Below are 576,716 nucleotides of genomic sequence, written 5' to 3'. Positions count from 1 at the left end.
GATGAAACATCTGTCGCCCTGGAAAGAAAAACAACTTATAACAACGACCCACCAATGGGTCTAAATGCTAAGCTAAAACGGTTAGCTGAACATGGACAAAGCGGAGATGGACTCCCCTCCGTAGAGTTGGATAGATAATCGTCATCAGCTGCAAATATCATAAGAACACTCCAGCAAACGGGAACCACCAATAGGACCCAGAAAGCAGAGCATACGCCACCCGGGCCAACCAACATGAAGCAGAACCTCCTCACTACAAAGGTGCCGAGACCAGTGTCCCTGTAGAAGCTGTCAGGAGGCGAGAACAAAGTTCCTCATGTGTGGTCCCCTCAATCGTTTTCGTCAGTACCAGATCTGCGGATCTCGGGGCTCCGGGACAGGTCAGAGTTCGACACAGTGTGCTGCATTGCATCCGAGGGCCCAGGGAGACTGCTCAGGTCGATCGGAGGATCAGCCGGGCCAGGGGAGGCAGACCCCCAACGCGTAACTTGGGATAAGGTGTGCAGCGAGGCCGCGCCCGGCGATCGAAATGATGCCCCCCGACTATCATTTTTCTTACGGGACCTGGTCCGGCGTCTCCGGGGCCCAGGCAGGGCCGTGCAGGGCCTATCCCTTAATTTACAGATTGTATGCCAACACCAAGCAAAAGGGAGTTGCTCTCCTCTTTCGCAGTTCGGCAAAGTTCCAACCCAAAGCCATAAAGGCTGACCGGGACAGGAGAGTAATTATGGTAAAGGGGAAACTGAGGGGCAGACTTCTGGGAGATTTTAACCTAACCTGGCACACCAAGCTAGACAGTTCCCATTCTCATAGGGCAGCTATTAACAATTTCACTAAAGGGATTAAACAGAAAATACAGACTCTGGACCTACGTGATGCATGGCGCTAGCTACATCCTACCACCAAAGATTACACCTTCTTTTCACATGTACATCAGTCCGATTCCAGGATAGATTATATTTTTATATGTCAAGCGCTGCTGGGGCCCTTACGGGTGGCTCGAATACTCCCAATTTCAATTTCAGATCATAGCCGAGTGACCATTAACCTAGCATGGGGTAGCACAAAGCCTGGTACGCCCAGATGGTACTTTGTGATCTCGATCACCCGGGACAAAACCCTTCGAGATGAGCTAATGGCCTCCATCTCTGAATACTTTGAACTAAATCACCCACAGGCCACTTCCCCCCAGAATGACTGGGACTCATTTAAAGTATTCCTATGCAATAAAAGCATTCAACTTAATGCTGCTCTGAACAAACAGAGGACTAAGGAAAGGGCAGCTCTTGAGGGGAAACTAGAGAAAGTGGAAAAGCCCACAAGGCAGAGCCACCCCGAGTACTGCAGTGACAGCTTAGCACACTGAAGGGTAAACTTAAATCTATTTACATTAATAGAGTCGAATATAACTAGGGCTCCCGGTTTTATGGTATTTAGTTTTTTTACCATTTCTGTCTGTATTTATCCAGATTTATTTTTTGCGCATCTTATTGGTATTTATCCATATTTATTTTGTGTTTTGAGAATATATGGAGTCACAAAATGGTATATTTCCGTATTTATTTAACTGATAAACATGCACTCATGCTTTGCTACCTGTCGCCTTTTAGCAAATGAAGCAGCCAAATATAGCAAAACGCTACATCTACAGGTAAATATGAGCAATAAAATACAAATATATGTTACCATAACCTTCATTTAGGGAAATCTCCACCGATTTTTAACTCCCCATGCTGCCTATCTGCTCAGCTGTTGTCCTAGAAATCACGAAAAACAGCATAAAGAGTCATCCACAAGCACGATTAGGGATTACTGCATTTTTCCTGTTACCCACCACACATGCTATATGTTCCTGACTAGGCGCAATCGGGAGGGCACAAGGGAGGGAGGGTGGAGGGGGAGTTCCCAAGTTTAAGGGTTTTTTGAAAGTAGATTGTACGTTCTGTAGGTATTTAGGGGAGCAGAGGGACAGCGATCAAAAGCGGGCAGCGGGGTTCTTCACCGGAAGTATGCTCCTGACAGTTTCGTATTAATGTGCCATGTGTCTATATGACGCCACCCGGCCTCTGGGATGTGGGCAGTACGGCTGTGTATACTACCCGGATTAATGATTATGGGGAGGATGGGAACCCTGCATTATTGACATGTATCCTGGTTGCTGTACGTTGTACTTGGTCCTGCAATAAAAATGGTTTGACAAAAAAAAATAAAGAGTCATCCACAAGAAGCACACTTTTCTGTTTTATTTCTGCTTTTAAAAATAAATACAAACAGGAAACACTTTGTTTTCTGTCTGTAATTATCTGTAAAAATCAGTAAAAACGGAAAACCGGGAGCCTTAAATATAACCTATTGAAACTTCGGCAGATATCATATGCCCAAGGAGACAAAGTGGTGTCCCATCTAGCAAGGCAGCTGCGGGAAAAAAGAGAGCATGAATACATAGGGGATATCCAGGATGGGTATGCTCGTATCACCCACTCAGATGAAACGAATGCCAGTATCTTTGGTAGGTTTTATGGGGAACTCTACTCAGGCACACCTCCAGATACAGCCCTGCAACAACACAATTTAGATTCATTAGATCTTCCCTGCATCCCATCAGCGGAAAATGACCAATTAAACGGGCCAATCACTGCCGCAGAAGTCGGGCTTTAGTATCGAACCCGTGGCTGTTCAATTTAGAGCCAACGCTGAGATTAAGGGAATTTGGGGGTACAGAGTATACGGCATAATTCTTTGCCGATGATATTTTGCTAACATTCACGGATTCAGGCGCCTTGCTACAGGCAGTACAGGTAGAACTAGCGAAATTTGACACAGTGGCGTGTTATAAAGTTAACTTCTCAAAATCCTCCACACTAAATCTCACTTTACCTAAGGGCGAAGCAACAAGACTGCGAGGCCAGACCTCTCTACAAGGGGCTAAATATTCCCTGTTATGCTTAGGCATCCAACTCACCCCAAAAATCGAAAAACCTGTACAAGGCCAATTACCCCTCATTGGTGTCGCAACTCCAACAAGACTTTAAGCGGTGGAGGCCCTTGTACATCTCCTGGCTGGGACGGATAAATGCTGTCAAAATGACAGTATTACCAAAATTCCTCTACCTATTTCAGGCACTACCAGTTGATCTAGACCGTGATCTATTGCCTAGATTACGCTCTCTCATTACAAAATTTATCTGGCAGGGTGAAAGAGCTAACTTCCCTTTCACCTGCTACGGTGCTCCAAAAAAGATGGGGGGTGGCTTTACCGCACTTCGCACTCTATTACCCAGGCAGCACAGTTAAGGGTGGTTGTGAAATGGTCCATGAGGGAGTCCGATAAACATTGGCTTCACATGGACAGGACGATAGTAGGCAGAATGATCTGGGATGTCCTTTGGGGACAGAAAAAAGATAGGCCAGCAAATGCATATCTCAGCACCCGCCACGAACCACACTTAATGTTTGGGACGAGATCACGAAAAAAGAGAGAAGGACTTCCTTCCCTTCCCCTTATACTCCTATCAATTTCAACCCTGATTTCCCTCCAGCACTACATGAAGGGCCTTTTGACCAATGGCGAGAAGGGGGATGCCTGATGGTGTCAGACATGTTCCACAATTTTGATGTGCTCACGTTTGAGAGCTGTCAAAGGGAGTTCCAGGTCCCGAAAAGCGAGCACTACCATTACCTCCAAATCAAACACTGGGTATCCCTGCCGCAGGTGAGAGACGCTGCCACTAGAGAACGTACACTGATAGAGCAGCTTGTACGGAGGGCGGGTACTATGAAAGGGGCAATCTCCTCACTATACGCCATGTTATTATCAACACAACACGCCCTACGGGCATGATACATGCCATTCTGGGTACAAGTGATCGGAAGAGATATTACTGAGGAAGAGTGGAAACACATATGGAGGGATCTAGCCCAGCACAACCACTCCGTGGCCTTGAAGGAGGCCCACTACAAGACACTTTTTGACTGGTATCTATATCCCACTAAACTCAAAAAGATCCTTACAGACACTTCCAACCTATGTTGGCGAGGCTGCAGCCTGCAAGAGGACTTTCGCCACTTATGGTGAGATTGCCCCGGTATCCACGCTTTTTGGGAGGAAATCCTTTCACATATCAAAGACATACTGGGTTACCCCATTCCGACAACTATAGAGGGGGCTCTTCTGGGCTTCAAGGATCCTGATCTTGAACATCAGACAAAAGCAGATAAGGCTATAATGTGGGCATGCTTAGGGGTGGCCAAACTAACAATAGCAGCAGCCTGGAAGAAGAAGGATGCGCCGGCTGCATCGCCGTGGCTATGGAGGATTCTCACCATGGAAAGGTTGGTCGATATTTTTAGAAACAAATACACGAATTTCGAGTATAAATGGGAACCACTGGTAACCTTTGTGTCCCATGGCCTGCCATCGGCGGTCTGGCCACCTTCACTACGAGCCATGGACTTATTTCAGTTCTGAAAAGGTCTGGAGGGCGACCCCATATAGCTCTACAGAAAACAGTAGTATCCCATTGGGGAACAGTTGATAAGCTAGCACTGCCTTTCCTCTAGGACACATCTGAGGGCCTGCCAGTTGATTTCAGAAATACCACCACCACCACCACAGGGGAAGGGGAGGAGGAAGGGCTAGGGGGCGTTTGTTCACTGTTATAGTCTGGGGTGTTGCCATTAGTGTTTGATTTAATAAAACAGGCATGCTTTGTACATGGGGGAGGGCGACGGGACTTCTCAACATGAGAAACTGGACTCATACTAGCGGCATGTATATATACGAGGTCCTGCGCACTCTCCTGTGTAATCTGTGTTATTTGATTGACATGCTGAATAAAAAGACCCTTGACAAAAAAATAATTAAAGAGTTTACCAATACCAGGACATGTAAAACTTAAAAATACGCGCCCAACCTCGTAATTACATTGCACCCTGTCATATGCCCTTCCTAGGGCCTAGAGATGACGTACATGCCATAAAAGGTGGGTTTAAGGCTTGGCAAGGAGCAATATTGGCAAGTCGAATTGGCAGTTTATCACTGCATTCAAGCTACAAGAGCAGGCCTGGGACATGTTTTAAGGAGCTATTTAAGAGGGTGGCACCAGAGGTGATGCAGGCCCACTTGTAGCATTTACATGCCCTGGGTATATGGTGTGCCACTCTACAAGGGACTTAAAAGGGACTTCAAAGTCCCTAGTAGAGTGGCATGCCAAATACCTATATATATATATATATATATATATATATATATATATATATGAACGCTCCCAGACTTGCACCAGCAAACCAGGTCACTCACAGGCGGGTGCTGTAGCGTGGCGGTGCCCCACGTAAATATTCGGCTCCCAAACTCCCTTACTTTTCAGATAGAGTCAAGCACTCACTGGAGGGGTTAAGTATCAGTTTTTTCTTTATTCAGCAGAAAAGACGGACAGCAAGACTGTCCGTCTTTTCTGCTGAATAAAGAAAAAACCGATACTTAACCCCTCCAGTGAGTGCTTGACTCTATCTAAAAAGTAAGGGAGTTTGGGAGCCGAATATATATATATATATATATATATATATATATATATATATATATATATATATATATATATATTCACTGAAAAAAACATAGGTTTCACACATGTTATAGTTAGCGGAAATTTTACTGATAAAAAACCAATGAAATTGCCCCGTTATAGTTAGTGCTGGCAACTATAACTCACGCGACCGCAATCCTCTGCTGATGCTAATACTGTATTTAGACACTTATTTGCCCATGTCTTCTTCCATACATTTTTAGCTATACATATATTACAAATATTTTTTTTTATAAAGACACATATGTCATCAGCAGAAGATTGCGGTCGCGTGAGTTATAGTTGCCAGCACTAACTATAACGGGGCAATTTCATTGGTTTTTTATCAGTAAAATTTCCGCTAACTATAACATGTGTGAAACCTATGGTTTTTTCAGTGAATTTGCAAGGTTTTTTAAATGCTAATTCCTAACTATAACGTGTGTGAAACCTATGGTTTTTTCAGTGAATTTGTACGGTTTTTTAAATGCTAAGTTACTTTACGCCATTCGAGGCGTGCGCGCCCACTTAACGCAGTTCGTTCCGTGCACGGTTTTTAGCAACTTTAATAAGCCCTGTACATTTGGTGGCCTTCGGCCACCAAAAGCACAGGGGGTGGGGTCAATGTGGATAGTGTTTTTTTATTTCGATTTTATAATTTCATGTTGCCAAAATTTAGTTTTTTTTCACAGGTCTAGTAAGCCCTGTACATTTGGTGGCCTGCGGCCACCAAAAGCACAGGGGGTGGGGTAAGTGTGGATAGTGTTTTTTTTTTTTTTTTTTTTAACCGTACGCGTACGGTAAGCGTACGGTAAGCGTACTCGCCGAAATTGCCGAAAAAAAACAAAACGTTTTTGCTCTTGGGGGATGTTTGGGGACTCCCTCAACATGACTGTGTGGGAGGGAGTTGTCAAAACAGCCCCGTAACATGTTTTTGGGCATCATGTTTGATAAATAACACTCAGTGCGAGAGACAAAATGGCGGACGCCGCTTCCTGGTTTCGGCCGATTCGAATGTTTACTAAGATCTAAGAGCCAATCAGAATCGCGCTCGCGCACGCCACCGTACGCGTACGGTAAGCGTACGGTAAGCGTACCGTAAGCGGGCTCAGATATATATATTGATTTAAAGGCTATTTTCTCAGAATCTACTGAACAGATTTACACCAAACCTACAAAAGGCACTTCCTTGACCTAGGGACTACCTCTCTGCCAAATTTCTAGTAATTCTGTTCAGCCGTTCGGGCTGTAGCTCTGTCTAAAGGTCCTATGGAAAAATGCATGGGAAAAACGCGTTTTGGGACCCCCCTTTTATCTCAGCCCCCGCTTGACGAATCCCCCCGAGACTTTCAGGGTAGGAGCGGAGCGTAGCGCCCCACCTATTTTGAGAAATTCGCGAGGATTCATCGACCGGCGCCAAAGTTATTCAAAATAGAATGTTGCGGATTTCCTATGGAAAAGGGGTCCTAACTATAACTACCTACTGGCGACCGCCAGTAGGTAATATATATATATGTATATATATCTATATATACTCCACCAATCCCGCTTCTATGAAAAAACGGGCTGACACATGCTCAGGTACGATTCTGGAAAGCTTTATTTTTACCATCAGGTCACATCTTGCTTGGTTAAAAGTTCGCCATTGCTGTAACACCTGGCAGACGCGTTTCGGCTTGGTTGCCTTCCTCAATGCCAGCTTTGTGTGACAGAGAAGCGCGCACAGGGATTTAAAAGCTCAAAAGTTCGCACATCAACTTCCATTGGAGGATAATCGTGGTTATAGAAAGAGGACTGCGGGTTTAAGATAGTACTCACTCCGCCTGTTGTGCTTTGTCCCCTTTACAACACGATAGATTAAAATCCCTGTATGCAGCAGGATGTTGGCCAAATCTTGCTGCTGGTGAAGAAAATATAGTCCAAATCCGGGGACACACTTCAGTGACCGCGTACCCTGCATATGATAATGCTCTGACTCCGTCAGCTGTCAGGCTACATTCTCCCACTGCAGCATGAAGACGGTAATTTGGCTTTCTTCCAATCGTCCTTTCAGCAGACCATCTGCTGCTCTTTCCCCAGTGTACCAACACTAGTGCCGCTGCTGGGGGGGCGCCGCGATGCGTACCTCATACGCTCACACCAAAGATTTGTCGGCAGTTGCGGAGCACCAGACCAAGAGGCGTGCCAGTTTCAAGCGCCGACCGCTTGACAACATACTCCACCAATCCCGCTTCTATGAAAAAACGGGCTGACACATGCTCAGGTACGATTCTGGAAAGCTTTATTTTTACCATCAGGTCACATCTTGCTTGGTTAAAAGTTCGCCATTGCTGTAACACCTGGCAGAGGCGTTTCGTCTTGGTGTCCTTCCTCAATGCCAGCTTTGTGTGACAGAGAAGCGCGCACAGGGATTTAAAAGCTCAAAAGTTCGCACATCAACTTCCATTGGAGGATAATCGTGGTTATAGAAAGAGGACTGCGGGTTTAAGATAGTACTCACTCCGCCTGTTGTGCTTTGTCCCCTTTACAACACGATAGATTAAAATCCCTGTATGCAGCAGGATGTTGGCCAAATCTTGCTGCTGGTGAAGAAAATATAGTCCAAATCCGGGGACACACTTCAGTGACCGCGTACCCTGCATATGATAATGCTCTGACTCCGTCAGCTGTCAGGCTACATTCTCCCACTGCAGCATGAAGACGGTAATTTGGCTTTCTTCCAATCGTCCTTTCAGCAGACCATCTGCTGCTCTTTCCCCAGTGTACCAACACTAGTGCCGCTGCTGGGGGGGCGCCGCGATGCGTACCTCATACGCTCACACCAAAGATTTGTCGGCAGTCGCGGAGCACCAGACCAAGAGGCGTGCCAGTTTCAAGCGCCGACCGCTTGACAACATACTCCACCAATCCCGCTTCTATGAAAAAACGGGCTGACACATGCTCAGGTACGATTCTGGAAAGCTTTATTTTTACCATCAGGTCACATCTTGCTTGGTTAAAAGTTCGCCATTGCTGTAACACCTGGCAGAGGCGTTTCGGCTTGGTGTCCTTCCTCAATGCCAGCTTTGTGTGACAGAGAAGCGCGCACAGGGATTTAAAAGCTCAAAAGTTCGCACATCAACTCCCATTGGAGGATAATCGTATATCACACCGTTTTTACAACCAACAGCATGCTGGTATTTGCAGTCCTTGAGAGGTGGGTAAGTAAAACCTTGAGTAGGCTCAATCTCCCTGTAGGTATGCCTTCTTATATTCCTTAAGTAGGTAGAGTGGCAGGTTAACGAGTATGATCACCCTCGGGATTGCGTGCTTGTCAGATAGCTCGAGGGCTTTTGTTTGACTCATTAAATTGCACGGCTACCCTTGGCCGTGGAGAAGAGCACCATTCTTGACTCGGACTGAAAGCGTTATGCATGTCTGAGAGCAAGAAGGCTTTTGGAAGGGAACTTTCCTATCTGACAAGCACGCAATCCCGAGGGTGATCATACTCGTTAACCTGCCACTCTACCTACTTAAGGAATATAAGAAGGCATACCTACAGGGAGATTGAGCCTACTCAAGGTTTTACTTACCCACCTCTCAAGGACTGCAAATACCAGCATGCTGTTGGTTGTAAAAACTGTGCCACGCCCACTGAGGGGCGTTTTTCCATTAATAAATTGTCTAATGAAGCGAGAGGTGAGTCGTCATTTCCCCCTGTGCCTGTCCATGAAGAAGGGGCGTACCAGCCTTGAAACGCGTCGGACTTTGGTGTTTATGTTGTGAGTGCCAGGAAATCGAGTGACAGCAGGGCTTGTACATCGGAGATGGGGAGAGCGTCGTGTGCCTTCTCGAAGCTCGAGGGCTTTTGTTTGACTCATATATATTTATATATATATATATATATATACATATATATATGTGTATATGTGTATATGTGTATATATATATATATATGTTTAACGCAAGTACCCCTAAGTGGTCGGCACACGCAGGACTGCTCCCATTTCGTGAAGCCCAAACAATCCAAGGCACAGGGACCTCTGCAGCTCGAATGGTGGTGCCTCACCGTGACCAAGGGCTGGTCACTAATTTGTTTAACGCAAGTACCCCTAAGTGGTCGGCACACTCAGGACTGCTCTTCTCCACGGGTGGGTATAGTGGGAAATTCCCCGCTCTCAGCCAACATGTTTCGGGTATTATGACCCTTCTTCACAGGCACATTCAGGAAAATGACGGCAAACAAGGCACTCACAGGTAATCCTTCTTTTATTTCAATATTCCCCAAAGCATTCTGGGACCGGTAGTGCCCGAATATTAACCCAAATGGGCGCCGTCATCTTTCATTATTAAACAATCACCAGGGGATAAGTCCAATCCTCCAAGCATCTCCGTGTCATTAAAACATGGCAAGTCCCATCACGGAATGGGATTTCCGAGCGGCGGTTGTTGCGGGAAGTCTCATCTCTGCAGCCTTATGGGTCCGCTCGCTGTGAGGATAGCACAGTTTAGTGGGACAGGACTTGCCATCTTTTAATGACACGGAGGGGCTTGGAGGATTGTACTTATCCCCTGGTGATTGTTTAATAATGAAAGATGACGGCGCCCATGTGGGTTAATATTCGGGCACTACCGGTCCCAGAATGCTTTGGGGAATATTGAAATAAAAGAAGGATTACCTGTGAGTGCCTTGTTTGCCGTCATTTTCCTGAATTTGCCTGTGAATAAGGGTTATAATACCCGAAACACGTTGGCTGAGGGTGGGGAATTTTCCACTATACCCACCCGTGTAGAAGAGCAGTCCTGAGTGTGCCGACCACTTAGGGGTACTTGCGTTAAACAAATTAGTGACCAGCCCTTGGTCACGGTGAGGCACCACCATTCGAGCTGCAGAGGTCCGTGTGCCTTGGATTGTTTGGGCTTCACGGAATCGGATTTCCGAGCGGCGGTTGTTGAGGGACGTCTCACCCCTGCAGCCTTATGGGTCCGCTCTCTGTGAGGATAGCACAGCTTGAGTGGGACAGGACTTGCCATCTTTTAATGACACGGAGAGGCTTGGAGGATTGGACTTATCCCCTGGTGATTGTTTAATAATGAAAGATGACGGCGCCCATTTGGGTTAATATTCGGGCACTACCGGTCCCAGAATGCTTTGGGGAATATTGAAATAAAAGAAGGATTACCTGTGAGTGCCTTGTTTGCCGTCATTTTCCTGAATTTGCCTGTGAAGAAGGGTTATAATACCCGAAACATGTTGGCTGAGAGCGGGGAATTTTCCACTATACCCACCCGTGGAGAAGAGCAGTCCTGAGTGTGCCGACCACTTAGGGGTACTTGCGTTAAACAAATTAGTGACCAGCCCTTGGTCACGGTGAGGCACCACCATTCGAGCTGCAGAGGTCCGTGTGCCTTGGATTGTTTGGGCTTCACGGAATGGGATTTCCGAGCGGCGGTTGTTGTGGGAAGTCTCACCCCTGCAGCCTTATGGGTCCGCTCGCTGTGAGGATAGTACAGCTTGAGTGGGACAGGACTTGCCATCTTTTAATGACACGGAGAGGCTTGGAGGATTGGACTTATCCCCTGGTGATTGTTTAATAATGAAAGATGACGGCGCCCATTTGGGTTAATATTCGGGCACTACCGGTCCCAGAATGCTTTGGGGAATATTGAAATAAAAGAAGGATTACCTGTGAGTGCCTTGTTTGCCGTCATTTTCCTGAATTTGCCTGTGAAGAAGGGTTATAATACCCGAAACATGTTCGCTGAGAGCGGGAATTTTCCACTATACCCACCCGTGGAGAAGAGCAGTCCTGAGTGTGCCGACCACTTAGGGGTACTTGTGTTAAACAAATTAGTGACCAGCCCTTGGTCACGGTGAGGCACCACCATTCGAGCTGCAGAGGTCCGTGTGCCTTGGATTGTTTGGGCTTCACGGAATGGGATTTCCGAGCGGCGGTTGTTGCGGGAAGTCTCACCCCTGCAGCCTTATGGGTCCGCTCGCTGTGAGGATAGCACAGCTTGAGTGGGACAGGACTTGCCATCTTTTAATGACACAGAGAGGCTTGGAGGATTGGACTTATCCCCTGGTGATTGTTTAATAATGAAAGATGACGGCGCCCATTTGGGTTAATATTCGGGCACTACCGGTCCCAGAATGCTTTGGGGAATATTGAAATAAAAGAAGGATTACCTGTGAGTGCCTTGTTTGTCGTCATTTTCCTGAATTTGCCTGTGAAGAAGGGTTATAATACCCGAAACATGTTGGCTGAGAGCGGGGAATTTTCCACTATACCCACCCATGGAGAAGAGCAGTCCTGAGTGTGCCGACCACTTAGGGGTACTTGCGTTAAACAAATTAGTGACCCGCCCTTGGTCACGGTGAGGCACCACCATTCGAGCTGCAGAGGTCCGTGTGCCTTGGATTGTTTGGGCTTCACGGAATGGGATTTCCGAGCGGCGGTTGTTGCGGGAAGTCTCACCCCTGCAGCCTTATGGGTCCGCTCGCTGTGAGGATAGCACAGCTTGAGTGGGACAGGAATTGCCATCTTTTAATGACACGGAGAGGCTTGGAGGATTGGACTTATCCCCTGGTGATTGTTTAATAATGAAAGATGACGGCGCACATTTGGGTTAATATTCGGGCACTACCGGTCCCAGAATGCTTTGGGGAATATTGAAATAAAAGAAGGATTACCTGTGAGTGCCTTGTTTGCCGTCATTTTCCTGAATTTGCCTGTGAAGAAGGGTTATAATACCCGAAACATGTTGGCTGATGGCGGGGAATTTTCCACTATACCCACCCGTGGAGAAGGGCAGTCCTGAGTGTGCCGACCACTTAGGGGTACTTGCGTTAAACAAATTAGTGACCAGCCCTTGGTCACGGTGAGGCACCACCATTCGAGCTGCAGAGGTCCGTGTGCCTTGGATTGTTTGGGCTTCACGGAATGGGATTTCCGAGCGGCGGTTGTTGCGGGAAGTCTCACCCCTGCAGCCTTATGGGTCCGCTCGCTGTGAGGATAGCACAGCTTGAGTGGGACAGGACTTGCCATCTTTTAATGACACGGAGAGGCTTGGAGGATTGGACTTATCCCCTGGTGATTGTTTAATAATGAAACATGACGACGCCCATTTGGGTTAATATTCGGGCACTACCGGTCCCAGAATGCTTTGGGGAATATTGAAATAAAAGAAGGATTACCTGTGAGTGCCTTGTTTGCCGTCACTTTCCTGAATTTGCCTGTGAAGAAGGGTTATAATACACGAAACATGTTGGCTGAGAGCGGGGAATTTTCCACTATACCCACCCGTGGAGAAGAGCAGTCCTGAGTGTGCCGACCACTTAGGGGTACTTGCGTTAATCAAATTAGTGACCAGCCCTTGGTCACGGTGAGGCACCACCATTCGAGCTGCAGAGGTCCGTGTGCCTTGGATTGTTTGGGCTTCACGGAATGAGATTTCCGAGCGGCGGTTGTTGCAGGAAGTCTCACCCCTGCAGCCTTATGGGTCCGCTCGCTGTGAGGATAGCACAGCTTGAGTGGGACAGGACTTGCCATCTTTTAATGACACGGAGAGGCTTGGAGGATTGGACTTATCCCCTGGTGATTGTTTAATAATGAAAGATGACGGCGCCCATTTGGGTTAATATCCGGGCACTACCGGTCCCAGAATGCTTTGGGGAATATTGAAATAAAAGAAGGATTACCTGTGAGTGCCTTGTTTGTCGTCATTTTCCTGAATTTGCCTGTGAAGAAGGGTTATAATACCCGAAACATGTTGGCTGAGGGCGGGGAATTTTCCACTATACCCACCCGTGGAGAAGAGCAGTCCTGAGTGTGCCGACCACTTAGGGGTACTTGCGTTAAACAAATTAGTGACCAGCCCTTGGTCACGGTGAGGCACCACCATTCGAGCTGCAGAGGTCCGTGTGCCTTGGATTGTTTGGGCTTCACGTAATGGGATTTCCGAGCGGCGGTTGTTGCGGGAAGTCTCACCCCTGCAGCCTTATGGGTCCGCTCGCTGAGAGGATAGCACAGCTTGAGTGGGACAGGACTTGCCATCTTTTAATGACACAGAGAGGCTTGGAGGATTGGACTTATCCCCTGGTGATTGTTTAATAATGAAAGATGACGGCGCCCATTTGGGTTAATATTCGGGCACTATCGGTCCCAGAATGCTTTGGGGAATATTGAAATAAAAGAAGGATTACCTGTGAGTGCCTTGTTTGCCGTCATTTTCCTGAATTTGCCTGTGAAGAAGGGTTATAATACCCAAAACATGTTGGCTGAGAGCGGGGAATTTTCCACTATACCCACCCGTGGAGAAGAGCAGTCCTGAGTGTGCCGACCACTTAGGGGTACTTCCGTTAAACAAATTAGTGACCAGCCCTTGGTCACGGTGAGGCACCACCATTCGAGCTGCAGAGGTCCGTGTGCCTTGGACTGTTTGGGCTTCACGGAATGGGATTTCCGAGCGGCGGCTGTTGCGGGAAGTCTCACCCCTGCAGCCTTATGGGTCCGCTCGCTGTGAGGATAGCACAGCTTGAGTGGGACAGGACTTGCCATCTTTTAATGACACGGAGAGGCTTGGAGGATTGGACTTATCCCCTGGTGATTGTTTAATAATGAAAGATGACGGCGCCCATTTGGGTTAATATTCGGGCACTACCGGTCCCAGAATGCTTTGGGGAATATTGAAATAAAAGAAGGATTACCTGTGAGTGCCTTGTTTGCCGTCATTTTCCTGAATTTGCCTGTGAAGAAGGGTTATAATACCCGAAACATGTTGGCTGAGAGCGGGGAATTTTCCACTATACCCACCCGTGGAGAAGAGCAGTCTTGAGTCTGCCGACCACTTAGGGGTACTTGCGTTAAACAAATTAGTGACCAGCCCTTGGTCACGGTGAGGCACCACCATTCGAGCTGCAGAGGTCCGTGTGCCTTGGATTGTTTGGGCTTCACGGAATGGGATTTCCGAGCGGCGGTTGTTGCGGGAAGTCTCACCCCTGCAGCCTTATGGGTCCGCTCGCTGTGAGGATAGCACAGCTTGAGTGGGACAGGACTTGCATTCTTTTAATGACACGGAGAGGCTTGGAGGATTGGACTTATCCCCTGGTGATTGTTTAATAATGAAAGATGACGGCGCCCATTTGGCTTAATATTCGGGCACTACCGGTCCCAGAATGCTTTGGGGAATATTGAAATAAAAGAAGGATTACCTGTGAGTGCCTTGTTTGCCGTCATTTTCCTGAATTTGCCTGTGAAGAAGGGTTATAATACCCGAAACATGTTTGCTGAGGGCGGGGAATTTTCCACTATACCCACCCATGGAGAAGAGCAGTCCTGAGTGTGCCGACCACTTAGGGGTACTTGCGTTAAACAAATTAGTGACCCGCCCTTGGTCACGGTGAGGCACCACCATTCGAGCTGCAGAGGTCCGTGTGCCTTGGATTGTTTGGGCTTCACGGAATGGGATTTCCGAGCGGCGGTTGTTGCGGGAAGTCTCACCCCTGCAGCCTTATGGGTCCGCTCGCTGTGAGGATAGCACAGCTTCAGTGGGACAGGAATTGCCATCTTTTAATGACACGGAGAGGCTTGGAGGATTGGACTTATCCCCTGGTGATTGTGTAATAATGAAAGATGACGGCGCACATTTGGGTTAATATTCGGGCACTACCGGTCCCAGAATGCTTTGGGGAATATTGAAATAAAAGAAGGATTACCTGTGAGTGCCTTGTTTGCCGTCATTTTCCTGAATTTGCCTGTGAAGAAGGGTTATAATACCCGAAACATGTTGGCTGATGGCGGGGAATTTTCCACTATACCCACCCGTGGCGAAGAGCAGTCCTGAGTGTGCCGACCACTTAGGGGTACTTGCGTTAAACAAATTAGTGACCAGCCCTTGGTCACGGTGAGGCACCACCATTCGAGCTGCAGAGGTCCGTGTGCCTTGGATTGTTTGGGCTTCACGGAATGGGATTTCCGAGCGGCGGTTGTTGCGGGAAGTCTCACCCCTGCAGCCTTATGGGTCCGCTCGCTGTGAGGATAGCACAGCTTGAGTGGGACAGGACTTGCCATCTTTTAATGACACGGAGAGGCTTGGAGGATTGGACTTATCCCCTGGTGATTGTTTAATAATGAAACATGACGACGCCCATTTGGGTTAATATTCGGGCACTACCGGTCCCAGAATGCTTTGGGGAATATTGAAATAAAAGAAGGATTACCTGTGAGTGCCTTGTTTGCCGTCACTTTCCTGAATTTGCCTGTGAAGAAGGGTTATAATACACGAAACATGTTGGCTGAGAGCGGGGAATTTTCCACTATACCCACCCGTGGAGAAGAGCAGTCCTGAGTGTGCCGACCACTTAGGGGTACTTGCGTTAATCAAATTAGTGACCAGCCCTTGGTCACGGTGAGGCACCACCATTCGAGCTGCAGAGGTCCGTGTGCCTTGGATTGTTTGGGCTTCACGGAATGGGATTTCCGAGCGGCGGTTGTTGCAGGAAGTCTCACCCCTGCAGCCTTATGGGTCCGCTCGCTGTGAGGATAGCACAGCTTGAGTGGGACAGGACTTGCCATCTTTTAATGACACGGAGAGGCTTGGAGGATTGGACTTATCCCCTGGTGATTGTTTAATAATGAAAGATGACGGCGCCCATTTGGGTTAATATCCGGGCACTACCGGTCCCAGAATGCTTTGGGGAATATTGAAATAAAAGAAGGATTACCTGTGAGTGCCTTGTTTGTCGTCATTTTCCTGAATTTGCCTGTGAAGAAGGGTTATAATACCCGAAACATGTTGGCTGAGGGCGGGGAATTTTCCACTATACCCACCCGTGGAGAAGAGCAGTCCTGAGTGTGCCGACCACTTAGGGGTACTTGCGTTAAACAAATTAGTGACCAGCCCCTGGTCACGGTGAGGCACCACCATTCGAGCTGCAGAGGTCCGTGTGCCTTGGATTGTTTGGGCTTCACGTAATGGGATTTCCGAGCGGCGGTTGTTGCGGGAAGTCTCACCCCTGCAGCCTTATGGGTCCGCTCGCTGAGAGGATAGCACAGCTTGAGTGGGACAGGACTTGCCATCTTTTAATGACACAGAGAGGCTTGGAGGATTGGACTTATCCCCTGGTGATTGTTTAATAATGAAAGATGACGGCGCCCATTTGGGTTAATATTCGGGCACTATCGGTCCCAGAATGCTTTGGGGAATATTGAAATAAAAGAAGGATTACCTGTGAGTGCCTTGTTTGCCGTCATTTTCCTGAATTTGCCTGTGAAGAAGGGTTATAATACCCAAAACATGTTGGCTGAGAGCGGGGAATTTTCCACTATACCCACCCGTGGAGAAGAGCAGTCCTGAGTGTGCCGACCACTTAGGGGTACTTCCGTTAAACAAATTAGTGACCAGCCTTTGGTCACGGTGAGGCACCACCATTCGAGCATCAGAGGTCCGTCTGCCTTGGATTGTTTGGGCTTCACGGAATGGGATTTCCGAGCGGCGGCTGTTGCGGGAAGTCTCACCCCTGCAGCCTTATGGGTCCGCTCGCTGTGAGGATAGCACAGCTTGAGTGGGACAGGACTTGCCATCTTTTAATGACACGGAGAGGCTTGGAGGATTGGACTTATCCCCTGGTGATTGTTTAATAATGAAAGATGACGGCGCCCATTTGGGTTAATATTCGGGCACTACCGGACCCAGAATGCTTTGGGGAATATTGAAATAAAAGAAGGATTACCTGTGAGTGCCTTGTTTGCCGTCATTTTCCTGAATTTGCCTGTGAAGAAGGGTTATAATACCCGAAACATGTTGGCTGAGAGCGGGGAATTTTCCACTATACCCACCCGTGGAGAAGAGCAGTCTTGAGTCTGCCGACCACTTAGGGGTACTTGCGTTAAACAAATTAGTGACCAGCCCTTGGTCACGGTGAGGCACCACCATTCGAGCTGCAGAGGTCCGTGTGCCTTGGATTGTTTGGGCTTCACGGAATGGGATTTCCGAGCGGCGGTTGTTACGGGAAGTCTCACCCCTGCAGCCTTATGGGTCCGCTCGCTGTGAGGATAGCACAGCTTGAGTGGGACAGGACTTGCATTCTTTTAATGACACGGAGAGGCTTGGAGGATTGGACTTATCCCCTGGTGATTGTTTAATAATGAAAGATGACGGCGCCCATTTGGCTTAATATTCGGGCACTACCGGTCCCAGAATGCTTTGGGGAATATTGAAATAAAAGAAGGATTACCTGTGAGTGCCTTGTTTGCCGTCATTTTCCTGAATTTGCCTGTGAAGAAGGGTTATAATACCCGAAACATGTTTGCTGAGGGCGGGGAATTTTCCACTATACCCACCCGTGGAGAAGAGCAGTCCTGAGTGTGCCGACCACTTAGGGGTACTTGCGTTAAACAAATTAGTGACCAGCCCTTGGTCACGGTGAGGCACCACCATTCGAGCTGCAGAGGTCGATGTGCCTTGGATTGTTTGGGCTTCACGGAATGGGATTTCCGAGCGGCGGTTGTTGCGGGAAGTCTCACCCCTGCAGCCTTATGGGTCCGCTCGCTGTGAGGATAGCACAGCTTGAGTGGGACAGGACTTGCCATCTTTTAATGACACGGAGAGGCTTGGAGGATTGGACGTATCCCCTGGTGATTGTTTAATAATGAAACATGACAGCGCCCATTTGGGTTAATATTCGGGCACTACCGGTCCCAGAATGCTTTGGGGAATATTGAAATAAAAGAAGGATTACCTGTGAGTGCCTTGTTTGCCGTCATTTTCCTGAATTTGCCTGTGAAGAAGGGTTATAATACCCGAAACATGTTGGCTGAGAGCGGGGAATTTTCCACTATACCCACCCGTGGAGAAGAGCAGTCCTGAGTGTGCCGACCACTTAGGGGTACTTGCGTTAATCAAATTAGTGACCAGCCCTTGGTCACGGTGAGGCACCACCATTCGAGCTGCAGAGGTCCGTGTGCCTTGGATTGTTTGGGCTTCACGGAATGGGATTTCCGAGCGGCGGTTGTTGCGGGAAGTCTCACCCCTGCAGCCTTATGGGTCCGCTCGCTGTGAGGATAGCACAGCTTGAGTGGGACAGGACTTGTCATCTTTTAATGACACGGAGAGGCTTGGAGGATTGGACTTATCCCCTGGTGATTGTTTAATAATGAAAGATGACGGCGCCCATTTGGGTTATTATTCGGGCACTACCGGTCCCAGAATGTTTTGGGGAATATTGAAATAAAAGAAGGATTACCTGTGAGTGCCTTGTTTGCCGTCATTTACCTGAATTTGCCTGTGAAGAAGGGTTATAATACCCGAAACATGTTGGCTGAGAGCGGGGAATTTTCCACTATACCCACCCATGGAGAAGAGCAGTCCTGAGTGTGCCGACCACTTAGGGGTACTTGCGTTAAACAAATTAGTGACCCGCCCTTGGTCACGGTGAGGCACCATCATTCGAGCTGCAGAGGTCCGTGTGCCTTGGATTGTTTGGGCTTCACGGAATGGGATTTCCGAGCGGCGGTTGTTGTGGGAAGTCTCACCCCTGCAGCCTTATGGGTCCGCTCGCTGTGAGGATAGCACAGCTTGAGTGGGACAGGAATTGCCATCTTTTAATGACACGGAGAGGCTTGGAGGATTGGACTTATCCCCTGGTGATTGTTTAATAATGAAAGATGACGGCGCCCATTTGGGTTAATATTCGGGCACTACCGGTCCCAGAATGCTTTGGGGAATATTGAAATAAAAGAAGGATTACCTGTGAGTGCCTTGTTTGCCGTCATTTTCCTGAATTTGCCTGTGAAGAAGGGTTATAATACCCGAAACATGTTGGCTGAGAGCGGGGAATTTTAGACTATACCCACCCGTGGAGAAGAGCAGTCCTGAGTGTGCCGACCACTTAGGGGTACTTGCGTTAAACAAATTAGTGACCAGCCCTTGGTCACGGTGAGGCACCACCATTCGAGCTGCAGAGGTCCGTGTGCCTTGGATTGTTTGGGCTTCACGGAATGGGATTTCCGAGCGGCGGTTGTTGCGGGAAGTCTCACACCTGCAGCCTTACGGGTCCGCTCGCTGTGAGGATAGCACAGCTTGAGTGGGACAGGACTTGCCATCTTTTAATGACACGGAGAGGCTTGGAGGATTGGACTTATCCCCTGGTGATTGTTTAATAATGAAAGATGACGGCGCCCATTTGGGTTAATATTCGGGCACTACCGGTCCCAGAATGCTTTGGGGAATATTGAAATAAAAGAAGGATTACCTGTGAGTGCCTTGTTTGCCGTCATTTACCTGAATTTGCCTGTGAAGAAGGGTTATAATACCCGAAACATGTTGGCTGAGAGCGGGGAATTTTCCACTATACCCACCCATGGAGAAGAGCAGTCCTGAGTGTGCCGACCACTTAGGGGTACTTGCGTTAAACAAATTAGTGACCCGCCCTTGGTCACGGTGAGGCACCACCATTCGAGCTGCAGAGGTCCGTGTGCCTTGGATTGTTTGGGCTTCACGGAATGGGATTTCCGAGCGGCGGTTGTTGCGGGAAGTCTCACCCCTGCAGCCTTATGGGTCCGCTCGCTGTGAGGATAGCACAGCTTGAGTGGGACAGGAATTGCCATCTTTTAATGACACGGAGAGGCTTGGAGGATTGGACTTATCCCCTGGTGATTGTTTAATAATGAAAGATGACGGCGCCCATTTGGGTTAATATTCGGGCACTACCGGTCCCAGAATGCTTTGGGGAATATTGAAATAAAAGAAGGATTACCTGTGAGTGCCTTGTTTGCCGTCATTTTCCTGAATTTGCCTGTGAAGAAGGGTTATAATACCCGAGACATGTTGGCTGAGAGCGGGGAATTTTAGACTATACCCACCCGTGGAGAAGAGCAGTCCTGAGTCTGCCGACCACTTAGGGGTACTTGCGTTAAACAAATTAGTGACCAGCCCTTGGTCACGGTGAGGCACCACCATTCGAGCTGCTGAGGTCCGTGTGCCTTGGATTGTTTGGGCTTCACGGAATGGGATTTCCGAGCGGCGGTTGTTGCGGGAAGTCTCACCCCTGCAGCCTTATGGGTCCGCTCGCTGAGAGGATAGCACAGCTTGAGTGGGACAGGACTTGCCATCTTTTAATGACACGGAGAGGCTTGGAGGATTGGACTTATCTTCTGGTGATTGTTTAATAATGAAAGATGACGGCGCCCATTTGGGTTAATATTCGGGCACTATCGGTCCCAGAATGCTTTGGGGAATATTGAAATAAAAGAAGGATTACCTGTGAGTGCCTTGTTTGCCGTCATTTTCCTGAATTTGCCTGTGAAGAAGGGTTATAATACCCAAAACATGTTGGCTGAGAGCGGGGAATTTTCCACTATACCCACCCGTGGAGAAGAGCAGTCCTGAGTGTGCCGACCACTTAGGGGTACTTCCGTTAAACAAATTAGTGACCAGCCTTTGGTCACGGTGAGGCACCACCATTCGAGCATCAGAGGTCCGTCTGCCTTGGATTGTTTGGGCTTCACGGAATGGGATTTCCGAGCGGCGGCTGTTGCGGGAAGTCTCACCCCTGCAGCCTTATGGGTCCGCTCGCTGTGAGGATAGCACAGCTTGAGTGGGACAGGACTTGCCATCTTTTAATGACACGGAGAGGCTTGGAGGATTGGACTTATCCCCTGGTGATTGTTTAATAATGAAAGATGACGGCGCCCATTTGGGTTAATATTCGGGCACTACCGGACCCAGAATGCTTTGGGGAATATTGAAATAAAAGAAGGATTACCTGTGAGTGCCTTGTTTGCCGTCATTTTCCTGAATTTGCCTGTGAAGAAGGGTTATAATACCCGAAACATGTTGGCTGAGAGCGGGGAATTTTCCACTATACCCACCCGTGGAGAAGAGCAGTCTTGAGTCTGCCGACCACTTAGGGGTACTTGCGTTAAACAAATTAGTGACCAGCCCTTGGTCACGGTGAGGCACCACCATTCGAGCTGCAGAGGTCCGTGTGCCTTGGATTGTTTGGGCTTCACGGAATGGGATTTCCGAGCGGCGGTTGTTACGGGAAGTCTCACCCCTGCAGCCTTATGGGTCCGCTCGCTGTGAGGATAGCACAGCTTGAGTGGGACAGGACTTGCATTCTTTTAATGACACGGAGAGGCTTGGAGGATTGGACTTATCCCCTGGTGATTGTTTAATAATGAAAGATGACGGCGCCCATTTGGCTTAATATTCGGGCACTACCGGTCCCAGAATGCTTTGGGGAATATTGAAATAAAAGAAGGATTACCTGTGAGTGCCTTGTTTGCCGTCATTTTCCTGAATTTGCCTGTGAAGAAGGGTTATAATACCCGAAACATGTTTGCTGAGGGCGGGGAATTTTCCACTATACCCACCCGTGGAGAAGAGCAGTCCTGAGTGTGCCGACCACTTAGGGGTACTTGCGTTAAACAAATTAGTGACCAGCCCTTGGTCACGGTGAGGCACCACCATTCGAGCTGCAGAGGTCGATGTGCCTTGGATTGTTTGGGCTTCACGGAATGGGATTTCCGAGCGGCGGTTGTTGCGGGAAGTCTCACCCCTGCAGCCTTATGGGTCCGCTCGCTGTGAGGATAGCACAGCTTGAGTGGGACAGGACTTGCCATCTTTTAATGACACGGAGAGGCTTGGAGGATTGGACGTATCCCCTGGTGATTGTTTAATAATGAAACATGACAGCGCCCATTTGGGTTAATATTCGGGCACTACCGGTCCCAGAATGCTTTGGGGAATATTGAAATAAAAGAAGGATTACCTGTGAGTGCCTTGTTTGCCGTCATTTTCCTGAATTTGCCTGTGAAGAAGGGTTATAATACCCGAAACATGTTGGCTGAGAGCGGGGAATTTTCCACTATACCCACCCGTGGAGAAGAGCAGTCCTGAGTGTGCCGACCACTTAGGGGTACTTGCGTTAATCAAATTAGTGACCAGCCCTTGGTCACGGTGAGGCACCACCATTCGAGCTGCAGAGGTCCGTGTGCCTTGGATTGTTTGGGCTTCACGGAATGGGATTTCCGAGCGGCGGTTGTTGCGGGAAGTCTCACCCCTGCAGCCTTATGGGTCCGCTCGCTGTGAGGATAGCACAGCTTGAGTGGGACAGGACTTGTCATCTTTTAATGACACGGAGAGGCTTGGAGGATTGGACTTATCCCCTGGTGATTGTTTAATAATGAAAGATGACGGCGCCCATTTGGGTTATTATTCGGGCACTACCGGTCCCAGAATGTTTTGGGGAATATTGAAATAAAAGAAGGATTACCTGTGAGTGCCTTGTTTGCCGTCATTTACCTGAATTTGCCTGTGAAGAAGGGTTATAATACCCGAAACATGTTGGCTGAGAGCGGGGAATTTTCCACTATACCCACCCATGGAGAAGAGCAGTCCTGAGTGTGCCGACCACTTAGGGGTACTTGCGTTAAACAAATTAGTGACCCGCCCTTGGTCACGGTGAGGCACCATCATTCGAGCTGCAGAGGTCCGTGTGCCTTGGATTGTTTGGGCTTCACGGAATGGGATTTCCGAGCGGCGGTTGTTGTGGGAAGTCTCACCCCTGCAGCCTTATGGGTCCGCTCGCTGTGAGGATAGCACAGCTTGAGTGGGACAGGAATTGCCATCTTTTAATGACACGGAGAGGCTTGGAGGATTGGACTTATCCCCTGGTGATTGTTTAATAATGAAAGATGACGGCGCCCATTTGGGTTAATATTCGGGCACTACCGGTCCCAGAATGCTTTGGGGAATATTGAAATAAAAGAAGGATTACCTGTGAGTGCCTTGTTTGCCGTCATTTTCCTGAATTTGCCTGTGAAGAAGGGTTATAATACCCGAAACATGTTGGCTGAGAGCGGGGAATTTTAGACTATACCCACCCGTGGAGAAGAGCAGTCCTGAGTGTGCCGACCACTTAGGGGTACTTGCGTTAAACAAATTAGTGACCAGCCCTTGGTCACGGTGAGGCACCACCATTCGAGCTGCAGAGGTCCGTGTGCCTTGGATTGTTTGGGCTTCACGGAATGGGATTTCCGAGCGGCGGTTGTTGCGGGAAGTCTCACACCTGCAGCCTTACGGGTCCGCTCGCTGTGAGGATAGCACAGCTTGAGTGGGACAGGACTTGCCATCTTTTAATGACACGGAGAGGCTTGGAGGATTGGACTTATCCCCTGGTGATTGTTTAATAATGAAAGATGACGGCGCCCATTTGGGTTAATATTCGGGCACTACCGGTCCCAGAATGCTTTGGGGAATATTGAAATAAAAGAAGGATTACCTGTGAGTGCCTTGTTTGCCGTCATTTACCTGAATTTGCCTGTGAAGAAGGGTTATAATACCCGAAACATGTTGGCTGAGAGCGGGGAATTTTCCACTATACCCACCCATGGAGAAGAGCAGTCCTGAGTGTGCCGACCACTTAGGGGTACTTGCGTTAAACAAATTAGTGACCCGCCCTTGGTCACGGTGAGGCACCACCATTCGAGCTGCAGAGGTCCGTGTGCCTTGGATTGTTTGGGCTTCACGGAATGGGATTTCCGAGCGGCGGTTGTTGCGGGAAGTCTCACCCCTGCAGCCTTATGGGTCCGCTCGCTGTGAGGATAGCACAGCTTGAGTGGGACAGGAATTGCCATCTTTTAATGACACGGAGAGGCTTGGAGGATTGGACTTATCCCCTGGTGATTGTTTAATAATGAAAGATGACGGCGCCCATTTGGGTTAATATTCGGGCACTACCGGTCCCAGAATGCTTTGGGGAATATTGAAATAAAAGAAGGATTACCTGTGAGTGCCTTGTTTGCCGTCATTTTCCTGAATTTGCCTGTGAAGAAGGGTTATAATACCCGAGACATGTTGGCTGAGAGCGGGGAATTTTAGACTATACCCACCCGTGGAGAAGAGCAGTCCTGAGTCTGCCGACCACTTAGGGGTACTTGCGTTAAACAAATTAGTGACCAGCCCTTGGTCACGGTGAGGCACCACCATTCGAGCTGCTGAGGTCCGTGTGCCTTGGATTGTTTGGGCTTCACGGAATGGGATTTCCGAGCGGCGGTTGTTGCGGGAAGTCTCACCCCTGCAGCCTTATGGGTCCGCTCGCTGAGAGGATAGCACAGCTTGAGTGGGACAGGACTTGCCATCTTTTAATGACACGGAGAGGCTTGGAGGATTGGACTTATCTTCTGGTGATTGTTTAATAATGAAAGATGGGGGGCGCTAGCGAGCCCGGAGCAAGATGGCCGCACTTTAGTGCAGCTCTGCTGGTCGGGGCGACAATCCGTTATTAATCCTGCATACCTCCTTCACATCTTTACACGAGGGACGGCGCATCGATATCTGCTGTGCATGCTGCCCGGATTGCGGTGTTTCTTTGCCGTGCAGACTTGCAGTTTCGGCTGTAGACGTGGAGCCCGGCTGGATAAAATGGCGGGCGCCTCGGTGTGATCCGTGAAAGCGGGCTGTGGTACTGTGCCTACCTGGAGGCTGAGGCTGCTGTGCGGCGTTGACTGGACCGCCGCTCTGATCCGGGACTGGCCTGTGAGCTTGGAGGTCCTGCCTGCTGGGAACCACGGTGGAAGCGGAGGCGGAGAACCCCGGCGGAGATCGCTGCTGTATGCTGGTGGGCGGGCCGGCGGCTGCTGCGGAGCCGGGCGAGGCTCCCGGTGTGTGCTGAGGCGTTAATGCGCTGCTGCCTGGCGGACTTCACGTGGACGACTGCGGCGGAGCCTTGCTGTCCCTGACTGCTGGCTGGCTTCGGCTCTGAGGTGGGGACGCGGCTGGCGACATCTGCCGGTGGAAGACGTAGCCCGGGCGGCGGCGGGTGAGTGATACGGGCCGCTCCGGCTCCTACGATCGCGGCGCGGCCTCACCGCTGGTGCGTGTGGCGCACATTGCGGACTCCTGCTGAGCGGATAACTCGGTAAAGCGGGCAGCCGCGGGAAGAAGCGCTGTGGGTCTGCCTCTGGCATCTCAGACCCTCTGGCTCTCGTCTGCAGCTGGGGTGGGGGGCAGCGCCGACTGCCTCGCTGGCTGCCTTCTTACCTAGTGCACTCGTGTGCTATACTGTGGATCCCTGGCTGTGTACTGGAGCTCTGCCTGCCGTGTGTTCCTCTTGCTCTGTGGAAGCAGTAGCGCGCGGGCCGGCAGCGGTGGAGACAGGGGCTGGTGCATCTTATCGCTTGGGACCTCAGCTGGAACGCTCTCTGGAGTGAGGAGATAGATCTCACCATAGCTGTGCTGCTATATGGTGCCTGGCTTCTGAACCTCGTGGCGTCCTGTGGACAGTTGGACTGCGAAGGTGCCCTGCTGATCTTTTAGTTGGGTGTACTTCTGTCCTGGGACTGCTGGTCTCCGTTCCCCTAAATCTCCATTGGCGTCTAAACTGGGCCCGAACGGTTGCGGCGCGATCGTGTGCCCGGCGCCCGGTGGAGCGATGGGCAAGCATGATAAACAGTTGCAGCCTAAACTTTCGTTTGACTCTAAGCGCCAAAAAAAAACGCAAATGCAGGTGGCCTCGGACACTGAGATGGAGCTAGAGGCGGGCAGCAGTGGCAAGTTGGAGAAAATGATGCTGGCCATGCAGCAAAGTCTACATACAATTGATAGTAAAATAGACAATTTGAATCTTCGCATGGATACCATGACGGCGAAGCTAGATAAACATGGCATCCGCATAACCGAAGCAGAGCAACGCATTTCTCACGCGGAAGACAAGGTGGAGAATATTACAGAGTCATGCACCCAGATGGAAAAGCTCTTGGAGGTAATAAGGGCAAAGAGCGAGGATTTAGAAGCGAGATCTCGTCGCAATAATCTACGCATCACAGGGGTGACCGAGTCCACCAACACAGGCAAACTGGAACTATATGTAGAGGAAATGCTCAAGGGTATGCTGGGTGCTGAACACTTCTCAAGCATGCTGGTGGTGGAAAGAGCTCATCGCTCCCTGGCGCCGCGGCCTGTCCCAGGGGCGCCTCCGCGCCCGATTATCGCAAGGCTCCTGAACTATCGAGACAGGGATGTGGCTCTGCGGCTGGCTAGGGAGATGGGCACCACTAGATACCAGGGAATGGAGGTGGCGTTGTCCCCTGACTTCACGGCGGCGGTGCAGCAGGCTCGACGGGAGTTTCAGCAGGTTAAGAAGAAGTTACAAACCATGAAAATTCCATATGCCATGCTCTACCCGGCGCGTCTTAAAATTCTCCATGGTAGCAAACATCGCATTTTCATGGCTCCTAAAGACGCGATGCAGTACATCAAGCAGCTTGAACGGCGCGGAGCTTCAGGCGCGGACGGAGATGCCGCGGATGATGAGGACTAGGGGACTGCACCTTGTCGGCTGAGTGCTGTTGGTGAATATGCTTCCATTTTCTTCGTGTTTGGGCCTTTACCCGCAGCCCGGGTACACCGGCTGGTGCGCTCAGGTTTCGTGGTGTGCTGCTGGCCCGAGACTGTGCTGTGCAACTACTACTGTTATTAAGGGCCGCCCTGGGAGTGCCATGTTGTTGGGAGCACCTCTGGCTGGGCCTTTTCTGGATGCGTGGGGCTCAAATGGTAAATTATGTGTAGGTGTGCCTGGCGTTACGCCTGCGGCTGAGCTGGGAGGTTGGTGGGACGTGGTGCTGCGGGGTCGCCCTGCCGGTGTGCGGGCTTGGTGTGGCACTGTGGCATTTCTTCTGCGCTTCGGTGTGGATGAACTGTCTCCTGTCTATGCCCGGCAGGCTGCTGGTGACCGGCTTGCTGGCAACACTTACTGGATGATGACTCTTGGCACTGAGTCCCTCACTGTTTATTTGCGTAACTGTTATGTATGGATATACCGTGCGGCGCTGTGACAGACCTGGGAGCTGTGCCGGTTAGATGTCGCATAGCTGGGACGGGGGCCCTCTTTACGTTGATGCATCGCAGTTCTGGTTGGATGTGTTGGAATAAGATGTGTTAAGGAGCAAATAGGTCCGGCCCTGACCACCCCTCCTACCAACGAGGGGGTATTTGGGCGGCTGGTGTCCTCCACTAAGGGTGCACCCCACGAAGTTATGGTACTGAGAGTTGGGTGTGGGCAGCTTACCTGCTCACGGTGGGTGGGGGGGGTCGGTTTGTTTACTGGGTTTGTTGCAATGGGGATTCTTAGCATAATTGGGATGCTACAGTGGGTGGGGGGGCTGGTTGGGGGAGTGTTCGCATGTGGTATTGTGTATAGCAGAATACGTGATAGCAAACAGAATGAAACGTACAGTATGCCTAAGGCAGACACGGTTATTACCCTGCTAGAGAGAGGAACGGATGGCGGCTGAGGGTGGCAACGTCACATGGATAACCTGGAATGTCAGAGGCCTGAACAATCCAAAAAAAACTAGGGAGGTACTGGCCTATTTGGATAGGCATAAGGTGCAAGTGGCGTTCCTACAGGAGACGCACCTGACCAAGCAGGCAGCGGCTAAAGTGGCCACTAGATGGGCCGAGGTGACATGGTCGTCGTCATACTCCTCCTATGCGAGGGGTGTCATGATTTTGATAAAAAAGGGTCTACCCTTTGCGCTGGTGCACGTGGATATTGACGATAATGGCAGATATATTATTGTGCAAGGGAAGTTATGTGGTATGATGATGACTCTCATTAACATCTACGGTCCCAATATCGACGATCCTAATTTTTATGACGAAGTGTGGAACAAGGTCTATCGGCTGCAGCCGGCTCCAATAATATGTGGGGGGGATTTGAATGTGGTTCTAGACCTGTCCATGGATCGTCAGTCCAGTGTGGATCCCACGATCAAAAAGGCAGCGCAAGCTGTAAAGGATGGTATGCAAGAATTGGCTCTTATAGATATCTGGAGATTGAGACACCTGGGGGTGCGGGAGGGCACGTGTCACTCTTATGCGCATCACTCTTGGTCTCGGCTAGACTATTGGCTGACTACCGCTGAGGTAAACTCGCTCATCACTAAGGTGTGTCATCTGCCGGGTACGCTGTCTGACCACTCCCCTTCGCTGTTCCAGATGATCATACCCACGTACACGCCACCGCAGTTTCAATGGCGACTGCAGGCTTCTGCCTTGCAGGACCTGGTGTTCCGAGAGGGGGTACGGGATGCCATTGCTAATTACTTTGACGAGAACGACGGTTCAGTGGACAGTGTGGGCACTTTGTGGGAAGCATTTAAAGTGACGATACGGGGTGTATGCATAGGGTTGCAAGCAGGGGTGCTGAAGACACTTAGGAGGTCTATGAAACGATTGGAGCATGAACTTATAGATCTTGAACGTCAATATGAAAGCACGGCGGATGTAACTACCCTGGCGTCAATTAGAACCAAGGTAACTGAGTATAATGATCTGGCGAGTTCGGAGGTTAAGCATATGTCCCGGCGCTGGACAGCCAGGTATTATGGGGAGGGTGGGAGACCAGGTAAGGCCCTAGCAGATAAACTGAAAGTGCCTGGGGCGAAAGCTACTGTTGTGCAATCTGTAGTGGAGGGGGCTAATAGACATTGCGATGGCGCGGGTGTCCTTGCCACCTTCGTCCGCTACTATACAGCTATGTATGAGCATAGACAAACAGCGGATGAGGATGACATAGCGCAGTATCTGGAGGACATTGCGCTGGTCTGGCTTTCCAAAAGACAGCAGAATTTCTTAATGCACCCGCTCACGCCGGGCGAAATACGAGATGCGATTAAGGCATTGCCCAATGGTAGGGCTACGGGCACCGATGGGCTCCCAGCGGAGTTCTATAAGGAATATATTGATTTGCTGGTGCCACGGCTTCATACGATGTTCGAAGATGCGTATGAACAGCAAAAACTGCCGGCTACGCTCCGAGAGGCTCTGATTGTAACGTTATTGAAGCCAGGAAAGGAGTCCGATCAATGTGAATCATACCGACCGTTATCCCTCATGAATACGGATGTGAAAATATTAGCGAAAATCCTGGCGAACAGGTTGCAATTACTATTACCTGTTATGGTGCTCCCAGACCAATCCGGTTTCGTCCCTGCCCGCTCCACAGCTCACAACTTGCGGACCCTGTTTGCGGTCCTACATCTCCTGGAGCCTACTCTACCTGCGGTGGCGGTCCTGCTGGACGCTGCGAAGGCGTTCGATTCTATATCTTGGCGCTACATGCTGGCAGTATTACATCGTATGGGGGTGCCTTTTATTTTTACCAACTGGGTCAAGCTGTTGTACACAGAACCGGTGGCGCGAGTGCGGGTGAATGGCAGGACCTCTGATACGTTCCCGATTCAGCGTGGGACGCGGCAGGGTTGCCCCCTATCGCCACTGCTTTTTGCGGTGGTGTTGGAGCCGCTGGCCTGCATACTGCGGCAACGCCATGCGAGGGCGGCGCTACGCTTTCAACAGAGGCCATTGGCTGTATCCCTGTATGCAGACGATATGGTTTTGTATGTGCGTGAGCCAGTGCTGTATTTGGAACAACTCATTAGGGAATATGTACGATTTGAATGGTACTCTGGTTTGGGGATAAACTGGAATAAATCGGTGGTGGTCTCTCTGACAGAGTGCACGACTCAATTCGAACTGGGGTTCCCATTGGAATGGAGGGAGGAACCAGTTAAATATTTAGGGGTGTGGATACACAGGGATCCGCAGAAGATTATTAGTGCAAACTATGGCACCGCGGTCGTCCGACTTGAGGAACAGGTCACCAGATGGATACGCCTACCGTTGTCATTTGCTGACAGGGTGGCTCTCCTTAAGATGGTGGTTCTCCCCAGATTCTTATACCTGTTTGGCACCGTTCCCATCATATTAAGATCGCATTTCTTCCAGACGCTCCGTGGCTTATTGATTACGCTAGTTTGGGGGGGAAAAAAGCCGCGCGTTAAATGGGACGTTCTGACACTGCCCTATGAGTCGGGAGGATTTAAGGTGCCGGATATGCACCTATATTACCTATGCGCCCAAGCGCAGTATGCCTTTTATTGGCTAAATGCACCACCGTACACCCCCCATGTCGCTGTTGAGGCGGGGGCGGTGAACCCGTTACCACTGCAAGCAATGATTGTCAACGACACCACGGTATTTGAAAACGATGAAGTTGACACAGTGCAATGTACAGCGCATGCTTGGAGAGAACTCGGGAAACGTGCCCGGAGGCTGCCGCTATATGCTCCGGCGATGCCCCTTCTGCATCACGGGAAAATCTCGGTGACAAGTTCCGAAGCGGGCTCCTTGAAAGTTTTGCAGAAGGTGGGAGCGCGCACCATGGGGGATATATATCCTAATGGCCAGTTTATTGATCTTAATGCATTTGTGGGGGGTGAGGACAGGCCCGCTATGGCAACGTTTGTATACTGCAGACTAAGAGCCGTGCTTGTGGCCCTGCACACGTGCTTCCCTGAGGAGCCTCCAGCTCTGACGGCTTTGCAATTGCTGTATACCTCGCAACTTCGAACTAAACTGGTCACTCGACTGTACAACGCCTCGCAAACAGATGAGGCTGCTGTTACTCTGGGCCCCATGAATAGGTGGAATGAAATCCTGCCACAGAAGCTCACTGAAGATGAATGGGTAGATTGTTGTAGGCTTACAGGACAACTTACAGCCAATGGTAACCTACGGCTGATCCACTATAAATACATTCATCAGATGTATTATACACCAGTGCAACTTCATAAATATGGACTCCGGGATTCGCCTTGTTGTAGACGCTGTGGTGCGGACACGGCTGACTTTTGCCACTTGTCCTGGACCTGTCCAAAGGTATCTGATTTCTGGGGTAAAGTTACGGGGGCGGTGGCGGAAATGGTGGGTGAGCCTCTTGTATGTACTATGACCCTCTGTCTTCTGGGGAATGTGTTAAAGCTCAAAGCTAGCAATCGTAAGCTAGCAGCCTTGGCGCTACTCTTGGCTAAACGTAGGGTCTCGATTCATTGGGATGGTAGGCCGGCGCCGCAGGTAGCACAGTGGCTCAAAGATATAGCATATTGTCGGGACCAACTTCTATGCTATTGGGAGGAGCTGCCGCAAGCTTCGAGGCCGCGAGACATTTGGGGACCTTTCACTGCTTATCTATTGGCTCATTCCACTGCTGAATAGTGCTTCCTGGGTGACTGCTGGATGTGATATGTGCTTTCTTCCTCTGCCGTCTATTGCTATGCTGTACTTGACATTGTTGATACTGTACCAACTTCATGCTATGTGTTCTGCACTATGATACCCAGAGCCATTAGGCGCTGTTTGTGTGTTTTTTCTGTTACTGTGAAAACTTTATAAATAAAAAAAAAAAAAAAAATGACAATAATGAAAGATGACGGCTCCCATTTGGCTTAATATTCGGGCACTACCGGTCCCAGAATGCTTTGGGGAATATTGAAATAAAAGAAGGATTACCTGTGAGTGCCTTGTTTGCCGTCATTTTCCTGAATTTGCCTGTGAAGAAGGGTTATAATACCCGAAACATGTTGGCTGAGGGCGGGGAATTTTCCACTATACCCACCCGTGGAGAAGAGCAGTCCTGAGTGTGCCGACCACTTAGGGGTACTTGCGTTAAACAAATTAGTGACCAGCCCTTGGTCACGGTGAGGCACCACCATTCGAGCTGCAGAGGTCCGTGTGCCTTGGATTGTTTGGGCTTCACGGAATGGGATTTCCGAGCGGCGGTTGTTGCGGGAAGTCTCACCCCTGCAGCCTTATGGGTCCGCTCGCTGTGAGGATAGCACAGCTTGAGTGGGACAGGACTTGCCATCTTTTAATGACACGGAGAGGCTTGGAGGATTGGACTTATCCCCTGGTGATTGTTTAATAATGAAAGATGACGGCGCCCATTTGGGTTAATATCCGGGCACTACCGGTCCCAGAATGCTTTGGGGAATATTGAAATAAAAGAAGGATTACCTGTGAGTGCCTTGTTTGTCGTCATTTTCCTGAATTTGCCTGTGAAGAAGGGTTATAATACCCGAAACATGTTGGCTGAGGGCGGGAAATTTTCCACTATACCCACCCGTGGAGAAGAGCAGTCCTGAGTGTGCCGACCACTTAGGGGTACTTGCGTTAAACAAATTAGTAACCAGCCCTTGGTCACGGTGAGGCACCACCATTCGAGCTGCAGAGGTCCGTGTGCCTTGGATTGTTTGGGCTTCACGGAATGGGATTTCCGAGCGGCGGTTGTTGCGGGAAGCCTCACCCCTGCAGCCTTATGGGTCCGCTCGCTGAGAGGATAGCACAGCTTGAGTGGGACAGGACTTGCCATCTTTTAATGACACGGAGAGGCTTGGAGGATTGGACTTATCCCCTGGTGATTGTTTAATAATGAAAGATGACGGCGCCCATTTGGGTTAATATTCGGGCACTACCGGTCCCAGAATGCTTTGGGGAATATTGAAATAAAAGAAGGATTACCTGTGAGTGCCTTGTTTGCCGTCATTTTCCTGAATTTGCCTGTGAAGAAGGGTTATAATACCCGAAACATGTTGGCTGAGAGCGGGGAATTTTCCACTATACCCACCCGTGGAGAAGAGCAGTCTTGAGTCTGCCGACCACTTAGGGGTACTTGCGTTAAACAAATTAGTGACCAGCCCTTGGTCACGGTGAGGCACCACCATTCGAGCTGCAGAGGTCCGTGTGCCTTGGATTGTTTGGGCTTCACGGAATGGGATTTCCGAGCGGCGGTTGTTGCGGGAAGTCTCACCCCTGCAGCCTTATGGGTCCGCTCGCTGTGAGGATAGCACAGCTTGAGTGGGACAGGACTTGCATTCTTTTAATGACACGGAGAGGCTTGGAGGATTGGACTTATCCCCTGGTGATTGTTTAATAATGAAAGATGACGGCGCCCATTTGGCTTAATATTCGGGCACTACCGGTCCCAGAATGCTTTGGGGAATATTGAAATAAAAGGATTACCTGTGAGTGCCTTGTTTGCCGTCATTTTCTTGAATTTGCCTGTGAAGAAGGGTTATAATACCCGAAACATGTTTGCTGAGGGCGGGGAATTTTCCACTATACCCACCCGTGGAGAAGAGCAGTCCTGAGTGTGCCGACCACTTAGGGGTACTTGCGTTAATCAAATTAGTGACCAGCCCTTGGTCACGGTGAGGCACCACCATTCGAGCTGCAGAGGTCCGTGTGCCTTGGATTGTTTGGGCTTCACGGAATGGGATTTCCGAGCGGCGGTTGTTGCGGGAAGTCTCACCCCTGCAGCCTTATGGGTCCGCTCGCTGTGAGGATAGCACAGCTTGAGTGGGACAGGACTTGTCATCTTTTAATGACACGGAGAGGCTTGGAGGATTGGACTTATCCCCTGGTGATTGTTTAATAATGAAAGATGACGGCGCCCATTTGGGTTATTATTCGGGCACTACCGGTCCCAGAATGTTTTGGGGAATATTGAAATAAAAGAAGGATTACCTGTGAGTGCCTTGTTTGCCGTCATTTTCCTGAATTTGCCTGTGAAGAAGGGTTATAATACCCGAAACATGTTGGCTGAGAGCAGGGAATTTTCCACTATACCCACCCGTGGAGAAGAGCAGTCCTGAGTGTGCCGACCACTTAGGGGTACTTGCGTTAAACAAATTAGTGACCAGCCCTTGGTCACGGTGAGGCACCACCATTCGAGCTGCAGAGGTCCGTGTGCCTTGGATTGTTTGGGCTTCACGGAATGGGATTTCCGAGCGGCGGTTGTTGCGGGAAGTCTCACACCTGCAGCCTTATGGGTCCGCTCGCTGTGAGGATAGCACAGCTTGAGTGGGACAGGACTTGCCATCTTTTAATGACACGGAGAGGCTTGGAGGATTGGACTTATCCCCTGGTGATTGTTTAATAATGAAAGATGACGGCGCCCATTTGGGTTAATATTCGGGCACTACCGGTCCCAGAATGCTTTGGGGAATATTGAAATAAAAGAAGGATTACCTGTGAGTGCCTTGTTTGCCGTCATTTTCCTGAATTTGCCTGTGAAGAAGGGTTATAATACCCGAAACATGTTGGCTGAGAGCGGGGAATTTTCCACTATACCCACCCGTGGAGAAGAGCAGTCCTGAGCGTGCTGACCACTTAGGGGTACTTGCGTTAAACAAATTAGTGACCAGCCCTTGGTCACGGTGAGGCACCACTATTCGAGCTGCAGAGGTCCGTGTGCCTTGGATTGTTTGGGCTTCACGGAATGGGATTTCCGAGCGGCGGTTGTTGCGGGAAGTCTCACCCCTGCAGCCTTATGGGTCCGCTCGCTGAGAGGATAGCACAGCTTGAGTGGGACAGGACTTGCCGTCTTTTAATGACACGGAGAGGCTTGGAGGATTGGACTTATCCCCTGGTGATTGTTTAATAATGAAAGATGACGGCGCCCATTTGGGTTAATATTCGGGCACTACCGGTCCCAGAATGCTTTGGGGAATATTGAAATAAAAGAAGGATTACCTGTGAGTGCCTTGTTTGCCGTCATTTTCTGAAATTGCCTGTAAAGAAGGGTTATAATACCCGAAACATGTTGGCTGAGAGCGGGGAATTTTCCACCATACCCACCCGTGGAGAAGAGCAGTCCTGAGTGTGCCGACCACTTAAGGGTACTTGCGTTAAACAAATTAGTGACCAGCCCTTGGTCACGTTGAGGCACCACCATTCGAGCTGCAGAGGTCCGTGTGCCTTGGATTGTTTGGGCTTCACGGAATGGGATTTCCGAGCGGCGGTTGTTGCGGGAAGTCTCACCCCTGCAGCCTTATGGGTCCGCTCACTGTTAGGATAGCACAGCTTGAGTGGGACAGGACTTGCCATCTTTTAATGACACGGAGAGGCTTGGAGGATTGGACTTATCCCCTGGTGATTGTTTAATAATGAAAGATGACGGCGCCCATTTGGGTTAATATTCGGGCACTACCGGTCCCAGAATGCTTTGGGGAATATTGAAATAAAAGAAGGATTACCTGTGAGTGCCTTGTTTGCCGTCATTTTCCTGAATTTGCCTGTGAAGAAGGTTTATAATACCCGAAACATGTTGGCTGAGAGCGGGGAATTTTCCACTATACCCACCCGTGGAGAAGAGCAGTCCTGAGTGTGCCGACCACTTAGGGGTACTTGCGTTAAACAAATTAGTGACCAGCCCTTGGTCACGGTGAGGCACCACCATTCGAGCTGCAGAGGTCCGTGTGCCTTGGATTGTTTGGGCTTCACGGAATGGGATTTCCGAGCGGCGGTTGTTGCGGGAAGTCTCACCCCTGCAGCCTTATGGGTCCGCTCGCTGTGAGGATAGCACAGCTTGAGTGGGACAGGACTTGCCATCTTTCAATGACACGGAGAGGCTTGGAGGATTGGACTTATCCCCTGGTGATTGTTTAATAATGAAAGATGACGGCGCCCATTTGGGTTAATATTCGGGCACTACCGGTCCCAGAATGCTCTGGGGAATATTGAAATAAAAGAAGGATTATCTGTGAGTGCCTTGTTTGCCGTCATTTTCCTGAATTTGCCTGTGAAGAAGGGTTATAATACCCGAAACATGTTGGCTGAGAGCGGGGAGTTTTCCACTATACCCACCCATGGAGAAGAACAGTCCTGAGTGTGCCGACCACTTAGGGGTACTTGCGTTAAACAAATTAGTGACCAGCCCTTGGTCACGGTGAGGCACCACTATTCGAGCTGCAGAGGTCCGTGTGCCTTGGATTGTTTGGGCTTCACGGAATGGGATTTCCGAGCGGCGGTTGTTGCGGGAAGTCTCACCCCTGCAGCCTTATGGGTCCGCTCGCTGAGAGGATAGCACAGCTTGAGTGGGACAGGACTTGCCGTCTTTTAATGACACGGAGAGGCTTGGAGGATTGGACTTATCCCCTGGTGATTGTTTAATAATGAAAGATGACGGCGCCCATTTGGGTTAATATTCGGGCACTACCGGTCCCAGAATGCTTTGGGGAATATTGAAATAAAAGAAGGATTACCTGTGAGTGCCTTGTTTGCCGTCATTTTCTGAAATTGCCTGTAAAGAAGGGTTATAATACCCGAAACATGTTGGCTGAGAGCGGGGAATTTTCCACCATACCCACCCGTGGAGAAGAGCAGTCCTGAGTGTGCCGACCACTTAAGGGTACTTGCGTTAAACAAATTAGTGACCAGCCCTTGGTCACGTTGAGGCACCACCATTCGAGCTGCAGAGGTCCGTGTGCCTTGGATTGTTTGGGCTTCACGGAATGGGATTTCCGAGCGGCGGTTGTTGCGGGAAGTCTCACCCCTGCAGCCTTATGGGTCCGCTCACTGTTAGGATAGCACAGCTTGAGTGGGACAGGACTTGCCATCTTTTAATGACACGGAGAGGCTTGGAGGATTGGACTTATCCCCTGGTGATTGTTTAATAATGAAACATGACGACGCCCATTTGGGTTAATATTCGGGCACTACCGGTCCCAGAATGCTTTGGGGAATATTGAAATAAAAGAAGGATTACCTGTGAGTGCCTTGTTTGCCGTCATTTTCCTGAATTTGCCTGTGAAGAAGGTTTATAATACCCGAAACATGTTGGCTGAGAGCGGGGAATTTTCCACTATACCCACCCGTGGAGAAGAGCAGTCCTGAGTGTGCCGACCACTTAGGGGTACTTGCGTTAAACAAATTAGTGACCAGCCCTTGGTCACGGTGAGGCACCACCATTCGAGCTGCAGAGGTCCGTGTGCCTTGGATTGTTTGGGCTTCACGGAATGGGATTTCCGAGCGGCGGTTGTTGCGGGAAGTCTCACCCCTGCAGCCTTATGGGTCCGCTCGCTGTGAGGATAGCACAGCTTGAGTGGGACAGGACTTGCCATCTTTCAATGACACGGAGAGGCTTGGAGGATTGGACTTATCCCCTGGTGATTGTTTAATAATGAAAGATGACGGCGCCCATTTGGGTTAATATTCGGGCACTACCGGTCCCAGAATGCTCTGGGGAATATTGAAATAAAAGAAGGATTATCTGTGAGTGCCTTGTTTGCCGTCATTTTCCTGAATTTGCCTGTGAAGAAGGGTTATAATACCCGAAACATGTTGGCTGAGAGCGGGGAGTTTTCCACTATACCCACCCATGGAGAAGAGCAGTCCTGAGTGTGCCGACCACTTAGGGGTACTTGCGTTAAACAAATTAGTGACCAGCCCTTGGTCACGGTGAGGCACCACCATTCGAGCTGCAGATGTCCGTGTGCCTTGGATTGTTTGGGCTTCACGGAATGGGATTTCGGAGCGGCGGTTGTTGCGGGAAGTCTCACCACTGCAGCCTTATGGGTCCGCTGGCTGTGAGGATAGCACAGCTTGAGTGGGACACGACTTGTCATCTTTTAATGACACAGAGAGGCTTGGAGGATTGGACTTATCCCCTGGTGATTGTTTAATAATGAAAGATGACGGCGCCCATTTGGGTTAATATTCGGGCACTACCGGTCCCAGAATGCTTTGGGGAATATTGAAATAAAAGAAGGATTACCTGTGAGTGCCTTGTTTGCCGTCATTTTCCTGAATTTGCCTGTGAAGAAGGGTTATAATACCCGAAACATGTTGGCTAAGAGTGGGGAATTTTCCACTATACCCACCCGTGGAGAAGAGCAGTCCTGAGTGTGCCGACCACTTAGGGGTACTTGCGTTAAACAAATTAGTGACCAGCCCTTGGTCACGGTGAGGCACCACCATTCGAGCTGCAGAGGTCCGTGTGCCTTGGATTGTTTGGGCTTCACGGAATGGGATTTCCGAGCGGCGGTTGTTGTGGGAAGTCTCACCCCTGCAGCCTTATGGGTCCGCTCGCTGTGAGGATAGCACAGCTTGAGTGGGACAGGACTTGCCATCTTTTAATGACACGGAGAGGCTTGGAGGATTGGACTTATCCCCTGGTGATTGTTTAATAATGAAAGATGACGGCGCCCATTTGGGTTAATATTCGGGCACTACCGGTCCCAGAATGCTTTGGGGAATATTGAAATAAGAGAAGGATTACCTGTGAGTGCCTTGTTTGCCGTCATTTTCCTGAATTTGCCTGTGAAGAAGGGTTATAATACCCGAAACATGTTGGCTGAGAGCGGGGAATTTTCCACTATACCCACCCGTGGAGAAGAGCAGTCCTGAGTGTGCCGACCACTTAGGGGTACTTGCGTTAAACATATATATATATATATTCACTAAAAAAAACATAGGTTTCAGGGCTGTTATAGTTAGCTGGACATTTCACTCGTACAAAACCATTAAAATTCCTCCGTTATAGTTAGTTCTGCTAACTATAACTCGCGCACCCACAATCCACTGCTGATGATGTCACATATTACATCATTCATGACATGGTCAGTGACATCACTGATGACATCTCTGATGACATCTCAAGTGACATCACTGATGACATCACTGATGACATCATCCAGTGAATGTGGTTTGGTTCATTATTTAAATATGTATTATATATATAGCAATCTGCATTGAAGAATGAGTGGATATATAAATATCTGGATGGAGGATTTAGTAGCAGTGTGATTGACTGTTTACTTCACTAATTTATAGTGTCTCACTAAATATATTGGATAGTGATTAAACTGTGTGAATATCTGTATCACTTTGTCAGTTGTTGTGTAAACTGCTGCACCAGTTGGTTACTAACTACGTGAAGGTCTATATTATTTATTGATTAGTTAACTGAGTATTTGTATGGGAGAGTGAATATGTGTGTGGTTCGGTGGGGTGTGTGTGACTGCCCAAAGATGTGTGAATAGTTGATTCAGTAGGTATATGAGGCTAAGACTACATGTTATTACAGTTGTTTGGGTGAGTGGATATATGGGTGTGGTGATGAGCGAATATATCTCTCAATGGCTCAATGGTACATGTCCAACAAACTAGAAAAATAAAAGGCAGTGTAAGTGAAAGTTGTTGTATATAAATAAGTATATATAAGACTCAGTGATTGTATGAGTGACTGTATGGATAACTGTATACTTGTAATAGTGATTTTATAACACACTAAGTATGAGTTACTATCTATATGAATAAATGAAGTGGTGTTTGTATAAGTGTGTAGCTGAGTAAATGTAAGTATGATCCATTGTTTGCATAAGTGAGTAGGATGACTGCATAAGTGAATAGGATGTGTGCTGGTGTGTAATGTCGATATGGGTGTATAAGTATATTTGATAGTATTCTATTGATCATTGACAGCATGTATGAGTGAATCTATAGGTAAGTAATTAGATGTGTGTATATATATATATATATATATATATATATATATATATATATATATATATATATACACACATATATATATATTCACTTAAAAAACCATAGGTTTCACACATGTTATAGTTAGCTGGACATTTCACTCGTGAAAAACCATTGAAATTCCCCCGTTATAGTTAGTGCAGGCAACTATAACTCATGCGACCGCAATCCTCTGCTGATGACGTCAGATATTACATCACTGTATTTAGACACTTATTTACCCATGTCTTCTTCCATTAATTTTTAGCTATACATATATTACAAATATTTTTTTTTCAGAAAGACACATATGTCATCAGTGATGTAATATCTGACGTCATCAGCAGAGGATTGCGGTCGCGTGAGTTATAGTTGCCTGCACTAACTGTAACGGGGGAACTTCAATGGTTTTTCACGAGTGAAATGTCCAGCTAACTATAACATGTGTGAAACCTATGGCTTTTTAAGTGAATTTGCAAGGTTTTTTAAATGCTAATTCCTAACTATAACGTGTGTGAAACCTATGGTTTTTTCAGTGAATTTTGTACGTTTTTTTAAATGCTAAGTTATGTAGTTTTTTTTTTTTTTAAGGTTTTTCACCGTGCGCGTACCGTACGCGCACGGTGCACTTCTCGCACGGTGCGCGCGCTGTGGGCGCTCGGTGCGCTTCGCGCACCGCGCGCTCACGTTACGCAGTTCGCGAAATTTTTCAGTTTCTACCGTACGCGCACGCTACGCGTACTCCGCAATTTTCCACAAAAAAATTAAAGGAAATTTTGGCCCTTGGGGGTCCTTCTGGGACCCCTTGACAAAGGCTAGGGGGTCAGGAACTGTCCACCCTGCCCCCTTTTCACGTTCTCCACCTTTGTTTTTCACCCCCTCAGACTGCGAGAGACAAAATGGCGGCCGACACTTCCTGATTTCGACCGATTCGAATGTTTACAGTCATGTAACCACCAATCAGAATTAAGCTCGCGCGTACGGTAAGCTTACCGTACGCGCTCGGAGCGCGCTTATAGATATATATATTGATTTAAATGCTATTTTCTCAGGTAATACTGAACAGATTTACACCAGACCTGCAAAAGGCACATCCCTGACCTGAGGACTACCTCTCTGCCAAATTTCAAGTAATTCTGTTCAGCCGTTCGGGCTGTAGCTTGGACTAAAGGTCCTATGGAAAAATGCATGGGGAAAATGCGTTTTGGGACCCCCCCTTTTTCTCAGCCCCCGCTTGACGAATCCCCCCGAGACTTTCAGGGAAGGTGCGGAGCGGAGCGCCCCACCTATTTTGAAAATTTTGCGAGGATTCATCAATCGGCGCAAAAGTTATTCAAAATAGAATGTTGCGGATTTCCTATGGAAACACGTCCTAACTATAACTATCTACTGGCGACCGCCAGTAGATAATATATATATATATATATATATATATGTGTATATGTGTATATATATATATTCACAAAAAAAACCATAGGTTTCAGGGCTCTTATAGTTAGCTGGACATTTCACTCGTACAAAACCATTAAAATTCCTCCGTTATAGTTAGTTCTGCTAACAATAACTCGCGCACCCGCAATCCACTGCTGATGATGTCACATATTACATCATTCATGACATGGTCAGTGACATCACTGATGACATCATCCAGTGAATGTGGTTTGGTTCGTTATTTAAATATGTATTATATAAATAGCAATCTGCATTGAAGAATGAGTGGATATATAAATATCTGGATGGAGGATTTAGTAGCAGTGTGATTGACTGTTTACTTCACTAATTTATAGTGTCTCACTAAATATATTGGATAGTGATTAAACTGTGTGAATATCTGTATCACTTTGTTAGTTGTTGTGTAAACTGCTGCACCAGTTGGTTACTAACTACGTGAAGGTCTATATTATTTATTGATTAGTTAACTGAGTATTTGTATGGGAGAGTGAATATGTGTGTGGTTCGGTGGGGTGTGTGTGACTGCTCAAAGATGTGTGAATAGTTGATTCAGTAGGTATATGAGGCTAAGACTACATGTTATTACAGTTGTTTGGGTGAGTGGATATCTTTATGGGTGTGGTGATGAGCAAATATATCTCTCAATGGTACATGTCCAACAAACTAGAAAAATAAAAGGCAGTGTAAGTGAAAGTTGTTGTATGTAAATAAGTATACATAAGACTCAGTGATTGTATGAGTGACTGTATGGATAACTGTATACTTGTAATAGTGATTTTATAACACACTAAGTATGAGTTACTATCTATATGAATAAATGAAGTGGTGTTTGTATAAGTGTGTAGCTGAGTAAATGTAAGTATGATCCTTTGTTTGCATAAGTGAGTAGGATGACTGCATAAGGGAATAGGATGTGTGCTGGTGTGTAATGTCGATATAGATGTATAAGTATATTTGATAGTATTCTATTGATCATTGACAGCATGTATGAGTGAATCTATAGGTAAGTAATTAGATGTGTGTGTAGATCTACGATTCACTGAGTGGGTTTTTAGAAACTTGTATTGGTGTCTCAATGGATTCAAATATGGTACTCTGTATTTTACAGTGAGTGATGAAAGGTTATACTAGTGTATGATGAGGTGTATCTGATTGTCACGTGGATGATGTCATCAGTGATGTCATCAGTGATCTCATTTGAGATGTAATCAGTGATGTCACTTACCATGTCATGAATGATGTAATATGTGACATCATCAGCTGTAGATTGCGGGCATGCGAGTTATAGTTAGCAGAACTAACTATAACGGAGGAATTTCAATGGTTTTGTACGAGTGAAATGTCCAGCTAACTATAACACCCCTGAAATCTATGTTTTTTTCAGTGAATTTCTAAGGTTTTTTAAATGCTAATTCCTAACTATAACGTGCCTGAAACCTGTGGTTTTTTCAATTAATTTCAATGTTTTTTTAAATGCTAATTTGTAACTATAACGTGCCTGAAACCTATGTTTTTTCAGTTAATTTCTAAGGTGTTTTAAATGCTAGTTTCTAACTACGCCTACAGAGGTAGGACATGTGAAGAAAGAAGAAAAAACACACAGAAAGAAGAAAAAGAAATGCAGAAAGAAGCAACAGAAGTCCGCAAAGACGGAGAAAAGTGCAGGAAGAAGGAAGACATGCAGAAAGAACAAACAGAGGAGCAGAAAGAGGCCTTGTTGCAAAATCATCCAGTACCCTCAACTTTTTCAGATGGGTACTGGTGGTAACTGACTCTGACTAACCAGTCCTAGTGCCAATGCTATGCTAAAAGACACTTAGAATACAGATAAAACACCTACATACACTAGGGAACACTTTGCGTTGGGGTACCCCTGTGATTAGAATGACCTCCTCTGTAAGCCCCTAGTACATAATAGGGCAGGGGGATTAAAACTACCTCTTAAAACGTGCCACAGGGCGTGTTTGCACACTGGTGAAGGGAGGGGGGGACTGAGCTGACGCGTGCAAACACACCCTGTGGCCATTTTAATTTGGGGGATAAAGTCCCCTTGAATCCTGAGTGTCCCTTGGGTCCAACTAGCTCACCAGGTATCTCCAGTTAGCGCCACAGAGCTGCGTTGCAGAGAAGTGTAAAAAGTGGCACGCCTGGACCACCTCTCTGCAACGCAGCGCAGTGGCGCTTACTGGAAGCACCTGGTGGGCTAGTTGGCCCCCAGGGGCCCTCAGGATTGAAGGAGAATTAATTCCCCAACTTAAAACACGCCACAGGGTGTGTTTGCACACGTCACCTCAGGCCCCGTCCCCTCCCTTCACCACTGACGTCACATATTACATCACTCATGACATGGTCAGTGACATCAGTCATGACATCACTGATGACATCTCAAATGACATCACTGATGACATCACTGATGACATCATCCTTGTGATAGAGTGGCAGACCTCCTCTCACCCTAATATATCCTTTGATACACACATACAAAAATAGAAACTAAAATGTTCAAAACAATGGACATACCAAAACCAGTTACAACAACAAATTCAGTAATTCTTAGATCTACATACACATCCACTCATACACCAACAGTCCTATATAGTCCCTCATATATGTACTCACTTATCATATGTACTCATACTCCTATACATCCTGTTACACACCACCACTCATCCATAGAGTTACTCACACACATAGTCACTCATGCTAATAAAGAATCAAACATCCATTTACTTGCATATAGTTATACACACACTGCCACACTTACTTCTACAGAAACTTACACATACTTACTCTTTTAAACAATCACTTATAGAAACACATACTTATTCATACAGGAGCTCTTCCAATCTCTCACTCTCACATATACTCACTTATACACACCAATACTCACATATACTAGTTTAAAATATATGTAGTTACTAATAAAGACTGAGACAGTCATTCACTCACTAACACACCCATACACACACTCATCCACCCATACAGTCCTGCACACATACTGTCTTCAACACATACAAATAGTGACTCACTCATTCATGCATGTATGCACTAAGTAATACCCCCCACTGAACCATACAGACACTCATACTGATACTCGAAAAACCAAGTAATAACCCATATAGACACTCATGTAGCTACTCACCAACCCATGCAGCCACTTATACACAAAGTGAGAGACTGATACAGATATTAATATATATAAACATTACTCACTAACCCGTGTATTCACTAAGATACACTTAATCAGTCAGTTATACAATCAATTTTTCATTAAAAAAATCATCCATTTACACACTTATATACCCATTTATTCTTCCATCGACCTTGAGATATACATATATAAAACTTATTTAATTTTCAGAAAAACACACATTCACTGGATTATGTTATCAGTGATGTCATTTGAGATGTCATCAGTGATGTCATGAGTGATGTCACTGACCATGTCATGAGTGATGTAATATGTGACGTCATCAGCAGTGCATTGCGGGCACGCGAGTTATAGTTAGCTGAACTAACTATAACGGTCGAAATCAGGGAGTGTCGGCCGCCATTTCGTTTGTTTTCAGTACGAGAGTGAAAAAGGAAGGTGGCGAACGTGAAAAGGGGGCACGGTAGAGAGTTCCTGACTCCCTAGCCTTTGTCAGGGGGTCCCTGAAGGACCCCGAAGGCAGAAAAATTTTGTTTTAAATTTTTTTTTTAATCGCTGGGGTGCACGCACCATGCGCGCACGGTGAAAACCCCCTCCAAAAAAAACAAACATTTTTAATACGTAGTTTATTGTAAAATAGATATATAAAAAAAAATAAGAATACATAAATAAATTAGCATTTTAAAAAACGTACAAATTCACTGAAAAAAACATAGGTTTCACACACGTTATAGTTAGGAATTAGCATTTAAAAAACCTTGCAAATTCACTTAAAAAACCATAGGTTTCACACGTTATAGTTAGGTGGATATTTCACTCGTAAAAAAACAATGAAATTCCCCCGTTATTGTTAGTTCAGATAACTATAACTCGCGCGACCGCCACTCTATCACAAGGATGATGTCATCAGTGATGTCATGAGTGATGCCACTGACCATGTCATGAGTGATGTAATATGTGACGTCATGAGCAGTGGATTGCGGGCGCGCGAGTTATAGTTATCTGAACTAACTATAACGGGGGAATTTCATTGGTTTTTTACGAGTGAAATATCCACCTAACTATAACATGTGTGAAACCTATGGTTATTTAAGTGAATATATATATACAATATACCCAATATACCCAAAGCACAGTCTCCAAGCTAAGGAGCCCAAAGCACAGTCTCCAAGCTAAGGAGCCCCCGACCCTGCAGGGTGGCCTCTGACAACAGGCATGGAGCAGCCTGTCAATTCATCATCCGATAAGCACCACAAAGAGGCCCAATGCTGGAGTTAAAAGCATTTATTCACCGGCACAGCAGCGCAAGGGATTCCCCATGTCCTTACGCTTTTCGGCGTCATTTTGCCTTGATCACAGGTGGGGATCATTAGTTGCAAAGTGCATATATGCGCGCTTTAATAACTCTAGGGTCACATGTCTGTTGTTAAAAAATACATATATAGCACATTAAGCCCAGTGCAGTAACTATATGTTTTATGCAGATTTTATAAGTGAGGCTAAAGTTAAATGGATGGCAGGTGTCAAAAATCAATTATTTGACAAAAACCCTGGCAGGGAGATCTTTACAGAAAACTTGGCAGACACTTAACATGTTTAGCTAACTTTTGAAATATTGAGTTTCATGCAAACTCATCAACCAATATTAGACCTGTTGAGGAGCATTGTGTGGTACTGTATAAGGCTGGGTGGCAAACGCCCCTTTGCCGGCGGAGTTTATGGAGTGTTGGGAACCCCGCACTCCACTTGGGGTGCGGAGTTCTGCAAAAACTCCCAAGCCACAGCATAGTGGAGTTTAACGGTGCACCACCCCAGACCCTGAGCCCACCAACCAGACAAGCAACGTTCAAGCTATCAAAAAAGCAGCTTGAGAAGCGGGATTTAAATAATAAACGTGTAAGCATTCAGAACGAGGCTTGAAACGCAGCCTCGTTCTGAATCCCTACACGCTTATTATTAAATCCTGCTTCTCACGCCTCTTTTTAGATATGCATGGTATCGAGGCTTGAAAGGAACTCAACTGATTATGGAGCCAGCCCAGGACTTGGAGACGCTAGTCTCAAAAAAAGGAATCACGATCTGTACTCTGGCGACTTTGTGCCCGGGAGTTTATTTTACCTCTACAAGGCCCAGGTCTGCAGAGCCACCAGAGAGCCGGCTGCCTCCAGGCGCAGTGCACTGTGTGCGGGAGTGGCATCCACATTCCAGCAGCTCACCCCCAACAAACAACAAGGCGTCGGCAATGGTCCCAGACAGCAGGAACTGGGGTACACCGGCACTGAACAGCAAAAAGAGCAGCAAGGAGGTGCTCCTCAATCATCTGCCTGGACATCTTCTGCCTGCCTCATGCTTTGCTTTGCTGCTTCGCAGTTGTCGCTGTTGCGTGCGCCCTCTGTTGTTGATGGGTGTTAGCGGGGGAGTGAACTGGTGTTAAGGAAGTGGAGTTCTGAGGGTTGACAAAAGTCTGTGGGTTAGGGGATCTTGGAAGGAGTAGCAGGATTTTTTATGTCATTATGTACTGGAAAAGGGATGCTATCGCTAATGAGTATTTTTATGTTGTTGCTGCTAGTGATATTACTTGATTGTTGTGGTCGAGCAATACTCCGCCTGCTCGCGGAACGCCACAGAATTTTGCGGAGTTTTTTTGTAGCTCCGTGAAATTCCACTGAGTGAAACTCCGCCAACCCCTATAATAAGTGTGACCAGAGTAGATTTGCTAAACCTTCAGCATGGCAGTCTCATTATACCTCATTTCTCAATCCAAGAGTTAGCAATTGCCAACGATTTGCCATTTCCATGTCACAAGCCTTCACAGTGGCGTAGCTAGGGTGGGGCTGGTCCGCCCCAGGCGGCACTATTTTGGGGGCGGACATAGGCATTCAGATAAGGCTTGGCTTGCTTTCGTGGACGTTCGGGGATGGGCAGAAGGAATAGGACTCGGGCAATGTCCTCTTCTTTTTTGTGCTGGCAGCTGTCCCCCCCCCCCCTCTCTTCCTATTTTTCCCTCTCTTCCTGTCTTGCTCCTCACTTACTGAAAACCGTAACTTGAAGAAACGGTTCACAACCTCTTTCCTTCTTTCATTTAGTTGCTTCCCTGTGAAATGGATCCAAAAAAGAAAAACACTCTTTCGGGAAATGCCCTTTTTCTGACATTTTTCTATTCCAAAGTGCAGCGGGATGGAGAGAAATAGAAGGTTTTAAATATGAAAAATAAATACATAACTAAATAAAAGCAAGACAGAGTGATTGCAAAGTGGCCAGATTGGTTTTATTCACATCCAAACACATCAGCCTCACTTTACAGACTTTGCAGTGAAGCGCTACTTTTGTTTTCTCGTCTTTCTTTGAACAGCATTGTTGTCCCCAGGTGGGGAAGTGCACCATTCCTGGAGGTACTGCAATACCTGGTTGATGGGTGGATTGGAAAACAAAATGCTTACCATGGCTCTGTTTATGGATGTGGTCTTTTTAAACCATACTGCTTACGTTTATTAAGGATATAAGCAATGGACATTGAAACGGTTCCCTTCAGGGCCTGTAGTCATGTCTTTAACTTTTCAGGTAAAACGACTCGCTGATTTCTGAATAGTGAGTGAGAGATCGTTAAGGTAACCATGTTGTTTCTGCTTAAATTTCACATGCTTTACTTAATCTTGCATTCCCTATGAGTGTTTGCTTTTACTTTTTGTTTTAGGCAGCATATTACTCTTGTCAAGTGCATAATTTGAATTGAGCCACATCCAAGTGTTTATAGCGGGCACAATTAGGTTGTAGCTGAAGGCAGTGAGAGTTTCTCTCAGTGGGGCAGTATGGTGTTCAGTGGGGAGAGGATGTGGCACTATGGCCAGAGCTGTCGAATTTGGAACTGGGGAACTGGGTTCAGCCTTCATGACCAGTCCACCAGACCACTCTACTGAGGGAGCATATTCCCATGCTAGACCTTACAAGGCCCCACTAAACCTTAGAAGGCTTGATGTCTTAGCACAAGCAGGTGTACCCTAGTGGTGTCAATTCTGAGTTAACCTTGAAGGCCTGTCCACCACAATCCATACTGAAGTTCATCTCCAGTCTTGCGGGCAGGCCTACGAAGCAGCACACCCTAGAGCAACAGTGATCCAGTCACTGTGACTCTGTCACTGAGGTCACATGAACCTTGAGCAGGTTAGGGCGGTGCGAACTGTGTGACCGCACTGGGTACCTATTTTGGGTGGGTGCGTAGTGTTTGCTAGTATATCATGGTTTAAAAAAAACTTGCTGCCTCCTTCCTGGCCTCCAGCAATTTTCTGAAACAATAAAAATGTCATGATAACTTCGGTGATTAATGTTCTTCCTAGAGAGAGATCCGAGTTTTGTCTAGTGGAAGGGTTGACTCCTGGAAAGGTAGCACAGTGGGTTAATGGGCCTGCTGCAAAGAACATGTACCATGCAGATCACAAAGTGCACTGCTTTAATGGGGGGACCATGATGAATGGTCATTTAATGTCAGCTGTAGATGATGGATCCCTGAACAGTGTCATGTATGTGCATGTTTGCATTGTGCTGAGGGGCTTACCAGGTAATTGTTCACGCAGCTCTCTGATGGATGTCACATGCGGTTTTTCTGAGTCCCCAGATAGATCATGCAGTCTGTGTGTTTTCTTTTGTGCTGCCAGTCACCGGTGTATTCAACTGTGTAGCCTTGGACCGTGTCATGTATGTGCATGTAACTTGCATGATCAAGGTAACTATTAGCGGCAATACTACGTGTCTCTCGGTCCTCTTTCAAGTGCTTGCCGTCCTGTTTCCCCAGCAACCCCCCAAATAGAAAGAACAAACAAAGAAAGATGCTGCTCTATTTAACTATACATATATTTTTCACTGACAAGGAAGGGATTTTGTTTTTTGAAGGTAAAATATAGAGCACTGCGAGTACATTGCCCAGAGCACAATGCTAGGTTATTAACACCTCCAATGGCTGTAATAGAGAGATGTCTACAGTAAAGTCTTTGAAACTAAGCCTATCATTATGTTATACTACATGTTCCTCATTATGATGTGTAATATGCCTCATGCTATGTACAGAGTTTTCACTTTTTGTCATACCATACTCCAAAAATCCTTATGACCTGAGTAAAGGCAACTCCAGTCCGGCAGGCTACACAGGTTCCTGTGCGGCAGATGTGACCTCAAAAGAGCAATCATAACCTGGACTATTTGAATCAAGCTTGGACAGATGACAGTTGTGCAACAGCTTGTGTTTATATATACGTGGATGGGGTCCCCGGGGCCCAAAGAGGCTTGGGGGTGCACGCCTCCTCCCATTTTTGGTTATATACACAGCTCTGGGGGATGGGGTCATTTGAGATGGTACCACTGATGTAATAAATGATGTCATAGAGCATGTAATTAGTGCCCGGCTTTGGGACGACCTCCTCACAGCCTTCCAGGTGGCCTGCCGGGACCAAGGGATAACCTGAGTCTTTGGAGGACGTCGCTGCCTTGCTAGCTGGGTGGCGACGTCCCTGAGATCAAGACAGAGTTGGCTCCCGGCCCCCTCTGCTTGCCCCCTAGCGCCTCTCATTTTTGCCCTACAGGAGACTGCTGCCGGGCATCACTTGCGGTGCGACCATGGCGCGCGCGCGGGGATTGCTGCTGCCGCAGCCTGAGCAGCACGCACAGTACCCGGATACGGGCTCAAACGGAAAGATATGATATGATCACTCCACCCTACTCAGAAGCTCCCTCCTAGACACAGAGGAACGCCTTATCCATACGGGAAAAAGACCGCGGACGCAAGCGCTGCGGGCTCTCGGCCTTTCCCCCTCCCCCCCCCTCCGACCTGCTGCTTAATGCGCCTCTCATGTGGCCCAGCTGTGCCCCACTTGGCAGCTGCTGTCCTCTCCTACTCTAACGCAGAATGATCTCCTCCCCCCCTCCCCCCCTTACCCTGGACCCCACCCGAGTTTATGACCCTAAACCTGATCCCTCCCATCGCACCACACACACAGGGAGCAGTTTGGTTGTTGGTTATGCTCCCTGACCGCATCCCTATCCAACCACAGAAAACAATTGCTGGAAGTGTTATCCGGCGCCCCCGAGGACTGCCCTACCTAGCGTGCCCTGAATAATACTGATGAGGCAGCAATGGCGCGCACTACGCGCAGGAGGCGGTCACGCCCGGAAAACGCGGAACGATCCCACTCGAAGCGCACAGCGTTGCATACCAGACATACTCAGGCACTCGGCGGCTTGGGGAGCACGCCGCTAGGGGGACGATAGCGCGCCACGCACCGCGCATATAGAGCTGAACTGCGAAGCTGCACACTGGGCTCGTCGGATATCAACGCTGACATATATGTCTTTGTGAGCTATACTGTAACCTCCTTGTCGCGCTCCAGCCTACACCATGAACAGGACACCAGTGCTCCGCTGCCTGCAGACCTTGGCATTTGGGGGTAAACTCGGTGCCTTATGCGACTCCCTCTGCGGGCCTGGGTGACAACCGAAGGCGCCGCAATGTGGGCTGGAACACAGCGCCATCTTCTATTGCAGGTAATGCGCTTTAGATGCACCACGACAAAACACAGAAAAGCACCATAGACCCACTTTTACCCAATTTACGCACCTGATTCCTATACAAATGTTCACCTGTATATCGCCGTCGGACCTCCGGGTTGCCGGCTGAATGGCTGTGTCTCACCATCTGGACATGTGTGTTTTGTTTCGCTGATCCGACACTTTGGTTAGTGAACGTACATTGTAAAATGACGCAACTGCGGTTAATAAAGGTTTTCAAAAAAAAAAAAAATAGAGCATGTAATTAGTGATGTCATATTAGAGATCATCAGCAGTGCACGGCGGGGTGCAAGTTATAGTTGAATTTAGTTCAAAACATTAATATCTTGTCACTGACAAATTCACTTAACTATAACGTTGCTTTAAATTTTGGTTTTGTCAGTGAATATATATATACATACATTCAGATAGATGATGGATGGAGATAGATAGATAGATAGATAGATAGATAGATAGATAGATAGATAGATAGATAGATAGATAGATAGATAGATAGATAGATAGATAGATAGATAGATAGATAGATAGATAGATAGATAGATAGATAGATAGATAGATAGATAGATAGATAGATAGATAGATAGATAGATAGATAGATAGATAGATAGATAGATAGATAGATAGATAGATAGATATGTATGTATATGTAAACCTATATATTTATTTATTTGTTTATTTATTTATTTATTTATGTCACTGAAAAAAGACAAAGGTTACAAGGACCTTATAGTTAGGTTTACATTTCACTCATATAAAACCATAGAAATTCCGCTGCTATAGATATCTGAGCTTACTATAATTTTTGCCCCTGCAATGCACTGCTTATTACAGCACATATTATATCACTCATGACATGGTTAGTGACTAAGGGTCCGCCCACGGAATGTGCAGAGATTTGCCCTTCCGCCTTCTGCGATAATTGGCGGAGAAACAGGGCAAATCTCCGCACACTCAGGGCATAACGTAAGTTGTCCGCCCGCCCTATTAAATACATAAAAAAATACATGTTTAAATAACCTTACCTGATCGACGGCGTCCCCGGGCTTCAAACCTCTTCCAGCGCGTCTTCTTCTGAGAACTGCACATGCGCGGAAGCCCACGCATGCGCATTCCTGCCAAGGAATGCGCATGCGCGGGCTCCCCCGCATGCGCAGTTCTCAGAAGAAGACGCGCTGGAAGAGGTTTGAATCCCGGGGACGCCGCCGATCAGGTAAGGTTATTTACACATGTATTTTTTTATGTATTTAATGGGGCGGGTGGGAGGCGGGCGGGAGGCGGGATATGCGTAAGGGAACTATGTGGAGAGTGCGGAGATTGGTTCCATCTCCGTGCCTCTCCGCGTAGGTCCCTTACGCATATTACGCCCACCCTTATTAGTAACATCACTGATGACATCATCCAGTGATTGTTAGTGTTTCATAAGCATTGGTTAGACTAGATATAAAGCTACTGCATAAGTTAAATTACTATTCTTTTTGTACTGCTTATGAGTGACAGTATTTCTAACATATGTCACCTAAGTGTCTGTGTCTGTCTCAGTATCTGTATCAATTTGTGAGAAATTGTCTGACTGGCTGTAAGGGTGTGTGAGTGGGTGTGTGAGTGGTTATATGCATGTGTGAATGGGTATATAAGTGGTTCTGTGGGTGTCTGTTAGTGTGTGAGTGTCTGTATCAGTGTGTGAGTAGGTGTCAGAGAGCCTGTATGAGTCTGTGAGTGGCTGTGTTAGTGGTGTATGGATGTGTTAGTAGATGTGTGAGTAGCTGAGTAGGTGTGTGAGTGGCTCTATGGGTAGGTTACTGGCTGTGTGAAGTGCTGTATGGGTGAGGGAGTGAGTGTGAAAGTGGATGTATGGGTGAATAAGTAGTTGTTTGAGTGTGTAAGTAAGTGAGTGGGTCTTCAGTGGCTGTATTGGAGAGTGAGAGTATGTGTGTGAGCGGCTGTAAAGGTGAGTGAGTGGTTATGTGAGTGGTTGTATGCATGTGTGAATGGATATGTACATGGTTCAGTGGGTGTGTGCATGGTTGTATAGATGAGTGAGTGGCTGTGTTAGTGGCTGTATGGGTAAATAAGTGGGCATGTGAGTAGCTATATCGGGGAGTGAATAGTAGTGTGAGTGGCTGTATGGGTGAGTGTGTGGGTGTGCAAGTACCTATATGTGTGAGTGAGTGGCTGTCTGAATGACTGTATGAGTGAGTGGGTGAGTGAGTGGTTCTATGGATGAGTGACTGGGTGTGTAAGTAGTTGTATGAATCTGTGAATGGGTATATGAGTGGTTGTGTGGGTGTTTGAGTTTGTATATGAGAGGCTGTATAGTGGTGTGCATAGGTGTGTGAGTGATTCTGTAGACAATGTCATCAGTGATATCATTTGAGATGTCATCAGTGATGTCATCAGTGATGTCACTGACCATGTCATCAATGATGTAATAATTGTGGTCATAAGCGGTGCATTGTGTGGGCCTAAGTTACAGTTAGCTCAGTTAACTATAAGTGCTGAATTTCTATGGTTTGGTATGAGTAAAATGTGTGCCTAACTATAACTTCCCTGTAACCTTCGCTATTTCCAGTGAATTTCTAAGGTTTAGTTTAACTCTTTCCTAACTATAATGTCCCTTTGGGTTTTTATGGTGAATTTCTAAGGTTTTTTTAATTCTATTTCCTAACTATAATGTCCCTTAACCTTTGGGTTTTTTTTCAGTGAATTTCTGAGGTTTTAAAAATATATATATTTCCCAACTGTAAGCTGTATCTTTTGACAGTGTGTTTGTGAGTGGCTGTATAAATCTGAGAGTGGGTGTGTGAGTGGCTGTGTGGATCTGTGAGTGGGTATGTGAGTGGCTTTGTGGGTATGAATGGCTGTATGGGTCTGTGAGTAGGTCTGTGAGTGGCTGTATGCATCTGTTAGTGATTGAGTGGCTTTATAGGCTGGTGACTGGGTGTGTAAGTGCTATATGGCTGTGTGAAGTTTTGTGGGTATGAGTGGTTGTATGGGTATGTGAGTGACTGTATGCATCTGTGAGTGATTGAGTGGCTTTACAGCCTGGTGACTGGGTGTGTAAGTACTGTATGGCTGTGTTAGTGGGTGTATGAGTTGTTTTGTGTGTGTGAGTTGATGTGTCAGTGGGAGCATATTTGTAGTCATTGAAAAAGAGAAAAATAGACTCTGCTCTCACCAGAAGAGGTCAAGAAAGAACCAATTCGCCACAGTCACTAAAGATTGAGCTCTGATAGATGAATAATACTTTTGTCTTAACCAAGGATATCATATTGTTTTTCAATGTGGAATTGCTGAGAAAACACATTTTATTTGCCTTTGCGAAGCCCAGGAAGTTAGGATCATTTGTCCTTTACAGAAGTGGAGCTTCGACTGGGGTCCCTGCTCTGTTTATATTTGTAAGTGCCTTCCATTGTGGTTTAATTTTTGTGAAATGAGCAGCAAGACCAGAAAGGAATCTCACCTGCTCGTTTATTCAACAAAAGTCCATAGTTTTGCAATAAATGCCTACCCAGTTGGAGTAGTTTATACTGGTTAATCAGTAAGTGCTGCCTCGTTTAGTAAATGCCAGGTGCGTATTCTACAGTATAGCTGCATAATGGTTCATGAGGAAATGTCTTCAACGACCTTCTCTGCATTTTTTGCAGTGCTCCTCGTGTGACTTTATCCAGAAATTTGTGGTAACATTAATCTTGCTATACAGATATCATGACGACAAAGAAGTGAATTCTCACCAAACAAGGGCACTTTTTCCTAAATATATGAAGAAAGTGCTTCTTTGTTTGGTGGAGAGTCCCTCATTTGGTTGGGCCTTCAAGAACACAGCATCGAGAGGAGGAGCCTAGCGCGCAACCAAGATGGCCGCGTAGGCTTGTGGCTCCCGAGGGCCTCCGCAACCTCCCACGTCTATCCTGTCATAATCCTGATTTTTTCGATGGGCTTTTGTTTATGATCTTGCGCTAAGGTGCCACTCGTTTTCCAAATCGAAATTGGACTCCGGGAACGTGTTTTTTGGCGATCTGAAGTTTGCGGCCTTCTCCGGCCTTGGTGCCGAACTCGGGTTGGTGAGGTGTCCGGCTGCGAATTGAACAACAGCGGCATGCCAGGCTGGGCCTGCCCCGGACCCCGTGCTTTCACTTTCGGTTTCGAGTTGAGCTACCGAGACTGATGCGTGGGACATTGGGAGAGCTGCGCGGAGTACGGAGTGCAAGGCCTAGTCTTGAACTGTAAACGGGCCTCTTTCAGTTAGCGGCCCGGATCTCCTGGCCTTCCTCCGGGTGCTGGAGTGTCCTGATCTTGCTGATCGCTGACGATGACGACGAGAGTGGACGGCGACAAACTGAAACCCAAATCTACCCGGAGGGGAGCCTATTCCCAGGCCAACAATATGGACCGCTATGCACAGCCAAAGGGATCCCCTAGTGGATCGTGTAAATCGCCTGAGCCGCCCAGGGAGGCCTCGGGCGCCTCATCCGAATTGACCCTGTTGGATGTCATGGGGGCCATTGAGGAGATGAAGGTGACTGTGAACCAGCAATTGGATACTCTGGCTAACAAATTGGACTCGGTGCTGATTGATGTCACCTTGGTCAGAGCGGACCTGTCGAAAACCAACGACCGGGTCGACTCATTGACCCAAGCAGCGTCGAGCCTAACGGTAGATGTGGCCGCCTTGCAGACGACGGTGCGGAGGTTGCAGCTCGCCAGTGACCTGACCGAGCGTCGCCTTGAGGACTCTGAAGGCAGGGCCAGATGGAACAACGTCCGCATTATCGGCGTGCCCGAACGGTCGGAGGAGTCTGCTGTGGATCTTTTTGTGGAGGATCTAGTGGTGACTCATCTAGCACCCAAAGGGCTGAGCAAATTCTTCGCTGTGGAACGGGCCCACAGGATTCCGGGGGGTGCGCCCAAGGTGGGTGCCCCCCCGCGGCCTATCATTGCCCGACTTTTTAATTTTCGGGACAGGGACGCTATCCTGCAGGCATCGAGGGTGGCTGGGCCATTACGATTTGAGAACTCTAATGTTAGCTTTTACCCAGACTTTACACAAGCGGTTCAAAAGCAACGGATGGGATTCTCGGCCATCAAACGGCGCTTGAGAGACATGGAATTCAAGTATGCAATGCTGTTCCCGGCTAGGCTGAGGGTCGAGTTGGATGGTCGCTCCCACTTCTTCGACCGGCCGGAGGCGGTGGGAGAGTGGCTGGATGCCCTGCCCAGGAGTCGGGATCGGGAGGATGGCGGAAAGCGGAGAAGGTTTGCCGGAGTAGGAATGGAACTGTGATCCTGGTGATGGACTGTATTGGTAACGTTTGGCGCATGTGGCTGCACTGGACTCCAGTTTGTGACGCTTTGCCCCGTGGTATTTGGAGGTTGCGGGGGGCTTGCTGGGGCCCTTTCCTCCTTCTGGGGTTTTTTCTTGTCCTTTCTTCATATTGGGGCGACAGGCACACTGCATGTTGGGGGGGCTGTTTGGGCTCACGCAGGGGTGCAGGGATGGGGGAGTTTTGTTGGGGTCGACGGGGGGGGGTTGGGGTTTGTTTGTTTGTTTCACAAGGCAGGGTGCTATTTTTTGCTGTGCTATTATGATTGTGCTCCCCGGGAGGGGGATATTTTGTGCTGGGAGGGATGGGGGGTAGGGGACTGAGACTTCTTTCCTGGAATGTGAATGGACTGGGGGACAGGATAAAGCGGGGGGTAGTCCTGCAGTTCTTGAAACGTATTTCGCCTGACATTGTGTTCTTGCAGGAAACTCACCTCATAGGGATCTCTTTTCATGCCATGAACAGACGAGGATATCGCCTCCTGGCCCATTCTGGTTTCACCTCTGGCTCCAGGGGAGTGGGCATTTTGGTCAGGACCTCTCTCCCGCTGGTGGTGGATGAGGTGCTCCACGACGACAGAGGGCGCTACACTGCGCTGGTGGGGAGGTGGGAGGGTAGATTGATTTCGCTGGTCGCGGTCTACGTGCCGCCGGGCCTGCAGACGGCCACCTACGCTGATTTGGGGAGCCTGCTGCTTAGGCTCCCGGGGAGGGGGTTGGTACTGGGGGGGGACTTTAATGCGGTGGTTTCCGGCGTTGAGGATCGATACCCCCCTAGGGACCTCCCTCGGGCCCAGAACTGGCTGGGGGGCTTTCTGGATACCCTAGGACTGATAGATTGCTGGCGGTTGAAACACCCTGGACAAGCGCAATACACCTTCCACTCCGGGGCCCACGGTAGTCTTTCGAGGCTTGACTATATGCTAGTGCCTGCGGCTCAGGCGGGGATGATCGGAGAGGTGCGACACTTGGCGCGCGGTATATCTGATCACTCCCCCCTTTTGCTGCACCTAGATATCGCCCTGGGGGCTGAGGGGAGGGTGGCTCCGATCAACCCCTGGTACCTCCGTAACCCCACGATTCGTGCAGACCTGGTCAAGTCTTTGGAACATTATTTTAATGATAACGTGGGGTCGGTGTCGTCCACCGTCTCCCTTTGGGAGGCCTTTAAGACGGTGCTCCGGGGCCAGGCTCTATCTCTCATTTCCCACACCAAAAAATGTGAGGCGCAGGAGGTTGTTCGGCTAGAAAATGAGATCACCGAGTTGGAGAGTGATTTGGAGCAAGGCGTTACGGATGACAGATTGCATGTGCTGGAGCTTAAGCAGGCCGACTATAAGGCGCTGGTTACTGAATCTGCTAGGAGTATGAGCAGGGAGCAACAGGGGCGATTGTACGATATGGGTGATAAGGCAGGGAAGTTGATTGCCTGGTTGGATAAGAAGGAGAGAGCGAGTCGAGTGGTGCCGGAGATTGAGAGGGTGGATGGTGTGCGTGTGACGGACCCCGGTGACATTGTTGATTGCTTTGCGGATTATTTTCACGGGGTCTACTCTCCGGTCTCAGAGCGATCGGAGGAAGACTCTCGACTGCTGCTTCGAGACATTACTCTGCCTTCCCTATCTGATGAGGATAAAGTATTGATGGATGCGGCCCTATCGCCTGATGAAGATTGCTTTGGCCATTCGCTCCATTGCCTCGGGTAAAGCCATGGGTCCTAATGGACTTCCCATCGAATTGTATAAGCTGCGCCCAGATGCGATTGCCCCGTATCTCCTGGACATGTTCCTTGAGGCTCAGGCGGCGGGCTCCCTCACTTCTGACCAACGTCTTGCTACTATTGTTGTTATCCATAAGGAAGGGAAGCCGCGGGATCGGTGTACTTCTTACAGGCCTATCTCTTTGTTAAACGCGGAGCCCAAAATTCTCGCCAAGGTACTGGCCAATCGTCTGCTCCGGGTTGTGGGCGACCTGATTCATCAGGATCAATCCGGTTTTATACCCCATCGCAATACCGCTTTGAACCTGCGGCGACTGCATGGCGTCCTTGCTCACGCCCCGTTCATTCGAGAGCCGGCCATCTTGGCGTCCTTGGACGCTACCATGGCGTTCGACACCTTGGAATGGCCATACATCTGGGCGGCGTTGGCGAAGTTTGGGTTTGGCCCGGGGTTTATCGGTTGGGTGAAATTGCTTTATGACAACCCACTGGCACAGGTAGTGGTGAACGGACGGGTGTCGGCTCCCTTTGTTTTGGGTAGGGGCACCCGACAGGGATGTCCACTGTCGCCTCTTCTCTTTGCGCTTTGCTTGGAGCCCCTTGCGGAATGGTTGCGGTGGCACCCCTCGATACGTGGCCTTAGATGGACGCCGGAATACGAGGATCGTGTTTCGCTATATGCGGACGATATCCTTTTGTATCTTGCTTCTCCGCGTAAATCGCTCATTGTATTGGTGGACGTGTTGAGCTCCTTTGGTCGCAACTCTGGATTGGTAATTAACTGGGCTAAGTCTTGTGTATACGTTCTCTCCGGGGAGGCCCCCCCCCCTTCCGCGGGGGTGCCCTATCCAGATTGCGGAGTCGGGATTCACGTATTTGGGTATCTTTATAACCCTGGATCCGGTGGCCCGGTATGAGCGGAATCTTCTCCCCCCCCTTCAGCGCCTCAGGGCGGATGTGGCGGGTTGGCGGCGGCTGCCGCTCTCGCCGCTCGGCCGGGCAGCATTGTTCAAAATGATGTCGCTACCACGCTTTTTGTACGCCCTGCAGAACACTATGGACGTAGTGCCGGCCCGTTATTTTCGGGAGATGGAGTGTCTCCAGCGTCGATTGTTTTGGGATGGGCGGCCGCGGATTGCTCTTGCCAAACTGACCCTGCCGTGGTATGACGGGGGGTTCGCCCTCCCTGACATTAAGCGATATTACTGGGCTTCCCAATTGGCTGCCGTCAATCACGGGATGTATGGCCCTGCTTTGAACCCGGCTTTTGAGATGGACAAATTGCTACTGCCAGGCGGGGACTATAATCGAGCACTATACTCGGGGTCCCTTGATGCGCGGTTGACGGGCCCGACGCGGGTCGCGGTGCAGGTGTGGCATGCAGCAAATGCGGCGATGGGGTGGAGGGATCGCTTGACTCGGGCTACGCCATTGTACGCGTCCCAGCGTTTGGGTTGTCTGTATACTACGAAAGGCTTCGAGAAGTGGGATACGATTGGTATCAGCACGGTAGGGGATCTTTGGACGAAAGGGAAATTTAAGACGTTCGACATGCTGAAAGCGGAATACCAGTTGAATGATAGTGAATACTATCGGTATGTTCAAGTTCATCATGCCTTGTGTTCCGTGTTTTCAGACGTGGCGGCTATTCCGGAGCATTCCCCGTTGGAAGACAGAGTATTGGACGGCTATGTGCCGGATAGCACCATTTCATTGATTTATAAAAAGCTTATCAATGATCGAATGGGTTTGCTGGCCTCATTGCGGGAGACATGGATTGCAGACGGTATAGAACTGGACGACGAGGATTGGGTGTCAGCGGTGGCCTCCCCGAAAGAGGTGGCTATCCCGGCCCGATTGCGGTTCGTCCAGCTTAAGATACTGCATAGAGTGTACGTCACGGGGCCAGGCCTGATGCGTATGGGGTATTCGGTGGATGGTTTGTGTAAGCGAGGCTGTGGGCTACTGGGGACTTTTCTCCATATCTTGTGGGAGTGTCCGGAGGTGACTCGGTTTTGGTGCAGAGTGCATGCGGTGTTAGAAGAAGTCACGCATGTTGCCTTGTTGCCGGAGGCACGTAGATGCTTGCTGAATGTCTGGGAGCCGACTGATTACAATGTGACGCAGACGCAATGGGTGACTCTAGGCTATATGATAGCGAAGCGTGACATCGCACAATTGTGGGGCTCCCAGAGGCCGCCAACGGTCTCCGAGTGGAAGGAACACATGGACTGGTGTATGTTTAGAGAGAAAACGGTGTATGTGGCGAGAGGCAAGCCTGGGAAGTGGATTAAGGTGTGGGGTCCCTGGAACTCCTATCGTGGAGGTATTTGCGCCCCGCCCCAGACGCGTGAGATGGATGCCGCTCTGTCTCCCTAGCCCCCGCATTCCTCTATGCTCCTGCGACATGCGACTTTGTCGCTTCTGCCTTGCCCCCCTCCCCCCCCCCCTCTGTCTACCCGGGTTGGTTTACTCCCTCGATACGAGGAGCACATGTTTCTGCCATTGACCTCCTCTGCCTTGTGAGTTTGATGTCTTTTGTTTTTCAAAAATACGAAACCTTTCCTGCTTGTTTTGGGACTGCGGCTATGGCTGACTGCTATGATTAGCACTTTAGTAACTTCTTTGCTGCTTCATTGCTGTGCATGTTAAGTCGTGCCTAAGTTTACACTGCGTTTAGCGGCCGGCCTGTTGGTTGTAGGCCCATACTTGTATCTTTTCGAAATTGTAATAAAGGTTTTTTTTAAAAAAAAAAAAAAAGAACACAGCATCATTTTTTTGAGCATCAAGAAACAGATGTCTCCAGAAGGCTTTTCTTTTTTATATTTGCGAATTCACAGTGAACAGTCGTGATAGGTATATTTCACGACCACGGTTATTCACGAAATCCGCTTGATTTTTAGAAAGTGTAAAACACATATATTCACATATTGTAATTAATCATTGTGATGAGTAGTTTACTAATATAACATATAAAGTGAGATTTTCCCAAATAATTTTATGGTTGAACACAGTTTTCTTCTATGTCTCGTAATCGCAAATACGTTGGCGATCGCGAGGACATTGTGAATATCACATGACTATGGAAGAAAGGGATTCTATTGGACAAGACACTTTTGATTATACTAGAAACTACCCAGGTTTCTTTTTTTCAGCCTTCCCGTTTGGAGGTTCACATTTCAGCACCTGCTCTTTTCATTTTGAATATTGATTTGGTTTATTTTTGGGAAATTATTTCTAAATAAAGTGGCATCTGGTGGCAGTGAACAGGAGCCACACCTTGATGAGGAGGAGGAGGAACCCCCGGCAAAGTGACAATCATTTTCTTGGTAGTTTTTTGCTATCCCACTGAGGAGAAGAAAGTAGTTACTAAGCATGTAAAGGGCTCGATATGCGAGAAGGCCCTCTCCAGGGGTACGTCCAAGAAGTATTTGTTTTGCACAACAAGAATATTGTATCATCTGAACATGTACCACTCCAAGGAGTTGACCAGAGCACAGAGGCAGTAAAGTGTATGGGTTCAGTCTACCTTAACTGCAACACCAATTGCTCTTGGAGACCCTCTGCCATCTGAGGTCCAGCAACAGTTCCCAAAGAACTCACCAGAACTCTAAAGAAGGGCCACTTTTTGTTTGGACTGCAAACAGGTTCTAACTGTAGGGTAACAATCTGTTGCTGCACTCTTGAAAGCTGCAAAAGTGCATAAGTGTTCTTTTTTTTGTTTTTTGTTTTTGAATGACACTTGCTTCCTCAATTTTCAGTTTTTTCCTTTGAAAACATTTTCCAGTTGCCATTTTATTTGTAAAACAAAAAACACAAAATATTTTTTAAAAACTCTAAAACAAACTCCTGAAAAATCACAAAAATGATTGTCATTAGAACCACCATTCTTGATTTAAAAAAAGATAAACTGGAGATGTTTGTATGTATATGAAAGAGTATGAGTGAGCGGGTTTCTGTGTTAGTGAGTGAGTGGGTGCATGAGTAAGTAAGTGGATGGGTTAGTGTTTGATTGAGTGGGTGAGTGAGTGAATGTGATAGTGGCTGTATGAGTTCTGAATTACTGTCTAAGTGTTCGTATGGGCATGTGAGTGGGTGCATCAGTGGCTGTATTGGTGAGTGAGTGGCTGTGTGAGTGGGTATACAGATGCATGAATAGGTGCATGAGATCGGCAGTTTGCACCGCCGATCCCTGAAGCTATCACCATGTAGCGATGTTTTGTGAATATGTTGCTAATAAGGCGATAGTTCTCAGCAGTACATGATGGTAAGAAAACTGCCACTAACTAGCGTTAGCTATAGTTATTTCCAGTCCTTGTACATATGCCCCACAGGCTCTGCAGTAGCAGGCCCAAAACATTTTTTTAGAGCTACATGTCTGCATGGGTGATTAGGAGTATCAGTACTTCAGTGCATATTGAAATAAGTATATCAGTGGAGTCCCTCTCTAGGTGTGAAACTGGATGTGTAAGTGACTATGTCGCTGTGTGACTAGCTGTCTTAGTATCTCTATGGGTCTCTATATGTGTATGGAACTGGCTGTATGGATTGCTTACTAGCTGTATTTGTGAGTATTTGGGTATATAACTGTGTGTGCTACTGGCTCTGTTACTGATGCATGCATAAGAGTTGTATGGGCACGTGACGGAATGTGTAAGTGCCTCTGTCTGACTCGGTGGGTGAGTGCCTGTATGCTTTTGTAAATAAATTTGTGAGTTGCAGTATGGGTGGAACACTGGATATTTAGCTGTGCATATGGATCTGGAAATGTGCATGCGACTAACTAAAACTTCAAAGTACATGTCTTACCTCTTAAGCACATAGCACCCTGCTGTATGACCTATGTACAGCCTACCTTAGGGGTGACATATGTATTAGAAGGGAAATTTAAAGTTTGCTAAAGAGTTTTAACCCCTTCCATGCTGCGCAAATTCCGCCGCTGTGCTGACGGAATCTTGCGCGGGCGTGGTCATGACGGAACGGTTCCGTCATGAGCACAGCTCAACCGTGGCTCATGACGGAACCGTTCCGTCATGAGCACCGAAGGGGTTAAATACCGACTCGGCCGAGCATTAAAACTGCACACACAGGCTCTGCAGTAGCAGGCCCAAAACATATTTTTAGGGCTACTTCTCTGCATGGGTGATTTGGAGTATCACTACTTCAGTACATATCTAACTACGTTTATCAGTCCCTCTCTGGTTGTGTCACTGGATGCGAAAGTAACTAAGTCACAATCTCTTTATGTCTAAGTAAGTTGCTGTATATATTACTTACTGCCTCTATTACTGAGTGTTGACCTTTATAAATGTGTATGGAAGAGCCTCTGTTACTGAAAAATACATAATTGCTGTATGAGCATGTCACTGGATATCTACATGCCTCTGTCTCTCTCTCATGGAATAGGTGAGTAACTCTGCTTTTCTAAATATGCTGTATGGGTGAAAGACTTCATATTTAACTATGCCTAGGGCTCTCAAAGTACATGTGACTCACTAAGACTTTAAAGTGCTTGTATTTCCCTGTAAGCACAAAGCACCCTTCCCTATGACTTACCAACACTCTACCTAAGGGTTAACCAGTACATAATAAAACATACATTTAAAGGTCAGCAAGGACTTTTTAATACCAACTTGACCATGCAGTAAAATAACACATGCACACTCTACCGTTACCGGACAGCACATGATGAAAGGACTACTCACACACCTGCCCTCAGTCCCAGAGACTCACACACCCACAGAGACAAACACATACCCATTCATAAACCCACAAAAACATTCAAACACCCACTCACAGATCCCCTCATACACTCTTTAAACGAGATTGCAGTTCACATACATGTAAATTGAGTTGGTTGATCAGGTATTTTTTTTCGATGTTGTCAGTTAGACTGAAGTCTCAGAGAAAATGTAAAAACTAAGCATAAGAATGGTATACCACTCTCATACAAAGCAATCCTTGACGGCAACCATTTTGATTTTGCACTCAGAGATACTGTTGAAGGTAGCAAATCAAAACATCCCTTTCATATTTTACTTTTGTTATCAACTTTCTTAATGGTCACTATTTCTTAACCCTTTCTTGCACTTCAGTAAAGAAGCCCAATCTGATAGTGGTTTTGGGTGTATTAGTAAATTTGTCGCAAAAATCATCTCCTGACCCCTGTGTAACTTCGTGACAAATTCATGAATATGTGTGGGCATTCAAAAACATATTTAGCTTTCTACTTTTCATACTTTGCAATTCCTCTAATGTTTTTTTACATAGATGTGACAAAGAAATTATGGGCATACTATCAAGGACGGCGTTAAAAATTATCGCCGGTTTAGCGGCAGAAAACTGCCGCTAAAGTGGCGATAATGGGCTTGATAATATGCCCTTGAGAATTCCAATAGAAGTCCATGTTCTGGTGTGAACATGGGCTTCTATTGGAATTCTCCAGGGCATATTATCAAGCCCATTATCGCCGCTTTAGCGGCAGTTGTCTGCCGCTAAACCGGCGATAATTTTTAACGCCGTCCTTGATAATATGCCCCATAGAGCCTTCATAATAAATAATAAGTGTAAACCACTGTCATTTTAACAGACTACAGTCTGTTTAATGCCTTCCCCACCACACTCTCTTAGCAGAGTTTCTATAGCAACCCCCTTTAGAACACCCTCATGAACCAGTAGGTCAAACGTTCCCAATACATTCTAGAAGCAGCACATTACTGTCCAACTCAACTACATCAGGTGTGGTTGACTGTTTGCAATTAAAAGAATATCCAAGATCACATTATATTGTTTTATGTTTACCAGAGCCCAGCCGCAACCCATGCAAGTAAGAGCAGTGGGGCGGTGGGGCCGGGTTGGAGGGGATTCATCAAATGACCATAAGGGAAACTTAAATAAACAATTAGTTTTCCCTCGTGGTCATATGTCAAAATCCCCCCCACGCGGCCCCACCAACCCACCGCTCTTAACCGGAACGGGTCACGGCTGCCAGTGCCAATCACAAACATACTTACTTTTCTTTAAAACTCACTACCTAATTGTAGCTACCTGCATATTTGCACCATCCAATATGTCCTTTTTTAAAACCAGGACCTGATCTCCATTTTAATTGCCTTTTATTCTGAAAACTGTCTCATTCTGTTCCAACCTTCGCCTGTGTACTACTCCTCCTTGCCTTTAAAACAGTTAGCATGTGGATTGTGGGTCGCAGCTTTGTGTTTTGAGCTAGAGAGTGTGCTAGAAAGAGTGGCATTGACAGGGACTTGGGTTTGCCTAATGTGAACATTACTTGGATTGGCCACAGAGGTTTAACGTGGCATGAATTGCTGCCTTTGGTTACAAGCATTGCGGATTGCACACACCCTGACCTTATGATTTTGCACTGTAGTTCAAAGACCTGAGTACACTTACTGGGGTATGACTAGAAATCCTAATGAACGATGCCTTTGCTCAATTAATGGTACTTTTCCCTCAGACTGCCTTGGTATTCCCAAACATACAACAAAAGCAGAAATGGAAGTGGTCAAACAAGTTCTGTCCACGGATAGACAACGCCAGGAAACATGTCAATAAAACTGGTTCTGCATTCCTCAGAGACCATAACATGGTCTCTATCTACAACAACAACTTGCACATTGACATGGAGGGTATATATAGAAGTGATGGAGTTCACTTCTCAGAGAAAGGCAAAAGGGTGTTCCTCAACAACTTGAAATGCTGAATCCTGTTTTATGTGCAGTTATCATCTACACATATTAAACACAAAGGATCGTCACAACCTATTTCCCAAACACTGGTTCATTTTCCTTTTAAATACCTTTTTTGTTCCAATTTGCGAATACGTCAGGAATATGCGAAACAAAAGCAGACATTCAATAAATACCAGCACTGCTGCAAAACCGGCCCCTAGTAAAAAAAATGGCCCCCACCGGTCAAAAAACAGCCCCCACCCTTCTGGCCCACTGGGGAAACACCCGGTGCCCGCTACGGCCAGTCTGGCCCTTCATATAAGCACATTTAAAATCCACAACTATATAAGTGTCTGTGTTCATCTGAGGGGTGTGTTAGTGTCTGAATGAGGTCTGTGAGTGGGTGCATGAGTATATGAGTGGATCTGTTAGTGGGTACCTGAGTGTCTTAATAGGTCTGTGAGTGGGTCCATGAGTATCTTAGTGGGTCTGGGATTGGGTGCATGAGCCTGTGAGTGGGTGTATGAGTCTCTGCGTGGGTCTGTGAGTGGCTGCATGAGTCTCTGAGTTGATCTCTGAGTGGGTGTGCAAATGTTTGACTGTATCTCTGAGTGGGAGCATGGATGTCTGAGTGGGTCTATGAGCTATTGCTTGAGTGTCTGAGTGGGTCTGTGAGTAGGTGTATTTGTCTCTGTGGGTTTATGAGTGGGTGCATGAGTCTGAGTGGGTCTGAAAGTGGGTGCACATGTCTGTGAGTGGGTGCATGAGTCTCTAAATGGGTCTCTGAGTGGGTGTGTGAATGTCTGACAGGAACTCAGAGTGGGTGCATGAATGTCTGAGTGGGTCTGTGAGTGGGTATGTAAGTGTATGAGTGGGTTTGTGAGTAGGTGCATGTGTCTTTGTGGGTTTGTCACTGGGTGTATGAGTCTCTGAGTAGGTCTGTGAGTGGGTCCACAAGTCTCTGAGTAGGTCTGTGAGTAAGTGCATGAGTGTATGAACAGATCTGTGAGTTGGGGCAGGCAGCCACAGTCGTTGCAAGTGACAGCGGTGGGCCGTGTAAGGGGGGATTTCGAGGGACGATGCAGAGGGAAAATAAAATAAATAATTAATTATCACTCTGCATTGTCCTTTGAAATCCCCCCTTACACGGCCCCACCGCTGTTACCTGCACCGACCGCAGCTGGGTGCAGGAGTCTCTGAGTGAGTCTGTGAGTTGATGCATGAGTCTCTGAGTGGGCCTGCCAGCCAGTGGGTGCATGAGTCTCTGAGTTGGTCTCTGAGTGGGTGCATCAGTCTCTCAGTGTGTCTGTGAGTGGTTGTGGGAATGTCTGAGTGGGTCTGTGAGTGGTTCCCTGAGTGTATCTGTGAGTGTGTGCTAGAGTCTCTGAGTGGGTCTGTGAGTAGGTGCATGAGTCTCTGAGTGGGTCTGTAAGTGGGTGCATGACTGCCTAAGTGGGTCTCTAAGTGGGTACATGCATTTCTGAATAGGTATGCAAAGGGGTGCATGAATGTCTGAATGCATCTGTGAGTGGATGCATGAGTGTCTGAGTGGGTGCATGAGTGTCTGAGTGGGTCTGTGAGTGGCTATGTGAGTCTCTGAGTGGGTATGTGAGTGTCTTACTGGGTCTGTAAGTAGCAATGTGAATATCTGAGTGGGTCTTTGACTGGGACCATGGGTCTATGAGTGGGTGCATGAGTTTCTGAGTGTGGTTGTGAGTGAGTGTCTAAGTAGGTCTGTGAGTGGGTGTCTGAGTCTCTGAGTGGATCTATGAGTGGGTGCATAAGTATCTCAGTGGGTCTGTGAGTGAGTACGTGATTCTTTGAGTGGGTCTGTGAGTGGGTACATGAGTGTCTGAGTGGGTGTTTAAATGTCTGAGTGGTCTTTGAGTGGGTGCATTTGTCTCTGAATAGATTATGAGTTGGTGTGTGAGTGTCCAAGTGGGTCCGTGAGTCGGTGTGATATATTTTTGTTTTAAATGTTTACGGTAATATGCACAAATTTGTTGCGAGGTTACAATGGGGGGTCAAATTATTTGTTGCCATAGATATACAAATTTGGATTTTCTTTAATATCTCCAAAACACTTTTTCTATGGAAACTAGGTCCTAACTATAACTACCTACTAGCAGTAAGTAATACATCTATATCTATATCCAGCGGCAATGAAAATATCACACAATGAGTATTATAAAAAATTAAGCAAATGGAAGAGTAAACAACTCACAACAGACGCTGAATACAAGTTTTTAAGAAATGAACATCCGATCACCCCCTCAATATATTTTATTCCCAAAATTCACAAGAACACCAGCAAGCCCCCTGGCAGACCAATAATCTCGGCTACATATACATTGACTTCTTTTTACAGGAATATGTAAGATCGCTACAGTCATATGTTCAGGACACAGGAGATTTCCTCCAAAAAATCAAGGATGTGGCATGGAAAGAGGGATATTGGATGCCGGCCTTGGACGTGACATCTCTCTATACCAGCATCAAGCATGAAGATAGTATACAAGCAGTCCAATACTATTTATCCCAAAGAGCACCGCAATTCAAGGATCATAATGATATGCTCTTGGAGATGTTGGAAAATTGCCTCAGAAACAATAACTTTATATTTAACAATCTCCTGTACCAGCAACTAAGGGGCGTAGCTATGGGGGCCAGTTTTTCCCCTAGCTACGCCTGTTTGCACATGGGTAGCTGGGAGGAACTGGTCCTCAGAAACCAGCACAGCGAGATCTTCGATGATAAGGTGATTGTATGGTTGCGTTATATCGACGACCTGTTTGTGTTATGGAATAGTACCAAAGAACAGGCGGAGACATTCATAACAGGGATTAATAACAATGATCTGAATCTCCACTTCACTGTTACTATGAGCCAAACGTCCATCACATTTCTTGACACTGAGGTATACATATACAATAACAAAATCGAGACCAGATTATTTAGGAAGATAACTTCAGGTAATTCAACATTACATGCAAGCAGTGCTCACCCTCCACTTCTCATCAGTAGCATCTCCTACGGCGAAATGCTACGCCTAAGAAGAATATGTAGTAATGATGTTGATCTAAGACAAGCACAACAAATGAGCAAGTGTAGATTTCGTGAGAGAGGTTACCCTGAGCATGCCATAGACAGTGCTATTATGAAGTCTATGAGACACAGGAGAAGGGATCTCCTCTTTACCAGAACGGTGTCAGAAGACAATGATCTCCAAGACAACACTACTGGGATGGTGAGGAATGATAATATACCCAACCCTTTCAGGATCATTATGGGCTTCAATAGGCAACATTCTAGCCTTCACTAAGTCATTAACAAAAACTGTCCCATTGTATTAAGTGACCCTGTCATTGGACCGACTTTACCAAACAGAGTGTCCATCACACACAGCAGGGCCCCCTCGATGAGGGACTCACTGGTCAATACAAGCCCGGAATTAATTGACAAAGCCACTTGGTTACATACCAACAGTGGATTTTACAAGGGTAAAACTTGTAAGGCTTGTATCCATGGGATCAATAAGAAAACATATACAGATCCCTTTAGTAACAAGGAACGAAAGATTAACAAACTCTTAACCTGTAAGACCGAATATGCTGTGTACGTGCTTATATGTCCTTGCAGACTTAAGTACGTTGGTAGCACCAAATTGGCCGCAGACAAACGCATCTTACAACACCTTCGAGCCATATCTAATCAGGACAACACCTATCCAGTGGCGAGGCATCCCAGTAGAAGGGGAGGGGACAGAGAATCAAAGTTACGGAGACTTGGGGGCGCTAGAGGGCGCCAAGCAAAATGGCCGCACCTCTGTGGGGCTCCTGCCGCTCGGGATGATATCGAAAATATATCCTCCCTTTGCCCAACTCTCCTCGCCTGCCACTGGCCTATAGCGGAAGAACTACTCCTGGGCCACCCTCTGCTGGTCACATTTTGATGGGAGACCGCTGCAGACTCCAGAAACGGCCACTGTCCACATCGCGCCAGACAGCTGCAAAATGGCGGATGAGACAGCTGTGGCCAGACCGATGTTATCCGTGCTGAATATCTATGACCATTGATTCTACCGGATTGCGGTGCAGATTCCTCTGGTTTGCCTGTACCGAGGCCCTGCGCCGTTGCTGGAGGAGAGCGTGTGGCTCCGACGCAGACTTTGGACCTAGGAGCTGCTGCTGGCCGCGATTGCTGATGGAGCCCACATGCACGGGAGGCTGCCGCCACTGCCCCCTGTTCCGGCGTGCCTGAGCCCTGGCGCCGCGGGAGATACTGTGTGGAGGAGGCGGAGCTGCTGATCCCTGCCCCGGAGGAGTGCTCTCCCTGCTGCGATCGTGTGACTGCTGGAGTGCACGGGGCCTTCCGAACTGTTTGGCGGCCTGCGGGGAATGCAGCACGGGTGAGTCTGTGATTGCCGCCTGATGTTCCCGCTTGCTGCCCTACGCCCTCGCGTCTGCCCCGTAGCTGCTCTGCGCCCGTATTGTCCTCCTGCCCGCGGCGCTGGGACTGGGAGCGGACACGTGTCCCTGAAACTGACACAGGCATTGGGAAGGGCGAGGAGCGACTTTGGGGCCCGCTGGGAGCTCCTCCCGCCCGGGAGGTGGTGACTCTGCTGATAACTGCTGCTACTGGCTGCCCCCACCATACCACTTACGAAGCCAGATTGCGCTGGAGCCCTTTTGAGGCGCAAGGTCCCCTGCAGCCTCTTGCTGTTTTCCTGTGAGGTGGGGGGTGGGCTGCCTGTATCATTCCATCTTTCTCGTTGCGACGTAGCTGAGCCAGGTTTTCCAAATCCGGTGGTTCAGCAGGGTGCTGGACATCGGTAGTCATCACCACGTTCATACACAGCAGGGAGCATCCAGGATAAACTATCGCTCATCGTTGGCTTGTTAGTACGCCAGAAATATTGAATATATCCTCTCCAAAGCGCCTACAGGCAGCGATTATATAAGTGTGAGACGTGCTGCCCCCATCTGGGTTGAAGACTGCGCCGCTTTAGACCCTTTCATGCACAGTCGCACTTGGACCCCGAAAGCACATAGGAAAGTACCTGACAGACCTACCAACGTGCTCCCACCTTTGTGCTACTGTGCGCAATAATTGTTTTGCCATGGGTCGCACGGATGCCAAGCAGCCTAAGCTGAATTTTGAGGCTCGAAAATCCTCAAGATCCCAGACGGAAATGGAGGATGAGCGCTCCACGAGCTCTGATCAGCCCACCTCCACAGATGATTTGAAAAACCTCCTTCTGGCTATACAGTCAAGCCTGACCTCCATAGAAGCCAAAATGGACTCTATGAATGTGCGCATCGACCACTTTGCGCACAAAAGTGATCAGCACGACGAGAGAATAAAAGATACAGAACAACGTATTTCCACCCTTGATGATACCACCGCTACCACCGTTAACAAAACTCTGGAAATGGAAAAGGTCCTGAAGCTGATTGCCACAAAAAACGAGGAGTTAGAATCACGCTCTGGGTGCAACAATGTGCGAATCCTAGGGGTACCAGTGTCCACTTCTACTGGAAAAATGGAGGACTATATCGAACGCATGCTTGTGGCAGCTTTTGGAAGAGAGGCATTCTCCCCGATGTTTATTGTTGAAAGGGCACATCGTTCGTTGGCCCTCCGGCCGGCGCCCGGAATGCCACCCCGCCCCATCATAGCAAGGATTCTCAACTACCGAGACCGCGATGCAATCCTTCGACTCACTAGGGAGCGCAAGAAGGTACTATTTGATGGTATCGAAGTCTCAATATTTCCAGACTTCACCCAAGCTGTCCAGGAAGGGCGCAGGAAATTTCTTCCAGTGAAGAAAAAACTCCAACAACTTAATATCGAGTACGCTATGCTCTTTCCAGCACGCCTTCACTAATCCCCAGCATGTCTACGATTTCTTAAAAACTCTCCTGAAACAACGGCGAATCGAGCCTCCCCCTCCAGACATTCCCAAGATGAAGGCGACATGTCAGGCATAGAATGACAACTACCTCCTGCAGTGCTGAGGCCCTCTAGGTGGTCACAAGGCGTACACCGAGCTGAGGAACCCACTCCGTGACTTCCCTTCGCACTGCATTATGGCATTTGCATCTGATGATGCACTCAGCTACATCCCAAGAGGCCACAAAGATTCACCAAACACAGACTGGAAAAAGGACGCTATTTCAACCTCCCGAGCACCCTTGTTGGAACAAGGGGTGTATGGTTGCCCTCTATCAGCCACCCACTCAGGTGATCCCTAAACTGACTGGTTTGGCAATGGTTAGAATGTTGGCTTCACCATCCCCTGTTGGGACGGTGACACTGGGTTTTTACGGGGAGGGGGGTGGGAAACGGCACTGCGGGTTTGGGCTGCTGATGTGGGAGGGGGGAGGACATTGGAAAAGTTCAATACTAGTTTTTACCACACCACCTTGCAGAAACATGCCTAAACTGAGAGTCCTGAATGCACTATACGCCTGCCTCATGACGATCACCTGGAATAAATATAATGGAGTCTCGACCTAGCCCTCCCAAATACAACTTTCTTACATGAAACGTGCGCGGGTTGGGAGGCCCCCGCAAACGCCACCATATTCTATCCTACTTAGATCGTCGTGGGGTCCACTGCGCTATGCTTCAGGAAACACACCTCGCCCCTACTGCGCCCAGTACTTTTGCAACACGTTGGGCAGCCAGCAGATGTTTTTCGTCCTACTCCTCGTATGCTCGTGGTACACTCATCCTAGTGAAACGAACACTCCCCTACACCTCTATTGGGTCCTGTGTAGATCCCCAAGGCCGATAAAGTATCCTGTGGGGACGTCTCTCTGGCCAATCCATCACCCTCGTCTCATGCTATGGCCCTAATACGGATAATCCAGAATTCTTTCAGGTTTTATGGGGAAAAATACTGGATATTGGGTCCATGCATCTAATATGGGGGGAGACTTTAATGTCACATTGAACCAAACAATGGACAGATCACACCCGCAACCCTATCACTATTCACAAGCGCATCATACGCTCAATAGTATCGTGGCGGAGTATGACCTTGTGGATGCTTGGCGTACCCTACACCCGCTAGTGCGAGAGGGATCCTGCTACTCCACTGCCCACGCCTCTTGGTCGAGGCAACCTGGATGACATATTCAATTCATCTCGTACGCACATATTCGGATCATGCGCCTGTCCTCCTTACCCTTGCACCACCCCATGAACCATCACCCTACATCTCCTGGCGGCTCGCCCCACAGACATTACACGACCCGGTGTTCAAAGAGGAAGTAGAGCAGGAAATTGCAGACTTCTTCCCGCGCAACGACAATTCTGTGGCACGTTACGCCTCGATATGGGAGGTCTTCAAGGTCACCATATGGGGTATCTGCATCGCTAAGAACGGAGGGATCTTACGAGATATTCAGTCCACTCTTCGAAAATTGGAATTAGAAATCAAAAACACAGAACTGTTGATACAAAATAATCCCACTCCTGACCTTAAGACACGTTTACGGCACCTCCTGACAGATTATCAGGAAACTGCAGACAGGGAATGTAAATTCAGAGGGAAATATCACCAAGCACGCCGCTATGGCGAGGGAGAGAGACCGGGCCGAGCGTTAGCTTCCGTGATTCGCCCCCCACGTTTTTCCAACACAGTGTTAGAAATTGAGGATTGTGATGGGCAGATCGATAGGCACACCCCAGATATAGTGGACGTATTTCAACATTTTTACAAAAACCTATACAAAACACACAGAACGCACCCTGTAGATTTCGCCCCTTCTTCGAGGACACGGCCATTGCCTGGCTGGGAGATGGTCAGAGGGACTTCCTCCTCGCACACCACGAAGATGAAGAAATCATATCCGCCATAATGCAACTACAGTCGGGCAAAGCTGCGGGGCCAGATGGCCTCCCGGCAAAATTTTATAAAACATTCCATCACCTACTCATCCCCGTACTTCGCCATGTCTTTGAGGAAGCCCGCAAATCGGGTATTCTGCCCAGTACTGTGCATGGGGCACTAATCATCTCCTTACCAAAACCAGGGAAACCAGCTACACAACCTCTGTCCCTTATTAATGTTGATGCCAAGATCCTAGCCAAACTAATTGCGTATCGCATCAACCCCCTTATGCCTGTATTGGTCCTTCCTGACCAATCGGGGTTTGTGCCGAGCAGAAGTACATTCCACAATTTACGCACATTGTTTGCGATCCTCCAAGATATCGACCCTGACATGAATGCCGCTGCCATTTTCCTAGACACCACCAAGGCGTTCGACTCCCTGGAATGGGATTACCTAGCCTTTGTATTACAACGTATGGGCTTCCCTTTCCCATTCTTGGCCTGGATATCCCTGTTATACACTGACCTACGGGTCACAGTGATGGTTAATGGTGCACGGTCATCCCCCTTCACGATAGGGAGAGGCAAGAGACAGGGATGCCCCCTCTCCCCCCTTTTATTTGCTCTGGCTATTGAGCCCCTTGCTGCTAAAATCCGCCAGCATTTTCAAGACCATACCCTCATCTACCCCGAACGACAAATAATAATCTCACTGTATGCGGATGACATCACCCTTTATCTGCGAAATCCAGAGGACAGTCTGTACCCCATTCTCAGATTATTAATACTCTTCGGTCGTCTATCGGAGGTCAACATTAATTGGGGCAAGTCTCAGATATATCCCCTAACCAATTCTACACTACGCTTCGCACCCGATTATCCCTAGACATGGTGCGATGATACACTCACCTACCTTGGTATAGTTCTTTCCCGCAGTCGAGAGGAGCTGATGAGGGCAAATTACGGCTGTACACAAGACATACTAACAGATAAAATTGCAAAATGGATTGCGTTGCCTCTCTCCATGGCGGGCATGGCTGCTCTTATAAAAATGGTAGTGTTGCCCAAGCTGCTCTACCTGTTTACTAATATCCCTTATGCCCCCAGTCGACATTTTTGTTCAACAGTCAAAACTCAGCTCATACGGCTTGTATGGGGAGGGAAACAAGCTAGGTTAAAATGGGACATTCTCACACGACACTTTGGCGAGGGTGGGTTCGAAATTCCAGACCTAGAACTATACTTTATCTGTGCCCAAGCCCACTTTGCATCATATTGGATGCACCCCCCCCCCCTTATATGCCTCACCTTGCAATAGAGGCTCCCTCACATGTGGTCTCGCTACTATACCGTACAGTACAAGAGAAAAAAACATATGATCCCCCCCGCCAGGGAGAGGTGGGAGGCAGACCTGGGATGCTCGCTCACTGATGAACAATGGGCCTTCTGCTGCAGACAAACAGGAACTATTTCCGCTAGTAGCAAATATTGTATCATTCATTACAAATACATCCACCGCCTCTACTATACACCTGCGCGACTCCACCGTCTACATCTTCGGGATAATGACCGATGCGATCGCTGTGGGAGTGTGGGCGCAGATTTTAAACACTTAGCCTGGGACTGCCCACCCATCTCTAATTTCTGGACGGAGGTATTAGAGGGCTGAATCAAATGACCGGATCGCACATCCCCACTGATCCCATAATAACACTCCTGGGATATACAGAACCCTTGAATGTCAAAATACGGAAGTACACCTCCCTAGCACTTCTCCTCGCTAAAAGGAGAATTAATTGCATGTAGGTGGGGAAGAGGAAGGGCTCCCAAATTTAAAGACTGGTTACAAGACCTCATATACTGTCAAGAGCAATTATACATCTACGCGGAACTCCTACCCCCCTCCTCCCGCCCCCGGGATATATGGGCCCCCCTCCGAACATACCTACTGGAACACACTGCTACCATAGATGACGCTGTCACCCCTCCGACTCCATGAGGAGGTACCCCAACTTCGAGGCGAAAGCTGAAAAGTGAAACACCCATACCTGGCTGCACTACACAAAGTAGGAAAGCAAGCTAATCATCACATATTTATACTCCACACTTCGAGGGGCACATTGTATTAAAACACTTTGGCATGCAATACCTCCGGAAGGTAAAAAAAGCGGTACTGTTTTATTTTACTGTTTGTTACTGTTGTCTAGAAGCTCAATGAGTCAAGATTACTTATCGATGCTTATGATCCTCATCCCTATTGGCGCCGCCGGCCAACTGTGGTTGTAGGCGGCTTGCTGTGTATTCCCTTCCCATACTATTTGATGATTAACGTGCTATATTGCTTTGCCGGCCCACTCAGGGATGTAGGCATTATGCTGTGTTTAATGCTTCATACCTCTAATAAAGGTTTTTTTGGGAGAAAAAACAAAGTTACGGAGACTTGAAACACGCTACATCCTTCAACTTGATTCCAAGACCCCATGAGGCCGAAACATCGCCGAAGATTTACACACCTGTTTAGGATAATCTGCCTCAGGACATATTTCCAGCACTTTATTATTAATCTGACTGAACATGAAATACACTGATTGTTCTCCTTTTTCAAATCTTCATATGGAGTGATATTTACATTTCTCAAGACCTGATACTTTGAGTTACGGCAAGCTATGGCTTTGCGATCTTGAGACATTAATTGGTTTTGATTTTAACAAATAACTTGGGGTTCAGTACGTTTTATTTTTATATTTTATGTGATAATATACAGAAGGTTTTTATTATCTATTAATATATTTATTTATTGGATATTGTGACCAATGGGCCTATATGTGAGGATTACAGTCACTACGAACCATGGCCATTCACACCTTTTAGTCTGTCCAATTTTTGTTCTCTGCTTTTTACCTGCCGATGCTCAAGAGATATTGTATTTTTATTCTTTGCTTTGCATTCATCTTCATATATGGATAACAAGTGAGAATCTGCTGTAACTTGACTTAGTCACAACAGCCAGGATCTAGTCTAGTTAGGTGGATTCCCTGTCCATACATTGTACCTACGGTTCACGTAAGCTTCTTTTTCACTGCGCTGTCATTTGATATTAAATCTAGACCAATAAGTAATAAGTTTTATATAACCTTACGGAACTGTCCACAAATAAGTCAAAATAGTTTTTAACAGTCACTATGGGTTTTACTTCATCACGTAACAGTATTTTTATACACGCACAGGATGTTGTCATATAGACATTTCAGCTAGGCATTTACAGATATGGTTATACTACACTATGGGATTTAACCTAGGATGTTATGATGATGAATCACTGTCTAAACACAGCAATACCAGACATCTGATATTTAAGACACAACATATTTCCACAGAACGTGGAACAGATATTGGGATCATGCATTGGAGGACCTTCTACATTTCGTTTGCATATCATGCGTCCCCTTTTTTACAGAGGCATTACACTTACTTGTTTACGGGTACTCATTTTAGCAGCCAGACAAGTGTTAGTCCGCAATGGTTTCCTTTGAAAAGTTAATTGTTATTTGGAATCCGCTTGCAGTAAAAGGCCAGATCTTCGATCAGTAAAGTTGACATTTTAATTTTTGGGATTTATCCACAGTATCTACGGGCAACAAGCCCCTGCTATATATAAAATCGCCACGCTACATCCAGGTAGATACATACACTTGCAGATTCTTTGGAAACATGAGAGGCAGCATTCGAGTTACCAAGCATTTATGCTTTAACTGTTGGCATTTGACCATGTGTTGCACAGGTCGAGTCCTCCTATACATCAACATATTAGTTGTTTGCCAATTTGCACATGTCTATATTCAATTACTGCTGGATATAACAATGATTACGATCTACAGTGTATATACGAAATTCAAAAATGATTTCTATTATTTTATATAGATTACTATGTCGTATTTTAGACCTATGAATTTCTGCATTGGTTTAATTAATTCTGACAAGTGCCAGTAACTTGTTTATGTTTATTTTAATGCCTGTCATGTGATTGTTTTTTGAAATAGCACTATCACTTTAAATTGGGAGCTCACAAGTATTGCATTGTCATGTGATCAAGGCTCGGACGAGCCGAAACGTGATGATGGCGGCATACGAGGAATAAATTAAATTTGCACTACCTTTTGGTCCGTGTCCGTTGTTCGAGTGGCATAAGGGGATACCTGGTGTCCTGGCGCAGAAGTGATGATATAGATATATATATACTCACTGAAAAAAACAAAGGTAATTATTATGTTATATTTAGGTGAAATGTTCAGCAACAATGTACCATTTTAAACTCTAAAAACCATAGAAAATCACCAATCATAGCTATCTCAAGTAACTATAATTTGCGCCCAAAGGTAAACTTGCACCCCGACATGAACAGTTTCCTCATTAATAATTACATTACATATGTTGCAATGATATTATCAATTATGTCATAGAAGATGTCATGAGTGATTTAATATGTGGGTTAATTTGCAGTGCACTGCAAGGGCACGAGTAATAGCTACTTTAAGAAATGTTGTTTTGGAACATTTCACCTAACTATAACATAACTTTAACCTTTGGATTTTTTCAGTGAATTGCTAGTTTTTTTTAACCTAAAGTAATATTTTATTACCAAATGGAAAGCCAACCCCCAGCTGTGTAAGGTCTTTGGCCGTGTGCGTTGGGGGGTTGGCTGCAGATCGAGGCTATAGGCCAGGTCTTGCGGCATTTCTCCCCACAGGCAGCCAACCCCACACTGCACACTGCCTTTGGCTGTGCGTGGCAGGGGAGATGGCCACAGGGCCTTGCAGGTGACCAGACCCTGCAGCTAACCCCCTGCTCCCTCCGCACCCAACACGCTATATATAAAGCAGATCTATCATATTTCTCCAATAATAAAATATCAAATGGATATTTCAATAATACACACAATCTAATGTTTATTATTATTGATTACTTGAAAGATATTTCATAAAGTTTGATTAAATTACATGTCTACGACTCTTTTTTATTATTACATTTTGGTGGTGAAAAATGTGAAAATAAGGAATCAGAGATATATTTTTCTTGGAGAAAAAAACAACATGTCTGTGAGTCTCCCTTATAACATTTTGAAACCCCAAAAATGCCATCATAAAATAATCACACAAAGGCCTTCTATTTTATGTGATACATCTCCAGGCCACATGAAATGCAACCATACAATCAGCTCCTAGGTAGCACTGCAGTACCAGCTGTAGGGCAAACTGCATTTTCCCTATTTGTTTTTCTATAGGAACTTTAGACACAGCTATAGCCCAAACCACTGAACAGATTTACATCAAATTTGGCAGAAAGCTAGATCTTGGTCCTGAAAGCATGCTTTTTGTGTTCTGATGTAAATCTGTTCAGTAGTTTTGGAGAAATTAAGATTAAGAAAATATTTATATATCACATCACGGTAGATCCGCAGAGCCGGCAGATCTCAAAGTGAAATCTGATTGGCTGCCACCACCTCTACCAGGAAGTGGTGGCAGCCATCTTAAGACTTGGGACTCAGCCCTTAACAAAAGTTAGAAAAGACATAAAAGGGCAGGGTAGGGATACCCTTGTGCCGTAGGCCTGGTGGTGGGGTTCCAGAGGGACCCAGCCTGTGGCCCAAAACATTCTTTGGAAAACTGTTGCCACAAATTCGTGGTGGGGCCGTAAATCTTTGGCAATTTTTTTTTCTAAAAAAGAAGCATGGGCTCCTGTGTTTTTATAAACCTCTGGGGTGGGCCAGGGCCAAGGAGAATGACACATTTTATTGGGGGGACAAAGGTGCGGGGCTTCCCTCACTATGCTGTTTTTGACCCCGATTTCTGCCCATAAATAGCTGCTCCCTTTTGGTGGGAACAATGCTGGCGGCCCCCTCTTCTTCAAATTAGATCCAGCCCTGCCAGGTGGGGCCCCCACGTAGCCCCCCTTTTTAAAAATGATATGAGCCTAGGGGTGGGGTCCCCGGGGCCCAAAGGCCAATTCCCAGGTCATGCATGGTGTGGGGTTGGCTACCTGCAGGGGGGGTTTCCTGGGAGTTGGCACGTATATATTGCCCACTGGTCGTCACCTCTAGGTAGTTATAGTTAGGACCTAGTTTCCATAGGAAAAGTGTTTTGTTATGCTAACAACTTTGGCGCCATTTGATGAATTTTCACTAGGCCTAGGATTCTGCTCCATTCACGGAGTTTGCGGAATTTGGCAACTCCGCGTTCCGAAGAGAACACAGAATCACCAATAAACTCTGCACTCCACAACAGAGCGGATTTTTGTTTTACTTTGACGCGCTTACCACATCATTTAGTGCACACAAGGAGCACGATGAGACTTGCCGAGCACTCGCAAACACTCAGAAGATTTGCTAGCCGCTTGTGAGATTTTGCACCCATTATCGTGGCTTAAGGCCACGCCGGGGACTTCCGGCACTTTTTTTGTGACGTAGGCGAGAGCAAGTGACTGCGGCTGCAACCTGGAGAAGAGTCTCTCCTGGGGAAGCAGCTACATTTCCCCAAAAAACAATTTGGAGTTAATAAACTTTTCAAATGGACCATTGCATTGGTTTTTTGTACTTTTTTTTCAACAAGGAGGAGGTGCCCCAGAGACGCGTTTCGATGGGCTAAATTTATGCCGCTATCTTTATCAAGACCAGTAATCGATGTTTACCGCATTAAGGAACTATCCCCGCATGGACGACATAGCCTGTATCTTGAAGAACAGGGCAACTAACAAACAGTGAGGACGCTCCATTCATTGCCGGTCCTCGAACAGGTCTCATTTGTACCTGCTTTAAATTGAAAGAAAAGGAACTACATGCGGGCCACAGTATAAATGCCAATAAAAGATCACGACAAACGGAGAACAGTAGCTGGGCCAATTGAACCGATAAAGAATAGTGTACTATTTCCTTGACAAGCCGTAGAAGAATTTTATGAGCCAAAACGATTAAATTACAGCGAAGAGTGAAGGTGGAACATTAATTCCCAATACACAAGAAGTATCGCCCAGTCATCCATAGTGGGTTGCATTAATAAGGATCAAAGAGAAAAATATACTCAGCTGGAAGTTAAAATCCAACATTGAATGAGAGAAAAACATCGATTACTGGTCTTGATAAAGATAGCGGCATAAATTTAGCCCATCGAAACGAGTTGACACATAGGACAAACACAATCCAAAGAAACGGATATCCACTTGTAGGGATAAATGGGTTCAGATCTCACAAGTGTTTAATCCCCAGAGCTGTCTAAAATTGGATGTGTAACATATGACAAATTGTAGTGTCTTTTTATGTTGTATTCTCTCTGTTATGCGGGTTCATAATAGGGTTGTGTATTTTATTAGATCACTCGACTTGTTTAAGATAATGCTAGAATTGTAATTTCGTCTCATGCTCTTTTACATGTATAAGCGTGTCATTATATGTTTCATGATATTAGACTCAGGGTTCAGATCAGAGTGAAAATAGGGACCAATACAAATTGTTGTTTTTAAATGTGATGAAACACATGTTTTTTACAAAATAAATGTAAATGGTTTTTTTAATTTGATTGTGTGCAATGTGATTATCTTTGGACATCTAGATTGCATTAATATATTTGTGTTCAAGGGACTGCTAGTTGTTACTTGGAAGAGTACCCTATTCCCTTGAATCTTGCAAGGGGTCTCTCTCTATTTTCAAACAGTTAATAATCTCCCCAGAAAGATTTTGACAGGCAAAGGCAAACGCAATAATATTGAACTTTTCTAAATCAGATGTCCGATAGTGCTTGTGTAGTGGACCTAGTCTTAATTTCTTGACATTAACCCTATTCCAAATTTCCTAAACTACAATTTGGAATTACTAATTAATTGCAAGAAATGATCTTTGCTTCTCATCTTATTCTCAATCTCTGAACCCCCTTTGAATGGGCAACTCAGTCTGCATTTATTTCAATGCATAGATGTATGAACACTACACATCACTGGGAGATTGCTTGGGACTATACTTGCTACAAAAAGAAAGGCACAGAGAAGTGAGAGAACACTATCTCACTAATACTATTAACTACAATTATCTTAGTGACAGGACAGAGGAGCCTCTGCATGACTTTTAAATAATCAGCCCAAGCGAGCGTCAATAAGTAGGATTAGGTAGCCCCGAGGACCTGGCTAGATGATGATCACATAATATTTGTAATGTAAACTTAACTTCTCTCCGAGTGTCAGCAGCAGGCTTGATATTTGGAAAAAAATATTAGCACAGAACCCAACAAATAAATAATTATTACTCACCGAGTCCCGCAACTCAATACCCAGCAGGTCGAGCGGGTCCTGTTCTCTGTCAAGTAATTGACCCACTTGTGCATCAGCTGTTGTTGGGTGCGCCGGACCCCAGAGCTACGGAGCACACACCGGTGCACCCTCTACCACTGCTGCCGACGCTTCCGGAGGATAACCCACTGCCAGGCCTGCTGCCAGGGTGGAAAGGAGGTGGCGCTGTTCATAAAAACTCTCTCAGCCACCTCAATCTCAGAAAAGAAAGAAAGGTAGGTAGGCAGCCGGTGCTGGGGGTGATTCGGTGGGGCCTGGCACTGCAGCTCCCTTGCTCTGCCATGGCGCTGGGAGGAGGGGGGATAAGAAACAGGAAAAGGAAGGAAGGAAGGAAGGAAAAAATGAGGCAGTAAAGCGAAAAATGATAAAAGTAAAAAAGTCACGAACAAACTCAAATAAACTTACAAAATAGGTAAAATACACAAAGACGCACACTAACATAATAAATAAAAAAGAGATGGAGATAAGTTTGATAGGGGAGGAATAAAGAGATTTAGGAAGGATCGAAATAAGCCCAGCACCATGAACAGAGCAAAACACAAGATGGCCGCACCTGCGTGGTGCAGTTCTCACGTGATTACTGGTGCGGAAATGCACTTCAAGCTACATAAAGCATAATACATCATTCAAATGGAACTCAGGTAGTGAGGTGAAATTTCTGGACCACTTCGCGGAGTTCTGCATAGCGCAACTCCGCCAAAATTTTCAAAAATAGTTTGCCACTCATTTCGACTGCTGTTTGGAAAGTTTAGAGCTAATTCATCAAGTGGGGTCTGAGAAAAATGAGGGTCCTAAACCACTTTTTCCCATGCAATTTCCCATAGGGGTTTTGAACACGACAACAGCCTGAACCACGGAACTGAATTACACCACATTTGGTAGAAAGCTAGATCTTGGTCCAGAAAGAGTGTTTTTTCTAATTTGGTGTAAATCCATTGAGTAGTTTTGGAGTTATTAAAAAAAAAGATTTATGTATATCTAGGGACGAAGAGGGTCCACAGATCCAACAAATCTCATGGTGAGATCTAATTGGCTGCCACCACTTCAGCCAAAAGTGGTGTCAACCATCTGATGACTCTGGACTCAGCCCGAGTCCAAAGAACAACAAAAAAAACAGGGTATACCCTGACACCCCTAAGCCTGTGGTGCCAAATCCGTGGCGAAAAAAAACAAACACAGTCTCCTTTTATCGCCCTGGGTGGTCCAGGTCCTGGGGAGAAGGGATTGGATTTATTATGGGGGAGGGGAGCCTACCAGCTCTCCCTTTCCGGTCCAATGTTGGCCCCCCCGGAACCCCAAGGCCTGATAGATATTGAGTAGGACAGGGAGGCCACACGGCCACTATTCCTAGGCCGATTTCAACCCTGCGGGCCAAATCCACCGGGTCCTGGACCCATTAAAAGTGGGAGAGGGACACAGCCCCCTTCCTGGGGCGATTTTGGTCCCAGAGACCCCATTCCTTGGCCAAAGTTAAAACAGGGGAGGGAGGCACACAGTCCCCCTTCTCAGGTCGATTTCAGCCCTGTGGACCCCATCCCCCTGGGCCCAGCCATACTAGTAATCGGGAGGGGGGCAGTGTGGCACCCCTCTCCAGGTCGATTTTGGCCACAGAGATCTCATTTCCTGGGTCGTGGCTGCCATAAAAAAGCGGAGGGGGGCTACGCCGCTCCACTCTTGTAACCATTAAAGGCCCTGGGGACCCCATCCCCCAGGGCTGGTTCCTGCTATGCCCTGGTGTGCCCATCCCCAGGATATAGAGGTTTCCGCAGGCAGGAAAACCTGTGTTTGCTCTCGCTTGGCTGGAGCAATTTAAAAGCTCCTGTCAAGTGAGAGCAAACACAAAGTCTGCTCCCAGCTGGCTGGAGCTTTAAAAATGCTCCTGCCAGCTGGGAGCATACTTCAGACCTGTTTCCCTTCCTGCAGTAATGCGAGCAAAGAAACATATCTGAATATTTCTCCTGTTCGCAGGAAGCAGCATTTTTAGCTGCTCCCTGCAGGCAGACGCAATGCTGGCTCCTGTTGGATGTGGGGAGCCGCTTGGGTGGCGTGGGTGGTCACCAGGGTATGCACCCTGCTTTAGCCGTGCCCTGGAAGATAGGGTTCCCGTGACCAAAATCAGCCTGGCGAGGGTGGCTGCACGGCCTCACTTCCCCTTTAGACATTGGCCGGGCAATGGAGTATGGGGCCCCATGGTCCAATATTAGCCCTTGCAGTGGGGCTGCATGCCGCCCTCCCCATGTAAAAAGGTACCGGGCCCTGGGAGTTGGTGTCGGACCAAGGAAGGGGGCTGCATGCCCTCCATCCACATAAATTTAATGGTGAGTCCCAGAGGACAGCGAGCCCGGGGTCAAAAATGGCCCGAGAAGTGGAACCACGTACAACCCTTCCCTAAAATAATTTGCTGGGTCCCAGGGGATGTGATCCCCAGGGCCAAAATATGCTTAGGGAGGGGGACACGTGCCCCCCACTCCCACAGAACATGTTTAATTCTAACTTTTTTCACCCATACGGATCCCATCGGTAATTTTCCTCGAGAGGAGCAGGAACTCACCTAGGGAAGCGAGTACCTAGGTGTGAAATTCAGTGATGATGCAAACCCAACCCTACACAATAGTGGTGATCACATAACACCACCAGTGGCCAATATTGATTGAGGGTTTCAGGTTGACAGCTGGTACATGGAGACCAGCAAATGATCATGTTCACTCCCTTTTGATGTGGATAAAATGTACTCCAGCCGGGCTGATGACGGGTGCAATTACATACATGAGACCAGCATGTGGTTGCTTTTCATTGAGTGGCTGGAATTGTCTGGTCTTTTATTAGGCAGAACTAAAGTGGTTCAAGGACAGACGGATCTAAAGAAATCCGGGGTCAAATGGACGACTGTTGAGGGTTTCAGGTTGACAGCCTCTACATGAAGAGACCAGCAACTGATTAAGTGCACTCCATTTTGATTAGGATATGTTACTTTTGTGGAAACTGAGGGTGATATGTACTAGGAAGTGGCGGAGCGTGCCGTTAGCCTCCTTGGCTTAACGTCACACTCTGCCACTTCTAAAACGCAAGGCTGCACCATATTTACAAGAATGTGGTGCAGCCTTGCGTTTCCCCCTGCGATGGTGCCAAGTTTAACAACTTAGCGCCAATGCAGGCACCCTTAAACCAGACTGCAAGGGTGTCTGTGTGCAGGGGAGGATTGGTTATGTGTAGGAAGTTGTCCCTTCCTTCATATAAACAATCCTAAAATGCCATTTTGTAACTTTCATGTGTGCTGCTTCATGCAGCACACATGAAAGTTACAAAATGGCATTTTTCTAAAACACATTGTTTATGTACAGGAAGGGACACCTTCCTGTACATAAAAAACCATGGCATTTTGCTTTTTCCATGTGTGCTGCACAAGGCAGCACACATGTAAAAAGCGAAAACGAGGAGAAATAATGCATTTCTCCTCGTTTCGCCAACTTAAGTCCAGGATTTTCCTGGTCTTAATTTTGGTGCTGCCTCCTATATACACCACCCTTGAACATAGGGGGCGGCGTCAAATACAATGGGTGTTGCGGTGGAACACCCACCACAACACCCACTGCACGTCCCTTTCACGCTAACCATAGCGTGAAAGGGGGCCTTATGTTAAGTGGCTTAACACTGCCATGTACAGAGGCGAAGCCCCTATAGCCACCACAACGTCCGTAAAAGTGATGTTGTGGTGGCTATAGGGGCTTGTACATATGCTGCTGAGTGACCTTAACATACGTTTCTACACCCCCACCCCCATTTTGATTTTTTGGTAGTACATTTTATCCTGTTTTGTCACTCTTAGGGTTGTGGTGGAATTAAAAGCATACTTTGTGAAGAGCAACTCTTATGCATTCGTGGGTTTTGTATTAGCATGCCCCTCCCTACAGCCCACTTTAAATTTCCCATAACCCCTTACACTGTATAGTAATTATTCTCCATTCTCCCACCACTCATTCCTATTCCCTTCACATTTGCTACTCAATCCCATAGGTATATATGTTGAGATCTCCTGCCACCAGGGAGGAGATTTCTGTATGGAAGGGAGGAGGTAGAGATCTCTGGCTGTTAGTTTAGGAACTGACAGGATGCTTTGCGGATGTGTGCATTGTGTACAGGACACACAAATTGAAAAACAATGCTTGGTTTAATGCCCCAATAAAGGCTTAGTTCTTGGTAACGCCTATACATCGAGCCTGCCTTTACCAATGTACTGAGGTTGGATTTTTATATGTCCTACAGATGTGCTGTTGTGTTTTTTATCTTTCTGGTAGAATTCGGGTTTAGATTTAGAACAGAGCACTGATACCATTGCAAATCTCCGTGGGCAGTGACATTGTTATCCCACAGACTTCTGGGTAGATTCTGGTTTTGAATAGTCCTTTAAATTGAGACATGACTTGCAGCCTTCTGGGTTGTAGTGTTGTAGTGTTAAAACACTCCTCAGCGAAGACGTAGTTTCTTTTGAACGGGTGTCATCTGTGGTGTTTCTGTTCACTGCCCGCATTGCTGAGTCAGCATCTCTTGCTCACAAGGGACGGGGCTCAGGTCATTGCCTGGTGTTGACCATTTCATTGTAACCCCAGTTCCTGTGATTTTCCTTTCATCATAGTGACGTTACAGTGATGGCATGCCAGTTTGTATTTACTCCAGCACTTAAAGTATAGGTTCAGCAGCACACCTGTTGCTTGGGTCTGCACGCCCCCCTCAGATATCTATGGGGCATATCAGCAAGGGCCGGCGATAATTATCGCTCAGTGCTCTTAGCGTGAGGATAATTATCGCCGGCCAACTCTGAATTTTATCGCGGCGATAGCGTGCTATTAGCAACACTTATCTCCAAAGCGATAAGATTCAGAGCTCAAGCTGCCAATTGTGAGATTATCGCTGGAAATACAGCGATAATCCCACAAGGTTTGGCGATAGCTTGCTGATAGGGATACACATACTTAGCCATGATATCCACCTTACATAGGATATCATGTCTAAGTCAGAAAAATACCAGACGTAAAAAAGCAGCGTTAACCGCTAACAGTGTTAACGATATCCTTGATAATAGGAGAAATGTCGCTTAGTGACATTTCTCCTATTATTTTACTCTGGAACGCCCCCTTTGCATCTCATTAGAGATGCAAGGGGAAGCGTAGAGTAAAAGGGTGCTAACATGCAAATTTGCGTGTTAGCACCTTGTTGCTGATAGGGCGCTAGTTTTATCTCTGCTTTTTTGGCTTTTAAAGCCAAAAAAGCAGTGATAAAGCCCTTGTTGATATGCCCCTATATTTTTAGGTCTCACCTGAGACACTGTCGTTTGCCAGTCTATTGATAACTAAAACATGCATTGGCAATGTCAGTAGCTTTATGAGATCTATTGGCCTTGTTAATGTTTTTTAACCATATTGCACAGCAGCGCTGCAGCTGTGCAAAGTGGCTTAAAGTAGTAAGTGCTATGATGTGCTCAGCACTGAATGCATCATAGCACTTTTATTTTCTTTACTTTCAGCCATGTTGCACAGCAGCTATTGAAAGTAAAGAAAATAAAAGTGCTATGACGCGGTCAGCACGGGCCACATCACAGCATTTTCTTTCCTTTACTTTCAGCGATATTGCACAGTGGCCGTACTGCTGTGCAACATGGCTAAAACAATATTGACAAGGTCACTAGATCTCATATAGCAAGACCTATTGGTTTTGCCAATCCAGAGGCATATTAACAAGGGCTTTATCTCCGCTTTTTTGGCTTTAAAAGCCAAAGAAGCAGAGATAAAAATATCGCCCTATCAACAACAGGGTGCTAACATGCAAAATTGCATGTTAGCACCCTTTTTCACTACGCTTCCCTTTGCATCTCTAATGAGATGCAAAGTGGGCGTTCCAGAGCAAAATAATAGGAGAAATGTTGCTAAGCGACATTTCTCCTATTATCAAGCTTCACGCTAACCCTGTTAGAGACAAAAAAAAGCAGTGCTAACCACGGTTAACGCTGCTTTTTTACGTCTGCTAATTTTCAGACTTGGCCATGTAATCCAATGGGAGGTGGATTACATGGCTAAATCCACCATGGGCTATCAACAAGGACATCCCTATCCTTGTAGTTTTATCGCTGCATTACCAGCGATAACCTCCCAAAATGCCGCTATCGCTGGATTTTTTATCGCCTAGGCGGTTAGCGTTGTTAATAACGCAATAAGCAGGCGATATTATCCAGCGATAGCGGGCGTTAAAATAATTAACGCTAAGTGCCCTTAGCGTTAATTTTCCCCGTTCCTTGTTAATTTGCCCCTCTTTTCTTATACAGATTCGCCCACAAAGGTACTAGGGAGAACTACTTCCTCACACTCTGCAAGGAGAAAAGGTCTATGTTTGTGAAACTTCACACAAAACTGTGAAATCAGTGGTGGGACAGTAGCCCCCGTGAGTTTCATTTCGCCACTGTGTGAAATTATCCTATTAGATCTGCCAGAAACAGCCGGGATGGCATCAACATATGTCTATGCACATCACAAAAACAAATCACAGTGCATAAAACATGAACTTCGAAATAGGCTGGGAACTGAAACGACCACTACTGGACAAACTGTAGTACTTAATTGGCAACCCTTGATTGTCTTGTTATGCCAATAAAGTGCATTGTGCTGTACAACAAGGACACAAACCAAGTGCCAGTGATATCAATCTGCCCCCATTATCAATCTACACCTCATTGCCCACCATTACTAGTTTCCCATTTAAGTGGGCTTTGTGCGGAAGCTCCTGTTACCACACATATTTCAACGCCTCATCAGGGGTAGTAAGCGCTAAATAAAATACATATCGCGAATAGGAGATTGATGACTAAGAACGCACTCCTGCAGTCTTCCCTCGATAACTTTTGACAGGCCAAACCTCCTGAAATACATTGGAAAAAAGATTAAATACCTGACAACTAATGGGACATGTGGATTTTTGTGCCTTAGGGAATCAATATTTGCATGTTAGTCGCCATTATCCGGAATAGACTCGGAATTGAGAGTTATTTATTGGACCAGCAGAGGTGCATCTCATCAGGTCAGATAAATGTAATCTCAAACTGCGGCCTCTCATCATGAGGGTCCTTGTCTTCCATCCTAACTGGTGCTTACTTATAAAGTAAATTTTCTTATTGGTGACTCTACGCATATGTTCATTAGGATCATGCAATTGATTCTTAAACACAGCACTCCCTTCCTTCCTCATTTTCTCTATTGACTACACATGATCCATCTTTAATGTTATCTGAACTCGTTTTCACATTCATCATCTACAATAATTCTTTTATACAAGGCTACCATGTCAGTATTTCATTTCCTTCCATCCTCATTTGTATCAGTTGTGTCTGTACAATGTTTTGCTATTGCCTTTACAAAGTGCCCCGTGCAATTCTGCTTTTACCAGTGCATCCTCCGTAATTTTTATAATAACTTCTTCTGAAGTGCCTTAAGTTCATCAAAGTGGACTTGATTACCCTCATCCATGTTGCTAATTGTATTCCATTTATGCAACCAATCAGGAACCATAACGTAGAATGCTTCCTGTCTTTTAAGCGATCAAAATGTCAGTTTCCTGCATTAATATTTTGGGTTGTCGTGTCTGAGCAAAACAAGCCTTGTCTTGCATTTGCAAAGTTCTCTCCACTTCTTCAAGCGTCAAGCCTCTGTGAGCCATTTTACTCATGCGGCTCACTGCCCTGTTGCTTTTGGTATGGCACCAGGAAACGTGTATGATCCCGTTGCACTTTATGTAATGTTATATTTGTTTATTTAAATTGGTGGACACAGTTCAAGTAATATTACAAAATATGCAGGCTGAACTTTTTATCTGGTTGTGTAATTTATACTATAGTTGTATACATTAAAACTTTTAGGGGAATATTTACAATAAAATGTCGGAGCGCAGTGTTACGCCAAAATTAGTAAAGCCATGCTCTGACATTTTTAAAATGCGGGGATGTGCCGTGTTTACAAAGATGCGGCGCACCCCCGTGTTTCTTCTGGCGCTGCCATTAATAAAGCTGCCTAGCGCAGGCTTCCTTGCACCATGTTGCAAGGGTGTCTGCGCTGCAGGGGTGATTGTTTATGTACAGGAAAGGACACCTTCAGGGACATAAACACTCTTGAAAGGCGATTTTGCTCTTACTATGGGTACTGCGTAATGCAGCACACATGGAAAGAGCAAAAAACTAGAAGAAATTAAGAATTCCTCCTCTTATCGCCAGTCTAGGACCAGGTATTCCCAGGTCTTCGTTTTGTTGCGCTGCCCCAGCCTTGTAAATACTGTGCAGCATTAAAAAGCAATGTGCATTGCGGCGGACACCCATTGCACACCCCTTTCAGGCTAAGTGAAGTGTGGAAAAGGGCCTTATTTATAAGGCGGCGTTAAGCCACGTTAAGTGGCTTAACACCGCTTTGTAAATAAGGAGTAGAGGGTATTGTCACCAGATGGCACATCTTAGATTTGTGAGATAACTAATAACACTCAGTGAAAATAAAGAAACATAAACAAGAAATATTACAATAAGAAATCCAAAAAAATAGGAACTACAAAAATCAATAATGTTTCCTTTTGGGTAATAATAAAGAAAAAGAACATTGAAGAAATGTAAAATGTTGATTTTTTTGTTTTTAAAGTAGGGTTAATATGATGAGGTGGAAATAAAGTTACAGGTTGATGTAGCTGTGCAGGTAGCTGGAGCTACAGGGTTTGGGGAAGAGTGTAGGGTCAATGGTAGAGTATAGGTAGGTGTAAAGGTAGATTTAGAAGTACAGGTAGGTGTAGCATGGAGAGGTTTTGCTAGAGTGATAGTTGTGTTTCGAAAAATCACATAAATAAAGTACAGAAGCAGAGGTGGCTGAAAATTGTTTAGGGGTAGGGATGTGTAGCCGTAGCAATTCTCTCTATGACCACCCCTATTTCCCCACTGTTGGAAGGCGTTCACCCGGGGGGGCTCCAGAATGCGTTCCTGACCACCCGGGGACCCACCTCTCCCAGAGTTAGGCCAAGCAAGGGCGGGGAGGCCCTTCCTGGAAGGGTCTCGTACCTAGGATCGCACACGCGGCGCTTGCACTCTCTGACAGAGGGACACCACACAGTAGTTCTTCGTAAGACAGTATACTTTATCGTTAGTTGTAAGGGATCTTTATGATCCGAAATGCAGGTATGGAATTAGTGCCACAAGCGGCGGCGATCTCGTGATGGGGGTATGGGGGTAGCGGGACAGTCTTTGAGTCAGTGTCTCTGCGGAGTATCCTGCGCACAGCTCTCAATCCTCGAGCTGGGGGATGTTGCTTCTGCTGGAGCAGAGTTTTCAGTTTGAAAATTCTGGGGCTTTTGAAGCTCTGGCATGTCTATTCGTTGTACTAAAGTATTAATAATTAATAATTAATTATTTGTCTTGTGCAAGTGTGTTTATATTAATCAATCCGTTTGTTTTAACAAGAAAGAGTTACACGTGAATGTGCTTAAATGTGCTGACTGATAATAACGCGTGTGTTAAATGCGTTTTCATGTTTAAACGTTGCTATGTGCTGTTTATTTTTGAGCACAAAACGCTTTTGAATTAATGCTTTTCCATGTTGCAAGTGCTAGATAAATGCATACACATAAGGGTATTAGTGGGGTTAACACTGTTTAATCACTATGCTGTAGTAATGTTGTTTTTGTCTCTTTTAATTAAGATGGTCTATTAAGGCCTATGTTGGCCTGAGAGAGAAGGCTGAATAAGTGAGCCTGACTGTGATTACAATTTGAAAGCTGAGGCGAGGGAGACCCCTGCTGGAAATGGTCCTGAAGCTAACTGACCATGGTCCTTGTCGAAAAACTTTCCATGAGGAGAGCAGCAGTTTTTGGGAGTTCTCCAAGAAAAGTGAAAGTGTCCTTGGCAGCCTTGGGAAACAAAGGAGCCTTAGAGAGAAGCTCTGAACTGTGGCTCGATGGCCGAGGAGAAGCAGGATAACTGTGTTACATGTTTTATTTTCTTGGTTCCTGTTCCGTAGTTTTCGCTATGTGTATTTTTCCTGAGCGGAGGTTCACAAATGTTGCAATGTTACATCCTTTCCTTCTCGCTCTGCTCAGCAAGTCCGGCGGACATTATGTTTTTTCTATGTTCCCAATGTATCTTTCTATTGTTCAGAATGTTATAAGATGTTAGCCTAGAGAGGGTCTTTTTGCCACTTGCCATTTTGCCTTTGCCGCGTATTGAACCTGCGTTGCTGAGGATTGATGCTGACGGGACTTCGTCTTGAGAGACATTTACCAAGAGACTTGTCCTGACCCGTTCTGACATTTAGCTAGAATAGGTAACTATGAGAAATGATTTACTCTGATTGATTTTCTTTGACTAATTTTAGATAAAGCAATATAATTTTAAACATGGTGTTGGATATTCTTTATTGTCAATTATTGGGTTTGCATTATTGATTATTGTTGTATATATTGTATAGGTTATGCTTAGGGACAGTCACAAAAACCAGGTCTTATCGACCTCGATATAGATGCAGGGTGTTCAGGAGTGTTTTCCTTCCACAGGTTTATTGCTGGTAGAGTATTTGAGCGTATGTTAGTGAAATGGGCCCTAGCGTATGATGTATGCATGTGCGTGTAACTGTGAGATTACTTTATCCATGGTAGTGGGAATATTATACACACCCTGATCTCTATCACTTCTCTCGGCAATCTCTGCAGATTCCCTCGGAGGGGAGTGCCGCGAGTCACTCAGCAGGCACAGGTGGTTCGGAGTTCGGGGAGCCGCGACAGCGTCAGCAGGGCTCAGATGGTTCAGAGTTCGGGGAGCCGCGACAGCGTCAGCAGGGCTCAGATGGTTCAGAGTTCGGGGAGCCGCGACAGCGTCAGCAGGGCTCAGATGGTTCAGAGTTCGGGGAGCAGCGACAGTGTCAGCAGGGCTCAGATGGTTCAGAGTTCGGGGAGCCGCGACAGCGTCAGCAGGGCTCAGATGGTTCAGAGTTCGGGTAGCGTTCTTCGGTTCGGGGAGCGATCGAGCCGCGACCAGGTCAGCAGGCTCTCGTCAGTCCAGGTCTTCTCTGCCTCCTGTCCCTTCCGGACCCCTTGTTATACTTCCCCTCCTCTTTGAAGTCCAGAGTCCTCGCCGAGAGGGGTCTTGGTGCCTGGGGGCGGTGTGTCGGGGCTTCCTGTCGCTCGGCCCTTTGATCTGTTCAGGTGGGTCCGGGAGGGACTCCAGACACCCAGCAGGCGAGGCGGCCGCTCACCAGGGGCCTGGTGGCCGATCGAAACCTTCCTTGGGGAAGAGACCAGAGGTGTGACAGGGTCGGCGCCTCTCGGTCTGGCTTGGGGGGTTTCTCTCTCCCTCGGCCGGGCATGCGTGTTCGGGTCTGGCCGGCCATCGGGATGTTGGGCCATGGTGGCCGGAAGTCTGTGACATCGAGGATCGGTGCGGTTGCAGGGTGGCTTGCTGGTCGGGAGGGCCCACGCCACGAGGCCGGTCTCACACGTGCCCCCCCTAGCTGAAAGGCGGGGAGAACTACCCATCTACTTGGGGGTTCTCCTCGCTGAAGCGGAAGAATCGGGACAGGCCGTCCGCGTTGGCGTGGTCCGTCCCGGGGCGATGCTCCACAGTGAAATCCATCCCCTGGAGGGAGATTGACCAGCGTAGCAGCATGGGGTTTTCTCCTCGCATCTGCATCAACCACCGCAAGGGTCGGTGATCTGTTTGAACTCGGAAGTGTGTTCCGAACAGGTAGGGCCGTAGCTTTTTGAGGGCCCAGACTACTGCGAAGGTCTCTCTTTCAATGGTGCTCCACCGCTGTTCTCGAGGCAGCAACCTTCGGCTGATGAAGGCTATGGGCTGATCTACGCCTTTGTCGTTGAACTGTGAGAGGACTGCCCCGATGCCGTGTTCCGAGGCGTCCGTCTGGATCACAAACTCCTGAGAGTAGTCGGGGGCTTTAAGTACCGGAGCAGTACATATAGCGGCTTTCAAGGCGTCGAACGCTTCCTGGCATGGGGGAGTCCATTGTATTTTCTTGGGGTGTTTCTTGGAGGTTAGCTCTGTGAGGGGGCCTGCGATACTGCCATAGTTCTTAATAAACCTCCGGTAGTAACCGGTGAGGCCCAGGAAGGCCCGGACTTCCGTTTGGGTCGTTGGGGGTTCCCAGGACAAGATGGCGTCGATCTTCGGCTGGAGGGGGGTGACCTGCCCGCTTCCCACCTGGTGCCCCAGATAGATTATGGTGCCTTGTCCAATTTGACATTTGCTGGCTTTGATGGTGAGGCCGGCCTGGCGCAGAGCCAGCAGGACATGTCGGAGGTGCTGGTGGTGCTCGGTCCATTGGGAGCTGAATACCGCTATATCGTCGAGGTACGCTGCGCTGAACCCCTCTAGTCTGGACAGGACCCTGTTCACCAGTCGCTGGAAGGTGGCCGGGGCATTCTTCATTCCAAACGGCATCACCCTAAAGCGGTAGTGCCCATCCGGGGTGGAGAAGGCGGAGCGCTCCTTGGCTCCCTCAGTGAGGGCAATCTGCCAGTATCCGCAGGTTAGGTCAAAGGTGCTGAGGTAGCGAGCGGCCCCGAGGCGGTCGATGAGCTCGTTGGCGCGGGGGATAGGGTGAGCGTCCGCTCGGGTGACCGCATTGAGTCCTCGGTAGTCCACACAAAACCTCAGCTCAGGGGTGACACCAGGGGCAGTCGCTTTCGGGACCAGGACTACCGGGCTGGCCCAGGGGCTGTCAGAGGGTTCAATCACCCCGAGGGCCAACATCTTAGCTACCTCGGTCTGGATGCAGGTTTGGACCCGATCAGGGACCCGGTAGGCTCGGTGTCTCACTGGCGGGCTGTCGCCGGTGTTTACGTCGTGGACACACCAGTCGGTGACCCCAGGGGTTAGGGAGAAGAGGTCTGTGAACTGCCTTAGTAGCTGGCGGCAGTCGTCGGAATGTTGGGATGTGAGGGCGGTTGACAGTCTCACCCCCTCCACGGAACCATCGGTCTCTTTAGCACCCAGGGGGTCTGGAAGGGGCTCGGTGTCTTCTTCAGTCCCATCGTCGGTGGCCAGGAGTAAACTCAACTCCGTCCTCACAAAGTGGGGTTTGAGGCGGTTCACGTGGAGGACCCGGAGGGGGTTCTGCCGGGACTGCACATCGACGAGATAGGTGACTTAGCTCTTCCGCTCGACCACCTTGAAGGGACCAGTCCATTTGTCTTGGAGGGCGCAGGGTTTCACCGGGTCCATGACCCAGACTTGTTGGCCCGGCTGAAACTCGACCAGCGTGGCATTCTGGTCATACCAGCGCTTCATCTCTTCCTGGCTAGCCCGAGGTTCGCCTCTGCGAGTTCTCGGAATTTCTGGGTCTGGTTGCGGAGCGCCAAGATGTATCGGAACACATCCGGAGGGGTCCCCCGGAGAGTCGTTTCCCAACCCTCCTTGACCAGGCTCAGGGGTCCCCGGACGGGGTGCCCGTATAGTAGTTCGAACGGGCTGAACCCCAGAGATTTTTGTGGAACCTCTCGGTAGGCGAACAGGAGGCAAGGGAGGAGGACGTCCCATCTCCGGCGTAGGGGTTCTTCGAGGCCCATGATCATTCCTTTCAGGGTCCTGTTAAATCGCTCGACTAGGCCATTCCCTTGGGGGTTGTATGGGGTGGTGAACTTGTACGATACTCCGCACTGCTGCCATAGGGACCTCATGTATTTGGAGATAAAGTTCGTGCCACGATCACTCACGACTTCGCGAGGGAACCCCACACGGGAGAAGATCCCCATCAAGGCCCGGCCTACCACGGGGGCCGTCACGGTGCGGAGGGGAATGGCTTCGGGGTAGCGGGTGGCATGGTCCACCAGGACGAGGATGAACTGGTGGCCCTGGGCGGTCTTGGGGTCCAGGGGTCCCACGATGTCGTTTCCCACCCGCTCAAAAGGGGTACTGACGACGGGGAAGGGTTGTAGCGGAGCCTTGCGCTTCCCCCCCACTCTTTCCGCTGGCCTGGCACGTGAGGCAGGACTTGCAGTGGGCCTCCACATTTGCTCGCATCTTGGGCCAATAGAAGTGGGTAACGAGTCGCTGGTAGGTCTTATCTTGGCCTAAGTGTCCGGCCAGGGGTACATCATGGGCCAGGCCCAGGAGGAGTTTTCGGAAGCGCAGGGGTACCACCAGTGCTCGGGCCGATCCCAACTCGGCCGACTTCTGTTCGCTGTACAGGAGACCGTTTTCCCAGTATACCCAGTGGGTTCCGGACTGGTCGCCTGCTGCTTGGGCCTCGACCTGCTGTCGGGGTCCAATGAGAGAAGGGCAGGTGGATTGTTCCTGGCAGAATTCTTCTCGGGAGGGACCTCCCTCGCAGTGCCACTGGGCCATCTCTGGCAGGTCCCCGAGCTCGGTCAGTGGTTCGGGATCTGGAGGCACCGACCCATCATCGGGAATGGTCGCTTCTTCCGGAAGAGGGTCGTCGGGCTCGGGTAGTGCGTCCCGGACCTCGGGGACGGTGACTGTGTTCAGCGGAATGGCCTCACCTCCCTCGGAGGAAGGCAATCTGAGAGTCATAGAGCGCGTGGTGGCGCATACCCATTCGGGTAGGCCCATCATTTCTAGATGGGCTCTTCGTTCCACTTGTCCCCACGGGGAATTCTCAAGGTCGTTGCCCAGGAGGCAGTCTACGGGCTGGGAGGTTCGAACTGCCACCCTCAACTTGCCGGTGACTACCCCCATTCGAAGGGGACCAGGGCCATCCGGCATAGGCTCTCGGAATTGTCCAACGATATGACTGGACAAAAGGCGTCGGGCAGGATCTGGTCTTTGGAGACCAGGTGACAGTGGACCGCTGTGACATTCACCCCCGTGTCCCAGAGGCCCTCGACGCGGTGACCGTTGACCGTTACCTGCTGTCGGTACTTCTTCGTGTTGGCGGGCAGGGACGTTCCGGGGACCATCTCTCGGTCCCCTAGGGAGACCAAGGCCATGGCGGCTGGCTCCCATTCTTCGGAGTCTTCCATCTCTTCCCCCAGGGCCAAGGAGGCCATTTGTCGAGCCGGCGGGGTTGTCGTGGCGGGTCGTTGGTACATGGGACATTGAGGGTCACTGGCATAGTGTCCGGTCTGTTGGCAGCGGAAACAGGTGATCCTCACTCGGGGCCCCGACCTCCCCGGTGGCCCGGTGCTGGCCGGAGGTGGGGCTGGAAAGTGCGGAGGTTGTCCTCTGGGGGGACTGTGCTGGGATCCCCCCGGGAATTCTCTTGGTCGGCCTTGATTCCCTCCGCCCCTCTGGCGGGGGGGTCCCTGACTGTGGCGACCATAGTCTCCCACGGGACCCCGTGAGGCCCGGGTGTTCACCCATCGGTCAGCCTCGACGGCCAGTTTTCGAGGGTCCGTGAGCTTGCTGTCCAGGAGGTGCTGGCGTAACTCCACAAAGCAATTGGCGGACAAGTGTTCCCACACGATTAGGTCGAACAGCTCCTCAAAGGTGGAGACCTTGCTGCCCTTGATCCACCCGTCCAAGGCCCGGCTGTAAAAGTTCACGTACTCCACCCATGTGGTACCGGGTATCTTCTTGCAGTCTCTAAATCGTTGCCGGTACATTTCGGGGGTGAGCCCATATCTGGCTACTAGGGCCTCCTTCATGTGACTGTAGGAGTTCAGCACCGTGGAGGGTAGATCTAGCAGGGTATCTCTCCCCTCGCTCAGGAACCAGCCCCACAAACCAGCCCCCCAGTCTTTCTGCGGGACTCGTTGGGAGGTCATGGCGACTTCGTAGGCCTTGAACCATTGCTGGATGTCGTCGTTCTTATAGTATTCCTTCACCACATCCTTGGGGATGTGGACCTTTGGTTCCACGACGGAGGAGAGGGGTTGAGTTCCCGAGGGTCTGGCCTCCTCACTTTTAGCCTTGAGCTCGATCTCTTTCAGGCTGCGTTCGTGTTCTAGTTGGAGTTTTCTTTCTTCGTGCTCTCTCTGTCGCTTCTTTTCCTCGAGTTCTCCTTGTAGGCGTAATTGTTCTACCGCCAGTTTCTTCTCGGCCAGTTTTAGCTCTCCCTCGATTTTTAGTTTTGCTAGCTCTAGTTCGTGGTTGCGGCCCCTTTCTCGGTCCGCTAGCTCCTCTGGGGATAGGCCCCCCTCTGAGGCGCTGTTCCTCCCCGGGGTGCTTCGTGGTTCGTTTGGCGGCTCTCCTTCTGTTTGTGCCCGGGAAGCTCCTGCCTCGACCCAGGTCTTCAATGCTCCCTGGAAATCCTCTTTCGTGCTTAATCCGGTGGTAGCGATTCCAAGGTCTTTGCAGAATTGTTTCAGTTCTCGGTGCGTATAAAATTCCAACTGGTCCTCTTGGAATGTCGTGCTCGTGTTGGTACCTGCGGCACCTAGGGAGGTTTCTCCTTCCATTTCTTTCCGGGAGTGCCGCGAGTCACTCAGCAGGCACAGGTGGTTCGGAGTTCGGGGAGCCGCGACAGCGTCAGCAGGGCTCAGATGGTTCAGAGTTCGGGGAGCCGCGACAGCGTCAGCAGGGCTCAGATGGTTCAGAGTTCGGGGAGCCGCGACAGCGTCAGCAGGGCTCAGATGGTTCAGAGTTCGGGTAGCGTTCTTCGGTTTGGGGAGCGATCGAGCCGCGACCAGGTCAGCAGGCTCTCGTCAGTCCAGGTCTTCTCTGCCTCCCGTCCCTTCCGCACCCCTTGTTATACTTCCCCTCCTCTTTGAAGTCCGGAGTCCTCGCCGAGAGGGGTCTTGGTGCCTGGGGGCGGTGTGTCGGGGCTTCCTGTCGCTCGGCCTTTGATCTGTTCAGGTGGGTCCGGGAGGGACTCCAGACACCCAGCAGGCGAGGCGGCTGCTCACCGGGGGCCTGGTGGCCGATCGAAACCTTCCTTGGGGAAGAGACCAGAGGTGTGACAGGGTCGGCGCCTCTCAGTCTGGCTTGGGGGGTTTCTCTCTCCCTCGGCCGGGCATGCGTGTTGGGGTCTGGCCGGCCATCGGGATGTTGGGCCATGGTGGCCGGAAGTCTGTGACATCGAGGATCGGTGCGGTTGCAGGGTGGCTTGCTGGTCGGGAGGGCCCACGCCACGAGGCCGGTCTCACACCCACTTACAATCCCCCATTAAAATTCTATCCACACGCTCGCTCACATATTCCAACTGAGGCCCACAGGAACAATCTAAGTCAAGTCCAAATTTATACACATTTAGAAAGATAAAGAACAGGGGAAAAGCGTTTAGAACGTTGTCATTACATCGCGCTACTATTACAACGCGGTCGTTACAATGACCGCGTTGTTAGTGCGCGATGCATTTACATAGCAAGTCATTACAGCAACTTGCACTAGGGGGCGCTGAGGTATTGGAAATTAATTCCAACACCTTACCTACTGTTGCGCAAACTGGAGTATGAACACTAATTAATACTATTCCTAAGTCCAGCGCGCCCCCTAGTGCAAGTCGTTGTAATGACTTTCGATGTAAATGCATCGCACACAACGACGGCTTTGTAAAAGCACGCGATGTAATGAGCCATATTCAAAGAACACCACGCTCTTACACCACTCCCACCTTTAAGGAGACTAAGCACCACAGAGGCTCAAAGAAATATTCTCATTACAAGTCGACCGACAATTTGGGCAGGTGGTAATTATTTACATAGATCTGTGAAGCCAGACCAGAGCCATGCCCAGCACACTTCATGGGCCACAGGAGGTCTCCTCCATTTTAAGGATGCGCTGTGCTAGTGAAATCAAGTGCATTTAATATAACCTAAAAGGGGCTTTTATCAGTTCCCGTAGCTGAAGTACTGTTACTGTGTTCATCCACTTTTGTGTTTAACTTTTTTTGGTTTACTTTCCCTGGCTGTACGCATTGAAACCGTGTCACAGCCATCGTTGCTTTTCCGATGACTATTGCACGCATTTAAAGAGTGATTACACTAATGACAATTGCACACATTTAAAGATTTTGTTGCTTGCTTTTGTTTCAGCTTACAATTTTTAAAAAGGCGCACTGACTTGTTTAATTTTCCAAATGTATTTTCCGACTTCCTGTTATCCTATTCACTTGAAACCTTGCTGTTTTGTCAAATGCACCAACTTCATTCACAATGAGGTGTTTTTGTGGTGACTCAGATTACCTTTAGGCTATCTTTTATGTTAAATACACATGCCAACTATTTCCAAGCATAGGCAGTCCAACTCTCCAGTTCACCAGACCAATGACACGCTTTTGCAGCCGAATGCTTTTTTTTCTCACATGCTGTCTTTGTGGCTAGCGAATTACTAACAGAGGTTTAAAGGTCTCCTGCAGTCTGTCATTGTGTGGCTTTGTTCATTCTCTTGTATACAATGGCTGGCTGTAGCATCATCTTTGTATATTGCTGATAAACATTTTATTTTAACATGCTTGTTGTTTGCAACGTCCTCATTTGGAGCCAAAGAAGAAGTTTATCTGAATATGTTGATTCTTTTGGATGCAGTGGCTGTTTTGTTGCTAAAATCCAGCATTTACATGTGCTCCAGCACTTAATTAAGTCCATTAATATTAATGCAGGTTTTGATGTGTGTTTTTATTGTATTATCAAATGTATTAATTTACACAGCGGGATTTATCGGGCCAGGCTGTCAAAGAAGAAGGATACACGGAGAAAGTTAGCCTCGAACCAGATGGGATGCTATTGATATAAAACCACAGACTTTGAAAAGAGATGGTATGTTTTGGGATGATAGCGCGACAAGATTGAATTCATGGAGGTGATGAGGAAGTAATAATAAGATTTATGAAGACTGAATTTCAATTGATGAGACTCACGAAGGATACTTGACCGGTAATATGAGATAGATGCTCTTTTCCTTGTGGGTTTTTCTTATAAAGAACTCTATGATCACTTATGACGGCACATCAGAATTAGTCAGATTTTAGGCACCAGTGATATACTAAACAGATGGGGTAAAAAAAGAAGAAAGAAGTGATACAGTTCCTAATATTAAAATCGTCAGATTAAGGATTAAAGCCCCGATGATGTCCCATAAGGGACGAAACACGTAGGCTGTGGAGTGTACATTTAATACTTTTTGTGAATATCTTCCTGAAGAATTTATTTTGAATGATATTTAGGTTTGTACTCAGTGTGGCTTTGATGAAATATTGTTGTAATAATGAAATTACACATCCCGACTACCCTGGGTTTGCATAATTTAGTGAACTCTGTCCCTGTCCTCTCTCCTGTCTCTCTCTCTCTGTCTCTCCACCTGGTGCAGATTACCACATCTCCCTCCTGGAGCAGGCTAACCTGCTCAGTCACCTGGAGCCCCCTGTGGACAGCTGTCTTGCTGAGCTGATAGGAAGCTGCAATCCTGCACTGGATGGATGGGGAGAGGAGCCATTGACATACCTTTAACCCAGCACTCACATTCCTCTCACCCTCCACCCACACCTCTCACCCTCAACTAAAACCACTCATCCTGCACTTACACTATCTATATACCACTCACCCTATACTTGCACACCTCTTACCTTGTACAGGGTAACATCTCTCACCCTGTACACTCATACAAGTCTCATTTTTGACTGAACACACATCAATCACCATGCATTCGGGCACATTCACTCTGCACTCAGACACTTATCAACCTTCATTCATGAACCACTGACCCTACATGTAGAGCACTCACACCATTCTCCCTGCACTCATACATTACTCCCACACCTCTTATTATTAATCCCATAGGCGAAACCTAATGCATTTACCATTGCTTGGTTATATAAAGAGGTCTAGGCACTAGCATCTCTGGCCCTGATTGGTGAAACATTCACTTTGAACAGTTGTGACTTACTCCTTTCTTAGGAGTGCATTATTCATGAATTTCCAGGTGTGATTAATGAAGCACTTTCTGTGAGTAGTTGTGCCTTATTTCAGAGTTAGGTTTGACTTACTCATGAATTTACAGGAGTTTTATTCTATGAGCAAGAATATTTTACTCTTGGAACTTCATAAGTATATCACATCTATACTTGGTTTAAGACACAGCTACTCAGAGAATATACGCTGTGAAAATACTTTGTGAATTATGCACCAATTTTTTTTTTAAAGAGAGGGTTGGGACAGTCAACAATTCTGACAGGGGCATAGCTATCAACAGTGCAGCATATTCAATGGTACCGCGCTCCTGGGACATGAGGGGCCACCTGCACCCCAGTTAGGACTGTATTTAGTGCCATTTTTCTTGCTTACATTAGGACCTTTAACACCCTTGCTACTTCTATCATATTTAATAAGTATATAGATCCATTTTCCAATCATTCTTCCTAGTGGTTATTTTTAACAGAGAATTGATTAACTAGCATTGATTTTAAACAGTGAAGTTGAACTTGAAATTAAGAAGAAGAAGAACGTATGACCAGCTCTTTATTATGGGCTTTGTCTCAGACCAGCATGCACACATGTAAGGATGCATGCACGCTTAAACACACACAATACAAACACAACACACACACACAAAAACAAAAAGGTGCCGATTCCGATTCCGATCCGGGTCGGAAAGCACTCCGACCGAGCCAGATCCGGAGTGTTTTCCGACTGAGCCGGAGTCCTGCAGAGTACGATGTGGCCGTATGCTGCCGGACTCGGTACGGTCAGACTCCCATAGAAGTCAATGGGAGCCGGTCGTACGACGCATACATGGGCTCCCATTGACTGAATGGGTACGTCTCGCGCAAGGGCGCCCCCTACAGTGGGTATGCGTCGGTGCCAGCCGCATCATACATGCCTGTGTTGGGGGGACCCTTGGGTCTCCCCCTGTGTCCAAGTCATAGGGCTGCAGATGTCAGGGGGTCCGACGTGGACCCCCAAAGGCAACCATCCGGACGTTTTGCTAACCGGACACTCCGGCTCGCACAGGCTGTCCGACGCGTGCATCGTACTGGCTCGGTCCTAAATCGCATCCATTGCACACCACGGTTAGCTTACGACCGAGATGTACGGAGCATTTCGGACCCGGAAACCACTCGGTCAGTGAATTTCACGTAGCTCGCATCGTACTTGCTCGCTCGTACATCTGTACGAGTCGGGCGGAAAACATGCAGACGGCTCGTAGTTTTTCCGGGCGGATCGCGTTCGGTGCCCTTCCGACCCGGATCGGAATCGACCCCATAGTGTACAGCAGTTCCTAAACATCTGCCTTCCAACAAAATTCTCAATGTAGGTTCACTGAGGCAGTTGCAGGGCATCAAGAAGTCATATATACTGTCAGACAAGGTTTTCAATGCCTGTTAGATTGAAGCGCAGCTAGGCACTGCTTGTAACGAGGATTGCTGCTGCCCTTGGAATCACAGGAACCAGATGCTACTGCAAGATCACTGAAGTGCCAAGTACCTCCATTTTAGACATTGAGATTAAGGTGGTATATCCTTTTTATTATTATTCTTATGAAGCACTTATAGAGCACATAGCTGCCGTAGGCATCCCAGCGCTAAGGGATTAGACATTGACGTTCAGGTGGTAGTGAAGGCGAACGTCAAGGATCACTCATAAAGTGTGATGTGGAGTAGAAAACATCTTGTTCAGTCTACCCATGTATCATTCATAATAAATGTAATCTCCTAGCAGTGTTATTTTTTTTTTTTTTTAATTAAGTCGTATGGCCTTTATTACTATCAAGTGCAGGAAGTAGGATTAATGGTTTGAGGACGGTGAAGCACTACTAAAGTTGCAACCACAATTCTAGTCAGGGTGAAACACTTACAAACTCTAAATTAACCAGTGCTCAACCCTCTGGTAGCTTGGCAAAAAAGCAGTCACGCTTAACTTAGAGGCATTCAAACAAGTAATAAAGTGAAAACAGAAGACAAGATAAATCCCCCACCAATTTAGAAAAATAGAGAAATGTAATAATTTATTTGAGACCTAAATTATAAAAATGCAATTAGTAGAATAGGAGGCATGCAATTTTAAAGATTTAAGTGTAAATAATGCCTAGAAGCACAAAGCGTCAACTGTGGTTATCTGGTTGCGCTGGACCGGGACAAAGTCACAAGTTCAGGCTCACCACTATGGAGCATGGGCCAGATACAGAGACCAAGTTAACCCCACTGAAAAAAGTAGCTTACATTCAGGTTGCGGAGCATTGCGAGGTCCCATGTCGTAGATACCTTGCACAGCGGCAGTTCCAAGGAGCTGTGGGTTGCAATGCAGGATACTGCGTCACGCAGCGGCTGTTCCAAGGAGTTGCAGACTGCCATGTGAGGTCCTGCATCGAGGATACGTCTCGCAGCAGTGGTTTGGATGTGTAGATGCTAGGAGATGCTCGTGCTGCGTTGGTTTTTCACAAATGAACACTGCTGGGCTGATGGAGCACCTTCAGGTCCTCTTCTGAGGACTGTGTTGGCACTACTTGGGGGCCAAGACCCACAGCAGACAGAGTTCAGGTGCTGGGTTCAAGGTGGTTGGAGCCTTTCCTGTCCCTGAGGCTCTCACCAGGAGGCCGGCCAACTAGCCCTTGGAGTCACTCTGGTGGTCCTGAGTTCAAGATGCAGGTCCAGTCCTTCTAACTCAGGCAGCAGGCCAGCAGAGTGGCAGGGATGTAGAAAGGCACAACCCTGAAGAGAAAAGCTTGGCAAAAATCCAAGGAAATGTCAGGAGACGTAGCAGTTGATATTGCAGTGAATTCCTTTATTAGTAAAGGACCCACTCCTGCATCAACAACCAGACAAGTCCTGAGATGACCAGGCAACTGACACCAGCCTGTGCGTTCCAGAACCAGCCCAGGGCTCGATGTGTTCATGGTTCCTACAGCATTCCAATCACAGGACAAGCAACACAATGGATAGAAACATGAGAGAAACCCATTACATAAATCTACCTATGCGGGTGAATACTACATCACCCCCTTTCCTTAAACAAATAAAACAAATTTAATAAAAAAGATAGTCATGTAGCTTGGCAGGTAATTTAACCATGCACAGACTGTATGAACTTCTGCAGTATAATCTTTTCCTGACCCAAATCAGAAGAACCAGTTTCAGGACCACTTCCATCACTGGAACACTCATTTAGCATAGAGGATGACTCCTGAGCACTATTGCCAGCGACATTGGAAGCAAAATTCATGTCACTATCAGTAATACTATCATCCCCTTGAGCATTTCGTGGAGAAACATTCCTGCTAGTCACATTAGTGGACAACATAGAATTTTGAGCATTTCATGAAAGAACATTGGGGCATATTATCAAGGAACGGCGATAATTATCGCTAAGCGCACTTAGCGCTAGGATAATTATCGCCGGCTAATGTGGATTTTTATCGCTGAGATAGCGTGCTATTAGCAACGCTTATCTCAAAAGCGATAAAAATCCTAGCGCTAACTGCCAAACGTGAGATTATCGCTGGAAATCCAGCGATAATCTCACAAAGTTTGGCGTTAGCTTGATGATAGGACAAGGCAAACTTAGCCATGATATCCACCTTCCATAGGATATCATGGCTAAGTCATGGAAAGGTGTTATCGCTACTTTTCCTGCCGCTATGCTTCATAGCGTGGTGCTTGATGATAGGAGAAATGTCGCTTAGCGACATTTCTCCAGTCATGTCAGGGCAGGAACGCCCACTTTGCATCTCATTAGAGATGCAAAGCTGGCCGTTCAGATTTCAGGCGCTAATGCAAGGTTTCACGCGATAGCGTGACATTGCTGATTAGGCGATGAAAACGGACCCAAAAGCGGCGATAATTTTTTATCGCCTCGTTGATGATATGGCACATTTTTACTAACATTATCAGTAGCTAACATAGATTCTTCTGTCTCTCTGTTAGACACGTGCACAGATAAATATTTGCTTGCAAATCAGCCAGCGAAACCACACTGTCTCTGTTCCATAATCCCTTCCCATCCAACAGAACAGAAGCTCTGCTGGTTCTAATGACTATTACCCTTTACTGATCTTAAATGATTTTTTAATCCAAACCCAATCCGTCACAGTGACTTGGACATCCTGGACACATTTTCTGCAATCATGATTGCTCTTCTGTACCCCCTGTCTAGCCAACACTCTTTCCCTCATAAGTTTCATAGAATTCACATTTTTACTACAGCATGCTTACCCGTAGAAATATTTGTCAACCAATCTGGTACTCACTTAGGGACTCATTACGATGGCGTAGCGATCGCCACCGCTGGCCCGGCGTTGGCGATCGTTACGCCATCGTAACGAGAAATACACCCCGCCATATTATGATGGCAGTGGGTATCGGGGCGGACGCAAAGTCCGTCTGCCGCTTTTCCGTCGGTCCGCAATCGGTCCGATTTCCGGCCGGGCAGAGCTGGGCCACTAATATGGTGGCGGTGCCTAGCAGGCACCGCCCGCCATATTAGGATGTGGGTGATTGATGGGCCTTTCCATGGCGGCGATGCTGCCATGGAAAGGCTGGCAGGGTTTGGCTTTGGGGGCCCGCTGCGGGCCCCCTGGGGGGGGTGCACTGTGGGGGTACCCATGGTAGCCTCCTGCAGTTCCCTGCACCAAGTGGCAGGCACTGCGTGGTGCCTGCCACATGATGCAGTGAAATGCTGTTCATGCCCTTTTACCATTGCGGACGGTGCTGCAGCCAGATTACACAAGACACGGGGGACCGAAAACACCGCGTGCATCCCCTCGTGGCAGGACGCGGTGGAACAAGGCGAGTGGACATGTGCCACGAGATCCCTACACCCACGAGCATTCTTGTATGGAGTTGGCTGGGGGGAGAGGGGTGGTTGCCAAATAAACACGCTTTCACCATAACGTGATGGCCGTCCTCTGAGTCCAGATCAGAGCTTCACTGCACAAACGTCCTTCCACACCGAGCCGGAATACAGACCTTCTCAGTGACCAAGCGCAACCAACCCAACAACATGGGTAAACAGCGCACCAACGCGAGCTCGATGAAACCAGCGGCAACACGAGACTGTCCCACAGGCACTAAAATGCCGCCGAAGGATGCCCCTCCAGAGCTGACCCTCTCCGAAAAAGATGGATATGGTACTGGACGCTATCGAGCACACAATGGAGGAATGATTTGGCATGGTGACAATGTCAGTCCGTCATAATACTTTATTTCGATAAATCAATATCATAAAAAGACAGAGGAACAATATATATGCACTCGAAAAGAATGTGATTAATACAGAATAAATTCATAATATATATACATACATTTACTACTTACATGTGAATAATACAAAAATATATACTTTCTATAAAATCCAATCCTAGAAAAACATTAAGAAGAGGTCAGTTAAGATAAAACATACTATACACATCACTTACATAAAATCATTGAATTAAAAAATATTCATGGAGTAACCATTATCAAAGGGCAATATACGATTCATCTTGTTTAAGGACCCAAATACACAGGATTATCAGACAACAGCCATTTCTTAACCCTAATAGCCCCCACTAAAAAATTAGCAACATGGGATATTATCCTTGGGGTCTGTAATAGCTGGAGAAACAAAAGTGCTGGCTTGACCTGTATGAACCCAGCCTCCTTGAGGATCGGAATTAAATATTTCCTTCTTAAGGCCGTGAAGTGATCACAGAACATCAAAAAATGCAGTGTGTTCTGGATCGAGAAGTTGTCACACTTACACGGCAAAGCGTTTTCGGGAGAACACCAAGTCGGAAAGTGACCCAAAGATAAATGGATCAAGTTCAACCGAAAACGAGTTAAGAGGAAGCGATGGTAAGGCAAATTAACAATAGTTAAGTATGGTTCCGGCCCAAGATGAGTACACAGGATAATACCCGACCTTACCGTTGGTTTCTCAAGTTCTAATTGTTCCCTTTCTAATCGTAACATATCTCCCATCAAGCCTTTAATCAGGACTATGTCTTTTGCAGTTATTGTGGACGGGGATAAAAAGAGATCTGGTCTCCCTAGCTTAAAAAGACTGTTTTTAATATAGGCCAGCCACAGTATTTTACTTGTCCTGTCTAGCTTCAAACAGTCTTTTAAGATGGTATGATTAAGGGGAATTTCTTGATTCAGCCAGATCCTAAGCCAGGCCAGGACAGGGGCCACTTTAATCAAGTCTGTAATGTATCCCATGCCAAGTTCAGAATGAACAATATATGTGGAAGTTGACTGGGGAACGGAAAGGACTGATCTTAAAAAAATTTTTCGGTAATCTGCATACTTTCCGTAGGACAGTAGCCCCAAATAGCACTGCCATATGTGGCAATGGCCAGGCTTTTGGCTTTGTAAATTTTTAACAAAGTAACTATTGGTCTTGCTCCCAATTTTTTAATAAAGCTCTGAAGGGCAGAAGAAGATCTGGCGAGAGCGATATTTCTGTTTTTTATCTGGGGACCCCAGGTACTTCTCTCATCAAAAGTTATCCCTAAATAGGGGAGAGTTGCTACTCTACAGAGCTCTTGTTTCCCACATGTAAATGTTTTTATTAACTTATTATTCTTTCCCTTGCCCATTATCATGATTTGGGACTTTTTAACATTAATCTTTAGGTCCAGAGTACCCATGAAGTCTTCAAAAGCATCCAATAGCCGTTGAAGACCCACACCAGTTCGGGAAAGCAAAACGGCATCGTCCGCGTATAGGAGAACTGGAATCCCAAGTTCACCTATACGCGGAACATCAAGAGTTGCCTTTTTTAGGGAAGGTTCCAGGGCATTTATATAAACAGTAAAGAGGAGGGGAGCCAAAATGCACCCCTGCCTCACCCCTCTTTCTGACTTAAAGTTACTTGTACAACGCCCTTCCGAGGTAACTCTAACCACAGCTGTTAGATCAGAATGAAGGTCAGCCAAAAGACAAACAAGCGCCCTGTCCAAGCCCATGTTAAGCAGGATATTCCATAGCTTAGAACGGTTTACAAGGTCGAAGGCGGACGAGAGGTTCATGAACCCCAGGTACATGGACCCCTCCCTTGCCCTCGTGTATTTTTCAACCAATAAGTGCAGATTGAGACCTTGGTCAATTGTGCTCCTTTTAGGTCTAAAGCCGTACTGAACATTAGACAGGACCCCTTTCTCACTTAACCAATCATTCAGTCTTGATAAAATGACCCTACCCAGTATTTTCACCGATGAGTCTATCAAAGAAATCGGTCTATAACAGGATGGGTCTTGCCTGTTTCCCTTTTTAAAGACCAGTATAATAATGGATTTTTTCCATGAATCCGGGATTTTGTCAGTTGTAAGGACGTTAAAAACATTACATAAAATTTTAGACCAAAACTTGGGTGCATGTTTAAAAACGTCCCCTGGAACCCCATCAGGGCCTGGAGCTTTGTTTTTCGGGGTCAAATCTATTGCCCGTTCCACTTCTGCTGGGACAAAGGTAACAGTGACCTTAGCGGTACTCGGTTCCCCATCCTCCGCTTCTGTGGGGGCAACGATAATAACAGTGCTGTTAGATTCTGTGTATATCTCACTAAAATGTTTGATCCAGCCCTCATCAGGAATATTTGCCTCTAGAGGAGTATTTGAGTCTTCTGAAAAAAGTGGCTGGTTTATTGTTTTCCAGAATAGGCCACTATTTTTTAGAGTTTCTGGTTCTAGAAGTTGCGCTAAAGCATTGTCTTTCAAGACCCTCTTTCTTTCTAGGATTGTTTTTTTATAAATAGTCCTTGCACTCACTATCTCCGCGCGGATTTTGGGAGTGGCTTTCAGGGCTTTAAGTAGATCGTCATGAGCCTTTGAGCATTTCTTGTCGAACCATCTTTTACCCACTAACAGCTTTGAGCTGGATTTATTCTGGAGGCTACGGTCAATTTCAATGCAAATGTAATCAAAGGCCGCTATGACCTTGTTGCACTCGGATCTATTTGCTAAACATATTGCAACTACGTCCTCGGTCCTAGACAAAACCTCCTGTAAAAAAGTTTCAGGGACTATTTTTGTCCATTTTAACCTACGATTTTGGTCTTTAACCATAAGATTTACTCCCCCTCTATCTGGGACTGATTTTAGGGAGATTGCATCTGCAAGCATCAGTTCTAAAAGAACAGGATTATGGTCACTAAAAACTGATACCTCTGTATAATATTTGATCACATTATTTAACAAAAAAGAAGTCAAAAAGATATAGTCTATAATGGTGCCCCTGTCTTTTCCTTTGAAAGTAGGGGATCTATTGTTCCCGTCCCCACAGCCTGATTCATATAAATTCCATCTTGCTAAGAAGATTTCAAGAAGTTCACCTCGCCTGGTATGTTCTAAGTGCGTTAAGGAGGAGAGGGGGGGAGCATCAACATCCTGACTAATGCATGGTAGGGAGCATGGGTGTATATTAAAATCCCCTAATAATATTAATTCAAAGGTATGTACATTGGTACTATAGGCTGACAGGAATTTGTCCAGTACTTCTAAGTTTTGACTGGTACAATCGTTAGCGTGAGAATTATAAAAATTAATATAAAGGATCTTGGCCTTATCTTGCGAGACAAGTTCAACAATCAGACAGTTATCCGAGCCAGATGAACATTGAGAAAGTTTACCTTTTATGTCCAATTTAAATAAGCTCAAGAGGCCCCCCTTGGGTCGTCCTGCCATACTGCTGATAGCTGGGATACAAAAGTGGCTATAGCCATCCATGAAAAAACTATTCATCAAATCCCAGGTCTCTTGTGAAGCAATGATATCAAAGGCCTTAAGTGACAATAGCCAATCCGGGTTCCCAATTTTGTTCTTTATACCAGCAATGTTCCAGGTGGCTATTTTAAGAAATGGGGCTGGTAACTGGGTAGTCTTTCTCGTGACGTCGAAAAGTCAATCATTTTCCTCCAATGTGGACAAAGCCGTGTAGCGATTGTGGAGGGGAAGAATATTGTCCATCCGCCTGTTCACTGATTGATGACCATAAGAATCCCCACCATTATGGTGCCCAGATACAGTCACTGGCAGATTAGAAAGACGACTAGCCATTCCCCTTGTCGGACCATAGCCACGATGTTCTGGCTGTTGGGGTGATCGTAGTTGGGTGCTGGTCAAATGACTATAAAAATATCCAAGAGGTCTAGCACAAACTAGGTTATCCTGGATGGGAAGAGAGGCAGCTCTTAGAAGGACAGTAGCAACATGTTGTGGATATTTGAAGTTAACAATGATGCAATCCCCTCTTATGTTTTTCCTACCATTACCGATCCAGCCTACTCTACGAGTGGATATTAAGTCATTTGAAAAAGCCAGCGGATAACCACAATTCTTGCTCAGCCAAGCAAGTGTTTTGTTTTTCAGAGTGTCATGGGTTTCCAGCCTAGGGTTAGACATGCAGGAGTCAACCTCAGGAACATTAGTTAATACCACTGTGTATGGGACACACTGTGGTGGGAGGTTGACAACATTATTGACTACATTATTCCTCCTGGGTTTATTGGTCCCAGTAACTTCCCCCTCTAATCGGTTCTTCTGGTGGCTTTTTTGTGCTAAGTAGGATTGTCGTGAGGCTGGTGCTAATGCAGGTAGGGTACCCACTGATAGTTGTGTAGGTGGGTTGGTAATCAAGGCATTTGCAGCCCGAGGTGCCTGAGTACTACCCCCAGGACCGCCCTCCCTGGTATTAACAGTGGTGTGAAATACGGGTTCCAATAAACTATGGCCCGTGGAGCCCGATAGGCCTGGTTGAGGGGTCGACAGGGAGGAAGGCCGAGTCAAATGAGAATCTAGAAGACCTTTCAATCTGGTAACCTCTAGTGAAACTAAATCTAGCTTCTCCAACAGAGGGCTAATCAAAGCCTCTAGTTTGGGCTGTAGGATAGAAGCCAAGTATTCTATGTGTGCTGAGTGAAGAGTGCTTCCCTCCGCATTATTAATGGGTTCTGACTCTGGAGTATCCCCCCTACTTAGCGAGGCTGGACCTTGTTTTTTAGGCTTACGGGTCACCACCCTCTTGACCGGAACCTTCCTGCATGCACGCACCGTTCTACGCACAGGAGATGGGGTAGAAATATCCTTTAGACAGGTGGCCGGACTCTGGCTGGAACCAGGATCATTTGGGGTTACACGCTCTTCAGAGCTTACTAGAATAGCCAAGTCATTATTTGCATCTACATTGTTAGTGTTAAAACAGCCACTATCTAGGGCGAGCATTGGAGTAGTGGACAAGGTTAACCTTATTGGTGACATTTCTGGACTCGATCTGCCAAGTGAGTGTCTCCTGTCTTTATTGATCTTATTTACCACTTTGACAAGATAGTTATCCATTGTCCTAGTGTTGTTTGTGGTGGCTAGTTTTACAGACCTAGGCATAGACATGAAGTGGACTGCTGGAACTAGCTATAGTTAAAATAAGCAACAAAGTCTTTACCGGGCAGTATACACTGTCAAGCAAACAATACACCCAGCTGAGGCTACAAACATTCACCGCAGGTCTATATGAAGTCTTACTTGCTAGTCCAGAGCCTTAAAGGTTATGGGCCAAAGTCCGTGGCCCAGCCCAGCCTCGTCCAGCCCCGGACGGCCACAGACGGCCCGCCCTCTGCCCGGGCTCAGCCCGGCGACGCCCGCGCGCGTCCCGCGACGCGGGGGGAGCCTCGGGTGAAGTAGCGCCTCCGGGCGCGGTTTCCGCCGGAAGTGGGCGGGTCACAAGTTGACTGCTGGGGGCTGTAGTCCCCCCCTACAGCGGCCTCAATAGAGCAAGAGGCGGCGAGGGAGACTGGCAACGAGGGAGCAAAGAGGTCAAGGGACTCTGCCCTAAAAGCCCAGGAGCCAGGTAAGTGCTGCTGCTTGGCGCTGCGTGGCGATTATGGCAGTGATGCAAGGCTCGGTCCCCCCGCTCCACCGGGGGAGCCTCGGGTGAAGTAGCGCCTCCGGGCGCGGTTTCCGCCGGAAGTGGGCGGGTCACAAGTTGACTGCTGGGGGCTGTAGTCCCCCCCCTACAGCGGCCTCGATAGAGCAAGAGGCGGTGAGGGAGACTGGCAACGAGGGAGCAAAGAGGTCAAGGGACTCTGTCCTAAAAGCCCAGGAGCCAGGTAAGTGCTGCTGCTTGGCGCTGCGTGGCGATTATGGCAGTGATGCAAGGCTCGGTCCCCCCCGCTCCACCGGGGGAGCCTCGGGTGAAGTAGCGCCTCCGGGCGCGGTTTCCGCCGGAAGTGGGCGGGTCACAAGTTGACTGCTGGGGGCTGTAGTCCCCCCCTACAGCGGCCTCGATAGAGCAAGAGGCGGCGAGGGAGACTGGCAACGAGGGAGCAAAGAGGTCAAGGGACTCTGCCCTAAAAGCCCAGGAGCCAGGTAAGTGCTGCTGCTTGGCGCTGCGTGGCGATTATGGCAGTGATGCAAGGCTCGGTGACAATGGATCTCAGCTTGCTTAGGGATGATCATCACAAGCAATCCGGCTTCGCAGGGAGAGTGAGCAGTGGCAAATCCCAATAGCAGACACTACACATGCCGTATCGCTATACGCGGACGACCTGCTCATTAACATCCAAGATATCACGTCGGACCTCACTCCGATCCTCACCACCCTCGTGGACTTTGAGATCGTAGCGGGCCTAAAGGTCAATTGGACTAAGTTCACAATATACCTGTTGTCAGACAACCTCCCCCCCCAACAAGTGCAAGTGGGAGGAATAGACATAACATGGAGTGCCCAGGCGACATGATACTTGGGAGTGAGCTCGTACCAGACATCACAGGACGTGTACCAGGGAAACCATCACGGGGCACTGGCAGGAATCCGATCCTCTGTTAATTTTTGGACAACTCTCCCCGCTGGCCCGTATCGGGAGGAAAATTGCGGTGGCAAAAGTGATTTTGGTCCCGCGATTGCTATGCTACTTCGCTAACCTCCCAGTAGTCCCCCGTTTTTTTCCCCAGGAATTAGGCACTCTCCTTGGGACTCTGATCTGGGGGACGGGTCGTAGACCAATAGCCCTGGCCAAGCTACAGCTGCCACTGGATCATGGGGGCTGGGAGCCCCCTCCTTCGAGGCATATTGGATGGCGAGATGGACAGCAGGCCATGCTCTAGGAGAGACCCACACAAACAAGGACCAATATCTAACCCCAGTAATACACTGCATGCTACCACCAGGAGCTAAATCCATACCAAACTGCCCGCTCCAACTAATAGTAGCGCACTTCTGTATGAAACGCGTGCATAGAATGGGACACGCAGCCTCTATGTACTCCCCCCCTACAGCCCCTAGTGTGTCTTCCCAGAGGTCGCACACACTATACAGCATGCGCCCTGCATATATGGACCAAACACTCAGAGGTGGGCTCCCTGTTTGCAAACGGCCAACTGCAGTCATTTGCAGAGCTTGCAACAGATGCGAACCTCCCATTGGGTCAGTTTCTCACACATAGACAGCTACTGGCAGACTGTCTCTGCATCTGGCACACAATAGACACTGAGCCACCAACGCACCCCGTCCTGCACTCCCCTTCGTGACAAATGGGAGACCGAGTTCCAAAGGCCCCTCCATGACAAAGAATGGGAACAGGAATTAGAATTTCCTAAAAAAGTGTTGCGCAGCTACTGCTTCAAAAATATACAATACTTCATATTGCACCTTGCAAACCCGACACCCGAAACCCTCCAACACTACTACCCAGACATGCAATTCACTTGCCCTAGGTGCTCGGAACCCAGTGCATCCTTTCTTCATATGTTCTGGAGTTGCCCTACACTCTAGACCTATTGGACCACGATACATGCCACACTACTAGAGGTAACTGAGCTTACAGGTATCAACACATGGGAAACCTGCACGCTGGGCATAATCAAACGGCAAACACACCACAAAGTAGAGATGCGATTTGCGTCCCTGGCCATCTTTTGGCCAAGAGAAGTATAGCAGTGCACTGGATGACACCAGCGGGACCCCCTCTGGCGGCTTGGAGGGGAGCAGTTAGTAAATGGGGAGCATCAGAAGAGGAAGCACTGAGGCTAGAAGAAATCTGAGGCACTCGCAAACACCACATATCTATGCAATGGGCGACAACACCCTCAAGCAAGCAAGAAGCAACAAACACAACACTGTCCACTCCGCCCTTCTCTCAAACCACACATGAGGAAGCGGGTCTGAATGATGCTCAGCACATCCCCTTTGAAGACGACTAACCCGTAGAGCGTAGACACCGGCCTATTACAAGTATCAACCCTCGGGCCCATCCCAGCCACTCCACCCCCTGAGCCCAGGCCCATAATACCTCGATACTGAAACCTGTAAAGTAGCCCACCTGCCTCCAATACAAAGCAGATCCTCCTATATAGTGTATTCCAGTTGTTGTTACCCCTGTTGAAGCGTTATGTCCCCCATTGAGATACACTGAGTCGTGCCTTCCAACATCATTATCACTGATAAGTACCGTAACTGTAGAACACTATACAGACAAAAGCCCCGACTATCCTACCACACCTTTCCCACACTTTCTCTTGAACATCAGATGTACCAGTACTTCAACAATGGATGATTGTGCTTGATGTTGACACGACGACACACTGCGTTGCATGCAGAAACTCTACTATGTACTTTCAATGATCATTTACAGTGTTTGTAATCTGCATACAACAAAATGCTAATTAAAAAGAATTTACAAAAACATAGGGAGCTAAGATAATAGGCACATTGGCCATATTTTTTTCTGACATTTTCTAGTCTTAACAGATATCAATATCATTTTTTTCTCGCCCCTGTGCTTCTTCTTCCTCTGTGCTCCCTCCGCCACCCCGGTATCGCTCTTTCCTCCGTGTCCCTGCCAAACACCGGCTCAATTGCTTTCATGTTTTCTCCGATTCCCATGTTTTGTGTTTTTTGCAGTGCTATGTAGCGCAAACCCAAAGGTATTGGAGCCCTTTTACACGAGCACCAGTTACATTCATGTTTTTTAGGCAAGGGAGATTCATTCATTTGCCAAGAATCACTAGGTGTTGGGTAGACGCTGAGACTCCAACATGGTTCCCCAGTCAGCAGCTCTGAAGGGCCATATCCTCTCTCCTGTTGTGTACACATGCTCTCAGCCCCCACCGCAGGGTGTGTAATTAGATTCAAGGCATCAGAAATAAAAACAAAGCACTCGGGTAGCAAGCAATGACAAAGTGTGGTGAACGGTTTCATGGACATCTTGTAATGTAAATGGAGAACTATTAAAGAATGACCGACGTCCATAAATAAAAACTCAAGAGTACACAGCATCTTCACGTTGGCAATAAACAGAAGTACTGCAGATCTGCTCCTAGTACATGCGCAGCTCCTCACAACACGTGTGGTGGAGATTTTTGCTCCAATTAAAATATCCCTCTTTAACAGGGACATTTTAAGGATTTTAGGGGCCCTGGGCCAAACGTATTTTGTGGGGCCCTGTTCGGAACAGCTTTGAATTCATGATCCAATTTCAGCTCTTTCATTCCATTTTGTATTTTATTTGCAGTATTTGTGTAACTAAGATCTAGCCATTTAAGACAGTGGAGTGTATTACATAGCACAGTGAATGTGCAATATCATGGTGTGTGCGTTCAAAATTAATGATAAAAAGGTTTTATTTGAACACTTTAATTTTAGCATTTTGATTTGCCACCATCCTGTTTAAAAGCGTTTTTCAGCCCGCCGCCTACTAGCAGCGCCAGAGCAGAGTGTGTTTAAGAGGTTGCCTTAATTGCAAGCCCACGTCACACACGTGGTCACATGAACGATGCGGATGGACTTCTTTATATTCTTCAGCTTTCCCAATCTTTCTCCATTTCTCTTTGTACCGGTCTGTAAATGTCTCTCAATATCTCTGCCCTTGTCTCTCCTTTCACTTCTTTGTATTCTATGTGAATCTTAGTCTGTGCTTCCATCTCGGCATTAATCTCTGTGCCAGCCTCTCTTTCTCTCCCTCGCTTCCATTATTTTTCATCTCTGTTTACCTTTATTTCTCCTGTCTCTTATTTTCTGTGCAGTTGTCCTTTCCTTTCTTTGCCAGTCTTTTTGCTGTGTCGCTCCTACTTTTTCTGTATGTTTCAGTCTTGCTGCACCTCTCTGTCTACCTGTCTCTCACTCTCACTTTCTCTGCCCGTTCCTACTCTCCTTCTCTCACTCTGTCCTCTGCCCACCCAAGCTACTGAGCTAGCATAATAAGGGAAAGGCCCCCTAGTGCCTAACAATCCCAGCAGTTTTATCAATGCTTTAGTGTTAAACGGGTTCCAGAGAAACGCTGCCAAATCGTGATTTTTACGACTCTGAAATGCATCGTCCAAGACATGACTTACCCACCTACATGGCTTAATGTGCAGGATGGAACTCAATAGATGGAATCTCGGTCGATTTGCAGTTTGTGGTTTTGTGTTAGCAGCTGGTAGCTCCACACCTGACTGAGTTATTAAAGTGAATAACCAAAGGGAGGGGAACTGGATACATTGTAAGTCTTTAAGTTTCAAATTATTTTCTATTATGCTGATTTTATGCATTGGCTGCTTTCCCAACAGCATGCACAATCTTATGAAATGAAAAGTTTTCTTGATCTGTGAGGAGGGATTTCATGGAAATTAGAAACATAGATTGGAAATCCATGTCTTTCTGCTCCATTTCCATTTTACCTCATTAATCTTTGGACATTTTTGCTTTTTTTCCTTCTCTTTTTGATCATTCTATCTCTATCTTTATTGTGCTGTTTCCATTTCCCCCTCTATTTTGTTTTCACCCCAGTTGTCCTGTTTCCTCAGATTCATTCAATCACCATTTTATTCTCCTCCTTTCTCTAGCATCCTTTCCATTTCCTCTTTCTTTCCTCTTTCACTCCTTTGGTGGGTAAAATAAATTGTCATTTACAACGCCAATACCTCTAACTCTCACAAATGCAAGACCAAATTGCATTGCAAATGCTTGTTTGAAAAGTGACCTCAAAGGTTGTACAAACCAATCATAGCCAGGCACAAATCGGGCGTAGTACTCACAGAGCCCAAGAAAAGAATGCAGGGCATCCTTGTCAGCAGGCAGAGGGCAAGAAAACATGTGACCCAAGTACTCCACCTCTTGCACTAATAGTTTACATTTATTAGGTTTCATTGTCATACTCCTGGTTTGTAACACCAGCAACACTTTTTCTAACACTTGTATATGTTCCTCTTTGATTTTGGTAAAATCCAAGCAATCATCCTGGAAAGCCTGGACATGGGGCATATCTCTAAACAGTAGTACAAAAGGGGGTGGTGATGGACGGAGCATCAGAACCAATCAAACACTCACACCCAGTCAACAGATCTGGGTTTGATCCATCACCGTTCTTTAGCCCACTCTGCCACCCCAGTTCAGACATGGCCATATGCAAATCAGTCTGACCCTGTGCATCATGGGAACAGTCCAGCCCGAACTGCCAAGCCATGCCTTCCCTGGACCGGAAACAAGCTTCCAAGGACCGGTTTCTGGCATTTCAGCCGTCTTCTGCCAGGCTTGCTTGAATCCAGTGGCAAAGTGAGCAAGGGACTCACGTCTGAGCATACCCTGAGTGGTACAAAAGGGGGTGGTGATGGACGGAGCATCAGAACCAATCAAACACTCACACCCAGTCAACAGATCTGGGTTTGATCCATCACCGTTCTTTAGCCCACTCTGCCACCCCAGTTCAGACATGGCCATATGCAAATCAGTCTGACCCTGTGCATCATGGGAACAGTCCAGCCCGAACTGCCAAGCCATGCCTTCCCTGGACCGGAAACAAGCTTCCGAGGACCGGTTTCTGGCATTTCAGCCGTCTTCAGCCAGGCTTGCTTGAATCCAGTGGCAAAGTGAGCAAGGGACTCACGTCTGAGCATACCCTGAGTGGTACAAAAGGGGGTGGTGATGGACGGAGCATCAGAACCAATCAAACACTCACACCCAGTCAACAGATCTGGGTTTGATCCATCACCGTTCTTTAGCCCACTCTGCCACCCCAGTTCAGACATGGCCATATGCAAATCAGTCTGACCCTGTGCATCATGGGAACAGTCCAGCCCGAACTGCCAAGCCATGCCTTCCCTGGACAGGAAACAAGCTTCCGAGGACCGGTTTCTGGCATTTCAGCCGTCTTCAGCCAGGCTTGCTTGAATCCAGTGGCAAAGTGAGCAAGGGACTCACGTCTGAGCATACCCTGCATACTCACTTTGCCACTGGATTCAAGCAAGCCTGGCTGAAGACGGCTGAAATGCCAGAAACCGGTCCTAGGAAGCTTGTCTGAACTGGGGTGGCAGAGTGGGCTAAAGAACGGTGATGGATCAAACCCAGATCTGTTGACTGGGTGTGAGTGTTTGATTGGTTCTGATGCTCCGTCCGTCACCACCCCCTTTTGTACCGCTTTATCTCTAAACAGGGCATCTATTATCTTCTGGAAAACACTCGCTGCGGATGCAGATCAATCCTGGAGAAATATTTTTATCTCCCAATATTGGCAATCATCTCATGTATGTGAGGTAGGGGATGACAATACACCAAAATGTTTTGATTTGCAGACCTTAAGTCAACACATAATCTCATGTCTCCAGACATTATTTTAGTAAGAACGACCAGAGAGACCCACTCAGAAGAATTAGTTGGAGCAATAATCCCATCAGATTTCAATTTGTTCAGTAAATTCTTTAAATCCTGTCCAACGCTCAGTGGTACGGGCCTAACCTTGTGCACGACTTATAAAGCATTTTTCTTAAGTTTGATGCAATACTCAAACCCTTGAACAGTGCCCACAATATCTTTGAAAACATTAGGAAATGTTGTGATCATATGATCCATAACTTCACTTTTCATATTCACTGACAACACAGGTGCATCCTCTAACAACTCATGCAAATCCCCCAAGACAATTGGTATATCAGGCGATGGGGGCAGGATTATTCCCAATTTGACCAAATCCTTTCAGTCCCAATGTCCCTTCCATTAATTGCCATATAAACGTTGGTGACAGTAGATCTCCCTAAACAGTCCAAGGGTGACCAGAAAAGAACAAGGAGATCAATATCCTTCAACCAAAGGCTTTAGGGTTAACATCTGGATGAACCAATATGAAAGAGTTTGACCTTAGCTTGTAGAAGGTGTGATCAGCTAAAATGGTGATAGGGTGCCCCCGAATCATCCATGACTGTCAGTTGTTTACTATAAATGATTGCCAATACCAAGAGCAATAGGCATATTGGCTGTCAACAACACATTTGAAAACCTGTTCACACATTCCTGTGTCTCATCAGGTGAGTCACAAGTATATCAATTGCTGATCCTAACTTTGTTTAAACTATTACTCAAACTGGAAGCACTCTTACACACCCCCTAGAAGTGTAACATTTTGTGAGGCAGATTATACCTTTTCCCAATTGCAGGACACAAAGGATTGTTTCCCATGTGGTTTTTAGAACCACAATGATTGTACACTTGCTGCCCTTGCCCTTGCTGCCTCCTCCTGCCCTTAAAGGTTTTATTGTTGACAACACAAACTATATTATCTTCTATGAGACAATTAACAGGTTATTGCCCCCCTGGCTGGACAATACCTTTTAGGTAATGATTGACCTCTCTATGTGTTAAGTAACATCAAAGGTCTCAGCCAGTGCTGGGTTACAAGTTAACAAACGTTCCTGAACTTTCTTAGAAAAACAATGAAATACAATCTGATCTCGTATGTAAATATCCACATTATTTGCAAAATCACACTTGGATGGTAACACTAGTAAAGTACATTAAAAAAGAGGAGGATTGGCTCTCCGGAATTATTCTGGGAAGTTCTCTTACTGACCCTCAGCTGCTTATCCTCAATGTTTATATTGCTCCCTGCACAACCAAGTAAAAAACCAAAATGGATTGCTTGATCAACACCATCTGTGACTTAATAGCTTAGGATTCACCTTACTGAATGGGCGCTTCTCCACCGACATCCTGCCTGCATGGACCTGGTCAGATGGCAGATCCTTTTCGTTTTTGGACTTCTCTCTAGGGAGTAGAGAAATACTGCCCTTGATCAAGAGTTATCAAATTGCACCGCAAGGAGAGAGTGACCACCAGGCACAAATTATAACACTATCCACCAGTACTTCACACCATCAAGAACTTGCCCATACCCACTCAGGCAGTTATACAGAAGACCTAAAGCGGATAATGTGGTCGAATTCCGCGGCCCCTTCCTTGAGGGAAAAATGCAGAGTCGTATTACATCAATCCCTAGACTCAAACACTCACGTTGTTAGTGGCTGGTTTTCCCTTATAAACCACCTCCTCAATGAACTGCCAATCAGGAGGGGCCCGAGAAACCAAATTCCTCAATTTTGCATTCCAAAAACCACAAGGAAATTAAGATCTGAGAGGAACCGAGCACTCCGATTATCAAGAAAGAACCACAGCAATAAAACCCTGTTCAATAACTACAAGCAAGCCCAAGTAGCTTTTAGGATCTCGACACAAAAGGAAAAACTGGCGGCCTCGGATCAATTCTGGCTGAAACTCATCTACGAAATTAAAAACCCTAATCCAAAGCAATTCTGGTCCCTTGTAATTAGGAGCACACAAAGCACCAGTGGGTACGTCAGTGCAAATATTAGCGAAGCCGTTTGGAGCGAGTTTTTATAACTTCACTTTGGGGATATTAATGTAAATGATGCTCAAACCATTTCCTCCAGCCCAGCCCATAATAGGTTTTCCCCCCTGGGAATGGAGAGCCCGAGACGAGAAAAATTCTATCTGAAGATCCGCTATATAAAGATCCAGCGGAAATTAACGATATACCGCTAGAGCCCATGGTGCCTCCGGATGTTTTAAAAAACAAGATCTCACGCCTCATAACGAAAGCCAGAGCTAATGGAGCCCCAGGCCATGTTCAAATCCAACATCACCCTATGGACTGAATACCTGACTCCTTTATTTCTTTACTGCCGACTACACAGCATGGTACCAGAGTCTTGGCGAGGAGCAATCATTCAGCCAATTTATAAAAGTGGGAAAAGAAAAGAGCCAAAAAACTATAGAATGGTTGCACTTCTCGACGTGGAATCTAAGTACTACGCAAACATCCTATTGGAGGAGCTACAGGTCTGGGCTGAAACAACCGATCGCCTCCCTTTTAATCAGACGGGTTTCGTGGCTAACACCAGTACTACAACTTATTTGCTAACGCTAACACTCCTGCTGGAGAAAGCAACAGCCCAACAGATCCAGCTGCACTGCTGCTTTGTAGACTTCAAAGCGGCCTTCGACCGTGTGCCTAGGGACCTGCTATGGCAGAAACTAAAATCATGGGGCATATCCCCGCCGCTTCTTCAAGCAATAATCCAACTCCATACAAAAACATGGATAAGAATTAAGCTGGGTGATGGCTCTCATGTCTCTAGGAAGATCCGTACTGAAACTGGCGTCAAACAAGGTTGTGTATTGGCCCCACTTCTTTTTAATTTGTTTATATCTGAGCTTTCCCCAGTAATCGACAACGTAAACTGCCGTACCCCTCAATTAGATGGGACCCGTATCACCAACCTGCTGTATGCCGATGACTTGGTGCTGTTAAGCCACACAAAAGTGGGTCTCCAGAGGCTATTGAATGAACTGCTACCTTACACAACAAGAAATTGCCTTGAACTGAACCTTACAAAAACCAAAACAATATATTTTGGGAAGCAAAAAAAGTCAACAGAAAGGTGGCACTTCAACGACACAAAGCTTGAATCAACCCCCAGTTATAAATACTTGGGCATCTTTTTCGAACCAAGAGGTACTTTTACCAAGCATAAAGAAACACTGAAAACTAAAGCCTTGTCATTAGAAGTTGAAGCAGCAAAATTGGCAAAGCAGTTATTAGGCTCCATCCTAACTCCCTTGCTGCAAGTGATGAAGGCTATGGTAATCAACTCCTTGACGTACGGTCACGAGATCACTAAGGGCACAACCAACGTTCTAATTAATAAACTAACAACCAACATTTTTAAAAGAGCTTTTCGGTCACCAAAATCTGCCTCAACAGCCCAAGTGAGACTCGAACTGGGACTACAAGACCACCATGGAGTGGAGGCAGGCGCATTTATCAAACTAAGCCATAGACTGCGCCGCGCCCGGGAGGGTTCCTTGGAGGCCCGAAAATGGCAGGAAATACAGAAAAAACAGACCAGCCATAAGCATCGGCAATGCCTAGGCCGCAGTTTACAGTTAGTAGGAGTAAAAGACCTCTGGGAATTAAACCCCTCCTTCCCAGTGCTGAAGAGTGCAATTAAAAAAAAGTCATACTGGGGTCCTTTCACTCGGATAGGGCTACACTGTCAATGAGGAAACACGCTTGGGAAGTAATCTCTAATTTCAAAGTGGGTGCTCAGCCACTCTATCTTTCAAGTACATACGCACTTTATTGGAAAAATAAGTTTTTTGAGCTGAGGATGGGCGACTGGCCTTTTCTGAAGAACCTCCCTGAATGGCGCCGTCAAGGTTGCAGTATTGAATGCAGGTTGTGTGGTTACCATTCTGAAACAATGTAACATATCGTCTGTGCTTGCCCCGCATTGCTCTTGGCCAGACGGTCATTGCTGCGAAGGCAATTTATCATGTTGGGAGTTCGATCTTGCCGCCAAACAATAATGGCCGCTCGTAACCCTGACAACACCAAGCTAAACATTGGGCTGACGAAATTCATCCACAAAGCTTCAAAACAACTGGAAGCCATATCCACAGTGAAACCCTCCTCATCTTAGTATGGCGGATGAGTGAACAGACTCAATAATCAAATCCAGAACTTCAGAAAGCCAGAGCGATGTCTTCCAGCAGAACATTACTAGCCTATAATGCTCAACCGAATTTTTAAAAATTTTAAATCCACCGTTTTTTACATTTATTACTGTTATTTTATTGTTCGATTTAGCTATGTTTTAAATTGTAAATGGTTTGCTAAACCAATCAATAAAGAGTTAACTAACCATACATTAAAAAAGAGTTATCCTGTCTGCAAGATACTTTGAATAACGGAAAACAACTTGTCTCTCTGGAGTGCTCAGATGAGTCACAAACATACGTCTAGTAACAATTCCGCTCACAAAAATTACTATAGGTAGAAATAAAAAAAATTGGGTCCAATCATATACATTTGCATTGAATCAAAAAACATAAACAGAAATTACATTTCTTATTTATTGCTTTTGGTCATATAAAAAAATAATCAAACTGAGCATATTAAGATAAACTCAGGGTGCTGGAGGAGCCATACAGTGAATAGACTATTCAAGACTAAAATATCAAAAACACCAAGATAATCTCACATCTGATCTATCAAGCATACCACATTCATACCACAAACAATCAACACATCTTAAAAGCAACACAGAGAAATAAACTCCTTTGGAGAGACCTTATTCAATCTAACATAACAAATCTTCTTATCTACTGTTATAAATCAAGATGGAATAGTCTTACTTTCTAACATTAGTATCAAACCCTAGAGAACAATTACTAACAGTGAAGTTGTTAAATCACAGTAAAAATTAAAAGAGAAATGAGGTTCTATCTAACAGTATAAATCCTAGCTACATAGGGCCGCTTGTACAAAAATCAAATTCAAATTCAGGTGGTCTCCTCCAAGTGCGCTGACACGCGTTTCGGTATTTGACCTTACTAATAGGTCACACCATCTTCAGGTAAAAATGTGAGAGATCAGAAGGTCTTGGTGTAAACAAGGATCAAAATCTAAAAAAGAACATAATTTCAAAAATAGGCAGAATAGAAAGGCTCATGTATTGATAGGCACACTGCAGGGTACACAGGGAATAGGGGAGTAGAAAGTCGCTCTTGGTTGGACAACTCAGGTGATATGTGCAACAAATGAAAAGGATGTACAAAACAAAAGATAAGACGAAAGAAAACAAAACAAAAGATGTACAATTGCAGGACACAAAGGATTGTTTCCCATGTGGTTTTTAGAAGACTTTATGCTCTTGCCTTGCTGCCCCCTCTTGCCCTTAAAAAGTTTTATTGTTCACAACACAAGCTATATCATCCTCTATGAGACGAATAACAGTTGGTTGCCCCCCATGGGAGGACAATACCTTTGAGGTAAGGATTGACCTCTCTATGTGTTTATTAACATCAAAGGTCTCAGCCAGTGTTGGGTTATGACAAGTTAACAAACGTTCCTGAACTTTCTTGGAAAAACAATGAAATACAATCTGATCTCGTATGTAAATATCCACATTATTTCCAAAATCAAACTTGGATGGTAATACTAGTAAAATAGCAATATATTCCTCCACCATTTCATCACTTGTTTGTTTACACATGGCAAAATTAAATCTTTCCAAAAGGACACTTGACTCATCAGGATGGGGGCTTGGGGGTGGCATTCAAAGAATGTCCACCCCCGGTCAGCTTCGGGCGCATGGTATCGCCCCGGGCAGAGCGCGTGCAGGCAGGGCGCCTGCTTTAGAACGTGGCGTTTTCAAACGCCGCGTTCTAATTGATGTCAGTTGGGGGTCCAGGAGGCAGGTAGGCAGGAGGCGCGCTCGCTTTTGTGCCGCTCCTTTTGATTTATAGAGCTCTGGGAGGCTTTTTATCAGCCTTTAACGATGGCTGAAGCAGCTTAGAAAGTCAGGGAGGCGCTTAGACTATTGTGCCAAGCAGGGAGGGATGATTTATTGGCCCCTGGTGTTTTGATTCAGGCTTGGACTGGGTTAACCCTTAAGAAGAGGGCTTCCTCTCAGGGTGTGTCTGCTGCAGTTATTGCCTGCACATTATCAGACAGCTCCCCTGAAGTGGTTCCTGAGGAAAATATAAAATCTTTGAATAAATTATCTAGGGAGGCTCCCCTGCTTACCTCTTTTCAGCATTCAGCTCCTCCTGTTGTGGTGAAAGGCGGGGGGGGGGGCTCGCACACGCTCAGTTAGGGGTGGAGGGGCTAGGAAACCTGTTTTTCTTAAAGGGATATCCAAGGTGTCTGATGTTGTTGAAACTGTTAATAATGAGGTGTTGGAGCCATCTAGTGCAGTTTTGCGATTCTGTCAATGTGGTGAAGACATTTTCTGTAAAACGTGATATTCCTATTTTTAATACGAAAATGTTATTATCAACAGTTGAGAATTCTGTTTCTTGTGACCGGTCTTTTTCTCCTGTTATGTCTTCTGATACCAGTAATTTGTCTGCGAATTGTCCAAGTTTGCCAAATGTTCCCATTGCAAGGGTTGATGAGAATATTGCTCCTGTTGTGTCTTCTGGTTTGACTTCTTTGGCTTTTCCGGTCAGGGAATTAAATAAGGATGCTTTGTCTACTTCTGATGTTGGCGGAGCAGACGTTAGCCGCTTTAGGTCAGCGAGTGAGCCTCCTGGTGCAGGTGGGTGAGTTTGGGTGGGGGGGAATAAAGATAGTCTTGCGGTGCCTGAACCTCACTTGTCTGCAAGTAGTAGCGGCTTGCAGGCCAACCCTGCGTACAGATTGCAGAAGGGCATCAGGTGCAGTGAGTTCCCAGCGTCTTGCTCACCTTTTCACGCGGTGCCTGGGAATTTTTGAGGACCCCATCTGTCTGCAAGTAGTAGCGGCTTGCAGGCTGACACTTCTACAATGCTGCAAAAGGGCAGCAGGTGCAGCGGACAGCCATTGAGCAAGTTTCAAGCGTCTTGCTCGCCTTTTCCCACGCAAGAAAAAGATGTTGAAGAGATTGTTCCAAATTCCTTACCTGATTATAGGCTTTCACAGTTTAAAAAAGCAGTGAACTGGAGGGTTTTTGATGGTGGTGTTGGGGATGGGGCTAGGCCTTCAGGTAGTGGTGTCGTGCAGAGCTCTCATGACAATGATGATGACGACTTATCAGAACTGGAGGAGGGTGATATCCCTAATCAAGAGAGCCTTTCTTATGACTGTTTTCCTTCCAAACAGGGGGGCTTGTTAATCAGATTTCTCGAGCTGATCTTTTACAGACTCAAGAATCCGAAAGGAGTTGGAAGCGACTAGAGCGTTTTTCCAAGGCCTCGGAAGGAATACAGACAAGGAAGCGCGCAGCTTTGGACAAGCCCCATCAAACAGGTGGGCAAATTGGTGATGGTTGTTCTTTATTTAATGTTAAAAAACGTAAAGAAGTAGCAGTTCCTGAGTCAATCACAGGTGATAAGGTCTGTTGTCATTGTAAATTTGCAAGTTTACAGGAACAGGTATCCCCTAAAACAGATATGGTAACAGCTAAGGTGCCTGGCTCAATTTCTCAAGAAGAAAAGGATACCAAAGGAAAAACTGCAGGTTTAAAGAGGTTGCCTTATATGGGGTTGTCCATGCCCTTGGGTTCACATTTAAGTAAGCATACTAAGGATAAGATTTGGAGCGGGGAATTTGTAGATGTTTTTAAACTACTACATAGAGAGCTTCAATCTAAAGAAGGTTCAAAGGAGGAGGCATGGGAGCTAACGAGGAGACCCAGGGTTCCCACTAACATTGATTCCTGGACCTCAGCCTTTCTGATTTTTGCAAGCGTTTACTGTGAAAAGTTTCCGGACCGTTCGGTCTCACTTTTAAAATATTTGGATACTATTTTTAAAAAATATATATTTTTATTAAATTTGTCCGTCAGCACATCAAAACCAACAACATATAAAAGACTCATCCCTCGATGTACATGCCAGAAGAAATCCGTACTACCCACGTTTCCTCCCTAAGGCCCCAACCCTCCACCCTCTCTACCCCCACCCCCCCCTGCCAGTGTGCCTGTGTCAACCCCTCCTTCACTTCTGCTGGGAGGGACCAGGGGTCCGAGAAATCCAAGCCCAAGGCAATCAAAAGAGCACGTCCACTGTTCTCAAGAGACCGGAGACCCCCCCTGCCACCCATCCAGACCCCAGCCGCCAACCACGACTATTCGGCAGTTTCCAATACATTGTGCAAACGCTGAGTCCTCCACAGGTGTACGTAAGTGGCCCTATTCAGTGCGGTCTCCCCAGGCATCTCAGAGGGCCCCACCCCGGGTTCCACACTCCTATCCCTGTCCACAGGATCCCTATCCTCCTCATTCAACTCCTCCAAGGATCTAAGCCCTTCCACCAGAGCTCCCCACACCCGTGCCGCCTCCAGCGCTTTATCATTAGACGCGCGTCTGGCCAACTGCAGGCGCAGCGTCCCTTCGCTTCCCGCCCAGGACAAGAAGCTCGCCTTCCATCTCCGAAAGCTCGGCCCAGATCTGGCCTTCCAATGCATAGTGAGCTCCCTCTTTGCCATTATCAATCCTAGATCATAAAACTTGCTTGTAATTTTGGTATTGGGGGTGTGCGGAAACCACAACAACAGGCAAGTCCCCATCTCTGCCTCCAGCTCTCGCTCCGTCACTTGATTCAGACACGCCACCACATCTGCCCAATAAGAGCCCAGTCCCACACAAGACCAAAACATATGACCAAAATCAGCGCCTTCCACTCTGCACCGAGGACACGGCGATTGGGAGCCTCCGAAGTACTGCAGGATTTTGACCGGAGTTAAGTAAGCCCTGTGTAGGATATAAAATTGGACCAGTTGGAATCTGGCATTGCGCGTGCCCTTCCAGGCCCGCCGCACTAGCTGTGCCCACGTCGTCTCAGGAATGGGCTTACCCAGATCCCCTTCCCATTTACCCCTCAGGGCATCCATAGGCAACAACTTCTCCGTAGACAGCCGCCCGTATAGACAAGTGATAGCCTTGAACGTACCCGCCGCCATAGTGACATACTGACACCCCAAAGAAACCGGGGGCTCCGAAAGCCCCATCTTCCACTGTTTCTGGATCGCCGTCACCAAGGCGGTGTGCAGAAGATAATCCCCCCTCGGTAAATCATACGCCCCTTGCAATTCCTGGAATGACAACAATACGCCATCCCTGTATAAATCCCCAAGCATGTGGACCCCCCGTTCTTCCCAACCAGCCAACGCCGACCAATCCCCGCCATGAGGGAGGGCCGTACACATGCCCAGTGGAATCTCCGGGGCATACGGGGTACGAAGCCTACTCGCTTCTGACTCCGTATCCAGCACAAGCGGAGTGTACGCTCCTCGAGGGTAAGCTGATCCAGCCGGAGGCTCTGCCGAAGCACAATAAATGACAGCACATGCCGCGGAATGACCCTACCCCGCGGGCCCTCTGGGCCCCGAAATTCACGCGCCACGGCCTGCGTCAGCCACTGCAGCTGTGCCGCCAGATAGTACCATTCAAAGTCCGGGACCGCCAGTCCCCCCTCCTCCCTCTGCCTCATCAAAGTGGACAGGGCCACCTGCCGCCTCCCAGTTCCCATATAAATCCTGTCAGCAAAGTCCAAAGCGTCTTAAAAAAGGTGATCGGGATCCAAACCGGTAGAGTACGGAAAAGTATAATAATCTCGTCAGCGCTATCATCTTCAGCAGCGCGACCCGCCCAGCCACCGAAAGCGGAAGAGTGCGCCAGAACGCCATGCTACCCTTGAGCCCCCTCAGCGCAGCACCCACATTCCCCTCGAAAAGGTCAGCTGGGGTGTGGAATATATGGACGCCCAGGTACGGCAAGCAGGTAGGCTCCCACCTCAAGTCTGTGAGTTCCAAAGGCAGCCGAGCTCCAGGAGACAGAGGGAACAGGCAAGTCTTAGCCCAATTCACCTGCAACCCCGACAATCGACCAAACTCCCTAAGTAGGGTTCTGGCACCCCGCAGAGAGCCCCCCGCATCGGCCAGGTACAGCAAGAGGTCATCCGCATATAGCGATATGTGATGTAGCTCGTCTCGCAGCCGGACGCCCCCGTAACACTGCCCCTGTCGGGCATGAGCCGCTAGGGGTTCAATTGCCAGCGCGAACAGCAGCGGGGACAATGACCAGCCCTGACGAGTGCCCCTCGTCACCTGGCAGGCCGCCGAAATAGTGCGCCCCGTACGAACCCTAGCTGTGGCGGAGCTATATAACAGTCTGGTCCACCGCACGAAGTTATCGCCCAGTCCGAACTCCTTCAGCACCCGGAACAGATATGGCCACTCCACACTATCGAATGCTTTTTCAATGTCCACTGATAGCACCACTGCCTCCGGCATATCCTCCCTGTCTTCCCCCATTATCCGCACCAACCGCCGGATGCACGTTGCAGTATTCCTAGTGGGGACGAACCCCGACTGGTCCGGATGCACCAGGAAGCACATGTGACCCAGGAGTCGCGTGGCCAGGATTTTGCTAAGGATCTTATAGTCGACCGAGAGCATGGAAAGCGGCCGGTACGCCGTCCTAGAGGTGGGGTCCCCGCCCTTCTTTAGCAATGGCACTATGATTGCCTCCCTCATGGAGGCCGGCAACCTGCCCAGCACCCACGCCTCTCTATAAACTGCCTGTAACTGCGGCGCCAGTACATCCAAATAAGCGGCATAGAACTCCACCGGGAGTCCATCAGCCCCCGGAGTCTTTCCCCTGGCCATGCATTTAACCGCCGCCCTGATTTCCCCCAGAGATTTATCTGCTCACAACACAGAACCCTGTTCCGGGTCCAGGTGGGGCAACCCCGCAGCGTCTAAATAGGCGTCTAGACCGTCGGGGAGGCCCCTCATTCTGCTCCGATACAGCGACGAATAATAACCCAGAAACTGGTCATTAATCTCCTTTTGTGAGTAAACCAGGCTCCCCGTCGTCGCAGCCAATGACACCACCTGGACTCCCCGCGCAGCTGGGTTAGCCAGCCAGGCCAAAAGTGTCCCCACTTTGTCCCGTTCAGCATGGGCCCTCACCATGTATTCTTTATAGTCGTAGCAACGAAGCCGCTCCACCTGAGAAGCCACCTCCTCGCGCGCCGCCAACAACTCCTCCCGCGCGCCCCCAACCACATGACCCTCTAACTCTGCTTGGCGCAACCGTGCCTCAGCCCGGTCCACATCCCGTAGCAGCACCCTACGCGTCCCAGCGACGGACGAAATGCAAATCCCTCTCACCACCGCCTTAAGCGCATCCCACTCCTGAGCTCTGCTCGTCGCCGTCCCCGAGTTGCCTAGGAAGTAGCGCTCCACACCCTCCCCCAACTCCGCATTAAGCACGGGGTCCTCCAGCATCACCGGATTCAAACGCCACGTCGGGATCGCTTGCCGTTGCTGCGACCATAGTATCGTTATCAAGCAGGGGTTGTGGTCCGAGATCGTCCTCGCCAGGTAGTCACTATGGCGCGTAAGCTCCAGGGCACCCGGAGTACACAGAAAGCCGTCAAGTCGGACATGCAAATCATGCGGCTCCGAATAAAAGGAGTAATCCTTGTCTAACGGATGTTGCACCCGCCAGGCATCCAGAAGGCCCCAAGCTTCCTGCCAGTCCCGTCTCACCTTGGCTACCCTGCGCACCACCGATTGGGCCAGCGGTGGATGCGAGCGATCCAGCTCCACATCAGTAACCGAATTAAAGTCCCCTCCGAGGAACACCATGCCAGCCAAGTACGACGCCAACTTCCCAGAAAGCCGCGCAAAAAATGCGGAGTGCTCAGAGTTCGGGGCATACACACTGCAGAAGGTCACATCTCTGCCATCCAAATGGCCAAACACCAACACATACCCCCCCTCTGGGTCTATGAGTGTGGTCAAGGGTTGGAAAGGGATCCCGGCTCTAACCCAAATTAAGGTCCCTCTAGCAAAAGCTGAATAGGTAGTGTAAAACAGCTGTCCCCTCCATCGCCTCTGTAACGCCTGCCCCTCCGCCCGGTCAACGTGCGTCTCCTGCAAGAAGGCCACCTGAATCCCCCTACGGACCAAATAGGCATGCACTTTATAAATATTTGGATACTATTAGAAAGGCTCAAGCAGAATTTGGAGGCTTTGCATGGTTACACTATGACGAGGAGTTCCGAGCTTGTTTAGTCTTAATTCCCGAAAAACCCTGGGGTGAAGTAGATAACGAGTTGTGGGTCCAGTGGATGTATCCCCAAAGGCCTCCTCCTGCATTACATACAGCCAGCGGTTTGGCTGTTACCCCACGGACCTTTCTTAATAGGCCTACTCCGGGAGGGGTTAGGGTCATGGGCTTAGAACACAGCTTTCACCACGGGTGCATGCTGGAATTTCAACAGGGGTTTCTGTCAGAAGTATCCATGCAAATATAGGCACGAATGTTCAAAATGCGGCAGTAAGCATGCCGTGTTGCAATGTTTTAGCGAACAAACCTCCAGCTTTTATACAGGTCAGGGCAGAGAAAGAGGCGCCCCTGTCCAGCCTCCTTTCAAAGCCGGTTACACCAATTGATGTTGCCAACTTATGTAAGTGGCTAAAATTTTACCCTCTCAGGGAGAAAGCTTTAAAATTGGAGTGGGGGTTTAAAGAAGGTTTCAAACTCGGCTATCAGGGTCCTAGGCAACGTAGGTTTGCGCAAAATTTAAAATCTGCAAAGCAGTTTCCACAAGTTATTGCTAACAAATTATACTCTGAAATTGCTGAAGGTAGGATAGCCGGCCCCATCTTTTCTTGGTCCCTTCCCAATCTTATTGTTTCTCCTTTAGGAGTGGTTCCCAAGAAGACGCAGGGAGAATTCCGTATGATTCAACATTTGTCTTGGCCTCAAGGACTATCGGTAAACGATTTCATAGCTAAAGGGGATACTGTAGTGCAGTTTGCCTCAGTGGATGTAGCTCTAGAATTAGTTCAAAATGCCGGCTCAGGAGCAGAGTTGGCAAAGTGTGATATAAAATCAGCTTTTAAGTTGCTTCCAGTGCATCATCAAGACTTTGAGTTACTAGGCATTCATTTTCAAGGTCATTTCTTTGTTGACAAAGTGTTACCTATGGGATGTGCAGTCTCCTGTCAACTTTTTAAAGATTTCAGTTCTTTTTTACAATGGCTTTTTTAATTCAGGTCTGGCTACATGCAAGTGTTGCATTATTTGGATGATTTTCTTTTTGTTGGTAAAAAGGGCTCACGTTCATGTGGTAAGGCCCTTCAATTTTTCCAAACTGCGATGCAGGAATTAGGTGTTCCTTTGGCGGCAGAGAAGACAGAGGGACCAGAGACTTGTCTAATATTTCTAGGCATAGAAATTGATACTGAAACAATGGAAGCTAGGTTACCAAAGGCCAAGGTCCAAGAAGTTGTGCAGTTGCTAAATTATGCTAAGGCGGCACTAAAACTGACTCTATTTGAGATGCAACGGTTGTTGGGTCATTTGAACTTTGCCTGCAGAGTAGTAAAAGCTGGGAGGTCATTCTGCAGGAGATTGGGTTTTGCCATGGCTGGAGTGTCATTAACACATCACAGGGTCAGAGTATATTTTCACATGAGAGCAGATTTTGAGGTCTGGTTGATTTTCCTGGACAGTTTTAATGGTGTTCCTATTAGGTCCATGGACGAGCAATTTTTGTGGTCTATACAGATATTTTCTGATGCTTCAGGATCTAATGGTTTTGGACTTTTCTGGGATGGGAAATGGTGTGCTGAACCTTGGCCTCAGCACTGGGTCATGGAAAAGCGCAGTATCGCGTTTTTTGAATTTTTTCCCTTAAAAGTAGCTTTGTCAGTCTGGGGTAAGTTCCTAGCTAACAAATCTGTGCTTTTTCATGTTGATAACAGGACCGTGGTCAATCTGGTCAGTGGTCAGAAAGCAAGGGATAAACGCCTGCCTCAGTTATTGCAGAAGTTCATGCTGAGTTGCTTGTTGCTGAATATAACTTTTAGAGTGAAGCATATTTCTGGTATGGACAATAATATAACAGATGCGTTATCTCGTTCCCAGTGGCAGAGATTCCGTGGTTTGGCACCCACAGCAGATGCAGAAAAGACTCCAATTTCTCAGGCGCTATGGCTGCTAGCGGACTGACGATTAGGATGTTGGTGGAGCACTCTCTGGCTATCAGCACACGCTTAGCTTACAGGAGGGCATGGGTGGAATTTCTACAGCCAGGTGCGGCTTGTCGTAACAATGATCATACAGGCTCTTTACTAAGTAAAGATGACATTCTACATTTTGTGCTGAGCAACATTGACAAGGGCATAGCAGCTGCCACCATTGCAGGAAAGCTATCAGGAATATCCTTTTACGGAAAATGTTTTTGGGGTTATGACCCGTCTTTGGGAGAGTTGGGTAGAAGAATTTTGTTAGGTTGGTCCAAGGTAAAGAAACGTGGGACAATACTGTGCAAGCCTATATCTCTTAACCTAATGGAAGGGATTATAACAACGTTGCCCACACTTTGCTATTCCAAGTTTGAAGTTGCGCTCCTTACACTTTGCATGTTATGGTTATTTTTTGGTGCCTTAAAGTATCTGAACTTTTAGGAAAGCCATTTATTCAGGGTCTCAGATATTCAAATGTATCTACGTCATCAGTTTCACTGAAAATGTATTTAGAGTCATCCAAAACAGATCAAAGAGGTAAGGGGGCCTGGTTAAAATTTCAAGAATTTCCTCATTATCTTAACAGCAACTACATTTTTCAACACCAGGATGGCTCTGAGCTGACTGCTTCTCAGCTTTTGGCAGTCGGGCTAAATCTGTTAGATTTTGGAACACATTCGTTTCGCATAGGAGCTGCTTCGGGGGCCGCCAGGAGGAGTTTCTCTTTACAACAGCTGCGCAGGCTCGGCCGTTGGTCATCAAATTTTTGTTTGAAATATGTTATACATTTTAATGATTGTTAAACATCCATTTCGCTGTTGCTAATATGTATCTCTTTCTAGGTCTCCACTTATCTTCATCAACATCCATGGCGAATGTATGGATTGTAGGACACTCTTTCGTCAGATGGGCAGCCAAACAAGCCGACAGCAGCCACTATGGTGTAAATTTAGGTTTTAGTTTTGAAGACACGGACATTTTATGGTTTGGTAAGAGGGGAATGAAGTGGGGTCAACTGTTACCCAGTTTAAAAGAGTTGGCTTCTTCAAAGCCGTTACCCAAGGTGTTATTAATTCATTTGGGCGAAAATGATTTAGTACAGTTGTCTGGCCTGGGACTCCTTCTGGAGGTTAAAGCTGACTTAGCCAAAATAGTGATTTCCTGGCCCAAAACGAAAATTGTTTTTACTGCACTTGTGCCAAGGTGGGTTTGGAGGAGCGCCGAGAAGTTTTCTGCCATCGACAGAGCCCGGCGTAAATTTAACAGAGAACTACGCCAGTTATGCCTCATCAATGACATTTCATGGTTGGCACATGAGGACATCAGTAAAGATGACTTTCAATTTTTCAGATCGGATGGGGTACATTTAACTTTCATTGCAAACAAATTGTACATTGTAAATATCAAAGATAAGTTATCTTATATTTTGGGATTGCATCCGTGGGGTTGAAGGTTTGCATCAGTGGCTTTCCACTTGTTTGGGGAACATATATGATATTAAAGAAATTCTGGTTCTTCTTGCAATGATGATTCTATCATTTTTGGGGGAAGTGCTGTAACACGATATCTGATTATCATTCAAAAAAAAAAAAAAAAAGGGGGGAGCGGAGGGGTGTGGGGGGGGGGGCAGGAAAAACACCTTTACAGGGTTTTTTCCTGGTGGCAGATTGGGATGGGATTGAGGCAGGTAGGAAGGGTTGGGTCAGGCAGAATAGCTTAGGACAGAAGGGAAACAGAGATAAGGGGCTGGGGTAGAGGTTCCAGGTGGCGGAGAATTGGGGATCTATGTGGGGGAAAAATTCATGGGGAAAATCTCTTGGGGGATCGATATGGGGGAAATTTTATTGGGGGATCGATATTGGGGAAATTTCATTGGGGGATTGGTTTGGGGATTTTTCTTGGGGGATCATTGAGGGGTGGCGGGGGCGGGGGCGGGGTATTTTTCATTGATTGCATTATGATTATGTTTGGTTTGTTGCTAAATAAAAGCGACCTTTTAACTCCCATCGGCCTGTGATGTGATTCATTGCCCGATATTACTTTTCAATCCTCTCTTTTCCTACCAAGTACACATTCCATGGACCGTCATCACCCAAAGGCGCAGGAATAGGAGGCAAATTGTCAAAGACTCTTTGACTGGCTACCCCCAAATTATTCGACAAAATCTCCAACTCCCTGAGAGATTTGTAGCCATTAGCATCAATAGCCATCAGATAGTTCTCAAATATGCGCAGCCGCTCACCCATTTAATTTCCGGCTTGACAGCTTTTGGCAAAAAAGGTGGTGGTTGGACAACTCCCTGACTAGTTGCCGTTGTAAAGGATTAACTCATAGATGCAAAAATGAAATTGGACTAAGGCAGGTAAACAAGTGATGCACCTGAGGCAAGTAAGCAAGAAATGTTTAAAATTGACAGGTATTACTTAGAGGTAAATTGGAAACCTTACCACCGGAACACTCCAAAAAGGAGACAAGACACAGCAAAGCATCCGATATGGTCGTAATGTCACATGGCAGTCAGTAATTCAAGCCGAGGTACGCTTGAAAACACTGCGTGGCAGTGGTTACCTGAGAACATCACATGCGGGTGTAGCACAGAAGCAGAAGTCCCAGATTAACCTTGCGCTAAATTGCAATCGTAATAATTTCGCCACAGCGCAATTTGCCTGAGGAAATCACCCGAACTGAATCCAAAATGGCCCTTCGTTACATGTGTGGTGTCATGATGTCACACACCGGGGCGTGCCAGTGCATAGGGTTAATCCCACAATGGACTCTCATGTCAGCCTTCGTGACGTCAGCTACTCCTGCGCGGCTGTGAACTGCTTGTCACATTAGTACATCACTCAAGGGAGTCTCATTGTCAGACCGGCACACTCTGATCATCAAGACTCCTTGGTGTGCGCCAGTTCGGAAAATGCTGATCTGCTGCTGTTGCCCAGGTAGCCTGAACAATAACCGTTGGTATCTCTGTCTTACCCTGATGCAGGAGAACTGTAGATTTCCTCAGAATTTCCAAAATTCCTCCAATTTTCAGTCACAAATCGGAATTTCCAGAATGCAATGGAAATGATGAGTAAAATGCAACTAAGACACTGTACAACAATGCCAGTGGATCCTGATGGTGAAATGGGGAAACATTGAACCACTCCTGGTACCAAAATGTAGAAAGGCACAATCCTGAAGAGAAAAACTTGGCAACAATCCAGGGAAAGGTCAAGGGACATAGCAGTTGATATTGAAGGGAGTTCCTTTATTAGTAAAGGACCCAAGACTGCACCAACCACCAACTGGTCTTGAGATGACCAGGCCACTGACACCAGCTTGTCCATTTCAGAACCAGCCCAGTGCTCGATGTCTTCATGGTCCCAACAGCATTCCAATCACATAAAAACAAGCAACATAATGAATAGAAACAAGAAAGATACCCATGACAAAAATCTACCTATACAGATGAGTACTACACAGGGCAGCAGAGTAGCAGTCGTTCTTGCAGCAGAGCAGCACAGCAGTTCTTCCAATATTTAAACCTAGTGGCAGGTTTGAAGTAGGAGAAGGGTCTGGTGGTTTCCACATCAGGGTTGTTTGGAATTTTTGTCTCTCTGCCCTGGTCCCAGCTTGTCTGGGGGCACCAAAGACTACTGTCAAACTCTTTGTGAGTGTGCTGAGGCAGGGGCTTGGGGATGTGCAAGTGTGGTAGGTGACAGCTACGGCCATGCCTATCAATTCAGTGATGGCCTATCCTGCCAAACCCAATTCCCCCTTTGTCTCACTGTCTGGGAGCAATAGACACAAACTAACTGCCATTTACACCTAGTTATGTGACCCAGGATACAGGCTGTAGTCACCAAATGGTGGGACAACAAAATGTCAACTTTATAAAAGTTAGAAGGTAAGTATGCCTACAAGGGATTTTCTGACTTGTACACAATTTGGCATTCAATATGCAGATAATGATGGCAAGCTCTATCTAGTAGCTTACATAGAGGGGCAGATTTACAAGCCCCTTGCGAGACATTTACGCCGCCGTTGCGTCACTTCGAAAACCATGCGCCATGTTGCGCCTTATTTACAATGTGACGCATATAGGGAGATGCGTCATGTTGTAAAGCCCTGCGCTACATTAAACCTGCGTCAGGTTTAATGTATGCAGGGCGGGTGTTCCGTCGGAAAAAGCCTCGGAAAAGTGACGCAGTGAAATCTACAAGATTTCACTGAGTCACTTTTCCGACGCAGCTGCGTCTAAACCCTGCGCCTGCTTGAAGCAGGCGTAAGGCATGACGTAGCATGTTCGGTATGGGCAGCCCCTGAGCATTGCTGGAGTTGCGTCGTGCTTGCGACACAACTCCAGCAATGCGCCGCCCTTATGCCATCAGATGCGTCACGCATCTGTTTATCCTTGCCCCATGATGCGCTGCATTGTAAATGCGGCGCATCTGTGGTGGCGCAAGGGTAAACTTCCGTGACGCATCTTTCCTGGCGCATCCCTGCTGATTTGCAGGGATGCGCCAGGAAACATAAATCTGCCCCTTAGTTATTTAGAAATGTAATTAACTCATTTCAATTAGAGTAAATCTGCTGCAAATAGTCTTATACGGGTGTAAATATTTTAGAAAAGTGAATTTATAATGAAAACGATTTTTCAAAGGGTACATAAAACTAGTACAAAATTCTGTATAAAACAACACATCGCAACTGAGGATTCCAGATGATTTGATGTTACAAACACCTCATTGTCACTACTGTGAACACCTCTTTCTAACAATATATATAACAGAAAGATCGATTGGTCGAACAGTAAATAGGGATTTAAGGGTAGAATATTAAAAAAATCCACCCAGCACAGGATCCTTAAAAGGAGATATCTTTAATTTCTGAAAGGAATGCATGATTAGAATAGAACAAGAGTGCGCCACACATATCACAGGAATGTGTTCCAGAAGCATCAGGCATGCAGCACTGAAGATTTGCATGCCGAAAAAATATATGAGTAAAGAAATAATTATAAAGCATGTCTCACTGTGACTCCGCATGCCATTACAGTGTATCGTAACCTAGTGTGGTGTAACGCATGCTGCAGAGATCAGTTAAAGATATGGCGGAGTCGCTGTAGAGTGTAAACGTAGTGTGCGACTCACCTGATCGCTGCAGTGAGCGCTTAGCCGCCTTGGTTTTTCATGAACTAGAAAGTGTTGGGACTGAAGTTCTCTGGCCAGGCTGGGTTTAAGGGGGGGGGGGCACGAACGGCAGCACCAAACGGAAGTTCAAGGGTGACCTGAGTTTCTGAATTGAATTTGACCAGAGACGAGTCACAGGCCACTCTACCCCCTAGGGCAGCTCTGGCTGGCAGTGAAACTAAATATTTGAATAAATGCTATTGTCACTAACCGTGGGTGGAGAACTCCACTCCACCCGCGGAGTATGTGGAGATTTGCCTACTTCGCGTTCCGCAGAGAACGCAGAGTAGGCAAATCTCCGCACACTCCGCTGCGGAGCGGAGTTGACCAGCCTCTGCCTCCACCCCCCCTAGTAAGAATTACATAAATATACATTAAAGGTAAAATAATAAACACATACCTTGACTGCGGCATCCCCGGGCTGCCGTCCTCCTCTTCCTCGGCGTTTCACAGTGATCTGCGCATGCGCGTGCGCCCTGTCATGCGCATTCCTTGCGAGAAATGCGCAACTTTCTGCTGGTGGTGTGAGTTTGTTATTTCATTGCTAAAAAAACCACAAAACAATAAAGTAGTGTCATGTCAGCTTCTTTCTGAGCCCCAGTCTCTTTCTGTGTCCGCTCATGTTGGTGGTGGGCGCCGGAAACCCGGGAACCCAGGAAGCAGCTTTGGGTTGAGTCCGATATGCCGCTCCCTCCACTGGAGACTGCCACACATTAGCGTCCTCCACTGCTGCCCTGCACAGCTGAGCTCCCATGAAGTGTTGTGGGCTGATGCTTTCGGCTGCTTTCGCCAGTCTCTGTGATGAGGAAAAGAAAATGGCGGTGGGAAAAGCCAGCAAGCAGGAGGAGGAGGACTGTAGCGAGGCCTTGGCCGGCATCAACAGGTGGGTCTAGGATTACCTTAGCTGGCAAGTAGTGCTCTGGAAGATGTCTCTGGCACTGCACAACCATTCTTCGCGCCTTCCTCCGGAAGCTGTGCCCAGGGCACCCTGCGCGACACTGCAGCCTGAGGTGCCTCTAACGGTGTCTCTCTTCTTCTTGCAGCCACCTGTACAGGCTCCTGAGGCTTCATGAAGATGGTGCCAGATCCAAGGCTCTATTAGTGAAGGTGAGCTTGGTAGCAGAGGGGCACGGAGATCTCCAGGCATGTGAGGACACTGTCAGAGCAGGTAAAGTCTTCATAGTTGGGTACGCATGTGTACCGTATACGCGACTCGGAGAGAATGGTTCAGACCTTTCATGACAGCTTGTGAGGGTTTGCTATCTTTGCTCCCCTGTAGTTCCTTTTGTCTTGTAATGCTCTCTGTGTATTTGTCTTTGGTTCTCATGCACACGCTCCATTAGGGCGCAACCTCTCTTCTCTTGCAGTTTGGCTCACTCTCCATCTCTTCCATGCGCATATGTGAGTGAGTGCAGTATAATGAATTTGGCACTTGCATTTCTTTCCCATTCAGTGAGTTTCACACTTATGCCTCTTCCCTTGCAGTAAGCTGCACTCACCATCCCTGCCCTCAGTCACTTGTACACCCATCTATCCACTGTAGAGAGTAGCGCTCACCCTCTACAGTTGAGGGCGTTTGCTATTGCATGTGTAGCGCACTCTCTGCCTGTCCCTGTTGTGTGTTTGGGGGGAGGTATGCACTCTCTGATGTATGTGGTGTGTGTTAATCTTTGCAGTAGCATGTATGCTCCCCATTGCATGGATGCGCACCTGCATTCTACCTCTCTTGTTTGCTCACTCTTCCTCTTGCATATGTGGGTCTTTCCGGTGCACTGGGTTCTGCCTGTTTGTGTTGCATGCATGTTTTGTTTCCATTGGTTGTCTGTCCATCCTTGGCTGTTTTTCGCCGCATGTCAGGTGCAGTTATGTCAGTTGTGCATCTGTGTGTGCTTGTGGACAGCAGTTTGAAAACTTTTTTTAGCCCACCCATGGGGAGGGTGGTTGGGCTTGTGGTGGTTTCACTGCGGTGGTTCTTTTCCCACCGCCCTTCTCCCCATGGCTCCCTTCTCCCTCCCATGGGGGTTTTATTCCTGCTTCTTCTTGTTTATGTATCAAATGATAAACATTTTGAAGGTTCCATGTCTAATAGCGGTCCCAAGTTAAAAATAAAACAGCACTCATCCGTTACGGCATGCAAAGTTATTTTAACTATTGTAACATATTTGCTAACATTTGTCTGCAGCTTGCATGCTAATTGGTTGATTCCCTGCCGCAACGCCCCTTTCGCTGTCCCTGTAATTAGGCACTCCCCTTGCAGAGACTATTTGGCTATGCGAATGCTTGTCTCCCTTTCCATTTTTCCTTCTATTACTCTGGCCACAGCTGGACCTCGGCTGTCTCCCGAGCACTGAGCCCAGTGAACCTGTACCCCTCAGCAGTGTATCCTACAGCACCAGCAGCAAGAGCGGGAGCAGGCACTGGGTAAAGGAAACAGGGAGGACATTTGTTACAGCAGCGTGGCAATAACTGCAATAGGCTGCAGGCCTGTCGCGCTGCATGGATGTGAGCGGTGTTAGGCCAATGCGGCTTGTGCTTGCTTGAGGAGTCCCCACGTCTGCTGCCTAAATGCAAGCTTTGGACTCAGTACTTGCGGCGCCGGACTATGGGCCCTTCCTGTCTCCCCGACACAATCCTCCCCTTGCCGCTCTCTGGTAGCCCTGGCACCCCCAGTTCTGCTAAGTACCACACATAAGGAGTTAGACTAACGCATTTTAATGCAGGAGTCCGCGTCACTGCATTAAAATCCATTCGTTATGTACAGAGAGCACCCTGACATGCTTTGGGGATTAAGTGGCGCTGAGAAAAACAAAACTGGCTCACAGCGCTTCATCTAGGCTTCTCCAATGAGTAGTTCATGAGCTACTGGACGCTCTCCAGCTCCCTGTAAGTCGCTCACCTGTGTGCAGCCTAAATTAGAAGTTTGTGCTTGGTTGAATTAATACATGTATACCAACATTGAAAAGCATGGATTTTAAATGAAAATGTGTGTATTTTCAAAACTCATTAGCTGATATGTGGAGAAAAATGGTTGCATTTACATAATCTATTTAAAGCTGATATCTAAGTGAAAAAATCAAACCATGTCGTGGAGATTTGTTACTTATATTATGACCTTGATGCCAGGAGCATTGGTCCAATGGCTCTTGTGTATTCCCTATGCAGAGGCATTCCACCTTGACAGAGCAGTTTTACAACACTGCTAGCAGCCGAACCTGATGCACTGTAGTGATCGCTGCTGGTAATCTATGCCTACGACTGACACTACTGTAACTTTTTCTAATGAGTGTTGCATCTCTAATACTATTAGTAGCTCAGGTGGATTTTCAATGGACATAAGTAGCTCTTATTGCAGAAAAGGTTGGAGACCCCTGACTTAATCTATGCATTGCTGCTCTGTCTGCGAAGCAATATACTGTGCAGGGTACTCCGACTTGTTATGGTGATGTGAGCCGGCACAGTAGAATACATTGGGGCATATCAGCAAGGGCCGGCGATAATTATCGCTCAGCGCTCTTAGCGTGAGGATAATTATCGCCGGCCAACTCTGAATTTTATCGCGGAGATAGTGTGCTATTAGCAACGCTTATCTCGAAAGCGATAAAATTCAGAGCGCAAGCTGCCAATTGTGATATTATCGCTCGAAATACAGCGATAATCCCACAAGGTTTGGCGATAGCTTGCTGATAGGGATAGACATACTTAGCCATGATATCCACCCTACACAGGATATCATGGCTAAGTCAGAAAAATACCAGACGTAAAAAAGCAGCGTTAACCGCGGTTAGCGCTGATTATTTTTATCTCTAACAGGGTTAGCGTGAAGCTTGATAATAGGAGAAATGTCACTTAGCGACATTTCTCCTATTATTTTACTCTGGAACGCCCCCTTTGCATCTCATTAGAGACGCAAGGGGAAGCGTAGAGTAAAAGGGTGCTAACATGTGAATTTGCATGTTAGCACCCTTTTGTTGATAGGGTGCTAGTTTTATCTCTGCTTTTTTGGCTTGTAAAGCCAAAAAAGCAGAGATAAAGCCCTTGTTGATATGCCCCATGGTTTTACATTTGCTACAAAATCAAACTGTGCTCCCTCTGTGCCCCTGCCCGCGCCCTCTCTAGTACACATGTGTAGCTGCTGCCTCATCCGGCTCGGCAGGGTGGCTAACTTGGTACTCATGGAAGTGGGGGTCTTTGGTCTCAGTGAAGGGACCACAGGGGCAGATTTCCACCCCTACTATCCTCTGACATGCAGGGTGTCCTGTACGCACTAGAAAGGAGGCTGGCCGGCAGCAGTGACGCTAAAATATTTTGAGAATTTCACCATGAACAAGTTACAATTGCGATGTTGTGACTCGTCTCTGTCCAAATTGAATTCAATTCAGAAACTCAGGTCCCCCTTGAACTGCCGTTTGGTGCTGCCGTGCACCAAAGTCGGCAGTCTAGCCGACGGACCACATCCCCTCCGCAGCCCCTACTCGCGTCCCAACACTTCCCAGTTCATGAAAAAGCAAGGCGGCTAAGCGCGCGCGGCAGCGATCAGGTGAGTCGCACTCTGCAGCGACCCTGCCACCTCTTTAACTGCTCTCTGCAGCATGCGTGACGACACACTGTAATGGCATGCGGAGTCACAGGGAGACATGCTTTATCATGATTTCTTCACTTGTATATTTTGTCGGCATGCAAACCTCCAGTGCTGCACGCCTGATGCTTCTGGAACACATTCCTGTGGCATGCGCGGCCACTCTTGTTCTGTTTGAATCGTGCATTCCTTTAGAAGTTAAAGATATCTCCATTGTTGGAACCTGTGCTGGATGGATTTCAATAATAATCTATCCTTAAATCCCTGTTTACTTTAACATTAAATGTTACCCGTTTAGCATCTGGTGAAACATGAAACTGCAGTGGTGATATGGAATCTAAGGGCTTTAACAGCCGAGGTCTCACAAACAAACAGAAACGAGGAACAAGGAATCTGTGACCATTTCGTCTTGGAGCACCCTCATACAAAATAACCCCGCACCTAAAGAAAGATGATGACTCATACAAATGAAGGAAATTAAGCGTAAACACATTATTTACACTGACGTTATGAAACCTCTTTCGTGTATTCTCTGCAGAAGTTTTGTGCATAATCAGAAACAGAATTGAGACTTGATTGTTGCAGTGGGGGGTGGTCTATGATTTAAAGCACTGTGAATATGCACTTTAAAAAAAAAATGATATTACACACAGTATCAAATATGCTGACACAAAATGTACAAGCATTTAGTGTTCATTATAAACCAAGTGTTAACCTTCAGAGGGTGTAATTTCTGGTATTTTACTGCTTGGCTTTACATACAAGAAAGTGTCCCTCTAAGTGGCACACCTTTGGCATTTGAATGTCCCTCATAAGTGCACTTAAACCATGAAAACGTCACACATATGCAATCTGAAAACTTGTCACCTATGTCTGGTGCTTTGCTGCAGTTTTGAGGTCTTCTTAGAGTTTCTCTTTGCTCAAATGGGTGTAATTTCTGATATTTATATGTTTCCCTCGTCTTCAATGTTTGATGTTTCTCGCGAGAAAAGTGTCACTCATAGTTGTTGAATGTCACTCATACTTACACTGAAACTATGAAAATGTCACACAAGGAATCTGAAAGCTTGGCAACTATGCACCGCCTGGCCTCCACCTTCCCCTTCACCTTGCGCTGCTCTGCCTGTCGCACCCGAAGGGTCTGAGAGTCCACGCTGCATGTAGGGCTCACATAGCATTACCCCAAGGCAGGCTGGGCAAGCGTTGCTCCTCAAGCAGTTTGTGAAGATGAGAGAGGAGTTCAAGCTGAGTGCGCTCATCTACACGGGACTCCTCGCATGAGGCTCCGGTACTTATAACGCAAGAGCTCAAGGGAAGAAAATCTAGGACAGAAATGTAAGGTGAAACTCAGAACAAGAATATATTAATAATCGCCCTTGCGCTCACGGGACATCATCCGCTATTATGCATCACTCTCTGTCACTCCCTATTCGTCCAGAGTGTAGAACCAAACCCCCTCCCAGCAGCCCCAGGGCATCACCAAGGGTTGTGCGATGCCGCTGGAAATAAGACACAAAATAGTTCTAAATTCAACGAAGGTGCCACGTCCCAAGATCTGTCAGCACATTGTCCCCCTTAGGACAACGCTTGTAAAAATGGCGCTTTTTTATGCCTCAGAACCATATACTACTCACGCTTTAGAACCTCCCAATGTTATCATCGCTCTAAAGCAATGGCGTCCATTAGGAGGAACCATGTGGCATTGAAGAGCATGCACTGGAGAAGGAATTAGAAGCACGATACGCATGCAAGGGAGGCGCACTCTCTACACAGGAACTCTCCCTCTGGTCGAAGGACCAAGGCAACCATAGCTCTTCGGTTCCCAGGACAGCAACATTCTTCTGATTGTAATCCGGCCTCCACTATGATGTCTTTGCATACATCCACAACTCTACTACAATCTGCACCCCTGCCATCTAACAATCACGCAGACCCGAGACCAGGCTAGTGACACATGCTGTCTTTAGTGTACCCGTCCAGCAAGATCTTCATAGCTCCGGCCTTTGAGCCCATTCGGAGCTCTCATGATCTCACTGATGAGGAGATCATAGATTTCAGCACCAATGATTCATGGAATGATCTCTCTCAGCCCACGGCTGACATTAATAGGTCACAGGATGCAAATTATGATTACTCCAAAAAGGTGCGCTTCAAAGGTAGGCAATAGAACCTACGTACCACGAACCAGAGAAATACCCAACTATTTTTAAACCATCCATGAATTCCCTCCAATAGCATCCTGCAACCGTGGCTCATGACACTCCGGGAGAAGGCACAGATTTAATTAGCACCATTCTGTTAATGGTCGCTCAAAATCCGGTTACCAACACAAGTGGCCACTCTTCTCTGAGGTGCATCCGTCCAACAATATCTAGCATGGTAAAATGTGAGGAGATCACTGTAACTGGAGGCAACCCTGGCAGCCACTCTTGTACACTGAGAAACGCATCCTTCAGAGCACGCTGACTGGTCTTGGCTTCACGGAACCGCGGGGCAATCCAAACCAGGGTCCAGAGGATGCCCATGTGCGACAACGCATCATTTCTGAACAAATGCAACTGCCCAGCCAGGCTCCCCAGTCGTTCATCGAGATAAATGAAATAAAACTTTGCTCCTGGAACATCACTGTCTGGGATCCAATTAAAGCGCAGAAAGACACAATACCATACCTAAGGCAATTTGATCTCATCAGTCTACAAGAAATCTGGTCTGGTGATCAATCATATTGGCAGGCTATGAAGGCTATGAACTGTCTGTCTCCCCAGTGCAAAATAAACCTTCAAAAGGCCCAGCAAGAAGGGGGCTTAACACTAATGTGGCGTACAACGCTGAACTGTAAAGTGGTACAAATTAACAGAAATGAACCATGGATTATAGAGATTTCAATAAATCTGCCAAACAACCACCACAGGAACTTGCTGTTGTTTGGAGTATACCTAAATACAGAAACGAAAACTCTTCAAGCCAAGGTCACCTGTCTCAGCAAGTATCTGCACGACATTACTATCGCTAACCCAAGAGCAGGAATAATCAATACAGGGGCTTCAACCTGAACCTTTTCAATTACCTAGAATCCGCAAGGCAAATGGATTTCATTTGGCTCATCACACCACCTGTGTTCCGCCCACAATGATGAGAAGCGATAGGCGGCATCTTAGTTGAAGCTCTTCATTCACTTGGGCTACATGCTTTGAATGGGCAACAGAGACTCGATTGACCGGCAGCCCCCAAACACTCGGCCCCTAAACATGGGCTCTCTTGGACTACACCTTTGTATCCCTATCTCTTTTTAACCAACTGACTGCTTTTAAGATATGAAAACACCAGGAGGGTAAGTGTTCCTAAGAAAGATGTGGTTGGAAAACAGCAGGAGTGAAGGAGCAGTGGCGACCACTCCCCCTGCTTTTCCCTGTGCCCTTCGCAGGGTAGGGCAAAAGGTGTACCTACGCCCCTGTGAAGGAGTCTTCCTTATTGGTAGGTAGTGCTCTTGTGGGTGTCATGCTCCATCATCGGGCTTAGCTCCTTGTGGGGCCGGCGCTGCAATGCAATGTCACAGATTCAAAGTTATAAGATGAACTGGGATGCGCAGGTAGGAGAAGGTGCTCCCTCTCTAAGATTAAACCGCATCAATCAGTTCTTCAACTCCAAAAAACACCTGGTGGTTTGGATGGACAGCTGCAGTGACAAAACCTCAGATTATTTCAACTCCATCGCAATTGATAAGCAACTCTTCAGCTCTTCAACCTGGGATTGTGCTGTGTTCGAACTGCACTCTGAGCCAAGCCAAACAAATGGCAAACAAGGTAGCAATCCAGGGGCTCCTGCAACTGGGGGAACATCAGGGTACACAGCTACTCTGCATATTGAAAAACAAAAGATGGCAAAAGCAGCCAGATCAATGAGCAATGGATCCCAAGGTGCTGAACAACATAAGGCCAAACTCTTTCAACTACAAATTTAATACAAGAAGCTTATCTGGGAAGTCAAGCAAGCATCACAGGAACAAACCTGGTGTTACTTATATAAAGCTGTAGCATCTGCTAATAGTCATCTTTGCTGGGAGTGGGTAAATCATATTACGCCATCAAACCCACAGAGACTTAATCAATTAAATAACACGACATGGGAATCTTATATTGCAGGCTTGTACATCACTAACACTGATGCTTCAATGGGGCCACCAATATATCCTAAGCAAGTAACACCATTCTCACACCCAATAAACCCAATTGAGCCATCGTTATGCCACATTCCCGTCAGGATTAAGGACATGGTTATAGAAACAATCATTATTAGAGGAAGAAGCAATGGTGCCCTGGGGCTGAACCGCTTGCTTCCAGCAATCTTCAAAGCAAACTCTCAATTCTGGATCAAAGGAATGAGCAGTGTTTTGACAATGTTCTGCTAATTAGTTTGGTCCCCGTGTCCGGGCAGGGCTTATATATCATCTCAATTCATAACAAGCATTGGTATAGCCAATGGGTCTCGCCTTTGGGACCTTATAAGTGTTTAGTTAGTGGGGCATCGAGAGCTTATATACCTGGAGCTTATATACCTAGAAGCGCCCCCCCCACCCACAACACTCTCACCGGGCACACAAGAGGGGGAGACCCCCGACATGGGACCCCGCTCTGCCCAGCACTGCTGCTCTGCTTCTGGGCCCTACGGGCGGAGCTACGGCCACCCCCGGGAGCGGCCCCTCTGACTTCACTCTCAGCCGGGCACCCAAGGAGGGAGACCCCCACAGGCCCCCGACATGGGTCTGCACACTGCCCGCCGCTGCCTGCCGCCGCTGCTCTACATTAGCATAATGCAACAGAAGCCCCGCCATTTTTATTTTTCATGAAAGAAAATGCTCCTGTTTTCAGTGGAGGGTTTCTTAAAATGAAACGCTCGAAATGTTCCTTAATTAGCAATCTGTGAAGCTTTGATTGAATTTATGATATGCAAGAGGTGGAGGTGATTACTCACGTAAATCAGCACATGCCTAGAGCTGTGCCTTTGCGTTAGCGCACTCTGGCTGCTGGTTAAGAGTAGAATCAGCTTTTGTTACAGTAATCAGAACATCCGCTCTTGATGATCAAATTGAAGAGATGCATGAGAAGATGGACTGCTTTCTAACAGGCTGACCGAAATAATTTATTGAAATTCAAAGACAAAAATCTTCAGTTTTCATATGCATACAGGAATTTTATCACAGCACCTTTCCACTCGTGACTCTCACCGTCACAAAACACTCGTGACCTTGAAGGCGTATATGGAGGTTGTGACCAGCTTGGCCCTGCAGCCCCAACCCTGTCTTCACAGGAAGTCATGACGGTGTTTCCTTGCTGGGCATGTTGGGTTGGGGCAGTGCAAGGCATCTATCTGTACAACCTAGCTTGTTCATTTCACTCTCCGGCGCACCTGAACCTGTGTGTCAATCATGATTGAAGCCCCTGCCCCTGCCACCCACGTTCCCAATGCTCTCCCTCACTCTCATGCAAAACAAACAAAGGGGCAACGTCTGAATGCCTGAAATAAAGACGCCGCCTCTGTTTTAACGACTTTTATTTAAATTCTATGTAAAATGTTTTTAAATGCATCAATTTGCACTCTATATTTGTGTGAGTCTAGGGGAGGGGTGCCCGTAGATCCGGAAGTTGCTGCTTTATAGAAACCCACCCTAGAGGAGCCCGCCCGGCGCCCCGTCCGTTGTCATAAGAAACAAGAGAAGGCTCTTTCACCATGTGGCAGTCACAAAGCAGGGCGCTGTGCTTGGTGCGCACTGTTAGAGAACACGTCTCGATCTCTCGATCTAACAGTGAGAAGTGATGACTGTGTGGGCAATATTGAGGCACTGACCTGGCAGCTCTTATTGGTACCGAACCCGGGTCAGAGCCAATGGCGGCTGCCGGACAATATAGCAGAGGGCCAGGAAACAATTTTTTAAAAAGGCCACGCGCGCTTAGGAGAGCGAGCAGCCCATCTGTTTTCAATTATCGCGCCCGTGACTGGGCACGGTAATTCAAAACAGATGGCGCCAGTGCGGGTAACCGCAAGCATTAGGCCATGGGCGGAGCAAAGGTAGGACATGCACCCGCCTTTGCCCAATTGCGTGCTGTCTTTGTTAGAAAGACGCACGCAAAGGCCAATAGCCTGTGACAAAAACAAAAGCACACGCACGAGCGTGTGATCAGATTTTCGAAGCCCTTACATAAAGTCTCGCAGGTCAGCGCATGCGCACTGCGCTAGGCTCGACCTAAAAAGGGGAGTAGGGATGATCCAGCAAATGACCAATTAATAGCCCTGATAGATGTGGATGCCAAAGTCTTTGCTTCGTTAGTCCTTCAAGACCTGCAAGACTGGGCCTCGGAAGCAAATATATTCCCATGGTTCCAGACTGGGTTTGGCAAAAACACCGGAACCACCAACAATATCATAACTCTGGCTCACTTAGTTTATTCAGCTCTGGCTAACAAACGAGCCTTGCACGCATGCTTTCTAGACTACAAAAATGCTTTTGACAGCATCAATAGTTCAAGGCTGTGGCAGAAAATGAGGGCCATATTATCAAGGACGGCGTTAAAATTATCGCCACTTTAGCGGCAGGAAACTGCCGCTAAAAGCATCGATAATGGGCTTGATAATATGCCCTTACCCTCTGCGGCATATTATCAAGCCCATTATTGCCGTTTAGCGGCAGTTTCCATAATCGCCCTTTATTCAAACAAGTGGGTGCAAGTTAAACTCATTGAGGATGGTACCCTGTCGAACAGAGTATCCATGAACAAAGAGCTAAAGCAGGGCTGTGTTCTAGCCCCTATCCTTTTTAACATATTCACCGCAGACATAGAACCCAAAAACTTGCTCCCCGAGACTTAACAATCAGTTGCTATCCATTATGCAATACGCTGAATACACAGTACGGTTAGATTTTTCAGCCATTGGGCTGCAGTCCTCACTGGAAAACCTGGCTATTTACTGTAACACCAACGGGCTAGAAATTAATCCAGAAAAAAACAAAACTGTCACTTTTATCAGGTCATGTAAGCCGCACTCCTGGTCGTGGAAATTAGGAGATCATAAGATAGAAAAGACAAATCCCTATAAATATATAGAGCTTCAGGCCTGAGGTGCTCCAAGTAGCCACAGGGGAGCCCTGCAAAAAAAGGACCGCAGAGATAGCTGCAGGTTTAAGTAAAGTTGCATCTACCTTCACAGGCCCCTCATTATTGCCATTATTGCAAGTCATAAAAGCTAAGCTTCTGCCCTCGCTGGTATGTGGATTGGAAGCTTTTCCTGATAAATTTGGGCTGTGGTTAAATTAGCTGTAATTAACGCTATTCCTGCAAATTTTTCAGCTCCCCACTTCCTCCAGGGAATCTCAGATCCAATTAGAATTCGGCCTCATAGTCCAATCTCTGGCACAGAGGGCCAAATTATTGAAACTGTGGTCAAGAAAGCAGGTGCTGGCATCTTGTTATATTATGTAATATTTATTTCTAAAGTGCATGTTTACCAGGAGGTGTCATGGCGCTAGTTCGACTGAAGCCTGAAATGAGTGCTCACTGTGACCTAAAAAGCCATGTTTTGAGAGCTTTCCTAAACGAGAGCAAGGAATTCATCAATTTTATATGAGTGGGAAATGAATTCAAGGTTTAGGATGCACATAGCACAAAACGTCTTCCTCCCCAGGAGGAGAGTCTAATTGTTGAGACCACGCAATTGTTTGCTGAGGAGGAGCGTAAAGCCCTGGGTGGTGCATACCATTCTAATCTTCTTTTCAAGTAGTCTGAACCGATTCCATGAAGAGCCTTAAAGGTGATGCATAGTGCCTTAAAAGTGACTCTTTGCCTAACTGGCAACCGATGCAATGTCTTTCGTGCCATGGAGGCCAATTTGAACTTTGGACTTCCCTCCAGTAGACGTGCCGCTGCAATCTGCAGGATTTGCAAATTATCTACGTGTTGTTGCATGTTTGTATATAAACCATTACAGTAGTCAATTCTGGACATAACCATAGAGGTGACTACTGTCTTTTGTAGATCTGCTGGGATATAAGGAAGAATTTTCTTTAAGGTTTTCAGGGTGTAGAAAGAAGCGGAAGAAAATGCATTTACCTGGGACCCAAAGGTAAGTTTGTAATCAACTAGTACTCCCAAGTTGCAAACTTTTTTGACCGTGTTAGGGAGTAAACCCAGTTTCACGGCCAGCCTGAGGGGGACCAGAAGGAAGTTTGGGAACCAAATAGGATGACTTCTGTTTTCCCTGAATTAAGCTACAAGCAGTTCCTTGTCATCCAGACGCTAACTGCCCGCATACAGTGATCAAATCGGAGACGCTAGCTTTGCTTCAGATTTAACATTGGCCAAGAGATGTATAATTTGTCCTCATCACTCTGGCAAGTGGTCATTACGAAGACTCTGATCGATCTACAAAAAACCCTCCCTTGGGCTCTGAACATTTCATACAACTCATTCAAAGGTCTCTTATGGAGACTATCCAAAAGCCAGTAAGTGTAGGAAGGTGGAATCTGACTACATGGTTACCCCCTCTTTTCTCCTGGTGTTTTGCTGGTTTGCGACTTAGTCTGACTGGGATTCTGCTAATCAGGACCCCTGTCTATCTGCTTTCTTCTCTAAATTGATTGCATGTACTTTAGGTACACTCCAGATTGGATTCTAGGGTACCCTTATAAGACCTCAGTATATGGTATACTATATACCTAAGACATAGGTACCCCAGAGGCCTCTCAGGGGCTGCAGCATGTATTATGCCACCCCTGGGAGACCATTCAAAATGACACAACAGGTCTGCTACAGAAGCCTGTGTAAGGTGGTGCATGCACCCCTTACTTAGATATAGGTTCACCATATCTATCCTATATCTCTACACATATAAACCTATCAGTCACCCCTATGGCAGGCCTTCTCAATCCTGAAGGCAGGGTGCTGGGTTTTATGTGAGAGGGTGCACCTGCATGAGCAGAGCACCTCTGCAGCCTTCGGAACCTATATTCCAGGCTTGTTTGTGATGCAGCCAACCATATACTCTTAAGTGCATTATAACCTTGCAGTAAATGCTAACTTTAAAACGGCTGCATGGAAACATGTTGTGTTTAGTGTCAAACACCTTGGAATCATACCTCCCCGCCAGTAACTGGCGGGGGAGGTATGATTCCACCCTCCTAGAGGGAGAAATATGACAACACTGGTACACCCAGTACCAGCTTTCTCGACCCTGACATCACAATATGGATGCTGCCAGCCACAGACACGAGTCTGCCCTCCTGCTTCTGGACGAAACTCCGGCAGGGGAAGGCTTGACAATAGGTTTCCTGTCACAGGGAGGTGTGACCACCTCCCAGACAGGCTTTAGTGTATTGGGGATGGGTGGGTGCACTCCAAGAGTGCTTTGATGTCTGCACTGGGGGCACATTTGGTGTCCCTGTGTATAGTCCAGCTCAAACCGGTTGCAGGAGCCATTTGCTCCTACTCTGGCGTGAAACTCGGCAAAGGACATGGGTGTGGCCACCCCTCTGTCCTGACCCTCCCATACGTGGGTCCCCAGAGCTTGTCCCACCCCTTCCTTGGGTATAAAGTAGGAACCCCTGACTACAGGACTTCAGATATTACTTGGACTAAACTCTGCTACAGAAACCAAGTACTTCGACGAGCTGCACGACGCTGGACGACTGAAGAATCTCCCTTGGAGTAAAGGAGTTACTCCCCTGCTAAGCAGGCACCTAAACGCATCCGACCGATTTGTATCTACGAAGCTCCTGAAGGACTCTAAAGATTTCTGCAACACAGGAGGTGGGTTCGCTTGGTCTCTGAAGGTTGAGCTGCGCTCTCAGCTATTCTGAGGTCTGTATCCCTCGTGGGGACCATGCAACCCGAACCCCTGGGCACCGTGTACGTTTGCAGCAGCATATGCTTTCCGGCAACCCCTGAGGCGGTGCTTTGGGCTACTTGTAGTCCACTGAAGATTTCCGGCCTACACACCACGAGTGTTCTGTGGGCTGGTATTTTGTGATTCCTCTCGAGGTCCCTTCGTGATCCCTGGTCCGTTGACCTGTGGGTCCCTGTGAAGGTATCCTTAACTTTCCATGGAATTCCCTGATTGCTCCAGACATGCCCTGACTCCCCATAGCTTGGAGAGTCCCCAGGACCTTGCTGGTCCCCACCAAAGCATCTTTCCTCTGACCGCGTGGTTTGCAGTTGCCAAGGCTTGTTGGTGTTCAATCCGGACACTGACCTCCCAGCACTCGACATCCTTTGTGGGACAGCTCACCTCCAGACTTCGGTTGTCGTCGACGTCTACTGGTCCCCGTGGCTGCAGAGTCAATCTTCACCCGTTCTCACCTGAAACACCCGACATCGGTGGGCATTCATCTATCAAGCCCCTGGTCACTGCGAAGTGACCCAGACTCTGTCCCCTCTGCTTTCAGGTTCTTCTCAGCTCCGATCCAGGCTTGGATCACACCGGACACTTTTCATCTTCCCGGCAGCAGCACTTCTTCGAATCACGCCATTAAAATCAACAAGTGTTTCTGATACCACTTGACTCCTATGCACTCGGCCTCCTTGGGATAGGTAAAATGGGTACCTCGCTACTCTCAAGGGTGCTGGCCTTAGAACCTTCTATGTTCCAAAGGGTTTGCTTGAATTCCTCTCCTAAGTGTCCTTAATCTTTAAAATTCCAACCGTGACTTTCCCATAGAGTTGTACCGAACTCGTGTCTGTGTTCTCACACTGCACCCGTCCTCCGTGGGTCCCCTGTGTCACTACCTTGGGTGGTTCCTTGGGGTCCCAGCAATTCTACGTGGTCTAGTAAAGTCGTGGTTGTTATACTGCTTTCTTAGTATATGGTTCGGTCTCCCCCTGGAGCCTGCTGTGTATTGTGCTATTTACTGTTGTTCTAAGTGATTTAATATTGTGTGCTTTGTTCTCTAATCTCATAGAGGTTAGTAGAGAGTGTTTAGTAATAAATACATATATTTTATATATATCTTGTGTGGTTCTCCTTTCATTTGGCCATTCAGGAGGTTATAATCTGGTAAACCAAGCTGCTTTACATTCCTTCGAGACTTAGCCTGAAGGCTGCTCTCCATAGCTACCACTAGGATAGCTTTCAATAAAGGTTGTCTTTAACCTAATCATCAATAAGGGTCATTTGGACTGGTGCAAGGTGCCCACTTTAATTAGTGGTCAGCATATACCAGGCCAACTTCTCACATTGGTGTGCAGCGATTGGAATTCAAGCTTGTTATGGTTTTACCAGATAATCTCATTGGGTGACTAACTGAAAACCACTAAAGGTACTAGGTACATATAAATCAAGACTAGAATAAAGTAATTTGTACTGAACTTAGAGTTGGGTAAGTCAAGGGTCCAGCACACCCTTTCTCCAACTCAAGAGAGTTTAGTAGCTCCTACTAGGTTAGGTAGGTGCCTACACTACATAACACTAGTATGTCTTCTAGGCCAGAAGCCAGTGGCTCCTTGCAGGGCCGGCTTTAGGGTGGTGCGACTGGTGCCACCGCACCGGGTGCTGGTTTCCTGGGGGCGCCGTGTTTGAAAGTTTATTATGCTTTTGAAGCACCTGCTGCAGCGTGTCTTTCCCCCGGCAATTACCAGGCCTCACATAAATGTCAAGATAACTCGTGTGATTAATTATCTTCCTGGAGAGATATCAGCATTTTGTATAGTTGAGGTGTTGACTTAGGTGAAGTTAGTGCAGAGGGTTAATATGCCTGCTGCAAAGAACATGTACCAAGTAGATTACAGAGTGTGTATGATGTAAACAGATCAGCAGGTTACTGCTTTCAAAAGAGACAGCCTTTTGTTACTTGCAATTTAGAACTTAAAGTCCTAATATAGAATAGTGAGCTATTAACTTTCATCCCAGAACTGCATACATACTGCAAAGTATACATTATTAGAACATTGATTAATGTTGCAAAAAGGGTTAATTTGGCTAGAAATCGATTCTTATTATTAAAGAAAACTCCCAACTATGCTGTTTCTTTTTCGACTCTGAGTTTGTGCTTCTCCACACCAAGCACTCTTAAACTATACTGCCTACCAGTATGGATGACATGTGACTCCTACACTTTTAGTCCTTTGGCTTATGTAACATTTCCTACACACTGATTTACACACTATGATTGATTGTCTCTGTGTAATGTGCGTGTGATGCAAAGTGCTCGGACACCTGACACTGGTATGAGTGGCACTATATAACTAATTCAATGCATCTGAGAGAGTGTGGTTATGGAGACTTGGTCACTGTTAAAGGGTGCAAGTGAGAGAATCCGTGGTGGAGGTGGTCATTGGGGGGAGCGCCAACAAACATTGTCGCACAGGGCGCCACCAGCACTAAAGCCGGCCCTGGCTCCTTGTTAACTAACTATGACCATCTCTCATTCCAAGAATTGAGAATCATGTGTACATCTAGGAAACTAAAGACAGGGAGAAACCCAGTCACTCAACGCCTCATAGAGGCTTTGCTTGTAGATGACCTCAGAAAAACCCCAGGGTCTGATGAGGCAGGCAAGTTGGGTGGGACAGCAGAAGAGGAAAGGTCAGGAAGTGAAAACTTCTATGACCTGGATTCTGATGCTGGCCAGGAGGATCAAAATTATTCTAACCTGGACAATCCAATTCTTCCTGAAGGTGAGGGAGAAGGTCTAAGTGGCCCTCTCTTTACCTCACCTGGAAGGGTTAACAGTTTACCAAGAAGATCAAGATCTCCTTCTCAGAAATCTAATCATTCTGGTGCTTCTGTAGGGACCTCTGTTTCTAATAGGACCTCTTCTTCTCATAAAATGGAGTCCTCTTATGAGAAGAAGTGCCAACTGCTTGAGTTTGAGAGAGCTAAGCTCAAAATCAAGAGAGAGAAATTGGCCTTAGATAGGGAATCCCTGGAGCTTCAGAGAGCTTCCAAAAAGTTGGGGCTGGAGCCCCATGGTGGCAGCAACAGTGTCCCTAGAGGTAGAGAACATACTCATGACCATAGGAACCTGAACAATATTGTCCCTCCCTACCAGAGTGGGGATTACATCCACAAATGGATAACTGCACTGGAGAGGGCCTGTAAAGAACAGAGGGTCCCTCAGGAGCAGTGGGCAGCAATCTTGTGGCTCTCCTTTGCAGACAAAGGTAGAGACAAGCTCCTTACTGTTAGAGAAGAGGATGCTGATAATTACAAAGACGTGAAGAGTGCTCTAATTGATGGGTTTGGCTTAACCACTGAACAATACAGGATTAAGTTCAGAGATACCCAAAAGGCACAGACTCAAGACTGGGTTGACTTTGTAAATTGTGCTTCTAAGGCTCTGGAAGGTTGGATACATGGCAGCAAGGTGCATTACTTTTTAGGATTGTACAATTTGACTATGAGGGAGCAGATCCTTAATAATTGTCAAAACCAACTTTTACATCAGTACCTGGTGGACTCTGATCTGACCTCTCCCCAAGAATTGGGAAAGAAGGAAGACAAATGGGTCAGAACCAGGGTAAAGTCAAAGAATCAGGGCGGTGACCAGAAGAAAGATTCTTCCAAGAACCAAGAGAAAGGTGGGGACAAATCAAAAGATAAATCCACTACAGGGCCCCAAAAGTCCTCTTCTGGGGGTGTTTCCTAAACTCCTTCCTCCCCTGAAAAGAAACTTTATTGCCATGTCTGTAAGAAGCCTGGCCACTGGAAAAATGACCTCATTTGCCCTAAGGTCAGCAATAAGGAAAATGTTCCTCCCAGCAATACTAGCACTCCTCCTGGTACTACAAGTAGTAATCCCCCCGTTGGTAGTAGTACACCCAAAAAGTTTGGTGGGTCATGGGGAACTGAGGTGGACCTTAACTTAGAAAGGTCTCCCTCACAGGCCTCCTCAGTCTGTTGTGGTGGCATAGGATTTGCAACTTTTACTGTCAGTCCTAATTCTTTGGGCAAGTACAGACAGGAGCCACTAATAAATGGTCAGAAAGCTGTGGCATTCGGGGACACAGGGGCTAGTGTCACCATGGTGACAGGGAACCTAGTCCCCCCCAACAGCTTTTTTTATGTCTTGTAGTGTGCTTCCCTTAGGGTCATAGATTTGTTGTGATGGGCAATGTCTCTCCATATGTGCTTCCATTCTACTTCCGACAGGTCCCTTCCCAATACTCGCCCCCAGAATGTCATGAATCGTGCTGGTGGAGAACGTAGAGTGTTCAAGAGCATGTTATAGAGTGCGGAAATAGTGCCTTTCATGGTACCTGCCTTAGAGATCACCAACTGCTCCATAGGTATGAGGGCCCTAATCGCCGCCTCCCTAACGCGTGGGGACATAGCCCAGTGTTTAAGTTGGAGATAATGATAATGTTCATCTGAGGGGAGGGCAAATTCCCTCTGACAGCTTGCGAACGATAAAACCTCATCATTATGGAACAAGTCAGACAATTTAAGACAACCTCCCTCTTTCCAACTATCGAAAGGCCCCTCGTGAAGCGCCGGCGGAAATGCCGGATTAAAAGTAATAGGAGTATAAGGGGATAGAAATGAAGTCCAGCCCTCCCTCCGTGTGAGTCGCTCCCAGACGGTCAGGGTTGTGCGAGTGGGGGTGCTAAGATACGCATTGGAGAGACGGTCGCCCCTAGGCTTCCAGAGGAGATCCCAAAGAGATCGTCCCACCACAGAGCGATCCATATGGAGCCAGTGTTTCTCGGACTCCCTCACCGACCATTCCATTACAACCCTCAGCTGAGCAGCTTGATAGTATAACTGAAAATCAGGTAAAGCCAGTCTACCTCTATCCCTCGGGCGTCGAAGCACGTGGTGAGGCAAGCGCGCCCGACCCCCTTGCCAGATAAAGTTAGTGATCAGCGAGCGGAGACGGGGCAGGAGAGAACGATCAAGATCAATGGGGAGAGCTTGAAACAAATATAAAAATTTAGGCAGTACTGACATTTTAACTGCATTGATCCTCCCGAGCCATGAAATATACAGGGGAAACCACCGTTTAATGTCTTGTTGAAGCTGCATCACCAAAGGTGGGTAATTCGCTCTATATAGGTCACCGAGCTTGGCCGTAAGGTGGACTCCCAGATAGAGTAAAGAGCGTTTGGCCCATTGAAAGGGCGTTTGGAGTCGCAGTCTGTTCGCGTCCGCAGAAGGGAGGGTGAGATTAAGTATGTATGATTTAGACAGGTTTACCTTAAACCCCGCCACCCGCTTGAATCAACGTAATTCCCCTTCCACCGCCTGTAGTGAGGAGACAGGCTCCGTCAGGGTAAGTAGTATATCATCGGCAAATAGAGATGCCTTATGCTCGTACCCGCTAAAAGGAATGCCCCGGACATCATCATTGGAACGAAGCCTGACTGCCAGGGGTTCAATACTGAGGGCGAATAAGAGGGGGGATAAAGGGCACCCCTGTTGGGTGCCTCTGCTTAGGGCAAAGGGGACGGAGGGACAACCATTGACCAGGACGCGGGAGGTTGGGAGGTGGTAATTGGCTCGAACCATTCGGAGGAAGGGAGCTCCAAACCCAAACTTCTGCATAGTTAAAAAGAGGAAAGCCCAATCCACCCTATCAAAGGCCTTCTCCGCATCCAAACCCACCAGAATCGCAGGAATGTTAAACTTGGAGGCCTTCTCGATCAAGTGAATGGTGCGTCTGATGTTGTCGTGCATTTGCCTGCCCTTTATAAACCCGGATTGGTCCGGATGTATTAATTCTGGCATCAAGTGTTCAAGCCTTGCTGCTAGAATTGCGGAATATCATTTGGCGTCAAGGTTTAGGAGCGCAATGGGCCTATAAGAGCCGCAGAGCTGTGGGTCCTTTCCGGATTTAGGGATCACCGTGATCACAGCCTCAGCCATAGAATCCGAAACACGGGCATCGGATGCTATGGCCTGGAATAGAGTTGTGAGGTGAGGGACTAGCTCGGAGGCAAAACATTTAAAAAATTGAGCCGTGAGGCCGTCGGGCCCGGGGGCTTTATGTAATTTGAGTCTGGAGGCACCAGGAGCAACATGGGCGGCCGAGGACAACGCGTGCCGCCCAGTAATAAACTGGAAAAATACGCATATCAAAAGGATCAAACAGAAGCCCAACATCTGGCCGCCCAAAGCGACCAAACGTGTCCCACTGACCAGCCCAAGGAGGTCACTCTTCAGGACGTAATGGCGACCTTGCTCCAAATGCAAACGTCGATAGGGATGATATCCACTGATATCACGCTGCTAAGAGCAGACGTCTCCAAAATAAGCACGCAACTCACCGAAGTTAAAACTACAACGAAGGCGCTCTCCACAGATACGGCGGTGATGCAGAAACAAATCCAGAAGCTGGAACTGGCGCAGAAACAGATGGCAGAGAAGCTAGATGATCAGGAAGGACGCTCACGAAGGAATAACATACGCCTGGTCGGAGTTCCGGAAAGCATCAGAGGACCGGCCCTGGACCTCTTTGTGGAAGAACTTGTTAAGACTCAACTCCAGCCACGTGGCCTCTCCAGCTTCTTCTCCGTGGAGCGAGCTCACCGAGTGCTGGGAGGTAAACCCCGGCCGCCCCCCCCCCCCCCACCCCCCCAGACCGATCTTGGCCCGCATGTTTAATTTACGAGACCGGGACACTATTTTACAAGCAGCACGCATAGCACCCCCTCTGCAGGTGAACAATAGAACGGTGTCCATATTTCCAGATTACACAGCAACAGTGACCAAACATCGCTGCAGTTTCCTGGACATCAAAAAAGAACTAAGAAATAGAGAACTTAAATATGCAATGCTATACCCGGCAAAATTGCGAGTGGAAGCGAAGGGTAAGACTTGGTTTTTTGCAACGCCAACAGAAGCGGCTGACTGGCTGGAGGGCTGGCGACCCGCCGGAGGCCCAAAGAGACAGGGATCTACGCAACAACAACAGCGGCCAGTTACAGAGTGCCAGGACAGCTCGGATTGAAGTGAGAAGCCATGATGTATGAGACTTGTAGCAATCCACGCGGAGGCGCCTGCCAGGCGCTGATGCAGATTTTGACTATACTCTACCGGACACTGAGTGAGGCAATAAGATCGCAGTGGACTATGCCTAGTGGGGGTCCCTTTGAAGGACGCTGAGCAACTCCCCCTCTTACGCAAGTACAAGTTAATGGGGAAAAAGCACTCTGCTAAGTTGGGGTGGCGGGTAGTGTTAAATCCGCAGTGCAGGGAGGCAGGGAGGGGGGTGGGGGGATGGGAACTGTTTTACGGGTTGTTTTTCAGTTTGGTATTGATCTATTATACACTGTCTCAGTACAAACGCGACACTGATTTCCTGGGTGCACTACAGACAATTTTTCCACCCTAATGTAGATGGCGACCACACCGTTTAGCATTGACTTGCCACCTGACGTATTAGAGACACAGACGGTGACGGCCCTCTCGTCCAATCTTACCTTTGGGATGTTGTCCTGGAACGTGACTGGTCTTGGTGACAAAATAAAGCGAGGTTTGGTTCTACAATACCTTAAGAGAAAGGGTCCCGCCGTAGTATTGTTGCAGGAAACACACCTGATGGGCTCGGCATGTAAGGCCCTAGATAGATGGGGCTTCAAAATGATTACGCACTCTGCCTATATATCTGGGTCCCGTGGGGTGGGGATTTTAGTCAATAAACGATTCCCACTGATAATAACCGGATCCTGGACAGATGACCTTGGACGATTTGCTGCTGTGGCGTGTGAGTGGAAAGGGCGACCTTACATTCTAGTGACAGTCTACATCCCTCCAGGACAACATCAAGCGACCCTCCCAGCTCTGGAAAAGTTCCTTTTCAAACTTCTGCAAGGTAACCTAATCATAGGGGGAGACTTCAACGCCACAATGGACCCATCCATAGATAGAAATCCACCCAGAGACGCCAATAATGCACATCTTAGATTAGTGGAATTCACCGAAGCCCTGGGCCTCGTGGACATATGGTAGACTAGGAACCCAACGGACCGACAATTCACTTTTCACTCAGGTGTCCACAATAGTCTCTCGAGATTGGACTACATATTCACACTGACCGACGGTTTGACACGCATCTCAGAAATTTCACATCTGCCCAGGGGCATCTCAGATCACTCCTCGGTGCTCCTTACATATACGTCCACCCTCCCGACTAGACGCCGTCTCTTCCCGATTTATCCCGGCTATTTTAAGCATCAAAAGGTCGGAGGAGGGCTCCTGCGGGAGACAGAGCACTATTTTGCTGACAATCACCACTCAGTTTCGTCTCCCTCGACGCTATGGGAAGCGTATATAACTGTGTGGGAGCCGGCCTCGTGGCGTGGTCCTGTTTCCCCGCGCTAAGCCACACGAGGTACCATGCACATCGGGGCTCCTCCATCTTGGATTGCACGTCACTCCACGTGACCACCTGTATGACCCTGCTCTACCCGGCCTCGGTCCCAGCGAGGCCCGACATCGAGACGCCAACCCCTGGCTCGGGGGATACCACGTGAGCCCTTCCCACTCTCGGCGGAGGGCAGTATCGATGGGACCCCCTACCGTCTCTCCACACCTGGGTGTGATCACCCCACAGCTCTCTGGGGCCTGGCGCCTCTCCTGCTGGGCGTCTGGCCGCCCCCTACCCGTCCTCTCCACCCCCTCCGGGCGCACGGGTCCGGACATCAAAGGGCTCTCGTCCTATATCTGGGGCGACCCGACAACAGGGCAGTAGTTGTATCCTGGAGTCGAGAGCCCTGCTGATCGGATCGCGGCTGACCCTACGAAGAAGACTCACCCTGAACCACCCCTTGAGCCCTGCTGACGACGTCGCGGCTCCACCGTGCTTAAAGACCTTCACGAACCTTTGGGGCCCTGCTGACGCTGTCGCGGCCCGACCTTGTTGAACCCTACCACCGGAGCCCAGCTGACCTCGTCGCGGCTCGACCTAAGCGGAACTACCATCCGAGCCCTGCAGACGACGTCGCGGCTCTCCACGTCCGAGCCGCTCTGAGACCAGCATCCAAGGTCTGGCGCAGAGCCCTCCCGTGCCTGGCTGGCACTAAGACTGTCCCGCTACCCTATCCTCTTGAACGAACACTGAGACTCTGACAGGATCCCTCGATCCCTCTGTAAATATTGCCCGTATTACTGCCGATAAAGAATCTAATCTCGCAACTACTATTGAGTCCTGTGTGGTGGTGTTACTGGGCCTAGTACGATCATAGGAGAAAGACCTCCCCGAGGAGGCTTCTCAGCGGCGCTCGGCTATAACTTTGCGGTAGGAAGGTGCCAGAATAGTCTCCCCGACTACCCGGCGGGCCTCCCTCCAACATTTGGTGGCCAGCGGCGGGATCCGAGCAAACGCAATCGTACAAGCAAGTAACGCAACCACTACCTGACCAGACGAGAAGAGAAAAAAGGAACCATGGATGGCCAAGAAGCAACCATGACCGCAACCTTCCAGTTGGAGAAACTGGAGGAATACACCCACAAGGAACTCAAACAATTCTGCAAAGACAAAGGGATCCCAACCACAGGATTGGGCACCAAGGAGGAAATGCAGAAAGCCCTGAAAGCCTGGGCAGAACCCGAGACCCCTCCACCCCGAGCCGAAGGGACCTCGGCCCGGGACGGAAACCTGCCGACCACGGCCCCGACAAACGGGGAGCGAACCATCCCAGACACCAGCCTTTCCCCCGAAGAGATACGAGAACGGGAAAGGGCCCGGACACACGAAATGGATCTTGCCCGACTCCGGCTGGACGGTGAGCTCCTACTGGCGGAGAAAAAGATAGCCCTGGAGCAACTACGACTACAAGAAGAAATCGAGGAGAAGAAAAGGCATCGGGAGCTAGAGGAGAGACGGCTAACCCTCGAGCACGAGAGGAGCCTTAAAGAACTTGAACTAAAAGCTAAAGCTGGGGAGACCAGCAACCCCGGAGCCCGGGACGCTCTGCCCCCGACCGAGCCAAAGGTTCACATCCCCAAGGATGTCGTCAAGGAGTACTATAAAAATGACGACATCCAGCAATGGTTCCGAGTGTACGAAGTCGCCATGACCTCCCATCGGGTGCCCCGGAAGGATTGGGGCGCCGGCCTATGGGGGAGGTTCCTCAGCGAGGGACGGGATACCCTGCTGCAACTCCCCGACGCAGTGATGACCTCGTACGACCACATGAAGGAAGCCCTTCTCACACGCTACGGACTGTCGGCCGAGATGTACCGGCAACGCTTCCTGGACTGCAAGAAGATCCCCGGTACCACATGGGTCGAATACGTGGACTTCTTCAGCCGAGCGTTGGAGGGATGGATCAAAGAGAGCAAGGTCACCTCATATAACGAACTATTCGACCTCATTGTCTGGGAGCACCTCGCCAACAACTGCTTTGTGGAACTAAGGCAACACCTCCTGGACAGTAAACTGACCGAGCCCCGGAAGCTCGCCGCCGAAGCGGACCGATGGGTCAACACCCGGGTCCCCCGGAACCCCGTGGGGGACTACCAACGGAGCACCACGGGACCTCCCCGCCAGCGCGGCGGAGGAGGGGGGTCCCACCGCAGTCGAGAATTCCCAGCTGGACCGCCCAGAAGTCCGCCACGAGGGCAAACAACCAACCCCGCTTCCCCGACCCAGGGCCGAAGAGGGACCGCTATCGCCCGGTCTGGACCACGACCGACAGTAACCTGCTTCGGATGCCAACAGACCGGCCATTATGCAAGTGACCCGGCTTGCCCCGTGAACCGACGGAACGGGACCACGGGGCCACCTCCCCGACAAATTGCCGCCGCAGCCCTGGGGGAGGGAGAGGACGAGGAGGAGAACCACGACGACGGGTCCCCCGAGTGGGAACCAGCCGCCATGTCGCTTGTATGCCTAGGCTCCAGAGAAATGGTGCCCCGCGCCACCATCCCAAGCAACACCCAGAAGTACCAACAGTGGGTCACCATCAATGGGCGACGGGCCGAGGCCCTCCGGGACACTGGGGCCAGTGTGACCGCTGTCCGCTGCCATCTGGTGACCCCCGAACAGATCCTACCACATGTCCTCTGCCCTGTCCGGACCGCCGACAACACCGAGAGCATGTGCCGGATGGCCCGAATCCCCTTCGAGTGGGGAGGAGTGTCCGGCACCCTAAAAGTGACTGTCCGCGACGACGCCCCGGTGGACTGCCTCCTGGGGAATGACCTAGAGAGCTCCCCCTGGGCCCAGGTGGAGCGCAGAGAGCATCTGGGGATGCTAGGACTACCCGAGTGGGCCTGCGCCACCACTCGGTCCATGACCGTCCAGCCAGCTGCAGCCCCAGCCCCCGACAAACCGGCGGGCCCCGAACCACCCACCTCCTCCAGCCCGGAGGAACCTGACGAGGAGGCCGGGCCCTCCGAACTTTCTTCCAACGAGGCCGCTCCCCTCAGCGAGATCCCCGAGCTGGCCCGGTGGCGCCACGACGGGGGCCCCACCCCTGAACAATTCCAGCAAGAACAGAAGGGCTGCCCGTCCCTCGAGGGGGCCCGACAGCAGGCGGCCGCCCAGGCTGCGGGGGACCCCTCGGGAACCCACTGGGTCTATTGGGACAATGACTTATTGTATAGCGAGCAGAAAGTCGCCGAACTAGGGGCCAGCCGGGTGCTGGTGGTCCCCCTCCGATTTCGAGAATTCCTCTTGAACCTGGCACATGACGTGCCCCTCGCCGGACATCTCGGGCGGGACAAGACGTAGAGCCGCCTCGTGACCCATTTCTATTGGCCCCGAATGAGACGAGACGTGGACCAGCACTGCCGGTCCTGCCCGACCTGCCAAGCTAGCGGGAAGACTGGGGGACGCGTGAAAGCCCCCCTGCAACCATTTCCAGCCGTCCATACCCCGTTCGAACGAGTGGGGATAGACATCATGGGGCCCCTCGACCCCCGGACCGCCCTGGGCCACCGCTTCATCCTGGTACTGGTCGACCACGCCACCCGGTACCCAGAAGCTGTTCCCCTCCGAACTGTGACCGCTCCAGTGGTGGGCCGGGCCCTGATGGGCATCTTCTCCAGGGTGGGGTTCCCCTGAGAAGTGGTGAGCGACAGGGGGACGAACTTTATCTCGAAGTACATGAGATCCCTCTGGCAACAATGTGGGGTCACCTATAAATTCACCACCCCTTACCACCCCCAGGGGAACGGACTGGTCGAGCGGTTCAACCGAACCCTGAAGGGGATGATCAAGGGCCTGGAAGAGCCCCTCAGGAGGAGATGGGATGTCCTGTTGCCCTGCCTCCTGTTCGCCTACCGGGAGGTACCCCAGAAGTCCCTGGGCTTCAGCCCCTTCGAACTGTTGTATGGGCACCCCGTCCGAGGGCCCCTCAGCCTGGTCAAGGAGGGTTGGGAGGCGAACGTCCAGAGTGCCCCGCCCGACGTCTACCGGTACCTCCTGACCTTGCGGAACCAGACTCGAAAGTTCCGTGCCCTGGCAGAAGCCAACCTTGAAGCCAGCCAAGAAGATATGAAACGCTGGTATGACGAGAATGCCTCAGCCGTCGAGTTTGAGCCGGGCCAGCAAGTCTGGGTCATGTCACCCGTGGACCCCTGCGCCCTGCAGGACAAGTGGACCGGGCCCTTCAAGATAGTTGAAAGGAAGAGCCCCGTCACGTACCTGGTCGATATGGAGTCTCCGAGGAACCCCCTCAGGGTCCTGCACGCCAACCGGCTCAAGCCCCATTTTGCCCGAACTGAACTAAGCTTACTACTGGCTACCGACGATGGGGGTGAAAGTGACTCCGAGCCCCTACCAGACCTCCTGGGGTCCTCGAGCCAAGACGGCTCCTTGGAGGGCGTCCACCTCTCCGCCACCCTGACACCAGAACAGCACCATGATTGCCAGAAGCTACTGCAACCCTTCGCTGCCCTCTTTTCTCTCACGCCCGGGGTAACCCCCTGGTGCGTCCACGACGTGGACACGGGGGATAGCCCCCCTGTACGACACCGCGCTTATAGAGTGCCTGACCGAGTCCGGGCCTGCATAAAGACCGAGGTCGCCAAGATGCTCGCCCTCGGAGTCATCGAGCCTTCCGACAGCCCGTGGGCCAGCCCGGTAGTCTTGGTGCCGAAGGCCGCCGCCCCCGGCACGGCCCCCGAACTCAGATTCTGTGTCGACTACCGGGGCCTGAACGCAGTTACCAAGACCGATGCCCACCCTTTACCACGAGCCGATGAGCTGATTGATCGCTTAGGGGCCGCCCGCTACCTAAGCACCTTTGATCTCACTGCCGGGTACTGGCAGATCAAGCTCACTCCCGGCGCACAAGAACGATCAGCTTTCTCTACCCCCGACGGCCACTACCACTTCCGGGTGATGCCCTTCGGCATGAAGAACGCCCCAGCGACCTTTCAGAGGCTGGTAAATAAGGTCCTGGCCGGTCTCGAAACCTTCAGCGCGGCCTACCTCGATGACATTGCTGTCTTCAGCGACCACTGGGCCGCGCACCTAGGACACCTTGGGGAAGTCCTGGCCGCTCTCCAAAGAGCCGGCCTCACAATTAAGGCCAGCAAGTGCCAGATCGGTCAAGGATCTGTGACCTATCTGGGCCATCAGGTGGGGAGTGGCCAGGTGGCCCCCCTCCGGTTAAAAGTGGACGCCATCCAGGCGTGGGAGCCCCCCGCCACCCAAACCGCTGTCCGGGCATTCCTGGGCCTCACAGGCTACTACCAACGCTTCATAAAGGATTACGGCAGCATTGTGGGCCCCCTTACGGAACTCACTTCAAAGAAACAACCCAAGGCGGTGCACTGGACGCCCCGCTGCCAGACCGCGTTTGATACTCTCAAAGCAGCCATGTGCGCTGCCCCTGTGCTACAGGCCCCCGACTACAGCAAGGAATTTGTAGTCCAGACCGATGCCTCGGAGTACGGGGTCGGGGCAGTCCTCTCCCAGCTGGACGCCAAGGGCCTCGACCGACCGGTGGCCTTTATCAGCCGCCGACTGCTGCCGCGAGAACAGAGGTGGAGCACCATCGAGCGGGAGGCCTTCGCTGTGGTATGGGCTCTCAAGAAGCTCCGGCCCTACCTTTTCGGTACCCACTTCAGGGTCCAGACTGACCACCGGCCCTTGCGGTGGCTCATGCAAATGCGGGGCGAGAACCCCAAGCTGTTACGCTGGTCCATCTCGCTACAAGGGATGGACTTCACTGTTGAACACCGGCCCGGCAACGACCACGCCAATGCTGACGGCCTGTCACGATTCTTCCGCCTCGGCGAGGAGAACCCCCAAGAAGATGGGTGACTCTCCCTGCCTTCAGCTGGGGGGGACGCGTGTGGGAGCCGGCCTCGTGGCGTGGTCCTGTTTTCCCGCGCTAAGCCGCATGAGGTCCCATGCACATCGGGGCTCCTCCATCTTGGATTGCACGTCACTCCACGTGACCACCTGTATGACCCTGCTCTACCCGGCCTCAGTCCCAGCGAGGCCCGACATCGAGACGCCAACCCCTGGCTCGGGGGATACCACGTGAGCCCTTCCCACTCTCGGCGGAGGGCAGTATCGATGGGACCCCCTACCGTCTCTCCACACCTGGGTGTGATCACCCCACAGCTCTCTGGGGCCTGGCGCCTCTCCTGCTGGGCGTCTGGCCGCCCCCTACCCGTCCTCTCCGCCCCCTCCGGGCGCACGGGTCCGGACATCAAATGGCTCTCGTCCTATATCTGGGGCGACCCGACAACAGGGCAGTAGTTGTATCCTGGAGTCGAGAGCCCTGCTGATCGGATCGCGGCTGACCCTACGAAGAAGACTCACCCTGAACCACCCCTTGAGCCCTGCTGACGACGTCGCGGCTCCACCGTGCTTAAAGACCTTCACGAACCTTTGGGGCCCTGCTGACGCTATCGCGGCCCGACCTTGTTGAACCCTACCACCGGAGCCCAGCTGACCTCGTCGCGGCTCGACCTAAGCGGAACTACCATCCGAGCCCTGCAGACGACGTCGCGGCTCTCCACATCCGAGCCGCTCTGAGACCAGCATCCAAGGTCTGGCGCAGAGCCCTCCCGTGCCTGGCTGGCACTAAGACTGTCCCGCTACCCTATCCTCTTGAACGAACACTGAGACTCTGACAGGATCCCTCGATCCCTCTGTAAATATTGCCCGTATTACTGTCGATAAAGAATCTAATCTCGCAACTACTATTGAGTCCTGTGTGGTGGTGTTACTGGGCCTAGTACGATCATAGGAGAAAGACCTCCCCGAGGAGGCTTCTCAGCGGCGCTCGGCTATAACTTTGCGGTAGGAAGGTGCCGGAATAGTCTCCCCGACTACCCGGCGGGCCTCCCTCCAACAAACTGTGATACGTGGACAGGCAATTTCCTTGATTACGGGACATAAGCGTACTCAGCGACAAGAGATTGACAGCTTAGAACAGGGAGTGGCCTCGGCAGAGGCTGCTCACGTAGCAGACGCACATGAAGAATCACAACACAAAGCATACTTAGCACACCAAGAATACAAGTCTTACGCACGGCAGGAGACTAAAACTAGACTGACCAAAACACAACATATGGTTTATGAGCTAGGTGACAAGGCGGGCAAGCTTCTAGCATGGCTCGATAAACGGGAGCGGGCTAGTAAATGAGTGGCACAGATCCAATTTGAAGATGGTACCACTATGGTAGAGTCCCATCAAATAGCAGAGGCATTTTCAGCCCACTATAAAAGAGTGTACACGCCTATGGCCACCAACACTGTACTAGAGAACCTTGACTTCCTTAGAGATATAAAGATGCCTGTATTGACCCCGGATCAAGCTGAAACTCTTGACAGCGACCTGTATCCTGACGAGATAGTTCTAGCGATCGGTGCACTTCACACAGGCCGGTGGAATTGTTTAAGAAGGCCTCGCCTCTGTTGGTGCCCCATTTGCTAAACATGTACACTAATAGCCTGGAGAAAGGGATCCTACCGAGGGACCAACGCCTAGCGACAATAGTGACGATTCACAAGGCAGGTAAACCACGGCAGGACTGTATGTCTTATAGGCCAATCTCTTTCATAAATGCGGAACCTAAAATACTTGCGAAGCTACTGGCCATGAGACTGCAACCTTATCTCACTACACTGATTCATCCAGACCAGTCTGGATTTATGCCTAACCGTAACACTGCACTTAATTTAAGGAGACAGCATAGTATAATCGCACGCAAGCCCATTATTGAGGAAGATGCAGTTATTCTGTCACTAGATGCACGCATGGCATTTGACCTTGTCAAATGGCCATTCCCATTTGCAGTCCTCCAACGCATGGGTTTTAGTCCCAAGTTTTGTGCTTAGGTACAGCTATTATACACACAGCCCTTGGCACATGTTGCTGTCAACGGCCATATCTCAACTGATTTTCCGCTGGGCAGAGGAACGAGACAGGGCTGTCCCTTGTCCCTGCTCCTTTTTGCGTTAGTGCTGGAGCCATTAGCGGCGTGGGTACGCCAAGATCTAGTTATTCGTGGCATGAAATGGACGCATGGATGGGAGGACCGCATTTCCCTCTATGCAGATGATATATTGTTATATCTCACATCCCCAGCGTGCTCCATTAATTGCATACTAGATATTTTTACCTCGTATGGGCGAGTGTCTGGGTACACTATAAATTGGGGGAAGTCAATCCTCTACATCCTACACGGACCCCCACCACGGCTCCCACGGGGCTGTGACATTCCAATTACAAGCACAGGTTTTAAATACTTGGGAATTTACGTAACACATGACACTACACAATTCACAGTAGAGAATCTCACACAGCCACTATTGCGATTTAAAAATGACGTCAAATACTGGCGCTCCCTCCCACTTTTATTGCTGGGAAGGGCGGCCCTCTTCAAAATGATGGCGCTCCCCAGATTCCTTTACGCTCTCCAGAATACACCATTCCCGGTCCCCTTGTCCTACTTTACGGCAATAAACGGGGAAGTAACAGCACTACTGTGGGACGGAAAGGCGACCCGGATTGCGATGCACAAACTAGTGCAGAGTTGGTATGATGGAGGTATCGCCCTCCCCAATATAAAAATTTACTATTGGGCCTCCCAACTGACAGTCATTAATCAATGGCTTCTTGTACCTCACAACGATCCCGCCTACCGCATGGATAGACATATGTTGGAGTCTGCTGGGATCATGGGAACACTCTTTAATAAGACCAAGCGATCCACTCTCATGAGCCCAACGGCGCACACGGTACAAGTGTGGTTTGAGGCGCAGAAAGCACTGGGATGGGAGGGGGTCATCACACAAGCCACACCACTATGGGATGTACAGAAGCTAGGCAGGCTGCAAAACACTAAAGGTTTTACACAGTGGGACCTGATAGGCATCTCTAAAGTGGGAGACATATGGAAAAAGGGCGCAGTGATTCCATTTGACCAACTGCAGCGCACTAACAATCTAGTGCACACGGAAATGTTTCGTTATATGCAGATAAGACATGCACTCACTGAGAAGGTCCCACTAGGTACACAGCTAGCAGAGGCATCACCGTTGGAGGATAGACTCCTAACGGACAATCTGGCAAAGAAGGCCATCCCCCTCACCTATCGTAAAATAATTAATAATCTACCAGGCACCGTCGCAGCCCTACGGACGAAGTGGGAATTGGAGCCAGGCGACTTAGATGATTCGGACTGTCAGGAGGCACTTGCATCCCCCAAAGAGGTGGCGGTATCCTCCAAATTCAAATTAATACAATTTAAAATTTTACATCGCACATATTATACGCGCACGCTCTTACATAAAATTGGTAGTTGCGATACGCCACTCTGCCTCTGTCAGTGTGGCGAGAAAAGCACATTTTTACACACAAACTGGCACTGCCTGAGGATAGTAAGGTATTGGGAGGCGGTTATGCGTACAATCTCACAAGTAACAGACTCTTCCGGAACCAAAGAGATGCATTCTCAATATTTGGGAAGCCACAGACCTCAACCATGCGACTCAGGAATGGTGATGCTCGGGATTATGGTGGCGAAGCGAAACATAGCACAACACTGGGGATCCCGACAGACCCCTACCCTTTCACAGTGGTGTTGTGACATGGACGGTATAATGGTTGTTGAAAATTCTGTATATATACACAGAGGGTGCCCCAAAAAATGGACTTGAATATGGGGCAAGTGGAATGCTTACCTTGGGTATATCTGTGAACACTGTATTTATTGTGTTGACTGTACTGGGCTGAAACGTACTGTGCGGAAACAGGAAACATGTACACATGTCAACCAGATCTACAATACCATGTTTTGTTACATACAAAATGCGAATAAAAATATTTATTTTTTTAAAAGAGTGCTTTGATGTCTGCACTGAGGGCACATTTGGTGTCCCTGTGCATAGTCCAGCTCAAACCGGTTGCAGTAGCCATTTGCTCCTGCTCTGGTGCGAAACTGGACAAAGGACACGGGTGTAGCCACCCCTCTGTCCTGACCCTCCCATAGGTGGGTCCCCAGAGTTTGTCCCACCCCTTCCTTGGGTATAAAGTAGGAACCCCTGACTACAGGACTTCATATATTACCTGGACTAAACTCTGCTACAGAAACCAAGTACTTTGACGATCTGCACTACGCTGGATGACTGAAGAATCTCCCTTGGAGTAAAGGAATTATTCCCCTGCTAAGCAGGCACCTAACTGCATCTGACAGGTTTGTATCTACAAAGCTCCTGAAGGACTCTGAAGATTTCTGCAACACAGGAGGTGGGTTCCCGTGGTCTCTGAGGTTGATCTACTGTTGCAGGGATTCTGCTTATGCACAGAACTATGCGCAGGAAACCAGGACATCAGAGAATTGTGGTGTACCAGAAACTCCCCTCAGAACTAAGAACCCCTATCCGACTAGCTTAGTGTCACATTCATTATCCGAGATTTAGCTCGGCGGTCCCAATGTATAGACAACCCAGAACAAGCGACTTAGATACTCTCAGGAGTGGTGGGAATCCGAAGTACCCGTTGGTAGCTATATATCAGTCCACAACAGAATAACAAAGACACAGTAAAAGTTTAAAGAGTTTATTTTATAAACCTTGCGTCCTAAGATGCAGTACTTTGGCTAACACAAGCAGACAAATGGTTAGGATCAGCACCATCAGCATTGTTACAATACCATAGAAAATAAAAGGAGCAATCATAATAAAATGACAGTGGCAATCAGCCACCCTCCTTTCTCTAGCAACTAATAAGGTATTATTAGACTAATAGAAGGTCTCTTAGGCTTGCATGGGGGACTCCATACCTTATAGATCAGCTTAGTGGAATCACATCACAGAATCAGCTAGGCTCTTCCTGCTTCAGCTTTTCGTTTCGAATGTAACAGAAAACATGCTGCTCTATAATATTAAAGGGCTCGTCTTTCAGGTATTGGCAGCTGTATGTATGTTATGTCTAAGAAGTAGTACGATCAACCTGAACACAACAACCTGCCCCATCTAGTGACCCAGACTCGTTCCTTACACGGTGTACAGACCAAGGTCACTGCTCACTGTTAAGGATGTTAAACAACAGACGGTTCTCATGTGAAGCAAAGTCGCGTCAGCAGTTCTCGAATGAATAACATGTAACAACAGTGTCGCGTGCAAAAGCAGCAGAAGCAGCAAGCTGGCTTTCTAACAGCCATCGTGGTTATGCTAACTTAGAGTTGTACATAGGGCGTGGTTAACCCACACTACACTACGCTCTCAGCTATTCTGAGGCCCATATCCCTCGTGGGGACCGTGGAACCCGAACCCCTGTGCACCGTGTACTTTTGCAGCAGCATATGCTTTCTGGCAACCCCTGAGGCTGTGCTTTGGGCTACTTGTAGTACTGACCCGAGCAGTGTTTCCACTGAAGATTTCCGGCCTACACTCCATGAGTGTTCCGTGGGCTGGTATTTTGTGATTCCTCTCGAGGTCCCTTTGCGATCCCTGGTCCGTTTACCTGTGGGTCCCTGTGAAGGTATCCTTAAATTTCCATGGACTTCCCTGATTGCTCCAGACATGCCCGGACTCTCCATAGCTTAGAGAGTCTTCAGGACCTTGCTGGTCCCCACCAAAGCATCTTTCTTCTGACCGCGTGGGTTGCAGTTGCCAAGGCTTGTTGGTGTTCAACCCAGACACTAACCCCCAGCACTCGACATCCTTCATGGGGCAGCTCACATCCAGACTTTGGTCATCATTGACATCTCCTGGTCCCCGTGGCTGCAGAGTCAAGCTTCACCCCTTCTCACCTGAAACACTCGACATCAATAGGCATTCGTCTATTGTGCCCCTGGTCACTGTGAAGTGACCCAGACTCTGTCCCCTCTGCTTTCAAGTTCTTCTCAGCTCCAATCCAGGCTTGGATCACACCGGACACTTTTTCATCTACCCGGCAGCAGCAGTTCTTCGCATCACGCCATTGAAATTGTGCGTTTCCAACACCTCTTGACCCCTATGCACCCGGCTTCCCTGGGATAGGTAACACGGGTACTTCAGTACTCTCAAGGGTGCTGGCCTTAGAACCTTCTATGTTCCAAAGGGTTTGCTTGAAGTCCTCTCCTAAGTGTCCTTAATCTTTAATATTTCAACCGCGACTTTCCCATAGAGTTGTACGGAACTTGCGTCTGTGTTCTCACACTGCACCTGTCCTCTGTGGGTCCCCTGTGTCACTACCTTGGGTGGTTCCTTGGGGTCCCAGCGATTCTACGTGCTCTAGGCACTGTGTCTAGTCAAGTCGTGGTTGTTATAGCACTTTCTTAGTATATTGTTCGGTCTCCCCCTGGAGCCCTCTGTGTATTGTGCTATTTACTGTCGTTCTAGTGATTTAATATTGTGTGCTTTGTTCCCATAAAGAGGTTAGTAGAGAGTGTTTAGTAATAAATACATATATGTTATATATACCTTGTGTGGTTCTCCTTTCATTTGGCCATTCAGGAGGTTGTAATCTGGTAAACCAAGCTGCTTTACATTCCTTCGAGACTTAGCCTGAAGGCTGCTCTCCACAGATACCACTAGGATAGCTTTCAATAAAGGTTGTCTTTAACCTAATCATCAACAAGGGTCGTTTGGACTGGTGCAAGGTGCCCACTTTAATTAGTGGACAGCATATACCAGGCCAACTTCTCCCAGTAAGCTTAAATAGAAATGTTCATACTACAAGCGAGGTCTCATAACTGGTTTGTAGTAGCAACATATGGTGAGTTAAACCCTCAAACCTACCTGATTCTCCCTTTGTCAAAACCTTAGAAACTAAAGTTGGTAAGATTACAGATGGGCCTATTTGACGTAGAGGAAATAGCCCAAAATGGAAATTTACACAGGCATGAGTTGCCCGCCACTCTACCCCCACGGGAAGGAATCATTGACCTGCATACTATGCGTCTTTCCTGGTTTTGAGTGGGAAAGGCGATTCTGGCTTACGCCATTAGAACTGAACATTCACCTATGTCAGGAGGCGATTTCCATGGTAGGGACTGCAGGCTCTCTGCATGCTTTGTCAAGTTCATGGACAGAGTGGCTGCAAGATCTGTTTGAACTCTGGGATTTCCCCAAGCACAGCACATCTGTGACTTTTTTTAATACACATCTGGCATTCGCACTTTTGACTAACTTTTAGAGTTTGTCATCTAAGTTTCAAAGATCTCATATATGCTTTGGTTTTATATGGGTATTCTTCTGCAATATATGGAATACACTGGTTTTATAAAGATTTGAATGGTTTTAATGAACTATCAAATAAAGATACTTATATACTGGAGCAGAAGGTTCACGAAATCACGGTGGACAGTTCACCTTCAGGGGCTTCCTGGGGCTCCAGCAGTAGCATCAGTTCCTTCTTCATTCTTACTCCTACACAGAAGAGAAGCAAGTTTCTTGTGTCTGATAACCAGTTTCAAGTGAAACTGCCCGCCTATGCTTGTGCATTGCAGTTCAGACAGCTCTGTCCAGCTGCATAGACCACTTGATACATGGGTGGGGTAGGCTGGGTCTCATCACTGTAAGAGGTGCGCTTCTTGGCCTCTGTTCGGTCTGAAGTCATTGCTCATGCATGGCTCTGGACCAGCTCACACTCTGACCTACTCGAACTATTTGGACTAGGGCCAGTGAACAACAAAAGGTCTTCCTTTATATTCCTCCAGGAGTGTGTATTACAGCCAGCCAGACAGTTCCTATTTACATCACAACCCACCTGAGAGACCTACACTGGCTCCCTGTCAACAAGAGGATAACCTTCAAACTCCTCACCCACGCACACAAGTCACTCCACAACACCGGACTAACGAACCTCAACAGCCGACTCAGCCTCTACACCCCCACCCGCCAGCTCCGCTCCGCAGACCGCGCCCTCGCCACCGTCCCCCGCATCCGAAGAGTGACCGCCGGCGGCAGATCATTCTCCCACCTCGCCGCCAAGACATGGAACACCCTCCCCATCCGCCTGCGGCAGACCTTCTGACCTTCAGAAGACTTCTCAAGACATGGCTCTTTGAACAGTAGCAGCTTCCGCCCCCCCCTCCCCAGCGCCTTGAGACCTTCGCGGGTATGTAGTGCGCTTTACAAATGCCATGATTGATTGATTGGCTATAGCAAGAGAGTTAGGAATAAGTAAAGAAGAGCAGACGCACATGAAGAGCGAGAGGTAGAAATCAGACTCTGACTAGCATGAAAAGTATGGGCACCCTAATACTCCAGGGCCTCCATATGTTGGGGGTAACCCGGCTTGGAAACTTGGATATCACATGTAGCCGAGAACTCTAATGCATACTTACCTACAAACAGAGGGAATGATGATGTCTGTTGATTGCCTACTATACCATGGAGATCCAATAATGCGGTCAGGTGAAATGGCCTGTAATCCACAACTACAATCAGCTGCCCCCAACTGTGAGTAGCACCATGGCCTGCTCATGGGAATGCTAGCCACCCAAGTCAGTTGCAGACATTTCATTGAGGGACAAACACCGACTCACTTTCTAAGCCAGCGTTTGCCCCTTGGTCATTCCCAATTTATTTTTTTGCTCTCCTTCCCACTTTGCCAACAGCAATTTTTCCACCTACAACTGCAGTACTTTTTCATTGGGACGTGCAGGAAGCTAAGTGCCCGGCGACCCAAATGGCGCTCGACAAAGTTAGCACACTGTCGGGGATAAATGAACCAAAATCATGTAAAGCACGGGTCAGGAGACTGATGGGACCTGCCTCCTGCACAAAAATCATGTGGACTCTGCTAGAGACTTTCGACTCTACAAAAAGAGAAGTATTTTCTCTGGATAGTCACAGAGCTGTAAAGGCATGCATGTATCCTGGACCAGTTCCTTCCATTGCTTCGAAATCAGCCTTTCTAAACCGATGGCTTTTATGAGGCAGAAAAAATTAGCACAATGTGTTTGCTTATTCTTTTTGGCTTCTCCGCTGGCTCTGTAATTCTGTGAGGTTTACTCACTGCGGAGTAAGAGCTCGGTCATCATTTGCACAGCAGATCCCATGTTTCCTCTCCGCCCACCCCTTTGTAATGGATTGTAGTTTACTGCTGGTGGAGCGCTTCCTGTTTCTTTAGCGGTAAATAGAACATATACCTCCTGTTATTTCCTATGAATTATTTAGAGAAGCAAAGAAAGTGCTTCTTCAGTCCAGACTTGTATTGTATGGCAGAGTCATCAATCCTCATGCTCTTGCGGGGGAGGGTTTACTATGGCCGGGGCTCTTGGTCGCTCAGCCCTCCTCATGCAGGCACTGGCTCCATTAGGGTCGCGTCCTCTGATAGGATTCACTGACTTCACACCTCCTTCTGATCTCAAGATTTTAGCAGGGATGACTGCAGTGACAGCCACAGCTGGAGTGCATCATGCATGACTGTGCACACGTCACTTATTCTGAGAGTGGATCAGACTGAAATCACATGTCCCAGGCGCCTCCCACCTCAGACGGATGTATTAGCCACACCATACCCACAAGACCCCCTGCTAAGTATAGACTTCCTATCCTTAAGTCTTTTAAGTTATCTATCTATCTATCTATCTATCTATCTATCTATCTATCTATCTATCTATCTATCTATCTATTGATCTATCTATCTATCTATCTATCTATCTATCTATCTATCGATCTATCGATCTATCGATCTATCTATGTAATATGTTTAGCTAAAGTGGAGTTAAGCATACAAATCCCATACTTACTTACCTATACTTGCAATGATGATATTTTGGTAGTCAGTACTTTTGCTGCTATATTTTCTGCAGGCCGCTATGAAATCCACAAATGAGATGAAAGACCTCTGTGTACTCCATTGCGGAATCAAGGCACAGCATGTATAGCTAGGTGCGGAATCAAGGCACAGCATGTATAGCTAGGTGCGGAATCAAGGCACAGCATGTATAGTTAGGTGCGGAATCAAGGCACAGCATGTATAGCTAGGTGCGGAATCAAGGCACAGCATGTATAGCTAGGTGCGGAATCAAGGCACAGCATGTATAGCTAGGTGCAGAATCAAGGCACAGCATGCATAGCTAAGGTGCCCCAGCCAATCAGCCTCCGCGGTAGTCCATGCTAAACCTGGTGGTAATGCTGCAGCGAGGTATTGAATCATAGTTTTATTTGTAAAGCGCTTTCTGTCCATGTAAAGCTTGAAAGCGCTTTAGCAGATGGACAGCTTGGTTGGAGGGGTGTTGAGTTGCAGTGTGGTGCATGTGGGAAGCGGTTTGGTGTCGTGCTGGAGAGCCCACGGTGCTCCTATCCTGAATAGGGGTGCTGTGCTGAACAATAATATGTGTGTGTGTTAATGCCGATGCCGTGCATTTTGCCACTACCAAGGACCAAATGAGGTCAAATGTCTGTCTTTAAAAATGTCTTTGCAATCTGCTCTATCCACTCCCTATTTACTTATTACGGGGCATATTAACAAGGGCCACATCTCCGCTTTTTTGGCTTTAAAAGCCAAAAAAAGCGGAGATATTTATATCGTTCTATTACCAATGCAGCGCTAACATGCATTAGCGCATGTTAGCAGCCGTATTCCACACGCCTCGCATTGCATCTCTAATGAGATGCAAAGTAGGCATTCCTTGGGCATTCCTTGCCAAAACTAACAGGAAAATATCACTAGCTGTTCTTCGCCGACGGCCCAGGACACACATAGCATTACAAAAAGCCGTGCTAACCGCGGTTATCGCCGGGAATTAACGTCTAAGAAAATCCTATATGTTACAAGGGAGGTGGATTGTACAGCTCAATCCACATCTCCCTATTAACAAGGATTCCCCTTACGCTGCCGGTGTATCGCTGGCTTCCCAGTGATAAACCCGTATTTCGCCACTATCGCCGAATTTTTGATCGCCGTGGAGATATGCATTGATAATAACGCGATATCTCAGCGATTGAATCCGGCGACAGCTGGCATTGTGCAAAGTCGCACTAAGCAGGAAATGCGATGATTATCGCATTTCCTTGATAATATGCCCCCAAGTTTCTTTCTGTGCATGTTTTTTACTTTTTTTACTCCTTTTTTTCGGCCCTTCAGGCCGTCATTGTTTTTTGTCGTGAATACGTTTCTATAAAATCACCCGATACCCATGTGTTCAAATGTGTTCTTTGTGCTGTGATTAATTACATTTATCATTTGCTATTTAAAAACATTGCTTGGTTAATGACGCCTTCCACATCATTTCGTTTACTCGGAAGCCCGCCACAAGTGCAGCCATTTACAAGTAAAAGCCTAACTCAACCTTTGAGGCGCTTTATTCCAGCTTGGGCAGTAAAACAAGTGGTGGTAATTGCATATCCGTGTGGTGTAGTAATTAGCAAATGTGCAATTACCGCACCAGTCCTATTTTATTTTTCGGCCCTTGGAAAAGGCACCTTGCGCCCTATTCCAATGTGAGCAAATTGGAAATCTGTCCCTTTTGCCCTTAAAATTCATTCGGAAAAGATCTTTTTTTTTTTTTTTTTTTTAGTTTAAAGAAAGTTTATTGGATATAAGTGTAAGATACAACAGTAATACAATACAGTATATAGTAATAATAAAAAATGGAATATATGTTGTATACAATAAAGAAAGAAGAAATAGGAAGGAGAGAAGGAAAAAGGGGGGGGGAGGGAAAGTAAAAAGATATATATATCCTATAGTAATACAACTGAAAATATTGTTAAAAAATATAACATGTATATCATATTGATCTCACTACTACAAACTTAATTATATATTGAGAATAAGCACAGAATATAATAATATTTAATTAACCTTAATTTAAGGAGGTTTGGAAACTTCTTCTATGGCTGGAATATGTGATGGCAGTGATTGAGCAGACATATCTAGAAAATTGGTAACGGGTAGCCATAATAAGTCACGTTTAATGGCCAGTGTAATCGGGTGAACATAAGCTCTATCTAATCGGTGGTTATAACAAACACCATACCACCAGGCCTGAAAAGAAACATTTGAAGCATTTTTCCACGATTTAGTGATTTGCTGAAAAGCAACAGCTATAAGTAAATTCGGAAAAGATCTTGCTGGAAAATATCGTGGGGTGCACATTGTGCACGAGAATTTGAATCCTGAATCGGGCACAAACAGGAACTAGCTCTTGATTTGAGATTTGTGCAAAATTCACGATTTCTTGACACAAATGCGAGCTTCTGTGGTTTATGGCGGATTGAATTTAAGCAAATGAGATGCCAGACAGGCCACAACGAGGGACAGGAAATCCCCCAACCAGTGACTGCCCTCCAATGACCAGCCATTCAGATAGACTGGTGTGCCTGGGTGGAAATGCCACTGCAATCTACAGGATCTAGTAGTAACTGCTTGATGTAAAATGAATATCTTGTGTGATTGGGGGGTCCCCATGGCGCCCAGCATGAAACAGGCAGGGAGAGGATGCTGAATCTCCAGTCTTAATAAATTGAGATCTGCCTCTCAAAAAAGAGACCGTAAATGTAGGACCAGCCACTTTGAACACCATGCAAGCAGAGAAGAGGTACAGCAGCGCCTCGTGGTCCGCCATGTCACGTCTCCCAGAGATCCACAGCATCTAAGAAGACATCCCCACCACCAGAGCAACATTAAATTTAGGGAGTTGTCCGTCCACTGGGGGGTGGCCAGCGCTTACTTAATCCAATAGATAATGGTTGCCAATAAGCACTTGCTGCTGACATGCTGCAACTTTTTTGAGCACTTTATCCAAAATTGATCCATGTGTTATTGAGCGGTGGGTAATTCCTAAGGTCAAATCACCTGCTTCCAAGTTGGAGTTTTAGGCAATGGCAGAAACAAACGACTCCTATTCTCCAGGCCCTGCAGTCACTTCCTGCCTCCTTCTCCCGCACATCTTCTTCAGAATGGCAGCCATGAGCATGGCGCCTTCCACCCAACAGTAGGGGTGGGCAGAATTTGCGAAATCCACTTTCGCAAATTATCGCGAAAATGTTAAAAATTATCGCAAACACGCGGAAATATCGCGAAGATGCGGAAGTTTTTTTCCCGCATGTTCACGAGATTTTCTGCATGGTTGCGGCTCGCCAACTTACCCATGTGGTTGCTCGCGGGCGCGGCCATCTTGTTTTCAGTTGTCTCGCGGTGCATGATCGCAAGAAGAAAGACGTGATCGCGCGATGCATGACGTCACTGCGGGCGCGAACTGTCGCGAGACAGCGCAAATGGCTAAAAACAATACAACATCTCATGGAGAACGCGACCGGATCAAGAAACTTGTCGGCGAACGCAGGGATTCAGGTAAGGCGATCGCGCGCGCGAGAATGTATTATTTTACATCGCAAGCAAGAAACAAATTATCGCCAAGCTGCGGTATGCGGAAATTTTGACATTTTCGCGCTTTCCGAGGAATGCAAAAATGTCAAATTATCGCAATTTCCGCGAACGGAACAAAATTTTAGCCCAGGCCTACCCAACAGTTCCCAACTACTTGAGGGACAAATTCTATGGTTATTTGTCCACTATTAGCCTAGGCTCCACCTCAGCCCTTCACTCCCACAACCTGCATTTCTATTGGGTGCTGAAGGGCAGCACGCCCTTTCAGTGACCAATGGCACATCTGGAATACTCTTCCTGGCTCACTATGATGCCACCAGAATCATGGGCACTGCGGAAAATCCCCACGACAGAACTGTTTTGGGCAGGGCTTTAATTGAGGCCATGAGGCGTCACAGGGAACATGGCCGACTGAGCCCTCCAATCCCAGGTTGCATGGAGTACCACCGCTAAAGTGTCTCAGCTCTGAGGTCTTCTCAATTCCAAGCGTCTTGAAGCCATGTAGGCACCCACACCGCTCTTCAATCGCCCTCCTCCTCTCTTTCTCAGGCTTCCTGGTGTGTGGCACCAGCCCTGCAGCAAGTGACACCGACAGAAGCAAGTTCCCTGCAGGCCACTGCCTATGGAAGTCACTCAGGGCTCGCCATTAGTCACTGGAGCTGTGTTTTGCATGCCCTTTGGTACAGCTGGCACTGCCCTTGCTACCCCTGCCTTGGGCTCGCATCCACAAATATGAGTCTGTTGAAACCATGCGGGCGAGACAAGGCTGCCATATGGGGAGACACTGTGCTATCACCAGGGGTCAAAGGGCGTGTGATGCCACTTCCACTATGCCTGGCATTTGTGTGATTTGACGGATTTGCCACTTCCTTTGGAAGTCTGGTAGGATGGGGCAGTGGGCTATGTCCACTGTAGTCTGCTTCTGCCCCAGTCCCGCCAGACTTTCATAGGTCACCTGGGTATTTCCTGAACTCCCGGTGGAGCAATCCTCTGCCACAGCGCTCCATCCTGGCCGTCGAGCCCACAGCGCCCACCTGGCCCCTCTCCACGCTCACTTGGCGCCCAATTCTGCTCGTCTTCCTGCTGCTCTGACTGGCAAGGAGGAGGAGAGATGAGGTAATGTCTCCCCTGAGCCACCGACTTGGATTTCAGAGAAGCTCGCGGAGCCCCAGCCAAGCAGCGCGCGGACTCAGTGACTGCACCCTCTGGACCTCACTCACCCTGCCCTCCAGGCCTTTCTATGTCTCAACCCACCTCCAACTCGGACCTCAAGCGGACCCTCGAGACCAGCCGGGACACCAACGTCGACGATGAAATCCCGCAGCCCCCGCAGCCCAACAACTACCTTTTCCTCACCATTTTCAGCTGCTTTTGCCCAGCCTACCCCATCAATATCGTGGCCTTCGTCTTCTCGATCATGGTGAGTGTGTGAGTGGCGCTCTTTGTAATGACCGCCCGTCGTGAAGTTTATTGTGAATGGCACGTCCGATTTTTATTTCCTTTTACCGTTACACAAACACAGGAACTAAAGTGAGAATGAACAGGTGTATTTTTGTGGCAAAGTTGAGACTTCCGCGTTTAGCCTCAAGGAGCGACGCAGAACTTTTTGTAGCATCTTTTGCCCATGTGGACACATTAATGGGCGGGAAAGGACTCTAGCTAGATATATTCGGCGTAAAAATGTTGCTAAAAGTGATCTCCGGGCTAAAAGGGGAGCCGTTCGTCTGGTGCTCCGAGCTCGTGACTGGCAGAACTCCTAATGGGAATGTCAGATGGTCACTGGGGCAGCTCGAGTTGCTTCAATCCTCGACTCCCCAGCTCAGTGCCAGCCACGCCTGCCCAACCCACGAGAAAGCAGAGTGCTACAGTCAGACATCTGAAGTGTGCGCGGCGAGGCTGACAGAGGCGCGTGCGTGCCAGGATGGACATGGGGCGTGCGTGTGCGGAGCGGCAGAGCGCACGTGCCCTGGGTGGGCGACTGAGGGGCGCGTGGCTCCGGGGCGAGGAGTAAATGCTTGTGCTCCAGGCATGTGCCTGAGCGCATGCCAAGGGCCAAGAGTTCTACTTGTGACAGGGAGGCACATGATGTGATAAGTGGATTGAGTGTCGATACGAAGGAGGGTGGCTGGATTCGCCATTCGGAAAGACCGCGCTGCGCCAGGGAGAGTGTATGTACCAGGGAGAATTGTAATGTGTGTACTCAGCGGGCAGGGCTAGGGGTCCGCGTACCCAGGGAGGACACTGGATGCGCGTCAGCGGAGAAAAAGACCAAAGGCGATGAGTGTGTATTTCTGAGTTTAGAAGGCTTGCGCGTGTCACCTGCAAGAACGCACATCATTAGCGATAGATGACTGTTCGTACAAGTGAGGGTGTGTCTGGGTGCCAGTGGAGTAACATAAAGTGGTAGGTCCCTGTAGAATGGGTCTCCGAAGGGTTCCCGAGGCTCCCAAATGTCACAGAAATTCATACGCCTCTGGCTGAAAAGGGCTCAAAGGTGTGGTCCTCTGCACCGCGCGCTGCAGCGGCGTGCGTGCCCGTGTCTAAAGCATTAGCAGGACCGCATGAGCCAGTGGGGTGTGACGGGGTGGGAAAGAGCTCTCTGCTTGTCCTGCTGTAAAGAACTGTAAAACAGATGGTGAAAAATACCGCGCCACGGACGATATAAAAGCACTGTGTGCGCGAACGGTAAGAGCGTCTCCCGGGAGGGGAAGGGGCTGTGCGTCCCAGCCTGCCAAGAAGCAGAGAACTGATGATCCCCTAGCGGCATCTGATAATGACTGTGTATGCCGGTGTATCAGGGTGTGCGCGCCAGGGTGAGAAGTGCTGCGCGCCACGCCACGGGGTATTGTGTATGTGGAAGGGGTATAAGAGAGTGCGCGCCAGGGTGAGAAGTGCTGCGCGCCACGCCTAGGAGTTTGTGAATGTGCTACGGAACTGCGTACAGTCAGGGCGAGAAGTGATGCCGCGGTACCTACGCTTGGGAGTTTGTGTATGTGCTAGGGGTAGAAGAGAGTGCGCGCCAGGGTGGGAAGTGCTGCGCGCCACGCCACGGGGGTTTGCGTATGTGCTAGGGTTTTAAGAGAGTCAGTGCGCACCAAGGGGACAAGTGCAGTGCCCCCACGCCACGGGTGTTAGTGTATGTGGTAGGGGTATAAGGGAGTGCGCGTCAGGGTGAAAAGTTGAGCCCGCACTGCGCCAGGGAGCTAGTGTAAGCCATAGGAGTAAGGGCGTGTGCGCCGTAGGCAGATCTGCGTGGCTTGGAGTAAAAAGTGTGTCTCAGACCTGAGAAGGATTGTGTGCTGTGGGGTTTAGAGGGCACTGCCCGCGCCAAGGGGGTGAGATGAATGTGTGTGTCCGGACCTGTGACGGATTGTGTATGCCAGCGGTGAAAGGGGGTTTGCACCAGGGTCCAGAAGGACACGACACGTGCCAAGTGTGAGAGATGGACTTGTTCCAGTGCTCAGTGGTTGCAAGGGCTCCGGGTGCCGCGGGTGGAAGGTTTCAGTGGGCTGATATCAAGAAAGGCTTCAGGTGGCACGTGCCAGTTGGGGAAGAGGGTCGTGTGTGCCAAGGTAGAGGATGACTGCGGTGAGAAAGAGGACGCCTCGACCTGTGCCGCGAGGAGGCACTTGTGCCAAGTCCCCGGGCGGGGTGGCAGGGGCCGTTGGCCCATCAATTCAGGGAGCACCATCCGTGCCCTGAAAAGCGCTCAGGTTTTCCGGTACGCGCGTTCTCAATAAATGCAGACTCGGAATAGGTTGACTGCGCAAGGCAAATTGCTTCTTGGAAACATGCCACGCGCGCTTTTTAATAACTTGTGTTCCATTTGAACTAGAAACCATTTTACATTGGCATCACCCTCTTCTGCAGCATATGGTGTCGTCAGTGCAGAGGTGGGAACTACTTCGTCAGATGGCGGCAGCAGACGCGCATTGCACTGGCCCTGGTTATGCTGTATCGCGATATTTGCATTCCTTTGCGCTTGCTTGCAAAAACACGTTGTGGCATCGCCTTGGAAACACACCAAGCAGAATACATCAAAATAAATAAATAAGAAAAAACCCTCATCATAGAGTAAAACACCCAATGCCCCAAAACATGTTGGGCGAACAGGTGTATTACTCACCCAAATATCCAATTTCAAATATTGTGATATTAAAATATTGTGGCCAGAATCTCGACGACCTACAAAATAGCATGACGGGGAGTACATGGCGCTAAGTATCGGTTTATTATTAACTACACATCCGTGGACCTCCCTTGTGCCCGGGTGTGGAGTTTCGAACAGTGCATTTACCCACCGCAGCGCGTACTCGCCTTCGGGATATTTTGTCAGGCTAGGATACTTTGGTGGCACAATATTTTTGTCCTCAGTATTGTGATACACAACCGCTAAAACAACCTAGGGGCATATTTACAAAGAATTGGCATAAGGCATCGCTGCACGTTATTTTGCGGCACTGCCCTACGCCAGTTTGAAAGGGCTCAAATGCACCATAGTTACAAGATACAGTGAATTCCTGTACTTTCAGGCAGCGCCGGTGCACAATTAGCAGCCGTGCATTAACGCAGGCACGCTTGCACCATGGTGCAAGGGCGTCTGTGTTGTTGGCATGATTGTTTTTGCGCAGGAAGGGACGCCTTCCTGCACAAAAACAATGATTGAAGGTGTTTTCCTCATTCTATGTGTGCTGCTGAATGCCGCACACATAGAATGAGGAAAAAACGAGGAGAAATAATGTTATTTTTCCTCATTATGCCTCCCCTGCACCTCCCCTGGGGAGACGCCGCCTACCCATCTTAGCATGAGGCAACTCCGCGACTTGTGCTGCATTGCCTCACTCCATATCTACAAGGCCTGAAATGCTACGCAGGGTGGCTAAACGTGGCCTTGTAGTATGGCTAAGCTCTGTGTGCCACCGGAATGTCACAGAAAGTGACGCTCCAGCAGCACACAAGCCTTGTAAATAAGCCCCCTATTTTTGTGACTTTCCCGTATTCTCAAATAAGAAATGTCAGTGCGAAGGAAGGGAGGGAGTGGCAGCATACGGCAGCGTGCATAGGGAAAGCTGTGTTAAGCTTCAACATGTAAGCATATTAAGGGTGTGGAGGGGGGAGGGGTGCAGGTGAGTTGACCCTTGACCCTGGAGCTCTTTCTGGGGTGTTCCATCAGCAGACAGCAAACCAGGAACATTCAAGTGTGCCTGCATTGGCGCTAGGCTGACAAAACGGTTCCAGCGCAAGGGAAAAGGACAAGAATGTGTCATATTGGATAAATACAGCGCATTCCTGCCCTTTACCTGTGACATAGGGCAGCGCAGCAAGTTGATTTTAGTGGATAAGTGCATCCATTGCACGGGGAAAACTGTGCAACGCTGTGGTGACAGGTCCCTATCACAAAGGGTACACACAGCCTGTCATTGTTCTAAGGACGATAACAATTTCAACATCATCTTGATTGACAATAAATATCTGTTATCAGTGTCAGTTCAGCAACTGGCATGTTGTGGGATGTTAGATATGTTTTGGGGTCTATTTATGAAAAAGTCACGCAGCACAGCAAGTCACCTTGTTGCGCTGCACTGCGTGAAAGGGCAGGAATGCACCGTATTTAAGTCAGTATGGCGCATTCCTGCCTTTTCCCCAGCGCTGGCGCCCTTTCGGCTGCCAAGCACCAACGCAGGCACCTTTGCAACATGTTGCAAGGGTGCCTGCATTGTAAGGAGGACTGTTTTTGTGCAGGAAGGGGCACCTTCCTGCACAAAAACAATCCCTAGAGGACTTTCCCTCTTTCTATGTGTGCTGTAGAATACAGCACACACAGAAAGAGGAAAAAAAGAGGAGAAATAAACATATTTCCCCGTGTTACGCCTCACCTGGGGAGGCGTAGGTCTTTTTCGCATTCCCAGGTCTATCACTTCTTGTAAATCTGGGATTGCTTTAAAATCCATGGATGTTGCATGGTAACACTCACGCAGGGCCCATGGAAATGCCCAGGGCTGGCTCTAGGGCGGTATGACTGGTGCGACCACACCAAGCACTGACTGCGGGCAGGGCATCGTGTTTGCAAGTATTTTTTGGTGTTTAAACACCTGCTGCCGTGTTCCTGGCCTGCAGAAATTTTCAGGCAACAATATAAATGCTCAGATAACTCCAGTGATTAATGTTCTTCCTAGAGAGAGATCAGAGGTTTGTCTAGAGGAAGTTTTGTCTCATCATAAAGTAGTGCAGAGGGTTAATGTGCCTGCTGCAAAGAACGTGTACCATGCAGATCACAAAGTGCATATAATGTAAATAGGTCAGTGGGCTACTGCTTTTGTCTGAGATCCTTTTGTTACTTGCAGTTTATACATTATAATCCCAACATAGAACAGTGAGGTATTAACTGTCATCAAAGAGCTGCATGCAAACTGCAAGGTAAAGATAAGAGCGTTATGATTCTTTCCCCAGTCTTTCAGCCTCCTAATGTTGAAAAAGGGTGCATTTGGATAAAAATCAATACAGATCATTAAAGATGACCCCCCAACTGCGGTGTAACGTTTTAAATTCTGAGTTTGTGCTTCTCCAGACCAAGCACTAATAAACTATACTGCATACCAGTATGGATGACGTGACTCCTACACCTTGTAGTCCTCTGTCTTATGTAACGTTTCCTGTACACTAATTTACACAAATATGATTGAGTGTCTCTGTGTAGTGTGTGTGATGTAAAGTGCTCTGACGCCCTACACTGGTATGAGTGGCGACAGCGCTATAAAAAGAAAAAATAAATGCGTCTGAGAGAGAGTTGTTATGGAGACTTGAGATGCTTTGTTAAAGGGTGGTAGTGAGGGAATCTGTGGCAGAGGTGGTGATTGGTGGCGCAAACAAACTTTGTTGCACTGGGCGGCACCAGCGCTAAAGCTAGTCCTGAAATTTCTCTCTGGCGCAGAGTAATGCAACAAATCAATGGGGGCGCTAGAGGGCGCCGGACTGCAATGGCCGCACATCCGTGAGGCTCCCGCCCGCCGGGCGAGATTCGTAATTCATCAGCCCATCCTGCACATTGGAAACCAGAATTTGAGCAGCGCCGAGTGTTGGGCTGGGGCTGCGACGCACCTGTGGCCATTCTGCCGGGTGTACCCGGAGCAACAGCCGCCGCAACTTTCAGCGGGAGCGACTGCGGAACCAGTGACGCGAGGCGGCCGGCGGAGGTGTGTACGCGAGGCCGCGGCTCACACGTGGGCGGAAGGCCGCGGGACGCTGCAACTACGGGAAAGGACGAAAAGTGACCGCGGTGCGAGTCGGCTGCCCTCCTGAGGTGCCGGTAAGGTGAAGGGGTGCTGGGGAGTCGCTGGGGTGGAGCCATCTGTGACCCCGGCATACCAGAACTGGTCGCATTGGAGCGGGGGGAGTGCTGCATCTCCGGCCCGCTTATTGCCCTGAAACTTCGCGGAGGCTGGGATCCCAACTGCCGGGGGCCCCCCCCCTCCTACTCTCCCCCCTCCGTCCCCGATCCCCAGCAGTGAGCCGCTTGCTGCCTGGGCGGAACCGCGCCGGACCCGGAGTAAACCCAACTGAGGGTGTGGTGCTTTCTACACTGGCTGGACCCCCCTAGGACTCGGTGGGACCCACGGAGACTGGCGCTGCTGGCCCGCTTCCTTGCCGCACCAAGAGGCTGATATGCTCGGCGGACTGTAACCCTGACCCAGGCTGCTCCCATCTGCTGCACCAGATTGTGCTGTCTCCCTTAAATCTTTGGGGCCTCTGCGGAGTGGGACTAGTGGACCTACGGCGGGACACAGGGCCCCCGCCTCGAGACGGAGCTCCACAGTTGTTGCCGTGGACAGGGTGACCCCTACCCCTCTTGCCAATCCATAACACATACATCCGCCGTCACCGAGCGGCACCAGGTGTGACCGTTGCGGCCTATCGATCTCCACGGCGTGGTCGTAGCGACTCCGGAGGGGGTCTCCCATACCGGCGCACCTACAGGGCACGTCAGACTTGCTAGCCTCTCACAATGGGGAAGTCAGATACCAAGCAGTCCCGGCTCCCCTTTGACACCCCAAAAAAAAAATCCCGTGCCCCGCCGCCGGGAGACGGCGACCCTGATGGTAGGGATACTGACGAAGTGGACTGGAAGGCGCTTCTCCTTAACATGCAAACAAGCCTGACCTCCATAGTCTCCAAGATTGACGGCATGTCACGCCGCCTCGACTCAGTGGTGCATAGACTTGATCAACAAGAGGAGCGGGTCAAGGAGTCTGAACAGCGGATCTCAGGCCTGGAGGATGGGGCAACGGCCACTGAAGCCAAAGTATCGCAGATGGAGAGACTGCTTAAGGTGATCGCTGATAAGAATGAGGACTTAGAAGCGAGATCACGCCGCAATAATGTACGCCTTCTTGGGTTGGCGGAGTCCACCGCGGTGGGCAAAATGGAGCTCTTCATTGAAAAATTACTTGCTGACTTGTTTGGCACCGCTGCCTTCTCGACACAACTGGTGGTGGAGCAGGCGCATCGCACCTTGGGCCCTCGCCCGGTGCCGGGAGCCCCTCCATGGCCTGTACTTATCAGATTCCTGAACTATAGAGACCGTGATACCCTGCTCCGCCTCGCCCGGGAGAAGCAACCTGTCCGGTTCGAGAATACCACCCTCTCCTTCTTTCCAGATTTCACGCAATCGGTGCAGGAGGCTCGCCGTAAATTTGGCCCGGTTAAAAAACGACTTATGCAAAGCGAAATCCAATACTCCATGTTGTACCCGGCCCGGCTCAGGGTCTTTCATCAAGGCAAGCCCCACATTTTTCAGGACCCTTCTCAGGTGGAACTCTTCCTGAAGGACTGCAGGCGGGCCCGCGGTGCTGCTGAGTCCCAGTCGGGGGAGGCAGGCTCCCGCTCGCCCACTTCTGCTCTTGACTGATCGCATCTTCACAGCTCCTGCAATGGATCCTCGCAATGCTGACATTATGCTCTGCTCTCGCCTGGGGTTTAGGCCCGGGCGCTCGCTATGTCGGTTGCTTTTGGCTCTAGCCTGGACTTGGTAGGCTACAACCAGTTGAGCCTTAATTATCCCCTGGATTCCTGGATGTGCACTACATCTGTATCTTGCCTTGGCACCTACCTCCCCCTCCCGTGTTTTCCGCAGGCTATTGTCGCTAGCGGACAGCGGGTGCAATATCGGGGGAGTTGGAGGCAGGTCCGGAGCCCTCGTGTCCCCCAATTGGGTATTCCCCAGAAGGATATGATTCGAAGTTGTGGGATTAAGTGGGGTGGGGGCGATGCCCGACGGGTTGGGGTTGTCGGAGTGGGAGGGCAGGGAGGATTTCAAGGGGTTGTTCTTGTTAAGTTTACAGTACATACTGATATGGTTACTTGGCATAGCGTTGATGCAACATCTGACATTTCAACGGCACAGTGGCACCAAAGAGGGAACGGCACAGTGAGTCTCATGACTTGTTCTTCACCCATCGGCAGATATGAGTCACGTGGTGAACCTTGACATCACTGGGGAGGGACTACTCTCCGTTATCACCTGGAATGTAAGAGGGTTGGGTGACCCTAGAAAGAGGAGACAAATTTTGGGAGCTCTTGACAGGGTGGGGGCCCAGGTCGCATTCTTGCAGGAGACACATATGGATCCCCGACGTGGGAGTTCCTTTGCCTCCCGTTGGGCGGCGCACTCTGCCTTCGCTTCCTATTCGTCCTATGCAAGGGGCACTGCAATCCTGATAAAAAGAAATGTCCCGTTTGTTCCCGTGGGTGACGCTGTAGACCGGGAGGGAAGGTATTGCATGGCTTGGGGCAGGATGGGAGTGGAAACTGTCACATTTGCCTGCTCATATGGTCCTAACTGTGACGACCCGAGCAGCTTCATTGCTCTCTGGAACAAGATCAGGGAAGTGGGCTCAACACATCTTATCTGGGGGGGAGATTTTAATGCTGTGCTTAATCCTGCTTTAGATAGATCCAACCCCTCTGCCCAACACTACACCACCACACACAAGTACCTACGAGACATTTGCGATGCTCAGGACATCGTAGATACCTGGCGCCACTTACACCCGACTCAGACGGAGGGCACACACTGGAATACCGCCCATGCCACATGGGCCAGACTGGATTACGTTTTAGTTTCCAGAGGATTGGCACCCTCACTGGTCACAGTCCAACACGTAGCACGCACTTTTTCGGACCACTCCCCGGTATTGGTTAAGCTCCGCTTACCGGACATAATGGGTAGGCCACCCGCCTGGAGACTCCAACCCAACATTTTACTAGATGAACTGTTCCGCTCTGAACTAGGTCAGGAGCTTGCCGACTTTCTTACTCACAACAAGGGTTCAGTGGAGCGAGTTGCTACTCTCTGGGAAGCGCTGAAGGTCACAGTGCGAGGCATCTGCATCTCAAAGAGCTCGGGAATACTGAGGACTTTGCGTGCCGCATTGCGCACATTGGAAACTACACTACACACGCTCGAAACCCGACCGGACTTTGCCACCGACTCGGATACACAGGCACAATACAGAAAGGCCCTTTCGGACTACACCTCCACCGCCGAGAGGGAGGTCAAATTCCGGGGTAAATATTTTAGGGCGAGGGCTTACGGTGAGGGCGAGCGGCCCGGGAAATTTCTAGCGGGAATGGTTAGGCCCCCAAGAGGCTCAAATTTCGTTTTGGAACTGGAGGGAGGTGACGGGATGCCCCTGCAAGACTCGGACTCGCTTCTAGCTGCCTTCACTGCCCATTATTCTGCCCTTTACTCAACTACCAGGGTGGGTGCACTAGATATGGACGACTACTTGAGGGAGCTGACGCTGGGCTGGCTCTCAGATCGTCACCGGGAGTTCTTAGCTGAACCCATTGGTCTGGACGAAATCAGGGACGCTATCAGGCAGATGACACCCGGGAAAGCCCCCGGCCTGGACGGCCTGCCTATGGACTTCTACAAGGCATACGAGGATTTACTTGCGCCGGTGCTTCGGGAGGTTTATATGGAAGCTCATGAATCCGGAACACTTCCCCCCTCCATGCAGGAAGCCCTGATCACCTCGCTTCTAAAACCCGGGAAACCGCCTCAATACTGTGACTCCTACAGGCCACTCTCACTAATCAATTGTGATGCAAAAATCTTGGCCAAAGTACTGGCCAATCGCTTGCAGCTAATATTGGGGGGCCTGGTACTGGCAGACCAAGCGGGATTTGTCCCCGGCAGAGCCACCTCCCACAACCTCCGGACCCTCTTCTCTATAGTGGACAATGTGGACCCTAACTTGCCTATGGCGGCTGTCCTACTGGACGCCACCAAGGCATTCGACTCCCTAGAGTGGGACTATCTCCAATGTATCCTGCGGAACATGGGGATGCCGATAGGATTTACGCAATGGATCGGTATCCTTTACCGCAGACCAGTGGCTCGGGTGGGGGTGAATGGTCGGATTTCTGAGGCCTTTGCTGTATCCAGGGGAACTCGTCAGGGGTGCCCCCTTTCCCCATTATTGTTCGCCATAGCGATGGAACCGCTAGCTGCTCGTCTTCGACAACATCACCGGGAAAGGGCTCTGCGATGTCTTCAGAGGGAAGTGCTCATATCATTGTATGCGGACGACATCACGCTATACATCCGCGACCCTGCTGCTAATCTTAACCCTATCTTGAGGGAATTCATTCGATTTGCTGGCCTGTCAGGTATACACATTAATTGGGGAAAATCCACTATCTTCCCGCTCACCGCGGCCGCCCAGCCTTTTCAACTAGATTACCCTCTGAGATGGTGTGAGGACGAAGTCTGCTACCTGGGCATTCTACTCTCCCGTGATAGGACGGAACTGATGCGGATGAATTATGGTCGTACGTTTGACCATATCCAAACTTGCGTGACCAGATGGATCACGCTGCCCCTTTCTTTTGCAGGGCGGGCTTCTCTCATAAAAATGGTGATCCTTCCCAAGCTACTTTACCTCTTCTTAAATATCCCATATTACCCGGGCAGGTCCTTCTTCCGCCTACTGCGCTCCGAGCTCATCCGATTGGTGTGGGGGGGGAAGAGGCCGCGCCTGAGCTGGGACGTCTTGACTCGCCCATTCGCCCAGGGGGGCTTCGATTTACCGGAGCTCGAACTTTATTACTACAGCGCTCAGGCCCATTATGTTCACCATTGGATTCGCCCCACTCCCTTTATGCCACACATAGCGGTGGAACACTGGCTAGTGGATCCTATCCCACTGGAGGGTGCCATCTTTAGTGCGCCGGAGACTAGGGCTGCACACCACACCACAGTCTCCAGCTCGGCTCTAGCGTGGCGTAAGATAGCAAAAGAAGCCAGAATGACACTTCTGTATTCTCCTCTGCTGCCTCTGGCATATCATCCCCGGCTCCCCATTCTGCAGGAGCAAATATTTAAGAAATGTATGGCCAAACTCAACATCAAGACGTGGGGAGACCTGTACCATAACGGGTTATTTCGGTCTCAATCGCACATGCTGGCGGACCTCACACCCACTCCCATGGATACATTTCTTTACACCCGTCTGCGGGGAGGGGTGCGATCGCTGACCGAGGGATTCCCGGAAGAACCACCCACTCTAGACCCTCTACATCAGCTGCTTAAAGCTTCCACTCCGGCACACGCGGTCTCCAATCTATATCACTCTATACGTGCGGTGTCCGACCCGGGAACCTGCAGGGCCCGCACCAGGTGGGAGGCTGACTTAGGGATACCCATAGAGGACGAACTCTGGAGTTATTGTTGTCTCCAGACCGCACAGATCTCCTCCAGTAGTCGATTCAGAGTTATCCACTACAAGTTCCTGCATCGTCTTTATTGTACTCCAGTTCACATGTGTAGGGTGGGCCTCCGAGGGGATGATCTCTGTTGGCGATGCCGCGCACCAGAGGCAGATTTTTTGCACATGGCTTGGGGCTGCCGGGAAATAGCCGACTACTGGCAACAAATATATTCCGGGATTTCGGAAATGATAGGAGTCTCACTTACACCATCTCCGATGCAGGCACTCCTGGGGTACACGAAAACCATTAAGAAACCAGTTCGCCGGTTTGCCACCGTTGCTTTCCTCCTTGCGAAGAGGCTAATCGCCTGTAGATGGGGTAGGGGCAGGGCTCCTAAATACAAAGACTGGATCGACAACATGGTGCATTGCCAAGATACACTGCTCTGCTATGCTGAGCTGATACCCACAGCGTCCAGACCAGTGGATATTTGGAGTCCCCTTACGACATATTTATTATCACACCCGCTGACATAGCACACCCTCACTTACCCGATTGCCCGAATTCTATGCCACTGATTCCACTGGATCATTCCATTTGGGAGGGGGGGGGTGGGAACTCTGTTAGATGAGGGAGGTCCTGGATCTCACTCTTGATCGGCGGGTCGGAGCACCCGCTACTGACTGTTGGTCCCTCCGAGAACTGGCATGCCCTCTTTGGGAGTACAGGAAGGCGATGAGGGTATAGTCATCCCAAATGTCACCACAGACCACGAATCAGGTGCCACTGTGACCATGAGTTACTGTATTCCTCGGGGGTGGCTTGAGAGGTCACTACCCTCTACAGAGTCAACCTATGCACATATTGTAATGGTTTCTCAGGTTTAATAACACATACAAATCACATGACGTAAAGTATGTTGCAGCCCCACTGAGCATCGTACTGTGGCACTACTGTTTACTGTAACGCTGCCGGCCCCTGAAGGGGTTGTAGGCGGACAGCTGTGTACTAAACCATCATTCAGTTTATATATTACGCTGCCGGCCAGTTGCTGGTTGTAGGCACAGGGGCTGTGTACTGCTTATGTCCAACTTAATAAAGGTTTTTGAAAATTTAAAAAAAAAAATCAATTTGCGTTGCATTGCATTAATCGAGATATATGAAGCCACTCAGGGGCATGCAAGGTGGTTGCATGGCTTCATACATTTTATTTTTAATTTGCATCGCCCTTGCACCACATTGAGGGGTGCACGTGTGACGCAAAGGGGCTCGTAAATGTGCCCCTTCGTGTTTCGTCACGTTTGCATATGTATCATCATCACAAACGTATGCTGACGTTTGCCATGTAAGGCGCATGCGCAGTTTCCATTACAAGAAGCAGCAGTGCCATCCAGAAGCCACGTGCAGTAGAATGCACATCCGCGGCCTCTCATCTAGGAGGTCCAAGGTGACCATGGCACTAAAGGAAGTTTGGTAAAGAAAATATTGATGTTACCACCTGAGCAGCAAATATGACACAAAGAGCAACTTTACACCACAATGTATGGTGCTCAGAGCACCTTGTACTCAAAACCTCAATTAACTACTAACATTCCAAAAGGCAACTAGTGATAATGTAACGCTTCTGTTCAAATCAACAACTCTGTTTACAATTGTTAAGAGGGTAAAACAAATTAAAACTTTGCACCAATCAATCGATCCATGGAATTTGCAGATTAAGGCCCGGTGACCATGGAAGCAGATCATCCTGGAGCCTTATCAATGGCCCATGGGGTGATGATGACAAATGAAGGCCCAGATTCCCGAGACCTCCAGTCCCTTCTATAAGACAGGACAAGATGTGTCTTGGTTCCTACAGCCCACAAACCTAGATTTAGAAAAAACCTTTTGTTGTTCCTGAGGGAACTTCTGTTGGTGAACCTGCGAAAATGAGGGGAAATATAAAATATTAAAAATGTTTCAAAACAACATCTTGTCAAGCTTCGTTTTCGCTTCGTTTGTCTGTTATGTTGTATTAGCTACGAGAGAAGCCCTGACCCCATAAGGTGGTACATAAGCCAAAATTGGCGCGGTTGGCCGCCCACCGAAGACACTCTGTAGAGGCTGCCAAAATAGGGGCTCAGCTGGTCTCGACCACAGTGGTGTTTTTAGTGAAGGGGACACGAGCCAACCAAAAGACCTGCCCTGAAATCTGCACCTGAACTGGGGGGTAGGGGGTTCAGTTAATTCTGCTCTGCCCAAACTCTGAATTTCACACTAAAACCTCGACATTGAGCTTAATGGAAAATATAATTTCTGTTTTTTTATGTGAAAATCATAAATATACAATTTTTGCCTACAGACTGCATTATGTTATGTTATGGTTCTTGGAGTACAGTGCAAGGTTCACTAATCACTTGGCCTCTTGGCAGAGAGGAGAAGAACCTGGAATGCTCTGTTCTATTGTTGCTTCGGTAACATGACTCATCACACGCACAACACATGGCGTGTAGGCAACAAAAAACCTACAACTAACGCTTGGGTTTTAAAGAGTCAAAACTAAGCGTACTTTTTAAGTGAGAGAGGAACACATAGGTTGCAAAAAGCCAGTGTTGGAGTTAATCTTTAAGGTTTGTCCAAGAGTTGATGACCCTGGCTAGTGGCTGGGCTTTACCCACAATTTCACGTTTTTTCACCACCTTTTTAGGTCGAACCTAGGCAGCGTGCATGCGCTGTCTGCAAGACCTGGTGAATTCAGTAAAGGACTTAGATCCCGCCTGCTGCTTACAATTGGTTCAGTGCAGTGTCGCTCTGCTTTGCTGCCTCGTAACTGGTTTAGGCAGGGATACATCACTTCCATTTTTTTTGCAGAGGAGCACCGGCCAAGTACAGTTTCATTACGATTTCAATGCTTATCTGTTGTTTGGGAAACTGTTTTTTAATTGCTCTGCTACATGTTTGTATCAGTGTGTGTTCAGCTTCGGGTGCCCGTCAGTGCCCCCCTCCGTCACTGCTTCTTTGTTCTTTCATTTTTTCTATTGCACTGTTCTGTCTACTTAGCATGAGGATTCTCGTTTTAGTTGTTTTTAACGTCGTACATGTGCTTGCAACTTTTATAAACATCATCTGCGGACTAGTTTAAGTTAACACAGGGCCATTTGCTTACGTCCTGTCTCTGTACCTTAGCAGTCTCTGGTTTCTTTTGTTCTCCATTTATGGCTCACTCTTGCCCACCAGTCCCTTTTCCTCTTCTACTTCTCTCCTTTACCCTGTTCTGACTTGTCTCTCTCATTCTATCTCCCTTCAGAATTTTCTTTTCTTTGTTCTGCTCTTCGTCTCTTCACATCCACTTTTCCGCCATAATATTTTGTTTGACTCCACAGTCTTACTTCTGCACACTGACTCCAGTCTTAAATCTCTCTCACACATCTTATTTCCTACTCCAGGACATCTTGCTTCGGGCTCTCACAGTCTTCAGACTGCCATACTCCGCTCCCAAACTCTGGTCCTCCTCTTTACCCACAGTGCCCTCACTTCAAACCCCTCTTCCTCTGCTCACTCCAGTTTCCCACATTCCATCCTTCTCAAGCTTGGAGTGTCTGAAAGGAGGGTGGGATCAAGGGGTGCTGGAGGGCAGGCCCATGATAGACGATAGGGATGAAGAACTCTTTGGAGGGTGAAGTTGAGTGTAAGGAGAGTGAGACCCTCCACAAGAAGGTAAATTTAGAGGAGCGAACTTCGCCCTCCTTTCATCTTCCCACCTCTCTCTCTGACCAGTTGTCCCTCCTTTTCATTCCATCCATTACCCTCACATCTCTCACCTCAGATCAATCCCCCCTTTTCACTCTCACTTCACCCAGCCTCTCACACCTGTCACCCCATAATCTGAATCCTTCTCTTCATATCGCCTGCCCCTCACATCTCCCCTCGGTGCAGTCTCTCATGTCCTCTTGAATCTCTCGCCCACCTTTGTGCAGTCCTTCCTGTTATTTGTCTTACCCCTCTCTCTCCCCACTGCGCTAGTCTCTCAGCCTCTTATCTCCCTCCCCAATGCAGTTTTTCATCACTCTTCAGTCTCTAGCATTTAACTCTAGTTTCTGCCATGTTTAATTACTCACTTCTCCCTTACTTCGTCTCGACACTCTCATTTGCTCACTCTTCCATGCATTTCTTATCTCATCCCTATGCCACCCACCGTTTCTTAGTAACTCATCCGTCGTCTGCTATCTCACCAGTCTCTCTCCTGTCTCCCCACCCTCAGTTCCCGCACTCTTTTCTTTCTAGTGACTTAAATGTCTTCAGCCTCTCACTGCTCCCTCTCTCTCTCTCCTCTCTCTCTCTGTAGTCTCTTGTCGGTCTCTCTCTCTTCTCATCTCTGTGATCTCTCGCTGCTTCTCTTCTCTGCCTCAACTCTCCCCCAGTGCAGCTGGTCACCTCTTCACCCTTCCACTTCAGTCTCTTTCTAGTCTTAGAGTCAGTTTTTGTAAACTCTCCCATCCCTCTGATGCCGCCTCACACTCTATTCTGCCTCTCTTGTGTCTCACTCACTCTCTCTGTAGTCTGAAAGTGTTTAGTCCCTGCCTCTGTCTCTAACTCCTTACCTGGCTTCTCTCGTCTCAAACCTAGTGACCCCCACCCTCTCTTCCACCTCTCACCTCTTCTCCAATGCTTGGTGTCTCATTTGAAGGATCTGCTTCTGTGTGTCTCTTTCTTTCTTTCTCCCACCCACCGACCTCCCCATCAACTTTCCCTCCATCTTGCTGCCTACTCTCCTCCTCATGGCCTCTTGCTGTCCTCTCCAAGTCCCCCTGTCTCTGGGGCCACAGCCTCTCTTCCCCAGGCTGTTACATCTCTCCCTCTCATGTCCCCTCTCTTTTTTTTTGGGCAGTGTTTTATATAGCGGGAACTTACATAGCACCAGTTACGTTACATGAGGACACACATTCATTTTTTGCTAGGCACAGTGAGATTAAGTGATTTTCCCAGAATCACAGGATGTTCAGCGTCATTGCCGAGACTCGAACCCAGTTCCCAAGGTCCAAGGTCGAGTGCCCTAGCCATTAGGCCAACGCCTCTCCTTCTCTCTCCTTCCCTCCGTTACAGCCCCATGTTTCCTGCAGCCTCGCTCCCTCTGCTGTTACATCTCTCCCATAGAGAAACTTATACCTCCTGCCAGTGAACTCAGCACACCTGCCTCTTATCTCCCTGCCCCCTCTTCTTGCTCCTGCCTGTTGCCCCCCTACCCTTTCAGTCTGCTCTCTTCTTCTCTCCCTCCCCAGTCTCAGCATCCCAGTTCTCTCTCCTCCAGCTGTAGGGAATGAGGACCCAGCCTGGCCCAGCTGCATGTAAACAGAGGGTGTTTGCTCTAAGGTAAGACAGGTTTCCAAATCTCGGCACAGATAACAGATGGCTGCTCAGTAAAAATTGAAATATAATCACCTGGCCTGCTTCTCTGTGCTTCTGATAGTTTGTTTCAGTGCTTTTCCACTACCTGCCAGTGGTCTAGGTCTTGGCAGCTGGATTTCTGGTCTCAGGGTGAATTTTTCTGTTATTCAATAGGTCTAGCTGCTTCTCTGGGCCCATCGGTGATGCCTCATTCTAAGTCCTCCAAACAGCGCTGCTAGCTGTGTCTCTGTTCCCAGTGGTAGTAACCCATTCTTAGACCTTTAGGTAGTGCTTCAGCTGTGTCTCTGGTCACAGTTGTAATTCCTCATTCTTAGTCCTCTAGACAGTGCTGCTAGCTGCTTCTCCTGTCACAGTGGTAATTCCTGATTCTTAGTCGTCTGTGCAGTGCTTCTAGTTGCTACTCTGGTCCTGTCAGTAATTCCTTATTCAAAGTCCTCGAGACAGTGCTGCTAGCTGCTTCTCCTGTCACAGTGGTAATTCCTGATTCTTAGTCGTCTGTGCAGTGCTTCTAGTTGCTACTCTGGTCCTGTCAGTAATTCCTTATTCAAAGTCCTCGAGACAGTGCTGCTAGCTGCTTCTCTGGTCCCAGTGGTAATTCCCCATTCTAAGTCCTCTAGACGGTGCTGCTACTTGCCACTCTGGTCCTGTCAGCAATTCCTCATTCTAAGTCCTCTAGACGGTACTGCTAGCTTCTTCTCTGTAACCAGTGTTGATTCCTCATTCTAAGTCCTCTAGGTAGTGCTGCGGCTGTGTCTCTGTTCATACATCCACTACACTCCAAATTAAAACACATAGATAAAAGACAGTCATTTACAACACTAATAGCTCTAACTCTGATAAATGTGAGACCTGTTGCATTGCAAATGCTTGTTATGTCATGTTATGTCAGACATTTATATTGCGTGCATCCTGCCGTTAGCATAGCCCCATGGAACCATTGGGCTCCTGGTTCAATCTTACGCTAGTTTCGAGGGTCCTGGCATGGTGAATAGTCTGGTTTGGTCTGGCATGGTGAATAGTCTGGTTTGGTCTACATGTTATGACAGTAGTGTGTTCATGGTTCTGCTGTTTACAATGCCTAGATTAATGAGTCATTGAGATTCATCGGTGTGGCCAGGGATGTTGTCAAAAGCATTTGGTTGCGGTCTCGTTTAATTGGCTCGCCCATGCTTGGCATCTTATTATGTGAATGTGTTGATTGTAGTTGCTGCTGGTGTTGGCGAGCCATGATGTACCGGTCTATACGGGCTATGTGGGTGGATGGAAAGTGTTTGTTTTAACATATTCTAGCTGTGAGTTTGTGAGACGGGCTTGTATTTTGTGACACAGTGGTACTAGAACTTTGGCCAACAAGTTTGTTGGACTTTGGCATGGCGATACGAGGGGGTTGGAATTAAAATTACTGGCTGGTGTCTAGGCACCAAATTCCGGCCATTACACTTTTATTCCTGAAATAATTGTAGCTATGGCGCTGTCCTGCTTTCTCCCTGTCACACAAAGCAACGCAGCAACTCTGGTGACTGTGATGCGCTGCATGAAAAAACAGTACATTTGTCCCCCAGTGCTGACCCGATGACTCTTACATCTCCAACATCCTGTGCAAACCATTAAACTTTTCATCGTACACAGCTTGTACCAGACTATCATCAAGCTGTCTCCATTCCACGACCTGTGGTAAACCTTCAAGCTGCTCAGCAGAAACGTTTAGGGCATGAGGAAAGTGGGCAATTGTCACGGTCCCCACCTTTCAAGGGTACCCTAATAAAGTGGTCATTATCTCACCCAGTCTCACATTTGTTGATTTTTCTCTCACAACTTCTCTCTGCCTGTCTCTACCTCTGACTGAGTCTCTCTGTGCACAGTTCCTGCTTAAGGATTTTTGGACATCTGGACAAGACATATTTCAGATTTTCTGTGCAAGTTTTAAGTATAATTCTGTATTGTTTGGCCTAATGCAGACTTGATCTAGCAGAAAATATGTGATAAAATTCTAAGTCACTCCGGACAGGAACCCCAAGATATATCTTGCTCAGAGGCCAAAAATCATTACCATGACATTGTTATTAAACTCTTACAGCCTCTGAGGGATCTCACTCCCAAACCTATTCTCAAGTAACTGGACTGTTCACTTCCCACATTTTCAAACCACTGAGCCGAACCAGTCCTACTCGATTACTTAAACTTATCAGTTTTGGATTATTGCGAAACAGAAAATTGATAAAACTATGCTCATAATTAAAATCAAATGAACATACGAAGCAAAACAATACAAAAATATTAAAAATACACATGGTCAATTAAAAAAAAATATTAATAGCATACAGGAATTAGGGTAACCAATAATAAAATAGCATCATTTCATTTGTCCCATTCATTTACTTATATTTTAAGAATTTAAGCCAAACGTTGCTCCTTTACAGGAGCCCCGGGTCAGTGTGCGTGCATCGACAACTCACACACAGTAGAAACAAAGATGTCGCCTGTTCATTCCACTTCAGAGAAAGACTTGATAAAACTACTGCTAATACAGTCATTCAGAAAATGCAGTAGGCCATTTTCAATTTACTGTAAAAGAAACCCGCATTTGGCTGAAGGCCGCTGAGTGTGCCTCGGGGCAGTGGAGCATAAGTGCTGTGTGCCAGAGGGATCTCAGTTTAACTTCTAATGGCCCTCACTCAAAGACAATCAGGGATGCAAGCAGACACACAGCGCCGGCATCCTTAAGTGGATGCTGCTGCAGAAGCAACAGTCATTTATACACGTAATAGCTCAAAGCTCTGATTTTCGGGATATTGCAGGTGCACTTCGCCATATATTGATCTGTTCGTGATCTCGTTATGGACTGTATTGAATTTGTGGGACATCATCACTGAAAAGGTTACCAATTGTTGACCGTGCATTAAGAGATGCTGTGCTTATGTCAAAGATAAATTCCCCCAGACATCTTCCGATGCACAAAGAGGGTTGGACAATTATTGGCAGAGATGCCCGCTTCCACCTGGATGTAATTTTCAGACTATGTGGAATTCACAAATGTTCACAGATGCGTGCCTGGAAAGCCGCACTAGGCGCAGATTTCCATGCAGAATCTTGGGAAGGTCATGAGACATTCTTTTCAGGATCCTATTTCTGTTGTGTGGAGTTACCTACATTACAGAACTCCCCACACTGGGAGTCGGATCCCCTACGCAAACGCAGGTTTTTTTTCTCAACGTTGACATTATTTTTCCCTGTGGAGAAACCTCTTACCCACGCCTGACCAAATCTGAATGTGATTCATCCCTCTTCCCACCCTGAAAATTGACTTACTCCATTCCTTGGCTGGAGTAAACATCCTAAAGATTCTGGGGTGGAAAAGAGAATACAAAGAGTTTGTAAAAACACATGTTTGTGTAAGATCAGTCTTTGAAAGCTAACCATGCCATAGAACCCCAATTTTCCCAACCTTTGTCTGGGATTTACAGGTGCTGAGAACGCAGCACTCTTGAGGGGGAGCTTTGCACACGTAGATGGGTTTACGCCTGCTGGAAATCTCTTCATGAATTCCTCGCAGGTGTAACACAGTTAAGTTTGGTTGTAAACTTACATTCATGACCAATCGGGCCCCTCATTCTTGTCTTGATAATTTTAATAATTTTATTGTGAATTCATAATGTTTGTGAGAAGCACTAGCTCTATATTTTCACCGCCTAAGTATATATACTTGTAAAGTTGCAATTCTTGCATGCTTTTACAGCTTAAAAGGCATTCTAGTGGCTTTGTAAAGTATATGAATATTTTGCCAAAAACTGTGGACAATCTACATAGATTTAGTAAAGTTTGAATAGTTTAGCCTATTAAAAGAAAACAGAAGTTTTATAAGCTCTGAATACAGGTTTAATCAGTTTAAGCTATGCTATAATATTTTATTATAAGTATAATGATTTGCGTATATTGAATGTTTTTACTGACTATCAATAAGTTTATATTGTTCTCACAGTTCTTTCAGTGTGTAGTAATTGCATATGAATACTTTCCAAACAGTACCATTTTATTCCAATGTTAGATGTTGTAGGGTCAATCACAAAGGTATGTAGGAGTACGTAAAAGCGATCTCCAGGAGTATGTACACTTACTTGACTTTGTGAACCAGCCGTCTAGAACTGGAAAACAATGGGAATAGTCAGGCAATAGTCATATACAATCAGTAGAATAGAAAGAACTATGCTCTCTCTGCTCTTTTACCAATAGGGAGTAGAACCTTCTGGCCCGATTTGCATGCCGTGTAAAAGTAAGGTCGATTCACAAAGCCAAGATAGAATATGTACAAGTGTACTCCTGTAGTCCTGCTTCACTTGCTCAAAATTTTATCTGTGAATAGACCCCATGTTTCGATGTTCAGGCACCCCTGGAGCACTGCGGGACTCCCATGGGCCTCCCACTACAAAGACCTTTCCTCCCCTAGCACTGTAATGCACTTGCAAAGCACAGGAGACATTGTTGAATTGTCCACCAAAACTCCAGTTGGACTTAACAATGAAGAAGAGTTGTGGGTCCACATAGGATAGCAGAGTGGTCAGAATGAGAGAGGAACACACTGTGCCCCCCTGCCTCAACCACCCCCCTTTTTTTGCACTTTTGTCACTTTGCCCATTCAGGGCTAAATTACTTGAGAATGAGATCTCACTCAGGCCTTGTCCTTGTCTTTCGATATGGACAGTGTCATACCAAGCTATTTAGCATGGTTGCCATTTGGCTTTTCGATTGAATTGAAATTTATCCTTGTTGATGGCATTAGGACACTTTCATATTGTCTGTTTGATTACACTCATTTGCATAGTATATTTGCCTAATGAGATCTCTGCATCCCTCCCCCCGTTTATCATGACCTAATGAACTAACACATTTGGCTTGTAAATTGTAGTAAATTGCATATATTATTTTTGAGGATGTTTCCTATACCATTATTTCTTAACATTTATTGACGTACATCTGCGTTGAATGCTGTGATTTCACCATACATTATAAGATGGCTGCCCAAAAACAGATAGAAATGTATAACCTGTCAAACATCTTCGGTTTACATGAATTTGAATGTGTGACGCACTTCCTACATTTTTAAATATTGTTTGTTTTGAAGACACAACTGACGTTGAAAAAGGCGTTGTTGCCGAAACACGCCTGTCAGTACTCCGTGATTTAGCCCATTAAATCAACTTATTTACTTTCCTTTGGAGCACCTCCGTCTTTATCTGCACGATTGCGGTTGTTGGAGTGAGGTTTTGATGCGGCCCACCACTGCGTTGGAGTGCACCCGGGACGAGAGGTGCGGCGTATGGTGAACTTCTTTTGTAACACACATATATATATATATATGTGCATTTCAAACTTGTTTGCAGCCTTTGAATAAATAATGCGAATATCACCTACCTGTTGGGCTCTTCCATTGTGGCAAAACTTTGTGGATAATATAATTTTCTTTGGATGTATGAGCGGCGGGCCCCCGGCCGCTGGAGAGCCCCTCCGCATAGCAGCGGTCCCTGAGAGACAGAACTGGAAGTCTCCGCCAATTTGGGAGGTAGTGCCCGTACTTGGAACACGAAATGGCAGCCTTTGGGAGTGGGACTGTACAGCCAACCCACTGTGGTGTTTTAAGAACAGAAAAACGGATTTGACGAGACACGCTCATTGTAGTGACAATATGAACTCAAAGAACCAGAATTCCTTGTGAGTTACGCCCACTGGGCGGGATTACAATGTTATAACCAGGTGAAGAAACAGTCTTGCTTTGGAAAGTATCGCCATGATTAAGGGAATCATCCTGAAACGCGTCGGCGAAATGATACTATTGGCTGTTTGGTTCTTGCTTCGGAGGCTGCAGTTTCAAGCACAATAAAAGGGAGGAAAAAAAAAACCTACCTGTGTGGATCTCCGCTTGTGGGAGCAATTTCGTTTGGATGTATGAGCGGCGGGCCCCCGGCCGCTGGAGAGCCCCTCCGTATAGCAGCGGTCCCTGAGAGACAGAACTGGAAGTCTCCGCCAATTTGGGAGGTAGTGCCCGTACTTGGAACACGAAATGGCAGCCTTTGGGAGCGGGACTGTACAGCCAACCCACTGTGGTGTTTTAAGAACAGAAAAACAGATTTGACGAGACACGCTCATTGTAGTGACAATATGAACTCAAAGAACCAGAATTCCTTGTGAGTTACGCCCACTGGGCGGGATTACAATGTTATAACCAGGTGAAGAAACAGTCTTGCTTTGGAAAGTATCGCCATGATTAAGGGAATCATCCTGAAACGCATCGGCGAAATGATACTATTGGCTGTTTGGTTCTTGCTTCGGAGGCTGCAGTTTCAAGCACAATAAAAGGGAGGAGAAAAAAAACCTACCTGTGTGGATCTCCGCTTGTGGGAGCAATTTCGTTTGGATGTATGAGCGGCGGGCCCCCAGCCGCTGGAGAGCCCCTCCGCATAGCAGCGGTCCCTGAGAGACAGAACTGGAAGTCTCCGCCAATTTGGGAGGTAGTGCCCGTACTTGGAACACGAAATGGCAGCCTTTGGGAGCGGGACTGTACAGCCAACCCACTGTGGTGTTTTAAGAACAGAAAAACAGATTTGACGAGACACACTCATTGTAGTGACAATATGAACTCAAAGAACCAGAATTCCTTGTGAGTTACGCCCACTGGGCAGGATTACAATGTTATAACCAGGTGAAGATACAGTCTTGCTTTGGAAAGTATCGCCATGATTAAGGGAATCATCCTGAAACGCGTCGGCGAAATGATACTGTGGCTGTTTGGTTCTTGCTTCGGAGGCTGCAGTTTCAAGCACAATAAAAGGGAGGAAAAAAAAAACCTAGCTGTGTGGATCTCCGCTTGTGGGAGAAATTTCGTTTGGATGTATGAGCCGCGGGCCCCCGGCCGCTGGAGAGCCCCTCCGCAGAGCAGCGGTCCCTGAGAGACAGAACTGGAAGTCTCCGCCAATTTGGGAGGTAGTGCCCGTACTTGGAACACGAAATGGCAGCCTTTGGGAGCGGGACTGTACAGCCAACCCACTGTGGTGTTTTAAGAACAGAAAAACAGATTTGACGAGACACGCTCATTGTAGTGACAATATGAACTCAAAGAACCAGAATTCCTTGTGAGTTACGCCCACTGGGCGGGATTACAATGTTATAACCAGGTGAAGAAACAGTATTGCTTTGGAAAGTATCGCCATGATTAAGGGAATCATCCTGAAACGCGTCGGCGAAATGATACTATTGGCTGTTTGGTTCTTGCTCCTGAGGCTGCAGTTTCAAGCACAATTAAAGGGAGGGAAAAAAAAACCTACCTGTGTGGATCTCCGCTTGTGGGAGCAATTTCGTTTGGATATATATATATATATATATATATATATTCACTGAAAAAAACATAGGTTTCACACACGTTATAGTTAGGAATTAGCATTTAAAAAACCTTGCAAATTCACTAAAAAACCATAGGTTTCACACATGTTATAGTTAGCTGGACATTTCACTCGTGAAAAACCATTGAAATTCCCCCGTTATAGTTAGTGCAGGCAACTATAACTCACGCGACCGCAATCCTCTGCTGATGACGTCAGATATGACATCACTGTATTTAGACACTTATTTACCCATGTCTTCTTCCATTAATTTTTAGCTATACATATATTACAAATATTTTTTTTTCAGAAAGACACATATGTCATCAGTGATGTAATATCTGACGTCATCAGCAGAGGATTGCGGTCGCGTGAGTTATAGTTGCCTGCACTAACTGTAACGGGGGAATTTCAATGGTTTTTCATGAGTGAAATGTCCAGCTAACTATAACATGTGTGAAACCTATGGTTTTTTAAGTGAATTTGCAAGGTTTTTTAAATGCTAATTCCTAACTATAACGTGTGTGAAACCTATGGTTTTTTCATTGAATTTGTACGGTTTTTTTAAATGCTAAGTTATGTATTTATTTATTTATTTATTTTAAGGTTTTTCACCGTGCGCGTACCGTACGCGCACGGTGCGCTTCGCGCGCCAACGTTACGCAGTTCGCGGAATTTCTCCTTTTCTACCGTACGCGCACGCTACGCGTACTCCGCGATTTTTAACAAAAAAATTAAAGGAAATTTTGGCCCTTGGGGGTCCTTCTGGGACCCCCTGACTACGGCTAGGGGGTCAGGAACTGTTCACCCTGCCCCCTTTTCACGTTCTCCACCTTTGTTTTTCACCCCCTCAGACTGCGAGAGACAAAATGGCGGCCGACACTTCCTGGTTTCGACCGATTTGAATGTTTACTAAGATCTAACAACCAATCAGAATCGCGCTCGCGCACGGCAGCGTGCGCGTACGGTAAGTTTTACCGTACGCGCACGGTGCGCGCTTATAGATATATATATGCTTTTAAATGCTATTTTCTCAGGAAATAATGAACAGATTTACACCAGACCTGCAAAAGGCACATCCCTGACCTGAGGACTACCTCTCTGCCAAATTTCAAGTAATTCTGTTCAGCCGTTCGGGCTGTAGGTTGGACTAAAGGTCCTATGGAAAAATGCATAGGGAAAACGCGTTTTGGGACCCCCCCTTTTTCTCAGCCCCGCTCGACGAATCCCCCCGAGACTTTTAGGGAAGGAGCGGAGCGGAGCGCCCCACCTATTTTGAAAATTTCGCGAGGATTCGTCAATCGGCGCCAAAGTTATTACAAATAGAATGTTGCGGATTTCCTATGGAAACACGATCCTAACTATAACTATCTACTTGCGACCGCCAGTAGATAATAATAATATATATATATATTCACTGAAAAAACCATAGGTTTCACACACGTTATAGTTACGAATTAGCATTTAAAAAACCTTGCAAATTCACTTAAAAAACCATAGGTTTCACACATGTTATAGTTAGCTGGACATTTCACTCGTAAAAAACCAATGAAATTCCCCCGTTATAGTTACTGCAGGCAACTATAACTCACGCGACCGCAATCCTCTGCTGATGACGTCAGATATTACATCACTGTATTTAGACACTTATTTACCCATGTCTTCTTCCATTAATCTTCAGCTATACATATATTACAAATATTTATTTTTCATAAGGACACATATGTCATCAGTGATGTAATATCTGACGTCATCAGCAGAGGATTGCGGTCGCGTGAGTTATAGTTGCCTGCAGTAACTATAACGGGGGAATTTCATTGGTTTTTTACGATTGAAATGTCCAGCTAACTATAACATGTGAGAAACCTATGGTTTTTTAAGTGAATTTGCAAGGTTTTTTAAATGCTAATTCGTAACTATAACGTGTGTGAAACCTATGGTTTTTTCAGTGAATTTGTACGTTTTTTTAAATGCTAAGTTATGTATTTATAAATTTTTTTTTTTCAGGTTTTTCACCGTGCGCGCACCGTGAAATTTGTATTTTTTTTAAAAATCGCGAGGTGCGCGCACCGTGCGCACGCTGTGGGAGCTCGGTGCACTTCGCGCACCGAGCACCCACGGTTCGCAGTGCGTGCCGTGCGCGCATGGTGCGCGCACCGAGCGATTTAAAAAAAAAGAAAAATTGTGTTTTTCTCCCTTGGGGGTCCTTCTGTGACCCCCTGACCAAGGCTAGGGGGTCAGGAACTGTCCACTCTGCCCCCTTTTCACGTTCTCCACCTTTTTTTTTCACCCCCTCAGACTGCGAGAGACAAAATGGCGGCCGACACTTCCTGGTTTCGACCGATTCGAATGTTTACCGACATCTAACAACCAATCAGAATTGCGCTCGCGCACGGCAGGGTGCGCGCACAGTGCGCGCACGGTGCGCGCGTATAGATATTGATATGCTTTTAAATGCTATTTACTCAGGAAATACTGAACAGATTTACACCAGACCTGCAAAAGGCACTTCCTTGACCTTATGGCTACATCTCTGCCAAATTTCACGTAATTCTGTTCAGCCGTTCGGGCTGTAGCTGTGTCTAAAGGTCCTATGGAAAATAACATGGGGAAAACGCATTTTGGGACCCCCCTTTTTTCTCAGCCCCCGCTTGACGAATCCCCCCGAGACTTTCAGGGAAGGAGCGGAGCGGAGCGCCCCACCTATTTTGAAAATTTCGCGAGGATTTGTCAATCGGCGCCAAAGTTATTCCAAATATAATGTTGCGGATTTCCTATGGAAACACGATCCTAACTATAACTATCTACTTGCGACCGCCAGTAGATAATAATAATATATATATATATTCACTGAAAAAACCATAGGTTTCACACACGTTATAGTTACGAATTAGCATTTAAAAAACCTTGCAAATTCACTTAAAAAACCATAGGTTTCACACATGTTATAGTTAGCTGGACATTTCACTCGTAAAAAACCAATGAAATTCCCCCGTTATAGTTACTGCAGGCAACTATAACTCACGCGACCGCAATCCTCTGCTGATGACGTCAGATATTACATCACTGTATTTAGACACTTATTTACCCATGTCTTCTGCCATTAATCTTCAGCTATACATATATTACAAATATTTATTTTTCATAAAGACACATATGTCATCAGTGATGTAATATCTGACGTCATCAGCAGAGGATTGCGGTCGCGTGAGTTATAGTTGCCTGCAGTAACTATAACGGGGGAATTTCATTGGTTTTTTACGAGTGAAATGTCCAGCTAACTATAACATGTGTGAAACCTATGGTTTTTTAAGTGAATTTGCAAGGTTTTTTAAATGCTAATTCGTAACTATAACGTGTGTGAAACCTATGGTTTTTTCAGTGAATTTGTACGTTTTTTTAAATGCTAAGTTATGTATTTATTAAATTTTTTTTTTCAGGTTTTTCACCGTGCGCGCACCGTGAAATTTGTATTTTTTTAAAAAATCGCGAGGTGCGGGCACCGTGCGCACGCTGTGGGCGCTCGGTGCACTTCGCGCACCGAGCACCCACGGTTCGCAGTGCGTGCCGTGCGCGCAGGGTGTGCGTTAGGGGTGGGCGGAATTTGCGGAATTAACCTTCGCAAATTATCGCGAGAATGTTTAAAATTATCGCAAACAAGCAGAAATATCGCGAAGATGCGGAAGTTTTTTTCCGGCATGTTCGCGCGATTTTCTGCATGGTTGCGGGTCGCCAACTTACCCATGTGGCTGCTTGCGGGCGCGGCCATCTTGTTTTGAGTTGTTCTCGCGGTGCATGATCGCGAGAAGAAAGACGTGATCGCGCGACGCATGACGTCACTGCGGGCGCGAACTGTCGCGAGACAGCGCAAATGGCTAAAAACAATACAACATCTCATGGAGAACGCGACCGGATCAAGAAAACTTGTCGGCGAACGCAGGGATTCAGGTAAGGCGATCGCGCGCGCGCGAGAATGTACCATTTTACAGCGCGAGCAAGAAACAAATTATCGCCAAGCTGCGGAAACCGGAATTTTTGACATTTTCGCGCTCTCCGCGGAACGCAAAAATGTCAAATTATCGCAATTTCCGCGAACGGAACGAAATTTTTGCCCAGGCCTAGTGTGCGTGCCGTGCGCGCAGGGTGCGCGCACCGAGCGATTTAAAAAAAAAGAAAAATTGTGTTTTTCTCCCTTGGGGGTCCTTCTGTGACCCCCTGACCAAGGCTAGGGGGTCAGGAACTGTCCACTCTGCCCCCTTTTCACGTTCTCCACCTTTTTTTTTCACCCCCTCAGACTGCGAGAGACAAAATGGCGGCCGACACTTCCTGGTTTCGACCGATTCGAATGTTTACCGACATCTAACAACCAATCAGAATTGCGCTCGCGCACGGCAGGGTGCGCGCACAGTGCGCGCACGGTGCGCGCGTATAGATATTGATATGCTTTTAAATGCTATTTACTCAGGAAATACTGAACAGATTTACACCAGACCTGCAAAAGGCACTTTCTTGACCTTATGGCTACCTCTCTGCCAAATTTCACGTAATTCTGTTCAGCCGTTCGGGCTGGAGCTGTGTCTAAAGGTCCTATGGAAAATAACATGGGGAAAACGCATTTTGGGACCCCCCTTTTTTCTCGGCCCCCGCTTGACGAATCACCCCGAGACTTTCAGGGTAGGAGCTGAGTGGAGCGCCCCATTAGTTTTGAAAATTTCGCGAGGATTCGTCAACCGGCGCCAAAGTTATTCAAAATAGAATTTTGAGATTTCCCATGGAAACTAGGTTGTAACTATAACTATCTACTGGCGACCGCCAGTAGATAATATATATATATTATCTACTGGTGGTCGCCAGTAGATAGTTATAGTCAGGACCGTGTTTCCATAGGAAATCCGCAACATTCTATTTGGAATAACTTTGGCGCCGGTTGACGAATCCTCGCGAAATTTTCAAAATAGGTGGGGCGCTCCGCTCCGCTCCTACCCTGAAAGTCTCGGGGGGATTCGTCAAGCGGGGGCTGAGAAAAAAGGGGGGTCCCAAAAAGCGTTTTCCCCATGCAATTTTCCATAGGGACCTTTAGTCCAAGGTACAGCCCGAACGGCTGAACAGAATTACTTGAAATTTGGCAGAGAGGTAGTCCTCAGGTCAGGGAAGTGCCTTTTGCAGGTCTGGTGTCAATCTGTTCAGTAGTTCCTGAGAAAATCAAAAATAAAATCATATATATATGTGGGCGGAGCCTAACCACACATCTCATCCTGAGATCTGATTGGCTGTCAGCACTTCATCCAAGAAGTGTTGGCAGCCATCTTGGGACCAATATACATGATAGCACCTCATTAAAAAGCATTGCAGTTAATAGAAGGTTTTAAGACTTTAGTTACATTATAAATCATTTGTTGATGGTACCATACTCATTTTAGGAATTGTGGTATGTTCTAAGGTGATTTCACCATGTGAAAAAGCCTTCTGCTGGGATATCATGATTGAGAGAAAAATATTTTCTCATGCTTTTCCCACAGAGTTTTGGAAGGGGATCTTTAAGCTAAACTGAGAGCTTATTTTCTGTAAATTTACATTATCTTTCTCAGTCATGTGAGAATGAAGTCTGACATTCTCAGTAAAACATGTACATCCAACAAGGGCAGAGACTGTCAGTTGATTCCTTTGTGTTCTACTGCAGCTTCCCAGAGTGTTCCAAAGAACAACTAGAGCGCTAACAGTCCTACTTATGATAAACATATGGCACACCTGAAGCCATCTTGCTTGCATTAAAGTGGTAACTCTTAAAACATTTAATTTAAAAAGGAACAAAATGAGGGAGTTCATTTTTCCATAAAAAGTATGATTAGTGCTGCAGAAAGAAAAATTAGGGCACATTTTGAGTGACTTCTCAAATCCTCTTCTATTTCATTAAAAAATTCTGACATGCAGACTGAAACATGCACTTTCAATACCAGCAGCAGTTTTCCCTGGTGAGCAGTAGCTTTACTACAGTGATCTAATGAGCAAAAAGAGTGCTAACATTCTGAATTTATGGCAAATGTGTGACACATCTGAATGCCTTCTTGATGGAATCAAAGTAAAAAACTGAAAGTATTTCCTACTGAGGAGACTGCAGTAAATGAGGAAATTAGGAAACTTCATAACAAATAAGTCTCCCAAGATGGCCACCAGAGACAAAAGAGCCCAAATGTAGCCCAAATATCACCCAGATGTAGCCCAATGACAGAATGTCCCAGGGTGTTCTTAAAAACAACTAGAGCGCTGACATGTCATGAGTGATGTAATATGTGACGTCATCAGCAGTGCATTGCGGGCGCGCGAGTTATAGTTAGCTGAACTAACTATAACGGGGGAATTTCAATGGTTTTGTACAAGTGAAAAGTCCAGCTAACCATAACACCCCTGAAACCTATGGTTTTTTCATTCAATTTCTGAGGTTTTTTAAATGCTAATTCCTAACTATAACGTGCCTGAAACCTATGGTTTTTTCTGTGAATATATATATATACACACACACATACCAGGTGAGGCCAGCATTTTGTTGAGGTGGCATCTGACGAAGGCCGTAATGGCCGAAATGCATTATGCCTTGAGACTCTAGTAAAAAGCTTCCAATAGAATTCCCCTGTGTGGCCTCTGCTTCTTCAGTCTGGAGGAGTCTTTTTGGATATTAGCACTTATAAGATAAAGCAGCAAGGTTATACATGAATGCACAGCCTGGACCTGTCACTTAGTAGTAGTGAGAGTATTGCCCACCTCAAATGGCCAGCTGCTTAAACGACGATAAATAAAGCAAATATACACAAATATGAGAGGCAACACAAAGACAAATACACTGTATTAGTACAGTATGAACAGTGAGTGCTGAGTCCACACAAGGATTTGAGAAATTCAGATGTTCTTTATTCCAGGATGTGGTACAACCATATTCGCAGCCAACGCGTTTCGCCCAAACATGGGTTTTTTCAAGGCAAAGTTTATAAAAAGTAGATGCACATCAAGAAATTCTCAAGCGTAACGGAGGTAACTAGACCCAGTATTAAGTCTTGCTAACAAAGTAGCCAGTGAGCGATGGATGTACGTCTGGTGTAGTCTATCAAAGAAAATTCTCAGGAAGCTATGGCTACTCAAACTTCGATTATCCCATAGCGATGTTTCCAATGAAGGTCCGTAGTACCATAAGAATTTTCTTTGATAGACTACACCAGACGTACATCCATCGCTCACTGGCTACTTTGTTAGCAAGACTTATTACTGGGTCTAGTTACCTCCGTTACGCTTGAGAATTTCTTGATGTGCATCTACTTTTTATAAACTTTGCCTTGAAAAAGCCCATGTTTGGGCGAAACGCGTTGGCTGCGAATATGGTTGTACCACATCCTGGAATAAAGAACATCTGAATTTCTCAAATCCTTGTGTGGACTCAGCACTCACTGTTCATACTGTACTAATACAGTGTATTTGTCTTTGTGTTGCCTCTCATATTTGTGTCTTTTTGGATATTGCACGCGTCAACCAGAGACGCGCTAACAGAGGTCCCGCTCAACAAGTTGGCCTGAGCATCACTCTTCCTGCATCTGCCAAGGTGTTTCTTGTTGTCCAAGGTATCAGAATGGCCCAGGCCCGCTCCACAGGACAAGCAAAGCAAGGGCGGCTGCAGTGCAGTTTATGACTTCACTTAGGGTGGGGTACATTGTTTTCCCTGCCCCTGCCCGGTGGACACTTGGAATGGGGGTTGGAGCATCCAAGGGGACTCGAGGAAGCCCTGGGACCGCACAGCAATCAAATATTGCACCATCTGCCTTCAACTCGTTATGTCCTGCACTACGCTAAAACCCACACGAGTATAACAATCAAAAATCCCCACGCAGCACTCACCAGAAGCAATGATTTCTGGGACTTGCAGTTCTGAGGAGCAGCGACGGAGTGCACGATCACATGACCTGGGGTGGAGCATGTTTCTACCAAAGGGAAAGCTGCTGGACAGTTTAAAAACGAGGTGGGGCCAGCATTTTGTTTAGGTGGCATCTGAAAAAGGCCGTAATGGCCGAAATGCATTATGCCTTGTGACTCCAGTAAAAAGCTTCCAATAGAATTCCCCTGTGTGGCCTCTGCTTCTTCAGTCTGGAGGAGTCTTTTTGGATATTGCACGCGTCAACCAGAGACGCGCTAACAGAGGTCCCGCTCTACAAGTTGGCCTGAGCATCACTGGTTCTGCATCTGCCAAGGTGTTTCTTGTTGTCCGAGGTATATATATATATATATAAAAAAAATACTTTATTTCGGTTCTTTTACAAACCATAAAAGTGCATATACAATTTAAAATACATGTCACAAGAAAAAAGTAAACACATTTCAGGTAAAGTGCCAAAAGTGAATAACTATACTTTCTTCCACAAAATAGAGTCATTACTAAAGATGAGGACATAGATAGTGCAAAATACACAGTGAATCATTACTGGTCCAGACAGTTTCTCAATTTAACAGTTAATTTTAAAAATTCCTTCATTTGTAGGATACTGTCACTATGCAGTAGTTGTAAGTACATTAGTGCCGGTCTGATTTGTGTAAAATCAAGTTTTTTTAAAAGAGTTACCAAATAGCGCTTGCGTGGGAATTCATAAAACTTACATAAAAATATAAAATGCAGCATATCCTGCGGAGACTTTCCGTCGCAGCCGCAGGGTGCTGCCGCTTTATTAAAAATGTCTGTTTTTGGCCTGATCAACAGATGATGGAAGAGATTTAACCTGAACCTCGTCAGCAGGAATTTTTCATGGGAGGTCAGTGAGCCGGTCAGGTACGGTTCTATAGTTTCACAGGTTTTCAGCATGGCAAATTTCCTCACACTTTGTTTCTGGAGCTCCACACCTTCCCTCCGGGTCCTCTTATCCAAAAGGAAGGCCCGTTTAATGAGCTCCAGATCCCCTTTTACAATTTTACTCGGGTATTCAAACAGTTCTGGACGGCCAAGCCTAGCAAAGTTGGATTTCATATATTTTATCCAAGGGGTACGCGTTGCCTTATCCTGACCCAGAAAATCCCTCACAATCAAATGCGTTAGTGGTATATCCTGATTCAACCATAATTTAAGCCAACAGGTCAAGGGACGTAAAGAGAACATGTCACTTAAATACTGCGTCCCTAGCTCTTCATGTACGACAAGGTTAGACGTGCCTGCAGGGACACATAGAAGACGCTTCAAAAATGAGTTATCAGCAATCTGCAGTTGCTCACCACCAACATACCCCCAAATTTCACTGCCATAGATTGCAGTTGCCACTGACTTTGCATTATACAGTTTTAACATGGCACAAATGGGTTTTTTCCCCAATTTGGCAGCAAAATTAAAAATAGAAGCATTAACCCTCATGAATTCTCCTTTCTTTTTTGCAAGGTGAGGGGCCCAATTAAGTTTGGTATCAAAGAGGACCCCAAGGTAAGAGAACGTTTTTGTTAAGAGGATTATAGCTTCATCGATTTTAAATGTGAAAGTCCTCCTTGGTTGCTGACCTACTTGCATGACAAATGATTTGGAATTGTTAACCAAAAGATCTCTATCTGTCATGAACAATTTAAAAGCATCTAGGAGAGATTGAAGTCCCTTCTCAGTTCTCGAAATTAAAACCGCATCATCTGCGTACAGAAGTATAGGAATTCCCCGCCTACCGACTCTAGGACAGTCAGCCGGGACATTCTGTAGCCTGCTATCTACCTCATTAATATAAAAATTAAAAAGGAAGGGGGCCAAGACACATCCCTGACGAACGCCCTTTCTAATACTTAAGTTATTCGTTACACTCAGATCTTGGGAGTATCTCACGTTAGCTCTGGTGTTGTTATGTAGATCAGCTAGAAAATCAACCACACCACTGTCTACCCCCTTCTCCCTCTTGGACTGCCACAGCCTTCCCCTGTTTACACAGTCGAAAGCTGAGGACAACTCCATGAAGGCGAGATGGATGGTGCCCCTTTGAACTACAGTGTACTTACTTAATATTAAAAAGAGGTTAAGGCATTGAGTTATTGTAGAGCGACCTCTACAAAATCCATACTGAGAAATGGACATGATGTTTTTTTCCTCTGCCCAGTCAGAGAGTCGCTGCAATAGAATTCTTCCTGCAATTTTAACCATAGAGTCTATTAGTGAAATGGGTCTATAGCAATGTGGACTACCTTTGTCCCCCTTCTTAAAAACCGGGACAATTGTAGAAACACCCCATGATTGCGGGCACCCATTTTTCACAGCAGCATTAAAAACAGACTCTAGTATGGGTGCCCAAAAGTTAGGCTCGGACTTGTACAAGTCCGGAGGGATCCCATCAGGCCCTGGTGCTTTACCAGCTGTTAGACCCACAATGCCCTCAATAACTTCACCTCTATTAAAGCTAATTGTTTCACCACTGACAGAGAAGGCAGAGCTAAGGGACTCATCCATCAAGCAACAGTTCAATTTCTTATAGTGTGCTTCCCAGTCCTCCTTAGGAATATGGCATTCTAAGACGTCACCCGGCTCCTGGACCAAAAAACGTTTCCTCATCACTGCCCAGAATCTAGTGCTACACTGCAGAGTAGAGGGATCAAGAATCTCACTCCATGCCTCTTCCCTAAGGAATTCCTTGTTTCGGGCGATAGAAGTTTTATATATCTTGCGACATAGCTGAACTTCTGCCTTTATCCTTGGTATGGCTGCCAGTACTATTCTTAAATTTCTAGCAGCTTTTGAGCATTCATGATTAAACCATTTAGATCCCTTGATCTCCAACTTCTTTGCTGGAGTTGACAGCAGCTTTGAAACCTTATCCGCTAAACTTTGGAAAGCATTAAGGACATTGTGTGGCTGTGCACCTTCTTGCGTACAAACCGTAATCTCATCTGCACAGGCGACTTTAATCTCGTTGTTCAGCAAATCTGGGGTGATCTTGGACCATCTTAAACGACGTCTCCCATCTGTCGTACTCCCCCTACCTGAAGAGAGATTCATTCCTTCTTTGACTAACCACGGGCCCCTCATGTATACAGTGAGTGGGTTGTGATCACTGAACTCACTGACTTCAATAGTAAAGGAACCCACAAAGGACTGCATTGATGATGTTAATAATACATAATCAATGAAGGTTCCCCTCCCGTGACCCTTAAAGGTCGGTATCTCAAAACGCATAGTAGGGTCAGTCAATGCCTTTGTCGCCGTTAAGTCCAGATCATTAAGCATATCATTTAAGTGTTCCCCCTCAGTTATATGTTCAAAATGAAAATCCGCGGATCGTGGACAGTTCAGATCTGTGATACTTTTAAAGAGAGGGTCCCCGCAAGGATGAACATTAAAATCCCCCATAATTAGAAGATTATGGGCACAGTCCTTCATAGAACTACTGATGAAAAAATTCAATGCTTCTATCTGGCTAGGAGCTGAGCAAAAATTAATAGCATTATAAAAATTAACCACACCGGCCATACAGTTTTCCCCCGTTAAAATTAGACCAATAATTCCAGTACTGCTTGTTGAGACTCTACGTACTTTACAGGATAATGCAAACGAGATGAATGTAACCAATCCCCCTTTGGGCCTGCCCCTAATAGTTGCTATTGCAGGGACATAATAAGCCTTATACCCTTCGAGAAAATGGTTACAGTCAGTAGACCAAGTCTCCTGCAAGCAGATGATTTGGTACTGCTTAATGTACCTAATCCAATTGCAATCCTCCATCTTAGTGCCCAGACCCACAATATTCCATGAGATTACATTATTCTGACTCATTTTTGCCCGGATTGTCTCTGCGCATCCCACTTCCTCCAATCTCCCGTTTTCCTGACCCACAAATTCCTCACGTCAATCGCATGACTCTAGACCTGAGAGAGTATCAAATCTATTCTGCGTTACAATATTGAGCCCTTTCCCACACTGATTACCAACATTGTACAAATATACTCCGTTAGGGGTCGGTGGCTGAATAGGAGTGAGTGGTCGAAATGACCCAGAATTCGGTGGGTCTTTCATCAGATGGGTATAGAAGTAACCAAGTGGGCGTACACATATACTATTCACATTATAGACCATGATACTGTTCTATTTTTTAATGAATCATGGGATTCCTCATAGGCCTGATGAGGATGACACTCAATGGGGGGGACATTTGTAAGAACAACCACATAAGGTGCGCAATATGGAGGGAGGTTAGCATAGCGGTTTTTCTTTGCATACCTGGGAGCTGGCGTTCCCTCAAGATCTACTGTGGCCTTTTTATTCTTAGTGGTTGGAGGGATAGACTCAAGTGGGGCTGGCTCAATTACAGATATGGTTGGATGGTTTGCTGTAAGTTTGCTCTACCAGCTCCCTGCCCCTCAGCAACTGATCTCTTGTCCACCACCTTAGATCTTCCTGCCGCTGCTGAGGCCAGGTGTGTTGCTAGCAGCCCACCCAATCTCTCGACTTCTAGTGCCACTGTATCTATTTTAGATATCAGGGGTTTCATCAGCTCTATGATTGTTGCCTCTATCTTTGCTTCTATGGAATAAGTTAAAAGGGCAAGTTGCTCCGTATTTATATTTAGATTTGTGCCAACCACACTTATACCTTCCTGTCGATCAGTTATAGCCACAGCGCTATTCGGGACAGGATGGCCTTTTTCAACTCTTTTTTTGCTATTCTTTCCCCCACGTTTAGTTTGTGTCTTTCTGCATAGTCTCACTGGCCTAGGGGAGGGTGGTAGCTCTTCTTCTGCTGATTCGTTAATTATTTCAGGTAGGACATCATTTAAATCAGCATGGACCTGTGCTTCAGCCGTAATGGTGCCCCTATTGCCCCCCTCCAGGATATCAATTACAGCCTGGTACATCGGTGGGAAAGGCACCTCTTCGTGTGGAACAGGGTGATCTCCTCGACCTAGTGAGGCCCTACGCTCATTATTAATTTGGTTCACCTTTTTAACCAGGTAGTTGTCCATGGTTCCTAGTCCAAATACAGTTTTGTCGGTCTTAGACTTAGACATGGTCCAACTTGCCTATATGCCACAATGCAACGCGAATAACCAAGGTAGGTAAACACAGGCACTTTACTCTAGTGACAAAATATGTGAGACTCACTTAGTTTATGAATTCTTTGAGACGGAGCCAAGGTCCATGGCCCAGCCCAGCCTCCTCTGGCCTCTGAGGGCCACAGAGGGCCCGCCCTTTGCCCGGGCTTCGCCCGGCATCCCGCTCGCGTCCCGCAACGCGGGGGCCGCGCTGTTTAAATGCGCCTTCTGGCGCTCTTCTGGTGTCACAGGGGCACGCCGCCGCTTAGCCTACCGGTAAGTGTAGTCCCGGGGCGGCGGCGCGAGTAGTTCGGGCACTGGTGACTCTTGGCGATGTCGGCCTTCACTTGTGCTGCCCCCGAGATACTGCCGCTGACCCGGACTCTCCCGCGTCCTGCAATGTCCAGGTAAAAGGCCCCCCGCTCCTGCCGGGGGCCATGCTGTTTAAATGTGCCTCCTGGCGCTCTTCTGGTGTCACAGGGGCGCGCCGCCGCTTAGCCTGCCGGTAAGTGTAGTCCCGGGGTGGCGGCGCGAGTAGTTCGGGCACTGGTGACTCTTGGCGATGTCGGCCTTCACTTGTGCTGCCCCCGAGATACTGCCGCTGACCCGGACTCTCCCGCGTCCTGCAATGTCCAGGTAAAAGGCCCCCCGCTCCTGCCGGGGGCCGCGCTGTTTAAATGCACCTCCTGGCGCTCTTCTGGTGTCACAGGGGCGCACCGCGCTTAGCCTACCGGTAAGTGTAGTCCCGGGGCAGCGGCGCGAGTAGTTCGGGCACTGGTGACTCTTGGCGATGTCGGCCTTCACTTGTGCTACCCCCGAGATACTGCCGCTGACCCGGACTCTCCCGCGTCCTGCAATGTCCAGGTAAAAGGCCCCCCACTCCTGCCGGGGGCCGCGCTGTTTAAATGCGCCTCCTGGCGCTCTTCTGGTGTCACAGGGGCGCGCCGCCGCTTAGCCTACCGGTAAGTGTAGTCCCGGGGCAGCGGCGCGAGTAGTTCGGGCACTGGTGACTCTTGGCGATGTCGGCCTTCACTTGTGCTGCCCCCGAGATACTGCCGCTGACCCGGACTCTCCCGCGTCCTGCAATGTCCAGGCAAAAGGCCCCCCGCTCCTGCCGGGGGCCGCGCTGTTTAAATGCGCCTCCTGGCGCTCTTCTGGTGTCACAGGGGCGCGCCGCCGCTTAGCCTACCGGTAAGTGTAGTCCCGGGGCGGCGGCGCGAGTAGTTCGGGCACTGGTGACTCTTGGCGATGTCGGCCTTCACTTGTGCTGCCCCCGAGATACTGCCGCTGACCCGGACTCTCCCGCGTCCTGCAATGTCCAGGTAAAAGGCCCCCCGCTCCTGCCGGGGGGCCGCGCTGTTTAAATGCGCCTCCTGGCGCTCTTCTGGTGTCACAGGGGCACGCCGCCGCTTAGCCTACCGGTAAGTGTAGTCCCGGGGCGGCGGCGCGAGTAGTTCGGGCACTGGTGACTCTTGGCGATGTCGGCCTTCACTTGTGCTGCCCCCGAGATACTGCCGCTGACCCGGACTCTCCCGCGTCCTGCAATGTCCAGGTAAAAGGCCCCCCGCTCCTGCCGGGGGCCGCGCTGTTTAAATGCGCCTCCTGGCGCTCTTCTGGTGTCACAGGGGCGCGCCGCCGCTTAGCCTACCGGTAAGTGTAGTCCCGGGGCAGCGGCGCGAGTAGTTCGGGCACTGGTGACTCTTGGCGATGTCGGCCTTCACTTGTGCTGCCCCCGAGATACTGCCGCTGACCCGGACTCTTCCGCGTCCTGCAATGTCCAGGTAAAAGGCCCCCGAGGTATCGGAATGGCCCAGGCCCGCCCCACAGGACAAGCAAAGCAAGGGCGGCTGCAGTGCAGGTTATGACTTCACTTAGGGTGGGGTACATTGTTTTCCCTGCCCCTGCCCGGTGGACACTTGGAATGGGGGTTGGAGCATCCAAGGGGACTCGAGGAAGCCCTGGGACCGCACACCAATCAAATATTGCACCATCTGCCTTCACCTCGTTATGTCCTGCACTACGCTAAAACCCACACGAGTATAATAATCAAAAATCCCCACGTAGCACTCACCAGAAGCAATGATCTCTGGGACTTGCAGTTCTGAGGAGCAGCGACGGAGTGCACGATCACATGACCTGGGGCGGGCGGAGCATGTTTCCACCAAAGGGAAAGCTGCTGGACAGTTTAAAAACGAGGTGGCGCCAGCATTTTGTTTAGGTGGCATCAGACGAAGGCCGTAATGGCCGAAACGCATTATGCCTTGCGACTCCAGTAAAAAGCTATATATAGATATGTATATGTATATGTATATATATGCGAATTCTTTGGTTTAAGGGCAGCACTTGCAATGAAAGCAGGGGCAACCTCACCCTGAGTGCTAATGTGATGACTAGATCCTAAGAGTAGCTTCTCAAATAATCTTAGAAAAATGTATATAAAGTAAGAGGTGTCTTATTTGAGGTAAAGAGGGATCTCCCATCAATCCTTGAAATGGACTCCAATTGACATCCAAGGTATGCATTTTGCGCACCATCATCTTTGTGTGTTCACCAGACTATGGTTTGATCATTAGGGTCCCTCTAATGATTTTTGACTTACCTCTTGTGTCTCTCTTCCACCCTCTCTTTTTCTTTTTTATTGGTTATTATATCATTTTCATGAATCATTTCACAGAATAGCATTGAAATATTGTGATATTGTTTGGGTACACTGCACCTGGCATTGATATAAAGAACTGAGGTATAACATTCAGTCAGTTATTTGTCCGAAAAAAGTGGCTCAGACTACTATGGTTTTGGCAGGTCAATGAGGCGGGCGCTGCCATAGCCATACCTGGGCACTTGTACTACTGCAAAGAACACCATGAGACTTATTAATGTATTGATTTTTAAAGCAACATTGCTTGGAAAATAGTTCTCCTAGTCTGCTTTGGTTGGTCTTCATGGTCAAGAGGTAACCTTTTGGTTAATTAAATATACCACACTGTAAGGAAGCAAGGTCCTGATGAGGGTAAGCCATAAGGGCTCATTGTGCTGAAGCAATCTTTCATTTGACCTTGGTCTGAGAATCAGCGTGGATAACTGGGGGCTTTGATGATATGTCAAGTGTGGTATGGGCAAGAGGAGCAGGTGGTATTGTCTTTAGCAGGAACATAGCAATCATTAGCCCCGCAGGTGTAATGTACTGGTACCCCAGGGGTGTGAGGGGCACACTGCATCCTCTGTATGGAAGGTACATACCATCCATTTGGGTCGTCCATTTACCTTATTTGCATTAGGGGTCCACAGGGCACTTGCCATGCCACTGGAGTGGCGAGGGACAAGGATGCATTGCCAAAGTTTCATCACTTACTCGAATGTATTGAAGTTTTATTTGGAGACGCAGGTGTTATCAGGGTTCGTTGTGTATAGATTGAATGCTGTGCGATTATGAACAGTTTCTCCCAAATGTTACAGACTTTTAGGAGCTTTACTTATATTTTTCTGCATAGCACATTGCACATTAAGGTATGCTGCAAAGTATAAAAAGTTATTTGCTCAAAATGAGTTAACTATGGCACATTTCTGATGTATTAGATACCAATCCTTAAAAAAACAGCTACAATGTTGCACAGGGTAATGCATAATTCATTTATTGATAATCACCATAACACGTTTCGGCTGTCAGCCTTGGTCACATGCCAGAGCGCCATCCTAGTAGTAGTTTTTATACAACTCTTCTTCCTATATAGAAGTAGACACAATACTATATAAAAATGCTCATCCGTATCATCAATGTTGTGGAGTGTTACATGCACTTAAAAGCCCTCTAACCAAAAATGAAATCCTAAATAATATAATTCAATAATCCAGGGCCCTTGAAAAATTCACTGCATTTTTCCGAACACAAATACAATAACCTAGTTCCTTCAACCCTGAAGTATAAATGGCACATTCAGTACATCGAATGTGCGAATGTGTGAATTGATTATGTAGCAACTGAGAGCAATGATAGTAAACGCCACAAAATATGAAATAACAATCAATTTCATTCATATTTCAGTACTTTTGTCGCATACATTATAGCGTGCCACAATCAATTATATGTATTAAATATTTAAATTTTATAAATTCATTTGGTATTATAATTTTGTGTGTACTCCTGTAAATCTAAATCACTTATGTTGAAAGGTACTGCAGGGAAATAAGAGAATCATGCAAATAAGGAAGTTAAAAATATAATTTGATATACAAAAATTGCTTAATTAATAATTGAAGGTTAGGTCGGAGCCTATAAATAGGAATATAGTTCCTCTTGTATGTTCAATCCCCCCATGGAGCTTGGTGTTAAACTCTTATAAGTACCGGGACTCTAATTTCCGCAATCATTTTTCTCTGTTGACCCCTTTATATTCTTTGGCACTTGAGTTCCTTGTCACTGCTGTTATACACTTCCTCATAATGTCGAGCAACCGAGTAGCTATGATCTTTGTGTTTGATTGCTAGCATAGGCTGTAAGACTCTCTTAGCAAAAACCAAAGGAAATGATGGACGGAGTGTTGAACATTGCAAGCACTCACCCCCAGTCAAGCAAGCCTGGCTGAACTGGGGTGGCAGAGTGGGCTAAAGAACGGTGACGTCCATCACCACCCCCTTTTGTACTGCTTTGTTCGCTATAAGTTGGCAGGGTATGCTCAGACGTGAGTCCCTTGCTCACTTTGCCACTGGATTCAAGCAAGCCTGGCTGAAGACGGCTGAAATGCCAGAAACCGGTCCTAGGAAGCTTGTCTCCGGTCCAGGGAAGGCATGGCTTGGCAGTTCGGGCTGGACTGTTCCCATGAGGCACAAGGTCAGACTGATTTGCATATGGCCATGTCTGAACTGGGGTGGCAGAGTGGGCTAAAGAACGGTGATGGATCAAACCCAGATCTGTTCACTGGGTGTGAGTGTTTGATTGGTTCTGATGCTCCGTCCATCACCACCCCCTTTTGTACTGCTTTGTTCGCCATAAGTTAGCAGGGTATGCTCAGACGTGAGTCCCTTGCTCACTTTGCCACTGGATTCAAGCAAGCCTGGCTGAAGACGGCTGAAATGCCAGAAACCGGTCCTAGGAAGCTTGTCTCCGGTCCAGGGAAGGCATGGCTTGGCAGTTCGGGCTGGACTGTTCCCATGAGGCACAAGGTCAGACTGATTTGCATATGGCCATGTCTGAACTGGGGTGGCAGAGTGGGCTAAAGAACGGTGATGGATCAAACCCAGATCTGTTCACTGGGTGTGAGTGTTTGATTGGTTCTGATGCTCCGTCCATCACCACCCCCTTTTGTACTGCTTTGTTCGCCATAAGTTAGCAGGGTATGCTCAGACGTGAGTCCCTTGCTCACTTTGCCACTGGATTCAAGCAAGCCTTGCTGAAGACGGCTGAAATGCCAGAAACCGGTCTTAGGAAGCTTGTTTCCGGTCCAGGGAAGGCATGGCTTGGCAGTTCGGGCTGGACTATTCCCATGAGGCACAGGGTCAGACTGATTTGCATATGGCCATTTCTGAACTGGGGTGGCAGAGTGGGCTAAAGAGCGGTGACGTCCATCATCACCCCCTTTTGTACTGCTTTGTTCGCCATAAGTTGGCAGGGCATGCTCAGACGTGAGTCCCTTGCTCACTTTGCCACTGGATTCAAGCAAGCCTGGCTGAAGATGGCTGAAATGCCAGAAACCGGTCCTAGGAAGCTTGTCTCCGGTCCAGGGAAGGCATGGCTTGGCAGTTCGGGCTGGACTGTTCCCATGAGGCACAGGGTCAGACTGATTTGCATATGGCCATGTCTGAACTGGGGTGGCAGAGTGGGCTAAAGAACGGTGATGGATCAAACCCAGATCTGTTGACGGGGTGTGAGTGTTTGATTGGTTCTGATGCTCCGTCCATCACCACCCCCTTTTGTACTGCTTTGTTCGCCATAAGTTGGCAGGGTATGCTCAGACGTGAGTCCCTTGCTCACTTTGCCACTGGATTCAAGCAAGCCTGGCTGAAGACGGCTGAAATGCCAGAAACCGGTCCTAGGAAGCTTGTTTCCGGTCCAGGGAAGGCATGGCTTGGCAGTTCGGGCTGGACTGTTCCCATGAGGCACAGGGTCAGACTGATTTGCATATGGCCATGTCTGAACTGGGGTGGCAGAGTGGGCTAAAGAACGGTGATGGATCAAACCCAGATCTGTTGACTGGGTGTGAGTGTTTGATTGGTTCTGATGCTCCGTCCATCACCACCCCCTTTTGTACTGCTTTCTTCGCCATAAGTTGGCAGGGTATGCTCAGACGTGAGTCCCTTGCTCACTTTGCCACTGGATTCAAGCAAGCCTGGCTGAAGACGGCTGAAATGCCAAAAACCGGTCTTAGGAAGCTTGTTTCCGGTCCAGGGAAGGCATGGCTTGGCAGTTCGGGCTGGACTGTTCCCATGAGGCACAGGGTCAGACTGATTTGCATATGGCCATGTCTGAACTGGGGTGGCAGAGTGGGCTAAAGAACGGTGATGGATCAAACCCAGATCTGTTGACTGGGTGTGAGTGTTTGATTGGTTCTGATGCTCCGTCCATCACCACCCCCTTTTGAACTGCTTTGTTCGCCATAAGTTGGCAGGGTATGCTCAGACGTGAGTCCCTTGCTCACTTTGCCACTGGATTCAAGCAAGCCTGGCTGAAGACGGCTGAAATGCCAGAAACCGGTCCTAGGAAGCTTGTTTCCGGTCCAGGGAAGGCATGGCTTGGCAGATCGGGCTGGACTGTTCCCATGAGGCACAGGGTCAGACTGATTTGCATATGGCCATGTCTGAACTGGGGTGGCAGAGTGGGCTAAAGAATGGTGATGGATCAAACCCAGATCTGTTGACTGGGTGTGAGTGTTTGATTGGTTCTGATGCTCCGTCCATCACCACCCCCTTTTGTGCTGCTTTGTTCGCTGTAAGTTGGCAGGGTATGCTCAGACGTGAGTCCCTTGCTCACTTTGCCACTGGATTCAAGCAAGCCTGGCTGAAGACGGCTGAAATGCCAGAAACCGGTCCTAGGAAGCTTGTTTCCGGTCCAGGGAAGGCATGGCTTGGCAGTTCGGGCTGGACTGTTCCCATGAGGCACAGGGTCAGACTGATTTGCATATGGCCATGTCTGAACTGGGGTGGCAGAGTGGGCTAAAGAACGGTGATGGATCAAACCCAGATCTGTTGACTGGGTGTGAGTGTTTGATTGGTTCTGATGCTCCGTCCATCACCACCCCCTTTTGTACTGCTTTGTTCGCCATAAGTTGGCAGGGTATGCTCAGACGTGAGTCCCTTGCTCACTTTGCCACTGGATTCAAGCAAGCCTGGCTGAAGACGGCTGAAATGCCAGAAACCGGTCCTAGGAAGCTTGTTTCCGGTCCAGGGAAGGCATGGCTTGGCAGTTCGGGCTGGACTGTTCCCATGAGGCACAGGGTCAGACTGATTTGCATATGGCCATGTCTGAACTGGGGTGGCAGAGTGGGCTAAAGAACGGTGATGGATCAAACCCAGATCTGTTGACTGGGTGTGAGTGTTTGATAGGTTCTGATTCTCCGTCCATCACCACCTCCTTTTGTACTGCTTTGTTCACCATAAGTTGGCAGGGTATGCTCAGACGTGAGTCCCTTGCTCACTTTGCCACTGGATTCAAGCAAGCCTGGCTGAAGACGGCTGAAATGCCAAAAACCGGTCTTAGGAAGCTTGTTTCCGGTCCAGGGAAGGCATGGCTTGGCAGTTCGGGCTGGACTGTTCCCATGAGGCACAGGGTCAGACTGATTTGCATATGGCCATGTCTGAACTGGGGTGGCAGAGTGGGCTAAAGAACGGTGATGGATCAAACCCAGATCTGTTGACTGGGTGTGAGTGTTTGATTGGTTCTGATGCTCCGTCCATCACCACCCCCTTTTGAACTGCTTTGTTCGCCATAAGTTGGCAGGGTATGCTCAGACGTGAGTCCCTTGCTCACTTTGCCACTGGATTCAAGCAAGCCTGGCTGAAGACGGCTGAAATGCCAGAAACCGGTCCTAGGAAGCTTGTTTCCGGTCCAGGGAAGGCATGGCTTGGCAGATCGGGCTGGACTGTTCCCATGAGGCACAGGGTCAGACTGATTTGCATATGGCCATGTCTGAACTGGGGTGGCAGAGTGGGCTAAAGAACGGTGATGGATCAAACCCAGATCTGTTGACTGGGTGTGAGTGTTTGATTGGTTCTGATGCTCCGTCCATCACCACCCCCTTTTGTACTGCTTTGTTCGCTATAAGTTGGCAGGGTATGCTTAGACGTGAGTCCCTTGCTCACGTTGCCACTGGATTCAAGCAAGCCTGGCTGAAGACAGCTGAAATGCCAGAAACCGGTCCTAGGAAGCTTGTTTCCGGTCCAGGGAAGGCATGGCTTGGCAGTTCGGGCTGGACTGTTCCCATGAGGAACAGGGTCAGACTGATTTGCATATGGCCATGTCTGAACTGGGGTGGCAGAGTGGGCTAAAGAACGGTGATTGATTAAACCCAGATCAGTTGACTGGGGGTGAGTGCTTGCAATGTTCAACACTCCGTCCATCATTCCCTTTGGTTTTGCTGTAAGACTCTCTTATGCACCTGCAGAATTTTACTTTCCACATAGAGCTTGGGACAGAGGCATGACAAAATATACACAATATATTCACTTTTACAGTGATATGCCCCACATATCTTGAGAGGGGTCTTGGTTAAGGGTGACATAACCTAAATCTTAATCATACCAACATTTACATGCCTGCATTTATGGAATTTTCTGAAACCACAGCAGCCTGATAACCAGGCGCTCTGCAATGTAGTTTCAGGGCTGCTCATGGCCAATTCTTGCCTCATGGATTTAGCTAGTTTTAACGTCATTAGCGGCCTGTTGTGTATCTTGCTTCCAATTACTGGGTCACTTTTAATAAGATGCCAGTACTTAGTAACTATATTTCTAATCGCCTGTGTTCTTGGTGAATGCTGTAATCTTCCTAAACTCCTGGTCGGAAGTTTGGGGTTTACACTTCCTAGACAATAACATACCTTCTTTATTTTTAGTGTTGGTCTTATGTCTAGCAATCTGAATTTCTTTTTGACAATAGCCTCTTTGTAAGAACCTGTGTCCTAATTCTTCCTGCACTGTCTGCATTTCCTTAAAGTCACTGCAATTGCATCTAAGATGCAAATTATCTGTGTAGGTATATTGTACTTAAAGTTATTAGGATGCAAACTGGTAGCATGCAAAATAGTGTTACCTGCTGTGGGTTTCCTGTATAATTTGGTTTGCAATCTCCAATAGTTCAAATATACAGTTAAGTTTAAAAACTGCACTTCCTCAACACTTACAGAGCTAGTGAAATGGAGATTGAGACAGTTGCTATTTTGCTTACAAACTCCATGATGATACTTATAGACCCTCACCAAATGATAAAAAGATAATCAATGAAAAGGGTCCACAACATCACATTTTCAACTCATTTTACTGCAAATTGGTCTGGAGCACCGGCTCCTCCACCAGCCTATAGAAAGAATTAGCATAGCTGGGGTTGAAGCAGGTTCCCATAGCTGTACCCCTGAATTGGCTTTAGCTCTGTATGTCAAACATAAATAAATTATTCTGCAAGCACCATGGTATCATGTTCGGTAACATCTGTGTGTGTTTCCAAAGTGTTAATGGTCTTGCACTAAAAAAGTGTTCTACAGCCCTTAAGCCACCATGGTGTAAAGTGTTGGTATATAGTGATATAAGTTCCACAGTCATCAACACATAATCCACCTCTCAATGCACATCACAAACTCTTTTAATAAAATCACCAGTATCCTCAGTATCCTGTATATAGAAGGGTAAGCTTTGGAGGTAGTACCACAAAAATGAGTCCACCTTATTAGAAGTGTTCAGAAATAGGCTCCCAGTAGCCAATAATAGAGGTCTCCCAGTAGACATGTTGATATTTTTATGTAGCTTGGGAATGAGTTATTTATCTTTTAGTACCCATACACATTCCCGCTTCCTTCTGACGAGGTTTCGTCTCAGCACATTGCACTTTCTAGCGGCTTTTCCTATCCCGGCGAGTTGGTGTGAGAAACGTACTCCTTGTCCATGCAATAATTCAGCCGATCAACGCACAATGCACTTTATGCTGTTTTGCACTTTATATAAAGATGTAAGGGCACGTTTTAGTAGGCCCATTCTGAGGGAAATTGCCCCTTGTTCATACATGGACGGTTTTAATCATTTACGATCTCTGTCCAATGCCGTCATTTGTTGCGCTGTGTTAAATTTTATTAGAACTGCTTTGTGAATCAGGAAAATATATGAATTGTGATAGGGAAATTAGGGAATAGGGCTTTAAAGTCATTTTAAGTTATTTATTTATTCTGACACCCTTGGACTGATATAAAGAAATTGGAAGCCTACAGAAAACCTTGTTTTGAAACTATATATGCTGTTTGGTTACACTTAGTTTTTGCAAAATGTAATATGGAATAATTTTTTATGCATAATCACTGTAATCATGTACTTTTATGATTCGTAAGAATCGAATAAAGTTTTTCGAATGAATGAATGAATGAGTTATAAAATCGATTTTACTGGATGATCATTTCTCAGGAATAAATATTCAACTTGCGTTAATAATAATCCCTTCAATGCAACTTTCAAGTAAATCTGAATGGTATGAAATTATGGTGTTATTCATGTCTTGACTAGAGGCCATGATCTAACAGGCTCTATCATTTAGTTGTCTGTATGCCTCCTCTTAGTAAATTTTCATTGGCCACAAGGCTATATTGCCGCTTTTGTCAGATTCAGATATGAACACCTTAGACCTCTTCTTCAATTTGTTCATGAGAGCATAATAGTTCCTTTGCTGGATGGAGGGTTTGCCCTTTTTGCGAGCCTTGTTTACATACAAGACTTTTAAGTTTTGCGGCACCACATTGAAAAAGTTGTCAATGGAGTCACGCGTAGCTGGCTTAAATGTAGAAGTTGGTTTAAGCCTTGTGAATATCCCTCCAAAGACATCTAATCCTAAAACGTGAATTAAATCTTCTTCAGGCATTGTATCTTGAATTCCCAATATTTCCTTTCCTACCTTCTCCAGATTCGTCACAAGCTTAATATCTGGTACCTGTAAGTTACCTGTAATATTCCAGGTATATTGAACCTTATGTGTGACCTTATTCTGTTGGTTTGCACAATATTTGTAAAATTTACAGGATTCGCAAGTCCAGAGGTGATGGGGGTACTTTTATCAATATCTATCTCCACCTCTGAGCTCAGTTGAGAGCCCAGCTCCGTTTGCTGTTGCTCTTGAAGCTGAATATTACTGTCAGTCAGCTTTTGTCTTCGTAAATTGTCAAACCTTTTAGAGAATGTAAAGATTTGGCCTCTCTCATAGTTCAACTTGTCACGTCTGAATTTAAAAGTTTTTCTGTCCTTTATCATTTGCTCATATTTTTGCAGTATCTCGTTCATATCATTGATGTATTTATTTACTGTATCCTGATCAGAGCCACTTTTAAGATCACTTGTGAGCTTTTTGTATTTCTTCCAGCAAATCTTTACAATCTAGGTCTGCATACTAGGTCACTATTTCCATCATTCAAGTGGAGGCACTTATGTTGTTGGCCGCCCACTCCTTCAACATCTCGGGGTTGGAATTTTTATAGTTAAGAGCAATTAAAATTTGTAAGCCTTGTGGTATTTGACCAACCTCCAGATACCTTTGGAGTGACCTGCTTTCCCACCATTTTGAAATTTTATTTCTAGGGAGTTTTTTAAGCCTTTTTAGTTTGGTACGTAGATCTTCACTATTAGTTGGCCCAGCAACTGCTGTTCCATGTGTATTTGTGTCTGAAGGTATTTCATAGTCTTTTAAGACAGATATTTCTTCCACCCCTTTCCTTCAACCAATTAATGGTCATCTAGTGTGTTTGAAAATTATAATCAAGCTCCTTTTACATCATGCCACACTAGGCAGAAGTGCTTCTCCTGCCTCCATTAAGTACATGTGGTAAACAAACCGGTGTATCAGACACCCTTTGACTCCCAGTTAATGCCATCCTTATCCTTGCTTGTGCAGCGGGTGGTGGGTGGGCTCCGCGGCATCTGTAAACTCCTTCTCATATACACACTGGCTGCTGCAGTGCTGCTTGAACAAGGGATTCACATTGCCATCAATCTCCGTAATACTAGATTCCAATGCCAAATCCAGGAGAAACGATTCCGACGATGTACTGGATAATGCGTAATTCATTTATCAATAATCACCATAACGTGTTTCAGCTTACACAACGGCCTTGGTCGCACGGTAGAGCGCCATCTTAGCACTAGTATTTATACAACTCTTCTTCCTGTATAGACATAGACGAAACACTATGTAAAACATGCTCATTCATATCATCAATGTTGTGGGGTGTTACATAAACATAAAAACCCTTAAACCAAAAATGAAATCCCTAATAATATAATTCAATACACGAGTGACCTTGAAAAATTAATTGCATTTTTCCGAAAGCAAATAAGATAATGGAGTCAACCCTGAATTATAAATGGCCCATTCAGTACATCAAATGCGTGATTGATTATGTAGCAACTAAGAGCAATTATAATAAACACCACTAAATATGATACAGTAATCAATTTCTATTGTATGGTAGCAACATTATAACAATACAAGCTACGCTTCAATGTGTACAATAATAATGTTTATATAGATACCAGTTCCATTTAAGGGTCTAATTTAGTCGGGTGGCAATAGAACATTGTTAGATTTGTAGAGGGAGTGCTAAATGAAGGTTTCAGCGATCACCAAACTCTAAAGAGGGAGAGGTGTGGCGCAGCGACCAGAGTGGCTGACTCTGGAGCACAGGTTTCACGGTTCGATCACCGGCGGCAGCTCAGCTCAGCATCATGTGACTCTGGGCAATAGCTCACTTAATCTCCCTGACGGCCCCCAGCGCCTTGAAATTCTTAATGGGGTGATATGTTCACGCTTTACAAATAGGAATTATTATTATCTTCTTAACAAGGCCCTATATCTCATCATAAATAAGCACTAGGAGAACATGTATTTCTTGTACGTGGGTGAAATTGTGCTGGACTGGAGCAGATTAGTTTTCATCGTCTGTTCAGGTCAAAGGGAGTATCTGCGTCATCAAATCTCTTTCACACTTAGTTATGGCACACATATTGCCTAGGTGAGAGAGGGAAATTTCACTGTTTTGGTTGTGCCTGAAATAAGAATAGCACCCCATCCCCAGCCTTTGACTGTCCTGCAACCAAAGTGATAAACCACAAAGGTATCTTCAAACCTATAATCTACTACTGAATGAAGTATTAATAACCTAACAAATATATATAGATATACATATATATATATATATTTTTAAGTCCCTCACCCACTCAAGTAGGGGCATGGTTCCCCACCGGGCCTCATTCTGGTACTCTAGAAACCAGGATGGGCTCAACCTCAGTAGAGGGAGCACTTTGGTGTTTCTTTTTGGGGTGATTGAGAAGATAACAATACCTAGGGGCTACCCTGCTGTCCCCTTTTTTCGGTGCCCCTCGCAAGGTTAAAGGAAGACATTTTTGGATGCTCACGGATATAATTCACCTGAAATCTTTTTTGACAACATATTTCAGTAACTTTTGGAGGCCACTGTAGGCCCACAAATATTGTGATAACCCCTATTGTTGTGTTATTGTTGTCGTATTTTAGGCCACATGGATATGGAATCATGTAAACCACATTGGTGGAGTTGCATTTTGTATAATTCCTTATTTTCCATGTGGTACTGAGGCGTTAGTCAAGCATCTTTGTGATGATTGATTGAATATCTTTATTCGATTTGCAAAAGCAATCATAAAAGTACAATAAAAGCTTCATAAAGACATCAGTAAATTCATTAACATGGCATAATGTCCAATATCAAATATACACCATAAAATACAGTATCAGAGATGAGCATAATACACCCCTACTAAAACCCTGGATAAATAACAACATACATTAATATTATCTGAAATTTGCAAATATAATAAGGCTGGCCTTGCTTGCTAAAAATTCAAAGGCAAGAGTAGTGGACAAATATACTTACGTCGCAGATCGGCCCATTTAGGTCAAATGATAACAATTTAGTAAAGTGTCTCGTGCAGAGGTCATGTGACATGTACAACTAGGGGGTCTGTTGGCATATGCCATCTCACTAATAACTGAGGGAACATATTCAGACAAAAATATGTTAAAAACCTTCTATGCAAAAGCAGCATATCCAATGTTAAGTACGGTTCTATTTTACTCACGGTTTTCACCATTGCATAATGTGTATAGCAGTGTTTATGCTGGGAGCCTAAAGTTCTTACCTCTTGGGTATATGCCTTAAATGCTCCCTTAACCCATGTGATATCTAATTTGGAGATGCTTTGTAGAGATGGGGTTTACCCAAATCTGTCAGAGTAGTTTTATATAACTCAACCAAGATATGTTCAGACTATATTCCATATTCAAACAATCTCTCAGAAACATCCTATTAAATTATAACTTGCTTTTAACCCTTATCTAGAACCATAAGCGTATGGGGGCACAGATGCATATGATCTGCTATATTGCTTGCTCCCAACTCATAATGCACTATTTCTGTTGGTACACTCTGAGGAATCCATAACAATCTTCTAAAAAATTTGTTTTCAGCCACTTGATTGGAAAGGCAAGATTTATATCCCCAGAGCTTCGCTACCAAAGGATACAGTTGGGACACCCTTCACAGTATAACGGAGGAATAGTAACTTTATATGGCTATGGCCTAATTGCCTAGAGAAGGCATCAATACTGTGGGTGACCCTATTAAAAGATTGAATATGTGATTTCAGTAAGGGATTCCAGGTCAGTTTGTCATCCAGCAAGATGCCTAAGTAGCAGCACCTGTCCAACTGTCCCATATAGCGTTATTTTGTTATCTGTGTTTTAGTTTTGGTATTTTTGGGTCCCATTATCATAGTGTATGATTTAGTATGATTTAGTATAATTAATTTTTAATCCAAATTTTCCATAAAATAGACATAATAATAATTATAAAACATTGGCTGTACGCGCGATAAGAACAGTATCGCCTACGTATAGCAGAGCAAGGACCATTCTATTTCCTACCTTTGGTTTTTCTTTGCAATATTCCCTTAAAAACTGATCTAATTGATTGACATATAAAATAAAAAGCATAGGGACTTCCCTAACTGAAAGTGCACAGTGCATTTCCCTGATGGGCCGTATCTTACGGAGGCTTCAAGCCCCGTCTGCAAGTCATGCAAAAAGGCCACTAGGGCTTCATCCACCCCACAGTCCACAGTTTAGATCTCACCACCGTGTCAAAATCTGTGCTGAGGTCCATGAAGGTTAGAAGTATGCTTCCTCCTTTGGCCACTGTATATCTATTAACTAAAAGATATGAATTAAAATCTTGATCTATAGTACCTTGTCCATGTCTAAAGCCATATTGAATTTCTGACGATTTTCTTGTTATTTGCCCAATCCACTAATCGCTTCAGCGAGATCCTACCCAGCACTTTTACCTCTGCATCTACCAGGGAGATTAGACGGTAGCACGTGGGTCGGCTCGGTTCCCTTTTTAAAATAGGAGATATAACTCATTTCTTCCATGAAGAAGGAATATGGCCTTGTGCTGCTGCTTTCAGGTGTTGACTTATTAGTGGGGCCCAAAGGTCTACACATGATTTGAAAAGGTCTCAAGGTGTAAGTTCCATTATACTTTCCCTCACCTATTCCAGCACAAAATAAACATTTGATTCTCTGGCCGGAGGTGCAATATGATTAGAGTCACTGTTGCCCGCATATATATTGAGCAACCCACGTTTGAGCAGGAATAACAGACTCATATCCGGTGCTGTTTCCTCAGTGAATAATGGCTGGTTTCCAGAAGTCTGCAATGTCTCTAGAGCTACAAGCCCCCATAAGCTTATCCCAGGCTTCTCTCTTCAAGAAGCTTATTCGATATCTGCGAGCCATCGCATACGCCCTCCTAGCCACTTCTACTGCTCCTGTCGAACTTGGCTTTTGTTTGAGGGGTGCCTTTAATTCTTTGTAAGCCCTTGTACAGCTCTTATCGAACCATTTAGATCCAGAACTTAATGTCCTGGTATTCTATCTAGTCAAGGCTAACTGAACCTCTGTGCTAGAGAAGTAAACCACAATGGCTTGATCAAGGGAGTTAGTATTCAAATACCCAGCTTCACACCTGTACCAGACTCCTCAAAAAATCCTCTGGAATGACATTACCCCATCTAATCCTTCTACCTTGCGCTTTAAGTATCTTTGTGGATTTTGCACCCATACATTTAGGACACCATGCACGGGGTAAGTGACCTTGCACTGTGAGTAAACCCCACATGATATTCTCTCATTCAGATTTAGTGTTCGCCAGTGTTTATTGATTGCTTTTTTTACCTCGGTTGATACACTGCAGTATGTGGTGACGCAAACCAATGAGGTAGATTCTTCCCTGACCGAGTCCTCAGGGAGTGTATTATTACTAGGGGTGGGCGGAATTTGCGAAATCCACTTTTGCAAATTATCGCGAAAATATTGAAAATTATCGCAAACACGCGGAAATATCGCGAAGATGATGGAAGTTTTTTTCACGCATGTTCGCGAGATTTTCTGCATGGTTGCGGCTCGCCAACTTACCCATGTGGTTGCTCGCGGGCGCGGCCATCTTGTTTTCAGTTGTCTCGCGGTGCATGATCGCGAGAAGAAAGAAGTGATCGCGCGACGCATGACGTCACTGCGGGCGCGAACTGTCGCGAGACAGCGCAAATGGCTAAAAACAATACAACATCTCATGGAGAATGCGACCGGATCAAGAAAACTTGTCGGCGAAAGCAGGGATTCAGGTAAGGCGATCGCGCGCGCGCAAGAATGTATTATTTTACAGCGCGAACAAGAACCAAATTATCGCTAAGCTGCGGAATGCGGAAATTTTGACATTTTCGCACTTTCCGCGGAGCGCGAAAATGTCAAATTATCGCAATTTCCGCGAACGGAACGAAATTTTAGCCCAGGCCTAATTATTACAAAGTCAAGCACACCAGAACAGTGCTGCCTTATTTTTAAAAACTGCCCAAAAGGTAAGTTATCCCTCAATAATAGCAGATGTGTACTCCCAAAACGTAATAGGATGTTTTTGTCAGTGTGTTTATTAAAACCTTGATGTGTAAACTATCCTTGTTTGCCTGGATAGTAAGGCCACGAAAGCAAATGTTCCTTTTGTTCATGGTGTAAGTAAATTTAAGAAAGGGATTAGAGAGTTGAGCCAATTTACAAACTCCATTGCCAGTTTTTTTCGGCCATGCCAAATTACATAGATATCAGACTCTCATATGTACAAGAAATGGTTTTTTGGCACAGATAGATCACATTTCGAATTAGTGTACATAAAGACATTCTAGACTGTAAACAAATGTCTAGGGGTGGGTGTTACTCTCGTAATTCCATGTAGCGTAATCACACGGAATTACCTGAGAATTACCACGAGATTGCGCAGTTACACAAGAAGAAAAAGTCTGCCTTTAGCGCTATTTCTTAGCGGGAAAATGCGCCCTTGCATCCAAAGTGGCCACAAGGGGGCTTTTTTGCACTAAGAGAGAGCACTAAGGGGCATATTATTAAGAACGCGTTAAAATTATCGCCGGTTTAGCGGCAGAAAACTGCCGCTAAAGCGGCGATAATGGGCTTGATAATATGCCGCAGAGAATTCCAATAGAAGCCCAGGTTCACACCAGAACATGGGCTTCTAAGGAATTCTCAAGGGCATATTATCAAGCCCATTATCACTGCTTTAGCGGCAGTTTTATGCCCCTAAAGCGGCGATAATTTTAACACCGTCCTTGATAATATGCCCCTTAGTGCCACAGATCACAGATAGTGAACGCAAGCAGCCGATTGCGCTTGATAAATATGCTCTTAGGGTAGGATTGTTGCCCAACATACTCCCAGCATTCTGCTCTATTTTCTGATGGACACTCATTGAATACTTGAGTACCCTAATAATGTGTGCACCGCCAGGTGAACCTCATCTTGACAGGGGTGCTTGATCTGGCTGAGAACTCATACCTTTCCAGTCTGCTTGGCAGGTACAACCTGCTTCTAGCTGCTTTGGAAGTGCCCTGGGAGGTCTGCCAGCTGGTGGGCTTGTGCACAGGCTGTCACTGATCCTCTTTAGCACAATGCCTTTTCTTTTCAAGAATTGCCAGATGCTCTGCTTGCTATGATTCACCCTTTAAGAATTCACTGTCCAACATGACAGCTCTGAGAGACTAACCATGGTCTCCCACCTGCATCTCTTCTCACCACCCATGACAGGGGAAAGTCTCAAAAGGTAACCAGAAACCCAGGCCTCAGCTGTCGCGATAGCGGTGCAACACAAGAGTAAGGCATTGCATTCGTTTTGCTTGCAAACCTTTTTTGCTGTGAGTGCTAACCCAAATCAAAGTAGCATTTGAGCCAGTATTTCGCACCCTCTGTTTGCCTACACCTACTATAGCAACAATGGTGTAGGCAAACGTTGGATGCATCAACAGATTTATGCAATCACTGCCTCATATAGGTGCTGAAATGAGACTAGGCACTGGCAAACGTAGGCAAGTGAAAGTATGCAGCCGTCAATGGTCCTGTATCTTTTCTTTACATTGCAACATTGAGGCAACAACCACTTATCTAGAGATGTGTGCCTTAAAATATAGGGGCATATTATCAAGACAGGCGATACAATTATCGCCGCTTTAGCGGCAGAAAACTGCCGCTAAAACGACGATAATGGGCTTGATGCTCTATGGAATTCCAATTGAAGCCCATGTTAGATGTGAAGGACATCTAACCTGAGCTTCAATTGGAATTCCATAGAGCATATTATCAAGCCCATTACTGCCACTTTAGCGGCAGTTTTCTGCCGCTAAAGCGGCGATAATTTTATCGCCTGTCTTGATAATATGCCCCTAAGTTTGTGCATTCAAGAGCAAATGGGCAGAGACCGTCTGCACACACACGTATGGAAAGCTTCATAAGTGCGACTCCACATTGCTAAGTGGGTTAACACTTGACATACATTATGAACACATATTAGCAGCACATTGCTGTGAGCAGGGCACAGGGCCAGCTGTCCTGGCCCTTCTTCAATGTGATTTTTTTGAGAGTGAGGGTATACTGGTACAGCTGACTGCTGCCCTTGTTTCCTGCTTGTGCTTGTGAACTGGACAGTGGGACAGCTGTCAGATGTCATTGTTTTCATGGTGGGGGAGGACAGCAGACCAGGCACCCTGTTTGCTTTTGCAAACAAGACAGAAGAGCAGCTGTAAGCTACCCAGCAGGAAGAATGAATTCAGGTTTAAAAAAATCTAATTTCATTGCTCCCATGGGATCTTGTCAGCTGCCCTTGTCCTCCCTTTTCTCTCATCTCTTGTAGATTGTTGTCCATAAAATAAGCATCTTCACTGTAATACACAATCTAATGGCTATATTGCAGATGTTCAATGATTCTGACTGAAGGCAGCACAGAGCTAATGTGCAGCCCAGTGGTACATAATTATATACATATCAAGTGCCCCCAGATATAAAAGCAGTCAAGAATTGTATTCAGACGCTATAGGTTGACCGAAGTACCACATGGAATGCTGTCATGTATTTTCTATGTGCCTAGGGTACCCTGGGTATTTTGCACAGTTTAGGCCTGATTAAAAAAGGGCCTCTGCACTCATGGTGGAGGTGTTGCAGTGGCGGCGGAATCTACGCAATGAATATTCTCAATGCGGAGATTCTGCCTTGAGTGCGGAAACTTCCCCACGACTGCGGGGCCTCGGCCACGAGTGCGGAGACCCGTTGTGAATCTGGTCCTCAGCGTGCATGCATGGAAGCTGAGATTTGTACAACCCAAAACTAATCTGTGTGACCCAACAGATTTGGCCACCAGGAAGAGAGGGGTAGCCATGTGCAATGAGAAGGTACAATGGCTGTCTGACACTGTAATTGAGCAAGAATAGCTTTTGTGTCTTGTTTGGCTTTTGGTTTAAAAGGATAATGGGCTTGAACCTGCGGTTTGCCCGAGAGGACTTGTGAGCAGAGCTGATTTCTTGCCAAACCGGGCCTCTTTTTCATACAATGCAGGGTGTTGCTTGAGAGGCCTCTCCTAGTGCATATCAGTTCCAAAGTAGTATTGATACGATTGGGCAGAATGTTTCAGCTATGACTTCCGTGTCGCAAGGAGAGTCCTTCACAAAGCCAGTCATCCTCAGATAGAGTGATGTCATTGTCCGTTGATAGGTGTCACCAGAATACTGTCTCAAGGATACCTATTAAGTCACCCCCTCTTTGGAGCTCTGTAAAGTGAATACTATCTGCGGAGTCTAAGCATCCTTTTGCCGACTCAACTTGACTGAACGCATCAGTCATTGTCAACCCCAGAGCGCTCTGAAGATCTGGCAGATTATGGTGACCCTGACCGTGCTGTCGAGAAGCGCCACCGCCCGCCCATCACCCAGTCAGAAGAAGCATCCTCTTTTTCTAGGGCCTGCTCTTGTTTTTTAGTGGCTAATTTGTCCACTTTCTTTTACTTGTGGTGGACCTTTCACCCCAAAACTTTCTTGTCACTACTCTTATTGACTTCCAGTTGGTGGGGATACCATTTGTCATAAGCTTTGTTTCAGGAGTGTCCCTCTTTCTTCGATAATCAGCCCAGTTGCCTGTCTTCTCTTTGAAACATTGAAGCTTCTGATAACTCTCTATTCCTGTGGATATTGTGAAAATCATTGCTGCAATCTATCACGCGCTTCCGAGCTCTTACATTCCCTCAATTGATAGTCCCAACCTACTCCAGTATCTCTCTGTTAGAAAGTGTGGGTTCGAGGTTGTGGTTTTCCAGTCCAGGATTTGGATTCTATATTTTTTCTCATCTTGACTTTTCTCTCAATCTATACCTTTGGCTTGAGTTGCAGTATCCGTGTGTATGCGCCAAAGGTCCCACTATCCATCAGTTATAAATTACCAATATGATTTTAGGTAGCTTTTTCTTTCACTCTACTCTCTCTGTATGGTATTAAAGTCCTGACATGACCAGGAGATTTGCAGCTCTTTTAATGGTGCTGAGAGGAATCTCAGAAACTGTCTCAACGTTTCCACTTTTCTTACATCCCCTAATCTACAGCAGGGGATGCACCATACTCCTTTTGAATCTCTTTTAGTACCTCCGCCAGTACAGCTATAGCGAGAGTCCCCCAAGGAAGTGGTCTATATGTTAGCAAATATACATCCAGTATTGCCCTCTCTTCAAAAGTAGGCATCATCCTTATGGTGAGGCAAATGGCCAACATTATATGCTTTTCTACTGGCATGGTCTGAGGGTATAAGGTGTCTGATTGATTGGTCTTTCAGGTGATACAGAATGGTATTTGTCCTTCTTCTTTTCAGCTTTTCCCATCACTGCATTTATAGCCTTTGGGTTAATCATTGGTCCAGGTGTGCCATATGTAATAGTCGTGCTTATGCTCAGAGTAGTATTTGTTGTTGATGTTATCTAAATACTGCTATTAATTCATGCTAGAAATTGGGTTTCTGGTTGGCAGAGGTATGCACCCTATCCAAGCAGAAAGCACAGTCCTAGCCAGGGTAAGTCAGATACATGCCCTAAATTAACCTGTGCTCACCGTGTGGTGCCCTGGCACAGAGCAGTCAGGCTAACTAAAGAGGCAATGTGTAAAATATTTGTGCAACAATTCAAACTGTAAAACTGTGAAAATGCCACACAAAAAAGTTCCACACCTAGTTAGAAAAATAGAAGCTAATATAATGAATAAAGCAAGACCAAAACGACAAAATCCAATAAGTATAACCAGAGTTATGAATGGACAATGGAGGAACAGTGGCCCTGATCCTGTTGGTTCTCTCCGCGGCATTTGATACAGTCCAACCATTAGATCTTTGTTGGCCAAATGCGCAGATTAGGGATAAATGCTATGGCACTAGAGCTTCTCCAATTCATTTTTGGTAAATAGACAACAAAACGTGTCACTGGGCAATTTTACATCAAGACCATTTTCCTTACCATGCGGAGTTCGGCAGGGCTCAGCCCTGAGCCCAACACTATTCAATCTTTATGTTACACTATCAGCGACTCTCATTAAAAACTCTCATTACAAATTCTGGCTTCTCCCTGGCGTCATACGCAGACGATACCCAAATTGTGGTGCCACTAACAAATGCCGAAGAGAAGACAAGCTCTGCCTTCAGGATGTGCATGAGCAATGTCAGCAACTGTATGGACAAAAACTGTGTGAAAGTGAATGCAACAAAAACGGAGGTCATTATCTTCGGCAATAACCCCTCATTTTGGATGACTGATTGGTGGCCATCCGAGTTAGGCCCTCTTCCTGAACCCATTAATAAAGTGAAGAATTTCGGCTTCCTCTTAGATAATGAAATGAAGCTCAAAGAGCAGGTGAACAGAGTTACTTCTGCCCCTTTCTGCTCCCTGAGAATGGTAAGAAAGATCGTAAGATTTCTCCCTCTGGAGCTCCTAAAAACTGTGATCATCATTCTGGCACTCTCGAGGATTGACTACTGCAACAGTCTCTATCTCAATCTTGTAGGAGGTCCCATGAAGAGGTTCCGGGCTCTGCAAAATGCAGCTGCACGCTTTCTCTTCAAAATACCAAAATATGAATTGGCTAAAGAAGCCGTCAGGAAACTTCATTGGCTTCCAGTCAGAAAACAGAGTAAGTTCAAGGCCCTCCGTTTGGCCTACAAATCATTGTATCTATCGGGACCTGATATCTTCAAGGACAAGCTTACATGGTATATCCCAGGAAGGACTCTCCGTTCAGGCTCCACCAATAACCTGATTGTCTCCTGTTACAGAAAGACTACATGGGGTGGAAAGAGCTTTTTTAGGGCCACTGTGGTGCTCTGGAACAGTTTACCACCAACACTTAAAACTGCCCCCTCTTTACTTATCTTCAGAAAGTCTTTGAAGACCTGGCTTTTCTTACAAGGCTAACTGGCACCGTGGTGATCAGGAAGAATAAAATGTGTTGACATCACTCTTGTGTTCATTACTTAGAGAGTGGTCTTTTCACTTGGGGAGCGGTTGCACTTGAGTCACAGTTTTCGCCCATTTCTGTTTGTGATATCTGACACAATATGCAACAATGTCTCACACATTGCCATTGTACATCCTTGTGTAGCCCTGAAGAAGTCATGGGTTCACACCCTGATGAAACACGTGTTGGCTGGGCATCGGATCTACATTAAATCAAGAGAGAAACGTCACATTGGACTACTGTTATTGTTACGATTTTTGGTTGTTTTATCCTTTACGTGCTGCATTTATGCTGTAATATACGGACCACGTGTGCACAGGCCACCTGCTTGCAATCTATCACAGACCTCGGTCTATTTAGGGGGTTTAGGGTTCTCCCCCTGCCTGTGGCACCGTTTATAATTCCACACTACTACAAACGAACGTACATATAAGTGGGCGCCATCGCACACCGCATTACTACAAACCCTTCTTTATAGTTTAACACTAAAAACTGCTCCATCTTTACTTATCTTCAGAAAGTCTTTGAAGATCTGGCTTTTCTTACAAGACTAAGAGGTAGTTAATTTCCTGCAAGAGAGCTATGTTTCTAATAATTTTGCACCTATTCCCTCTTTCAATAGCGCCAAGATGCCCTCAGGCATTAGTTTCGCACTTTATAAATTGCATTCAACTTCAAATTCAAATTTTAAAGAATAAATTGAAATGTAGTGCTCAAAAGCATAAAGCGCCAACTCGGGCTATCCGGTTGTGCTAGATTGGATAAAATCCAAACGTTCAGGCCGACCGTGACAGAGCATAGGTCGGATACAGGTACCAACCTTGGCCCGCTGAAACAGCACGTTGGTTTGCGGTTGCATCAACGTCGAGGATAAATTGCGAGGAGCAGAGGAGGCAATGCGTTGTTGTCAATCCCTTCGGATGAGGGCAATGCGTCGGTTCTCATCTGTGCAATTCGGAGAGGCGGTGTCATCAAACCCCAAGATGTAGGTGATGCGTCATCATTGAGCCACGCAAGTCAAGGATGTGTCGAGAGCTTGAGATGATACACCACGCAGTCGGCGATGTGATGTCTTCAGCAGCGACGATGCATTGGCGTGGAGGGAGATGCGTTGGTTCTGAGCCATGCAACGACTGTGATGTGTGAGTTTTTACTGAGGCAGCACTCTACACCCACTTCCAAAGGCCCAGGACTAAATTGGCACCACTTAGCAGGGCAAGACTCTCAGATGGCAGAGTCGAGGTGCCTTAGATAAGTGGATTGAAGTCTTTGATGTCCCTGAGTCTTCTAACAGGAGGCAAGACAGCAAGCCCTTGCAGTCACTTTGGTTCTGGGTATTAGAGATGCAGGTCCTGTCCTTCCCACTCCTAGGCAAGGAGGGCAGCGAGTCAGCACAACAGAGGAGGAGTCCAACAGAGTTTCAGTCCTTTCAGCAGCACATCAATCTTTCTTCCTTGCAGAGTATCCTCAGGTCCAGAAGTATATTGAAGGGGTGGTGTAAGAGGTCCAGTGTTTATACTCAGTTGTGCCTTTGAAGTGGGGAGACTTCACTGAGAGTCCTTTGAAGTGCACAGAGTCCCTGCCTTTCCTGCTCTGGCTCCAGATGCACTACAGGGGGGTATGCAGTCCTTTGTGTGGGAACAGGACTCAGTCCATTCAGATGTAAGTGTCAGCTCCTCCCTCCCATCCTGCCCAGGAAGGGCCATCAGGATGTGGATGGCCCATAAGTCTCAACTAAGCTCCCTATGTGTGTGGCTGTCGGGAGGGAATGCAAAAAACCCGACTGTCACCAACCCCAGACCAGTCGTGGCTCGCCGAGGGAGTACTGTGGGACGGGGGCGGGGCAGGGGGAGGGACAGAGTGGGGGGGTAGTGGAGTCCGACATACGACAGACAGGAGTAAGGTAAGTAATTAAATAAATAAAACAATTTACCTTGTGCGCGCCGCATCTGCCAGAGATGATAAGAACAGTACTTTATTATATAAACAGTTGCCATGCTAAAGCTCTTTCAAAGGAACATTTCCATGTTGGGATCGTCACGGAACTGCTGCGAACTGTGACTGAGATGCAGACCTGCTGACTCCGACCTCTTTCCTGTTAAGGGAGATAACCTGTGCAGTGCGGCCCGCTTCCTTACAACTAAGACCAAGGTATGGGGGTTAGGCTATCTCAGCCGATCTGGCAGAAAGGTGCTCACACCTTGCTCTCTTTAGCATAGGGCTAGACATAGATAGGAGTAGGCAAACATTAGCAATAATTAACATGGTTGAATTGTTCATATTGTTTACCATTCTAATTATGTTGGTTACAGTAACATGTCTCATCTTTCTAATAATCGAAGCTTATGCTTTTTGGCAAGAATATGATCATTTCAATAAATGCTTGTCATATCTTCTTTGTGTTTACCTTGGGCATGCACAAGGATTGTGGCCAGGCAACATGCCCGACTAGACGTGCTCAGAGACAGCTCTTGCCAAGGAGTCACATATCCTGTCTAAATCCTATTCCATCTCAGCCTACATCTCCCTGTCTGCAAGTATAATGTAGCGCAGGCCTTTACAAAGTGATGCATCTGTCTAGATACATCACTTTGTAAATAGAGCGCAGTGTGGCATATTGATTACGGTGCAGGAGCATTACTGAAAAGTGACGCAATGGCGGTGCAACATCTTTGTAAATGAGGCCCTCAGACTCCCTTCTTCAAGATATATATGTGTATGGTCCCCCTGTGTAGGAAAAACAAAGACATCCAACTATTTCCTGATTACACAAGGAGGGTGCAAGACCAAAAATGGCACGTCATCCATATTAGGAGCATATATATTAACTAAGCAGAGGTCATGCGCATCCAAATAAGAGGGCACATATGCCTGATCCCTCCAGTGCCTCAGGAGACTTTTAATACAGTCCCCCCATAGGTGCGTTTCCTGTAAGAAGGCTATTGTTATGTATAATTTGCACCGCCTGATCCATGTGCTGCATGCCCAGGAGCTATCTGACAATTTGTATGCGCCTGCCTTTCTTGATATTGAACAGACATTCGACTCAGTGAGATGAGATTAAATCTGGGAGGTGCTGGAGAGCATAAGACTGGGCCGCACTTATATCAAGTGGATCCAGCTGCTGTATGGCTCTCCCACGTCCAGGTATAGGACAAGATGGGTGGTGTCTGAGATGTTAACCTTGTAAAGGGGCACCTGCCATGGTTGTAGTCCCCTGTCTTTGTTGATTTTTGCCCCTGGCATGTAGACTCAGGCAGGCTCTGCATGGTTGGGGTATTTGGGTTGGCAAAATGGAACATATAGAGCCTCATTTATGAAAAGTGACGCATCACTGCGTGAAAACAGTGATGCGTCACTTTTCACTGCGCCCTCCCTGCGACTCCAATGATGCGTCATATTTACAGTATGACACATCATGTCGCAAGGAGTCACAGATACGTCAGTATTTCTGACGTATCTGTAGGCGCAAAAGTGACGCATCGCTGGAGTGTGTCACAAAAGTGACGCAACTCCAGCAATGTGTCCTTTCACATGGGGCAAGCCCCATGTGAACGCGCCTGCGTCAGTCTTACGCCTCACGTGAGGCAGGCGCAAGAAATTGACGCATTTGCACACTAGAAGTGGCGCAGTGAAATCTCGTAGATTTCACTGCGTCACTTCTACGACCCTTTGTTGCGTCAAAACTCCCCCCTTGCATACATTATACCTGGCGCAGGTATAATGTGGCGCAGGGGTTTACAAAGTGACGCATCTACCTAGATGCGTCACTTTGTAAATATGGCGCAACATGGCGCATGTTTTATGCCACTGGTGCGTCACAAAAAGTGACGCACCGGCGGCGCAAAAGTGACGCAGGGGCTCATAAATGAGCCCCATAGTGTCTCTCTATGATGATGACGCTATGGTATACCTGTGACCTCCTGATAGATCGGACCCAGTATTTCTCAACATCTTAAGAGAATTGTGGGAGTATTCATGAGTACAGGTTAATAGTGCTAAATTGATGCTCTTCCCATTGGGTCTTTTGCAGACGGTCCCTGTGGAACAGCTCCCTCTGGTGTGACTGCCCTGGAGGGTGGACCAATTTAAATATCCGGGCATGCACATCACGCATGATGAACAGTGCTTGTTTGACCTGAATATCAGTCAGGTGCTCCAAGGCCTTCAACCCTCAATCTCATTCTGGAACACCTTGAAGCTTCCCCTGATAATGAAAATTGCGCTGATCAAGATGGTGGGCTTAGCTAGGAGTTATATGTCTTCCAGGGGGCCATGTCTGAGATCCTCATAGATGTGTTTCAGAAACTGGACTCCCTGATGGTGGAGCTCCTTTTGGGCCCATAAGAGGTGCAGAGGTGTCCTCAATACAACCTTCAAGGAATGGGACCAGGGGGATGGAGATTCCAGATCTAGAATTTACTACCTACCGGCCCAGATACAACATGCAGTGCATTGGTTAGATGGCGAGAAGAACTGAGAGAGAGCCCTGTAGGAAGGCACGCATTATGGGCCGCTACTCCGAGCACTCTTACTGCAAGGCCAAGATATCCCAGACTCTTTTCCTCACTTGATTCAATTCATGGGTAGGCTTTGGGACAGAACTGTCAAGCAAATAATTCGGTCCAGGCCATACGCTCTCAACCTACATATTTGGATTATGTGCCCTTTTGCCCAAATAGGTGATGTTATTGCAGTTGATAAATGGCAGTCAGGAGACTGCATAATGTTTTCTGGCCTTTATCCGGAAGGTCGTTTCATCACAATGCAGGAGGTGGCAGAATCCTTTGGAATAGGAGGGGGACAATTATTGCACTATGCTAAAGTAGCAGCTATGGAGCCTAAACTATGGCCCTCCTTTCCTGATGCTCCTGACTATCTACACACACTAGTACATTGTTGTCAATGGCTGGGGGTTGCCGACTCATCACATATATATACAGGGCACTGCGTGACAACCGTAGCTTACTGCGGCTTGGTGTGGAGGATGCCTGGCAAGCGGCCAATGAAGACCCAAAAACCCTTGAGGGCTGGTCAAAAATTCATGTAGGGGTTCGAACGGTATCGATCTGTGCCAGGTTCAAGTAGATCCAGTATAACATTGCACATATGGTATATCTGTCCCCTGAGAAACTACACTCCATCTATTCGGGTAGAAGGCTATGTTATTCCCGCTGCGATGTCATGGCAGTGGATTCTTTCCACATGATGTGGCACTGTACAGCTCTTACACCCTTTTGGACGGAAGTTCTATCCTGTATTAAGCATGTTACTGGCTGTGACGTCCCCAGGGGGATTCTTGGTTGCCTACGAGTGTGCCTCCCCGAGAATCCTAAAAAACTCTGAGTAGGAGGTATGTGCAGCTGGGGCTCATTAACCCCTGGCCCAGAAAGTAGAGGCTTGTAAATGGGACCTTATTGAATGGCTGGTGCTGAAGAGGTACACATGGAAAAAAACAGCAGAGACGAGAAGGCTGCTGAAGCCCTGCTGGTTTGGGTTGCTATGACATAAATACTGCTTGAACCCTCAGATGAGTCTTACATATTGGAGCTTATTGAAATGGCAGGGGTGGGGTGAGTGAATCACATAACCCAGGGCTCTGCTCTTAGACTAGCCATGGTGTATCACAATTGCTTGACTTTGTGGTACAATACGGTGTCCTTTATTGAGCACATATCCTAGTGCGATATTTCTGTAAATGATCGGAAGCTACGGGGGTGGGTGAGAGTGGGATGGGGGTGCTTTGTTATAATGAGAGTTATTTGGTTTGACGTGTGCCTGGTGGACTGCTATTAGCGGCGAGAACTCTCTTCGAGCATAGGCCGGGAACGGAACATTGTCAGTAAGGCTTGCTTGTTTGCCCATATATCCTACTTAGTCATCCTATCTTGACAATGTGCATTTTATTGATTGATGTATTGCATGTCACCCTGTCATTGAAAACTGAAAATAAATAAGTTAAAAAAAATATCTTGGCCTGGGCATGCATGAGTAACCAAACAAAAGGATTAGATCTGTTTCCACAGATTCCTTGGGAATCAGTGTCATGTTCGAGGTTGGCAACATCTGTTACCCTGGTTTGTTTAGGGGTTGGATGTGGTCCTGTGAGCTAGTCAAAACCCACCAATGCTCACTGATGGTAAATGTGGACTGAGTTCCTATGCTGTGACGTTTGTGTTGGTCTAATACGCAATCCTGTTATATTTGTAGGAACCGTATAGCAGTAGCTCTAGATTAAGTTGGCTTTTGTGGCCACACAATTGTTAGGTCTCGCTGTTTTGCTTGCCAAAGATTTCAGGTATAGCCGGTCCAATAGCGTTCTCTTACTAATCTCAACTCCACATCTACTTACCTACTTACAGCTAAAGTCCAGGTATGGTTATGAATTAAAACTATAGCTCATACAACAGCCAAGCAAGCTATAACTTGCACACCAGCTGCAATGTTCATGCCATCACCCCTAACAAGATAGATGCAACTACAAACTTTATAAATAACCTTACATATTAGATTACATATCACATTACACTTGTCACTTAGAATGGGATAACAATGAATCTAGTATTATTTATTGGTTTATGTATGTGTTGTTATTTAATTATCTTTTTCTTTTCGGTGTTCTTATTTATTGGTATAGATATTGTGAGGTCTGAGTTTTGCATCTGGTGTACAAGTTATGGTTTGCAGGGATGTTGTACCAGTAACAAACTGTGGTGCTAACAACTACCTGCAAATTTCAGTGGTTTTTGGTTTTAATTTATAACCATAAGTAGTCTTTAACTGTGTTTGTTTAGGTTTATTTAAGCACGCAAAAAGTTGCTAAAACAATGCCAACCACAACATCTTGTTAATCTTTGGCAATTATCAGTAAAATTGCGCCAAAATTATTAGCAAATTAATTACTTTTAACCCCATCATTTAGCTTTGCCCCTCCTTCTCAGACCTGCACGAAACCTGAGATTCCTGCATTGTGATTGATGTGATAAGGCCTGTGCCCAGGTGTACACATATTCCTTACAGACCTCCAAGGTTATTAGCACAGGCAATTGTTTATGCCCTCTTTCAACTCCCCCTAATGGATCTGCATGAAACTTTCCATACGGACCGAGGATTAAATATGCTTAAAAGCTGACAGAATTCAAGTGGACTATTCACATGATGACAAATGCAAAAAGAACTGTTGGTGGACAGAATGCAGAACAATGTCATACATTCACTCCAGTACAGAGATCTGGACCTAAATCCATCGTTTTTTTGCTCTCCATGCCATTCCAGTTTGGACCCAGCCATATGGGTCCTGGGCTCACGGTGCCACTGGAATCAAGCTATCCTGAACTGGGGTGGCATGGTGAGCAAAAGAATGATGGATCTAACCCAGATCTCTAGACTGGGGGTGAATGTTTTGATTTGTTCTGCATTCCATCCATCAATTGTGTGTCTTTTGCATTCTCGCCCTAAGTGCGCCGGGTATGCCCAGACGTGGGTCCTGAGCTCACTGTGCCACTGGAATCAAGCTATCCTGGCTGAAGAGGGGTGAAACCCCGAAACCGGTCCTAGGATGCTTGTTTCCGGTCCAGGGAGGACCTGGCTTGGCAGTTGGGGCTGGACTGTACCCATGAGGCACAGGGTCAAGACTGATTTGCATATGGCCATGTCTAAACTGGGGTGGCATGGTGAACAAAAGAATGATGGATTTAACCCAGATCTCTACACTGGGGGTGAATGTTTTGATTTGTTCTGCATTCCGTCCATCAATTGTGTGTTTTGATTATTCACATGATCCCACAGTTATTAACAAAAGAACACATTTGACCCCTCCTTTTACAGTACCCGCTCAATGAAGCTGCACAAATTTAAAAATACAAATAAGCAAAAGATGATAAGCACGCGCCAAAATTTGTGCAAGTTCGTCAAACAGCTCTAAAGTTATAGGCAAATTAAAAATACAACTTTCCAAGTATCAGGATCTCTCTTAAATGTAGCCCCTTCCTGCCCAACCTGAGCACCTCTTTAAATGCTATTTTCTTAGTGCTGGCTCTGCCGGTGTAAACCTCTGACCCGCGCACCTGTCTTCCAAGGGGTCGCTAAATTACAATGACGTTCATCCCTCACTATTGAGGGCGTGGCATCTATCACCAATCTTCTGGGCCGTGTCCAACTTGCAAAGCAATGTGGACCCGGACGGAGAACATGTAGAATGCCCCCCATGTACAGAAAGACAAATCTCTGTACACAAGGGCCATTTATTTTTTGTTTGAGAAAACAAATTATTACTTTGCGAGTTTATGTTCTAAATACAAACAATTTTGCTTAGCAGGCACTTTAAACATGATGCCCGCGCACACCTTTGGTGCTGTGAGGGGTGCCTTGATGGCAATGGCTTCCTTCACAGCACAGAGATGCCCACTGGACAACCAGTGGTCTGTAAATAGGGAGGGTGATCCTCTGTCAGGTTGGTGGAGACCATTGCCTTTTCCCCCTTGTAGATAGAGGGACCTTCTGCCACGGTATAAATCACCCCCTAAAAACTCAAAAATGCTTATTTCATCATCAGTTAAAAGAAAGGCATGGATATGTTGGTACATAAACCTAAGTTTTACTGGTGAAGGAAACCACCACTGTAGCTCTTGAAAAGAAATAACCCGGCTTTTGCCAATGAATTGTCCCAGCTGCCTAACTTCACCACCTTTAACATTTTTATGAAGGAATTTCCTGTCTTTTAGAGTAGAATGTCTCTACCGAGGCTTGTAAATTGTTATTTGAGGCAATAGCTGATGATGCAACTGCACCTCTAATTAAGGGGCAGATTTACATTTCCTGGCGCATCCCTGCAAATCAGCAGGGATGCGCCAGGAAACTTGCGACACGCATCTCAATCCTTGCACCACCACGGATGCACCGGATTTACAATGCGGCGCATCATGGCGCAAGAAAATGCAGATGCGTGTCGCATCTGCTGCCGTAAGGTTGGCGCAGTGCTGGAGTTGTGTCGTGGGCGCGACGCAACTCCAGCACTGTGCCAACCCTGCCTATGTCTACCATGGTGCGTCAAGCCTTGCCCCTGCTTCAAGCAGGCGCAAGGTTTTGACGCATGGGGGTCGGAAAAGTGACTGACTGAAATCTTGTAGATTTCACTCAGCCACTTTTTCGAGGCGTTCCTGCGCCGGAACGCCCCCCCATCGCCAAAACGCCCACATGAAAGCTGACGCAGGTTTCATGTGGCGCAGGGCTTTACAACGTGACGCATCTTCCTAGATGCGTCACGTTGTAAATACCCCGCAGCATGGTGCTGGCTTTACGCCGCCGCTGCATCACAGAAGTGATGCAATGGCGGCGCAAAAGTGGCATACGGGGCCTGTAAATCTGCCCTTAAGTCTTTTAATGTACCTTAAATAAAAAGGAATGACGGATTGAATTCAAATACTTCTTGCTGATGCACAAATATGTGAGTGGGACAATGATGAGATGTGTTTCGCAAAAGTAAGAGATACGTATGTAATCTGGCTTTAGTTTCTAATGTGAAAATATTGAGAGGATTCAGCTCACAACTAGTTACCAAAATCCCCGAACACCATGAGTGAAGCATCCTTGGAGTGTCTGAGCAACAAAGAGCTCAACGTACTGACAGACAGGTTGCAGAAAGTGATCCCACATTGAGTGCTGACATTGTGTGACCTGTTTCCGTGTTTCCAATTCAACTTATGCACTATTAGGTCATGTCACAACATGCTCCGTCGCAGGGGATCGTAGAACAACCTGCCTACTAAACTATAATTAGGGAGGGGTTACGATTTGCCACCCCCTATGATTGGCAACAAACACAGGGATGGTGGCTCGCAGTGAAAAGCAGACCACCATCTCTGTGTTTGCATTGTCAAGCAGAAAACCTTTTTTCAAGCACCCCATGTTCCATAAAGGAACTAATTCAGATTTCTTTTAATTTTTAAAAATCTTGTTTGGAAATATATCAGTGGAGAGCAGGCCGCGGTTCCCTAGATTGCCACCAATACCGCCCCCGCACCGCACCTCTGCAGTCATGTGGCACTCTTCATAAATAGTAAAGTATCGTAAGGAGACATCTTCCCGTCTATGACCCAGTTGCTATCTCCAATCAGTCGTCGGTAAGGGTGACAACAACAGTCACAAATCATTGATACATGGTATTGTGACTCTCAATTAAAAGGAGATACCCCTCGCCTAACTGTGATTCAGAATGGATTGCAAAACCCAATTTCTGAGTCTGATAGGATTTTCTGATTCGCAAGATGGTTTTTAGTACATTGCATATAGCGCTTTTGCTTTCGCAAACCTTGTGGTTTAGTGGATTGCAGGTTTTGGAAATGCAAAAGTGTTTAGTACATCAAATCCAATGTTCCATCGTGTTCTTGTGCAAGGTGTGGCTCAGTTTCTATCAGAGAAATCACGGCTTGTTATTGCAGTGTTATCTTCTAACACAAGTATTACTAACCATTCCCAATTCAAAATGGCTTCCCATCCAGCATGAAGCATGCGCACGTATAGGCATTGCTGCATGACTACCCAATGAGGACACAGGTCCTTTCCTACCACAAAATCACCACGATCCAAATAAGGCAGTGTTGGCTTGAGCAGCAAAGATATGTATTTGTTTTAATGTTTGAATTGTAGAAGCTCACATCGGGCATCTTAATGGAGAACCACTTTGTGACACTCAGTGTAGAATGGGCCCTCTCACGGCCAATATGTATGCATGGCAGCGGGAACATTGGCCATGGGATGCTGACGGATGCTGTGGATCCACCTCATTACCACAGATGGAAAGGGCTCACACTAGGTTGCAAAGAACAAACAATGTTTTATTGCGATGTAGATTTCTCTACTGTTCCCCATCTCCTCCATACGCCTAAAAGGTTTTGAAATATATTGGATACTCTCACTACAGAGCTTAAATAATGTATCTTTTTGAGTGCAAGGCGTTCCAGAATGGAATGAAATTCCTTTACATACCAGGAATAAGCCATGTTTAGGAAATTTCGTAAACTAGTGAAAACATGGATTTTTTTTACATCATAAGCCTTGTCTTTCAATGCTATTAGTAACTGTACTTTTTTTTGTTAAAGCACCAATAGACTTATTCCAGGATGTATATTGCACTTCATTAAATCCTCAAATAACATAGCAGATACCATAACGTATGTATAATGCTGCATAAAAGCTATACTGGGAGCACTTGCTTTGTTGTATCACTTTACATTTATTGGGCTCCTTTAAGTAAGTTACTGCTCCGTCAACTTCCCCTGCCAGACAAGAATGTCAGAAAGTAATTCACCCCAGTGATAATATGGTGTCCCGGACACCACCCTGAGGCTGTAGGGGGGCATTCGGGATTACCCCACCCCTTCACCCGCAAAGCGATGACCGGGACGCGCAAGAGCATCCTTGCGGCTTCGCCAAAGCTAGAACCAGTAAAAACTGCTCCAATGTGGATGGAAATCCACTGCTTCCATTGCTTCTGTGATCCGACCATGAAAGGGGTGTTATGAAGGATGGGGCATTTGCAAGGGGTATACGTCTGCTAAAATGTATTTATTTACAGTGTGTACGTGACATGTATAGCACGCAGCCCGTTAACCACTTCTGAGCACTTGAAGCATGGGTGAGTAATACAGAAAAGAGGTAGGTGAAAGAAAGGAGAGGAGAAACATCAGCAAAGAAAAATGGGTGGTATCGAACAGCCAGCGGGACCCGTCCAGAATCCGTGGTAGCCATCCCACCCGTTCCATAATGAAACTTTGTTAAACTAGATGCAGTAACAAGACCCACAAGAATACTTTAACATGTGTTCGTTCACTTTTCAGAGTGAGTCGCAGCTTAATGTGTCAGTTGCCATGGCTCCCTTCTCAAGGAGGAAAGCAGAAAAATATAGGGGCATAGTATCAAGAAACGGCGTTAAAATTATCGCCGCTTTAGCGGCAGAAAACTGCCGCTAAAGCGGCGATAATGGGCTTGATAATATGCCCTTGAGAATTCCCATAGAAGCCCATGTTCCGGTGTCAACATGGGCATCTATGGGAATTCTCTGCGGCATATTATCAAACCCATTTTCGCCGCTATGACGGCAGTTTTCTGCCACTAACGCGGCGATAATTTTAATGCCGTGCTTGATAATATGCCCCTTAATTTGTTGAGGGATCTCCCGTAGTGTGGGTCAGCGTGGGACAAGGTTAGATGTGGTCACTGCCCTAATAGCAGTAATATTCATTATTCACAGCTTAAGGTGCAAACTGCGGTCCTCTAATGATCATTGTCCTAGGAGCTGGGCGCAGCTGCTCAGCATGGCCACCGGCTGGCCCACCCAACCGCATTTTATATCTTGGCAGATTCCGGAAACCTCTTAAAACGTATTTTTTCTATAAAGTCTTTAGCTAACGAAGAAGTAAACATGTTTTGGTTCTTTCGCTGTTTTGCAATGCTTATTTTACTATCTTTGCCTTACTCGGGGTTTACCCTTTGTTGCCTTCAGGCTGTTATGCAATTTAATTTTCAGATCTGGAAGCTGGGTCACATAGAGTTACTTCTTTGGGAGAAAATTTGCAAGCAGTGTAAATTCCGATCTTATGTCATTTGCCATCAAATACATTTTGATTTACGTGTAACTTAAGCTGAAATAGATGGATGTAGATCCACCAATATGCCTGGGGTAGTGAAAGAGACATCATTCATCTTATGCACCCAATAATATCACAGGGATGACCATCATTTTCCCTTGAACAGACTCCTGTTTGAGATTGAGGGTCAGTGGTTACTCTTAGAGCAGAGATCTTCAAACCTTGTTCACCTAAATTGACTCAGGAGAAAGGGTTCCAAGATCTGGCTGAGAGGAGCATTCTATGTTTTTTACTGATTTGAAAGTTTACAGAACAACAAAACAAAATAAGCAAAGAGATCAGGAAGTAAAAACACTGAAGGAAGAATTGTCAGCATTAAAAAAGAAGTACAGGCTAGAAGGTGTGGGTTGTGCATATTCAGTGGTTTCTGCATTGACTATCCCAGCAAATTGGGTTAGCTACATTATGTGTTCCTTTTACATGCAACAAAGTAAATGTCTACTGACATAGTCGAATACCAAATATTATCCGCGTTAGTTGCTCGAGCTTATAGGTAATGTCAGGGTGAGCTCCATATGTTCTTTGGCCTAACCCTTGGCGGATGAAGATTGGCAACATTTTGAAATTTACTTGGTATTTTGCTGCTTCCTTAAACCAAATTTTCATGCCATGGGAAGAGTTTCCAGCCAGAGGAATGCAATTTACCTTTTGGCCAACGATAGCAACACAGACGTGAGTCTCTTTCTTGTCAAAACAACAAACAATAAAAATGCCACAGCAATGTAACAAAATAGAGCAACATTTAATAAACAAAATGACACACACATAATACCAATCCAATAAGGGGATGTGGCGATATGAGTTTTTAAAGTTTTAAGTGAAAATAACACTGAGCAACAATAATAGTCTATTGTCGCGTTAGACTGGGAACAGAGCGTGCTTTAATGTAGACTATGTTTACTTTCCGAGTTAGTTTGAAAAATGAAGGAAAAAGTCTTCCATTGGGTTAAGGTAGCAGGCTGTATCCAGCACTGTCTGATAGCCATTAGGCGAGATCGCGCTGAAGCCATTGGTTTAGGAAGGAAAAGCTCAGAGAGGAAGATATTTGAATATTGCACCTGCCGAGGACCAGCTGTTCTCCAGATACTTTTCGCACTTTCGGTGGTCAAGATCTTCATGGTGGGTCTCGGAAATGGAATTCCTTTTCTTCCAGCAGGACAAGTCAGCAGGCTGTATCCAATAAGAGCTTCAGGAGGTCAGACACTTTCTCAGCCAGGTCCCACTGAAATGGATTTGTTGCTGCGTAGAAGAGGGAGTAGGTCCAGTCCTTTGGCGCTCCTCTCAGGTTACAACAAGCCGAGTAAAGTCCTCTTCTGGAGGTCCTGAAAGTATTCAGAGGAGGGGTCCTTGAGGTACCACATTTATGAAGTGCACTAGCCAGTGGATGGGAATGACTCATGGCTCCTCCCTAACCAACGAGGTAAAAGTTCCCAACAGTAACCATACCCACTTTCTTTTGAAAGGACAGACTGTACTTTGGTTCCTTTCAAGGTAACAAAGTTCCTGGGCCCATCCCATACTATCCTTCGTGAAAAGGAAATAAAAACAACAACCCACACTCAGGCTGTTGTTTCTACTGTGGGATCAAATTTCATACCTTGTTGTCAGGGAGGCCCGGCAGTCTGCTGTCCCAGGCTAATGCTAGTTAGTTTAAATGGGCTTAGGCAAGAAAAGCATACTCTTCTAAATGTTACCTCTACGATATATTTAATAAAAATCTGACATCACAACGGAATTGGATTTTTAGTCAAATATAAAATGGACTTTGAATGACCATTCTATCTGTTTGTTGCCAAAATGTACAAATCAAAATTTGTAATATGCACATTGACACTTTCCAGGATACATCTGCAACCCTGTCGGTGAAAATAGTTTTTGGGGGTTAGTTACTAGAGCAACATTCCAACGTTATTTTTGCACATGTTCTACTTTTAAATATCAACTACTTTGAGGGCAACAATATGTACTGAAGGCTGACTCTTTAACATTTAAAAGCAGGGTTTCTTGACTGTCAGAAAGGGTTATTTTGATAGGTGTGTCAGTAGGTTTTTAGGCTACAGCAGCCTGTCTACACATGGTAGGTCTGAAGCCATATTTTTCAGGCCAAATATGTAGACAAGACAACAGGTGCTACAGTCCACAGGGAGCATTTATCTTCCAGCCCCTGGGTCTATTTTCTATGCCATATAATGGGGACGTCTTTGCAAGTCAAATATGTCAATCAGGGTTACACCAATTTCACCTTGTTTAAAGGGGGAGCACCAGCATTTTACTACTGTTTAGTAGCAGTAAAGTGCACAGAGTTGTAAGACCTCAAAACAAATAGGGCAAACATTGTAAGGGAATCACACCTTTTCCTACAATCATACATTCCTTGCTTCACCTGATGGAGGCAATAGTAAGCCATCAGGTCGAGGGCACTGATGGAGTAGCATTTTCTAGGCCCTAGGGAACCAATACAGACATCCTGCTTAACACAGTGCTATGTTTGTAGTCAGGGAAAACGGAATTGCAGTGAGCCTCTCTGTAATGGGCCGTCAGTAACATGTTTTTGTCACTCATGACCTGCTTGTAAGAAAGTTAGTAATGCAAATAGCCCTCAAAGTCCCTTACACTGTGGACACTTTCACAGTTTTAGTGAGACTGTGCTGCTAAACCATGTTGCAATCAAGTGTTGTATTGTATTCTAAAAGGGATAATTAAACATTACAGCAATGTTTGAAATGTTCAAGATGTTCGGAGCTGCAGATTTCGTAGGAAACATGTTGGTCATTGCTGATGAAATTTTGTTACACGAGGTGGGTCGCAGCATTAACATGTTTGAAGTGCATTGACTTAGATACTTGAATAGCTTATGTTCCTGCTGCTAACTGCATGAAACCTAAGAACAGAGGTAGCAATAGCGGTGCCAAGGATGTCAAAGTGTAGACCAGCAGTGCCAGCTGTAACCCTTCGAGGACTTCAGCTGTGGCTTTCACTGCTGCCAGCTTACAGCATGAAGAGCCTTCCCCAGGCAACGAGCTTCCCCTGTCGTGTGAATTCACCTGCTGGGTCTTGCTGCCCGTGCAGTAATGCACTCACTGCATGAAGGTGCATGTGACCCTGTGGCCACAGATTCAAATCCTGGCAGGTCCACTCATGCTTTCATTCTTCTGAGGTAGAATGTTTTTTATTATTGACTTGAGTAATTACAAATAACTTATCTGTTAACAGCGCCAATATACACCTGGTACATTATTAAAAGCTCAACTTAGACCCTCTTCTGTGGCAGTGTACATTTCACATTGGTGCAGTTTATGATGAAGTTTCCTTTCAAAATCTTTTCTTTTTTTTTGTTGAAAAATCTGTTTATTGTTTTGCAAATTTTACACCTTACAGACAGGCCTCAGGCCTCAATTAACACTGACCATATCATAAAGTAGTAGGCAAGAACAGAGGAGCAGCACCGTGAAACAGGAGGATCTCTCTCCCGACATTCAATGGTGTCAGTGACCAAGTGGTGATAATACGAACCCCAATACGATACACAATATCATGTTTTGGTATGATCGGTCCAGTGGTATAGTGCACAGAGTCTACGCAAAGTCTTAAGTTTCCTTTCAAAATCTTGATCTTTTTCATGCAGTTTGATTCAAATCTTCTATATATTTGCATTCATATTTGTTGCCTATTGCATTTTCACTGCATTTCAATAGAACGCGGGTGCAGTTTCAGCTCAGTTACATTATTATCTGACACAGGGTAGATTTCAATTGTAAGAACAGATGCTGCTAGAATTCAGATTAATCAAACAAGCATTGTTAATGCTGATGAGTACGTTCAATGTTAAGGTTTCCTGGATTTTCACAACAGTCCCAATAGGAATCTGCAATTCTTGATCATTTTCCATGTGCACTGTTGCAAAAGGTCATACATGTCAGCAGATCCCAATTGTTGAATCTAGGTGTGCAACATATTTTGTGAATCTGACCAAAGATTTTAGCATGTATGCAGCCTACTCTGTAGTTATTGTGGGTTTGGAGTTGATGGTGCCCCACCCCAGTTAGTTTTCCTTTGATTATTTGGGATAAGAATTTGAGGGCGTTCCAACCCACTTAGTTTCCCTTTGGTGGTATTTCAACCGCATCTTGCATTGGTTTCCATGGTTGCTGTTGTATTATTTAAACCCCTTGCAGTTTTCTCTCCACTATAATTCGTCCATATTTAAAATATGTGTATTAGTGATGTTCAGTAGTTTAAGATGTAAATTTGGGGAGGCACTTCAAGAATAAAACTAACTTGTATTTGGTATACCCCTTCATACTGCAGTTTGCCATTTCTATGCACTGTAATAACTGAGTGGCTAATTACGAGTTGTGAATCCGAGGTGGCGGTTGCTGGACCGCCAGACTGGCGGTCCCCCTGGCATATTAAGATAATGGTGAGAGGCCCTAATATGCTGCTGGTGCTGCCGCCGCACCGCTGAGCATGTTAGGAGTTTCCTCACCACCATGGTATTCACGGCGGTGAGGCCGCCATGAAAACTGTGGTGGTGGCAAGTTCCATAGCTGTCCGCACCAGAGACCCAGCCGCCATAGAGCCAATTCGAGTCACTTCTTTAAATATCTATTAATACATTTGGAAGGACCATACAATGACAACGAGAGGGCTGCGATGACCACTTTTTGGATCCCCTCCACAATCATTTATCCTAAACATTGCGCTTTACCTGTCTGGTTAATCCTGCTTTTGAGATGGAATTTGTGGTAGAAGCTGTGCTGATTTCGAATATTTAATTCAATGATGTATTAATTAGAGTGCACTGGGATTTAAACACTGGACAGGAAATTAGTGAGCCACCTCGTGTGTGAGCAGACTTTGCCATCTCTAGTCATTCTCAAGAAAACTGCTGTGGCTGTCTTTGTGCACCACGTCAAGAAAAATCATTTTTATCCAGAGGCCTTTTGATCTTGTTTCGCCTCAGTGTGCAAGGATACCAGAATTGATGTATGCTGCTAACTGCAGTGGTGGGGTTGTACAGCAGCATGAACCTGTTTCTGGGGTGAAATGACCCAAGGATATATTTTAAGCTCTGGTGCAACTTTGTGTAGACTTTAATATGTTTCAGATTTCGTACAATCTAATGTAACTTTTACTGAAATTGGATTTCTTACTAGTGCAGCCTTTGATGTTGGTATTTGAAACGTAAATCTAGCTCGGAAGCAAAATAGGGCTGTAGATAAAAATGAGCAGTGGCGGCTGGTGGATTTTTAAGTTTCTGACTTTCAACTTTCACTCGGCAGTCATTAAATGGAAGAAAGGAAGGGCACACCTGCCCTGTACCTTATATTCACAGCTGCAGGCCTCAGCTGGAAGTCGGTGGCATTTCTAACCTGGATTAGCTCTGAACATTAACAAGCAGAATGTGAGAGGCGATTTCCTGTGCTTGGAGATTTAATCCAAGCTGACTATTCGCTCAGCGCTACAACTCTTTTATTTTGGTGAATTGTTCTGCAGCTAAAATGACTTCTGTATCTAGTTGGTGGCCAAACAAAGAATAATTGCTGTGTGCGAGATAGAAATGCATTTGTAGAGCACCAAAAGAGCTTTCAACCTTATATATTCTCGAATATTAATTGTTATTTCATTTAGTAAGACATTTCAGTAACACACAAGTTCTACCAACCAAATTTTTTTTAAATGTTCATGGCCCTTTATTCCTGGGTGAAAACGCACGGTATCCAGCTGTATCACAAAGACTGCACTGGAGCAATTTAAACCAAAATGTTCAGTTTACATGGATTACACTAGTGCTATGTTGCATCAATATTTCAATAAACTGGAGTCAAAATTTGTTTTTTTCCTCTGTCTTTTGGTGTAAATGTTATTTCTACAACGGTTAGTGGAAATGTTAGTTTACAATTAGTCCAATTACCTCAAGAAAGTGAGACAAATGTAACCAACCTACCATACGCCCTTCATGACTTAAACTAAGCAGATAAAAAGTTGCCTAATTGGCACCATCACCGATGTGAACTGTATAATCTAGACATTTTGAGGAAAAATTGGACCATGCAATCTATGCATCCCTGTCAGTAAAAAAATCCTGAACTATGCAAAAAGCAACGTGCACCTTATTTTCAAATAACACTGGATGTGGGAAGTATACTTTCCAATAATTAATAGTGCATAGACCTGCACACCAATTTCCACCTACATATGCCATTGTGAGCCTCCTTCAGATTACGGTGCAAAGTCTAAGAATGTAGTGCAATGGTGGTTTACAGGTTCTTGCACTTTTGTGTTTGGGGTTTACAAACACTAGGATTTAAATTTGAATACAGTGTCATAACTCATAGTACAAGGAAATAGCTAGAAAATTAAAATATCCCCCTCTTGAACCAAATCTTTAATCGCAACGAGCACTAAAGGTAAATAAGCAGGAACCCTTCCCTTCACCCCTTCATACTCCTTCCATCCATCCTTTCACCCTTCTGTCTATTCATCTGACAATCTCTTCATCTTTCTACCCACATATCCATTCAGCCACCATCCCTTCATCCACTCTTTCACACTTTTATACATACATCCTTCCACACATCCACCCATCACTATATCCACATATGCATCTAGCTATCCTTCCATCCTTCCTTCCACCCTTCCAGAAATATAAGTCAGATACATGGAGGCATATGTTCTGTGGTGGATGCCATTGTTGTGCACAGTGCTCCATGCCTATAAACAGTGCCTACTGTTCTACACATATTGCTAACATTATGAATTAAGCACTGCATTAGACATGTGCCATCATGCAAAAGAATCCTTGAACCATAGTTCTCATTAATAGTTATTGCTCTTCTTTTTATTGATTTTTATTGGATTAATTCAAGAGTAGTCTACTTTTATGAATGCAGTGCAATGATCACATATCTTCTATTGTTTTTGGCCAATGACGACAGCGAAAGAGCAGAACTCTACACTACAAATTTGGTAATAGAGAATATGGCTGAAAAATATTGTGATGACCGAAAACGCTGACTGTTATAGAAAAAAATCCTGCCATCTTTCGAATGGCTACAACAGGAATCCACCGGTATTAAATGTAGCTAATCTGGAATATTTTTTTTTTACTTTCATGGGCTTCTTAGTGACCTTAAAATCCACTATCTTCAACTTGTTGGTACTGCAGATCCCAGTCTTGAGGTATTTGCTACAAAGAGATTAGATGATGAAGGTATCTTGGTGTACACTTTAGCATTTAACTCATACATTTTTGATTGCTCACAAAAGCTGCTTCTGGGACAACTTACTCTCTAAATGGACGGACATATCTTTACTGGAGTTTAGTGACAGCCCACCACAGCCTATTTCCAATCAAAGATTATTAAGAAAACTTTTATTCTGTTTTTTTTCTCTCTCCAACACCAGGGCATTTAAAACATTTCCACTTACTGTGGCGTTGAAAGTTAAGAAAATAAATTCGGAAACGTCCATATTTTAAAGCTACAAATGTTTGCCCATGCTTGTAAAACAGAGTGATTATATTGAAAGGAACAGTTTTTTGCCAACAATACTAAATATTTCTCCTCCTCAGAGAACAGCTATCTTAATGCTCATCTGCCAGTTCACCTCAGCTTTCATTTCCCCATAATAGTGACTCACGAGTTTAGCTCGAGCCCCTGTCTTTGTGCCTTGACACGAGTACCCTATAATATGCACCTGTCATGTCTCTCATAGTCCAGATAGGCAGTTCTGGAAGGCAACGCAATTTAGTTTTCTGGCGAGGTGACTACATTGCTCGATACTTGTTAGCCCGTTATAAGTGAGATAAGCTCACCTTTTTGCCCCAAAAACATACATCAGCCTCAAATATATATTTTTATTTTCAGGAATACTCATTGACGTAACTTGAAATGGATAACTTTGGTAGATTTTCTTTTACATTTTGGCTTTTACGAGGCTACAACCCCGGTTTATGTTGCCTCTATTATTTTCACGAATAACAATCAAAGATCAGACGGGAATCCCACAAATTATAAGGGGAAGCAACCTATCTGAAGACACTTCCTGCTCACCCCTGCAAGCTTCTCTGATTGTACATTACATATTAGAACGTGACGCGAGTCAGGATCAACTGAGATATGTCAATTAATAATGTCGCTGTAAGAACTGAACCCTCTACTAAAATGCCCTTGGAAATACTCCATCTCCAAACATTTAGGCTACAAAGTAGAGCGCCTGTGCTCATTTAACAGAAATATTAAATAAGATGAGATATCCTGGGACGCTTTAAAGGCGGGCACATTGACAAATAACGATTTTCAATTGTAAACAACATTGTCCTACAAGCCCCAGCATACATAGTCGTGTTGGCTGAGGAAACAATGAAATATAGTAAGCAAAAAACTTACCTGAGTCACAGCCGGTCCACGCCACCTCTCAGACCTCTGCTCGACTGCTCCCCTGGGCGCCTTCACGAACGGCACTGGAGGGGCCTGCCAACCCCTCTCAGCCAATCCTGGCGCTGCCAGCAGCGCCAGGATTGGCTGACGGCACAGCTTACGCTACGCCCGCCGCCTGCCCATTAGGAGACCGAGGGGCTCCTAATGGGCATGCGCAAGCCAGTGCAAACACAAGTGCGCATGACTGGGCACGGGTGAAAATTCGCCCTCCGTCCCCACTCATGCGCACTTGTGCTGCTGCCTGTTGCCCCTGGTCTACTCTGACAATCATGTTAGTCAACATGACGCCGGACCGCCCACCCCCTTCAGACTCTGAAGGGGGTGGGCGGTCCGACGTCATGCTGACTGACATGATTGTCAGTTGGTTCTCCCTCGGCGTCTTGAGTTTACATAAGTTTGGAAATGCCGATGGAGCTACGGGCGGGGGGGCTACGCCCCAACGCCCCCAATGCACGCACCGCCACTGAAAATGAGGGCAGTGAACAACCACGTACATAGCAGCACAACCCTTGTTGAAAAATCTACCAACAAAAATGGTTGCATTGCACAACTCTTGCACTACTTTGCAATAATCTTTAGATCCTTGCTGGTAGCAATTTTCAGAGAGTTAAACTCAAGGCGAGAGGAGTTGGCCTAACAGCTAGGGCGCTCGATCTCGGACCTGGGGAACTGGGTTCGAGTCTCGCTAATGACGCTAAAACATCCTGTGATTCTGGGCAAATCACATGGGGGCATATCAGCAACAACCAGCGTGGATTTTTATCGCTGAGATAGCGTGCTATTAGCAACGCTTATCTCAAAAGAGATAAAAATCCTCACGCTAACTGCCTAATGTGAGATTATCGCTGGAAACCCTGCAATAATCTCACACAATGTGGCGTTAGCTTGATGATAGGGACTCACAAACTTAGCCATTATATCCACCTTCCATAGGATATCATGGCTAAGTCAGTCCTGAAGCAGGCGTAAGGAAAGTAGCGATAACAGGGGTTATCGCTACTTTTCTTGCCAGTATGCTTCATAGCGGGGGGCTTGATGATAGGAGAAATGTCATGTCAGGTCAGGAACGCCCACTTTGCATCTCATTAGAGATGCAAAGCTGGGCGTTAGGAATTCCTACGCTAATGCAAGTTTTCACGCGTTAGCGTGAGCTTGCTAATTAGGCGATAAAATTATCGCCGCTTTTCGGCCGAAAACGGCCGCAAAAGCGGCGATAATTCTATCGCCTCGCCTTGCTGATATGCCCCTTAATCTCCCTGTGCCTCACAAAAAATGAATGTGTGTCCTCATGTAACGTAACTGGTGCCATGTAAAGCTCTCTGATACCTGATTGGATTCGGGTCAAGTTCGCACTATATAAAACTCTGCAAAAAAAAAAAAAGGCTAGCAGATTTTATGTGGAGCCTGAGTTGTTTCAAATAATGAGGATGCCTAAAGATGAAGGTGGAGAGGCTGAGAGTTCTGGATTTTGAACTTTATTACTGAGCATCACAACTTCAAAGGGAGGGGCATGCCCACATTGCAGAGAGTAGCAACATTAAGCTGGGACCTGTGCTTCAAGATAACAGGTATGACTGAGGATTCCACCCCTGAACTTCCAGTTCCCACCTTAGCGGGCAGATCAGCAGCCAGATGGACGAGTTCAGAGGCACTGTGGCAGATAGGGACAGAACTATACATGAACGTTAGTATTAAAACTTGTACCATCATTGTAGCAGATTGTGACACATTGTACAACTTCCTATTTTATGGCTCATTAACTAGGTGACTCAGAAAAGTTTGGAGCACATGGAAATCTAGGCGCATTAGTCACAATAGGTGTCTCTTATAGCTTGCTCACTCAAACAAAGAGAGATCTTCGTGAACTGAAAGATAAACTGTCAATAGGCCTGGAAGTTGGACTGATGGATAACAAATGAGAGGTGACATTGACGTGCATGCCAATGGTGTAGAGGAATGCCTGGTTGGTTCAGGCGTTTTCAATACAGCTACCCAAATAGGGTGTATCTAACCTCCGGGAAATTGGGGAATAACTCTCAGGTAGGTTTGTATTCCTGCTCAGGAATTCGTTGAAGATTGTTCCCATATGGTATGGTCGTGTCTAGAATTGAATGCATACTCAAATTCAGTGACCGTCACTCTTAGCTGAAATTACCTATCAAGACAGGGATATTGCAAATGTATGTCACCTTGGGCTAATGAATAGAACAAGGACAAACAGGTCCCACTGCAGCTTCCTGAACCTACATTTGTGACTGGCTAAATGTTTTTATTTTTTTTAATTGTACTTATTTACATTTTTGGCAATGGTATGAACATGCTGTTTAACAATTACTTGAGCGACATAGCACATACATCAAGAATACAGATAAAATTTAAGGACATAGCGGGAAAACCTGGATGGGATCTCAGGAAGGGTCTCTCACCTCCCTCCACCGCGATCCCACCCGGCACCATGACTGGCTAAATGTTTAATAGCAATGTATTGCAGTCGAACATGAGTCCTACAATCTCTTGTTGGTTAGCAGAGGGCAAACGTGGGCTGCAACCAGAAATGCCACAATGAAAAGCATAATAACTAAAGAGTGAAACTCAGAAAGAAGTAATCAGACATGGGACGGTTAGTTGAAAGTGGTAACATACCACAAAGCGGTATGACACCCTTGTATTTAGCTCTGACCCTAGTTGGCCTTCAGCAGAAAAAACAGACAAACTTAAAGATCCCTACTGTCTACTGTTGCTACCTACTGCTGTCCCAGTGTCATGGGAATTCCAAGAATTGGACGAGGATGGCCCACTCACGTCATGGGACATACTTCATCCTTTGCCACCTCGTCCCACACTGGTAAGATGGTACTACCAGGGCGGACTCAACCGCAGGCAGATGCTGGCCATGAGGGAGTTCCGAGATATTTCTTATTTTTGGGGGGGATAATGCTCTCAACCATTTTTTTAGGTTAACAAAACCTTAGGATAAACCACAAAAGCATCCTTTACTACGGTGGCATTCTAGGCTTATTAAAAATTACCAACAGGTAAAAACAGGAGGCATATCTTGGTGTGATGATCTATATGCGTCAGTGAATGGAAATGAATGTTAATCCAGTTGGTTGAAAGCGGTATCAGTGGTATCAGCCGTGCAAAACATAACTACTAAAGCCCGCTAGCGTATTGACCATTTGAAACTGAGATGCTAAGTGTAACCTCCCTCTGTAAAGCTGTTGGAACTACATACTGAAGGTAGTGCACACTGATGAGTTATCAGGATGTTTATTTTTAATTTTTTTGCAGAGTTTTATATAGCGTGAACTTGACCCGGATCCAATCAGGTATCAGAGCGCTTTACATAGCACCAGTTACGTTACATGAGGACACACATTCATTCTTTGTTGGGCACGGGGAGATAGAGTGATTTGCCCAGAATCACAGGATGTTCCGCGTCCTTGCCGAGACTCGAACCCAGTTCCCCAGGTCGAGCGCCCTAGCCGTTAGGCCACTCCTCTCCCCAATGATGGTTGCCCTCACTTCTTCCTTCACTTACCCCGACCGCCTCCGTCGCACTCTTTCCTAGATGGGAGTAAAGGCGTAATGTAAGTTAATACTGTTGGAGTGTATATATGGAACAGAAAAACTGGGCCTCAACCAGGATCCCCAATGCTTAGTTACCAGCGTGACTGAATGTGTTATTGATGCCTAGCCAAATGAACATAGGAGAAGAGATGGAAAGAAACATACATGATGCACAATAAAAGTTTATTTTCTACAATGGATGTGTGATTATAAATGTGCACGGTTATGCTGCAATTATATTAAAATAAAACAAAAAAAGTGAAGGCACTCCCTTAACGTAAGCTCTCCTGCGACGCCCCGCCCGATACTGTGACTGTCGCCGTGTGATGCTGCAGTGGAGGACAGACATTTCTTCAGGATATTCAATGGGAAATACAACTGTTGGGATATTGGAGTTCCTTTTGGCCCTACCTTACCCAAACTGCATGACAATTGTCAAAGCATTTAGAGGTGAGTGATTGCCAACTTTAGGAAATTAAAAGTAGATATATCAAAAGGGGCCAAACTTCTTACATACGAAAACACCCCTTTCCTGTGCAAGTGCACCTTAACCATAAGTCCAGTGTTGTGTATTTTACTGGGGTAACTCAAACATTTCATTTCACATTCTAACACTGATATGCATGTTTGATGTCTGCTGCAGCAACAATGGTAGAACTGATTTTGCAGCATGCTTGGCATGAAGAAAGAAGTTCACACAGAAATGATACTTTTTGAAACTGGTGCATATACATTCAGTAGTTTTTGCTAAATAAAAAAAATTGAAAAGGTGCTTATGGGGCTTCTAGAGGTTAATTTTGGAAAAAGTTATAGGTATCTCATAAACCATCACAAATTGTTCAGAGGGTCCACCCTGCCACCCATTGAATAGACTCTTGTTGTAGCTCACTGAAGTGACCAAAAGAAAACACACATCATTCTAAGAAAACCTCTTAAATTGTAGGAGTGATATATGCTTTGCGTTTTCTGTTTATTTTTCCCTATTGCATTTTAATTTTTTCATGTATGGCTGATGAGGGTTGATGCCCTGAAACCAGTCCCAGGATGCTTGTTTCCGGTCCAGGGAGGACCTGGCTTAGCACTTCGGGCTGGACTGTTCCCATGAGGCACAGGGTCAAGACAGATTTGCATATGGCTGGGTCTTAACTGGGGTGTCATGGTGAGCAAAAGAACGATGGATTTAACCCAGATCTCTTGACTGGGGGTGAAAGTTTTGATTTGCTCTACATTCCGTCCATCATCTGTGTCTTTTGCTTTCTCTGCTGACCTCAGCATACTTAGAATGATGTTATCAGTCTCATGGCTCAGAGCCATCTTAACACATGGGCAGGCTAGGCAGTGGCCTGGGGGCCCCATGAGCATAGGGGCCCCATGCAGACCAGAATTTAACACTAATTTTCCATTAAACATTTTTATTCCTGTGAGTGGTTGTGTAGGCGGGGCCCAGTGCACTGCTTAGCCCGGGAGCCTATAATGCTGTTAAGTCGTCCCTGTCAAGGCTCATTGGGGACAATGTTAGAAACAGACAAGCTGCCAGATGGCAATGGAGATCCCTAGCAAGAGGGAGCAGAAAGAGTGCACAGCACAGCGGACGTTAAAGGCTGATATACAATTAGGAAACAGAGTTGGCAATCTTTGGCAATCGCCAATGGAGTTAGGCAGATGTCATCCTTACCCAAGTCTCATGCATGTAGTCCCTTTTTCTCTCATAGCAGCATCCACCCTCTGTGTGGAATATATCGTGTGTGTATAAGAGTTTTGGGCCTCGATTTATTAAGGCTTTGCGCCAGCGCCAAGTAATGGTAATACTGATGCCAAGCAACTCAAAGCAGCGCATGCTATCTATGATCAAGCAACGAATTGTGTTTTGTGCTGGAAAACTGCCCTTTTCTCAGCAAAATTGCATCTTTTTGTTTCTTCACATTGCTCTACATCCAGAGGGTGTCAAAGGGGCGGTGCTGCATCAGATCATTGCAAATACCCATAGGTTTTCATGCAAAATCCAGTCTAAGATCGTTATACTGGGGCTTACGTCAAAAAGTACCACCTACATGAAGCAGGCATGAACAAGGAGAAATGTGTCCATTTCTAAAAACAAAACAGACTCATTGAATGTGTGATGCCATGCACAGCACGCATCCAATGAGTGGGATATGTCTGAGTGTATCTGTTCACATGAATTTGTACTAGAAAGGTATGCTTCGCACACACATCTTATGCTAGACAGCTGACTCTCACCTCTGCACCAAGGTGCCAACCTGTGCATTGTGAAAGGCAGCCTTCTTTACATGCTGGCACCCTGGATGACAGCAGACCAGTCACAGTAGATATGGCTCTGGGCTGTGTTTTCTCACTTGCTCGATGCATCGCTGCAAATCTGGATGAATACAGAAAATGAGTAAATCTAGGTCTTGGCGTTAAACTGTGTCACTGAGCCAGGTCTATATAGGCTGAGGAGTTATTTGTTCGTTTGTGCAGTGAAACTGCATAGGAGTACGTGTGTGAGTCCCCTCTGAGAAAAGCCCTACCATTTCAAAACAGCATATTGCCATGCTCAGTTGCCTCTATCTGGACTTCCCAGTCCAAGAAACCTTGAATAACTTGAGTGATGAAGATGGTTACTGACTAGATAAGGTGCCACGCTGTGGTCTTTATTGTCACAAAACTGGGGTCCTAACACAGCCCTGATCCAAATTAATACATTTGAATCAATAATTACCACAGCCATCAACATATCCTGGTCAAAGAGAGCATGAGGGGAAGTCAACCATCCACCCTCACACTCAGTTGCACTGTTAGCAGCTCTTTCCCTTGAAAATGAGGTTCTAGAACAGCCCAAGCAGCTGTACCTTCCCCCAGCACTGTTGACTGTTGACTTCACGTACCTTAGCAGTGGTCATCCGGATCTCTCTCCTTTCTTGTGGTACAAACAATAAACCAGTGAGGCGACAATAGGATCTTTTGATCCAATGTGAGACCCACCATCCTGGGCACCCTCACTGGCCCACAAAAATAGGCAACATCCCTGTAATCTGTGGCCCTGACCTGACTGTGTCTCAAATCTGAGACAGAGCACTTCACCTGCACAGAAAAGTGGGGTCGCACCTAGCCTTTAAAACCTGGAATGTACTGTCTCATCTGCTGTCTGGTGGATTTCACAATGAACAACACTATTGAGGTGATTGCAAGGTGTAAGCGCATAGTTCGCACACAGAAGTTCTCATGATCCAACCAAGTAGTGGACTAAATCCAGCTGCCACTGCAAATATTCCCTCATTAACCATGCACAGCCTATCCCCTGCAGGCATAGACCCAAACAGTCACTTGAAGGCAATGTCACTCACACAAGACTCAGCTCAGATTCACAGTGAACACTCTTCCTGACCATGAGGTCACATCCTCCATCTGAGAACACTAGCTGTGGTACCCCCTTGCAGTTTTGCAAAATCATTACACTCCTACAAGGTGTGCCCCTTCAATATCGAAGATGGAATATCGTGGTATAAAAATATTGAGGACAAAATATCAAAACCAAAATATTGAAAGGCAAGAAAGTATATACTTTTTATACCTAACTCCATATATATGCACCTTGATGGTATATATATATCTTCAATGTTCGTAGAAGTGGAGTTAGGAATAGTAAATCTATACTTCCTCTACATGCACTTACCTTTTGACATTTTGTCCACAATATTCTTGTAACAAGATATTCATTTTCTCAATATTCCATAGGCCAATCCTCCCACAGACATGCACAAACATGAGGCCTGGTATCCAGACACCCTCTCAACCACATCTCCAAGATAAGAGGTCCCTTCATTTTTTTTTTAAAACAGACTTTTATTGAATTGCAAAAGATAATACATTAAATCCCCTTGCCCGCTACCCAGCCACCCAACTAAGCCAGGCAGTAGGATAACGACCGGCCCACCAAACTGAGGACAACTACACACCTCTCTGCACAGAAGACATCTATGCTGTAATACAGTCCGCCCACAAGGGTGAGCCAATGCCACGGTGTGACGCAATCAAGAACCCCCCCACCCCTCTCCCCGTCAACCTCCCCCAACAGAGCCCCCCTCCCCAACCACCCTCCCAAGCATGTCACCAGTAGCTAAGACAGTCAAGCAGGCAACTAAGCCTCCCGTACCACCTGTCGGAGTCCCCTCCCACGGGGCACAGCAGAGAATGCATCAAGATCACAGGAGGAAGCAGTTTGGGGTCTCAAGGGTCCCGGGTCACATCTCCCTCCCCAGGATCCCCCTCGTCGTCTACAGCTGGTTGTGTGAACAGTTCCAGGAGTGCCACCCATGCCCGGGCCTTTTCTTGTGATTTCTCACTACCACTACACCAAGCCAGACATAGTCTATACTTCCCCTCGCTTCTTGCCCATTTCACCATTTCCCTATTCCAGCGCAAGAAATTAGGCCCCTGCCTCGTCTACCAATGGGAAGTAAGTTCCCGCTTGGCCAGGACCAGCCCCAGGTCAATGAACCGGCTGGTGACCTTGGTCTTGGCAGTGTGCGGGAAGCAATGCAGCAAGCAGACCCCCGGACCCACCTCCAGCTCCCTCTCTGTCACAGTCAGCAGTGTAGTCGTCACCTCCCGCCAAAAGTCTCCCGCCCGTGGACAGCCCCAGCACATGTGGAGAAAGTCCGTCCCAGCATGGTCACACCGGGGGCAAGCATCCGACCCCCAAAATACTCAGCTATTTTACTAGGCGTGAGGTATGCCCTATGAAAAACATAGAACTGAATAAGCTGGAAACGCGCATTTCGGGAATATTTCCATGGCCGCTCCATGACTTCCTCCCAAATTTTGTCCACAATGGGTGCCCCCAAATCCGCCTCCCATTTGAGTCGCAGTGCAGTCAGGGGTTGACGCATATCATAGGTAATCCGCCGATAAAGGCAGGTCACCGCCTTAAAAGTACCCGCCGCCATCACTACATTCTGACAAGCAAGAGATGTGTCCGGCTCCACCAGTCCCTGCCGCCAGTGTTTCCTAACAGCCACAGTCAGAGCTGCATGCAAGAGGAAGTCCCCCCGCGGGAGATCATGACGTTCCCTAAGGTCGTCAAAATAAGAGGTCCCTTCATACAGAGGTAATGAGTAAAGAAGTAAAGCAAAAGGCATGTTTCCAGTGATTGTTAATCTGTTATAGTGCAAGTGGCAATCCAGTGGCGTTAACACAAAATGATGGGACCCCCTGCAGAATGTGATAAAGACCCTCTAAGTCTTCCATATCTCACAGATATTCATTGGCCTTAGGCTGACTAGGGCCCACCTGAAGGGTTGGGGGCCCGCTGCACTGCAGGATCTGCATAGGACTGGGTTACTTCATTGCGCCAAACCAAACAAATGGATCATGTCTCTAGAATTGAGTAGTACAGGGGGAATATAGTTACTAAACTGCCTGGAAATTAAGACAGTTTCTCTTTTTCGTATCCAAAGCATCAATCCTGAAAATTCAAAAGGTCTCTTCTCATCAGCAACCAGCCAGCTCTCATATGCTCTGCATGTGTGCATTCCAGAAACAAAATGATACCTTAAAGCTTTGGACCCAAGCCAGGAAGTCTCCAATTGCAAAGATTCCTGAATCCTGGCACCTTCCAGAGTGCGTTTCTGAACTGTGACATGAAAACCTACGACAGCATGGTCTCTCGGAGTGTCACCTCAGCGACACATGATACGGCAGGCAGGCTGAGACTGCGTTGCAAAGTTATATTGGTTAGTGCGACGCGGGTTGTAAACATTGCAACCCAAAAGTAATCTAGCGGGGTCTCCGCGTGCGATTCCCAAGAATTTGTACATTCATGGGACACACGACAAGAGACATGCTCAGCGTGTAAATTTCCTGCTCCGCAGTCATGCACACATTGACTTAAAATCTTAGATTACATATATTTTGCCATTCCAGAAAATCCATTTCTGTTTCATGCAGAAAGTGGGGATAAAAACGATAACAAATAAGTCAATTACAGTAGATCATTGAACCAGAGGCCAGTAATATTGCTCGCAGTAGCAGAGAGTAACACTTGACACCCCACTTTCATCTTAACTCGTGACTCCCCATAAAACAAAGCCACACTCATCCCTAATTTTATAATTCCTCTCCTGATGTCAAAATTCCCATTTTATTGTCCCATCTTATCCTGAATAGGGATACTACTCCACACTGTTAACAAATCTTCATCTTTATTTGAAGACTGGGATTCTCTTTTTCGTTTATTTAAGAAATCTAGCTAAGGATTCTATATAGTTCCCACAATCTTTGCTCTGACTGCTTGTTTTTTAAATCTATACCATATACAATCTGTATAGTAATGCTTGTTTCCTATTTCATAAGTACGTAAATTCAACACAATTCCCACTCTAGCACAATGGGGCAAATTTAGAAAGACATTGTGGGGCATTTTTACAAGAATTACCGTTGCGCGGCGCTGCAAGCATTTGAGCAGCGCCACGCTGCGTTATTAAAAAAATGCAGAGATGCACCGTATTCACAAGAATACAGCTCACCCCTGTGTTTTCTCTTGCGCCGGCGCTAAAGAGCTTCCTAGCGCCAACGCAGACACCCTTGCTCCATGGTGCAAGGGTGCCTGCATTGCAGGGATGATTGCTTATGTGCAGGAAGGGACACCCTCCTGCACATAAACAATCGTTAAAGGTGACTGGCTCCTTCTATGTGGGCTGCAGAATGCAGCACACATAGAAAGAGCAAAAATAGAAGACAAATAAAAGTATTACTCCTCGCAGCGCCACCCTAATACCTGCTTTTCAATGGCATTTGTTTTTGGTGCTGCCTCAGATTTACAGCGCAAAAAGCAATGTGGTTTGCAGTGGAATGCCCATAGCAACACACATTGCACACCCCTTTGACACACAAAACGGCATGAAAGGGTACAATATTTACAATGCGGCGTTAGGCCACGCAAAGTAGCTTAGCACTGCATTATAAATCTGTATCAGCAGGGCTTTGCGCCACCGTAGTGTCATAAAAAGTGACACTCCAGTGGCACAATGCTCTTGTAACTATGCCCCAGAGTAGCTCCAAAGTCACGCAAGGTGTTGTGCAATGCAGCACAAAGCCTTGAAAAAGTATTTACTTTCCAGAGAGGAAAGATGCAAGTTGCTCCTAATGTAATGGAAATAGTACTTTTTAGGTCGAGCCTAGTGCAGCGCGCATGCGCTACTAGGAGATTACCTTTTGGAATCGGTCTGCACTTTTGTAACACTCGTGCGTGAGGCGGCATCCACCTTGCGGGAGCGAGCAGCGGGGCACAGGGGCCATCTTCTTCTAATTAGCGTGGCCGCGCGCGCTTGTTTACATTTGCCTGTCTCGCGGTCGCTTTCGCTTTCTTGCCTGTCTCACGATCGCTTCCACTTTCCTGTTCCCTCCGGTCGCTTTCCCTTTCTTGCCTGTCTCACGGTCGCTTTCACTTTCCTGTTCCCTCCACTCTTTTTTATACACGCAACACTTTAAACAAACAAAACAACATATGCAAGTTAAGAGTGCTTTAAATGGGCCGGTACCGGCATTTTTTTTTATTTTGCGAGGGAGAGTACCTGCATTTCTCAAGAAAAACGTAATAGTTTTAATTGGAAAGTACCGGCACTTCTCAAAACAAGCAGGTACTCTGATACAGCAGTTCTATTTTTCCATTTCAAGCATTGCCCGCGAGCATGCACACCGATGTCTACTCGTGCACGCACTTTCCTTGAACACGCACACTTTTCCTCGAGCTGACTGTTCTTGATACTGTAAACCGCTCCCACGCCCACACTGTGCACTGGTGTGTATTCCTACAATCATTTGTGCAGACAACACATGCAAAGCCAAGTGCATTTCAAGTTGTGTGTTTCAAGGATATTTTGATTGTAGCAATGGAAGAATGCTTTACTTCCATTTATTCCAGTGGAAAGAACACGAAAGCACCGATTCAACAACAGTGTAACAGTTTCATATATGACAACGAGTCTGTTTGTGCCAAAGCAAACGTGCGAGTTGGGAGTCCGAACCCCTTTCTTAATTAAATCTCCCTAATCCTTAGGTAAACTAAACACAAGACAGGGTTGTTTACATTTCTAGTGCTACATGTACCTTTAACACCAACCCAGTTTCCTTGCATTGAACCCACGCTATACAAACACAACACGGGCACTCCATCTCGGATAACTTACAAATCTATTTGAAACCATTTTGAGATGGTATCTGGCCTAGTTACGGGAACCGGCGTGCTGGAACCGGGAGGAGGACGGGGGAGGGAGGGTTGCTCTCAGTCCGTGGCTGCCTGGCACAAAAGGGGACACGCATACCTGCCCTTGCTCCTGCCGTCCCACAGATCGGGTTGGTGTATACTCGGAGGTTGTGTAGTTTATTGGCAAACTTGCACTGTCTGAACCGAGGGGCCTCTGTTTTCATAATCCCGACTTTCCCACTCAGCAGTGTGATCATGGGCGGATAGTTCTATCTACCGCAGCATTTGTTTCCTTTTAGCAGAAATGAGGACCACTTTCAGATTGGTGTTCTATGCTGTCCCTGGACGTTCATTTTGTCCTTCTTTCAAAAAGTGACCCTCCCGCATGTCAAATAATCTATGAAAGCTCCTCTCCCTGATCTTACAGTATTGGAGTTTTCTGAAGTGGCAGGACTGTGCGTTTAGTTTTAAGTTGATACATGGCCTGTCTGTGTTTGTAAATAAACTGACGCACTTTAAGGGGGATGGTAAAAATGGGGCGTCTAGAGTCAGAGAGCATGTGCTGCTCTGCGAGGCATGCTATATTCTGTGAGGTTTGAACACGCCAACTTAACTAACAAAACATTGGCAAAACCAATAGCTCTAGCTAAACACTTATAAAGCCCCAAAGGTGAGACCTATTGGCTATACCAATGCTTGATGCTACTTTGCATCTAGGAGGCATTCCATGTGTGGTACTTGAGCCTTCGATTGCTACCATCGTTGATTTTGATACAAAGCCAGATATACAAAGATTGTTAGACCCGCCTTTGAGACAAAAAATAAAAGCTCCTTGAGCCAGGCACAAAGTCAGAGAAATGTTTACATTTATTTAAACATTTGACTGCACTTTACAGCACACATCCAATGTGTGAAATGTAAAAATATGACCTATACATAAGATTTTGCACTGAAAGGATTTGGAGTACAAAACCTATGCTAGACAGCATTCACACACCTTTGTGCTATGGTGCAATGGAATGTGTGTGGCACAAGGCTGTCTAAAGAGCTCCCATGCATGGGGAGAAACCTATGATGAGATTCATCAAGCCATTCCAGGTCACCCTGCTTGGCTTGGTAAATCTAGTGTAACGCAAGGCAGCAAATGTCGCTTGCTTGCATTACACTGCTTGGTGAGGTCATTACATGGGTAGAGCGTGGGTGTTCCCACGCATCCACCCATGGATTTTGACGAATTCCCAGATTTATCAAAAGTTGTACACCTGGGAATGCATCAGAATTGTGTGCCTCCCCACAAGAGGTGCAATAAGGAGAAATATCTTTATTTCTCCTTGTTGTATCCTGTTTCTGAGTGTGCTGCATTTTGCAGGACACTAGGGGCCAGATGTACGACCAAGGAATTTGCGACTCGCAAATTGCGTTGAAATACCGACTCGCAATTTGTGAGTCGCAAATTGGTATGTACAACAGTGTCTGCGACACTGATTGCGATTCCCAATGGGGTCACATATTGCATGCCTCATGCATATTCATGAGGCACTCATAATTTGCGACCCCATTGGGAATGGCTGGCCCTCCCAGGTATGGTGACATGCTGGGCTCAGCAGACCTCCATGTCTGGGACTGCTTTTAAATAAAGCAGGTTTTTTTTCTGAATGCAGCCCGTTTTCCTTAAAGGAAAACAGGATGCATTTAAAAAAAGAAAAATGAAAACATTTTGTTTCAGTTTTTTAAGGGCAGGCATTGCTCCCTGGGACCACTGCCTGCCCTCAAAAAATATTTTTAGAACCAGTCACAAAGGGGAAGGGGTCCCCTGGGGACCCCTTCCAGTTTGAGAGTGGTGTACCACCCTTCTGTGAAAGGTGGTAAACTGCGACTGTTTGCAAACGCAATTGCAGTCGCAAAACAGTCATACATGGCATTTGGCGTCACAATTAGGAAGGGAACGCCCCTTCCTAATTGCGAGTCACAAATCCTTTTTATCGAGTCGTAAATAAATTGTCTTATGCTTTTAACATTTGTGCAATGTGCCTAAATGGATATTGTGTGCTTACAAAATATTAATGTGACTCTCTTATCATGGAGGTCTCGAGCCACAGTGTTCAGTAGTGTGACAGGTAGATAGAACCGGCTAGAAGCACCATTGCAATGGCTGGAGTAGAGATTCTCAAATGGACGTGGCCAATTTTCTTTCCATTCCACAGTAAGCAGAAGTTGACCCTGTGGAAAACCTGCAAAATTTGCTGATTTACATCCACCTTCTTTGGAGGGGGCAAAAAAGTAGAAGCAACCGTTGAAAACCATGAACCAAAGGGTTTGTGATCAGTTCATGCAGTTTGTGTGGTTCATGGTTTTCTGACAACCTCGTTGAGCTGGCCAGGGAAAACCACGCGGAGCAGCTGAAATTCACCTGTTTGTTTTTTTCCCCCGCTATTTCTCAATTCTGAAGTTTTGTGTCACTCAGGCCTGTCTCAATGTGGGTGGCCGGTGCAGTGTTTCCGTGCTCATATCCTTGTAACCTGCCAGAGTGGCGTGGCAGGGCCATGCCATGTTTGGTAGGTTGTCAGCCCAATGTTTGTTGCCTTGGTGCTCCCCAACAGCCTTCAAACTCTTTACCTGAGGCTCTGTAGAGCAGCCTTTCTCTGGTGGCTTCCAGCTTTGGAAATGCCAGAGACAAAGAAGAAGCTCTGCTGTTCATTTTAGGAGTTTACAATGATCACAGCAGTGTCCTAAATGGCGCTGAAAATACATTTTAAATCTTGGTCACTAAGTTATTTGTTCACGCCTTTGCACTCACAAGAGAGGGAGAGAGCAAAGGGCCAAGATAAGGTACAGCTTAAGACTAAGGGGCATATTATCAATCAGGGCGTTAAAATTATCGCCGCTTTAGCGGCAGAAAACTGCCGCTAAAGCGGCGATAATGGGCTTGATAATATGCCGCAGAGAATTCCAATAGAAGCCCATGTTGACACCAGACTATGGGCTTCTATGGGAATTCTCAAGGGCATATTATAGAGCCCATTATCGCAGCTTTAGCGGCAGTTTTCTGCCGCTAAAGCGGCGATAATTTTAACGCCGTTTCTTGATAATATGCCCTTAAATTGGAAGGAGAAATTGGAGCATGGATATTTGGAATCCGAAAGCAAAACCCACCGTTTAAAATCCATTGCAGCGTAAAAATATATCAGCAAGTATCCTCACAGTGGCATCTCTGAATTGCCACTTAGTACTTCACAGGTCCCCTTGTGAAAATGAGATCAAGTAGACCAAACAGCACCAGGTGATACTTCTAAGTGAGCATCTTGTAGGCCACTGAAAAATGTGTCAACAATTGTGGGAAAATGGCTGTAACCTGAAGTGCAAAAGGACAGATAGGGGCAGAAAATCCCTCCCCGATTTTAGTGTTTGGCTTGGCCGAAGGGTGTTCCTGAGAACCTATGGTAAGAGGAAGATTGATCAGATGCTGCTAGGATGGATTGCAAAGCAGTTGTCAAGGGAAATTGGTTGATTGCTTAGCAAGATATTTTGAACATAATTCTGGAATTTTAATTGGCCAACTAGTACTTTAAAAGGAATTCATGGACTGACATTACTCTTATCCAATTCACCTTTCCCCAAATTGTTAAATGTACTACATTCTATCTATCTAAGTTTAGGCCATGCTGTTGCATCTGTGGTTCCACATTGCTTTATACAAACATATTTCGAAGTTTCTCTCTTGGACAATACAAATGGTAAATTGTCTAGTAAAATTATGCAATGGCTTCAATACATACATGTTTATTCCCTTTTCTTAGGCCTTATTTTTGCCTCAAGTGATTAAGACAATTACAAATGCTAGATATCTCATTTTGCTTACGGACGCAGATAGGTAGGGATAGACCTGGACCTTTTTGTAATGTCATTCCCTGAACTTTTGCCTGCATTCCTCCATTTTTGCTAAATTCATTTTTGTTGGCCTCAGGACTCTGTGCACATTACCGCTGCTAACCAGTGCTAAAGGGCTAGTACTCCCTCCTCAAAATGTGGTAGAATTGGCTTATACCCAATTGGTATATTTAATTTACTTGTAAGTCCCTAGTAAAGTGGCACCACATTCGCCCAGGCTCTGAAAATTATATGTTACTAGTGGGTCTGCAGCACTGATTGTGCCACCCACTTAAGTAGCCCTTTAAACATGTCTTAGGCCTGCCATTGCAGAAGCTGTGTGTACAGTTTAAACTTTCATTTTGACAGGCCCAAAACCTCCTTTTTAATACACATAAGTCACCCCTAAGGTAGGCCTTGATTGGCCCCAACAGTAGGGTTCATTTAAAAATGAGGATATGTACCTTTAAGTGAAGAGCCCACTCAAATAATAAACACAATTCTTGTCAGGGTGGACTACAAAAGTTACTAAAAAATACCTGTGCTTAACACTCTGGTAGCTTGGAAAACAACAATCAGGCTAAAACTAGAGGCAATGTGTAAAGTATTTATTCAACATTCAAACAGTAATAAAGTGAAAACACAACACAAGAAAAACCCAAGACACTTTAGAAAAATGAAGAACATTTTAATAGTTAAAATGACACTAAAATGGCAAAAATCCAGTATGTAGAACTGGAATTAAGAATGTAATAGAACCAGGAAGCACAAAGCACCAATTGTCATCTGGTCATGCTGGACAGTCATAAAGCCAAATGTTCAGGCCGACTACAATGGAGCGGGGGTCCAGTACAGGGTCCAGTTTTGTCCTGGTGGAGAGCTTACCTTCTCACTCAGTCTAGTTCCACATGAGTGGACTCAGCAGAGCTTTGCGTTGACGGGGGTTGAAAGGATGTCATAGTCGGCGTGGAGAACAGGGCGCCGTCAGAGTTCGTGTTGGCTGCCGACAATGGGCAGTTATTGCTGACCCAAAGAGCAGGTCACTGTTGAATCTCTGCATTGAGAGGAGATACTATTTTTTCTAATGTCAAGAGCACAGGACCTCTGTATTTTCAGCTGGAGTTCAGTTATTGCTGTCTTAAGGTAGGAGGAGCACACTCTGACACCAGCCAAGAGTCCAGGACCTGGGGGGGGCAAATCCTATGCTAAAGACTCACTTCAGTAGAGGCCAGCAGCAGGGTCCAGACAGGTATTGTTGGTGAAGGTCAGCTGGGCAGTTGCAGGGGAGAGCTCTAGAAGCGATTTGTGCCCCTGTAGCTCCAAAAGGAGGCCATCCAACTTACCATTTGAGTCACTTATGGGGTCCTGGGTTCACAGCAAGCAGGTCCACTATTCGTTCTTTAGCCAGCAGGACAGTCCTTCTTCTGCATCCTCAAAGGTCCAGGAGAGTTCCGATGAAAGGTTCTGAGGGTGCCACTTTAATACCCAGTGCCAACCTCTAAGTGGGGGTCACTATCTTTGTATACCTCTAAACTGGTTATGCTCAGTTTTTCCTCTGAGCCTGGCTCCAAACTGTCTAGGGTAAAAAAGGACAGGCAGGTCCAGGTATTGGCTGCATTTGCCAGTAACAGGGCAGGCAACTTAGGAAGCAAGGACGGGAGAGGGCACAGCCCTCAGGTTACCCTTTGAAGCTCAGGAAGGACTAAGTACAATGCCCCCCAGCCATCCTGCTCAGGAGAGGATCATCCTTCCCCACACCCAAGGTTCTATTGTCCCCTGTCTGAAAGAAATACACATCACACCACAGGAGAGCAATTAACAGTCATATGACCCTGAACACTGGTAGAAAGGTCCATTTGGTTTAGGCAAAAAATGGCCTTCTTTCTAAAAGTGGTATTTTCAGAATAGTAATTTAAAACCTGACTTTACCATTAAAGAGGACTTTAAATCACAATTCCAATGAGTGGAAGAAGTATTTTTCTATCTGCTCCTGTCGTGTAGTTCTTATAGTACCCATGCAGGACCTGCGCCTTTGGATAACATAAACTGTGGGATTGGTGGCAGACTGGTTCCGTACACCCCCACCGAGAAATGTTAACCTATTTGCATTTAAGCTAGCTCACAGTGCCACTAGTATCTCCTCTTAACGGGGAGAGATTAGTTTCTGACAACCTTAGAACATGACAACCCTGATCCCTCAAGATCGTGGAAACAATGTACTACTTTTCGATCAGTCACTCGTGCTCATTTGGTTTATCTCAGAGATACACAGAATAAACAGTCTGGGAGTTTCAATAAGAATTTATTGAACCGTTGTTATTCTTGTGTAAAATATATGAGCTGCAACAACCATTAGACTGTAGTAGAGATATATGATTATCAGTACCATGAATATAAAAGGATAGTACAGTTCTAACACTGTGCAATAAGCATGAATGAAGACATGAATATAAAAAGCATGATAAAAGTGCTCATACTCCTACAATGCATATCTTGTGGTACCTAAGTGTACCTAGCATGTGAGTAGATGTGAAGCCAAGAATCCCTCTAAGATTTAGTCGAACCCCATTACCTGAAGTGTGAGAATGTCGGAGCCCTACTTGCTCTTGTTTAGCTGGTTTCTACAGTACCCGACATCAGTTAACCATTGTACAAATGTTGGTGCCGTTCTGGCCTCCCAGTTCTATGCCACTTTCATTTTTGCCAGTAAGAATGCAAGCGCTACTAGTATGCGACTCGTAGGTTATAACTCTGTAAATATAAAAACATATGGTGCAGCATTATAGTTGTTAGTGCCCCAATAACACATCATTGTCACCCGCCTACTAACCACATCCTGTTTTTTAAACCTGGTTCCATCCAGACAACAGGCACAAATTAATGCTGTCTGTGCAGAACCTCACGTTTGAGGGGTTTCTTCTGACATAAAAACAGGTATGAGGTTTTCTTCAGCTGACATAACACCCACATAGGTGCATTAGCCCACTAAACTATTTTACAGACATTGGATCTTGCGACCTGCATGTTACATGGTGAATCTCCTCGGTTGTATAATTTGAACAGGAGTCTATCAGCTGCAAGTAGCCATTTTCTGTGGATTATGCTCAGATCACCAATCTTGCCAAGGTTTCTGTTGGATGGATTTAAAGGACTCTTGTTTACTTTTTAGAATATCATTCTTCCCCCTCCTGACACTCCTAACATCCCCAAACAATTATCCACTCACCACCCTTCACCACCACCTCCCAATGCCTCCCACATCCACACCAATAAATCCTCAAACCATCTTTTTCAGTCTGAAGTCCTTGGGGAATCTCGAACTGGCACCTCCTAATCTCGCAGAGACATTGCAGCATTTGTGAAATGCCCCATGATGGAGAATCCTATATTGTGACATAATAGAATACAGAGTGAGTTTCTGTACATCAATGCAGCCCTGGGTGTCTTAGAAACCTGCTTGCAACAGGAACCTGTAGGATGCTAAGAAGGGGTCGTGCAGCAGCTCTGGAAACTGAGATCCTTGTCCACCACGCACTGAAGCCTAAACTTTTTGTCACTAATTACACTAGGTAGACAACACGTAACAACTTTACGACATTAACAGAAGCATTTCAGGACAGTGGCAACATCCATAGCTGTACAACCAGAAAAGTCAAAAGGATTTTGTTATGATGCATTGTATGTCATATAGCAAACAATTCCTTGTTCAATATGCAAAAGAGATATTCCCTATATATTTGTTCTCAACATATTCAAATGTATGTCCATAATAGTGACCCATAGTCTTTAACTTACCGTATTGCTCCAAATATATAAATTGCACCATGGTGACCTGTTATCCTTTATTCGATTCCATTATTGCCTGGTCTGGTCTCTCTCTCTCTGTACCCTATGTGGTGATGTAATATCGCTGATGTTCATCCCTGTCACACTCCAGCAGTGTCTCATCATCTGTGTTATGCTTCCTATCTCGTTCATAGATTATTCAATGCTTACGACTAGTCTCTTCTACATGTGTATTCCTGTTCCGCCAGTATTCTTTTTGCGCCCCTCCTTATTGCAATACATATGCCTCTTCTTCTATGTTGATTATTTGTTATCTCGTTATATTATGTGTCTTGCATCTCATATTTGTATATTGTTCATGGGGCCTCTCGTCTGTTTTAGTGGTTAGTCTTGCCGGATTGTCATCTCAACTTGCATGTGCTTCTCTACCCCTGTCCTCTGTATATACAGATGTAGGTCCACCACGGTGACCTTTTGTATTCGCTGCATTGCTCTAGATACACAGACATAAGCCCACCACTGCGATCTGTTATCCTTTATTCACTGTATTGCTCAATACATGCAGATATATGCCCATCATGGTGACATCAAGGGGCTTTTTTACAAGCCCATTGCACCGCCAGTGCATCACTTTTATTGTTCGCAGCGGCAGCACAATGGGCATCCCCCTATTTACAAGGCAACGTGAAGTCACCCTGCGTGGCTTTTCATGGCCTTGTAAATATGTTTCCCTTTCACGCATAACTCTGCATGAAAGGGGCGTTCCATGGCTGTTGCTGTGGGTGTTCCCACACAACGTCCATGGAACTTAACGCACTCCCAGATTTACAATATTTTGTAAACCTGGGAATGCGTCAGAATCCTACGCGTCCCCATGTGAGGCGCACGGAGGTGCAACGAGGAGAAATACTTTTATTTATCCTCGTTTTTTCCTCTCTATATGCGTGCAGTAGGAAAATGCCTTTATTGATTCTTTTTGTGCTTTCCTGCACAAAAACGGTCATCCTCTAAGTGAGGCACCTTTAAAAATGACGCAAGGGTCTCTGAGTTGACACACGGCTGAAGTTTGTGCGCCAGTGCGGGGGAGAAGGACAGGTACGCGCTGTATCTTGTAGATACGGGGCATTCCTGCCCTTTTATTTTGACGCGTATCAGCGCAGCAGGAAAGCTTCCTATGCTGCCGTGCGTGCAAGTACTGTAAATGAGGCCCATCATTTTTAACTCATTACATTGCTGCATATATACTGACGTTTGTCCCCACAGTGACCAATTACCTTTATTCACTGTGTAACTATATATATACAGACACATGCCCACCACGGTGATCTATAATGTATAACTCACTGTATTGCTCTACCTATACAGCTAAATGCCCACCACAGTGACCTATTCTCCTTTATTGACTGTACTGCTCCCTAAAGGCACACATAGGCCCACCATGGGGACCTATTACCCTTTATTGACTGTACTGCTCCCTAAAGGCACACATAGGCCCACCATGGGGACCTATTACCCTTTATTGACTGTACTGCTCCCTAAAGGCACACATAGGCCCACCATGGGGACCTATTACCCTTTATTGACTGTACTGCTCCCTAAAGGCACACATATGCCCACCATGGTGACCTATTATCCTTTATTGACTGTACTGCTCCCTAAAGGCACACACAGGCCCACCATGGTGACCTCTAATCTTTAGACTTCTGTACATACAGATATGTGCCCACCGTGGTGAGCTGCCATCCTCCGCTCACTGTGCTGCTGCTCCAGCTCTGGCAGGTGGCAAGAGCCACCAATAACATCCCGCGTTTGAGCAGTATTCCCTCGACCCCCGAAAGGAATCTCTCTGCAGAACAGATCGATTTGTCTCCTCTCATTATGCACCATTAGCAGAAGGCTCGTCTGAAGAAGGGTTTATTGTGCTTCCGCTGCTGCCTGCCGAGTTTTAGAAATGGTCGCTGCTTCACAAACACACACACCTCTTGGCACTCCAGACGAGCGAGAGATGCTCTGTAGTTATTTTCAAGATGAACTTACATGTGAAAATCTGTTTGAATGTTTCACTGCTTCGGTCCTTTTAGATAAATTTCCATGAACATTTGCAACCAACATGACTCTCGCCCCTGAACTGCTTTGGTAATTTTCCTACAAACTGATAGGTGGGAGCCAGTGTAATAGGGTGGGGAGGGTCCGAAAATGCGATCAGGTTCTGCTGCAAACAAAACTTGTCTTGGACACTTTCTTCTCTTTTACAACAAAACACTTCCGGCCGGACTTGCGCTAGACTTGGCAGGAGGAATGGATTGGTCCGACCTGGATTCTAACATTGCTTGATTTCAATCTATTGGATAGGTTTTGAAATATCAGTATGTAAATGTTTCTTAGTTTCTGGGCTTAGCCTAAAGTTCAGAATTTCTACTCAAGTTCAGACTATCTTGATTGCCATTGGCAGGCTGATATAAATATATATATTCTTTTTGCTTAAGCAACAATGGCCCTGTTCAGTTTGGGATGCATCAATGACATACAGCTCCAAGGGTTTTTGCATCTGTGTCTGGTGGCAGCTGGCAGAGGTTTTAGAATTGATCCAGGGCTGGACCAACCTGTTTACCATTCATTATCCGATAAACCTTTTCCGCCGACTGAGAGGTAAAGGCAGTTGGCATTAATCAAGCAATCTGATTAACAGTGTAACCCATTTGGTTACACAATAAGGACCAGGATTCAGACACTAAAGTTGAAAGGTTTTATTACAAATTAGCCATCAGGCTAACGTATATAAATCTCAATGCCATGCTGTAAAGATGCAGAATGACAACAGGGAAGCCCAACCTTCTAAAGAAGTTCAGGTGCACCAGCATAAGACCAACAAGGAGCTCAGGCACAGCAATACAGGAAAGCAACAGTAGTCGAAATGGAAATGCATAAGCAGGTGGGTTCGACAGGAAATGTTTAATATGAACGAAGGAATTGTACTTCTACCCGAATATCTGATGAAAGTTTGAACATATTGTCCAAACCATACATGTATCGCTATGACTGAAACCAATAAACAAAGTTTAAAAAAAAAAAAAAAAAAGCAAGAGTAGGATTGATGCTCAGAGAAAAGCCTTTAGTCCTCTCGCCTAAACATGAGTCATATCTACAGGCATTGAATTCGAAGTCTAAACTTATAAAAGCGGTTATCTCTGAATGGATCTCAAAAAGTTAGGGAAATGCTAAAAATGTAGAATACGTGGGGAAGAGTGAGAAGATTTCAGAATTTCAGAAGCTCGGTCAAGAGTCTTCTAGGAATAAGGGAACACGTTTTAGCGTAAGCCACACTCAGCATAGAGTCAAATGGGTAAGCATAGAGGTCTGACCTCTCGAAATACAAAGCAAAGTGCTCTGACATCAGACAGCATGAGCATTAAATATCACCACAAGAGTCTCCACAGTAACACTGTGCGCATCATCAGGGGCTCCATTGTCCTTTCCATTCTCACGCTCAGGACGCAACATTGGTGAATGCTCCGAGGCCAAACCTGGGAGCGATATTGTCCTTGAGTACCTGCGACTCCTCACAGCATTAATGAATAGAGTCTGTCAGTTAACGCTCTGGCTCGCCGTGTTCCTTGTCAAGGTCTTTCATTCTCAGGGCCTTTCTATCGCCAGAACTGTGTTACATCTATTCTCAAACTAACAAACCATGTGAACGTACCTGCAAGAAAAAGACACGCAGGCAGAAAATGGAAAGCAGTATTTTATGCAGAAAGAAATACGGGCCTAATCATGGTAACTTAACATATTAAATTCATGGTGCACAAGTATTTTGCGTGTGCACATACAACTACAAATGAATACAGAATGTCAGTACTTTAGATTCATGTTACACTTTGCATAAAGGTGAAATAACTTTAAGTACATGGGTATAAATGTGACTAAGAACGACATTATTAATGCAAATATGAAAACATTAGTGCACACATTACATAAATCTTTCTCATTTTCTAAAGTAAATACATTTAATAGTGTGAGTGTGTTTTTTTCAAGTCTCTAAGGAGTATAATTCATTTTAATAAAGTTAAAGCACTCAGTATATATGAGTCTGTACCTCTACAGTGAATGCACTACAGTAATACGCCTAAGTTCCACACCATTCCCATTAATAATATTAGAGCACACAGAGTACATGTGCTAAGTGCATGTATATATTGCGTATTTGTAACATGTAAGGATGGAGCCAAAATGACGCTGCTCCAGATTGTATGACAATCGTGTCAGCAGAGAGCTGGCTGTGTTGTCTAGATTGATCCAGGCCCATGGGCCCGGGGCTCCCTGCCCTCCTGTAATCCAACCTGCTTCCCATCTATGGCCCCAAATGATGCATAACCATTGGGGTGTCACAAGATGAAGTTACTTGGTGGTGGACGATGGCTTGTCTAATTGTCCTGCTGGTGCGAGTGCTGTGTTACGGTGTTTCGTGCAGTGCGTCTACGTAGTACAACATTCACCTTTTGCATCTAGACTTTGGCGCTGTTTGGAGCGTAAAAGCCCGGTGATGAGTTGATCCAAAAGGAGAGTCCCCCTACGAGGGATTGGACCATGTGACCCACAGCCTTCCGCGTGTTCGTGTCTTTGTATCCCTAGATGAACTGTGCTTTCTATACTGAGAGCATCTGTCCCTGTGTTCATTGCTCCTCTTGTTTGAGGCTTTCTAGGCGGCCCTGTGTTCCCACTCTCATTCTACAAGCTCTCCCTGGCCATCAACACTATCATCTGAGGGGCTGGTTTTGTGGATTACTGCCAATCCGATGCAGAATTGATGCCTGCAATGCAATTAAAACTTGTCACTGAGGTGGGTATAGGTGGCTGTGACGTTAGCATATCTGGTGTTGAGCGGGACAGGGGGATGCTGGTATTGAGAGTTACCGTACATGATGCGAAAAGACTGGTCCAGAGAAGTTACTTTCTTACCAGCTCTGTTGTGAACATCAAGAGAGTTGACAATGAATGTGAGCTTCTACTCGCCGCACCCGCAATCATAAGCCCTTCCCCTTCCTGTCCCCGCTAGATTGCATTGACCAGGCATTGACCACGCCATTCTGACTGTGTGAGCACGTACTGTGCCCATTCCTATATAGATACATAGAATAGATATAGGTCACTTCTTTGTATGGCACATAATATTCCATAAGACCTTACCCAACCTCATCCCCTGGGAATACAGTGATCCTTGTGTTTTCAATGAAGTTATGCAATGCTTTTGTGCAGTGTGTGCTTGGTATGTTCGCAAACAAATTCATCCAGGCTACCAGCAGGTCCGTCCTGCACCCTGTCCTTATCCAGTACATTTACCAGCAGAGTCCTTAGTTGGAAAGAAGTAGAGGTGATGGCTACCATTTGAAAACTCCTTCATTTCCCTTCGAGTCAGGCTTTTGTGATATCAAGGTGCGAAGAAGGAACACGAATGAGGTCCTTTTCAGGGTGTTTCAAGCCTGTCTTGTGACTTTTCGCTCTACGACACTGTCCGAAGCTGTCAGCACTTTAGATTCATCCTGGGCTACTGGCGAGTGACCAGCTGTCTAGGCCCATCAAGGTCTGTGAATATGTTGGAAGCAAGTTAGGATCCAATACATCTTCTAGGGAGTACTGATTTTACTGTTCCACTACAAGTTTTCGGGGAGAACAGAAGCTGGTATCAGGAAGATGCCCTTCTCAAAGCCATGGGACATACACACACACACATGAATGCGCGCACACACACGTGCAATTACTTTACCTCACATCATTCCTGAGATTTTTGTCATTGGCAGCATGGCACAAGTCCTAAAAAAAGAAGTGGGGGGACTAACCAGGTTAGGCAGTATGCAAGTGAAATCATGACGCGTGCCATCACAGCGCATGATATCACGACGTGTGACATTGCCCGTGACATCACAGGAAGTGACATCACAAGAAGTGACATCAGATATTAAGACTTCACACATATGTTTATTAGATATATCATGAGTAAATTTAAGCGCATTATGAGATTTAACAAATGAGATTTGCCGCTGGGGTTGTTCCAAAAAAGTGGCGCAATCCAGACGCAAAATCTGGGCCTCAGAAAATACATTTATGTTTTTTAAACCCTGACACAAAGAAATTGGCAACAAGGTGAAGCATGGTAGTAGATCTGTTATGCTTAATTGGTTGCAAAGTCTACATTTTAAAATATTTGATTGGGTTAAGGCATCTGCTCTGAAGGTGCACAGTAAATCTCAGGGAATAGTAATAATGGTGAGATAACTCTGGTGGTTAATGCACTTGCTGGAGAGATCTCTGTTTTGAGAAGTCCCATAGTTGAATCAAAGTAGTAGAGAAGGTAAATGCGTCTCCTGCAAAGCACATCACATAACATGCAGATGAAAGATTTTTATTTTATGTTGATATAAACTTTTAACACTGAGATCCTTTTGTTACCTGCAGTTCATAAATTGTAAACCTTCTAAAAGACCACAGTGAGGTATAGACGTGACTCCTACACCTTGTAATTCCCACTGTCTCATGTAACTCGTCTTGTACATTGATTTACCCATGTACATGATTTATTATCAATGTATAATGTGTATGCTACATAAAGAGCTCTGACACCCTGCATATGGGGACTGAACAAAGGCAAAAGCATGCCTCTCTAAAGTACCTGTGAAGAGATAACAAGCTGTGTGCCTTTGTTTCCCCACCGTGGCCTTTACATTTAAGTCTGAGGTTCCAGGCCACCTCCAGTCAGGATATTCAAACAATAGGAGGCCGGATGGCCCCTTAACTGCGGCCCAGCTGGAGGTGAAAAAAAGCTCCATCGCTGCCTGCAAGTTGCTGCTCGGAATGGAAAGCAGAGTACGTCTGAAGATTGCACCGGGACACGTTCAGCATATTTCTTTGGGCCCAACTTCTTTGCAGGGGGGACGGTGTGCACCCTGTGAAAAGAGTGGGTGGACGCTGTGTACCTGCGTGTACCCCCGACTTGTGCCCTGAGTGGCAGGGACTCTACGAAGCCAGACCCCAGTGCTCCTGACGGGACAAACGCTGGACCTACCGGAGTTAAAGAGAGAGGAAGGGCTGTTTTTCTAAGAGCAAGGGAGGAAGAAATAAAATTTGACAAGGCAGGGCAGGGGCATTTGAATGATCATGTTAATATTATGATAAATGGAGTTCTGTTTTCGGAAGTGTTCCTAATCTCAGATAGTTCTGATGTGAGCGCCCAGTGCATTCCACCATTTATGGTCTCAGTGATTTACCCACTTGAAGAGATGTTGTGAGCCCTTGTGTAGAGAAGCTACCAGTGCTTAATTTGTAAAAAAAAAAAAAAAGAAGATGTGCCAGGGCCCTCGTCAGGAGGCCATTGCAGCTTCACCAGCCATTCCCCGCCAGCGCTGCCAATCGCAGTGCCAACGCAACTACTAACAGTCACACACTTGCAAGTGTGGCAATTCAGACTATTCTATGCCCCCAAAGCTATAAGAATGGCTTGGGTGGCAGGTATTAGTCTTTTTTACCATATATTGAATTAACAAACTGTTGGTGTGCTCATCTCTAAATTAAACAGATATCGCCACCATGTGGCAAACTTTCATAAATGCCAGTGTTGATAATTAAGTGCTGGTGCTGAGCACCAGAAGCCATAGGCTCAAATTAAGCACCAGAGGCCACACAAAGGTTCCTGGTTGGAATAATTCATAATGACTTACATTTGATCCTACATTTATGGATCTGAACCAACAGAGTGCTTTCATGGGTGGTTTGACAAACATGTGCAAGTCCATTCACACCTTGGAGGCTTGGTTTTGGAAAAAGTGAAGAGTATTAGCCGGCTTGTTAGGAGGCCTTTACTGATCACGTTGGTGTATCCTAGGCGCGCCATGTCCAAGCACATTGTTAGCTCACTTGAATTGATGGTTTGAAGGTGAGGCAGAATTATCCAGAGGTTGGACAATTGATTTGTAACAAGATTTTGAAGGTGAATGACGGTCAGAATCAAAGATGGTTCTCATTTTTTTGGCCTTGTTTGGGTTTCTCAGAGCTAGCTTGTTGCGGGCGAATGCGATGCGATGCTGTGGTAAATGGTCTTAATTGCATAGTTTGGGTCATTGGTGGGTTTTACAATGGCTACAGCCTCTTTTTATTCTTTGACAAACACTAACTCATTGACAGCTTTACTAAGTCTACTGGGTTTAGGTATTTGTTCATTTCTAATATTATACTGTGGGTGGTGCCACAGATTTAGGAGATGTTGAGAGATGAGTATGATCTGTCCATATTGTAGATTGGATGTAACATTTGCCATGTTTGATGCAGTGCTTAATGTGAGCCGGTGGTTTCCGGTGCTCGGCACCAGCACTTATTTGGCTACATCGGCACTTAATTGCCAGAACCTGCACTTATGACAGCTGCCACATGTAATTCAAAATACATTAAAAACAACTAATACCTGCCACCCAAGCCATTCTTAAAGCTTTGGCGGCCTCGTACAGTCTGAATGGTCAACTTGCAGCAGTGTGATGGTTAGTAGTTGTGTAAGTACAGTGGCAATGTGTGCTGCAAACTGCGGTGGCCTCCTGACTTTTATTTTTTACAAATTAAGCCCTGGTTTGAGGCAGTATTTGACAATTAGATCAAGTGTGTATCCTGCTTCACTTGTGTAGCCACTAACAACTTGACCAAGTCCGGGTGTATTTATATTATTGATTAGGCCTAATGAAGGTCTTTCGTCATGCTTGTATACCAATATGTTGAAGTCACCGATCAGTAAGACTTCAGATTTAGGGTTTACAAGTGTAGGGTCAGTTGAAGTAATTCTCCAGTACTTTTGAGTTGTATACTGGTGATTTGCATATAGCTGTGACAACTTACAAGCTATTTGAGGTCATTGTGCATTCTGTTACCAAACATTGCAATAATGAGTAGTTTGGGGTGGGTTTTTCTGTTCAGCACATTTCGGGTGATCAATTCAAAGTGAATTCCTCCTTTTATTGACTCTTTGTTTTGAGAATCATTGAATATAGTATGGGTAAGATCTCTAAAGATTTGAAACAATCAGTCATTGAGCTAAGTCCCAAGGCATTTGGATAAGTGCTCATCACGGTTGGAGATTATTTCTTAGATGCCAATATCATGTTTCTGAACCACATACATGGATGTGTGTATTTTAGGAAGATTTTGTTCATTGGGTGGTGACTGAAAATGTAGCTGCGTGTTCTGTGATTTTGGTGAGCCTGGTGATGTGAAGTGCTTTGAGTGAAAGCACAGTTCGGCTTCAATGAGTGTGATTGAGTTTATAGGTGATCTGAGTGTAGAGTGAATGTGGTTCCCCTGAGGTCACTGAGGGCCTAATTTATGAGGCCCTATGGGCACTTTTGTTTGAGAGAAAACAGTTTTCTCATGATTCTCCCATAGAAGTTATGGAAGGTGCTCCAGAAGTTAAAACGAGAGCATATGTTCTGTAAACTCACACTATGTTTCTCAGCAATATGAGAATGAAGTCGGACATTCTCAGTAAAATATGTACTTCCAACAGGAGCAGCGACTGTCAGTTGATTCCCTTGTGTTCTACTGCAGCCTCCCAGAGTGTTTTAAAGAACAACTAGCACGCTAACAGTCTTACTTATGACAAAAGCGTAGCACACCTGAAGCCATCTTGATTGAATCAAACTGGTAAAACTTAAAACATTTAATTTTGAAAGGACCACAATGAGGGGTTTTATTTGGTCATAGAAATTATGGTTTGTGCTGTAGAAAGAAAAATTAGGACACGTATTAAGTGATTTCTCAAATATCTTCCACCTCTATTTTATTAAAACATTCTGACATGTGGACTGAAAACATTCACTTTCAACACCAGCAGCAGACTGTCAGTTAACTTCCTGGTGATCAGCAGTTTACTACAGTGTCCTGATGAGCAACTAGAGTGCTAACATTCTGAATTTATGCCAAAGGTGTGGCACATCTGACCGCCATCTTGAGGGAATCGAAGTGGAAAACTGAAAGTATTTTCTACTGAGGCTACTGCAGTAAATGAGGAGATTAGGGAGTTTCATAACAAATAAGTCTCCCAAGATGACCACCAGAGAGAAAAGAACCCAAATGTAGAACAAATATCACCCAAATGTAGCCCAAGAATAGCCCTGTGACAGAAGTGTGCAAAACACTTACTGTTTTTGTAGTTTTATATAGCACAGATTTGACCCGAAGATATTGGAGTGCTTTTCATGAGCATCAGTTACATTACACAAGGACACATTTCTTTTGTGCTTTAGGGATGGGGAGATGAAGTGATTTGCCCAGAATCACAGGATGTCGAGCTAACGTGGAAACTCAAACCTTGCTCCCCAGTTGCAAAGTCTGCAGTTCCGGCCGTAATGCCACATTCTCTCCCCTAAATGCAACATGTAATCAAGTGATCAACTGGATAAAAAATATCAAAATAGCAAATAATTGAAAAGTTTATTGTCACTATTTAAGAAGTCAGAATATCACGCAAGCTATTCACGACCCTCAAGGAATGTACGTGGCCTTATGTGGTACACTATGTGGCAGTCCCCTCCACCTCATCTCCTTATACTCGCCCCCCTCGATGCTCCCGATGACCCTGAAACAGTCCACCGCCCTGCTGACCACCTTGCCTTTAGGGCCCATTATTATCGGGGGTGACTTCAACGCAGTCTCCACTCCGCACCTCAACACGACAGGCACTCCGTCTAACTCAAGACTTCTGCAAGCGAAACAATTAACGAATTGGTCTGAGTCCCTGGGCCTCTGCGATGTGTGGCGAAACTGGCACCCTCACACCGAACAGTTTACTCATACCTCTGCAGCACACCATACACAGACGCGCATAGACGCAATCTTTGTCCCATCGACTGACTGTAGCACGATCCAAGACGTCCGTATACTCCCCAGGGGTATCCCCGACCATTCCCTGATACTCCTTAGTATGGGGGCTCCACCCCTTGAACCGCCCGACATGGCAGATGAACGCCTGGTTCCTCCAAGATAAGGAATTTAGGAAGGTAGTGGGGACCGAGCTCAAGCAATACTTCCTGACCAATGATGGATAACTGATGGATGAAAACACTACCCCAGCATGACCTCCCTTGACCCGCAGTCCTCTACCTGCATGGGATGTAATGAGGGAGCAGCGGCATGGACTTGGACAATGGATGGCAAGGAGGAGGGGGGAGTAGGAGCATCAAAGTTGGGTGGGGGCAGCACAATGCTTCCAACCCCCCCACCATGCATTTCAATGGGCATTTTACTTAACAGTAAAAAAAGCCTAGAAATTCACTGAAAAAAAACAAAGGTTACAGGAACGTTATAGTTACGAAATAGAATTATAAAAAACTTCAGAAATTCACAAAACAAATAAAGGTTATAGGGCCGTTATACTTAGGTTCATGTTTTACGCACACAAAACCATAGAAATTCAGCTGGTATAGATAGAGTTATTTCAAGTAACTATAACTCTTGCCCTAAGGTAACTGTAACTCGCACCCTCGCTATGCACTGCATATTACCCCAGATATTACATCACTCATGACATCTTCTATGACATCATTGATAATATCACTGTAACATTTGCAGTAAAATTATTGATGAGAAAACTGTGCATTGTGACGGCGCGAGCTATAGTTACCTTAGGGCGCGAGTTATAGTTCCTTGAAATAACTCTAACTAGAAGAGCTGAATTTCTATGGTTTTGTGTGTGTAAAATCTGAACCTAACTATAACGTCCCTGTAGCCTTTGTTGTTTTACTGAATTTCTAAGGTTTACTTTTAATCTATTTCCTAACCATAACTTCCCTGCAACCTTTGGGTTTTTTCAGTGAAAAAACTAAAAAAAGATATATATATATATATATATATATATATATATATATATATATATATATATATATATATATATATTATCCAACAAAACGCCACAGAAGCTTCGGGGGTGCACACAAAGACCACTGACACCATCCGGTTTATTTATCAGGTAACTTGCTGCTTTATTCAGGATTCGGTTTCTGACCTGACGCGTTTCGAGACAGCTCTCTTTTTCAAAGGTCATATCTCCCTCACAGGCAGTTCCGTAACGCATGCTTAAATGTTACTCCATGTGGGTTGCGCTAAGTGTGCTTTCCCTCCGTTGCATGCTGGGTATACTAGTCCCATACGGAGCCCATAATTAGCCTTAAGTAGGTCCGTGAGTGAAGTGGTTCCTCCAAGATAAGGAATTTAGGAAGGTAGTGGGGACCGAGCTCAAGCAATACTTCCTGAACAATGATGGATAACTGATGGATGAAAACACTACCCCAGCATGACCTCCCTTGACCCGCAGTCCTCTATCTGCATGACCCTCAATCCTTTCCATACCCTAAACAACTACCCCTACACGACCCCCCAACCTCCTTTACCCTAAAATAGTAACACCCACGCCAGGCCCAATCCCCCTTACCTCTCTCTCCTTGTGGTTCCTCTCTCTCCTCATGGTTCCTGGTTCCTGCAGTCGTCTGAGGGGTGGTGCACGTCGTTGTGAGTAAGCGGAGAGCCTCAGTTTCCTTAGAACTACGTGGATCACCTATTTATTTTTACAATGTATGTGCTATTACCATACATACCTTTACAACGGAATTCGTTGTAAAGGCCTGCGTGGTAGAAGCACATGTGTTACAAAAAATGCATAGTAAAACTACACGTTGTTACAATGCTTGCATAGTAATGCTTGCATTGTAATGGCATGCGGGGTAACAGCCGCGATGTAATGGCTGTTCCCCACCATGGAGGGCAAGGGTGAGACTATAAAAACATAAACACAGACAATGGAGGGAAGGGGGCAGCAAATTGACCACAGAGGGTAGGTGGGAGGGGCTGTGGCAGCACAGAAGGACATGAATGGCAAGCAGGAAAGTTAGTGGCAGCACAAAGGCCATAGTGGACAAGAGGGAGGGGAAGGGGGAGGGGTATTCATTCACAAAGGACCATGGAGAACAGAAGATATGGGCAGGCGCTGGACACAGGCAAGAGAGGGCAGGGCAAGAGGCTTCACAACAGAGCATGCGGGTTAGGCAGGAGGAGAAGTTGCAGCAGAGCAGATCATGGAGGGCACAAGCCAGTGGCAGCAAAATGAACCATGGAAGACAGGAGGGAGGGGATAGGGGCATGGATCTCTGACAGGCAGGGTGGTGGTGTCAGGGACAGAAGGCAGTCATCTGACCATGCTGGGCAGGTGGGAGGGACAGTGGCAGCTCAACAGAACACTCAAAGTAGATAGGAGGGGCAGTGGCATGTGCATGGAACATGGTGAGCAAAAAGGAGAGAGCAGGGGCAAGCCTACAGACATCGGAAGTCAGTGCAAGGAGGGTAGGGGCAGCAAGCTAAGCACAGTGGCTAAGCAGGGGGCAATGATAGAGCATCGAATTTGGCTACAGAGGGCAAGAGGAGTGGGCAGGGACATCAAGCTAAATGGAGGACAGTGGCAGCACATTGGACCATGCAGGGCTGGAGGGAGGGGGGCTGGTGCATTGACTCGGACAACAAACGGTAGGGAGGAGCTGGATGGGGCAGCAAGCTAACTGTTCATGGCAGGCAGGAATCGCAGTGGCAGAACCAAGGCCATACAGGGATATAATGAGGGAGCAGCGGCATGGACTTGGACAATGGATGGCAAGGAGGAGGGGGGAGCAGGAGCATCAAAGTTGGGTGGGGGCAGCACAATGCTTCCAACCCCCCCACCATACATTTCAATGGGCATTTTACTTAACAGTAAAAAAAAGCCTAGAAATTCACTGAAAAAAAACAAAGGTTACAGGAACGTTATAGTTAGGAAATAGAATTATAAAAAACTTCAGAAATTCACAAAACAAATAAAGGTTATAGGGCCGTTATACTTAGGTTCATGTTTTACGCACACAAACCCATAGAAATTCAGCTGGTATAGTTAGAGTTATTTCAAGTAACTATAACTCTTGCCCTAAGGTAACTGTAACTCGCACCCTCGCTATGCACTGCATATTACCCCAGATATTACATCACTCATGACATCTTCTATGACATCATTGATAATATCACTGTAACATTTGCAGTAAAATTATTGATGAGAAAACTGTGCATTGTGACGGCGCGAGCTATAGTTACCTTAGGGCGCGAGTTATAGTTCCTTAAAATAACTCTAACTAGAACAGCTGAATTTCTATGGTTTTGTGTGTGTAAACTCTGAACCTAACTATAACGTCCCTGTAGCCTTTGTTGTTTTACTGAATTTCTAAGGTTTACTTTTAATCTATTTCCTAACCATAACTTCCCTGCAACCTTTGGTTTTTTTCAGTGAAAAAAAAAAATATATATATATATGGATAGCAGCGGAACACGAGTGATACATCCAGTCAGTGAAGTCAAAAAATTAACATATGAGTTAGAAAAACTACGCAAGTTGGAAGTGTCGAAGTGGTGGGAATGTAAATCCCTGCAGAGGTATCTAGATGTCGGTCGCGTTCCTCGAGGTTTGAGGATTCTAATCGCGCCAACATACGAAAACCCAGACCCAGCGATGCTCCAAATGTGGGCGGAAAACAGCGCTCAATCGTCGAAAAACATGCTGCAAATCTTAATCAAGTTTGCAGTAAGCGACAGGACCAAGATCATGGAGAAAATCACTTCAATTTTGAAACAATTAGAGGAGTTGACGAATCAGGAAGAAGTTTCCAAATATTTAACGGACATAGAAAACAAAGTCTTGAAGCATGAACAAATCATTAAACAAAGAAAAGCGATGAAATTTCAAAGGGACAGAAACGATTACTTGCAAGGACGTATTTACACGTTTTCCAAAAAGTTCGACAACATCAGGAGACAGCAATTGTCATCATCGGCGGGGCAGATTCCGAGAATGAGCGATCCAAGTGAGTCGGAACTGAGCTCTGAACTAGAATCGGATCTAGAGGGGGCAACACCGCAAGAACCGAGCTGCAGCGCACCCACACCTATCCAAGAGTTTGGTTTTTTACGACTAGAAAGGGTCATGAGCCTGAGACCCAGAACGTCGAAACCAGAACAAAAATCAGCTCAACAAAAAGAAGGAGCAGGAAAAACAGGAGGTGGGGGAAACGTGCAGCAAAAGACAGGCAAACAACCATACAGAAAGAACAAACGAAATTAAAACCTGCAGAAAATGTGGACAACACAGTAATCAATCTGTCTCAGATGGAGCTATCAGACAAAGAGAAAAATATTTTATCATTGGGACTTTCCTTTTGTTCAGTCACCAATTTTGACTATACTCAAACCAGAATAGACTTGTTCCAATTTATTCGAAAACTGAAACTATGTAAATATTTCTACAATGTCAACAAAAAGTCAAATATTACGACATCAACAGACAATCTAAGTGCCACTGTCAGTGATCTACAAGTAGCAGATATGCCTCTCCTACAGAATTTACAAGAATTACATCAAGAAATGAGCCAGATATCTCCTGCTGAAGCAGCAATTAGCTCAGACGTTAACATCTTCCAACGGTCACAAAGTCCCTTCAGACCTAAATCCATCTTTTCTCCAGTTATGCCCAGGGATGGCATTGACATATTTTCGGACAATGTCATCAAAGATCTTAAAGAGTTAGCTTCAATCAGTAACAAGAACTTTACTACGAACTACAATAACAGATCTTTTGAGTATAACACATTAATCAGAAAAATCAGATCGAGAAATGATATAATGGTCAGATGGTCTGATAAGGGCGGCAACATTGTCCTATGGCCCACAGATATGTACCATAAGGAGGCAATGTTACAACTACAGGATGCTAACTGCTACAGCCGCATCAGCTCCACATATTCTACAGGAGTGAAAGAACGTTTCCACAGAGCCCTGTATGAATGGAAGGGAATGGGACTATTAACTAAAGAAGAGATGGATTTTCTTAAAAATGATTATCCAGTAACCCCACAATTATATCTTATTCCTAAGATTCACAAAAACCCTATGTGCCCCCCGGGAAGACCTATTATTTCAGCCATAGGGGGTCTCTTCGAAAACACCAGCAGATATATTGATTATTTTCTCCAACCCTTCGTTCGAAGCTTACCTTCCTACATTGGAGATACTGGGGACTTTTTGACAAAAATAGCAAACCAGCAATGGAATGACAGTTGTATATTTTTGACACTTGATGTACAGAGTCTGTATACAAGCATTAAGCATGATGATGGTCTAAAGGCCATGAAATTCTTTCTTAACAAAAGGCCATTAGAGTTGTACCAACACACAGCCATGTTATTGGACATGGCGAAATGGTGTCTACATAACAATGTTTTTTTGTATGACAGGCTACACTACCAACAAATTCAAGGTACGGCCATGGGTACTTGCTTCGCCCCCAGCTATGCTAATTTGCATATGGGCTGGTGGGAGGAGCAGGTACTCATGGTTGAGTACCCATTACAAATACAGGAGAATGTGAAATTGTACACAAGGTATATAGATGACATCTTTATCCTGTGGGAAGGCACAGAACAAACTGCCTTAAAGTTTTCTGAAGATCTTAACAACAACCAGTTGAATTTAAAATTCACTTGTACTGCCAGCAAAGAGTCAATTCATTTTTTAGATTTGGAACTGTTTATACAAGATGGCAACATAGAAACAAGATCTTATAGAAAAAGTACCTCAGGGAATTTTATCCTACGTGCCAGCAGTTTCCATCCCAGCAAATTGATTGAAAGTATTCCCTATGGGGAGTGTCTGCGGATGAAAAGAAACTGCAGTTCTCCGATCAGTTTCAATCAAGCTAAAGAAGAACTCTTTGACAGGCTAAACAATAGGGGATACAAACCAGAGATCCTCTATAAAGCAGAAAACAAATGTGCCACAGTGGAAAGATCAAAACTACTTAAAAGAGACAAAACTATTTCCATTCCACCAGGCGACCCTCCAGCTAGCACACCACCTAGACTTATCACTGGCTATAACATCTATCACAAAAATATACGCAGAATACTGACGAAACATTGGCAAGCGGTAAGAAGTGATCCAACAATAGGAGAGATATGTAGCAAACCACCACAAATTACATTCAGACGGGCAAAATCAAAGAGGCAGGAGCTAGTTTGCAATTCACCTAGACTAGACACCAAAACAGATTGGCTCAAAGCAAGGAATGGATTTTATAAATGTGCGAAATGCAAGGCGTGCAAGTTTGGGGTCAACACCCGCAGCCTAAGTTTGCCTTTTAAACACACTCCTTTCGAAATCCGCAGCAATTTCACTTGCAAAACAGAGTTTGCAGTGTATGTTCTCAAGTGTACCTGTAATAAATTGTACGTGGGCAGTACCATCCATCAGGTACACGTACGAATTCTGCAACACCTACGTGCAATAAATAGTGATGATCCATCCTACCCTGTGGCACGTCACATAAATACCACACACAGGGGTAGAAGTGAGGATCTCACATATTTTGTGATAGACAGTGTCCCCAAAAATATTCGAGGAGGGAACAGATTACTATCTCTGCGCAAACTCGAATCCAGATACATTTTGCTACTCAATAGCAAGATTCCGAATGGACTTAACGCGGATGAGGCCCTAAGTGTACATCTGCAATAATAGAGCTAAACAAATGCAACACAGTCCATATAGCATTGAAGCAATACTGCACTGTGTGTGTATTCATTTACTTTGAAAGACTTCTTTTTGTGTTTTTTGCTCACTCTTCTAAAGCACAGGTTTAAACCTTTGGTACAGCCAAAATGAATACTAGCTTGTTTTTCCTTTAGGCGGTAGGAAGCTTCATTTCGGAGTCACAGGAAGCTACTACCCACTTGGGTTTAATCGCTTGGTCAGCGAGTTAATTTAACAACATTTAAGCACATGTTTAAAATGTTTATGGTTTATGTTTGACAATGGAAGGTTAAACGTTTACGCAATTAGTATCACTTTGTATATACACTTGTTTGTTTGAAAAAAATACTCGTTACAGAATAAGTGACTCTTTCTATGTTCATGAATACCGCCATAGGTTAACAAGCCAAAGGTGTATTTAAGCACTGTAAATATGTCTTACCTGTGTTCAGTGACCAAGGCGGCAAGTCCGTCGAAACGCGTTTGGCTTTGGTGTGAATAAATAAATACTTTTCTTGATGGATTTCCCACGGTGTCAGCGCCTCTTCAGTACCGCTTGAATTGGATTGTTTAATATATATATATATATATATATATATATATATTTCTCCACAGTTTCTATCCCTTGCTTGGAGCGCACTCAGATGTCAAGCAGGACTCCATTGTTTGTTATAGAGTCCTTTATTTTAGCAAACCGGCATTCCTTGCAAACCATTTCAAAAAAGCCCTACGCGTTTCAGTGCTCCTGCACCTTGTTCACGGGCTGGTATGCTATTTCCTGGCAGATTCACCAGGGCGCCAAGTCAGCTCCTTTGAATATCAGTCGCCCGCCCCCTCGTGGGCTTGCTTCGGTGCAAACAATTGAAAGGCATTCTGGAGCTTGAAGTTTTCCTTCGTGTACTTCCGCCCAATAGTGATTACTGTCATCAATAGTCCGTTTATTCCATCATTTCTAATACCCTCCAGTGGGTCGTTTGTAAGGAATCCAGTTTAATTCACGCTGTTCAACTTGACACTCTGCTCTTCGCTGAGACTCCGGTGCCTCGCAGCAGCCCATACTCTTTGATGGCGGTGCAGTCTCCACGACCAAGGATTGTCCGTAATATGTTTCTCCACAGTTTCTATCCCTTGCTTGGAGCGCACTCAGATGTCAAGCAGGACTCCATTGTTTGTTATAGAGTCCTTTATTTTAGCAAACCGGCATTCCTTGCAAACCATTTCAAAAAAGCCCTACGCGTTTCAGTGCTCCTGCACCTTGTTCACGGGCTGGTATGCTATTTCCTGGCAGATTCACCAGGGCGCCAAGTCAGCTCCTTTGAATATCAGTCGCCCGCCCCCTCGTGGGCTTGCTTCGGTGCAAACAATTGAAAGGCATTCTGGAGCTTGAAGTTTTCCTTCGTCCTTTATTTTAGCAAACCGGCATTCCTTAAAATAAAGGACTCTATAACAAACAATGGAGTCCTGCTTGACATCTGAGTGCGCTCCAAGCAAGGGATAGAAACTGTGGAGAAACATATTACGGCCAATCCTTGGTCGTGGAGACTGCACCGCCATCAAAGAGTATGGGCTGCTGCGAGGCACCGGAGTCTCAGCGAAGAGCAGAGTGTCAAGTTGAACAGCGTGAATTAAACTGGATTCCTTACAAACGACCCACTGGAGGGTATTAGAAATGATGGAATAAACGGACTATTGATGACAGTAATCACTATTGGGCGGAAGTACACGAAGGAAAACTTCAAGCTCCAGAATGCCTTTCAATTGTTTGCACCGAAGCAAGCCCACGAGGGGGCGGGCGACTGATATTCAAAGGAGCTGACTTGGCGCCCTGGTGAATCTGCCAGGAAATAGCATACCAGCCCGTGAACAAGGTGCAGGAGCACTGAAACGCGTAGGGCTTTTTTGAAATGGTTTGCAAGGAATGCCGGTTTGCTAAAATAAAGGACTCTATAACAAACAATGGAGTCCTGCTTGACATCTGAGTGCGCTCCAAGCAAGGGATAGAAACTGTGGAGAAACATATTACGGCCAATCCTTGGTCGTGGAGACTGCACCGCCATCAAAGAGTATGGGCTGCTGCGAGGCACCGGAGTCTCAGCGAAGAGCAGAGTGTCAAGTTGAACAGCGTGAATTAAACTGGATTCCTTACAAACGACCCACTGGAGGGTATTAGAAATGATGGAATAAACGGACTATTGATGACAGTAATCACTATTGGGCGGAAGTACACGAAGGAAAACTTCAAGCTCCAGAATGCCTTTCAATTGTTTGCACCGAAGCAAGCCCACGAGGGGGCGGGCGACTGATATTCAAAGGAGCTGACTTGGCGCCCTGGTGAATCTGCCAGGAAATAGCATACCAGCCCGTGAACAAGGTGCAGGAGCACTGAAACGCGTAGGGCTTTTTTGAAATGGTTTGCAAGGAATGCCGGTTTGCTAAAATAAAGGACTCTATAACTAACAATGGAGTCCTGCTTGACATCTGAGTGCGCTCCAAGCAAGAGATAGAAACTGTGGAGAAACATATTACGGCCAATCCTTGGTCGTGGAGACTGCACCGCCATCAAAGAGTATGGGCTGCTGCGAGGCACCGGAGTCTCAGCGAAGAGCAGAGTGTCAAGTTGAACAGCGTGAATTAAACTGGATTCCTTACAAACGACCCACTGGAGGGTATTAGAAATGATGGAATAAACGGACTATTGATGACAGTAATCACTATTGGGCGGAAGTACACGAAGGAAAACTTCAAGCTCCAGAATGCCTTTCAATTGTTTGCACCGAAGCAAGCCCACGAGGGGGCGGGCGACTGATATTCAAAGGAGCTGACTTGGCGCCCTGGTGAATCTGCCAGGAAATAGCATACCAGCCCGTGAACAAGGTGCAGGAGCACTGAAACGCGTAGGGCTTTTTTGAAATGGTTTGCAAGGAATGCCGGTTTGCTAAAATAAAGGACTCTATAACAAACAATGGAGTCCTGCTTGACATCTGAGTGCGCTCCAAGCAAGGGATAGAAACTGTGGAGAAACATATTACGGCCAATCCTTGGTCGTGGAGACTGCACCGCCATCAAAGAGTATGGGCTGCTGCGAGGCACCGGAGTCTCAGCGAAGAGCAGAGTGTCAAGTTGAACAGCGTGAATTAAACTGGATTCCTTACAAACGACCCACTGGAGGGTATTAGAAATGATGGAATAAACGGACTATTGATGACAGTAATCACTATTGGGCGGAAGTACACGAAGGAAAACTTCAAGCTCCAGAATGCCTTTCAATTGTTTGCACCGAAGCAAGCCCACGAGGGGGCGGGCGACTGATATTCAAAGGAGCTGACTTGGCGCCCTGGTGAATCTGCCAGGAAATAGCATACCAGCCCGTGAACAAGGTGCAGGAGCACTGAAACGCGTAGGGCTTTTTTGAAATGGTTTGCAAGGAATGCCGGTTTGCTAAAATAAAGGACTCTATAACAAACAATGGAGTCCTGCTTGACATCTGAGTGAGCTCCAAGCAAGGGATAGAAACTGTGGAGAAACATATTACGGCCAATCCTTGGTCGTGGAGACTGCACCGCCATCAAAGAGTATGGGCTGCTGCGAGGCACCGGAGTCTCAGCGAAGAGCAGAGTGTCAAGTTGAACAGCGTGAATTAAACTGGATTCCTTACAAACGACCCACTGGAGGGTATTAGAAATGATGGAATAAACGGACTATTGATGACAGTAATCACTATTGGGCGGAAGTACACGAAGGAAAACTTCAAGCTCCAGAATGCCTTTCAATTGTTTGCACCGAAGCAAGTCCACGAGGGGGCGGGCGACTGATATTCAAAGGAGCTGACTTGGCGCCCTGGTGAATCTGCCAGGAAATAGCATACCAGCCCGTGAACAAGGTGCAGGAGCACTGAAACGCGTAGGGCTTTTTTGAAATGGTTTGCAAGGAATGCCGGTTTGCTAAAATAAAGGACTCTATAACAAACAATGGAGTCCTGCTTGACATCTGAGTGAGCTCCAAGCAAGGGATAGAAACTGTGGAGAAACATATTACGGCCAATCCTTGGTCGTGGAGACTGCACCGCCATCAAAGAGTATGGGCTGCTGCGAGGCACCGGAGTCTCAGCGAAGAGCAGAGTGTCAAGTTGAACAGCGTGAATTAAACTGGATTCCTTACAAACGACCCACTGGAGGGTATTAGAAATGATGGAATAAACGGACTATTGATGACAGTAATCACTATTGGGCGGAAGTACACGAAGGAAAACTTCAAGCTCCAGAATGCCTTTCAATTGTTTGCACCGAAGCAAGCCCACGAGGGGGCGGGCGACTGATATTCAAAGGAGCTGACTTGGCGCCCTGGTGAATCTGCCAGGAAATAGCATACCAGCCCGTGAACAAGGTGCAGGAGCACTGAAACGCGTAGGGCTTTTTTGAAATGGTTTGCAAGGAATGCCGGTTTGCTAAAATAAAGGACTCTATAACAAACAATGGAGTCCTGCTTGACATCTGAGTGCGCTCCAAGCAAGGGATAGAAACTGTGGAGAAACATATTACGGCCAATCCTTGGTCGTGGAGACTGCACCGCCATCAAAGAGTATGGGCTGCTGCGAGGCACCGGAGTCTCAGCGAAGAGCAGAGTGTCAAGTTGAACAGCGTGAATTAAACTGGATTCCTTACAAACGACCCACTGGAGGGTATTAGAAATGATGGAATAAACGGACTATTGATGACAGTAATCACTATTGGGCGGAAGTACACGAAGGAAAACTTCAAGCTCCAGAATGCCTTTCAATTGTTTGCACCGAAGCAAGCCCACGAGGGGGCGGGCGACTGATATTCAAAGGAGCTGACTTGGCGCCCTGGTGAATCTGCCAGGAAATAGCATACCAGCCCGTGAACAAGGTGCAGGAGCACTGAAACGCGTAGGGCTTTTTTGAAATGGTTTGCAAGGAATGCCGGTTTGCTAAAATAAAGGACTCTATAACAAACAATGGAGTCCTGCTTGACATCTGAGTGCGCTCCAAGCAAGGGATAGAAACTGTGGAGAAACATATTACGGCCAATCCTTGGTCGTGGAGACTGCACCGCCATCAAAGAGTATGGGCTGCTGCGAGGCACCGGAGTCTCAGCGAAGAGCAGAGTGTCAAGTTGAACAGCGTGAATTAAACTGGATTCCTTACAAACGACCCACTGGAGGGTATTAGAAATGATGGAATAAACGGACTATTGATGACAGTAATCACTATTGGGCGGAAGTACACGAAGGAAAACTTCAAGCTCCAGAATGCCTTTCAATTGTTTGCACCGAAGCAAGCCCACGAGGGGGCGGGCGACTGATATTCAAAGGAGCTGACTTGGCGCCCTGGTGAATCTGCCAGGAAATAGCATACCAGCCCGTGAACAAGGTGCAGGAGCACTGAAACGCGTAGGGCTTTTTTGAAATGGTTTGCAAGGAATGCCGGTTTGCTAAAATAAAGGACTCTATAACAAACAATGGAGTCCTGCTTGACATCTGAGTGCGCTCCAAGCAAGGGATAGAAACTGTGGAGAAACATATTACGGCCAATCCTTGGTCGTGGAGACTGCACCGCCATCAAAGAGTATGGGCTGCTGCGAGGCACCGGAGTCTCAGCGAAGAGCAGAGTGTCAAGTTGAACAGCGTGAATTAAACTGGATTCCTTACAAACGACCCACTGGAGGGTATTAGAAATGATGGAATAAACGGACTATTGATGACAGTAATCACTATTGGGCGGAAGTACACGAAGGAAAACTTCAAGCTCCAGAATGCCTTTCAATTGTTTGCACCGAAGCAAGCCCACGAGGGGGCGGGCGACTGATATTCAAAGGAGCTGACTTGGCGCCCTGGTGAATCTGCCAGGAAATAGCATACCAGCCCGTGAACAAGGTGCAGGAGCACTGAAACGCGTAGGGCTTTTTTGAAATGGTTTGCAAGGAATGCCGGTTTGCTAAAATAAAGGACTCTATAACAAACAATGGAGTCCTGCTTGACATCTGAGTGCGCTCCAAGCAAGGGATAGAAACTGTGGAGAAACATATTACGGCCAATCCTTGGTCGTGGAGACTGCACCGCCATCAAAGAGTATGGGCTGCTGCGAGGCACCGGAGTCTCAGCGAAGAGCAGAGTGTCAAGTTGAACAGCGTGAATTAAACTGGATTCCTTACAAACGACCCACTGGAGGGTATTAGAAATGATGGAATAAACGGACTATTGATGACAGTAATCACTATTGGGCGGAAGTACACGAAGGAAAACTTCAAGCTCCAGAATGCCTTTCAATTGTTTGCACCGAAGCAAGCCCACGAGGGGGCGGGCGACTGATATTCAAAGGAGCTGACTTGGCGCCCTGGTGAATCTGCCAGGAAATAGCATACCAGCCCGTGAACAAGGTGCAGGAGCACTGAAACGCGTAGGGCTTTTTTGAAATGGTTTGCAAGGAATGCCGGTTTGCTAAAATAAAGGACTCTATAACAAACAATGGAGTCCTGCTTGACATCTGAGTGCGCTCCAAGCAAGGGATAGAAACTGTGGAGAAACATATTACGGCCAATCCTTGGTCGTGGAGACTGCACCGCCATCAAAGAGTATGGGCTGCTGCGAGGCACCGGAGTCTCAGCGAAGAGCAGAGTGTCAAGTTGAACAGCGTGAATTAAACTGGATTCCTTACAAACGACCCACTGGAGGGTATTAGAAATGATGGAATAAACGGACTATTGATGACAGTAATCACTATTGGGCGGAAGTACACGAAGGAAAACTTCAAGCTCCAGAATGCCTTTCAATTGTTTGCACCGAAGCAAGCCCACGAGGGGGCGGGCGACTGATATTCAAAGGAGCTGACTTGGCGCCCTGGTGAATCTGCCAGGAAATAGCATACCAGCCCGTGAACAAGGTGCAGGAGCACTGAAACGCGTAGGGCTTTTTTGAAATGGTTTGCAAGGAATGCCGGTTTGCTAAAATAAAGGACTCTATAACAAACAATGGAGTCCTGCTTGACATCTGAGTGCGCTCCAAGCAAGGGATAGAAACTGTGGAGAAACATATTACGGCCAATCCTTGGTCGTGGAGACTGCACCGCCATCAAAGAGTATGGGCTGCTGCGAGGCACCGGAGTCTCAGCGAAGAGCAGAGTGTCAAGTTGAACAGCGTGAATTAAACTGGATTCCTTACAAACGACCCACTGGAGGGTATTAGAAATGATGGAATAAACGGACTATTGATGACAGTAATCACTATTGGGCGGAAGTACACGAAGGAAAACTTCAAGCTCCAGAATGCCTTTCAATTGTTTGCACCGAAGCAAGCCCACGAGGGGGCGGGCGACTGATATTCAAAGGAGCTGACTTGGCGCCCTGGTGAATCTGCCAGGAAATAGCATACCAGCCCGTGAACAAGGTGCAGGAGCACTGAAACGCGTAGGGCTTTTTTGAAATGGTTTGCAAGGAATGCCGGTTTGCTAAAATAAAGGACTCTATAACAAACAATGGAGTCCTGCTTGACATCTGAGTGAGCTCCAAGCAAGGGATAGAAACTGTGGAGAAACATATTACGGCCAATCCTTGGTCGTGGAGACTGCACCGCCATCAAAGAGTATGGGCTGCTGCGAGGCACCGGAGTCTCAGCGAAGAGCAGAGTGTCAAGTTGAACAGCGTGAATTAAACTGGATTCCTTACAAACGACCCACTGGAGGGTATTAGAAATGATGGAATAAACGGACTATTGATGACAGTAATCACTATTGGGCGGAAGTACACGAAGGAAAACTTCAAGCTCCAGAATGCCTTTCAATTGTTTGCACCGAAGCAAGCCCACGAGGGGGCGGGCGACTGATATTCAAAGGAGCTGACTTGGCGCCCTGGTGAATCTGCCAGGAAATAGCATACCAGCCCGTGAACAAGGTGCAGGAGCACTGAAACGCGTAGGGCTTTTTTGAAATGGTTTGCAAGGAATGCCGGTTTGCTAAAATAAAGGACTCTATAACAAACAATGGAGTCCTGCTTGACATCTGAGTGAGCTCCAAGCAAGGGATAGAAACTGTGGAGAAACATATTACGGCCAATCCTTGGTCGTGGAGACTGCACCGCCATCAAAGAGTATGGGCTGCTGCGAGGCACCGGAGTCTCAGCGAAGAGCAGAGTGTCAAGTTGAACAGCGTGAATTAAACTGGATTCCTTACAAACGACCCACTGGAGGGTATTAGAAATGATGGAATAAACGGACTATTGATGACAGTAATCACTATTGGGCGGAAGTACACGAAGGAAAACTTCAAGCTCCAGAATGCCTTTCAATTGTTTGCACCGAAGCAAGCCCACGAGGGGGCGGGCGACTGATATTCAAAGGAGCTGACTTGGCGCCCTGGTGAATCTGCCAGGAAATAGCATACCAGCCCGTGAACAAGGTGCAGGAGCACTGAAACGCGTAGGGCTTTTTTGAAATGGTTTGCAAGGAATGCCGGTTTGCTAAAATAAAGGACTCTATAACAAACAATGGAGTCCTGCTTGACATCTGAGTGCGCTCCAAGCAAGGGATAGAAACTGTGGAGAAACATATTACGGCCAATCCTTGGTCGTGGAGACTGCACCGCCATCAAAGAGTATGGGCTGCTGCGAGGCACCGGAGTCTCAGCGAAGAGCAGAGTGTCAAGTTGAACAGCGTGAATTAAACTGGATTCCTTACAAACGACCCACTGGAGGGTATTAGAAATGATGGAATAAACGGACTATTGATGACAGTAATCACTATTGGGCGGAAGTACACGAAGGAAAACTTCAAGCTCCAGAATGCCTTTCAATTGTTTGCACCGAAGCAAGCCCACGAGGGGGCGGGCGACTGATATTCAAAGGAGCTGACTTGGCGCCCTGGTGAATCTGCCAGGAAATAGCATACCAGCCCGTGAACAAGGTGCAGGAGCACTGAAACGCGTAGGGCTTTTTTGAAATGGTTTGCAAGGAATGCCGGTTTGCTAAAATAAAGGACTCTATAACAAACAATGGAGTCCTGCTTGACATCTGAGTGCGCTCCAAGCAAGGGATAGAAACTGTGGAGAAACATATTACGGCCAATCCTTGGTCGTGGAGACTGCACCGCCATCAAAGAGTATGGGCTGCTGCGAGGCACCGGAGTCTCAGCGAAGAGCAGAGTGTCAAGTTGAACAGCGTGAATTAAACTGGATTCCTTACAAACGACCCACTGGAGGGTATTAGAAATGATGGAATAAACGGACTATTGATGACAGTAATCACTATTGGGCGGAAGTACACGAAGGAAAACTTCAAGCTCCAGAATGCCTTTCAATTGTTTGCACCGAAGCAAGCCCACGAGGGGGCGGGCGACTGATATTCAAAGGAGCTGACTTGGCGCCCTGGTGAATCTGCCAGGAAATAGCATACCAGCCCGTGAACAAGGTGCAGGAGCACTGAAACGCGTAGGGCTTTTTTGAAATGGTTTGCAAGGAATGCCGGTTTGCTAAAATAAAGGACTCTATAACAAACAATGGAGTCCTGCTTGACATCTGAGTGCGCTCCAAGCAAGGGATAGAAACTGTGGAGAAACATATTACGGCCAATCCTTGGTCGTGGAGACTGCACCGCCATCAAAGAGTATGGGCTGCTGCGAGGCACCGGAGTCTCAGCGAAGAGCAGAGTGTCAAGTTGAACAGCGTGAATTAAACTGGATTCCTTACAAACGACCCACTGGAGGGTATTAGAAATGATGGAATAAACGGACTATTGATGACAGTAATCACTATTGGGCGGAAGTACACGAAGGAAAACTTCAAGCTCCAGAATGCCTTTCAATTGTTTGCACCGAAGCAAGCCCACGAGGGGGCGGGCGACTGATATTCAAAGGAGCTGACTTGGCGCCCTGGTGAATCTGCCAGGAAATAGCATACCAGCCCGTGAACAAGGTGCAGGAGCACTGAAACGCGTAGGGCTTTTTTGAAATGGTTTGCAAGGAATGCCGGTTTGCTAAAATAAAGGACTCTATAACAAACAATGGAGTCCTGCTTGACATCTGAGTGCGCTCCAAGCAAGGGATAGAAACTGTGGAGAAACATATTACGGCCAATCCTTGGTCGTGGAGACTGCACCGCCATCAAAGAGTATGGGCTGCTGCGAGGCACCGGAGTCTCAGCGAAGAGCAGAGTGTCAAGTTGAACAGCGTGAATTAAACTGGATTCCTTACAAACGACCCACTGGAGGGTATTAGAAATGATGGAATAAACGGACTATTGATGACAGTAATCACTATTGGGCGGAAGTACACGAAGGAAAACTTCAAGCTCCAGAATGCCTTTCAATTGTTTGCACCGAAGCAAGCCCACGAGGGGGCGGGCGACTGATATTCAAAGGAGCTGACTTGGCGCCCTGGTGAATCTGCCAGGAAATAGCATACCAGCCCGTGAACAAGGTGCAGGAGCACTGAAACGCGTAGGGCTTTTTTGAAATGGTTTGCAAGGAATGCCGGTTTGCTAAAATAAAGGACTCTATAACAAACAATGGAGTCCTGCTTGACATCTGAGTGCGCTCCAAGCAAGGGATAGAAACTGTGGAGAAACATATTACGGCCAATCCTTGGTCGTGGAGACTGCACCGCCATCAAAGAGTATGGGCTGCTGCGAGGCACCGGAGTCTCAGCGAAGAGCAGAGTGTCAAGTTGAACAGCGTGAATTAAACTGGATTCCTTACAAACGACCCACTGGAGGGTATTAGAAATGATGGAATAAACGGACTATTGATGACAGTAATCACTATTGGGCGGAAGTACACGAAGGAAAACTTCAAGCTCCAGAATGCCTTTCAATTGTTTGCACCGAAGCAAGCCCACGAGGGGGCGGGCGACTGATATTCAAAGGAGCTGACTTGGCGCCCTGGTGAATCTGCCAGGAAATAGCATACCAGCCCGTGAACAAGGTGCAGGAGCACTGAAACGCGTAGGGCTTTTTTGAAATGGTTTGCAAGGAATGCCGGTTTGCTAAAATAAAGGACTCTATAACAAACAATGGAGTCCTGCTTGACATCTGAGTGCGCTCCAAGCAAGGGATAGAAACTGTGGAGAAATATATATATATATATATATATATATATATATATATATATATATATCCAAGACAACTTCAAATCACAGGAAAAGAAGTGCGCCTGACCAGACTTCAGGGATTAACTGGCACTCTTTATTCGGAAAAATGACAGCCTCTTTAAATTCTTCCTAACGCGTTTCAACTACGTGAGTAGTCTTGTTCACAGGTGAGCTGCATATAAGGATTTTGTGGCGTGGTTTCCTCCTTTATACGCCTCCTCAGACTACGCCTTGTGTGCGTTGTCCTACAATACTACAAATCCCAAACTGCACTTCAAAAGTCAAAAAGTCTCTGGTTCATTTTGCATTTGTCTGTTAATCACTTTCCCATTACATAGTCATTCACGGGTGTTTTCACAGTGCAAAAGTTAAAATAATGAGTTCATTTGAAGTTATATCTTGCTCGTATTTGCTGGCTGTTATTAAAGTTTCTCAATCTTCGAAAATACCTGCATGCCTGAAGTCCGTGCGTGAAGGACATATGTGCTTCACCTTCCCACGCCTCACGGTGTTCTCCAATCAATACCTGGCTGGAAAGTTCCGTGCCTTTCACTTAGGAACATTGCGGGCGGGTCCTGCTCCTTTTTCAATACATCCAAATCCAATTTGTTCGCAGGGAGCATGGACAGCTTCCGGGCTGTCATTTTTCCGAATAAAGAGTGCCAGTTAATCCCTGAAGTCTGGTCAGGCGCACTTCTTTTCCTGTGATTTGAAGTTGTCTTGGATGTAATAGAGGTTATTCGCCCCCAGCGCGCTGACCGCCCGGAAGCTGTCCATGCTCCCTGCGAACAAATTGGATTTGGATGTATTGAAAAAGGAGCAGGACCCGCCCGCAATGTTCCTAAGTGAAAGCCTTGCTATCGTCCTGTTAGCGATGTATTTACAATACGTCGCTACATGATGATAGTAACATCTAGCTGCGGTGAAAACTGCAGCTAACACTATAGCGTCAAGGCGATAAAAATGTTGACGTTAGTGAGAGAAAAGTGACGAAACGCCCATTAGCGGCAAAAAAACTCACGTTAGTCAACCCAACGTGACTTTTTTTTGCCTCTAGAGGCAAAAATAGCCTATAAGTCCACCTCCACCAAAAAATATGAAATAAAACCAATGGAAAGCAGAATGGAGCAGCCAGGGCCAAGTGCAGCGCAGATTAACAACCCCCCCCAAACCCCTCAACAGCCAGGATGACTTGCCAGAGTCCAAGGGGAAGAGGAAATGCAAATTCAGGGCTACAGTTATGAAACGAGGCGCATCGCTGGGAAAAACCAGTGATGCATCACTTTTCATAGCACCCTCCTTGCAACACCATGGCAGCGAAAACCTTGAAAGCGGGGACAGCCCCCGGGGCCCCGGAGGCCTCACTGGGCCTGCGTCTGTGACCCGGAGTGGGAGGCAGAGGTGCTGTAGAGTTGCTGGGCCATAGCAGTAGACATTGAGGGGTCGGCGATCACCCTTACCTGGTGCTGAAGTCTGGCAGGTCGCATGGAGACATGTTGCTGACCTGTGTGAGAAGACCGCCTGGCGCACCTCAGAGCTGTGAAAGTTAGAGGCGCTCCTATGCACCAACGAAGGGAGGTCTGCATCGCATACCAGGTGCCACCACTACACCAGGATGCACAGAGGAGATTACCAATGGTGAGCCGTGCCTCTCTGCATCACAGACCAGAGGATGTTGCGCTAGGCCGACACTGTGGAGAGTGAGGCCCCTGAACTGCGCCAAACTTGTGTGGCGGGAGTGCTGCAACTTCACTCCTAAGGGGGCCTTATTGCATCACCTGCATCGGGAGGTTCCCCAGCAGACCTGGCGGCGACTGCTGTACCCAGGATTGTGAAATCCCACCTGGCTGAGGCTCCTGCTGGCTGAGTCATAGATTTGGAGTGAGTGCAGCGCATTGAGCCCCGGTGTCAATGTCTAGGTGAGGAGGAGGTGGGACATGTGGCGGAGGAGGCCCAGGGGTGAGTCGGGCCCAGGCCTAGCGTCTGTGGGTGACGAAAACCGTGCCCTGAGCAATCCCTGCGCTGCAGCTGACCTACATCACCGAGGGCACTGCACAAGACTGGTGGGGACTCCACTAACTGGTGCAAGTTGCTGAGATCGGCCATTGGGAGCAGTGGGGCACGGGGGCCAGTTCTGGCCCAGGCCCTTGGGTATGCAGCTTGATCCGCTGTTAGTTCCTGGGGGACACGGAATCTGGTCGCCACTGTTAGATCGGAAGAGGCAACCGGGTGCTGCTGCCTTTCCTTGCCCCCTGTTAGTTTCCTTTTGGGTGTACGGGGGACTAACCCTCAGTGGACTTCCTCTTCCCACAGCGCTGCGCCATCTGGTTGCCGTTGCTGCTGTCCCCATCTGATGCTACTGGTTCGTCTGACCCAGAAGTCAGGTGTTTGAGTCCCTCCTCCTGCCTGCGCCTCATCGCTGGTGGTCTAGTGGTAAAGCGTCACTGCTCTGCAGCTTGAATGCCCTCCTGTCCCTCTTTTTTGCTGTTCCTGTTCATCTTTCTGCTCTTCTCCGTGGCTTGTCTACCTTTGTCTTTTTTTATCCTTGCTTTGTTTGGCTTTGTTTTTCCTGTCCTTTTTTGCAGTTCCTTTTTCCCTATCCACTCCCTCGTTGCCACTGCGATCATCCGCTTCCCCGCCCCCTCCAGTGTCCTTTTCCCACGTTTTCCACCCCCAGCTGTCCAGCCCCCCTGAAGCACTACTTAATGGTGGACGCTGTGTGGCCATGCGCAGCGGGCATGCCAGTGGTGTGGTGAAGGTAAGCCAAAGGCAAGCCCGCCTGCGTCCATCTGCCCCTGTACCACGCCCAGCACCAGGGGCCCTGCCTCTCGGACACTCTCCCGCTATGACGCCTGCACCCTCCTCGCCCTCAACCCTGGATGCCACACCGCCTGCCATCTAGCATCACTGAAGAATACCCCTGCACCCTGCCAAAACTGCAAACGCACCTCCTGCCACATCAGCACACCAGCACCTCTTGCCGCCCAGCCGACCAACAGCGTACCCGTCTGGATCAACTGCATCCTCCTCAACATGCGGTCCCTCCACAAATACGCCGCAGAAATCTGAGACCTCCTTGACGCCACCTCTTCAGACATCGCCTTCTTCACGGAAACCTGGACCAACCTCTGCTCCGGACCGGACCTCGCCATTGCCATCTCCGATGGCTACAAAATCCCCCGCAAGGACCACCCCAAACGTCCAGAAGGATGCATTGCCATAGACTACAAAAGCACACTCCGACTGACCATGCACTCTAATGACCCAACGGCGACCATGGAACACCTCCACTTCCAGATCCGGACCAACCCCAACACCACCCTCCGTGGCACCCTTGTCTACAAGCACCCCGGGCCATGAACCCCCATTCACCGATGCGATTGTAGACCTCATCGCACCACAGGCTCTCCCATCCACCGACTACATCCTACTCGAAGACCTCAAGTTCCACCTGGACAACCCCAGTGACCAGAACGCCACCCGCCTCCTGGGGAACCTAGCCAACATCGGACTCAAACAGCTAGTCATCGCACCAACCCACATAGCCTGACATACGCTTAAGACTGTCTTGTCCGCCAGCTGGAACTTCAACTACAGCCACACCACAGAACTCTCCTGGCCTGACCATCATTGTATACATCAAGCCTTCACCACACCCACCGTACACCACCGCCATCATCGCCCCCTGTTGCAGCTGGATCAAGGCCACCGAAGAACTTCTCATCAACTCCCTCAGCACCACCACTCCACCAACGATTACAGACACCAACACCGCAGCACCCAACCTCCACGGATGGATCTCCAAATGCGCCGACACCCTGGCACCCCTCAAAAGAAGACCAGGCAAACAACACTCCAAGAAGGCACCTGCAGATGTCTTGAGTAGAGATGGAGCCACAACATCAATCAACTCCGCAACACAGTCACCCTTGCACCACGGTGCATGGCAGCCATTGTGAGCCATTGTAGAGGGAAAAGACAGGGGGGCTTAATCCCGAGCCCCTTCTGTCAGTTTAACGCCGCGGGTGCGTCGTTTTCTTGACGTGCTTGCAGTGTGAATCTTGCACCACGTTGCGCCGTATTTACAAAGTGACGCATCTAGACATAAGCATGACCTTGCGAAGCCCTGTGCCACATTATACCTGCATCAGGTATGATGTATGCCGGGTGGGCATTCCCACGCAACAGAGTCTCATAGGATTGGCACAGGGAAGTCTCTTAGATTTCACTGCGACAATTCTAGGACGCCACTGCATCAAAACCTTACGCCTGCCTCATGGCAGGCGTAAGGGTGATGCAGTGCCATAGAGAGGCTGGCCCCATGCATTGCTGGAGTTGTGTCATGCTTGCAAGAAAACTGTAGCAATGCATGACTTTAGCACTGCCAGATACGTCAGGATTCCAGATGTATCTGTCATTGATTGCGACATGGAGCGCCATACATTGAATACGGCGCATCCATGGTGTTGCAATGAGGGCGCAGTGAAAATTGTTGCAACACTGTTTTGTTGCAGCGATGCAACACTCTTCATGAATGGGGCCCAGGAATGTGCCTTATCTTATTGATAGAGCACATCCCTCTCCTTTTGTTTCGGAGCAGGACAGCGCAGCAATGTTCCTTGCAGGGCTGTCCAGCACCCAAACATCTAATATGTGGACCCAAGTGTTTTCACCAATTTCAAGACCAGCTATTTTCTGGTCCTAAAAACTGCCTCTAACTGGACTTAGCTACAGCTTTGGGGGGTTATCGCAGTATGGGAATTTCATTGTAAATATCGCGATGTGGGGTTAGCTGCAGTTTTTGCACGGAAACGCCCACCTTGCATCTCATTTTCGTTAAGTCCTGCTAACAGAAGTGGCGATCTTAAAAATTCATGGTTACGCCGGAAATGTGCAGCTAACTGCAGTTAGTGGCACTTTGTAAATAAAGCGGTATAAAAAGCCGCAGTAACATCAAAAAATTGCACTACGGTGGCATTAAGTTCTTGCACATATGCCCCTAGCTGTCTCAATCTAGAGGTAACACTTTGTAATCTTTCACACGCTAGCAGTCACATGCTCTCACACACCCATTCGAAGAATAGTATCTCCCTGCCAACAGAGCTCTTGCACTTCTCACACTAGCGGGGTCACTGTTCCAGTCTGCTGCTACCTGCCACGCAGCCTACCTGCTCTCTGTGAGGACGCCCACACCTGCACACTACAGCGTCTCCCTGCCGCCGCCGTATCTCCCACCTACACGGTCGCTGTGCGCAGGGAGACTACTGCTCCCAGCAACCCTTGCGGGAGGAACCCGCCTACGCAAGCAGAGCGCGCTGAAGGCGCATAAAGCCAGCGAGAGCCCCGGCAGAGCGGGGGTCACTGTTCCAGTCTGCTGCTACCTGCCACGCAGCCTACCTGCTCTCTGTGAGGACGCCCACACCTGCACACTACAGCGTCTCCCTGCCGCCGCCGTATCTCCCACCTACACGGTCGCTGTGCGCAGGGAGACTACTGGTCCCAGCAACCCTTGCGGGAGGAACCCGCCCACGCAAGCAGAGCGCGCTGAAGGCGCATAAAGCCAGCGAGAGCCCCGGCAGAGCGGGGGTCACTGTTCCAGTCTGCTGCTACCTGCCACGCAGCCTACCTGCTCTCTGTGAGGACGCCCACACCTGCACACTACAGCGTCTCCCTGCCGCCGCCGTATCTCCCACCTACACGGTCGCTGTGCGCAGGGAGACTACTGCTCCCAGCAACCCTTGCGGGAGGAACCCGCCCACGCAAGCAGAGCGCGCTGAAGGCGCATAAAGCCAGCGAGAGCCCCGCGACGCGGGATCGCGCGCGGGTCGGCGCCGGGCTAAGCCCGGGCAAAGGGCGGGCCCTCTGAGGCCCTCAGAGGTCAACAGTGGTCGGGCGGGCCATCCATCTAAGCTGCCTTCACGGGGATCACCAGGTGAGAGAAACGAAAAATGCCTATCAGTGGGAGGTGCCCTGTAAATCAAACCGGCAAATCGATAATGACACATCCTATCATACCTTCATAATTAGAAAGCATGCTGGATAATGCCTTTAATATGGTCGCAAATGAAATCGCGAGTACCGAGAGACGGATGTCATTGGGGCTCTTACGTACACACCCGGAACCCGGGGACTCCAGTACAGAACACACCTTACCCCTATCTCCAACTGTGATAGTTACCAAGCCCAACACGTGTCATCCACCGACTATCACCCCCGAGGAGGAAGGTGACACTATCATCCTTGACTCTCAGCTTGACGTTACTGAATATGTCCCTATTCCCCAGGCACCCTCGAAAACTAAACCCACTGGAGGGACAAGGAAAAAAGGCCCAATAAAACAGTCAACTAACAAAAGGAAACCAGCCACATGCAACAAGGATCAACCCACACCACAGAGCATGTGGACTAGAGGGAAACAAAAAACAACAGAGGGTAGTAACGCCAGGACTGAACAAGCACACTTGGCTGAAGGACCATTGAATACTACCCCCCCCAGAGATGGTATAAACTGTATTTGCACACAGACTGATCCAGTTAGTGAAAGTTCCACACTTAACAAGTCAAATGCTAATTTTATGGAAACCATTGTGGACACCATTTTTAAACAGCTAGAATCTCAAATGATCAAACAGTTTAATAATGTTTTTAAAAGACTAGATCGTATTGAAACCATGATCAAAAACGAAGATGCAAAAAGGAAGGGGGCTATTAGTCTTGACTTAACAAGGGGTGAGCGCTTCATTAAAGATCTAGAAGCTGCAAATAGGGGCACTCTGATTGAAAGACAAAATGCTTCTAATAAAACGACCACCCCTAGTACCATACCCAGAGGTGTTAACAAAGCTACAGAATCAACACCACATATTAGTCAGGTCAGCAATACGATAAACGATGCTTCCACTTTGTCATCTTTAGGGAGGAAGGCAGAACCAATACGCCATACCAGTCAGGCTAATAATATGCCAAATGATGCCCCCACTTTGTTACCCACTGGGAGGAAGGTATCTGCTCCCATTGGATTAGATAAGGGCCATACACTTACTATTAGGCCAACAACGCATCCTGGGCCTGTCCTTCATCTGCCCCCCGACGCCTGCCCCTATGTAATAATTTTGGCAGGCGTACCACAGTTAAGAGAGGGGCAGAGCGAGTCATGGATGCAACTAAACAACAAATGCACAGACTGGCTATGTAAACACAAAGGAGTAGGCCCCAACATTATGAGAGAAATTCTAACCACCAGACGGGTGAGTTGGGTTGGGCCATCACCCAAGAATATAGAAGGGGACTGTATTGTCATCAACTTCAGAAATCCCTCTATAGTTAAATATATCCTTGGCAGTACTAACATGCGCTTCCCCCTTCCGAGTGACATAATTTCTCTGCAATTGGGCTATTTTTATAGACCGCATCATAGATTACTTAGCCCTTCTTTATCATCTCTTCCCTTACACAATAGGTTTAGTGCATTGTCTGACTTGGGTACTCTGGACTGACCATCAACTATCTCCTTTGACCCACTGGGTAGAAATCAATCCAATATACTTGACCCAGCAGGGGATCTATCCTTGGACCCAACTAAAACGACTGCTAATGCTTCTAAGGCGGTCAAGGACAGGAGTTATGTCCCCCCCTCGGTAACATCTATCAATAACTTGACAATCCTGAGCTGGAATATAGCAGGTTTAAATACTAAAGTAACAAATGGGGATTGGGTGGACTGGGTCTCTAAAATTGATATCCTGATGTTCCAGGAAACCTGGTGCACCACTCCTTTGTTTTTTGATGGATACCGTTGTTTTAACCAAACCGCACCAATTCCTGCGTTAGGCAGACCAAGTGGGGGACTATCCATATGGGTTAAAATAGGCGCAGATATTAAAATTGAACCATTGGCAACACACGACAGGAACTTCCAGGCTTTGCTCCACATCAGTAGCGTTAGAATATGTTTAATACATTTTTATAACAATGATTTTAAAACACATCCCAATATGAATTTTATTAGGTTGTTTAATTTTATCGACGACATTTTAGAGGGACAAAAATTCGGGAAACTTGATGGGATATGTGTAGGAGGAGATTTTAACGCACACATTCACCGACAAATCCCTCCTTGCAAAAGAGGTAAAGAATTATCTAACCATTTGGCCACAAGGGACTTAATTAATGTTATGGAAAAGGCCAACACTATGGAAAATAAACGTCCCGTGGCTACCTATGTCGGGCATGGGAGTGCATCCACAATTGATTATGTATTCGTGACCTCCGCACTTGTGGACCTTTTATTAGAGGCCAAAGTAGTTAGGTCTGTACACAGTGACCATCACCCGATTCTATCCACTCTGAAACTCCCCCTTAAGAGGGTGAACCGGATAGAAATAGGGGCAAAAAACCTAGTCGCATCGACAGACAAACTTAGGGTGGTCTGGAAGGGGATTGACAACAAGGGGGTGTTAGCCCGAGTCATCAAATCCGAACCAAGATTAGTACTCACCTGTTTATCTTTTGAGTGCCCAGATCATGCGATCATTGAAGCATTCACGGAGCTGTGTAGGACCATAAAAAAGGAGATATCTAAGCCAGTTAAAATCAACTCTGATATTAACCCTAGATGGTTCGATAACTCCTGTTCTAGAGCAAACAGAGATCTGAGAGCTGCCCTAAAAGTCGATCCACCCAACCAAACATTGGTGAGGTCCCTGAGGATCAGTTATAAACGTACTCTAAGAAGACGATCTGAAGAGCTATTAAAAACTCATTGGGAATCACTCGTACGTACTGCAGCAACAAAGGATGCTGCTGGGTTTTGGAAAGAGGTTAAAAACCTGAAAACGTTTGGTTCCAATATTACCCCTACAAATTGCAGTATATCAGGGGACGTATGGGTGAAGCACTTCACTAACATTTATATGGCATCGACTCCTCCCACTGAAAACCGCCAACCTTTTAAGCTTCCAAACATTTTAATAACAGAAGTGGAGGATGCAATCTCTCAGAGCGCAGGAAATAAGGCGCCTGGGCCTGATGGAGTATCCATCGATTTAATAAAATCAGAGCCCGACCTATGGTCCCCATTACTGTGTAATGTTTTTAACAACTTGTCCATTACCTCATTGCCCGATACCTGGTCAAATAGTACAATCGTCCCTATTTTTAAAAAAGGCGATAGACTTGACCCTGGCTGTTATCGCCCAATATCCCTGATTGACAATACATTGAAGATTTTGGGCAGGGTCATTTTTAATAAGATCAGCACTTGGGCCGAGGAAAACAAAATCTTACACCCTTGCCAGCTAGGCTTTAGAAATAACGTAGGGACGGTTGAGCAGTGCTTGAACCTAAACCTAGTTTTAGATAAATATATTAGAGCAAAAAAATCCCCACTTTATCTAGGTTTTATGGATTTAAGCTCTGCTTTCGACTTTGTCAACCGATCTCGCCTATGGACTGCTTTGCTGAGCTATGGTTTAGATGAATCTCTGGTCCAATTTCTGGCTTATCTACACAGAGATTTAAAAGCCCGTGTTCGCATCAATAATGACGGTGAGGTTTCGGACGAGATTTTAATTGGTAGGGGTGTAAGACAGGGTTGCGTCCTGGCTCCCCTACTTTTTATTTTATATATAAATGAATTAAGTTCATCAATAGATAAACTAACCACTGATGTCCCGCTCGTCAATGGCAATCCTTTACCCGTACTTCTTTATGCCGACGATGCGGTACTCATAGGCCGTACACCTAATGCACTTCGCACTTTAATTTCAGGCTTTGTTTCTTTTATGGCCGACCTGGACTTATGTACAAATTTTAAAAAATCTTATATAATGTCCTGTGGGCCAAAGAAACATAAAATTCGACATATAATGGCAGGGAATAATATCCTAGACAGCACTTGCACCTTCCCTTATTTGGGCCTGTTGTTTTCTGATTTTGGATCCTGGCAACCACATGTTGCCAGAGGGAGGAACAAACTGGGTAAAGCCATTAATTCTTTAATTACTTTACGCCAACCAAGGCACGCCGAGGTCACCTTATCTTTACTACAAATCTATAAAACCCAGTGCGTCCCTACAGGAACGTATGGCGCTGAGGTGTGGGGATACTCGAGCTGCACCAATCTTCAGGCAGAAGAAAATAAGTTCTGTAGGAAGGTACTGGGGGGAGTCTTCTCGGCTCCGTCATACGTATGCCACAGAGAATTGAACCTCCCCTACATAGAGGATTTCATAAAATCAAGACCCGCCCTATTCTGGTTAAAAATGTGGCGCAACCAAGCTGCCTCATTGACCCGCGATATAATTTCAGATTGTTTAAAATGTGAGCGGGTAAATTACATCCCTTGGCTTAAAGCGGTACAGGCGAGCTTAGAAAGCGTAGAAATGGGGCATCTTTTCTCAGCACCTGACACAATAAACCCATCACATAAGCTTATAGTGAAAAGGGCCTTATTCGACTTATATCGAACAAATAGAGAAAATATTGAATTTAGAAAGCCAGCCATCCTTGGTTACCTACACATACAAGAACATTGTATTAGGCCATCTACCAAACCCCAAGGTTATTTGTGTAAGGAATTGGGCAGATGGAATAGGAGCCTGTTGTTTAGATTTAGGGACGGGAGCGTGGTAAATTTACTTTGTTTCCCCCTAGGTTACTCCCATAACTTAAGAAACTTACCCTGTCCTTGTAACCAAGGTGGCAAGCAAAGTTTGATGCATTTTACACTGTTTTGTGGCTTTTATAAAAAATATACTAAATATTTTCTCATCCCTTATTTTAAAGTCAATGCCCTGACAGACTTTAAAGAGGCCTTTAGAACTTTGCGGACACTAAGCAATGAGGATGTAATTTATAGAGTCAGTCATTTTCTCCAAACTGCTGTCCGCTCCCGTGCCTCAATGAATACGACTTGAATTATGTCTATTATTTTAGATTTTTGTATAACGGCTTGTATATTATTTGTATGTTGCATTCCTGTCCTTTAGGTGTACGACAATACGTGTTGAACATATATTTTAACTTTTTAAATTATTCATTGGGATGATCTTTTTATAAATTTTAAAGATGTATTTATTGAGCTTCTGATGTGAACAAACTGGACCTGGCCTGTTAGCTTTAGAAGTATCCTTTGCATATTTTACACTTTGACTTTGCACTTTTGTATGAGAACATATGGAATAATTTTTATGTACTTTTATGGATGTTTTTAACATATCCGAATAAAGATCATTTGATTGATTGACTTCTCACACTAGCAATCACAAACTATAGGCAACACCACATTCCCCTGAGAGAAGCAGCTTCACGCTACCAACAGTGCACTCACCCATCTTACAGCCTAGCAGTCTAACAATACTGACTGCATTTTCACCCCCCTCATGGACTAGCCACAAAGAAAAGTGGTCTGGCTTTAAGTGGCTTTCCAATGATGGTTGAGCTTGTGTTTGTGCTAATGTGAATGGACAAACGGGTCAATGTGAAAATGAGATAACAGATGGATGAGCAGTTGCTATGTGGAATATGATTGCCCGACTGCATTTATGAATGCACACATGGGTGTGTGAGTGCATGAATAAGAATTCAAGCGTTTTTATCTGTGTACCAGGCAAAAATGATTGACTGACTGCATGAATGTGCAGTGAGTGCCTGAGCGCACAGATGAGTGAGTGCATGGATGGAAGCATTCAGACACTTCTATTTGCATGCTAGATCTATTGGCTTTGCCAATTCATTGGTTGAAGTGCAGATGGTTGGAGAGATCACAGTGAAGCTTGCGGCTCCTGATCTGCAGAGGATACTCACTACTGTTTCCCAATGTGCTACTTATAGGACCAGGGTTCTCCAAAGTCGGTCCTGAAGGGCCAGATCCAGTCCAGATTTTTAAGATAACTGCATTTATGTACATGGGGTTATGCTAAAATCTGGCATGGATCCGGCCCTTCCAGGACCGACTTTGGAGAACCCTGATGTAGACCGTCATTAGGATATGCCCAGTAGCGGTCCGTGGAGGGAGTTCGGTGGGGCAGTGAGGCGGGGCGGGGGAGGGGCAGGGTGGGGAAATGTAAACACCGGAATATGGATGAACGGAGGTAAGTACACATTTAAATAAAACGAATTCCTTTGCGCGCGCTGCATCGCAAAATGCGATGCAGCGCGCGCAACGCAATTCGTTTTATTTATTTAAATGTGTACTTACCTCCGTTCATCCATATTCCGGTGTTTACATTTCCCCACCCTGCCCCTCCCCCGCCCCGCCTCACTGCCCCACCGAACTCCCTCCACGGACCGCTACTGGATATGCCATTCTTGAAAGAAGGAGAAGACTAGTTTTCAGATGTTTGCCATATGAACAACCCCTGTGCACAGCAGACAGCATCCGAGGTGTTTCTACTTTCGGCAGAGTTTAACTGACCTTGACCTGCACAATGAATGAGATTTAGGATTACCATTCTCTGTTTTAAAAGTCATTGTAAATAAAAAATAAAAGTATTGTTAATATCATTAAGGGAGGATTTTTATGATTTTGCAATGAAAATGTATGTTGGACTTGTCATTGACACTTACAAATTTTGGGAAGGGTCCCACATATCGGTTTCAGGGGAGGGTGTTGAAACTCATGGCAAGTCTGTGCAACTGTGCTTCTGTTTCCATTTGCTGAATTTATATTAAAATGGAAATCCTGTCTTGGGCGGCTGGTTTTTGTGGCTAAGGAGAGAAAACACTTCTGCATGCATAAGCAATGCCTTTGTCCTCGGTTTAATAGAGAATCTAGGAGATTGCATAGGGATGAATTGGACAGGACGGAGATGAGAAACTTTAATGAGGCAGTTAAATGTTCTTTACCTGGCACACATTGCATGAATACTGGTAAAAGACTTATGGATAGAGCTCGTTGAAAATGTACTTAGTGGCTCATTTACAAGAGGCCTACTCCGCCTTAGCGTCACTTTTAATGACGCTGCGGTGGCGCAGACCTCTCAATCATACCTACAAGGCCACGGAAAGCCACCCTGTGTGGCTCTTCAAGGCTTCGTAGATATGGTGTAAGGTGGGGAGGCGTGCCATGGGCGTTGCAGTGGGTGTTCCCTGGGTTTTTTACACATTCCCAGACTTACAATATGGCATAAATCTGGGAATGCATCAAAACGCTGCCCCTCCCCAGGGGTGGCGTAACAGTTGTTTTTGTGCAGGAAGGTTTCCCTTCCTGCACAAAAACAACCTGGTTTGAAGACAAGCACCCTTGCACCATGGTGCAAGGGTGTCTGTGTTGGCGGTAGGCAACCGCTTGTGCACCAGCGCAGTGTAAGTGGACAGGAATGAGGCGTATCTCACAGCAACTGCACATTTCTGCCCTTTTCTTTTGACACAGTGTCAAAGTTTTGTAAATGAGGCCCACAATATATTGACTGTAAATGTTTGACAATGGTGAAATACACAGTGACAAACAAAGATTTAGGGCCTCATTTAGGAAAGGGTTGCGTCATGTTTGCTCCATTTACCACGCAACGTTGCACATACATGACACAAACCTCAAATTCAGATTTTTGAAGCAGCTCAAAGCCACTTTTGTGCACCCCAGAGTGGCTTAAAAAAACTGGAGTAACGCAACGCAAATCGCTGCATTGTATTACTCTGCTCTGGTTAGGCGTTCCATGGGTGCTGCGTGGGTGTATGCACGCTACTCCCACGGATTTTAACGCATCCCCAGATTTACAAGAACTTGCAAACCTGTGGTACCACCAAAAACTTACACCTTCACACAGGAGGAGTAACAAGGAGAAATATATCTATTTCTCCTCATTTGATCCTCTTTCTATGTGTGCTGCAGAATGGAAAATGCCTCCCAGGATTGTTTTGTGCCGCTTCCTGCACATAAACAATCCTGCATGCAACAGAGGCACCCTTGCACTATGGTGCAAGGGTGCCTATGTTGGCGCTAGCCTGCCAACAGGGTGCCAGCGCTAGGGAAAGGCCAGGAATGCACTGTATCACCTTAACTACAGTGGAGTCCTTCCCTTTCCCTGTCACGCAGCGCAAGTTGCCTTGCTGCACTGCACTGCATGACTTCCTCATAAATGAGGCCCATAGGGTCATATTTATGAAATTGTCACGGAGCATAGCAAGTCACCTTGCTGCGCTGAGTGATATGAAAAGGGCAGGAAAGCACCATATTTAACATAATACGGTGCATTTCTGTGATTTCCCGGCGCTGTCGCAAATTGTGCTGCCTAGCGACAATGCAGGCACCCTTGCAACATGGTGCATGGAAGCCTGCGTTGCAAGAAGGATTGTTTTTGTGCAGGAAGGGACACCTTCCTGCACAAAAGCAATCCTCTAAGGCTGAGGCATTTTCCTCTTTCTACGAGTGCTGTAGAATGTAGCACACATAGAACGCAGAAGTAACGAGTAGAAATAAAGCTATTTATTCTTGTTACGCCTCCCTTGGGGAGGCTTACCAATTTGACGCATTCTCGGGTTTACCACTGATGGCAAATCTGAGAATGTGCCAAAATCCATGGGTGGATGCGAGGGAGCACCCACGCTTCACCCATGGGACGCCTCTCTGGGGCAGAGTAACGCAAGGCATCAATTTGCAATGCGTTGCGTTACTCTGGATTTATGAAGCCACTCAGGGCCAAGTCACTTAGGTTTAGCATTGCCCTTGCACCCCCTTGTGTAGCATAAGGGCGACACAAAACCTACATTAGTATGCCCCTGAGTTTCTAGCTTGGGATGGGAGGGACAGACGATATTCCTGCATTATAGCCCATTCAGACTTGCAAAGACAGGAAGAGGAGGTAAAAAGGCACCAGGAACAAATCGTGCTTTGTGGTTTCAGCATTTCCTCTGCGGCTTTTAATGCACCCAATTACCTCAGCTCTCACATTTTGGGATTACACATAATTAAGGCTATTGTAAGTTTATGTGCAGTTAAGTGCTCTTTGAGTAAACCATCCTATCCTCAGGGACTGCATACATGTATGCATATAATGGCATTTGTATGGCACAGGCCTAGTAAAGCACCACAGAGTGCTGAGACTGCAATGGGATGAATGTGCTAATGAAGGATAGTTCCTATGAAGACCGGTGTGTAGTGAATATTATCTAATCAAGATCATTTTCTGCCTCTTACAGAAACCAAACCTTTCTCTAAGTCACACACTTGGTAAATAATGCCAGGGTCCCCTTCCTCTTTGAGGTATGTGTTTACAGGGCCAATAAAACTATGATGTGTGAAGTAGACAAGCAGTAACACTTCCGGTGAGCATTATTAATATAACAATGACGCTCAACGTTGCCCTGCCGGAGTTTTGTTTCCTGGCAATGTTTCAAGCACTAGATTAGTGGAGTAATAGCCATACACGACAGGAACACAAGGTAAGGATGTCCCCTTCCAGGGAGTTTGTATGTCACAATATGGTATACAGAAATATCATCTGACATACATATTGGTGAAGATTTATTAATACTTTGCACTGGAGCAAAGTGATGAAACGTGACCCAAAGCGGCAAAAGTCTTGAAATGGTATTTACTTTCCATTAAGGTTTTGTGCACTTTTCTTGCCGCAAATAGCGCTTTGCGCTACTTTTCGTCAAGGAGGCGCTACATTGTTGTGAAATGCAAACACCCATTATTTGGTCGCAAAGCCCGATTTATTGAGATAGTCACAATGGGGCATATTATCAAGAAACACCGATAATGGGCTTGATAATATGCCACAGAGAATTCCAATAGGAGCCCATGTTCTGGTGTCAACATGGGCTTCTATTGGAATTCTCTGCAGCATATTATCAAGCCCATTATCGCAGCTTTAGCGGCGATAATTTTAACGTGCTTGATAATATGCCCCAATGTTATTTGCAAAAAAAGAGCAAAAAAAGAATTATGCCTCCTTGATCCAGGAGCTGATTTTGAGAAATGTTTTTATTTCTCCAAACATTTCATGCATTACGTGTGTGTTGCAGTGTACAATACACTTCCAGCGTGGGGAATGTATTCGATTTTGTCTAGGAATAGGACTTTGCAGTGGAATTGTATCAACATCCTATGCTAGACATCACATGCACACCTCTGCACCTTGGAGCAAAGGTTGTGCATAGTGCTGGGCAGCCTGTGTATGCGCCAGAGCTGGGGATGGCAGCAGCAGCTGGCCACTTTTAATAAATATGTCTCTGCGCTGCTTTCTTCTTCTTGGGCAAAGTTGCATTGTGCTCCAAATGAACACATCTGCCCGACTGTGTCCTAAAAATCGTTCACAAAATGATGGTTCTCTTCTGTGTAGACTTTATATTAGTAACTCAATAGAATCATATTTGTATAAACAATTTATGTCAGACAATACTCTAACTACAATATTTTGGTACCCTACCTTCGAGATAAGCATTGGGAATTTGGATTGACAAAGTACTAGCCATTCAATCCAAGAGTAAAACTAAAGGTACCTTAGAAACATGTCATTATATCTCAGAGGGGAATAGCTCATCCAAGACATGAGCAGGGCACCCAGTGCAAGTGAAACCAAGGTCTCCCTAAACTATGCATACCGAAAAGCAAACAGCCAATCAGAGCATTTGTTTTAAAATGTCTTGCAGACATTCACCATCTCTCTAGTCGTCCTCCACCCACCACCCCCCACCCCCTTCCCATTTCAAAATATAGGAAGAATTGTAGGACCCTGTTTCTCACTCCAGCTCTCGGAGTTCTAGGATAAAGTGAGGGGGGGGTGTGCCAGCAGCAGTCACGTGCAAGCCAGGGACACCTCCATGCAGAAGGAAACATATTTGTCCATCACTAAATTCGAACACTAGTATACTAAGGGGTAGATTTACAAGCCCCTTGCCAGACATTTACGCCGCCGTTGCGTCACTTCTGTGACGCAGCGGCGGCGTAAACCATGCGCCATGTTGAGCCTTATTTACACCGTGACGCATCTAGGGAGATGCGTCACGTTGTAAAGCCCTGCGCTACATTAAACCTGCGTCACGTTTAATGTATGCAGGGTGGGCGTTCCGTCGGAAAAAGCCTCGGAAAAGTGAGGCAGTGAAATCTACAAGATTTCACTGAGTCACTTTTCCGACGCTGCTGCGTCAAAACCCTGCGCCTGCTTGAAGCAGGCGTAAGGCATGACGCAGCATGTTAGGCATAAGGCGCCCCTGAACATTGCTGGAGTTGCGTCGTGCTTGCGACACGACTCCAGCAATGCGCCGCCCTTATGCCATCAGATGCGTCACGCATCTGTTTATCCTTGCGCCACGATGCGCTGCATTGTAAATGCGGTGCATCTGTGGTGGCGCAAGGGTAAACTTGCGTGACGCATCTTTCCTGGCGCATCCCTGCTGATTTGCAGGGATGCCCCAGGAAACATAAATCTGCCCCTAAGTCAGTTAGGTTTCACTCTTGCTCCAAACGTCTTTTTATTGAGGGATCCTGCAAGGCTTTTCCTTCATAGTACCCCCAGGGGCACCCCGCTTTCCCCCCTCCCCCAAATTAGGTTACCCAATGAAAACACAAGAAACAGTTGTAAGTGGGTAACAAATGCTGCAGGTTTATTACATAATTCCAGGATATGTAATAGGTGGGCTATCTTACGGGCGATCCAAGGGCAGGTGGCCATCTACTTCACCTGCCCGCCTGATGAGCCGGGCAGCACGGGAACGACCCGCAAGTGCTGCCCCCCAAGTGATTCTTTTTTACGATCACGTGCCGTTGAAATTCTACTCACACCCCCCCTCTCGGGGCGGAGCGTCGCATAGCAAGCCCCCGGTTGTTCAGGCCCACAACCGCCCGCAGGCCTAGCGGGGCGCCGACCGGCTTCCGGGACCTCTCTGGAGGCTCCTCGTTTTGGCTCAGGCACCACGTGGTGCCGCGCAGAGGTACCCTTTGTACCGGCCTGCTTCCAGATCGCCCTGTAACTCCGCCTGCAACGAAAAGGAAAACATTACAACGCTCAGAAAAACCCCACCCAACCACGCCTACGCCGGGTAAGCGGTAGGGAGGGAAAAGGCGAGGTGGGCGACAAAAGAGGTCGCCAGTGAGGGTGGGGGAAGGCTAAATAGCCTCCCCCTCACACCTGGGCCCGGAAGTGACGCGCATTGCGCGTCACTTCCGGCCCTGACACGGAGGGGGGCACCAGTCTGTGTCCCTGCCACCCCCGAAGGAGGGAGTGGGGAGGGGTGACCGGGGCCCCGGGGCCACTAAGGCGCCGACCGCCGAGTGGCCCCCTGCGGGGGCCGCGGTCAGCGGCATAGTACCCCCAGGGGCACCCCGCTTTCCCCCCGCCCCCAAATTAGGTTACCCAATGAAAACACAAGAAACAGTTGTAAGTGGGTAACAAATGCTGCAGGTTTATTACATAATTCCAGGATATGTAATAGGTGGGTTATCTTACGGGCGATCCAAGGGCAGGTGGCCATCTACTTCACCTGCCCGCCTGATGAGCCGGGCAGCACGGGATCGACCCGCAAGTGCTGCCCCCCAAGTGATTCTTTTTTACGATCACGTGCCGTTGAAATTCTACTCACACCCCCCCTCTCGGGGCGGAGCGTCGCATAGCAAGCCCCCGGTTGTTCAGGCCCACAACCGCCCGCAGGCCTAGCGGGGCGCCGACCGGCTTCCGGGACCTCTCTGGAGGCTCCTCGTTTTGGCTCAGGCACCACGTGGTGCCGCGCAGAGGTACCCTTTGTACCGGCCTGCTTCCAGATCGCCCTGTAACTCCGCCACAGCCCTGGAGGCGGCTAACCGTCGCAGCCAGGGCCCCCCACCAACCCGCTATAGTCTTACCTGCAACCTTTCCTATCTAGGGCTTCCTGCAACTAGCTGGAAGGGAACCATCCTAGCAGGAAGAAGAGTTTGAAATTCTGCCACCTCATAGACAGAGTGACAGCGCTAGCGGGACTCAAACCCTGTGGGATCCCTTATGTCCACAGGCCCAAGACTTACCAGTGAGCTATAGCTCCTGGTGTTGTAGATGGCCCCATCTAGGTCCCCAAGGCCCCAGTCGCTATCCTAACCGGATAGGGTCCGCTGCAAGAGGGACCCGGTGGGCCTGGGGAGATACGCCAAGAACTATACGTGCCCCATGCGGGCAGGTTACCCTCTTCACAATTCTGGGCCTGCCCTCTTTGGCTATGAAGGCGGGAAGGGTTTTACTTAACCTTTGGCCAGTCCCCTCTGATTGCTCAACCTGGAGTACAGGAGTGCTCCTGGCTGCCAGCGCGTGACCATGGGCAAGGGGCGACTCTTGCCCCTTGCCCACCATCCCTTATTCCTTATGGGAATTATGCCTCTACAGATCCCTCAGTGATGAAACCCCCTAGGTATACCAGCTACGGGAATCTGTCTGGCTTTAATCATTGCGCGCTGTCGGTAAAGTTCAAGCCTTGAGGATTGAGTAAGTCCTACTACGCCCCTCCCAACATGCTTCCCAGTAGGAGGGTGGCGGGGGGGTGCCCCCCCCCACCAACCCAGAGCATCCCCACCGGTGCCAAATTCCTGCTCCATTGAAGTAGAGATTTAGTGCACCCTGGGCGTGACAAATGTACTATTGACATAATGTCCCCTTGCGTTTGCCCCGCAGACACCCCAGTTATTGGGACAGCAGCACCCTATGGTGGCAGGCAGCGCCCCTAGCGCAGTAAACGTGTCCGTAAACCCGGACCCCACCCAGACTCCCGCCGCTGCAGTACTCGACCAGTGAATCCGGTGGGGGCTACCCGCAACTGCAATGGTCCCCAAGACATCCAGAAAAGGCCCTATTTTACCTGGGCCTATCTCCAAATGATGGTGGTTTCACCCAGCTGTAAGGCCTACTTGTTTTGCTACTCTGCCTCTTTATGGGTGGGCCTCAGAATTAGGGCAACGCGCGTGCTCCCGGGGCACGGAGTTGCTGGAGAGCAGATGCCTGTTACCCACACGCTGATACTTTATCTGTTGCTGACAACAACAACGACACACTAACCAAGCCCCCCTTCAGCAAAAGGTTGGAGACGAGGGACACGTGGCCACGTGCGGTCAGGATCGGACAGCGCGACCCTTGCATAGCACTTTTTTATGCGCGAACTCGACCCGAAGGTATAGCAGCACTGTGCATGAGCACCATATTTACACCCATATTCGGGCACGGGAGTGGGATCATATGGCGATATTCACTGATTTACTCAGCGTCACCCACCCAGCGCGAACTCGATCCGAAGGTATCTGCCCGGAGTCACAGCGTGACCCGCCCGAAGGCATTGGATTGCAGTACATGATGCCCCGTATTAGCATACCTATTCGGGCACGGTGGATTCGTGATTAGCTCCCACCGTACTGCGCGCGAAATTATTAGAGCGCCAGACACTAGCACCGACCAAATAACCCATTCGGGTGCAGGGGGTGTCGTAATGCCCGGAATCACCTGATGCGCGCGAATGAGGGCACGAGCAAATTAATACCTGCACTTGTTGCATCATGGTCTGCATTATAGGAAGCCAGCCCATACACGTTGCATATTTATCTAGCGTGACCTCGACCCGAAGGTATTGGAGCAAAATCTTGTGCACAATGCCTGCACTTGTGTCAAGTATCTGCCTTATAGGAAGTCAGCAGATACAAGTTGCCTATTTGTATAGCGCGAAATCGCCGCCAAAGGTCTAGGAGCGCTTTACATGAGCACCGTATCTACAATACACCATACAGGCACGGGTAGCGAAAGCGATTCGTACCATATAACACAATCCCTGTGCCGAACCACGCGAACACCGCACCCGATTAACCTTTGAGGAGCGGGGGTTTTAGTAATGCCTGCAATCGCGTAATGTGAACAATGCATGTACTTGTGTTATGTATCTGCCTTATAGGAGGCTAGCAAATACATGTTGCATATTTATCTAGCACGAACTCGACCGCAATGTAATGGAGGACTTAACATGAGCACCGTAATTAAATTACACCTTCGAACAGGGGTGCTTAAGAGAATCGTACCATATTACACGCTCATAAACAAAGTAGGTCGCACACTGCTCGTCATACCAGCAAATAGCCCCATAGAACTCTGGATAATGTAGTAGCAACGGTGAGTACGCCTATGCCACGAGTATGTCACTATAATGCCATCCCTGGACACGTGTTTCGAGGTAATTGCCTCTCGTCAGCAGGGAGCAGGTAGGTATGTGGGGTGCCAAGTAGACTGCCAAAATATTAAAGGTAAAATACCTCTCACGGCGCGCAGGTGCGGAACCAAGGCTCGTCAGCCCAAATCGCTCGAGGGAGCTTAAATACATAAACAAAGTAGGTCGCACACTGCTCGTCATACCAGCAAATAGCCCCATAGAACTCTGGATAATGTAGTAGCAACGGTGAGTACGCCTATGCCACGAGTATGTCACTATAATGCCATCCCTGGACACGTGTTTCGAGGTAATTGCCTCTCGTCAGCAGGGAGCAGGTAGGTATGTGGGGTGCCAAGTAGACTGCCAAAATATTAAAGGTAAAATACCTCTCACGGCGCGCAGGTGCGGAACCAAGGCTCGTCAGCCCAAATCGCTCGAGGGAGCTTAAATACATAAACAAAGTAGGTCGCACACTGCTCGTCATACCAGCAAATAGCCCCATAGAACTCTGGATAATGTAGTAGCAACGGTGAGTACGCCTATGCCACGAGTATGTCACTATAATGCCATCCCTGGACACGTGTTTCGAGGTAATTGCCTCTCGTCAGCAGGGAGCAGGTAGGTATGTGGGGTGCCAAGTAGACTGCCAAAATATTAAAGGTAAAATACCTCTCACGGCGCGCAGGTGCGGAACCAAGGCTCGTCAGCCCAAATCGCTCGAGGGAGCTTAAATACATAAACAAAGTAGGTCGCACACTGCTCGTCATACCAGCAAATAGCCCCATAGAACTCTGGATAATGTAGTAGCAACGGTGAGTACGCCTATGCCACGAGTATGTCACTATAATGCCATCCCTGGACACGTGTTTCGAGGTAATTGCCTCTCGTCAGCAGGGAGCAGGTAGGTATGTGGGGTGCCAAGTAGACTGCCAAAATATTAAAGGTAAAATACCTCTCACGGCGCGCAGGTGCGGAACCAAGGCTCGTCAGCCCAAATCGCTCGAGGGAGCTTAAATACATAAACAAAGTAGGTCGCACACTGCTCGTCATACCAGCAAATAGCCCCATAGAACTCTGGATAATGTAGTAGCAACGGTGAGTACGCCTATGCCACGAGTATGTCACTATAATGCCATCCCTGGACACGTGTTTCGAGGTAATTGCCTCTCGTCAGCAGGGAGCAGGTAGGTATGTGGGGTGCCAAGTAGACTGCCAAAATATTAAAGGTAAAATACCTCTCACGGCGCGCAGGTGCGGAACCAAGGCTCGTCAGCCCAAATCGCTCGAGGGAGCTTAAATACATAAACAAAGTAGGTCGCACACTGCTCGTCATACCAGCAAATAGCCCCATAGAACTCTGGATAATGTAGTAGCAACGGTGAGTACGCCTATGCCACGAGTATGTCACTATAATGCCATCCCTGGACACGTGTTTCGAGGTAATTGCCTCTCGTCAGCAGGGAGCAGGTAGGTATGTGGGGTGCCAAGTAGACTGCCAAAATATTAAAGGTAAAATACCTCTCACGGCGCGCAGGTGCGGAACCAAGGCTCGTCAGCCCAAATCGCTCGAGGGAGCTTAAATACATAAACAAAGTAGGTCGCACACTGCTCGTCATACCAGCAAATAGCCCCATAGAACTCTGGATAATGTAGTAGCAACGGTGAGTACGCCTATGCCACGAGTATGTCACTATAATGCCATCCCTGGACACGTGTTTCGAGGTAATTGCCTCTCGTCAGCAGGGAGCAGGTAGGTATGTGGGGTGCCAAGTAGACTGCCAAAATATTAAAGGTAAAATACCTCTCACGGCGCGCAGGTGCGGAACCAAGGCTCGTCAGCCCAAATCGCTCGAGGGAGCTTAAATACATAAACAAAGTAGGTCGCACACTGCTCGTCATACCAGCAAATAGCCCCATAGAACTCTGGATAATGTAGTAGCAACGGTGAGTACGCCTATGCCACGAGTATGTCACTATAATGCCATCCCTGGACACGTGTTTCGAGGTAATTGCCTCTCGTCAGCAGGGAGCAGGTAGGTATGTGGGGTGCCAAGTAGACTGCCAAAATATTACACGCTCCCCGTCCCTGATCACGCGAGCACCGCGCCAGATTATCCATTGAAGTGCGGGGGTTTTAGTAATGCCCGCAATCGCGTAATGTGAACCATGCATGCACTTGTATCATGTATCCGCCTTATAGGAAGCCAAAAATACAAGTTGCATAAATATATAGCGCGAACTCGACCCGAAGGTAATGGAGCGCTTTACATGAGCATCTTATTTACATACACCTGCGGACGCGACATGCGGGCGGTCATACATCTAACTTTTAAATTTGTCCGCCTCATGTGCCTCCTCCCCTTTCTATCCCCACCCCTCGCCCGGCAACATCCCTTGGTGCCCCTGAGGTCTGGGCGCACCATTCTCGTGCACAATGCCGTCCCCGCCTCAAGCCTCGGCCTTCTAGGCGGCCAGCCACTACATGCTGCCCGTTTATACAGCGCGAGACCGACCTGGAGGTTTTGGAGCGCTTTACGTGAGCGCCGTATTCAAATCACACCTTCCGATGCTGGGGGCTAAGTCCGCTATCTCCCGCTCGAATGTCCCCGATCCTAATCCCCGTCTAAATTACACATCGGGGCACGTCAATAGTTAACACTCGCATAAATGCTTGCTTCTTGATGGTCCCGGGGAGATTAAGTGATTTGCCCAGAAACCCAGGATGTTCCGCGTCATTACCGAGACTCGCACCCAGATCCTCAGGTCCGAGGTCCGGCGAAAGCCCCGCCCCCGCAAATGCGTGTGCGACCTCACGGCAACTTGTCCTGCAGCGGCAAACCAGTTGCTAGCAAGATAATGCGGTGTTCCGCGGCGCGGTCTGAGCTAGGGGGGGCCATGCCCTAGGCAGAGATGGTGAGCACGCATCCCGACCCTTCCGAGCCAGGCTAAAGAGAGGGCTCTTAATGACCTAATATTTAGCGCAAGTGCGACCCGAAGGTATTTGAGCGCTTGCTAATACCGGTACCGGAGCTAATTGAAGAAGTGTAAGCGACCACGAGGCATGCAACCTGCTTTACCGCACCCAAGGCGGCCATGCCGCAGCCGGACCACATCCTCATCGCGGAGATTACGTGATTTAAAATGTATGCCCATTTCTTAATGTCCGGAATCGTCAAATGCAAGGACTGGTATAATGGATCTGCCTATATAGGCGGCCAGCAATTACGTGTTGCATAATTATATAGCGCGAGCTCGACCCGAAGGTATTGGAGTGCTTTACATGAGTGCCATATGTAAATTACACACCCAGGCACTAGGCGCTGCATTCAAAAGTACAATATTACGTGCTCGAGTATATGGGAGCAAAATCTTGCAAGCAATGCATGCATTGGTATCATGCCTGCATCGCGCTAGGGGCCCAGCCAGGTAGAAAATATTGCGAGGGAGAGGGTTGTCTCACGTAGCACTGGAATCGAGCCGCGGAGAACGGCGGTGCGGGCCTCCACCGCGACCCTGGAATCAACCCTGGCGCAGGTCCCTATCACAAAGAGTCCTGCAGCCAACAAATCCTGCCCTTTTCTTTGATAAGGTGACAGGAGGGTTCTTATTGTGCGTGCTTAAAAAGCGCACGGGGAAATGAAGTGATTTGGCCAGAATCACAGGATGTGGACGCGACCCAAGATGACCGAACCCTGGTTACCAGCACCAAAATCGGCAGTCCCGCCGAAGCCCATCCCTTCGGCCTTCTACCTGACCTGCTCGTTCAACTCCCATGCTAACTGCACTCCCAAACCAATGAACTCTCCATTGGACGATAGGTGCACCCCTTCGAAAGGCTGCTAAAACTGCTGCAAATTATAGCGCGAGCTCGACCCGAAGGTATTGGAGCGCTATGCACGCGCGCCGTATTTACAATACGCATTTCGCCATGGGAACCTTAAATGATTTGGCCGGAATCACAGGATGTGGACTCGACCCGAGATGATTGACCCCTGGGTTCCAGCCCGAAAATCGGCAGTCTAGCCTAGGCACCCCATCCCTACAACTTTCAATCGGTGCGAGTTCGCCCGAGGTTGAAGGACGCCTTAAACAGCCCCGTAGTTACCTTATCCGTCAGGGCACTGGGAGAATAAGTGATTTGCCTACGATCACAGGGTGTGGACGCGACTAAGAGGTTCGCAGCCTGCAAACCGCACCTTTGGCGGCTGCGCGACATCCTCATCGCGGCGGGTGCGTCATTGCCTTTTTTTTTTTTTTTTTTTTTTTTTTTTTTTTTTTTTGAGTGCGCGGGCATCGATCTCGCTACCTCTCGCCCGCTGAGCTAAGCACTGCACCGCCGTTTGGTGCTGCGCCCCCTGCCTTCTAAATTCTCAAGGTGTCTGACCAGAGCAATATGGTAATTATTGTTTAAGAATTACCGCGAGCCTGCACCCAAGGAGCAGCTGAGCTCAGAGACCATTTTTATTGGACATGATCACCTCTTACTGGGACATGTTCACCTAGACCGGAGGTGCCGTACAAACCACGCCGACACTGGGGTAAAGTGGAGAACAGAGTGCACAAAGCACAGTGTGATTGTCAGGTGAAAACGTCTTTGACACAATACAGATCCGCATACTGTACACCTGTTAGGTAACACATACTTATACAAGATGAGGCATACAGTGACAACATCATTTGCCCAGAATCACACCATTTGTTGTACTTATCAGAACCAAGGTGGCCTAATACGAGAGTACAAAAGTGATTTGAATAGAGCCACCAGGACGTTACTATTGTCCACAACCGGACTTCAAGGTCATATGCATCAGATGGGGTCAGCAGGGGAAACCGGCCCACCACGTTACGGTTAGGTGACGTAACCGGTAACACGCTGCAAATCTAAAATCACTTGCTATGCCCCTGGATACCTACCCCTGAACAACACCCTTTCGTTGAAAAGGTGATTGGGGAAATTATATTCAGTTAGGATGAACCACATGCCCTCGGTGTGAAGCGGCAAAGCCACCAGGCAGGAGGAACCCTGCGTGTTTGGAAGGCACACCTCCTCGAGCCGGGATTGGTGGCTGTTGATTAGGTGAGTGAATTCCTCTCTCAGGAACGGGGTGACGCCTGCGTGGGCACAACTGCTTTCGGGGCCTTGAGAGGTCAGGCGACATCGCCAACCAGCCTTTGGGATGTGAGGCAAACCCACTGTGCAAGGGCAGAAGCAACACGTTTTTGCTGCCTTGTAGCTGATTATACACGTATATTCTATACTCTATAGTTATGTACACAAAACACATACACAGTAATGCACACATTTTAGATGGCCAGGTAGATTCCGTCGCGTCTTTGGCTCAGTCCCCTCTAGGAGTTAACTTTGATGCGGCAAACGTTAATTATCTGGCAATGGGGGGGGGGTGTAGTGCACAACTGTGCGACTTCAGCGCGGGGTGAGAAAACCGGACTATCCATGTCCCACTCCTCCCCCACAAGACCTTTTACTGCATAATGCCACAAAGAGCCCTGTAGGACACCAGGCGCGAACACCACTGCGGTTCGGCAATCAGTGTGCGCGTGAACCGGTCGAGTGAGGGGGCAGGAACACTCCCTGATAATACGACGGTGTAGAGCATGGAGCCACCGGGCTTCTCAAATGTTTAGGGGCTCGCGCCCGTGAAAACAATTAAAGCCGTAGGGGGCGGGCATGCAGGCATGGGCATAAGAGCCTCCTGCTTTAATAGTAGGCCACTCGCGAGTGCAAGCCGCGCTGCCCCGAACCCCCCCTCAGGACCTAGCGCGATGCGCGGGTTGAGGCCTGCAGGCTTGATAATAAGAGCCTCAGGGGCAGGCGCGAAGTGCGGGGAATGAGTAAATGTTTAGGGGCTCGTGAATAACCAGTAAAACGCGCCGGAGGCGGGCCTGCACGCATGATAATTGCGGGCATTGGTCCCGATAATTAATGTTTGGGGACGAACCCATGACCTCACCATTTCCTACTCATAGCACTAAGCCACTGTGCTACCTTCGCGTTAACTATTAAAAAACGCGGTTACAATCAAAGTGGTGTATAGCGAGCATTGGTGCCGTCACACATCCCCCCCTACATTGCTCTAAGCCGTCCACCTAAGTCGCCAATCGTGCCTCAATCTTGCGCCCCCTCCGCCCGTGGCGATCCTCGCCACAGGGCCCCGTCGACCTGGTACTGCCCAGGGACAGGGCCGGGGCGGAGTGGTTGCTGCAAGACTCACCAGAACAAGAAGCGTGGAGGCGATGATGACCAACAGTGCCGCGGGGGCCGGAGGCGCACGAGGACGGCGCGGACGACGGACCGATGCTGTGAGGTGAGGTCAAAGGCGAGGTGGGCGACAAAAGAGGTCGCCAGTGAGGGTGGGGGAAGGCTAAATAGCCTCCCCCTCACACCTGGGCCCGGAAGTGACGCGCATTGTGCGTCACTTCCGGCCCTGACACGGAGGGGGGCACCAGTCTGTGTCCCTGCCCCCCCCGAAGGAGGGAGTGGGGAGGGGTGACCGGGGCCCCGGGGCCACTAAGGCGCCGACCGCCGAGTGGCCCCCTGCGGGGGCCGCGGTCAGCGGCATTTCTGCAGGGAAGTGACTTCGAATTCCCAGAATGCCTTGTGCCCAAGGGCTGGAAGACTGCACCTGAACTACCATCTTTGGTGACCCAGAACTTTTGCCTCCCTGTTTAGGCAGACAGTGGTGTAGGTATGTGATGCCTGCCAGATATTCCTATGGTGTGGGATGTGAGGGCAACAATCTCCTGTTTTCACCGTTGGCATACCGAAAAGCGCCGGGACGCTCTTTTTGAGTAGCCGTGCGCCATGGAAATGCTTTATTCATTATTCATTCAAAAGGAGCTGGGCCAGGGTTAAGTACCAGTCTACAACTTAATTTTGCCTCCCCAGATGTACATTTGCCCAGCTCTAGGCGGCCTCCCCAGTAACCACACAAAAGCTACGACCCCAAGGATTTTATATCAAAATATTGAAATCAAGAATGCTGACCCGCACCAATATCAACTCAACAATCTCAGTTGCCAGCATGGTCAAGGTAAGCCTGGCTAGGGAAGCACAGAGGTGCTCTTCCCAACTCCACGTGGTGGGCGGGGAACGATGACGACAATACAACAACAAAGGCACAGGCTCCCGAACTCCCCTGTGGCCAATCCGGAAGCTGCCCTCATGATGAGAGCAGCGCCAGGATTGGGCAGAGCGCCCTGGATTTGCACTGCCAGAGAGACTGGGATCCTGTGCCTGCTGTCTCCAACCCGGCAACGCAGCTTGGGTTGGAGACATCTCAGAGCTCATACTGGTTTGGCTGTCTTGAGACAGGAGGCCAAACAGACATTATCACTGATAGCAGTGCCCACCACTCCCCCTCACGACTGCCACGCGATGGCCCCACCTCCAAGACTCACCCTGGAAAGAAAAAGAAAACGATAATAAACCTGTTTTATTATCATTTTATTTTAAAAGGTTTTGGGGTTGCTAGCAGGTAGGGCACGACCCTCCGCCATAGCGGAAGAGCCGCCACTGGTGACTATTATTTATATATGATCTGCAAATGCAAAAAGTTACCATCATTGCAAACTTTGGAATCATACTAAGCTGTTCTGGTAAAATGTGCTAGCGTGTATCCCGCTGTGTATCACAGTGCCAACTCAATAGTTGTATGAAATACCCTCGCCTTGCTGGGATTCCAGGTCTGCGGCCAAGGGTCTGGTGTGATGCCAGCTGGTGTTGAGGAATGCCATCTCAGCTGACTCACCATTGGCAGAAGTGTCAGCACTTGCAAGCTGAGCTGTGCAGAATTCATGGGCGTGGCCTGTGTGAGTAACAGTGCTATGTGTACATGTCAGCCCTGTGTTCACCTTTCGAATGCTAGGGTTAGTGGAATGCTCTGTTATCTTATGAGTTTTTGCACAGCACAGTGTTTGCCAATTTCTATGCATCCTGGCGCCATGGACAGGCAGTAAGGTGAACACAGTTGTCTAGACTGTGGGTTTTTCAGTGGAGCTGCTTCCGTAGGGAGTTGTCTGTTGTTTCAATCTTCCACCTGTGTGATCAGTCTGTTGCTGGTGTGTAGCCCAAAAGTGAGGGGCATCAAAGGGGGAGCAGAGGATTTCAGACATTCCGTATGTCTGTGTGTGTTTGTGTGTATACACCCATGCTGTTGTGTGGTTATGTGTCTCTGGTATGTGAGCCTCAGGTGTGGTTGGTCAGCCTGTCTGTGGGCAATCCCAATGCTGGATGCTCTACAGAGGTGGTCTTGCAACCCCCTGCGAAGCCTGCGTGTGGTTGGTCAGTGTGTTTGTGGGCGGTGAGCCTGTGCAAGGGCTGTGCTTGGTGCCAGTTAAAGGCCTTAAGAAAGGGGATACACGTTCCAACTTTCACTTGAAGCTGTGAGTGGGATCAGGTACTTTGCGGTTCGTGAGTGATCAGAATTTGGATAGATCCAGTGCAGGATGCTCGACAGGGATTGTGTGAATTGTTTGTTGTTGTGTGTGTAAGGGACAGAAAGAAAGAGAGAGGGAGCAAAGTCTATGGGTTGTGAGGAATCAATTGTTATTGGTTATTAATGAAGTTTCTTCACCGTGAATGCCTCTTGTTCTCAGTTTATGTAGTTTCACACAGGATAAAAACCGCACACACTTACCTGTCCCAGGTGTAGGTGTTTTCACTCCCTCTCTGCATTTTTGTATCTGTCCAGGTGTTACAGTGTTCCCTGTTACAGTATTGGTGTGTTACCCCTCCCAGAATGATTGGCGTCCTGCTCCAGTGGTAGCGTCTGTGCCTTTTTAACTTGTTCCCATGTCCTGAACACTCATGTAAGACACAAGTCTGTGTTCCATGTCTCTTCTCAAGTATATCTGAGTGCAGGTGTTGTTCAAAGTGGTGGGGGTGGGGGGGGGGCACAATGCACCCAGCGCTTCGATGTCTCACATATATTCATTGGCCTTTGGTTGAAGGTTTAGGGCCCCCCCTGAAGGGTTTCTGGAAGCCCCTGCACAAAAGGGGCCTGTGTTACACCCCTGGGCCAGGTGTTTTTACGCCTTGAGGAAAGGAAGATGGTAAAGGCCCCCAGGAGACTTCAGTAGGGAGTTGCAAGTTTTAGCAGTGAGATAAGAAAAACAATGACCTCCGCGTCTGGCACGCCAAATACGACGAAGTGGCCAAAGATTGGTACTGAAGGATCTTGCAATTCAAGGGGTTTGTACCTATGGAAAAGAGAAGCAGGCCCAGTATTGGTCAGAGATTGATAGATACAATGCTGGTTACATTGGTAACTAAGGGACAAGATGCTCACAGGTGCTCTCCCTGTGTTGTAGACCAATTTCAAGGTAGGCAGCCATGTTCGGAACTACCTGCACGCATTCAGAGATGTATAAAGGGAGACCACGGTAGGTCGGGTGCCACAGTTGAATCTTACAAAGGCCGCGGCTTGAGTGACTGTTTTGCAGCAAGATTGAGGGAGCAGAGTCAAGATTTTCTATATGACCCTAAAAACAAGGCAACCACCTGAAGAAAGTTTGGCAAAGATAATCACCAGGAAGCATGCATAGTCAACTGGAGTAGGAGTGTCTAAAGATGATGGCCATCAAGAGTGCAACCAGACTGAGTTACGCTCGCCAAGTGCCAAGAGTTCTGTTTCTTCAAAATTTAGTTTAAGATGATTTTCAAACATACAATCAGTCACATCCTTCAGGCAGATTAGTTCTGATGCTGACAACTATTGGAAGAGTGTCACCAGCATAAAAAACACAGAGGGGCGTGCTTTCTTAGGAGGTGCATAGGGGGAGTCAAATAAAACGTTCAAAAAGGGCTTTGGGCAGGGGCCTGTTGAACCCCCAGCTACAAGAGACCGAGTGAAAATACAGATTGAAAGGATATAATACAATGGCTTGTTCTTCAAGGACAGATGCAATATTGCATGGCATTACCTCTCCTATCAATCTCTCAGAGATGAGCTACAAGGATGGGGTGAGAGATGGTGTCAAACATTAACGAGAGGTCAAGGCGGACCAGAAAGGCTGTTTCTTCCATCGCCGAGAGTGACTATCAGGAAAGGTTCTGTTCTGTATCCTTGATGAACGCGGGCTTCCACAGAATCTAATGAAGAGTTGTTGATTAAATAAGTGTTATGTTGGTGGTTAAGTTCTGCTTTCGTGATTTCAGAAGGGCAAGAAAGGGGAGAGATGGGTTTGTTGTTTGGATGATGGGCGGGTTGGCGTTCGTCTTTTTCAGTGGAGGAGATACAAGAACTCTCTTCCAGGTCATAGCAATTACTGAAGTAGAGAGCAAAAGATGACAGACTGTGGATAATGGTAATGTAATTGCAGTTTAAGAACTTTCACTGTACAGGTGTCCAGTGGGAAGCTTGAGAACATAGAGAGAAGATTGGTACTTGCCAACTCCTAGGATTTAGGAGCGAAGACACAAGACAGTTTGTGGATCTAGTTAGAGAGAGCTTGTCAGGGTAGAAAGTACAATCTGCAGGGCGAGGTGAGTCGCGAAAAAACAGAGCGAATGGGCTGAATTATTATACAGTCACATTTTCTTCAGAGACTGCAATAGGGGACTAATGGGAGTTCTGGAAGATAGTGCTGTAATAATTTTAAAACTATTGTTTTAGAAGCACTCGAAGCAGAGGCTATTCAAAGAGAGCAGAGTGAATAGCATGGAGTGTCTTTACAGAGAGCCGCTGTACACACATTTCGAGTTTTAACATCACTGCTTGTCTTTGGAGCTCAAGATCTGCCTCCAGTCACACTGCTGTTTCACCAGCAAGCATAAACTGTTCTAAGGCATGTGTATATCAAAGGGCACAGAGACCAGATCTTAAAGATTCACTGCTGACATGCACCATAGTGTCCATGGCAGTGGTCATCTGATGATAGAAAGGCAGTATTTGCTGTAGAGAGCATGGGCTGGGGGCAGTCAGATTAGTGGAGATGTCATCAGGTGTGAGGTAGGTCCAGGTCTCTAGTGACAGGGAGGGTTAGCAATGGGAAGAACATTTTTCATGGTATCGAAAATTTGATGGATGCAAGCGAGTGGACGCAAGCGAGTGGACGCAAGCGAGTGGTCAATCCAATTGGATCGTACTGATCTTTCAGTCAGTGCAGATGTGTTCAAGAGGGATCAAGGGTATGACAGATAGGTTTTTTTGTTTTTTTGTTTTATATAGCGCAAACTAGACCCGAGGATATTAGGTATCAGAGCGCTTTCCATGAGCACCAATGTCGCTACAGATGGACACATTCATTTTTGTTAGGCACGGGGAGATGAAGTGATTTGCCCAGAATCACGGGATGTTGAGCGCCGTTGCCGAGACTCGAGCCCGGTTCCCCAGCTTAGAGGGCGACCGGTCTAGCCGTACGATCAGGTACCAATTGATGCATACAAAATAGGGTACATGAATCTCCTATATTGGAAGCTTCTGGGATGTTGGCGTGGTCAGCTAAAAACAAAAATCACCTCAAAGAACAGAAATGAGTGTGTCATAATGGAATGAACTAGGGTGTCACATATGGAGGTGCCAAAGTTAAAGGCTGGCCAAGGAGAGTGATAAACCCAAAAGGTTAGCCTGAGGATTTCAGTTCACTTGTGAAATTCACCAATCTCAACAGAGGGAGCAAGGAGGGACATGGGAGAAAACCATGTCCTAAATACCCGCAGGCCCTGCGCCCTGACAATGATGTCAATCACCTCGTAAGGTGTGATGGTCGTCATCCTTGACAAGTGCAACTTCAGGTGCAAAGGCATCATTAAATCAGGTAATACACAACAAAGGACCTGTTCACACGGTGATTATAGTACTCAAATCCCTTCTAATTTGTTGTAATACATTACAATCTATTAGGCCAGAGGTTAAACATATACCATCTATACTGTTGGGATCTGGATCACCAACATTTTTATAGGAATTAAAAACTGTCTGTTGTGTTAATTCTAACCCATGTTATGTTATGTTATGTTATGTTAAATGTGATTTATATAGCGCACTGACACCGAAGCTTCCTGGCGCTGATAAACAGAACAGATGAGGGGGGAGCATAGATGACAGATTCTAAGTAAGGATGGGGAAGAGATGGGTTTTTAGCATTTTTCTGAAATTCAGAAGGGAAGAACAGGATTTGATTGGGAGAGGGAGGAGGTTCCAAAGCACAGGAGCTAGGTAGGAGAAACGACGGCCGCCGAACCTCTTGGTTTTACTCCTGGGGGTGGTCAGTAAATCACGGTGGGCAGATCGAAGATTGCGTGTGGGACAGTGAGGGCGGATGAGGGTTTTTAAGAAGGCAGGGCTAGGGCAATGAAGTGCTTTGAAAGTGAGGCATGCCACCTTAAAGGCGGCCCTTCGATCGATTGGGAGCCAGTGGAGGCTCGTGAGCAGAGGCTTGGCTGATTGCCATCTGGGAGTTCCATGAATCAGGCGGGCCCCCTGATTCTGGACAACTTGGAGGCGTTGAATCAGAAATTGTGGCAGACCGTGGTAGATGGCGTTGGAAAAATCCAGACGGGAGAGTACCAGCGAAATGATAGTTTGAGTAAATGCCGCCGGGGGCAGAAAGTGACGGACTTTACGGATCCTTCGGAGTTGATACATGCAAGAGGAGACCACCGCTCCAACTTGAGCCCTGAGAGAGAGCTCGGTGTCAATAATGACGCCCAGACTCTTTACTGTTTTTGCTGGGGTAGGGGGGGAGCCGAACTCTGGAGGCCAGAACTGTGGACCCCAGTAGATGTGACTGAGTCCGGGGAGAAGGAGCTCGGTTTTACCGGGGTTCAGCTTCAGTTGGTTCTGGTTCATCCAGAGTTGGATGTAAGTCATGGCTCCGTGAAAGGTTTTGATGGCGTGTGGTGAGTTGAGAGAGAAGATAATTTGTAGATCGTCAGCATAGTTATAGGTGACGATATCCCATTTCAGAAGTGACGGGATAAGTGGCCGAAGATAAAGATTAAACCCATCTCATCATGTGATGTACCATGGCTAAGTGAACAAAACCCAAAGTGTAAAAAATGTGAGAAAAGATTGATGGTGCCTCACGGTAGTGCTACCTCAGTTTCTCATCATCAGCTACCTCCAATCCAAAACAAAATTGTGATAGTATGAAAGAAAAATATAGACAAGGTGCTAGGGTATGATGTCAAATATTGCCTGTGCACCAGATGGTGCGACAAAATCAACCCCACAATTGGAACTGAGGAGTGAAAGCTCTTTCCCCACCAATCCCAATATAAAACCAAGCTAGATCACACTCGTTATTGAATTTATTCAGTGCTGTGTGTCTGCTCATTAAAAGCCGACATGTTTCATTGCCAAGGGAAGAACTCACGGCAATTTATTCAGGGCGTGGGTCAATCGCTCCACCCTGCACCAATACTTGTCTGTTTTAATATTCTGGGATATTGCCCCACTTGGGCATACCTGTACCCTTATGCACTTGTGAGTGTGTGCGCATTCACTATCTCACTGGCTCTCACAGTCACTTCCAACCGTCAATCGTGACCGCGTTAACTCAGCACCACCAATATCTAGCATTCAGAAGAAGCGCCATAAAGGCGGTCCCTGTGAATGTGTTGCATCTGTGACAAAACTCCAATGTGCAATTTTGATTTGAAAATAAAAAAATGCCCTTCTAAACATGACCAGGGGGGCATTTTTATATTTTTACTGCCCTTTACCTCCATGGTTTTCTTGGAGGAGACAGGTAGTAAAAAACAGCTTATTCCATTCGAAGACGTTCGGCCACAGTGGAGATGGAGTAGTCCCCTCACTCACCAAACTATGGTCTGCCCACTTTTAAATGTGGTGGGCAGACCTTTATGTTGGCAAAAAGAATATATTCCTAGCCATTGCGACGGAGTACCCACTCCGCCAACATATAAATAAGCTCACAGTAGTATAATTCATCCCTCATATATCGAGTAACAAGGATGCTGGCATTGAAGGAGCCCAAACGTCCAGCATGACATGCCCAGCGCATGGCCAGGATTGATGGGTGCAGACGGGCTTGACTTTGGTCCAACATTTGCATACCACCCGCTGTGTGTCCGCGCACGCGGAAATTAGAAATAGTCCAGCATTTGCATGAGGAGGAAGGCAGCTATCAAGGCAACCGGATATGCCGTTCCAAAATGTTAAAAGAAGAGAAAGACTGGCAACATTTAAGCAAGCTGGAGCCCAGATGCTCCTAGTGCAGATGGAAGCATTTCAGCCACCACGGGTACTGGGAATGAAATGGTAACCAAAGTGAAACCGAAACCGACACAAAGCCAAGGGTAAAATAACACAAACATGCACCACCGAATACAACTACAAAAAACCAAAGTAACCCAAGGCTATGTTCAAGCGTGAGCGGGATTGCCAGCTCCTTAAGGCTCTGGGTGGTGGAGTGCGCTTTATAAAACAATAAATAAGAAGGAACGACAGGTGCAGTGGTGCTAGTTGCCCCCAGCACTTGCAGCATGTGCAGGTTACATTGCAGACAGTGCAGGTAGAACCCAGATAAGTGGGACCTCAATGAGATCTTCAGAGGTCACAGGATTGACCTGTGTTAGTGTTTAGAAGGAGTGCAGGGACCCCCTAGGGCCAACACCTCTTCAGAAGGGCCTTATTATATTATTTTGTGATCAGCATTTCTGTATTGTGGGTGAGCCCCCGTTGCCCATTAATAATAAATGGATCGTGCAGAGGTTTGGAAATGCCAGCATTGGATATATATAAATATAAAATTCAGGCTGTTTAACTCAATGTGCTGCACTATTTCCAACCAACATGTGTCTCCCCTCTGTTGGCAGGCAGATTGCGTGGCGTCACACGACCCATCATGTGAAACTTCTTGGTCACGTAAAGAAGCCATTTTATTGCACTTTCTGATTTTTCCCTTTCATGACCCATGGCCGCGCCATGTATTTCAATGCGACGTCACCACGGCTATCCTAATAATAAAAAATGTAATGTAATGCAGAGCCCAATTTCATATCTGTGCTCACCCTACCAACTACTGGTGAAACTGGAAACTGTTGGTGAAAGTTGTTATGCAGAGCTTGGCACAAAAAGTTTATAAATAGATTTATGTTTGTTTACACTATGGGTGGGCATGACTGGCGTAATTTTCTCCAGCCTAATTACTCGTAAGCACCGCAAAATGACTCATTTATGCGTAATTACGCGACAAGCGTAATTCAGCATTTAGCACTATTTTCTTAGTGCAAAAGGCACCCTTACGTCTAAAATGGGCCCGAGGATGCAATTTCAGCTACAAAAAATAGCACTGAATACTATACAACGCTCACACTCTTTTAGTTTGTTGTTCTTCTGCGCCTGTTGTCCGATTTTTGACCCAAATTGCTCCTAATGAATGAAACCTGCAGAATCACGTAATTTTGGTAATTTCACATCCCAAGAGTAGTGCGTAGTTAAGATTGTCCCGGCCTAGTTCATACATGCTTGGGTGAACACTCATATATCTTTGAAAAAAGTAATTTGTGATTTCATTAATTATGTCATTTGAGATGCCATCAGTGATGTCATAAATTAAGTCATAGAACATGTCATGAGTGGTTTAATATGTGAGGTCATAAGCAGTGCATGGCAGGGATGCAAAATATAGTTAGCACTGCTAACTAGAACTGGTGAACTTCTGTGGTTAATTTTCTCACTGACATATTCACCTAGCTATAACATCACTATAACTTTTGCATTTTCCCTTGAATTTCTAAGGTGTTTTTTTTAAAAAAAAGATCTTTTTATCACATCTAACTATAAACTTTACTTAAATCTTTGTTTTTTGTTACAGTGTATTACTTGTTTCTTTTAAATGTAAAGTTATATTTTATTACATCAAACAGCCAACCTCCCGCTGTGCACGGCATTTGGCCTTGCGCAGCAGGGGATGGACCGCAGAGCCTGGCCTGTGGCCAGGTTCTGCAGCCAACTCCCCGTCAGGCAGCCAGCCCCAAGCTGCACACTGCCACTTGGTCCCACTCACCCTAAAACCAGGTACCGCAGGAAGGGAGATAGTCCGCCCTCTCACTGAGGGCCTCATGTAGGTAGCATACCAGTTACCACTTCTAAAATACCGAACGATACCGAATCGGTATTTTAGAAGTGGTAACTCGTATGTAGGTAATGAGTCGGTATTTTTTACCGATTCGTTACTATTCGGTAATTACCGAATCGGTATTTACCGATTCGGTAATGAGGCATACCTTCCCATTGATGGGAAGGTATGCCTCATTACCGAATCGGTAAATACCGATTCGGTAATGGGGGGAACACATACAAGGGTGGCAGGGTGTCACATTGACACCCTGTTGCACCCCTGATTCGGCCATGTGTGCACATGTGGCACACATACATGCCCTAAGGGCATGTATGTATGCCACATTGCACACTGCTACGCGCGTAAAAATGCATTAACACATACATTAATTATTTACCACCAACTATAAGTTGGTGGTAAATACCGACTCTTAAACACACACACACACTCCCCCTACATCTCGATTTTGGTTTCGGAATTTACCGAATTGGTAAAATTACCGATTCGGAAAAGTTACCGATTCGGTAACATTACCGATTCGGTATTATTACCGAATCGGTAATTTTACCGATTCGGTAAATTCCGAAACCAAAATTCGTCCCCCTACATACCAATAGCCAAAATACCGGTCGGTAACGGTATAATTACCGAAAATCGGCCGTTACCGACCGGTATTTGGCTACCTACATGAGGCCCTGAGTGTTTAATCCTTCACGCTGACTGGTGAACAGCCGTGGGCGGTAAATCATCAGGGAAAATTGAGTAATAGGGAAACAAGGGAAGAATTCTGTATTTCTCGATGTAGCTCACACAAGGTAGGTGCCCAGAATGGGTTTTCCCGCTGTCAAGGAAGGTGCTTTGGGAATGTTTCCCAATGCATAGAATGCAGTCACTCAGCAGACACTCAGTTATTAAATGACGTCAAACTGCCCTGAAAACGGCTCCCTTAATCCATAGGAGTGGGGTCCAATCGTATTCCCTATTACTTTCATAGGGAATCATAGAGAAGACGAATAAAAGAGAGGAAATTCACAATAGGTAGTCCATGGAGAAAATATTAGAATCCTATTTAGAAACAAAACAAGGAACAAAAAGGGCGTGGCCAGAAATCCTCATTGATATGTCCAGGGAAGTATAATCCCAACAAAAAACATACCTATCTAGGTTACAGTGCACGGACCTGGTAGAAAAATGAATTGCAAGGGTAACAAAAAAAAGGCAAAAGATACAAAGAGGAACAGGCTTACGTGTCCTGGCATTTAGAGATGACAGAATACAAATCCAGCAACTGTAGAGGCAGCAACCCGTAGGCTTTGTAGGAGAACAGAATCCAGGAGAGGAAATGGGCAGGCCCTGTTGTCAACCCACCTAGAAGCAGCCAACGCCCTCAGGTAGCCAACCCCACACCGCACACGGCCTATGATCATGCATTGTGTGAGGTTGGCCGCAAGGCCTTGCTTGCAACCAGGCCCTACGTCAAACTCCCCCGCAGGCAGCCAAGCCCACGCTACACATGGCCTTTGGTTGTGCATTGTGTGGGGTTGGCCACAGGGCTTGATTGAAGCCAGCTCTGGTGGACAAATCCACAGCAGGCTCCCAACTCCACGGTGCACAGCCTTTGGTGTGTGCAGCATAGGGTAGGCCTTTCAGCCCCTAAAACACCATCCCCCAGGGTCAAATACAATTAAACAGAGGAGGGGGCATGCCGCCCCCCTCCCAGAGCCTTAATAAACCCAAGGAACCCCATTTCCCTGGGCCAAATACAAAAAAAGGGGGAGGAGGCTACACAGCACCTCTGCTCGAGCATTCTTGGGCACGGGGACCCCATCCCATGGAGCCAAAATCTAAGGGGAGAGGGGCATGCAGCCCCCCTCCTTGAGTCTTAATAGACCCCGGGGATCCCATCCCATGGGGCCAAAGGGGATGGGCCATGTGGCCACCTCCCTGAGCCTTCTTGGGCCCGGGGAACCCTATCTCCGGAGGCCAAAATCTACAGATAGGGGGGCATGTGTCCCCACTTCTCAAGCCTTAATAGGCCTTGGGGACGTCATCCCTTTGGGCCAAATAAAATAAAAAGGCGAGGGGGATGCACCGCCCCCCCTGAGCCTTATTAGACACGGGGACCCCATTCTCCCAGGGCTTTGTATTTTTTTAAAGGGGTGGGAGCAGTGCAGCCCCTCTCCCCAAGCCTTCTCTGGTCCTGGGGGACCCATCCCTCAGGCCGTCTGTCATTTTATAATAGGAGGGGGCCCACACAGCTCCATTGCCCAAGCCTATTTTGACCTTGGGGATCCCATCTCCCAGAACCTTCATTATTTATAGATGGTTTCACCGGTGTCCAACGGGAGCACCCACCAAGCACAACGTGTTGAGCCAAGGAGGGAGGCCCAGGGCTCCTTTTGCCCCAGCCAATTCCACACATGATGCGATGGATGGCATTGATCAGGCAAAACAATATGTGTTCTGTTTCCCAGTCCCAGAAGAACATAAATCTGCTGCCACCCTGCTGGAGCATTTTTAAATCTCCCACAAGCTGGGAGCAGATTTATGTGATTGCTTCGTCTGGCTGGAGATTTAAAAAGGCTCCCTCAAGTCGGGAACAAAAACGTTTCCCTTCTTGAGCCGGTGCAGGCAGGGATCTACTGTGTCCCAGGTGTGGGCTTCCCAGCACACAGTAAGTGAGCATACCCTGGGAGATCCGGGTGCCCGAAGCCTTTAAAGGCTCAGGGAGGAGGGCTGCACGGACCCCTCCCCTTTTATTGACATTTTGGCCCCAAGAGATGGTATCCTCGGGGCCTAAGTAAGATCCAGGAGGGGGGCCACACGGCCACCTCCCTTTATTTTATTCATTGGTCCCAGGGGATGGGGTTCCCGGAGTCTTTAGAGGCTCAGGGAGGGGAGCTGCTTGGCCCCCTCCCTTTTTCTGCATTTGTTAGCTCCCAGGGCCAATATCGACTTAGGGAGTCTCTCTCCTTAAATAATATACTTGGCTCCGGAGAATGGGGTGGCTGGGGCCCAAAATCGGCTCAGGGACGGGTGCCCTACTGATCCCCCTCTCCAAATATATACTAAAGAAAATGGTATTCGCCATTTTTTTTTTTTTTGTTTTTGCAGCAATACCATGGCATCACGGCAAAACCTGTTAATTGGTATTTTTTGGGTTCGGGGGGTGGGTGGACCCCTCTGGGTCCCCCTTTTTTAGTTCTCACCTAGGCAGTGCATGCGCTATCTCTTCAAGACATGCTGTATCTAGAATATGGGCTTTAAGTACCGCCCATCTTTCTAATTGGCTCCATTTACTGTCCTTCGTAAATGGCTGCTTTTAATTGGTTAATAACCTCAGTAGTCACCCCCATTCTACTCATGTAACTGCCAATGAGGACTGCCCCTGTTACATGTGATGTTACTCGTTATGTTTATTAGTTTCGGAGCACTCTTTTCTCCTTTTTGCTTGTTTAAGCTCAGGAACTGCATGCGCCCACGCTTGCTCCCTCTCCTCGGCTGCAGCTGACTCCTCCTCCTCTTCATTCACTTCCTCTTTTCAATTGCAACTGCCTCCGCCCCCTCCTGCTTTTCAAATGCACAGCCTAGCATCCCCGTCCCTGCCCTCCTATAGCTGCTGCCCCCTCCGTCTCAGAGCTGAATTAAGTTTGCAATCTGTGGTTCTGACAATACCAGCTGTCCTGCTGTGTAATCAGAACTAAGTGCGCAGCACCATTGCGCTGGCCGAGCTTGCTTTTGATACACTTATGGCTGCTTGGGCAGCAGACAGCAGGCATGGGAGGCATGCGGGGGAGAACGGGGCAGCGTTGCACACCGGCCTCCCTCCTCTGCTCTGCTGTCATTAATGGCAGTGGCTCGCCTTACACGGCTACAGATGAAAACGATTCGATGCAGGGGCCTGCCTTTTGGGCACTGCAGGCATGCAAAGGAGCACACCGTGTACACTGTGACATTTATTTGGGCACTTTTTCATTTCACCATGTAAATAATGCCATGTGAATGCCATGTAAATTATGACGTGCAATGTTACTATTCCAATATGTTATAAATAGCTTTATAATAACATGTAAACATGTGCATTGTAGTTAGTGTCATGTTATAGATATGCCATACCGGCATCCATGCTGTTTAGAAAAAATACGCTGTAGCATACTTAACTTTAAAAGGCCCTTCTACTGTTTTGTAGCACTCTTTCTTGTCTCTCTTTCCCATCTACCTGCCCTTTCACTGTCTCCCCTCCTGCCCCCTTCACTCTTCCTCTCCCCCTCCCCCTCTCTCCTCCCCTCCCCCTTCCCTCTTCAGGACCCATAAAATGCAGCAGTTTACTTTGTCTGGCATCTATTTTCTTTCCGCATTTTTCGGGATGCCCGGCAGTGGCTGATTGCAAACTCCTAGATAAAGGCACATTTCATGTCTGTGGGGGAGGGCATCGCCTAAAAAGGACGCATTAACCACAGTGTGTGCACCATGATTAGTGAAAGCAATGAATGGACCCTTGAGTACTCGCCCAGCCCACTCTGAACAAACTAGCAGGACCGAGGCTTGCAAGCCATTATGCATTCCTGCTCTGCAGGCTGCATGTCAGGAGACTCGCCCTTGCATGTGCACAAGACAAAAGAAAATAGATTCAACTTTCATCCACTAGATGGTGCTAGGAAATTATTTCTTATGTTTCCTTACCAGATAGGCTAGATCATGGCGTTCTTCAAAATTTCTGACAAGTTAGTGAAGTGGTTCTCTGGTAACTGCCATCTAATGAACTATAAGAAAACAAGTGAGCAGATTTAAGGGCAAACCATGCAACAACAACATCCTTTGGTAGACTGTATTAAGGTTGCAGTACCTTATGTGGCTAATATAGGTCCCTTTAAAACTCCAGATGGACAACTATTAACAACCTGTGGTAGTGCACTCTTTCCTTGATTCGTGAATTTTCTTTTATAGATTATGCTACCGCTGGGATATTTTGTAGAACAAAAACATAACTAAGAAACTTTGTCATGTGCAACCCTAATAGCTCTAACTTTCACTAATGCAAAACTGATTGCATTGCAAACGCCTGTTTTTTTTTACTACAGGACAAGTGACTAAGTCTTTTCTAATGTTGCTGGCAGCCAATCAGAGTTCTTGCTCCAGTGGGAGTCTGACGGCCATGGGAGCAAATTGGCCCAAAGGTAAGAAAAAGCTCTCTGGGCCAATCAGAATGCTCTATTTTTAAATTGGCGCTCCTGCAAGATTCTCGCAAGACTCCCACGGACCCAACCATCCAATATGCAAATATGTTTACCCTTAATTTCCCCAAAACTACTGAAGAGCTTTACACCAAAGCATAAAAAGCACGCTTTCTGGACCAATGTCTAGCTTCCTTTGGTGTAAATCCGTTCAGCAGTTTCTGCGGCAGCGCTGTCTAAAAAAAGTCTATGGAAAATGCATTGGGATTTTGCATTTTGGCACCCTCCATTTTCTTGACCTGCGCTTGATGGATCACTCCAAAACTTGCCATGCACAAACTAGGCACAAAAAAGCACTTTTTGAGAAAGTTTGGTGAAGATATATCAAGTGAAATAAAGAAATAAGTTGATGACATATTTATATTATGGAATGCAGGATGTAAACATTCAGAAGAATTTACAGCTTATATTATTAACAGTATCCATCCTACAATCAAATTCTCCACCAGCAATTCTATTTGAAGCATCAGCTCCCTTTTCTGAATGTGCTACTCACCATTTATGAACAACAAATTTTAACTGATCTGTACCACAAGCCTGCAGATGCTCATTTGCATCTAAACTGAACTTCATATAATCCACACCATACTAAACTCAGCATCGTCAACAGCCAAGCACTCAGAATAAGGCGCATCTGCAGCAATGAGGACACCTGTAAAGAACATCTACAGATGCTTACTAGATCACTTTAAACTGCATATCATACAGTAACAAATCGACAAGTCTTTGCCGTTACCCAGGGAAGCACTTATTTCGAATAACAATAGCACAAACAAAGTGACAGATTTCCATTTGTGAAGGCTTTTTAAAAAAAACGCCACTCATTGCTAACCACAGAGCTCCTAATTTACGATCTCTTGTTGTGAGAGCTGAACTCAAGCAAACTGGAAGAAATGCAGAGTCCATTGCTGTGATTCTAAAGACCTATGAAATAAGATAGAATCTTATATGTCACTCAACATGCATTATTAATGTGATTCAGGGCCAATGCTGTAAACAAATATGTAGGTCAAACTGTGAATGAGCTCCGTACACGATTCAGGAACCACAAATCAGCAATAATGAATAAGAAACTTCACCAGCCTGTAGCTAATCCTTTTAACCTTGTGGACCATTTGCTATCAGATTAGAAGATTTTCCCTGTGGAACATGTTTAAAGGTAGAAATACTGGGCTCTAGACAAAATTACTGTATGTATCTTTTAAAATCATCGCATCCAGATGGAATGAACATCGACAGTGGTTCCGCAGATCGGAAACACGCGAAACAATACCAATTTACATGTACTATCACGCAATGTGTTTCTCTTAAGAAAATGTTCATAAAAATACTTGGCAAAAAATAAATAAATCCAGATGGAATGAACATCACTGATAATACCACGTGAGTGTTTCAAATCTCAAGAGATTTCAGAACTGCATTGATTCCTCATTCCAAATGGAATCTTCACTCATGATGCTTTTTGAAAATCCAGCAGTGTTAGCTGTGCAGCCACTGAGCAAACAACCTTGTACTGCCTGAGGAAGGAATATATTTCTGTTCTTTATAGAGTTCTTCTGTTTGAGTCACTTCTTTCTTGGGTATTTCATTTCTTTGTGACTCGTGTATTTTGAAATCTGGACTTTGGCCCTAGCTAGATTTTTTTTCTTGTGATCCTTCATCTTCTGGTGTACTGTTTTTGGGATTACAAACCTGTATCCTCTTTGGAGCTGACGCTCAAGCCAGATGCAACCACCATGTCAAGAACAAATCTATATCCTAAATTTGCACTGTTCATCCAGGAGAAAATCAATAAGTGCCAATTTACAACAGCACATTTACAAATCTATTAAAAAACAACTTAACATCTATCCTATGGGGTTTGAGAGTAGGTCTAAGCCACCTTTTAAACGAACTAACTGTGAATAGTCTGCTCCGTGGAATATTTTATTGCATAACTCACGAGTGGCTCTACTGACAGCAAACCATTCAAAAAGTACAGAAGCTTAAAATGACTCTGAAGTGGCACCCATACTACAGAGGATTGCAGAAGTAAAAAAGATGACAGCCAGGAATGCTTTTAAAATTAAATCTGCAAAACTAAAAGGAAACATGTTAAGATTTTATATATGTCCTCTTCCAACTCACCACTTCATAAATAATTCTGTTTTTGGAGATTCTCTTGTCAGTGCAAGTCGTGTGAGAAAACAGTATAAAAAGAACAAAGGTTTATAAGACAAAAAATACTACATAACATCAGCCAGCTACAACCCTTCCATTCATCCGACACAGTTATTGACTTAACTGGAGGGCTCCTATTACCATGTGAAATAAGCCTGTTGAGAAAAGGATTCTATTTCTGTCCTGTACCTTAGGACCATAGGATGGCCGACATGATGAGAGAGCTAAAAACATTTGAGAAAAGATGAAGACTTGTAAAATACTTTAACAATCATTTTAATATTGATTTGTCATGCTACCTTCCAGATTCATTTGAGAGGTTCCTCCATCCCAAATCATGGACTCCCCAATGTGGTAGAAATCCTGTTCTTGATACATATATTTTATCCATCAACGAACTCATCAAGGAATCAACACCTAAAATGATTTTTGATAACATTACAGCAGAAGAAAGGAAAGCCCTCTATAGCCTTCAACAGATAATGGATATCATTATAAACCGGCAGACAAAGGCGGTGCAGTGGTTGCCATGAAAGTGATTATATGGAGGCGGGAATGAGACAACTAATGGATACCAACACTTCCAAACCATTAGAAACTGATCCCACAGAAGACTTGAGCAAAGAAAGAACATGGTTGTAAAGTACAGGAGAATAATCTCATTATAAAAACAGATATACTTGTTCATCCCTAACCAAGACCTGGAAGATTTTATATGCTTCCCAAAATTGACAAAATGAACAATCCTGGATGTCCCATCATCTCTGGCAGTGACAGAGCCACGGAGAAACTATCTTTATTTGTTAACCTGCATCTCCAGTCCATTGTCCAGGAACAACCATCATTCGTTAAGGACACCAGTCACTTCCTTCAGATTATTGAAAAATTAAACCAAACCTACACATTTGATGACGACACTCTTCTGGCTACATTTGATGCTACATAATAATACACCAACACTCCACATGAAGATGGTCTTATGGCATTATCTGAAGCTCTAAATAAAAGAACTGTGAAAAAAACATCAAACAACTTTGCTAGAGTTATCCTTAAATCCAACAATTTTACCTTCAATGGTAAACACTATCTGCAGATACAAGGGACTTCCATGGGCACTCGGGTGGCTCCATCTTATGCAGATATCTTCATGGGAAAAATAGAGGACTATATACTTACTACTTCAAGCATCAAACCACTGGTATGGATAAGACAATGCAGGAAGTAGCAAATTGGAAGATGTTTAAGCTTATATCAAAAGCATCCATCCTACCATCAAACACTCCATCAGCATTCTAAACAGAAGCATCATCTCCTTTCTCTGGTGAAAAAATTGTTAATTTGGTAATAATGTTGTCACTGTATGAAAATGAATGGAAGGATTTTTTTATTGGTATGTCAAGTTTTGTGCCAATCCATCGGGGCGCAGTTAAAGGGGGCTGGGCAATAAAATCTTAATTTGCTTATAACATTAGTGTTGTTTGATAACTTTGCATCAAATCATCAAATGTGGCATGGAGGGGCGTGACGTGATACCGAATGGCATAGGAAGCATTGTGCAGAGCTTCCGTCAATAAATCCCCATATAGTACCATCCTGTAACTACGTGCTGGCTCTGGGGACATTAAACTGTAGTGGTGAGTCCCCCAACACCCATGGCTCCCGTTTAGGTGGCGGAGCTTGACAACAGCAGAGAAAGGAGATACCACTGCGAGGCAGTGACTACAAGAGGGTGGCTGTGGGCTGATGAAGGGTCGATAGACTGTCTCTGACTGTGATTGGCCAACATTCGAGGGAGAGCCAAAAAATGTTCTCCAAAATTCGGTACACGATCTTAGTGATCTGATAGCTAGCCACAAATTTCCGTCTAGAATATCCTGCTGATCATGTAAGACTTTCACCTCCAAATAGGACAGACAGCAAGGTTCCCATCGCAACTCTCCTAGTCTCTCAGGTGGGTGACTACTTGCTCCTGTTGGGAATAGCTGAGATTTCTGACAATTAACTTGAAAGTTACACGACACAATGAGGGAACATTAAAAGCCTTCCTTGCACTACTGGCCCTAACTACTGTCACGCTGTAAGAGGCTGAGGAACTGAGAGTCAAAATTACGGCTCAGGCGATACGAGTGGTGATAAAGAGATTAGCCTGGGGCAAGACAACCGGGATAGATGGGTTTTACGTGACATATATCAATGAACTGGCCCCTCAACTAGTGAACCTCTACAAGATCGATAGGGACACAGGCTGCATGCCAAACTCCACTCAGGAGGCACTAGTAGTGCCCCTATTGAAACCGGAAAAAACGGCATATGACTGCAAGGCCTACAGACCGCTGTCAATGCTTAATATCGACTACAAAGTCCTCAGCAAGATCTTGCCCACCAGGCTTACCCCTCTTATGCCCAAGCTAGTGCACCCTGACCAAGCAGGGATTATTCCTGGACATAATACATCGCTCAATATCTGATGCCTGATGGCCGTATTGGAGTCCGATACTTATGACCATGGAGAGGCAGCGGTGTTTGCTGTCGATAAAGAAAAGGCTTTTGACAGCCTGGAATGGGGGGTTGCTATATGGCGTAAAGGCCCAAATGCAGCTCGGGTGCAGATTTCTGGCATGGAGCCAGCTGCTATATGCAGATCCCACGGCCATAGTCCGTACAGGCCAGGCCATCACAGAGAGCTATAGGGTGGGCCGTGGGCCGAACAAGGATTCCCCCTGTCACCCCTTTTGTTTTCCCTGGCGATGGAGCCACTAGTCAGCCTTGCAAAAGTTGGCAATAGATATCAGGGTGCCCAAATTGGTAAACAGGCCATGCTGAAAGAATTTGGTTCCAAATCGGGATTGCAAGTTAATTGTCAGAAATCTCAGCTATTCACAAAAGGAGCAAGTAGTCACCCACCTGAGAGACTGGGAGAGTTGCGATGGGAACCTTGCTGTCTGTCCTATTTGGACGTGAAAGTCTTCCATGATCAGCAGGATCTACTAGACGGGAATTTGAGGCTAGCTATCAGATCACTAAGATCGTGTACCGAATTTGAGAACACTCCCATTGTCGGTGGTGGGGAGGGTGGCATTGCTTAAGATGGTGGCTCTCCCTCGAATGTTGTACTTCTTTACAGTACTTCCTGGGTCAATGTTCAGGGAGCTGGACTCCTTGATAACGGTTTTTCTGTGGGGACCCGGTCGAAGGAGGGTGGCTTTATCCAAGCTGCAGCGCCCAACGAGCGACGGCAGGTTGTCTGTGCCGGAATTCGAATCATATTATCTGGCAGCACAACTTCAGTGGCACACAGTGGATGGCAGGCAGACAATCCCCAGATCAGGCCAATTGTCCTGGAGCTTCACAGATTGACAGGAATCTTGCTGAGAATGGGACAACCCTTAGATGAGGACACTCAGGAATTTAGAGTCATGAGCAGCTGCTTGGTCCGTTGCCTACAAAAAACAAGAACGCAAATACCATACCCCCCTAACCTGCCTATAACGATTTTGACAGTGCTACCGCAGGGTGAGAATTGGGAGGGACTGGCTGAATGGTCTGTTGCAGGGGCGACGAAAGTAAAAGACTGGGTGAACATCCTAGAAAGGGCACCAAAGGTGTCTAGAAATGCCTGATTTAAATTGATCAATTATTACACCCTTCATAGGGCATACCTTACCCCAGGGAGGCTCAATAAATTCTTCGATATGATAGGCGCGGATACCCGAAGTATGAAAAGGTAGGGGCTGAACTTAAACACATGCTATGGGACTGTACTTCACTGGTCGCTTACTGAGGGGCAGTCACGACGGTGGTGGCAGATACTGTCTCAAAGGAGGTTCCCTGTTCACCTAGCCACTGTTTACTGAGCTGGTTCCCACACACCTCTGCAGATTCCAGGACTTGGCCTTCATATTGGTAAAGAGAGAAATCACAAGGCACTGGAAAGCCCCTAGGGGACCTCGGGTTGCCACATGACGTTAGGAGGTGGAGAGGTGGGCTAGGTATGAGGGGAAGTGTTACTAAGAGAAGCTAGAAGGGGGCTGAGCGCAGTGGAGGTAGCACTGGCCTGGCAGACATTAGTGGATTGCCTAAAAGAACTGAACATCAGTCACATGAACCATCTCTGCAGGGTTTGCCAGCTCCAACCCCCTCTTAGAGATGAGAATGTATGTGGGGGCCATATGTTAACACTTTGTGCTATATGGTCCCAACTACTGAAAGGAGCATCTGTATATTTTTAGAGATGACGTGACAGCCTGTTTTATGCAGTGCCCCTTTTCATGCTGTGTGGGAGCGACTCATGTGGGTTGGACTTTGAGAGTGTTAGTACTGTTGGGGAGAAATATGTGACGTTACGACGCAATCATTTACATTGCGGTACGTTACATCGCGGTTATTACAACACAAGTCGTTACAACGACTTGCGCTAGAGGCGCTGGACTTAGGAATAGTATGATTTACTATTCCAACTCCAGTGTGTGTAACAGTAAGGGAAGGTGTTGGAATAGTAAATCATACTATTCCTTAGTGTAGAGCGCCATCCAGCGCAAGTCGTTGTAACGACTTGCTTTGTAATGACCGCGATGTAAATGTATTGCGGTGTAACGGGAGAGTAAAAAGGAAGGGTCACATTTTTTTATTTTCTAATACCATTGGCACTGTTTGATAGATCGGCAAGACCTACCATGTTTAGACTACTCTTAGTTTTCTCAATTTCATACTGATCCATCTAAAGGGGACAGATTTGAAGAGAGGGTCAAATAATTGTTCATTTTTTAAATAAATTGGTCTCAATTTGATGAATCTGTGCAAAATGTCTCAGAGGTTTATAAGGTTTAACTTTCTGTTGGTTATATCAAGCTTTGAGCACATCCATCTGGGGGGCAAAGATAAACGGGGAAATACAAATGTTATTCTTTATTCACTAATAACATTGGTGCTGTTTGATTGATCAGCAAAATGATTGACAGATAACAAATTAAACGCAATACAAGACTAGGAAGGCCACACCGCCAACCCCTACAGAGTATGGCCAAAGCGAGTTGGGTGCAGGGCCTGACGGACGGCTACGAGCAGAGCAGGATGGATACATGGCAGTTAAATGTGGTACACCGTCAAAAAAAACATGAAATTCACTGAAAAAAATCAAAGCTCTGGAATTTGACACTTATGGGCACACTATGACTTTTCCCCTTCGCCACCATGCTCAGTATACACCTAAGCTGAGGGCAAGTACAAAACAAAGGCTGTCTATGAAGAGCAAAACATGGTGGGGCATGAATTATGGTGCGCAAACCTGTGACTATGTGGAAGGGTGCCTTAGTCAACTTAGCCACTCAACCCATTTAAAACAGTTCTGCACCACAGAAGCCCATGTCTAAATTCAATTGCAAAATCCTGTATTGTTAGATCAGGGATAGCAGACTTTTTTCTCAGTTCTAAGACCTAGAATTAGCCATAGAGATCCGGGATATGAGGATTATGGAAGCGGCTTTCACAATTATTGCACAGAAAAACTATACACTTTGGGGCATATTATCTAGGAAGTGGCGGTGAGAGGCGTTAGCCTCCTTGGCTTAACGCCTCTCATAGCCACTTTGGAAGCGCCAGGCTGCACCATATTACCAAGGATATAGTGCAGCCTGCCGTTTCCCCCGCGATAGCGCTAAGTCTCACGACTTAACGCCAACGCATGCACCCTTGCACCAGTGTCCCTTCCTGCACATAAACAAACCTAAAATGCCATTTTGTAACGTACATGTGTGCTGCTTCATGCAGATGGAAAAAGCATCAAGCATTGGCATAGTCAATAGGTCTCTCTTTTGGGACCTTATAAGTGTTTAGACATGCAACAGTTGATGTTGTTGCACCAGGGATATTGTACTGCATAACTAAATACTTATAAGGTTCCAAAGGCGAGACCTATTGGCTATGCCAATGCTTGTTTGGAGAGGGGTCTTTTACAAGCAATCTCAGTGAGCAATAAATACGAGTGTTCTTTGGTCTGGCGGAGTCCTTACTGGAGATGGGGCACAAGGCATTAAGTACCCTGAGTCTCTGTGCAAGACTTGGGACGCTACATCCGTCAGGGTTAAACCAGACATTTTCGAGCACGCTGTTGTTCTGCAAACATATTGCAACACTGCTCGTTGATGCTAAATAGACAACTCTTTTCGTGTGTGTGTGTGTGTGTGTGTGGATTTGGTGTGTTTGAGATGGGAGCGGTACTCTTGGGAATAAAAAGGTGCACTTTGCAATACTGTAATAGCATTGCAAAGGTTTTGCAGCTCTGCGGTGTAATCGCCAATAGGGCATCTGCTGTTTGCCCGCGTGCGCTTTGTGTTCTGGGAACTCCCAGGCTGGGGTCCTTTCATAAGAAGGATGGGAGAAGCTCCGTGTTTAATGCTCGTGTTGCTTAAGGGAAGGGCACATTTTGCAGACTATACTATGTATCCCTTGCAAAAGTGTATCTCCTACTCTTTGGGGGCGCGCATTGGGAGATTTTACGGGGCCTGCTTCTGCTTCCCCTTTGCACGCTGGCCAGTTGTGGGGAGGCAGCCATTCTGAAATACGCAGAGTTGGGGAAATGAAGTTGTGATGTCTTCAGTGGAAAAGGCAATTTGAGAGAAACGTCAATTTGACAGACCTCAGCCTGTCTGCGATGTCGGTGTCTTTTAAGCACGAGCTTCCTTGGCTTTATGGATCTCACCTAGCGCGCGATCTGTGGTGCGCTGCCCCCTACAAGGGAGAGGCGCTGTGCAGGAAGCAGTCAGTGGTGCCCCGTGTGTAGCAACCCTTTAAAGCCTTGTGCAGTGCCAGGGGCTGGCATGGAATAACTCACTGTCATTACAAAAGGCTGGGGGCACGAGGGGAGATTTGCGTCTTCAGACAGCCAATAGGGGGCACATCTTTAGATTTGGGGAGATTTACCCAGTGAAAATCTTGCACTGCCGGCACAGGTAAAGACCTCTAAGCCTTGAGTGGCTGGTTTGGATGGGCATCAGGTGGCACCGTGCGAACAGAACCCTGCCAGTGGATGGCGGGAGGGGTGAGGGGGAGACACCTTGCGTGTCTTCACACATTGGGGACATTGGCGTAGAACAGCTGGTTTACGGGGCGCGGACGTGCTACACTGTCCTCGGCTGAGGGGTACCTGCCTAATAGCGGCTGTGGTCGTGATGTGGGTACAGGACGGGTGGTGTTAGGGCAGGAGCAGGGCGTTGACTCGATGTGTTTTCTCCGGAATGGCAGTGTGGGAGTAGCCATTTTCCCCCATGTCTGCTCTGCCGTGTTTTACTCTGCTGCCGGCTGCGTGTTAAAGAACAGCCCATCATGTAACAGCAGGAAGAGGTCTGGCAGGGGTGGGCACTGGGGCGAAGAAGCAGCAAGGGTGCAGGACAGGTTTCACCCCGTTTATCATTTATGCTGATCCCAGCAACATGCCCTAGTGAGTCGTTAGGTGGAATATACTCGCACAGCCCAAGGTTCGTGTCCTACCGTGGAGAGGGCGTTACAAAACACGATGACCGGTTCTCTACGGGTTTTATTCAGCATTAAACTGTAAGCTTTTTAAGGAGTGTTTCTGGGGGAACACGATTGCCAATGACAGCTCTTCCTGTGTGCAAAGGATATGTTCTTTTCCTTTGACCAAATATTGTAACGATGCTCTAACTGGCCGTGGTGTGCCTTCTAGACTGTCCGGCTCCCCCGTTGAAACGACGGGGAAAACCCACTGCTTGTCTCCTGCGAACTCCACTCTTTGCTGTCCAGGGTCGCCGTGCCATGTCAACCTGTTTCAGCTCCCCTTGCACTTGTGGAAGACCACTGCGGGGCCGAGGTCTTGGAACCGTGGGTCAGAGTGACACAAAGTTTGTAAATCCAGCTAAATCAGAGGATTTTTTGGTAGTAACATCTTGCTGAGGTAAAGGGCAGCAGGGTGGTACAGGTGTGGAGGCGGGTATCTTTAAAAGAGTAAAGTCGGGCTCCGTGTGTTCGTCTTGCGGATTCTGGTGGTTTCTGGGTTTGAGCACACACCCCAGATGCAGATATGCGGCACTCTTCAAAAGTAACATCTGGAAGGGTTGAGGGGGCATGACAATACAGGGCAGAAGGGAGGACGGTCGCCTTTAAAAGAGCAGAATTGGGCTCTGTATGTTTGTCTTGCAACTTCGGATAGTTTCGGGGTTTGGAAAAACATGTCGGGTGCAGACATGCGACACTCTTGTTAGGGCCAAGGGGATACATGAGAGTAGGAAGCAAGGCTGCCTTTAAAATAACAGCATCGGGCTCTGTTTTTTCGTCCGGCACGACTGCAAAGACGCTGGAAGAAAAGAAAAAAAAGCCCGCGAGTGCTGTGTGTGCGCGCACTACTAATAACTTAAGGAATGCAGCAGGCACAGTGTGGGGCCGCTGCTTGCTCCCGAGCTCCCTAGGCCAAGGGAGAGAGAAGGCGGGACATGCACCCGCCTTTAGCCAATTGCGTGTGGTCTTTCTTAGAAAGACGCACGCAAAGGCCAATAGCGTGGGAGCAAAAAAAAAAAACACGCACGAGTCTGTGCTCCTAGTTTGAAGTCCTTACTAGAAGCTTCGCAGAGCAGCACATGCGCGCTGGCTCAGGCGAGACCTAAAAACAAGGAGAAATGAAGCATTTCTCCTCATTACGCCACCTTAAGACCAGGATTTTCCAGGTCTTAAATTTGGCGCTGCCACCTATTATAGCCTCTCTTGATAATAGGTGGCAGCATCGAAGTGAATGGGTTTTTCGGTGGAACGCCCACTGCAAAACCCACTGCACGCCCCTTTAACGCTAATGTCAGCGTGAAAGGGCCCTATTACCAAGGCGGCATTAAGCCACTTAACATGGCTTTTACAGTGCCTTGGTAATAGGGCGAAGCCCCTATCGCCACCACAACATCACAAAAAGTGACTTTGTGGTGGCGATAGGGGCTTGATAATATGCCCCTTTGTTTTAAGAGAATCCACCGATCAGTGCAGTTGACCAAGATGCAGAAGGCAGATCAATTCTTTCAAAAAGACACTTTTCTTTTAAAATATCTTATGCAACAGAAGGCTAAAACCTATGAATTGTTTCATCAGTGTGTATGCCTCGCTCAGGATCGGGCATCCCCATGCAACCCACATCAGCTGCTAGCAGGTAATTCTCGCTAGCGCAGAATTTGGCAAGCTGTGGACACTTACATGAGTTTACTGTTGCTAAGCGCTCAGATATTTTGAGTCAGTTCCTACCCATGGCATTCTGCCTTGCCTGCGTGCTTGCATGCATGCACATGTTTCCAGGAGTGTGCCTGCATGTGCGCTTAATATAAGCAATCTCAAGGCGGTGGCCTACAGCCATGGGAACACAATAACACATTATGACTAGACAGACTACAGAAATTCTGAGCACATTATGGGCATGATTTTCATGATTTTGCATATGTAAATTGTACGTAGGTGAGTAACAGAGCAATTTGCAATGGCAATTCCCTTTCATGATTGACAACTTTAATACTGGAGGAACTCTCCCGTTATGGAGGCTTTTCTGTCATTGTAACCTTAGGGTTATGAGCGGGACAGGCCGGGGCCGCACCCATAAGCTTATAAGACCATAGGTATTCACCTGGAAGCATGTGTAAGTTTCGTCCTATTTAAGCTTTTTTCACTGCACTGAGCGGCCGGTTCAAAAATTACATTTTGCTAAATATTGTTTTTGTGCTGGTTGTTGAGTGGTAATGTATTTCACCAATTTTTCTTTCACTAGTCAGTTAGTATGACTGATACTACTTATTTGCAATTGCAAATTGTCCGAGTCTGGTGCAGTTTTTGTGATGTGGTTCTGCAGTGCTTAATTTGAGCCGGTGGTGTCCGGTGCTCAGCACCGGCTCTTAATTGTCAACACCGGTGCTTATTACAGTCTGCCACTTGCTGACACTGTTTAGCTAATTTAGGGATGCGCACAATACCAGTTGTCTATTAATTAAATACACAGAGTAGAATTTGTCAATGTGATGCATTTGTACTATGGAATCGCAAGCTTAAATATGGGGGCTCTGCATAATGCAAAAATTACTTACTTTAATTGTGTTTACCCAATATACAAAGTGCATATTCAATAGAAAAGCATGTATTTTGGGAAACATATGCTAATGTGTGAAAACAAAACCATTTACATTTCAAAACATATTTAAAAGTGCTCTTTGAATGAGAGTTCAAACTGAGTTGATGAGATTCATGGCTGGTAGTATTTTCTTTATGCCAGTGGGCTATTATTTAGTTAGTCATGGCGAAGCATTTCATATTGATATACTTTTTCCTATCATTGCTGTTAGTAACGTCTCATGCGTTGAATATTTAGGGCCTTATTACGAGTTCGGCGGTCCACAGGACCGCCAAACGCATGGTGTCAGTCCGACCACTGGCACACTGTGAGCCTGCCCGCAGTATTACTGTGTGATGGTCCGACCGCCACAGGACCACTGCGCCACCGGGGATCCAGGATCCCGCAGCGTGGCGGTCAGGCTGAGTAATATGCTGCCGTTGCCGCTGAGGCACCGCCGAGCATATTATGAGTTGCCTCAACGCTACCCTTTCCATGGCGGTGAGCCCGACATGAAAAGGGTGGTGGTGAGGTAATTAGGGGCCCTAACAGGACCCCTGCCACTCCAGAGCCAGGGTATGCATGCAAGGTGATTTACGTAAATGGGTCGCGACACTGCTCGTCATGCTGCAAATAACCCCAAAGGATTCTGGATAGTGTAGTGGCTACGGTGAGTACGCCTACGCCACGAGTATATAGAAATATAATGCCATCCCTGGACACGTGTTTCGAGGTAATTGCCTCTCGTCAGCAGGGAGCAGGTAGGTATGCGGGGTGCCGATGACTGCCATATATATAGGTAAAATACCTTCCAAGGCGCGCAGGTGCAGACACCGGGCTCGTCAGCCAAAGTCGCTCGAAAGAGCTATTAGTGATTTACGTAAATGGGTCGCGACACTGCTCGTCATGCTGCAAATAACCCCAAAGGATTCTGGATAGTGTAGTGGCTACGGTGAGTACGCCTACGCCACGAGTATATAGAAATATAATGCCATCCCTGGACACGTGTTTCGAGGTAATTGCCTCTCGTCAGCAGGGAGCAGGTAGGTATGCGGGGTGCCGATGACTGCCATATATATAGGTAAAATACCTTCCAAGGCGCGCAGGTGCAGACACCGGGCTCGTCAGCCAAAGTCGCTCGAAAGAGCTATTAGTGATTTACGTAAATGGGTCGCGACACTGCTCGTCATGCTGCAAATAACCCCAAAGGATTCTGGATAGTGTAGTGGCTACGGTGAGTACGCCTACGCCACGAGTATATAGAAATATAATGCCATCCCTGGACACGTGTTTCGAGGTAATTGCCTCTCGTCAGCAGGGAGCAGGTAGGTATGCGGGGTGCCGATGACTGCCATATATATAGGTAAAATACCTTCCAAGGCGCGCAGGTGCAGACACCGGGCTCGTCAGCCAAAGTCGCTCGAAAGAGCTATTAGTGATTTACGTAAATGGGTCGCGACACTGCTCGTCATGCTGCAAATAACCCCAAAGGATTCTGGATAGTGTAGTGGCTACGGTGAGTACGCCTACGCCACGAGTATATAGAAATATAATGCCATCCCTGGACACGTGTTTCGAGGTAATTGCCTCTCGTCAGCAGGGAGCAGGTAGGTATGCGGGGTGCCGATGACTGCCATATATATAGGTAAAATACCTTCCAAGGCGCGCAGGTGCAGACACCGGGCTCGTCAGCCAAAGTCGCTCGAAAGAGCTATTAGTGATTTACGTAAATGGGTCGCGACACTGCTCGTCATGCTGCAAATAACCCCAAAGGATTCTGGATAGTGTAGTGGCTACGGTGAGTACGCCTACGCCACGAGTATATAGAAATATAATGCCATCCCTGGACACGTGTTTCGAGGTAATTGCCTCTCGTCAGCAGGGAGCAGGTAGGTATGCGGGGTGCCGATGACTGCCATATATATAGGTAAAATACCTTCCAAGGCGCGCAGGTGCAGACACCGGGCTCGTCAGCCAAAGTCGCTCGAAAGAGCTATTAGTGATTTACGTAAATGGGTCGCGACACTGCTCGTCATGCTGCAAATAACCCCAAAGGATTCTGGATAGTGTAGTGGCTACGGTGAGTACGCCTACGCCACGAGTATATAGAAATATAATGCCATCCCTGGACACGTGTTTCGAGGTAATTGCCTCTCGTCAGCAGGGAGCAGGTAGGTATGCGGGGTGCCGATGACTGCCATATATATAGGTAAAATACCTTCCAAGGCGCGCAGGTGCAGACACCGGGCTCGTCAGCCAAAGTCGCTCGAAAGAGCTATTAGTGATTTACGTAAATGGGTCGCGACACTGCTCGTCATGCTGCAAATAACCCCAAAGGATTCTGGATAGTGTAGTGGCTACGGTGAGTACGCCTACGCCACGAGTATATAGAAATATAATGCCATCCCTGGACACGTGTTTCGAGGTAATTGCCTCTCGTCAGCAGGGAGCAGGTAGGTATGCGGGGTGCCGATGACTGCCATATATATAGGTAAAATACCTTCCAAGGCGCGCAGGTGCAGACACCGGGCTCGTCAGCCAAAGTCGCTCGAAAGAGCTATTAGTGATTTACGTAAATGGGTCGCGACACTGCTCGTCATGCTGCAAATAACCCCAAAGGATTCTGGATAGTGTAGTGGCTACGGTGAGTACGCCTACGCCACGAGTATATAGAAATATAATGCCATCCCTGGACACGTGTTTCGAGGTAATTGCCTCTCGTCAGCAGGGAGCAGGTAGGTATGCGGGGTGCCGATGACTGCCATATATATAGGTAAAATACCTTCCAAGGCGCGCAGGTGCAGACACCGGGCTCGTCAGCCAAAGTCGCTCGAAAGAGCTATTAGTGATTTACGTAAATGGGTCGCGACACTGCTCGTCATGCTGCAAATAACCCCAAAGGATTCTGGATAGTGTAGTGGCTACGGTGAGTACGCCTACGCCACGAGTATATAGAAATATAATGCCATCCCTGGACACGTGTTTCGAGGTAATTGCCTCTCGTCAGCAGGGAGCAGGTAGGTATGCGGGGTGCCGATGACTGCCATATATATAGGTAAAATACCTTCCAAGGCGCGCAGGTGCAGACACCGGGCTCGTCAGCCAAAGTCGCTCGAAAGAGCTATTAGTGATTTACGTAAATGGGTCGCGACACTGCTCGTCATGCTGCAAATAACCCCAAAGGATTCTGGATAGTGTAGTGGCTACGGTGAGTACGCCTACGCCACGAGTATATAGAAATATAATGCCATCCCTGGACACGTGTTTCGAGGTAATTGCCTCTCGTCAGCAGGGAGCAGGTAGGTATGCGGGGTGCCGATGACTGCCATATATATAGGTAAAATACCTTCCAAGGCGCGCAGGTGCAGACACCGGGCTCGTCAGCCAAAGTCGCTCGAAAGAGCTATTAGTGATTTACGTAAATGGGTCGCGACACTGCTCGTCATGCTGCAAATAACCCCAAAGGATTCTGGATAGTGTAGTGGCTACGGTGAGTACGCCTACGCCACGAGTATATAGAAATATAATGCCATCCCTGGACACGTGTTTCGAGGTAATTGCCTCTCGTCAGCAGGGAGCAGGTAGGTATGCGGGGTGCCGATGACTGCCATATATATAGGTAAAATACCTTCCAAGGCGCGCAGGTGCAGACACCGGGCTCGTCAGCCAAAGTCGCTCGAAAGAGCTATTAGTGATTTACGTAAATGGGTCGCGACACTGCTCGTCATGCTGCAAATAACCCCAAAGGATTCTGGATAGTGTAGTGGCTACGGTGAGTACGCCTACGCCACGAGTATATAGAAATATAATGCCATCCCTGGACACGTGTTTCGAGGTAATTGCCTCTCGTCAGCAGGGAGCAGGTAGGTATGCGGGGTGCCGATGACTGCCATATATATAGGTAAAATACCTTCCAAGGCGCGCAGGTGCAGACACCGGGCTCGTCAGCCAAAGTCGCTCGAAAGAGCTATTAGTGATTTACGTAAATGGGTCGCGACACTGCTCGTCATGCTGCAAATAACCCCAAAGGATTCTGGATAGTGTAGTGGCTACGGTGAGTACGCCTACGCCACGAGTATATAGAAATATAATGCCATCCCTGGACACGTGTTTCGAGGTAATTGCCTCTCGTCAGCAGGGAGCAGGTAGGTATGCGGGGTGCCGATGACTGCCATATATATAGGTAAAATACCTTCCAAGGCGCGCAGGTGCAGACACCGGGCTCGTCAGCCAAAGTCGCTCGAAAGAGCTATTAGTGATTTACGTAAATGGGTCGCGACACTGCTCGTCATGCTGCAAATAACCCCAAAGGATTCTGGATAGTGTAGTGGCTACGGTGAGTACGCCTACGCCACGAGTATATAGAAATATAATGCCATCCCTGGACACGTGTTTCGAGGTAATTGCCTCTCGTCAGCAGGGAGCAGGTAGGTATGCGGGGTGCCGATGACTGCCATATATATAGGTAAAATACCTTCCAAGGCGCGCAGGTGCAGACACCGGGCTCGTCAGCCAAAGTCGCTCGAAAGAGCTATTAGTGATTTACGTAAATGGGTCGCGACACTGCTCGTCATGCTGCAAATAACCCCAAAGGATTCTGGATAGTGTAGTGGCTACGGTGAGTACGCCTACGCCACGAGTATATAGAAATATAATGCCATCCCTGGACACGTGTTTCGAGGTAATTGCCTCTCGTCAGCAGGGAGCAGGTAGGTATGCGGGGTGCCGATGACTGCCATATATATAGGTAAAATACCTTCCAAGGCGCGCAGGTGCAGACACCGGGCTCGTCAGCCAAAGTCGCTCGAAAGAGCTATTAGTGATTTACGTAAATGGGTCGCGACACTGCTCGTCATGCTGCAAATAACCCCAAAGGATTCTGGATAGTGTAGTGGCTACGGTGAGTACGCCTACGCCACGAGTATATAGAAATATAATGCCATCCCTGGACACGTGTTTCGAGGTAATTGCCTCTCGTCAGCAGGGAGCAGGTAGGTATGCGGGGTGCCGATGACTGCCATATATATAGGTAAAATACCTTCCAAGGCGCGCAGGTGCAGACACCGGGCTCGTCAGCCAAAGTCGCTCGAAAGAGCTATTAGTGATTTACGTAAATGGGTCGCGACACTGCTCGTCATGCTGCAAATAACCCCAAAGGATTCTGGATAGTGTAGTGGCTACGGTGAGTACGCCTACGCCACGAGTATATAGAAATATAATGCCATCCCTGGACACGTGTTTCGAGGTAATTGCCTCTCGTCAGCAGGGAGCAGGTAGGTATGCGGGGTGCCGATGACTGCCATATATATAGGTAAAATACCTTCCAAGGCGCGCAGGTGCAGACACCGGGCTCGTCAGCCAAAGTCGCTCGAAAGAGCTATTAGTGATTTACGTAAATGGGTCGCGACACTGCTCGTCATGCTGCAAATAACCCCAAAGGATTCTGGATAGTGTAGTGGCTACGGTGAGTACGCCTACGCCACGAGTATATAGAAATATAATGCCATCCCTGGACACGTGTTTCGAGGTAATTGCCTCTCGTCAGCAGGGAGCAGGTAGGTATGCGGGGTGCCGATGACTGCCATATATATAGGTAAAATACCTTCCAAGGCGCGCAGGTGCAGACACCGGGCTCGTCAGCCAAAGTCGCTCGAAAGAGCTATTAGTGATTTACGTAAATGGGTCGCGACACTGCTCGTCATGCTGCAAATAACCCCAAAGGATTCTGGATAGTGTAGTGGCTACGGTGAGTACGCCTACGCCACGAGTATATAGAAATATAATGCCATCCCTGGACACGTGTTTCGAGGTAATTGCCTCTCGTCAGCAGGGAGCAGGTAGGTATGCGGGGTGCCGATGACTGCCATATATATAGGTAAAATACCTTCCAAGGCGCGCAGGTGCAGACACCGGGCTCGTCAGCCAAAGTCGCTCGAAAGAGCTATTAGTGATTTACGTAAATGGGTCGCGACACTGCTCGTCATGCTGCAAATAACCCCAAAGGATTCTGGATAGTGTAGTGGCTACGGTGAGTACGCCTACGCCACGAGTATATAGAAATATAATGCCATCCCTGGACACGTGTTTCGAGGTAATTGCCTCTCGTCAGCAGGGAGCAGGTAGGTATGCGGGGTGCCGATGACTGCCATATATATAGGTAAAATACCTTCCAAGGCGCGCAGGTGCAGACACCGGGCTCGTCAGCCAAAGTCGCTCGAAAGAGCTATTAGTGATTTACGTAAATGGGTCGCGACACTGCTCGTCATGCTGCAAATAACCCCAAAGGATTCTGGATAGTGTAGTGGCTACGGTGAGTACGCCTACGCCACGAGTATATAGAAATATAATGCCATCCCTGGACACGTGTTTCGAGGTAATTGCCTCTCGTCAGCAGGGAGCAGGTAGGTATGCGGGGTGCCGATGACTGCCATATATATAGGTAAAATACCTTCCAAGGCGCGCAGGTGCAGACACCGGGCTCGTCAGCCAAAGTCGCTCGAAAGAGCTATTAGTGATTTACGTAAATGGGTCGCGACACTGCTCGTCATGCTGCAAATAACCCCAAAGGATTCTGGATAGTGTAGTGGCTACGGTGAGTACGCCTACGCCACGAGTATATAGAAATATAATGCCATCCCTGGACACGTGTTTCGAGGTAATTGCCTCTCGTCAGCAGGGAGCAGGTAGGTATGCGGGGTGCCGATGACTGCCATATATATAGGTAAAATACCTTCCAAGGCGCGCAGGTGCAGACACCGGGCTCGTCAGCCAAAGTCGCTCGAAAGAGCTATTAGTGATTTACGTAAATGGGTCGCGACACTGCTCGTCATGCTGCAAATAACCCCAAAGGATTCTGGATAGTGTAGTGGCTACGGTGAGTACGCCTACGCCACGAGTATATAGAAATATAATGCCATCCCTGGACACGTGTTTCGAGGTAATTGCCTCTCGTCAGCAGGGAGCAGGTAGGTATGCGGGGTGCCGATGACTGCCATATATATAGGTAAAATACCTTCCAAGGCGCGCAGGTGCAGACACCGGGCTCGTCAGCCAAAGTCGCTCGAAAGAGCTATTAGTGATTTACGTAAATGGGTCGCGACACTGCTCGTCATGCTGCAAATAACCCCAAAGGATTCTGGATAGTGTAGTGGCTACGGTGAGTACGCCTACGCCACGAGTATATAGAAATATAATGCCATCCCTGGACACGTGTTTCGAGGTAATTGCCTCTCGTCAGCAGGGAGCAGGTAGGTATGCGGGGTGCCGATGACTGCCATATATATAGGTAAAATACCTTCCAAGGCGCGCAGGTGCAGACAAGGTGAACATGTTAAGCCCCTCCTGGAAATGCACCCCCAATTCCTGCACGGTATGGAATGCACAACATGGTGCATTCCATACTATCCAGGAACGTGTTGCGGTCGTGTCCCGGCAGTGCCTGTGTAAGTCTCTCCTATGAGCCTAAGACAGGCACCGCCCTGACTCCGCCTCAGCACCGACCACCTGCCATGGATTACTATCATACTCTGGCTGGCGGGCAGTTGCACTATGGACTTGGAAGTCCCACTGTGGTGCGCTGCCATGGCGGGCCACAGGGGGACCGCCAAACGCATAATAAGGCCCTAAGTGAAGGAGTGCATTTCTAGGTAAATTTAATTTTATTTACATTCTTATTTATCTTGAATTATATGTTTTTTCCATATTTGTAGTTGGAGAATTAAGAATAGGAAACGTATGCTGCCTATAGACATGTACATCCATGATATTGTATTAACCAGTATTCTGGATATGATATTTTGTCATGATTATATGTGGTCTCCTGAGATTGTGACATAAATTTGGGTGGTCACTACTAGCTATCCTGCAAGGTCGCTATTGTGGTTGTATGTGATGTGGTCACTACTACAACAATGGTCAAAGCCATTAGCAGCTTGGGACTGCTTTTCCTGATCAGAAGTAGTTCCTGTTCTGAAAAGGTTGGGGACACCTGTCATAGACAGCGCGTGGCCTCTGGTCCTCACAGTATAGCAGACAACCTCAATGGCAAGGCAAGAGGAAAGAAATTGACAAACTAAAACCAAGTGGCATGCAGGGAAAAGATGCCCGTTTTTAAATATGCAGCATCAATGTACAGGAAGGATCAAAAGTGTCAGTGTCAGGATAGGGCAGGAGGGCCTCCATGCTCTAAGCTTCAGGTCACACAGCTGCCTCTGTCTTTGTACAGTGACGTGTGACAACTGGAGAATTATTTTGTGCTGCAGAGTTACAACAGATGTAGTTATCCATTGCAAACCGCTTACATATGTAGGATTCACAAAAATCCTGCTGGATTCCCTTTGTGAATCTTCCAAGAAGGTTTCCAAATGCAGTGATGGCGGCTGCAAGGGATAGCAGACGCCACAGTGCGTTCGAGTGATCAAAATGCTTCTTTGCCCTTCAAAGGGTCAGGGGCTGGGATCGGAATAGCTTGATTTAAATGACATTGCAGATGACACTGCCTATAGCCTTCATTTACGAAGTAGAAACTGTCCCTCGTGTACAGCTTCCACTTCGTGAAAACGTATGACCCCTTTTCGAGTGTCCATAGCCAATGAATGCGTTGCAGCCACGACTGTGGTCCCAAAGCATTCAGCCGTGGCCCGTGCAGGTAAGAGCGGTGGGGCCGGGTCGGGGGGACTTCGACAGACGATGACGAGGGAAAATTACATTAATGGTTAATTTTCCCTCGTCCTTCGAAATACCCCCCACCCGGCCCACCGTTCCACCGCTCTTACATGCACGGCCCGCGGCTGAAAGCATTGATACATCTCCTTGCAAATCACCAGAAAGGGGCGGACAGCCCTTCCACCCCATGTTTAATGAGCCTCAAAGTGTACATTGAAATCAACAAATACATTTAACACTCATATTGTGCATTTCGTAGATTGCAACCTTGGCTTTGTGACAGCAAATTGGGTAATTTTGCAATGTGCACGGTTTGCCGCCTTTGTATCTGGTCTTTATATCTCGTGGATATATTTGATGTGCAAAGAAAAAAAAACAAGAATAGGCAGATTAAAAAAACAAAAGAAGGCAGCAAGATTGCTACAAACATTTCCAAACTTTATTTCAAAGAAAGCAAGATACAGTGACTAGTAATTACATTCTAGCTGCAATGAAGGGCACATCTTTGCCACCACACTATGAAAAGGGACTGGCATAACAAAGTTAGCATTCATTCGTCAAGCTTCCAGCACCCTGGGTGGGCATACTTGGGGACATATTTACGAGGAAGTGGCGGAGTGCGAAGTTAGCCACCTTGGCTTACCGTAGTGCTCCGCCACTTGCAAAACGCAGGGCTGTACCGTATACACAAGGATACCGGCATCCCTGCGTTCCCCCTGCGCTGGCTCTAATTTTAGCTGCCTATCGCCAACGCCGGCACCCTTGCACCATACTGCAAGGTGTCTGCGTTGTAGGGGAAGATCGTTTATGTGTAGAAAGGTGTCCCTTCCTGTTCATAAACAATCTGAAATGGCATTTTGAAACCTCTATCTGTGCTGCTTAATGCAAAACGTCTTTTCTTTTATAGATTATGTGCAGGAAGGGGTACCTGCACATAAACAGGCAATGGCCTTTTGCTGTTTCTATGTGTGCTGCACAACGCAGCACACATAGAAACAGCAAAAACTAGGAGAAATGAAACATTTCTCCTCGTTGCACCTGTTTAAGACCAGGTTTTCCCTGGTCTTAATTTTGGCGCTGCCCCACATTTACACTTTCCTTGTAAATATGAGGCAGCGTCAAAATCAATGGGCGTTGCGGTGGAACGCCCATAGCAACACCCTCCCCTTTCACGCTAAGTGTAGTGTGAAAGGGGGTCTTATTTACAGGGTGGCGTTAAGCCTAAGTGGCTTAACGCTACCTTGAACATAAAGTGAAGCCCCTATCGCCACCACAACGTCAGAAAAAGTGACGGTGTGGTGGCCATAGGGGCTTGTAAAGATGCCCCACTGTGCTTTGGTTGCTTATTTTCTTTCACAAAACCTATTAAGACATGAAGCAATATTTCAAAAGATTAAACTAAACCTTTCAACTTGCTTTGAAAAATATCTGAATTATTTAATGTAATTAAATACATTTATTTAAACCATGTTTACTGTGAATAAGATACAAATAAAAGTTAGCGGGTGAGTTATTTTTTATTACTGTTTAAAAATAATATTTTTACAGTAAATTAATATGTTTATCTTATTTTAATATTTTTATGTACCTTGATATATATTTATATGTTTCATGTTTTTGTATGAGGAGTTAAGTAGAGTAAACCTACGCTTATCTATATAAACTTACCTTCATGATACTCAACATTCTTTTTTTTTTTAAAAAAAACCTTTATTTAACACAAGAAATATGTACAAACATGGGCCTACAACCACAGGGGCAGCCGCTAGTGTAAAAAGGATTACCAATGACACAAATTACATATCAAGTTCACTAATGAAGACATGGGCGGGTCATACATGAACAGGGTACGAACTTCCCCAATACCCATCAGATCAACAAGAAGGTTTCGTTTTCTGTTTGATAAAGCAAAATAAACAAAACGAAACAAAAACAAGGCAAAGATTCCGCTATCGCAGGCATGTGCCCTCGCAGGCGGGGGACAGTAACAGTGACGCAATTTACTAAACCCCAACTCACGTCGAGGAAATCGGGGGGGGGCAGGAAGAAGGCCAACTACCATTCGTATAGTTCAGTAAGAACCAGGAACATCACGGCCAGGGGACGATGGTATGTATAAAGTGACCTCCAAGGGGGGGCGCAAATGTCCCCGCGATAGGAGTTCCACGGGCCCCACATCCTGCTCCATGCCTTAGGTTTGCCTCTAGCCACATACACCGTCTTCTCTCTGAACATACACCAGTCCATATTTTCCTTCCATTTCGACACCGTGGGTGGCCTATGGGAGCCCCACAACTGTGCAATGTCCCTCTTGGCAATCATGTTGCCCAGAGTAACCCAGCGCTCTTGCTCCACCCTGCAATCAGTCGGCTCCCATACATTCAACACACATCGCTGAGCCTCGGGATACAACGCCACCCCCGCCACCTCTTCCATTACTGCATGCACCGCAGCCCAGAAACGCGCCACCATCGGGCACTCCCAGAGAATGTGAAGAAAAGTACCGAGAAGAACACAGCCGCGTCTACACAAACCATCAACGGAATACCCCATATAGAGCAATCGAGGGCCAGTAACATAGACCCTGTGTAGTATTTTCAACTGTACAAATCGAAGGCGAGCCGGTATGGCCACCTCCCTTGGTGAAGCTATAGCGGCGGTCCAATCCTCGTCGTCTAGTTCTAGACCATCGGCGATCCAGACCTCTCTCAGATGCGTGAGGAGGTCCGCACGAGTGTCAATCAGTTTTTTATAAATCAAGGAGATGGTACTATCATGGAGATAACCGTCGAGTATGCGGTCCTCTAACGGAGAGGATTCAGGGATAGCCCCCGGAGTCGGGAAAGCCGAGCGCAATGCATGACGTATCTGCGCATAACGAAAGAATTCCCTGTCATGCAGCTTGTACTCCACCTTAAGCTCTTCAAACGTCTTAAAAGCACCCCTCGCCCAAAGATCACTCACCCGAGAAATACCAATCATATCCCATTTCTCAAAACCCTTCGTCCTCCACAAGCCACCCAGCCTGTCCGAAGCATATAGTGGAGTCGCGCGAGACAGACGGCCCTTCCAGCCAGTAGCGGCAGTGGCACAGTGCCAGGCACGTACCGTTAAATTCGTGGGACCCGTCAACTTGACACCGCCAGACGCGGAATAAAGCGCTCTATTGTAATCTCCGCCTGGCAACAGTAGTTTATCCATCTCATAGGCAGGATTCACAGCCGGGCCGTACGTCCCATGATTCACCGCCACCAGCTGGGACGCCCAGTAGTACCTCCGGACGTCTGGGAGAGCTATGCCCCCGTCATACCACGGGAGGGTCAATTTAGCGATAGCAATCCGCGATCTTCCACCCCAGATCAGCTGTCTCTGTAGACTCTCTACCTCACTAAAATACCGCGCAGGCACCACATCTAACGTATTCTGTAAGGCATACAAGAAACGCGGAAGAGACATCATCTTGAATAAGGCCGCCCGGCCGAGTGGCGAAAGTGGAAGCTTCCGCCAGCGAGCAACATCGGCCTTCAGCCGTTGGAGCGGGGGCAATAGATTCCGAGCATAACGAACCGCGGGGTTCAATGACACATAGACGCCCAAATATTTGAATCCGGAATGCGATATCGGGATTGGACACCCGCGGGGAAGAAGAGGGGGATCGCCGACAAGCACGTAAACGCAGGATTTCAACCAGTTAATAATGAGCCCAGAATTGCGACCGAAGGAGTTTAACACATCAAACAATACAATCAAGGACCTCCGCGGGGATGTAAGATAGAGCAGAATGTCGTCTGCATATGTCGTCACACGCGATCCTCAAAGGTCGGTGTCCATTGAATACCTTTCAAAGAGGGTTCCCACCGCAACCATGCTGCAAGGGGTTCCAACGCGAGAGCAAAAAGAAGTGGGGACAAGGGGCAGCCCTGTCGTGTGCCTCTACCAAGCACAAAGGAGTGAGACACTCTACCGTTCACCACCACCTGCGCCAGCGGATCCTCATATAGCAACTTCACCCATCCGATGAATCCAGGCTCAAAACCAAACTTAGCCAGTGCCGCCCAAAGATAAGACCATTCCAGCGATACTCAACATTCTTGACACAATATTTTGGCCCATTGAAATTCTGTTGTTGATATTCTGGTGGACTAACATATTACATACTAAAATATATTTGCATTTTTTGTACTTTTAAATAATAAACTTTATTAGTTTTCCCTGTATTTTCCCATAGGGAGATCTCCACCCTGATGATGTAGCTTCTCCACCAAAAGGTGAAAAGTTACAAATAGTAACTTTACATTAATAGATTCTCTTTTGGGAGGGTACACCCCTCATTTAAGTGGGGCAAGGAATGTAAGTCTACACCTAGATTTAAATCTCCACTCGGAAATTCAGAATATAAAAAAAGTGGAGAGTTACACCTGGAAATACATCTGCATATGTGAATTTAGCCCAGATGTGCATCAGCATTCCGCCTTTGTTCTAAAAATGGAATCCTCATGCTTGGTGACTCACGTGTCATCTCCCTGAATGCATCACATTTCCAAAGCAACCAGTTCTGTGCCCAACACATCTCACTCAATCAAATATTCAGGTGTACATATAAAACTGTAAGATCTCCAAAAGCTTAACATTCAGCAGAATCCACCGCCCACTGTAACCTTTGTTTTTTGTCCTTTTATGGGGCATTATCACAGTTTCTTAGTGCTCATAGAGCAGTTTTTTTTTATAATTTTGTTCTTTCTTCTAATGACTTTACCCTTCGCATTACATGCATCACACTCAAAGTGAGTCATTTTCATGCTGGTCTGTTTCCTAAGCTTGAGTAGCATAACTTTTCTTCAACATTCCACACGCATTCTGGTGCACATTGACTGTTATTTCACGCAGTGCAGTACAGCAGAGGACCTTGTTGCCCTGAGTTGTGTGAAAGGGAGGGGGCAGAAATGCTCCCAATTTAGAGCTAGCGCAGGAGAGGGCCTGCCTCTCTCGCGCTAGCTATATTACAATGGCTGCCGATACAAAAGAGTATTCAACTCAAAACTCTTTGTATGGTCCATCGTGTGATACACAATAAGGAGCCGCAAATCCGACCGCATCTGACCTGCCCGTACCAACTCAGGAGAGAGCTAAGATCCAGCAACCCTAGTTTACTGTCCATTCCCAGAGTCCCAGAGTGAAGAAAGCCAGGAGTGGGAGACGCTCGTTTGCGTACTTAGCCCCAAAACTATAGAACACCTTACCCGTAGCTCTCAGGTTAAACAACAACCCATTCAGCTTTAGGAAACAGCTCAGGATACATCAGTTTAAATAAGAACATGATACACGAGAGGTTGGATGACCCATTAACGCTGGGAAGCCCGTTGGGTAGCCAGGCGCTCAAGAAATCCTTGGAATAATAATATGATTAGAACATTGGAATGTTGGGAGCTCCATTGAAAACAATGGAGTGCTCCGGGCTTATAATGGCTGGTATAAGCCCGGAGCACTGACATGCCAATGTGTCTTTGTTCACAGCTCTGAATGTGAACAAAGACTTCAGGGAACCTGAGGGAATTTCAATCCCCTCGCACTCCCTGAAGGCTTTGTTTTGTTAGAACATTCTGCCCTCTAGTGGCAGAATGTTCTAATAGCCTTATAGTCCTTCGTAGCAGGGCTATACCGGCTTTTAAAGTCCCTCTGCTTTGTTAAAGTCCCTCGCCTTCGGCTCGGGCCTTTAACGCTGCAGCGGGCCCTTAACAGCCGGTATAGCCCGCTACGGCGGGCTATAAGGCTATAATATATTTACAAAAACATGGCACATTTCTGCTCTCTTCTTGTGCTGGGCACTGTGTGCTTCCTAGAGGCATGGGAACGCCCATGCTCCACCCATGTAATGCATGCCTGACGCAAAGTGACACAAGGCAGTCCTATAAATATGCTGCATTGCATTACTTTGTATTTACTAAATCACGCAAATTGGCTGCATAACGTAATAAATGCCAAAAATAATTCTGCGTTGGGGCTGCGCCACACAAGGGAAATCATAGTTAGTCTGGGCCTTTATGTTTCAAGCAGAAGTGCAGGAATTGCTGCCTCGATTACATGGTCAGAAACCCAAATCTAAACATCTAAAAGTATTTTTTAATAATGTGGCATGTCACATCATAGGTCTGAAGCTAACACTAATTACATCACCACAGAACTGATGTCTCTCCACAGGCTCTGGGTTCGACAAATGGCTCAATACAAGACCATAGGGCTTGTGCCTGAAACTCATTATGGTCTAATTGACTAGATACCTAAGGTAATCTACACCGTATGGGACACACATCTGTGGAAGCAGGACGTTTAGTGACCTAGTCACAAAACAAATTAGAGAATCTACTCTTGGATATTTACATTTATAATTGAGTGTAGATTTTCCACTTTTTGAAATTCACAAACTCATCAAGGTATCCCATGAAAAGCTGCACCTGACACATATTTCCATGTAGATTCCATGGGATTTCCTTGTTGGGAATACATTCCCTCTGTATAGAGTTCTTATGATGGAGAACTCCACAAAAGAGGAAATAATTACCCCATTTAAATGCAAAGTATTTTATTTCTCGGTCCGGAAGGTATTTTTCCCAGTGGAGAAACCCCTTATGCAAGGCGCCCAACCAAAGTTCCACTGTTTTGCTGCATCAATCAATCAAAAGGAATGCATTGTCAAGAAAAGCTACTATTCAAAAGGTATGGTACCAGAGTGTTGTTGTATAATAATTTAACTTAAAAAATATATACCTGACATAAATATTGTGTCCTAAATTTAATTTACAAAGATATTGCCCTATTGGAGTGAATATTAGAAAATCTACACTCAATAGAATGATATTTGGAAATGATATTAGTCCACAATATTGATGTCAGACAATATAATTGTTATTGCTATTCTAACAGACATCCATACAAAAAGTTAATTAGAAAGGTCATATCAAAGCATGATCAGATCTGACCCATATGAATCAATGATTGAGTTGACACATTCAGTAAGCTTCAAACACACAAAAGGTGATGGTAGGGATGCTTGCAAGCAGCCTAACCACTGGCAGTTGCTCGGGGTAGCATTCCAACCCATTGTTTTATGCCCATCCTGCCAACTCAGAATAGATCCAGCCATATGCAGATCAGTGCTGGCCCAGCCCCTGCTCAGCGGGAATAGCCTAGCCTGAACTGCCAAGCCAGGCCCTCTCTGAGGAGAAGACAGGCAACTCAAGAACAGGGGGAAAGCCCAAGGGTAGGACAATATTGTAGCGGAGACAACCTGAACATGATGTACCCTGGGCCAATACAGGTAGACTAACCACTCACCTCATCAACATAATGTGGAAAAACCATTGATGTTGCTTATGGAACAATATTTGGTTACTGCATGCAAGATACATGAGGGGAAAGGGGGAAGTTATAGGGTTAATGTCGCATGGTTATGTGTTCTTCACTGGTTTCCTGCAATTTGTTTTCAGAGTAAATTATTTGGCATAATGGATGTCGTTGAGTTGGGTTGGTGAAATCCTGTGTCTGTATAAACCAATACAGACATGGAAAAAAAAGTAACTCCAGAACAATTTCTGCCTTTCTTGGCCTCTTCAATTGGGTGCAACTTGCTGCACAGTGAGCACTTGGGACCTGGTTTGGAGGACATTAAGATGATGGGTTGGAAGGCTATCCCAAGCGATTGCCAGGGGTTTGACTATTTGCAGGCATTCCTTCCATCAGCTGTTGTGTGTTTTGCTCATTCAATAATATTGCCATGATTTCAAACAATATTTCCAAGCTGTTATCCTGTAAGATTGACAAGCAATGTGATGATGCTACTTTGTGTGATTTTTCATTTTGGATCCAGTTTCTAGTAACTATCCCTTTTGTGTCTTGCAGGCTCTAAACAGCTACAATCAGGGAGACATCGAAGGATCACGACGGTTAGGTCGAAATGCGCTTTGGGTTTCTGTTGCATCCATCATCATCGGCCTTTTAATGATAGCCATATACTGCACAGTCCACTTCACAACGGTAAGATCACTATACGTCTGCACGACCTATCTGCACGAAAACTGAAGGAAATTGAAAAGAGATTTTGAGAGACACTTTTCCAACTATGTGGAAAACATGATATTTGTGTCACAACGTGTCTGTGCAGCTAAATGTTCATTGTTCTGAACTTCCTCTTGGTGCTGTTTGGAGTCTATCATCCTGCTGGTGGGCTGAGCCACACTTGGTATTACTGAAAGGAGATTGGGTGTTTGATGTGCAGTTCAAACAGTGTCTGTGGTTCTTACCTTTAGAGAGTCTGAATAGCTTTCTGTGGTGGGCGGGGGTAAAGATGGGGCAGAGAAGTTAAAAGTTGTGAAGGAGATGGGTAAAACAAGCATGGCAGAATATGGCTTCTGTAAAACATTTTATGACTCCATTGTACACTTCACTGTGTCTCAACAATTCTAATTGAATATAATCAAAAAGAAACAAATGGGGAATTGAGTAGCAAAAAGTGGGATATTCCTTGAGTACTCCTCCCTAATTCCCTAAAAAGAGCTCCTTCGCAAAAGAAGTTCTGAGAAATATTTTTGCTATAAAGCTCAATTTATTGAACATCAATGTTTTTCCACACTCAGATTTTCATTTATTGTACAAACTTATTAATATCATTTTGAAATTCAAGAGAGCTTTGTGAGTAAGCGTATAAATATAGCATTTTACGGATATATTATATTCGTAGAACACTATCTGAGCATCTAATAGGCAGGAATAAAAGACCGCAATATGACAGAATTTCGCTTTTTGATAAACATCTAGCGATTTATGCACCATTGCGGGTTAGTGGGCCAGTAATTCTACATTACGAAACCACATCCAGCAAATTAGCACGCATGCTACTCTTAAACGAAAGAAGCCCTTGTAGCGAATTCAAGACATTTCGAAGTACTAACTCAAAAGAGCACGTTTGAATACAAAGGGGCATATTACCAAGCCCCTATTGCCATCACAACGTTATTTTTTGTGACGTTGTGGTGGGGATAGGGGTAGTGCCCTATTACCAAGGCAGCGTTAAACCACATAATGTGGCCAAAAGCCACGTTAAGTGGCTTAAAGCTGCCTTGGTAATAGTGCCCCTTTCAATCTAAACTTAGCGTGAAATGGGCGTGCAGTGAGTGTTGTGGTGGGAGTTCCACCGCAACACCCATTCACTTCGGCGCTGCCACCTGTTATCAACAGAGGTAATAATAGGTGGCAGCGCCGGACTTAAGACCAGGAAAATCCTGGTCTTAAGGTGACGAAACTAGGAGAAATGCTTAATTTCTCCTCGTTTTTGCTTTTTCTATGTGTGCTGCCTTGTGCGGCACACATGGAAAAAGCAAAATGCCAAGGTTTGTTTATGTACAGGAAGGTGTCCCTTCCTGTACATAAACAAACCTTTCTTTAAAATGCCATTTTGTAACTTGCATGTGTGCTGCTTGAAGCAGCACACATATGGTGCAGCCTGGCGTTTCCAAAGTGGCGATGAGAGGCATTAAGCCAAGGAGGCTAACGCCTCTCACCACCACTTCCTAGATAATAGGCTCCAAAGTTGTTAACCACCATAAATGCCAAACCTTTCCAATTAAATTAAATGAAATATTCATTTATAAAGGCGCACTACTACCCTGGGGTGTCTAGGCACGAGTCTCAGAAGGGGACAGGCTGAATTGACTTGAAAGTTATAGTTTGAAAAGTCACATTTTAGGTGCCTTCCTGAAGGTAAGTAGGTCAGTTTCCTTTTTTATAGTCAGGGGTTGAGTGTTCCAAAGAGGTGATGCACTTCCAATAAAGCTTCTTCCTCCTCATTGTGCTTTCTTGGCTCTGGAATGGTCAGATTGAATGCTGTTTCTGAACACAAAGGTCTGGCTGGGATGTACCAAAGAACGTTTTGCCTGAAGAAATCTGGGCCTTCTCCGTGGAGGGCTCTAAAAGCGATACATAGAGCCTTAAAAGTGATGCGTTTCTCTATAGGTGACCAGTGAAGCAGGGGAAGAGTGGTCGCAATGGATTCTCTTTTAGGAACTTTAAGAATAAGCATGCTGCTGCGTTCTGCACAATCTGCAGTTTATTGAGGCTTTTCTTTCGGATGTTAACAAAGAGGGCATTGGCGCAGTCAATTTTTGAGAGCACCAGAGAGGAGGTTACCATTTTCTGTGGGTCTTTAGGTATAAACAGTAATATTTTCCTTAGTAGTTTCATTATGAAAAAAGAAGCTGAGATAATAGAGTTGACATTTCCTTTAATGGTGAGTTGATTTTCAAAGACTACGTAGATTTGTTTACTTTATTAACTGCGATATGGGGGTAACCTAGTTCTGATGGACACCAGTCTGTGGACCAGGAGGTGCAGTTTCTTCTGAAAAGGAGAACGTTAGTTTTACTCGAGCTAAGCTTCAGACAGCTTTGAGCCATCCAGTTCTCTAGCCCCTGCATGCAACTGTGAAACCGCCTTGCTTAGCCTCTGGATTGGTTGATACTGAGACCACTATTTGGGAGTCGTCTGCATATGCTACTGCTGAGAATCCGAAGTACCTGATGAGTTTGGCCAGAGGTGCCACATTTATATTAAAAGAGCGTTGGGCTGAGAGACGACCCTTGGGGGACACCACATGGCAGGAAAAAGGGGGGAGAGGTTAAATTGTCTGCTGCAACAAACTTCTTTCTTCCCGATAGAAAGGATTTGAGCAGAGAGTAAACTTTGTCCTTTATTCCAATGGCAGCAAGCCGATCCAGTAGGATGTTGTGATTAACAGTGTCGAAAGTTGCCGATAGGTCTATTAGAATAAACACGGCATTGCCACCGCCATCTAATGCTTGTCTCATTTGTTCTGATGTACTGACCAAGCCAAGTTTGGTTCTATGTTGTTTCCTAAAGCCATACTGGCAGGGATCTAGATGGCTGTGGTCCTCAATGAAGGAGGTCAGCTGAGAGTTTATCGCCTTTTCAATTATCTTAGCCGGGAGAGGAAGACTTGAGATCGGCCGGTAATTGTTGGGATCTGCGGTATCTAGGTTAATTTTTTTAAGCATATGGAGAATATCTTCCAGTCACTTGGAAAGTGCCCGAGTTTAATCATTTGATTAAAGATATCAGCTAGATGACCAGATATGATTTCTAGTGCTCGTTGTGTTATTTAGGTGGGCAAGGATCGAGAGGCCATCCAGACTTAGGGGCTAATTAGGATGGCGGGGAGACCGCCACCGACAGCCTGTCAGTGGCGGTCTACCCGCCATTCTAAGCTACTTTCGCCCCCACCAGATCTTGATTGCGGGCGGTGAGCTGGCAGGCAGAAAGCACGACCGCCGAAATCATCCCGATTGCCTGTCAGACCGCTGCGCATCCCCAGAATGGTGGTGATGCCTACCAGGCACCACCATAAGGATAACAATGTTCCCCCCGCCAGCCTTTTCATGGCAATTCACCCGCCATGAAAAGGCTGGCAGAAAGGGTCATTGAGGGCACGTAGTTGGCCACCCTTCCACCTTCCCCCCAGCATGGGACCTCGGGGGCACCTATGAGGCCCCCCTACATATCCCTGTACCATGTGACAGGCACCACATGGTGCCTGTCATGTAGTGCAGGGATATGTAAAACATGGGCAATGTGACTGCCACAGTGGCGGTCGCATCCTAATTTACCATGTGGAACCGCCGAAAGCATATCGGGAGGTCCCCATTCCCGATAGGGTGTCTGCCCGCCATGCTAATCGGCCCCTTTGGTTGCAAAATTAGGATGATAATTTGTTCCGGGGACAGTTCGGAGAAGGTAGATAACACGGTCATATATTCCTTTCCTTTGGTTTGGGGGTTGTTAAGATAGTCCCTATAGCTTGAAGCATTTGTGGAGAAAAGGTTGAACACCGAATGCACCTACTCTTGAAAGAAAATGGCCAGTGAGTCGCAGAAAGATTGACCAAAATCATGATTGACATTTTCAGGCCGCTTTGAAAGCTTCTTAATTGTGGCAAAGAGTTCCTTTGATGAGTTTTTTGCCTCTTCAATTTTTTGCGAAATAGAAGGTTTTAGCTTTGAAAATCATATCTTTATAGGTGGCTAAAAGACTCTTATATTGCTCTTTTTCTGACTCCACATAGTGGAGTCTCCATTTTCTTTCCTGCCTCCGACAAGCTTGTTTTAGAAGCCTTAAACTTTCCGTAGACCAGGGTTCTGAGGGCAAGACACTGCTCCTCTCATTGGGTTTGAGAGGTGCTATCTTGTCATGGGCCTTGTCCAGCCAGAGCTGATATGATCTGTCTGCTGTGTCAGGGTCATATGTGACCTGTAGCCAAGTCGAACATTAAGGCTTTTGTCAGCTCTTGAGACCCAATAGAGTACCATTTACGGGAAAGCCTAGTGTGTAATTGTTGTTTATTGTCTGGGGTATAGCAGGCTGGTTTGATATTAAGCATAACCACCCGATGGTCTGACCAAACCAGAGTTAGGGCTGAAGCAATAGATAGGCGCAGGCAGGCTGAGAAAATACCGTCATGTAGATGACCAGCTACATGAGTTGGTTCATTAACCAACTGCTCTAAACCAAGACTCATCAACATATCAGTGAATTGCACAGTCTCCTTATTTTCGGGGTTTTCGATGTGCAAATTAAAATCACCCAGATTCGTAAAATCTGAGGAATCGCCTTTTAGTTCTAACAGCTGGGAGAAATTCAGCAAAAAGGCTGATCATGGACCTGGTGGGCAATAAAGTATTCCATTGAAGGTGCAGTGTGAACTAAGTTGAAGTTTAAAGCCCATTGCTTCTTGTTCTTTAGTACTACTGAGTTCGATAAATGAGGCTGTGAAAGAGTTGTGGTGAATCACCGCAATACCTCCTCCTCATGTCCATACCTGGTCAAGTCTGTACACCGAATATCCAGTGGGTACTGCTATGGCAAGTTTGGGCCCGGCGGCTGCGTCGGCCCAAGTTTCAGTGATAAATGCCAGGTTTAGCCAATAAACTGCATCTTGGATTCAGGGCTTCCCAGCTTGTACTCTGCAACAAACAGTGCTCAATCTCTATGCCAGGATGCATCTATAACACCCTGTTCAACCGGTTAGCCACCACATCCTTCCCCTTGCAACGCCATGATTGCAAACAGCCATCATGATTTTATAGATACGACATAAAACCCTGCAAGTATTTGCAAAAAAGCAAAAATTAATACTCCATTGCTACAGCAGAACCTATTCAAACCAAGACTGATCAATCTGTCCCCATCCCATCAATCATTATCCCACAAGTGGATAGTGATTCCCTTCTGTGAAACGATCCTGCAGTCTCCTCCTTGACAAATTCTCCACCATATTTTGATTGCAACAAACTCCTGGTTCACCTTCCACCAATATCCTGAATGTTCTCAAGAGCTGCCTTCAAATCTGAGAATACATTTTCCATTCTTTCAAAGCCCCAAGAAAAGACAATCTTCCCCCACTGTGAAAAATAGATCTCGAGGTCCGCAAACTCCACAGCCACATCCCCTCAACTCTGTGACCAAAACCCACCAATCATGAAGACAAACTCCACCCAAGAATCAAAACTAGTTGAAAGCTTCCTTACTTGACCCTGCAGGAATACCACACCTGGCTACAACACTGCTTAAGCCTTTCTTTGAATAGCCCAATCAGACCAAAAATCCAGGAGCCCACCAACCCCACCGCCAGCTTCTAAACATTTGCCGACCACTTCAATAACATTCTAATCCCAACAATCGCCTAAAACAGAGAATTCCTTACTCACTTGAAATGGTCCTTCGTAGATTGCGCAGCCATTATGATTCACAATGACAACATGGATCTCTTATCCCTTACTAGGGCCTGGTTAACTCAGACAACTCAGTCTCACTTCGACACCCTAGTCCCAAATGAATATCATTTATTAAAACAAGACCAGATAGGAAAGGGTAGTAGATAGCTCCACCATCACAAGATCTCCTTATCTATCTCATCTTGAACAACCCCACATTACATTTCTTCCAATTTCTTCTCACTGACATCAATTTCAATACCACATACCCCACTGTATTTCAGCTCCTGCATTACCCTCCTAGCAAAAAATAGAAATTTGTGGCAGACTGTATAGACCACATGATAAATCAACTGAACCCTTTCTCAGACAGTATCTTCTTTGGGATTTTAACTTGAAACAGAACTCTTCAGTCAACATAGTCACATTGAATCTCTCACCCTTCCTTGACTATGGCAACCACTCACAACACACACTCACGTCCCCAAGTACAATAAAGATGACATCTTGCACCTTATCTCTTAAAAAGGAAACCTTAAGCTTGGCTTACTTGTATGACCACTACCTAATGCATTTTACCACCTGCACCTAAAGGCACATTCCTAATAGGCAACCACCAAAAAGAGAAACCTGGAGCAGAGATCTCCGAAACATAGAGCTAGAACCTCTAGGAAATTTTGCATAAAAGACTTTACACTCTAATGACAATTCAAACACAGCTGAAACAGTGAACCCCTGTACTGGTACAGCCACACTTATAGAACAGTATGCCACTAACCTCATAATTTCTAAATGAAGTACATTTCTGACCAGTAAAGCTGAACCCCAAAAAGAGGAACACCCATTTCTTTGAGACAAGATGGAGGAAAATCCCACCAAATTTCAGTATCACCTCCTGAAATCAAAAAGACAAAATTAAAAGAGAAACGTCTTGAAAAACGAAGAAAATGTCTAGACATCACGGATTGATCTAGCCAAGAACATACTGAAAAAACAATTCCAAGTACTAAAAGAATCTTGCACCTCCACGGACACTTACTCTGTGTCTGAAGAAAGATACAAAGCATTTGTCACTTTCTTTCAAAATAAAATCACAATCATTGAATGAGGGCTCCTCTCAGGTACCCATATGTAAGGAAAGAGCCAGTCTTGTGGTCAGAATCTGAACCCATCTGCAAGCCTTCCAACGACTCAGTGAACCTGATATCCCCATCTGGCAATACAAATCTAGTCCAGCATCGCTGTAAATGATAAATCCATCACTAAATTCAGGGTCCATTCCATAATTCTCTAAAAGCTGGTCTTATAAAACATCTTCTAAAATCACAGTAAGCATGAATTTTGAGCACAGCAAAACATTTCTACAAACCTAACAAAATTCGACCAGAACCCCAATCCGATTTCCACAAAAATCGCCACTCTGGAACTCCACGTGTCTAACAATAAGAAAAGTGCCTATTACAAAATACTCAACCTCTCATGTCCATTGACACTGTCAACAATGGCATCCTCATAACGATTCTAAATAAAACAATGGACTTAGAGGGAAATGCCCTTAATAGTTTGAATCCTAAGTTTCTAATAGAATCCACTATGTAAAAACACATCAATACTCTTTCAGTAGGACCCCACTAAATGTTTGTGTTCTGCATTCTTTCTTTTATAGTGACCCCACTGCTGTTCAATGTCTTTATTAAACCACTAGGTTGTCTCTTAAAATAATTAGGTGTCAAATTCATACAATATGCTGACAACCCTCAACCACACATCAAAATCTTCAAATACACAAAACCAGATATCCTGGAAAGCATCTTTTACAGGCTAAATGATGGCAAAACAAATTCCTCTTCTTCCACCAAACAAGAAGTCTCAATGACAGCTGGATAAATGCTCTTTATGAAATTGCTTTCAACCCCAAATCCTGGAGATTTGTACTTGACAAAAACCTTGTCATAGTCATAGTTTATTTGGTATCTCAACATATTCTGAAACACATAACATTGGACAATAAATACAATATAAAAACAACAACTATAAAAAACAACAATTATTTGGTAGCATTAGAAAAAGTTCAGTTAGAGTTTGAAAAATTGCAAAGGTACAACAACATTGAATAAAGGGTAGTTACAGTTGTAGCAAGACTACACTTTCAACAAATATTGATGAAAAGAAGTTCCTACAGTCTCACATGCGGGCAGGTAAGTAGTAAACAAGCATTGGCATAGCCAATGGGTCTCGCCTTTGGGACCTTATAAGTGTTTAGCCCATGCAGCATATTACCCTCGACTTTGGGAAATACAAGCGCTAAAATACATAATATACATGCCAAACAGCGTCACAGGCGAGACCTGCATGTTTTACCAATGGGAGACGGGTGCAGAGAAAATCAAAGGAAGAAAGTGTTTGTTCATGATTCCTACCACATGCCTGGCTAGCAAAGATTTTTTGAGTGTCACAGAGAGTGGAACAACACACTGTTTTCTAAATTGTTCAGCCCACCACGCAACACCCAACGACAGGGGGTCTGGTTCCTTTTCACTAGGTCAACTAAAGCGTTAAGAAACGGAAAGATTTGTTGTGAAACGCTATGCAGAAACAAGTTATTATGGCTGGGTCGGTTTACGCTGCTGAAAAAAATCAAATACTAACTAAATACAATGTTGATGTGACATGGTTATAAGAAGGCCGGCGCGGCTGGGGCTAGAAGCGAGTCACAAGCACCCGGGAAGTTGTACGAGGCGAATAACGGGGCACGAGCCCGGGTGGCGGGGGGTGGCCCGAGAGCGGTGAAGATGTATGGTTGAATTAAAAGTAGACAGGAGGGAGAGGCTGATAGCGACAGTGAAGAAGAGAAAGAAAAAGAGATTGAGAGGAAGAGGGGAATAAACGGGAGACGAAGACAATGGGGGGCAGACTAAGGAATGTTGAAAATGAGGAGAGGGAGGGAGCTTAGAGCATGTGGTGGAAATAAAGGCAGAGAGAAAAGGACAACGTAGAAGGAATCTGGGAGGGGAGAGGGTGTTGCTGGAGACCTAAAATAAAATAGTGAAGGGTTCGCCATGGACATCGATGTTTTACTTACAGATTGTAATCCAAGCCTAACATGCATTTAAAAAACTTTGTAATGTCACTACCATACATGAGTGTTAAAAGCGAGCCCCAGCGCCTTGACAGCCTGTAGATGGAATGGGCGCTACACAAACATCTGATACCCGTCAGATAGTAGCTCTGAGAGGCTGAGCTAGAAACGGCATAAAGAGAGGATGAAGAAGAGATGACAGAGAGCTAGAGACTGCCCAAACATAAAGTCGGCGGGGTGGGGGTGGGGAGATTGGAGAAGCAAGGGGGAGCAAGAAAGGGGGAAAGAAGAGTAAAGCAGTGGGGGCGAGATAGGGTGCAAGACACGGAAAACGACTCAGAGAACGTAAAAGAATTAGGAATGAAGGTGCAATAGAATAGAGAGGCAGGGGGCACCCCCTGGGAGCTGGCAGGACAAAGTCGAGCTATAAGGGGTTGAAGAGAAGCGGAAAGCTAGAGACAACAGTGATCTAAAGGGAGGGAGAGAGACTGGGGGCAGAGAATGGGTGAGCGATAGGGCTTCTGCAGAGGAATAGCAACGAGTGACAAAGGTGAACAAGAAGCTCTTGCCTATAAACAGCTGTAAACTGTCGTGTAGATGATTGCTTAAACAAGCATTGGCCGCGCGGCTCACTGAGAACATCAAAGTGGCCGAAAGGGGAGAAAGGAGAGGTGAGTGCAAGCTGAGGTGACAAGAAGGGCTGGGCGAGAAGGGAGGGGGGAATGCCAGCAGCAGAGGAGCCTGATTAAAGCTGACGAAAAGGGAGGTAGGAGAAGGGAGGAGGGAGTGCGAGCAGCAGCTGTGCACGTGCACGCCATCGTGCACTCAAGCTTCAGGCCTGAAATCATGTGGGTAGCACTTTGAAAACCCGTATACTAAACGTCTCTCCGAGCAGCGCATGTGCGCTGGCTCAGCGAGACCTAAAAAGGCCAAAAGAATCCAGAATGTCTAATAGAACCAGATTTCCTATTATAATAAATTGTTCTTCACAACAACTTCAGCCTGGACCCTTATGTCCAAAATGGAGCAGCCCATTGATACTTCATCTCCCTAGATATCAGTCCATTTCCCCTTATTCGAAGAAGCAAGTTCACTGGCTGCCAGTAAGCAAAATGATCAACTTTAAGGCATTACTGCTCATTTTTATAGTGATACATAAAAAGGGCCCATCTATCTCAGGAGGAGATTCTAAGAATTTGTATCCACAAGAAAGTTGCGCTCCCCAAACCAAATACTGCTCTGTATTTCAGTTCGCAAAGCCAGGAGGCGTTGGTGCTCCTCGCTGTGGCAGCAAAGTTATTTAATGAGCTTAGCTTAGAGCTAAGAAACATCAATTCTGAAGACCTTCTTAAAAGAAGCTGGAACATTTTCTGGTCCATGAAATAGACCTTGTACTGGTTTAGCACCTGGGTGCTTCTTTGAAGGCAGCTGTTGCGCTGTACAAATGTAAATCATTAATTCATTCATTAATCTTCAGCTCTTTTTTGATAATTAAATATAATATACAGATCAATCCTTTGCCAGTATGTTTAGTCTGCCAGCTATTTGTTTCTTTTTACTTCCCTTTTTGTATTTCACAAAAAATTGCCAGTGTTCCCTGTGTGGGCGCAGAAGCCCTTTCTGGGTGGGTATGCCATGTGTGGACAAGTAGACTGCCCTGTCTAGGCAGAGAGGTTGCCCTTTGTTAGTGGATAGATTTGTATAATGGTGCAGCCCTGCATGGGCAGAGATGCCCTGGGTGGGGGCAAATACCCTCAGAGGGTAGAGAGAGTGCCATGTGTGGGTGAAGATGCCCTGTGTGGATGAGGAGATTTATATTAAGGTGTACCCCTGTGTGTGGAAAAGAATCCCAAGTGGGGGATAGATTTGTCAAGCTGAGGGGTTGGAGATGCCTTTGTGTGTAGGTTGATTGTAGTGGTGTCCTGTAAGGATGGGGGGACTGGGAAGGCCCTCTATGGATCTGAAAGGTATAGAGGGGCTGTGTGGGGGCAAGAATTTAGGACGTGTCCTGTGTGGATGGGGCACCCGAGAGTATTTGTTTTGGTCTGTGTGAATGTGGTGTTGCTGAATTTAAACAGCTGTTCATGAATTGGTTGTGTTGTGGCTTATTTCTTATGGGTGTGTTGGTTGTTTCTCTGGTGTATTGGTATGTTTTTGTTCTAGCGCTGGGAGTGTGTAGGCGCTGGAAGTAGGGTCCTGGAGTTCAGAAGGTGAATAAGCAGTAATGATGACTTTACATTTTATTTTCATCTTGTTACATTTGATGTGCGTTCAAGGACAGAAGTTAAATATCAGGCTTAGTCTTCTGACAAGTTGCTGCATGTGCCTTTGATGTTCAAATTGTTCTGTACTTTTCTTTCTGTGACTGCAAAGTGGATGGATTGTGTAAAATTGAACTATGCCACCATTTTGCTGGGGGACAGGAGTGTGAAAGGAAAGCTTGTATGATGTCAATTATTTTCCTAACACAAAACAAAATGTAAATACCTGTAAATGAACTGTACAAAGATTTCAAAATATAGGAAAGCATAAATGAAGCACATTTTCAACCCACTCATAAAAAAGGGCAAGGGAAAACCCAGACAACTATTGACTCGTGGCCCTTCTAGACTTGGAGGGAAGCAGTTCTGCAAATACCTACTGGATGCTGTTTTTCAACAACAAAAGATACCTCAGCACTCAGTTAGAAGTCCAGAGAAGTTATAAGGTCCATGAAAGTGAGGATTAGTTTTGATGATTCAATTACACGGTTCATTGAAGAAGGAAGAGTTCTGCAACCTTCCGTACATTACATTTGAGCGGAAGAGAAAGGAGGGCAGAAGGGCATGACATAAGTATAAATTACCATGAAATACCGTCCAAATATATTTGCTTTAATGACATTACCTGTGTTAAATGAAAAGTAGAACAAATATGTCAGGAATCGAATTCTTATTTTTACCAGCAAAGTATGTTGGTGACTGCATAAATGTCTCTTAAGAAAAGTGTAAAAAAAAAACAGTTACAATGCATAACTTGTGTAGAAGGCCACTGTTGCATAGTGAAATGAGGTCTCTTACCATAAGACCTTATGCTAATGTCAAATGGTCCATAAGGTACTGCGTCTGGAGGAGGAGGGTTGAAAACTAGGTGTGGTTCCTGCCTATAAAAAACAGTCCTACGTTTGTGAGGTAAATATGTCTAAAGATCCTTAATAATAAAAGTGAGGATAAGGGAATATCTTACCCATGCGACTGTCTGCAAGTATAGAGGTCAAAGTTTAAGAACAATGTTAGGTGGAGACCTTAGTAAGCTCCAACCTAAAGAGATGGCACTTCAATATTAGAACACAGCTTAAATACTGCGACATAAAGAAAGTATATCATGTGCCATTCATGGCCTCAATAATCCGTCATGATAGGATGTAGTAATATTTAGGTATAAACATAGGAACCAATACGCTGGCTACAAGAGCATGTCCAATAAGTTACATGCAGCAGGTGCATAAAAGATATATAGACAAGCAAATAGCAGGGGTTATATTTTCCTTCCAATATGTTTACTGCGGCGTGTGTATTCAAACATGCATGCGGCAAGTGATAACGTTCAACCAACAATCACCAATATGTAGTATGTGGCAGGCATGACGAGGGAGATCACAGTAATTACACCTCTCTTCCGATACGTCGAGTGCGGCGCGTGTTTGGACATGTTCTTTAACAGTCTCACAAGCACAGAGAATTCATTCCTCAAACAGTCCACTCTTTCTAGGTATTAAACATGAGCAGTTCAATATATTTTTTATGAAGTCACACAAAAGAGCAGTGGCAACGATTCTTAAATTATATAAGATTTAAACGTGACTCAGCAGCACTTTAAGGATTACCAAAACAAGTGACGATTCAAAGAAAAAACTAGATTTTTTTATGTCTATGCCACAGAGAAAAACATGCAAGACAGTTCTAAAGTCTCTTTAAGAGGATGCCAGGCTGGTTGTAAGTCATTTCTGTTGAACTGGCCTAGCCTGCAGTGTGCAGCCGAGGTTGTGGATTATAAATTCTGATTATAAATATGACCTCTGCGCAGTGGCAGCATCTGGAGAGCGGGTGGGCGCTCTCTGTCTGGACCATGCTTACCACCTGCGGAAGACTTGTCTCCAGCAGCTGGATTCCTCGAGGAGATGAAGACCAGGCTGAGCTACTCCAGAGATTTCAGTAGATCCAGAAGAAGGGATCTGGCCCATCCTTACATGGGGGTTTCCTTTAAGCCACTTAAAGCTGCTGACTGGATCCCTGAAGAACACAGGAGCTGCAGAGAATGCCACGGTGTGCCACGTGTGAAAAAGGTGAACAGGTGGTACAGCCAGGGCTCCTCTACCACGCTGAGGCACATTCAGTCATTTCACTATGGCAGCATTCCAAGGAGGATTTGATTCCCCCAACTGGACGGTGCGGTGGAGGAGGAGCGGGTGCTGAATTACCTGATTCTGGAGTAACAAATCTCCATTACAGGCGGTGACCACTGCACGTCACTGCCGCAGTCTCATGGCCAATCTGTGCAAGGTAGCGGTGCATGCCCTCGAGGGGGAATTTACTCATTTGCCAGGGGGAAAGGCACCATGCAAATTAGGAAGCACCATGCCTGTGTGCCCTCGCCATGAGTGGAGAGGCAAAGAGACCACTGGAAGCACGCTGACTTTGCATCAGTGTGCCACCCAAGTGTGCTCCTTTAAAGGGGTGGAAGGAGGTTACAGGGACACCACCCGGCCGGCCCCTAGGCATCCCATTGCAGGCAGGTGCACTCACTCACTATTCCTGCCTGAAGCGGGATCTTTGCTGCCCTTTTAAATGGAGGCTGCATACTACCCGCAGGGTGGAAGACAGACTGGCGGCTTCAAACAGCTGCCCACCTTTGACTAATGTGCTGCTCCTAGTGTAGGCATGACCAGTGCATTCGCTGGTATAGGGCGCATTGGCAGACTCTGTGCACAGTGCTCCAGGGCTGAGTGTGCTTTCTGCCATGTGGACCCTAGAATTCCCTCCCATTTCTTCTGTAGGCCATGCAATCGCATGTGGGCTTTAGGATGTTAGAAGTCTCCATCTCTAGCATGCCTTATGACTTTCATTTTTCTCACGAGGTACGTTTTCTGATCACGCTTCTTCCTGCATCAAGCCAGCTTGCATTTGCATTGCATTTCTATTCCTACAGAATATTGCAAATGTTGGTGTAGTGTCAGAGCACCTTGGGGGGCACATACAGCAGAAAGCATGAATGGATGTCAGGGTGTTTTCTATTGACCCATGTGGATCTTGTGTGCAATGGAGTGCACACTACTGACATGCTGTGGTCATGTCGGGGTGGTCTCGATGCAACAAAAGGCAGCAAGGGTGGTGGACGGGAGCACTTGAGAGGGGCGTGTGTGCAGAGGATAAGTCACACGAGAGGGGCTGCTCCTCTGTATGTGATTGACCAAGATGTGCTCCCAGTGTGGTACAACAAGCTAGAAGCAGCCATTTGTATGGCTGCGACCCGCCTGCATTAAAAGCAGAGGAATGGCGGAGGCTGGTTGAAGATAATACTAAAAAAGGTAGTACTGAGGCATGAAGTCTGTGCGTACTTACTGTGCTTAAGGACTAGAGATGTGCTCCTTTAATGGTGCAGCGGCATTTGATGTCTAGAGGGTTTGTAGCTCCTACTGTTAAACCCAATTCATTATTGCTTCAAATCACCAGGATATCATTTTGTTCTTGAATAAGTTCCAAGCCAATTTCCAGCAGGCAGTGCTCAACAAAAAGCTGCAAGAAATCCTGTAGCAACGTTCTGAGGCAAGAGAAGGAACAAGGGGATCACATGGAGTCCAACAAAGTTGCAGTGTTTGGTGTAGAATCCAAATGAAAGGGAAGCTTGGGCCCACGGTCATACTTTAATGTGAATGTGATCAAAGAGCCAGCAGTTATGTCTTTGTTGTGACATTCTGTGCCATTAATATTAATGGCCACTTATCTCAGAAGCGCTCATCAAAGTACCAGGATACCAGGGACACATTTTATTTTGTTTTGTGTCTCTTTGAGATATGGCCCTCTTTCTTCTGTGTGTTCCCTTCTGAGCGACGGCCACAGTGAATAGCATGCCAATTTCAGCAAACACTGCCCCGGTTCTACCCAAGGCCCCCCACATCCTGCCACTCCCAACCCCCAATCTATTCCTGCATTCCCGACTGCGTCACAACACACCGCATCATTGGTGCAGCCCATTGCAGCTCCCAAATCAAGCAAAGAAGTTGTGTGATAATGAGATGAGGGGTTTGACCAGGCGTGTATCCGTCTTTATTCAAACAAAGTGGTTTCAAGTATATTCCAAAGTCCAAAGAAAGGAAAAAGTATTGCTCATACCACTCCATCACATTCATGAATGTCAACTATAAGGGTAATATGGAAAGATGGAAATATTAGCTTACAGTTTAGCAAACAAAATCACTGATCTTATAGGTAAATAAAAGACCAGTGTTATCAACAGGAGAACATTGCATGCTAATGCTAATTATTTTGTCAAAACTTTACACTTGGGGGCTAATTCCGATCCGGGTCGGAAGGGCACCAAACGCGATCCGGCCGGAAAAACTACGAGCCGTACGGTTTTTTTTTTTACCCGACTCGTACAGCTGTACGAGCGAGCAAGTACGATGCAAGCTACGTGAAATTCACCGACCGAGTCATTTCCAGGTCCGAACCGCTCCATACGTCTCGGTCGTAAGCTAACCGTGGTGTGCAATGGATGCGATTTACGACTGAGCCAGTACGATGCACGCGTCGGACAGCCGGTGCGAGCCGGAGTGTCCGGCTTGCAAAACGTCCGAGTGGTTGCCTTTGGGGGTCCACGTCGGACCCCCTGTCACCCGCAGCCCTATGACTTGGACACAGGGGGAGACTCAAGGGTCCCCCAACACAGGGATGTACGGTGCGTATGGCACAGACGCATACCCACTGTAGGGGGCGCACTTGTGCAAGACGTACCCATTCAGTCAATGGGAGCCCATGTACGCGTCGTACGACCGGCTCCCATTGACTTCTATGGGAGTCCGACCGAACCGAGTCCAGCAGCATACTCGCTCGGTCGGACTGCAGGACTCCGGCCCGGTCGGAAAACACTTCGGATCCGGCTCGGTCGGAGTGCTTTCCGACCTGGATCGGAATCGGCACCTTGGTATTAAAATCCATACACCCTTAATTGTGAGCTTACTACATGCGGAAAAGCATTTGACCTGGTCTACTAGAGATTTTTTTATCTGGTAGCGGATATTTGGTGTATACCGCTCCTCTTTGATCTATGAAGACGCAGGTGTTAAGCTAATTGTTAATGATTGAATTAACTGATTGCTGATGGAATATGTGTTTATAGGTGTAGAGGGAATGGCGACCACCTCTCCCATTTCATTTTTGTCATTTTCATTGAACCACTAGCTAGTGTTATATATGAGAGTAACCAAATCAAAGACTGCTTATTTGGTGACAACTTAAAAATGGGATGTTGCCTTTGTCAGATGAGAAGAATAATATCGAAATTGCACTGGTGTTAGTCAATAAATGTGTGGCTGCCTAGTTTTACACTGAGAACTTTGAAAAAGATGAGGTTAACAATATATATGGCACAACCAAAGGAAATAATGGACGGCGTGTTGAACATTGCAAGCACTCACCCCCAGTCAACTGATCTGGGTTTAATCCACCACCGTTCTTTAGCCCACTCTGCCACCCCAGTTCAGACATGGCCATATGCAAATCAGTCTGACCCTGTGCCTCATGGGAACAGTCCAGCCCGAACTGCCAAGCCATGTCTTCCCTGGACCGGAAACAAGCTTTCTAGGACCGGTTTCTGGCATTTCAGCCGCCTTCAGCCAGGCTTGCTTGAATCCAGTGGCAAAGTGAGCAAGGGACTCACGTCTGAGCATACCCTGCCAACTTATGGCGAACAAAGCAAAACCAAAGGAAATGATGAATGGAGTGTTGAACATTGCAAGCACTCACCCCCAGTCAACTGATCTGGGTTTAATTCACCACCGTTCTTTAGCCCACTCTGCCACCCCAGTTCAGACATGGCCATATGCAAATCAGTCTGACCCTGTGCCTCATGGGAACAGTCCAGCCCGAACTGCCAAGCCATGTCTTCCCCGGACTGGAAACAAGCTTCCTAGACCGGTTTCTGGCATTTCAGCCGTCTTCAGCCAGGCTTGCTTGAATCCAGTGGCAAAGTGAGAAAGGGACTCACGTCTGAGCATACCCTGCCAACTTATGGCGAACAAAGCAAAACCAAAGGAAATGATGGACGGAGTGTTGAACATTGCAAGCAATCACCCCTAGTCAACTGATCTGAGTTTAATCCATCACCGTTCTTTAGCCCACTCTGCAACCCCAGTTCAGACATGGCCATATGCAAATCAGTCTGACCCTGTGCCTCATGGGAACAGTCCAGCCCAAACTGCCAAGCCATGTCTTCCCTGCCAACTTATGGCAAAGCGGTACAAAAGGGGGTGGCACAGCTCCAGTACCAGGTAAAGCTTGGAAAACATGGATTAGGACATATAAGGTAAAGGCACTCATATGGCTGATAAGTCCTTGTTCCGGAAGATCTGGTTTTGGTGGTGACTATTATTATGTTTTTTAATAATAGGAAAATCAGCAATTACCTATGAGGGGGAAAGACAGACATTTATGATAAACTGGTGACTCAAGCCATAGGGCTTACAGATGCTTCTGAACAATTCTGCAGGTATCTTTTAGGTAAGTTGTGTTGAGTTGGCTCAAGCTATTGGGGCGGGAGGTGTGAAATTCTGAATATTGTGGAAATGATTGAAGCTACAGCACTTTAAAGTCCAACTCTCTGCCCTGGACAGCTGGTTTAGACGCTAGTAGTGTAGGTCTGACCTAGATTTGTAATGTTTAGCCTGGTTCAAGCACTCCTGGCTGTGCCTGGAAAGGTAGTTGTGCATGAAATTATGGGATCTGAATTCAGGTGCTGTGGGTTTAAAGTCATCAATTTTACTAGTAGGCCACGTCACCTCCAACAGCTCACATGAGGCATGAGGAACACTACACCCTTCAACAACGACAACGTAGATACAGATTTGCGGGGTGTTTTACAACCAGGCATAAATGGTGTGCGCTAAAACGAGCCATGTCAACTGAAATTCACGCCAGGAACATATGTCTACCCATTTACACCTGGGTGTTATGTGAAACATAACTTGCTCAAATGATGTTTGCATCCATTTTGGATGCATTATTACTCCCAGGCACATACCTTCAAGTAGGACCTGGTGGTACTTGTTGCACAAACACTAGGGGCCAGATTTGGCAATATTTGATGCAACGCAAAACAGCAAAGAACTTGCTGCACTGGGCCAAATGGAGAGGGCAAGAATGCTCCCTATTTACACATATGTTCCTGCTCTCCCGCTGCACTGGCGCACTGGCACATAAGAGGTTAAACAAGCACCAAATCGAAATTCTTTTAAAAAGTTCTCTCAAATCTTTCAGGAAAAAACTGCTTTGTCCTTTTTGATTGAGATCGAGTCTGTTTTCTAACCTTTTTGACTCAGAATAGATTATTTGCCAAGCGCTGGGAAGCCCTTTGGGGTTTCAGTGCGCTCTATAAAAGCTAATACGCGGTTTTACACTAGCGGCTGGGTCAACATGACTCCATTAGTGACTCTCTCTCTGTTGTTTGCTGAAAAAACACTCATTTGCTGCTCACAGAGCCTCAGTTCCTTCCCTCTCCTAAAGCTGGAGGGGGAGGAGCTCGAGTACAAAATGAGAAGATGTGCAGCGTCAGACACACGAAGAGGAAAATGAATAAAAAAGACTTTAGGAAGTTAATGGATGCAATTCTTAGTTCCACTTACATCCGGCACTAATGACCCGACTTTGTGAGCAGGCGCTGCACTAAAGGAAACCAAGCTGAGTGCCAAGAAGACCATCAGCGCTGCAGCGCCATCACTTCCGCTGCTTTCAGCCTCCCCCAGAGAACTGGCTTAGTGCTCGGACAGATGGCTGTGGTCGTTCAATACACCTCACTTTTTCACAGTGAGGGGCTTATGTATCAGAGGGTTGCGCCACGTTTGCACCACGCAACGTCGTGCATGCGTGACGCAAACCTTTAAGTCAGATTTTTGAAGCCACCGAAGCCATTTTAATTGGCTCCGAGTGGCCCAAAAAATCTGGAGTAATGCAACGCAAGGCATTTCACCTCGTTGCCCGGGAAGGCGTTCCATGGGCGTTGTGTGGCTGTTCCCACACAACTCCCATGGATTTTGACGCATCCCCAGATGTATAAGAACTTGTAAACGTGGGCATGCGCCAAAATCTTATACCTTCCCAGGGGAGGCGTAAAGGGGAGAAATGTCTCTATTTCTCCTTGTTTCTTCCCTTTCCCTCGTGCGCTGCATTCTGCAGCACACATAGAAAGAGGAATATGTCTCACAGGATTGTTTTTGTGAATTTAGGTGTCCCTTCCTGGCAAAAAAACAATCCTGCATGCAACACAGGCACCCTTGCACCACGGTGCAAGGGAGCCAGCTTTGGCGCTAGGCTGCCAAAAGGGCACCAGTGCAAGGGAAAGGACAGGAATGCGTTGCATTGCCTTAGATACGGTTCATGCCTGCCCTTTCCTTCTCATACAGTGCAGCGCAGCTAGGTCACGACCCCTTTAATGAGCCCCTGAGTGTGTATATTTGTATAGGTATTTGTGAAGCACAAAATTAGCTATGAGCAACAGTATGCTAAATGAACATGTACATATATGACTAGTACGTGGAAAAATGGCAATAGCGCTTTGATGCAATTATAGAGTCGAAAGTCCCTGGTGCAATAGGTATGTTCCTGCCGGCTCCTGATTTCATCCTTCTGATGAGCCGATATGCTATTTTGCTGAGGAGAACCACGTTTGGCATGTGTCATCGATGAATTTTGATGCTGTTCCGCAGCAGAGGTTTAAGTACTTTGAAGCAAATATACACCGGAAATTTCCTAGTGCAATATCCACGTGCCATGCTGCTCCTAAGTGCATCCTCCTGACAGGTTTGGTTCAGATTTTTCTGCTCTGGTGCTATCTGCCTTGAGGGCCCCTGCAGGTGTGCTACCTTGCAGAGTTTTATATCTGTTCACTTGTAGGCGCCTGTAGGAAGGTAGGGTCCTTTTGCATGGTTACCCCCACTTTTTGCCTGGTGCTAAGCTGTTTTTGACTAGTCTGACTGGGATACTGCTAGTCAGGACCCCAGCCTCTCTGCTTTCTCCCTTAAATTGTTGTGTTCAGTACTTAGGTACATCCCTGATTGGATACTGGGGTACCCTTATTAGTCCCTAGTGTATGGTACTAAGGTACCCAGGGCATAGGTACCTCAGAGGTCCCCCATGGGATGAATCATGCATTATGCCACCCATGGGAGACCATTCAAAATGGAACTACAGTTCTGCCAGTGCAGCCTGTGTAAGATGGTGCTAGCACCACTTACTAAAGATATAGGTTTCCTATATCTAGGGTCACTGCACTTAAAACATATAAGTCACCCCTATAGCAGGCCTTTGCAATCCTGAAGGCAGAGTGCTTGGTTATAAGTGTGAGGGTGCCCCCTGCATGAGTAAGACACCCCTACAGCCTACGGTGTCCATTCTCCTGGATTGTAAGTGAAGCAGCCATATACCATATAGAGGGGCACCGGGGGATTATGCAATGACTATCTCGAAACTGGCTGCAACGAATCCTATCATGTTTGGTATCAAACATGTTGGAATCATACCCCCATGCCGTAAACAGCGTTGGAGGTATGATTTCAAGCACTGGAAGAGCCCTCCGTTAGGCCTTCCATGTCCCCGGTACCAGTCTTCTAGACCCGGACAGCACAAAATGGTTGCTGCCAACCAGAGGCAAGATTCTGCCCTCCTGCTGCTGAGCCAAGCTCGAGCAGGGGAAGGCAGAACAATAGGCATCCAGTCACAGGGAGGTGTGACCACCTCCCAGACAGGATTTAGTGTATTGGGTCAGGGTGGTTGTGCCTACCAGTGCCACTCAGTCTGCATGAGGGGCACATTTGGTGTCCCCATGCATAGTCCAGTTCAAACCAGCTCTGGGAGCCGTTGGCTCCCGCTCTGGTGCAAAAATGGACAAAGGACATGGGAGTAATCTCCCCCCTGTCCAGACCCTCCCCTGGGAGGGACCCTGAATCATCACAACCCTTTCTTAAGGGTACTTAAGGGCTTACCTGTAGATGGGTCCCTAGATTTGTCATAGGTTAATATTCAGATCAGATACCACTTCTTCTTCTACCGTCTGGATACACTGGACTTCATTTGGACACGACTTCGTCCACCTTACAGTCTGCTGCTTTGTCTGTGCCTGTGCACCATACAGGAGCCTTCCAAGGCCTGTGGGCATAAAAGACACCTGAAGGAATCTCCCTTGAAGTGAAGGAGTCACTTCCCTGCATTCGCAGGCACCGAAACTAAGTCGACCAGTCTGCTGAACCTGAGCTCCTCCGGACCCCAAAAGGTTCTGCAACACAAGAGGTGATTCTCCACAGCTCTTGAGGCCTGCCCTGCCCTCTCACCAAGTTTGAGGCCAGTATCCCTCGTGGGGCTGCAATAACAGAACCCCTGTACACTGTGTCAACTTGCAGTTGCAAAGGCTTGTTGGCTTCCTTCCAAAAGATCTTCGGGCTCCAAGTAGCCACAACCTCAAGCATCTCCAGTGACCAGAATCTTTGGCCACCCCACATCGTGTGCATCGTGACCTGGATCTTTCGGTGAGCTGCTTGAGGTCCTCTCGCGACTCCAGGGCCTATGGCCTATGGGTTCATTTGAGGGTCACCTTTACTTCTTTTGGGCTCCTCTGATTACTCGGAGCCTGTCCTGACTCCTCTGCTTGTGGTGAGTCCCCTGGACCTTTCTGGTCCCGACACTGCACCTTCTTCGACTTCTGCATTAAGGCTTGTTGGTGCTCCCACCCGACACCGACCCCTCAGCACTCAACATCTGATGTGGGACAGCTCGTGCACAGCTCCTGGTCTTCCTCAGCATCACCTGGTCCTCACAGCTGCAGAGTCAAGGTCCTCGTCAACTCTCCTGCAACTCCCAACATCGGTGGGCATTCGTTTTCCAGATCTCCTTATTACTCCTGAGTGACATAGACTCTGTCCCCTCTGCTTGCAGGTACCTCTGAACTAGAATCCACCTTCGAATTCCACCGGATACTTTCTCCTTCGTCAGCAGTGGCACTTTCCTGAAGTCCTCCATTGGGTTCCACGGCGGTTTCCGACGCCACTTCACACCTATGCACCTGGCTTCCCTGGTGTAGGTAACGTGGGTACTAGGGTATTCAACTTTCTGTCTTCCACTGGGTTTTTTCAGGGTCCCTGGTGTTAGAAATGGGATTTCTGGCTGGCTGAGGCTTGTGCCAAAGCCAGGCAGAAACCACCACTCTAGTCAGGGTAAGGGGGAAACACACACTGTTGATAACCCCTGCTCACCCCCTTGGTAGCATGGCTCGAGCAGACAGGCTTATCCCCAAGGCAATGTGTAAAGTATTTGCACCAACACCCACAATAACACTGTGAAACACCACAAACGGACTCCACACAGGTAGTTATAAAAATAACAATCTCTTTATATCTTTAGGTCAGCTCAAAACGTCCAAAAACGCACATACATAAATTACGCCTTATTTTTAAAAAAAAATGTCTCTTGGTAGGTTTCTTTAGTAAAAACAAACTGGTAGGTTTCTGTTGTCAAAAGTTCACTTCAGTTTTGCTCCTTGTGCTCACACAGTTCACCTCGGTAATGCTCTTTGTGCTCACACAGTTCAATTCCCTTTAGTAACACAAATTTGGGTAGCAAATGCCACAAATCAACTCCGGGCTGAACAGGCACACGGGAGCAGTGATTCTACAAAACTCGGGTTTCCAGCATGGGGAAAGTCACTTCCCAACAAGGTACTCGATTAAGCAGTAATCGCTGGTATGGTTGCTTCCCTTTCAAACTGGTGCTACCTTCTCACCACTGCCCCCGCTGTAGCGTGCGAGCATGCTGATCTTCAGCAGTGCGCACCTCTGAGCAATTTCCCCCGGGGCCGGCTGGCTATGCTAATGAGGCCGTTTACCTGAACTCGCAGGGCTGGACACCTCGTGCTGATCTCCGGCCCTCTTCTTCGGTGCATGAGTGTGAGGCTGCCCCGGTTGCTAGGGTACGCCTCGCACTCCAAACGAGGTGACGCGGCTCTTCCTGGACGAGCCCCTCGGTTGCTAGGAGACGCCTGGAGCGGGAACCAATCCCAGCGCGTCTCGATAGGGACGATTCCCCTGCCTCTGGGCCAGTGGCAGTGATCGCAAAACACCCGCTACTTACAGGAATCGGCAAGGCGGGTGAAGCGGGCAAAACAGGCGAAATACAGAATTTAAAAACCATCTTTCCTAAAATATGCGTTATCAAATTTTGAGGTTCAGGGATACCAGACTCTATATGTCTATCTTGCCGCTATGGGAAGATATGCAGGTAAATATGATACACCGCATTCCCCATGTTAGCCTATGGGCAAGATAGCTTTTCAATAGTGAAAAACGAATTTGGCAGTATTTCACTATCAGGACATGTTACCCACACTAGTACATGTCCTACCTTTCACAGACACTGCACCCTGCCCAGGGGGGTACCTTGGGCCTACCATAGGGGTGTCCAATGTGCAAGAAAAGGGAAGGGTCAGGCCTGGTCAGTGTGTACCCTGGCCAGGACAACATGGCAGTTCACAGACTGCGCACAGGCACTGCGGTGGCAGGCCTGAGACACAATTTTAGGGCTACTCAGGTGGGGGGCACAATCAGTGCTGCAGGCCCACTAATAGCGCTTGAATTACCAGCCCTGGCACACCCAGTGCCCTTTACTAGGTAGGGACTTTACAGGTAAAACAAATATGCCAATCATGGATAACCAATCACAGTAATAATTTAACCAGGGAGAGCATATGCACTTTAGCACTGATCAGCAGTGGTAAAGTGCCCAGAGTCCTATTGCCAACAACCACAGGTCAGGAAAAACAAGGGAGGAAGAAGCAAAACGTTTGGGGATAACCCTGCTAAAAGGGCCATTTCCAACACCTTTTTCTTTAAAACTCCAAGCACGACTTATAAGTTGAATTGTTCGGAGCACGTGGTTGTGTTCCCACACTGCTCCCGCTCTCCGTGGGGTTCCTAGTTACTCACCTTGGGTGGTTCATTCGGCCCCCAGCATTTCTACGTCCTCTTGACATTGTCTTGACCCGAGAAATGGTTCTAATACTACTTTCTTAGTATATGGGTTTGTCCCCCCCTGGGGTCCACTGTGTATTCCGTGCTATTTACGTGGTTTCTTTGTAAAGTATTGTGTGCATTGTGCATATCTCCGAGTAGGAGATATCTAAACGTGTTAGAGAGTATTATATAATAAATACATATTTTTATAAATACCTTGTGTGGTTCTTTTTCACTTAATCTATACATATAAGATTGTGTTCTGGTAAAACAAGCTGCTTCACACTCTTTCTGGACTAAGCCTGAAGCCAGCTCTCCACAGCTACCACTTAGAGAGCATTCTATGGTTGTCTAAGACCTCTTAAATCACCATAAGGGTTGTCTGAACTGGTGCCGAGTGTCCACTTACAGAAGTGTAAATCATATACCAGGCCAGCTTCTCACAGCACCCACCTATAACTCCTTTTAACAAGAGTGACTACCATCCCCATGACCAGGCTGTGACATGACTGACAGTTGATTGCAGCTTATTGATAGTCCCAGCGTAGAGGACTTTTAACATGCGCATCAAGCTGGGGATATTGCCTTTTGACTCTCCATGGTAAAATCCATTTAGTGTGTCATGATGGGAGTCCTCAAACCCAACCACATATGTGTGGTAGGGTAGCCTAGATTTAGACTCACCCAGTAAGTAAGCAGCACCAAGTTTGTATGGCGCTTCATAGGGATAGAGGTGGCGAGAGTGTAAGCTGCTGTCCCTTCTAAGCTCTTGCCTGATGCTTCCAGCCTCCGGCTTCAGCCATTGTAAGATGATGTTGTATGTCTGGATCTGAATTCCCACCTACCTCAGTGGAGCAGGGAAATGTCTTGAATTCACAGATTTTGAAGGATTTTGCATCAGGGCTGCGCTACTTTTTTTAATACAGACCCAACGTAAAGTAGATAGGTGGCATCTACAATCAACTGCAAATCGTGATTTGTGTTGGATTGTAACCCAATGCACTGCTTTGCGTTACTTTGCGTCAAGGGGGCATTCCATAGGTGGTGCATGGGCACTCTCAAGGAATGTATTGGAAAGAGTTAAGCTTGATTTATTCTGCATACCAAAACCTACTCATGATATAGAAGTTCCTTGTAAAAGAGGTGAAGTTATTTTCCAATGGCTTCAAGAGATTAACTTTTTTTTCATTAATGGCCACGCCCAAAGTGATAGACAAGTAAGAGGTAACCATATAGTCATATAAATTATCATATGATTGAAAATTGGGCCTTTTATAAGTATTGCAAGAACTTTAAGATCGTAATGTGGGATAACAGCGATCACCTTCCTGTAATACTTGCTATTCATTTACATATCAACCAAGGAGCGAAAGACTGTTCTGCAAATAGTAATTCATTATACATGTGTAAAGAATTAATAAAATATGTGGACAAAACAGGTATTAATTGGATTATAGCCCTAGAAGGGCAAGTATGAGCATGCTGATTTGAATAAGGGAGATGAAATATATATATATTTTTAAAGAAATCGTATTATATCAAGGAACATTATGGTACCTAAAAGTTTCCAAGCTCAGACTAAGAAAAATTCTTAGTTGATTGTAGGTGAAAAGAGTATTTCACTATATTTAGAAACTGTTAGACCATGGCATCTTTGGTGTCGTTTCCCCCCAGTGGCGGCTCCTCCATAGGGGCGTTTGGGCGCCGCCCCCCTGCTTTCCCGCACTGCGAGAAGGCAGAAACATAAATAGTAATAACTACCATTTATGTTTCTGCCTTCTCGCACTGCGAGAAAGCATAAGTGCCTGGTTGGGGGTGGGCGGTTCTGGTTGAGGGCAGGGGGGAGTGGCTTGCCCACTGTTGTGCATAGGGACTGTTTGGCCGGCCCTGGGGCTGATCAAACAGTCCGTATGCACAACACTGGGCAAGCCACTCCCCCCCTACCCTTGAGCAGGACCGCCCACTCTCCCTTCTCTCTATGTAGGCTGCTGCATGGAGAAAATGGCCCAGGTGGGGCGCGCTGAGATTCGCCTGGAGAGTTCTGATTGGAGGAGGGGAGGGAGGGAGGCTGCGTGTCCGATGACGCGAGGAGAGCTGCAGCCAGCCGGAATTGAAGAACGCAGGGCGGGAGTCCTGTGACGCTGCTGCTCCTGTTCACAAACTGAAGAGCGCCAACGCTGGACTCCGGCCCAGGAGCAGAGGCCGGTCAGGTAAGTTTTTATTTATTTTAATTTAAAACTCCCCCTGTCCCCACCCGAGTCCACCCCCACATCGAGTATTGTAAGCCGCGACTGAAGGAGGCGGCTTTCACCACTTGCACCAATGGCACTTTAAGCGTTCTCACTGATGGCGATCTGTAAAGGCTCTGTAGTGTGTGATGTTCACAAACAAACCTTGGGAGACGACGCACACGAAAGATAGTCAATGCACGTGGGTGTGGGGTTTCAGCTCAGCTCTTCTTTTTACATTTAGAACTTTTTTTGCAACTGGCACAGCAACTGCTACCTGTTTGTCTTGGACGCAGCTGTGGTGGGTGGGAGGACGGAGCACAGAGATGAAGAGACAGCAGGTGATTAAATCCATTAATCGGATTTATGGTGGTTATTTGTGCGGCACTGGAATGTGTTTATGGCAGCACCGGTATGCATGGGATGACGAAGACGGCGGGATCGTGACATTTCACAAGACTGGCCTCAGTGTGTCAGGAGTGTGTTTGAAGGGACAGGTGTGTTTATGATTTCACACGTGCTGCTTGTGATGGGGCAATCAGGCTCAATCTGGGGCTTTATCTCACGGGGTGGGTTGTGATAGGGGACCTATGCACTGGTACGTTTATGTGTGTGTGTGTGTATTCATTCCGTTGTATAAACTGGTGTCGTAGCACAAGCGATGTAGTGTGATTGCACAAGTGCATTTACATATGTCTGAATTCACTGTATATTTATAGTGCCAGAAGTGTTTACAGGATAGCGCCTACCATCACTACAGTGCTTAGAAAGGGACATATGTTTGTGCATGACATCACTTATAGATTACCCCCACCCCCCTGTTTTGCCAGCCACGACTGCATAAGCCCTCCGATGCCCCTTGACCAAGTTTGCGCTGTATAAAAACTACAAAAAAGGCCGTTGACCTGCCTTTCAGGTTAGCACATTATGTTGTCTTGCTCAAAAAGATCATTATATGCAAAGGGCTGCAAAGCGTTTGAAAATGATACCAATTTGTCACCCTTGAGTTTAATTTCACTTTTCATAGATCTTCACTCGTTTATTTATTTTGCATGTTTGTTGTCAGTTTTTGTCTCAGTCAAGGTTTGCTAACTAACATACATCGACACAAAAGTTGCCTGGATTTCCGCCCTACCACTTTCAAATGTCACCAGCCGCCACTGTTTCCCCCTAACTTTTTGCCTTCAGAACTTCTGTTTTTGCATACTTAGGGGCATATTCACAAGAATTTATCGCTGAGTCATCGGCACTTTATCGCAGCCAAAGTGGCAATAAATGTACCTCCCCATTCACAAGCTGGTGCTAACAGCCCACAGCACCAGTTTACCTGTGATAGCAGCCTCAAAAAACATCACCACAGAGGATCAACGCAACTATCGCTAATGAGATACAGAGTAGGCGTTTCCGTGCCAAAAGCCGCAACCACACCACACCTCAACATTCTCAACGACCAGACAGATCAGCGATAAAAATACTAAACCGGCGATAAGGCGCATTAGCACCAGGAAATCTACACCTGCTCTGACCTGGTGTTAAGTCGGACGGCAGCCAGCACCACAAAAGGGAGACCAGCCCAGGGCCACATCAGAAGGGCAACAGATGCCATGGAGCCACACATCATGCGACCCGGACACCCAAGAGAGCCACAACACCCACCGACACCACACCCAGGCCCGCAACACCCCACACACCCCCTTCCCCGGAACCACCCCCAACCCCGGACAAAAAAACGGCACACCAACACCACGAAGCCCAAAACAAACATTTTGCCTGATGTCGCACAAGCAGGTAATTCAACCGACCTTCGTGGCCAGAAAATGGAGCCTCAGTCAAACAGCAATGCAATCATCAACCCAAAACACCATACAGAAAAAAAGCAGACTCAACCCTTATGATGAGCCCTAGCGGCTCCTCACTGGACAATCCGTAGCACACACCTGGAAGACCAAATCCAAGAGAAGATGATGTGCCATGCGCCCACCAAAGGAAAGAGAGGGACAGAGCGAGGGAGAGAGATGGAGTGAGATTGCACAAGCAGCGCAAGGCCTCTCTGCCACCTGGCTCCACATGCCAACATTTGTGTGTGTATCACCATCCGTACACCATGAGCCCAAGGCCGGTTCCCAATCTCAGCGCCAAAGCCACATCACATTCCTAAAATGCAAGTAGTAGTCAGACAAACATCAGGGATGAAAGCTCCATTGTCCCAAAGCAGAAGGTGGGAGGACACCTGCACCTCTGACCTTGGTCCAGGACGCGCCTGGAACACCCTGAGTGAGATGCCATGGCATACGGGTACGACTCCCACACCACGCATTCCGCAAATTAACTATCCGACTCATCCACACCCCACACACAGAAGCCCCTGCCTGTGGTACCCATACATGGGATGCCCTTGACACACATGGAATCAGAAAGCCACTCTCCCCAACGTTGCACACACATTCGATTCATTGCTCAGAGCTGTGGCAAATCCTCCACACAACGGCCGCAGTTCAGAAGAGTGCTGGTTCCACGAGATGCACCAATGCAATGGCAGGCCACACCGGGCACATGCACAACCTCCGTCACATGGAACAGTACCGTGCAAGTATGCTGCATTTACTGGGCGCAGTGCCAATGGCAGTGCTGCGGATCAGTTATCGGCTCAGCTTCCGCATTGCCTACGTCTCCTGCGTCCAGCCCTGGTTCCACTGCCGAACATGCACATCTGAGTGTCCCATGGATGTCTGCCTATCCAACACAACTGTTGACGAATTGGACTAGGACCTGTGTCTGCGCCCCCTGTTGGATTACGAACAGGAGTGTAACCGAGACTGCCGTGCACGGGATGCCCTGACATACTGCGTATGTATTGGTAGTTGTGCATGGGAGATTGCACAATTCCTCGTGTGCAGTGACCACATCGAGGCGCTCCCCTATTGGGTTGTGTTGCGGATTGGTGAAACGACGTGGGCTGAGCACACCTGCCCGGACCACTTAATGGATTGGCTCACCCTGGTGTTCCTTGAACACGACAACGATGTACTATTGGAACACATTGCACATGAAGCTGCATGGGCATTCATGGACGAGTAACTACGTTCCTACAGCCACATCCGATTGGCACCCACAGCACATGTCCCAACAACTTGTTGCATCGTGGGGGATACTCACATATCCCACCACCACATTGAAAACGTCTGCCCTCATCCGGGCTCTGGATGCATGTGCGTGCTACCACACCTGTGTGCACACACATGTGCAAGGTGATGCAGGTCCATGCTCGGTGCAACACAGCGTCGTTTGGCAAAGTTGCCAATTCGACACACTGCCGGGGGAGAGCCCACGCATGGCAATGTAGCACGACATGTGAACCTGTCGGACCCTCACACCTGATCACCGTCAGCAGAGCAGACAATCTGCGCTCTCCGGAGGCAGACCAACATGCAGATCCCATGGGCAGTGAGTCGTGCCCCCTCACACGGGGCAATGGTCAGACGCCAAACAAAATATGACTCATCCAGCAAGGCAAGGTGGACTGAGAGCATTGCCATCCGTTATGAATGTTGCCCATTTTAGCCCCAACATTTCCAGAACCTCGACATGTACCCATGCTGCGTGTAAGTGTCTCAAGCAGGTCCCTGCCTGTTGTGGCCGTTGCCTTGTCCATACTGACAGGCACATGCCAATAAATTAAATGCAACTACACTGGTGTCTAACTGTAAGGTGTGTTGTTGGGATTGTCTACTCGTGTGCCACAATGAGCATCGTCCCTGCACAGGGAGGCACTGACTGACGTATGTGCAATGAGGGTGTGTCCCTTTGGAAAGCTCCACCTCTGTGAGCCAGATATTGTTTTTGGATTGGTGCTGGACGTCATGTGCACTTACATGACCACAGCAATGTGAGTATGGTGTCCAACCTCTGACTATGTTGAGCAATGTCATATCACAACAAGATGTGCCCACACAGCTGTGTGTGAGTAGGTATGCAATGTGAACTTCTGGTGTCACATGTGGTGTAGGACACCACTCCTGGCCTGCTTTCGTTTGGGTCAGTCCTACGCACAGTCCTATTCAGTACATGGATGTGTGCCTACGTTGGGGGGTGTGAGATTGCTGTTGATGTGCAATGGGGACACAGCTAGTACTCACCTCCTCAGTCAGCCAATTGGCCATGTGTCTCAGGGATACACATGTGCATGGATGTCAGTCACCAGGGTGTACCTACATGTGCAAACTTTGTTCCTACATCCAGCCACAACTCCATACGTGAATGAACATAGTGATGACACATCTGTGAGATTTAGAATGTTTTGTTCCCATTCAGGTTCTTGACAGAGCTGGGGCTGTACATGGCCATCCAAGTCCACATCACATGGAAGCCCAGTGGTGGGCCAACCAGAGTCCTTTTGGGATTGCACAGTTATTGAGAAGAGGGAGAGTGCCGTCCGCAGCAGGATAGCTGTGTAATTGGCCTGCAGTGACGAAGTGGCAGTCCGTGTCGGGGTCCAGATGAAAGCCACAGAGTGTTCCGGGGGTCACTAGGAGGTGTTTCCCAGGCCATGATGCATAGGTCATAACCAGGCAGGGACAGGCCATACGGCGATGTTGGCTGCTACTGCCTCCATCCTTACACAGTAGTTCACAACCTCTTCTTACTCCCCTGATACGGGTTCTGTGTCCGGTGTGTGGCGGGGTGATGGCTGTATCACTGTGTGCCACTGGCACATCAGACTGCGAAGGTGATGGGGCAGCATTCCTGTGTGCCACGGACACATCAGGGGTCAGAGCTGTGTGTGTCAATGTTCCTGCTGCAGTCATCTGTGGCTGAGCATGGTGCGGACAGGGGGTGTCCAATAGGGACTGTACGTGGTCCCTGATGGGATTCAGACACCCACGTATGGCATCGAGTTTGGCTGCCATGAGCTCGAACCCCACCCGCAGCTGTTCAGCCAACTCCACCTGGGAAGACCACACATGTTGTATGTTCTCCATGTATTGTTCGTGGGGGTCCCGTGAGACAGCCGTGGTGGTGTGTGTTTCCTGCTGTGTGATCTGTGCAGGTGGTGGGGTCACCTCGAGGCAGCTGGCCTGCCCTGCTCCTGGGGGTGTGGGGCAGAGGCTGTCCAGTATCCCTTGGAGGGTATCTTGACATATGTGCAGGTTGTCCTCTACATCATCAATGATGGGGTTTGTGTTCTGCTCTGCAGTAGGTGTTGATTGTCCCTCTAAAATGTTAAGGGGAGATGGAGGTTAACAGAGTTTCACATGTATGTTGTTGATTTTCAGATGTTTACATTCAGACTGCATGCCAATGTACATTTTGACTGTTTGGGAGGAGCTGGCTATTTTATGTCAGTCAGGGTGTCTTCCGAATTCATGACGGATGTGTGGTAGTACCCGTTCATTATCATCACACTGTGTCAGGCAATGCTAGATATGAGTGTACAGTTACTACTCACGATCGGAACATGTTGTGAGCTCTGTCCTGTGGTGCTGGTGTTGCACATTGTACCACATTGCCGTCGTTGCTGATGTCCTGTGATTGCTATGTGTGTGTGCTGCAGCTCTGATTTCGTGTGGCCTTCTCCCTTTGAGGCGGAGTGTCTTAAAATTGTGTGCTTATCAGGCCTGATTTGCTTTTGACTTGGCTCATATGTGCTCCCAGACAGATTTTGTGGCCTGGTGCATTGTTCGTCTGCTGCGTGTTTCGTAGAGCATGGGTTGTGGGTGCACGTGGACATGTCAGAGTGTGACCTGCTCCTTTAAGGATGTGATCCGCACTGGGCTACCTCCATGTCGATTTGTGGGCCATGTCACTTTTTTGGTCCGCTGCCATGGTATTGGACATGCAGTGTTACTTGCATAGTCAGTGTGGGTCACAGAGCCGCTGCTTTGCTGGATTCAGCACATGTGCATGGGCGGTTGTGATGTTGGTGATGGGGGGGGCCCTCTGTGCACATTGTGGGTGGAGGCCTACTTGTACTGAAGTATGACAAGCCAATCAGGGACATGTTCCACGGTCATTGTGGGTGTGCAGTGTGCGACGCATACTTGTGCATGTGTGCCATTGTGGCCATCTCCCCTATCCCCCCGTCCCCGGTCGTTACTCACCCTGTTGCTGTTGTGTCAGGTCGTATCGTGCTGTGTCCAGGCCCCCCAATCCTGCCACCGTCTCCTAACTGTTGGCTGTGGCCACCATTTGCTCCAGCTCATCCAGCTCCTCCTGTGTCGCAGGAGGCCCACCTCCAGTCGCCGTTGCTGCCTTCCTGCTGGCAGAAAGCTTATGTTTGGTGTGCCTTCTCAGATCATGCCAGCGCATCTTGACGTCCTCCAGTGACCTCCTCGACACTCCGACTGCATTGACGTTGGTGACGATCGCCACCCATATTTCTGTTTGGGTTGCCAGTGCCGCAGTGGAGGTGTTGAACAATTGTGATGGTGTTGGGCCACCTTCGTGACGATGATCCGGTCTTCCTGTGGACTGAACCCCGTCTTCCTCTTCCTCTTGTCCTTGCCCTTCCCCGGACGCGGGGTTCCTGGCTGGTCGTCCGTGGGGCTTGTGGAGTTCAGCTTGTCCCCTGCTCTCGATCCGGGTGCATCCATGTTGCAACGCTGTTTGAATTGTTTTGGTGCTGTTTTTTCTTGCTTTTATAGTGCATTGTTCCGCCAGACGCATGGGATTTGCAGGCCTGTGGCTGGTCTTCGCTAATTTCTGTACTGCAATTAGCCTCATCGCATGTTTTTTCGCGTTCGCGTTTCGCATTTTGCGGTGTGGCATTGGTTTTGACGCTGACATTGTCCGCGTTATCTGATTGCTATCGCATGCTACCGCCTTGTTGTGAATCCCACATTGTCACGGGGTTATTTTCCAGTGATGTGCTTCAATATTGAAAGTTGGGTTACGCTACTCCTGCGGTAGTTATCACACGTTCTTGTCAATATACCCCTTAGTTTTTGATGGCTTTAGGACTCTGCACACTTTACCACTGCTAACCAGTGCGTAAGTGCTTGTGCTCTCTCATTAAAACATGTTAGCTTGGCTTTTACCCAATTTTCATATTTAATTTACTTGTAAGTCCCTAGTAATGTGGCACTACCTGTACCCAGGGCCTGTAAATTAAATGCTAGAGGGCCTGCAACATTGATTGTTCCACCCACTTAAGTAGCTATTTAAAAAATGTCTCAGGCCTGCCATTGCGGCCTGTGTGTGTGGTTTGAACTGTCATTTCCGCTTGGCAAAATAAACCTTTTGCCAGGCCCAAACCTTCCTCTTCAGTACATATAAGACACCCCTAGCGTAGGCCCTGAACAGTGCAGAGAGCAGGGTACAATGTATTTAAAATGTAGGACATGTAATTTTAAGATTTACATGTCCTAGCAGCGAAAAACTCTTAAACTCAATTTTCACTACTGCAAGGCCTACTTCTCCCAAAGGATAACATTGGAATTACCTTATTATATAAATAAACTGTAATTTCCAATTGGGACCAGGTAGACAGCTGTAGCGTGGTGTCTAATTAATTGTATATAAAATCCCTCTTTAATGGTAAAGTCAGATTTTTAATCACGATTCTGAAAATACCACTTTTAGAAATTTGGCATTTTCTTGTCCTAACCATTTGGTGACTGTTGCCTGATACTGGGTCACATGACTAGGTGTAGTTGGAAGTTGGTATTTGTGTATTGCTCCCAGACAGTGAGACAAAAGGAAGATAGGGGTTGGCAGGATGGGCCACTCTGAGTAAACGAGGGGGATGAGCTGCACACTTGCACATCACAAAGGCTCTGCCTGAGCACTCACACAAAGGGCATATCACTTGGCTATTGTGACCCCAGACAAGCTGGAGCCAGGACAGGGAAGAAGGGGATGCCTGACACCTCAGGAGGATGGAAACTTCTAGTAGCTTCTACCCACTTCAAAGGCACAACTGGTATAAATATTGGACCTCAGACACCAACTCTTTAGTACACCTCTGGACCTGTGGATACTCTGCCAGGAAGAAGGACTCTTGTGCTGCTGAAAGGCCTGCCACTCTTCTGGACTGCTGCTCTGAAGAACTGCTGCACTGCTGCGCTGACCTTCTGTCCGGCGTGTCTTGCCTGGGTACGAAGGACTGGACCTACATCACTCGAACCCAGTTCCCAGAGTGACTCCAATGGCTAGTTGGCTGCCCTCCTGATCTGAAGCCCCAGGGACACACCAGGCTTCCAACAACCTTGCAACTGTGCCTGGAAACAGCCATCTATGATTCTATGCTTCCGAGTGGCGCCACCCCAGTACTTGACCCTTGGAAGTGGGCTTAAGGTGCTCTGTGGATCCAGCGGAACCAATGCAACTCCTCTACTGGGCAGTGCAAACCCAAGCAGAATGGGCACATCGCCACTGCTGCATGGATTGGACTCGTCACAAAGACCTGTGTCACAGCCCATTGGATCCGCAGCTTCACAATGCATTCTTGCCGCAGGCCCTCACATCCCTCGTTGACAGCGACTCGACGTTGGGCTCTGCATTTACAGCCTTGCACCTCCTCTGAACTAACGCATCGTCTCGACTGTGCGCCACATCCCCTGCGCTGGACTTCGCATCACAAGCCCTGTTGACGGGATCCTCAATGACGAAGCAGGCCCTTGCATCACAGCCTCACCGCATCTTAGAACGGATGCAACTGGGAGGCAGGTGGTGTGTGTACATATACATATATATACAAAACAACATTTTAGAAAAACATGTTTTAAACTCTCTTGGAAATAATTTAGAGTTAATTAACAAAAAGTGTTCATTAGTACATCTGTATAAATGTAAATCTTAGGCAGGCATTGTTAGTTAGTTAGTTATAACTTTATTCGATTTTCTTTCAAATCATAACAGTACATAGAAAATACATCATGCAATATAAAAAATTGGTATCCTAAATCTCCCAACATTCAATATAATATGTACATAAAATCCACTTAAAGACAAAAACGCATGGGATAAAAATAGATCATCACATCAATGAAAAGAACAACTGTCCTGCTAAAACCAGCCATCTATAATTCATTTTCAGCGCCCATAAACAACTCTTGATAAAAAACGGGCTAAATAGTAGCAAATAGTGGGTGTTTTTAACATCTGGAGAAAGTAAAAAACTGGCCACACTTGAATAAAATTCTGATACAACAGAAGAGACCGGGCTAAGTTGTGGCACCGCTGGTTAAATCTAGGACATATCATAACAAGATGGAAAGTATCAGGGAGGGACACATGATTGGAAGAGCAAGGAGGAAGATCCAAGACTGTACACCAAGCCCCTCTAGGTAACAAAAGCTGATAAATCTTGTTATACCTGAAGTAAGTCAGGAGCCTCCTAAGATATGAAGACATTTCCCACAGTAGATAAGGTTCAATACCCTGCACTGTCTTGATCATAATTAATTGGCGGAGGGAAAGTTTATGAAGGGCTAAGGCTTCCAGTTCTGAAGCCGCCCTTTCAAAAAAGGCCTGTTTTGCCCAGGGGATGTCCCTCTTGACTACCCTTCAGGATTGAAAAACAGCCCAGGTCGACCCAAAGACATAAAATCAAGCTTGATATAGGCTAGCCAAGAAATAATCATTGCTCCTTCCAACACCATACAGTCGTGTATTATGAGCTTATTAATCGAGAGATCTTCTTTCAATCAGACTGATAGCCAGAAGATCAAGGGACGAAGTGCAATCCAGTCTGGTATGTTACAAATGCCTACTTCCTTGTGCAACATTTCTGAAGGGATGCTTGCAGGAACTTTGAGGAGGCCCCTGAGAAAAGAGTTTTCAACCACCTGTAACTGGGGACATAATACATAACCCCAAATCTCACACCCAGCGTCTAGCTAAAAGGGCAACCCCACAGTGGCCGATTTGAGCTTCAGCAAGTTTTTCTTCATCAGTGGTTGCCAAGAAAACCTGGAGTCTAAAAGAATCCCCTGGTAGGAAAAGTGCTCTACCCTACAGATGGGATGACCCTTTGACACAAAGGTTTTTGAACTGGTATTCTTAGCTCCCATCATCATCACATGGAATTTGAAATGGTTTTGGAAAGGTCCAGACATTCCATATACCCTATATACAGCTCTATCAATTGTTGAAGCCCGTTGGCAGTCCTAGACATGAGGACTGCATTGTCTACATATAGAAGAACTGGTGAACGGCGAGCACCTACTAATGGGACATCTAACTCTCGTTCCAACAAGGCTGCTTCCAAACCATTGATAAACAGAGCGAAGAGAAAGGGGGCCAAAATGCACCCCTAGCGCACCCCTCTCTTCAATTCCAGGGACGAAGTGCACTCCCCCTCCGATCCAAATCTGACCATGGCAGAAAGGCCCTCATGGAGAGCTTGCAGGAAAGAAAGCAAGGCTGGATCGAACCCCCATGGACCCAAGTACAGCCCACAACTTATCTCTGTTGACACAATCAAAGGCTGAACTAAGGTCCATGAAGGCCAAGTGGACTGACCCTCCCCTTGCTCTAGTATACTTGTTTGTCAACAACATAAGGTTAAGGGTTTGATCCACTGTCCCCCGGCCAGGCCTAAACCCGTATTGAATCTGTGAGAATGTTCCCCTCACTAGCCCACAATGCCAAACAATCCAATAAAACCCTCCCCAGTACCTTAACTTCGCTGTCCACCAGGGATATAGGACAATAGCAGGAAGGATCAGTCCTGCTCCCCTTCTTAAAAACTGGTACTATGATGGGGCTTTTCCAGCTAGTGGGCAGCTTCCCTCAAGCAGCCGCGTTGAAGTGCTGCATTAGCAGGGGGGCCCATAGATCCACCTCAGACTTCAGCAAATCCCCCAGAATGCCTCAGACGGCTTTCTTAACCGCCATCTAATTAAGTTCAAACCTGGCTCCCCCCACATGACGCTGGATCACTGCTCTCTTCCAAGAGATAGATAGCCCCAAAGTGCTCCCGCCACTCCTGTGGGGGAATGATCAAGGCCTGAGTACAGACCTGATCCGTGGCAAAGATGGGGTGGTTCACAATCTGCCAAAACTCAGCACAATCTGTTGAGGCACCGACTTCTGTTAATTTCTCCCACAGTTCTAATTTAACAAATGTCTTTCTATCCTTGCACGCCACCTGATAGCAAGCTCTTGCCTGCCTGATTTACCCCCATCCCTGGGAGTTCTGTGTAAAGCAGATATAATGGCTCTGTGGGCCCTACTACAGTCTTTGTCAAACCCCGTACAATGTGGTGCAGGGTGAACTGCAGATGGTATGACCAAGGTGGTCTTTATACTCCCAGCTACATTGTCAAATGCCTTCAAAATATTAGAAATAGGGGCCACTTCATCTAGGCAAGTATTGAAATCCAACCTACAAGTGGAAATCAGGGTCCTTAAGAAATCCTCTGGAACCACCTTGGCCCACTTAAGCCTGCGCCCTTGAGCAACAGGGGCAACCGGTTCTTAATACAGGGATACCGTCCTATCCTTCGCACCGTTCCAGTTGAAGTGTGCTAAAAGAGGATTATGATCACTCAGGGGATTCATGATGGTTTAAAACTCAATCAGAGAGGTTAAAAAGTAAGAGGAAACAAATATATAGTCGATAATAGAGGAAGCTGTCCCATATCCCTTAAATGTCAGAATATGCATAACATTCTCATCCTCCTGTCGATTCAAAAGGTTCACAAGAGAATGATCGTAAAAAAGTGAATTAAACATATCTCCAATGGGCGAATGCTCCAAGTGGATCCTATCACCATTCGTCTTCTGGGGTGTCCCCGTATAAAAAACATTCTCCACACAGGTGTAAGTTAAAGTCGCCCATCAGGATATTTAAAGTAAAACCCGAATACTGAGTGGACGTATTGTTAAGAAACTGATTAAGATCATGAAAAGCTAGCTGGTCTCCCCTAGGTGGATGATAAATGTTAACAACAAGCACCCTTAGGTGATCAGGAAATGTCAATAGAATATTTAGAATAGCTGGTGTGTGGGAGTACACAGTGTCTATTTTACAGTTGAGGGTACTTCTAATAAAAGTAGCCGATCCCCCTGTAGCCCGGCCATGAACAGAGGGCAAGGCAAAATAAATAAGTGGCACGAATCCTTACAAGCTCAGCAACCCCTCCTTGTGCCATGTCTCCTGGAGACAGATAATGTAATTTGCATTAAGGAGATCAAGGCACACCTGATCTTCTAGATTTCCTCTAGCTGTTCCAGCTTAAAACCCTTAATAAATTATAAACAGCAAAGGTGACACTGGACAAAGTTGGAGGGTTGAACACCGAGGGACAAGCTCTGTGGGCTCCAGTCAGTCCAGGGGCTATAAATCAGTCAGTGGATCAAAACAATTGCCTAGTTTGATAAGAAGATCACAAAAAAGGAGGGAGACCTGCTGGGTACCAAGGCCCGTGACCCTTGGGGTTTCTACACCCCCGTCCTGGAACCAAACGATGGCTTATAGAAATAGCCCAAAGGAAGCAAAGGAGTCTCTGAATCATACCCTTTCCCTCTCCAGAACTGGTCCAAAAGCAACCTGCCCACCAGTTGTTAGAGAAATTCATGACCACACAGTCACCTGCAAGAGATTTAGGTGAGTGAGCCAACCAACCCAATCTGCACACAGTAATAAAATCGCTTGCACACAAATGGTCAATCCGAACATGTTTGGAGATCCAATGCAAAACTTTATTTTTCATCTCAGGATAAGTCTCCAATGTTGAGGATTTTAAAGGGGGGACATTGGCCAGGACTGCCACAAAGGGAGCTGCTGCAGGAGGGAGCTGGATTGTTACCTTGCTGAAGACAGAATGTGGGTGTAAGATCAAGGAATTGGGTTTGCTCCCCCTGATAGTCGGTGTGTTTTTTTTGTTTTCAAGGGGGCCAAACGAGGAAGAAGAGGAGGTTAAGATAGAAGGGAGGGAATGTCCTCTGGCCGCCTCGGTGCTGGCTTCTAATTAGCCCGATAGAGAGGACCCACCTCCTGCCCCTCTCGTAAGTCCAAGCCATCAGTCAATCCTGCTCCCCCCCCCCCAGAAATCTTATATGTGTTATGAGGAGTCAAAACAGAAAGAAGTTTGGTTGTTTGGTCCTCTAACTGATGAATGATCGACTCCACATTCTCCACTCCAGAAGAGAGAGTGCCCACTGTGCCAGTTATTATCCCCTTCAACTGATCCATAATGTCAGCGATTTTCTTTTTTTTAAAACCGTTTTTATTGCAGAACAATATAATAAGCAGCTTACATGCATAATGATCCTGCACCGCCAGTGCCATTCCTTGCGTGGCCATTAGGCTTTCGCACACAGCTTGTTAGCCCACATCCCAGAGGCCGGGCAGCGGTGACAAGTAGGCCATTGTACCGAATCATAGTTCAACCTGTACCTTTGCTACGAACATAATAGGGTGTCTCCGTTCCGCTTTAAAGTTTCCTCCCCCTTCTCCCCCACCCCGTCACTTCCCCTCCCCAGTCCCTATCCCCCAGCCCCCTCCCCCTCCACCCTCCAGTGCCCACGCCCACGACTGTTCCCGGCCTTAATGTGTAGTCTGGGGTACATATCAGAAGTAAATAACCATCTACTGTGTGTGTGTGGTTGGGATGCTCCGGGGAGCAACATCAGGCTCAGAGGGCGCCTCGTCCTCCTCTGCCACGCTGCTGCGCAGGGCCTGTACCAACACTTCCCACGCTGTGGCCGCCGCCAGTGCCCAATCATCAGCCCTACGGATCGCCAGTTGGTATCTAAGTGTACTTTCACTTGCCGCCCACTTCTGCAGTTCCTTAATCCACCTCCCATGTGTGGGGCCCACCTTCGACTTCCAGAGTCTCGTCACTTCTCTCTTTGCCAAGAGGAGGCCCATATCTATGAATTTACTTGTGGTCTTGTTCTTGGGTGTATGAGGAAACCAGTGCAGGACACAAACCGCCTTAGTGTATTGCAATTCCCTGTCCGTTACCTCAGCCAGCGTTTCGCCCACTTCCCTCCAGTATTCGCGCAAGTGAGGGCAGTCCCATAACATATGTCCTAGCTCCACTCCCATAACGCCGCATCTAGTGCACGCCGCATCTGCCACCCCGAAATGCCTCCCGAGTTTACCCGGTGTGAGGTAGGCCCTGTGGAGGATATAAAAGTGTATCAGCTGGAAGCGTGCGTTTCTGGTACTTTTCCCGGCCCTCCTCACTAACCCCGCCCACGTGGTGTCAGGGATCTCTATTTGTATGTCCAGCTCCCATTTGGCCTTTAGCGCCGCCAGCGGCTGCAAGGTTTCGCGCAACATTCTGGAGTACAGACAAGTCACCGCTTTATAAGTGCCGGCAGACATCATGGTATACTGGCAAGCCGCAGATGTAGTAGGCTCCAGGAGCCCCTCTCCCCAATGCGCCTGCATCGCTCCCGTCACCGCCGCGTGCAGCAGATAATCTCCTCGCGGTAGATCGAACCTCTCCTGCAGGGTTTGATAAGGGATCAGCGCTCCCTCCTCGTATAAGTCGCCCAACATTTGGAGGCCCGCCTCCTCCCACACCTGCACTCCCGACCAGTCTCCACCGTGCGGGAGCGCCGTCACCATTTCTAGCGGAATCTCCGGCGCATATGGGCGCCGCACTCCCGCACAACGTTGCGACCAATTCCAGCAATGCCGGAACGTCTGCTCCTCCAAGGACAAGTCTCCAACAACCAGCCTCTGCTGCAGCGTAATATACGCCAGCACATGGCGAGGGGTGCCTCCCTGTCCTGTTCTGGCCCCCGATATACTCTTGCCACCTCCTGTGTAAAGATCTGTAGCTGCGCCGCCAGATAATAAAACTCGAAGTCCGGGACCGCTAGGCCTCCCTCATCCTTTGGCCGGGTCAGAGTCGCCAGCGCAACTCTGCGCCGTCCCGTGCCCCAGAGGAACGAGGCTAATAGCGATCGCAGCTGTCAGAAAATAGAGCCCGGTATCCACACCGGGAGCGTGCGGAAATAGTACAGGAGACGTGGCAACGCTATCATTTTCAGTAACGAGATTCGCCCCATTACCGAGAGTGGGAGTGTGGCCCAGAAGGACATGCTACCCTTCAGTGCTCGTATACAGCGCCCCACGTTGCCCTCCAGCATATCTACGGTAGAATGATATATATGTACTCCGAGGTATTTAAGGCAACTAGGCTCCCAATTAAGCAGTGGCGCAACGGGAACAAACAGGTCTTAGACCAGTTGACCCGCAGCCCGGAGATTCTACCAAACCTCGCAAGAAGCCTTTCCGCTCCATCCAGCGCATCCGCCGCATCCTCCAAAAACAGGAGCAGATCATCTGCATATAGTGAGTTTAGTTGCGGGGTCCCTCTGTAAACCAACCCCCTGTAGTAACGGCCTGTTCTGGCCTCCGCCGCGAGGGGCTCTATTGCTAGCGCGAACAAAAGTGGGGAAAGCGAGCACCCCTGTCTGGTGCCCCGGCCCACGTGATACTGATTCGATACCAGGGATCCCACCCGCACCCTTGCCACCGTTGAGGCGTACAGGACCTTCGTCCAACCGATGTATCCTTCACCAAGGCCGAAACGCTTCATGGCTCTGTACAGGTACCCCCACTCCAGGCTATCGAATGCCTTCTCTATATCTACTGATAAGACGAGTGGTACTCGTGCGCCCTCCAGCGGGTCCCCCAACAAGCGGATAAGTCGTCGGATGTTAGCAGTGGTGTTCCTCGCGGGAATGAACCCCGACTGGTCACTATGAACCAGTTTCGGCATGTGCCGCAGCAGCCTGGTCGCCAGTATGGTGCTCAGGATTTTATAATTCGTCGTCAGCATTGATAGCGGTCTATAAGAAGCGGGGTCCGTTCCCTCCCTTCCCGGCTTCAGCAGTGGGATCATCAGGGCCTCGCACATGGATTGTGGCAGTCTACCCCTTGTATCCATAATGTCAGCGATATGGGGCTGGAGGCCTTGTTCCAAACAAAGGGAGATCTGTTTGAGTGCCCACATGAGTCCTTCTTCTTCCCATTGTTCTTTAGGACAGGCTTGGTCTGGAGACAGACCCCTCGTCCTCTGACCCAGTTGCTGAGACTGCCCCCCTCTTATTTGTAGAATTCAGAAGCAGGGATTCTACCTTATTCCCCTTCTGGGTGCTGGCTGGCTTGTGAATGGTAGTGCCTGAGGAAGTGGCAGGATACTTCTGTACCCTGGTGGGGACAGGGGAGGGGGAGAGACAAACCGGGCCTTCCCTAGACAGGGAGAGTCTCCTTTCCACCAGGTCAATTTCCTTAGATACTACACTAACTGCGTGAGTCAGAAACCCCTCTATAAATGTTTTACCAGGTGTCACCCTTGGTGACGTAGAAGTGGGCCCAACCGTTTTCTTTTTCCCCAAGGCAAACAAGGACTCGCGCCCCCTCACCTACACACTAGCTTTTTCCCTTAAGATCAAATAAGCTATCCCACCACTACAATAAAAACAATATTAACGACTTTGAGATTCGAGGATGGAGCAAAAGTTAAAGACTCAAGACCAGAAAAGACCTCACTTCAAGCAGGCTGCTAGGGATTCCAGGATGGTCTGAGAGAGTCGGGTCGAGGAGGAGAACCGGCCATGCAACAACCACCAGAACAAAATGATGACAAATGAACACAAAGCCACAAATCCAAGGCGGGTGGCTGCCTCTTCCTGGCTGCGAGGGCAGCAGGCACTGCGGGAGCACAATGCGCTAATTATAGCAATGTTGGTCGGACTCCGGTGTGCAAAGTACGGATTGCGGAGAGCTACTTTTCCCCCGGTGCAGGGCCAGTGCTTCTGAGTCCTCCGATGACCCTCAACACAGACCACCTGAACAAGTCTTGCTAGGTGACACTCACCAGTTCCCTCGGTATGAAAAGAGATGAGAAGGCAGGTAAGTACTGAGGTGCAGATTTACAAGCCCCTTGCGCCACTTTTGCGTCACTTTTAATATGGGAAAAGTGACGCAAAAGTGGTGCAAGGGCCTTGTAAATAAGCCCCTGAGTACCCAATTTGCTGAAGATGGGAACAGGGTTTTGTGGCGTCCAGACGGGGATTCTGTGCAACTTAGGGGCAGATTTACAAGCCCCTTGTGCCACTTTTCCATCACTTTAAACATGGAAAAAGTGATGCAAACGTGGCGCAAGGGGCTTCTAAATCTGCCTCTTAGTGTGGCTTTCTGGCATTGCCGTTGTGCAGACCGTGCACAGTTTCACCTGCCCATCAACCGTGAGAATCGGTGAAAACAAAATTTTAAACAAACAAGAGGCATGTCATGTCAAACTTTACGACCGCCCACTACTATTCTATACTCTACGGTGGTTTGGTAACCGCTTGTAGTTCTCTCCTCGAGCCTGCATCCCTGCACGCACCTGCGAGTGCCGCGCTCCTCCTGGAGCGCGGCTGGCAATGGCGTCTGATCGGCGGTGTTCTGACCTCTTCTGTTTTGATCGTGGACAGGTCTTCTCAGTTGCTCTTCCCATCCACGGGATACTACGGCTGTACTCTGTCCTCCGACCCTCGGGGGTCCTCGTCTCCCGATTCAGATCCCTCCGAACCCCATAAGAGACCTGCTGCCGCTCGGAGTCCTCATGGAGCAGGCAGGCATTGGTTAATATGGTTAATTTTTCATCTGCAACATAAGCTGCTTGCCACTTCTGATGAGTGTGGGCAGTGCACAAGTCGGAGGTACACGGCGTCCACCCACTATTTTCACAGGGGGGTGGACGCCATTCCCCTGCCAAGACGTTGGGCCCCACAGAAATATGCTGAGCTTGTTCTGGTGTAATTTTGAGACACTGGGTTACGTTCAGCAGCGCCTGTAGTTGTCTGCTTTCGATTCCGAGCAGCAACGTGTAGGCAGACATGCGCAGTCTCGCTGGCGAGATTTAATGAGTTAGGGTAGATTTCTCTAGTGGGCTTTAAGCCCCGCCCCTCTTTTCCATTTGCTGGCGTTACCGTTTATGCTAAACGGTGGCCAGCCATTGGAAAAGAGCGTCTAGTGACGTACAGTTTTATCTTTTAGAGCCGTCCCAGTTGGACTGGCTCGGTTGCTTTACGTTTGTGGTAAAAGCTTTTCTTATCTTTATGGGGCCATGTGTTTCAAACATATGGCCCCATAAAGACAAGAAAGCTTTGCAAAGGACGAAAGTGAAAGCCGACCGTGCCTTAGCAGCTCATCCAGGCGTGGCGAGACTCCACCCCCTCTGCCATCGCCATTCCCGCACACGCGCTGCACAGAAATGTGTAGTAAAGAAAGGCAACCCCGTCCCCCAATATCAAAGATGCAAACGGGACGGGTAAGAATCTGTTCTTTATTTCCTGGTTCCTGTTTAGTACATCTCAAAAACACCACGACGTAGGTAGGGTGCACTGACTACGATTTCTGTGCGACTCCGCAGTAAGTGTGGTTTACTGAAGACGCTCTCGTGGAAGAGAAGCCCTGCTCATCTGTATTTAAATTTCTTTTGCCGTTATATTTTGTTCCGTCAAAAGATCCGAGTTCTACTTCCAGACACTTACCCAAAACGTATGATCCTGGATTAATCACTTTATCTGTTTGTTCCTCGGTACATTTTTTAATGTGTTTTTAGCTCAAATGGGCGACCACGGGTGGGGGTGAGAAGCGCACTTCGAAATGGGGGACCCGGGTACTTAACTGAGCGCCAGACAAGAAACGTACTATGTTCATGCTGGCGCTTAGATCTGAATTGTAATTAGCGAACAATAAATACATAATAACGGCAAAACAAGCAAGATAATATTGATGTATTGGCAGGCTCTTTCAAACTGCATACTTTGACCGCATTCCCTTGTAAAGAAGACAATAACAGTTCAACCCTACATAAAACGATCTCTCGTCACATGTAAGACAAAATGCGCATTAGAAGATGAATTTAAAAATAATATCCATTCATAAATGCACAATAAACAGGCACATAAAAGGGCAGTAAGTTACTCTTTCATCGCCTGCTATTGTGTGATGAGATTAACGCAATGATAGAGTTTCCCCTGTGCTTGAGAAGTTGTTTTTAACTACCCTATGAGTTTTCCAAGACCAGTTTTTACGCAGTACGAGATATACATGTCCCAGAGCCTAGAGATGAACTGTCTAGCAGTTTGCAGTGGAGGAGGAAGGCGTAAACAAATAACCCCTCCTCGCTGTCACCCAGGAACAGTAATTTCCCTTAGCATGCCACGTCTAAGCTCCGATGTCTGCCTGCCGTCCTAGCGCCTAGACTAAACATCTTTAACAATGTGTGGGCGCCCTTACTTACAGGTATGTCCGACTATTGTACAGGCCCACTCAAAGCCCCAAACCCCTCCCCCGAATGCTTGTAAATGCTGCATTTGTTGTGTCGTCCTTTCTCTCATGATGTAAGAATTACTGTTTGTCAAAATGGCGGACTCCTCACTCGAAGTCATCCGCGTCTGCCTTCCTGGCTTTCCCAATAAATGTTGGCATGAATTAAGCAGTTTATCATTATTAGTATTATGAGTAATAATAATCTGATATTTGTCGTGCTAAGAAAGTGCAACATGCGATATAAGGCACCCATGTTTTATATTATTAGCATTATTATTTTCATCATTAATAATAAATCGTAATCTGATATTTGGATACTAAGAAAGAGCAGACATGCGCTATGACTCGCCCATATATCATTAAAGCAATAATAATACTAATATGCGTACATAGGCACTTCATATATCAATTCTGCTCCTTCTTAGCGCTATAAATATCACTTTGTTACTAAAACACGATTTATTGGCACTCATATATTTATTTGTTTGGTGTCACCCATTACCACGCTGCTGACTACGTGTTTTCTTTGTCGCTTGAAAATAAAAGGCTGCGTTGATGGATAGTTTTGACCAGAGGTTGTAACACAAGCATTAAAATTGCAATAGGCCTCGCCTTTTATTAAGTTAAAGCCATTTGCTTTGCTATATAATACCATTAGCAAAGCAAATGGCTTTAACTTAATCAAAGGCGAGACCGATTGCATTTTCAATGCTTGTTTCACCTCCAGCTGGGCCGAAGTTAAGGGGCCATAAGGCCTCCTTTTGTTTGAATATCCTGACTGGAGGCGGCCTAGAACCTCTCACGGAAATGTAAATGCCACAGAGGGAAACAAAGGCACACAGCTTGTTTTCTTTTCACAGGTACTTAAGAGAGGCGCGCTTTTGCCTTTGTTTAGTCCCTGTATATAAGAAATGCATGCACTGTAAGAACGTCAGAAGCCTTGACCTGTCTCGATATTTACACAAATAACAATTTCAATAGCACTATTTTATTTATTTTCTAGCGCTATGCAATCCAATGCAGGGTGTCAGAGCGCTTTATGTAACACACACATTATACATTAACAATAAATCATGTACATGTGTAAATCAATGTACAAGATGAGTTACATGAGACAGGGTTACAAGGTGTAGTAGTCACATGTCCTCCATAGCTCACTGTGCTATATTACAAGGATTACAATTTATGAACTACAGGTAACAAAATGGATCACTGTGTTAAAAGCAGTAACCCTCTTTACTATGTACATAAAATTAACATCTCTCATCGGCATGTTACGTGATGTGCTTTGCAGGAGACACATTAACCGTACACTACTTTGATTCAAATCTGGGACTTCACAAAACACAGATCTCTCCAACAAATGCGTTAAACTCCAGAGTTATCTCACCATTATTGCTATCCCTGAGATTTACTGGGCACCTTCAGAGCAGATGCCTTAACCCAATCACATATTTTAAAATGTAGGCTTTGCAACCAATTAAGCATAACAGATCTGCAGCCGTGCTTCTCCTTGTTGCCAATTTCTTTGTGGCAGGGTTTAAAATAAATAAATGTATTAGTTAAGGCCCAGATTTTGCGTCTGGATTGCTCCACTATTTTGGCGCAACCCTTACGCCAAATCTCATTTGTTAAATCTCATAATGCGCTTAAATGTACTCATGATATAACTGATAAACATATGCGTGAGGTCTTAATATCTGATGTCACTTCTTGCGATTTCACTTCCAGTGAGGTCACTTCCTGTGATGTCACGTGCAATGTCACGTGTTGTGACATCATGCACTGTGATGGCACGCGTCAGGATTTCACTTGCATACTGCCCAACCTGGCTAGTCCCCCCCCCTTCTGCTTTTAAGGACTTGTGACCTGAGTGTGGGCCAGGGTCCATGTTGTCTCAATTCTACTGTGGAAAGTCGAATAACAATGGTAGGTCAATGTGAATATTTTAGACGTTTTCCAAATGATTTTTCAAATCTCTAATAATCTGCTATGAAAATATTGTACCTTGAAAATTATTTCTTAAGCCACTTTTAAAGCAAAATGACAAGAGGTCAGTTAATGAAACATTCCAGTTTCTTTCTATGAAGGAATCCGATTCCACAGCTTTGGCTGCTGGGTGCTTTTTATTATTATTTATTCAATAAAGTATTAACAGTTCAGGTAACATTATGATGACTATTAAGATTTTATGGTGCTTTTGCAGTCAATCTGTGATAAACGTACTTTTAAAGTTGTGTATTTGAGGTCTAGATCACCAGTATTTTGTAATTTTGTAATAATAAGTATGAATTATGTGTAATGATTTTAGCAAATCTCACAATAAAATTATTTAATTCAGTACCAAAATATTGTGTAAGTATATGTAGGTAAGAATACTTACGTATACATCAGTGTACATTGTTGCTATACATATATTAACAAGCTACAGGGAGGTGGAGGTAATAATAGTGAACCTGTATGTACCAATTTGTACTTACGGACTCAATATTTTGGTTGGCAATATTAAGCCCATAATTTGCTTGTAGGATATTTCTGTTCTCGATATTCTGACATACAGCCCCTATGCTGAACAAGGACTTTGTCTTGCACTGGTAACATGAGTCTGATTGGCTCAGTCACACATGCCTTTGTCCTGCCCCTTTCGAACATGTACCCACATTTGAGGAACCCATTCTCAATTGCAGGGTTCCGTGCAGCCTCATGTTTCTCACTAGGACTGTTTAAAAACACCTAAGCATACAACAACTCTTGCAAGACCAACTTTCTGAAACATGAACCAGTTATGCAGCATCTGTATTGCATAGACACCAGCGGTGGCTCCTCCTCGAGAGCGTCTCTCCACCTGCTGCAAGTGCAGCAGGCACACACAAATAAGTAAAATGGCATGTCAATACCATTTTGCTCACAAGTGCAGTGTGAGTGCAGGGGGCGGGGCTGAATCCTGCAATTGTAGGATTACAGCTGCACCTGCAGTGCGCATGTCTGGTTGGCCGGCTGGTTTGCTACGGCTTGCGGGGAACAACCTTTACAACGCAACTGTTACAACGCACTACACTTACAACGCATTTTTTACAACGCATAATCCATTACAACGCACTACACTTACAATGCATGACACTACAACGCATTTTTAAAAAATACCTTTACAACGCATACCATTACAACGCCTACCATTACAACGCATAATATTACACTACACTATCCAACACTTACCCTACTGTTGCACCCCCTGGAGTTAGAATAGTAATTTTTACCCCTATACTATCCAACACTTACCCTACTGTTGCACCCCCTGGAGTTAGAATAGTAATTTTTACCCCTATACTATCCAACACTTACCCTACTGTTGCACCCCCTGGAGTTAGAATAGTAATTTTTACCCCTATACTATCCAACACTTACCCTACTGTTGCACCCCCTGGAGTTAGAATAGTAATTTTTACCCCTATACTATCCAACACTTACCCTACTGTTGCACCCCCTGGAGTTAGAATAGTAATTTTTACCCCTATACTATCCAACACTTATCCTACTGTTGCACCCCCTGGAGTTAGAATAGTAATTTTTACCCCTATACTATCCAACACTTACCCTACTGTTGCACCCCCTGGAGTTAGAATAGCAATTTTTACCCCTATACTATCCAACACTTACCCTACTGTTGCACCCCCTGGAGTTAGAATAGTAATTTTTACCCCTATACTATCCAACACTTACCCTACTGTTGCACCCCCTGGAGTTAGAATAGTAATTTTTACCCCTATACTATCCAACACTTACCCTACTGTTGCACCCCCTGGAGTTAGAATAGTAATTTTTACCCCTATACTATCCAACACTTACCCTACTTTTGCACCCCCTGGAGTTAGAATAGTAATTTTTACCCCTATACTATCCAACACTTACCCTACTGTTGCACCCCCTGGAGTTAGAAAAGTAATTTTTACCCCTATACTATCTAATACTTACCTTAAATGCAATTAAATATTATGCGTTGTAATGGTATGCGTTGTAATGGTAGTTTTTTAAAATGCGTTGTAGTGTCATGCGTTGTAAGTGTAGTGCGTTGTAATGGATTATGCGTTGTAAAAAATGCGTTGTAAGTGCATGTGTTGTAAAAGTGTGCGTTGTAACGTCATACATCCACGGCTTGCAGTGCGCACTCAGCAATCCCATGGCTGTAAAACAACCGGGGAATTGCTAGCACAGGTCGCTAGCCTCAAAATGAGCACTGGGTTAGCCTGCACCACCAATGCAGGATGCCGCACACATAGAAAGATGAAAAAGTGAAGAGATATAAAGATATTTATCCTCGTTACGCCTCACCTAGGGAGGCCTAGCATTTTGAAGCATCCCCAGGTCTACCAGTAAAGGTAAATCTGAGAATGCACCAAAATTCATGAGTGAGTGCATGGGAACACTCATGCCCCACCCATGGAATGCCTCCCCGGGGCAGAGTAATGCAATGCAGCGATTTGCGCTGCATTACTCCAGGTTTATCAAGCCACTCAGGGTCATGCAAGGTGGCGTTGTACGGTTTGATAAATCTAATTTAAGAGTTGTGTCGCTCTTGCACCCATTGCGTGGCGTCAGGGCGACACAACTCTTTGATAAATTTGGCCCTAAGTGAAAGGCCCAATGTTTTGCTCAGAAGTCGGCTGCGGGTGCTACTGAATGCTGACATGCCGGGTGCTATGGCTGCGTAGTCTTGATTCCACCTCATGCCTCTTTAATCTACCACCAGACCAGACACTCCCTGTCTCTATCTCACTCTTGCAGGTTCTTTTTCATCTCTACTTTTTCTGTCACTTTTTTCCGTTATCTCTTCCTTTTCCCCTTGTATGTTTTTCCCTCTCTTGCTCTGTGTCAAAGTCTGATGAGGAAATATAAGTGCTGCTCTCCAAAAATGAGTGCCAGAGGGCCGCACCGGCAACTACTGGCTCAAATTAAGTACTGCCACTTTGTAAATGGAGATGTGCTCCAGGGCATGAGAAAATCCGTTTTTAGGGTGAGAAATAGGAGGGAACTAATAGCTCCCAGAGTAAAAACACAAAAATAGATCATGAGTATAAATGCAAATGAGTGTGACATTTCCGCATACAGAATATTTCTTTTGTGTATGGATAAATGGCTAGGCACGTGTCTACTCCTGCAATTTTGCAAATGACTTTCAGGAAAGTCAGAACTTTGCTATAAATTTAGGAATAACCTTTCTGGAGCAGGTACCCAAATTCTCCCTTGACTTTTGTGTCCCGGGTTCATTGTGCCCAATCTATCCCTCAAGTTCAGCACTTCAGCTGTTTTAGCGCCTCATGCTCTGTGGCAGCCCTCTGGGAAGCATGCACTGCATAAGCAAAAACAAGAATAACATAACAGAACCTGAGTATCTATGGTGTGCTCAGGCGATCATCGGACACCACTGAAGCTGTCAGCAAGCATCATAGCTTGACCCTCTGTAAGGCTCCTGTCTAGCCCATCTCATACATTCTTTCACTGTCTGCACTATCCCTGCATGACACTCCAACGCTACTGCACCTAAGTTCAAACCAGTGGCACATGTTTTGTACTGAAACCACACATGCCTTTCTTGCTGCCCAGAGTCTACCTCCTTCTCACACAGTTCAAGCTTGGAGAAGCCAATGATCCCACTCTCCCCCTCCCGGGCTGATCGCTTGGGCCCACCATAAACTGCATGACATCACCACATGCAACTATAGAAACACGTAGGGGCATATTTACAAGGCCCCTGTGCCACCGGAGCAACACTTTGTTTGACGCTCTGGTGGGGCACAATGCTGAGTCATATTTCCAAGCCCACGCAAAGTCACCCTGCATTGCTTTTCATTGCCTTTTAAATATGGCCCCCTTTTGCGCAGTACTCTGCGTGAAAGGGGCGTTCCATGGATGTTGGTTTGGGTGTTCCCAAGCAACACCCATGGATTCTGACATATTCCCAGATTTACAAGTTGTTGTAAACCTGGAGAGGCATTAAAGTGGTGCAGCGAGGAGAAACACCTATATTTCTGCTCATTTTTTTCTCTTTCTACGTTTGCTGCATTCTGCAGCACACATAGAAGGAGGAAAAAGCCATCAGGGATTGTTTTTGTGTAGGAAGGTGTCCCTTCATGCACAAAAACAATCATCCCTGCAACGCAGGCTCCCTTGCACCATGGTACAAGGCTGCCTGCATTGGCGCTAGGCAGACTATTCTGCACCAGTGAGGAGGAAATACGACATATCCCTGCACTTTCCTAATGACGCAGCTTGGCGCAGCAAGATGGCTTACAGCACCGTGCCATTTTCTTGTAAATATGCCCCTTGGTGTATTATGAATCGATTCACAAAAAGGTGGTCACTAATTGCACTCCGACTCTTTGTGAATGGAACTGGCATATGTACTATTGGGTCGGCTCACAAAATCGCCATTTGCAGGATATTTTGGCAGGACGTGTCCACAGAATATCGAAGTCGGAATCTTGATGGCACAAAATATTGTGACCAAACAAGCAAGACCAAAATATCAAAAGGTAGGTCATGACAGATTCTCTATACCTAACTCCACATATGTTCACCCTAATGATGTAAAATATCTTCGAGATGCGTAGATGTGGAGTTAAGAATAGTAAATCTATATTTCCTCTACGCGCTGTTGCCATGCAGTTACCTTGCCGTATTTTGCCTCTCTCTACTCTGCCCCCGATATTCTGACACCGCGGTATTCTTATGTTCAATAATCCAATATTCCGTTATGGCGGCTCAGGCTTGGAACGCTCTTCCGTTTGCGCTTTGCAACATTAAAGATCCTGTGGCTTTTAAAAAATTGTTAAAAACGTACCTCTTTGTTTAGTACTGACGAGCGTCTCAGTCCCTCTGTGCTCGCGCCGGGACACTCCTTGGAGTAGCTGTGCGCGTTAGAAAACTAGAAAACAAAACATAACATATAACATGGTACAATCCATTTGCAGGGGGTCACAAAACAACCTTAATATTTATTATTAATTAGGCATGTTGCAACCTCATATGAGTGGTTACAAATATAGTGATGGTGACTTGCAAGACACAGAAGACGACCATCCCAGTGTTTGCATTCCTAAACGGAACCTTTTTTTTTTTTTTTTTTAAATAAAAAAGCTGCTGGAGCTTCTTAGAGAAACTAGTGCGGCTATAAAAAAAAAAAAAAAATTCCTGTTTGGAAAAAATCAGCGAGAGGTGGCAGTCACTGTTTGCTATGGCTAACAGGGCCGGACTGACCGTAGCGGGCATTGGCCGTGTCCCCGTGAGGCTGGAAGGGTGGGGGTCGGCTTTGAAGCGGTGTTGGTCACTTTGGCAGTGGTGCTGCAGTATCCGCCCCTAGTAACAAAAGCAGCAGTGCTGGGGGCCGGTTTAATTATGTAGCAGTGCTTCACACTTGCCCCCTCGCCCACCCCTTGCAAACTCCCTCCCTGGGGGGGGGGGGGGGAGGGGGGGACGTCTGATAAAATTGCCAGGGCTGCTTTGTGTTCTCAGACCAGCCCTGCCTGCTAAGCCTGCTAAAACAATTCCCAAAGTCGCCTTCTCCTTTGCAGACCTCATGCCACCTCTTCTGAGGAGTGGGTAACTGATTAGTGGTTTGCTACTGGGATTGGGTTCACAAGCCATTGACACATATCATACTGAATCACAATTTGGAGAGAACACCCTTTACATGGCCCTTTCACACCCTTTCAAAACTGTGATTCTGTATGGGTCACAAAAAACATTTTACGAGTCAGTAAACCATTTCTGATTCGTAAAATGGCTTCTGCATTATTAGACATATCCATATTATAACCACAACCCCTGTGACTTTGCGTATTGCAGGGTTTGCGATTGGAAAATTGCTTAGTACATATGGTCCTAACATCTTAGGACCGCATTACAAGAGGCCGCTTACTTCTCATGAGGCTGATAGCGACAGTTACGGTGTGAGACCGTGACCGCCATCGCCACACCGCAAACCAGTTTACTTCACCCAGAGATTTCAGCTGTTCAAAACAGAAGAAATCTCCGGGGAAAAGTCTGGGAGAAAATGTGGAACGTCCGGGAGAATTAGAGCGAGAAGTACAGATTCCCTCTGTAATTCCATATTTCTGACTGAACCCTCATAGTGTAACTCATGGGCTGGATTTACCAGGTACCGCCAGGATAGGTCACTCCTCGGGTAAGGAAATATCACCACATTTCCTGGGTCACTCTCAATGAGAACTCATTAAGCAAACACAGCACAAGCAATCACCTTCAATACACACGCATGAAACCCAGCCCCTGGCACCTGCCTCTACGATTGACTGCAGTGTGGTGATGCTGGGGACGGGTGTGAGAAGTTGGCCTGATGTATGATGTCACTAGTTATAGTGTACACCTTATATCAGTCCAAATACCCTTATGGTGATTGGTTGTAAAGTCAACCTTATAGACCAGCTATCCTAGTGGTAGCATGGACAAGAGCAGTCTTAGGCTAAACTCTGAATGGCATGTGAAGCCAGCTGTGATACCATATATAATCCCTTGAATACCAAATGAAAGGACACCACAACAGATATATATATAAAATAAAGTGTATTTATTCTAAGCAAACCCTCAGCACTCTTTATGAGTTTAGAGGTAAGTACAACACAGTCTTATTAATGCATACAGTAAGTCACACAGGTAAGTAATACAGTTAGGCCCTAGGGGCCACGCAAACCATATACTAAATAAGTGGTATAAGAACCACTGTCACGGAAATAGAATAGGCCTAGGCCTAGGGAATCGCTGGGGCTACACTACACTAGCGTTAGTTAGGGAGTGGGAGGCCCACGGGATTCGTGTGCAGAGTGGAAACACTCACGCGTAATGCGTAAAAGTCAATAGCAATGTTACAGTTTAGAAATAGATAGATTTAGGACACTTCCGGAGTAGCTAGGAAGTTGAGACTTGAAAACTAGACACTAGGATAGTCACTATCCTGATGAGCACCGGAGTACCCAAGTTACCTAGCCCACAGGCTGCGGGTGCATAGGGGTGAAGATGCGTCGTTTTCGTCGTCGACTCCTATGGATGCCTGAAGAAAGATGCTGACAGGCAGTCAGGGGAGAGTGTCCGGTGGATCCCAAGCCTGGGATCAAGAAGAGAAGAAACCTGCAAGCAGAGGGGACAGAGTCAAGGTCACTAGCCAGTGACCACGTGGAACCAGGAAGGAACCAGGCGATGTCGTGAAGAGTTGCAGGGGAAGGTGAAGCTTGTCGCTGGAGCCAGGAGGACCAGGAAGCGTCGAGGACGACCAGGACCAGGAGGCGAGCTGTCCCACGAAGGCTCTTGCTGTCGGCGGCGTCGAAGTTGGACTAGGACTCACCAAGCCTTGGCAAGCGGAACCCACGAAGAACAAGGGACTTGCTTCTGGTGCAGACCAGGAAGGTCTGGGGTGCTTCTTCTTTGCAGAGAAGCGGGAGCCAGTCTGGAGGAGCCAAACCAGCGCAGAAGATTTTAGGGAGCGTCGTCACAAAGGCCACTAGCCAGCGGGCAAGCAACCGGACAGACGCGGCAAGCAGGAAAATGCTGAAGGGCCCCACGCAGGACTCGTGGAGTGTGGGGGGCTGGTCTTCGGTGCAGATGGTGCTTGGGGTTGGGGCTTCTCAATCCCCGGTGCACAACTTCGAGGGTACCTCAGAAGCTGCGCTGTAAGTTACTAGCCACTTTTCCCAGGTAGCCGGTCCCACGTCGCTCGTCGCCTCCACGGATCTCAGCTCTGCTGCAGATGTGGATGAGGGTCGGAGAAGTCTGGAAATCAAGGCTCTGGTCGGGCTCTGCAGTCGGTTCCTCGTCGAACGTTTCACAAAGCAAAGGGTAGTCACTTGATGGTGCCTGTTTGCACAGGGTAGCCACTCCTTGGCTACAAGGGAGATTCTTCAGTCTTCTTCTTTCGTCGAATGTCGAAGGTCCAGAGTTTCTGTTCAGTTTTGCAGGTTCAGGATAATCCAAAGTCTTGAGGCCCAACTCCCACTCTTATACTAATCTGGGGGGCTGGGATACCTGCTAGGTCACGCCTTATGGGTGGGACCTGGGAGGGGGTGGTTACACCCACTTCCCTTTGTCCAGTTTCGCGCCAGAGCTGGGGCTGGAGTGCCCCAGCGCCGGTTTGAACTGGACTATGCAAGGAACACCTTGTGTGCCCCAGGCATGTCTCATTCCTTTCAGCCCACCCTGCCCCAATACACTAAAGGCTGTCTGGGGAGGTGCTAGCACCTCCCCAAGCAGGAAACCTATTGTCCAGGCCTCCCTGGCTGGGATCACTCCCAGCTGCAGGAGGTCAGACTTGTGTCGTGGCAGCAGCATCCATTTTGTGATGCTGAGGCTTTGGTCAGAGGTTACACAGCAAAGTATGATTTTAACATGTCTCTCCCTCTAGAAGGGAGGAATAATATCCTCATCACCAGAAATGGTATGGGGGTATTATTCCAAAGTGTTAGACACCTTACACGACATGTTTTGATACAGCCCAACCATAGTTACCATAACCGTTTAAGATTATAAGGCACTTTAAGAGTATATGGTAGGCTATATCATAGAACAGCTATAAGGACATGGTTCCGAAAGCTGCAGACAGGCTCAGCTCATGCTAGAGCACCATCTCACATGTTACCAAGCACTCTGCCTCCAGGATTGTTAAGGCCTGCCATAGGAGTGACTGATAGGTACACATGTGTCTATATATAAGGTAGGTATAGGAATACTACACCTAAGCAAGGGGTGATTACACGACCTTGCCCCAGCTGAGTGATCAGCCAGTTGTGTCTGATTGGAAGGCCAGACCAGGGGTGGCATAATACATGCTGCAGCCCCTGGGAGGCCTAGGGTACACCTATGCCCTGGGTACCTAGGGTACACTGTACAGGGTCCAATAAGGTGATCCTTACCAATTGGGAATGTACCTAGGGTACATGGAATCCATTTTAAAGAGAGAGCAGACAGCCTGAGACCCTGAATGGCAGGATCTCAGGCCAACTAAGTCGAAAAACCAGCTAGACACTAGGCAAAAAGTTGGGGGTAACCATAGTCAGATATCCACCTTCCTACACAACCCCCCCCCAAACGAAAGGAGATAAGGCTGGCCTTTACAAGGTAAGCCTCTATTGCCTGAGTGGCCATATAAGGAAGAACCAGCACTGGCATGGTTACCCCCTGTCTCATGGTCCACTAAGCAATCCCTCATCCTAAAGATATCATAGGGTCTCCACCATAGGGAATCTCTACCTTTGGTGTGTCTTTGCAAAGTAAAAGGCTGGTGTTGAGATGGAGTACTGAAGTGAGTGTCCCCAAAGTGAGGCCTCAGCTTCCTCCAATCATCCTCCACCATGGATGCCTTTCTTTCTCTAACTGAGTTGCACTGTGCTCTCAGGGTCAGCCTCTGGCTACCTAAAGCTGGAGGCTGGGTCCCTTTTGTGGGCTTACTGGAGGGACAGGTCAGGTTTGGGGCCCTAAGGTCCCAGGTTTGCCTGTGCCCAACAGAATCCCTCTGGGGGAGGTCCCTAACTACCTGTGAAGGGGATCCCTCAGGAATGTTTTTACCCATCACCTGGCTAGGGCAACTAACCAGGCAATCCTCATTCTTTTGAAGGGGGGGTTCTTGTGGACAGGGGCCCTCTTGGGGTCCACTGGCCTCCCTGGCCTCTGCAGCCCTGGGCTGACTGAGGCAGGGTAGAGAGAGGCAGGCTACCTGCACCAGACTGGGTCCCACCTTGGAAGGGGCCACTGACATCAGAGGCTCTGCCAGGCCAGGCCTGGCTACCTCTGGGGCAGTTCCTTCACAAGGGGTGAGGTCAGATCCCTGAGGAGGCTGACCTTTTCCTAATGTCTGGGGGGAGGGAGACTTTTCTTCCTCCCCACTACTCTCTGTCTGTGTGGAGTGATCCATTGTTTCAGGCTTCACTACACCTATATCAGTCTGAGTGTGGGCTGAGACCATTACAGCCTTGCCAACCTTTTCAGGAAGGCACTCAGTTTGTGTTTGAGCTGTGACTGTCACAGCTCTGCCAATTTCTACAGGGAAGTCTGTCTGTGCCTGGGCTGTGGCTACCACTGCCCTTCCAACCTTTTCAGGGAGGAAAGCTACTTGGACAGGGGTTGTGACTGGCACAACCCCACTACCCTTTTTGGAAAGGCCTACCATTTTAGAATGGGTGTCTTGTTCAACTCCAGCCCAAGCTGAGAGTTCTAAGTCATTCCCCAGCAAGCAGTCCACCGGCAAGGTTGGAGACACTGCCACCCTTTTAGGGCCAGTGACCCCTCCCCAGCTGAGACATACTTCTGCCATGGGATGACTATTTTGTTTGCCATCAATGTTAGTTACCTGGTATGAGAAACCAGGCAAAAGCTGCTCAGAGGGAACTAGCCTATGGGCCACCATAGTGATGCTAGCTCCAGTGTCTCTGTAGGCCTCAGCTTTTCTACCATTGATGTAGGGTTCCTGTCTGTACCTACCCAAAGTGTTGGGACAGGCAGTGAAGTTGGCAAACCCCATGCCACCATCACAGACAAGAGTAGCTGCTGCAGGGGAATTGGCTAAGCCAGGATCCCCCTGTGTTCCCCAAGAAAACCCAACCAAATTTTTGGGGGCACTCCCACCACCTGGGGGATTACTGCTGACAGTAATAGGTGGTGTTACAGGAGTAGTTGGAGGAACAGTTTTGTTTTTAGCCTGTGGACAACTGCTGTCAGTTTTCCAATGCCCAGGTGTTTTACACACATGGCAGTAAGGCTTTTTAACTGTGGAAGAGGAGGGAGCTTGGGACCCACCACCCTGTGTGGAGTTTTGGGGCCCTGAGGAAGATTTCTCTTTTGCTTTATCCCCACCCTTCTCTTGAGGCTTGGTGGTATCTTTCTTTTGGTCACCACCCTGATTTTTAGGCCTAATCCTGGTCCTGACCCATTTATCTGCCCTCTTTCCCAATTCTTGGGGAGAGGTCAAATCTGAGTCTACCAGGTGTTGATGGAGAAGCTGGTTCTGACAATTACTAAGGATCTGCTCCCTCATAATCAAGTTGTACAATCCTGTATAGTCCTGCACCTTGCTGCCAGTCAACCAACCTTCCAAAGCCTTAGTGGCACAATCCACAAAATCAGACCAGTCCTGTGTCTGTGTCTTCTGGGTGTCTCTGAACAACAACCTATATTGCTCAGTGGTTAAGCCAAACCCATCTATCAGAGCACTCTTCAGGACTTTGTAATTGTTTGCATCCTCATCACTGACTGTGAGGAGCTTGTCTCTACCTTTGTCAGAAAAGGAGAGCCACAAGATAGCTGCCCACTGACTTTGGGGTACCTGCTGTACTTTGCAGGCCCTCTCCAAAGCAGTCATCCATTTGTGGATGTCATCCCCATTCTGATATGGGGGGACTATCTTGCTTAGGTTTCTATGGTCATAAGACCTATCCCTATCTCTAGGAATGTTGCTGCCACCAGTGGGTTCTGACCCACACAATTTTTGCTCTCTAGCCAGAGCAAGCTTCTCTTTGGCAAGGGCAATTTCTTCCCTCTGAATCCTCAGATTAGCTTCCCTCATTCTGGCTTTATGCTCCTTTCTCTCAGGTGAACTCATTCCCCTGTGAGAGGAAACATTAGAGATGCTAGAAACATGGGAGTGGATGGATTCCACTGAAGGGGATCTGTCCCTCCTGTTTCTCTGTGAAAACCTACTTGGGGGTCTGTATGGGGGGACCCCATGCAAACTCCCATGTAAGCTTAGGTTAGCCTGGCTAAGTCTCCTTACTTGGCCCTGGCTGTCTACCTCCCCATCTGAAGGCCCATCTGACTCCTCTGTGGTGGGTAGACCCCTATCTACAGCTATGGCACCATCCCTGGCAGCTCTTTCAGCATCATAGGCCTCCAGAAGCTCCACTAGCTGTCTAAGGGTAGGGTTTGCACCCTGTTTTATTCCTCTGGAGGTACACAAGTGTCTCATCTCCTGGAATGTGAATGCATCATACCTAGAGGGAACCTGTCTAGGATTCTCCTCTCCTGAGGGAGCATCAGTGTGATCTCCATCCAGGGGCATGATTCTAGTGAGGGTGTGGTGTGTGCACCTACCTACACTAGTTGTTTCTACTAAACCTCTCTAGTAGTTGTAGTCAGGGTGTGTTACTCCCTTCAACCTACAACCACTAAGTCCAGTAGGACTTAAGTATACTAGACTATGTTATATGTACCTAGACAATATCTGTGTGATCTTCCAATTTAGTATCTCAAGATTACAATGGTATTACAACAGCAAGCTCAGATCCCAACCGCTGCTCACCAATGTGAGAAGTTGGCCTGATGTATGATGTCACTAGTTATAGTGTACACCTTATATCAGTCCAAATACCCTTATGGTGATTGGTTGTAAAGTCAACCTTATAGACCAGCTATCCTAGTGGTAGCATGGACAAGAGCAGTCTTAGGCTAAACTCTGAATGGCATGTGAAGCCAGCTGTGATACCATATATAATCCCTTGAATACCAAATGAAAGGACACCACAACAGATATATATATAAAATAAAGTGTATTTATTCTAAGCAAACCCTCAGCACTCTTTATGAGTTTAGAGGTAAGTACAACACAGTCTTATTAATGCATACAGTAAGTCACACAGGTAAGTAATACAGTTAGGCCCTAGGGGCCACGCAAACCATATACTAAATAAGTGGTATAAGAACCACTGTCACGGAAATAGAATAGGCCTAGGCCTAGGGAATCGCTGGGGCTACACTACACTAGCGTTAGTTAGGGAGTGGGAGGCCCACGGGATTCGTGTGCAGAGTGGAAACACTCACGCGTAATGCGTAAAAGTCAATAGCAATGTTACAGTTTAGAAATAGATAGATTTAGGACACTTCCGGAGTAGCTAGGAAGTTGAGACTTGAAAACTAGACACTAGGATAGTCACTATCCTGATGAGCACCGGAGTACCCAAGTTACCTAGCCCACAGGCTGCGGGTGCATAGGGGTGAAGATGCGTCGTTTTCGTCGTCGACTCCTATGGATGCCTGAAGAAAGATGCTGACAGGCAGTCAGGGGAGAGTGTCCGGTGGATCCCAAGCCTGGGATCAAGAAGAGAAGAAACCTGCAAGCAGAGGGGACAGAGTCAAGGTCACTAGCCAGTGACCACGTGGAACCAGGAAGGAACCAGGCGATGTCGTGAAGAGTTGCAGGGGAAGGTGAAGCTTGTCGCTGGAGCCAGGAGGACCAGGAAGCGTCGAGGACGACCAGGACCAGGAGGCGAGCTGTCCCACGAAGGCTCTTGCTGTCGGCGGCGTCGAAGTTGGACTAGGACTCACCAAGCCTTGGCAAGCGGAACCCACGAAGAACAAGGGACTTGCTTCTGGTGCAGACCAGGAAGGTCTGGGGTGCTTCTTCTTTGCAGAGAAGCGGGAGCCAGTCTGGAGGAGCCAAACCAGCGCAGAAGATTTTAGGGAGCGTCGTCACAAAGGCCACTAGCCAGCGGGCAAGCAACCGGACAGACGCGGCAAGCAGGAAAATGCTGAAGGGCCCCACGCAGGACTCGTGGAGTGTGGGGGGCTGGTCTTCGGTGCAGATGGTGCTTGGGGTTGGGGCTTCTCAATCCCCGGTGCACAACTTCGAGGGTACCTCAGAAGCTGCGCTGTAAGTTACTAGCCACTTTTCCCAGGTAGCCGGTCCCACGTCGCTCGTCGCCTCCACGGATCTCAGCTCTGCTGCAGATGTGGATGAGGGTCGGAGAAGTCTGGAAATCAAGGCTCTGGTCGGGCTCTGCAGTCGGTTCCTCGTCGAACGTTTCACAAAGCAAAGGGTAGTCACTTGATGGTGCCTGTTTGCACAGGGTAGCCACTCCTTGGCTACAAGGGAGATTCTTCAGTCTTCTTCTTTCGTCGAATGTCGAAGGTCCAGAGTTTCTGTTCAGTTTTGCAGGTTCAGGATAATCCAAAGTCTTGAGGCCCAACTCCCACTCTTATACTAATCTGGGGGGCTGGGATACCTGCTAGGTCACGCCTTATGGGTGGGACCTGGGAGGGGGTGGTTACACCCACTTCCCTTTGTCCAGTTTCGCGCCAGAGCTGGGGCTGGAGTGCCCCAGCGCCGGTTTGAACTGGACTATGCAAGGAACACCTTGTGTGCCCCAGGCATGTCTCATTCCTTTCAGCCCACCCTGCCCCAATACACTAAAGGCTGTCTGGGGAGGTGCTAGCACCTCCCCAAGCAGGAAACCTATTGTCCAGGCCTCCCTGGCTGGGATCACTCCCAGCTGCAGGAGGTCAGACTTGTGTCGTGGCAGCAGCATCCATTTTGTGATGCTGAGGCTTTGGTCAGAGGTTACACAGCAAAGTATGATTTTAACATGTCTCTCCCTCTAGAAGGGAGGAATAATATCCTCATCACCAGAAATGGTATGGGGGTATTATTCCAAAGTGTTAGACACCTTACACGACATGTTTTGATACAGCCCAACCATAGTTACCATAACCGTTTAAGATTATAAGGCACTTTAAGAGTATATGGTAGGCTATATCATAGAACAGCTATAAGGACATGGTTCCGAAAGCTGCAGACAGGCTCAGCTCATGCTAGAGCACCATCTCACATGTTACCAAGCACTCTGCCTCCAGGATTGTTAAGGCCTGCCATAGGAGTGACTGATAGGTACACATGTGTCTATATATAAGGTAGGTATAGGAATACTACACCTAAGCAAGGGGTGATTACACGACCTTGCCCCAGCTGAGTGATCAGCCAGTTGTGTCTGATTGGAAGGCCAGACCAGGGGTGGCATAATACATGCTGCAGCCCCTGGGAGGCCTAGGGTACACCTATGCCCTGGGTACCTAGGGTACACTGTACAGGGTCCAATAAGGTGATCCTTACCAATTGGGAATGTACCTAGGGTACATGGAATCCATTTTAAAGAGAGAGCAGACAGCCTGAGACCCTGAATGGCAGGATCTCAGGCCAACTAAGTCGAAAAACCAGCTAGACACTAGGCAAAAAGTTGGGGGTAACCATAGTCAGATATCCACCTTCCTACAACGGGGACAGCGGCCTACACTTGGACCGGACAAATAGGGGACGCAACTACTATCTGGTATGGTCCGGCCGTAAGGTCACGTGCGACCTCGGCCCGTTAATAATATCCCCCCGTGACCGCGCCCGGTCACGAGGGGTGCGTGCGTACGCCTGAGCGCGTTTGGGCCGGGTGGCCCTCTACATCCCTCCAAACCTTTAGCCGGCGGGACTTCAAACTGTACAGAAGGAACCAGAAATAGAGAAAGAGAGAGAGAGAGAGAGAGAGAGAGGGAGGGAGAGAGAGAGAGAGAGAGAGAAAGAGAGAGAGAAAGAAAGAACGAGAGGGAGAGCAAGAAAGAGAGAGAATGATTGTTCGTGTGAGTCCACAGTCTTTATAGCGCTTTCGCCTTGTTCCCATCCACTCGACAGGCATAGTCCTTCAGCTTTTGGCTGGGAGCCGGATTCGGCCTTAGCTGGTACCTTTGACTCCGACACCCTGGCTCTTGGGGTGCAGGGTCCACACTGCCATGGGGCCCCTCGGGCCGGACTCTTCTCCGACATCTTCGCGGCTGGGGTCTCTCGCCCGTTCACGTGTTCCGCCGGCCGCGGCATTGCCGGTACCTCCGGTCCGGCGACCCTTGCTTCCTGACTGCATGGATGGTCGGCCGCCCCCTGGTCTTTGCCATAGTCCGGGTCGCCTGCTCCTCCCGATGTGTTACTCGGTATCACCCTAAACCATGACACGTTCCTTATGACAGTGTGTCGCCCCCGCTGCGCTGTGATCATCATTCCCTGCACTTGGGTTACTACCCAGCTTTCCGGCTCATGGGGTGTTCTGAACTTCCAGCCAGGGTGCCTGTCCTTTAGGATAACTTTCGACCCCACTTGAATGTCCGGGATTCTGGCCCCTCTCTGCGTCGAGGCCTTGTCATTGTTCTGCTGGCGTTTTTGCTGCGTTCTCACCGGATCCCGGTCCGGGGGCATCCAGGTGGCCGCTTCGGGGATGAGATCTTGCTGGTGACGTTTCAGGAGTAGCGTTGCCGGGGCACACCCGGTCGTCGCATGTGGCGTTTGCCGGTAGGCGAACAGGAACTGGTGGAGGCACGTTTCCAGACCTTGATGTTAGTCGACCCCTATGCGCATGGCCCTGTTGAGGGTTCTCATGAAACGCTCCACCTCTCCGTTGGCCTGCGGCCACTGGGGCATGATTCGCCGGTGTTTGACTCCTCTGCGCCGTAGAAAGTCCTAAAACTCCTGCCCTTGAAAAGGCGGACCATTGTCCGACTTCATCTCTTCCGGCAAGCCAAACGTTGCAAACACCTTCTCCAGGGCGGGTTGCACCTGCGTGAATCCTGTGGAAGACACCAGCTCTACCACCGGGAACTTCGTGCACGCATCCATGATGACCATCGTGTGCCACCCATCCGGAAAACTGCCGAAATCGATGCTCACCTTCATCCAGGGCGTGTCGTAGGGCTCCTCGGTGATCACCGGGGCAGGAACAGGGTCAGCCCCGGTTATTGCGCATGAGTGACAGGTCCGTACTTCATCATCGACTTGTCTATCCATGCCTGGTACCCAAACTTTGGACCGGAGTCTCGCCTTCGTTTTCCCGGCTCCTTGGTGGCCTTGATGCGCTATCGACACCAGACGCCTCTGGAGGCCATGCGGGACTACAATGTTCTGGCCTCTCAGCACTAGCCCAGATTCGCCTACGCTCAGCTCGTGCCGCACCTTCCACAGCTGTTTCCTTGCATTCTGTTCCTCTTCTACCAGGCCTGCCACTCCGTCTAGGAACCGGTGCCAACGACTCGTGGCAAGAGCGTCCTTAACCCGCTGGAGCGTGGTGTCTTGCTCCGTGGCCTCGCACATCTCCGCCTTGGTGATTGCCAGCGGGTACGCGTCTTCTTCCACCATCTGCACGAAGGCCTCCGTCCGTAAGCTGTCGTCCGACGGGACTCGCTCGTCCCCAGGCGGGGGGGGTGTCTCGACAGGAAATCAGCCGGGTTGTTGGCCCCCGGGCGGTAGATCAGTTGGAATGAGTAGGCCTGCAACTGCACCGCCCACCTTTCAATCCTCGGGGGTGCCAACCTGTTTGATCCGCTGAAGAGTGGCACCAGCGGTGTGGTCGGTGATGACTTTGAACGGGTGTCCAAATAGGTACAAGTGAAAGTGCTGGCAGGCCCAGCGAATGGCCAGGGCCTCGCGCTCTATCTGCGCGTACCGCGTTTTGGTTGGTGACAGCGCCCGACTGGCGTACGACACGGGAGCATACACTCCTGGTCTTGCTTCCTGTAGCAGCACCGCGCCCAGCCCCACCGGGCTGGCATCCACCACCAACTCTGTGCTCCGTCCCGGGTGGAAATACGCCATCGATGTTTGGTCCAGAAGTCCTTCTTCACCTCTTGGAACGCTGCGTCCTCCCGTGGTGTCCAAGCCCATGGCGTCCCGGCCTTTGTCAGCTGCCTCAGGGGTTCTGCCAACGTGGTCAGGTTCGGCAGAAACCGGCCGCAGTAAGTAGCCATGCCTAGAAAGCTTCTTCTCGCTGTAGGACTTTGCGGCACGGGTGCATTCCGGATTGCTGCCGCCTTACGAGGGTCCACCTTCAGCCCCTCCCTGGAGAACACATACCCGAAGAAGTCGACCAAGCTCTGGTAGAATGCACACTTCTTCTTGTGCAGCGTGAGGCCAACCGCTGCAGCGTCGCCTGAAGCCTGGCGTGGTGTTCTTCCAGGCTCCTGGAGTAGATGAGGATGTCGTCGCTCAGGTTGATCACTCCAACGAGCCCCGACAGGGTTTCCTGAATCACATTCTGAAAAACCTCTGCCACCGACGACACTCCGAAGCTGAGCCGGGTGTACCTCCTCAACCCCACGTGCGTCGAGAAGGTGGTAATGCATCTGCTCTCTGGGGCCAACTCTAATTGGTGATAGCCCGAATTGATGTCCAATTTAGAAAACCATTGCGCCCCGTTCAGATCTGCAACGATGTCGTCCATCGTCGGGATCACATGCGGCTCCCGTCTGATGGCTTGATTGGGAAGTCGCATGTCCACACACAGGCGAATCGCGCCTGGCTGCTTAGGTTTGGGCGCCACCACTAGGGGAGATACCCATGGTGTGGGCCCCGATACCTTTTCGATGACGCCCAAGTCCTCCAGTGCTTGCAGCTCTTTCTCCACCAGCGGGCGGATGTGCAGCGGTATCCTTCTGTGCCGGAGCACCCTCGGTTGTATGCTCCTGTCTATGTGTAGCTTACCTGTAGGTTCTTTAGCTTTCCTAGCCCCGTGAAGAGCTGGGGAAAATCTTTCAAGATGTCCTCTGCATGGATCTCATGCACCTACTTGGCGAAAAACACTAGTTCGAGGTCTTCTGCCGTATGACACCCTACGAGCGTTCCCGTGCCACCCTCCGTGACATGGAACCTCGCCCTCAGCTTGTTTGCGCCACTGGCAACTTCTACCTCGATCATGCCCTGCAAGGGAAGTGGCTCCGTCCCCCCGTACATGAAGATTCTGGTTTTGCTCGGGGAGAGCCTCGGCCTCGGTTGTAACCGGTCGAACTGGTGGGAATCCATGACGTTCACAGACGCCCCTGTGTCTATCAGTGCTTGTACCGGCGAGCTATTGACTAGGATGTGACACATGGGTGGCGGACGCCTCTTCTTGCCTCCACGTCCTGTGAAGGAGATGACAAAGGCGCCGTCGTCTTCTTCGTAATATGCCGTTTCTGGGGCTTCGCCCAGTAGCGCTCCTGACTCCCTATCCTCCAGCGTGAGGTGCTTCAGGCTTCCGGGTCGTCCGCGTGGAGCACCGCCACGTGCTCGGCCTCCTTGCCCTCGACACACGCTTGCATAGTGGTTGGCTTTTCCGCACTTTGCACACGCCTGCCCTCTCGCGGGGCATCTCTCCTGGTCTCCGTGATCGAAACTGCAATACCCGCACTTATTCTGGGCTCGTGTCCCGGTACCTCGACGTGGTGGACCTCCGGGGCACCTCTGTATGGCCTCCACCACTTCCTCCTTGAACCGCCCCCGATGTATTCTGCAGCCTCACCGTTTCCATTTCTTCTGCGCGTTTGTCCGAGAGTTCGTGTGAGCGCACCAGGATCAGGATTTCATCCAGTGATATCCCTGGTTGCCGCAGGATGAGGAGCCTCAGTGACACAGCCTTGCATCCGGCGATTAGCTGCGCCCGGATCGCGCCATTGTGATCTATGCCCGTACACGTGGCCGCCAGTTTCCTGAGCCTCGCGTAGTACATGTCCATTGTCTCCGTCTCCCCTTGGCAAGCCTGCCGTAGTTTGAACCTTTCGTAATCCGGGTTCATTTGGGGATCAAAGTACTTGTTGAGGGCTGTGATCGCGGCATCATAGTCGTCCTCCCGTCCAGGTGTTCGGTAACGTCTCGAACAGCTCGTAGAGCTCGTCGCCTCCAAAGTGCATCAGGAGGGACCTCTTCACCGTTCCATCACTTTCACGTGTCCCCGTGAAATAGTGGTTGAGGCGGCCTACCCAACGCTTCCACCGCGGCGCCGCGGTTGCCGGGTCTGCCAGCTGACTGAAGGGTGGTATGGGCGTCACCGAGGCATGCGAGAAGACCGGCGGGGTTGCTTGGTCATCCGCCATTCTGCCGCTTTCTGCGCCCCTGTCTCGCCCCGCCAGGCACCGTGAGAGAGAGGACTCCGTCTACTCTTGCTCAGTTTCACTAAACACTGTGCTTGCACTTGACCGTGATCGCTCGCGCTGCCACTCCCTTCTCACTGCCTCCAGTTGCTCTGTGTTATTATTATTATTTTTTTTTCTAGGCCACTGTGGGTGTGTTGGCAGGCCACTGCCTCTTCCTTGCTGTTGCACCACTTTATTTCTATATCTTTCTCCTTCCTTTTATGTTGCAGGTAGCAAGCAGTTCCCTTCCCTCCACTGACACCAGAACAGTCTCTGCACCCTCGCTGGGCCCTTGACAGCCTCTTCGTCCTTCAGCCTTCCCTGCCTGCACCACACGATGCTCTCAGCTGTCCTGGCCCCTTTGCGTGTATAGCGCCACTCCCTCCAGCGCTCTAGCGCTGCACACGCGTTGGGCCGATGCCGGCAGCACACATGCGCCCTTTCTCACCAGGACAGCTGCTCGTCTGGGGGCCCACGCACCGCTTGATTCTGGCTCGCGCCAGGGGTGCGCTCTCGGCGGGGAACGCCTTCGCTGCCACAGGACCGCTCGAGTCTCGGCCACACTGTCTCCGCGCACCGCGTAGGGCGGGTGCGTGCGCACTCTCCTCTGGACAGTAGAGACGAGGGGCACCGCAACGGGGATCCACTCCACACCTTCGTCGCCAGTGTGTTGGTGCTGGGGACGGGGACAGCGGCCTACACTTGGACCGGATAAATAGGGGACGCAACTACTATCTGGTATGGTCCGGCCGTAAGGTCACGTGCGACCTCGGCCCGTTTATTATATACCCCCGTGACTGTGCCCGGTCACGAGGGGTGCGTGCGTACGCCTGAGCGTGTAAGGGCCGGGTGGCCCTCTACATCCAGTACTGGAGAGACCGATCCCGCCTTCAAGACATGCACACCGCACCTAGAGACACAAATCACAAGCAGTCTATAAAGTATGAAGAACATGGCTCCTCTCGCCATCCCACACCAACACTCACTTCTTCAGACCTCTAGAATCATGTAAACCAGAGCTGTGCAGGAACGCTTATCCATAACTTTCAGAACTGTGCAGGGACTCAGATCCATACCTCCCAGAGCTGAATAGGAACACACACTCATATCTCCTAAAGCTGTGCAGGAACACACACCCATACCTCCTAAAGCTGTGCAGGAACACACACCCATACCTCCTAAAGCTGTGCAGGAACCCTTATCCATATCTCCCAGTGCTTTTCAGGAACACACATCCATATCTCCCAGAGCTGTGCAGGAACACACACCCATACCTCCCAGAGCTGTGCAGGAACACACACCCATACCTCCCAAAGCTGTGCAGGAACACACACCCATACCTCCCAGAGCTGAGTAGGAACACACACTCATATCTCCTAAAGTTGTGCAGGAACACACACCCATACCTCCTAAAGCTGTGCAGGAACACACACCCATACCTCCTAAAGCTGTGCAGGAACCCTTATCCATATCTCCCAGTGCTTTTCAGGAACACACATCCATATCTCCCAAAGCTGTGCAGGAACACACACCCATACCTCCTAAAGCTATGCAGGAACACTTATCCATATCTCCCAGTGCTTTTCAGGAACACACATCCATACCTCCCAGAGCTGTGCAGGAACACACACCCATACCTCCCAGAGCTGTGCAGGAACACACACCCATACCTCCCAAAGCTGTGCAGGAACACACACCCATACCTCCCAGAGCTGAGTAGGAACATACACCCATACCTCCCAGAGCTGTGCGACAACACACACCCATACCTGCTACAGCTGTGCAGGAACACACACCTATACCTCCTAAAGCTGTGCAGGAACGCTTATCCATATCTCCCAGTGCTTTGCAGGAACACACATCCATACCTCCCAGAGCTGTGCAGGAACACACACCCATACTTCCTGGAGCTGTGCAGGAACACACACCCATACCTCCCAGAGCTGTGCAGGAACACACACCCATACCTCCCAGAGCTGTGCAGGAGCACACACCCATACCTCCCGGAGCTGTAATGAAACACACACCCATACCTCCCGGAGCTGTAATGGAACACACACCCATACCTCCTACAGCTGTGCAGGAACACACACCTATACCTCCTAAAGCTGTGCAGGAACGCTTATCCATATCTCCCAGTGCTTTGCAGGAACACACATCCATACCTCCCAGAGCTGTGCAGGAACACACACCCATACTTCCTGGAGCTGTGCAGGAACACACATCCATACCTCCCAGAGCTGTGCAGGAACACACACCCATACCTCCCAGAGCTGTGCAGGAACACACACCCATGCCTCCCAGAGCTGTGCAGGAACACACACCCATACCTCCCAGAGCTGTGCAGGAACACACACCCATACCTCCTGGAGCTGTAATGGAACACACACCCATACCTCCCGGAGCTGTAATGGAGCACACACCCATACCTCCTGGAGCTGTAATGGAACACACACCCATACCTTCCGGAGCTGTAATAGAGCACACACCCATACCTCCTGGAGCTGTAATGGAACACACACCCATACCTTCCGGAGCTGTAATAGAACGCTGATTCACATGTCCCAGAGGTTTGCAGAAATGCACATCCATACCTGCCAGAGCTGGATAGTAATGCCCATCTGAGACATCACACATCACTGAGAGGCCACAGCAGTGTCAGGCATGCACTATACTATTATATATAACATCAAATGAACCTAGTGGTTGTTTTTTTCCTGCTCTTGTAGGTATGGACCTCCTTCTTAAATACAAAATGGCAACCCCTATAGCTGATTAAGGGTTGGGGGTGTCAAAGAAATACTGTGTGTACAGGTAAGGAAGCCATTTGTGTAAGACACAATGTAAGCAATAAGTTCTTACTGCAACTAATTCACAGTCTCAGGGGAAGCCATCTTCTAGAGTGGCTAGAAATACTAATAAAAAAGTCTGATCTCACATATCAAAGAACTGGTGAGTGATATGAACTGAAACCTAATGTTGTTATTCAACAGTATATTGAACCACTAATCCAGGAAATCGTTGCTTTAATAGGACTCAGCGCTTAAATAATGCAACTGTCAAGCCTAGGCGATGAATAATTTAAACACTTATTGAATTCTCTCTGTTTGCATTTGCAGCATATAGTATGACGGCCAAAGTCATCTGGGATTTCCTCTAAAAACCCAAGGAACACGTTGAAGAAAACATACCTTCCCTGTACTGTTCAGCACAGCCCCTCAAGCGTCTCCTGAGGCAAGTGATTGGTAGATGAGCGGAGAGTGGCACGTCAGCGTGTCGGAACCTTTGTCACCAGATTTGGAAGAAAAGGATTGGTTGCAATGAAGTGATCCTCCACCATGGACTTAGGGAGTTTCTCCCTTTGGAAACTGAGTACTCTGCTCTGATTGCACGGAGGTTCCTTGGGCTTGGCGGAGCCTTACAAATCTAGAGTGTTTACAATAAAATATGAATATGAAACAAAAAAGAAAATCAACAAACTATCCATACAATGGTTGTTTTTCAGGATCTAAGGTAACCCAAAATCACAATGGATCCTCCCGATTAAAAAATATAATTGTCGAAGCAGCATGATGACGCATCATCTCCTACCATACTTTGTCCTCAGCCAATAGTGTTTACAGACTCCTTCCTCTATTTTTCTATGCTTCATGTCAATCTTACATGTTGTGTTCCTTCTTACACTAACTATGTGATGGATATCTTGCATTTTTGTTTTACCATATTATGTTTTAAGAGCCTACGATTAGGTTTATATCTACCTGTTAACTTGCTGACCTCTTTCTACAAGTACCGGCATTTGAAACATTGCGGTGCCACACGTGAAGTGTCTGGATGGCAGTTGATTCTACTCTGTAATTTTGCAAATTTTCACACAAAATGTTTTTATTTAATTGACTAGAGCTTTAGCAATGAGATAGCACCTTCTATATTGAATTTGTCTTAGCATTGAGATTGGGTGCATAATGAGGGGACTTCTGCACATATTCTATCTGCTTTGCTCTGTTATTGCTACTCCTACTTTTTGGTTCTGAAAATTATGTACCATATCTAGTTTAAAAATACAGATTCCAATACCCATAGTCAATAACTTTGATCAAATTCAACCAAATCTAATGAGTTCTTCTCCATTGCTAATTTCTCTTCTCAGTCAGTTGTATTACTTCAAACCATACTGACGTTCTTTTCAAATTCCATGCTTGGATCCTTTGTAGCGCCTCCTCAGAGGTAGTAAGCACTATATAAATACCCACACCAATACCATAACAAAAAGATGTGAGCGGGGCACGGTGAGACCCATAGGCTGAGGTTAATGCCACCTACCGGGCATAGATTTGATCTTTAAACTTCTTACTGGAAGCAGCCAGGTCACTTAGATACCGGTTTTGTCTACAATAATCATTATCTTGACTAGGGGTTTAAAGAACAACCATTGTTCAAATTAATATTCACTTTGTGATGCAATACCCGTGAACTTTATGAGCTGACTGTCAGAGACAGTGCTCCTATTTAGAATGAAGCCTTCCCAGTACAACATGTGATGCATGACTTATCTGTTGTCCGACATATTGCCAACTTCTTACGTCTTACTATGACTGCATGTGTTACTTTGTGTGGCATGTGTGTGAGTGAATGAGTGAGTATGTGCATACTTGCAACAGCAGCCTGGGGTCAATTTGGAAACTTCTAAAAGTTTCCTTATCTGTTTACACCTGGCAGGCAAAGTTTTGGGGGCTATCAGGGTCTTTTTCTAGCAAAGCTGAACAGTTTTGGAGGAAGTTTACTATAATGTTGAGGGAGTTATGCAAAGCAGGCAGGTGGATAACTCCCTCTGTCCATCTGTCACACATCATAGGCATTTACTTGGCGAGGAAGTGCATGTTTCTTAGACTGATAAAACTCCACTAATCAATAGTTTTTTTAAACAGTGACACAAATGGGAGCACACAATTTACAAGTTAGCACTCACCATCCTAAAAACCCTTGAAAATCCCTCACTACTGCAATGATGGACTGGCCAGCCAGAGGAAGAATCAATTTATTGGTGAGCATTACAACATTTAGCACACACACACACACTTTGTCGAAACCCAAAAGAAACTAACCTAAAAAAAACTATTGGGTGGGACGAGTAGCATGTCTAAATGTTGCATGTGTGTAGGGCTTACATGGTTGTGTGTGTCAACCTTACGGGCCTGGTTACAAAGTTTTTTCTTAGGATATTCTTTTCTTAGTAAAGTCTTTGCCTTGACCTGTGTATTTACAGGAGGAAGATCTACTAACTCGCAAAGAAAAAAACTTTTGTGAATTATAAACCTGTAGCTTCCAGGAGTAGACTTGTCAGACACCTGGAAATTCATATGGTAGGCCCACCTAACCATGGAGTCACACGCCTCTCCTATTGAGAAATGCTTTGTAAATCAGGCTTGGAAATTAAAGAGTAATCAACAAATAAGATGAAGGTATGAAAAAACTATTCGCAGAAGAGACGCCGTGAATAAGGCCCTATAGGTCTTAAACTGGATATAGCCTTTTATCCTTTCGACATGACATCCATTTTTATATCATTTCCCCAGAAGGTTCTGCAGGCTATACGATAATAAAATTATGGTCTCTTTCCTATTATTTTTTAAAGTTACCAGTAAAATAAATATCACAACTAAAGGTGCTGCAACCCAAAGACCCAAAAGCCAAAGACCCAAAAGCCAAAGACCCAAAAGCCAAAGACCCAAAAGCCAAAGAAGCGTACATCCAATGGTATCGCACATATTGCTCTCTCTATTGACTCCTACAACAGGTATTTCTGAGGGATGTTGGTAGGCAATTTTGTTTTAACTCTCTCTTTTCAAATATATTTATTATGTATATTGTTGGCACTGGCCAAACCTATTCCAGCTTTGAGAATGTAAATAATAAAATCTGTGGATTTGTACTGCATCCAAGTGTTACCATTTTTTCGAGGTGATGTTTCAAAAGGCAGACCTGGTTGGCTTTGAGTTACATAGGAACAGAAACAATGCTTTCCAAACTTTGAGCTGTGTTTTTTTTCCCACTCCAAATCGCCTGTAGGATTTGGTCATGGTGGTGAGCTGCCTGCAGCTTTTTACTGATGCAACACTATTTTCAGCATATTGGAAGGTCCTTGCTTAGACTATCTGCCTTGCTCTGTGAGTCCACCATCATTTCAATGAGTATGTGTGTCTTACACCCAATTTACTGTGAGTTTAGGGCTAAGTTCTGATCCCTGTGCAAACATGTTTATGGAGAAATCATAAATACGAGTTGTGTGATAACCATCACGCCCTCGTGGTTTTTCCTTCATATATTCCTGTTTGTCAAACCTGACAAAATGTATTGGGGGAAATAGCCGATAACAAAAAGTGAAACATGCAGAATTCAGTGTAATAAGAGACGAGTCCTCATGTAATGCCTCGTTTTGCTCTTGAGAACTCATAATAGGGAGTATTTAACACGTGTGGTAAATACTCGATCCTTATCTGACAAAATTGTATAGAGAGCTCTAATAGCCAGTTAAAACTCACACCTACTCATGGAATCCCATTTTGTGAATCAGTCACTTACAGAGGATTCAGGGGCATATTATCAAGCACAGCGTTAAAATTATCGCCGCTTTAGCGGCAGAAAACTGCAGCTAAAGCGGCGATAATGGGCTTGATAATATGCCCTTGTGAATCCCAATAGAAGCCCATGTTGACACCAGAACATGGGCTTCTATGGGAATTCTCAAGGGCATATTATCAAGCCCATTACCGCCACTTTAGAGGCAATTTTTGTCGCTAAAGCGGCGATAATTTTAACGTCGTTTCTTGATAATATGCCCCTCAATCTTTCTTACAATCCAGTGTCACTGGAAGAAGGATGCCCACAGCCACTACCGTTTCCAGCTATCAAAGGCTTTCACTCACAATCCAGCCACTCGCAGAGCACACAAGTGAACACATTCTTGCTGAGGACCAAGGACCCGGCCTTCACAGCATGAAGCATGGACCATGGATTGCTTTTGTGCCATTGAAACAAATATCCACCAGGAATTTCATGTATGTGGGAAGGTGTTAGAAAGTCTAATGCATACAAATATTTGTCAGTGATGTTGGAAGTCAAATGGCACATCCGGTCATTGTAACAGTACATTTAACAGAGGTTTGTTAAAAGCCCTTAGACTCAGAGGCAAAACAGAGAAAGTTAAGGGACACTGCACAAACTTAGGTTCTCAATTTTGTTTTCATCCTTTAAAATTAGGTTTGAAAAGGCTGTAGATGATTTCATAGTAGATTACTTCTGTAAGCTATAGAGTACATTAACATGAAATTGTTTTGAATCAAAGATGTGCAATCAGAATAAAGTTACCTTCCTGGTGACTCTGTTTCTCGGTCTCTCTTGGGCTCCAGGTTGGCTCCCACCATCGGTCGGTAGGTCAGATTCCACCGAGCTCTTCCTTACGAGTCAGGAGGCGTGGAATTACCTCATGGATTTCTGCTCTGCCTGATTCCAAGTAGGACGATTTTTCCACGGTGTGGTAGAGCGAGACACGGTTTTACTGTGCGGTAATGCCACACTGCAAAATACTGCAGCCAAGCCCCACTCCTTGTCAATTAAACAAGGCTCCCCCTGCCAGGAAAAACCTTCCCCTACCCTCCCCTACTCCTTCCACACCCATAACCTTGCCCACCGCCCCGCCCAGTGATCCCCACATACATTCACAACCTCAGAGCAGGTGGTAATTGTTTGTGTTAAAACCCACAGAATTGGGAATATATTACTGACCAGAAAAATCGGTTTCAAATTGTAATACCCCATTTCATGTGGTTGAACTTGCAATTGCACAGCAGTGAGCCTGATTCATTGCACGGTAATGGTAAATTTACGTGTGGATTTACCGTGTGGTAAATCTGCTCCAGTACTGTGCAATTCACAATAAAGGCCCTAGTGGTGTATTGTAAACTGTTTCTATACCGGTCTAGTGGCTTATTGGACTAATGCATCCGCTGTAGGGGCCTGTGCTCGACCTTGTGGTCACAGGTTCAAATCCCAGCAGATCCACTCAACCTTTCATCCTTCTGATGTTGATGAATTGAGTACCATTGAGTTGGGTTACAATAAACATCTGTTATTCAGCGCCAAGATAGCCTTGGGTGAATGTGTGCTTTACCAATACACGATATAGCAATTAATAGAGAGTTCATTACTACAAGTGGGCATGTGCCAAATGTCGGCGAATGCCCCTTTACCCTGCCTGGGCATTGATCCTCGCCAGTTGCCTTCTTTGGGAGAGAGCCTCTAAACAATGAGTTACTTTAGAATTCACCAATTCCCAACCTCTTGGTAGATTCCACAGCACATGGAAAAGAGAGAAAGCAGAATCCGGTATCTTAGGCATGAGTGGACAGGTTGAGCTGCACCTCCTGACCAAACTGCTTCAAGTCAAAATCTCTAGAGTGTAATTCATGCAGAGTACGTGTTGAGTAGCCCATGTAGCAACCTACAAATTTCTCTATCTGGTGGAATCTTGGATACGGTCCCAAAAGACATCTTAGCTCTGGTGAAGTGTGCTTGAACAGCAAGGGTGATGGATCCGTCCCATGAGTATAGAATTGAAAAATAGAGAATTGAATTTATATTGTAGTGGTGGTCTTCACAGAAGCTAGAGAGGTATCTTTGACTCCAAAAGTAACAAACAGTTAATCTGAGAAGACAGAAACTTGGCCCCAGATTTACCAACATTTTGCATCAGGGTTGTATCACTTTTTTTAACACAGCTCAACGCAAAATGTATTTCAGGATTTACTGAGCCACGCAAAGCCCAATTTGAGTGGATCTGCGTGGCTTCACACAAAAATGTAACGCAATGCAGTGCATAGTGCTGCCTTGCGAATGGGTTTGATGCAAGCTTACATTTACTAAATGCAGTAAACCTGGGTTTGCACTAAAATGGTGCGCCTGCGAGAGGCTGGAATAATAAGGGGAAATATCTTCATTTCTCCTCATTACCTCTTCTTTCTATGCGTGATGCATTCTGCAGGACACGTTGCAATGGGAATGTGCCCCTAAGGATTGCTTTTGTGCAGGAAGGTATAATTTCCTGCACAAAAGCAATCCTGTCCATAACGCAGGCACTCTTGCAGCATGGCACACAGATGCCTGCGATAGTGTTAGGCTGCCACAAGTGCATCAGAGCAATGAGAGAGCAGGAGTGCACCATATACAAGTAAATATGGCACATTTCTGCTCTCACCCTTTCATACGATGCAACATGCAGCAAGTTGTCTTGCTGTGTTGCGTTGCATGGAAGTTTAGTAAATCTAGTTCTTTCATGATAAAACTATCAAATTTGCTAGATATAGAGGCTTCTTCAGACAAAAAGGAAGCAAGTGAGTAACAAAGACAGGTAGAGAGCCAGGATGTACAAGTAAATGACATTTCATAGCTGACGTTCTTTGCTGTAAGACTAGTTGAGACACACAGCAGGTCCAGCTTCCATCAACCCATAATTAATCTCATCCCATGTACCTTTCCTTCACGCCACTGCAGCTGCAAGCAGGATGGCACTAACCCTGAATGGTTAGGGGTCTGGACGAAGTGGTCACTTTCCTCTAGACCTATTGGTGGTCATGAACGGCCACTTCCTCCTCGTTGCCATCAAAATGTACCGAGAAGAAGGGGGTGGGACCAGATGAAAGAGCAGAATGAGATGCAGAAACTGAGATTCAGTTTCACTGTTGCGAACAAGAGCTTAACTTGTAATATATATCTTCTCAAGTACATATTTATTCACATTATTTGTCATCAATTATTATTTTAAATATCAACCATATGGTATTGGTAAGTAGCTCCACAAAAATCAAATTAGTAAGAAAATGATATGATGAAAAATGTGAACAGGTTTGTAAAAAGAAGATTTGATAAACTCTTTATTCCAAGGACCAACTGAGCATGATGTATTAGCGCTAACTTGACCGTCTCATGGAGATCTCCTCTTGGTCTCATTTCATATGATCCTCTGCCCTTGATGGGCAGACAATAAGTTGAGCTGATTTACAACAGTGTTATTTCTGATGGGAACCAACAAACATGCAAGGACCTCCTCTCATTCAGAAGCTGAGCCTCAATCACTACATACAGTACTTGTGTGTCGAGCTCTGTCCCAAACCAGCAGGACTCGGAACCATAGTGGGGAGGACCTAGATCTACTCTCACGGCTGCTGCAAATTAAAGCTGTGTGTTATCAGAGCCATGAAAATACAAGTTGTGGCTGCAAAGAGCCACACTCGATCACCTTCCTTGCACTTTTGCGACCAATTCTCATTTGCCAAGTCTCCACAAGATAATTCCATCTCACTTCTTTGGAAATGATTCCTTTTCAGCTCCCTGATCTCCACCGGATGATTCTGTCTCAGTTCCATGGTCCACTCCAGACGATTATGTCTCAGTTCCATGGTCCACTCCAGACGATTATGTCTCAGTTCCCTGGTCTCCACCAGATCCAGAAAATTCAACTTAAGTTACCAGGCCTCAACCAAACTGTTCCATCTCAGCTCCCTGGTCTCAACCAGAATATTCCATATCAGTTCCCCAGTCTCCACGAGACGACTCAATCTCAGTTCCATGGTCTCCCCCCTGTTGCAGACTGTACGGCAGTGTGAGCAAGGGAGAGGACATTCTCTGCATGCAGGTATTGTATTATCAGGAAGGGACAGCACAATATTGCATATAATATTTATTAATCTGGTATTTATAATCCACTCATGCAGTCAAGGACACTTCCGAGCGTGAGAGCATTTGAAGGGGTTGGGTCAGGAAGGAAGACAAGAAGGGCATAACGGGAAAGGGAAAGCATGAGAACATGCAACTTCTAGAAAGGTTAGGACTAATGTTCAAGACTTCAGATACACAGATGAGTTTATAGCTTTTGGTACACCTGGAGGTTCTTTGTCTTTAGGAGGACAGACCATGTCTAGAGACTGCACTTACACTGAAAACTTTAGACCACGGATGCATCTGATGAACTTAGTGCAGAGAAGGCCATAGTGCTTGCAGATTTGGATTGACTAGCTAGAGTCTATTTATGAAAACATAGGGAGCTGGGACCTTGTTCATACACAAAAAAGACATTAGTAATTAGATATAGAAACTATTTTCAAATGTATACCAGGACTTGCAGAAGTCAGAATGGTTCATTTCCCTCTGGATATCTTCCTGCAAGCTATATCTCCACTTTGGATGTTGCTTCTTGGTGGTGGTTAGTTCATCAATTTGGAATTCCTACTTGCTTCTTCTGTCCTGAAAACGGCCTGGACTTTTTATTATTCTGAATAAAATATGTTCAGGTAGGATTGCTTTCTGCTCCCCTCTGCACTACACCCAAAATGTTGTTCAATCGTTGACAGTGTTATATTTACCTACATCAGGGAGGAAAAGGAGCTGTCACCTAGGAACCACGCAGGAAACTTTCCTTGAGGCAGGTTTGACAATAGGGGTTTCCCCTCCCCTCCTCCCATGGGGCAAGTAGCTTTGGTACTTAGGGCTTGAATTTAGAAGCCATCCAATTGTGGAGTGTGACATTGATCACGCCCACACAGTGGTACTCTCTTCCACAAGTTGGTAAGAACGGAGCCCCCATCTATATATTTAGGTCCTGATGAATGCCCTGGACCCACCTGGGCCAACACGGCAGAAACATGTCGACCTCTCACATAACGGTTAGGGGACACTAACTCCCCCATATACCGTCACCTGATTTTAATATCATATAGTTACTTTCACATTAAAAAACACAACAAGGACAACTATAATGATTTTAACCACACTCACTTGTACATGGGCCCCCACTTAGTTTAGAAGTGCATCCCTGTCGTCAGGTGTATGCCCGCCCTCTATCAAACCAAGGTTTTAGAGGGCGAGGACTGGTCAATGATGAAGCATGACACCAGGTGGTGTGTGAGACCAGTCCGTTACTTTTTGTGAGATGTCTCCACTCACAATATAACCCAAACCTCACAGTGGTCACCACTTTAGGAGCAGCTTTTTGTGGTTAACATATTTACCTACCGTGTCATCTCTTATTTGCAATTTGAAAATTGTGTAATTTTTTGGGGAATATACCTTTGCCCGATCAACTAGGGCAAAATACACTGGTGACCACTGGAATGAAACCCCTCAATAACATCAAATAATTGTATTCTGCATATACTTACATTATCTATCTATCTATCTATCTATCTATCTATCTATCTATCTATCTATCTATCTATCTATCTATCTATCTATCTATCTATCTATCTATCTATCTATCTATCTATCTATCTATCTATCTATCTATCTATCTATCTATCTATCTATATATCTATCTATCTATCTATCTATCTATCTATCTATCTATCTATCTATCTATCTATCTATCTATCTATCTATCTATCTATCTCTCTATCCATCCATAATCACTCTTAGTTATAGTTAGGATTTTTCACCATTAATAATTTTGTGCCCTTTTGATGAATCTCCACAATACTTTGCAGACCTATTCCTCTTTCTACATTAGCAGAATGTGCAGTTTTATTGAGAATTGTCAAGGGGGTGCAAAGACAAAAGGGGGGACCCACAACGTGTTTGGGCATCAATGTATTTCCCATCAACAGTGTATTCACGTGTAGCACAAAAACGACAGGACAGATTTGAATGAAATAATGCAGTATTACATATTATGATGCGCAGATGTTCCTTTAGTGTACTAAAGGTAAGTAGGGTAAGTATTTTTTAATTTATAAGGCATTTTAACTTAGTGATATCTGTAGTAGTGGTAGTTTTGCGAAATATTCACAGTATATCGCAAGAGTACCGCGGTACATAGCAAAGATAAGTCACTATGTGATTGGCTAATGACTGCCTTTCCAAAAACTAAAAGCAACCATGTTGTTGTCCGGTACACTTTGGCTGTGTTCTGCGTTACACCTTCAGCTATTAGGTTTGATATTTTCCCCTACCTATTACCACTATGTTAAAGGAAAAATATTTATAACCTTCTATATATTTCAAAAAATATGTATGCAGTACTGCGGAACTACCTCGGGAGTACTGCGGTACTTTAAATAAAATTTTAAGAAAAATGTACGTTAAAAAATTAAAAATACACTGTCATTCATTATACTTTACAAATATAGTGTACTACAGTGTATTTTCTATTTTTAACATATTTAAATATGCATAAAAAAGTCTTCAGAGTACCTCTGTAATACCTGCAAATTACTACGCTACCTAAAAAACTAAATTCTTAAAATGCGCAGTCCTCCCTAAATTGATGAAAAAATCTATGGAACTATAAAACCTACTACTTACGTATATCTATGACCGTAACCCGGAACACAGTGAAACACAGAACACAGCCAAACTGCGCTATAAACGACATGGCTGCCTGTTACCTTTGGTAAACACAGCCATTAGCCAATCACATACTGACTTTTCATCCTCATGGACTGCGGTATACCATAAACGTACTGTGGTATACCGCGACGCACTATACAACTGTTTTTTTTTTAAATATAACTTTAACGCTACTTACACTATTCACACATACTACCAAAATGTATATTTACACCCCGTAATGCATATTCCTGACACATTACATCTACATACATTCTCACACTTTCCAGCTACGTATGTTTCAATTACCACACTCCACTCTATGCCACTGCATTCTACCCTATTACACTCTACGCTATTACACTCTATGTCAGTTCACTATATACCACTCTGCTCTACATTAATCCACTGTATGCCGCCCCACTCTTTGCCACTCTACTCGATGCCACTCCATTTTACACCACTCCACAGTCTGCTATTACACTCTACCCCAGTCCATTCTATGACAATCCAGTCTATGCTGCTCCACTATACGCCCATCCACTCTATACTACTCCACTGTATGCTACTTCATTATACGCCACCCCACTCTACAACAATCCACTGTACACTATTACACTGTACACTGCTCCATTCTGTAACACTCCACTCTATGTCACTCCATTCTACACTATTCCACTGTATTACATGCCATTCTACAACACTCTACGCCCCTCCACAGTACACTATCAAACTGTACGCCACTACAGTCTACCCCACTACACTCTGCCGCGCTCCACTCTTCAACACTCCTCTCTGCGGTATTCCACTCGACAGCACTCCACTCTATGCAACTCCACTGTACGTCACTCCAGTCTACACCATTGCACTGTACCTCACTCCACCGAACCTCACTTCACTGTACACCACTTCACTCTATGCTACTCCAGTGTATGCCACTCCACTCTACTTCACTCTACCCCACTCTACTCTATGCCACTCCACTATATCCCACTTCATTGTACGCTATTCTGCTGTTTGAAATTGCAGTGGATGCTACTCGACTCTGCGCATCTGCAGTTTTCGCTATTCCACTGTACCCCGCTACACTGTACTTCACTCCACTCTACCCCAGTCTACTCTACACCAAAACACTATATGCCACTCCACTCTGCACTATTCCACTGCACACCAGTCCATTCTACCACACTACAATCTATGCCACTGCACTGTAAACCATTCCATTGTATGCTTTTCAACTGCATGCCGCTCCGCTGTATGACACCACAGTTTACGCCACTACACTATACACCAATCCACTGTAAACTATTCCACTGTATGCAACTCCACTGTACCACGCTCCACTCTGCTATCCCACTCTATGCCACTCCACTCTACTTTACGCTTTTCCTTTGGACGCTTTTCCTTTGTACGCCATTCTACTATATGCCACTCCATTGTACACCACTCTACCCCAATCTATGCCACTCCACTCTGCGTCACTACACTCTCTGACACTACTGTCTACACCACTCCACTTTATCGCTACTCCACTTTATGCTACTCCACTTAGTGCCATTCCACTTTGCACAGTTCCATTCTCGCCACTAGACACTATGCTATTTGACACTACGAGACTCTACTGTACACCACTCCACTATACGCTATTGGACTCTAAAGCACTCCACTCTACTCCACTCAACTGTATGCTATTCACCTCTACGCCACTCCACTATATCCTATTCCACTCTACGCCACTCCATGCTATTCTACTGTATGCCACTATAATTAAACTAACTCCACTCTACACCACTGCCCTCTGCCCTACCCCACTGTATGCTATTGCACTCTACCACACTCCATTCTATACCACTATACTGTACGCTATTCTGTTGTGCACCACTCCACTCTGCAAAACTCCACTCTGCAAAACTCCACTGTACGCTATTCCACTCTCTGCCACTTCACTCTACACCACTCCACTCTATGCCACTCCACTGTACCTCACTCCACTATGCGCCACTCCAGTAGACACTGTATACTGCTCCACTCTACACCGTTGCACTCTACGCTACTACAATGTACACTGCTACACTCTATTACACTCTATTCTAAGCCACTTAACTCTTCATCACTCCACTGTATGCTATTCTATTGTACGCCACTACAATCTACAAAACTCCACTGTACGCTTTTCCACTGTACGCCACTCCACTCCACGCCACTCCAGAATGCACTATTCCACTGTATGCAACTACACTTTAAGCCACTCAACTCCATGCCACTCCATTCTACCGCACTACACTTTACGCCACTTCACTGTAGGCTATTCCACTGTACGGTTCTCCATTGAACCTTACTCCATTGTACACCATTCTATTTTATGCCACTACACTCTAAGCCAATCTACTGTATACTACTTCAATCTGTGCCACTACAGTGAAAGCCACTACAGTGTATGCCACTCCACTGAATGCCACTCCCCTCTACAATACTCCACTGTACTCTATTTCAATGTACGCTAGTCCACTGTATGCCAATCCAGTCTATGCCAGTCCAGTCTATGCCACTTCACTGTACGCCACTTGACCATACGCTCTTGCACTCAATGCCACTCCACTCTACGCTATTCTGCTGTACGCCACTACATTGTACCTCACTCCACTGTATGCCGCTCCACTCTAAGCCACTGCAGTCTCCGCTATTCCACTGTACACTATTTCACTCTACCACACTCAATTCTTCGCCACTCCACTCTTTGCCACTTCATTGTACGCTATTTTACTGTATACCACTCCACTCTACAACATTCCACTGTACTGTATTCCACTGTATGCCACTTCACTGTATGCAATCTACTGTACACCACTCCATGCTACGCCTCTCCACTATACAGTATTCCACTGTTACTGACTACACTCTATGCCACGCAACTCTATGCAATTCTACTCTATTCCACTCTATCCTACCCCACTACAATGTAGGCCACTCCACTGTGCGCTATAACATTGTACACTATTTCCACTGTAAAGTACTTCACTGTACCTCACACTACTGTATGCCACTACACTGGACTTCACTGTACTGTACGCTATTCCAAACTATACCACTCCGGTGTACGCCACTATATAGTATGCCACTCCACTATTTGCCGCTCCACTCTACACTACTCAACTGTACGCTATATCACTCTATGCTACTCTACTATATGCTAGTCTGCTGTATCCTACTCCACTCTTTACCACTCCCATCTACGCCACTATTGTCATTCTTCGGTCTAAAGCAGCATGGTGGGCAAAAGAACAATAGACTGGAATGATGCCTAGAGTAACTACCAGTGGCTGATATTGGTTTACGCACTCGACCTATAACTTTATTGTATGCCTCAATCCAATGCACTAAGAGCTACGGGCATGCCAACATGTGGATCCTGTGCTCACTATGCCATAGGGCTCAAGCTGCACACTAGTGGCAAAGCCCAAATAGGTTGAAACCGGCCCGGGATTGCTTTTTCTCCAGTTCCACGGAACTTGGCCTGACAGTTTGGGTTAATCAGTTCCCATTGGAGCAGGACCAAGACTGACCTGTATACTGCTGGGTCCTGGTTGAAGTGGCACGGTGGGCAAAATAAGGTTGAACTGGGATGTAGCCCAGAGTGCTTACCACTTGATAAGATTAATTAAAGAATTCCACCCATCACTTTTTTTGTTTACCCTTGTCATGAGCAAGGCAGCGTTTCTGCTGAACCACGTTGACAGTTCCTGCTGACTATATCGTGCAACAATTGACACATTTAAAGTAATTTCCCTGGGGGCCCACTAGTGTTTAATTTATGAAAGAAAGAGTGCTGGTGCCCGGAGCTCTGCTCAGAAGCCCACAACCAGTACACCAAATACCAAGGCCAGTAGCCTTAAATCCATCTCATGGCTCTTTAATCCACTACAGATACCCCATAGCCCTTTATCTCACTCTTGCAAGTGCCTGCTTTCTCTGTTTGTGGTGACTGTGCCGTCTTTCTCTTCCCTCGTCTTTCTGATCTGTATATTGTCCCTCTCTTGCCCTCAAGAAACATCTGATGCAGAAAAATAAGTGTCAGTCCCCAAAAATAAGTGTCAGTAGCCCCTATGGGCCACCACTTGCTCAAGTTAACCCCTTTGCAGCCAGGACTTTCCCCCCACCTGTGCCAGGCCCCTTTTTGGCTGTATGGGGTAGTTCGCGCTTAGGCCTCCATACCTTTTTGTCCACATAAGGTATCCACCCCAAATTTGCGTCCTTTTTTTCCAACATCCTGAGGATTCTAAAGATACCCCGGGTTTGTGGATTTCCCTGGAAGGTACCAAGAAATTAGGCAAAATACAGCTAAATTTGTTTTGGGGGAAAAAAATGGGAGAAAAAAAGGGCTGCATTAGACAGTGTCTTCTTTTTCCCTACAAATGGTATCAACAACAGATTTGCGGTGCAAAACTTACTGTGCTCCCAGCTTTCAGGAACACACAGACTTTTGTCAAAAAACCAACATTTTCTGTACAGTTATGGCCTTTTACTGGGACATAGCCTATTTTTCTATTTTTGGTGCTTTCAACCTCCTTCTAGTTAGTGGCATAAATGGGTGCAATACCAATAATGGATCCCAGAAAGCTATACATTTCTGAAAAGAAAACAAAATTCTAAATTCAGCAAGGGGTCATGTGTGTACATCCTTCAAGGTTTTCCTATGGAAAGTAACAGTTGAAATAAAACAAATATTGAAATTGAGTTTAAAAAAACAGCCATTTGTGCCTACATTTTCACCTGTAACTTCTTCTAACTAGTCTAGATTATTGAAAGCAATATACTATTACGTCCATGGGACCCTTTAGGTTGTGAGGACATATTGGGCTTATAGGTTCACAAAGAGCCCGAGGTACCCAGAGCCAATAGCTAAGCTGCACCTCGTCATGGTTTTTCATTGTGTACCGCGGAAACAGCAATTCATTTGGTAACATATAAAGAGTGAAAAATAGGTATCAAGGAAACCTGTGTATTTCCGAAATGGGAACAAGATAAGGAGTTTATCAGCAGTGGTTATTTGCACATTTCAGAATTTGTGGGTAACCATACTAGCATGTGAATTAGGGAGCATTTTTCCAAATGTCTTCTTTTTTACATACTTACATTTGAAAGGCATAAATGCATAGAAAGACAACTGGTGGAAATAACACTTGTTCTACCATTCTGCGTTTCCCTAAGTCTCTCCAAAAAAAAGTGCCTCAGTTGTGTGGGTAGGCCTAGTGCCTGCGACAAGAAATGGGTCAAAAAGAAACATGGACACATCACATTTTTCCACTGAAAACTGACCTTTTTTTGCAATGTGCCTAGTTGTGGATTTTGATCCCTAGCTCAGCCGGCACCTAGAGAAACCTGGACATTTTTGAAAACTAGACACCCAGGAAAATGCAGGATGCGATGACTTGTGTGGCTCTCACCAGGTTCTGTTACCAAGAATCCCTTGCAAACTTCAAACTTTGTCAAAAAACTAATTTGTCCTTACATTTCTGTAATGGAAAGTTCTGGAATCTGCAGAGAGCCACAAACTTCCACACACCCAGCATTTCCCGAAGTCTCCTGATAAAAATGGTACCTCACTTGTGTGGGTTGGCCTAGTGCCTGTGACAGGACACAACCTAAAACTTAACAAGGACATATCACATTTTTCCACAGAAAACTGACCCTTTTTTGCAAAGTACATAGCTGTGGATTTTGGACCCTAGCTCAGCCAGCACCTAAGGAAACCTAGCAAACATGTACATTTTTTAAAACTAGGCACCCAGCGGAATCCAGGATGGGGTGACTTGTGTGGCTCTCACCAGGTTCTGTTACCCAAAATCCCTTGCAAGCCCCAAACTTTGTCCAAAAAAACCCACATTTTGCTCACATTTCTGTGATAGAAAGTTCTGGAATCCACTGGAACCACAAACTTCCACCTACCCAGCATTTCCCCACGTCTCCCGATAAAAATGGTACCTCACTTATGTGGGTAGGCCTAGTGCCCGCAGCAGGAAACAGCCCAAAACAACATGTGGACACAACACATTTTTCCACAGAAATCTGACCCTTTTTTTGCAATGTGCCCAGCTGTGGATTTTGGGCCCTAGCTCACCCTGCACCTAGGGAAACCAAGCAAACCTGGACATTTTTTTAAACTACTCACCCAGGGAAATCCAGGATGGGGTCACTTGTGTGGCTCTCACAGGTTCTGTTACCCAGAATCTCTTGCAAACCTCAAACATACTAAAAAAAAAACATATTTTCCTCACATTTTGCGATGGAAGGTTCTGGAACCAGCAGGAAGCCACAAACGTCCACCCACCCAGCATTCCCCCAAGTCGTCGGATAAAAATGGTACCTCACTTGTGTGGGTAGGCCTAGTGCCAGCGACAGGAAACAGGCCAAAAGGCAACGTGGACATATAATTTTTTCCAGTGAAAAACAACCCTTTTTTCGCAATGTGTCTAGCTGTGGATTTTGGACCCTAGCTCATCTGGCATATAGGGAAACTTAGAAAACCTGTACATTTTTTAAAACTAGAGACTAGTGAATCCGGGATGGGATGACTTGTGTGGCTCTCACCAGGTTCTGTTACCCAGAATCCCAAGCATACCTCAAACTTTGTAAAAAAAACAAACACATTTTCCTCACATTTCTGTGATGGAAAGTTTGGGAATCTGCAGGGAGTCACAAAATTCCAACTACCTAGCATTCCTCCAAGTATCCCAATAAAAATGGTACCTCACTTGTGTTGGTAGAGCTACTGCCATCAACAGGAAATAGACCCAAACGTACTGTGGAGACTTCAAAATTATCGCTCTTAAAAAGACTTGGTTTTGCGAGCGAGTCACCTGCACTTTTGGTCCTAGGCTTGGCGGCTATCTAGTGAAATCTACAAATCCCAGACATTTCTGAAAACTAGACACCCAGGGGAGCTCAGGGAGGTGTGGTTTACGTGGATCCTCGTTTTCTTACTCAGAATCCCCTGCAAACCTCAAATTTTGCTAAAAGAAATTACATTTTCCTCACATTTCTGTGTGGGAAAGTTGTGGGATCACTGGGCTGACACAAATTTCCTACCACCCAACATTCCCCCGGGTCTCCCCATAAAAAAGGCACCTCACTTGTATGGGTGGGCCAAGTGACGGTGACAGGGAGGGACCCAAAATTTATTGTGGAGATATCCAAATTATCTATCACAAAATGACCTGGTTTTGGAAGGAGGGCACCTGTGTTTTTGTTGATGGGCTCGACGGCCATTTAGGGAAACCTACCAAACCTAGCCATTTCTGAAAACTAAACCTCCGGGGGAGTCCAGGGAGGTGTAGCTTGCATGGATCCCCCAATGTTTTCTTACCCAGATACCCCTGCAAACCCCAAATTTTGCCACAAAAAAATCACGTTTTCCTCACATTTCTGTTTGGGATCACCATGCTGGCACAAATTTCCTACCACCCAGCATTCCCCTTGGTCTCCCAATACAAATTAAAACTTTTTACCCAGAGTAGGGGTGGGGGCTGCCCAGAATGGGCATGTCGATGCCTCCACCATCCCCAATACTCCCTTGTGTTTATTGAGCTTACATCCCCGGGGTGGGCAAATTGGAGGCTATTGCCCCATCTCCCCCCAGGGGGGGCAGAAAGACTGGCTATTTTTTTGGGAGGGGCGGGCATTAGCATGACCCTTCTGGGCAGCCACCACCACCTTTACTAGGGAAGGGTAACATTGGAAAGGGGAGATTTTCCCCTTTCTAACGATACCTCTCCCATGTGTTTCGGTGCTCGGGGGCTGAGATAGCCCCACAAGCACCCGAGAAGTGAAACTGAAAAGAGCTGATTGGCTCATTTCAGTTTCACTTTCAATGTAATGACGTCACTGCGCACCTTGCGCGCAATTGTTATTACATAGAAAAAAAAAATGCTCTTCCTCATCTCCCGTGACTAAAAAAATAAAACGGAAATCCCTCTTTACGGCAGAGGGATTGCGCGGTGGAGTGCCGAGGACTTAACGGTTGTCTCCTTGGCGCACCAGCACCACAGCTGGTTAAGTACTGTGGCCCACCCTTGGTTGACTACTGCACAGGCCTTATGCCAAGTAATGGACGCGGGCTCTGAGGATAGATCAGATACTGAGACCACATTTGGTGGAAAAGATTATGGATCAGAATCTGGAATTCATTTATCCATTAGTGGAGTCCTGTCAGATGATGTATCCTTTTAAGTGAAGGTGAAGACCATGGCCATGCAGCACAGCAAGGTAGTTGTGATGTCCCTTCGTAAGCAAAATATCTACAGCTGAGAGATAGTGATAGCAAAGCACAGTCCGGAGCACTTTCAGGTCTTTTGCGGAACACAGAAAGAGTGCTTATTTGTAACCCCTAATGGTTTCCAGCCTGAAATTCCTGCTTTCACTGGAGTTGCTGGATATAAAGCCAATACAGCAATTTATTTTTCACATTGACTGTTTGAAACATCTTATAGATGATGTTCCCTGAGGAAATCATGCAGCTAACTAATTTGCATGCCTAATAGTTTTTGAGAGAGCACCCTTGTGCCTCATTCTAGGGCTTGCCTATCGATCCCCAATCATTTGGGGAGTGGAAAAAAAATGTGGGGGCTTGCATTCGCAATGGAACGCGGAGTAGGCAAAACTATGTAAACTCTGCTGGCGGAGCGTAGTTAACTGCCCGGGTTTAATCCTGACTGTCCCGTTCCCAAGAATCAGTGTAATTCAACAAAAATATCTTGATGTTGCCGTGGTGTGTTTTTACATGTAATGAGCAATAGGTCATTCACACAAGGGGGAACCATTTTTAACAGAAGTGTGAGAATACAGAATAGTAGAACTATAGTTATTGTCTATTGACTATCTCAACATTTTTGGCTTCCAGATTTAAGACAGTATGCAAAAAAACACATTCTATGAAAATCACCAGACATTATGGATAATTCCCAAAAAAAGTATGGATATCCCCTATTCCGAAACTCAGAATCTTTTGGGACTTTTCAAAAATGCATAGCTTTCCTTCATACCCATTTTTTATTCATTAGGTTTCATCTTATCAATTGATGCATCATCGAAACACAATGAAAATAAATCATTATATGCCACAGCTCAGTCGATGGCTTTGCGTAAAACATATTTTTGGATAACGAGGGCCCAGATTTATGAATGTCTTGCATTTCCCCAGCGTCATACAAGGTGACGCAAGAGTAACGCAAGCCCTTAAATGAGATATACTATGCCACGCAGAGCCACCTTGCATGGCGCTGCGTGGCATAGTAAATCTGGAGTAATGCAAAGCAGCGCAAGTTGCTGCCTTGCGTTACCCTGCCCTAGGAAGTCGTTCCATGGGTACAGCATGGGTGTTCCAATGCATCCACCCATGGTTTTTGGCTCATTCCCAGATTTACCAACAATAGTACACCTGGGAATGCGTAAAAATGCTACACTTTCCCTGGGGTGGTATACCGAGGAGAATTATGTATTCTACAGTACACATAGAAAGAGGGAAAAGCCTCAGAGGATTGTTTTGTGCGGGAAGGTGTCCCTTCCTGCATTAAAAGAATCATACCTATAATGCAGGCACCCTTGCATCATGGTGCAAGGGTGCCTGCCTTGGAACTTGGCAGCCACTAGTGAGTGGGACTCCATGATTGGAATGGCACCAAGGCGAGAATTATCAGGTCCGTGGAATTTTTTAGCCCAAGACCCGCCGAGGCGGGGAATTGAAACCTGGTTCTGGGTTAGATCTCTGCATCAGGGTCTGCCGCTCTAATCATTGAGCCACACTTCTCCACTCATGTTCCATATCTTTGTGCACCACAGCTGCCTTCTTCATTTGACGCGGCACAACAAGTTGTCTTGCTGCATTGCGCTGCTTCAAATGTTAGTAAATCTGCCCCTATATATCTCTGCAAATGGAAGACTTTGACAAACAGAGCGGTATATGAAACTCACTGATGTAAATATCGTCACTTAGTGTCACTTATTTCTACATTTCCTACCTTACTTTCACTACTTTTTAATTTGAGTGAAAAGTTTCTTTGAGAAATCCATAAGCTACCTACATAATTGACTCTATGCTGAATTCACAATGTTGTCTAGTTTTCAGAGATGTATAGCTTTCTGGGTTGGTATTGGTATTGGTATTGGTAGGGGTTTTTTATAGAGCGCACAACTCACCCTGGGGCATCTAGGCGTTCTAGGCATCTAGGGTTCACACATGGGTTTCATAACGCTTTCTCAAAAAAACTACAAGTAGGTAAAAACTTCAAAAATAGGAAAATAGCACCCTATAGCTGTTTGTAATGCCATTAAAAAAACCTTTCTGGTGCAGCATCTTTTTCCCAAACTGTTGCCATATTTTACCTTTTTTCTCAGTTCCCTTCCTGTTAAATCACAAACCCTTGGGCCCAGTTATATGAGCAAGCGGTGCAGCAAGTCACCTTGCTGTGCAGCACTGCGTCTCTTGGAAAGGGCAGGAATGCACCATATTTAAGGCAATATGGTGCATTTCCTGCGCAGGGGCACACATAGAAAGCGAAAAATGCCCCATGGCATTGTTTTTGTCCAAGAAGGTGCCCCTTCCTGCACACAAACAATCCAGCTTATAAAGCAGGCACACTTTGCACCATGGTGCACGGGTGCCTGCGTTGTTGCTAGGCAGCCAAAAGTGCACCAGTGCTAGGAAAGGACAGCAAGGTGGCTTCAGCGTTGCGCTGCGTGAATAAATTCTAAATATTGAACAGGATGTTTAGGGAGGGTAAAAAATATCAGAGGTGGAATCAACACTGGGCAGCTTTGGGATTTGGCAACCCCGGCATTTGTCAGCACTGGCGATGGTGTCATCAGACAGACTTTGAGTCCCAGCAGCTCGAACTCCACCTCTCTGACAAGGCCCGAGGGGCTGCTGGCTGTTTAATGCAGAAGAAATGCGGCCTAGTAGTTTGTACAAACTGGTCCTTTTGGGATGAGGGTTGAACTGATTTGCGTCAGTTGGTTTACTTTCGTAGTGTTAGGTGATTTAGGGGCATATTAGCAAGGGCTTTATCGCCGATTTTTTTATCGCCCTATCAGCAAGCTGTCGCTAACAGGCGTTAGCAGCAGCTTTCTGGCGATAGCAGCCGGTTTTCCTGTCGCCTTGCCTGCTAGCGATAATTACCGCTAATGGCATGCAAGGTAGGAGTTCCCCCTATTAACAACTTCCCTCTATTAACAACGCTGGCGAAGTGATACAAAAAGTCGCGCTAAGCGCGATTATCGCTAGTATTTAACACCTACTAAAAACATGACTTACCTGTTTCTTCAATGGGAGGTGGATTGTCAGGCTAAATCCACCATGGCGTTAATGCGTGAATATCGCTTGATTTCCAGCGATATTCAGGCATTTTGCCGCTATCGCTGGATATTATATCACAGTGGAGAACGTTGCTAATAGCGTGTTATCTCCGCAAAAATATCCAGCTTCCTTAGTGTCATGGGTAAGCTAAATAGTTCTGGGAATGCGTCTAAAAGAATTCTCCCTGGTCTACAAACATTAGCTCATATTGACTTTTTGTTCAATGTTGCAATATTTTGACACCACTAGATTACAATTATGCAACTTTGTTTTGAAGGAGTTCAATTGAATTTCCTAACATTTCAACGTAGTCAAGCTACCATGCAAAATTGTATTTTTATCCAAACAACCAACTAGGCACGCAAGCTCGTTTTATGTTTTTATTTGATGCTTGCTTCTGGCCATGTTTTAATGTTTTGAAGTGATGCATGTGTCTGACAATTTTGCACTCCAGTTTTTCTGCATCCCTGGAGGACGGGGGAGGACCTGAATATCCTTCCACTTGTTACAGGCAGAAACAGATGGGGGACTTTTAAACTGCTGATCCGAGCCCTGGCCTCAGTTACAGGTCTCTCACTCCTGGGAGGACAGCTGCACTTTGCAAAACAGCCCAGCCCTGTATCCTGATATGTCACCCTAGAGCGCGCGGCTAAATATATGAAACTTTCTGCACCGCTGTAAAACCTCCTGAAAGGTGAATGTTTAAAAAAGACGTGCTGAGTGAATTAAACTACAACTATTGAACACGTGAAAACACGCCCCAGATCCCGTGAGGGAATATCAGGGCTGTAACAGGAACCACGAATTTAGTGCTTGCAAAAGGCAACAGTCTGAGCTTGCCGCAAGGCACGGCGCAGGCAGTGTCAGGTTTACAACAGTGCAATGGTAGGGTGCCTCGCCCCTGCTCTGGAATACCTTAGGGGCATATTTACAAGCCCCTATCGCCACAGGAAAGTCACTTTTTACGACTTTCCTGTGGCGATCGGGGCTTCGCCTTATTCACAAGGCAGCGTTAAGACACTTGACATGGCTTAACCAGGGCCGGACTGGGAACAGAAACCGGACCTGGCAAACTGCTCAGCCGGCGCCCCCTGGGGTGAGGGGGAGTGCAGCCGAGCAGTTTGCGACGGCCCGTTTCGGCCGATTTTGTTACAGGGGACTGATATTGCTGACCTCGGGTAATAAAAACGGCCTCCCAGGGGCCCAAAACTGGCCCCCACCCTAGCGGCCTGCCGGGGAAACGCCCGTAACCCGCTATGACCAGTCCAGCCCTGGGCTTAACGCTGCCTTGTGAATAAGGCCCCCTTTCACGCTGGAGGGCAATGGGTGTTGCTGTGGGCATTCCACCGCAATGCCCATTAATTTTGCCGCTGCCTCCTTTTTCCAAGGGATGCATAAATAGGAGGCAGCGCCAGAATTAAGACCAGGAAAAACCTGGTCTTACCCTGGAGCAACAATTCTCCTCATTTTCGCTGTTTTCATGTGTGCTGTGTTGTGCAGCATACATAAAAAGAGCAAAAGGCCAATGATTGTTTAGGAACAGGAAGGTCCCCCTGACTGTAAATAAACAATAATTGTTTTAAAAGGCAGTTTTGCAACTTCTATGTGTGCTGCATAAAGCAGCACACAAGGACGTTACAAAGCAGCATTTAAAGATTGTTTAGCTGCAGGGAGGGGGACCTTCCTTCACACACATAATCTTCCCCTGCATGCAGAACCCTTGCACTATGGTGCAAGGGTGCCTGCGTTGACGCTAGGCTGCTAAGTGTAGCGACAGCGCAGGGGAAAACGCAGGGTTGCCCCGCATACTTGCAAAGATTCTTTATGTGCAGGAAGGTTTTCCTTCCTGCACATAAACAATCTTTAGATGGCGTTTTGAGACTTCTATGTGTGCTGCATAATGCAGCACACATAGAAGTTGCAAAACTTCATTTTTTTAAATGTATTGTTTATGTGCAGGAAGGGACACCTTCCTGCACAAAAACAATCAAAGGCCTTTTGCTGATTCTATGTGTGCGGCACAACGCAGAACACATGGAAACAGCAAAAACAAGGAGAAATAAGAAGATTCTCCTCATTGCGCCTGTTTAAGACCAGGTTTTCACTGGTCTTAATTTTGGCGCTGCCCCTTATTTGCGCCGCCCTTGTAAATATGGGGCAGTGTCAAAATCAATGGGTGTTGCGGTGGAACGCCCATCGTAACACCCATTGCCCACCCCTTTCATGCTAAGTATAGCATGAAAGGGGGCCTTATTTACAAGGCAGCGTTAAGCCGCGGTAAGTGGCTTGACACTGTCTTGTAAATAAGGCGAAGCACATATCGCCACAGGAACAGCACTTAAAGTGACGTTCCTGTGGCGCTAGGGGCTTGTAAATCTGCCCCTCTATCTTTAGAATTGATTTGTAGTGTGGGATCACCAAAGAGGCTAGCAATACACTGTGGATAGCTGGCAGGATAACTCAGTGAGTTGAACATCTAAAAGATGGTGATCTGCATGTAACGGCTTTAAATCCCGGCAAACCCGACTCAGCCTTTGGCAGTGGTTGATTATCTGAGTACAATTAAATTGGGTAGTAGTGACACCTGTTATTTGCAGCACTTAGAAGCAGCATAAGGTAATGATAAAGTGCTATGCAACAAATACATCAGTTCAGTGCACATGAGCAGGGAAACCTTTGTCTAACTGCGGGGGCTACAGGTTATTAGCCTAGGGACACTTTTTTGTTATCAAATGTGATGCTCAACAATGTTATCATGATTCACATAGTTTTTCTTTCTGTGCATAGGTATGACTTACACATTATACACTGAGAACATGAGAACCAAAACCAGAGGGCTTCATTCACATCATTGTGTGATCACATAAGTAGTGCTGGCAAATATGTAGGCCTCAGATGGCACTTGCTCTGAGCAGGTGGTAAATGTGTGTGTTAAACCCCATAGAAAGAAAATACTGTGTGGAATACCACTGGGTAGATACAGGTCTCCATTGTTATTTCCCAGCCAAAAGGGATGAGGGATGTGGCCTAAGGCTAGGGAGGTCAATCTCAAATCTGGGGAACAGGGTTCGAGTCTCGACAATGACGCTCAACATCCTGTGATTCTGGGCAAATCACTCAGGGGCATATTATCAAGACAGGCGATAAAATTATCGCCGCTTTAGCGACAGAAAACTGCCGCTAAAACGGCGATAATGGGCTTGATAATATGCTCTATGGAATTCCAATTGAAGCTCAGGTTAGATGTACTTCACATTTTCACACTTCACAATTTTATCGCCTGTCTTGATAATATGCCCCTATATCTCCCATCCGTACCAAAAATAAATATGTTCTTGTGTAATGCAACTTGTGCTAATGTAAAGCGCCCTGATACATGATACCTTTAGGTCAAGTTTGCGCTATATAAAACTCCGGGAAAAAGGGGGGAGAGTTAACTCATAATAGGAGTAAATATGTGCATAAAAATCAGTCGGAAACAGTCATTCCAGCCACATGGAAGTTCTGCACATGTTCGTCCTACTCGTGATCAAGGCCTAAGTCTAGGGTAGGGGCAGAAAAGGAATGGGATATCAGCAGGGCCAGGCATACAAGATATATGGAACACCAACAAATTTGTAAACTTCTGTGTATTCACTAACATTTTCCATTGTGTTGTCAATATTTGACACACACATCACACTACTTCTGAAAACAATAAGCACGTGTGTTTTTCCAGGATGTGAAAGTGAGGGGAACACCTCCAAGTTTCATGAGGTTGCAGGGGAAGTGGTTTTTCCACACTGATAAAGAATGACTTCCGAGAAAATATAATTAAAAAGTTACATAAACACACTACTCTTGTGGACTTAGTGGGAGTACGGATGAAGATGTATATTTTACATATATTTCCATGCACAGTCCTGGCATCTTATGAATCCACACAAAACCATAAATCTAAGCACATTCTTATGATACATCTACAATTTGTAAATGTTCGATTTTCTTCCGAGTTTTTCTAAGGCAGCCTAGAGTTACATAGAACATAAGTGTGACATACAACTATATGAGCATCCATCACACATGCAATGGAAGTCTGGCTTTTTCGGTCCGATGGGAAAGTGCAACAAGCATTTGCAATGCAATAGGCCTCGCATTTATAAGAGTTTGAGCTATTGGCATTGTAAAATTAAAATGCCTTTTATTTTTGTTTTGGTTTTAAAACAAATAAAAGGCATTGTCATTTACAATGTCAGTAGCATAAACTCGCATAAAAGCAGTGTGTGGAGTGCAGCAGTGTGCGGCGTGCAGCAGTGTGCGGCGTGCAGCAGTGTGAGGCGTGCAGCAGTGTGCGGCGTGCAGCAGTGTGCAGCGTGAAGCAGTGTGCGGCGTGCAGCAGTGTGTGGCGTGTAGCACTGTTTCGTGTAGCAGTGTGAGGCATGCAGCACTGTGTGGCGTGCAGCGGCGTGCAGCAGTGTGCGTCATGCAGCAGTGTGCAGCGTGCAGCAGTGTGCGGCGTGCAGCAGTGTGAGGCGTGCAGCAGTGTGTGGCGTGCAGCAGTGTGAGGCATGCAGCAGTGTGTGGCATGCAGCAGTGTGCGGCGTGAAGCAGTGTGCGGCGTGCAGCAGTGTGTGGCGTGCAGCAGTGTTTCGTGTAGCAGTGTGAGGCATGCAGCACTGTGTGGCGTGCAGCGGCGTGCAGCAGTGTGCGGCATGCAGCAGTGTGCAGCGTGCAGCAGTGTGCGGCGTGCAGCAGTGTGCGGCATGCAGCAGTGTCGTGCAGCATGCAGCAGTGAGTAATGCAGCAGTGTGCAGCAATGTGTGGCGTGCAGCAGTGTGCGGCGTGCAGCACTGTGTGGCGTGCAGCAGTGTGTGGCGTGCAGCAGTGTTTCGTGTAGCATTGTGTGGCGTGCAGCAGTGTGCGGCGTGCAGCAGTGTGCTGCGTGCAGCAGTGTGCGACGTGCAGCAGTGTGTGGCGTGCAGCAGTGTGTGGCGTGCAGCGGCATGCAGCAGTGTGTGGCGTGCAGCAAGGTGTGGCGTGCAGCAGTGTGTGGCGTGCAGCAGTGTGAGGCGTGCAGCAGTGTGAGGCGTGCAGCAGTGTGCGGCGTACAGCAGTATGAGGGGTGCAGCAGTGTGAGGCGTGCAGCAGTGTGTGGCGTGCAGCAGTGTGCGGCGTGCAGCAGTGTGCTGCGTGCAGCAGTGTGCGACATGCAGCAGTGTGTGGCGTGCAGCAGTGTGTGGCGTGTAGCGGCATGCAGCAGTGTGTGGCGTGCAGCAAGGTGTGGCGTGCAGCAGTGTGCGGCGTGCAGCAGTGTGAGGCGTGCAGCAGTGTGAGGCGTGCAGCAGTGTGTGGCGTACAGCAGTGTGAGGGGTGCAGCAGTGTGAGGCGTGCAGCAGTGTGAGGCGTGCAGCAGTGTGTGGCGTGCAGCAGTGTGTGGCGTGCAGCAGTGTTTCGTGTAGCAGTGTGCGGCGTGCAGCAGTGTGCGGCGTGCAGCAGTGTGCTGCGTGCAGCAGTGTGTGGTGTGGAGCAGTGTGTGAAGTGCAGCAGTGTGTGGCGTGCAGCGGCATGCAGCAGTGTGTGGCGTGCAGCAGTGTGTGGCGTGCAGCAGTGTGTGGCGTGCAGCAGTGTGCGGCGTGCAGCAGTGAGCGGCGTGCAGCAGTGTGAGGCGTGCAGCAGTGTGAGGCATGCATCAGTGTGCGGCGTGCAGCAGTGTGAGGTGTGCAGCAGTGTGAGGCGTGCAGCAGTGTGTTGCGTGCAGCAGTGTGTGGCGTGCAGCAGTGTGTGACATGCAGCAGTGTGTGGCGTGCAGCAGTGTTTCATGTAGTAGTGTGCGGCGTGCAGCAGTGTGCGGCGTGCAGCAGTGTGCTGCGTGCAGCAGTGTGTGGCGTGCAGCAGTGTGTGGCATGCAGCAGTGTGTGGTGTGCAGCGGCATGCAGCAGTGTGTGGCGTGCAGCAGTGTGTGGCGTGCAGCAGTGTGTGGCGTGTAGCAGTGTGCGGCGTGCAGCAGTGTGCAGCATGCAGCAGTGTGCGGCGTGCAGCAGTGTGCGGCATGCAGCAGTGTGTAGCATGCAGCAGGGTGAGGCGTGCAGCAGTGTGAGGCATGCAGCAGTGTGTGGCTTGCAGCAGTGTGTGGCATGCAGCAGTGTGTGGCGTGCAGCAGTGTGAGGCGTGCAGCAGTGTGAGGCGTGCAGCAGTGTGAGGCGTGCAGCAGTGTTTCGTGTAGCAGTGTGAGGCGTGCAGCAGTGTGCGGCGTGCAGCAGTGTGTAATGCAGCAGTGTGTAATGCAGCAGTGTGCGCAGCAGTGTGTGGCATGCGGTAGTGTGCGGCATGCAGCAGTGTGCGGCGTGCAGCAGTGTGTGGCATGCAGCAGTGTGTGGCGTGCAGCAGTGTGTGGCGTGGTTTGTAAACAACAAGAAAAGCGGACATCAAAGGAAGGGTGGGAGGGAACGAGCATATGGGGTGTGAGTTATAACCAAAGTTAATTGTTGTAAGAGGGGATGCAGGAAGTGAGGCCGAGCGCGCGCTGGCAAAAGCAGTCTGCTGCTTTCAAGTCCGATGCCAGATGCCAGCTTCGCGCTTGAATGCCTCACATGCACTGGCCATAAACCGCATTCCTAAGGTCTTGTGCCCCTTACTAAATCTCTCTGAATGCGTGAGGCGGCACACGCGCAGGAAGTAGCTGGTGGCAAATGGAATGCGCGTGGTTGTGCGCGTAACCGCCACCCGATCCGCCTGGGAAGCCTTTGGGAGCATTTTCTGAAGCCCCTGCATAAGTCTCGCCTGGCAATCGCTTACGCGATAGCCAGGCGAGACCTAAAAAGCATTGCACTGGCTCAATTCACAAACTTTTCGTTTACCTTTCAGGAATTCAAGTGTGCAAAAAATGAAACTGTAATCTGTAATTCTTTATCCTGATCCACGGAATGAGGATCTGTAGACTTTTACTAATGAAAATTGCACTAACTGACTATAATTATGAGTTGCACGGTAATGTGGGGGCATATTATCAAGCACGGCGTTAAAATAATCGCCGCTTCAGCGACAGAAAACTGCTGCTAAAGCGGCGATAATGGGCTTGATAATATGCCGCAGAGAATTCCAATAGAAGCCCATGTTCTGGTGTCAACATGGGCTTCTATGGGAATTCTCACGGGCATATTATCAAGCCCATTATTGCTGCTTTAGCGGCAGTTTTCTGCCGCTGAAGGGGTGATAATTTTTACGCCGTTTCTTAATAATATGCCCCGTGGTGATTTAACAGCATGGTAGAAGAAGAAGAAGGTGTTTCCTACCACGAGGGGACCATTGTATGCCCGCCAATATGGAAACAAGTGGGGAAGAAAGCTTGACTGCTGTTGCAGCCAAAGCCTCCTGCACTGTTACTATGCAAAATTGCCGCACAATAAAATGTGGTCTGGTTCTCCCACATCAGAAAAAGCTATGGGCCTCATTTATGAGGAATTTGCAAAGGCGGCCCAGCAAGTCTTCTTGCTGCGCTGCCCCACGCCAATGTGAAAGAGCAGGAAATACAGTGCATTCCTATCCCTTGCCCCTGCGCTCGTGCACAATGTGCTGCCTAGCACCAATATAGGCACTCTTGCACCATCGTGCAAGGGTGCCTCCATTGCAGGCAGGATTGTTTTTGTGCAGGAAGTGGCACCTTCTGCAAAAAAACAATCCTGCGAGGCCTTTTCCCCTTTTCATGCGTGCTGCAGAATGAGGTATTCATGGAAAAAAGAAAAAATAAGGCAAAATAAAAATATTTCTACTCATTACGCCTGCTCTGGGTAGGCGTAAGGTGTTGACGTTGCCCAAGGTTTACATGATTAAATAAATCTGAGGCAGCGTAAAACTCCATGGGTGCTGCATGGGAAAACCCATCCTCAATGCCCATGGAACGCCTCCTTGACAGAGTACGGCAAGGCAGCGACTTTGCGCTGCTTTTTCTCGCTCCATATCTATGAGGCCATGAAAAGCCTCACAGAGTGGCTATGCAGCGCCTCATAGGTATGATTGAGCGTCTTATGCTGCCGGAGTATCAAAAAAGGTGATGCTCGGTGGACGCAAGCTTCTCATAAATAAGCGTGGATAAATAAATAATTACATGAGGATATTCTGCTCCTCCTGACTCTTAATGGGACCTCAATGACAGAAAATCAGCCAGGACAGGGGATTTACCACAGACATAAGGGCTGAGTGACTGAATAAAGGTATACATGGGGGGTTTGCAGTCTCTATGTCACATAAAATATATCTCGTGAAAAAATGTTGCATTCATTAAATCCATTACCACTACTTTCTGGAGGTAAGTAGATGTGCAGTTAGGAATTGTAGACATAGTAGACATATATTACCCTTGATCTTGTAGTGGAATCAATATTTTGAAGGTCAATGTTATTGACCCCCACATAGTGGAAATAACTATTCCCAGAGGAGAGACAGAGAATCACATCCACTGAAAATGATGTAAACACAAAATCACAGCTTTGTGTGTGTTCACTAGAATATTTTCAAGAAAACATCCATTTTTCTGATGGTGTTGGAGAAAGGATTTCTCCGAGAGCAACATATAAAAAAAAATCTTTACGTGCTATTGCCCATTTTCTCCAACCTAAAATGTGTCTATGTTACACCTGTTGTAAAATCTCCATTATTTTACATCCTCGCGTCAAGAGCCTAGGTGTGATGCGGGCTACAACGTCCTTGCTATGAGGGAGGAGCTTAGGGATGTTTTTTGTAAGAGAGGATGGTCCTAAAACCTTTCGTGAGCGTGGTGTGTTTAAGGTAAGGTGCAGTGCTATGGTGAATGGTGGTTTAAAACTGCCTACAAGGTTAGTTTAGGCGAACCTTATTCTACTACCCTGTGACAGGATTAAAAACAAATAGCTCTTAATGTAGCTACCAACATGAGAGACAGCTGCATCCGAAAACGATCGACATGGTTCGGCCTGTGGACCAATAAAAGTGTTGTGGCCTTCGCCAGGATCAATTTAAAGCTACGGTAAAATGGTGAATATGTGAAACAACAAAAGTGAAAGAGAAAACAATGAACACCGGTATGAGATACTACACCAGTTGTCCTGTTGTTCGGTAGATTTGTCGGTGAAACCTACAACAGTCAAGGAATATAACGCCTCTGACCTGGGCTATGAGCCAAAGGTACATACGCCAACCATCTGCTCCAGGTGAGCAGAGTACTCCAGTGCGTACATCCACGAACGCGGTGGAGCACTCTGCTCACCTGGAGCGGATGGTCGGCGTATGTACCTTTGGCTCATTCCCTGACTGTTGTAGGTTCCACTGAGGGGTAGTGGTGATTTGCAAAAATCAGCCTTTGTCATGAGTGGCAGCGAGGGTGAAACACAATGGGTTGGCATGCTATGTAGAGCAATTGCCAGTTGTTTAGACTATTTGCCAGCATTCCTCCCATCACCTTACTTATGTGTATTTCCAATAATTCAAAACCAAAAGTCACTGTTCTTTGCACCAATAGGTATCACATTTCCCTGTGATGTACATTAAACTAAAACGTTTTCTATACCTCTGTTGGGAAGCACTGTACTGCTCTATTACAAATTACACAGAATGGTTAATTTATTTTTAAGTTTAAAATTGCGATTAGCACATTTACATAGTGGCATATATTCATTTTTTTTATTTTTTTTATTTGTGTAGCATCTACCTGCTGTAAAGGGTTTTTAAAACTTAAAACATCACGCCAGTTTGCTAAAGACAGACGTATTACATTGTGTTGCCAATGCTCGTTTTTTTTCTGGTGTGTCACTAGAAATGTTTAATAGGTTGATTTGGAACGTGAATTGATGGGATGAGTGGCTTCTCAGCGTATTTATCAATTGCATTTATTCTTGATTTGCGTGTTTACTGTCGGGACAGTTCAGGTAGCCTGCATGGCTCTGGAGAGGTGGTCCCTGCCTCGAGCTCTGCATGCCAAGTTGAAGGTTTTCTCATCCCCACCTCAGTACACAGGACACTCAAGAGCTGGCGCTGGAGGTATTGCATGTGACTTGGATTGAGACCCAGAGAAGGTCCAGTGGGCCAAGGGGACCATCATGGCATGCCCTTTTGGCCAAGCATGACTACTGTCAGCTCACTGAGCTGTGGAGATCTGGCAGGGATGGCAGCAATACTGTTTTTAGTGGCAAGGCAGGTCTACCTAACTCATCCCTCCCAGGGAGAGGAGTTTCTTTTTAAATTGGGTCTACCAGTCCCTTGCAATTGGGTCCTTCGGCCTTCCATAGGGAACAGGGATGTTGCGTCTGTGTACTAGTGATGATATCTGGAGGGAATGCAAGGAGTGTGAAAGGTACATATGGACATTGCTATACTGGGTTCCATTTTCTATACTCTCTGTAGCTAAGTGGTATAGAAGATGGAGGGCTGTAGAGAGCCCAGGTAGTAGATGCACATTGAAGGGCTCTCCCAGGACATTCAATGCATCCTTGGTAGTGAGTCAGACTGAGGAGTGTTAAGGAAAGGAGGCAGTGGGCCACTTAAAAGTAGAAAATGACCCCTGACCTTTCTTGGACAATTGTTCTCAAGAAGGGCTTCCTCCCACGGGTTTAGAGCTAGTTGAGTGGAACAACATGCCCTTCCTTTGTGCACATGTCTTGGGTTGATGCATAATGAAGATTCCTAGGTCCTCCCTAACTCTCCACTCACACTAGTGGCGAAGACTTTGTCAGGACCAGACGGAATGGAATAGGCAAATTTGGTAGATGCTGTCACATAACTGAACTATTGAGATATACAACGGCTCTGTGCAAATTTGCTGTAAAGATTAGGTTAAAACGTCCTGCGAGCGTGCCAACATTGTTCTACATGTAATGTCCTCCTCACCAATGGCTGGCAACTAGAAACGACATATGCTACACGGTTGGGTCCATCAACTCCCATTGCCAGGTTCGGGACCAGAAACTTCACTTTGACCTACCAAGAAAGGGGACCTGTGTACTGATGTGAGGGAGGGAGATGACACACTGCTCATGAGAGACATTGTCAGGTGTCCCTGCCTGCTGGTGATGTTCAGTAGGAGCCTTTGTAGGAGCCGAGTGGGGACTAGCCGAAGAATCCTGATTTGCTCCTGTGAGAGCTCCTGTAACAACCAAGTGCAATGAAGCTAGGAGACACTTGATGTTGAACTGTAGTCCGCAATCCACATCTGAAAGCTCCTGCATCACCGAGCACTGCAAAGCCTCAAGGCACCAGAAGATTTCCATCCACTATCCATACCTGAGAGTTCTAGTCTATTTTCAAGTTAAATAAACTTTTTATTTTTCCCTATACTTTACCATGCGGGGATCGCCGCCCAGACTGTGGAGTCTTGCTATGGGAAAATATAGGTAACAATAAAAATGTTCATTAAACAAAACAAAAAAATATTTTCTTATGATAATTATTATTATACATTAATTTTATATATTTATTTTTTAAGTAGAAAAGTAGTAAATAAAACAATATTACAACCCTATTACCTTAATTGTGAGTTAAATCTTTATTTATTGTAATTATAATAAATTAGTTTGAGAGTTTAAGGCAAGAAATAAACTCTAACCTAAAGTTTAAAAAAACCAATTATTATACACTAATAATTATAAAAAATGACATATAGATTTATAAAAAGGCATGTAATTATATTTTAATAAAATGTATTGTTACATTAATTTCTATATGCAAAAAACATAACATAGTTTATACTTAAGTAATAAATATGTACTCCTTTTGAATTATTTTGAACATTCAGTTATAAATGTGTATATTTTGAATTACTTTTAATAATGTAATTTAAATTAACATTATTATTTTGATTCTGTAACAGCATTATTTTCTATGGGAGGGTGTTGCAGTACCACTGGTTGGCCACGTGTGGTGCTTCACTCACGACTGTGTTTCCTTAGTAGTATTTTACACTCAGATGTTGTGAAGAAGCAAAAATACCAAACTTATTCAAAAGTGTAAGGGGCATATTATCAAGACAGGCGATAAAATTATCGCCGCTTTAGCGGCAGAAAACTGCCGCTAAAACTGCGATAATGGGCTTGATAATATGCTCTATGGAATTCCAATTGAAGCCCATGTTAGATGTGAAGGGCTAAAGCGGCGATCATCTTATCGCCTGTCTTGATAACATGCCCCTAAGATACTCAAAAAAGCAGTTTCTTTGTGTGTCAGGTCCTCTATGTTAGCACCGGGCATTCATGTTGGAATGTTACATGAACTTCCCAGAAGTATGCCTCAAAACCCGCGACTGGTGCAGCTTTCCTGACGTAATCTTGGGAATGCCTGTGAATTCCAGAATGTAAAAAAATGACATCCAAGCAGAGGGGGTGATCCTGTCCCATCATTTTCCAACTTTCTGAATCCGGCCTATTGTGTAGCTGCTCCTTTAAATAAAATACCTTTGCCAGCAGGGGTGAGCAGGATCCGTTATTTTTATCTCCCTGAAAATTAATGTTTAGGTGCTTTTAACAATATGTCACAATATCATCGGGGTGTGGGTTTCCACTGTCAGTGGTTATGATGAAAACACAGCATGGATGCCGCATTCGTGGATGATGAGCAGGGTTAGAGAGAAGAGATAGAAGAGATAGAGAGAAGAGATAGAGAGAAGAGATAGAAGAGATAGAGAGAAGAGATAGAGAGAAGAGATAGAGAGAAGAGATAGAGAGAAGAGATAGAAGAGATAGAGAGAAGAGATAGAGAGAAGAGATAGAAGAGATAGAGAGAAGAGATAGAGAGAAGAGATAGTGAGAAGAGCAAGGCAAACTCCAAGCTTGAGAGGTAAATATGCAACGAGGCTTGCAAGTAACAGCCATTGTACTACAACCTCCAAAATATTACAAAATTGTAACAACGTGAAGACTCTCCAAAAGGACAAAAGCAGGTTCAGCAAGGGTTACTAGGTCAGGAGAACAAACCCTGCCATCTTCCTCACAGCTGCTCCTGTTCAAACCTCAACATGCTTCTATGGAACAGCTATTACCCAACCACATCCCACTGATTAAGGTGACATTAGCAGAACCCAGATACCGTGCAGTCTTAGAATAAGATGGCGCATATCGAACACTAGGCTAACCCAAGACATTTGTTGTCTGCTTAGTCCAATGCCTCAGCATCAGTCTCTTCATCTTGGGTGAAATTTATGTAGATCAAATAGAGGTGATATGGTTGGTTTAGGGTGGTGGAAGTGAAGCTATAAACATGGGGCAACACCCAGGTAGCAAGGGTGTCATGGGCCATAATGTTGACAAAGAAAATGGACCACTCTTTCCAGTGGTTGGATCATACAAGACAGCCTAAATTGGTGTAAAATAGGCCCCTTTCCACATCTGGACCCGAATGCCACTTCACCTGCTGTATACAGATAGCTTCGCCCTTGGTCACCCCTGGTGAACTCCCCATTCACTAAGGGGTGCACTATGGTTGAATGGATGCCAACAAGGGCACAGAGGCAAGGACAAGCCTGAAATGGGAGAAAGGCAGAGAGGTGGTGAGAGGGGAATGAAGAAGCGGGAAGTAGAGAGAGAGCATCAGTTATATTATGAAGCAAGAGAAAAAAAACAGTGGAAAGAAGATCTGTAATTCAGAGTTTACTTCCAACATATTTAGTCAAAGTGGTAAAGCCAGGAACAGATGTTGAGTTTAGTGGTGGAGTCTACCCACTCCAGTGAATTGCCCACCTTGTTAGGGGTGCAATCAAAGTGCTTTTTATAGCACTTGCTACCTGTACATTGCCTGATTGTAGGCACCTCCACAATATGTTCATGTAAAGGGAAAAAGGCAGAAGTAGATTGTTAGAGCTTTTCTTTAGGCACTGGACTTTAGGTGGTTACTGGACGGTATCTGTAGTGAATACTGTTGTTTACCATTAATGTTTCAGGGCTTAAGACTATTTAATTCCAATTGAATGATGGAGAAGGTCATTTTGTAAACTTGCCTTTTCAAAGGTGCTAATAGCAAAAAATCAATGATTAATCCAGGCGGTGGTGAATGTGGTGGAATTTCAGATACAGCATGACAAAGTAACCAAACTCAATAAGCTCAATATCCAGCTGAGTTCTATATTCCCAAAGGGCCTGATTTAGAGGGAGGGTTATGGAATGAGTCTCCAAATATTAGCTTCATGACTGATAATGCACCGGCTCGGTCGTCAATCGCATCCATTGCACGCCACGGTTAGTTTCCGACCGAGACGTACGGAGCGGTTCGGACCCGGAAACGACTCAGTCGGTGAATTTCACGTAGCTCGCATCGTACTTGCTCGCTCGTACAGCTGTACAAGTCAGAGTACCTGCTTGGGGGATACTGCCAGAATGTGGCTCTGGTTTTGCTTGGTTACTTGGACCAAGTCGGGGCTTTAGTAGAGTTCTTGTGGTTTCCAGTAGCCTCAGATGGATTGGCCATCTAAGAAACATGAGCCAATGAGCAGTACAGTTCATAAAAGTGTTTAAAATAAGGAAACAACAAAGCCACATCATAACATACTAAATATTGTTACTGGAGTGTTGCCTTTACGGGTTTGGAGGGGAAGTTGACAGGGTCAAGAAGAAGAGTTTTCAAACATGAAAGTTGTCCGGCAAAGTGGAAAGACAACCTGCAACGCTATAAGAAGTAATAGGCGTTGAAAAATAGTGTCAGGAAAAGCCAATGGATGGTAGAGGAGGAAGTTTATTTAAAGAAGTTTGAGTTTTTAAAGAAAGGCACATCTAGGTTTATGGATCATTTCAAAATCGCAGAAGTGAAGCACAGCGTGGTCATCGATGAGTCTTGTCATGTGTACAGTACGTCAACAATGGCTACCTGTGGAAGACTGAAGCCGGAGGATGTTCACCCAGAGGGCGATCCTTCAAGCTCCTTTGAGAAGTCCACGGCAGAAAGTTTCAGGCACAACATTGGAGGAGCCAGAGATTGAAGAAGAGGCCTGGATGGTTGAGTGAAAATGAGCAAAAGTAACCACTTGCTTGGCAGTTGCGTTGAAGGTTTAACCACTGTAAATTACCTGTGTAGTTGTGCATACATTCTTTCAGTGATCCATACTCATCCACTGTTTGTACCTATATATATATATATTCTTCATTGTTTCTTAATCCCTGATTTATTTTTTATCTTTATCAGTATTATACAGCCTTAATCAAGTTTTGTTGAGTATACGAATGTGACTGTGTTGTGTCCTATTGTCTATCTCCCTCCATTACTCTCTCCCTTTTTCTCTGCTTAATAATGCTGGTTATGTGACTCTGAGAACTGATACACTACTAACTGACTAATTCTCAGTACTTCTTTCCTACAAAATGTAAAGAGAATAGTGAGACTCATTCGATGGGTGCTTGTAATTGCATGTGTATCCATTGTACTTTGGGCCTTATTTACAAGGGGATTGCACCACCAGAATGTCACTTTTACTGAAGTTCCAGTGGCGCATGCCCTGCTCCATATTTACAAGTCGGCGTCAAGCTACTTTTTGTGGCTTAACGCTGCTTTGTAACTATGGGACCCTTTCACACAGTTTTCTGTGGAAAAGCGGCGTGCAATGGGTGTTGCTGTAGGTGTTCCACCACAACACCCATTGCTCTTTGACACTGCCCCAGATTTACAAGGATGTGTACATCTGGGGCAGCGCCAAAGACTAGCGCCATAAAAAAAGCAGGCGTTAGATTGGCACAACTTGGAGAAACACTTTCTGCAGCCACATAGAGAGAACAAAACTCCATTACTGAGTGTTGAGGTGTCCCTTCCCGCACATAAAAAAACATTAAATAATAGTGATTTGCTACTTCTATGTGTGAGGCAGAAAATGACCCCTGACCTTTCTTGGACAATTGTTCTCAAGAAGGGCTTCCTCCCACGGGTTTAGAGCTAGTTGAGTGGAACAACATGCCCTTCCTTTGTGCACATGTCTTGGGTTGATGCATAATGAAGATTCCTAGGTCCTCCCTAACTCTCCACTCACACTAGTGGCGAAGACTTTGTCAGGACCAGACGGAATGGAATAGGCAAATTTGGTAGATGCTGTCACATAACTGAACTATTGAGATATACAACGGCTCTGTGCAAATTTGCTGTAAAGATTAGGTTAAAACGTCCTGCGAGCGTGCCAACATTGTTCTACATGTAATGTCCTCCTCACCAATGGCTGGCAACTAGAAACGACATATGCTACACGGTTGGGTCCATCAACTCCCATTGCCAGGTTCGGGACCAGAAACTTCACTTTGACCTACCAAGAAAGGGGACCTGTGTACTGATGTGAGGGAGGGAGATGACACACTGCTCATCAGAGACATTGTCAGGTGTCCCTGCCTGCTGGTGATGTTCAGTAGGAGCCTTTGTAGGAGCCGAGTGGGGACTAGCCGAAGAATCCTGATTTGCTCCTGTGAGAGCTCCTGTAACAACCAAGTGCTATGAAGCTAGGAGACACTTGACGTTGAACTGTAGTCCGCAATCCACATCTGAAAGCTCCTGCATCACCGAGCACTGCAAAGACTCAAGGCACCAGAAGATTGCCATCCACTATCCATACCTGAGAGTTCTAGTCTATTTTCAAGTTAAATAAACTTTTTATTTTTCCCTATACTTTACCATGCGGGGATCGCCGCCCAGACTGTGGAGACTTGTTATGGGAAAATATAGGTAACAATAAAAATGTTCATTAAACAAAACAAAAAAATATTTTCTTATGATAATTATTATTATACATTAATTTTATATATTTATTTTTTAAGTACAGAAGTAAATAAAACAATATTACAACCCTATTACCTTAATTGTGAGTTAAACCTTTATTTATTGTAATTATAATAAATTAGTTTGAGAGTTTAAGGCAAGAAATAAACTCTAACCTAAAGTTTAAAAAAACCAATTATTATACACTAATAATTATAAAAAATGACATATAGATTTATAAAAAGGCATGTAATTATATTTTAATAAAATGTATTGTTACTTTAATTTCTATATGCAAAAAACATAACATATTTTATACTTAAGTAATAAATATGTACTCCTTTTGAATTATTTTGAACATTCAGTTATAAATGTGTATATTTTGAATTACTTTTAATAATGTAATTTAAATTAACATTATTATTTTGATTCTGTAACAGCATTATTTTCTATGGGAGGGTGTTGCAGTACCACTGGTTGGCCATGTGTGGTGCTTCACTCACGACTGTGTTTTCTTAGTAGTATTTTACACTCAGATGTTGTGAAGAAGCAAAAATACCAAACTTATTCAAAAGTGTAAGGGGCATATTATCAAGACAGGCGATAAAGTTATCGCCGCTTTAGCGGCAGAAAACTGCCGCTAAAACTGCGATAATGGGCTTGATAATATGCTCTATGGAATTCCAATTGAAGCCCATGTTAGATGTGAAGGGCTAAAGCGGCGATCATCTTATCGCCTGTCTTGATAACATGCCCCTAAGTTACTCAAAAAAGCAGTTTCTTTGTGTGTCAGGTCCTCTATGTTAGCACCGGGCATTCATGTTGGAATGTTACATGAACTTCCCAGAAGTATGCCTCAAAACCCGCGACTGGTGCAGCTTTCCTGACGTAATCTTGGGAATGCCTGTGAATTCCAGAATGTAAAAAAATGACATCCAAGCAGAGGGGGTGATCCTGTCCCATCATTTTCCAACTTTCTGAATCCGGCCTATTGTGTAGCTGCTCCTTTAAATAAAATACCTTTGCCAGCAGGGGTGAGCAGGATCCGTTATTTTTATCTCCCTGAAAATTAATGTTTAGGTGCTTTTAACAATATGTCACAATATCATCGGGGTGTGGGTTTCCACTGTCAGTGGTTATGATGAAAACACAGCATGGATGCCGCATTCGTGGATGATGAGCAGGGTTAGAGAGAAGAGATAGAAGAGATAGAGAGAAGAGATAGAGAGAAGAGATAGAAGAGATAGAGAGAAGAGATAGAGAGAAGAGATAGAGAGAAGAGATAGAGAGAAGAGATAGAAGAGATAGAGAGAAGAGATAGAGAGAAGAGATAGAAGAGATAGAGAGAAGAGATAGAGAGAAGAGATAGTGAGAAGAGCAAGGCAAACTCCAAGCTTGAGAGGTAAATATGCAACGAGGCTTGCAAGTAACAGCCATTGTACTACAACCTCCAAAATATTACAAAATTGTAACAACGTGAAGACTCTCCAAAAGGACAAAAGCAGGTTCAGCAAGGGTTACTAGGTCAGGAGAACAAACCCTGCCATCTTCCTCACAGCTGCTCCTGTTCAAACCTCAACATGCTTCTATGGAACAGCTATTACCCAACCACATCCCACTGATTAAGGTGACATTATCAGAACCCAGATACCGCGCAGTCTTAGAATAAGATGGCGCATATCGAACACTAGGCTAACCCAAGACATTTGTTGTCTGCTTAGTCCAATGCCTCAGCATCAGTCTCTTCATCTTGGGTGAAATTTATGTAGATCAAATAGAGGTGATATGGTTGGTTTAGGGTGGTGGAAGTGAAGCTATAAACATGGGGCAACACCCAGGTAGCAAGGGTGTCATGGGCCATAATGTTGACAAAGAAAATGGACCACTCTTTCCAGTGGTTGGATCATACAAGACAGCCTAAATTGGTGTAAAATAGGCCCCTTTCCACATCTGGACCCGAATGCCACTTCACCTGCTGTATACAGATAGCTTCGCCCTTGGTCACCCCTGGTGAACTCCCCATTCACTAAGGGGTGCACTATGGTTGAATGGATGCCAACAAGGGCACAGAGGCAAGGACAAGCCTGAAATGGGAGAAAGGCAGAGAGGTGGTGAGAGGGGAATGAAGAAGCGGGAAGTAGAGAGAGAGCATCAGTTATATTATGAAGCAAGAGAAAAAAAACAGTGGAAAGAAGATCTGTAATTCAGAGTTTACTTCCAACATATTTAGTCAAAGTGGTAAAGCCAGGAACAGATGTTGAGTTTAGTGGTGGAGTCTACCCACTCCAGTGAATTGCCCACCTTGTTAGGGGTGCAATCAAAGTGCTTTTTATAGCACTTGCTACCTGTACATTGCCTGATTGTAGGCACCTCCACAATATGTTCATGTAAAGGGAAAAAGGCAGAAGTAGATTGTTAGAGCTTTTCTTTAGGCACTGGACTTTAGGTGGTTACTGGACGGTATCTGTAGTGAATACTGTTGTTTACCATTAATGTTTCAGGGCTTAAGACTATTTAATTCCAATTGAATGATGGAGAAGGTCATTTTGTAAACTTGCCTTTTCAAAGGTGCTAATAGCAAAAAATCAATGATTAATCCAGGCGGTGGTGAATGTGGTGGAATTTCATATACAGCATGACAAAGTAACCAAACTCAATAAGCTCAATATCCAGCTGAGTTCTATATTCTCAAAGGGCCTGATTTAGAGGGAGGGTTATGGAATGAGTCTCCAAATATTAGCTTCATGACTGATAATGCACCGGCTCGGTCGTCAATCGCATCCATTGCACGCCACGGTTAGTTTCCGACCGAGACGTACGGAGCGGTTCGGACCCGGAAACGACTCAGTCGGTGAATTTCACGTAGCTCGCATCGTACTTGCTCGCTCGTACAGCTGTACAAGTCGGGCGGAAAACACGCGTACGGCTCGTAGTTTTTCCAGCCGGGTCGCGTTCGGTGCCCTTTTGACCCGGATCGGAATCGGCCCCTTTGTACATTTACAAGTGTAAATGTACTGCAAAGTGTAGACTTACAGGGACCACCTCCTGAAGCCAGGTAATGTTACTGCTTGTAAGTTTTCAATAAAAGACGGAGACCTCTACCACAGATCTTCCTGTGGCAGAGTATAGGGAAGTTGTAAAATGCTTATTACACTTTAAAAAAAATACGAAAAGTATTGTCTTTATATATATTAATGTAAAATGGTTTTATATATTTATTTTAAATGCAGAATAAAATATTAAATATTTAATTAAAAAATATAATTGAATTTAATGTATTTTAAAGATTTATTTAACAAACCCTGACCTAAAGTAAAATGTGTTTATTTATATATTATTGAGTAAAAGGACTAATAAGTAATTATTTTAAAAAGTTACATTTATTTTTAAATAGAAAAAATTATTAAAATATTTTATAATAAAATATATATTAGTATCTAAACTTTTTTAAACATGTGATTAAATGTATCTACCTGTTTAAGAAGTCAAAATAAATGAATTTATTTGAACATTATTTCCTGTGAGTGGTATTTTAAGTCCCTGAAACTATTATCTTCTATAGAAGGGTGTTGCAGTGCCACTGGTTGGCAATGTGCGGTGCTGGACTTACTCCAGGTTTGAGCTGGAGTCCATTTACTACTGTTTTGGGTCCTTTTTGGCTATAGTAAATTTAAAAGTGCAGATTGTGACCAGGAATTGCTTGCTTATTTGTCCGTAGGAGAATGTTCTTCCCTAAACCCCTCCTACTTAGGAGTAAGTATTGCCCATTTTTCAGCCACTCCCTCTGTCCCTTCCACAATTACTGCTAAAACGCAGATGTACATATGCGGGTATTTACACAGTCAGGGTGGAGATTTCTGCACATAAAAGATAGGGGAGATGGAGGGAAAGACCTCCTCATGGAGGTGTGTGACTAGCATTTTGAGAATGTGTGTAGTCCTATTGCTGTACTGCTAAACATTCAACAAAATGCAGTTTGCAAATAGGCCCCAAAGTGTCTACAAATGTGCAAAGCGTCCTGTGAAGTGATAATGAAAAATTGGTCACCCTACCATGACCTGCTTTACCTTTCTCAGGCTCCAGGTGCCCTCTCCCTGGCCTCTAAGAGGTCCATTACAGGTGCAAAGGAGAAGAATTGCAAATACTGTGGGGATCAATAAATCCGAGCTGGATTACCTCCAATAACGCAGACTATCATGCAGGAATCAGCCTCCAAGCTGATTCCCATAAGCTTGTTTCCATGGTGTGACAGGTCTGCAACTGAACATGTCACTAGGTCTCAGCAGGCATGATGCCCTGGGGATGCCCTGGGGATAAATGTCACACCTACAGCGTTCTTGCACTTTTTGCAGATGTGGTTGGTACCTTCTGTTACTTGGTCACAGGCCCATTGTATTCAAATTCTATGTCATCAGCATAGCAAATGGAATGAATACCATCTGTTTATCCGATTAGAACCTTAAACATTTCCACTTTGCTGACTTTGCGCCTCTGCGGAAGCAGCACACACATAGATTATGTTTGCAGGCAGACAGATTATCCAGATTTTACATGGTCTCCCTCGGTGCAGGGCACATACTCTGTGGTGGATGCATGGTTATTTAATTTAACAATGTTTGTCTCTTTTACGCCTTCATCCCTTTCGAAATGTGGCTGCCCCCTCCCCCCACACACACAATCCCATTATGTGTCTGCTGTAGTTACAATTTCCCGGCCATCCAGTTAGTGATTTCAAACACTTAGAACACAGACATCCACACTCCAAGTGGTGACCTGGCTTCCGCCCAGACACATTAAAGTATTTGCAATGACTAATGAGCTAAGTGCCGGGCCCTGTGTCCCCCCCCCCCCCCCTTGTTTCATCAGTCTTCCCTCTTCTAGAGTGGGAACTGTAGAAGCCGACTCATCATGAAGCCATGCACACATACTTGGCGCCCGATTACCACCTTGGCGGACAGGGTTACTCCGTCACAAACGGGACAGATATTACAATTCTATGATATCCTATGGAACTTGTAATTTGGCATATGAGATATCGTTGATCTAGCATCTTGATAGTTTTCTTATTTGTATTTATGTTTTGGTATTTCTGAAGCACAAACCTAGCTGGCTGGCACCAGAGTGCTGCACAATGGGCAAGCTCAAGTTGGGACACATTGGGAGAGAGGGAAGAGAGGGCAGGGGGCTCGTGGAAGGATGATAAGTCAGCCTATCCGTGATAGTGTTTCATTAGATGGTAAGTTTTTGGGCCCTCATTTACAAAAAATTGGCGTAGGGCAGCACCGCAAGACATTTTGCTGCGCTGAACTGCGCCAATTTGAAAGGACAGGAGTGCACTGTATTTACGAGATATGGTATTTTCCTGTCTATTTATAGGGTGCACAATTTGGTGCCTAGCACCAATGCATGCACCCTTGCACCATGCTGCAAGGGCGTCTGCTTTGTTGGCTAGATTGTTTTGCGCAGGAAGTGTCAACAAAAACAATCCATTGAGGCATTTTCCTTGTTCCATGTGTGCTGCAGAATGTAGCACACATGGAAAGAGGAAAACACTGGGGGAAATGAAAACATGTCTCCTTGTTATGCCCGTCTGGTGAGGCAAAAGGTTTTGGCACTGCCCCAGCTTTACATGATTTTGTAAATGTGGTGTTGAGTGGGAACACCCACTGAAGCGTCCATAGAAGACCTGCTTGACTCAGAGTAAGGAAACACAGCACTTTGCACTGCCTTGCCTTGCTCCTTATCTAAGAGGAATATGTGATGTTACAACGCGATCAAAATGATCGCGGTATGTAACATCACAGTTTTTACAACGCAAGTCGTTACAACGACTTGCCCTGGAGGGCGCTGGACTTAGAATTGGTAAGATTTACTATTCCAACACCAGTCTATGTACAGTAGGGAAGGTGTTGAAATAGTAAATTGTTATGATCTTGTAAGTGATTAATGCATCTTCTGTTGCTGCCTTTGCCTTGCTGCTCAGTCTGTGTGATGTCATCAGAATGTTGGAGAGTGTTTGAGTGGAAGAAGGGATCAGTTGGTGTGGAAGGGCTGAGCAGCAGGGAGGCTGCTCCTGGTAGGGCATTGAATAAGGCTTAGCATGACACTTAATGAGGATCTTAACTAAAGAATAAAGCCATGATCCTGAACTACATCACCTGACTACGTAGCTTTCATTTCCCTTGTAACACTGGCAACGATTTTAAGAACCTGCGTGCTACTGTAATGAAGATTGGACTTTTAAAACGGAAGAAAGAAACCTACAACCTGTGGATTTGATCAAACCTGGCACCCCTAATGCCCCACCAGTGACCATTTCATCGGTCGCCCCAACCAGTAAGTGCCAGTTTGACTTGCTTTCATTGTCTTGAAGCCTGCCTGTCTTTGCTGAAATGTTCCTGTCCTGAAAGCATCATCTGTGACCTGGAAATAATTTACTTGTATTAGAGTGTACTATACATTTGGACTTGTGTTAATTCTTCCTGTTTGCATATTGAATACAGTGTATTTTGAATCTACACTGTTGTAAAGTATGCTGTGGAAGACTGCCAAGTTGTTAGGATGATTCAGAGACGCAGAGGATGGTAATATCTCTGAAACCATTAGCTGTTTTCTGTGTTAGTCTGCCTCAAGTACTTAAGCTGTTAGTCGGGGGCATGGATCGAGTCCCGGTGTGTGTGTCACAGTCGTGTAAGTCTAGAGAGCAGGTCAATTATTTTTGAACAGCGTGTTTTTTTTTAAAGTTAACCAAGCAAAGAGGTAGAGACTTTGAACTTAACAGTGCCTGAACCAAGGAGTGTTTCACTGAATTTCCACAGTGCGGCCCATTAGAGCTATTGCTGGAGAATTGCTACAGTACATCAGAATTCGGCTTTTCTAGTTAAATTCTGTGGTTTACAATTTATTACGGTTGCTGGACATCGATGACATTTTAAATGGTACACGTGCATCTTACCGTCAGTTTGTTGCCGCGCGCTGGCATAGGGAATTCTAGATTACCTCTTGCTGTCCTCGACTTTCTCCGCTGCCCAGTGACGCCTGTATGCAGCTATGCACCGCTAGCCATCCGGCGCGGCGTCACCCTACGTGCCGCCATCTTGTGGTTGGCATCCATGTTATCCTTTGGCTATTCCCTGATGCACGCTCCCGTTTTGCCAACCACGTTTTTGCCAACCAAGCACTTCGAGGATTCCGGTTCACATCTTGAGGCGTTTTGTGAAGTCCGCCGACCACCTCCTTTCCTCGTGGACATTTGGTGATCCAGTTATTTCTAAAGAAGAAATTGAAGACGTTCTGGCAGTTTGGATTTTCTGAGGAACTGTTGTTGGTTGATCCTCCTACAAGGTACTGTTTTTTTTTCCTGGTTGTAGCTCACATGTTCCAGACTTAAGCTGCCTACTGACAACGGTGACTACCTTCCTTATTTTAGCTTGTTGTTTTCTTGAGACTGTGCATTTTTCTTTATGTTGTCGTTTGTGCTCAAATGCCTTAATTCTGTCTTTCCGTCATGTGTGCTTTTTATGCGATGAAGTACCAACTACCGTTATCTGTTCTGATATTTGTATGAGAGGGGGTGAGTGAGTGAAGTGTCTTTGTTTTGCATCTGTTTGTATAGTGAGGGAGAGATAGGCAGTGTCCCTGGTCTTGTTAGTGTACGTCTTTTATTAGTCTTACCTCGTGTGAGGTGTTAGTCTGTGCGTTACGGGTGCGCACATGTGAAGACTTCTTTTGAAGCTTCTCGGTCTTACCTGCTTGGTTTTACCCTTAGGTTGGTGGTTACCTCATGTGAGATGTTTGGTCTGTGCGTTATGGGTGCGCACATGAGAAGACTTCTTTTGAAGCTTCTCGGTCTTATCTGTTTGGTTTTACCCTTAGATTGGTGTTACCTCGTGTGAGGTGTTAGTCTGTGCGTTAAGGGTGCGCACATAAGAAGACTCCTTATTTAGAGGTTTCTCAGTCTTTCCTGTCTGGTTTTACCCTTGAGTTGGTTGGTTACCTCGTGTGAGGTGTTAGTCTGTGCGTTAAGGGTGCGCACGTAAGAAGACTCCTTATTTAGAGGCTTCTCAGTCTTTCCTGTCTGGTTTTACCCTTGAGTTGTTTGGGTACCTCATGTGAGGTGTTGGTCTGTGCGTCACATGTGCGCACGTGTGGAAATTTCTTATCTTCTAGCTTTCTGATTTGCCTGTCTGGGGTTGCAAGTTTACCCTTTTCAGTGTTATGTTCTGTAGCTTTCTGTTATTCTTGAAGCTCATTGATTTTTATATGTGTGTATGTCCATCAACGCACATTTTACTTAATTAATCTTGTTGCATGTATGTACATTGATCTTGCATGCTCCTATTTTTTCAATTTTGATGAGGGGGGGATGTGTTATGATCTTGTAAGTGATTAATGCATCTTCTGTTGCTGCCTTTGCCTTGCTGCTCAGTCTGTGTGATGTCATCAGAATGTTGGAGAGTGCTTGAGTGGAAGAAGGGATCAGTTGGTGTGGAAGGGCTGAGCAGCAGGGAGGCTGCTCCTGGTGGGGCATTGAATAAGGCTTAGCATGACACTTAATGTGGATCTTAACTAAAGAATAAAGCCATGATCCTGAACTACATCACCTGACTACGTAGCTTTCATTTCCCTTGTAACATAAATCTTACTATTCCTTAGGTTATAGCGCCCTCCAGTGCAAGTCGATGTAACGCTTGCATTGTAATGGCAGCGTTCTAAAGGCATCGCGGTGTAATCACCGCGAGGTAAAGGATGTTTCCCATCTAAGAGGCCATGCAAAGCAATGCAGGGTGGCTTTGTGTTGCCTCATAGATATGATTGACCTGGGTCACTGGCGCATGAAAAAAAACATGCCTCGGCAGCGCAGGCCTCTTGTAAATAAGCCCCTCCTTTTTTCCTGAATTATAGGAGGGTTGGTGCGTTTCTGTCAGAGTAGGTTGTTCAAGATTATGGTTCCGAACATCCATAACTTGTTCGTATGTTGTTCAAAGTAAGAGGAGATTGTGTACTCTGGAGAACCGCCACAGCAGTTTTTAACTCCTTTAGTAGGGCCCTTTTAGGAAAGTTGGCAGTCATTTTTTACCTTGGAGATTGCTGCCGACACGTTTCAGTCTACTCTTATTCTGCTTGTTCTTGGATCTCCTCAGTATGGTGAGCTGGTTGAACCTATGCCTTCTTACTCACTAGGGGATATGGGGCATCTTTATTTAAAACACTTTCTTTTAGGAACTGTACAGCTTATTGGATCATATTCCTTAGATCCCCTTTTTGGACTAAAGGCTGCTTTAGTGTTCTCAGGCTCTACACTGGGTGACCAGCGGAGGAGGCTGCGCCTCATGTCTCAGAACCCAGTTGTCATCTTGGGAGAAGCCTCTTTGCATATCAGGGCCCAGAGTACCTGCTTGGGCGATACTGCCAGAGTGTTGCTCTGGTTTTGCTTGGTTACTTGGACCAAGTCGGGGCTTTCGTATAGTTCTTGTGGTTTCCAGTAGCCTCAGATGGATTGGCCATCTAAGAAACATGAGCCAATGAGCAGTACAGTTCCTAAAAGTGTTTTAAATAAGGAAACAACATAGCCCCATCATAACATACTAAATATTGTTACTGGAGTGTTGCCTTTACGGGTTTGGAGGGGAAGTTGACAGGGTCAAGAAGAAGAGTTTTCAAACATGAAAGTTGTCCGGCAAAGTGGAAAGACAACCTGCAACGCTATAAGAAGTAATAGGGTTTGAAAAATAGTGTCAGGAAAAGCCAATGGATGGTAGGGGAGGAGGTTTATTTAAAGAAGTTTGAGTTTTTAAAGAAAGGCACATCTAGGTTTATGGATCATTTCAAAATCGCAGAAGTGAAGCACAGTGTGGTCATCGATGAGTCTTGTCATGTGTACAGTACGTCAACAATGGCTACGTGTGGAAGACTGAAGCCGGAGGATGTTCACCCAGAGGGTGATCCTTCAAGCTCCTTTGAGAAGTCCACGGAAGAAAGTTTCAGGCACAACATTGGAGGAGCCAGAGAATGAAGAAGAGGCCTGGATGGTTGAGTGAAAATGAGCAGAAGTTACCACTTGCTTGGCAGTTGCGTTGAAGGTTTAACCACTGTAAATTACCTGAGTAGTTGTGCATAAATTCTTTCAGTGATCCATACTCATCCACTGTTTGTACCTATATAGATATATCTTCTTCACTGTTTCTTAATCCCTGATTTATTTTTTATCTTTATCAGTATTATACAGCCTTAATCCACTTATGTTGAGTATACGAATGTGACTGTGTTGTGTCCTATTGTCTATCTCCCTCCATTACTCTCTCCCTTTTTCTCTGCTTAATAATCCAGGTTATGTGACTCTGAGAACTGATAAACTACTAACTGACTAGTTCTCAGTACTTCTTTCCTACAAAATGTAAAGAGAATAGTGAGACTCATTCGATGGGTGCTTGTAATTGCATGTGTGTCCATTGTACTTTGGGCCTTATTTACAAGGGGATTGCACCACCAGATTGCCACTTTTACAGACGTTCCAGTGGCGCATGCCCTGCTCCATATTTACAAGTCGGCGTCAAGCTACTTTTTGTGGCTTAACGGCACTTTGTAACAATGGTACCCTTTCACACAGCTTTCTGTGGAAAAGCGGCGTGCAATGGGTGTTGCTGTAGGTGTTCCACCACAACACCCATTGCTCTTTGACACCGCCCCAGATTTACAAGGATGAGTACATCTGAGGCAGCGCCAAAGACCAGCGCCATAAAAAAAGCAGGCGTTAGATTGGCACAGCGTGGAGAAATACTTTCTGCAGCCACATAGAGAGAACAAAACTACATTAATGAGTGTTGAGGTGTCCCTTCCTGCACATTAAAAAGTCATTAAATAATAGTTATTTGCTACTTCTATGTGTGCTGCAGAAAGCAGCACTTATTGAAGTAGCAAATCGCCATTATTGATTGCCTATGTGCAGGAAGGGACACCTTCCTGCACATAAACAATCATCCCTGCAACCCAGGCACCCTTGCACTATGGTGCAAGGGTGTCTGTGTTGGCACTAGCCAACTATTTTTAGCACCAGTGCCAGGGGAAACAAAGGGGTGCGCTGTATCCTTCCATCTAAACCTGCAACTGACGAAGCGGGAGTACCATCTATTGGCTTAGGCAGATGCAGAAGGACCAGCAAGACTCTGCCTTCCAAGGAGACACATGCCTGAGACTCCCCCAAAGAAAATCTGTGACATTTGGAAGCTGTTAACTGTGCCGACCTGCGCATTGCAACTGACTCTCATCCAACCCCTCTGGCCCGCTGAAGGCAACAGACAGCCTAGAGTTGGGAGTCATGCTGTGCTACTGAAGTGGGAAGAAATCTCCAGTGACCACTTGTATGTACTGTCCAGGAGGTTTCATTAACTGCAGTGGTGGCTGGCATAGATCGGGTGTGGCAGGGCCGAGGAGGGGGTAAGGGGGTATCGAAAACAAAAACGTAACCGCCCATAAAGAATGAAGAAGCCATGCACACTACAACTGTTCGTTTGATGTGCTTTTGTTTCATTAAAACAAAAAAAACAATAACCTTGGTGCAGGGAGGAGTGTGGGGCCATTGTGAGCTTTCCCTGCCCTGATCCTGGGTAACAGGAAGTTCAGCCATCTTGGACTGGAATAAAATAAATCCTTTGTTTCTATACCTCTGTATTATGGAGGTTTCAAAAGATGCTAGCCAAGATCCTGTCACATCTTTGGGCAATCCTTAGAGCCACAAGGATGCGATACTGATGCAGCGCGGAATGCAAAATCCCTCTCTTCGTCACAGGTCATAGATCACAAACAATACTACATACGCTGGTGGGGCCCATAACACCAACATACTCCCATCAAATAACCTGTTTCAAAAGAGGTGATCGTTCCACTCGCTGTAATTGGAGAGAGTACTCACATAACCCTATTCATAAAGATCTAAACTTCACCTTTAGTACTCCTCCCATGTATAGGCCATGGATCTACTAGCTAGAGGTTGAAGTGATAACGAAATCTATAACATCATTTACATAAAGACATTTTCTCAAATAATAACGACCCAACACAGTTCTTTGTAATGAATATTACATTTTATCTAAATAATTGAATTTGATTCTCTGAGTTTTAATCAAGCAAATTAGATCATCATAGTTACCTATTCTGGCTAAAAGTCGCCCTCTAAGTCAAAATCCCGGTCATCGGTTCATACTGTCAGAGTTTTGGAAACAGCTGTCCCGCAGTGTCACTGTCCTCTCCGTCAGTAAATCGCAAATCTTCTGAAGGGTCTCGAACAATTGAAAGGCAAAGGCTCAAAAAAAGCTAAAGGCCCCTCTCTAATCTACCATTTTTATAGTAAATTTACATTCCGAAATGTAACATTTGATATTTTGAACAAGTCTGATTGGTCCGTTGGGGAAAGTTCGACTTCTTTCCCATACATATAATGTGTCTTTAGATATAGTTCCAATCCACGCAATAGTATCTTTTCATTGTTTCTTTCAGAACAGCTTGGCCGTAAGCCGGGAAAATAGCCTTGGTTGTCACAGTTGAGTCGGGGTCATGTAAAGGCTGCGGCAGCTGATGGTGACGCATGCGCACTTCACCCAGAGATGCTCATAATGGAGTTGTTCTCGTCTAACAGGGACGTCGGCCATTTTGTGGCCACCAAATGGTCAACTTAAGCAAAGAAACACAAAAATATAATTAATACATAGAAATGACTAATAATCTGTTATCCCCTTACTAATACCCATATGTGTATGTATTTATCTAGCAGAAGCAACACTTAATGCGGGTTATAAAATCACATTAATAAAGCACAAATCACAGATACATCACGAAAGCAACATATAATCATGCAATTTCTGAATATATATTATTAATATGCATACAAATTTAGTTTACGTCATTAGTTAGGCCATGCCACTGCAATTCCCACGTATATTTCTTATATTAGTAATGTTGATTAATTCACACAGCAAACCATTAGTATAATTACATTTAATTAATGAATCTTATTAATTTAAACATGCAAAATGTAGAGGGTATACAATTTTAAAAGAAAAGCCCACCACAACACTAAATTGATTCACCCTTTTACGGAAAACTGAAATGCATTCTTGCTCTTAATTACAGTTCAGTTTCTTCTTCATCTCTTTTTGCTTTTTTATACAAACTTTCTTTCCACTCTTCTAAAGTTATCTCTGTTAAGTCTCCATCTACATCCTTCTTTCTTTTTAGTTTTTCTCTTTTTATTTTATTCTTTGTTTTCTTAATTTTACAACACATACATCCTAATCTTAATATTAGTAAGACGAAAATCACACAAGTTAATGGGAATAAAATCTTACCTATAACTGTACTACCTATTTTCACTAAGAAATTTTTAATAGCAGCAATTTTCTTCCCAATCTTTTCCCAAACACTTTCAACCTCCAGTGGTACAATATCGTCATGCAATTCAGTAATATTTTTAATGTAAACCTTTAAGTCTTTGCTTTCGTCTGGAATGTAAGTGCAACAATGTTGAACTTTAAGCATTCCACAGACTCCACCCTCTTTGGCCAATAGGATGTCAAGGGCAAGTCGATTTTGATTTACCATAGCACGCATGGCAACCATTTCAATATTAACCAATAAAAATCCTCCAGCGGTGCTTGGTGACAAGCGATCCACTACTGTTGATAATCTTCTAATATTGTTTGCATTCAGAGATATTCCCACTGCTGGTATCAATGCTCCAAAAATGTCACCTACAATTTCTGCCCAAGATTCTCTTTTACTACGTGTTAATTTATTACCTAACCTATGTACACCATCTTTATCTCTGTCCATGTGAAAGATTTTTGGAAAGACCTGGCCTACATAACATGTGCCTTACCAATGGTCTGGCAAACGATAATATGCCCTGTTCCCACAGATAAAATAAAGTCCAGGAAAGACTCGATCTCTTCCACCTTTAAATCCCCATCCACCTATTATTCGATATGTATCATGGCACTCACTATTCCCTACAAAATGATTATCATATGCTGTTTGATTTCTTCTGATACACAGTTTCCCTTTCTGAGGCCAATCTAAAGCCAATGTTGGATTAGACTCTCCCTTCATATGTTTTTCCATTTCTACATCCCAGACTTTTTTCTTCCCTTTTCCTTCAGATCCTTTTCTTCTCATTTTCAATCTCCTCTCCTCAACCATGTCTAGAAATGTCTTTTCTTCATTCTTCAAACTGAATGTCAAATTATTTTTAAATATATACTCTAATGTTAGCTCCTTAGTTACTAAGAAAAATTCACCTAATACCTTAGCAGGTTTCACTTTGTTTAGTTTATTATTAGCAGGCACTTGCGAAAAAATGTTATCTACATCTGAATAATAATATTCTAATTTACCTGTTTCATAAGATAAGCTTGCTATCACACTACATGCTATTCCATATGTTGCTGGAAGGTGATGATATGTCACTCCTTCTGACACAGAAGCAGGTAACTGCATACATACGTAGCAATCCCTTACGTCCATGGTCTTTACATATTCATACAATAACTTTGAAAACACATTATTTGAAAAATCATTAATAGACCTATCCTTATGTAAATAATTATTATCTAGTCTAGTCGGAACTCTCTTTGGAATCTTTTTTATGTTAGTAATGTTCTCAGCGTGTCCTTCTAGTGTATCTATAGTGACCGTAAAAGAAATTAATAGAGCAAGTATGCTCCATAGAAGCATTAATAATCCTGTACAACAACAACACATTTTACACCATCTCTTCATGAATGTACATTTACCTTTGCTACTATCTATGTTAGCCATCTTGTTAGTTTGGACTGTGTCTTTTGACCTAGCCTCTTTTACTTCACCAATTCAATTCAATCTTACTTTATTTCGATTTACATTGTGAATCATGAAAAGTGTACAATAAAAACAATCAATAAAATTACAATTCTTTAAAAGATATAAAAAGGAACAAAGTTGTTTCCAAATTAAAAGAAAGAGCTCTAGGTTACAAGTGCTTTCTATAAACACAGCTGAGGACATTAAAATTGTTGGAGTTGTAAGTTTATATAGATTCAATGGCTTTTTGGTCTAGAATCTTTCGGTAATAAACAATGGATTTAAAAAAACTGGCTACTGTAAATGTCAGTAAGTCTCCTTCCAACATCTGCAAAAAGAGTAATGCTGGGCGACATTGCCTATATCCAGTGCACCTCAGAATGAGAACAAGTAGTTTTTTCCTACTTTCTGCAAAAAAATTACAGAAAAGAAGAGTATGTAGAGTTGATTGTGGGGAAGTAAGGTCACAAGGACAAACAGGTAGAATTTTAGCCCAGTTGTTCTGAACTGGGAAGGCTATTAGTCGATGAAAAATATTCATCCTGAGTCTTACCAATAGATAGCGCTCATAGTTTGTCATATTTAGGGTAAGATATGGCTGCAGTGTTGGTACCGATTGAATCATTAGGCTATGGGTGACAGATGGTTTACTAACTTCACTCAGTAGTCTCATCTCCTCCAGATGGGCAAGTGCTTTGGTTTTTAAGATCTTTCTTGGCACCTCACGTATTGATGAAGGATTGTAAAAATACTTGTCCCAGCCCAAATCATGTAGGAAAGTTGCAATATACCTCAGCCACTTAGACCTATGGACATTATCCAAGGTTAGACAGTCCGACAGGAGTGACTGGGAAAGGGTGGCTTTATCTGATGACCATATTTTACGCCATAGCACCACTAGTTCTCTAACCATAGGCCTCTAAGGCCCTACTTAGTTCTACCAGTATCTATCGTTTGATTCAATTGTTACTTCTTCATCAGTAGTTTTCTAATTTTTCTCAGTTTGGCATTTCATCATTTTTCACTCCTTCCAGGTCATCCAAATACAGAATTTCCTGATCTTCCGTTTCTTCTTCTCCAATGTCTGATAAGATAACTCTCATGATTCCTGCTTCTTCTTCTTCTTCAACCACTTTCAGTACAGCCTCCTCTGGATTTCCTTGACTATCTGCCTCTTCCTCCGTTCCAGGCAGTGCCACATACGTCCATTCTGGTGACTTATACTTCTGGTTGGGTTTTCTTGTTCTTTTCCCCTCTTCTTGATTAACCTCTTCTTCTCTTGATTTGTCTTGGCTTGTCACTTCATTCACCTGATCTTCTCTTGGTCATTTTACTCGTGTAAGCCGATATCTCAATCTCTTTATTTTATTTGGCCACACTTCATCCTTTTTGACTCTTTTCTTTTTACTTTCTCTATTGTTCTGTTCCTCTCTCCAAGCTCTTTTCCTTAGAACTCGTCCTTCTGGTATCTCATTTCCACTCTCTTCAGATTCTGTCTCAACTTGCCTTTTCTTTTCGACAACTTCTTTTTCCACCACTGTTTTCCCTACTTCTGTCCCTCCTCTGGTCTCCTGCTGGCTACTTGTCCCTTCACCTAGCTGGATGTTGCAGTTCCCTACATCTCCTCGGTGGTCTTCCGCAATCTGTCCCTCTCTCTCTGTACCTGTCCTTATTCCACTTTGATCTATTATTTCGGGTGGAATTTCTCTCGAATTTCTTTCACTGCTTCTTGGTTGTCTTTTCCTTTCTCTTTTCTGTGTTCTTTTCTGAGACCTTGACTTCCCTGTTCGTCTTCAGAATCTGAACTGATATCAGAAATCTGCAATCGTCTTCTCAGAGAGATACTTCTGGGGACTAATATCTGATCAGGTTCCTTTTCCCCCCTTTCAGGATTTTCTTGTGTTCTTGGCTCTTCGTTATCTGATTCAGTACTTGACTCTCATTCGTCATAGTACTCTTTTCCTTTGCTGTCAACTCATCCTCAAAGTATGGCTTGCATGGATCCAGTTTTTCACTCCAGCACACTTTACAGCTGTTGTTGTGGTCAGAATGACTTGTCTTGGTTTTCCCCACCTTGGAACCAAACAGTTTCTTCTTCTGTGGACTTTTATCCTTACCCAGTCTCCTGGGCTCAGATCATGGGCTGGCTTCCTTTCAAGGGTGGTGGCATCCGCTCCAACCTGATGAAACACAGAATGAACTGCGTCAGCCAGGCCTTTACAGTACTCCAACACCATGTCATCAGTTATTGTCATCAGCTTGTTGACTGGAATATAAACATGCCTCATCGCTCGTCCCATGATTATTTCATGAGGACTTAACCCTGTGGTTCTGTCTGGTGTAGCCCTAATGGTCATCAAAATAAGAGGCAAGACATCAGGCCATTTCATACCAGTGGCTAAACAAATTTTTCCAATTCAGTTTTTGATTGTACCATTTATCTGTTCAACCACACCAGAAGCCTCTGGCCGGTAGGCACAATGTAGTTTCTGTTGTACATTCAATGCTTCGCTAATCAATTTTACAATCTCATTATGGAAATGTCCTCCTCTGTCTGATTCAAGAGTCACTGGGAACCCAAACCTAGGGATGAATTCTCTCAAAAGTAGCTTTGCCACTGTCAACCCATCATTTCTTCTTGTTTGATATGCTTCCACCCACCTGGAGAAAAGGCAAACTACAACCAGAACATACCTCAGTCTGTTACACGGAGGCATTTCAATGAAGTCAACCTGCATTCTGGTAAAAGGTCCACCTTCCCGGCCTATGGTCCCTACACTCACCACTGTCTTTCTCCCACAATTGTATTGCTGACATATCAGGCATCTCTGACACAGGCTTTCTGCTACAAGTCTGAATTTTTGATTGTACCAGGTCTGCTTAAAAGACCTTATCATGGCATCTCTCCCTATGTGTCCCTGGCCATGATACATACGTGCCATTATAGACATCATGCTATCAGGCATTACTGGTCTTCCATCTCGATAGACCCACACACGGTCCTTCTCTCTTGGTGCACACCCTGCTTTTATCCATTGTTTCATTTCCTCATCTCCTGACTCTTCCTGCAATTGTCTCACTTCCTCCCATGTTCCTACTGCATTAGTAAACATTACTGAGCAAGAAGACATTTCTCTCTCCTTAGCCCGATTGACTGAATTCTGGTTCCGTGCACAATACTGTGCCATATCATTAGCATACCTATTCCCAGTAGTGATGTAATCCAGTGGCAGCTGGTGACCTTTGAAAGTGGTGTGCCGTAAAAGCTCAGGAAGAAAACCTGAGGCGAGAGAGCGACCCTGAGAAAACTCTTTTTTTAGAGTGGGCAAATGGTGCACTTTCAAGCAAACATGAGAAAGCAAGAAGGTCAACAATGCACTTCTGAGTTTCCACTCCTCCACAGCTCCTCTCTCATCCACCTCAGACTCTGCTCTCCCCCAGCCGCTCTCTTCCTCCACCTAAAAGCCTCCACTCTCCTTCCAGTCTCTCTCTCCTCCATCTTCAAGTCTCAGCCTCTCTCTCTCTTCTACCTCCAAGGCTCCGCTCCCTCTCAGTCTCTTCCCTCTCCACCCTCAAGCCTCTGCTCTCCCTCAGTCTGTCTCCCTCCTTCCAAGCCTCCGGTCTCCCCCAGCCTCCCCCGCCTTCTCCTCCAAGTCTCCAATAGATGAGCCAGCCAAGGCCAAATGAAGACTTTTCAACATTTCAAAGGCACCCACAAGTGCCATCGAAAGCGTGACAACCCCACAGTGATTGCAGTTCTCAGAGCCTACACACCCAACCAATCCAACTCTTCTTGCCAAACTCTGAGCAGCCTCGTCTGGTCCCACTCCAGGCAGACCAGCCTGTAGTCGTCTGATATTGCAAAGTGACAATCTTCTTTCAAATAATTTCTCAAGTGAGAGGCTATGAATGGTTCATTCATCTGATCGAATCATAGAGAGTAAATATTCAGAATCTCCCTGGTCCTCATCTTATCTTATCCAGTCAACAGGTATCAGACGTAAGGTCACTGCAAGCATCTACAAAAGTTCTCCCTTGGTATTCATACAATCACCATGATACGAGAGCCCACATTTTTCTAGAATGGCGTCCTGCCTCCTTCACGGTATCATTACATGTGGGACGATACTGTGAAGGAGGAGAATGCCCTCCTGTCTCATTTTAAAAAATTGCCAAATGAGAGCTTCTTTGGCAGGTTGAGCAGCTTGAGGTGGTGGAACTGCTCCTGTCTGCTTATCTGAGTCAGAGAAAGACATTCTAAGGTTTACAAAAATAGATTTCCAAAGTGGAAAGAAAACCAATTTGGAAGGTGTACCCACACCAAAATCGAAAACACAAATGAGACACAAAGGATGGATTCTTGTGTGTCTTTGCTATCCGGGACCTCTCACGAGGGGCTTGCGAGTGTCTCGCAGGACCTTAAAAAACATCATTGTATTTTTTAATGGTGCAATACATAATACATTTTTGTTAGTTTCACAAAATCTCTAGTATCATACTTAATTCAAAATTGTAGTAAAACGCTATTATCAACAAAATTTAAAATATACTATCTCACGAGCCATTTGCAAGCGACAAATGGGAATTACAGCCCCCTCAGACTCCATGCAAGGGGTTGTGTGCTTGACTCACTCGCGGGAGTCACTCATGAATAAAAAAATTAAATAAATGTAATATACATGTTTAAATGACAATCTTATTATACATTAGTATTATACACCAAGTCAAAACAAGAATGACAATGTTATGCACTATAAGGCTGAGTGGCCTAACAAGATGGCTGTGTAAACATGCTCCGATTGTGCTCCCACCCCACTGAATACATCCTGCAGCATCCTGAAGAGACTGGTGGCCTGATTAGCTGTTAGCTGTAGATGCCATGGGATCGAATACTATAAGCCAGGTGACAGATGATTGACCCTTTGAACGGCGATCCTGCATGCAAATATGGAGAAACAAGAAAGAATGCAGTGGAGAGGACCCAGCCTGGCCCTGACATGGTGTGACCTGACCTGCTGGGCTGCAAAAGAGGATCGGGAAAGTATGGACTGGGGTGCCTGCCTCAAGCTGGTCTGTGGAGAGGGGTAGCGTGACCTGTGCATGGAAGGTCGCCGAGTGCTTGACCTGTCTTTTGAAGAGGCAGTTGAGCTCCTGGTCAGAGGGAGGACCTCTGCTGCCTGTAGGCCCTCGGTGCCAGCCCTGCACCCGGCCTGAACAGGGGAGCCTCCGGGACCTGAGGTAATGAGCCCCTGTTGTGAACCTTGGCCTGAGAGAATGCCTGGGCGGGCCCTGCTGCACAGATGCCCAAGTGAGCTCAGCCCCCGTCTGCGGCAAACAAGTGAGCTGCGTGGGGTTTGGCTGTGGTCTCGCGGGCCTCGGCCTGCTCTCAGTGGGGCCAGCCTGGGGTGGGAGCTGCCAGCTCCTGGCTTGTAAAACCAGCGCCAGATGGAAAAGAGATAGGCCCTCGGGTCGGGGATCGCCCCACAGGCCCACACGTGAGAAGCTGTCGGGGCCTCCCGTAGGGCTCGGAGTGACTGGGCGGGCCCTTGTGACATACAATAGAAGAGACAGAAGGACAGAATATAAGCAGGCGCGGCCGGCATGACTGGAGAGGGTAGGGGGGGGAAGTTAATTTATTTTTAATCAATAAAAAAAGAACTTACCAGCCATCTTCCCCGGTCCCGCGTCGCATCACGTCTGCTGCTCTGCAACGTTGTGGAAGTAACTTCTCCCCGCTCTTTTCTTTTGCCAATTAGGAAGAGACTGGGGGGCCGGGCGGCTGAACCTTCCTTACTTTCCTGGTATTTGATAGGGCATGGGGCGACTTTGCGCAAAACGCATCACCGCCCAAGCAGGAGCCTATCTTCAAACTCCTGCTCTACACAGGGCATGCACAGCAAACCTAATGGTTTGTGAATGTGAGTGAGGGGCTTTGCTCCTCTCTCACATGCGCAGACCATCTTTTTAACTCCTGCTCGTCTCTGCCTGCGTGCGCTGTGCGTGACATGCGCACAGCGCACTTTCACCGGCAATGAAGCGCCCTGGCGGCCCGGAAATGTAAACAGACGAATTGTAAGCTGTCAATTCGTCTGTTTACATTCCATCCTGTTCACTGGCCGATTCTTTTGTGGAGCGCTGCCCCAACGCCCCTAATGGACCAGCCGCCACTGATGTAATCACTTCCTTTTTTTTTTATAAATATTTTTATTGATAAATTCAAACACAAAACAAAGTACATTGGCGTTAGAGAGTTCAGCATAGATACCCTTGGATTGTGTACAAGCATTCAAGAGGCATTTTCTCAATATATCGACATAATAGTGATGCAAGGTACCGCATTAACCTCCAGCTGTATCATGTAGTAGTATAACAGTTCCTAATCTGCTTATTGATCAACCATAGGATCTCAGTCACTCAATTCTGACTCTGAGGTCTCATGTGGGGGGTCACATATATTCCCTCTGTACGCATTCCAGCCTCCCCACACCTGGGTCCACTTTTTGGGGCAGCCTCTATGTATGTACACCGTTTTTTCAACAACCATTGTGGTGTCCATGTCTCTACACCATTGGGCAAGGGTAGGGGGCAGCCCGGATCCCCATCTTTGGGCTATGTTGCGCTTTGCCAGCAGGAGTCCCAGTGTCACCAAGAGTTGTGCCACACGGCTAAGGTCCGTAGGCTCCCACACATTGAGGAGACACCTCCTCGGTTCCGGAAGAGTCTGGACTTTTGTCACCTGGGAGAGTGTGCGCAAGATGGCCCGCCAATATTGGGCGATTACGGGGCAATCCCAGAGGGTATGGAAGAAACTGCCATCCGCACCACACTGCCTAAGACAGAGCGGTGAGTCGGTCCGCTTAAGTTTATATAGAAGTGTGCGGGTATAGTATGTGCGGTGTAGAATTTTTAATTGTACCAGCCTCAGTTTGGATGATATCCCCACCTCCTTAGGGGAGGAGAGCGCCGCCTGCCAGTCCGTCTCATCAAATGCTCCCAGTTCTGTCTCCCATTTAGCCTTAAGGGCTGAAAATGGATCTGGCTGATTGTTAATCACCTTCCGGTATGTCAGGGACGTAGCTCTCTTAGTCAGATGCTCCATGAGGAGTCTATCCTCCAATGGCGAGGACTCTGCCAGCCGAGTCCCAGGCGGGACTGCCGCCCGGAGTGCATGTCTGATTTGTAGGTAGCGAAATCGTTCAGTGGCTGCCAGGTCATATTCTGCTTGAAAATGGGCAAACGTGACTACTTCACCTTTTTTCCAGAGATCACGACCCTCGATATTCCAATTAGGTCCCATTGTAGAAACCCTTTCGTGGTGCGCAGCACCCCCAACTGTTTCGCGTCCCATAGCGGTGTGGCCCGAGTGATCCTCCCCTCCCAACCAAGAGCGCGCTGCGCCTCGAACCATACATGCAGAGTATGTGCCGTCGGGCCCGTTAAGCAGCGTTTCTTAGTGTGGTTATAGAGCGCTCCCATAACCCCTCCAGCCCCAAGCAGTTGACGGTCCATACGGTAAGCCGGGTCGTCTCCTGGCACGTGAAGCCACTGGTTTATTACCATAAGCTGTGATGCCCAGTAGTATATCTTAATATTGGGGAGGGCGATACCCCCGTCGTACCAGCCTCTGGTCAACTTATGGAGCGCTATCCGCGGCGTCTTATCTTCCCACAACAGACTGGACACTTCTGCGTTTATGGCGGTAAAGTATGTAGGAGCAACCGGGAAGGGTGTATTCTGAAGCAGGTGGAGAAATCTAGGAAGCGCCATCATTTTAAAAAGGGCGGCCCTCCCCAGCAGCGTCAGGGGCAGGGAACGCCAGTGCCTAATGTCGCTTCGAAACCGAACCAAGGGGTGTGTCAGGTTTTCCGCGACAAATTTTGCTCTGTCTGCTGTCACATATATGCCTAAGTATTTGAAACCGTCCTCTGCCACCCGAATGTCACACCCCTCAGGGAGCCGGGGCGGGGGGCCCTGAAGTACATAGAGATAGGATTTTTCCCAGTTTATCGTGTATCCGGACACCCTCCCAAACGACGCGCAGATGTCCAGGAGACAGCGTATCGAGCGCGCCGGCGAGGCCAAGTACAGTAGGACATCGTCCGCATACAGAGAGATGCGGTCCTCCCACCCCATCGTCCACTTTAGGCCACGGATAACCGGGTCTTGTCGCACCCGGCTCTAGTGCCAGTGCAAATAAGAGTGGGGAGAGGGGGCAGCCCTGTCACGTCCCCCACCCCAACGGAAAGGCGTTCGAGATATGCCCATTTACGACCACCTGCGCCAGAGGCTTGGTATATAAAAGCTGGATCCAGGCGCATACCTTGGGGCCAAATCCCAGGTGGCGAAGAACAGCAAAGAGAAAGGGCCATTCCACCAAATCGAATGCCATCCGCGCATCCAGCGAGAGAATGACTGCGTCCTCTTCTAAAGAGGAGCGATGTGCGAGGATTCCATGCAACCGCCGTATGTTCAGGGCGGTATTGCGATTAGGCATGAACCCAGATTGATCCGGGTGTATTACGGTGGCAAGGTGCGGCTGCAGCCTTGTTGCCAAGACTTTTGCAAGAATCTTTGCCTCGGCGTTCAGCAGTGAGATTGGGCGGTAGGAGGTGCACTCGTGCAGTGGCTTGTTAGGCTTGGGGATGGCTACGATGGTGGCCAGTCTCTGATCCAGGGGTAGAATCCCTTTCTTCAAACTGTCCGTGTACATACTCAATAGGTGCGGAACGATGTGAGTTGTGGCTTTCTTATAGAATTCCACTGGAATTCCGTTTGGCCCCAGCGCCTTCCCAGTGCGGAGGGCGGCTATTGCAAGTGCAATTTCCTCCGCGGTCAGGTCTTTTTCTAGGGCCGCTACCTCGGGCGGGGCCAGCGTGGGCATGGCGATGTCTCTGAGGAACGCCAGATTGTCCATAACGGTGGACGAGGCCTCCGGTGTATAAATCTTTTCGTAGTGCGTCGATAGGGCCTCCGCAATTTGCCGAGGTTCCGACGTGAAACCACCAGTGTGTAACTGGATCCGTGCCACCCATCTAGCCGCACGCACCTTTTTCTCAAGCCAGGCCAACAGTCTACCCGCTTTATCCCCTAGTTCGTAGATCGTATGCTGAGTTGTAGCGTGTCTAGCCCTCGCCGCCTCCCAAACATAGGACTTATATTCTTGTTGCGCCATGAGCACTCTGTGTGTAGTGTCTTCATCTATGTGTGTTGCATGGTCAGCCTCTGCCCTAGACACCCCTTGTTCAAGGTCGTGTATCTCTGTCTGTTGGTTTTTCTTGTGGTCAGTCACCATCGAGATTGCCTGCCCTCGAAGGACCGTTTTGTACGCCTCCCACAGTGTCGATGGGCTTGTCACTGAGTCCTTATTTTCTGCGAAATACTGTCTGGTTGTTACCAGAAGAGCTTTATTAATTTTGGGTACTTTGAGGTATCCAGGGTGAATTGGGAATACCCTACGCCTCTGTGGGGTGAAGGTTGCAAATGTGATGAGGACTGGAGAGTGGTCTGAAATGCCCCTAGGCAAATGTATTACTTCCGTCATCCCCCTCAGCCCCATTGCCGGTGCAAAGGTGTAGTCTATGCGTGAGAGACTGTTATGAACCCCTGAGTGAAATGTGTATTGCCGTTCCTCTGGACAGCGGGACCTCCAGGTGTCTATGAGGCCAAGTGCCTCCATAAATTCATGCAGTTTAGGAGTAGCGCTACCGTGGTCTCTGATGGACGATCTGTCCATTAACTGATCCATCGCCGCATTGAAGTCCCCGCCTATTATCAGTTCCCCATGCGGTAGTGACAGCAGAAATTCTCCCAGCGCCCGGAAAGTATCCTGATGGAGTGTCGGGGGGACGTACACTGTCACCAAGTTATACATTTTCCCTTCCCATTGGCAGGTCAACGCCGCAAAGCGACCATGTTCCTCCCTACGGGAGTCAGCAATGATCAGTGGGAATCGCTTATTAACTAGTATGCCCACCCCACGGGAACCTGACGTAAACTCGGAATGTACCACCATTTTAAACTCCCATCTATCCAGTGCCTTTGTAGTCGTGCCCACTAAATGCGTCTCCTGTAGGAGTGCCACTGCTGGCCCTTTGCGCTTGAGATATTGTAGGACCAGCCCCCGCTTGATTTTATCTCCCAAGCCATTCACACTCCAGGACAGTATTCTAAACAGGGAGCTGGGCAACTGCGGACTCCCTACCGTTGGACTAGTATTTGCCGCTAAGGCAGGCATTTGCGCTTTTTCCGTCATGTGGAGTAGTATGAAGTTGCATGAAATGTATACCCATCCCCCTTCCATAACAAACAGAGCTTGCATCAATCGCCAATGTGTAAACTCTAAACCAAAAACCAAACATAAAACAACTGCCTCGCGGTGCCCCCATCCCTCCCCTACCCGCCTCCCCAACGTAGCAAAGTGCTTAGTTCCCATAACTTGGTACTTGCGTACGAGGGAGGAGCTGCTCCCTGCCCTTCGCCCTCTCCCTTCACCAATCGTAGGTCCATGCGAGAAACCAGTTATTGAGGACATCAAAGTTCAACCAGCCGGCGACTGTGGGGGTCCCCCCAGGACTCCGCTCCACATAGCAAGCAACAGTCCAACCTTTCACCTTCCACTTCATTCCTGTGGTGTGCGCTCCATGGCTTCTGAGCAAGCGTTCCCCGAAGCCCCGGGGGACCCAGAACGCTGTTTATGTTCACGCCCTGCGCGGCCACCGTCTCTCACCGGGCACCATCCCGTTGGGTCGGCTGTCCAGATTGGGCTCAGATTGTTTCACAACTTTGGGCCTTGATCTCCTAAGGATATTCCTGTTCTGTTTTTAGTGTCTTTAAGTTTATTGAGTGATCTGAAGTGATGGACTGAGGTTCCCGGGTTGGATGCAGGTGGAGGCTAGTTTTTGGATGTAACGATGCATGTCACAGGTCACCGTGCCAGGGGCCCGCCAACGCTCCGGAAAAGCCCCAGCGCCCCTCCGGGGTCCCCGCGAAGGCCGAAGGCCGAAGGCGCCGCCACGCCAAGTGCGCCGGCTCTCCGCCCCAGCGGCACAATATGCCCCTCCTGCGCCGCCCCAAGCAGGCCTCCGGTTCCGAGGGGGGGGCGGGGAAGGGGGGACCCAGAACACCTCAAGGCGCCGAAGCAGAGTTTTCCGGCGATATGGGCTGCCGTCTTCTCCCCTCCGGGACACCTCCGCCAAGCCCCGAGCCTCCCGGCCAGAGCCCTGCCTCTGGGCTGGATGCGGCACCGGACAGCGCGGGACCTCCCCTAAAGCGCCACTCGGGTCCCCCGGAGCAATGCAGGGCGCTCACCGTCAGTCCGCTCTGCCCAGCAACGTCAGCGGCCACGATGCTGTCACCTCCGGCGTCCGCTGTCTCAGGCCACCGGGACGAGGCCACGCCCGCTCAGGTTCTCCAGGGCCGGCCGGCCGCCACCCGAGTCCCCGGCTCCGCCTCCACCTGCAGGCCGCGTATACGTTGTCTTGCGGCTCCCTGCCACCACGTTCGACGCCTGGCGTATGTCTCTCCTGGCCAATGCCCTAGTTACCCAGGGACTACCTCCAGGGATATTTCGCCGGTTTCAGCCAGGATCTGTGCAAGGATAGTTGCGGGATCGGGCGTTAGACACCGGAGCCGCGCTAGGCTGCGGCCATCATCGTCGGCTGCAAGCCTGTAATCACTTCCTTGACTATGGGCAGCACATTTTACCACAGCCAATTGTTTCGGCAGCTGTATCGCCTCAATCAACTTCCCAACCACTTCAGCATTGTTTATAGGGGTTCCACTTGAGGTCAGGAAACCTCTTTGCAGCCAAAGCTGGCCAAAATCATGGACGACCCCGAAGCCATACTGGCTGTCAGTTATCACAGTCACTCTCACACTTTTTCCAATTTTACATGCTTTGGTCAAAGCAACAAGTTCAACTACTTGGGCTGACCTCACTCCTTTCAAATAAGATGCTTCCATCACTGCTGCAACTGTGCATATTGAATATGCTGCACTTAGCACTCCTTCATCTGTTCTCCAACATGACCCATCAACAAACAATACAAAATCACTCTCAGGCAGTGGTACATCCTTTATATCTGGTCGTGGTTTTGTGCAATACTCAAGCACGTCCAAACAATCATGATCTGCCTTATCTCTCACTTCCACATTCTCAGCATCAGGTAACAATGTCGCATGATTCACGTTCACACATCTCGCAAGGCTCACATTCGTTGCACCCAATATGACCTTCTCATACTTAGTCAGCCGACTATGCGTCATATACTGAGTACGACTCCTTGTTAAAAGAATCGCCACATCATGAGGAACAAACACTTTCAATGGATACCCCATCACAATACCTTCACTCTGCTCCAAACTTCGACATGTTGCAGCCACTGCTTTCAGACACCCAGGTAAAGCTGCAGCCACTGGGTCAAGCATTGAGGAAAAATATGCAATTGGTCTCCTCAATCTTCCATGCTTCTGGATTAATACAGAGAGTGCACATCCATTTCTCTCACTGCAATACAACTCGAACTCTTTCTCATAGTCAGGCATGCCCAGTGCTGGTGCTTCACACAATCCCTCTTTTAATTTTTTGAATGCTGACGATTCTTCCTTGTTCAATTCAAGGTGATCTTTTATATCACTCCTTGTTAATCGCACTAAGGGCATTGCAATCAGGGAAAAGTTACTAATCCACTGACGACAATATCCCACCATTCCCAGAAACATTCTCACCTCTCTTTGGGTCATGGGGGCTCTCATTCCTTTTATAATTCTGATTCTGTCTATTGTTATTTTTCTCAGTCCTTTCTCAATTTTATGTCTTTCTGGCAATACTGTAATTTTGTTGGTGACACTTTCAAACCTCCGTCTGCCAAATGATTCAGTAGTGCTATTGTGTCTACATCACAAGCTTCACGTGTTTTTGACGCCACCAAAAGGTCGTCAATATACTGCACTAGTACTGAACTTTCAGGCATTTGCAGACTTTCCAAAGATTTCTTCAACAATTGATTGAATATTGAGGGACTCTCTGTATACCCCTGTGGGATTCGGCACCATGCCAAAATCCGCTCTCCCAAACGAAATGCAAATATTGGCTGACTGTCCTGGTGCAATGGAATAGAGAAGAATGCATGACATAGATCAATTACTGTATACCATTGTGCATCATGGGGAATCTGGTACAGAATTACTGATGGGTTTGGCACGATAGGACAGCATGATACCACAATTTTGTTTACCTTTCTCAAATCTTGCACTATCCTGAATTTCCCATTATGCTTTTTCAGTCCCATTATCGGTGAATTACATGGACTACTCATAATCTCTCTCACAATTCCCTGCTTGATCATTTTCTCAATTATTTGAGTAACCCCTTCAATTATCTCCGGTGTCAATCTGTACTGAGGGACATTTGGATAACGTATTCCTTCCTTCACAGTTATCCTGACTGGATCTACGTTTCTCATTAACCCTACGTCTTCTCCGGTAAAATCCCATACCTCTGCCTTCACTGACTGTCTTAGTTCATTTGGTAATTCATCAGGGTTGAATATTGCATACGTCTCAGTTACCTAATTTTCTCTGTTAGCTATAGTCATTTTATATAGCACATCCTCATCTGGTGTTTTAAATGCTATTCCATCTGGAGTACAGAATATAGTGCAATTCATCTTGCACAACAGGTCCCTACCTAATAAATTCACTGGACTGGTGTCACACACCACAAAGAGGTGCCTTTCTGTAAATTTCCCTATACTGACTTTCACTGGTTCTGTCAAAAATGTTTTTAACTGTCTGTTGAACACGCCAACCACTTCGATTGTTTCATCCGAAAGAGGAAGATTCTTAACATCAGCAGATCTAACAGTTGATCGAGTAGCACCAGTATCCACTAAGAAAGTAATATTTTCATCATTAACCTTCCCATCTACAAATGGTCCTGTCTGGTCTACTTCTAGAGTTGCGCCAAGTACGCACTCTTCTTCCTCTTTTCGGCACGTCAATAGCTTTCCTCTGAGTCACTCTCATCGCGTTGCAGCCAATACTGTGAAACGGCGCAAGCGCCGGCTGTTTATTTACCTGTTCTTCATTGTAGAATCCCGATTCATTACTATACTTCTGAGGGTTTCTGCTCTACGGGAAAGGTTGTTTTGGCACCTGAGTCTGTGAAGTAACCACCTGCTGCTGTTGCTGCAGTTGACCACTCACCTCATTCGGCACCTGCGGATTCAATGATGCATTTTCATTATTAGTATTTGGAGGGTATTTACTCTCGGATTTCCAATGCCCTAACCTACCGCAATTATGGCATGGAAACTTCTTTTTAGCTTCTTCTATATTACCTTTTCCTTTTCCTGAGCCAAATCTCGGTTTAGTTCCTGGGTTATTTGCTTGTTCGACCAATTGTGCTTCCTGCCTTTCTGCTACCTTTACTTGTGCCCACATTGCCTTTTCTTTTAATTTTCGCTGTTTACCCTCAATTTCATCACTGAAATATTTAGCATGTGTCAGTACTTCATCTATTTTCTTATTCTGCCAATCAACTGTATGCTGCTTTATCATGTCACCAATTTCTGGGCGTAAACCATATACAAATCTGTATACGAAATGACTCAAATCCTTATCACTTAAGTTCTCATCTCCACTGAACTGTTTAAAGGCTTGAATTAGTCTCTCATAGTATGCATGTACTTATTCCTTTGCTTCCTGATGCGTTCGATCAATATTTACCCAATCTGTCTCTTTAGGGGGCACTTTGTTTTTCAAAAATACCATAACCTGTTCATACTTTTTCATTACTTCAGGGTCTGGGGCTCCTGTCTTAGGATCCCTAGGGTACTCCTGAGTTGGCCAGTTGATCATCAACTTGCACTCAGACCACAAATCTGCTGGTACTATTATGTCGAATAGACTATTTAAGTCTATCCACAATACTTTTGATAATTTTACAAATCTGTCTACCTGTCTGTACCACTCGACGGGCTTTTCGCGTAGTCGAGGGAAATCATTCGTAAATGACAAAATATCCTGTCTTGTCCATGGGACATGTACATATCCTCCTCCTGGGATCTCTCTCATGCGGTATTCAGTCACTACCTTTTCTTTTTCTCTAACAGGGAATGCCGAAACTGTCCTGTCTGGGGCATCATTTCGTTTTCTATACCATTTACTTCTCCATTTATCCACATCTCCCCATTTTCTCAAGACAATGATTATGTCCTTAATCTGACCTATCTGTCCTGTGGTGTTCAAATTTTCAATGTCTTTTTCAGTAAAATCAACTCGATAGGGTTTCTGTAAGGCTTTTACCTTATCAATGTCTATACCCATTTCATTCGCAACTTCTCCTAGTCTTTCATGCAGATTCCTCCCTCTCCATGTCACACTTTTACACAGGAATAACAGCTCCTCATCCTGATAAAACTTAAATTTTTCTACCGGAATAGTCCCTACGATCAATTCTTCTAATACCATCCGTAATTTAGCCACATCTATTGACTGGGAGTCTTTATCTAGTCTCTGCAACCCCTTTAACCATTCACTCAGTTCTTCCACAGATGGTCCTACCGTGTTCTCTATACTACTCTGTTCTGGACTTCTTTGGTGTTCTAACAAAGTTTCTACTGTCATTCTACTCCTTTCAGCATAATTATGATTTATAAAGGGATTATTTGAAACGTGTGGTTCAAACATATTTACTGCCGGTCCCCATGGATTCTCCATTTGACTCCGTTCTGGACTCTCGACCACGTTATTGTTCCGGTATGGTACCGTTAAACAATGTTCGCTATCCTTTTGCTTCTCGAAAACAGGCTTTACTGGACCTATAGTCACTGGGACTGTTACAGCTTCCAGATTCTTAGTTAATTCTCTTATTTTCTCTGTTAATTCTAGAGTGTTTTTTGCCAATTCTGTTGAATTTTCGTCATCTATTTTATTCTCAAATCTCCTTTCTGCCTCTCTGATGGAGTTTCTTTTTTCTAAATCTGGCGACACAGTCTCTGTCTTGATAATTCGTAATGTTTCTCTCATTGGGGCATTTGGTGTCAACATTTCTGGTTCTGGTCGGTATGGTGGTGGATTTTTATAAAACACATCATCCAACACATCATCATCCGAATCATTTGCTCCGTAACTTCTTGATTCCACATTATTCCTCTTTTCCACACATTTTCTACCTTCATTCTCTCCTACCGTTCTTACAGGAAACAAACCCTCAGTCATACTTGCATTCCTCCATCTTTTCATCCGATCATCATGCGTTTCATGTCCATATGACCTGCCAAACATATATCTGTAACCTCTACCATTTCTCTGTTTTTCTCGCTCATGTGCTTCGTCTTCCCACTCTGTCAATGCCTCAAACTGCGTCGGTCTATGTCTTGGTTCTAAGTACATCATTTTCTTGCGCAAATTGCTCAAAACAGCCAAATTAAAGGAACCATGTTCTGGGAATGCCAGGACTCCATCATCCTTGGTATATTTTACCCAATTATCTACCCAAATACAAGTATGATATCCATACTTCGCAATCATTAGAGCTGCGGGGGTTTCGGTGGAGGAATTAACTGTCCTTCCCTAGTTTTGATCTGCTTATCCTTCTTGAACCACCTCTTAACTTTACCAAACCAGGATTTCTTTTCCCTATCTGGTGGCTGGTAATACATTTTCTTGGTTTCTGTGTATCGCTAGTCTCTTTCGACTGTACCGCTATTCTGTCCACTCACAGCGCGACTCCACGCTAACGCACCAATCAAGAGCATCCACGTCACTGTCTCAGTCCTCTAATCCCAGCGCGACTCACACTAAGGCACCAATGAAGAGCGTTTACGTCACCCTGTACGTCTCCAATCCCAGCCCGGTCGTTCTGACGTCGTAGCCACTGCGGCAGCTCTGCTCCTGTCTACCCCTCCTTTACAAGACTGCTCCGTGAACTTTTTACTGCAACTTTTCCCAATTCTATTAGTAACAACACTAAAACATCTCCATTGTCTGCTCCGCTAACCAAAGAATAGCAATAGACTTTTCTCACGAGAATTCCGTCTTTCCCGAGAGCAGCGCTTACCTCTGCCCTACTACGGAATCGTTACTTCCGTTGATAAAGTAGCACATCCCTCTACTTCACCCTTCTAGCAAGCATTAGCTAATTGTTTCTCTGGAATTTTAGAAATAAACCTAGAGTTTTGCAATCAACCTAAATGCCTTTACATTCACACTCGTTCATACAAGAAAATGTAGTACATACACACAGAATCCTGTCTTTCCCGAGAACAGCGAACAGTCTGTCCTACTACAGAATTATGACACACGTTAACAAAGCAGCGCTTCCCTCTACTTTGTCCTTCTAACAAGCTCGAAGAACACCTGCTACCTTTTCAGTGATAAGCGTTATCGGTATGCCAATTGGTTTCCTGGTACTAAAAGACCAAAATTTCACAGGTAACCTTCGCTATCATACACACTTCTCTCACACCGAGAATATTTCTCATGGCAACACACGATGATGCTGCCGAATCGAACCCAGACAATGCGCCGTGCAACTTCACTTGTCACACGTTTCCCCTGTGTACCTACAGGGCAACAACAATTCCGTCTTTCCCGAGAGCGGCGCTTACCTCTGCTCTGCTACGGAACTGCTACAAACTTCCGACTTCCTACATCCCAGAAGCCGTACTAACAACATATAACTCGACGCAACTCAACATATAGTGTTAGTACATAAATCAATACCAATCAATAATCAACAAGCTATTTACAAGCAATGATCACTAAACCAAAAACAGTAGTAAACCATATCTCTGCTACCAAGATACCACAGTGCATCCATCCATCCTAGCTGCCTGACTGCCCTTGGAGCTGACCGTCTCAAAGTGCTTCACACTAACCCAGAAGGCGTAGGAAGGTGCAGGGCCGCCACTGCAACGTACTCTGAGCAGATGACAAGGGCAGTCAAATCAAAGGCTTTGGTTGGCCGAGTCATCTGAAGATGCACCGTCGGGAGCTCTGTGGTTCCCCCACCTCTAAATAAGTTGTGTAACTGCAAATTCTGTGGGGCAAGAGCTACAGCAGTTTATGGCGGCACTCACCCAATTAAACTCTAACTGGCACCTTTGTGATGGATTTAAGTTAGAGATGAGGTTTGGGTAAGGGTAGGAGATAATGTGGATGTTAGGATAAACCTCGCTGCTCGGGTTAGGGCTAGGGACAGCTCTAGCTAAGGGGTTATGCATGTTGTTAGTGTTAGGTCTGGTGGCTTAGTGAACTAACCTCATGGTCACAGGTTCAAATCCCGGTGGGTCTAATCAGCCTTTCATCCTTCTGAGATCGATGAAATGAGTACCACTGAGTTGGGTAAGAATAAGCATGTGTTATTCAGCACCAAGATACCCTTGGGTGAACGTGCTCTTTACAAATACATGTTGTGTTATTAGGGCTACGGATGGGTAAATGATGGGGTTATTGTTAGTGTTGCGGGAGTGAGGGTGCACAACAATAAGGGGTCATTGAGGGGATGAGCATTAGAGGTGGGAATTATGGTTAAATAACCTAAGTGCAAGCATTAGGTGCTGTAAAACGTATCTGAGAAAATGGATACAAAATATCAAACGTTTGGCTATAAGGCTAATTGGGATATAACCTGCATTAAAATTCAAACTTTTCATTTATCACTTTAATTTGTTTAAATGTTGGTACCTTACTTGTTTAGTTTTAAATTGTAACCTAGATTCTAAAGACTTACAATAATGATCACTTAGTGAAGAAGTACATATGTAAAACTCCAGAAAGATAGGAAAGTTGCAGAAAAACTGATACATTGGGGAGAACTACTTTGAAGACTCCTTTACCACACAGACCCCAAGCCACCTTAGAATGTTGGTAGAAGAGATACAACATAATTCATGTTCCTTAATGCCATTTTGTGATCAGGTGATTGGTTGTATACTTCCTTCGAATATGGCGTACGTTGACATGCCTATGTCTGGCTCTAGCTTATTATTGTGTGGAAAATTAATAAGTACATTTAATTAAGTACATAAAGTTCTAGCTTTTGAAACAATGGGCAATTCATGCTACACCTAGACTGAAAGACTTTGGGCCTGATTACTAGTTTGCCAGTCTTCCAGCAGGCCGCCACACCAGCGCCTTGCAGGTAGACTGCCACACCCGTAGTCAGATTGCCCCCGGATTATGAGTTAATCCTGGGCGGGCAGGCGGTGCTGCGGTGGTGTTACGGCGGTGTGTATCTAAGGCACATAGGTGTCCCGTGAGACTGCCACAGCCCATTCCTCAGCGTGCAGGAACTGGGGTTGCAAATGTAAGGGGGGTGCCCGCCTGCATGCACCCCGTGGCCCAGGAGCAGCAGGGGGCCCTGTTAGGGCCCCTTAGTTTCTTCAGACGCCACCCTTTCATGGCAGGTTCACCGCCATGAAAAAGAGGGTGGTGAGGAAACTCGTAATATGCTCGGCGGCATCACCAGCATATTACTTCCTCAGACAGCTGTGTCACCGCCGTGGAATCATCGATCCCCGGCAGTTGCAGCAGTCCTTTGGCAGTCCAACCGCCCAAGTCGTAATACCACGGATGGACCGCTAGTCTGGACTGCCACCACGGGTTCAAACTCTTAATCAGGCCCTTTGTGACAAGAATCAGAATTACCAAGCAGTCATTAATGAGAAATAATGTGTGTAATTAGCCCCCATCATCTCCCCTAATACACCGGTTCTTAACCTTTTTACTTCCATGAACCCCCACTGAATCATTACTGAAATCCGGGGACCCTTATTAAGTCATTACTGGAAGCTGTGCACCCTGGTTTAAGCAATTTCTACAATTTGAACCTCAAAACAATACACAAAAATAAGTATACACCCAACAAATCATTCAAATATTGATGGGTGCCGTTCGTGGAAGGAGCTTACAGAATGTACTTTTAAAACTGCCGATTTTAACAACCACGGAGTGCTGCCATTGGGGATACTGGTAAAATCCCTAGCGACTGCTGCTGAAGGAGAGAGGCAACAAGGGACTGCGAGGACCAGCAGCCCCGTGATTAGAAACAGCTGTGTCCTCTTCCCGTAATCCCGCCCTCCTGCCCTCACGCTACAAGACTGCTCACGGCCCCCGCTTCGCGGGTGCCGTTCGTGGAAGGAGCTTACAGAATGTACTTTTAAAACTGCCGATTTTAACAACCACGGAGTGCTGCCATTGGGGATACTGGTAAAATCCCTAGCGACTGCTGCTGAAGGAGAGAGGCAACAAGGGACTGCGAGGACCAGCAGCCCCGTGATTAGAAACAGCTGTGTCCTCTTCCCGTAATCCCGCCCTCCTGCCCTCACGCTACATGACTGCTCACGGCCCCCGCTTCGCGGGTGCCGTTCGTGGAAGGAGCTTACAGAATGTACTTTTGAAACTGCCGATTTTAACAACCACGGAGTGCTGCCATTGGGGATACTGGTAAAATCCCTAGCGACTGCTGCTGAAGGAGAGAGGCAACAAGGGACTGCGAGGACCAGCAGCCCCGTGATTAGAAACAGCTGTGTCCTCTTCCCGTAATCCCGCCCTCCTGCCCTCACGCTACAAGACTGCTCACGGCCCCCGCTTCGCGGGACGCGCGCGGGTGCGCGCCGGGCGAAGCCCGGGCCAAGGGCGGGCCCGTCTGAGCCCATCCGAGATCGGCTGAGAACGGAACGGGGCCTTCCTCCAATATCCGTCGCTCGTGATTCATAAGTGGACCATTGTGGGTAATGTTTAGTCCTGAGCCTGTTACCTAGATTGTTCTCTGTGTTTTGTACTTGCCCAACCTTTTTTAAAAATGGACAAGCATGCTAAAAGGGATGGATCCACTGCACAATTGTCTGGGGGAGCTCTAATGGGGACCTTAGACAATTTTTTAGTGCGGGTGCAATCAGCACTCGCCAAAGATATAGAACTAACAGAAAAAAGGCTCTCATTAGACACCTTTTGCGACAAGAGGTCCTCCCTGGGGAGCATGGTTAATGCTAGGTCACCATCGCATCGATCGTCTGTACCTTCGGATCTACTGTGTCCAATACCTTCTCTGGCAGAGAAGCACGATGAAGATATAAGGATAAGCCCTCCAGTATTGATTGAAAGCCTAAGTGAAACCGTTGATATATTGAATGTTAGTGAAATGATACCAATCCAGAAGCCGTTGTCAAGCATTAAGACCCGCTCGGCAAGTAACACAAAAGCGGGTTCTGCACAACATCAATTAGCTCCAGGTTTGACTAAAAAACGAAGGGGCAACCAACGGACAGTCGTTGGGAAAAATGTCAAGCCAGACCTTGTTTCTACCGAAAAAAAGGACATTGCACCTTGCTCAAAACCCATATTTGCTGAAACGAGGGTAATTCCATCACTGCTTTTGGGGAATAAGTCTATGGAAGATACAGACTCAGTGTTCTGGGATAAACTGGAAAGTACTCTAAAGACTCTATGTGAACCCATTTATGAAAGGTTGGGTTCCATAGAGAGCAGGCTTGTATGTATGGAACTTTCACTTGCCATGGTAAATCCAGGGGGAGGCAGACAGGGTCTTGGCCCCCGAAAGGGCTGTTCTAGTGTGGTAGGTACAGGCCTTAGGTCTAAATCTCCTGATACCAATCCTGCAAGTGGCATCGTAAATAATGATTTACCCACTCCCCAAGAGACTCATCCTATTGTAGTCGCAGATAGTCTCTTATCTGCTGACAATCCCCCACCACGCGAAGTGCCATCCTGTCCTCGGGATGGAAGAGTTGATAAGCAGCCTACACCTGCACTACCTTTACTGCAGTCCTCGACAGGTTTAATTGATATGCATCTCCCTCCCGAAGCAGCCCCCTATGTGGTGGTTTTGACAGGGGTTCCACCTCTGGCGAACGGAACAAGGGAATCATACACGGATTTAAAGAATAAATGCACATTTTGGCTTAATAATAAACGCCCACTGCCGACCCATATGTGCGCCGAAATTCTGTTCGCCAGAAGAGTAAATTGGGTTGGTAGGAGACCAAAGTCTACAAAGGGGGACTGTATCATAATTAATTTCAGCAGGGATAGACACTGTGTGGATTATATTTGTTCTTGGCCCCAAGATGGACCCCCATCCCAAATAAATACCATGCCATTGTCCTATTTTTATGCTCCCATATCTTTCCCCCTGGGCGGGTTAGCACGAGGGGGATTTGTATCAAATGGGTGCACTTTTAAGGATATAAGGTCTATTAATAGATTCGATGTCCTATCAGGGCTGGCGGACTGCGATTGACAAAATGGCAGAAGTGGTCAAGATAACCATGAAAAGACATACTCAGGCCCAGGGTTAGAGGAGGACATAAGGCAAGGAGAGCGGACCCTAATGGATAGTAATGGTGATGGATCTAGTTTTCCAGCTAATACTGCTGAGCTGGGGGAATGGGGTTTACAAGCAGTGCCTCAAAGAGAAATGTTGGGTAAAGAGGCCAGTCTTCCTTATATTCATGGTGTTGTTACTCCCCTGACACCAAACATTGAGACTGCTGAAGGGACAAACAATGTTACAGGACATATGGTGCTATTATCCTGGAATGTGGCGGGTTTGGGGTCCAAAATATCATCAACTCTCTGGTCAGACTTCATTAGTGAGCACGATGTTTGCCTCTTTCAAGAGACATGGTCAATAGAGCCTGTGTTCATGCTGGGCTATTTGAACTTTTATGTTCCAGCAGAGAAAAGGAGTAAAGGCCGGCCAGTGGGAGGTTTAACTATTTGGATCAAACAGAGCTTACAATGCAACATCCAACCTATCCCAATTTCGAATAACGACATTATGGGAGTTAGGTTGAACTTCCCGCCAAATTTCAAAATTGATATATACAATGTGTACATTAGGGGTTTACCTGGCGGAAAAAAAACCACATGTGGCACTAGCATTAGATACTCTTGTTGAAGCTAGAGCAGTTGACGTAATTCCACTGATAGCGGGAGATTTTAATACGACCTTTGAGCCACTAGGCCCGCAGGATTTGCTATTAACTGAGGAGGAGGACCTCAGATGGGGTGTTCCTCAGCTTGAGACAAAGCCCGTTAGTAAGTGGACAGAGGCGGCTTTGTTTTTCAAAGGGTTTTGCCTGGGCAATCAATTAAGGGCAGCCAATGGCAGAACTGTATCCGACAGGAAGAGTAGCAAAACATATGATAATGGTATCAGGGCAAGTAACATTGATTACCTCTTAGTTCACTTGAGGTTGTGGCACACCCTAGTGGATATGGTGGTCAAGCCTCGAATTGAAAGTGATCACAACCCATTGGTTGCTGTTTTTAATTTGGGTTTGGGAGATAGAATAATTTGTGCTCCCGACGTGACAGGACCGGTAGCCACCTTAACAAATGATAAGCGCCACCTTAAGTGGCATAAAGTAGCAGAGCATCCAGATCTATTAGATAGTATTGAGTCTGATGTTGAAGAAGCGTTAACTTCAATGATGGTTGGTGGTACTCCAAGCCAACTTTTAGCTATAACTGAGAAAGCACACGAAAACTTATTTGTTAAACTTAAATCTTATTTTTGTAGACCTTTCTCAGTGAATCAGGTTTTTAGAAGTAAGCAGGAGGAATGGTTTAACGCCCCCTGCAAACAAGCTCGTGGAGAATTGGGCGTTGCCCTTAAAACAAAAGACCCAAGTAAGATCAAATTAGCACGTAGTATTTACAGTAGAACCCAATGGAAAGCAAAAAAAGAGTGGGAAGAGAGCGAGTGGCAAGAGCTCAAGGCAGCATGTATCAATAAAAATCAGAAAAGGTTTTGGGACATATTTAAATGGAAGAGGGGTGAGATTACTGATAGCCCACACAACCATGTCCCTCAGAACTCCTGGGTAGAATTTTTCAAGTCGCAATATGCAAAGGGCACTGAGGAAGCAAGTATGCCCTCTCAGGGAATGGTGTTTTTTAACAACTCTGTTTTTAGCCCTGAGGAGGTTGATAGGGCCATGGATACGATAGCACAAGGACGTGCACCAGGAATGGACTGCATCCCTGCTGACGTATTTTTGCACGATAGGCAAAGATGGCGTCTATACATTACCTTTATAGCTAATGCCATAGCTCAGGGAATGGCCATCCCTCCTTCCTGGAAAGGTGCTGAAATTGTCCCAATATATAAAAAAGGGGACAAATCGTTGGCTAGCAACTATAGGCCCATTAGTCTGATTGACGCTATGCAAAAAATTATGGGACGTCTGGTCTTGGGCAAAATCCAGACCTGGATGGAGGCTAGCAACATCCTGAGCCCTCTCCAGGCTGGGTTCCGCCCTAAGACCAGTACCATAGATCAGGTCTTTAGATTTATGGTCCTATATTGGAGGACAGTGGTCCTTGAGGGGGGGGTTTGTACGCAGTGTTAGTTGATCTGCGGGCAGCCTTCGATCTAGTGCCCCGTGATAAGCTGTGGCGAGTACTGGAGGAGTTGGGTATGGCACCGGAGTTGGTGACACTAGTAGTCCGCTTGCATGAGGACAATTTTGCGAGGGTCCGGTGGGGTCGGCAGGGCGAGGTTACGAAGCCATTCCCCGTTGAGCGAGGAGTTCGGCAGGGTTGTGTCTTGGCACCGACCCTGTTTTCCCTCTTCGTGAATGGGGTGGCCGAGTTCCTGTCCCGGGCCCCCTCTGATGCACCGGCCATGGCTGGTTCTCGTGTTCCAGTCCTCATGTTCGCGGATGATATGCTGCTGATCTCCAAAACCCCGAGTGGCCTGCAGCTCACTCTCCAGCGCCCTGAAGAGTTTTGCTTGCTGCGAGGCCTGGAAATAAATGTTGCCGAAACTAAGTTTATGGTTCTTAATGGCCCTAAACCATGCAGGTCACACAAACCTTTTAAAGGAGTAATTCTTATGAATGGCTCTTCTCTGGAACAGGTTGAGGCTTTTACTTATTTGGGAGTTACGCTGCAAAAGAATATGGGTTGGAAAAGCCAAATGGACTTATCAATATTGAAGTTCCAACAGCAGACAGGCTTCCTTTTAAAAAGATTTAAAAGCTCGCAGACACAACCAATTGGACCACTTCTAGAGATTTATACAATGAAGATCCGTAGCTCGTCTCTATATGGGTCTGAGCTATGGGGGCATGGTAATAACCCAAAACGTTTGAATGTTGTGGAGAGCGAGTTTATCCGGAAAATTGTTGGAGTGCCACAAAGTACTCCTTTACTGCCCCTCTTCTGAGACCTTGGTGTGAAAACCCTATCAGACACAGCCAACTTGCGTCCTTTGCTGTATTGGCGCAGGATATGGACAACAGAGGAGCTTAAGCATTATGCTTTGGGCTTAAAGTAAATCATGGAAAAAGATCCCTTCTTAAAAATTGATTGGTTGAGATCTTTAAAAATGTTACTATATAAACTGGGTTGGAGAAATCTGTGGAATGACCCCTTAAACGCGGTCTTTCCCTCAAAAGAAATTGTAAAGGTAAAATATTGGGAAATGATCGGGTTGGAATCATCTGTGAAGGGGAGTACATCTCATCTCACGGCTAGATTCTTAGATTTTAAGGTCTTCCCCAGACAGGAATTGTACTGGGTTTGATCGAAGTACCATGCGATCGTAAGCTCTACTTTCAGTTTAGGATAGGTACTCTTCCAATCCGCATATTTACATCCAAGTGGGGCAAAGGATCCCATGATAAGTGCCCAAAGTGTGGGGACATGACTGAAACTTTGAACCATTTTGTGTTTTTTTTGTCCCCTGTATGTCCAGCCGCGGAAAAAATGGGTACTACCCGTCTGTCGGCAAATAGGATCCCGAAGGCACGAGGAGGCTCTAAGAATTCTGTGCTCAGACCCGAGCCCGAAATTTGCTATAGCAATGGCGAAATACTTAAAGTGGGCCTGGAAAATACGATCTAGACAGATTAATAACAAAGAGTCCATCGAACAGGCCCTCTAATTTATCTGACCAGGTACCGATTAATAAATAAAGTACACCCAGTTAAGGACCTTTTGTGCTCTAGATTGCTTTTACAAGATGAGGATTAACTAATATTGTGAAGATTGAAATGTTTTCATTTTTTTTTTTTCTTTTTGGATGTATAGATGTATAGGCAATATTATCATGTTTATAAAATGTAGAGTATATTATTTTCCTAGGAACATAAGCACAAATTTTATTGATTATTATGGTTTGTTCTTATTGTACTTATGCAAGATGATGGTGTTGATGCTTTTATGACTTAATTGTCGCAATAAAGTTTTTGAAATTGAAATTGAAATATTTTGTTTCATTCAAATATAGAAAAAGTTTTCACATTTTCAATTTTCCTTCTTTATTTGTGTATACTTTATTGATGATAATTTATCAATTTTAAAATATTAATTTTGTGAAATAGTTATGGACCCCCTGATTAGGTGTCGCAGACCCCTTACCAGGGGTCCTGCTCTAATACATCCTTCCACTCGCTGGATACTTCCTTATTTCTTCATACCATTAAAATCTCTGCATCTTTTCTTACACTCAATAAATCCGTTCTGCACATTTATGTTCTGATGCCGGTTTCACCCACCCAAAGACTATGAATCATTGGAACTATCCTACTCCGCATATTGTCCGCAAAACCATCACCAAAATGAATCAGACTGCAACAAAAAAAATTGGTAAGCCATACCCACGTTTCTGAAAGGGGTGGCAATGCTGTACTAATGGCATATTGTGCAATATACAAGTGCTAAAAAACAATGACGATACAGAGAAACTCAAGGATGGTACTAACTCTATTGGTGATGATGACCTGTCAAAAAGAAAACTAATATTTCAACAGTTTTTTTTTTTAACTAACTTTATAGCAGAAGTGAAATAGCACATACTGTGGGTTATGTATTCTTAAAATATTATTGATATAATGTTTCTACTTGATTTATTTTCCTTATTGAACCAAAATATAGGATCAAATCATGTAAAGTTATGTAATTATCAATATATGTTTTTAACAAAAGATATATGAAATAAAATTTAAATTCAAAGCAACTGCATTTTGATGGTTAATGGGGTGCCTTAAAAAAAGTATAATTAGTTTGATTAGTGTTGGTGATACTGGGCAAATATCACTTGGAGATGCACCTATACGCTTGTGAAAGTGTAAGCTTGAAAATGTGTATTTTATACTTGGCAGTTGTTTTAAAACTTCCCAGAAACTAGTAGAAGTTTTGAAAACGTTCCAGAAAATAGCCACATCAGTCTCTCTGAAGGTACCGTAAGTTTACTGAGTGGCTGCCATGTTTAATGCCACTCTGCAAAGTTTTTTCTTCTTCAAAAACAAACTTCCAAAGCGGGAGTTTGCTTTTGAGAACCAAATGACCAATAGCCTGATACCCTGAGAGTTTTTACCTACAATGTGGAAATCACTTTTTTCCTCTGTGGAACTGCCAGGATTTTTTTGGCCAAAAAAGGGGAGGGAAAGTACATCTGAACGTACACTCTAAGTAGAACGACAGTCCAAAGTCTGTCAGACCATCGGTCTAGTGTTTCCGCCAGTGGATCTATCTGGGGCGTCCCCAGCTAAAACAAGATGAGCCACCAATCTCTAAAAAGAGCTGGTGGGATGTCAGCTTGTCAGACAGGGCACTCTGCCATGAGCATTAGATTGAATTGTACAGCTGGGTAAAAAGTGTGGAAGTATAGTGCCTATATTCGAAGGGTTTCTATTGCATGTCTGACAGCCTAAACCATATCACAACAAGCACGTAGATGCACACACAAATGAATTGTACAACCAGCCATGGTATATACTCTGGCAAGTTCACCTATGAATGGCAGGGAGCTGGCTATGGCAGTGAGCCTTTTTACAGCCAGTCACAGAAAAGTCTCTGATGGGTCCACTATGGAGAGACATAGAACTAACTGTATGCCATCAGCCTCCGATTATGCCTACTTAGGAGGGACAGGGAGCACCCTATAGGGATGGGTATTATAAAGCTAATCTAATAAATTCACCTTGGTATGGCAGAGGAGTAAGCCTCACATTACCAGCCATAGGATGTGCCTGACGAGTCCACCCAGGTGTGGAAGGGAGTAACTCATAGGGATGGGCATTATACAACTTGCATTAGTATGGTCTGATGGGTCTACTGTGTTCAACAGAGCAGCAAACCATTGTAGGATCAGCCATACTACTTGCCTGAGGAGACTCCCAGGTGTGGTAGGGAGCAACCAATAAGAGTTGGAATTACTTACAGGCCACAGTATGTGCGCTGTTGTGCCCAGCGTGGAGCAACAGGGGAGAAACCCTCATATGACCAACCATAATATATGCTCTGAGGAGCTTTGTAAAGTAAATAACAACTCCAGCGTCAAAGTCATCCACAAGTTTATTGCAAGAAAAGGAAACTCCAGCCACTGGAAGTAGCTCAGGCAGTCAGAATGCTCACAGTCTTCACAGTTTCACACTCAAGTAGAAACACTCCAACATTTCACAAGAACACACAGGCCAAAGGGAAGTATGCAGGAGATGCCAAATACATGTTTGAGTAAATACAACTGCTAACTATACCATATATCCCCCACTTACAAACAAAAAGACGTAAACCCAAAGTAATAAGAAAAAGCAAAAACAAAAAATAATAATATAATTCAGCTAGGATTATTGATTAAAATTCTGTTAAAATTCCAAATCCTACCATCCTCCAACTTTACAGCCCCATCGAGCACTTTGGTCACATGATAAATTCTACTAAAATGTGAAGAATTGCTTGATCCCTTTGGTAGTTTCACCTTTACCATATCCCCCACCTTAACACCAAGGGACTTGACTGCTTTACAGAGGTCTGTTTTTTTTCTTTTGCACTGCATGCAAAGTTCTATAGCCTTCCCCATCTCAGCCATCTCATGAATGAGGCAGAAGTCTTGTACATGTTTACAGAGGGCGGACACATCATAGTACATGGCTTGGTTTTTTAAGTAATTCAAATGGAGAGATGCCCATTGTAGAGTGAGGAGTAAACTTATATTACACCACCCTATCCTTCTCCATTTTGATCCAATCATGTTCTCCACGTTTTGCAATTTGAATTGTTTCTTTAAGCATTGTATTGATTCATTCCTTCATCCCATTTGTTTCCGGGTGGTACAAGGCACACTTTTTTTCTGTATAATACCTCTCTCATACTGAAACTTCTCCATCTCTTTTGAAATAAACTGCACTCCATTGTTTGTCAGGATATATCAGGGACTTCGTTCCCTATAGAGCACCTCAACTGAAAACCTGATCACCGAAGATGTGCAGATATCTTGCTCCACTCTGACCTCAGGCCACCTTGAAAGCATGTCCATTAGTACCAACAAATACTTTGGCGTACTACCAAAGTTCAAAGACCCCACTATATCCAACGCTAAATCCTCCCACGCACCTGCAGGACTGCAGGAATCTCATGACAAATCAAAGCAGATGATCTGATTTTCTGTGTCTTATCACTCATCTAGCACTCATAACAATCTCTCACAATCCTCTCTACCTGAACGTCAATTCCAGGTCACCAATAATTTGTTCTTAATTGTTCCTTAGTCTTGCATATGACCTGATGACTTTTGTGAACATAATGCACCAACCGACTTCTCACACCACACACAGGAACTAACCTTCCACAACTGACTACCAGCTGGTTGCTAACAGAAAGTTCATCCCAAAACTTCATAAAACTCATGAAATCAGTTCTGACGTTTTAGATATTTTCATCCTTGTCAATTTGACTCAACCACTCAGACTCAGAAATACAACCATCAGAAACTTCGCATACCCTGACCTCATCTTCTTTCCACCACATATTTTCATCTTCCTCACACTTAAAGAATCTGTGACAAACCTCGATAAACAATCTGATGTCCTATACCAGGAATATACGACACAGAAAAATGATAGTCCTTCAAAGCAATCAACCATCTACGTATGCAAGAAGAAACTATATCCAATCCTTTCTGTTTGTTTGAATTTCCTTACTGCCAAGCACAATACCAAAGCCTCCTTCTCTATGGTGGAGTACCGAACCTCTGCTCCTTTTAAAGATCTTGAGGAAAACTTAATCATAAGTTCACTACCATCACGTCTCTGCCTCAATACAGCACCCAAACCTTTTTCGCTCGCATCTGTCACAAGAATACAAGGCACCCCAGGAACAATAGTTTTGATATTAGAAAACTCTCCTTGGCATTTATCATCCCAATGAAACTGGGCCCCCTTCCTGATCAACTGCAGAATAGCGCAAGTTTGAATAGCAAAATTAGGCAACAACTTGCTCTAAAACTAAGCCATACTCCAAAAAACGTGTATGTCTTGTTTCTTGGAAGGATGTGGTAAATCTGCAATGGTTCTGACAAGATCAGCTCTGGGTTACCGTTAGCTGTGATAACATGACCTAAGTAACTTATTTCAGGTTGACAAAACTTGCATTTGTTGACTTTCACAGTAATACCTATAAGACTTAGGTCCCGATTCCGATCTCGTTTGGAAAGAAAACCGAATGACTCGTGTCCGGAATGTTTTTTGTACGATTCGTGTCAGGGGAGTCCGACCGAACAATTACGATGCATTGAATGCATCCGGATACGATTCGGTCAGACTCCCATTGACTTCAATGGGAGCCTGTGTACCGAGCGCGTTCACAGGCTCCCATTGACACAAGGGGTGGTTGGGGATCATCATGCACCCTGTGGCAGGCCCCCATTGATGCCTGACACACTGTGCATGGTCTGAAAGGGGGGACCCATGGCTACCCCCACGGGCACGATTCAGAGGGCCCCGGGTGAAGGGGGGGCTGTTATGGGGCCCCAAAGACTGATTTCGGCAACCTTTTCGATCCGGGCAAAACAAATTGCAAAGGCTGTCTGAATCGTTCATTATACTTGCTCGCTTAGGAAACCTACTCCACGGAACTGTACGATTCGGCTCCGGAGGGGTACTATCTCTCCGTATGTCTTCCGGAACCGATTCGGTCAACGCTAAAGGTTTCCAGGCATCGTAGTTGGGTCATTTGGAATTGGGAACGAGCCGGTCAGAAACAAGGGCTCCGGATCGGTTTAGGTAAAACCAAATCCGAGTCGGAGCCCTTCCGACCAAGATCGGAATTGGGCCCTTAGTGCACGTAATGCCTCCCTGACCTTGTCTAGATAAGATTCAAATGAATCAGTGAAGATCAACACGTCATCCTGAAAAAACTTCCCTCCAGAAATTGTACCTAACAAATCTGTCATGATCCTTTGGAAAACAGACACCGCCGAACAGAGACCAAATGCCATACTGGTAAAACGGAAAACACCAAATGGTGTAACAAAAGCGATTAGATCCTTGGAATCTTCACACAAGCGGACCTGGAGGTAAGCAGAGGTTAGATCCAATTGATGAAGAACTTTGCATCCCCCAATAGGGTGACCATCTCAAAAATGTTAGGTATGGGAAACCTGTCCTCAACTACTTCCTTTTTGTGGTTCCTTAGATCAATGCAAAGTCTGATTTCACCAGAATTCTTGGTGGCAACTACTAACAGGTGCAACCCATTGGGAAGCTTCAGTTGTTTTCAATTATCCCCTTCTTACATATTCAATTCAATTCCATCTTGACTGCACCCTGCAGGCTAAACGACGATATATTACTAACCTTGGACACAACGGGCACAGCACCATCCGTCAACTTAATTGGATGCACATAACCCTTAATGCAATGCACTTTTTCAGAAAACACTTCTGAAAATTCACTTAACAACATCTCTGGATGGTGTCCACCTTTCTGATTTAGAACTGGGGATCAGCATTGGGAGTAAGATAAATGCCCCAAAGCTCCTGATTTTTTTTTTTTTTTTGAAAACCTTTATTAACCGCAGTTGCATCAACTTACAATGTACGTCCATTTACCAAAGCATCAAATCAGCAATACAAAGACACACATGTATAGATGGTGAGACACAGCTATTTAGCCGGCAACCCGGAGGTCCGGCGGCGGTAAACAGTTGAACATTTGCATAGGAATCAGGTGCGTACATTGTGTGAAAGTGGGTCTATGGTGCTTTTCTGTGTTTCGTCGTGTCGCATCTGAAGCGCATTGCCTGCAAGAGATGATGGCGCTGTGTTCCAGCCCACATTGCGGCGCCGTCAATTAACACCTAGGTCCGTAGGGGGAATCGCGCCAGGCACCAGGGTCACCCCCAAATGCCAAGGTCTCCGGGCAACTGAGCCCTGGTGTCCTACTCTTGGCGTAAGCTGGAGCGCGACGACGAGGTTGCAGTATAGCTCACAAAGACATACATGTCAGTGTGTATATCCGACGAGCCCAGTGTGCAGCTTCGCAGTTCAGCTCTATGCGCGCGACACGCGGCGCTCTATCGTCCCCCCAGTGGTGTGCTCCCCAGGCCGCCGAGCGCCTGTGTAAGCCTGGTATGCAACGCTGTCCGTTTCGAGTGTGTCATTCCGCGTTTTCCGGGCATAGCCGCTGCCTGCACGTAGTGCGCGCCATTGCTGCCACATCAGTGCTACACAGAGCGCGCTAGGTAGGGCAGCGCCTCGGGGGCGTCGGATAACACTTCCAGCAACTGTTTTCTGTGGTTGGACATGGGTTCGGTCAGGGAGCGTAACCAACAACCAAACTGCTCCCCGTGTGTGTATTGCAAATGGAGGGATCAGAACTAGGGTCAGAAACTCGGGTGAGGTCCAGGGTAAGGGGGGGGGGGGAGGTGGAGATCGTTCTGCATTAGAGTAGGAGGAGACAGCAGCTGTCAAGCAGGGCACGGCTGGGCCACATGAGAGGCGCGCCGAGCAGGAGGCCGGGGGGTGGGGGAAGGGGGGGGGAGGGGGGGCAGGAGGCCATCAAAAGGGCCAAGAGCCCGCTGTGCCTGCGTCCGCAGTCCTAGATTACCCTCTCGTACGAGTGAGGTGCTCCTCCGTGCCTAGGAGGGGGCTCCTGAGTAGGGCGGAGTGGTCATATCTTCCCGTGTGTGCCCGTATCCCAGTATCGCGCGCGCCGTCTCAGACTGCGGTGGTAGCAAGCCCCGCGCGCGCGCCATAGACGCACCGCAGGCGATGTCTGGCAGCAGCCCCCTGCAGAGCAAAAAGCGAGAGGCGCTAGGGGGGCAAGCAAGCAGGCAGTGGGGGCCGGGAGCTATCTCTGTCATGGTCACAGGGATGTCGCCATCCAGCCAGCAAGGCAGCGATGCCCTCCAAAGGCTCAGGTCATCCCTCGGTTCCGGCAGGCCACCTGAAAGGCTGCAAGGAGGTCATCCCAGATCTGGGCGATGGGGAACTTCCGGAGCCCTGCAGTTTCCTCACGGAGAAGCACTGCACTCTACGCCTGCGCCCAGTTTACGAAGGAGGCCCTCCAATGTCTGATGTGCGGGGGGACCGCAGCCTTCCAATGTTTGGTGAGCAGGCGTTTGGCCGTTACAAGCCCCATGTCCCAAAAGCGCGCCTGCACTTTATTTGCTTTTGTGCGCTTGTATAAGCCTAATATGCATGCCTCCCACGTGCGTGGTAGTCGTCCATCTGCACCGCGCTCAATTAGTGACAGCACGTCGTTCCAGTATGCCTGTACACCAGTGCAGTGCCATAGCATATGCAAGAGGTCCGCTCCCGGTAGCAAGCACCACTGGCAAATAGCGTCCGCCCGCAAGAAATATCTGTTTATCTTTTCAGGTGTGAGATACGCACGCTGCAGAATGTAATATTGTATAAGTTTAAAGCGGGGGTTGCGTGGAACGTTGGTCGGGCTGGCCAGTATCATCGCCCATTCCTTGTCTGTCCAGTCTCTGCCCCTGTCTGCCGCCCAGCGCTCCCTCAGCACCAAAGTGGATGGTTGCGAATGTGCCAATAGTGCCTGCGCTAGCCAATGTATGACATGCGCGCCATTGCCCATAACGTGCAAATATTGGATGAAGGTATGCGTCGGCGGCTCCACCGCCATGTCACCCCAGGAAGCCGTGAGTGTTTGCATGAGGGAGGCATGCAGGAGGAACTGCCCCGCCGGGAGCGCCGTGCCTTCAGCCAGGGCGGCGAACGTAAGCAAGTCGCCATCTTCATACAGATCGCTTAGCGTGTCTACTCCCGCCTGCTCCCATCCTGCCAAGTGGGCCTCCGTGAGCGGTCCCGTCGGGCCGGGCATGCCCAATAGTGGCAACCCTGGGGCGTACGGTTTGGTCGCGCGCGTGAGGCGAAGGCACCGCAGGAAACATCTGCGCGCCACTACCAGGTAAACCTGGGAGGGGCAGGGCGCGCGGGTCATCGGGTGGAACAGTGTGTTGATTTGTGTCCGCGTCCAGGCAGCCGCATGCGAGGCTGTGGCCTCTAGCTGCTTGCCGCACAGCCATCCCGCCACCCATTGCATCTGCGCCGCGAGGTAGTACAGCTCCATATTGGGGACCGCCAAGCCCCCGGAGTCCGTGGGCATGTATAATTTGGCCAACGCTACGCGCGGTCTCCCCTTGTTCCAGACGAGGCCGCGCAGCAGCGCCTCCAGGTCGCGGAACAGCTTGGCGGGTACATACAAGGGCAGGTTTGCAAAATAGTACAATAGACGGGGCAGCACTATCATCTTGGTCAGTGCCACCCGGCTAGGCACATTGAGGGGTAGGGTGTTCCAGTAGCCAACCTGTGCTCGAACAGATGCGATCGCTCTGAGGAGATTCCCGTCCAAAACGTCTGCCGGGTTTCTATAGATTCTAATCCCCAGGTAGCGGAAGGTGGTGGGATGCCACTGCAATCTGTCCCCTCCCAGTCGGACGTCGCATTCAGGCGTCGTTGGGCCAAAGGGATAGGCTCCCGACTTGGCCCAGTTAACCCTCAGGCCTGACATCACCTCGAAGGTGCGGAAGACGTCAGCGAGGGAGGCGGGGATGGCAGTTATGTCCCTGACGTACAGCAGCAGGTCATCTGCATATAGAGATACCGCGTGCAGGCCATCTGCCAATGGAATTCCCCATTCCAGTCCGTGCGCCCTAAGAGCCGCAGCCAGGGGTTCCATTGCCAGCGAGAACAGCAGCGGCGACAGCGGGCAGCCCTGGCGGGTGCCTCTGCGGACCCGGATGGCTTCAGAGAGGAGGCGGCCCGTACGGACTCGGACAGTCGGTCTGCTATAAAGTAGGTCGATCATGGCGTTGTATCCCCCCCCAGCCGGTATTTCTCTGCAACCGCCCTCAGGTACGGCCATTCAACGGAGTCGAAGGCTTTCTCCAAGTCCAGTATCAGACATCCCGCCCTTGGCCACTGTTGTGTGGCGTATTCCTGTATCCGAAAGAGGCGGCGGATGTTGTAGGAAGTGTGGCGTGTGGGGACGAATCCATTTTGGTCCCGGTGCTCCAGAGCAGGTACATGAGGGGCCAGTCTCCTAGCCAACACAGAAGCTAGGATTTTATAGTCTGTGTTTAGCAGGGCCAATGGACGGTAAGAGCCTACTCGCGTGCCGTCCCTGCCTGGCTTAAGGATAGAGACCAATGTGGCCTCATTCAACGATGGGGGCAAAGCAGCTCCCTCCGCCGCCGCTGCGTACATTCGCAGTAGCTCCGGGACGAGGATGTCCGAGCCAGCCTTGTAAAATTCAGCCGGCAGCCCGTCCGGGCCTGGGGTTTTTCCATTGGAGAGCTGAAAGATGGCCTCTCGGAGCTCGTCCGCCTCCAGCGGGGCGCCAAGTTCGTCTTGCTGCGCAATGGTCAATTGTGGTATTGGCAGGGGGGAGAGATAGTCGGCTATATCAGAGTAAGGGACTGTGAGGCGAGAGCGATACAATGCGTTGTAGTGGGCAGTGAAAGCGTCATGGATGCCAGTTTGCGTGTACATTAGTTCCCCTCCCTCTCCCTGTATAGCCGTCACCGGGGCGGAGCGGGCGTCCCGCGAGATCAGCCACGCTAAAAGTTTGCCCGGTCTGTCGCCGAGATGATGAGTTCTCGCCGAGTGCGCAGCGTAGTTGACATCGCGAAGTCGCTCCAAAAGGCACGTGTGCTCCGTGTGGGCTTCATGTAGTGGGCCCCCGTCCCCATCCACAGCCTCCCCCTCCCGTGCAAGCAAGCCCGATTCCAGCCTGGTTAGGTCTCTCTCCAGCTGGTGTCTTATCTGCCCCTGGGCATGTAGACAGTGGCCTCGTACCACTACCTTGAAGGCGTCCCACTCCACCCTTGAATCAGTTGCCGTACCGGCGTTGTCCTCAAAATATTGCGCGGCACGCTCGAGCAGGGAAGCGCGGAAAGCCGCATCTAGTAACAGCGCTGGCTGCAGGCGCCATGTATGTACAGGGGGGTGTGGGCGGGCCCAGGCTATGGACATGAAGTGTGGGTCGTGGTCCGAGTGCGTACGGCCCATGTATTGCGTGTCTGTCACGTGGGGCAGGAGGTCTGTAGATGCCATGAAGCGGTCTAGGCGGACATGCAAATCGTGAGCGCCAGAGTAATAGGAGTATGTCCGCGCCCCTGGATTGCGCTGCCGCCAAACATCTTGCAAATCCCATTGTGTGGCCCATTCCAACAGCGCTTTCGTGGCTCCCCTGGTAGGGGCATTAGCAGGGGGCGGGGAGGAACGATCCAGTGTGATGTCTAAGGTGCAGTTATAGTCACCCCCTATGATCCATGAAGTTGCATGCCAAGTCGCCATGGTCGCTGATAGCCGCGCCAGGAAGCCGCCCTGATCAACATTTGGGGAGTAGAGGGACATCAGTGTGATAAATTGGCCATCTAGCCTGCCCTGCGCAGCCGTATATCTGCCCTCACTATCCACTACAGTGTCAATGGCCTCCCACGGGGTCCCTGGGCGAACCCATATCAGTGTTCTGCGAGCGAATGAGGAGTATTCCGTAGCATACAGTTGCCCTCGCCATCTACGATGGAGCGCCCGCACCTCGGTCCCGCTCAAATGGGTTTCTTGGAGCAGCGCTATGTTGATTTTATGCCGCTTTAGGTACGAATAGATATGATAACGCCTAGCCGGTGTGTGCATCCCCCTGACATTCCAGGTGCATATTTGTATGTTAGCCATAGCGGTCATGTGCGCGTGTATCTCCCCCATTCCCCAAGGGCGCAGCCCCCGCCTCAAGGGTCCCCCAGGTCCAGCAGCCCGCTCCCACCGTGCAGCTAAATTGGGTGATGTGTGCGCAGTGTCTTGATCTCCAGCAGGGTAGGGGGAGAGGGAAGAAAGGGAACATAGAAAGCCTGAACATGGCAACAACAAAGTCTAGAATACCAAAAGGTCGGCTTCACAACGGGTCGCCGTCCAAACACTCGAGTGAGCTTATGAACTATACCGTCTCAGGGGGTTCGTGTGGTTTATCTTTTAACAGCAACCAAAACAGTACAATCTTGGAAGCTCCCTGCATTCTTCCCAGGTGGTGTGTGCATGCCGCTGCTGGCCGACAGGCGTCTAGTGTCTATTGTTCAAGGCCGTAGCAGCTGTACGCCCAGTCGTCAGGCCAGTGTGGGTCGGGGTGCCCGAGGGGGGGCATGGGCATGTCCCCCTCCGAATGACGTCAGTGGCAGCAAGCCGGTGACGCAGCACCAAGAGGCACCTCTACATGTCTGTAAAGTGGATGTGCGAGCCGTGTGTTCAGAAGCGGAAAATGTACTCACAGTGTCCAGCTCCGTGGGCGGGTCCCTCAGAGTGTCAATGGTGTAGGCGCAGGGGGCCTCAGGTAGGTCCAGCCGCGCAAGGGGCAGCCAAACAGGAACTCCGATAGGCCGATGTCACGTATCAAGTGGCAGTTCACCACCGGGCCCCCTCAGCCGAAAAGGTCCGCTGTTTGTGGTGTGACCTCCGGGGGTCCCCCAGAGTCCTGCGTGTCCGGGACACCATAGATCGCCTCATCATCCGTTGAGGGCACCGTCGGGCTAGCGTCCGGTCGGGCCGACGACGCTGGGGAATTGCTGATTTCCGCCACCCTGCGCAAGGCATCCCGCTGTTCCTGTTGGACGAGATCCACCGGTGGGGAGTGGCCTGTCGCCCCCCGGGCCGGCGGCGGCGTGGGCGTCCTGCGGCGGTGCCGTCGTCTTGATCCTCTCGCCCTCTCCGCTGCGGCAGCTCCCATCGCCCGCCGCGGCGCGTCCGGCTTCCCGCCATCAAGCCAGGCCTCCGCTTCCTCGGGACTCGCGAAGAAGTGTGCTTTGTCGCGCGCCACCACTCTTAGTTTGGCTGGGAAGAGTAACGAGTACTTAAGGGCCGCTTCGCGCAATCTTCATTTTATCGCCAGGAAAGAGTGTCTCTGCCTCTGTACTCGCGCCGTGTAGTCCGGGAAGAACATCACCGTCGCGTTGTCAATGGTGATTTCCCCTAAGGTCCTGGCTTCTCGCAGTATGGCATCGCGGTCTCTATAGTTGAGTACCCGGAGGAGAAACGGTCTAGGGTTAGAGCCCGGGGGGAGCGGTCTCGTGGGCACGCGGTGGGCTCTCTCCACCACAAAGTGCGGGGAAAGTGTATTGTCCGGTAGCAGGTCTCGCAGCCAGTCCTCAACCCTGCGGACAGGATTCGCCCCTTCCCATCTCTCCGGGATGCCCACCAGGCGAATGTTGTTTCTTCTTGCCCGGCCCTCCGCATCTTCAGCCCTTCCCTCTAGTAGTTCCACCCTATTCAGGAGGTCTTGCATCTTTGTTTCCGTCCGTTTCGTCGCTGGCTCGATATCCGCCATAGTGTCTTCCAGCGTTTTGGTGCGTGTTTGTAATTTTTTATGGTCGGCTCGGAGGTGAGTTAAGTCGATTGCCACGCTGTCAATTCGGGTCTCCAGGGAGGCGCGCGTCTGCTGTAGGGACTCCTCCATCCTCTCCATGGCTGCCAGGACGCTATCCAGTTTCGCCGCTACATTGTCGACATCCATCGTGGGTGCTGCTTTCTCGTGCCTCCCCCTCTCCGCTGCAACTCCCGGTCCGGAGCGCGTTCGCGCCCCTCTAGGCATGGAGCCGGCGGCGTGCGCAAGGTGTCCCCCCCGTCGCAGAGGGGCAGGGGTCCGTTTCCGTGCAGCGAAGCGGCTTCGCGCCGCCAATGCCTTTGTCGTGGATCCGATCCCACTCCAAGAGAGAGGAGTGGCGCACTTCCCCACCGCCGCGCAGCGCCAGGCTCCGCCGCTTCAGTCAGCCAGGCCGCGTCGCTGTCGCCGTGAGTCCAGGGGTCCCAACCAGCGATGGGTCCAGTCGCAGCCGGTGCGGCGCTCGACGGCTCCCTCCAACTTGCGTGTCGCTCCTGCGTCCCTTTTCCCACGTTGCGTTCGCGGTCGCCCTCCGCAGCAGCCTGAGGCGCAGGGATCGTGCCACGTGCGTGGCCAGAAGGCCCAGTCCAGCGCTCCGATAGTGGCCTCAGGGTCCACGGGTGGCGGCAACGTGTGCTGGTGCGCCGTTCTGCAGCGCAGTCTCCATCCAGAGCAAGGCCACCCCTTGTGGCTAAAGGCCTGCAGGAATCCCGGAGAGGGAATGGCGCCCCAATGCAGCCGCAGCCAGGCCAGAGCGCGGGGGAGGAAGGCAAGGGCCGTGCGCGCCCTCGTAGGCCCGGAGACCTCTGCCGCCGCCTGCCCAGGTCCTTCTCAGCCCACGAGGAGCTCGATGGCTGTCTCCGACGCGCAGCAGCGACCAGGCACCGCACCCCTCCGGGTCCACCCGGTCGCCTCCAGGGCCCCAGGCACTCGACTCACCCCGAATCCGGGCGTCGTCAGCAGCGTGTTCGCGTGTCCTCAGTGGCGTCCCCAGCTCGCCGCCACCTTCCGTTGGTTCCGCAGGAGGGAGGGGGGTCCCTAGGTGTTCCCAGCTGTGGCGTCTGCCTCTCCAGGTCACCCCCACCGTGGTCGCGGGCCGCCACTCGGCGCCGCAGTAGCTCCCCCGCAGGCCGCAGAGTTAGGCCCAGGAGGATCAGGCAACGCCGCGGGTTCGCGTAGTCGCGGACCGCAGCCGCGCGTCCAGCAGAGCGGCCTCAGTCCCACCTGTCGGGTCGGCGCGGTTCTCCGCCGCCGATTCTCGCCAATGTCGGCCAGGAGACGGAGAAGGTTCTGTAGCAGGCCCGCCAGCAATATCGAGCAGTGCACAGGAGTGTTTTGGCGGATAAACGACCCGGGGCAGGAGGGCTCAAGCGGGAGCTCTACCCGGGCACGTCTGCTTCCATCGCGCGCTAAGCCACGCCCCCATGCCCCAAAGCTTCTGATGAGGCCAACTCAAAACAGTGTCCCCCTTCACTGGAACATATGTTTTACCATTTGTGATATTATCCTGAAATCTTATTTCTGCCTATAAATATCCCACTAATTCAATTGGTTTTCCTCCATAACTGTACGGAGTAGCATCAGGCTGATGCAGGCTTACTTTCCCACAAATGTTTTGAGCATAATCCTTATCTGAAACCAAAGAAAGTCTTGCTCCTGAATTCATCATCCTGGAAACAGAGCTACCATTGAGAGCAACTTCATCAGAAGGGTGATCAGATTTGACATTAGAATCACAATTCACATCATGAGAAATTTGAAAACTATATCTGTTTCTTCGGAACACACCTCCAACACTTTTTAGGTCTCGAATAGAGTTGCTGCGCACATGCGCAGCTCGCTCAGCGAGATTCATTGCAGATGAGTACTTTTAGAAAAGGGCTTTAAGCCCCGCCTCTCATTCCCATTGGCTGGCGTCATCGTTTATGCTAAACGGTGGCCAGCTATTGGAAATGAGCTATCTATGTTGCCTCCCTTTGGCTTTTTGTGCAGGCCCACTTGGACTGGTTCATCTGCTTTCCTTCTGTCGTGAAGGTATTTCTTATCTTTGTGGGAACCATATAACACGGGGCTGAGTGAAAACAGATGGCGAGCGCTTGTTTTATTTGCGCCCCATTACAGCGCCCGTAATGCTTGCCTGCCAAGAACACTCCTCCCACCTCCTAAACAGCGTCAGCAGCATTCGCTGTGGCTCCCCTCCCACCCCCCAAACAGCAAAAAGCATCAATCACCGTGGCTTTTATTTATTTATTTATTTAATAGAACGCCCTTAATGCTTGCTTGAAAAGAACACCCCTACCACCTCCCAAACAGCATCGAGCAGCGATCGCGATCGCCGTGGCTCCCCTCCCATCCTACACAGCAATGAGCAGAAATCGCCATGGCCCTCTATTTATTTATTTAATAGAGCGCCTGTAATGCTTGCCTGAAATGAACACCCCTCTGACCTGCCTAATAGCATCGAGCAGCGATCGCCCTAGCTCCCCTCCCACCACCTAAACAGCAATGAGCAGCAATCGCCATGGCCCTTTATTTATTTATTTAATAGAGTGCTCGTAATGTTTGCCTCCAAAGAACACCCCTCCCACCTCCCAAACATCATCCAGCAATGATGCCGTGGCTGGTTTCACTTTCTTTGTTTAATCACTGTGGCCTTTTATTTACCCCTCCCACCTCCCAAACAGCATCGAGCAGCATTCGTCTTGGCTTTTTATTTATTTAATAGAGCGCCTGTAATGCTAGCCTGAAAAGAACACCCCTCACACCTCCCAAACAGCATCGAGCAGCGATCGCTGCGGCTCCCCTTCCACCTCCCAAACAGCAACGGGCAGCAATCGCTGTGGCCTTTTATTTATTTAATAGAGCGCCTGTAATGCTTGCCTGAAAAGAACACCCCTCCCACCTCCCAAACAGCATCGAGCAGCGATCGGTCTGGCCTTTTATTTATTTAATTAATAGAGCGCCCGTAATGTTTGCCTGCAAAGAGCACCCCTCCCACGCATCATCCAGCATCGATGCCGTGGCTGGTTTCACTTTCTTTGTTTAATCACTGTGGCCTTTCATTTACCCCTCCCACCTCCCAAACATCACCAAGCAGCAATCGCCGTGGCTTTTTATCTATTTAATAGAGTGTCCGTAATGCTTGCATGCAAAGAACTATAAACTTCACTCCTACTGTCCTACATGCCAAGAATCAACAACTTAGCTGCGATTTATGATGAAGCAGTCAGAAATCCATTCATAAGGATGAAAAGCAGAGTCTGCCCTACACCTGCCTGCAGCAGGCGCTCAACTTATTGGGGTGTCACCCCTCAGTAGGTGTATCACCTCTGCCCTTGTGGCATCTCTACACTCCTTTCTAACCAGTTACAATTGTACATTTACTTATAGGTAAAGTGCTCTATGCGATCTCACATGAGTGGTTTAGTGTAAATTAGCGTTACGGTGAATCACATTTCCATAGCACTTTTTCTTAGTGTTAACAATGGTTCTAAGCGCTCGCGATCTGTTCACATAAAGGAACTGAGGGGAAACGTAACTCGCCGATTTGCCCAAGATCAAACGTAGCTCAACCTCGATGTCACGTCTACAGGCTTCAGAGCCGCTATCTTCAACTTAACCCCGTCCAGGCGGCGAGCACTCCCTCCCCACTCCCCCATGTTTGTTGCCATCGCTGCGCGCTTTCCCTTAATTAGCACTTGACCACTTTTTGGTGCCTGAAAAGGTCGCAGTTTTATTTTCACAACAAACATTTTGTTAACAGGAAATCTTCATGTTTCAAATTTCAACACTCATGGTCTTATTATAGTCCTTCAATGACCATGTTTCATTTTTATCCATTGTTCATCATTTTCTATTCGCATTCTGGACCCAGCCGCCTCAATTGCCTGGGAGAGGAGAGAGGGGCCCCAATCCCTGTGTTTCGATTCACGGGTCTAGGCTTCAACTTGCTACCGATTGGAGGGTGTCCCTTTCTGGGCATGCCCGGGCTGCAAGTGCCGTCCCGCTCGTCCTGTATCCTTTCAGGGGCCCTCCCTTCTCCCAGCGGTCTCTGCCGTTTGGCATCCCAAGGACCTTACTTGAGCATCTACTCTATTTTCCTGCGGCGGGGTCCTCGTCATCTTCTCCGTCTGTACCCCTGCCGTAAGGCATCCCCGGGGTACTGCGGGAGTGTCATCTTTGTTCTTTGTCTGGCGGCACGCCGCCCAATGGCTCCCCCAGTGCCCCTGCCGTGAGTCATGACAAGGACACCCTGCGAGCCTTTCATCTATCTCCTAGTAATTTTGTTCTCTACTAGGTTCCTCGTGTCAGCTCCGCTACCCTTCCCCCCTACGGCTGCGACGCCCGTATCCTTCGGTGTGGGTGGGTGGGCTTCTCTTCTTCTTTTGCGGGGGGGGAAATTCGAAATGTGGTTTCCCGGGCCGTTGGCCCTTCTTAACCCCCCCCTTGCCTATCCTTCTCGCCCCCTGATTGGGGGGGGGAGCTTCCGTTGTTTTCGGGCCTATCCCTGCCCTCCCCGGCCTAGCCGGGTCTTTTAATTGCGGGGGGCGTGGCGTGGGGGGGTCCCGCCGCCGGCCGGCGTTTTACCCGGGCCTCGATCGGGTCCGGCTTTGCCTTCCCCGGCCCGGGTCCTAACCCCGTCCAGGCGGCGAGCACTCCCTCCCCACTCCCCCATGTTTGTTGCCATCGCTGCGCGCTTTCCCTTAATTAGCACTTGACCACTTTTTGGTGCCTGAAAAGGTCGCAGTTTTATTTTCACAACAAACATTTTGTTAACAGGAAATCTTCATGTTTCAAATTTCAACACTCATGGTCTTATTATAGTCCTTCAATGACCATGTTTCATTTTTATCCATTGTTCATCATTTTCTATTCGCATTCTGGACCCAGCCGCCTCAATTGCCTGGGAGAGGAGAGAGGGGCCCCAATCCCTGTGTTTCGATTCACGGGTCTAGGCTTCAACTTGCTACCGATTGGAGGGTGTCCCTTTCTGGGCATGCCCGGGCTGCAAGTGCCGTCCCGCTCGTCCTGTATCCTTTCAGGGGCCCTCCCTTCTCCCAGCGGTCTCTGCCGTTTGGCATCCCAAGGACCTTACTTGAGCATCTACTCTATTTTCCTGCGGCGGGGTCCTCGTCATCTTCTCCGTCTGTACCCCTGCCGTAAGGCATCCCCGGGGTACTGCGGGAGTGTCATCTTTGTTCTTTGTCTGGCGGCACGCCGCCCAATGGCTCCCCCGGTGCCCCTGCCGTGAGTCATGACAAGGACACCCTGCGAGCCTTTCATCTATCTCCTAGTAATTTTGTTCTCTACTAGGTTCCTCGTGTCAGCTCCGCTACCCTTCCCCCCTACGGCTGCGACGCCCGTATCCTTCGGTGTGGGTGGGTGGGCTTCTCTTCTTCTTTTGCGGGGGGGGAAATTCGAAATGTGGTTTCCCGGGCCGTTGGCCCTTCTTAACCCCCCCCTTGCCTATCCTTCTCGCCCCCTGATTGGGGGGGGGAGCTTCCGTTGTTTTCGGGCCTATCCCTGCCCTCCCCGGCCTAGCCGGGTCTTTTAATTGCGGGGGGCGTGGCGTGGGGGGGTCCCGCCGCCGGCCGGCGTTTTACCCGGGCCTCGATCGGGTCCGGCTTTGCCTTCCCCGGCCCGGGTCCTAACCCCGTCCAGGCGGCGAGCACTCCCTCCCCACTCCCCCATGTTTGTTGCCATCGCTGCGCGCTTTCCCTTAATTAGCACTTGACCACTTTTTGGTGCCTGAAAAGGTCGCAGTTTTATTTTCACAACAAACATTTTGTTAACAGGAAATCTTCATGTTTCAAATTTCAACACTCATGGTCTTATTATAGTCCTTCAATGACCATGTTTCATTTTTATCCATTGTTCATCATTTTCTATTCGCATTCTGGACCCAGCCGCCTCAATTGCCTGGGAGAGGAGAGAGTGGCATAGCGAGCTATTACTTTTCCTCCCAGAACTGCATGACCCCCGCCATATTCACCTTATTATAGCAAACCCTTAATGTTGCAACAGGGTTTATTTTGGCTATAGCTCGATTCTTATCTTTAAAGAAAAGCTCCCGCCTATGCTGTTTCTTTTCCGCCTCTGCGTGCGTGCTTCTCCACCCTGAGCCCTCTTAAACTATACTGCCTACCGGTCTGAATGACCTGTGACTTCTACCCTTTCCGTCCCTTGGACTATGTGTCCTTTCCTATACGCGGATTTACTCCTATGCTTGATAGCCTTTGACAAAGCATTCCTGACCGCTATTCGTAACTGCTATACCACCGCTATACCACCGGGTGCTGGCACCCTAAAGGCAGTTACCCGGCCTCACATAATTGACAAGAGAAATCGTGTGATTAATTCTCTTCTTGGCGAGAGAACAGTGCTTTGTAAAGCCGGGATTTGACTTAGGTGAAGGTAGCGCAGAGGGCTAATATGCCTGCTGCAAAGCACGTGTACCAAGTAGATTGCAGACTGCATATGATGTAACCGATCAGCGGACTGCTGTGTTCAAACGAGACATCTTTTGTTACTTGGACTTTATAACTTAAAGTCCCAATATAGAATAGTGAGCTATTAACTCTCATCCCGGAACTGCATACATACCGCAACCTATAGATTATTAGGGTTACATTGGCTAGAACCCTAACTTGTGTAAATAGGAGTGCGGGTGCCCAAGGCTCGGCTCAGAAGCCTGGAGTTGGTGCAATTGAAGGCCGGAGCACCAAATCAGAGTCTGTGCAGTCTTGAATCCGCCTCTTGCCTCTTTAATCCATCACCAGCCATGCCCTGCTCCTTTATCTCACTGTTGCAGTTTCCTGCTTCCTTCCTTTTTACGTTTTTCAGTCTTTCTCTTTCCGTTTTGTGTGTTTTTCCCTCTCTAGGTTTTGTAAATGCCCAAAAACGAGTGCAGGTGGCCGAAACTGGCAACCGCCGGCTCAAATTAAGCACTGGTTTGATGGATGTTGCAAGATCAGCTAGACCCAGTGGGTGTCCAACATAGTTCCAGAAGGGCTGGATCTCTTCAACATTTTGTTGCTGTCCACATAAAAGAAATTTGCATACAGCAAATGTAATCGGAAATCATTTACATAGCCAGTGGATTTGCTGAAAATCTGCAGTAGGCCAGGCACTTCTGAACATACAGGCCAGGGTGCCTTCAGGGGACAGAATAACTCTTACTCAACGGGCCCTATATTCATGTTCGTGGGAATCGGCTAAAGAGGGAGCTTTCTTTACTGCATTCTATATTTTACAAGCCTGACTGGGAGTAGTCGGAGTTAGTCATACAAGTTCACTTCTTTTCAACGCCAACATCGTGAATGTGTGGAACTCAAGGAAAGGCCACCAAAGGAATGAAAAAGGATACCCCGAAACCGGAATCTTTTCAATGTGGATGTCAATGATTCAAGCCTGTGTAAACACGAGGCTCCCATGGTATGTGTGCTGGGTTTTCAAGGCAGGCGTATTTATCATGTCTTGAGTTACACAAATTGTCTCTGGATGCTCAGCAATGAACACGCATATCAAAGGCAAGAGCCCTCCGACAGCAAGCCCTGCAGCGAATCTCCACAGGGGGAGGGACAGATGCCCTGATACTTGTGTGCGCTTGACCCTCAAGGGACAAACATGGGGTTCGTGCATGGTGTATTATAACAAAGGGAAAGCCGCGCTCCTTTGTCATAGCCGCCCTAACTCTGGCGCTTGTAATATTATTTAACCAAGTATAATACTGTAACTTCAAATCTCAGAATTCGAAATAAAAATGGGACTGGATCTGGGGGACGTGGCAGTTACGATTTCCAGAAAGCCAGCTGTCACATACTCCGATATATGCCGGTTCCGGTTCCAGAGTTAGAGTAAGAATCGTGAGCTATCGACTTTCGTGAATTTTAGGGACTCACTGAGTAGATTCCAGTATAGACCTCGACTTACGCCAGACCCTCTTCATGTTAAATACAGGCCATCTGGATCTTTGGACTGTGTTTGCTTCCTGATAGAAATGAACGTGTAAGTAGTGCCCTTGGCGGCGTTCAATATCAGAATCGTTATGAGTTTTTTTTTTCTCTTGATAGATAAACTGAACTCCGCACTTAAACTCTCGGCACTCAAAAGGTCACGAATAACAAGAAGCTGCCTGCTGAAGAATACTGATCTCGCCCCGTCTTTTTCTATCGGTATGTGGGGGAGTAGCGCACCAGTAAATAGCGGGGCGCCTTCCCCTCCCGGAAACAAATTCTTGCAGGGCTTCTCCGGTTTTCAAGAACCAGGAAGAAATGCTGCGTTCAATTAAAATTCATCTGGGGCCGCGATGCAGGACGGGAAGATCATTAACGCTGGCTCGCGATGAGGACAGGCCCGCGGAACGGCACCGCGCGCTTGTTGGCCACCTCTGATCACACCAGTAATTTAACCCTTTCTTCCCAAATTGAATCGGCCGTACCCCTGCCTCGCGCAGCCCCGCTCCTTACCTTTTCTTTTTAATCTTGCTTCCGGGCTCGCTAAGGGGGCACTGCCGCCCGCACCCCTCTTTCTCCGTTCGGGGGCACCGCCGCCCGCGCCGACCCCCGCGTGGTTCGTGTACGCCAGTTGCCTGCTCACAATCTGCTCCTGTTGCTCCGGGCACCGCCGTATTAGCTCCAAGTGCCCTTGAGCCTGAGTCTGTGGTGGACCCTGCCCGTACCCTCGCCGACAGATGGGGCAGGGGTGAATGGCCGCATATTTTCCTTCCGACCAAACGGCGCGAAATGCCGTGTAGCGTCCTTGCATCCCCTTCTCCGGTCCGGTCCGTCAGCTTCCCCGGCTTTCCTTTCTGCCTCTTCTGCAGCTTGGATCATCCCATCGCCTGGAGCCTGTCGCCTGCAGGGGCCTTTGTCCGACCGGTCTTTGGCGCGAAAGGTTCTCTGCTTCTCTTCTTCTTTTGCGGGGGGGGAAATTCGAAATGTGGTTTCCCGGGCCGTTGGCCCTTCTTAACCCCCCCCTTGCCTATCCTTCTCACCCCCTGATTGGGGGGGGGGAGCTTCCGTTGTTTTCGGGCCTATCCCTGCCCTCCCCGGCCTAGCCGGGTCTTTTAATTGCGGGGGGCGTGGCGTGGGGGGGTCCCGCCGCCGGCCGGCGTTTTACCCGGGCCTCGATCGGGTCCGGCTTTGCCTTCCCCGGCCCGGGTCCTTACAGCGCTGTTGGGTTCCCTCCCTGCCCTCACCCCACTGACCCTCCACCATTCTCCTATCTCTGCCTTCCCACCCGGCCCACTGTCTCACCTCACTACCCATGGCGACCGCCGCTGTCTCTCACACGTGCTGAGGCTCTGGGGTGCTGAGGGCTGGGGCTGAGTCACACCAGCTCCTCTAGGCATCGAGGAGGAAGCAGGGCCGGTAGTCACGTGACTGGGGCGGTCATGATGATGTGTGAGTGAAGAGATGAAGTTTGAGAACTTACAGGATTACCAGTAAAGTGATATAAAATTAGGTGAGAGGTTCTACATAATGCAAGTGAGGTGATGTGATGTGCATGGGTTAAGTGATGAGGCATAAGTGGTGTCACATGATATGATAGGGTGTACATACTTTCCCACAACTTTCAGCGCGCAATGAGCGCTTTAACTTTCTAAGCAGCCCGGGACAACGGCGGTTGCTTCTTTAAAATAAAATAGGTCTCGCATTTACAAGAGTTTGAGCTATTGGAATTGTAAATAAAAATGCCTTTTATTTATGTGTTTATTATCAAAACAGATTTATAAAAGGCATTGCCATTTCAATGGCAATAGCTTAAATTCTCGCAAATGCGAGACCTATTGCATTGCAAATGCTTGTTTCTGATGCATTTTGGACTTGCATCACTTGGCAAAATGTCCTTTTTTTAGCACATATTTTACACAAAGCTCTAGTGGCAAGACGGTCCTTGAAATTAGTCGTGTGATTTGGATTGCCACATCTAAAGCATGGAAGCTTATGTTTCTTTTGTTTTGAAGAAATAGATCGTGCAGAATGAGCAGTTCCTTAGTCTTTACATAATTCTTATGTATATAGTATAGAATGTTCAAAACATTTAGCAATTACTAACACCTAATTAAGCTTGGGATAATTCTTAGACCAGAGTTCTTTTCTTATTTTATCACATTCACATTCCAACATGAATTGGTCCCTTATTCTTTCTTCGGTATTATCTCCAAAAATTACAGGAAGAAGCTAGTTTCTGTAAAACGTTTACAAAATCTTCAATGGAGCCATCCTCCCCTTGCTTTCTTTTACCAAAATAGTACCTCTGTAGAATATTTTATGGAGAAAATAAATGTCTATATTCTTGGTGGCAATCTCAAACTCATTCAAAGATTGTGTTGCACCCTCATCCTCACTCTCACTTTCAATATTAGGCAGTTTCGCAAATATTTCTTGTCCCTCCGCTCCAAAACAATGAACCAGCAAAGATGTTTTCCATTCTGGAGACAAATTTGAACCACACACTTTTAAATAATTGATGAAGACTTTCTTCCATGCAGACCATGGAAGAACAGGTTTACCCAGTGAAGTCAATAAAAATGGAGGATGTGAGTTATTGTGCATTTTGGAAGAGAGAAGAGAGAAGAAAAGAAGAGAAGTAAGAAAAGCTCGAAACACAGGAGAGCACAGGACTAGTAAAACACAAATGCTAACAAAACACAAGGAGACGTGAGTAAAGAAATTCACAAACAAAGCATTAAAAAAGAAAGAAGGAAAAAATGTATAATATGTAAATGTGTACATGAACATGTTACTGAAATCCACCTAAAAAAAAACTTGATGACATTATTGGAAATCAAAACAATCAATGTAGTACCAAAAATAAAGTCATTCCTCATCAAGAAACACTCAGTCTATCTTCTATTTCAGTTGTTCACAAGTAGGTGAACTCCAATTGAAAGTTGACGGCGGACATAGGAAACAGTAACTGGATGCAAGATGACATCATTCAAATGATCCTCCAAATACAGGAAGACATTGAGAGCAGAAGAGAGCAAGCATGAGGCCACAGATAATCAACGGGAGCAGTAGCAGGTAAGCACGGCAGCAGCGAGCGGATACAAAATTTACTAGCATTCGCGCCAAGAATTTTCAATTCTATTAAGAACACGGAAGCGAGGATTATTGCTTCTCTTTCTTTACTGTCAAATCACAGCAGCCAATGAAAAAACGTTTCATAATAAACATAAACTACATTTACCATGGTGCTCTTTCCACCAATCATGTGCCATTAGACCCTAGAAGAGTCACCATCTCCTTCCCATGAGCCTCTTTCTTTGGTCAAGTTCATAGTCCAAGTGTGAACATTAATTAAAAAATCCACCAATATATACTCCAACGTGGAAGAACTTTAACCTAAAACTGGGACTTCGTCCAACTTCTTCAACCAGAAGAACGAATATTCTGCTTTCTTTTCTGAACCTGGAATAAATAAAACAGATAAACCCGTCATCTCTGTTGAATAGAGTACAACTAAATACGGGTGGGTATTTATTGTAAGAAAACAAAACATTGAAATACAACCGGGTGGGATAATGCTCGCCTCCGTGTCCTTAATAGAATTGAAAATTCTTGGCACGAATGCTAGCAAATTTTTTATTCTATTACAGGACTGGAGGCTTTGGATTAGTGCTAGTTTAATGCTTATCAAACACCACAGTAGTTATATCACCCACCGGTTTAAAATACAACTGCTTAAACGTAGACTCAGATGACCAACCCGCAGATTTCATAATGTCTTGAGTAGTTGAACCCAACATAAAAGCTTTGGATGCCATGGCACCATGCACAGAATGCGCTCCAAATACCTGGGTATCAATATCAGCTTTTTTCATAACTTACTTCAACCATCTGGTTACTGTAGCTGTAGATACAGGCTTGAATGGTTTTTGGAAAACAATCAATTATTGTGTCGAACCCTCTGGTCGCAAGGACCGTGTACATTCTTCATACACTTTAAGGCATTGCACTACTCACAACTGATCATTGTTGGGTAAAGCCTTATAGTCAATTCTACATGACAAAGTTTTTGTCCTGTCAGTAATATTAAAAAAAAACTCCTTCGGGACTTAATACTCTACCTGTAATTTCTGGAGCTTTCGCGTCTTATCAACTTCTGCAGGCAGATAAACATAAAAGCATAGCTAATTTAGCTGATAGCTGCTTCCTGGATAACAAAGCATTACTCGGCCGCTTGTCAAATTTTTTTTTATGAGCTGTGATACATCCCACAAAGATGAATATTTCGGTTTTGGAGGGTTAGCCACTCTAATTCCCTTAAGTAACTTACACACCACTGGATGCATGCCTATTGGTTTTCCGTCCACCTGTGTATGTCCTGTGGATGTGGCTGATCTAAAATTATTTACTGATGGATATGCTAAACCTTCTGAAGCTTTATCGGACAGGAAATATACATTATGGGATAACTCTGCCCCAACGGGATCCACGTGCCGTTCCACGCAAGCATTTCCAAGCTGAGGAATATCTCTTCCATGTGGAAGGGGCCCAGGCTTGTTTAATGAATTCGAAAGTTTTGTACGAAATTCTTGCCATTTCCCATTGTTGCCGGAAAGCCTCCATGCAATCAGGGACAACTGCCCCGGTGTCACCATTGAATGCAGTTCTCCATGAGGGCCCTGGAGCATCGTCTGTGACCAAGGGAGCATCCTCGGGAAGTCGCAACTCATCTCCAATAATATCAGGAACCAGACTTCCACAAGGGGTTCACCAAAACCACCTCTGCTTGCTGTCAGGCTATCTGGGTCGTCACTCTTGGGATTAGGATGAAAAGGGGCAAAGCATACTTCAGATTCATTGACCAATTCTGGGAGAAGACGTCTTTCGCTCTTGCTAATGGGTCTGGCCTCCAGCAGAAGAACAGTTGCAGTTGCCAGTTCAGTCTGGATGCAAAGAGATCTATCTTGCAAGGACCCCACACTGTATGTAGCCATTGGAACAGTTGAGGTTGGAGTTGTCAGTCACTGTAATCTTTTAGATACCTGGAATTCCAATCCACGACAATGTTCGACTGTCCCGGAATGTATTCCGCTATCACCGATGTCTGTTGATTCAGCCAGAAATCTTTCGCTATTTCCACTAGCAGAGACGACCTTGTACCTCCCAACTTGTTGATATATCTCACTGCCGAGATATTGTCCATCCTGAGAAGGATGCAACAAGGGATCTGTTTGGGGGATGGTGTTCGTATTGCAAATGACCCTGCTAACAACTCCAGACAATTGATGTGGAGGGATAGTTTTGAAGAGACCATCTTCCTCCTGTGGAGATATCTCCACAGTGTGCTCCCCAGCCCCAATGGCTGGCGTCTGATTCTATAACGACTTCCGGTTGAGAGCCGAAGATAGCTCTGCCGTTCCACGCCTCTTCGTGGCCCAGCCACCATTGCATCTCCTCCCTCACTTCCTGTGTCAGAGGGACCACATCCGTATAAGACAGACCCTTTTGCAGGTGTTGAAATGTTAGTCTCTGAAGGTCCCGGTAGTGAAGAGGGCCTGGGAAAATAGCTTATATTTAGGATGCCAGTAACCCCACTATTCTGGCAATTCTCCTGAGAGAGACCATCTGTTTGGTTAACACTGATGTGAGCTCTTTCTTGAGATACCATAGTTTCGACCTGGGAAGACTCAGCTGAGCTGTCTGTGAGTCTATGACAAAACCTAAGAAATCCATCGTCTGAGAGGGAAATAAGGCCAATTTGGGTCTGTAAATGAAGACTGGCTAGGGATAGAGTCTAAGCCATGATAAGTATATCGTCTAGATACACAATTATGCGAATTCCCTGTTCTATGAGATGGGCTCTCACTGGCTTCATTACCTTGGTGAAACACCATGGAGCCAAGGAACGCCCAAAAGGAAGGGCCAAGTATTCCAACCACCGGTTCCTCTATTGAAACTGTAGGAAGCGCCCATGAGGAGGGAATATAGGAATCGTCAGGTAAGCGTCCTTTAGGTCCAGCCAAACCATCCAATCTCCCTTTTTTAGTAGATCTGCTAATAGATGGATACCCTCCTTCTTGAAATGTTTGTAAACCATAAAGTGATTGAATTCTCTCAGATTTAACACCAATCTGTGACCACCACCCTTCTTCTTCACCAGGAAGACATTGCTGCAGAAGCCGTGAGCCCTGTTGTCGCAATATGCAATTGCACGCTTCTGCAGCAATTCTTCTACTTCTGCGTCTATAAAAGCACATTCTTGTTGGGGAAACCTGAGCTGTCTCGGATATCTGTCCTGGAACAGGGTTTGGTAGAATTCTAGGTGAAAACCCTGAATAGTCTGTATAACCCATGCATCCTGTGACAACATTCTCGATTTGTGTATGAAGAACTGGGTAGGACCTACCAAGGGTAAATTAAATAGTTCTGTTACTCTTACCTGAAGAGTTTTGGGGCTGAAATCCTGCTCTGTGGCTGCCTCTGTTGAATCGGCGCTTGTTGAACCTTTGTCGTGTAGGGTAAAAGGTTTTGCCTCTGGTAGAGTCCCAGTCGCCTCTGCCACGTCCATAGTCTCCTCTGGCGAGCGTCCTCTGCCTCTCCCGACCCTGTTAAAAAGGCCAGCCTGAAACACTCATTTAATTCCTGACTGAGCCTTGTCTAGCGACGTCAAAGTACCTACATACTTTGAAACATCCTTCACAAATCTCTCACCAAAGAGGTTGCCCTCTGCAAGGGGAGGTGGTTTGGCCAAGGCTAAATCTGTCAAATGTAAGTCCATCTGCATTAACAACAATTTGCGTCCCTCTGTAGAGATGGCGCAATTTGCGTTCCCTTGGAGGCATATTGCTCTGTGTCCAGCCTACCAGAATGTCTGGATCCAGGGGATTGGCTGATTCCTTTGCCACAAGGGCCATCTCTAGGATCTTGGCCAAGGGTCCTGCCACATCCAGCATGGCAGCCCCGCCAGGCACGGTCAATACCCTTTTTTGGGTCCTTTGCAAACTTCTTGAGAAAGGTCAAGAGACTAGCATCAATATCTGAAGTCTCTGCCACCTTGTCTGGTACATCTGGCCGACGACACACGGAATGCAACCTGTTGCACACTTCCTTATCAAAGCCTTTCCTAAGGTTGTCGTGTAAGTAGTCTACCACTTCAGGGACCAGTGCCCAATCAGATGACCGAGGATGAACGATGTCTGTCGGGTTAAATGTGAAAGGGGTGTTGAGATTTTGAGGCGTCATATTGGGCACTATAATGACTGCCTTTCTAGAATTCTTCTTAGGGGGAACCGCCTCCTTAGTAGTGTCTGTGCCAGTAGTGTCGGTATCTACGTACACTTTTTGTTTGCGCTTTACTTTTCCACCCTCAGAGGTAGATGGTGTGGAATAACCATGTTCCTTTGCATTCGAATGTGGCAAGTTAGCTAATGCGCCAGCATGGGGCCATGGCCCCGACTTCGACATATTTCTGCCTGGGGTGGCGTAATGTGGGGGTCAGAGGGGTTTGGAACCCGTGGCGCTTTGCAAAGCTCTCCAGCTGCTTGGTATTGGGCTTCAGCGCTGCTGCCAAGGCTTGCTGCACAGTGTTAGGGACCGTACTTTCAATTGCCCTGTTGACAGACTGCTGGACCAATGCTTTCAGAGCATCAACAATATTATCTTCTAAGACATTCTCCTGCTGTCCATCATAGTAGGGTTCATCCTCCTCCTCATATCTAACCCACTCTTCCATTGCAATCCCTTATCTCACTCTTGTTAATATGTATATATAGGATTTAAGGCAAGTTAAGTACTGGAGAAGTCAGGGTGGAGCCAACCAACATGCACACAGCAAGAAAAAACTGAGTACCTAGCTCCTCAGCCAAGCTGTAATAATGTATTGTTCCAGCCCCATGCACAGGGCGTAAAGAGCCAAATTTCCGTAGTTCTGGAGCGTGTGCGTACTTCTTGGGCCGACTGCTTTTACAGCCGGGCAGGGGTCTTCGACACGTGTTGCTCGATGTAAAATCGGGCTGTCTAAGCCTCGGATCGATTGAGGGTCAGCGCGCGTAGCCCAATTGTAGCCCAATTGGGCTATGTACTTCGGGCGGTGGTAGGCTCAATCTCAGAGGTCGGGCTGATGAGGGAAGGCCTCAGATGGAAAGGGCGAGGGGTGCCCAGCCGATAGGCATACAAAAACACCTCTTACCTCGGTGCGGTACTCCCGCTCCCACAACAGGAGCTAAAAGCTCACAAACTGCCCGATCCGGGCTGAAAACACTCACGCTAGCAAGCGCGTACACCTAACGCATGCAGCACTTTAGAGGGAAACAGCAAAGATGAAACACAGGCAATAGTGCATTAAAGATTACAGTAGAAAATATGCACAGATGCTGACAGCTCTTTCCGGCAAGCGCACGCGCTTATAGGGAACAGCTGACTGAATTTATTGCAATAAATACAATCATATGATAAAATCAAAATTGCACTTATCTCTGCCGTGAGCAGCAAATAAAGAGGCTCATGGGAAGGAGATGGTGACTCCTATAGGGTCTGATGGGACATGATTGGTGGAAAGAGCACCATGGGAAATGTAGTTTATGTTTATTATGAAACGTTTTTTCATTGGGTACTGTGATTTGACAGTAAAGAAAGAGAAGCAATAATCCAAAGCCTCCAGTCCTGTAGTAGATGTAGGAAGGTGGAACCTGACTGCATGGTCACCCCCTCTTTTTTCCTGGTGTTTTGCTGGTTTTCGACTTAGCCTGACTGGGATCCTGCTAATCAGGACCCCAGTCTATCTGCTTTCTCCTCTAAATTGATTTCATGTACTTTAGGTACACTCCAGATTGGATTCTGGGGTACCCTTATAAGTCCCTAGTATATGGTATACTATGTACCTAGGGCATAGGTACCCCAGAGGCCTCTCAGGGACTGCAGCATGTATTATGCCACCCCTGGGAGACCATTCAGAATGACTCAACAGGTCTGCTACAGCAGCCTGTGTAAGGTGGTGCATGCACCCCTTACTTAGATGTAGGTTCACTATATCTATCCTATATCACTGCACATATAAACCTATCAGTCACCCCTATGGCAGGCCTTATCAATCCTGAAGGCAGGGGGCTGGGTTTTATGTGAGAGGGTGCATCTGCATGAGCAGAGCCCCTCTGCAGCCTTCGGAACCTTTATTCCGGGGTTGTTTGTGATGCAGCCAGACCATATACTCTTAAGTGCATTATAACCAAAAGATAAATGCTAACTTTGGAATGGCTGCATGGAAACATGTTGTGTTTGATGTCAAACACCTTGGAATCATACCCCCACACCAGTAACTGGTGTGGGAGTATGATCATGTTGTGTTTGATGTCAAACACCTTGGAATCATACCCCCACACCAGTAACTGGTGTGGGAGTATGATCCCACCCTTCTAGAGGGAAAGACATGACAGCACCGGTATACCCGGTACCAGCTAACAGAGCCCTGGCATCACAAAATGGATGCTGCCAGCCACAGACACAAGTCTGACCTCCTGCTGCTGGACGAAACTCCGGCAGGGGAGGCCTGGACAATAGGTTTCCTGTCACAGGGAAGTGTCACCACCTCCCAGACAGACTTTAGTGTATTGGGGCTGGGTGGGTGCACTCCAAGAGTGCTTTGAAGTCTACACTGGGGGCACATTTGGTGTCCCTGTGCATAGTCCAGCTCAAACCGGTTGCAGGGGCTACCACCCCCTGCTATGGTGCAAAACTGGACAAAGGAAATGGGTGTAGCCACCACTCTTTCCTGACCCTCCCATAGGTGGGTCCCTAGAGTTTGTCCCACCCCTTCCTTGGGTATAAGATAGGAACCCCTGGCTACAGGACTTTAGATTACACCTGGACAAAACTTTGATACAGAATCCTGGAACTTCGACGATCTACATTGAACTAGATGACTGAAGAATCTCCCTTGGAGTAAAGGAGTTACTCCCCTGCAAGGCAGGCACAAAAGACATATCTGACCGGTTTGCATCTTCGAAGCTCCCGCCGGACTCCGAAGAATTTTGCAACACAGGAAGTGGGTTTCCGTGTTCTTAGAGGTTGATCAGTGCCCACAGCAAGTCTGAGGCCCGTATCCCTCGTGGCGACTGTGCAACCGGAACCCCTGGACACCGCATCACTTTGCAGAAGCATCAGCTTTTCTGCGACTCCTGCATATGAGCTTTGGGTTACTTGTAGCCTGACCCGAGCAGCTTTTCCCCCGAATATTGCCTGCTTACACTCCGCAAGTGTTCTGTGAGCTGGCACTTTGTGTTTTCTCTTGAGGTCCCTTCGGGATCCCTAGTCCATCAACTGGTGGGTCCCTGTGAAGGCAACTCTAACTCTAATTGAGCTTACCTGATTGCTTCAGACGTGCCCTGACTCTCCATTGCTTGGGGAGTCCCCAGGACCTTGCCGGTCCGCAACAAAGCATCTTTTCTCTTACTGCGTGGGTTGCTGTTGCCAAGGCTTGTTGTGTTCAATCCGAGCAACGACACCGCAGCACTCGACATCCTTCGTGGGACAGCTCGAATTCAGCTCCTGGTTGTTGTCGACACATCCTGATCCTCGTGGCTGCAGAGTCAAGCTTCACCTCTTTGCACCTGAAACACCCGACATCGGTGGGCATTTGTCTATCGTGCCCCTGGTCACTGGCAAGTGACTCAGACTCTGTCCCCTCTGCTTTCAGGTTCTTCTGATCTTCGATCCAGGCTTGGATCACACCGGACACTTTTCATCTTCCTGTCAGCAGCACTTTGCAGCAGATCGCCATTGAAATCAATGACGATTCCCTACACCATTTGACACCAATGCACCCGGCTTCCCTGGGTGAGGTAACTTGAGTACTCCGGTGCTCCAATGGGTGCTGGCCCTAGAACCCCCTAAGTCTAAAGGGGTTTGCTCAAAGTCCTCTCCTAAGTGTCCTTAACTTCTAAAATTCCAACTTCGACTTTCCCATAGACTAGTATGGGGCTCGCGCCTGTGTTCTCACACTGCACGCGTTCCCCGTTGGTTTCCTGTGTCACTGCCTTGGGTGGTTACTTGGGGTCCCAGCGATTCTACGTGCTCTAGGCACTGTGTCTAGTCAAGTCGTGGTTCTTATACCACTTTCTTAATATATGGTTTTGTCCGCCCCTAGGGCCCATTGTATATTGTGCTATTTACTGTCGTTTTAGAACTGTATTATTGTGTATCTTGTACTCTAATCTCATAAAGAGATTAGTAGTGAGTGTTTAGAAATAAATACATATATTTTATATATACCTTGTGTGGTTCTCCTTTCATTTAGTGATTCAAGAGGTTACAATCTGGTAAACCAAGCTGCTTTACACTCCTTCAAGACTTAGCCTGAAGGCTGCTCTCCATAGCTACCACTAGGATAGCTTTCAATAAAGGTTGTCTTTAAACTTATCATCAATAAGGGTTATTTGGACTGGTACAAGGTGCCCACTATAACTAGTGGACAGCATATACCAGGCCAACTTCTCACATTGGTGTGCAGCGGTGGGATTCAAGCTTGCTATTGCTTTACCAGATAATCTCTTTGAGTAACTAACTGAAAACCACTATAGGTACATAGGTACATATAAATCAAGTCTAGAATAAAGTAAGTTCTACTGAACTTGGAGTTGGGTTAGCAAAGGGACCAGCACATCCCTTTTCCCCAACTCAAGAGAGTCTAGTAGCTCCCACTAGGTTAGGTAGGTGCAACATCTCACTACACTAGTATGTCTTCAAGACCTGAAGCCAGTAGCTCCTTGTCATCCAAGTATGACCATCTCACATTCTTGGAATTGAGAAATATGTGTACAGCTACGAAGTTGAAGACAGGGAGGAGTGCAAACACTCAACACCTCATGGAGGCTCTGCTGTTAGAGGATCTCAGAAAGACCCCAGGGTCTGATGAGGCAGGCAGGTTGGGTGGGGCAGCAGAAGAGGAAAGGCCAAGAGGTGACAACACCTATGACCTAGAATCTGAAGCTGACCAGGAGGATCAAGATGATTCTAACCTAGAAAATCCAACCCATCCTGAAGGTGTGGGAGAAGGCCTCAGTGGCCCTCTCCATACCCCACCTGGAAGGGTTGGTGGTGTGCCAAGAAGATCAAGATCTCCTTCTCTGGAGTCTAATCATTCTGGTGCTTCTGTAGGGACCTCTGTCTCTCATGGGGCCATTTTCCCTCACCAGAGGGAGTCCTCCTATGAGAGAAAGTGCAGACTGCTTGAGTTTGAGAAAGCTAAGCTTAGGATCAAGAGAGAGCAGTTGGCATTAGATAAGGAATCCCTGGAGCTCTAGAGAGCTTCACAAAGATGGGGGCTAGAGCCCCATGGTGGCAGCAACAGTGTCCCTAGAGGTATAGATCATACTCATGACCATAGGAACCTGAACAAGATTGTCCCTCCCTACCAGAGTGGGGATGACATCCACAAATGGATAACTGCACTGGAAAGGGCCTGTAAAGTACAGAGGGTCCCTCAGGAGCAGTGGCAGCAATCTTGTGGCTCTCCTTTGCAGACAAAGGTAGGGACAAGCTCCTCGCTGTTAGAGAAGAGGATGCTGACAATTACAAAGTCTTGAAGAGTGCTCTGATTGATGGGTTTGGCCTAACCACTGAACAGTACAGGTTGAAGTTCAGAGATACCCAAAAGGATCAGACTCAAGACTGGGTTGACTTTGTAGATTGTGCTACTAAGGCTCTGGAAGGTTGGATACATGTCAGCAAGGTGCATGCCTTTTTAGGATTGTACAAATTGATTATGAGGGAGCAGATCCTTAATAATTGTCAAAAACAGCTTTTACACCAGTCCCTGGTGGACTCTGATCTGACCTTTCCCCAAGAATTGGGAAAGAAGCCAGACAAATGGGTCAGAACCAGAGTAAAGCCAAAGAATCAGGGTGGTGCCCAGAAGAAAGATTCTTCCAAGACCCAAGAGAAAGGGGGGATAAATCAAAAGATAAGTCCACTACAGGGCCCCAAAAGTCCTCTTCTGGGGGTGGGCCCCAAACTCCTTCCTCCCCTGAAAAGAAACCATATTGCCATGTTTGTAAAAAGCCTGGCCACTGGAAAAATGATCCCAGTTGCCCTAGGGTTGGCAATAAAGAAAATGTTCCTCCTAAAAATACTACCACTCCTCCTGGTACTACCAGTAGTAATCCCCCAGGTGGTGGTAGTGCACCCAAAAAGTAAGGTGCATTCTCATGGGGAACAGCGGTGGACCACAATTTAGAGAGGTCCCCCTCACTGGCATCCTCAGTCTGTGATGGTGGCATGGGATTTGCCACTTTTACTATGAGTCCCAATACTTTGGGCAAGTACAGACAGGAGCCCTTAATCAATGGTAAAAAAAGACGTTTGCATTCAGGGACACAGGGAAACTAGTCCCCCCTCAACAGCTTTTACCTAAGTTCAAGTACCAGGTGACCAACATTGATGGTATCAGAACAGATCATCCCATGGCCATAATCAATCTCATCTGGGGAGGGGTTAATGGCCCAAAGAGAGTGGCAGTATCCCAAAACTTGCCTGTAGATTGCCTGTTGGGCAATGATCTGGAAATTTTAGCCTGGGCTGAAGTTGAATACCAGGCCCATTTAAGAATGTTAGGCCTCCTTGAGAGAGTTGGTGGGGCTGTGATGGTCATAGCCCAACCCCAGGGAAATTTTGAAGTGATGGAGCCTGAAAGAATGTCCCACTCTCTTCCACAAGAAAGCACAAGGGTTGAAGAAAAGTCTTCTTCCCCCCAGACTATAGGTAAGGATCAGCCTGCTCAGGTAACTGATCCTACCCCTAGTGAAGGAACTGCCCCAGATGTGGTCAGGCCTGTCCTGGCAACACCCCTGATGGCAGGGGACCCTTACAAGGTGGTACCCAGTCTGGAGCAGGTAACCTGCCCCTCTCCACCCTACCTCACTCAGCCCAGGGCTGCAGCGGTCAGGGAGGTCAGTGGACCCCACAGGGCCCCCCGTCTAGAGGAACCCCCCCATCAGCAAATTAGGGGCACCCAATCTAGTAGCCCTAGCCAGGTGAAAATTCCTCAACACACTGAGGGATCCCCCTTACCCTTGTGTAGGGACCTCCCCCAGATGGAATCTGTTGGGCAAAGGCAAACCTGGGACCAAAAGGTTCCAAACCTACCATGTCTCCCCAGTGTTCCAACCAAAGGGACCCAACCCCCAGCTGTAAACTGCCACAGGTTGACCCTTAGGGCCAGCTAAAACTCAGTCATGGAAAGAAAGGCCCCCATGGTGATCAGTGATCTGTGGAAGCTGAGACCAACATTATTAGGGCCTCACTTCTGTACTCAGCCACCCCACCAGCCTTTTACTTTGCCAAAACACAATAAAGGTAGTAACTCCAAATGGTGGTGATCATCCCATACCCTTGGGGTTAGGGATTGCTTAGTGGACTATAAGACAGGGGGTAAACATGCTAGTGCAGGTTCTTCCTTATGTGGACACTTAGTCAATAAAGGCTCAACCGGCCATGGTTAGCCTTATCTCCTTTCATTTGGGGGGGGGGGAGTATGTAGGAACTGGTGTTTTTCTGGTTTTTGACTTAGTTTGGCTGCGATCCTGCTATTCAGGACCCCAGCCTATCTGCTTTCCCCTTCAAATTGATAACCAGTACTTTAGGTACACCCCAGATTGGATTCTGGGGTACCCTTATAAGTCCCTAGTATATGGTATACTATTTACCCAGGGCATAGGTACCTCAGAGGCCTACCAGGGGCTGCAGCATGTATTATGCCACCCCTGGGAAGCCTTCCAAAATGACACCACAGGTCTGCTACTGCAGCCTGGGTAAGGTGATGCATGCACCCCTTACTGACATATAGGTTCACTATATCTCTCCATATCACTGCACATGTAAAACTATCAGTCACCCCTATGGCAGGCCTTAACAAAATTTCTTGAATCCATAGGTCAGGTGTCTGCTTTCATTGCGGCCAACCATAGCCAGTGTCTGGTCTTGGGCGATTTTAATATCCATATGGACAAGGTACAGGACACCATTCAACTGTATGAATCCCTGGATATTTTTAACCGTACCCCATACCTCAAACAATCCACACATGAAAAAGGACATACTTTAGATCAAGTTTTCTCCTCTGTGTAGATCGTACTCGAGGCTCCACTTGCCTTAACGTGGTCAGATCATTACTTAATAAATTTCACCATCAGGAAGGAGCCAAATAAAGCAGGGCCTACGGGTAAATCTCTTTCCCGTAGTAGTTTTAGACCTTTTCATCTGATGTCACCAGAGGCAATACAGAGTGCCTTATCTCTATGTCCTCTCCTGCTGTGCGGTCAGCCCGAACGGGATGCACTAGCCCTGGAAAGCTGGTTAAACCAGCAGGCACAGATTCTGGCCCCTCCCAAGATGAAGGTAGAAAAACTCATTAGAGTCTCAGCCCCATGGTTTACTACTACCTTAAAGACCAGTAAAAGCGCCTGCAAACATTTGGAATGGATATGGCGTAGACACTACAGCCCCTCAGATAAAGTCACTTATAGTCAAGCCCTAAAGGATTACTATAAGAAAGTGCGAGAGGAGAAAAGATCGTTCCTGATGACAAAAATTGAACAGGCGGCCAACAAGAGCCGGGAACTCTTCATGATTGTGAAGGGTTTCTCTTCTCCTTCTTCCATCAATTGCCCGTTCACTCCTTCCAGTGACTGGACTAAGCGGATGGCTAGTTTTTTCCATGGTAAAATTCTGGACAAAACCTTGTGAAGAGATGGTAGCTGACTACAGGCGGGATGTATGTCTCTTGCAATTCCCTGATATTAGCCCAAATCATTCTCTTTCCCTCATGAAAAGTCTTAAATCCGGTTTGCCCTCAGATCCCTGTCCCACGAAAAATCTATCAGCCATAGCAGAAGTGATTAACCCCATTGTGAATACTATTTTAAATTCTCTTCTGCAGGAGGGCCTTATGCCTCAAGTTTGGAAAAGTGCTAAAATGTTACCTCTTTTAAAAAAACCTAAGGCTGACCCTGATAATATTAGCAATTATAGGCCGATTTCTCTTCTGCCCTTCTTCTCCAAAGTTTTGGAGAAATTTGTAAATTAAGTCATTACAAATTTTGCTGAGACTAATAACCTTTTTCATCAAAGCCAGTCAGGCTTTAGAGCCAACTTCAGCACAGAAACTGCCCTGCTGGAGATGGCCGAGATGGTCAAAACCACGCTGGATAGGGTCGGGAGCGCAGTTCTGGTGTTGCTTGAGCTCTCCGCGGCCTTCAATACCGTCCCTCACAAGCTTTTATTGCAAAGACTGGAGAGCGGCGGGTTTGGAGGCCTGGTTCTGAAATGGATGAGATCCTTTCTAAGTAATCGTTCTGAAATAGTGTGGATACCCCCTTTTTCAGCTGAAATTCCTGCCTTGAATGTGGGGGTTCCGCAGGGATCTATCCTTAGTCCCACGCTATTTAACTTGTACATTGCCCCGCTCGCCCTTCTCGCTGAAAAGCATGGTGCTAAAATAGTGTCATATGCGGACGACACTCAGTTGTTGTTCACCAGTGAGAAGGGTTCGGAGTTTGATGGGGACTGTATAAAAAACTGCCTCGGGGAGATTTTTGCATGGTTTAATGATAACCAATTAAAATGTAACTCCGATAAATCGGAGATTATCTTCTTTGGCTCCCAAACCCATGGAGCTTTGCTTTCCTGGTGGCCACAGGATATGTCTCCCCCACTCTCGGAAGTGACGATTGTGAAGAATCTGGGGGTCAAATTGGACCCTACTCTCTCTATGAAGACGCAAGTCCAATCTGTCGCTGGCACCTGCTTTGGGATTTTGAAGATGTTGAAAAATTTTCTTCCACTCCTCCCAGTATCACATCGTAAAACAGTGGTCCAGGCCCTGGTGCTGTCAAGACTTGATTATGTTAATTCACTCTACCTGGGTCTCCCCGAGTATCTACTGAGTCGGCTACAAATCATCCAGAATGTGGCTACCAGGGCTATCTTTTTAACTAAGCCCAGAACGCATACCTCACATCTGCTGTCTTCACTCCACTGGCTCCCAGTGAAAAAAAGAATTTATTTTAAAGCCTTGGTTCTGGTTTTTAAGGCCCTCCATGGGATCGGGGCCCGTACTTACGGGAAAGATTTCAGCCTTACGCACCTCAATGCTCTTTAAGATCTTCCTCCCAGTCCCTGACCTTCATCCCAAAATTCAGGCTTTCGCGGGTTGGGGGAAGATCATTTCAGGTCATGGCTTCTCGTCTCTGGAATGGCCTCCCTATCTCACTACGTCAAAGCTCCAATCTTTTGACCTTTAGACGAAACCTGAAGACGTGGCTTTTTCAGCTTTAGTTCTCCTCTTTCTTCTTTCTAGGTCGGCGACTAGGGGCGTCTTTCGTTTTGGTTGGTTGTCTGTGGTTTTCCTGTAGCGCCAGGACACTCTTCGGAGTAGCCGTGCGCTGTGTAAATCATGAATAACATAACATAACATAACAATCCTGAAGGCAGGGTGCTGGGTTTCATGTGAGAGGGTGCCCATGCATGAGCATAGCCCCTCTGCAGCTTTTCGAACCTTTATTCTGGGGTTGTTTGTGATGCAGCCAGACCATATACTCTTAAGTGCATTATAACCAAAAGGTAAATGCTAACTTTGGAATGGCTGTATGGAAACATGTCATGTTTGGTGTCAAACACCTTGGAATCATACTCCCACACCAGTAACTGGTGTGGGAGTATTATCCCACCCTTCTAGAGGGAGGGACATGACAGCACTGGTATGCCCGGTACCAGCTCCTGGTGGCCATCCTCGCTGGGAGCTGCGCCGACACCCACCAACCATGCACGCACACAACCTGGGGTTCATCCTGGACTCAGCACTGTCAATGACCCAGCAAGTCAACGCCGTCTCCTCCTCCTGCTTCAACACCCTCCGCATGCTTCGCAAAATCTACAGATGGTTCCCCACCGGAACCAGAAGGACGGTCACCCAGGCCCTCGTCACCAGCAGGCTGGACTACGGCAACGCCCTCTACGCGGGAATCACAACCAAACTCCAGAAAATACTTTAGCGCATACAGAACGCCTCCGCACGCCTCATCCTTGACATCCCCCGCCACAGCCACATCACTGCCCACCTGAGGGACCTGCACTGGCTCCCCGTCAACAAGAGGATCACCTTCAAGCTCATCACCCACGCTCACAAAGCACTCCACGATGCCAGACAAGCATACCTCGATGAACGACTCACCTTCTACACCCCCAACCGCCAGCTTCGCTCCGCTGGCCTCGCCCTCGCCACCATTCCACGCATCCACCGAACAATCACCGGCGGCAGATCATTCTCCCACCTCGCCGCCAAGACATGGAACACCCTCCCCATCTACCTGCGCTAGACCCAGGACCTGCTGACATTCATGAGACTTCTCAAGACCTGGCTGTTCGAGCAGTAACAGCTCACCCCTCTCCCCCCCCACCCCCTTAGCGCCTTGAGACCCTCGCGGGTGAGTAGTGCGCTCTACAAATTGATTAATTGTAACACCTTCAGCCAAGCCAGGCTTTTCCACCAATCACTCTATATATGTTGGGTATTTTATCCTAGAAATATAAGAAAAGTCAAACTATACATTACAGCAGTTCAACTGAATTTCCTTAAAAAACACAAGCCTGGTTAATGGTGCCAGGCATGGGAAGAGGCCTACTTGGCAGTGATACTTCCCCAAACAATGTTACAGTGCTCCCAGGTCTCCCAGTTTCATGAGCGAGTCGCTCATCTAGTCCAAATTTGTAGATCCGGCCTGGAGACAACTCACATGGAAAAAAGTTATGAATAAAAAAATACACAATATATAATCCATAGAATGGCTTGTGCTCGCCTTGGTCTGTTCTGCTGTCATTTACATTTTGCTGTCACCCACTGCAGCATACAGCAAGGAACAATTGGCAAGCTCACTTTAGCCATTGGCTATTTTGCACTGTGATAGACAGTACTGCTCCTAATCACAAGTGCACATCTGCCTAAAAAGAAGTGCACTTCAATATCAGAGTTGGTGTGTAAATACTAATTTTCCAATCCTTTTTCTTTCAATTCTTTATCCTTTTTTATGTTTAGTCATTATTCTGTGTTCATTCACACAATGTCTTCATGTTACATTAATTAATTAAAGCCAATAGTACTATACCTTTGTACCAATGCATATAATGTTTTTCTGCAATGTGCATTAAAACTGAAAAAGGTGAGACCTATTTATAAGCATCGTTATTTACTGTTTATGGCTACAGCTGTGGCTTGTCTCTGTGTGGCTTCCTCATGGTTGCAGCCCGAAGCTCCAGCTTTTGAAATGTGGTGAGCCCGGGTGTATAGTATATTTAATTTAGAGTTTAGTCTATATTCAGCTAAAGGCTCAAGGAAATGGAAAATGGGCATCTATGTTTGGGGGGCGCTTTTTGATCATATGAATTTGTGAATTTGAATTATGTAAGATAAATTGTAGTAAGGGTCCTCTTTCATTTATTTTCTCTTTTTTGTAGTCTTGTATTTTGTGAAGATTTTTTTTTTGTGATACTGTGGATTAATAATTTAAAAAAATAAATAAATAAAGGTTTCTATACCTGTTTTAAGTGCACAGACCTGTTTCGAAGCACCCTTATGCCTCTTTTAAAAATACATGAGATAGTCAATATTTTTTAACTTAACATTTTTTTCAAGCATATGGCTGGCGTACTTAGCATGTTTTCACGTTACTTATTTTTGTGGCATGTTGATTGCAAGAAAACATAAAATGTGACCATCACATCTGCTTCCCTAGACCAGACCCACTTGCTCTGCTAGTGCTTGCTTTTTTAGGTCTCGCCTACGTAGGGCCCATGCGCTGCTTAGGAGGACCTTTACCCGTAACTCTGCTCATTTTCAAGCACACACTCGTACTTGTGGCACCATCCACCTTGCGGGAGCGAGCAGCAGTACGCATGCTAATTGGCTGATGCTCGCTCCCGCAAGGCGGATGGTGCTATAAGCACGCGTGTGCTCGAAAACAGCTGCTGCTTCCGCGATCGCTTTCACTTTCAAGGTCGCGCGGCCGTGTCGCTTTCGCGGCCGCGCGGCCATTGCTTGTTTTATATTGCTTTCACCATTCTTTCACTGTCACGTCCGCGTCGCTTTCACCGCCGCGCGGCCAATGCTTGTTTTATATTGCTTTCACCATGACGGGGCCCTGAAGCGTATGACTCCAGCTCACCTAAGTGGGACGGTGCTCTGCGGTGTGTCAGGGGTCTGCGTGCGAGTGCCTCAGTATGGTGGCAGCCCTGTGGGCGCTGTGGAAGTTGCAGCTCTGTCCTCTCTGCCACCTGCTCCTCTGTCTGCAAGGAGGTCGCTGCTCACGGGTCTCCTCTCAAGTGCCTTTAGTAGGAGCGTGCCGGGTGATGAATGGACCCTCCTTTCTCTCCAGCTGCTGAAGGTCCTTGAGGGACAACAAAACCAGCCTGAAGTTTTCCTAGCAAGCCGTCCGCCGCCGGGCTCTCGAGTGGCCTCTGGGCAGGAGTCAGAGGTCGAGCTTTACTAGATAAACAGAATTAGCTTGGATCTATGGCCAGTCCATAACAAAGGCACCCCCCTTGAATGCAATGGACGCTGACATGGGGAATCACATGCCCATTAGGATTAATGGGGCGCTTTTATGGCATTGTCACACAGGCACTTTGTGTCCCATTGACTTTCCCTTCACGGAGAGGGTGGGCGGGCTCGGCCTTTAATCGGATGCAGGGAGCGTCTGAATGCAGTAATTATACGGAGAGGCCAGTGGCGTAACGTAAGCTGGCGCTCCCCCCGGCAAAAAGTGACAAGGGGCCACTGGGTCTCAGATATTCATTGGCCTTGGGTGGAAAAGGGGCCCAATGAAGGGATGGGGCCCCCTGAGCCGCAGGGGCTCAGGAGGCTGCGGCATGCCCCTGGGAGAGGCTTGCTGTGGCTCGGGGTGTCAGACACCAAGTGAAATTACTCTCTAACACGGAAGGAAAGTTGTGCATTTCATGCAATCGGATAATACTGTGCAAAGATGCATATGCAGATATTAAGATTCAGGGGATGAAAGTGTTCCTAGGAGATCACTTCCGGCGTTGCTGAATGCCAGGGTTGTTGACTAATCAAGGCTGCCTTGTTCGAGTCCAGCTCATGTCTCTTACCCATCGCACTCCATGTCCCTTCTCTCTACCTCACTCTCTTTCATTTCTGCGTTCTCTTTTCGTAGATGTTTTTGTATCTTTCGCTTCCTCCTTTTGGTTTTCTTTTCTGCTTTGATGTCTCTTTGTCAAACATGATAACAATAAAGAAGACCCGGTTCCCAAAAATGAGCGCAGGTACTCACCTTCTGCACTCTGCGCATACTAAGCACATAAAGCAAACCCTGTGGTGTAGAGTGCGCCCAAGACTTCTGCATAAGCCAGTCTCAACCAGCGGCATAAACAAAAGAGAAATGGAGCAGCTTTTTGTGAAATACCGGCTTTGGTTTGGCCTGTTGTTAGAGGTGATTCTCTTATAGTGATTAAAAAACTCCTGTGGGAGAAAGCCATGTTGTTGGCGCTCAAATTAGATAAGGATTTTTTCAAGTGCAATCTTTGCGAGCATCTGTTGCACCAATCACTTGGGACTTCGAATTATTTATTGAGTTTGCACAGTCCAACTTTGGGTAGGAATCTGTTGGTATTCAGTAAGGGAAGTTTATTTTTAAAACGTTGAGTGATAATAAGGAACGAGGGCCATTGATATGATGGTGTAGGCGAGGAAGAAGTTCTCTTTCTTTGCCCTGCTGTTCTCGCCAAGGGGAAGCTATATTTAATGCCTCTGTTGAAAAGCTTATCATCAGAGACGTCCCTGAAGCCGTGGCACTTCTCTGTTCCCGCGAATGGAAAAGGTGACAGCTGTGGTTTCATTAAAGTTGACAGCCGCGATGAGAAAGAAATTGTTTTACATCGATTTAAGAGAATTATCATTTCAGAACAGTAATTATGAGCTTTTTTGCGCATTAACTGTTTCAAAGTGATTGTGATGTAAGTGCAATGACTGTGGTAATATTGTTTGTAAGGATTTGGAATTCTGAATACACATTTATCTTTGATGTTAGCTGTCCACTCTAAAAACAAGCATTGGCATAGCCAATAGGTCTCGCCTTTGGGACTTTATAAGTGTTTAGTTATCCAGTACAATATCCTTGGTGCAACAACATCAAGTGTAGCATGGCTAAACACTTATAAGGTCCCAAAGGCGAGACCTATTGGCTATGCCAATGCTTGTTGCTAGCTTGCATTAAGGCTCATAGTATCCTGGCTAAACTACTGAATAATGAATGCTATGGTAACACTGGGATGAGTGTAACCCTACTGATAACCTGGCTTTCTGAAAAGTGGGGGTGGGGAGAAAACAGCTCAAATGGGGGAGGGGAGAGTCGGGAGGTGGCGAGAAGGGAGGCACGAGGGAGGCACAAGTTTGGCGTTGTCTTCAGGGTGATACCGGAAACAGCGTGGACCAGGAGAGAACAGCCTAAGAGAAATGCGGCATTGTGCAGAAGCATCCACGATACACACTTTACTACTTTATGTACTAAGCGCATTTACTTTGCCAATACTTGCCCAACTTTTCCTGCCAGGGAAATACGTTGTATTGTGTCGTGCTGGGGAAGGGCAGTGATGGCAGCAGGCTCCTAGAGATGCGGCAGTGGGCGAGAATTATTTGGAAACTAGGGGTGGACTAGAAATTCCACGACTGCATTTATAATCTTACACTCCCTGAAAGTGCTTCCATGTAGAGAAGCAAGGGATATTCAGCACTGGCTGCATAATCTTCCAAGGAGCCAAAAGCCCCTCAAACGTCGACTTTAAAAGAATGAAAGAATGTACACTCTGTGAATGAGGGCTCTTAACTCACTAAGCAGCTACGTTCTCCATTATTCTAAACAGCAAATTCTATTCTCTCTTCTCTTCTACTAACAGTCATGACGTTCTTCTTTATACATTCTCACACGATGTCAATTTGTAAATTCGACGCACAATTTAGTTTTTATCATTCCATCTACTGTAGCGTGCTCTATTCTTATAAATATGTGCATAAAAATTAAATAAATAAACAAAAATATTGGGTGCATTTCCCCTGACGATATCGGCTTACCATGCCGACAAAGTGCCCTGTGTGGCATTGGAAATCGAGGCAAGTGTGGAGAGAGGATGTGGGGAAACGAATGAGCAAATGGAAAGAGAAAATGAACAAAGGTACGTTAAAGATAGAACATAGCAAAGGAAGAGGAGGGGTGCTCGCTGCTCGGAAGATGGAAGGGAAAGATGGCGGCCTTGGGCCAGCTCGCTCAGAAATAGCATGGGTGTCATATGCAGAGGCCATTGACAACAGACCCGGTTAGGTTCAGATAGCAGGATGACAATAACAAGCAGGAAGTGGGATAAGAGAGGGGGTTAGGATAGTCGCGTACACTAAGGGGAGAGAGGCACGCAGGCTGGCAAATGGTGTGCACTTTCGCAGCCGCTTTGATGTTCTCAGTGGCCGCGCGGGTCACTGAGAACATCAAAGCGGCCGCGAAAGCAATCACGCAGGCTGACAAATGGTGCGCGCGCCCGGCGCACATGCACTGTAGCTGGAGGCCCGAAAAGCCACTAGTTTGCACTTCCAAAACCCGGCTTACTAAAACTCTCGCCAGAGTTGTGCTAAAGCGCTGGCTCAGGCGAGACCTAAAAAGTATGATTTGTTGATTTTTCTTCCAGCTGGCCTTTTATTGTCCTCTGGGAATAATGATGCCGATGGTTTTATTGAACTTTAACGAAAT

The 576,716-nt window shown here is 46.9% G+C and overlaps 1 protein-coding gene across 1 annotated transcript; it reads left to right on the top strand.

Annotated features, from left to right (window-relative positions):
• Positions 1–181,929: 181,929 nt before the first annotated feature.
• Positions 181,930–456,037, top strand: TMEM233 (transmembrane protein 233). Its single transcript, XM_085633579.1, has 3 exons — positions 181,930–182,206; positions 382,756–382,890; positions 453,220–456,037. The coding sequence occupies exons 1-3, from the start codon at positions 182,027–182,029 to the stop codon at positions 453,229–453,231; spliced, it is 327 nt and encodes a 108-aa protein (XP_085489705.1). The 5' UTR covers positions 181,930–182,026; the 3' UTR covers positions 453,232–456,037.
• Positions 456,038–576,716: the final 120,679 nt, after the last annotated feature.

Source organism: Triturus cristatus, chromosome 11 (assembly GCF_964204655.1).
Source record: "Triturus cristatus chromosome 11, aTriCri1.1, whole genome shotgun sequence".
Classification (NCBI taxonomy): Eukaryota; Metazoa; Chordata; class Amphibia; order Caudata; family Salamandridae; genus Triturus; species Triturus cristatus.
Note: the sequence above shows the minus strand (reverse complement) of the source record. Positions and strands in the feature narration are given on the sequence as shown.

Excerpts from the sequence above, each read along its gene's own strand:
- TMEM233 (XM_085633579.1), top strand. The coding sequence starts at position 182,027 with ATGTCTCAACCCACCTCCAACTCGGACCTCAAGCGGACCCTCGAGACC. Across the intron at positions 182,207-382,755 it reads CCTTCGTCTTCTCGATCATG|GCTCTAAACAGCTACAATCA; the intron begins GTGAGTGTGTGA and ends TGTGTCTTGCAG.